Raw genomic sequence first — 520,588 nt, forward strand, 5'->3', positions numbered from 1 at the left:
ATAATTTTCATTTTTGAAAATCACAATATAATACAAATTTTATGACAAATTATTAAAATTTGATATTTTTCAAATTTTTGATATATAACAGTCCTTGAAGTAAATTATATAAATCTAATGACATATTCTTAAAGTGTATGTAGCAGGGAGGAAAAGCCGACGGTCAATTGAAAATTTTGACCTTTCATATCGAAGATATGGATTTTTTTCCCAAAAAGACCTAATTTTTTTTTTGTGTTTTGGGAAAAAATCCATATCTTCAATATCTAAAGGTCAAAATTTTCAATTGATCGTCGGCTTTTCATCCCACCTACATACACTTTAAGTATAAATCATCAGATTTATAAAGTTTACTTCAAGTACTGTTAAATATCAAAAATATCAATTTTAATGATTTGCCATAAAATGTGTATTAAATTGCTAATTTCAAAAAGTCAAAATTATTTGATATCAGAATGACATTCTTCGTATTCAGAATGCAATTCGATATGTCTGATGTGCTCTAATGTCCCAAAATAAATACTGTCCAAACGTTCATACCCCAGCCCTTAACCGAATCTCACTAAATCTTATTTGTACTGATTTTAAACATGTTAACTGAATCTCACTAAATCTCACTTAAACTTTAATTCATACAAAACTAATTCTCACAAAATCTCACTACAAAAAAATGCACAAAAGTAAAGTCATAACTGAATCTCACTAAATCTCTTTTTTTTAAATCTCTCAAAACTAAATCTCACAAAATCTCACTTTGTAAAAAATAGGTGGTATTTGGTTTTTTATATATGAAGAGCTTATTTCCAAACCGTGTTAAGTCCACAAGATTCACTTTGGAGAAAATCAGGAATTTTCTTTATGGCAATGAAATAAAGTTTGATTTCTATAAAATTACAGTGAAGTGAAGGTGACATATATAGGACCATAAAAATATGTTAAGTTAAAATCTAGAGACTTTTGATTTTTTTTAATGAATTAATTTGTTTTAAAAATAGCATGGACTTAACACGTTTTGACACAAAACGCAATTTCTGGCATGGACTTAACACATTTTGACACAAAACATAGCATCTGTAACACAGAACTAACCATATTTTTCTCAAACTAGTCTTAAAAGATAACAAATTTATTAAAAACATACAAAATGTGATTCTCTCTACTATAAAACACAATTTTGCCACAAAACACCTTGCATCTCGATCCCCCTCCTCCCAACCATTTTTTACCAAAATTCGATGTTTAAAATAGTTCAAAACTGAGTTGTATTGCATTTCTCAGAATTGAATAAACATCATTTCACTGACAATATTAAAGTGATGACCCGAAATACCCACTTGTTTGATCACATTATCAGTTATCACAATTCCCCCCTCCCCCATGCTGCCACCCTAATCTCATATTGACAGCCATAAGTTTGTAAGTCTTTAAGTCCTAATTTTTTTTATACCTTTAATTTTAAAATAATACCTTGAAATTAATAGCACATTTTAATAATCATACAAAATAATAATATCAAAAACTAACTCTACCACGTTAATTCTACCATCACAACCTCTCCCTCTCCCCCTTTCCACCCTTTTCATGTCGTTCTGGAGGTATCTATCAAATATTTAAGAAATCCCATAAAAACTAGGCCTACTAATTATTTTAAAAAAACAAAAAAAACAACAACAACTTTTTATGCAGATCAAATTCAGGTATACTAGTCTCAGGACCAAACAAGAATGAAGGCGCAAAGCAAAGCAATGTTATCAATCATGCAGAACTTGGGTGATTAACTATTGGAAGCCCTATGCCGTGCTACTTGCCTACAAGCTGCCCACGAGGGCATTGTTCGTGGACTTAACACAGTTTGCTACCAAACTGGATTGGACTTAACACGCTTTGGAAAAAAAATAATACTTTGTGTGTCAATATTTCGGGACTTGACTAATTTTGGAAAAAAAACACACACATTGCTGGATAGCCCTAGTTACTCACTACCCATTTTCATCAAAATCCCAATTTTGAAGGTGGGTGGACTTAACACGGTTTGGAAATAAGTTCTTCATATGTTGTAACAAATTAGCTGTGGTAATTTAAAATTTTAAAGCCTATATCGATCTTTTCAATCTTATTTTCAAGTGTGGTGTTTTGTGGTATTTCAATCATGTACCATAATATCTTGCTGATAAGCTGCAGCAAAAGGGGCAGAGACTGACATAATCATTAACCAATCCTAGTGGTCACTGACAACTACAAATCAACTATAGACTTCACATTTTAGTTTTAGTTTCATTATCTATTATACTATTGACCAAAACAAAAGTCATGCTCTTTGTTTTATTTATCTGTAACTCATTTTGTTAATTATTTTGGGCTCAGCATGAGAGTGTTGTGACAGGAGTACTTTAACCACAAATTTTATTTGTTTGTTATGAATAAAGGCCATTGTTTTATTTTTTAGCTATTTATTTGTTTTGAATATAGCTAATAGCCCTGTATTTTATTGTCATGAACATAGGCGTACATTTTGTTTGGGATCATTGAATATGTAGGACTGTAACATTGATTTAGTTTGGGGTTGAGTGTATGTAGGACCATAGCATTTTTGTTGTTGAAGTGATGGCTCAGATATTTACAATGCAAGCAGACTAGCGCTGTATAGCTTGCAAGGTGGGAAATTTCCCTATCATCATTGCCATCCCCCCACCCCCCCATTCAGAAACAATATTGCCGCAAGTCAAAGTAATTTGAATAGGGAACATCACTATGAATTTATAGCCTAGGTTGGCTGAAAAGCCAGGCTTCACTTTTGCACAAACATTTATAATTTAGACATTCAAGATACATGTACATCGAGGCTGAAAAGCCACAGATGCAAGTATCTCATGCCGTTAGGCTGAAAATCCGTAGGCATAAAGCTCCCTAAAATTGCATAAATTTATATTAGAAAAACCAAGGCTGAAAAGCCATGCAAAAATTTCATACCAAAGAAATTTGATTTCGCTGAAAAGCCAGGCAACATGTTTCTGAATTTTAAAAATGGCTCAGAGTTACTCGGTGACCATATCTGGGTTTGGCATCGATCATAGACATTGGCCAAACCACTCTGTCATTCCGGTATATCTCATCCTTGCCATTTTTTTGATGATGCAAAGAAATGCTTGTTCAGCTCAAAAGCTGGAAAATATAATCTAAAAATAAAACAGAATAGGCTGAAAAGCAACCACCCCATACTTCCATGGCCTAAAAATTAAGAATCGGCTGTGTAAAACCTACAAGCTATTTCTTTTGCAATATTTTTACATATAAAATATTTTAATTTTTCACATATCCCCCTAAAATTTATAAAATATTTCATCTTTTCACATATCCCCCTAATTAGAAAAAAAAAAAAAAATTGTGGCTCAGACCAGTCAGTCATCGCCATTGCCAAAATTGGTCCAGTTATCAATTGGGTCTGGCATCGATCGTAACATGGGCCAAGACCCATCAAACTGGTGGGGTGGTGGTTTTAAAGTAACGGGCCCGTGGAAGTAGGCGGGCCGGTTGAAGATCCATCTGAAGCAGGTCCATCTGGGTGGGTGCACGGATCTAGTTGGCAGCATTAGGACGTCTCGCACCGTGGTAGCTGGCAAAGCATTCCGGATTCTTGCTCAGATGACAGAAATGGGCCCCGCACGCTCGGCATCCCCACTTGGTGACTATTGGTTTGCCACGACGTCCAGCGCAGACCCTTCCTGCCGCCTTGCAAGCGACGCAAGAAATGCCCCATTCCTTCTTGCCCTTCAGCAACTCCAGGCGGTGGATTGGTCCGTTGTCGCAGAGCACTGGTCTCGCCCTCATATTTTGCTGGCTGCTGTAGTGCCTTCTGGTATGGTCTTGACCGTAGGCGTAGCCGTCTATGAGACCTTCAACGACATCGTGGATGAAGTCTTGCTGCCGCATAGCTTTCCTCCGTCCATACGAGTGACAGATGTAGAATTCACTCTGCAGATGTCGAGCAGGAAATAGACGAGTTGCTTCCACCAGATGTTGGACTTCCGGCTGCATGTATGATACGCACGGAGCTGGTCATTGTGGTCGACTCCACCCATGTTGGCAATGTAATCTAGCACCTGCTTCGGAGCGGCAACCTGGTGCTTCTCCTTTGGAAGGATGCCATCCAAGGAGAAGGTCCTCAGGACGAAGTCCTCTTGACGGTTTCGCCATGCTTGGTGACCAGTCGATAAGACGTGCATTGGACGGCTATCGTTCCACATGGTGTAGGACAGGTGGTGTTGTTTCCTGAAATAAATTGTGCCACGACGCGTCTTTTTGAAATTCCGCATGTGCACCGCTCTGCGTCTAGATCCGTTCTTCTTGTCGCCGATGTTAAACTGCGTCGGAAGTCCTTTTCTGGTCTTCATAATAGCGCCCGTCATATAGGTCCGTCTCTGCAGCAACTTCTTCGCCAGATCAACACCTGTGTAATACGAGTCCATAAAAACATGGTGACATTTGTTATACACTGGACGTATCAGGTCTTTACTGATTTTATAGACCGTGGTGGTATATCTTGGATGAACGTTGAAGTTTGCCATGTAATGTGTGGCAGAGTCGCAGAGAGCGTACACCTTGAAACCCGCACGGATTGGTTTACTCGGCATAAAGAACTTTTTGACGAATGCTTTGAAACCCTTGTAGCGAATCATAGCTTCATCAATGGCGATGTTTCTACCAAGGTTGAAATTGTCCCCACAACGTTTCAAAACCTCTTCCCAGAGGGGCAGCACTTTGTAAAGAGGGTGTCGCTTGGTGTGGTGGTAGTAATGTTGCTTGTCTTCGGGAGTGACCATCGCCCAATTGTCAGCATCTTCGTCTGGATTCCTACATCTGAGAAATTTGGAGAGGCGAAGGTAGCGCTTCCTGGTCATCACTATAGAGATCAGTTCATTTCTGAGACCCCGTCGTGTCGACCAGTAGTCATAAATGCTCTTGAGTGGTACGAGCCCCATCATTAGTGTAATTCCAAAGAAAGCTCTAATCTCTGCCAACGTCGTCCTTGGTTCATTGGCACTTCTGAGGGCCTGGTTTGTCCAATTGACTATTGACTGCATTATGGCCAATGGAAAAAATTTCAAAAAATGATCCATTGGGCTCATGCCTGTTGCGTTGTAGGTGGGCCCATTCCCAGCTCCCTCAAATGGGCGAACCCGGTGCGGCTTGCCACGCTTCTTCCATCCATGCCGGTCTGGCACCTCGTCATGGTCGGAGTCCGAGTACGATGAGGGGTCGTCTTCTAGCGGCCATGAGTCCAAATGCCGGATAGGTCTTTGTCGCCGGCGTTGAGGTGGCAACACCATCTCTTCATCAGAGCTGTCTGAACTCTCCCTCTCTTCATCTTCAAATTCAGACCCCATGTCATCTTCACCGTCGCCTTCGCCTTCACTGCCATCTGATGGGTTGGTACTACCGTCTCCAGACCCACATCCCTCATCACTACTACTACCTGTGTTTGATACAAAACAATAAATTTGGGAACATTCAGTCACATATTGAAGCTACTTCAAATTTCTATGTTTTCATTCTGAATAAGTCAAACATTTTTGCTTGACAAATCCATCGAAAAAGTACTCGCTACTTTAGCTTTCGCTATCTGGGCTGACGGCTTGAATACAAGTAACAAGTGAAATGCATCTATTTACTGTTTTCATTCTGAAGCTTAGAAGTTTTCCCCTCAAAAATGATATTTGTAAACAATTGGTTGACTTGACTGACCATCTAATTTGTTTAAAACAGTTTTTAAAAAGACTTTGACTTTGACTTCAGGAGAAGGTTAAAATGTGCCAACAAATATAAAGTTTTGAGTACGGTAGTATATATATATAGGCCTCTGGGAAATCTCATTTTTTGTCTAAGATATAAACGCTGAACCCACCATCATCACTTCAATACATTTAATTTATGGGTAAAAATGGCATTTTGGGGGGATTTTGTTCAGTTTTGACCAAAAGAACAAATTTTTATATGGGAATTTTTTTGAAAATTGACATATACATAATGCAAAGTGTATCAGTTTACTAAGATGGATGTTTGGATAAAAAACGTCAATCATAACATTTTTCTGCGACCTATGGTTTTTGACCTATGACCCCTTGGAATTCATAAGTAGGCCTAAAACGGGTGTTTTTAGTGATTTTGGAGTGGGGGTACAAAATATTTTGGTGTATACAAAAAAAGGGATCCAAAAATTTTGAATCTATAAAAAAAGTGGTTCTAAAAGTTTAACATATGTAGGGGGGTCAAAAAAGTTTTGACATACCGAAATCAACATTTTCCAGCCCCCAAGTATTTATGAACATTCCCTTGGCTCTTTAAGTACTGTATCTCTACCAAATATGGCAAAATAGGCCTATAAACATTTAGATTTTGCAGTGTTCCTCTTTTGGACCTCGCCTCATACAAACAGACGGCTGCCAAAAATAGAAAAACCATGAAAGCAGTGCACTTTTTAAAATTTTGTCTTGTCTTGTCTTTAGTTGTTTGTAACTTTGAAATAAAACAAAGACCTGGAAAGTATTACTATCAACGGAGCGGAGACCCGTTGCCTCAGCTCCGTCCCTGAATGACGTGGTTAAAAGTGATGAATCCCATGCCCCTCGGTTATAACGAAGGGACCATGTTTTTTTTAAAGATTTGATATTAAAATAGTTTAAATCAAAACCCTGAATTCAAATAGTAATCACAGGCCCTTTCATGCCTTCGGGATTAGAGAAATATACTGTGATTTTTTTCGTTCCTTTTTTTTCACATGCATTTGAAATATCAACACATTCAACAGTAGGCCTACTTGCGAGTTGTATCGCCTTTTATTTTATTTTACTCACTCTGTTATTTCCAGTTAGGTGTTAAAGGCTTAATGTACGATTTCTTCAAATTTTAAATTTGTCATTATATATTCAAAATGCTGAAATAATACCAGTAATAGGCCCTAATTATCGGGAATGGCTTCTGTCCATTTTGAACTGAAATAATGAGGTAAACACTACTTGTTATTTTGGCCGTTTAACACACAGTTCTATAGGAGGACATAAAGTCAAAATTCTTGAATTATGACTTTATGTCGAACTTTGCTCTGTTTACCTACAAACACAACAAATTTGGCTGATTCCATTTAGATGCAAGTTGTGACATGTGTATACATTACAAATATGCCATAAAATCAGGTTGAAAAAATTAACCAAATTCATATTATAAGATCGTACATTATGACTTTAATAAATCAAAGTTCAGTTCCAAATAAACAGTGTGTAGAATTGACGTTCTTTTAGCTTTTTTAATGGTATCACGGTTAGGCCTATCGACATATGTGACAATATTAAATAAAAAAAGAAAACAAACCTAGAATCATACAAATGACTTTTTGTTAACGCGGCTGTGTACTCTAGACATTGTTTCTTTCGCGAAATTGAGTTTTTTTGATATGTTTGTACTTTGTTATGTTTTTTAAAAATACAAGGAATGAAAATCCAGATTTGTAAACTCCAACTGCAATATTTTAAGGATTTTATTTCACTATTCCACTCGTGTTTGAAATTGAAAAGGAAAGAAAATCTTTGTTGTACCAGCAGGATACACGCAGCAGCATAATAACGCATCGCATTGCGTATCGCGCGCAATTTGTTAACGCGCAAATACGCTACGCATACGCGACGCTTATCTGCATGCGCGGCGCATCTTATGGAAAAGCACTGATTTCACAAAAACCTAGTGGTCAAATGGGTCCGTTTAGCTGATAAAATGTGGGTTTTTTCAAGTTCTTTCCCCGATTTAAATATCAAGTTATGAATGGATTTCGCTCAAACTTCTCAAGGGCCGTGGATTTACCCGATGTTCATGTAATGTAAGGTAGAAAAACGAAAACTGCCGCATTCTCCTGTGAGATTCAATGAAAGTGCAAAATGTGACCACTTTAAACTTCAACAGCCATTATTTCAATGTTCATTTTCTCGGTAAAATGACGAGTTAGGTACACGATAACTCAATAAATACAGCATCTATAGGTAAGCAAATATGATCATCGTAAAAAGCATGATCGACTCAAGAAACGGTTTTCTCATTTTTTTATATTTTGGTCTATTTCCGATTTTGGGCATCATTTTGTGCAAATAGGCGTTTGTGAATTTTAAAAGTTCATTTTGATGCCTTATATGGTCAATAACTCAAAAATAAGGCAAATATCAAAAAACTAAAAAAAACGTTTTTGGAATGGAGCCTCAAGATTGAGATAAAAACAAAATGAAATATTTTGGAAAGAGTGTTTTTTTGTTATGATGTACCAAACAAATATTGCCAAAAACTCACTTTTTTGTGATTTTCTTCATAACTGTTGTTTTTACACCAAATCTATATTTATATTAAGATTCATTGATGTCTTGCCTTTATAAAAATTATACTTTTATATGTCTTGCGCGAATAATTACAAAGTTATTGCACTTTTACTACATGCATGTCTGAGAGTACACAGCTGCCTTAACACTGATTAGGCCTACATTATCTCTGCACTGATATAGCAACAAAAAAACTTTCATTTAATTCATACCAGCCCGATTTACACTGGTCATGGAAATAGTAGATACCTACTATTTCCATGCACTGGTGAGCGACCTCAAAAATTTGTATTGCTTTGATTGCATTATCAAAATCAATCGATTGGGATACCAAGTACTTGAGATGACTTGAGAGTCCCAGTTATGTAATGGATGCGGTTGAATGATGGCCCGAATGATGGGCGGGGCTATTTTCCATATTTGGATTCATGACGTAACTTGTTAGAATGAATATTTTAAACAGTTCTCTCAACAAAATAGTGACTTACTTTTAATATTTCATCACCACATCCGTGGGACTTCATCAGAATTGTGACAGGAGCGGTAAAGCTAATCACGTGACTCACGGAAAACCGAGTCACGTGACTTGATGACCGGTTTGTAGGCGGGGGCAGGTAGTGGCGTCCCTTGTCTTGGTTGAGGTCTGGATCCATAGATGCAATGTAGTACGACTCCTTGATACCCCTTTGTAGCCATCTGGAATCGGTGTCCAAGATTTTTACATTGGACTCATCAAACTTGTGTCCTTCAGACTTAAGGTGAGTTCCAACTGGAGAGGGCTCCCTCTTGTGCTCAGCGAGCCGTTTGCGTAAAGGCGTTCCGTTTCCCCAATGTAATGGGACGAACAATTGTTGCACTTAATCCCGTAAACCACACAGGAGCGATCACATTTTTTAGGTTTGTCCTTAGGTGAAACAAGCATGCTCCTGATGGTATTGGTGGGTTTAACGTGAACCAAAACTCCCGCTTTGCGAATCTTGCGGCTAAGTCCTTCAGTAACTCCCTGGATGTATGGAAGAGTGATACTGCCCGCTGGGGGAGAAGAGTTCTGCGTTTTAGGTTTGGGAGTGATTTTGTTGCTACGGAGCTGTCCCAAGCCCATTTGGTGTAACCGCAGACCGACAGGGCACGCTGAATATGATCAAGTTCTTGGTTGAGAGAACCGTTGGTGGAGGAGATGAATGCGTGCACGGTGTTTCAATGTTAAGTATGACACCCAACTTGTGTTCCAAAGGTTGATGACTGTCGAAGTGCAAATATTGGTCAGTGTGGGTGCTTTTTGGTACACACTGAATGCTAAGCTGCCGTCAGCATTTCTGCTGATGAGGGTATCTAACATGGCAATCTTATTAGCCTGCTCAAATTCGACGGTGAACTTAATAGCCGGGTGAACCGAGTTGAGGTGGCTGGTGAAGTCCTCAACCACTGAGCGTTTTAGGATCACCATAGTATCGTCCACATAACGGCCATAAAAGGTAGGTGGAGAATGAAAAGATGACAAGGCCAATGTTTCCAAGTGTTCCATGAACAGGTTAGCGATGATAGGACTAACCGGGGAGCCCATTGCAGCGCCCTCACATTGTGAATAAAACTGACCATCGTGCACAAAATATGTGGTTTTCAAACACACCGTAAGCAAATCCGTGATCTGTTGTGGGGTTAACTTGGTGCGAGCAGACAGAGTGGTATCACTGGTTAATAAGTCATGAATTATGTTGACACTTTCGTCGACAGGTACACTGGTGAAGAGCGCCGTAACATCGTAAGATACAAGGCATTCATCCTCACCAACAAAAACACCGGACAATTTGTCCACTAAGTCCGCACTGTTCTTTAAATGTCTATCCGATTTCCCAACCAATGGTGCAAGGAGATCAGCCACAAATTTAGCCGAGTTGTAAGTTAGTGAGCCACAACTGGAAACTATGGGCGGAGGGGACAAAGCGGCCTTATGGATTTTGGGTAATCCATAAAACTTGGGGACATCCGGTGACGTGGGATAAAGCCGGCGATAGGTGGGAACGTCGATGGCACCACTGTCCCTTAAAGATTGTAAAACTTGCACAAGTTGATTGCGATACGTGGGCGTGGGGTCGCGTTTAAGAGTCTTATATGTGTTGGAATCACTAAGAAGTTCAGAAGCTTTCTCCACATAGGTTTCCTTATTAAGCACTACAGTTGCTCTGCCTTTGTCGGCAGGAAGAACAAGTATGGAAGGATCTGCCTTGAGATCACGAAGGGCAGTCTTCTCACCTTTACTGATGTTACTTTTTGGGAGCTTACAGTCTTTCAAGATGCGTACACAGTCCGATCTGAGTTGGGTAGAGGTATCAGAATTGGAACCTAGTGCGTAACACGCAGTTTCAATGCCGGTGACGAATTCGGCAGTCGGGACAGAATCGGGTACAACGCTAAAGTTCAAGCCCTTTTTTAGCACACTAAGTTCATTATCACTCAAATCGCGGTCAGATTTGTTAACGACCCACCTTTCCTTAGCTCGTTCAGTGTCCGAAGCGTTAACATCCGACACAGGAGAGGCAGATTTCAAGGGTTTAGAACGTTCCAACAGTACAGCGAACTTTTTTCGCTGGCGAGTCTCACAAGTTTTCCACGTAGACTCTCGCGCATGCTTGCACCAAGTTTTCACTTCCGTGTAAACATCCACAGGTAATTCTGTAAATAAACGCTCATCGACATCTGAAATCATACGTTTCGTGTTGATAATAGTGGCATTGATTTGACTAATTCTCTCATTCATAAGCATCGATTGAGTATTGCGAATGATTCTAACAGCGTTAGGGCCTCTGACCGATGTTTTGATCTTTAAACTCGGCGGGGTGACTCCATGATGTTTACAATGCATAGTGTAGTGTAAATGGTTCCTGAATCTCGCTAACTTTCGCTCCAATTTTTCCAAAGATCTTGCATGGTTTAGGGCCATCCGGCCAAAATCGCGATCGAGACGTTTGTGTAGGTTAAACTGTTGAGGTTGATCCATGTTAGAATGAATATTTTTAACAGTTCTCTCAACAAAATAGTGACTTACTTTTAATATTTCATCACCACATCCGTGGGACTTCATCAGAATTGTGACAGGAGCGGTAAGTAACTGACGTAACTTATCGACTGGTTTGGTTTTGGTCACTGTTTATTATAATAAGGGTGCACTGCTGGGGGTAGCGAACGGATGTGTAAGGACCAACGCCTGACGGCGTTGATTATGGTGCTAAATATTGCGTTGGTCCTGTATGGACTATTCTCAACTGGTGGCACGCATTCCACTTGTGGCGCTTGGAGCCAGTCGAAGTGGCGCACAGTAATTTTAATAATTTTTCACATAAATCTTGAACAAAAAAGGGGTGAAAAATACCCAATCTGTACCTTTAAAAAAACTTAAAATCCATGAGCTTAAGGGGGCGCTGCCCCTGGACCCCCGATAAAGCACCACTGCAACCACATGTTGGCACTTTAGGATCACTAAAATTTTCCAGTTAGCACTTTAAATAAACTAGTTAAGAGGGCCTGTTCTAGAACATGCCGATGTACGTACATGTGGGGCCTACCGTAAAATTTTCACATCTAAACTTTGATGTTAAAATACTATGTTCTTCAAATATTCTAACTGTCAAAAGTACTATAAGCAACCTGTGTTTACAGTACACACTGCGTTGGCAAGTCAAGTATTACTTCACAGCATCGCGTGCTTTCAAGTCTTGTGAGGAAAGAATTTCATCCGCACAACATGAGAATCTCTGAACCCATTTCCTGATGTATTTGTCACAAAATACATGCCATGTTTGGTGCGGTTTGTCCAATACATGCCAGCATATAGTTTGGTACGGTTTGTCCAGAATTCCCATGCATATTCCACATTTGAAGTTTGCATGCAATGGCATGGCCTGGCAGAGACCAGTGCTATACAGGCTGGCAATGTTACAGTCATAAACTTCTGCATGTAGTTTTAAGAGGACTTGTCCAGGAAATTAGACTTTTGGGTGGCAACGGCCAAAAATAGATTTTCCTTATAAGTTGAGTGGTAAGAGGCCTTTGTCTCATATAAACACTGGTGGTTTTATTTTGACAATTTATATCTTGTTGCCATAAGTAACGGACATTTTTTCCATTATTAGCCAATTTAACCAATTGTCACACTTTCGAGCAGTAAAATACCCTTTTATTAGAGTAACTGTACCTCACACATAAAATTTCTCAATATTTTCTTATAATTTTTCCGATATAGATGGAAGGCTTAGTAGCAAATACATTACATAACAAATTAGAATGGGCTCAGAATTGGGCTATACCATTTATTTTAAATAGGGGTGTTTTTGATAATTTTGAATATTCTCATTTAGGCCTAACTTCTGGGCTTCATAACCCGTATGGTAACGCTTCATTTGATTTGTCATTTTAGGGTTGACTTGATGGAACATTGTTACATTGAAAATGGAACAAATTAGTTTGGGGAAAATCATGTGGTAAAAGAGGTGTTGCCAGAAAATGTTGCATACTTTCAATTTTGTAAATGGATTTAGGTGCATAATAAAGCTGGTTCTCGCATAGAATACTTGTATAAAATTGTACTATTATCGTGTACAATAGGTTAGTGTAGTTTGTATAATGTATTAATATAAAAAATAGCAGAGTTGCCATTCCGCATGTAAGTGTTGCCATTATTTGGCAAAAATGTACTACATCTGTAAAAGTTAAACGCATGCTTGCAACACTGATGGTGTGTATGATGAACTAATAATAAACCGTACTTTGATATTGACTTGTCATGAATAGCTGCATACAACTAAAATTGACTTTATTACAATAATATTTGGATTGTATTTACAATATCTACAGTTGAAAGTTCTATATTCAGTTTATCATAGGTCTTCTTTGATCGTTTTGAGGCCTTTTGGGCACCTTTTGAGATATTTTATGACAACCAGTCGATTGCAAATCGATGAAAGTTTAACATAATGTTTCAATGTATGGGTAGCCTGAAGTTCCACCTCGTTTTCCAGGTACGAGGCACTAAACAGCGCCCTCACTGTTTTTGATATGCTCTCAAGACTACAAACCTGTTTCTGCCTACTTTTTATTTCGCGGTCCTATTTTCTCGTTAATTATAAAAATGCGACTTTTTTGGCGACTCAAATTCATGCATAGGCTTTACACTTTATTTGAGATATAATTCGCTACTCTCTCTGATTATTAGTCTAAAGGGCAGCCCAAATACCTCAAAAAGTTTTTGTATTTTACGGAACTCATTAGGGTTACACAAATGGCGCATTGATTTAGTGGTGTGCTCCTTCAAGGATAGGCTACCGAATGTTCATAAAATCAAATTTTGTTATAATTTTCCTGAAATATAAAATGTTTTGAGTAAACACTCAAGGTTTGAGTGCTCTGTGACATTTACATCAAGGGTAATGCCCTATATTAAATTTAAATGGTGAATTCTGAAAATGTGCACATTTTCAACATTTTGACCATTTATTTAGATTTGCATTAAATACCAATTCTCTACCTTTAGTTTTTGACCGTTTATCTACTAAAAACCGCTTTAACCCTAGAACTACGAAAAACAACCTCTCTCCTAACATTTTTATCCGTCATAAAAACGCATGCGTGCCTCGTTAAGCGACCTAAGTTAGTCGTAGATCCATCCTTTGCGTTCATTTTAGTGATAAAATTTTACCCCAACATCTTACCCGGGTAGAACCGACCGTCAAAGATGACTACAGAGGGGGGTTGGTGAGGCACCCATTGGTTTGTACAGTAAAATTATTCCAAGAGCTACTGACTTTTTACTTGTTAGTTATAGGTTAAAATAGTGTGTCCTTTCCTTTTATATTGAGGAGAAAATTCACTGAAAATTGCATTTTTGTAGAATTTTTAGCCCAAAATCAAAATCAATTTTGCCTATACTTTTGTACATGGACAAAATTCACATTATGATATCATAGCAAACATTGTGTGGGGAATATTTGTACTTATTTTGGTATTACTGGGTAGAGGAGACTCATAGCTATACATTGGTACCAAATATAATGGTATCGAAAATTAGGGGCCCCTCGTAGTCTGTGTTACAAAATATGTCTCAGTAGTTCTTGGGTTAAAAATGAAAAGAAATTACCTTTCATAATTGCAAGGGTCTGATATTAATGATTTTGAAACAATCAGCCCCCCAATGAAAATTAAGATTTGGGAGGTTTGAGAACTCGTGCCGATTTATCACCTTCAGACCATATTGCTTCAAGTTGTATTTTTCCCACAATTTTTGACAATTTCTTTTCTGCGGGAATAAACTTAGCAAAACTTGCATCTAAAACGCATTTAATACATTCATTTAGTTATCTATTTAAATCAAAATATAGGTGCAATTTAATCAAAAGCCGACTTCAATGTTGGCTGAATCTCTCATGAGCACGATTTCGCCTAGGCCCTTGAAGTGAGCACACTACTAAATAGGCCTATCGCTTATGTCAGCGGATGGCAGAAGAAAAGCTAGGCCCTCAGTTATAACCTCATGCTCCTTCTGAAGGTTTGTTTCTTCTACAGCAGTAACTGCAATATCACTTTTGCCTTTAGACCTTTTTGAAACCACTGATTTGCGCATCACTCATGTATTCTTCTGCACAGAAAGGTCTTTATCCATACTCATATATGTCCTTGCATACATCCGTTGGATCACCGCTTTTCCCCTATTTCAAATTTTGTTTTGAGAAAATTTACTTGCAGCTTGCTTGCTTGTGTACTTTCCATTTTTGCATTCTTCAACGCCCAACCCATATCTCCATATTTCTGTTGGGGTAACTCCGTTTTAAATGAGCTTCCACACGTTTTAATGCGCGCATACATTTTCACATAATTTGCTTCAGGACAGGATAATAATAATAATAATAATAATAATCACAACAACAACAACAACAACAACAACAACAACAATTATAATAATAATAATAATAATAATAATAATAATAATAATAATAATATAAAACACTTAAAACGCAATTTTCCAATTTTAAAATAGAAACACTGCTTTTTTGGAGATATTTTTGTTCATTAATATTTTATAAATTGTTAAATGCTACCAAAATACTTTGTTATGCAAAATTGCTCTCTACTAGTAAGATTATCCCTGAACTAATTTTTCTTGAACTAAAAATGAATGATTAAAACCAAAATACTATAGAAACACTGTATTTTCAGCATTTTGATATTTCTGTAATCTCATATTTATATTTGCAATACATTAGGCTTACGATCTCCAATAATTTTAATTTTCCCAATGCTAATATTACCAATATAGGCGAAATAGACAAATGAGAGATGGTAAAAATAGGGAAATTTCTAGAAACACTGTGAGCATACAGATGGTTTCCCCAAACCATTTTTTCTATAAATTCTTAAAGCATACTTTAATCTTCCAGGAAACAAAAGTTTGTTGAATTGGAAGCGTTGGCATGATACTTACAACCGTTTCAACCATACAGGTTTTATGTACTTTTCAAAATAATAAAAACACCCCTCTTAGAAAAAGTGGTATCTCCCAAATCAAAAGGCCCTCAGTTCCCATTTTGGTCCTGAAACACAGATAAGACCTTGACCTAAATTCTACCCTCACCAACTTTAATGAACCTGCTCTAATTTTCTTCCAGAATGATATCGAATTGACAGAAAATTTTACACATAATTTTGCCAAAATCACTCAATTTAAGGGGAAAACAACAATTAGCCGTTTCCATGGCAACAAGAAGCTGGTGTCACTATAAATGTTATTTTTGATACATCACCCTAAAGTATCATTGATTGACACAATATGAAGAAAATTGGTGATTTTGCGTTTTGCCACAAATTTGAAAAATAAGTCTATTTTCCTGGACAAGGCCTCTTAAGCTTCTTATTTGGTTGTTGTAGGCTTACTTCGTTATCTTCTCTCTTCCTCTGATCTTTCTTACTAAGGCAAACATTGAAGCAGCTTATTGTGGACACTTGCTTTAAAATGTGTGTTGCTTTTCTTGGATGGAAATTTGGCATTTTAAAAGATACAAACTTCTGTTGTATTTCTTCATCAGTTGGCTCAGAGAGGATATCCCATGTTTTGCAAGATGGTGATTGATGGACTTGGAAAACATTGAAAGTTATTGTGTGGTTTCTCTTTTCAAACCCCTGTGGATAGGCCAGTCAAAGTATCTGAACTCATCCACCACTAAGTGCAACAGAATCAGCATTCAACTTTAGATGTGTTATTAAATATGCTTTCTGAAAAGAATGGCTTGAATGAATGAGTGCATGGGTTCTGTTGCAATTAGTGGTGAGTTAACCGCCTGTTTTTGGCTCTTAGCGGAGCTAGTGAGCCTTAGTCATTGTAGTCAGTGAGGACTGTATTTTTGCTACAAATTTTGGCCACTTGCGTTCTTGCTTTTTATGCTAAGGTTTCTTTTGTTAATGATATTTGGCTTTGAAATTACATTCCAAGGTTTGCTTAGTTATTTAGCAATCGATTGCACTCCTTTAGAAGTGAATTTGGGGTGGGGAAAGTACTTATTTTGAAGTGAGAAAAGTCAAAAGTCGTCATGAGAAACAAGTCATTTCTATCGTTTTGCTTGGTTCCCTGTATGCGCTAGAGATTATTTTGGTCTGAGTAATTTAAGTTGTGAGATCATGGCGGGAATTGACGGATTGCACTATTTTTCTTTGGGAAAGTGACCTTTTATCATGAATTTTTTTTTTTTTTTCACATGGATAGAAACGTGATTGGATGATTCCTTTGTCCAGATTGTTTATTGAGTTCTCGGGAGTTTTGTTACCATGGGACAACACTTCAAAATATTTAGAGACCAGCGGCGTAGTAATTTAATTAAATGAGCGCTAAATAACCAGGGTTGCCAAAAAATTCAGCCCGAATCGCAGGTCAAATAATCGAAAAGTCGCCCAATTTTTTCTTTACCCTTTGTATTCTATGGGGCAGGAAATTGTCCCGGGAAAATCTTCAAAAGTCGCCTAATTGGGTTACCAAATCGCGGGTTTGACAACCCTGAAAACAACGTCTCGACAGCGAAGGTCACATCTGGCTATTCATTATCATTGTTTGTCTGGCACGCTTTCTACAGCGTGGGTTGGGAATTCTGAAAATCTGTAAAAATTACAATTTTGCGGAATATAGGGTGGGTTTCTAAAAAGCGTGTGAGCAATATATAATTATAAAGCGTAGGGGTAACGCTAAAAATTGAAAAAAAAATATAATAAAGTAATTTGATGATCTGTTGAAAAACATTCATATTTTCTTCATAAATCTGGAAAGAAAATGTCAAAATTAATTTGCTGATGTTTTCAATTCATACGACGTCACCTGTAGTAGAATCGACGCGCCGTGAGTTTTATGAATGAATATAATTTTCAGTCTCTACATCAGCCGCTTTGGCCCGCTCGCTCACACTAGAAGTGGAGCGATCCGAACCACATGCCGTGTAGAGAGTATAGACTGACGTATTCATGTATTCAGGATCTCACAGGTATCTCAGCCTTTTGCCCATTTGCCCATGTGTTACTTTATGATAAACAATCTAAAGTCGTATCTTTTCGATGCAGTTGCAGTGATGCAGTTTTGCCAACATTTAATATGTCGCAAATGTTTCAGATGAATAAGAAAATCATGAGTGTTTGATAGATGAGGATAAATTCTGCATCAATTCGGATTCTGAAATGGATTGATGGCGCAGATAATGATAAAATGGACCCGGAAGTGACTGTATGAAGCGCCCGATGTTCAGTCTTCGAATTTGATAAAGTAATGCTGTAAACAATCTAAAGTCGTATCTTTTCGAAAGATGATTGCAGTTTTGCCAATATTATGTCGCAAATGTTTCAGATGAATAAGAAAATCATGAGTGTTTGATAGATGAGGATAAATTCTGCATCAATTTGGATTCTGAAATGGATTGATGGCGCAGATAGTGATAAAATGGACCCGAAGTGACTGTATAAAAGCGGCGATAGCGCCCGATGTTCAGTCTTCGAATTTGATAAAGTAATGCTGTAAGCTTTGGTCACAAACACTGCATAAGGGTGGGGGTTCAATTTTTGATAAAAAGGGTGTCTGTCTAAAAAGTGTGGGGAAATATAAATGGAGGGGTTTGACCCCTGACAAGCGTTCGAAATTTGTAGCTGCTACAACTGATCATCACTATTTAATTCACTAGAATCTGTTTGTTTGTCTGTGTCTGCCTCTTCTCTCAGAGACTAGTGTAGTAGTAGCTCGTTCACGTAGTGATTCCGTTGTCCCACTGGCCTACAAAACTTAGATTGCATGGCGATCGGAGTGTTATCGTCAGAGCACTAGCATAGTAGGGGAAGCATGTTCCTCAAACTTGGTGGGTGGATGCATCTTTAGTACAACAAGTCACACATACAATATTTTCTCAATTCAATTTTATCCTTTCTGGGTATGACTGATTTTGTTACCGTAAAATTTGTGTCAATTCCCGATATCACATAATAGTACCGTACACTATAAATGCACCACATTTTGTAGAGGCTCCAATTGCTGATTACATAAATGAGAACAACTGGTAACCAGCGGCACTGTGCAGTACCGGTCTGTTATTCAATTGCGTTGTGTGTGGGTTATGTGTATTTTATGTGTAAAATGCCTATCTTGTGTGGTGATCCACCCAAAAACAAAATCATCGTATAGATCCCTGGTACTAGGTGCATCTTGACCCCAGCATAAGTTTGTATTGGTTAGTGGGTCAAGGTCACCTGAGGTCATCCAGGGGTCATCTGAGGTCAAATTTGCAAAAACTGTTGTAGGGGCATGAAACCGTGGGTACAGTCAACATTTGGAGTCAAATTTAGGGAAGGTCATCCGGGGTCACCCAGGGGTCATCTGAGGTCAAATTACTAAAAACTTCGTATGGGCATGAAACTTGGTGGGTACGGTCAACATTTAAAGTCAAATTTTGGGAAGATACTAAAATTGTCGTATGGGCATGAAACTAGGTGGGTACAGTCAACATTTGGAGTCAAATTTTGGGAAGGTCATTTTGAGGTCATCCGGGGTCACCTGAGGTCAAATTACTAAAACTGTCTTATGGACATGAAACTTGGTGGGTACAGTCAACATTTGGAATCAACATTTTGGGAAGGTCATTTTGGGGTCACCCAGGGGTCATCTGAGGTCATATTACTAAACAACTGTTGTATGAACATGAAACTGGATACAGTCAACATTTGGAGCCAAATTTTGTGGGGTCGCATGTTCCTCGAACTTGGTGGGTGCATCTTGACCCCAGGCAGAACAAGTTTGTATTGGTTAGTGGGTCAAGGTCACCTGAGGTCATCCAGGGTCATCTGAGGTCAAATTAGCAAAAACTGTCATATGGGCATGAAACTTGGTGGGTACAGTCAACATTTGGAGTCAAATTTTGGAAGGTCATTTCAGGGTCAACCGGTGTCACCCAGGGGTCATCTGAGGTAAAATTGCTAAAAATGTTGTATGGGCATTGGTGGGCACGGCCAACATTTGGAGCCTAATTTTGTAGGGTCGCACAGAACAAGTTTGTATTGGATAGTGGGTCACGGTCACCAGAGGTCATCCAGGGGTCATCTGAAGTCAAATTAGCAAAAACTGTCGTATGGGCATGAAACTTGGTGGGTACAGTCAACATTTAGAACCAAATTTTTGGAAGCTCATTCCGGAGTCAGCCAGGGGTCACCTGAGGTCAAATTACTAAAACTGTCGTATGGGCATGAAACTTGGTGGGTACAGTCAACATTTGAAGTCAAATTTTTAGAAGGTCATTTCGGAGTGATCTGAGGTCACCATTTAGAGCAAAATTTTTGGTAGGTCATTTCGGGGTCGTCTGAGTTCAATTAAGATGAATTCTAATAGTTGCCAAGGCTTTCTATAGTTGTTGAAAGCTTAAAAAAATAAAAAAAGGGGATTTTAAAATTTTGCAGAACAAATTATTCTTGCTGGTTCAGTAGTAATTTGCACAATAATGAATTATTTTCAGATTTTGCAACTAATAGTAATGCGGCAAAAAATAATAATGCGGAGGAGGAAGATTGACCACCGCATCGAGTTTCAAGGACCGTATTGAATATTTGTGGGATTTTTTCAAACTGAAGGTTTAAAAAAATTGACCGACCTACCAACCTGTTGCGCATTCGACTCCAAGAACAATTGCTTTCCCACAAAAAAAGCGTAGAGCCACAGCGCCATTGGTGCTCTTGTTCTTAATTTGACAAGCCTAGAACTGAACATTTCAATACTGCCATGACATAGCAGAAGTTCAAAAATATGGTCAACTAGATGGTGCATGTATGAAGTAACATGTTGCGAGGTATGCAGCAACGTACATGTCTAACCAGTGTTTAATAAGTTTGTGAAACTGTTCTTCACTATATCGGCATTTCCAGGCCATTGCCATACCTTTGTCTGCAGCTGTTACATATGCAGTCAGTGTCTTTGATATCAGTTCTTTTGGTTCTTATTTTGTCTGCAGCTGCTTCCACTTCAATGTTAGTCCAACGATCACCACTACGATCACATATAACACATGGCCTGCATTTACTTTTTCCATGTGGCTTGATTGTTGTGGACGCCTTATCCAGTTTTACTGTAAGATGTGGCTGGCAACTCCATCTGCTGGTAAGTGGAGTTCTGCTTCATTTTGTTCAGTGTCCTTTATTGTACCCGGGGGAGGGGGCACATCATCAATATTTGGTGGGCTTCATCAGGGCCTTCATCATTGTCACAATTGTCTATGGTTACCTTTTCTTCATGTAGCTTGTACACAACCTGGAAATTGACTCTTGAGATTTTAAAGGCAGTGTTGACAAGAATCTCTTCATATTTTTAAAATCACGCTCCCTGATGCTGAACATCCGACTTTGCTTCATCTGCCAACTGCTGCAGGTTACCAATTGGTTGTTTAATGTGGTCAAATGGTGGCTTCATCCATGTGGCAGAATTCCTCCTTCTTGTGCCAATCTAACACCTAGTGCCCTTCCTTCGTTCCATGCATCTCTACTTTCTACCTGAGTTGGATAATCAGCAAGATTAGCTGGCTGCCAGTCATTTGTGTACTATTTTGCCCAGATGAGCTATACTTTTGGGATGTGGTTTGCGGAAATATGGAGCTTCTGTATGCACTCTTGATTTCTTCCAGTCTTACCATATGGCTGAGATTACGTTCAAGTCTGCCATACATATACCAAAATTCTCATGAGTCTCATCATCCAGTTCTGTGCCTTCTTCAGTATGGCTGGGCTCAACCACTCAGTGATCCACTTCAGCATCCGTCAGCTCGCCTTATGATCTATACACACAAAATGAAAATATGTGCACACAAAAATATCAAGGTCATTATTCCTCAATGCATTTACTGGAAATTTATGTCTCTCCGCAAAAGTAGCAAGCAATTTCAGTTAATGATGCACATGATATCCTGTTGTATATTGGTCTGATATACATTCTCTTCGTTGAAAGTAACTTCAAAGTATCCAAAGAACATGGGCAGTGAACTTACCGCAACTTCATTCGGTTTGCCTGCGCATGCTCTGTGAATTGTTATGAGTTGTAATTTTCAACTTCCAAATTATGTTCCTCAGTGTTTCGATGGCTTTAATTACCAAATTTCATAAAATAAAAAATAGATATTTTTTGCCTGTGTGACAAGGGGATTATAGGATGGCCTCCTTGTTAAACACTCACGGGATAGGTCTTGACAACCCATACTTTCTTATTTTGTGGATGTCACTGATGCCTGGCATGAAATGATACAGTTGAATTTATTTCAGCTAGAGGAATAGGAGCACTAAGTCGACCAGTGGAACCCATATCTCCTGGTGTAACCAACAGTGTTGGCTAAACATATATCATTAGCAAAATAATGAGTGACAAATCTGAAGTTTAAAACCTACTCTTGGCATTGCTTGAAACAAGGATCTGTTAAATACCTTTTGTTACAATTTGGCTCTATATTACCTCTCCACACTCTAACTTAACCTCTAGACCAATTTTTGCTGTTGAAGCGGGCCTGGGCTGGTCTAGACTGGCTTTATAGCGCCACCATGGGTAAGGTGAGGGGACGGAACCCTCGGACTTATCCTTGACACACAAAGAAGATTTGTTTGACATAATTTCAATTAGTTATCACTTCTTTCTCTTTCATGTTTATTTTGACATACAACTCACCAACTGCTCAATGATAATAATTCAAGAAAATATATCCAAGCAAATCCGCATAAAATTTTGCAAAAATTTTGTTAGAAAATAGGGCACACCTTAACCCCTCGAATGATGTGCAGTAATTCGAGTACTGTGATGCTGTGTCAGTTCTTTGCAGGTGGCTTCCAAAAATCACAAACATATGCTCTATTTTGTCTCAAACTGTGCAATACACTCATTCCATGGAATGTAGTACTGCATGGATATACTTTCTAGTTCATGCATGCTCTGAGAGAAGTCCAATTGTCTTCCACTTCATTGCTATCTTAGGCCTCGTATCCATAGGCTGTTCCCTTGTGGCGTGTGCCCTTGTTCCGTGTTTACTTTTTCCCATGTGACCTGCCACACAGACAACGAACCTTTGTTTTGCAGGTCACATGGGAAAAAGTAAGCACGGAACAAGGGCACACGCCACAAGGGAACAGCCTATGGATACGAGGCCTTAGGGACATGACAGTATGAGCATGTGTAATTAGAGTTAACACACAATCCTGTAACTTCTACATCAGTAAGGAAGTCTGTCTTGAACAATTTTTTTTTTTAATTGAAAGCGTCCAAAGCCCTGAAAATTATTCTTCATTTTCTCATCAGGAAGATCTTGCAGAAGATCCTCTGTGTTATAAATTCACAATAACTTTGCAGTGGTTTCCAACAAAGCACTGGCTATGGTATGCTTGACATTTCACATGCAAGTCATTTTCTAATCGATCATTCAACATTTTCTTATAAGTGTCCTCTGGCTTTCGCAATCTTGTCATACACCCTGTCAAGCTTGTCCTTTGCTTTTGCCTCTTTGATGCCTACACAGTACGCATGATACATCCCATTTCATCCCCCTTACTGACTCATCTACCTGTTTACAGTAGAAAAGAGTTTTTCCCCTTATGCAGCATTTTCTTGGCATGTACTTCACAGGCGATACTGTAATTGACTGTTCCTGGCAAGAATTCCTTTTCAGCCATAAGTAGTGCCAAGTAAGGTTGATACACCATTCGTTTAGCAGTGGAATAGGTCTATTGTATTCTCCTTTATTATTGCACCACTTAGAATTCAACATTTAGTTTCCATAGAGTGTACTCATGGAATGCTTTCAATGGTTCAGCAGAAGTACATAGTAAATGCTACGCAGACATATTCTCCATGCTTTGACAAATGCTCTTTTAACACATCCTTGAATGTCTGCAGTCTAGCATTTTGAGCTGTCTGTTTCAATTCCAGGAGAGGCCATGCTGGCCTTCCATTCTCTGATGATGTTCAATTACTTGATACATGTTTCAACTGTTCAACAAAGCTCATAAAGTTTTCTGGTCATAAGCCAGGTAATTCTGGCTCGCAAGGTTCCAACATATCCGGGGTTGTTGGGGTCTCATCATCGTCACAGAGGGATCTTATCTTATGTAGTGTAGGTGGTGGTCCATAATTGGGTGACTTGGTCTAAAAGTATAACAAACTTGACATTCTATTTCTACATAGCAGTAGCTCGTCTCGTCATAATGATGATAACTAGGCGAATGCAGAGGCATGCCACCATCTCAAAAAACCTGTAAGGAGGAGGAATAAGGGGAAACATAACATGTAGATGAACACTAGGGACTCCTCTGTCCTTGGCAGTGGGTCTCCTCTGGTTCTCTTTCACCCTGGACAGTGGAGATTCCCATTTGTTGGTTTCCTCTTTCCTGCAGTGTGATATTACCTTAGGCATGGGTGACTTGATGCAGGTCCCATATGACCCAGATACTTACACAGAAATTCATAATCCCCATACAGAATTTCTGAACCCCAAGAATCTTTCTGAAAGATTGGTTTCCTCATTCCTGCAGTGTGATGTTACCATTGGCATGGGCGACTTGATGCAGGTCTCATATGACCCAGATACTTGCATAAAAATTCATAATCCCCATACAGAATTTTTGAACCCCAAGAATCTTTCTGAAAGATTGGTTTCCTCATTCCTGTAGTGTGATGTTACCTTAGGCATGGGTGACTTGATGCAGGTCCCATATGACCCAGATACTTACACAGAAATTCATAATCCCCATACAGAATTTCTGAACCCCAAGAATCTTTCTGAAAGATTGGTTTCCTCATTCCTGTAGTGTGATGTTACCTTAGGCATGGGTGACTTGATGCAGGTCTCATATGACCCAGATATTTACATAAAAATTCATAATCCCATACAAAATTTCTGAACCCCTAGAATCTTTCTGAAAGATTGGTTTCCTCATTCCTGTAGTGTGATGTTACCTTAGGCATGGGTGACTTGATGCAGGTCTCATATGACCCAGATATTTACATAAAAATTCATAATCCCCATACAAAATTTCTGAACCCCTAGAATCTTTCTGAAAGATTGGTTTCCTCATTCCTGTAGTGTGATGTTACCTTAGGCATGGGTGATTTGATGCAGGTCTCATATGACCCAGATACTTACATAGAAATTCATAATCCCCATACAAAATTTCTGAACCCCTAGAATCTTTCTGAAAGATTGGTTTCCTCATTCCTCATGTGTGTGATGTTACCTTAGGCATGGGTGACTTGATGCAGGTCTCATATGACCCAGATATTTACATAAAAATTCATAATCCCCATACAAAATTTCTGAACCCCTAGAATCTTTCTGAAAGATTGGTTTCCTCATTCCTGCGGTGTGATGTTACCTTAGGCATGGGCGACTTGATGCAGGTCTCATATGACCCAGATATTTACATAGAAATTCATAATCCCCATACAAAATTTCTGAACCCCTAGAATCTTTCTGAAAGATTGGTTTCCTCATTCCTGCGGTGTGATGTTACCTTAGGCATGGGTGACTTGATGCAGGTCTCATATGACCCAGATATTTACATAAAAATTCATAATCCCCATACAGAATTTCTGAACCCCAAGAATCTTTCTGAAAGATTGGTTTCCTCATTCCTGTAGTGTGATGTAAAACACCCAACTTGTGAAGTGTCATAAATTCTTAATGGAATTATAAGGTATGACAAAATATATAGATTTCACAAACTGTGTTTCCCTCAATAAGAGCTGTATTTTCATAAAATGTCATTTTGAAGTAATAAAAATGCCTTTTTATTGCTACCACCATAAATTATATGCATATAGGGTGCAGTGCGTTCCAGTGCCATAGTGAAAGTGTTTAAAAAGGCCAAAAAGTAGATGTCTCAAAGGTATGACCAAGATTTTCACTTAGAATGGGGAATGTAATATATTCCTCCATGCATTCAAAGTCAGTTAAATATGCTCTGAATGCTTGACATCAGCATACACACACATAATGAAATATTTTAACTCATTAAAAGTGTAAATAACACAAGTATACCCAGAAATGCTTTGAAAACATTTTTACCAATATTTTGACATATAAAGCAAGTCAAATTAATGAAAAAATGGAAAATTTATATTGCAGACAGACAAATGTGCAGCAAAAAAACATGCATGCATCAGCTTTGAGACATGGGCCTACTATTTTGCTCCCATATATATGTTATAAACGTGACTTACCGATCGGGTCATTCCCCAATATATACAGGGTTCTGCAACGTACCATAAGGCGCCTTCAATATATTTGATATGGTCATCATTTACGGTTGCAGACAGTATAAGTGTTGCACACTCAGCCGAGACCAAGGATTGAAGATGTCCCAGCTTTTTGTAAGCTGGTCTGAACCCTTCACCCCTATAACAAATAAGAAATTAAGGGTGTCACTTTATCCGGTATCATTTGGAAAGTATTTAATTTTAAGTCAAGACGTTGGTTCTTTGAGCTTTTCAATTGCATATGTACTTTCTAATACTTCTGTATAAAATACAAGGAAAGAAAATCCAGATTTGTAAAGCCCCAGTTTGACTGCACTAGTATTTACTGAATGGATTTGATTGTCCTCTTTCACTCATATTCGGAATTTAAATGGAAAGAAAATATTTTGTGTACCAGCCCCACACAAACGAGCGGCGACACTAATGGCTTTGATTCGCTAACACTGCTTATTCTTTGGTTCACATGGCTATGTGATATGTTTATGGTTCCAGCGGAGTAGACGGTGTACACCATGCAACAACACAAGATTATGGGTGGTGATCATGGTGATGACTCAATTGACCATGCGGTAACATGTTAGGTTATATATACAATGAAAGGAGGGGGTTTGAAAAATGTAATAAAATAACTTAATACAATTCTAATTTGTTAAACAATTTTGTTTAAAGATGGCCACATACATATAAAAGAATAAACAAATCGTACCAGTCACATATACAATGTGCCTCGTCGTGGGCTACCATGCAGACCCGGAATGCTACCCCTCTTATAATTTCAATGTTTACAGCCATTGCCTCTGGTGTAGCTAATAAACATGCCACGCCTATAAGAAGTGTGAAACATACAATAACGATCAAAATTAATTTGCAATATATTTGATAAAACATTGTTATCCAAACCTTAGCCTACATGCTAATTCTTTATAAAAATAATGTCCCTAGTAAATAGCCATTGAAACACTCTTAGAAAAAACGGTTCTATAGTAGAACCAAAAATGGTGCTTGGGCTATCCAGTATGTTGAAGCTTAAATGGTTTAATCTACAAAGAACATAAGAACATAAATGTTCAAGAACCGTTTTCTGTTGAGGGTTCTATATACAGGAGAGCCAAGAACCCCTCTTTAAGAGTGCATAGGAACTTTCTTCTCTTTGAAGTCTAAATGAAACATACCTGTATGTCATGTATATCAAAAAGTGTAATTCTAAGTTTTCTAATGAATGAAATTGCAAAAAATTGTAAGAAAGTGTCCATTTTTGACCTAAATCACTATCAACGTTTATACCTACTTATACCGATAGGATCCGACGCTTGGCAATTGGTCCTGTTTCCGCGTGAAACATTTCCACAAGCCGATTTGCGGCTGCTCGGCACACCATCGCGAAATGCATCACGTCCAAGTGTTTTTTTAACGTGAAGCCACATGTCGGTAACGCGTGTGATCTGATTCATGTATACCATGATTTTTTTAGAATTAATGCCTGTTTTTGGCGATATACTTCAGCAGCCAGTCAAGGACTGATGTTATATTTTCCGCACAGTCCTGAAGTGCGAAATAGTAACTTTGCACATCAGAAGGACATCCCCAATGAATGACCATCCGGACATCCGAAATATGGATACCAAGTCCTGCGGCTAGAGTACAAAATAAAAGCCTAATAGTACCTCCAGTATCGGTAAAACCCGATAGGATCCGGCGGCAGCAATTGGTCCTGTTTCGCGTGAAACATTTCCACAAGCCGATTTGCGGCTGCTCGACACACCATCGCGAAATGCGTCATGTCCAAGTGTTTTTTGAACGTGAAGCCACATGTCGTTAACGCGTGTGATCTGATTCATGTATACCATGATTTTTTTAGAATTAATGCCTGTTTTTGGCGATATACTTCAGCAGCCAGTCAAGGACTGATGTTATATTTTCCGCACAGTCCTGAAGTGCGGAAATAGTAACTTTGCACATCAGAAGGACATCCCCAATGAATGACCATCCGGACATCCGAAATATGGATACCAAGTCCTGCGGCTAGAGTACAAAATAAAAGGCTAATAGTACCTCCAGTATCGGTAAAACCCGATAGGATCCGGCGCAGCAATTGGTCCTGTTTCGCGTGAAACATTTCCACAAGCCGATTTGCGGCTGCTCGACACACCATCGCGAAATCGTCATGTCCAAGTGTTTTTGAGCGTGAAGCCACATGTCGTTACGCGTGTGATCTGATTCATGTATACCATGATTTTTTAGAATTAATGCCTGTTTTGGCGATATACTTCAGCAGCCAGTCAAGGACTGATGTTATATTTTCCGCACAGTCCTGAAGTGCCGAAATAGTAACTTTGCACATCAGAAGGACATCCCCAATGAATGGACATCCGGAATATGGATACCAAGTCCTGCGGCTAGAGTACAAAATAAAAGCCTAATAGTACCGCCAGTATCGGCAAAACCTGATAGGATCCGACGCTTGGCAATTGGTCCTGTTTCCGCGTGAAACATTTCCACAAGCCGATTTGCGGCTGCTCGGCACACCATCGCGAAATGCATCACGTCCAAGTGTTTTTTTAACGTGAAGCCACATGTCGGTAACGCGTGTGATCTGATTCATGTATACCATGATTTTTTTAGAATTAATGCCTGTTTTTGGCGATATACTTCAGCAGCCAGTCAAGGACTGATGTTATATTTTCCGCACAGTCCTGAAGTGCCGAAATAGTAACTTTGCACATCAGAAGGACATCCCCAATGAATGACCATCCGGACATCCGAAATATGGATACCAAGTCCTGCGGCTAGAGTACAAAATAAAAGCCTAATAGTACCTCCAGTATCGGTAAAACCCGATAGGATCCGACGCTTGGCAATTGGTCCTGTTTCCGCGTGAAACATTTCCACAAGCCGATTTGCGGCTGCTCGACACACCATCGCGAAATGCGTCATGTCCAAGTGTTTTTGAGCGTGAAGCCACATGTCGTTACTTGCGTGTGATCTGATTCATGTATACCATGATTTTTTTAGAATTAATGCCTGTTTTTGGCGATATACTTCAGCAGCCAGTCAAGGACTGATGTTATATTTTCCGCACAGTCCTGAAGTGCGGCAATAGTCACTTTGCACATAAGAAGGACATCCCCAATGAATGACCATCCGGACATCCGAAATATGGATACCAAGTCCTGCGGCTAGAGTACAAAATAAAAGGCTAATAGTACCTCCAGTATCGGTAAAACCCGATAGGATCCGACGCTTGGCAATTGGTCCTGTTTCCGCGTGAAACATTTCCACAAGCCGATTTGCGGCTCCTCGACACACCATCGCGAAATGCGTCATGTCCAAGTGTTTTTTGAACATGAAGCCACGTGTCGTTAACGCGTGTGATCTGATTCATGTATACCATGATTTTTTTAGAATTAATGCCTGTTTTTGGCGATATACTTCAGCAGCCAGTCAAGGACTGATGTTATATTTTCCGCACAGTCCTGAAGTGCCGAAATAGTAACTTTGCACATCAGAAGGACATCCCCAATGAATGGACAGCCGGAATATGGATACCAAGTCCTGCGGCTAGAGTACAAAATAAAAGCCTAATAGTACCGCCAGTATCGGCAAAACCTGATAGGATCCGACGCTTGGCAATTGGTCCTGTTTCCGCGTGAAACATTTCCACAAGCCGATTTGCGGCTGCTCGACACACCAACGCGAAATGCGCCATGTCCAAGTGTTTGTTTAACGTGAAGCCACATGTCGGTAACGTGTGTGATCTGATTCATGTATACCATGATTTTTTTAGAATTAATGCCTGTTTTTGGCGATATACTTCAGCAGCCAGTCAAGGACTGATGTTATTATATTTTCCGCACAGTCCTGAAGTGCCGAAATAGTAACTAACTTTGCACATCAGAAGGACATCCCCAATGAATGACCATCCGGACATCCGGAATATGGATACCAAGTCCTGCGGCTAGAGTACAAAATAAAAGCCTAATAGTACCTCCAGTATCGGCAAAACCCGATAGGATCCGACGCTTGGCAATTGGTCCTGTTTCCGCGTGAAACATTTCCACAAGCCGATTTGCGGCTGCTCGACACACCATCGCGAAATCGTCATGTCCAAGTGTTTTTGAGCGTGAAGCCACATGTCGTTAGCGTGTGATCTGATTCATGTATACCATGATTTTTTAGAATTAATGCCTGTTTTTGGCGATATACTTCAGCAGCCAGTCAAGGACTGATGTTATTATATTTTCCGCACAGTCCTGAAGTGCCGAAATAGTAACTAACTTTGCACATCAGAAGGACATCCCCAATGAATGACCATCCGGACATCCGAATATGGATACCAAGTCCTGCGGCTAGAGTACAAAATAAAAGCCTAATAGTACCTCCAGTATCGGCAAAACCCGATAGGATCCGACGCTTGGCAATTGGTCCTGTTTCCGCGTGAAACATTTCCACAAGCGGATTTGCGGCTGCTCGACACACCATCGCGAAATGCGTCATGTCCAAGTGTTTTTTGAACGTGAAGCCACATGTCGTTAACGCGTGTGATCTGATTCATGTATACCATGATTTTTTTAGAATTAATGCCTGTTTTTGGCGATATACTTCAGCAGCCAGTCAAGGACTGATGTTATATTTTCCGCACAGTCCTGAATGTGTAGAAAGACATTATCGCTGTAAGAGAAAAACATAACAACATGTTTACGATTACGTAATAAACATTAGTGTTCAATAGCAAAATAATTTATTATCTAAACATGTTTAGTATTTAAACACATTTACAAAGGGAAGGCAAGAATGTGTTTAGAAAACTGTTTAAATAGTAAAAACTGTTCAAATAGTAAGCACTGTTTTTTGGAGCGAACATTCTTTGTTGTCTTTATCTATGAATTATTCGTGCCCATCTTATAGATTTTGGCACCTTAACGAGCTATTAACAACGCGTGCTCCACTTAATTCTCGCGTTTCACAATACGATGCGCCTCCAATTTTGGAGGCGATTTTGGATTCCGATTGCCAATATTGATTTTGATTTATTGATACAAAAAAGTGATACATTCTTATGATTTAGTTTTTTTTTCCAATTTAATACTTACCCCTGATCGCTTCAATCGATGTTATATCCAGGGGCTGTCTGTTCGGGTTGGGATTTTTCTTCTTCTTTCTTAGCCCAAGACCACATGATTGCACAAGTGTATCCTGGGTAAATACCAGGTCGATGACAGCGTTGAGCAGTGCTCCAGCAGCATCTTTTGGGTCACGCTTCAGTGCAGTCTGCTCTGCAGGCATTGGTGCACTTATTGTTGCAACGTTTGTGGAATTCCTGTGGCGTAAGTGCCACCCACTTGTACTTAAGCGTCAGTGTACGCAGATACTCTGTAGGGGATAAAAGGTTATGAGTAATTAGGAAAATTATGACAGGACAATCAAACAATTTGAGGCAATTTTCATCAAAATAAAAAGTATGTTTGTAGTTTTGACCTGTAATACAAAATGAACTTTTAAGTCAATCACTTTGGGTAAGTCAAATCTTATTTTATCACCTAAAGAGCAATAACCAACAAGAAATACATTATAACTGGCAATTAATCATCTTAGCCAAAATATATACATGGCTAGTCCAAGCAATCTAAATAAGAGGTGTCACCCATTACTAAGTGGTGCATCAGAAACCACATTGACTGCTCTTTGCCAGACTAAACTTAGCTTTTCAACCACAAACACATTTTGTGACCCAATGAATTGTTATAAGTGTAATATTGCTAATATAGATCTTGATTTATTGATAAAAAAAATGTGATACATTCTTATGATTTAGGTTCTTCTCAATTTAGTACTTAATTACCCCTGAACAATACATGTTACATATCCAGGGGCTGTCTGGTCTGGTCTGGATCTTTTTACAAGAGTATCCTGAGTAAAGACAAGGTCTATCACACTGTTAAGTAGTGCCCCTGGAGCATCCTTGTGATCGCAGTTCAGTGCAGCCTGTTCTGCCTGCTAGAGAGTCCACGGTCACCGCCGCATATTTTTCCACATCATTTGGGTCCACAATGTGGGGAAAATTACAACAAGAATATGAGTGTAAACTTTGCTTAATAAAATCAGTGGAAACTTATTATAATTACTAGCAGTCACCTGTCATAGCAGAAGTTCAAAAACATGATCAACTAGATGTGCATGTAAGAAGTAACATGTCGCGAGGTATAAGCAGCAATGAACATGTCGAACCAGTGTTTAATAAGTTTGTGAAACTGTTCTGCACTATCGGCATTTCCAACGATCACTACTACGATCACATATAACACATGGCCCACATTTACTTTTTCCACATGGCTTGATTGTCGTGGACGCCTAAATCCAGTTTTACCCCAGCAACTGTAAGAAAAAAATGTATAGAAAAAAATGTTAAATTTTGTTAAGCATTTAATACAGATACAAATCTTAAATGCAAGTATGGTACTTCCATGCTTTTTGGTAGCTTTTTCAGTCACTCAATCTCAAAATCTCAAACCAGGTTTCAACAGTATTGTAATTTTCAAACAGTTAAGAAGTACATGTGATAAAGCCACTTTTTGTCCCTGATATCATTGACCAGTCAATATTGAATGTTTGAGTACCTTGCAGCAATAACTGAAAAATTGAATATTTGCCAGTTATAAGAGTGCATGTATCTTTCTTCTTCTTCGGTACATGTATGTATATCATAGATTCTTGGTTGTTGCAGTGATTTCTAGTATGGTATACTGGAATCATCTGGAAAGTTGAAATTTGCGTAGCATTGATCAGTTGCAACTTGGTACATACAATATGGCAGAAGTTCCCCAGCCGCTGAGGATCCCATGATGACAGTGATTTATTGTTGTTATTATTTGTTGAAGTCACAGCAATTGGTACTATTGTTTTGTAAGCTATCTGCTAATCAACAGTTCAGATAATGAAGTCAGATGACAAATACCTGGTTTGTTTCTGTCCTGTAAGATGTCGATGATGTAGAAAGATCACCTTAAAAATGTGTCTAAGGCTGCCTCCTTTGCCATTTACAGGATAGGTAAGATTCGCAAATATCTTGACCAAAACGCAACAGAACGGTTAGTTCATGCTTTCGTGTCTTCGCGATTGGATTGCTGTAATAGTCTTTTATTTGGTCTTCCTCAGTGTGACATTGCCAAGCTGCAGCGAATTCAAAATTCTGCGGCTAGATTGGTGTCAAGGGTCAAATATCGCGATCACATTACGCCAGTGCTTTTCGATCTCCACTGGCTCCCTGTTGTGTACCGTATTGAGTTCAAGATATTGCTTATCACTTATAAAGCGTTAAATGATCTTGCTCCATCTTATATTACCGATCTTTTAATCACATACAATCCTGGGCGATCTCTGCGCTCTGCGTCACAAAACCTACTCCGTCTACCAGCAAGGGTAAAACTCAATTTTATGGCGGCGGGCTTTCTGTAATGCTGCACCCCTTCTGTGGAATAAACTGCCGGCTCACATTAAATCTTCTTCATCTCTTGCACACTTCAAAAGTCAGCTCAAAACACATTTGTTTAAAATTGCTTTTAATAATTCATAGGAGCCTTTTTTGGTCTACATTTTGATCCTTCGTTGCGCATCGAATTTTTAATTGTCTTTGCCTCCGCAGTTTGGTTCCCTGCGTTTTGATACTGTTTTTTTTTCATGTGTAATTAATTATGCTGTATTTTTATATTACTTAAGCTTTACCTTGCACATAATTTTTTTGGTTTGTTTCAGTGTACTTGCGCTCGTTAAATGTGCAATGTTAGCTTATCTTTTTGCAGTGTTTTGGTATACATGTAGGTTTTAATTATTGTTCTTAATCATGTTAATTGGTTTTTAAATATGTGCATACTTTTTAACCAGTGTAATTTATATATTTGCTTTCCATGTTTAAATTTGTATAATGTGTTATTATCATGTTTATTGTAAAGCGCTTTGAGATATTATATTGTACTGCGCTATATAAGAAATAAATTATTATTATTATATTAGACGTGGAAGCCTTTGGCTTCAGTGTCTTTAGTGTTTTCATAATAACTAATAACAAAAGTCCTGTAAGATGTTGATGGTAGTGTGGATGTTTTTTGCCTTTTAAGTCTAATGTAGTTACTGCCATTATCCTGGACATCCCCCCCCCCATTTGATGATGATGAGCTTAAGTTATGCCCTACAGGCTACAGCATTTTACATGTATTTGATACAAAAGAGCTGGAAAATGAGATAGGTACTGTTCTATTTGTTCAGAAATGGGATTTACAGACTAAGGAGTCCAATGTTGGACATTTGTTCAATGTATTCACTCCAACAGCTTGTTTTCCATAGCGAATTTCACTTCCCTGTAACGGTTGCCGGTAGAAGACACCAAATGGTGGAATATACTGACAGTATGTGTCAATAATATTATAAGCACATATTGTATTGTCAGGGTTGTGATACTGGCGTTTGTCTTTGCGCGTATGTAACGCTGATTTTGGCCACCCTGAAAATTCTTGGCTGAAATTCCACATACTTTCTTTCAGAATTCCTGTGTTTTGTCTGACGACCTCAGTTCGAAACATTTGGACACGTAGAAATAGGTTGTTTGTTGTAACTGCACACTGTTGTCAAAACCGAGTGTGCCAGTTTCCCAAAGCTTCACTTCCTGATCTACTGAAATTGGCTGCGCTTGTTTTTATATCACTCCAATTCCACTCTTTGTTAATTCGCGACAGCGCGCTTCCAGTGCCTTTTGGGTCTGAGAAAAGTCAACACTATTCTTCTGAAACAAGTTCATGTGTACCATGTGCAGACCTTCCTTCATGTGGCGTTGAAGACCAGCAACTAGTCCACATAGTGTATCCGGGACATACGGATCTCCATTAGTCTTGCAGACTTCCTGTACAAAAAAGGAATAGCCTCATCTAACTCGGGCTCGCTTACTTCGCACAGCCTGTCAGCCAGAGGAACAATAGTCCCTGTCAAACTCCTACGACACAACTCATGTTTTTTGTTTTGGTTTGCGAAATGAGTTGTGCAGTTTTTCCCACAGTGCGGGCATTACAGTTAGCATTAGTCCTAGACCATTTCCTTGTATGTATGCACCGTTCATTTGAGGGGCATTTGCACCACACATAGCTGGACATACTTGCTGCTACATGGACCTAACCCCATCATTCCCTTTAAAAAGGTCGGCACCCAAACAAAAGTTCAAAGGAATATCCTTGCCACATACAAATGCACTATTTGGCTTACCGAGCGGCGACCATGGCCAAAATATGTTCTTTGCTCAAGTGTTCACCTATCCTGAATGTTATATTGACACTGTGAATTTGCTTGCCAATATGTGTATATGTCTCCACTGAGTTTGACACCTTTATTAAGAACATGTACCTGAAGAATGTATGTTGCGTGGAATTTCTTTCACGTTTTCTGGAAATTTAAGAATATGAAAACAAAACAAAATAGCATCAAATACATGGGTGTAGCCAACTTACTTATTGGCGGTATACATACATATACTGGGTTTTTTAGTGAGACTGTTCATGCTAAATCTTCGAGCTTAAAAAAAAGGCTTATTGGCACAATGTGCGCGTAATGCGTAAAAAATTGTAAGTTACACTATTTTGGCCCATGAACAGGGCTAATTTTGGTGGAAAACAGGCTGCATGCCCCATTTCCCTTTCGTATTTTGTCAGAGGTGCACCTTTCTTGTTCATTTTTGTCAGGGGGCACTCTGTTTTTGTCTCATTTCATGTCTTTTAGAGTATTAACTTTGTTTTTCCATGCACACCCTACCTGTTTGTTACTCACTCAATTGCATGGATAGACACCAGGTACACCACCTGCTTTTTCCTTATGCATATCAAAGCATTTGCTCTTTGCTTGTTTCCATTTTTATTTGAGCCTTGACATCCTTTCCCTTCAAAATCTTCATAGTATAAAGCAGAACTATTTTGGTGTATTTTAAATGAGAAATATTCATTTGCCAGTGTAACCCACGTTCAGGACATGTGAAAGGTCATCAAGTGGGGTCCGAATAAACCCAAATAGAACAAGGGACTAAGTATGAGTTAGGTATTCATCAATAGCATAAAAAACAATTTATTAATATATCGCTCATTCTACAAAATCGGGTGCCAATCCACTGTAAAAATTGAATAAATAAAAGTTCTTTAAAAAGACCTGATTTTTGTGTTTTTTAAGAGTAAATGTATCACTACTTTCAGATGTAAAAGATTGCCAACACCACTTGCATATTTTTCTTTCAGGAAGTCATTATGTTTTTTAACACTAAAACTCAATGTAATGTGAGCTACGTTACCGGCTACAAAATGGGCTGGTTTTACTTAAGGGCTGGGGTATGAACGTTTGGAGAGTATTTATTTTGGGACATTAGAGCACATCAGACATATCGAATTGCATTCTGAATACGAAGAATGTCATTCTGATATCAAATAATTTTGGTTTTTGAAATTCGCAATTTAATACACATTTTATGGCAAATCATTAAAATTGATATTTTGATATTTAACAGTACTAAAGTAAACTTTATAAATCTGATGATTTATACTTAACGTGTATGTAGGTGGGATGAAATGCCGACGATCAATTGAAAATTCTGACCTTTCGTATTGAAGATATGGATTTTTTTTCCCAAAACGCCAAAAAAATTAGGTCTTTTTGGGAAAAAATCTATATCTTCAATATGAAAGGTCAAAATTTTCAATTGACCGTCTGCTTTTCCTCCCTGCTACATACACTTTAAGAATATATCATTAGATTTATATAATTTACTTCGAGGACTGTTATATATCAAAATTTGAAAAATATCAAATTTTTATAATTTGTCAAAAATGAAAATTATTTGATATCAGAAAGACATGCTTCGTATTCAGAATGCAATTCGATAGGTCTGAGGTGCTCTCATGTCCCACAAAAATACTGTCGAAGCATAATAAGCGCTCATTTTAGATCCCTTAATCCAAGGTCATAAAAAGCAAACAAAAGTTCACTTGAGTGAAATGTTAAAGATGCGTAAATGAGTGCGTAACGTAGTTCACGGTTTTTGATGTGATTTGCGAACGTTAGAATGTTATGTCGGTTAATTCTAATATAAATGGGGTTCGATCACTGGTACCTATCACAAATTATTAGGAAGTACATGTTATAGAAGTGCATACTATAGAATCCTGGTAACGTAGCTCACCAGTCTTAACATGGTTGGACCAAATTTCAATGTTTACAACATTTCTATGCCAAAAATGCTACAGCATCACAAATTTCACTGTGATTTTTAAAAACCTATGAGTGTTTGCCTTCAAAAACCGCAAACTACATTGATACCTCTGTTTTACTTCTTTCCAATAACGTGTGTTAAAAAGGGGTAACGTAACGTGCAATTTATTTTATAATTACACAAAGACGTTTTAATCACTAAAAAATGATGTTGATAAACAATATGATGACACGTTATCTTATTAAAAACCAACAAATATGTAAAGAAATCGCATTTATTCAAAGAAAATATTCGGGGTCAGATTTATCACTTGAGCAGTGGAAACATATTTTTAGCGATTTTTGAGACTTTGCAAGGGTTAATCAGGATGAAAAAAGCATTTAAAGTATGGACAACTATATATGTCCATGTAGATCTCGTTGAGTTCTACCAGAAAAACAACATATTTGATGCCCTAAATGCTTGACAAAGTGTTTGTGGACCAAAGAACGGAAAAAAGGCTATTGGCACCCGATTTTGTAGAATGAGCGATATAGCAAAAGATAAGCGCATAAAAATATACACAAGAGTCTATAAATTTAATGTTAATGTCTGATGACGCGTGTGCACCCAGGTGACAAGTTGATATAAGACTATTTCACCATTCTGTCGTAATTGCGGTCGCCCAATCAACATAAGCAACATAAACTTAAGTTGTTCACACTCAGTGACAGTTGGTGATCGGATCAATCCAACATGAAAATACAATACAAAATCGTTCGTCCTCAGCGAGTGTAGATGATCAAATTGATCAAAACATATTGTTTCGTCCTTGGGCGAATCAATGGCAATCAAATCAGTCGGAGCATACACCGACATTAGGCCCATCATCTTCAGCGAAGTTATGGCGTTGTTGCCTGTATAAAAATGGATGAAAATATACACACTAGTATATGATATTGATAAGCTTAGCATGAATAGCATGCTATTGCTTCTAGGCTTCTTGCTACATTTCACTAACCTTCTTCTCCAATTCTTGGTGCAGCCTGGCCACACACCCACAACCTGCACACTGGTTGTCCGTTGGCATTAAAAGAAATGATAGGCATGGGTATGGAGTATTATTAGGCTAGCATCAATAGCATGCTATTGCTTAGAGCCTTCTTAGTACATTTCACTAACCTTCTTCTCCAATTCTTGGTGCAGCCTGGCCACACACCCACAACCTGCACACTGGTTGTCCGTTGGCGTTAACATAAATGCCACGCACAGGTATGGAGTATGAGGCGCATGTATTATACAATTGCCTCGGAGCTTCCCCTTGTGGTCTATCACAAATGTGGTCGCCATCTTTGCAACTGATCATTGTAGGAAAGTAGCCTGAAATGCTGCTTTCCATCTTTCACAGTAAAATACCAATCAAATATTTCAATTTCTGCAACAAATTCACAGACGTTTTGTATGTCATGTTTTAATTTTGGCAAGTTGTCAGGTGAAAGCCAAATATGATTATCGAGAGACTGCAAGTATTCAATTATATGGTTTATCATTTGATCTGCAATCCGCATGAACAAATGTAACGTATCCGAGACTACATGAATGAACGAAACAGAACAATGGTTGTGAAACACAATTGAAATTATTTCGCTTTTTTCCGGCAAGATTGATGATCTCCTAGATTGTGCGGGCAATCTTTGCCTGAAATAAAGGCAAAATCACGGTGTTCATATACTCTGTAACTCCATCCAGGACCTAAAAGTGCATCAAATGCGGCGAAGTTGTCTAACTTATAACATCCCGACTTTTGAAGACTACCAAGCTTACAAAGTTCTCCAAAATGATCCTTAGTTATTTGAAGCCAGAGTTCAACAAAGGTGTCCATCTTTCTTTGGCAGTGTAAAGCTTCTTTGATTGAAAATTTCAAATTCTGGACTACTAAATTACGACTTTCCTCTGAAGAAATTAAAAATTCCTGTGGCACGTTGATGACACTTGTCCTATCTGGACGACCAACCGATGTAGTGAACCTTCACAAACAAATGTCCTTCTTCCAACTTAGTGTCAATAATTTCCAAATGGAAAAATGTTCTTGTAGACCAAGTAGTAATAGTTCGCCTATCACATGCAAGCTTGGGACCAGAAGCCAATTGGTGGTAGTCAACCCTAGGTTTATCCCAAAGATTGGGCTTGCCCTCCATCAGTAAAACTAAAAAAAAAAAAAAAAAGAAAAATTTAGAAAAAAAAAAAGCAATCAAAACAAAAGAATTTAAGAAAAGAGGTACCGATAGAATGTACCTCATTTGTTAACATATATAATGAATCACTTGTCTTGAATCACTGAAATTTCAGTGATGTAATTGGATTCCTTGCTCCTACAGGCATACAATATACATAATTTTTGTTACCAGTTGGAAATTTCCGAAAATTTGGCAAAAAAAAAAAAATCCGGAAATATATTTTTTTGGGGTTTCTGTTTCACTGATAAAATTTGAAACGCTCAGCTATCTTAAATGACTTCCCACAGAAGTGCTCCTTTAATATCTCCACCAGCTGTTCATACGACTTATTTGATACCTTTTCCGGAGCTACTTGTGACTTCAATAACTGGTATGCATGTAACGAGATGTGATGCCTTGTTTTCTTTAATGTCAGTCACCGTAAAAAAGTGTTCCAATCGCTCGATATACAACTCAAAGTCTTCTATATCTCGATTGAATTTATCCATGGTAATTTTCGGCATCGTCTTGTCGCCAATTTGTGGTATATTTGCCACAAGAAATAGACACCCAAATTAACACACGTCAGATATTTATGTACCAGTTAATTTATTTATACGTTGCTGAGGTCAAAGGTGGGTTGGATGAGCCGTGATTACTTCTGGTAACGATAAGGGCGCAACACACTAAATGTAAAGATATCACAGCACTCCCATCTTGTCCGCTCTTCAAACCTGATCTTAATCCCTTTGCACCTTTTTTGGCAGCATTGGTTTTTATTTGTGCTTTTCCAATATTATTCTTGCAAATGAAAATCCTCGTATTTGAACGTAAAAGTCAATCATGAATTGGAAAAATTTTAAATGTGTTTTCATCCAGCATACTACCTCGAGTGAGTTGATCCCAGTAGTCACAAAGTTTTTTGTCTACTAAAACTGGTGTGGTGATATTAAACAGCCATATGTCCTTCCCTTTTGACTCATCAGAGATTTGAGGCAGATGCAGTCGGACTAGTCTTTCCAATTGGCAGAAGAACAAAAATGTGGCATCATTAACTAAAGTTAAGCCACCACACGTCTGGGTAGACGCATGTTCTGAATTACCTGATGAAGATGTGAACTTTCACAATTGTGAATTTTTTAACCTTCACTGGGAGGCGAGATACAATGTACCCAGCAGCGTACCTCAATGCATTTTCCTCTTTGTTTGTTAAGTTCTCAAGTTCCTTTTCCGGTATGAGGCCTTGATACATCCCTACACCATCAACATGGTAACTGTTTAAAGTCCCAATTACACTCTTCTTGCCTGGAAAGAAACACCTGATGCCCTGTTCAACTGTGTTCTGATATGTTGTATCCAACTGCTGCCACCTTTGCAAACTCTTTTATACTTAGAAGGAAAGCAAGTTCCTAAATCGCAAGATAAAGGAGTCCATAGCCATCAGACAGGAAAAACAAGTCAAGCTCAACAGAGACGGGGGCCGGGATCTTCCGAGAATTTACGACTGTCTTCTAGAAACACCAAAATCATCCAAGTGTGAAGAAGACAGTCGGCCAGTCATTACTGCCTGAGGATGGTAACAGTTAGTTACCGAAAATATTAGCAGGTAAATATTTATTTATTTGCCTTCAGTTTCCGTTGAAAGTTTTAAAATTTTCTTGGTTTCTTTTATACTTGTCAAAACAGGTCTGACGAAACATCCCATTGGTATTTTCTTTGGTAGTTCCTGGGAAAAATATGAATGGAAACTTGTTAAAATCTAGCATAATTGTTAATTTGATATATGACGTAACACCACAAAATGAGCGGAAAGTGAAAATTCTGAAAATTTCAGTGTTGGCAAATTTAAATGAAAGAACAGCAGAAAATGATGAAAATGTCACCTTAAAATTTGCTACAGCATTCTCTTTAGTCTATTGTGATAAATTCGGACCTGCAAAACCTTCCCTGAATTCTGAAAGTATTGCACACCTGAAGTCTTTGAATTTGTCGGTACCATGTTTGTGTACATGTACAAGGTTTTGGTCTCAATGTCCCTCATTCTGACTTCGGTAGGTTGGCAGGTCTGCATTCTTCATTGATCAGATCGTTTTGTTTTAGTTTCAATCATGGTTCTGACAGACATTTATGTTTTGGTTCCTTTTATGAATAATTGGGTTTTGAGCTTTTTGATTTCTATGATGGCATTTTCATGTAGGTCTTTCAAATGTTCATGTTTATCCTGAATTTCTTGGCGTTCTTGACTTTAATTGCATGCATTTTCATATTTGAGCTTAGGTGTCATCAAGTTTGCCTCTGATTATATATAGCATAGATTTTATTATCTGTATATTGGTTTCATTTGGGGAACTGTTTCTGGATAAATGTGGGACCTTGCAGTAGAAGGTCATCTGAGCTGAATAATACTTCATCTGTTAGGGCTACTATGGGGGAATCTGAGAAAACCAAAGTTGGTTAAATGTGTATTGGTGTAGCTGTGTGGCTGATGACCTTCCCATACTAATTAGTGAAAAGTAAATTAATAAAATTACTGACCAAAATATTTAATAAAAGTACACATAAGACTGAGTATTGGTAAAAAAGCAATTAATAGCTTTACATAAGATGTTGTTTATACATTTTCCGGAATTGCTAACAATTTAGCAATGAGTAACATATAATCACTTCCTAAATTTGAATCTGTGTTTAGGTGAATCTCAAGAATCATTACGTTTTGTTACCTAGAGAGATTTGATCATGTCTCACATCCTTTTTCAACCAAATTGACGGTAATAACTCTTGTAGCGAGGGATCAACATTTAACCACAAATTGCCTCAGGTAAAACTCACTTCCTGGGAACTAAATACCACACAAGGTCATTTTTATGCATGGCTATACATAGCTATGCATGGCTATACATAGCTATGCATGGCTATGCATGGTATTCCTGACCATTACCCATAACAAATGAGCTACAGCACCATTGGTGCTCTTGTTATGTAACTCATTGACCCATTTGTGTTATATAATGCCGCTAGCTATAATGACATCCTTGTGATCTGGTCAACTCATTGACAAATACAATTAAACCTCAGGAGGGAATACAATTTTTGATCAAAATTCTCCAGGCAGTGAAGCGTAATGATAACCAACAATCCAACACGCCTTCATGGAAAAATGGCATGGGATGGGGATAGATGTTTGCGGAGTCTAAATTCTCCCTTATCATATATTTTGAGTTATAGAAATGTTATAAATTTTGTAAAGTAAAGTTTCACCTAGTTATGTATGAGATATTGTACAGAAATGTTATGTTAAATTTGTTAAGTAAAGTATCACTATGTTTATGTATGGGAAATTGGCTATACTATTTAAAATTCACACAACCCCATAGATTTTGAAATTCCGAATCAGCAAAATGATTCATGTGATGAGCTTTTAAAGGTGGGATAGTCTCTGATTAGATGTCATTCTAAAGATGGCCTGTCTGGTGACAAGACTCGAGGAAAGACATCTTAATTTTTATTAGGAACATGATTTTGTTTTTTCAACCATGATTTATATATTTTTTTTTTTAAGGCAAGTATTAAATATTTTTTGTATGAGCTCTTGACAGATGGTATGTTTCAGTATAAAGAAGCACAAGCTGTTTGGAAGAAAGTACAGGTGGGTGTGAATTTCAAATGGAATGGATCAATACAACGCTAAACACAACTGCAAATGTTTTATAAACTGTTTTAAAAAGATTATTTTCAAATAAAATTGTATACAAAAAAAGAAAAAAGGTGTACTATCAAGAAGGGTAGCATTATTAACAAGCTGTGCCATGTAACCTCTAATATTAAACTGGAACTTGTTGATCTGTGCAATTTGATTTTAGGGGCAGCTTCATAACCCATCCACCATCGACCCCCATTTATATAGTTCATAACAATAGGATGTGGTTAAAGCTCCGGTACTGTCAGGGCATCGGCGGTCAACTGGCAGTTGGGTTGTGAGGCCATCCCTTACAAACTGATTTGTTCTGTGTACCATATACTAAGAATTGAATTGTGATGGCATTTGTGTGTCAAATTCTATCAAGTGTAGGAAGAAATGGAAACCTACATATTACTGGTGTTAAAGATGTTCAGTGTGCTGGATATAACATATAAAAAGAATATTGTGTTCTTGCCATGTGTATACCGGCTATGGGCACAAATTTTAGGGGTTCATAACAATTTGTAAAGGCTGCCAAATTTTATTTAACACGTTTTGTGTTTACTGGATGTAGAGAGGAACATGTGTCTGATTCTTTATTCCAATAACTCCTGCAACCAGTAATATGTAGGTGCCAGAGAATGGACAGAGTGCATCATAATTATGTTAAAGAAAGTAACAATTCATTCGTGTTATATGCTAAATGTGCATTTTGAAGTTGTCTAGATGTTCTCAAGACTTGACTGAAGTAGTGTGACAAGTGATTCATATATACATAATAATAGAGGCTCCTAGGGTCCACAACTTATAAGTTCTCCCTAATACTTTTTTAAAATATGTCGAAAAAATTCTTACGAAATGTAAAAAGATACTTATACTTAATAGCCCTATTTGTTTTACCCCTCTGTGGACCAATTTATAGCGTCACACATCATTGCGTTCAGTCACAATGGTGATGGTTAATTGTGTAAGAAATGAGACGGTTTTAAAAGTTGCACCCGAGTCCATAGCAGTCAGGTTTTCTTTAACAAACACATGAATAGGCCTGGCCTACTGAATTGTTTGAGAGTTGACTCCTATGGGTTCAGATGCAACTTTAAAACTGTTTAAAATGGTCTCTTTTTTACATAATGGACCATTGTGACTGAACGCAATGACGTGTGACGCTATAATTAGGTCCATATGTGTAAAACAAATAAGGCTTCACATATCTGTTTTACATGTTAACTTTGCATTTCGTCAAATATTTTTTGATTCATTTTTGAAAGTATTTAGGGGGAAGGTTCCGTAGATGAATATTTTTTTCCGTAGATAGATATTTTTGAAATTACGCTTTGATAATATTGTGAAAAAATTAAGTTAACATACTATTCAATAAATTTGCAATGCACAAATTTCTATCAAAATTGCGGTCAAAAATACTATTCGAATTCAAAATTACTAAGACTTGAATACCGAGGTCACCGCCGGGGGTCAGAGATCAGGCTCGAGGTTACACTCACATTGATATGCATTGGTCACATGTCCAGAAAATTTTCCAGTGAAAATTTACCTATTAATGTTGACTGACACATGTGATATAATGTGGAAGACAGCTGAGAAATCAGAAGAGATATCTCATATGCCTGCACAGACAGGCAGATGTGCAAGGAATCCATGTTTATACCAGGGTGGCACCAGATATGGTTTAGGGGGGAAATGAATTTCAGAGAGTTGGCAGAATCCAAATTATTTTCTAAAATTATGAGCATTTTTTATCCAAAATGTTCTATTTATTTAAAAAGTTCAAGACTAGAACTGCCATTACCCCCTGGTGTCACCACTGTTCTCTACTAATTTGGTTGCCTGCCATTACCCCCTGGTGTGCTATTACCCCCTGGTGTCACCACTGTTCTCTACTAATTTGGTTGCCTGCCATTACCCCCTGGTGTCACCACTGTTCTCTACTAATTTGGTTGCCTGCCATTACCCCCCTGGTGTCACCACTGTTCTCTACTAATTTGGTTGCCTGCTATTACCCCCTGGTGTCACCACTGTTCTCTACTAATTTGGTTGCCTGCCATTACCCCCTGGTGTCACCACTGTTCTCTACTAATTTGGTTGCTCTTCTGACTGTTATTGCAAGTGTCATTGACATTGTTTCTCTCCTGTATTGGCTCTCATGTCTCTGCTGCTTTCTTTACTGATACTGTTTGTGCCAATAATCTATTTGGCTTCCTCCATGCAGTGACGTAATGCATCCTCCAGTGGGCCCAGTATTAAATTTGTGTGTGTTCACTCAAAAAGCTGGCATGTGTACCTGTAAGAAGTACTGATATCACTGCCTTGAAGAAGCCAAATAGACTATATGTGACATGATCAAGGGGAATGAATGTCTACCCTGGTCGAAAATGAGTTTTGCATAGGGTTTTAAAGAGGACATTTAGAGCTCTCTAAAACTGGAAACCCCATGTTGATACGACCTTTTTTGCGAAGTTACATCAATTTATCAATTGCTGAAAACAATATAAAACAAAAGAATTTTAGCACTTTCTTTGCCAATATGCTTGAAAAGCAGTGCTTGTCACTGAAGCAGTATTACCCTCAATAAAGAAAGAATAAATAATAATAATAATAATATCTCAAAATCAATATTAGCGACATGCGACTCATTTCCCTTGATCGTGTCACATATATATCTTTCCATATCTTGTGTCACTCACTTTGTTTATACACTAAGCCAAAAAAGAAACTTATAATTTTTCACAAGGTCATATCTTAAAAACCTGTCTATCAAAATTAACCAAAATTACACACAGGATTGCCCCAATACTCTACTCTAAACACATGTCACTTACTATGCAGTTGTCCAACTGACACAACAGCAAAATGCACTGATATGCAACACCTTCCTGGACCACATTCACAGCGCAACATATTTCTTTGGCTGGGTTCCAATTATTCGCCTGTGAATGTGATCCTGAAGCTGTTCCGTGTCAGTGCATTTTAATGTTGTGTCAGTTGGACAACTGCTTGGTTACTGACATGTGTTTAGAGTAGAGTATTGAAGTAATCCTGTGTGTAATTTTTGTTCATGTACAGGCGAATAATTGGAACCCAGCCAAAGAAATCTGTTGCGCTGTGAATGTGGTCCAGGAAGGTGTTGCATGTCAGTGCATTTTGCTGTTGTGTCAGTTGGACAACTGTTTGGTTACTGACCAGTGTTTAGAGTAGAGTATTGAAGTAATCCTGTGTGCAATTTTTGCTCATTTTTATGGAGAGGATTTTAAGATATGACCTTGTGAAAAGTTTCTTTTTTGGCTTAGTGTATTTGTAAGTTTGTATACAGTCAAACCTCTTTGGACCGGATAAGCCAAAAATCTGGATAATTTTGTGCAATGCCAAAATTGGAATAACAAAAGAGTACTCAATATGGGGCAATAATATGTTTAAAGATGGTATTTGAAGGACATGCATTGTATGCAACATAGATGTCAGGTGTTAGGGTCACTAGTGTTTTGCTGGTTTGATTGTTTTAAAATTTCCAGTAGAAAAGATTTGGGCAATTCCAAGCATCATTCCGCAACGCAAAGTTTGCATATGCAAATTAGGGTCGTTTGGAAAAGTTTCTCCCACTTTCATCTTTCACTTACCCAAAATAGATAGCATTATACTATTCACCTTCCTAATTGGCTGCTGCATTAAAAAGAAATCATGTGCAAAAGTCGCGTTGCGGAATGATGTTGCTTGGAATTGCCCATTTGCAAGCTTTGCAAGGTATATCAACCATTGATAATCTATGGGTCAACTGTGCCACATGTGTACAAAAGTCAGACATAACAGAAACCCCATTGCATTATGGGAATGTAGTTAAACATCCTCTCATTCATTTTGTATAATTTTGTCAGTAAAATGTTACATACTTGTGCCAATATTTTGTTTGAATGAAATAAAGATGTGAAAAAATACAATATACAATTTGTCTTGTTTTATTGCATTGTTCTTAAACATGTTATAAGCAAAAAAGAATATTGAGAATAGATTATATAACAATCCCAAAGACTGCACCCTCTGCATAATACATATAATTTCACAGTTATTCATTATGTTATTCATTTCTTAAAACAAGAGCCAAAAACATGCATTTTTGGCACGTTTTCTGACAATCAATAATTATGCAAAAATGTTGCTCTAATATTCACTTTGTGTTACTTGTGTTAAATAATTGATATAAATAATTGATATAAATAAGATCAAAACATGTAAACATGTCTTTTCCAAAAACTGGAATGCATAAATTGAAATTAAGACTTCGTTCATACACGTCTTTGACTTGATTGTCAAAGCATATGAAAAGCACCTTAAAACTACATGTTTTTGGCCCTTTATTCATAAATTTGGCCAAATAGTGCAATTCAACTTATATTGACAGTTAGTACTAAATGAATGGGATCTTTTCATATTTCACATACATTTTGTGAAAAATTTGCAATCAGGATTGAACAGTAAAATAATGTCATTTTGGTTCACTATTTTGGACAGCCATCAAGGTTAAACAAGGTAACTTGCAATCAGGATTAAACAGTAAAATAATGTCATTTTGGTTCCCTATTTTGGACAGCCATCAAGATTAAACGATGAGGTAACTTGCAATCAGGATAAAACAGCAAAATAATGTCATTTTGGTTCACTATTTTGGACAGCCATCAAGATTCAACGATTAGGTAACTTGCAATCAGGATTAAACAGCAGAATAATGTCATTTTGGTTCACTATTTTGGACAGCCATCAAGATTAAACGATTAGGTAACTTGCAGTCAAGATTAAACAGTAAAGTAATGTCATTTTGGTTGACTATTTTGGACAGCCATACAATAAGGTAACTTGCAATCAGGATAAAACAGCAAAATAATGTAATTTTGGTTCACTATTTTGGACAGCCATCAAGATTAAACCGATGTCATTTTCGTTGACTATTTTGGACAGCCATCAAGATTAAACAGATGTCATTTTCGTTGACTATTTTGGACAGCCATCATTTTCGTTGACTATTTTGGACAGCCATCAAGATTAAACAGATGTCATTTTGGTTCAGTAACAAGGTAACTTGCAATCAAATCAAGCAAAGATTATGCCAATAGAAGAAGGCACAACCGGTATATTTGAAATACCAGGTGTCCCAAAAAAAAGAGGCCCCTCATTGCTCCCTCTTTTTCTCCTATTTTTGAAAAGTTGATTAAATATATTTTGGTATGCAAGGAAACCTTTAATCGTTAGCTTTAATAAACCAAAACAATGATTTCATTCGGCTCACAACTTTTGAAGATATGCCCTTTTGAATAAAAGTACCTGTTTTTCACTCTGTCCACGGATAGCAAACAGAGTGGTTGGGATGGCTCATGCTGTGGAGTGGCCTGTACGATCACCAGACCTCACACCACTTGATTTTTTCCTTTGTGGCAAAATCCAAGATCTTCGCAAACGTATTACTGAATGCATTCGCAAGTATCTGGCGCACAAAGATGGTACGCAACGCAATTGATGCAATGAGGACCAGGGCTGAAACCTGTATTCGCCAAGGAGGCAACCAGGTAGAGGGCAGAGCAGCACAGTAAACTCACTTCAGAAGAACCAAAGACAAACCAAACAGCCTTTTAGGGCTACCTTTTATCCTAAAAAGAGAAATGACTTATGTTGTAAATAAAAAAGAAAGCAAGAAACATAATAAAACAAAACAGCATAAATAACCAAGAAAAAAATAAGTAATTGCAAGTAAAGCAAAAGAAGTCCCCCTAGGGGAAGTCCCGTTCAGCATCCATTTTACCCACAAATTAATGACACTATTAACAAAATCCATTGCCCATACACCCACCGGTAAAGCCCATTCCATAAATAAAGTTATTTTATAAAGTTATCATTGAGGAATGTTTGATATTCATGCATGGTATGATGTGTACTCCTTTTCAATCTTTGAAGTAGCCAAACCTTCTCCGTGGACAGAGTGAAAAACGGGTACATTTCTTTAAAACAGCATATCTTCAAAAGTTGTGAGCCAATTGATATAATTGTTTTGGTTTATTAAAGCTAACGACTCAAGGTTTCTTTACATACCAAAATACATTTGATACATTTTTCAAAAATAGGAGAAAAAGAGGGCGCAATGAGGGGCCTCTTTTTTTTGGGACACCCTGTAGTTTACACAAGCATGACAAGTGACGCAATCAAAGGGAGTCTGGAAATAACACAACCAAATTCCTATTGCTGCTGACCCCAGAGGTACACTGCTGCCCAGATAATACTTCTGATGTACGTACGTACCCACATCTAGAGCACCACTGAAGTAGCTGGGCAGCAGTTTACCTTTGTGGTCAGCGAAAACAGGAATCTGGTAGTGTAGCACAATTAGAGAATAAATGATAGGATTTTGTCTTTTGCCTATCCAATATCGTGTCATAATGGATAGGCTGGCCAATATTTTGAGTAGTGGATGCCGGCGCAAATATTGGCCAGCCCATCCATTATGACACGATATTGGATAGGCAAAAGACAAAATCCTATCTTTTATTCTCATTCTTATTCAGTTTTAATGTAATTTTTGCGAGAAACACTGCCTTTTTTCAGAAAAATATAAAGTTACGTTTGTGAGTTCTTCCCCGTGGTTTTAAATGAACGAAACCATCACGAACATCTAAGTCGCCAAATCGCGATCTTAGTACTCCGAAATGTATTACGAGAACGCATGATTGCGCGATCATTGAGGAGCAACAAGCGTGCCGCCGTTGCGTGGCGGCGCGCGACCTGACTAATATCACTATCAACTATTGTGAGATATTATACACCAGAAAACCAATAAAATTACGTGAATTCTTTACAAGACGCACCCATTGAATAAGAATCATGAATATTAATTGATTGCCAACGGCTTTCAATATGCCAGCACCCTATGTCTGAACGGAAAGTAGCATCCATTCCTGATCCCCGCACTAGGTGCATCCGGGGTATTCATGCTCGTTGAAAATTTGGTGAAATGAGGGTGTTTTCAGGATTTGCGAAACACAAAAAAACGATGTGTTCGCGAAATTGAAGAAAAAGGTATTTTCATCGAAATGTCACTTCTCTTAATTTTACCAGAGAAAAGGTAATATTTTATTATATCTTCTGTGGTTTTCCAAAAATATCACAGGTCCTTTAATATGTGTCAAGTCTGCAGAATAATAACATCAATGAGGCTATAAAATGCCTGCGCTAGTGCAATTTGTGCATTGTATGCAGCCTACGTGTTTCTGCCAGAAAAGGGTATACTAGTGTTAGAAATATTGTTTGCGTTTTAGCGAAAATAGGGGTATTGTCGAAGGGCAAATAATTCACGAAATCGCTAAAAAAGGGGGTGTTTTTAATGTTCACCGACAAGCATGAATACCTGTGGATGCATGGAGTGCTGGAACTGGGCATCCATTGCATACAATATAGTTTAATTCATACATTTTTCATTTCGCATTATTATTCCAAGTTTTTGTAACATATTTTGCAATTCCTTTTGTAATGTTCAAGACTTATAATTTATGCCTGGATTCATAAAAACATAGAGTGTGAAATATAGGGCTTGATCATCACCCACCTTGGCACATTATTTTTTGTGGGATCTGAGAGCAAATCACAGACACACCAAATTGCACTCTTGAATACAAGGAATTTTTAGGTCTTTTATAAAACTTCATGAATACCAAAGGTATCAAAGGCCAAAATTTTCGTATCATGGTCAGCTTTTCATTCCAGCTATATGTGACCATTCACCACAACTGAGCCCGGATGTTGCCAGTGCCACTATTGAGATATGCTCCATTGAACTTAACAATAAACATTAGGAAACAAAGGATTTATTGACTGTTTTATTGATTTTTCACTACTTAAATGTCAAGTACTATAGACATGATATACATCATTTTAAAGCTAATTTCAAGCAGAATATTTTGGTTGAATATCTCAAAAATGATGATTGGCGACTTCAGGGCTCAGTTGTGCTGGATGGTCACATATACACTTTAAGTATATATCATTAGATTTATAAAGTTTGCTTTGAGGACTGTCAAAAAATGTCAATTTTTAATAACTTGCCATAAAATTTGTATTATATTGCAAATTTCAATCAAAATTTTTTGATATCGGAAGGATATTTCTCATATATTCAGAATGTAATTAGGTGTGCCTGATGTGCTCTCAGGTCACACAAAATGTACTATTCTGAGCAAAGATGTGTGATGGAGCCCTTAGTATCAATTTTTAAAAAAAGACTTGAACTGAGCACAGGTTCTCTTGACATGAGATTGAGCATCAGACATTGCAACTATAGTCTGTCTCATCTCAAGTTGAGAGTAACATCATGTTGGGGTATATACACAAACATTGAAGTGCCGTTTGTCCATACACTGGCAACGCAATCTCGTAAATGCATTGATTCAATACTGTGAATTCAACGTGGCGTTACGCTCAACTTGAGAGACACTATATCTAGCAAACACTTTCCACATTACATACATTATTTTGTTGATATACAGGTAACTTGTTAACACAAACTCTGTTAACATGGAATTTCTGATAACATGAAGTGTTTCTACATTATAATGTAACCTGATAACACAAATTCCTGTTGACACAGACAAAATCATGAGGCCCAGACAAGTTTGTGTTAATGAGTTGCCACTGTATATACTTTGTAGTGTCATATCAGGGGTGAGCTATTCCAGATGAAATCCATATTACACCCCTTATGGAAGACATAATCACAGAGGTGTAGATTTCAAATGGAGTCCCCTATTCTGGTAACTCCATTTGAAGATTAAGGTCATGTCATCCATAGGTGATGTACTATGATTTCCAGTGGAATTAGCCCAGTGCCTAGGTAAAGTTGTGTTTATTGTAACTGGTTTAGCAATCCTATTTGGTCAGGGACTTGCTGCATTCCCCAAATTGAGTCAGATACAAATGAGTATCAAGGCTGCTCTCATCAGCAAAGACACTCTCGCATTTCTTACACTTGAATTCTGTCTTTTCATGCCTTTCATGCTGTTGTATAGAATGACTAATGAATTGGCACCTCTGTTTGAAACGTTTACCACATTCTTCACATCGATATGGTTTCATCTTACTGTGATGCTTCCGGTTATGGTTGGCCAGCGTATCATGACATTGAAATCCTTCTGCACAAAACTCACATTTAAAGGGCTGCTTTACTGTATAATCACTCTCTTGTCTGCGATCTGTTTCTGCAGTTGAATTTGGTATTTCTTTATGAGTTTGCATATGGTTAGTATAATTTATTTCATGTAAGAATGATTTGGCACATTCATGACATTTGAATCCGTCTGTATTAGTATGAGTCAATCTGTGGATGGCAAGCTGTGACCGACGTCCAAATTCCTGTGTACAAAAGTCACAATGAAATTTTTGTTTTACATATTGCTTTTCTTTACCACGTCTACTCTGTTTTGCTGTAGTTGACAAGATTTCTGGCATTGCCCGAGCTGAAACACATTGTTTTTCTCTGGTACATGTATCAACTCTCTTATATTTGTGTTTTTTTGCAGAAGTCAAAATTTCTGTATTAGTATGACTCAATCTGTGCATGGCAAGCTGTGACCGACGTCCAAATTCCTGTGTACAAAGGTCACAATGAAATTTTTGTTTTACATATTGCTTTTTATTACCACATCTAGTCTGTTTTGCTGTAGTTGACAAGTTTTCTGGCACTGCCCGAGCTGAAAAATCTTGTTTTTCTCTGGAACATGTATCAACTCTCTTATATTTGTGTTTTTTGGCAGAAGTCGAAATTTCTGTATTAGTATGACTCAATCTGTGGATGGCAAGCTCTGTTCTACGTCCGAATTCCTGTGTACAAAAGTCGCAATGAAATTTTGTCACATATTGCTTTTCTTTACCACGTCTACTCTGTTTTGCTGTAGTTGACAAGTTTTCTGGCATTGCCCGAGCTGGAAAATCTTGTTTTTCTCTGGTACTCGTATCAACTCTCTTATATTTGTGTTTTTTGCAGAAGTCAAAATTTCTGTATTAGTATGAGTCAATCTGTGGATGGCAAGCTCTGTCCGACGTCCAAATTCCTGTGTACAAAAGTCACAATGAAATTTTGGATTCACATATTGTTTTTCTTTACCACGTCTACTCTGTTTTACTGTAGTTGACAAGGTTTCTGGTATTGCCCCAGCTGAAAAAACTTGTTTTTCTCTAGTACATGTGTCAAATCTCTCATATTTGTGTTCTTTTGCAAAAGTCAAGCTTTCCTTGAGCTTGCTCTCTTGAATGATCTGTTTGTTTATTTCTCTAGTAGTTGGGAAGCTTTCTTGGCATTGCTCATGCTTAACAACTTGTTTCTTTCTAATATGAACACTTTCATGATTGCTTTCTTTTGTTGAATCTTGAGAGGTTTCTATCTGGCACTGCTCATGCTCAACAACTTGTTCATCATTGGTGTGAACACTTTGATGTTTGTACAAATTGACTATACTTGTAAAGTATATGTGACATTGGTCACATTGGAACAGGTGCTTGTCAATCCTGTTGGGGTATTTGACACCTTTATCTTTACAGCTGCGCTTAGGTACAATTGGTTTACGACCATCCCCATGACACCTTGTAGTATGAATCTGCATGTGATATATCAGGTTTATTTTTTGCATGAAACGTTTATCACATTCCAGGCATTTGAATCCTTCTGTATTGGTATGACACAATCTATGGATAGCAAGCTCTGTTCGACGTCCAAACATCTTTTGACAAACGTCACATTGATATGTCGGCTTCTCAATTTCTCTTTCATTCCCACGACTAAGAAGTGATGAGTTTTTCTGGCACTGGTCAAGCTGGTAAACTTGGTTTACCCCATTACATGTATCAACATTCTCATGTTTGTTTCTTTCTACAGTGTTTAGAACAGTTTCCTGGTATTGCTCAAGCTTTATATGTTTCTTTCTGCTATGAACACTCTCTTGATTGTTTTCCTTCGAGTATGAAGTTTGAAACTGTAATGTATCATGTGTGTTCAGGCATGATGTACAATTCACTAAATGATGTGATTCTCTTGAATGTATTCTACCTTGTGATCCTTTTCTCCTTGGATATGTAGAATTGAAATATTTCCATCTATGTCTATCTATATGGCCTTTGTACCTGTCTAATGACCACAGTGACCTGTTACAAAAATGACAGGTAAAGGGTTTTAGAAATGCAATGTTTTGAGTACATTGTGCCATATTCCTCTGCAGTGAGTCAATATCTTCCACACATTAGATTCCAAGTTGAGTGCTGATTCTGCAACCAGGTTCTGCAAATAAAATTTAAAAAGAGTCATAAATTACAGTGAGTACATAGCGTGAGTCTCTGCTTCAAAGCAAAACTGTAAAGAGACGAACTAAATAGTATTTTCAGAACTATTCTCCCACATCCAGTGTGAAACAATAACAAAACTGAAGTCCCAAATGAGAGATCACATATTAACAAAACAAGGTCTAATACATATATGGTCGAATCCAACGAAAAGTGTACACGGCATGTTCAGGGCCATAACTTAAAAGTATTAATCAATTGACATTCGTTTTTGTATTGTGTTTATTCGCTTTTGATCATACGCTTAGCCATATATAATAAGACCCCTTCTGTGAAAAACTTAGACACAGAGACCCCAAAACATGCTATTTTTACCCATTTTTTCAAAATATTTCTTAACGTATTTTTAAAAACATCTAAATCAGTTATGAAAAGAAGTCATTGGATTGAATCTAAATTGATTTCCTGAAAGGTGTGTATTCAAAGATTGCCTGTTCAATTTTTCACATATTTGTACATAATTATTATTTTTTGTGATAATTTTTTGAGTGGTATTTTTTACATTACCTACGAATACAATTTTTCATAGCACTAGATATATCTTTAAAAATGGAAATCACTAATAAATGCATAATTGATACAAGCTTTGATATGTCCAATACTGAAATGCATTGCATTCGGACATCTTTATTATTGTGTTTAGCTGCCAGAAATTCTAAATGGCACAAAGGTAGGTTTGGTAAAAAATATGCATTACCTCCGAATACATGTTAAAAGCTGTGTCATTTCCACAAAGTGAGAGAATAGTAAACAATAGTTAAGCAATAGGTGCAGGGTAATACACTCTTTATTTCTACCAAGTTTCAATAGCCTGCGTTTAAATATTTCTGAGATGTCAACAATAAAAGCAAGTATTCAGTAGGTAAATTACGGTAACCGAATGTTACCTACGAATACAATTTGACATCATGACAGTATTGTGAAACACCGCCATTCATGCCAATGCCCATATTGGTACATAACGAAGGCCTGTATGTTTGCTATCAAATCATATGTCAATGAAAGTTGCGAATTCACATACATGCCCACCATGCAAAAGTGAATAAGGCTTAATTGTTGAAAAATATGTACTGAAATAGACGACGGTCTGCTCATTTGAAAGAAAAATCAGATTCAAAGAAGATTAGAAGGGATAAATACGTGGATTTGTCAACTGTCATGTGTGCTTCATTTTAAATGTTTACCGACCTTCTGGTTTCTGAGTAATTTGTGTCCAAATTGATTTATTCGAAGGTAACTTTTGACGTTTTTCGCTAAGGTTACCTACGAATACCATGGAAAAAACGACTGTTCTCATTGTCTCATGATCTAGACAACACAGTGATGGACCCTGGTATAAAGCTAATTGTAGTTGCCCTCAAACGAAAGGCCACAAGACGTAACTGACTCCAAGATGGACTTCACAAGTCTGCAATAACGGTTTTAAGCGATTTGTGTGCAATTAAGCAAATTAAAGTCACTTTAGTGCCTTTGTTTCTTACTTCAATCCTCTTTCAACCGCTGTGAACCGACATTATTAATACATGATAGGGTCTAAAGTATCAATAAACGTACATAAAGAAAATAATACATTCAAAGTGCTTTATAAAATGAAGTTTTGATTGCGATATCCACCAAAAGTCTAATTCTTACCTACAAATACTGAAATGTTACTTACGAATACAGCATAATACATGACATGTGTAATGAAGTGTCCCTACCAATGGAAATTAATTGTCAAAAACTTTAAGCGGTACCCTGGACACTATTATTACCCATATACGGATTCATTCAACAATTATTTATTATGTAAAATTGCTGATTAACTACTTGTATATCAAAATGAAGTGGTCAAAATCTTGCTAAAAGCATCACAAAATTTTGATCTAAGGTAATAGCATTTATTCATTTGGACGTAAGAGATCTAAAAACTACCATTTTATTAATTCATTACCATAATAGCAAAATTTAAACTTCTAAACTCAATATAGATATTGTTAAATCGCTCATGTTACCTACGAATACCGGGTTTCTTCACCTTTTCATTGTATAAAGCGTTAGGTGTATGCGTATAATTCCTAATATTCTTGAAAACATATATCCTACTCGTTCTTATACAATGTGTAAATTGATTCATACTCATTTGATAAATAAAATACAGAAACTGACCTAAACTTCATTTTCAAAAATAAACTAGCATAAATTGACTAAGATCATATTGATCGCGTTATAAAAATAAAACAAATATTTTCTGGTTGAGCTAGCATTTTCCTGACACCCTGTGGTCTACATTACACGAAAAAAGCGTTAATGGGAATATTCCATTTGTTTTAGGTTGATTAGTATTGCGATAGTGAAAGCATCCTAGTGGTATTAAGAGGTAACATTGGGTTTTGATATCACATTTACTATCACACGTCCTGGATTTATTTTTCAAGATTAGTAATGGCACTTTTGGTTCCTATAAGGCCAATATGTCATCAATCAATGGGCAAAAGGAAAAATTGTGGAGACATTTTTATTTCGGACTTTTATTTTTGGCCCGTGGACACTTTTGGTTGGATTCGACTATATACATCCAACAATAAAGGAATACAATAAATCAAAAAGGATATAAATACTGCATACATGTATATGCTGAAAATTCCAGTTGATTCTACCATTCCGTCCTACCATTTTACAAGTATTTTTCTATATTTCAGTTCCTCATAGGCCACTGTGTTCATTTAATTGTCTGGATTGACAAAAATTGCTCTGGTTTCATAAAGAAAAGATTGTTGCCTTATTTGTTTCGGATATTTGTGAATTTGAAGGTAGGCTATGTGTACTAGCAAAAATCAAAAAATTGAAGGTGTCCTTCCCACAAAATCTTAATAGCAAGCAAAGTCATAAAGTTGGGTTCATGATAACGATCTTTAAAAATCTCAACTTGATAAAATGAAAGGGGGAAATGGTGATAAGAACTAATGTTGATCAAAAAAAGTCCACTCCCTCTGTGCATGCTGGGATAGAGAATGGCTACCATAAACATTCGCCTAATAGCCCTATGGGCTCCCTTGACATAACTGGAATTTATAACACAAACTAAAAGTGCCCTCCCATAAAAATCCCACCAGCAAATAAGGGCATGTAACCTTAATTCTTGTTGGGATTTTTAGAGGAGGGAGCTCTCTATTTGTGCATGAAATTTACCCCAAGGCAAAGGAGCCCACGTGCACCATTAGGCGAACGTTTACGGTATTTACCCACTGTTGTAGGTGACAAATTTTAAGTCCTTTTCTATCCCACTATGCATTGCGCTAGTTGCTATTTGTTGATAAGCAATATACCGTATCATGGATACCATTATGTGACCCAATTTTTCAGTGGCGGATCTAGGGCAGTCCAGGCTTGGATTGGTGGGCGGGCCTTCCCCTTCTCCCCCAAAAAGAGAGGAAAGGAGAGAAGAGCGGAAGAGAAAGGGGGAAAAGGAGAAAAAATGGAGAAAAGGAGGAGAGAAAAACTTAAATTTCACATAATTGAGTAGGTCCATGCCTAAAAAACGCACAGTCCTAAAAGAATGTGAAAATTACCTCTGTCACATTTTGTCACCAAAGTCAGTATTAAGACAGACTCCATGCCGACTTCAACATTGATCCATGCATGCTTTAGTCAATTGCGAGTCTTGTAAGGTACCTTCACTTTTAAGCAATTTATAAACAATTTTTTTTTTAAATTTGGCCGAAACTTTTTAATATTGGTATATCGATGGGTACAAATGCAAAATTGGTATATTGATGGGTCCACTTTCAAATTCTCAGCAGCACACCCCTACCAAAACCAAACTTGAGTACCCCCCAGGCTCCAATACCATATATTTTTCATGTTTTTCTCCCAAATTTGTGCTCCAAATCATGGGCATCAAACTGTTTTGGCAACAATTTTGGCCCGTTGTCCCACCAACATTTCAAGCCGGACTGGCATTAATGCTCCCAAGACTGTTCTTGTGGTAATAACATCCGCTACCATAAGCATTTTTAAAATATGCCAACTCACTTACAGTGTCCTTTAAAAAAATTGAAGTGCTTCTTTGTTGATTTGGCAGCAATGAATCTGAAAAACAGAATGACGCAGGACTCAGTTTCGTACATGTACAATGTATGAACATTTTAATTGAAATATAACACTAATGGGAAATTCTTGGTCTTATTTGCTGATTCAGCAATTATAAAAATATTTGGTAGCTTCTTGAAAAACTTAAAGGAAATTTATTGGAATAAAGATGCACATCAAGGGTCCAGTACAACAAAGACTCATCTCCATTAGCTACCCTGATTAATGTTGTATATAAATGCAATTGTGACACGATCTGGTCCATGGGGGCAATAGGCGGCAAATTTGAAACTGAGATAAAGGTAAAAATATGGAGTAAGTAAACAATAAAATACATAAGAAAATAGACATCAAAAAACTTTAGAACCAAGTATGCTAGACCTGGTGTTTTCAGTAAATGATAGCCTATCGTATGTATAATGTGATAATTACAGTAACTCAAATGTTCAAAAATGCCTCCTTTGGCCCCCATGGCCCCCATGGCCCAGATCGTGTCACAATTGTGCTTGGAATAACATTACCCAAAAGGAGCTAATGGAGACTAGGCTTTGTTACACTGAGGCCTCAACATGGTCTTCTCTGTGGGTGTTCAGTCCCCTCTGTGGTGTTCATCTGAAACTGAGATAAAGGTAAAACTAGATATATTGCATCCTTAGTAAGGCTGCGAAGTCTAGCCGTGACCTTGAAATGACATCTGATGACCTTGAAATGACCTTCACCACATTTTGCATCATATCCACATAACATATACTAATTTTCATTCAAATTGAATAAACTTTGTAATTTGACCCCTTTTGACCTTTAGTTGACCTCTGGTGACCTTGAAATGACCTCCAATATATTTTGAATCATATCAAGATCACATATACTAATTTTCATCTAAATTGGACAAATATTAGAATTTGACCCCTTTTTTTTTTTTTTTTACCTCTGGTGACCTTGAAATGACCTCCAATATATTTTGAATCATATCAAGATCACATATACTAATTTTCATTCAAATTGGACAAACTTTAGAATTTTACCCCTTTTGACCCCTCTTCTGACCCCTCCTCCATGTTCAAGCCAAATCTGATTACAATCGTATATGAACATAATGCTAGAGCCCTTTTGGCATTATTCTGATGATCACAGCACGTAATATGCAGAAAATATTGAATTTTAAAGTGATTTTCAGTAATCAACCATTTTTGTCCCCTGTTTGACCTTGAACTCAAAATCTGTGAGGACCCCATAGACACCAACTAATGTCAATGCATATGTGTCAGTCGCATCTCTGTACCATAGAATCTGTAGGAAAAGAAGCATTTTTAAGGTATTTAGTTATGTCCCGGAAATACCCCCTTAATGACCTTTGACCCCAAATCTGTGAGGACCCCATAGGCCCGGCTATAGCCAAGGTAAATGTCCCAATCTCGATACTCTACCATGTAATCTGTAGGAGAAGAAGCATTTTTGGTAAAAATCACATTTTTAGCCAAAATTACTCATGCGTGACGTTTGACCCCAAATGGGTTATGTCATATGTAAAGGCTGGGGTAGTTGAGCTTGTGCGCAAGTTTGGTCATAATCGGTCAAATAATGAAGGAGCTATAGCAAATTATATCAAATGTTGACAGAAAGAAGAAGAAGAAGAAGAAGAAGAAGAAGAAACTAGATATATTGCATCCTTAGTAAGGCTGCGAAGTCTAGCCGTGACCTTGAAATGACATCTGATGACCTTGAAATGACCTTCACCACATTTTGCATCATATCCACATAACATATACTAATTTTCATTCAAATTGAATAAACTTTGTAATTTGACCCCTTTTGACCTTTAGTTGACCTCTGGTGACCTTGAAATGACCTTCAATATATTTTGAATCATATCAAGATCACATATACTAATTTTCATCTAAATTGGACAAATATTAGAATTTGACCCCTTTTGACCTTTCGTTGACCTCTGGTGACCTTGAAATGACCTCCAATATATTTTGAATCATATCAAGATCACATATACTAATTTTCATTTAAATTGGACAAACTTTAGAATTTTACCCTTTTGACCCCAAAACAGACCCTCCTCCATGTTTAAGCCAAATCTGATTACAATCGTACATGAACATAATGCTAGAGCCCTTTTGGCATTATTCTGATGATCACAGCACGTAATGTGCAGAAAATATTGAATTTTAAAGTGATTTTCAGTAATCAACCATTTTTGTCCCCTGTTTGACCTTGAACTCAAAATCTGTGAGGACCCCATAGACACCAACTAATGTCAATGCATATGTGTCAGTCGCATCTCTGTACCATAGAATCTGTAGGAAAAGAAGCATTTTGAAGGTATTTGGTTATGTGCGGAAATACCCCTTAATGACCTTTGACCCCAAATCTGTGAGGACCCCATAGGCCCCTGCTATAGCCAAGGTCAATGTCCAAATCTCATACTCTACCATGTAATCTGTAGGAGAAGAAGCATTTTTGGTAAAAATCACATTTTTAGCCAAAATTAGTCATGCATGACGTTTGACCCCAAATGGGTCATGTCATATGTAAAGGCTGGGGTAGTTGAGCTTGTGCGCAAGTTTGGTCATAATCGGTCAAATAATAAAGGAGCTAGAGCAAATTATGTTAAATGTTGACAGAAGAAGAAGAAGAAGAAGAAGAACTAGATCTGGTTACAGATCTGGACCTAGCCGGGCCGGAAATGCCAGTCTTAACTTAAAGTTTGACCTTTGATTGGTTATTATGGACATCTCACACCGTTAATGGTGCATCACTGTTTATCCGTCTTCCATAGGCTGAGATACAGCTACTTTTCCGTAATTTTAAACATTTTTTTTGCAAATTTGACGTTTTAACCTCCTTAATGACCTTTGAACAAAAAAAATAAAAAAAAAAACCTCATATACACCGAGAAAATGCATTGTTACAGTTTAAATTTAAAAAATCTACTAAGCTTAGTTATGGAGATAAAAATTCTTGAAGTTATTTAGCTTAAAACCGAAATGACGTCTAAATGACCTTTGACCAAAAAATAAAAATACCGTGCATACATCGGGTAACACTAATGCATATGTGAAGTTTATGTCACTCTGGTCTGGTTATGTTTTGAGATAAAAAAATGAACATATTTGATGATTTTTGGTTTTGACCAGAAGCGACCCCTTAATGACCTTTGATCCCGAAACTGTAGACACCCCAAAGACCCTGGTTAGTAGCAATGCATGTGTGCTAATGACAACACTCTGCTATGTAATTTGTAAAAACAGTGATTTTTTGAAGATTTTTAGCTTTCAGACCGGAAATGACCCCCTTAATGACCTTTGACCCCTTATCTGTGAACACCCTATAGACACCGACCAAAGTCAAGTCACATGACCTAAGCATGTCACCATCACATGTTATTTGTGGAAGAAGAAGCATTTTAGAGTAAAAATCACATTTTTTTTTTTGTGAGCAGGTCAAAGGTCAAATGGAGTTCAATGTCATATCACATGTGGGGACATGGTCAGTGGTGTTTGTGACTAAGTATGGTCAAAATCGGTCAAAGCATAACAGAATTAGGGCGTAAACGTGGCAAGTCACGCACGTGTTGCCAGAAGAAGAAAGATCCGATAGCATCACAAGACCTAGCGGTGTCCGGCTAGGTAAGAAAAAATCGCCCAGAAACAGGAGTCTAGCCGCCGCTAGCTAGACTAAGAAACTACTAGGATTCAAGAGTCTAGCCAGCTCGGCTAGACTAAATATGGAGTAAATAAACAATAAAATACATAAGAAAATAGACATCAAAAAACTTTAGAACCAAGTATGCTAGACCTGGTGTTTTCAGTAAATGATAGCCTATCGTATGTATAATGTGATAATTACAGTAACTCAAATGTTCAAAAATGCCTCCTTTGGCCCCCATGGCCCCCATGGCCCAGATCGTGTCACAATTGTGCTTGGAATAACATTACCCAAAAGGAGCTAATGGAGACTAGGCTTTGTTACACTGAGGCCTCAACATGGTCTTCTCTGTGGGTGTTCAGTCCCCTCTGTGGTGTTCATCTGACTGATCTATAATGAGGGCTCAGTGCAACAAAGACTCATCTCCATTAGCTCACCTGAGTAATGTTGTATATAAATACAATTGTGCTTGGAATAACATTACCAAAAGGAGCTAATGGAGATAAGGCTTTGTTACACTGAGACTTCAATATGGTCTCCTCTGTGGGTGTTCAGTCCCCTCTGTGGTGTTCATCTGACTGATCTATGAGGGCTCAGTGCAACAAAGACTCATCTCCATTAGCTCACCTGAGTAACGTTGTATATAAATACAATTGTACTTATGAATAACATTACCCAAAAGGAGCTAATGGAGATAAGGCTTTGTTACACTGAGGCCTCAACATGTTTTCTATGTAATTCATTCAATATGTGACCTGCTACCACGAAATGAGCATTAAGTCACAAGTTGGTAGTTTCAAGATGCCCTGGCTACTCCGTTGGTGTTCTTTATTTCTTATGCACCTGTTCAAGCCAGAAGTACTAGTATGTCTGTATGTCCTTTGTGAAAGGGGCATAATGGGCTATTCTCAAAGGACATACAACTGGCTTGTACAGGTGTGTGGCAAACAAAGAACATCAACTCACTCAGCCAGGATGTCTTGAAACTACAAATTTGCGACTTTTTGAGGTAGCTGGTCACATTATAATGTCTACATTTTATATATTCCAAAGTCACATTTTTAACAGTCTGGTGCAACTGGTTCAACCACAACTATGTCCTGGACTGATGCAGGCAATTTTTCTTCAATGTCTGTCTCAAATCTGCTATGAGAATGTTTCATTGACACCATCGTTGGCAGATCAGATAACATGTGGTCGGTTGAAGCGCCACTTGCACATTTTTAGTCATGGAATGTTTTTGCAAGAAATACTGTACAAAGCTTTCTGTGATAGTTTAGTCTCCATTGATGCTAGACTTGCAGATTTGTTGGGCAGCTTGGTCTTGGTGCTGGTAAGATTTAATGCTTTATGGGATTTTATTCTACCCATTGTTGGTAATCTATCATCAGGACTGATCCCAACACGGCTGGGAATGTTTTCTGCACCAAAAGCACTCTGGGATTGAGTTGTAACCATTGTTGGCAATTCATCATCAGAATCCACACTTGTATTCCTGGCTATGTTTTTTGTCCTGCCTATCTGCAATGAAGTCTGGGATTGCACTTTTGTTTTTGATAAATCAGGAACTATGCTTATGCTGGAATTCACAACATCTGAGTAGATGACTGGTACAGACTGTCTCAAGTGACTTTTGAAATGGACTTCAAGATGACTTTTTTGTGTAAAACACCTATCACAATGCTTGCAATTGAAAGGTTTTTCATGTGTGTGAGTTCTCATATGCACCACAAGGTTCCCTTTCTGTGTGAACCCCTTCTGACAATGGACACACTTAAAACGCTGGTTATCTGTGTGAGTTTTCATATGCCTGTTATACTTTGGCTTAGTTAGAAATATCTTTTGACAAAACTCGCATTGATAAAGTGTTCCAGTAGTGTGGGTCTTCATGTGCTGTGCAATCTGGGTGTCATCAGCAAGTTGTTTCTTACAAACTGTACACTGATGTAATTTCGCCTTGAAGTGTGTTTTAACATGTGCCGCTAGATTTCCGTGTGACGCAAAACATTTGCCACACTGTTCACAGGGGAAAGGTTTCTCTTTGGTGTGAGTTCTGCGGTGAATTTTCAAATCATTATTTCTGGCAAAAAATTTATGACAATACTCGCATTCAAAAGGTTTGAGTTTTGTGTGTGTAATCATGTGGTTTTTAAGAGTTGTAACATGAGCAAAAGATTTTAGACAATGCTCGCATTTGAAGGGTTTCTCTTTGGTGTGAATTCTGATATGGCGATCAAGACTATTCCGACGACTGAAACATCTCCCGCAATAATCACATCGAAATGGCTTAACTTTAGTATGAGTCATAATGTGGTTCTTTAGACTTGTACTATATGCAAAAGATTTATCACAGAACTCACAAATGAATGTCTTCTCTTTAGTGTGTGACAGTATATGCCGATTAAGACTAGACTGCTGTGTGAATGATTCCTGGCAATACTCACATTGATATGGTTTTTCTTTAGTATGTGAAGACATATGTATAAGAAACCCATGTTTCTTGGCAAAGCTCTTCCCACATTCCCTACACTTGTAAGGCTTCTCAAGATTGTGCATTCCAAAGTGATCAAACAGATCATTTTTTCTAACAGTTTCCTCACAGAATTTGCACTGAATCTCCTCTTCTTTAGTGTGTTGCCCCATGTGAGCGAGTATGCTTTGCACACTATCTTTAGGTGAAAAGTCTTGGTTGCAAAACTCACATTGCATAGGTTTAGGAGCAGGGGATTTATTACTTTTGCTATGAGTTGTTGTAACATGGTATGTCAGAAACTCCTTTTGTGTGAAGCTCTGTGGACAAAACTTGCATTGATAATACTCAGAGTTATCATCATCAGTACATGTAGCAGTAGCTCTACTTTCTTCAATTGAGCTATCCTCATTTTCCTCATAGTTTGACTTCTCACTAACCGATGAATAGTCAATGATAGTTATTCGCGGTATAAGGTGGTACCAACTTTTGCCATACCCATGCAAATGTAGCTTCTCCTTAGCATGAGTTGTGGCAAATTTCATCCAATGTTTGTCAACATGTTTACGGACTTGATTGAAAGAATGAAACTGAAGTTCACAAAACTTACATGACAGCGCCCTCAACCCATAGTGTGAGAACAGCATCTGTATGGGATCTGTGTGATTAGAAAACAAAGATATAATTCAAATATTAATTCACTTTCTAATCCTAGGCTAAGCATTCATTTGAGGAGGCAAATGACTTGTAGACCATCGCACATTGAACGAGTTACAATTTACCGTATTCAAAATGACACTCCTGCAATGAAGCAACTTTCTTGCTTGTTTCAATGAGAATTTATACAAAGCTACCCATGATTTACATGTAATGCCTGCCAGCTTCTCTCAATAGGTAACAAAAAACAAACAAAAACACAACAATTTAATGCAAATAACAAGGTTATGTTTTTCATCCACATACTTGCCAACTGTCCCTATTTAATAGGGACTGTCCCTATTTTAGCTTAAAAGAGAGCGATTTTACCATGTGTCCCTATTTTTGCAAAAATATGACTGTAGTAATGTATAGGAAATTCAGGAATGTCCCTTTTTTCAGATTTTTCTCCCATTTGTCCGTATTTGTGAGATTTTAAGGGTTGGCAAGTATGCATCCATTGTTTGTTTGACCATTTACTTTCTGGAGATTGGCTTTGAAAATTACAGTGTATCAAAACAAATATTCAGTCTTAAATTTGTAAATGATCACAACAAAATATATGGTGGTAAGAAGCAGTTCCAATAATTGAAACTCCCGGCTCCAACCGGGAGTTCCAGCAGGTGCTGTGTATGTGTTTGTATATATGTTTAATGTGCATTCACATACACACTTAGCCGTCAGTATGAAGAAATCATTGCTCCAAAAATGATTGCAAATTACATATTTGTATTTAAATCTTTTTTCACCAAAAAGTTATAACTTGTTAAACTTTGCTCCTTCCGTAAAAGGGTACATTATTTTGGCACTACATCATTTCTTCTTTTTTTCTTCACATTGCTGGTATTAAATATCACTGATATACAGGTGAGCAATGTATGAATATATATGGAGAAGTCAAACAGGTTGTAGGCCTATTGTCAATATTAAAAGGGCATTTCGTGATCCACAGCCTCATCCCCCCACTTTTCTCATCACTGGAAACCTCTGGCTACATAATATTTATGTACAAAATATTTCTTGCAGATTAATTAGTTTAGCAAAGATATCGTGAAATTTGAATTTCGTTCTGGTGCACCAGAACGAAATTACAACATATTCTCTATGGAGCAGTGTAATACACATAATCATGCATAACTCGCAAACGCAATATCGGAATCAACTGAAATTTTGGGAATATTAATGCTTTTTTCGTGGATATGTACTGAAAAATGTCATAAAAAGAGGATGCTAGGATCACGAAATATACTCCTTTAATATTTTGCGACATTTATAATGAAAACAAGTAAGGCTAATGGAACTCGATTGTTAGTTTCCTATTGACCTCCCGCATCACTTTTTCAATTTGACCAAAACTTTCATTATTTTCATAAAAAAGTCAATTATCTGGACATTGAAATGGAAATAATCAAAATTGAAACTCTCAAAATGTCTGACATCCCCTGCTGATCATAATCAGCACATTTTCTTAGTTGTAGGGGTAGAGGGTGTAGTAAATAATGGAAATTTAAGGATTACCTCATCATGTTTCTAGTGATTACAAAAATTGCTAATTTCTTTTCATTTTTATGAAAACAAATTCAAATCTTTTCTCAATCTGTTGCAAAATTTCTGTAAAGATGATCTAAGCATTAATACCTGTTTTGAGATGGTCTTTCATCAACAATATATACTTTGGTACTGGTGGGGTACCTAAATTTGGAGAAAGTTGTTCATAAAATCATTGATTTTGTTGACATAAGGCCGTATAAAATTAATGTTTTGGTTCTCGTCCAGAGGATTTTCATGAATTGATGAGGGAGGGAGGTGTTTTTTTTTTTTTTTTTTTTTTCAATGTAAAATTAGCATTGTCAGTAGTTTTCGGTCTTCTCCAACAGTGCTCGAGGAAACGATGAGGCCCTTTTTTTTTTTCAAATGTGAGATTCTGAGGGATAAACCCCCTAGAGTACCACAAAAAGACTTGGAAGTGATGCTTGTTCTCTAATAAACTTATTTATATGTATGAAGATTTCATAAATCATTCGAAGTCTAAAAAATTGAAAAATCTAAAAATCAAAAAAATCTGACAAATCCCAGAAATTGAGGAGGGAGGGACGAGAACCAAAATATTAATTTTACACGGCCTAATGGATAATGAAAAGAGACCGAATAATGAATAATGAAATAGCGACCTCGTCCTTTTTTTTTAAACATCCAATCGGAAACTAATAATCGAGTTCCATTGGCCTAACACTGAAGACATCCTATGGCACCTTCTACAACTTAAGAATATGTCCTCAAACGTTCGAAATTTGTAGTTAAGGAACTGGGTAAGAAGAGATGTATGGCACAGTGACCAGTGTTTCCCATTTAACAGTTAAGCAAGAGGTGTTTGTTGATAATTACTAGTACTTTCCTACTAATACATAGTCTACATACATACATGATGACTAGTTATTAGAAGTAAATGTTTATAATGTAGTACAGTGTCAGTGTATTTACTGAATCCATGACACTCAGTGACATGGTGAAGACTGAATTTATTGACTCGCTACTACTACTGATACTGTCCCTTCACCACAACTCATATCAAAGAAATAATATTTCAAAAGGAAAAGTATACTCACCCGTGTCTTACTAACAGATTGGATACCCCCAGTTATTTGTTTAACAGGAAATAATCAAGATATTAAACTGTTTGTTATTTGTCAAGTTTGTTATTTTTTTCTCTGTCGATCGCGAAATTGTGGGTAAACACAGCCCGTAAGCTATTAATTAAATTTAGCGATGGGCGGTAACCGATAGTTTTTTTTGTACCTCATTTGTTTTCATAAATTATGGGGGGGCTACAATACACCTTTAAATGTCTCCTAAAATTGTATTTAAATCAGTCTTTTTGAATAAAATAAATACACTATCTGTGGTCATCTTTTGAGCTCTTGTGACTCCCTACATTTTGGTAATCACAAATTTCATGACCCCCCTATTTTTTTCCAAAAATGTATGACCCCCCCCCGTATATTTCGGACCCCCCCCCTTCCGAAGAAAATGAGAGCCCCAAAGTCTCTTATTTTTTGCACATGGATGTCACTAAAGCTATTAGTTGGATGAATAGACTATAGCCTATATTACCCTGGTGATCTATTAAAGGGACCGTTCACAAACACTTGTTACAGGGGGGCCTGACACAAATTTCATCACGAAAATTTTTCGGCCCCCCCTTTACAGACCTCAAAATTTTCAGCCCCCACCCAACCCCTTTTTTGACATGAAAATTATGGGTGAACCCCATAGAAGGCATATAAACTCAATTTTCCCAGGAAAATTTGTGGTCATTTTTTCAGGCCCCCTTTTTTGCATCAGGCACCCCCAACAAGTGTTTGTGAACGGTCCCTAATGGAGATGAGTCTTTGTTGCACTGAGCCCTTGATGTGCATCTTTATTCCAAGGCAGAATCTCTTAGTTTTTCAAGAAGCTACTAAAAATGTTTATAATTGCTGCGTTTAGGGCTTACCCCTGAATTCAGCAAATAAGACCAAGAATTGCCAATTAATGTTATATTTCCATGAATAGGCCGATGTTCATACATTGCAAGTACATGTTAACGATGTTGTACAAAAATGTGACTGTGCATGTGGATAAAACATAACAAGCCCTGTGTCATTCTGATTTTCAGATTCATTGCTGCCAAATCAACAAAGAAGCAAAAATTTAAAGGACACAAATGCGGCCCATTCCGATCAATTTGATTGATCAATATCAAAGACCCTAGATACAAGACACAGTGTCATCGACCCTATATCTTCATGGCAGAAATCGCCATGGTAGGTTGAATCCACAGCCACGATTGGCCATTTGGTTCATACCTTTGAAGCTCTTTGAGACGAATAATTAGTCGAGGGACATGACTAAGGCTACTCACAATAGCCGGGTAATTGATCTTGGTTGTGCGTGAATAAGCTTGTATACCCCATTGAGGGCAATGGTCATCGACTTTTATACTGCCTAGTAGTGAGTGCAGCTGTAATACACGATGTAGTCCATACAGGACCAACGCAATATAAAATTAGAGTTTTGGTCCGATTTTGAGTTCAAAGCGCACGGCCAATTTTCAAAGCGCATTCTAGCGACCATCATATCTGTGTTCAACACGTATTTTCAAGTGTATGAGACCACATCTGGTTTCTTGAGAAAAATTCATTTACGGGAGATATTCATCATTTTCTAACCCGGTATCCGAAGATTTTCGTCTGATATCACAATTGTGCATAGCAATTCACGTGTATCGATCCCGTGTATTCATTTTAGTGTCTCTGCTGCACCAAATAATTATTAGCCAGGCGGTGTCGGTGTGCAAGAGTGGATACAAAATCTACCATTGTGCACTGTACACACGAACTATTTAGTGATTTTATTGTCCAACCGTCAATAAAATCAAACTAGATTAGATTTCTTCAATAATATAATTTGTATTTTATCCAGTCCTGCATCTAGGGTCCCCAATATTGATCAATCAAATTGATCATGTATGGGCCGCATTAATGTGAGTTGGCATATTATTATGCTTTTGGTTCAGTGCAAATGTTAGTGCCACAAGAACAGTCTTGGGAGCATTATCGCAGTCTGGCTTGAAATGTGGGTGGACAACCGGCCAAAATTATTAAAAAGTGGCTTAAAAGAACAAAAAATGGGTAATTTTGCCAAAACGAAACAAGGGGGGAGCAGATTGACGCCCATGCTTCGGAGCACAAATTGGGGAGAAAACCAAAAAAATATGGTATTGGAGCCTGGAGCTGGGGGGTATTCAAGTTTGGGTAGGGGTGTGCTCACTGTGCTGCTGAGAATTCAAAAGTGAACCTATTATACCTCAGAACCTATTTTGTCGCCAAAAGGTGCACTCACTCGACTTGCAAAATGGGATCCCAAAAATATGGTATGTGCAGGGGGGCAAGATTTTTTGGCAGGTCGAGAGGAAGGGCAGCGATTTTTGGCTGGCCGAGGGGAGCAAGCCATTTCTGGCGCGCTATTTGGAAAAATCTCCACCCCAGCTAAATTATTGCATGCACAGCCCCTTTAGGCCATATTGAATTAATGTTTTGGTTCTCTTCCAGAGAATTTTCATGAATTGATGAGGGAGGATTGGAGGAAGGGTGTTTTTTTCTTTCTTGTTTTAATGTAAAATTAGCATTGTTAGTAGTTTCGGTCTTTTCCAACAGTGCTTGAGGAAAGGAGGAGCCCCCCTTTTTTTAAATGTGAGATTGAGGGATAAACCCCCTTAGAGAGGGATACTAACCCCCTTAGAGCAGTGGTGGCACCAGGAATTTATTCGGGGGCAAAATCGACAAAAATTGCCGCAAAAAGTGGAAATATACATTATTTTGGGGGTTTTGCCTCAAAAGGGGCACACCGACATCGCCCGGTTAATAGGGCCTAATTAGGCCTACACTATACAGCAAGAGACACTGTAATGAATACACGGGATCGATACACGTGGATGTGCTGTGCACGATTGATACGGACGATAAATCTTTGGATACTGGGGTTGAAAAATATCTCCCGTAAATGATTTCGTAGGCCTATAAAGAAACCAGATGTGGTTCCTTGCACTTGAATATATATTTTGAACAGATATGATAGTCGTTAGTTTGCGTCTTGAGAAAGAACCGTGCGTCTTGAGTCAAAAACTGACAATAATTTTGATTTATATGTGCCGAATTATATAGCGCAGTGTATAGGCCAATCGTGAAGGTAGTCTAAAAGCATATGACCTATCATGGTGTACCATGCTCGACTAACACACAGCGAGGTCAGTAACCCGGGGCTAATCAGGGCTATTGTCAGTAGCCTTAGTCAGATGTCCTTCGGCCCATTACTATTAAACAGGTCGATACGAAATGGCTATGCGTGGCGGTGGATTCAACCTACCATGGCGATTTCTGCCATGAAGATATCGGGGCGATGACACTGTGAGGGGGGGGGCCAAGAAAAATGTCCCCCGTAGCGGCGCGAGAGTCTATGCTTTAGAAGCTCTAGTACCACAAGTCTTGGAACTTGACTCGTGAACCATGTTCTCTAATAAACTTATCTATAAATATGTATTAAGCATTCCAAAGTCTAAAAATGTTTTTAAAATCTAAAATAAAATAAAAAATCTGACAAATCCCAGAAATTGAGGAGGGAAGGGACTTCTATGATTTATGAAAACAAAATGAGGTACGAAAAAAATATCAGTAGCCGCCCATCACTAAATTTAATTAATAGGTTACGGGCTGTGTTTACCTACAACTTCGGCGATGGAAAGAGAAAAAATTAAAAATAACAAACAGCTTTATTTTGATTATTTCCTGTTTAGCAAATAACTGGGGTATCCAATCTGTTAGTAAGACACATGTGAGTATACTTCTTCCTTTTGAAACATTATTTCATTGATTTGAATTGTGGTGAAGGGACAAAATCACAACTCTGTCTCGTCAGCTTCTTGACATAGTCTGTGACTTCTCGTTGGAGGGCGCACACCACTAAATAATCGTCCCATTGAAATACACGGGAAAATACAAGAAAGTAAGTTTGTTTTTCTACCCCATGTAACAACATTTTTAATATTTTGATCGAATCAACGTCTTAAATAAAGATTAAACTTTTATTTAAATATGATTTTTGGGACAAGTTGAGACAAGCTTAAAAGATACGAACTCCTGAACAGCGCCATCCCGAATTTCAGCCGACACTCTCGCCTCCTTACCAGTTCCGGCCATGATATTGTTCCGAGGGCCTATTGCCCATGTACATTCGATTCGGAACATTTTCTGAACAGATTTGTAATGTTGAGCTCCTATTCTATCGTTTTTATCAAAACAACCAAGAGTCACTCAAATTTGGTTCCTTGGGACGCCGATATATTTCGCATAGGCGCTATTTTTACCGGAACTATGAAGGGTTACACCAAATGCGGAAGGATTTAGTGTAGTGCACTCTTCTAAGAAAAAATATTTTTGATATTCTTTATTTTTGGAATCAGTGCATGGTCAACATCCTACAAAAGTGTAATTGCTTTTTATCGCTAGTCGCTCTAAAGTTATAAAACAGGGCTCCAAACAAGCTGGGACTGGGTGAAAAATATGATACTTTTCGCAATTTTTGGCATTCAAGGGCCAAAACAACATTTTGACCATGTTAAACTGTATTTATAATCCCATTAACATCAGGAAAGTGACTTTGTTTACTAAAAATATGTACAATCACAAATATAAATCACCCCCCCCCACTCTTATATCATGCATAATATAAGGACGTGCAAATAGGCATGTGCCTAAAGATTGGGGGGGGGTATGGGTAGATATAACGTCAATTTGACACTCTAAAATGTTAAATTTCCCAGCTGCGTGTATTATTTTTGCAAGATCTAAAATTGAGACCCTCCATCATTAGAATTGTTTGATAAATTTCTCTCTTGGGAATTGAATATTTGGTCATATAATAAAAATGCCGTCATTTTTCCACCATTAGGCCGTAATATAGTATGCTTTGACTTTAAATGTCTATTGAGACCCAATTAAAGGTTCCGTGATTATTTTCAAAACGGTTATAATTGAGTTTTGATCTTATAATTACATTTTGCATCAAAATAATTCCAAAGATGTTTCATTTTTTCTGCACCGAGATAATCAAAAGTGACCACTTCTATGATATTGTGGCCAAAATAGCTCAATTTCTATAGCCCGGTCTTAAATTGTCAATTCGACGGGAACTTGTGTTTTGAAGCAAATTTCTCGTATGTTTAAAAATGAAATCGCGTATTTGTAGACGAAAATAAAAAACAGATCTTTTTTCTTTGCAAAGACATCAGTTTCAGACAAAAATCTCAACTTTTTGGCACTTAAAATCAGGTATTAATCATGTCCATAGCCTATAAAAATGAGTCTTGAAGGGCGCACACCACTAAATAATCGTCCCATTGAAATACACGGAAAATACAAGAAAGTAAGTTTGTTTTTCTACCCCATGTAACAACATTTTTAATATTTTGATCGAATCAACGTCTTAAATAAAGATTAAACTTTTATTTAAATATGATTTTTGGGACAAGTTGAGACAAGCTTAAAAGATACGAACTCCTGAACAGCGCCATCCCGAATTTCAGCCGACACTCTCGCCTCCTTACCAGTTCCGGCCATGATATTGTTCCGAGGGCCTATTGCCCATGTACATTCGATTCGAACATTTTCTGAACAGATTTGTAATGTTGAGCTCCTATTCTATCGTTTTTATCAAAACAACCAAGAGTCACTCAAATTTGGTTCCCTTGGGACGCCGATATATTTCGCATAGGCGCTATTTTTTACCGGAACTATGAAGGGTTACACCAAATGCGGAAGGATTTAGTGTAGTGCACTCTTGGAACAGATGGAATGCTGGACGGTTCGCACCCTTTCAATTTCGGACCCATGCACTTTCGCCCCCTTTCTATTTCGCACCCGTGCACTTTCGCCCACCTTTATTATACCGCGGGTATTGTGCTGCTGTCATGCTGTTGATTGATGCACGATCGATTGCTTGAACTCCGGCGATGCGGCGTAGTATGTTTATAGTACTGGGCCGTCGGGCATGCACTTATTAAATCATGATAAACCCGGGAAGGAAGGAAAGAAAGGATATTTTAAAACAAAATAGTGGAACGATTTTTTTTCTCAGAATATACCGTATTACAGGCCAGATATTTTAGCAGCAGGCTTACCCAAAATAATGAAATAATTAGAATTGAATGATAAAAATAGTAATAATAATAAATAGTAATAATAATAAATTTATATTTAATTATAAATTATAGTATGTATAAAAACAGGGGAAATTTGTTACAACTGACGACCAAAGGATGGTTCCAAAAGGATACAAGTGTCAACAAGCAATGGATAAAATTAAAAACAATGAAAGTATGACACAAAATCCAATGGGGGAGTAACACAAAACATATAAACATAATAATAATAATAATAACAATAACAATAATAAAAAATAATGATAATAATAATAATAATAATAATAATAACAATGATAATAATATAAACAAAGTTAATTAAAAAAATTAATATGATGATAATAAGAATAATATGATAATAATAAGAATAATAACAATGATAATAAGGGGCTGTGGAATAATTATTCCCCGGTTAATTTTTAACGGCCCACCAAAAATCGCTTGCACCCCCCCTCTCGGTCTGTCAAAAATCGTTTGCCCCCCCCTCGGCCCGCCAAAAAATCTTTGCCCCCCCCCTTACACATGCCAAATTTTTGGGGTCCCAATTTTCAAACCTTATATGGTCTAGATATATGTTGCGAGCAGAGCGAGCAGGATAATTTGCATATTAAAGCATTTCCGTACTACTGTTTTCCGCGTTTTATTTAAAAGGCGCCACATGAATGTGTGCCAAAAATCACTTGCCCCCCTCTCCCCAGGGCTCATAATTATTGCACAGCCCCTAATAATAACAATGATGATAATAATAATAACAGTAATAATAACAATAATAGTTATAATAATAAATTGAATATAAGCGTTTCTGTGTTTAGTTGCAATTCATAATATTTGTAGCTAAGTTCCAAAATAAATACTTTAATGTGTAAGTGTAAGAAAGAAAGAAGAAAGAAAAACAAAGAAAGAAAGAAGAAGAAAGAAAGAGAAAGAAAGAAAGAAAAAGAAAAAGAAAAAAAAAAAAGAAAAAGAAAACTAAATACAAAGAAATTAAGATGAACTGAACAAATCTAAATGATAGAAATAAATTATTATGTGCAGCAACATCCAAAAACAAGACATGTTTCAAGACAAAGCGGCTTTCTTGATAAAAAGCACTATAAAAAAGAAAGAAAGAAAGTCATCCCCTTTACACGATCTTCTTTATTAATATCTAAGAAATAGATGCTATTACATTATTGACATCTTCGAGTTCAAACATCCTGCCTTAAAATTGTCGGCATAAAGTATTTAGCGGATTATAAGATACCGCGTAAGATATGCCGTGGTGTTAATGAAGCATCGTCATAATGAGTCCGTGATTGACAGGCCGGTAAACAAAATGAATCATGAACATATAAATGTCAATCATTTACAATGCAGAATTGGATAGCATTTTTTCCACAAATTTGTTTATTTACTTATGTTATTTATTAAAACCATATTTATACAGGGTTACCCTTCAGATAAATCTGCTATTACAGGGGCCCTGTCAGCATGAAAACAATATACATAACAATTTGTAGAATTATACATAGGCCCTATGTAAGAATTTTTTTAAAACATAAACATCAAAAAATCATACATCAAATATATCAAAATTCATTAAAAGTATTTACATTTCTTTGTTTTATACAATTTACGTAACACTTGTAGAAATATATATATTAAATTAATTAAGAACACAGACAAAATACATCATTCATTAAGACATAAAAGTTAAAACATTTGGTTCATTATTTACATTTCTCATTAAAACGAACAGAAAACTTTCCTGATTAATGATATTTTATATTTGGCAAAGAATATGGATGCAATTGTAATATTTCTCAATATGCAATCGTAACATATTGTTCGTAAATAAATATCTTTGTATGCATGTATTTCTTGACAAGTTTATACCGGCACGCGGCCGTGGGGCCCGGGGGGCTTCGCGGGGCTCGATCGTACGTCACTAGGCATATGGCACGTTTGCGTGTCTGTTTACGGTACCATTGATTGAACCCACACCATACCCGGCGCTTTCCCGTAAGTCATTCATCACATAATGGGTTGAAGAAGTAACACCTTATGTTATGTATACAGTCACGCGGCCGCGTGGCCCGGATACTTGTCAAGCAATCGATCCGGTACGGGTATGTTCTGGGACGAATATATGCGTGCTACTGCCTAGTCACCGTAGGCTACCATTGCATTGATTGAACCCATGTCACGCCCGGCGCTTTCGCGTACTAGTGGCAGCTAATACTCGCGGTGAAGAAAGGTGGCGAAAGTTAGTCAGTACATCATTATCGCAAAGCTGCTGCCAGGCGTTTGTTTTGCTTGTGCACATTTGCCTTTGAGAAATTTGCTAAATATTTTTTCCCATTAGCTTCATGTCAAAGAAGATCAATTCGCAACATAAAGATGGGATAAAATTATAAATTATAAGCCATCAAATTTTTGGCCAAATCAATATTAGGCCCTATATAAATTTTATAGGCCATAAATAATTTAACACTAAATTACTAAAGCTATTAATAAAGTACTAATAAGGTAACATAATTTTAATAATAATAATAATATAATAATAATATAATATAATAATAATAATAATAATAATAATAATAATAATAATAATAATAATAATAATAATAATAATAATAATAATAATAATATAAAAAATAATAAATAGGCCTAAAATAAAATAAAATAGAAATGAAATAAAATAAAATAAAATAGGCCTAAGTAAATAAAAAAACAAATCAAAAACATAATGAATACCAATCTTCAGTCGAAGCACATTTAATACATTGTAATAATATAGACCTATTAAATTCAATCGAACCGGAGAGTCCATCATCAACATCCCGGTAAACATACTATTTGCTTTTGTACACGCCGGACTCAGTACCGGTACTGCAAACACAGACAATCAACACTAAACAGTCAACCAATACTATACACATACAACACCCCACTGTACCGGGAGTTGAAGCGATCGATCGTGCATCATCAATCAACAGCAGCACATTACCCGCGGTTTAAAAAGGGGGCGAAAGTGCACGGGTGCGAAATTGAAAGGGGGCGAAAGTGCACGGGTCCGAAATTGAAAGGGTGCGAACCGTCCTGTTTCCACAGAACCCACTAGAAAGCCAAGGGTAACATCCTTGATCTGTTCCTGACTTCTCACCCATCATTGGTTAGCCGGAGTATTGTAACACCCGTCATTAGTGACCATGACGGGATTCCGTTAATAGACATGGAAACAAAACCAAGTGTTGAAAAACAAAAGAAAAGGAAAATTTACCTTTATAAAAAAATAGATCTTGAAGGACTCAAACAGGAGATAAAAACTCTTTGTGAAAATATAACTGATATGGCAAATACTACCTCTTCATCTGTTGAAGACCTGTGGAATACATTCAAAGATGGAATACATGCTTCTATGGATGCAAACATACCGAGTAAAATGGTTGGTAAAAAACACCAATCTCCCTAGATATCTCCGCGCATAAAGCGCCTCCTGCGGAGAAAACAACGCGCCTATAATAAGGCACGCAAGTCCAATCTGACCGAAGATTGGGAAAACTTCAAAAAACAGAGAAAAATGGTAAAAACTGAAACAAAGAAAGCATACTGGGAGTACGTCAAAGGAACTTGCTTAGAATCACCTAAGCAATTCTGGAGCTTTATAAATAAAATGAAAAAAGACAATACTGGAATTTCCACTCTAAGAAGTGGGGGAAACCTCGTTTCTGAAAATATTCAGAAAGCTGAAGTTCTTAACAACCAATTCGAGTCGGTGTTCACCAAAAGCGCCCTCTCGATCCCTCACTGACAACGCTCAAGGTGTTGTATCCAAACATTCCTCAAATCAACTTTACCACAGCAGGTATAGTGAAGTTGTTAAAAAATCAGAAAGAAAACAAGGCCTCCGGACCTGATAACATCCCGGCTAAGATCTTGAAAATTGCCGCTGATGAAATAGGTCCTGCATTAACTGTTATATTCCAGAAATCTCTGGATTCAGCCACACCACCAAATGACTGGTTACTTGCCAACGTATCGCCAATATACAAAAAAGGGGATAGAACATCACCAGGGAACTACCGCCCTGTATCCCTCACATCCATCATCTCAAAGATATTTGAACACATTTTACATTCACACATTATGATTCATCTTGAAACCCACCGTATATTGACAGATAAGCAACATGGATTTAGGGCAAATCATTCCTAAACGCAGCTTATCCAAACTGTTCATGATCTTGCCCTATCTCTTCAAAACAAACAACAAACAGATCTCATAGTAATGGATTTTAGTAAAGCATTTGATTGCGTTCCACATAACAGACTTTTACTAAAACTCCAGAACTATGGCATCACTGGTAACATCCATGCATGGATTAAAAATTTCTTGACACACCGCAAACAGCGTGTGGTCCTAGGTGGTGAGTACTCAGACTGGGTGAAAGTACTATCTGGAGTCCCTCAAGGGACAGTGGTAGGTCCATTACTGTTTTTAATATACTTGAATGACCTGCCGGACAACATATCATCCTCCATACGCTTATTTGCGGACGACTGTGTAGTCTACCGCAACATAGCATCCACCTCTGACACAGTTAAACTACAACATGATCTTCAAACTCTTGACCAATGGCAGCACACTTGGCAAATGTCATTCAACGCCGAGAAGTGCTTTCTGGTAAGAATTACACACAAAAAGAAACCCATAGAGATGGAATACACACTGGGAGACTCTACTTTGCAAGAGACAAAAAGCCACACCTACCTTGGGGTAGAGATCACAAATGATCTTAAGGGGTACTACACCCCTGGCCAATTTTGTGCCTATTTTTGCATTTTTCTCAAAAATTATAGCGCATTGGTGACAAGTAAGACATGTATATTATAGGGGCAAGGACTACAACTACTGCACTGCAAATTCAGCAACTCAAGGCAAGTAGTTATTGATTTATTGATCAAATATTGGTTTTCCCTCATTTTGGACTGTAACTCCACAACTGTTGTCTGTGCTGAAATAAAAGTTCCAGTGCAGTAGTTGTAGTCCTTGCCCCTATAATATACATATCTTTACTTGTCACCAATGCGCTATAATTTTTGAGAAAAATGTAAAAATAGCCACAAAATTGGGCAGGGGTGTAGTACCCCCTTAAGTGGGCAAAACATATTAACAACATCACAGCCAAAGCCAACAGGTCCTTAGGTTTCATACGAAGAAACCTTGTGTCATGCCCCCAAGACCTAAAGGCCACCGCATACACTACCCTGGTCAGACCGCTATTGGAATACTCCTCCATTGTTTGGGACACACACGTATTGGAGCAAATAAAGAAAATTGAGTCTGTTCAGAGAAGAGCAGCGCGGTTTGTGAAAAATGATTACAGCAGAGAGAGTAGTCCAAGTAGCATGATCTCAACATTGGGTTGGGACTCCCTCGAACAGAGGAGGAAGGTAGCAAGGGTAACCATGATGCATAAGATCGCCAATGGACAGGCTGCCATCCCTGAAAGAACGTTTCTGCAGCCGGTTAACCGCCGTACCAAACATCATCACAGCAAAGCTTACCAACGACCAACCGGAACCAAAGACTGCTGGGTACATTCCTATTTTCCAAAAACAATAAAGGACTGGAATCAACTCCCCAACGAAATCATAACCATCGAGTCAACTAAGCAATTCAAGAAAGAAGTCACAAATCACTACAATACTCCACACTCAACATAGCATTGTCATCGCTTCACGCAGCGCACACCATTTTTCCTTCTCGCCTGGCCCTAATAAGGCGTTGAGAAGTATTCTACTTGAACTTGAACTTGAACTCAAAGTCAACAATTTCACTGATTATGTAATATGTGGGATGAAAAATTTTTGGCGAGCCGAAGGGGGGGGCAAGCAATTTTTGGCAATCCAAGTGGGCAGTGGCGGCGCCAGGAATTTTTTTCGGAGGGCATGAGGGGGCAAAGTGAATTTCAGGGGTGGGGGGCAAAATTGCCATAAAAAGTGGAAATTTGTGTGATTTTGGGGTTTTGCCTCAAAAAAGTGGGGGGCCAAGAAAATATTTTTTTTGCCCCCTTGCCCAAAATCGCTTCCCCCACCCCTTTGGCCATGCCAACAAATCTTTGCCCCCCTTTGATGTGCCAAAAACCTTTGCCCTCCTTTTGATGTGCCAAAAGATCTTTGCCCCCCCCACACTTAAATTTTTGGGAACCCAAATTTAAAACCTTAAATTGTCTTATCATTAGACATTATAATGCGAGTTCAGCGAGCAGGAAATTTTGCATACCGGTATTTGAATGTGTTCCTATTTAATGTTTTCCTACCTTTTTAGGGTGTAAACGGTGCCAAAAATATCTGTGCCAAAAATCACTTGCCCGCCCCCCCCCCCTTTTGACCTGCCAAAAAATGGGTATTTTATGTCCACAATCTTGTTGATCAGTCATTTAAACACTGAACGCTGGTCACAGCTTCTTTTGTTATGCATAGTCGCCCAAAAAGTTGAAATCAGCATAATTCAGAAATACGCCTTTTAGCTTTGAAATTAATTTTCTTGGTCAAATATAAAGCAATAATTTTTTTTCCTTCAGTAATGCACAGTGTCAACACCCTGTATTATAAATATTTTTTCCATACAGCTCAATACTCCGTTGAAATCAATATTCTATTATTGACACAGATAAAGAAAGTTTACATATATGCATTGTGTTAGTGGACGTGCACCTGGATGGGCTAAACGCGTTCCTTTATACCTATATAGTATAAATGTCATTCTCAAAATTAAATATATCTCAATTTTTACATTGGATTTCAAATTTTTTACATTAAAAATGCAGTAAAAGATATCCACAGCAAGCTGCAAGGCCCCGCTAATTAGTGTACTGATTTTCGAGTGAGTGTACTGGAAACAAAAAACTCTGGTTTTACCTGAAAACAAATTTTTTTCTTGTAATAGAAACATCATATGGGGTACTAGAGCATACACAAATCGTAATAAATGTGTAGAATATAGAAACGCTGTGGTATCTCATATATGATAGTCATGGTATGCTTAGCCTGAGTTGCTCGGCCTATCTCGAACAAAATCTCGATGCATAGCTGTTAAAAAACGAGAGGATTCGCTGTACTATCACGGCAATTTTTAACACGAAGATATAGGGATGATGACGATGTGTAATGTCAGTTAAAAACATAGTGCTTGGATATACATTTTTTAAAAATCCTGGTGTTAAAATTACATGTAGGCATGAAATTGTATCTTTTTTTTTGTTTTTATAGACCTTAATTTCGCGTGCGAGCTTTTTGCGGAATTCATGTTTTAGCGTTTCAAACTAATATAATTCGCTAAAGAAAGATATTTCCCACCTCTGTAAGGCACATCGTGTGGGTTTATATATTATAGTTTTGTCAGAATATCCGTTTTGATTTCACCTTTTCCACTTGCGACTCCCAAAATGTCCAACCAGTGCTTCATTTCTAATATAACCGGCAGAAATAATCGATATTTCTATTGTGGCTTGCAAAATCATCCATCCATGGGTACATTCGCGATTGATTTTGACAAAATTGGTAGTCGGAATTGAAAAATGGTGCAATCAAACCCGAAATTCTGACAAAACTATGACATATAGCCCATTATGATGTGCTTTAGAAAGTTGGGAAATATCTTTCGTCAGCGAATTATGTTACTTTGAAAAGCAAAAAAGTTAACCCCAGAAAAAGCTCGCGGGGCAAAATGAAGCCTGTGAAAATCGAAAAAGTTTAACACCAGGGTTTGAAAAAAATATACAGTACGGTACCAAGCATTATAGTTTTCTTCTGACATTTACCGAAGAAATGAAAATTATTGCTTTTCATTTGACTGTGAAAATTAATTATTACGTGAAAAGGTGTTAACTAAAAGTTTTGCTTATTTCAACACTGAATTCGATCGTTTCAAGTGCCTAATTATGTGACTGAGTGGGTCTTGTTGAACATAGGCATCGACTGACTAGCGTTCAGCCTGTAAATTCTCTGAAACTTCATCTACCGGTAACAATTTGCTCAATTTGAGCAGGGATCCAAATTTACACAAAATCGGCGTCAATAAAATTGCGACCCAGGGTTATTTCGGGGCTGTGCAATAATATGAGCCCTGGGGAGGTAGAGGGGCAAGCCAAAAGGGGGGGGCAAGCAATTGTTGGCAAGCCGAGAGAGGGGGCAAGCGATTTTTGGCACACATTCTTGGGGCGCCTTTTAAATAAAACGCTCTGAAAAGGCTTAGGAAAACTGTAGGGAAATGCTATGCAAATTTTCCTGCTTGCTGCGCTCGCAACATGTATACAGACTATTTTAAGGTTTGCAAATTGGGATCCCAAAAATTTGGCATGTGCAAGGGGGCCAAGATTTTTTAGCGGGCCGAGAGGGGAGCAAGCGATTTTTTTATGGGCGAGAGGGGGGGACAGCGATTTTTGGCAAGCCTTAATAATCATGATTATTGCACAGCCCCTAACAAAAATTTTATGACCCCACACCCACCACCGATACACCTTACCTCCTAAACAGGCTAAAATTGTATTGAAATCAGTCTCTTTGAATAAAATAAACACACTATCTGTGGCCTTCCCTACATTTTGGTCATCAAATATTTTATGACCCAACTCCCCTTCCTCTTTTTCTTTCCAAAATTTTATGACCCCCCCAAGTATATTTGAAAACCCCCTGAAGAAAATGATAGCCCCTTATGGGAAGCACTGTGCCCAAAATAGGATTTTTACATCCCTTCCTATCATCATATAATTTATTGTGATCATTTACAAATTTAAGAGGGAAAATTTGTTTTGAATTTGATGTCCACTGTAATTTTCAAAGCCAATCTCTAGAAATAACATAACCTTGTTATTTGCATTGTTGTGTTGTTTCGTTGTTGTTGTTGTTGTTGTTTTTGTTGTTACTAATTGAGAGAAGCTGGCAGGCATGTAAATCATGGGTAACTTTGTATAAATTCTTATTGAAACAAGCAAGAAAGTTGTTTCATTGCAGGAGTGTCATTTTGAATATGGTATTGTAACTTGTTCAGTGTGCGATGGTCTACAAGTCATTTGTCTCCTCAAATGAATGCTTATAGTATCCTAGGATTAGAAAGTGAATTAATATTTGAATTATATCTTTGTTTTCTAATCACACAGATCCCATACAGATGCCGTTCCCACACTATGGGTTTGAGGGCGCTGTCATGTAAGTTTTGTGAACTTCGGTTTCATTCTTTCAATCAACTCCGCAAACATGTGGACAAACATTGGATGAAATTTGCCACAACTCAAGCTAAGAAGAAGCTACATTTGCATGGGTATTGCAAAAGTTGGTACCACCTTATACCGCGAATAACTATCATTGACTATTCATCGGTTAGTGAGAAGTCAAACTATGAGGAAAATGAGGATAGCTCAATCGAAGAAAGTAGAGCTACTGCTACATGTACTGATGATGACATCTCCGAGTATTTTGAATGCAAATTTTGTCCACAGAGCTTCACACAAAAGGAGTTTCTGACATACCATGTTACAACAACTCATAGCAAAAGTAATAAATCCCCAGAAATTATAAATTGCGAGGAATCATTCACACAGCAGTCTAGTCTCGATCGGCATATACTGTCACACACTAAAGAGAAGACATTCATTTGCGAGTTCTGTGATAAATCTTTTGCATATAGTACAAATCTAAAGAACCACATTATGACTCATACTAAAGTTAAGCCATTTCGATGTGATTATTGTGGGAGATGTTTCAGTCGTCGGAATAGTCTTGATCGCCATATCAGAATTCACACCAAAGAGAAACCCTTCAAATGCGAGCATTGTCTAAAATCTTTTGCTCATGTTACAACTCTTAAAACCCACATGATTACACACACAAAACTCAAACCTTTTGAATGCGAGTATTGTCATAAATTTTTTGCCAGAAATAATGATTTGAAAATTCACCGCAGAACTCACACGGAAGAGAAACCTTTCCCCTGTGAACAGTGTGGCAAATGTTTTGCATCACATCGATATCTAGCGGCACATGTTAAAACACACTTCAAGGCAAAATTACATCAGTGTACAGTTTGTAAGAAACAACTTGCGGATGACACCCAGATTGCACAGCACATGAAGACTCACACTACTGGAACACTTTATCAATGCGAGTTTTGTCAAAAGATATTTTTAACTAAGCCAAAGTATAACAGGCATATAAAAACTCATACAGATAACCAGCGATTTAAGTGTGACCATTGTCAGAAGGGATTCACACAGAAGGCAAGCCTTGTGGTGCATATGAGAATCCACACAAATGAAAAACCTTTTAATTGCAAACTTTGTGACAGGTGTTTTACACAAAGAAGTCATCTTGAAGGCCATCTTAGAAGTCACTTGAAACAGTCTGGATCAGTCATCTACTCAGATTATGTGAATTCCAGTGCTAGCATAGTTCCTGATTTACCAAAAACAAAAGTGCAATCCCAGAGTTCATTGCAGATAGGCAGGACAAAAAACATTTCCAGGAGTACAAGTGTGGATTCTGATGATGAATTATCAACAATGGTTACAACTCAATCCCAGAATGCTTTGCAAGTAGTCCGTACAGCAAACATTTCCAGCCATGTTGGGATGAGTTCTGATGATAAATTACCAACAATGGGTAGAGGAGCAAAATCCCATCTTACCAGCACCAAGAACAAGCTGCCGAAGAAATCTGCAAGTCTAGCAACAATGGTGACTAAACTATCACAGAAAGCTTTGTACAGTATTTCCCACAAAAATCATTCAGTGATTAAAAAACGTGCGAGTAGAGCTTCAACCAACCACATGTTTTCTGATCTGCCAACGATGGTGCCAATGAAACATTCTCATAGCAGATTTGAGACAGACATTGTAGAAACATTGCCTGTGTCAGCCCAGGACATAGTTGTGGTTGAACCAGTTGCACCAGACTGTTAAAAATATGACTTTGGAATATAATGTAGACATTATACTGTGACATGCTACCACAAAATGAGCATAAAGTTGCAAGTTTGTAGTTTCAAGACATCCTGGCTCAGTGACGGAGTTAGTGTTCTTTGTTTGACAAGCACCTGTACGAGCCAGTAGTACCGTAAATTGGAAATTTTCGTACTACATTTATTTTTTGCGCTTTTCTTGTTCCAAACTGCTACCGCAAAAATAACAATGCGCGAATATACAATGTATATTGTATTCCTTTTGTGTATAGTTCAATGTAAGGAAACATGGAATCACAAATTTAAGGGAAACAGAAATTGGCAAAGCGCAAAAATTTAATCGCACAAAAATTTCCACTTTTACAGTATGTCCGTTGACAATGGCCCATTGTGCCCCATTCACAAAGGACATACAGACATACTTCTGGCTTGAACAGGTGCGTGAGAAACAAAGAACACCAACACAGTAGCCAGGGCATCTTGAAACTACCAACTTGTGACTTAATGCTCATTTCGTGGTAGCAAATGTTTATTAGACTTTTTTGACTCTCTCCCCCCTAACACAAGGACTTCCATTTTATAGCATGTCATCAAACTTCTGGTTTGTTACCTAACATCGTGCAATTTAACAGTGTACAGTCAAGTATTCAGGTCTTGGCATATTGTGAAATATGATATAACAAAATAATGAAACAATAAGAAACTATCATCTGTGTTTATGTGCTTGTTTATATGACTCATCATTAGGCTTGATCTTTTGTAAAAACAAAGATCAGTAACATATATCCCAAAGGAAATGCAGAAGGACAATTGTACAATATGATCCAAAATGTACATTGTACATCAAACACAAAACGTTTCACAGAAAACATTTAAATGTCGGCTTATACAACACGTATATAAAGGGAATCGTTTTATTAACATTTAAAAACATTTTTGAAAAATTGCTGCAAAACATTATATCATAATACTAGTAAAGCACTGACAAAATATTTTGCAAAAACGTTTGCCAAGAATTAATTTACAATAATTTTTAGAATTTTGTTGTAGGGTGCTTTCATAGTAAAATCTTTCATGAGTGTCAAAAATAAACTGACGTTTAATTATTATGAAAACGTTTTGATCAAATGTATGTTTTGAAATCATTTTCGCTGCAATATCCGAAGTATGCAATGAGTTTGACAGACTACCAAACCTGGATTTGTCTGTTAATTAATTTATATATATGCAATTCAATGCATGAATATATACCGAGACAACCCTAGATTCGGCAGTCTGTCATTTAAGTGGTCTTAACTGAAGAACTTTAAAACCCATTACATCCACTTGAGCAATTTTGATAACATATCAAAAAAATTACTGATATAAGGGGGTTTGCAACAAAAGCTAATATTGATTTTGAGATATTGGCGAAGAAAGTGTTAAAATTCTTTTGTTTTATATTGTTTTCAGGGATTGATAAATGTAACTTCACAAAGAAAAGTCATATCTACATGGGGTTTTCAGTTTCTGAAAGCTCTAAATGTCCTCTTTGGAAACATGTAAAACACATTTTTGACCAGGGTCGACATGTGATTCATTCCCCTTGATCATGTCACATATCAGTACTTTTTTTGATGATTTCTTGATGTTTTCTCAAAATTGCTCAAGTGGATGTAAGGGGTTTTGCAACAAAGTTTTTCAATTGCTGAAATCAGTGGAATTCCAAACTTTGATTACATGCCCTCAGGCTATTTTGGAATTAGATACCTTCAAAATAATTAATGGGAATAATTGAATGGTGGACCACAGATATTGGAACAGAACTAAACAAGTACGAACACAGATATTGTTCCAATATCTGTGGTCTGAATGGCCCCAGTGTATAATGCTATGGTAAATCTGCCAACATAAGGCATATCCAGACATTATAATCTACCTAATCCTAAATCCAATTGCACAAACCAATTGTATGCATACATTGGATGGTGTTCAATTACAATAGCTTTCAGAAGGTTCTGCATAATTACTCTTTCTTTAAATCTGGATGGGCGTGGATACTCAAGTCAAGCATGGAGACCAAAATATTGTACCTCCAGCATTTTACAGCAAAAGTCCAAAATAGAATGACAGATAATCAGCATCTTTAAAAAAATTGAATGTTACAAAGATTTGTATGTGTGATCGGTGCAACATGCTGAACACACCCAAGCACACACTTCAAATCTCAAGATGGCCAGACTTGTGGCAAAATAATCCTGAAATACAGTAATTTCCCTCCATACACACAGACTTGGCAGGGTCCAGACTTATCTCTTTGGTCACATCATATTAGGAATATGGATTTTGAAATAGAGATAATAACCATTCCAAAACAGACTAACTTGAAAATATTGAATCCACACAAAAAAAGAAAATACAGAGAAGTGGTACAACAACAGGTTTGTTTTCAGCTGCTGGTAATTTAATGATACATTACACATGCATGATGTACATAGCCATACACAGTTCTGATTTCTGAGTTACATGAACATATTTTAATATTCAGTTTGTCAAAACTTCTCCATCTAAATTCATAACAGATGAAAGAGAACACTTTTAATTTACAACTTGCATATCTTTTACATACTCCATACAGATATACACAAAGCTACTTTTTTACCCTACATGTAAAATCACAAAAATAATTTATCTCATTAAAAAGCCAGATTCTGATGGGTACCCTTCTGGTTGTCAATGTATTAAGCTTACAGGCCATGTTAAAATTTATTCTCACAATAACTATAAAGTTTTCAATTTATGTGGACAAATCCAAGTTCTACTCACTGTTTAGACAGTTTCGTCATCCAGGTCGGGTGACTTCTTCAGTAATGCGATGATCCGCCTACATGTATGATCCGCTGTTAAGAACTGTGCACCGAGGAATGAGAAATTTCGCAGGAGAGTAGGCGGATCATCGCATTACTGAAGAAGTCACCCGACCTGGATGACGAAACTGTCTAAACAGTGAGTAGAACTTGGATTTGTCCACATAAATTGAAAACTTTATGACTCTATACAATCCTGATGAATCTATTCCAAGGTCTCACAATAACTGTTTAAAAATGAAACATTGATATATAAAAATAATTTTCACACACATATCTACATAATTAGAATTTCCACTCTTATTTTAGCATAACCTCCAAAGCTTTTATGTTTGGACAATAAGTTTTTAACTAAAAAATTTAATCTCTTTCATCGTCTAGAATGTTAGGGATGAAATCAAAACTCAACCAGCGGTCAACCGCCAGTTCCAGGTGGTTCTGTCCGGTTGGAGCTGGTTTCTATTGTTCTAAACAATGAAACATGGTTCAACCGCCGGTCAACCGACATGCAAGCTTTGATTTCATCCCTTGTCATCAGTGTTATTGATTGAAAACTGGTTTCCAAACGTTCTTGGCCCACCATCACCATGATCCTCATTCACTTAAGTTAAACACATTTAAACAACCCTGATTTTTCCCCAAGAGATACAGGTGAATTTGACTAATGAGAACATATTCATCGATGTTTTGATACTGGTATAGGTAGCGAGCCAAAAATGATGATAAGTAACATGGGCTTGGTAGACTGAACAAGTTTCTTTGAAAAATATAAATACTGTTCAAGGTGCATCTACTTCATGTCTATTATCTGCTTACCCATACTAGAGAAGCAGGAATTCAACAATCTACAGAACTATGCTGGGTGATGTCAGATAGGCTTCCATGATACTATCATCAATTGAAAAGTGTCTCAAAAATACATGATCAAATCCTTGTCAACTTGATAAATGAGGGAAAGAATATGCGATCATTACACATACAAACCTTATGTTGCATACTGTTTATATTTGTTGAGTATTTACATAGCTATATAATCATGCAATTTTACTACAAGACCATTTATAACTTGTAGTCTTTAATATAATAGAATTGAGTTATATTATAATTTATATGATTGATACCACCAACAACATTTACAATAATAACCAGTGCTTCACATCAACCTTCTTGCTTGTCAGTGGTAGATAAAACAAAAAACAATGTTTGTCTCAGCTTCCTAACTGCATAGGTAGCCTTTTTCGACTAAAAAATAAGCATAGTGCTTGTTGTATGCAATGGTTAGAAAATTTTCATTACTTGAAAGATGGAATGTTCCATTCAATGAGGTTGAAGAGTGAACTAAATTAATCATTTCATCTTTCATGGAATGAAAACATTCTTTCCATTGAATGAATGAAAACATTCATTATAGTGTATTTGTTTCTTTAACACCTATTATGTATAACATCATTTAAAACTTGCCAGATACTGGGTACATGCATGCAGGCAGGCATTTAACTATAGGCCTGTATGAATACACAAAATAACATACATATTACAAATATCTGTGGCTTTAAGGGATCTAAAATGAGCGTTTATTATGCTTTCGACAGTATTTTTGTGGGACATGAGAGCACCTCAGACCTATCGAATTGCATTCTGAATACTGAAGCATGTCTTTCTGATATCAAATAATTTTCATTTTTTGAAAATCACAATATAATACAAATTTTATGACAAATTATAAAAATTTGATATTTTTCAATTTTGATATATAACAGTCCTCAAGTAAATTATATAAATCTAATGATATATTCTTAAAGTGTATGTAGCAGGAAGGAAAAGCCGACGGTCAATTGAAAATTTTGACATTTCATATTGAAGATATGGATTTTTTTCCCAAAAAGGGCTGGGGTATGAACGTTTGGACAGTATTTATTTTGGGACATTAGAGCACATCAGACATGTCGAATTGCATTCTGAATACGAAGAATGTCATTCTGATATCAAATAATTTTGAATTTTTGAAATTCGCAATTTAATACACATTTTATGGCAAATCATTAAAAATTGATATTTTTGATATTTAACAGTACTTGAAGTAAACTTTATAAATCTGATGATTTATACTTAAAGTGTATGTAGGTGGGTTGAAAAGCTGACGATCAATTGAAAATTTTGACCTTTCAGTATTGAAGATATGGATTTTTTTCCCAAAACACCAAAAAAATTAGGTCTTTTTGGGAAAAAATCCATATCTTCAATATGAAAGGTCAAAATTTTCAATTGACCGTCGGCTTTTCCTCCCTGCTACATACAATTTAAGAATATATCATTAGATTTATATAATTTACTTCGAGGCCTGTTATATATCAATTCAATTCAAACGTTCATTTTCATTAGAAAATTATGTTACATTATTAAAACGTAGGCATAGATCTACTTTTTGTAAACTAAGAATTAGTTGTCATAAACTAAGGATTGAAATGGATAGATGTTTCACCTAAATTGCCTCCAGAACGGAGAATTTGTAAATATTGTAATCTCAATGAAATTGAGGACGAATTTCATTTCATTATGAAATGTTCCTTATATAACGATATCCGTAATAGATTTATGACGTTAATAGATGATATTTTTGTTACAAACAATTCAACTGAAAATGATAAGTTTCTTCTTATCTTGGGTGCCAATGATTTTGACACCACCAATGCAGTTGCCAATTTCATTTATACTGCATTTGAAAAACGGGATTTAAATAATAGGCCTATGCCTAGTTAATTTATATTATATTCTTTATATGAAATAGATGCATTTGTAGGATTGTAGAAATTAAACTTGGTTAAATTTTATGATTGCCAAATCCATAACATACTCACTAATTTTAGACTTTCGCCATCTCGGCTGATGGCTTCTTCAGAAATGACCATTGGGATCCACTTTTCCCTTGGTTTTGGCCGCTGCTTCCGTGATTTTCTCATCTCTCGGAGGCTTGGTTCTTATAAGTGGATCGTATACATGGTCTAGAGAGTAGCTGCCGATGTCCCTGTTGACTGTTTTGTCCCCCCGCCTTCTAATCCAAATCGCTTCTCTGATGAGTCTTGTTTGCTGGTTCCCGTCTTTTTCAAGAAAAATGGGTGAAAAACATATCCGATCAAGATCTTACAGAACCACAACAAAAGCTGTTGTCTCGAGGATTGGGATTTGCTGTAGCGGTAGACCATATTCCACATGATGATTTCATCGTCGCGTGTGAAACAGCATGTACCAAATTAAGTATGGAAGAAGCCCAGAATCTTCGCATGGAGGTTGCAGGTACGTTAAAAACAGCCAATTTACCAAAACCCAACATTAGTAAAGATGAGAAAGTTGCTCTCAGAGAGTTACAAAAATCAAAAAGCTTGCTCATTATGGGAGCCGATAAAGGCAAATGTACTGTGGTACAGTCAACATCTGAGTATGAAAAGAAAGTTAACACCATGTTGAGTGACGAACGACGCACGAGAAATTGAAAAAGATCCCACACCAGTTTATAAGAGGAAACTTCTAGGTTTGCTCCAAAAACTGAAGAGCGAAAAGAAGATTGAGGAAAACCAATACAGACTTTTGTATCCCACTTCGGAAACAATACCCAGGCTGTATTGTACTACTAAGATACACAAGGAGGGTAACCCCATCCGCCCCCATAGTGGACTACATGGGCAGTATTGGATACCAGACCTCAAAAGCATTGGCGGAAATTTTGTCTCCTATCATGGGTAAATCAGAACATCATGTCATCAACTCAAAGCACCTCGAGAGGAGTTGTCTAGCGTTCTCGTGGAAGAAGGAGAGATTTTTAATAGCCACGACGTGGTCGCTTTATTCACCAACACACCAATTCAGGAGACAATGGAAATCATAAGAGAGAGACTAGAAGAGGACACAACATTATCAAATAGGACTAATTTAACTGCCAGCGACATCATGGGCTTACTAGAGTTCATCTTGACTACTACCTACTTCACATTCAGAGGGGTGATCTACCGACAAAGATTCGGGCGCAGCAATGGGAAGTCCAGTCAGTGCGATAATCGCAAACCTTTTCATGGAGCGGTTGGCGAAGAAGGCCATCGCCACCGCTCCGTTAGAATGTAAACCCGGCTATGGCGTCGTTACGTCGATGATGTCCTGGAAATTATAAAGAAAGACACTACAGAACAGCTAACCGAGCACCTAAACACGGTAGACACGACAGGAAACATCAAGTTTACCTATGAGGAAGAGTGTGATGGCAAGATCCCGCTTCTGGACACACTGATTGTGAGAAAGGAAGATGGCACAGTTAAGCTTCTGGTATATAGAAAGAAAACACATACCGACCAATATTTGAATTTCGATTCACAACACCCACTTCATCAAAAAATAGGCGCTCATCAGAACATTACTTGACAGAATGCATTCCATCGTGACGGAGGGGCGAAGACAAGAAGGAAGAAGAAAGTAGAATCCAAAAGGCAGTCACCAATTGTGGATATCCAAAGTGGGCATTCGACAAGGCAAAACAACAGGTAGAAGGTAAAGCGGAGTTGGTAAAGAGCAAAGGAGAACAGAAGAACACCACACAGGAGACTGAAACAAAAGGCATGGTGGTAATTCCATATGTGGAAGGGTTATCAGAAAAACTGCAGAGAATATTTCGCAAGCACAAAATATCAGTAGCCATGAAACCACACAACACACTCAAAAGACTTTTAGTACACCCAAAGGACAAAGTGGATACCACCAAGACTAGTGGGGTGGTCTACGAGATAGGCTGCAAAGGTGCGACAAGTCGTACATTGGTGAGACAGGTCGTCCTTTCGGAGTTAGACTAAAAGAGCACCAGAAAGATGCGGAAAAAGTCGCAAACAGAAAATACACCAGAAAAAATAGAACTGTATCAACTTCGAATTAAATAAATCTGCCATAACCGACCACATTGCCATTGAGAACCATGTCATCAATTGGGAGGAGCCTAAGCTACTTGAAACAGACGGGAACCAGCAAACAAGACTCATCAGAGAAGAGATTTGGATTAGAAAGCGGGGGGACAAAACAGACAACAGGGACATCGGCAGCTACTCTCTAGACCATGTATACGATCCACTTATAAGAACCAAGCCTCCGAGAGATGAGAAAATCATCGGAAGCAGCGGCCAAAACCAAGGGAAAAGTGGATCCCAATGGTCATTTCTGAAGAAGCCATCAGCCGAGATGGTGAAAGTCTAAAATTAGTGAGTATGTTATGGATTTGGCAATCATAAAATTTAACCAAGTTTTATATTCTTTATAGTTGTAAACTGTATTGTTCTTGTACTTTATTTGTATTATATATATCGTATTATTATATATGTTTTGACCATATCTTGTTGTAAGATGAATGTCAATAAAATCTGAATCTATATCAAAAATTGAAAAATATCAAATTTTTATAATTTGTCATAAAATTTGTATTATATTGTGATTTTCAAAAATGAAAATTATTTGATATCAGAAAGACATGCTTCAGATTTAGAATACAATTCGATAGGTCTGAGGTGCTCTCATGTGCCACAAAAAATACTATCGAAACGCAATAAACGCTCATTTTAGATCCCTTAAATTAGCTTAAATTGGTGTGTATCACAATTTGTGCCGTAACAATTTGCATGATTTAGCACAATGTATGAGTATACATGTACAGAATATATATTGCTCATCGAGATCGATGGGCAAACTTGTTGCATGACTGGGATTGAAAAGAGCTGAAAAAAGATCATATTTGAGTCCTTTTCATTCCCAGCATGCATCATTTTTGCCTATCAATCGCTATCAGCAATATACCCATGTACAAATACTGAGAGCTGCCAATTTTCTTCAGCTCTGAGTATTATGTACGTGTATACTCACACAAGACTTAAAATCAATATTTTCCATAAAACACAAAACAATTATTGTTCACTTTTATATGTACAAAGGTATTAACAGCATTCTTTAGCATTTTCTGCATTTTGCCAGTATTCTTGATTAAAATCTGTAGGCCTACCAAATACTGAAAAACAGTACTACTGTTACTATATTTAATTCTCAGACACAACATGTAAAATTTGAAAGCAAAGAGTCCATCCACAAGCATTCCACATGCATAGGATACGGTAAACTATGCACAACTCGGGACAAAAATTATCCTATGCAATATATCGTTATAAGCAGCCGGTCACTACGGTCAGATCTGCAAAGTATGCACACACATGTGACATGACACTCGGCACATACACTTTTTGTCTGAGAATTCAAAATAGCAACAGTAGTTGACAGCCCTGTACAAATACTCCATATGGCAGCAGCCATGATATTTCAGTCTGAATTTTGCATCTCATCATCACAATGAATTTCTGTTCATAATAAACTCCATAAAGTCAATATTTCTCTGAAATATTGCTGCACTCTATGCTTCGGATTGACTTTTCAGAATCAAAGTCGGGTAATGGTATGAGAATGGAACAACACAGCAACGGTTACCTTTGATGATGCTAAAAGGTAAAACTGCAAGGCGTTCTAAATTGCATGTACAAATTATTGATTCATCTTTGGTGCATATGGCTATTTTGATATGAAAAAACTTTTCTAAGAATTTAGCAAGAAGCTATCAAAGAGCTATATAATACCAGGGAGTACAATAGATTTCAATGTCATTAAGGGAAGGGGTATGAACGTTTGGACAGTATTTATTGTGGGACATTAGAGCACATCAGACATATCGAATTGCATTCTAAATACTGAAGAATGTCCTTCTGATATCAAATAATTTTGATTTTTTGAAATTAGCAATGTAAGACACATTTTATGGCAAATCATTAAAAATTGATATTTTTCATATTTAACAGTACTTGAAGTAACCTTTATAAATCTGATGATTTATACTTAAATTGTATGTAGGTGGGATGAAAAGCTGACGATCAATTGAAAATTTTGACCTTTCGTATTGAATATATGGATTTTTAAAAAAAAACAAAAAAAAAAAATAGGTCTTTTTGGGAAAAAAATCCATATCTTCAATATGAAAGGTCTAAATTTTCAATTGATCGTCTGCTTTTCCTCCCAGCTACATACACTTTAAGAATATATCATTAGATTTATACAATTTATTTCGAGGACTGTTATATATCAAAAATTTGAAAAATATCGAATTTTAATAATTTGTCATAAAATTTGTATTATATTGTGATTTTCAAAAAATGAAAATTATTTGATATCAGAAAGACATGCTTCAGATTCAGAATGCAATTCGACACGCCTGAAGTGCTCTCATGTCCCACAAAAATACTGTAAAACGCCATAAACGCTCATTCTAGATCCCTTAAGCTATACAGAGTGAGTACCCCGGTACACAACTATATATAATTTACTGCTCTGTGGCCTCTACTTTGTATTTCTTCACTGGTGTCTCTGTTCCTTTGATTGTCGTCCGATGCAAAATTCTCAAACCAACTTCTGCTACAGGGTACTGAGTCTGTGGGCTTGCTTCATGTCCAACAGCTTGGTTATCAGAAATAATGAAATCACCTTTTTCCCACTGAAAAAGATTGAGGTATGGGAACAAATCAAATTATTGTGAGATTATGACGTATCAGACGTAATGAATGAATTGTCTGTGTTGTAGCTTGTACTCAATTTCCATGTTGGTAGATGTTTCAGTGCCAAGTTTTAAAAGTAGAGTCTTAATAATAATATAAGGTCCATTCAATACTTCGACAGCATTTTGCTGTCCTTATGCACTAAACATTGGCTGCAAAAGTCAGTCTTATAGAGTTGTTAAACAAAAAGATTGTTGGATTAATTGCTGTGGATCAGGGTGGTAGTGATATATGGCTGGGGCTTAAGAGAAGAGCATGCGCAATGGGAGTATTTAGAAGATTACAACAGATTGTGCAATGGGAGTATTTATATGCTATGCTAGTGAGGCGAGGTAGAGTTCAAGTTGCGGTTTAGGGTAGGCCTATGTCTGGAAAAGTATGATCTGCATTATACAATTCAAAATCAATGATCAGTGTGGTGGTAGTAGCTGAACAGAAGTTCTGTAGGTTGCACTGAGGTGCAGTGTGTGTTTTTGCAACAGCAACCCATTGCTAATTACCACATACCGGGGAATCTCATGTTCTTAGTAACTCAACCATCTCTACCTTATCAGTGGCCTTTTCTTTATCCATGGCTTTGACCCAATCCTGTATGTCCAGCCTCTTTCCTGTCAATTGATCCACTTGTCCAGCCCCTCCCATGTTAATTGATCCACCTGTCTAACCCCTCCCCTGTCAATCAATCCACTTGTCCAGCCCTTCCCATGTTAATTGATCCACCTGTCTAACCCCTCCCTGTCAATCAATCCACTTGTCCAGCCCTTCCCATGTTAATTGATCCACTTGTCCAACCCCTCCCATGTTAATTGATCCACCTGTCTAACTCCTCCCCTGTCAATCAATCCACTTGTCCAGCCCTTCCCATGTTAATTGATCCACCTGTCTAACCCCTCCCCTGTCAATCAATCCACTTGTCCAGCCCTTCCCATGTTAATTGATCCACTTGTCCAACCCCTCCCATGTTAATTGATCCACCTGTCTAACTCCTCCCCTGTCAATCAATCCACTTGTCCAGCCCTCCCATGTTAATTGATCCACCTGTCTAACCCCTCCCCTGTCAATCAATCCACTTGTCCAGCCCTCCCATGTTAATTGATCCACCTGTCTAACCCCTCCCCTGTCAATCAATCCACTTGTCTAGCCCCTCCCCTGTCAATTGATCCACTCACCTTATGGGAGTATTGTATTGCACCGTTGTCTTTCACAAATTCATGGTGTATTTCCTTTATCAGTTCTACTGTCTCCCTCCAATCAGTTAATCTGTCATCTTCTGTGTCTTTATCCCATATGAATGCTTCTGTCATCCCCAGATGAAAACATAAAACCTGTACAGCCAAATATATATCAAACAAGAATTACACTGTGCATAGTTGAAGCCCAACATCATTTTCTAAAACCACAAAAACCAGATATCCAAATAGGCTAAATATGCAACTAATGTGACTAAAAGCACCAAAACTTATTATTCTTTATGACAAAGTTTCCTACCAACTTTATATGACTTGGCCATTTTTTGGTTGAGTGAGTTCATGGAATGTTAGAATTTTAATATAATGCAAAGTGGATTGTAAAGGTAGAGCTTGAAATTTACCCAAAGTTCTCAAGAAATAAGCCACATTTTGTTCATATATTTAGTGTCACCGTCCCTCAGTACAGCATGCTCTTCACTCATAACAATATCAAACATGATAAAAGTAGAGCCTGGTGTACCACTGTGAGAGCAATGGTTTGATATTCAATAGCTTTTTTGCATATTCCTTCTGGCAAACTCACCTTCTTACCACTTCTTGGATGGGAATAAATAAGAGGATGGTGTCTGTTGCCACGCCGATCACTACACATGCACAATCTCTCCCATCTCGCAAGTTTCTCCGGACTCAGTCCTGTGATTACTTCATTTAGTGGTGCAAATGCTGTGATAAACAGAAACAAGAAGAAAACCATGAAGTTATATCTTCAATCAAGCAACAAAGTACAAAAATGTACTTCTCAATTATGTGATTTTAATTTAAGGATATTACACTACAATTCAACACTGAAGTAGCAAGAAAATTTTGTAAAATTTGCAAAAGGAACAACAAAATTTTCAAGAATTTGATTAACAAAAACATATTGCCTATTTATCACAAATAAAATATTTACATGCAGAAAAATTAATATTCAAAATCCTTGTCAGTATTGAAATTTGTGGAATTTTCTTAAAATGGATAAATATTGGGTTTAAAAATATCTGATCAGTTATATGAATTGCTTTTGTACATTCAGATGCAAGGGTCATTCATAATTCTCAGGTGAAGTTGGCTTTGCATATGGTGCCACAATTCTACCCACGTGGTTTAAAATATTGTGACCTTATTCTGCAAAAAAAAAACCTTACTTGTTGGGCCATCTTTGGGAATATTTTCCATGTAGTAGAGGGAATAAGCAAATGGTGATTCCTGGAAGCTTCCATCAATGTGCCAACCTGTCCTCCCTACTCCAGTACAACCCTCACTAGCATTATTGGACACTCGGAATACGTCTGGATGCGGAGACCGTGGGTGTTTGTAGAATGTGGACTCAAGTTCTCCAAACCAGCTGCTGATCTCTACATGTCTATGACCAGATATTTTGCTCTGATTTTTGAAGACCATGATTCTGTAAGAAGAGAAGCAAGACTCTATAGGTACCCAGCATAATTATACAAAAATGTTTAAAAGTCAGGTTATAAGGGTCTAAAACATTTTAATAACATTCAGAAAACATATTTAAAAACTTAATGCAAAACATTAATTCATTAGTTTGAGAAACTTTGAGAAAGACTAATCTACAATCAAGGAAAAAAAGTCTTGGAACGCTATGCGTGTAAATAACGGAAAACTGTCACCCCTCTCCCCGTGCAATGTTGAGAAATGCCAATGTCTTCAGCGGTTCCCCAAAGTGTTCCAACATTGCTTGATTGGGAGAGGGGAAGGGTAAATCCTTGTTGTAGATGTCATGTTTCTTCCCAAACACAATATAGGTCATTTCCATGAACATAAGAAATTCTGCACGGAATTTCGCAGAGTGTGTAAGCGTTCCAAGGACTTTTTTCCTTGATTGTCTCTACCGAATGCAAAATATTTCATCTAAATTTCGTTTTTGTCTCATAACTCAAAATCGGAATGTCGTATGAGCTTCAAATTTCACACGATTTGAGAGTGGATTATATACTTTGCAATCATAATAAAATTGTTGATAACGAATTTGGTTTATTTAGGGAGTGGTCACCGAAAGCACTCCATATGCTAAATTACACACGTTTCATAATTATGGCTCTAAACTGCTCTAAAATGTTGTTTTTGTCCATAACTCAAAAACAGAATGTTGTATGAGCTTCATATTGCACACGATTTGAGAGGGGATTATATGCTTTGCAATCATGATAAAATTGTTGATAAAGAATTTGGTTTATTTAGGTAGTGGTCACTGAAACCACCCCATATGCTAAATTACACACTTTTCATAATTATGGCTCTAAACTGCTCTAAAATGTGTATTTTGTCCATAACTCAAAAACAGAATGTTGTATGAGCTTCATATTGCACACGATTAGAGAGTAGATAATATCCCTTTGAATCATAATAAAATTGTTGATAAAAATGTTGAGTTATTTAGGGAGTGGTCACTGACAACACCTCCTATGCTAAATGACACAAGTTTTGAAATTATGGCCCTCTTCTGTATGATACTGAGCCAATTTTCGTTTTTTGTCTCATAACTCAAAAACACTACAAATGCATTTTTAGTACAATATCACAATGTTTTGCAGCATGTTTTCCAGAATGTTTTTTTATGTTATTAAAACGTTATGTACCCTTTATGATATAACCTAACGTGTAAAATTAATGTTTTCTCTAAAACTTGTGTTTGCTGAGTATAGGCACATCCGAGCGAATCAGAAATATTATGATGTAACAATTTGAAACAACTCATTTCTGAATATTATTTATAACAAAATACGCTTTTGCGATGAGAAAAAATAAAAGAAAAAGAAACAACAATTTAATACACTTAAAGAAAAAATATAGACCACCATTGGGACTCGAACCATGCATATCAGTCAATAGTCAAAAGGTTATCAGTCTGAGGACTAATTCGCTACGCCACGCTGCCATTTCGCAATCAAAGTAACAAGTTGTGTTCTTTTATAGTAGTCAGGTATGGAAAGTGTTAAACTTGTATAGTGAAATGGAAATGTTTATCAGTTTACCATAATGACAAAATGGTCCAAAATGTAAACATTTTATGTTTTTGAGATGCGCATCTCAAAAAGCATCAAATTCGTTTACATTTTGCTATACCAATTGAGAATGTTTTTCCATTTCTACTATACAAGTTTACACTTTGAATTGATACCTGACTACTTGAATAAAAGAACACAATTTGTTACTTTCAATTGTAAATGGCAGCGTATGTAAGCGGATTAGTCCTCAGACTGATAACCTTTTGACTATTGACCGATGTGGTTCGAAGTCCCATTCAAATGGTCTTTTTAAAGTATATTCAATTGTTGTTCTTTTTTTTTCTTTTTTTTTTTTTTTTTCTCATCGCAAAAGCGTATTTTAATATAAATAATATTCAGAAATGAGTTTTTTATGCTTATTTATTTCAATTCAAATTGGTAAACTTAACTGTTAACAAATTTTATATATGAAACGAATGTTTCATTCCTTTTGCAATAAAACATTCTCAATTCGTATAGCAAATGTAAACGAACGTGAAGCTTCGTGAGATGCGGCCTCAAAAACATAAAATGTCGATTTTGGACCATTTTGTCATTATGGTGAACTGATACATTTTGAGGTTTCTACTATAGGGTGCTTGCATGGAAGATCACAAAGTTCAAACCATCCTAAAGACACGCTCCAGAGGACATGCAAATGCACGGAGTACAATACCAATCACCTGTTTAACTGGGTTTGATCAAAGTAATTCTTTGTACTCCATGCATTAGCATATCTTATGGAGCGTGTCTGGAGGATGATTTGAACTCATGACCTTTCGTGCAAGCACTCTATACAAGTTTACACTTTCTCCGATACCTGCTACTATAAAAGAACAAAACTTGTTACTTCGATTGCGAAATGGCAGCGTGGCGTAGCGGATTAGTCCTCAGACTGATAACCTGTTGACTATTGACCGATGTGAATGGTTCGAGTCCCAGTGGTGGTCTTTTTTTAAAAGTATATTCAATTGTGTTTTTTTTTCTTGTTTTTTCTCATCGCAAAAAGCGTGTCTTAATAGAAATAATATTCAGAAATGAGTTGTTTCAAATTGTTACATCATAATCTTTGTGATTCGCTCGGATACGCCTATACTCAGCATACACAAGTTTTCCACAAAACGTTTATATATGCCTATACTCAGCAAACACAAGTTTTAGACAAAACATTTACATGTTGGGTTATATCATAAAGGGTACAAAATGTTTGAAGTTTTAATAACATTCAAAATATTTTGGAAACATGCTGCAAAACATTGTGATATTGTAAAAAATGTATTTGTAGTGTTTTTGAGTTACGAGACAAAAACGAAATTTGACTACAGTAGAGGGCATGCATAATTACGAATCTTGTGTAATTTAGCATAGGAGGTGTTTTCAGTGACCACTCCCTGAATAACCCAACATTTTTATCAACAACTTTATTATGATTCAAAAGGATATTATCTACTCTCAAATCTGGTGCAATATGAAACTCATACAACATTCTGTTTTTGAGTTATGGACAAAAACGACATTTTAGAGCATTTTAGAGCCATGATTAAGAAACGTGAGTAATTTAGCATAGGGGTGTTTCCAATGACCACTCCTAAATAAACCAAATTCTTTATCAACAATTTTATTATGATTACAAAGCATATAATCCACTCTCAAATCGTGTGCAATTTGAAGCTCATACGACATTCCGTTTTTGAGTTATGAGACAAAAACGAAATTTAGATGAAATATTTTGCATTCGGTAGAGACAATCAAGGAAAAAAGTCTTGGAACGCTATGCGTGTAAATAACGGAAAACTGTCACCCCTCTCCCCGTGCAATGTTGAGAAATGCCAATGTCTTCAGCGGTTCCCCAAAGTGTTCCAACGTTGCTTGATGGGGAGAGGGGCAGGGTAAATCATTGTTGTAGATGTCATGTTTCTTCCCAAACACAATATAGGTCATTTCCATGAACATAAGAAATTCTGCACGGAATTTCGGCAGAGTGTGCCAAGCGTTCCAAGGACTTTTTTCCTTGATTGTAGGTTCCTTACTCCTAAAATTAACCAATTGAACCCTTACTCAACCCACACATTTCCACATAACATCCAGCTGACATTTTCATCCCTTACCTGTGTTCAGTTACATCTTTTTTGATCTGTTCAATCACTACAGGCAAGACTTCTTGGCTCAGATCTAGTCCTCTTACTTCTACTCCAAGTTTGATTGGTGTCATCTCATAAAATTTGGTCTTTATTACTTCAGCCATGATGCTGCAATGTAGTGGAAAGAGTGACAAAAATAAATGTTTACTAATCTTTGTAAAAATTGGGTAAAGTTGTGCCCATGGATTTTCTACATCATAGTTGAGGACATTGTTGGAAATACCAAAGTAAGCCAAAATGTGACCTGCTCTCAAGACAAGAAGTCACAAGTTCTGAGTTTTGAGACGTTCCAACTGTTGAACTGATGTCCTTTGGGAGCGATTGCCGAATAGGGTGCAACTCTACTAGTCTTATTACAAGACTGCCCTACCACACCCCTAACCCTAAATTCCGTAAACGAAGAATGGACTCAAGTCTAGCATGTTCAAGCCATGTTGCACCCTATTCGGTAATTGTACCATTCTTTGTTTGAAGACACCTGTATAGTAAGTGGTATGTCCTATGTGAATGAGGACATAATATGCTGTACTCTGTACAGTATTCAATTCTGTCCCCATTCATACCACTTGCGACTTTACGCTCATTTCGTGGGAGCAGGTCTCAAATTTTCAAGGGCTTCAGGCTCTTCTAGGTCTAAAATTCTACAGGCCTCACCATGTTTTAAACATTGTGGGCACTGTTTTTGGTAAAATACAGAGAGCTGAGTTTTACCGTCGTTTTATCTTTTCGGTTTCTGTTTCGGTTTCAGGTTTTGGTTTCGGATCTCATTGTTATTTTGAAGTGTTAGCATGGTACGTGTGAACAATCCTTTTATTCTAGTCTTTTGTTGACTACAGAAAAGTTGAATGAAGATAACTTCTGTTTCGGTTTCGGGAGTTATGTTAATTTCTGACATGAAAAACGTGAGATGAGAGGGTTGATGCTAATCTAGACAAAAGAAGTAAAATTTTACGGTCGTAAAGTCGCGGTAATTTGTACGGCTTCAATTGACTTGCGTTCAGCCTTGGTGGGAGTAGCTCGTGAAAATAGCCCAGCGTAGAAATATACATTAATATACATTAATCAATAGTAATCAGTATTGCCAAGAATTACGTATACATACTTGTTCGTGCAATCGCGCACAAATCGGTCATATGATTATGTAGAGATGAAACGGGGAACTATTTTCGTCCCAAATACACCTTAAACTTGGTAATATGCAACACCAGAGAAGTGCATTGAAGTGAAACTGATAGGATTTCTTTCATTGGAATTGGTAATCTGATAATTGCTTCAGGCAAAATTGCCAGACTCAAATCTATTTTAAAATGTATATTATTTGAGAGAGTGGGGATGATGAGACGAGGAGATGATCGGGTGGAGGAGAGGGGAGGGCGAGTAGAGCAGGGAGGCGTTTATTTTAATTTTTCCACGTTGCACATCGTCATCATCCCTATATCTTCGTGTCAAAAATTGCCATGATAGTACAGCGACTCCTCTCGTTTTTCAACAGCTAGGCATCGCGATTTTGTTCGAGATAGGCCGAGCGACTCGGGCTAAGCATACCATGACTATCATATGAGATACACACAGACTTTCTATATTCTACACATTATTACGATTTGTGCATGCTCTAGTACCCCATATGATGTTTCTATTACAAGAAAATCAATTTGTTTTCAGGTAAAACCAGGGTTTTGTTTCCAGTACACTCACTCGAAAAGCAGTACACTAATTAGCGGGGCCTTGCAGCTTGCTGTGGATATCTTTTACTGCATTTTTTATGTAAAGATTTTGAAATCCAAAGTAAAAATTGTGATATATTTAATTTTGAGAATTACAATTCTACTTTATAGGTATAAAGGAACATGTTTAGCCCATTCAGTTAAGTTCCAGGTGCAAGCCCTATAACACAATGCATATGTAAACTTTCTTTATCTGTGTCAATAATAGAATATTGATTTCAACAGAGTATTGAGCTGTATGGAAAAAATATTTATAATACAGGGTGTTGACACTGTGCGTTGATCATAGGCCTACTGCTAAAACAGTGAGAGGGGGAGAAGGAGAAATTTCACTCTCATGTAATTTCTTTCTCAGTCAGTTGCTGACATACCGTATGTAAAACAAACCCATGACAAATGACTGTTAAAAAGACCAGGCTATGTTTAATCTCTTTCTCAGTCATGTACTGCCATTATACCCTGTGTGGGCAAGTCATACTTCAGTATGACTTGCCCTGAACGTCCATATATGTTTGGAAGAGACGGATCATAAATTGCATGACAGCCTGCCAATATAAGCTTCCTATAATATCAATAATTGCACATAACATACGAAGTCACAAACTTACAAACTTCAATATGCACTTAAGGGGTACTACACCCCTGCCCAATTTTGTGCCTATTTTTGCATTTTTCTCAAAAATTATAGCGCATTGGTGACAAGTAAGATGTGTATATTATAGGGCAAGGACTACAACTACTGCACTGGAAATTTTATTTCAGCACAAACAACAGTTGTGGAGTTACAGTAAAAACGAGGAAAACCAATATTTGATCAATAAATCAATAACTACTTGCCTTGAGTTGCTGAATTTTCAGTGCAGTAGTTGTAGTCCTTGCCCCAATAATATACATATCTTACTTACCACCAATGCGCTATAATTTTTGAGAAAAATGCAAAAATAGGCAAAAAATTGGCCAGGGGTGTAGTACCCCCTTAAAGCAGACCAGCTGTTAATTATTACCGATCCTGCAGAATAACTTACATACTGTAAAAGTCAATATTTTTGCGATTTTGAAGATTTTGTCAATTACGCGAGAATTAAATTTCGCGGTTTTGATATTGATACAATAGAAACCTAATGCAAAAGGTTATTTTCGGGAGTTTTAAAATATTTTCGCGAAATAAAAACCTCGCGAAAATTTCTCCTTTTACAGTAATCGTCCATTTCATGTAATCCTGTTGCTCCGAATTGCCAATTTCATTTTTATCTGTCAAATGCGCTGTGGATGTGCTCAGAGATTTTACGATGTGCTTCATTAAATCACAGGTGTGAAACTGACTTTATACCACTCGCTCGCTTTCGCAGAAAAGCCAGCCTCGTGGCACTGGGGCATGACGTCATCATGGGCGTCATATAACCCGTATTGCGATTGGTTGCAAAAGCCATTCTTTGCAATCGTAAGCCAATCAATGAACGCGACGGCCTTTTACGGTATTAATTAATGTGACCCCCATGTGACTCGCCAGTAAAGTACGTCTAACCTGATTGGTTTACAAAACTACTTTGATAATTGCTAAGCCAGTCAGCGTGCTCGATGCTTAACAACCTTCACATGGTGATCCAGCGATCGAGTATAAATTCAGCTTGACAACTGCTCTCGCGCGAGATCGCAGGTGCAATAACTATACATGGACACAATCACTGACATTTACACAATGGAATAATGAATTATTTATGACATGCATCCGCTGGTTTTTACGATCGAGGTAAGGTTTTTTGCCTGTCCCTGCGTGAATATCCTTAGTTTTCAGCATCAAAGATACTTGCGATGACCAGTTTTTTGCGGACACTTTGATAACAGGTAACTTTTATAGGTCACTAGAAACTATAGTTGTACAATTTGTACAAAATATACATTTTGTTATAGGCCTAAAATGTTTACAAAAATATATTGGTCCACACGTTGTGCTTGTATTCAGTTGTTCGACGTATATACTGCCATACAAAACAAACTCATAACAAATACAGAAATGTGCATGCGCTTAACCTACAATTTTCGATCTCATTTGAGCTTGATTATCGTAAAGTTGGTTTTTTTAAACTTCCGTGGTCCGGGTACGCGCTGGTGAATTGCGATCGTGTTGGTCGCCTACTACGCGCCGCGCCGAAGACCAATGGGTCAGCCGGCTTGTTGTCAAGTGCGATGATCAGCCAATCAGCGTGATTGTTTATTGCTTTTGCACTTACGCTCGTGTACGCGATACGCACAGGCACGACCACGGAAGTTTTAAGAAAACAACTTTATGTATTTTGAATGGTGTATCAACAAAAGTTGAGGCATATCACCTATCGTATGATGCAAGTCATTTCGGTGAAATTAAATAGGGAAGCATCGCCTGCGGGCGCTGCTTCAAGGAGTGCCCGAAAATAGTGTGCCAAAACTTGTTGCTTCTCTCCATATGGCTTTAGAACTGCCAAAATCCTGTCCACCCCTCACCCCCACACTTTGCGCAGCATAGCAAAGCCCCTTTCATCATGATCATCATGCATGCAACAATTTGGAACATTAACCATGTTTATGATACAATCATCATGAACATACAATTTACACCATATCTTGTCAAAACTATTAATCATATTTTACTGACCTGACAGCTTCGATCATCTTTGTAAAATATAATTGGTTTTGACAAGATGAAATTATAGTTAGTATTTTTTTTATTGTACACGATCATGTCAGAAATTAATATTTTGTTCTGGGTCTGATTATTCGGACTAGAGTATATTAATTCTACAAACCTAATAATGAACCTCTTCAAGTTCAACTTGAACATACATGAACTTGAATCAGAATGTTGTACTAGTCACGCAACTCACGTAGTCCACTGTCGTATCTACGCAATCTCACATAAAAACCTATCAAATCATGCTCAGCTATTTTTACTCCAAAAAGTACTTAGCTCTTGATGAAAATCTTATGGGTGTTTGGAGCCACAATCAGTGGTGATGGTGCATGTGTGGAGCCAGGCCCGTTTCCGTGTTGTTGTTGTGGGCAATGGTGCTGAGGTCAAAGGTTCAAGGACCCTCTTCGGCAGCTTGAGCGACAATCGCTGCGCCATTCACAGCTGCGAGCCAATCACTAGCTGTGTGCAGCTGAAGATTAAAGTTAATTGGTTAAAATTTTGATCGCTTACTATCCGCGACTGCAACTGTGAATAGACTTCAGTGACGTGACCTTGCTTGTACAGAGTACAGGTCAAGCACACGAACGATTCACATGATCAGCAATCAGATAAGCTTAAAGTTTACAATATTTACGTAAATCATGGCTGCGTATCTCAGCATTCCGAGTCGGCTACCTCTATTATTGGTATCAGATCGAGTGTTATTACCAGGATCTTCTATGAGGATACCTGTAAATACACCTAAAAAGTATGTGGCGTATGTAAGCTTCACTGACATGTTCATGATGTTGTGTATGATTTTGTTTTTTGTGTGGATTTTGACTGTGTTGTTTTTGTTGATAAAGCCGGGGATAAAGCATGACAAGACAAGTTTATGTAAAGCTGAATTTATACTCGATCGCTTTTCAATCGATACAAATCGCGGAGGCTAAAACGAGGTCGCTTTTGCGAGTTGAATTAGATCTCAACTTTCGAGCGATGCAGTGTGGTTTTTATGATGAGTGTGGGTGGGCAAAAATAAGAATTTTGTCTTACCAGGAGCCCGTGAAGACAGACCTGTGAATACAGGTGAATTGACACATGAATGCATCAACCAGTCAGTATTTTGCTAATTAATATACCGTACCTTTTTTGATTAATTATAAACTTTTGGTGATGAATTATTTTCAAAACAAGAATTATTGACAGCAATTAAAGGGGCACTTCGTGATCCACAGCCTCATCCCCCACTTTTCTAAAAAAAGTTGAGATTTTTATATCACTGGAATACTCTGGCTACATAATGTTTATGTACAAAATATTTCTTGCAGATTAATTCGTTTAGCAAAAATATCGTGAAATTTGAATTTCGTTCTGGTGCACCAGAACGAAATTACAACGCATTGTCTATGGAGCAGTGTAATACACATAATCATGCATAACTCATGAACGCATAAAATCGGAAGCAACTGAAATTTTGGGAATAGTTTTTTTCGTGGATATCTAATGAAAAATGACATAAATAGAGGATGCTAGGATCACGAAATACTCCTTTAAATGGGTGTTCTAAAATGTATTTTGTGGCATTTAGAACATTTTAATTGTCGTCTACAACGATCGCTATCACCGTGATATGTATAAATGCAAAAGCAACGAGCTATGAATCCAGCTTAAGGGGTAGTGCCGTACTATTACGCTGACTTTCGTATTCGGCGAGGAGGACGATTTCGACCTCCTGGTTTGTTTACAAACAGAGAGGTAGACAAAAAACCGTTCCGCTTGTCCAAACACTCAAGTATCAGAAGGAGGGTCCACAATAGCGTGATTCACGTAACCTGAATAGGGATTAAAAAGCTGTCACGTAGAACCATGTGCTTCTATTGTCCAATTTCATCTAATTTGCCATCAAGATTTCATATGGAAACAGTTCAGACCCAGTACACGATCATGTCAGAAATTAATATTTTGTTCTGGGTCTGATTATTCGGACTACTTAAGGGGTTCATTAATATTGATCGAGAAATCTATGTACTATCCACTACATCTACAGTCAACACATGTACATGTATGGAGATGCGGGAACGATATTCAAATTCAGTCACTTAACCCTACAGAGGAAAGAAGAACCACACATCGCACACTTAAACATGAAATTACAATGAAAACATTAGCATGCATAGGCAGATATTAAAGCCAGAGTAAAAACTCTGAACATACCTGCCAGTCAGTGTTCGAAATATGCCTCAAAAAGTTACAGGCCAGCCGGGCTTGACCTTCAAAAGTTACTGGCCAGCCGGGCCGGCAACTAGATGCCAGTCAGAAAAGTTACCGGCCAGGCCAAAAAGTTACAGGCCAGGCCAAAAAGTTACAAGCCAATGGCCGGCTGACCGGCCCTATTTCGAACGCTGCTGCCAGTGTGCTGGGACTTGAACCCTATACCTCTGGCTTATGCGGTGAGCACTAATCTCTGAGCTACACAGTAGAACAGCATTTTTAATAGTACAAAGTTGGTGACAAATATATATATAAATCATTCCAGTCAGAGTGTGATTTTTTTTTTTTGCATATATAGTAATACCTGCTGTGCAATATGTGTTTTGTATCCATTTTTGATTATGGGGGATCATCATGATAGTAAGGGGGATCGTTTTTTTGTTTTTTTCAATCAGCATTGTTAGTAGTTTTCGGTCTTTTTCCAACAGTACTGGAGGAAAACAAGGAGACCCTTTTTTTCTTTCTTTTTTTCAAATGTGAAATTCTGAGGGATAAACCCCCAACATATTGAGTACCAGTTCTGCAAAAAGATTTGAAAATGATCCTTATTCTTTAATAAAACTCATTTAGCTGTACTATATAAAGGTCGTGCGTCATGAATTGGGGTATAGGAAAAGGTGGCGGTGTTACATTTTTACATTTTTTTCAGGACGTTCTATACCAGATCTCAAGAATGGAGAGGGTTACTGAACTAGTTTTGGTCTTATTTTGTTGCTAACTTATCTAGCTAACATCTTGGAAAGTAACAACTTCACACTAAATTTCCTTCTTGAGATATTGCAATTCAAACGAAGTAGTGTCAGGGGTGGCGGCGAATACGGTTGAGGCATGTGTTAAAGTATAGGGAATATTGATTTTGAGTGCCTCTCGAATTTATTTTTTACTGTAACTTCGTAACCCAGCAAGGTAATGGGATGGATTATGTACCATTGGTTTGGTATTTATGTCTAGTAGGTAATGTGACCAATTTTACTCCAAGCTAGTATAATTTGTTGTAAATGTGCTGCATTCTGTGTCATGGGTTCTACACTTTTCCTATACGTTACTGTATAGCATGCATTTATGCTCCGAAATGTTCTGAATGTCATATTTCTTGAATAAGTTACCCTACTTATAAAAGTTATCTTTTCTAAGAAGGAAATTTGATGAGGAATTCAAATATGCCATTGGTTTTTGTGTAGGGCATGAAGGAAAAAGTTATGATTGAAAATGTAATAAAAATCATAAAAATTTTGTACGACTTTTGAACACCCTGTATCTCAGTTAGGCAACATAACTCATCATTACAAGTTTGCTTTTTTGAAAGTCTACAATGTTATTAGCACATCTAAATAGGTTTTAGCAGACCAGGTGTTTATGTTAGTAAATAAGAGAGGAACAAAATTGTATACATTTTGAACCAAAATATAACTATTCCACCCTATATGACATTTGTGGCACCCTGTATATTGACCAATTGTTTGTACGTGTGTATTCCTGGTACTCTAAGCTTTATAGTGATATATAATTTTATATGGTTTTGAAGAACAGTTTATGAATTAGATCAGTTGAAGTATAAAAACATGTAAATTGTTCAATTTTTTAGTATGTAACGCATTTGGCCCCCAATTCATGGCGCACGACCTAAAGCATTGCAAAGTCTCTACATTTTGAAAGATTTGAAAAAAATCTTACAAATCCCAAAAAAATGAACCTACGATGCGTTTGATAGTAAGGCCTAAAAAGAAAATTATGTTTTATGTGATTGGCGTAACATAAAAAAAATTAGGGTAGGTCGGTTGGCAATTTTTTGCACACATTTTAAGCGGTAAATTGCGTATGATAAAGGCCTTGGAACTTTTTTGTTTCCGTTTTTTTAAATTGAACTTTCTTTTTTAATTTTTAAAAATTGTTGCCAAAAAAATAAGAAAAAAGTCTAGGGTCGGGCCTAATTTTGAGGTCGGTCGGGTTACGCCAATCAAACAATTTTCTTTTTTAGGCCTAATTTAATGTACCGGTATAATATTGATTTACATTGTGTATTTTGCAGCATGAATATGGTGAAGAGTCGGATATTACGCCACAACACACTGAGTAGCACTGTGATAGGTGTGGTACCAAGAGAAGCAGATAGTGAGGTTTGTAGCTAGTACAAAGGCAACATTTTCATAAACAGCTTTGTCTTTATAGCTCCCTTATAATTAAGAATTAATTTCTCTGATTGTGAAGCAGTGCAGAATATAATTGCATAATTCCTTTTCACCACCATACACAGCTTAGTATGTGCTAGTGTATGAACAGCATCTCATCATGGTTCAGAAGTCACATAAAGCTGGTGATCCTTTGTATAGAAGAGTCAATCCTATGCGCATTAAGGGGTACTACACCCCTGCCCAATTTTGTGCCTATTTTTGCATTTTTCTCAAAAATTATAGCGCATTGGTGACAAGTAAGATATGTATCTACCAAAAAAACGTTGACAACGTAAAGAAATCAGCAAGTTTAAAAAAACCCACCTCGGCTCACTTTTTGAAACTTGGTCCCATTTGTAAAAGGTACTGATTTAAACTTTATCATATTTATATAAATTTAAAACATTTCCAGAAGTGTTATGTATCTTTAATGTGCAGATCGATATTAATTTGTAAGCTTTCTGGAGCGACCTGAAAGGTTATTATCTTGTTCTTGCACGGTAAGCCAATATCCTATTGTGTTTTGTTTTATAATAATCATGATTAATGATTGAATTAAACAAATAACACGTAGGCTTTTAATCTTGTTGGAAACGCTGTGTTCTGTTGAAATAAAATAATTTGCTGTTGGTGTTTAAAATGGGACCAAGTTTCAAAAAGTGAGCCGAGGTGGGTTTTTTAAACTTGCTGATTTCTTTACGTTGTCAACGTTTTTTGGTAGATTTCTTTTCTTTTTATGAATGTAGCCAAGCAGCTCCAAGCATGGAAAGTCATCAGGTTAGGATGTGCTCCATAAAACAAATAAAACGAAAAATAGATGTTTGAAGTTGCAATTCCGGATTCATGACAATAAATAATTAAACCAAACTTTATCAGTCGTTTATTTTTAAAACTTGCTTGTCACACGTGACTGTAATGTTAAGAGGCGTACACAATGATCAATATGCATTTTAATATATTTTAATTATTCAAGGCAACGTAAATATGTAAAGAAAATGTAAATATGAACAACACACACCCAATGTTGACAATGCCAGAGAGACACAGAGAGTAAGTCCGATTTAGGCCTACTTCAAGTCGGAACTGGTAAATGCGCATTACATTTAAGCCTATACTACGGAAGCGTCTAAATGCCCCGAATAGGCAATATAATCGTGTTTTAATGTTTGTGGTTCTTTGTAGCCCTGCGGGGCAACCTAGTTCGATATTCCTATTAAGCGGCGGTTGTCGGCGATCTTTCGTGGTTTGTGGTTTTCATCAAGCCCTGCCCTCTATCGGGAGCTAATTTATAGTTTAAGCTTGTTGGTATCCATATTTCGTGGTTTCTGGTTCTTTGTAGCCATGTGGGGCAATCTAGTTGCATATCCAAATTTCGCTGTTTGTGGTTCTTTATAGCCCTGCGGGGCAATCGAGTTGGATATCAATATTGAGCTGCAGTTGTTGTTGATCTTTCGCGGTTTGTGGTCTTAATTTGTTGGATATCCATATTTTGCGGTTTGTGGTTCTTTATAATCTGGCTTGTTGGATATCCATATTTCGTGACTTGTGGTTCTTTGAAGCCCTGTGGGGCAATAGTTGCATATCGAAATTCGGTTTGTGGTCTTAATTTGTTGGATATCCATATTTCGCGGTTTGTGGTTTTTTATAATCGATATGCCTGTGGGAAATCTGGTTGGATATCCAAATTGCGCAGTTTGTGGTTCTTTTAGCCCTGCGGGAATCTAGTTGGATATCCTATTAGCGGCGGTTGTCGGCGATCTTTCATGGTTTGTGATTTTAATTTCCCTTATCAAGCCCTGCCCTCTATCGGGAGCTAATTTATAGTTTAAGCTTGTTGGATATCCATATTTCGTGGTGTGTGATTCTTTATAGCCATGCAGGGCAATCTAGTATATATCCAAATTTTGCGGTTTGTGGTTCTTTATAGCCCTGTGGGGAAATCTAGTTGGATAACAATATTCAGCGGCAGTTGTTGGTGATCTTTCGCTGTTTGTGATTTTAATTTGTGATTTAAATTTACAATTTATAATATTTATTCCAAATATAATTTCAGTCTGAGCTGTGAACAGAGCCACTGATAAATGTGTTTTAAATGACGAAGATATCATGATATCAGGCATGGTGAAAGCATCTGGATGGTGAAAGTAGGCCCTAGGCCTAGCCCTAAATGTGAATAAAAAATCAAACATGTTTGTTTGATGAAAAAAAATACAATATCACAATAGCAATGGATGTTCGAAATGGTGTTATTCTTGATTTATGACAATAAATTGGTTAATAAAACATTTTAAAAAAGGTGGTGGGAAGTTTGAACTTGGGCAAAACTTCAAAAGTGGATTAGAAGTCCACGGCCTTAACCACTTCGCCACGGGACGTCCCGATATAACGACGTGTGAAAGTGGAGTATTTATTAATATGAATGTATGCTGTGGTCCGGAAAGAATAAAAGAATTGTGAAAAACTTAATTTTTTGGCGAATGGGATCCAGAATTTGTATGTAGGGTATCCAGGAAAATGCTAGGGTATATTTTGAAAGTGAATCTCAAAAAGTAGTGCGACAGTGACAGCCATGTATGGCTGTAGCAGTGACGAAAGATTCTGGATATCAGTATGATTAGCTATGATTTTACACTAATTTTGGCTACGAAATACCGCGTGAAATAATACAAGAATGTTTGTTTATTATCAAACAATCGAATTGACTGTAAGTTTGGTGTAACTTTTTGAATTAATGAGTTATTAAAATATTACACTTTGGACAATAAATAAGATTTAGCATGGTTTTAGATATATTTTGTACCAAGCGAAAAATATCACAGAACAATAGCGTTTTGTTTTAGATGTAAATATAGTCCATGTGCATCTGTTTATTCTTCTTTGTCAGTCGTTTTTTTTTAAAACTTGCTGGTCATGCTACCGCTTGACTCTAATATTATAGGGGCAAGGACTACAACTACTTCACTGGAAATTTTATTTCAGCACAGACAACAGCTGTGGAGTTACAGTCAAAAATGAGGGAAAACCAATATTTGATCAATAAATCAATAACTACTTACCTTGAGTTGCTGAATTTTCAGTGCAGTAGTTGTAGCCCTTGCCCCTATAATATACATATCTTACTTGCCACCAATGCGCTATAATTTTTGAGAAAATTGCAAAAATAGGCACAAAATTGGCCAGGGGTGTAGTACCCCCTTAAAGAAAAGATGAGCTATTTGAAGAAAGAGAAGGGGGATACCTGCTTAACCCTCTAGGTTGCAGAGGACTTCCAGTATACAGTACGACGGCAACCGTGACCTCTTTGTTCGATAGAAATTTTTACGGGTTGGTGAACACGGGTTACGTAACTAAATGTTGAAAATTTGACCGGCAAACATGTTTTTAGCGAAATAGCTCCAGAAATGGGAGACACGGGTCGCTTTTTTCTTTTTTTGCGTACCATGATCACGGATAAGATACCAAACATTTGTGCAAAGAACAAAAAACGAGTAAAAGTTGAATAATATTGAAAATAAAGAAGCTTGAACATGTCCAAAGTGGCCGGGAAAATGAGAAAAATTGCATGTCACGATCACCAAAATGCTTATATCTACAACAGTGAGTAGGGGAGATTGGGTAAGTTGAAACATTGTATTTTTTTCTGACACAAAAAAATAATTTGGTAAAATACTGGCACCTAGTAATAGGTATTAGTAAGGGTCATCCACCAAATTAGCAACAGCACTGATGCCCCACCAGTGTTGGCTTGGGAAAGGAATATCTGTTTTTTGACTTGCTCACTAATTTTTATACCCCTCAGAAAATATGCGTTATCTCCATGTTGTTTGAAGATTCAGGGGATTATTTTTTGAGTATCATAAGCACTAGTAGTAAGTCCCAGAATAATGTTAAATACAAGTTTTATTGTATTTCTTATTTTGTGTAATGAACTTTGAAATGTAAAAATAGGCATCGGGGTTAGTTGAAACTTTTGAGGTGGGGTTAGTTGAAGGTGAAAATAGAATAGAAAAATAGGGTTAAAAATTTGACTTTTTAAAATTTGTAACATGTTTACCATTTCTTCAATATTGCTTTAATATGGTTAAAAAAGCAATAATACAAGCAAAAAGTGCACACAGAAAGTACATTTTATAATATTTTAGGCTTCTCATATTTTTGTCCATGGTGACACTCGTCACCTTGTGTCCAAAGTATTGACCAGCGCTCCCACATATTTATTTATTCATTTTTTCACACTGATTGTATGTTAAAGGGTGCCTTCAAGGGAAGTATAACCCTAACAACACAATAATAATTATTTTGACATTTTTACAAGCCATGTTTCAACTAACCCCACCCTATGTTTCAACTTACCCCAGGGGTGGGGTTAGTTGAAACACTTTTTTTCAAATTTTCAAATTGGATTATATGAATAATCATAAGCAGGTCCAATAAAATTTAAGGCTGTATTTGTAGCATGTATGTATATGTTTATACTGATATGGTTAGTGTTTCTTGAAAGTAATCGGTTTGCGTTAAAAAGACGATTTTGTGAAAAATGTTTCAACTAACCCCAATCTCCCCTAAACGCCGGTCGTATGCTTTTCTCTAATGATAGATATTAACTAACGTTAGCTTGTATTAAATTTTCAGCGAAAATGATTGGTGGAATAATCGAGTCGTAGGTTGGAAAGTTACTCTCAAAACAGCCCTGTCGCAATCTTGCGTGACCCGTTAGTGACAAGTGTCACTAGCAAAATAGCAGCCGGCCTTGTCATTATATCGAATAATAATCGTCAGAATCGTCCAGTTGACTCCAGTGATATTTATTTATTCAAGCAAAATACTGCATTAACTTACAAAATATTGAAGTCAATATAAAAAGTAGTATCACCTCATTTGACTGAACTGAAAGCAGTTTTAAAAATATTATTGTTGATCGAGTCCCTGAATGAGAAATAAGATTGTAAAAGATACGAGTATGGTATAGCAGGTTGTGATGGTCTAGTGGTTGGCGCCGTGGTTTGAAGTGCGATAGGTTGAAGGTTGAATCCTACAGCATTTCGATTTTTTTCTCTCTTGTTCTGTTAGGCCTATGGTGTATGTGTGTAGGCCAGTCAGTATTTATATGATCATTTGAAAATATTTCTATGCAACACGTTTGCAATGTTTTTCTTTATGTGTAGGCCTACATATTAAAAAATGAGATAGCGTCAGCCATAATTTACGAATTTCAAACCTGATTAATATTTTGGCATAATATTATTTGTAATTTTTACACCGTTCTTACACCCTACCCAGACATACACAAAATTGGAATCAGCGTTTCGTTGTCTAGAGTAACTTTAATTATAGAACACCACACGGCGGTCAAGATAAAAAAAATGCTTTCTTTCATTTTACCTCATTATTTCTGCTTCAAATGATCAGAAACCATTCCTGCAAGTTGTTTACTAATATCATAAATATTTAAAAAAAAAAAAAAAAAAAAAACCCGCAATGGTAGGGTTCGAACTTCCAACCTCTCGCACTCCAGGCACGGCCTTAGCCACTAGACCATCACAACCTGCTAACTTATTCACGTACCTTTTGCAATGTTATTTCTAATTCAGTGTCTCGTTCAACAAAAATCTTTTATAAACTGTTTGTAAGTTCAGTCAAATGGCTTGAAATTACGTTTTATATTGACTTCGATATTTTGTAAGACAGGGCAGTATCTTGTATGAATAAATAAATATCACTGTAGTCAACTGGACGATCCTGACAATTATTAATCGATATATGGACAAGGCCGGCTGTTAATTTTCCTGGTGACACTGGTCACTAATGGTCACGCACGATTGCGAGGAGAAGCCCTTTTGAAAGCAACTTTCCAACCTACGACTAGATTATTCCACCAATCATTTTCGCTGAAAATTTAATACAAGCTCAAGTTAGTTAATATCTATCATTACAGAAAAGCATATAACCGGTGTTGGTTCATAGTTGCAGATATAACCATTTTGGTGATCGTGACATGCATTTTTTCTCATTTTTTAGGCTACTTCGCACACAATAAACATTAATTTTCTCCACAATAATTGGACTTTTACACGTTACTGTTTGCCTTATACTCATGTTTCATATCTTATCTATGGGCTCAATGTGGAAATGAAGGGAGAAACGACTCGTGTATTCCATTTTTTGATGTTTTCTGAAAAACTGTATTTGCCACCTGATTTTCAACATTACGTTACGTAACAGCAGAGGTCACGCCGGTAAAAATGACCGGAAGTGGGCTAAGTTGCTGTCGTACTGTATAGCCTCAGTACATGGGCTGCAATAGGAAGTATAAAGTATGTACACATATTTCACGAGGATGAACAGCTACCTCTATTTATTTTTTTAAACCTTGTCATTTCAGGATACTGACATCACCAGTATGCATGAGATAGGCACGGCAGCAGTTGTAGTTCAAGTAACTGGAACAAACTGGCCCAAACCAGCTTACACTCTACTTGTAACTGGTTTATGCAGGTTCAAAGTAAAGGAATTAATCCAGGAGTCACCATACCCAGTGGCACAGGTCATTCAACTTGACAAATTGCCAGGAGAAGAGACTGGTAGGTAGTCATGAAGCATCAATATAAGACCAGAATCTTTATTTTGTCTTCAAATTCTTTTATAAAAATATAGCAAAGTGGCAGAGTATGATGGGTTTTGCAAAGAAGGTGTGAGGCATCCACATTCTTTTTAAATATTTTGGGCTTTATATTGCATGTAAAAAACTAATTACACTGAGTATGAAGACAGAAATTGGAATGTGTTGAGTATAGAAATATCATGCCCTTGTCAATACAGCACATTTCTCATATTATGCTTAGGACTAGTCTTCAATTGTTCTCTTTTAATAATTCCTTGATCATAATACAGAAAATAGCTATATGACTGAGTAGAGTGTGAAGATTATTATGATATGGCAGATTTCTCGTAACATTCCGTTTAATTCTTTGATCTATCCACAGATGACAGCCAGGCAGCAGAGTATGATGACTTTCGTGATCAAGCTAATCGTCTTGTTGATATGTTAGATGTAGCTGTACCTGTTGTTGCTAAACTCAAGGTGAGGTAAACCACATTCTAATGGTTGAAGATTCATGTGATTCACTCATGTTGTTTTTGTATTGATTATCATAATATATGGAATTATTCATGGAACTTAATCAACTGAGTTTGCTCAATTAGGTTTTCACTTATTCATACATACAGATTAAGGGTTTCAGTGATTTATCATTGGAAGTATGAACTGTCAGGCTTTCATCTGGCTAGAGTTCTGCATGTAGCTTGCTTCTTGTCAAAAGAGTATTATATTGTACTGCTCCTTACCAAACGATAGATTGCCCTTCAATCTACTTAAGAAATAATGGTTCTCAAAATATTTTATACCAGATGTACCTTATCTACTGAAATGTTGGTGGCTCTGAAAAGAACTATTCAAAGTAGGTTACCACTGGCCTTCTGAAGATGTGAAAAGAGCTGTTGAAGTAAACTGCCCCATGTCCCCTTTATTGATGACCATAAAGAAATGTAGACTGCCCCTCCATACATGAAATAAATATTGTTTTTGTGGACTAAAAGTCTATAAGCAGTCAGTACCATGGTCACTAATATCCAAATTATACAACTTCCTACATGTTGGGTTCTTTGCAGAAATAATTGTTTAGTCACTAAAAGCAGTCAAATGTCAGAGGAGGACTGATTCTATTGGATTTTTCTCCTCCAAAAGCTGGAATATTTTGGTTTGTGTATCAATAATCATAAACCTCAAACACTGACAATGACAGATGTGGATTTAAACTGGTTTCATAAATAGCTGAAACTTTACGAAATATTTAATTATATGTATATTTGTTTGTTTACTTGTTTTCTTGAACAGAGACTATTAAACAACCTTCCAGTAGCTCGACTCTTAGACATTTTTGCAGCCATCGTCAAGGCATCGTACAATGAGAAACTTGAGGTAATATAAATCAATTAATCATTCAAGCAACTCATCAACTAAATCAATCAATCATTGAATCTTGTCAATTGGTCAAACAACTTTCAAATCAACTGATCGATCATTCAACTTGTCAACTACATCAATTTATCTGACAATTTGTTTAATCAATCAAAACATAGAGTGTTTATGTAACAACTTCCCATCTCTGGTGATGTTTGAGGTAAAAACAATGAAATCATGGATTTAACGATTAACATCCTATAACCATATAACCATATAAACTAGAATGGGAGAATTGGCTAGCTTGTACAACAGTGTACCTCAACAAAACAAGACAGACTTTCTCCTAGTCTTAATTCCATTTTTTTTAAATTTCAGGTCCTTGACGCAATTGATCTGGAAGAACGTCTCAAGAAAACGCTCCCACTTCTTGCGCGTCAAATCGAAGGTTTGCGTCTGCTTAAGGAGACACGCCGTGATCGTAGCAATATGCCGCATACATTACGAAACAATAGAGACATGATTGTCTTCAAGAAATCACTGAAGGATATGGGTGGACCCAAAATCCGACGTGGTGGTGGGATGGATGGTGAAGATGAGGAGAATGAACAAGATGAGATGAAAGAATTGGAACAGAAAATAAGGTATGGTGCTTTGGGAGGGGTGAGGCTTGACAATGCAGGAAAATGATACTTACTTCCAAGCTGGTAGAATTGCAATCATATGACATAGAGTTATGCCCATTGCCCCTCCAATGTTTTAGACAGGGTTCATAATGTGAAATTTTTGCCAACTTCTACAGATCTCTATTATTTTGTATGCAAGATCTTTTTCTTTTGTGAATGCTGCACCTAGGGTTTTGGAAATATTGTGATAATTGTGGCATTTGCTTCCATCACATAGATCGATCTATCCAACCATTATTATTTATACACAAGAAAGTAGAATTGAATGTCTTACCAGAAAAAAGAAGAAAATTTAAAGTATTTGCCATGCTTTCAGTCTAAACATTCAATGTAAAGATTGATAGAATAACTGGATGAATCGGATGATCAATTCATTTTTTTGCCAAAAAACTAATCTGCACTCTCCCTCGTAACACCACAACCATGGACAAGAAAGAGTGCCAGTAATTTTAACAAATACATTATATGTGACTTGATCTGGTCCATGGAGGCCAAAGGAGACATTTTTTTAATTGAGTAACTATAATCATTACCTTATACAAACATTAGACTATCATATACTGAAAACCCCCAAATGTCTAGCATACTTGGTTCTAAAGTTATGAAGTTTTGTGATGTCTATTCTCTTATGTATATTGTTGTTTTTTACTCTATATTTTTGCCTTTTATCTCAATTTCAAATTTGCCACCTTTGGCCTCCATGGACCAGATTCTGTCACATATATGTAAAAGTTGTGGTTTGGTCGAAACTTGGGGCTTCATTCTTTGTTTGTCGCCAAATATATTTAGGTGTATCCCATACATGATTTGGGTGTTTATACTTAAGGTGTGACTATTATTTATTTTTTTCTAGATTGGCCAACATGCCTCCACATGCATTGAAAGCATGTCAGAAGGAACTCAAACGCCTGAAGAAAATGCCAAATGCCATGCCAGAATATTCATTAACAAGGAACTACCTAGAGCTGATGGCTGAATTACCCTGGTCGAAACAGACGAAAGATGTATTAGATATTGCACAAGCTAGGTACGTTGTATATGGTCCATCCCCTAAAGTTTGTTCGGCTTATGAGTGGCAAAAAACAACTTGTAACATCATTTATTGATATAGAATGGCATGCATGCAGTTGGGTGTAGTACTTATGCGACGTGTAATACATGACTACCGTGCGCTTGTGAATTTACGCAGCCGTAAGTTGGGACTTTATCGACTTATACAGTAACAAAAACTGAATAAATTTCACTAATTATAAGCCAAACAAACTATAATCCTCCTCCAGACTTCTCCCTACCACTCAATTTATTTACCCCCTACCCCATTAATAAGAAAACAGCTGATGCCTAAACAAATTGTTAATATGATCCCTCTCCCCTACATCTCTCATTCATTACAACGTCAAGAAACTTTCTGGAGTGTACAGATGAACCCTTCAGGGAAAATCAGTTCATAACAAAAATTAATGTTTCATGCATGTAGTTAGAAACTGCAATGAAAAATGTGTAATTAAATTAAGATCACAGTAGGCAACATGAGAGGATTCTGAATGACACAATGATCCATGCAAAATCTGGAAATGATTTTTATGTTTAAAATGTATGTAATGTGACAATGTATTGATGTAGAATCTAATTATTGAACAAAGTTTGTGATAAAATGTTCCAGTTTAAAATCACTGCTGAATGCCATGGCCCATTCTTTTATTGTAGACGTGACCTGGATGCAGATCATTACGGGATGGAGAAACTGAAACGACGTGTCGTAGAATATCTTGCTGTAAGACAACTCAAGAATACCCTCAAGGGCCCCATCCTGTGCTTTGTTGGGCCTCCAGGAGTCGGCAAAACTAGCGTTGGAAGATCTATAGCACATACAATGGGGAGATCATTTCACAGGTAAATCAGCAGTAAGGAATAGTAAGATTATCCTCCAGGGCCATGGGAGGGCAGCCAGGCTACCTTCCACAAAGTCTTAACAAATAAATATGCTGTACTTTATTGGGTTCCTGGAGTTGACAAAGCTAGGGTCAGGCAATGTATACATACAAGTATAAGAGATATGTGTAATTACAGGCAGGTGGTCTGATTGTAAGACACTATGTTTTCTACTTCACATTAAGGTCCATCACCCAAACATTCTTATTCCAAGTTCAATTGCTTCAGCGATTTGGATTATAGAAGCAATCATGTGTTTCACAGTTGCCCATAGAACAGCACACTGCCAAACTATAATATTTTGCAGTAAACCTTTGACGAGAGCGTATTTTAAGCGTACATCGCGTAATCCGTGTATTTACTGCGTTGAAATGCACTTGTCTCTGATTGGCTGCTGAGGCGATCTGCTGTTGCCGAGTGGAAATTTATGAATGAACTTTGTTGCGTTGTTAGCTCTGACTTTGAAACATCACAGTAGTACGCGCTCATCAAAGGTTTACTGCAAAATATTATACCATATTTTTGTTCATACCACCTAAACAAGTCATATTCCAGGCCTAAAATTTCATTTTGGTCATGAGAAAAACATGAACTTCCACCTGATGCCAAAATCTGCATTTTGATGGGGGAGTGACGAGTTTGTAAATCAGGGCACACACTTTTGATTGGAATGAGTTGTTTCAAGTTTGATGGGAGTCGTCCTAATCACATTTATTAAACCTCTCTGTTGTCCTTCATATTGATTGCCATTTCTGGTCATGTTTGGGTATCTATAAATATTTCAGCATTTACTTCTTCCCTGCACTCAAAGGATTTTCACACTTACTCTCCCCGTCTCCGTTCCACTAGAATCTCACTTGGCGGTTGCTGTGACCAATCAGACATTCGGGGCATCGTAGGACATACATAGGCTCCATGCCAGGAAGGATTATAAATGGATTGAAACTTGTTGGCACCAGTAACCCTGTGTTTCTTCTGGATGAGATTGACAAATTGGTAAGAATGTTTATATTAGCTTCACTGAATCCATTTTTATTTGCTTCAACTTATATTGCTAAGTATTGGTTTTCTACAAGATCAATATAGGCCATATGAACACACCATGTGGATATATGTATCATATATCAACTCACATAAGTAAACTCTGTGTTTTTATTTTGCAGGGTAAAAGCATGCAAGGTGATCCAGCAGCAGCTCTACTAGAGGTCCTTGATCCAGAGCAAAACAACAGCTTCACAGATCAGTATCCTTTCTATAATGCCCCATAAGAAGATGTCTTTTGAAATGTCTCTGTACTACATTCTCTTAACATGTATACAACTGCAACTTCAAGTATTGCCATATTCGTAGAAATGTGCACATGTTCCAATAAAAAGATTTTAATTGATAGCATCTTAAAAGGTGTCTCACCCTACAAAGAAATATATTCATAGTATCCCACAAGAATCTGTGGAATGAAGCCGAAGCACCCAGTGCTGTTAGGGGTAAGTAAGAGGAATTTAATAAGCAAAAGAGTATGATGTGAATCATATGATCCTTAACCTCTGCTGCCCTCAAGTTACCTCAATGTGCCCTTTGACCTTTCACAAGTACTCTTCATTGCCACAGCAAACAGCATGTCAACAATTCCACCAGCTCTGATAGATCGTATGGAGGTGATTCATGTGCCAGGATACACACAGGTAGGTTCAAATTTCCTTATTGTTGAAGGCTCTCGTTGATGGCTCCTTTATCAACAGCTTGTATTACAATTATGTGGCTTTGTCATGATTCCACCATCTATAATAAATTACTGTGTTTGGCGAATTGGTAAGGCTAAAAACTTCTACGTTTTACATTATTTCGGAAAACGGATTTTTTTTTTTTTTTTAGTAAGGTTGTCCGCACCCCAATAAAACATCCAATTTTGTTTTTGTTTACGTTAATGGTGTCAAATAATGTTAATTAGTTTAAAATGCACTAGCAATGCACTAGCAAGCAACCTGCGAGCTAAGCACTGAGTAAACACTGAGTAAACAGTCACAATACACTACAATACAGTCATGCTGTTTAACATGATACCCGCAAATCCTATGTCTGATCTGATCAATGCTGAGATTGGGTCACTCATACCATTACACAGGAGAATCTGACTTGAGTAATTAACATGCATTGTTTATTCAACTAATTTGTCAACATTATCATGTCAGTGTTCAAACTAGAACCTATTGTCAACAGTTAAATGTTTGTTTATTGAATTAGGTCAAAGTCTCCAAATCACCCAAATTAAACAGGGTTGCCAAACTGTGATTTAGTAGCCCTAATGGGTGACTTTTGAAGATCCCCAACTTTTGACAATTTCCTGTCCCATAGAGACAGATGGTTAAATGGGTGACTTTTTAGCAACGTAACTCACAGTTTAGCAGCATAATCAGTGTCTGTGCAAAATACATTGCCAATGTTGAAAGTATTGTTCTACAAAATTGTACATTTATTTTGATTATTCCGAGACTGCACCTCAAATTGCCCTGCACCAAGTGAAATTACACCTTAACTTTCAAAATGGGGTGTAAAAAATTAACTCAAACACTGCAATTGAACCTGCCCATTATACCTGACCAATACATTAAAAAGAATATAAAATATAAGTACTGCAAAAGGCAGTAACCGATAAACACAGTGACCGCGAAATACGGGTGACCGCTAGTAGTACTAATTAGCCACATGTGGGTGCCCCAAGGTGCCCCTCTATTATGTAAATTCATGTGCTGGGATACACTTACATATAATACACCCTCAGTGTTCACATCGTCAAGGGCTCCTGTCATCAGAGTTTTAACTTGTGTATACAGTTATGTATGTTTGATGAAACATTTCATTTCAGCTTGTAACTTGAATAGAATGTGTGTAGGTAATTCACTTATTAGGATATGGTATAGGTAGCTTCCTTTCGAGAGGGTTATTTTGAAAAATTATCAGCTACATCGGTGATCCCAAAGACATGTGTGTACAATAACATTTTCTTACCATTACCTGTGTTTGATCTTTTCACAAATAGAGTTTTCTTTCCAAATAATACATTTTTGTCATTATTCTATAATAGGAAGAAAAGAAGCACATTGCAATTGGACATCTACTTCCCAAACAGTTGAAGGAACATGGATTGACTGAAGAGCAGATTCAGTTTAGTGAAGATGCTGTTAAACTTATCAGTAAGAATACAGCCCCAACATAAACCCTTATCCTAACCTTAAAGTCATTTATTTTAATACTCCATATCATCTTGGCAGGTTTTGGTAATGGTAAAAAGATTGCCCATTGTCCAAAATAAGCAACATAATAACTAATAGTGTGGATTCAATTAGCCCCTCATTTGATAATAGCATCTGTACAGAAATACAAATGAATGTGGAATGAATGATAACCACAGCTCCTAACTCAGCCCAATTTAGCCTTAACCCAAATTCTAATCATCAAATTCTTTCTCTAACACAGTGAACTATATACCCCAACCCAGCCATATCCCTAACCTAGTGTAAATGATTTTTGTCAGGTTACAAAATCATAATTAAAAAGCCAAATTTGTAGTTGCAATTTGTAATCAAATACATAACCTGAGACTTTATTTATTTATCTTAGCTTCATGATACAAGGTTGCCCCTTCAATGCAAGGAACTGCTATTAGAATGCCCTGTAATTTGAATTTTAATATTATTCAGATTCATTCATTATCAATTTAACATCATTTATTATGTTAGTTGCAAAGTACACAAGAGAGGCCGGTGTACGGACCTTGGAACGTCGATTTGGTGGCGTATGCCGTGCAGTAGCAGTGCGTGTGGCAGAAGCCCAGCAGCGCCACAAGCGACTGAAGAAGCACCTTCTGCAGAAGGCACTAATGAAGAAAAGGTCCATAAGGAGTTGGAGGATAAGGCAGTGCTAGAGGCAGCTATTGCACAGCCACCTGAGATGCCCATTGTTATCGATGAGTTAGCTGTCAAAGATATTTTGGGGGTAAGTTGATAATAATATTTTTACAACCTGTAGCTTAAAACTGAGAATGGTACTGTGGAATGTTGTTAAATTTTATGTTGTAGGAGAAAGCAGAGATTTTCTAAACAAGAGATTGAAAGTTGATAGTAACACTTTTGGTTGGCTTGGGAGGAGGCATCTTTACCAAAATTGTGTGTAATGATATAGGTTTGATGATGGTGCATGGTGAAAAAGTCCTTTACTCTGCATTGTCCATTAATTGCGTAACTATTCAGTGGAAAATCTCATTCAGAACCCTTCCTTCCACTCAAATTACCCAGATATAATGTATACACTCCTTCATACAAGTGAATGCAGATCTCGAGTATGAAAGACATTTTTTCAATAAAATTTGGGCATAGAATTTAAATTAAAATAATATGCTAAGATTCCCATGATCTAGACATTAAAATAAAGTACCATATTCTTTCCCTTATCCAGCCCTACATGTTTGAAAGTGAAGTATCTGAGAGACTATCTCAACCAGGTGTGGCAATTGGCCTTGCATGGACTGCTCTTGGTGGTGAAATCTTGTACGTGGAAACAACACGAATGGATGGTGATGGAGAGCTGACATTGACTGGACAACTTGGGGATGTGATGAAAGAATCGGCAAGACTGGCACTGAACTGGGTGCGAAGTCATGCAAAACAGGTGATTTACTTGGATTGTTTGTGTTATCTACTATTGTACATGTGAACATGTATATTACATTGATATCATGTAGTATAGGGAGTGAAAGCAAGGTCCAGGGACGGTAAGTTTTCAACCATTCAACCGATTTCCAGCAATTTGTTCCAAATTTCCTCTATTTTATTTATCTTCAGTCCATTTTAGGCTTTTTCTTGCATTTTCCTGCAAATTTCTTCAGACTACTCACATCTCTTGAGTGATCAGGAAGGGTGTCACATGATTATTTTGTTGTTTTATAGTATGTGATTTCAATGTGATATCTATGTTCGCCCATTGGATCTTACATCAAAATAATCCTGTAGATATGTGTACTAAATTTGCCTTAAGAAAACATCATTTTTTCTTGACTGGAGTGACTCAGTTCATAGCGACAGTTATGATGGTTGAAATCAGCCCTTGCCTGATCCCTCTGATTAGGAAAAATAATAGGTTGACTGGCCCTCAAATTAATAACCTAATCTGCAAAATCATGCTAGAGTTTCTATACGGAAAACAGAAGAAAAAAGGATGCATAAAATCATTAAGATTTACTCAATCTCTCCCATCTGTGGTTCACTTGCAAGATTTAACATTACTTATCATGACCAATCCAAATTTAGCCAAAATTATGCAAATTTCTGCTCATTTTAATGCTTTATGCCGGTAATGGTTTTTCGCTGAGAATTGAAACGGGCATAGTGTAGGCAGTATTAAATTAAGGACAATCAACCATATTTCTATTTGGTGATGTGAAATCATCAACGGCAGGAAGATAGCAATAATAGGAATGGTCTATAGAGATTATTTTTGCATGTTGGGTCTATCAGCAAAGATGGACCCTTTACAGATGCAATCATATTTGTTTTACTACCGGTACCATTGTCAAGGATGACCTGTTGCCATAGTAATGCATATATCTTTTATCCATTTCAGTGTGATATTCCATCTACGCCTGGTACAGATCTCATGGAGAATAGAGACATTCATATTCATTTTCCTGCTGGTGCTGTTGGCAAAGATGGACCCTCAGCTGGTGTTACCATAGTTACTGTACTAGTGTCGCTATTTACGTAAGTAATTCTAACAAGGCAATGTAAATTTGTAAATTTTGTCTTTTGTTTTTCTTGTATCTTCTCTCTCTTCCTCCCTCTCTTTTCCTGTGCCTTCTCGTCCCTGGGGCTTTTATTGAAGGTGAATTGTCAGTGTAAAAAAATTAAAAATCTGGTTAAATTTACTGATGGTGCTGCTGTAGAAAGTACGGTTATACTAATAATATACTGTAGTATTATGGCGATGCCCATGGAAAATATCATTTTTATGGTTAATACATCAAAATTACACCCGTAAGTGCATCATCAAGCAAGAATCTGGTGAAATTCTACCATAATTAAGCAATGGAATGGATGGAAGTGTGAGTCATAATAGGTTTTGTCCATGCAATTTAGCAATCGTCACTGATAAGACTGACATGACTGATGCCAGTTTTAACCTTATACTCACACGATATAGCATGGAAATGTTTGAATTTTTGTCAATTTTTCACAGAAAAATGGGAGGGGTGTTTATTAGAGGGGGAGTGTTTATTACAAATTCTATCAATATTACCATTAAAAAGCATCTATACTCTATGGTTGTCCAAAAAAGTGGACCAAACTGACGTTAACTGTTAAAACCTTGATCACAAGTTATCTTAGTAAGTCAGTAAATTTTGTCAGTTGGGTTTAAATAAACTGCCGTATCACATTGTCATATGACTTATTTTTAAATATTTAAAAGACTTTTTTATGCACTTTTATGATGATTTGTGCGTTTTCTTTGCTCTAATCCAGGGACCGATGTGTTCGATCTGATACAGCCATGACGGGTGAAATTACTCTGAGGGGACTTGTTTTACCGGTGAGTATTACCCTGACTGCAATACATGCTCTATTTGTTTCCATGCACAAGCTTAGAATAAGTTTGTGTACTGGCTCCTCTATTAATAGTAGGCATGTTGAAACTTTATATATGAATGTTATTGGCTGTCCATAAATATAATTAAGTTAAGTAGCACCCTAAACATGATATGGTTTTCTGTTTGCAAGCTACTTTTTAATACATGGAATATTTGCACTTCAGGTCGGTGGCATAAAAGAGAAGGTCTTGGCTGCTCACAGAGCAGGTGTGAAGAGAGTCATTCTTCCAAAACGCAATGAGAAAGATCTACTAGAAGTGCCGCAGAATATCAAGGTATGTATTGTATACCTTTTAAGCTATAAAATAAATAGCCGATGTCAAATTGTAAGAAATTTGGATGACACACCCCTCTTTCCAACTACAATCAAAATATATTTTGCCTCGATTATAGTATTACCAGTTGGTACACAATTTGAATCAATTTGGGTTTGTTTTTTACTGTTTTGTGCAAACATGCAATCAGTGCTTACTACGACTTTGGTACAAAAAATTCCCATGAGAAGCCGTTATGTGAACAGACTAAATTGATTGCACAGGTCTATTATACGTTCCACAACTGTTTGGAGTAACCATCATTTTTGGGCAGGTATTATTATCAATTGACGGACTCACTGACTTCACACTATGCAGTCAGGATGACATCAATAATACTTAATTCCATTACCTATTTCGGACAATGGTCGAGGTCCAATGACCTTTAACCTTTCCCAACACTCCAATGTGTTATGGAATCAATAATAGTTACAAGCAATGTTGTGATGGTTCAAGTAGCCATGTAGCTTCCTGAAGAGAATGACATCAGTACTTTGCAGTAGTTACTTCCCGCGCGTACAGATGTACTGCCTTTGATCACGCATGTAAACACACCAATTCTTTGAGTCAACACACATAATTTCATCTGTAGTATGTGACAACAACGAGAACCTATTTCAGAGTAGGGAGTTGCATCTTGCATGTCTATTTACCAGGACTAGGCTGCATAGGAAACTTAACAAAAATTTATTCCCAAAAAACTGTTTCTCTAAAATTTGCATTTTCTTTTTCTTTCTTTTTTCTCAGAATGATTTGGAATTCACTTTGGTAACCAGGCTAGAGGACGTTTTGCAAGCTGCATTTGAAGGTGGTTTTCCAGCCATGACAACTGACACCGATCAATTAACCTCTGACCCTGATGGATCAGTGATACCCAGTAAACTCTAAGAAATTGTCAAGTTAGTAAGGTTAAAATACTGAAGGACCAAATGTGACCCAACACTAATCAATGTTTTAATGTGAAGTATGTGACCAGACATTAAGTACAAGAGAATTTGGCTTGGTCGTACAATAAGCTACACCATCCATAAGCTGTACTTTATTTCATATATTATGTGCCATTCTTAAAAGCAAGGATGTAAATGGGCAACATATCCATTTCCTGAAAATCCATCCGGTGATTGGACTGATGGCCCAGGTTTTGTGTGCGGTATTGAACATTTAGGAAGGTTTGTCCGGGAATAAGCTGCAGAGTATCACCCCCTCCTAAAAGCTTTTTTGGCTTTTTTTTATGATGAATAATCATCATCCAATTCCGCAAATGCAAATAAAAAAAGATTTGTTTTCCCCAAATTTCTGCAATTCTGGTAATTTTCGGAATATTTACATCCCTGTAAAAGAATCAGCGGGTGTCTATGTATCATACTGTACAAGTGCTCTGAAGCTTCTTGTAATAACATCTTGCAAATGGATAGCTACTGAGGTGGTACTTAAAGCAAGGGAAACTTGGAATTTGAAACTTGAGAGCTTGTTAAATTAACAATGCAAGCAAATGTTTGTGTACATAACTTGAAATTGCAAAAACCAAGATCAGTGTTGAAGTCTTCAAGATTGTTGTAACATGAAGAATTACTTATTGTAGAAATCAATACTTTACAGTATTTATACTTTGGAAATTGAAAGAAAATATAAATTCGATGAAATTGATCAGGCTTAAAATGACTGAAACTTATAACTTTTACTTGTGTCTTGTACCATTCAAGATTTTATTTGTACACCAAATATATAGTAACATACACAGTACTTTTCAAAATAATGATTGCTACAAAATGTTTGATCATGAAACAAATGCCTTTGTACATTTTGTAATTTTTAATTTTGATCGGTATCCAAGATTGAACTGAGACGGCTTAAACTGCAGCGTGTAAGACATAGTGTTCTTTATTGATTAATTTATTAATATGTGTACATTTCATGACATTTTTTGTATTGACCAGATTTAAATTCCAATAGAATTGGTTTCACAGAAAATTGGTTTTTATACTAAATACATTTTATATAAAAATATATTGTAATATTTTGCAAAATTTGAAACAATAGTTGAACCAGAAGTAAACTAGCCAATTTTTTTTGAAGAGGCAGTCGGAATCCAAATTGCTTAAAGGACCATTCAGTGATTTGCTCATCCGGATAATCGTACAAATCATCAAAATTCAAATTCTGTACCTTTATCATTACCATAGTTGTGCTAACATAGTACATACCCTGCTAGTGGTTCAGCTGAAAGCTGTGTATTAAGACAAAATAAGGCTTTCACATGAATCTATATATTTATATACTAATAGTATATAAATTAGCTGCATGTGTTTGAATGAGGCTTCAACCTCGTCAATACTACAGCTGTTTTCTTTGTTTTTTGCCAATTTTTTATTTCAAAAATATCAAATGACAATTTGAATTACTTATCCTTCACTTTTAAGCAATTTATAAACAATTTTAAATTGTGTACACTTGCACTGGGATCACTGAATGGGTGTTGATTGAAACAAATGCCTGTGAATCATATTATATCTTGCATTTTTTCACTAGTTTGGCCAATAATTTTGATACACACAATGGTGAGAGCCCTCTGTTGACCAAATTGAAGCAATGTGGAGCTATACATGATTTTGACCCTTACTACATCATCAAGTGTGTTTTCAATATTCAAATATATCTGCTTGGTGTATGTATTTATCATTTTATATAATAAATTAAAAGTACAAACCAATATAAACATAGTAATTGGTGAGTGGCACTTCAGAATATTCCAGACATTTTGTATTGAATGAAAATGATGCAATTGCAAAGTACCATAAAACCTTGTCTACAAGCATATAACGTGGTTTTGATGAAAGCTAAATTAATCCAGACGCCATCCATTGAAAAACTTATAATATTAGGGAGTATGAGCAAATTAATTAAGCATATACAAACAAGTGCTATTGTAAGACCAATCTATTGTGCTGGCATAAAAAAGTATTAATTTAGCTTTCATCAAAAACTCACTATATGCTTGTGGACGAGGTTTTACGGTATGCTAATTCAAAAACAGTTTGTGGTGTAAAGTTGAAACATAAATGTTTACAGTCATTTTTATTAAAATAAATTCAATGGTGCTCTGCAGTTTCTAGGTGTAAATGTTTTGCTACATTCTTGGCACAGAATATATTTTTTCATTATTTGCAGCTCAAATGACAATAAAAGGTTGGGGTCATAATGGGGTCACAAGCAGTACAACTTAAATGACATTCAGAGGAACAATAGTAGGTACATTTAAATGGCAGATGGCTTTAGGAACATCTTTATATTGGGATTTCCATGGACGAAAGAGATAAGAGACTGTATCAACAGTCAAAGTCCCCATGTTTTGTATGCTCTGAATTCTCGCATATATTCATGAGGGCTGATTGTTCATTCATGAGGGCTGATCGTGCGTGTCTAGCAATCACTTCAGGTCGTCAGTGTTGCGTGCCTTTGCGTATATGCGATAGAGCTTTATGTGTCTTCGCGTTTACGCACCATAAAAATACGCCGTACGTGCGTAGCAGTTTCGCCTCTCACATTTTATGGTACAATCGGCACTCATTATCGAAAGTGATGCGAGACTTTTGACTGCTTGACGCGGTCTGTTATCGTCATCCATGGGGACTTCATTTTGACCTTTCATTCTTGGAAAAAGACACCAACCTTAGATCTGTACGTTAGAGCATACAATCAATCAATCGGGTACCATCCTCATCATGGGGGTGGGTTGCAGCCAATCTTGTGACAAGCCTCCATTTGTGTCTGTCTTTGTGCAGATTGGGTTGCAATTTAATAGTGCCCTGAATTTAGCAGAACATTACACAACAAACACAATCATGTAATATTTTGTAAACAAATTTAATTAGAATAAAATGATCACAATCAGAAAAAGTATGTTGGTTTGTGTCACTTGGATATTCTTGAGTTGGTAGATTTTTGTTTCTTATTAGCTTGATTGTATATAAGGATGCAGAAATGACTTAATAAATCAATTCCATAACCGCACAACTTTTTTTTTCCAATTTTCACAATTTTCACTCCTGTGGATGTAACTTACTTATGTGACAATTTAGATTATATTTTTGCCTAAAGGTTTTTGCGCAATATTCACACAAATAAGGTTTCTCATCAGAATGCGTTTTCACATGTCTAATATGTGTGCTTCTGTCAGAAAACGCTTTCTGACATATCTCACACTTGTAGGGTTTCTCTTTGGTGTGGACCCTTGTGTGAATCTTTTTTTCGCTATTTCGTGCAAAACACTTGTCACAGTAATCACACTTGAATGGCTTCTCTTGAGTGTGACACACGAGATGCTTACGCAGAATGCTTCTTTTGGAGAAGTTTTTCTGACAAACATCACATTGAAATGTCCGCCTCGTTACAGTGTGACTACTCATGTGCTTAGTAAGATCACCACTACGGGCAAAGTCTTTCTGGCACACTCCACAGGTAAAAGGCCTCCAGAGAGCATGAATGGATGCCATGTGTTCTTTGAGACGATTTCCTCTTCGGAAACCCTGGTCACAAAGTTCACATTGGAAAGGTTTCTCATTGGTGTGAGTTCGAATATGGATTCTCAGGTCGCTCTGTTGAGCAAAGATTCTTCCACAATACTTGCACTCAAATAACGTATCATCTTTCTCTTTACTGTGAGTTGACATGTCACTTTGGATACTTTCACTTTTCTCCGACATAGTAAAGCTATTACCATCAGTGTTTTCTTTCCTATGAGTTCTGATATGACCTTTGAAGTAACTACTTCGAGCAAAGCGCTTGCCACACACATCACATGCATATGGTTTCTCTCCTGTGTGACTTCTAACATGACGAGTCAACTCGCAGCTATACGTAAAATATTTTTCACAATAACAGCACTTCAACTTCTTCTTTGAATCAACAGGTTTCTTGATGTGAATACCAAGATGATGATTTAGAAAAGCTGCTAGGTTGTAGCATACCTGACAGTACTTTGACTGAGGCAATTCTTCCTCACTGCTGCTGTTTTTTCTCAGTCTCATTGTTATGTGTTCTGACATGGTGATCTAATATTGCTACATATCTGTAGCATTCAAGGCAATAGTCTTTGCTAGAGATTTTGTAACAAGCAACATCGCAAAATAACTTTAAAACTTTTATCAACTGTTTACAGCGGTGAGATTTCTCAGCCAGTGTTCCATAGTTGACTAAAGCGGTATGCAGGTATTTCTTTCGATGTCTAACAACATGTCTCCTTTGGGTATCATGGGATGGTAAAATTGCCCCACAGTAGGAACAAGCAAATAGATGTAATAATTGTCTTGCGTTCCTTGTGTTACTTGAGGTTAGTTGGTAGGCAGATGCAGATTTTGATTCCATGGTGTGCACTTTACATGTGATGTATCTGAAAGAATTAAATCAACAACAAAATGTTACTATTTAGGCATAACAAAAGTTTGTTGCAAACATTTTGCCAATAAGGTGATTTCACAACTTAAAGTTCATCCTTCAACAAAACCCGGGGAAGCACATGTCCCAAGCCTTCAGTTCCCACCCATTTCACCACCTATCCAAGAGGTAACAGCATCCGGAGGTATGGACAGATGGACGGACATGCAATAAACAATATGCTTCACTGTGAAGCATCAAATTTATGATCTTTGTGAAACCAAACATTCTGTACTGCTTCACAATGATAGAGAAATATTAAAGGTCCGTGACCCGATCGACAGCATCATCCCCCCGATATTTTTCATTGTTGATGAGGTTTTGGTATCATATGATAGATACTATTTTCTCATTACTATCCTGAAATTTGACGCTCCAAGTCGATGTATTTCGGAGAAATCATGAATCACAGCGGTTTTTACAGGTATACCAGTTTGTAAATACTAAAACTTCGTCGGAATTGTGGGAGCGGAATTATTGCGAATCATCAGTCTCCTCAATAGCTACTTTGGTTTCGCGTCATACACATTCTGTGAAAAAAGCGAACCACACTAACTGCTGAGGAGACGATGCACGCCGTATATAATTATACATTTCCAAGATGGGACGAGGTGGGCGATTTAGCTCAATCGACTCGCGCGTTGTGTTTCACCCGAAAGGTACCCACATTTCCAAGATGGACGAGGTGGGTGATTTAGCTCAATCGACTAGCGCGTTGTGTTTTACCCGAAAGGTACCCGGTTCAAAATCCGGTATCTGAAGTTTTTTTTCCTCTCCATTTTTAACCCAAACTTTTTTATATTCATTTGAAATGTACATATTGCAAGGGAAATATATTTTGTTTCCTTTTTTTCTGAAATGGAACGAAAAAAACAAATATTTTCCGTTCAATACGGGCCGGGCATTGTACAGCATTGTCGTCATACGAACGGGAATTGTTGTTGTTGCTTGCCTGCCCATAATGCAATTCACGTATACCAAGGTATTGGATTGCAAATTTGGCTATTTATTCACATTTACGCTGAAAATGCTCTCGTTTTCTCACAAAGTAGCATAAAGGGGCAATATTTGATATTATTATGTAATTTTAAAGACAATCCATATCCAAAACCAATAGGGTTACCCCCCTTTAATCAAGACATTGTACAGAATTGGTGCAATTGTTGTTAAGTTCTTCAGCTTTCTCTTTGGGTTCTTTTACCCCTGGGGGAATAAGGATTGAGATTTATTTGCTTACTGCAGTCTTTCATGCCTGGTACTCCGACTGCTCTCACTTCATATTTCTAAAAATCAGGCATGGGAATGGCATTTTTGAAAACTGCCTGCAAAAATGTGTGAATTAAAAGGCCCAAAACAGGCTGAATAAAAATAAAAATGCGTAAATTTGGACAACAAAACTGCCTGAATTCAGGCAAAAGCCTGAAAATTCTCAAATGTGCTGTACCTCAATGTGTATACATGAGTATTATCGCACAGGATTTATATATGAACGGTACGGTAAACTGCCTGACCCTGGAATCTAGGATTTATTGCAGATCAGAATCAGGGATGGTTCCTGTTCTCTTTTAGAATTTAATTCTGTCACCTAGTGTGCAAAGTGATGATGACTATATATACTTCGGAACCACAAGACACTGCACATACACTACCAATCTCCTGCACATGCCAAGCAGTGCAAGGTGTGGAAAAAATAATATAAAAATTTATATTCTGTACTGCTTCATATATTTTAGAGAAATAGTTTTGGTCTTTTCATGAATCATAATTTTTTTCGCATGTAGTATAAAAACAGTGAATACTTGTTTGCATCGGTGAGATTTCAGAAAAACTACCAGGGACTGCCTCTTTACTGCTCTCATTAAATCTGATAGGAGAGTGATTTTTAGCTCTCCTTAGTTGTCCATTCTCTCCTTGCATTCTTTTGTAAATGCTCTAAACAGCTCTCCTTGAAGGCTCCAGAAGACCTATTTAATGCTCTCCTGGGAATAATATTCTTGGAAGGACAAAAGTGTCTGGTATTATAAAAAGCCTTTATGTGGAAGCATGAATCACAGCCCTATCGATGTGTTCACTGACACTGACACTCATAGTCCGAATAATCAGTCCCAGAACAAAATATTAATTTCTGACATGATCGTGTTCTGGGTCTGAACTATTTCCATTCGAAATCTTGATGGCAAATTGGACAAAAGAAGCACATATAGTCCTACTTCACAGTTTTTTTTATCGCCCTATTCATGCTGCATGAATCACTCTATTGTGGACCATCCTTCTGATAGTTTTTGGACAAGCGGAACAGTTTTGACAGGTTTTTTTTGTCTACCTTTCTGTTTGTAAACAGATGAGAGGAGGTCAAAATTGTCATCCTCGCTGAATAGAAAAGTGAGCGTAATCGGTACTGTCAGAACACCACTTCCGTACCAAATTGACTGAAGAACCTTACCGAAAACTAATAAAGTATGCCTATACTAGCTTACTTATACTACAGTACGACTAAATCGGAATTCGCTGTCATAGACGTAGTGCACGTTAGTAACCATTGGTTACTGCTCCAAGCCTGGGCTCATACACCAGTTCCGAATTTTGATATGCCATAGGCTTTGTGTTGTGATCAGTGGTTCGTAACAAAGAAAGCGTGATCCAGTTGGCCTAGCAACGGTCATATTGTAACGTGCACTACGACAGAGCAGCGAATTGTAACATGGACAAGCGGCTAGGGGACGCAGGGGTAACCTTGTCAATCAATGGTTATTCTATTGTCCACCAAAGTTAAGCTTGTGACATCACCAATACGTTTATATCCATGATCAATCCAATCAATACTAGCAATTATCCCCAGAGGACCACTGTGCGAAATTGACAAAGTTTAATGTGTGCGCATAAATCTGCATGGAATAAAAGTTAAATATTATTATAAAATATTACAATTTGAAATGAAATAAAAATTTATAATAATAATGAAAAATCATCACTAAGTAATCTGTATTTTAATGTGATGGTCTGAAAGGCCATCCTGGCCAACACAAAACATTTTGGGGTTTTGGTTTTGGTAAAAACGTTTTAATAACATTAAATGTCGGGTTAAATAAATGTCATGAAAACATTTTAAAACGTTTTGTATGGAAACACAGTTAGGCCTACATTTTATGACAAGCTATATTCAGGCTGTTCGTGCGGATATTTAATGTAGGCCTATAACGTTACAAATTCATATTTAGGCCTATAATAATGATAAAAAAATGTTTTAATTTCTTTAATAAAAAACAACTTATATACCTTATATTCTTATAATATTATCATATTTTGTTTATATTGTTATTATTATTTTTTTATCGTAATCATAAAGAATACATTAAGTCATGACAACTTGTTGTTGAGTGCTGAATCCAGGTACCTGGCTGAATCACCTCGTAAAGTATTAAAGTGCGCCGCCGTAGCTTAATTCCATGATCTTGATCTTACTTTTATCGATACACATCGATCACTTATCGGATTAAGTATTGAACACAATAGATGAAGTATTTGATTGACAAGGTTACCCCTGCGTCCCCTAGCCGCTTGTTAACATGGTAACAGAAACATTTTTATAAGCTTACCTCGGCTCTAATCCATCAAATCAGTGGATCTTGACGGCTGTATCCGTTACATACTTTAATATTTTAGCAGTATTAAATACCACATTTTGCTCGTAAATTTTAAAGTAGAATTGGCTGAAAGATTATGAAAATTTGGGTAAAATGTAATTTCGCGAAATTCGCAAATTTAGCAGTTAATCACAGCCCGTTGTCTTTTAATATAAAATGCGGGCGCACACCACTAAAAATATAAACGAAAGAAGAAGTTTACCTTTTATAAAGCATAGACCATTAAATGGTCTATGTATAAAGTGACTCCACCATTTGAAATACATTGTAATATGCATAATTAATAGATAACTATTAAAAAAAGGGACCGTTCACAAACACTTGTAAGGGGGGGGGCCTGATGCAAAAAAAATTTCATCGCGAAATTTTTCGGGGCCCCCCTTTACAGACCTCGAAAATTTCAGGGCCCCCCCTTTTGACATGAAAATTATGGGTCAACCCCATAGAAAAGCATATAAACTTAATTTTTCCAGGAAAATTTGTGGTCATTGTTTTCAGGGCCCTTAGGAGGGTCCAAATTTTCAGGGCCTCCTTTTGCATAAGCCCCCCTAACAAGAGTAACAAGTGCTTGTGAACGGTCCGTAAATTGAAAACATTTAGGAATGTATCTTAGGTATAGATTCATGAAGTCATCTAATAAGGTAGACAGCATCCATTGATGAAGTCATGTTAGGTACCGGTAGTTATCGATTGATGAAGTCACAGGTAGATATCATGCATTAGATATAATCCATTGATGAAGTCATTTTAGGGAACAAACCAAAAGATCAATGACGTCCTATAAACGTAACTAGTTTCATTTCTCAGCCGACCCCCCTCATGAAATGTTGAAAATTTTAATATAATAATAATAATGACACATTCTCCAGACCGATGTTTTTTTACAAAAGTAATCGAGTATTTTTACCCCTCCCGGCCCCCCTAAACGAAACTAGTTTTATAGGACGTCATCAATCTTTTGGTTTGTTCCCTTAGGTAAATAGCGTCCATTGATAAAGTCATCTTAGGGATATAGCACCCATTGATGAAGTCATCTTAGGTAGATAGCTGCATAGCACCCATTGATGAAGTCATCTTAGGTAGATAGCACCCATTGATGAAGTCATCTTAGGTAGATAGCACCCATTGAGGAAGTCAGGCGCGTAGCCAGCATTGTCAATCTGGGGTGGCAAATGTCAGTACATATCAAAACCTTTAGTAACATTTCAGAATCAGTGAATTCACGGCAGACTTGGCCATTCAAAACGCAACAGAAAACTGGCTAAAAATGACCAAATTTTTCTTTAAATCGCCGTCAATTTCGAACTAGTGAACTCAGAATTCTATACCCACGTTTAACGTTTATATTACCTTGAGATATTCTTTAACCCTAAAATTATTTTTTTGAAGCTGTAGGTGCTTCCATAAACCCGCCTGAATTGTTATTTATTCCATCTTTTCACTCATTTTGTTCCTTTCCCTGCGTGAGATCAAGTTTTTCTGGGTTTTCCTGTCAAACCTGCCCTGTTCCAACAGTCACTCTACGAAATAGCGCCACGTTATTAAAAATGTTCTCGGGTTAATCGACTGTATAGACATTTTCCCTAATGGTCATCTAAAAATGGTTATGATAGACCTGAATTTAGTCTCGCCGCATACAAAAAACTATGGGTACCCCTAATCAGAAGTCAATTCTAGTCCCTTCGATAACTCGCTGGGTCTGCCAGTCTTAGTCACAGCCTATATGGCACAGCATAATTCGCATTACGTGAAATACGACCAAGCGTAGACTTTGCGTAGACTATACGATCTATTTTTAGCATGACTCACATAGCTCGCGTTCATCAAGGTCACTATTGCTTTTCATTGTGTAGTGAATATTATTTTGGGTAAAAAACATGTTACTTTTCACATAGAAAGATTTTGATATGTCATCCCTATTTTTACTCTCCCTCTCCTCCCTTTCCCTTTTCTTTTTCCCTCCCTTCCTTCCCTTCCCCATTTTAGGTGTCCGAGGCAGTCTGCACCCCCTGCCACCCCGCAGGCTACGCTACTTGATGAAATCATCTTCTAGAGCACCCATTGATGAAGTCATCTTAGGTAGATAGCACCCATTGATGAAGTCATCTTAGGTAGATATAGATATCACCCATTGATGAAGTCATCTTAGGTAGAGATTATCACCCATTGATGAAGTCATCTTAGGTATATATAGATATAACCCATTGATGAAGTCATCTTAGGTATATAGCACCCATTGCTGAAGTCATTTTAGGTAGATATCGCCCGTTGATGAAGTCATCTTAGGTAAATAGCACCCATTGATGAAGTCATCTTAGGTAGATAGCACCCATGGCATTGATGAAGTCAGGCGCGTAGCCAGCATTGTCAATCCAGGGTGGCAAATGTCAGTATCATCCCTATTTTTACTCTCCCTCTCCTCCCTTTTCTTTTTCCCTCCCTTCCTTCCCTTCCCCATTTTAGGTGTCCGAGGGGGCAGTCTGCACCCCTGCCACCCCGCAGGCTACGCTACTTGATGAAGTCATCTTAGGTAGAGAGCACCCATTGATGAAGTCATCTTAGGTAGATAGCACCCATTGATGGAGTCATCTTAGGTAGATATAGATATCACCCATTGATGAAATCATCTTAGGTATATATACATGTAGATATCACCCATTGATGAAGTCATCTTAGGTATATAGCACCCATTGCTGAAGTCATTTTAGGTAGATATCGCCCATTGATGAAGTCATCTTAGGTATATAGCACCCATTGCTGAAGTCATTTTAGGTAGATATCGCCCATTGATGAAGTCATCTTAGGTAGATAGCATCATAGCACCCATTGATGAAGTCATCTTAGGTAGATAGCACCCATTGATGAAGTCATCTTAGGTATATAGCATCCATTGATGAAGTCATCTTACGTAGATAGCACCCATTGATGAAGTCATCTTAGCATGCTTAGGTAGAGTCATCTTAGGTAGATATCACCCATTGATGAAGTCATCTTAGGTAGATAGCACCCACTGATGAAGTCATCTTAGGGAGATAGGCTATCACCCACTGATGAAGTCATCTTAGGTAGATATCACCCATTGGTATAGTCATCTTAGATAGATAGCACCCATTGATGAAGCCATCTCAGGTAGATAGCACCCATTTTGATGAAGTCATCTTAGGTAGATAACACCCATTGATGTAGTCATCTTAAGTAGATCTAGCATCCATTGATGAAGTCATCTTAGGTAGATAGCACACATTGATGAGGTCATCTTTGGTAGATAGCACCCATTGATGAAGTCATCTTAGGTAGATAGCACACATTGATGAGGTCATCTTTGGTAGATAGCATTCATGGATGAAAAAAACGAGATGGGTGTTGTCGTCCATGCTCATACCAGTGTAGTAGCCAGCACTAATTTTTTAATGCGACGTGTGTGTGGGGGGGGGGGGGTGTTAAGGGGGGGGGTTGAAAAATGGTCGACAATATCAGAATCAAAAGATAGCATTTCATTTTCAGCATTATGTAGATCGTAGATGTACCCAAGCATTTTACTTGGTATAAATTTTGAAGAACTATTTTACGTTCATTATAGGCCCTACAAAGCAGAAAGCGCGGCACCGAGTGCGAGTGGGTGAGTGAAAGAGAACGAGAGGAGATGATATAAAGGGAAAAAATGGCAAAAAAAAAAAAAAAAAAAGCACCCGGTACCCATAAAGAACACGATGCTGAGCATTAAAACAAAATTAGCATTGCTCATGATACAGGTCGTCCCAAAAAGGCCCACAACTAATATTAAAAATGCAGACCCGGATCCTCCAAAGCCTTATGTACGATTTCCTTCAAATTTTACATTTGTTATATATATATGTGATGTGTCATGTCAAAAGGAGACACTTTTGGGGTTTTTGAGGTTTTTACATATCTTAAATATAGAGATATTTTGTTCCACAACGCTGTTTTTCCCAATTAAATCGGACATTCCTAAGCAAAGATATTGAGTTCGTAAGTTATGGTATTACAAAATTGGAAATTGAGATATCGGCTTTTAGAAATATTATTGACAATGTTGAGAGTAGGAATTACCTTGAAAAATGTCTACAAAAATACAAGATGCCAGTTATATTCCTATCAGACAATATTTTTAACATTAATAACATCACAAATTCGCAACAAACCCAAATTGTGAAAAAATCACCCCGGGCAGACTTTTGGTTATTTCTCCATTTACGATCCTGCACAAAAGTGTCTCCTTTTGACATGACACGTCACATATATACTCAAAATGCTGAAATGATACTAGTAATAATTATCGGGAAGGGTTTCTGTCCATTTTGAGCTGAAATAACAAGGTAAAGTGAAAGAAACCCTGCTGGTTATTTTGGCCGTTTACATGCAGATGATAGGAGGACACATGACTTTATGTCGAACTTTGCTCTGTTGACCCAGAGAAGGTTTCTTCTCATCTTCTCTGGTTGACCTATCAACACAACAAATTTGGCTGATTCCATTTAGGTGCAAATTGGGACATGTGTAAACATTACAAATGTGACCCATCACATCAAAACCAACCACTTCGCGGCTGGCTTCATTAGCAGATAATAATGAAAGAAAATGAAAAAATAACAAGAAATTTGAGCTTGTTTTACTGTCTGATTACAATAAGTAAGGTGTCATTTTAAAGCTAAAAACCAGCAGTTTATCCTAGTGTTTAAATCTCCATTTCATTTCTGCCGCGAACTGGTCTGTTTTGATGTGATGGGTCACAAATATACCAAAAAAATCAGGTTGAAAACCAATTTCATATTATAAGATCGTACATTATGGCTTTAATGTATAGTGCTATTTGAAAACGTGCTTTAAACAGTCATGCGTATTATGCCTATTCAGTGATCCCAGCGAAAGTGTTAAAAAAAATTGTATAATTATATTACAGTTGCTGAAAAGTGAAGTATAAGTCATTAAAATTACCATTTAATTTTTGGCATAAGGCGCGTCCGAGTTTATTGTCCCCCGCCCGCGTCACTTTTTGGAAACCAAAAACACCCGCGTCAAATTTTCAAAAATGCCAAAATAATTCATTATTTTCAAAGTATCGGTGTTTTCACCAGTTTTAGCAATTGGAAACATATATTTTTTTTTGTAAAACATAAATTCACAACTTGGAAGCAAAACCAGGCTCTTTTCTAACTTTTCTAGTCCCTACCCATATAATCTTAACAATGAATGAGTACGTTTTACTTTAACAAGTAACTATAGGCCTATATTATTTAAATTGAAAAGATCTCCAACAAGATTTGACAAGATTATCCATTTCAATTTGAAAAGGTTCTGTTATAGCTCCCTAAATTGGTAATTTTTTTATTTAAAAAAAAAACACCTTTTTATTTTTGACTAGAATCTATAATTCATTTTTTAAATGACAAGTCAATCTTAGCAAATTTTCCTGGGCAAATTCATGAGTTTCCGAATGATGATTTTGATGAGAAAATCCGATTCATTTTGATAAGAAATCTGTTAATTTTGAAGAAAAATCTGCCTGGGAAATCTGTTATGTCTCTCAAATTTGAATAGATTCTATTAATTTGTGAAGAGTTTAACATAATAATGCATGATATCACTGAATCATGTGCCCAGGGCTCCCGGGCCAGGGCCTAACTTCAGGCAGGGACTTCAACTCCCATTCACCAACGCCCTCATAATTTTGTAAATTAAAATTTCAATTAAAGTTGATTCAAAAATAAATACATCAAAAGAGGGCGACATTTCAATCCACCTGTCGAGAAAATTGATTGACCTTTGACCAGCCGACAAGGCAGCTGAGAAGATTTGACGAGGAGGCCACCTTCATTACTTGTAGAATTACCAGAATTTTGGATTTTGTCGTGTTTGCCTCTTTGATAGTGTACTAGGATCTTGTTGGGATCGAGCTTGGACATTAAGCAGGGATAAAGTTGGAGTTATAACTGGATTCTACAAGTTGGAATTTGGTTGCGAAATCACGGTGAGTACACCATACAAAAGGTATACTGAATAAATAAACCGCATAGCATACACAACACACAGGTTGGTTGAATTGCGTACTGTATTGTGGGTATGCTGCCGTGGTCACAGAATTGATGCAACAGTTTTGTACATTGTATTTCTGGTAAAACAAATCAAAATATTCAAATAGCTTTTGACATTAATTTGAGGCACATGACAGTCATCGCCTCGGCTAGCTTCCATACCCGCCTCTTTATTATTGTTTATAAAAACGCCATTAACGGTACCAAACCATACTTCTTCTAGCTAGATACTGCTTAAAGGAGTGTTTTGTGATCCTAGCAAGTAGCATCCTCTTTTTATGACATTTTTCAGTAGATATCCACGAAAAAAGCTTATTCCCAAAATTTCAGTTAATTCCGATTTTGCGTAACTATAAACTTGCAAGTTATGCATGATTAGGCCCTTCGCACTTGATTATTAGATATTAGTTTCCTGTTTACTGCCCGCATCCTTAAATTGAAAATCTCAAAATAATTAATTATTTTATTTTGATTTCTAATTTTCTCCTTTAAAATAACTTTCGACTACTTCTACTTGCCATTTTTTGACTTTAATATTATAATATCAACAATAATGATGAATGAACAAAGAGTACGGCTCCACCTTCACTTATTTATGAAATCAAATATTTAATTGTTGTGAAATAATTAAATGCCCGCTCTAGTCAAAACGAGTCAATAATTGCTTGTAATAGTTCAAACTAAATAAAGAAAATAAAAGATAATTTAATTAAAAGTCACCTCGTCCCTTTTTCAAAATCTTTAACAGGAAACTAATAATCAAGTGCAAAGGGCACAGGGCCTAAGTTACACTGCTCCATAATAGACATGTCCAGAATGAAATTCTAATTTCACAATATCTTTGCTGAACGAATTAATCTGCAAGAAATTTTTTGTACATGAACATTATGTAGCCAGAGGTAAAAATGTCAACTTTTTTTGAGAAAAGTGGGGGGATGATGCTGTGGATCACGAAATGCCCTTTTAACATTCGATAAACAAGCAGGAAACTGGTCTGGATTAATCATGCACTTTGAATTTCAGTTTCCCACGTTTTGAATGCGAATTGTATTGAGCACTTTGGGAGCACATTTCTTCAATATTTTGACAAGTTGACGTTGAATGTTCTATTTCTATAATTCTGTATTGTTTGCCAATTTATTGAAATTGCCAATATGTCCGAAGTTGTAATTTTATCTTTTTGATCGTAAAGATCCTGATTTGAATTCTGCATTCTGTTGCCCGCAAAAGCAGATGAGCAGGCATAACTTTTAAAAGGAGAATGTCATGTTAATTTCATGGTAAGCTTAATTAAAACACATTGAAAATGCTCAAATTGCAGTAAAAAATATAAAATGTCAGTAAATCACCAAAGCCGCAAGCGAATGGTAACGTAGGTACAAAGTACTGCCCAAAGATTTGTTTTTGGCATGTCACTTTTTTGAAATACCGGAATATATTAAATTTGCAATATTAGCAAAAATATCAAATTTTGGAAAAACGTCCCAAAATTTCAAACAAACATGAACCTTCCAAAATAAATACATGTATATATTCGCACTCGGCAGCCCAGTCACTACCTGCCGCTGTGATTCCCCTCTCCAGGTTGCCTCTAACCTAGTACGGTACTTTTTGCCCATACCCCATTTATTAAATCCAATTACACTGTATCCGGTATTAGTTTTGTCAAAAATTGTGTGATAATCAGGCAGAACGTGGACAGCGTTCGAGTTTCCTAGCATCTTACAATTTATTTTGACGCAATATCGCAACATGGAAAACCCTGGCGATGCCCACTCTTATATCCTACCCGAGTAATCCTACCTTCATCTGAATATCTTTATTTGTTTGTTTGTTTTAAATGATCTTCTCGTAGGAACTTGACAACGACCCATAATAGGAGAGGGTTAAAGGCTCGCGCTACCCCTATCCCCGGTCTACGCCAAGCTGGCCCAAGTAGGCTAATTTCGACAAACTTTTACGTCTTTCAGGAAATGCCATTTCATAAGACTTGCATCTTGACAATCCTTTTTGGATGGGACAATATTTTGCTCTAGCCTTTTGGGTAACGAGAAAGGTTTAACTGATTCCAGTTTCTAACACCACTAAGGCATTGGCTTTGGGTTGCTTTCATGTTTCCCATTTGTTTGCTTCATTATATGGATGTATGCTTGGGCAAAGGGAGTGGAGTGCAATAACCCAGGAGGGGTGGCAAAAGCTAATTGTTTCAGTTAGCACCAAAGTGGTTTAAAAAAGACCTAAAACCCAGGATTTTCCTGGGTCTCCCCTCACCAAAGCTCTGCCCCTGGATCCATGCAGAAAGGCACCTTGTGACACTAAGGAACAGACACAGATGTTTTTTCTATGGGTGCACCCCTGGGTAATCAAAGAGTTGAAGAGGAGCTAGGAGAGAGGGAAAGGGCACACAGACCTTCCATCTTTGTCAATCAGTTTGAGCAGGGTGGTTAGGGGTCAGAAAGAATGGATCGGAGCAATTGGAGGAATAAAATCATTTCGGGAGCCTGCTTGAGATGCTAGAGGCAGGTAATTTTTGGATTGATTTGAGTGAAGACAAGTCAATTGGGGATTCAAGAACCTGCTGGCCCCTTGCCCTGTTATGAAATCTTGCACGTACACCACTGAAGGAGATAGAGCTAGACTGTAGACAGGGGGCAAGGTTGGGGAGAGGAATTCAATACATGCATTGTTTTGTATCTTGGGGCAAGGTACAGTTTGGTGCAGGTTTAGGCCTTTTTTAGGTTGTCCGAAGGAAAAGACCTAAATGGCATCACAAGTCATGTGTCAGTCTGTCAGTGTGGCTTTTTGGTCTCATATGAACAGTTCAAATCCTATTGTACTTTGGTCATAGCTGCACTATGGGAACCCTCATCTGTTGGTGGTGTTCAAGGTCATATACTGAGGTCAAAGGTCATTTGAGGTTAACTTGTAAATAGGCTGAAAATTCAATATACGGTCTCATATGAACAGTTTACACCCGATTGCAACCAAAGTTGAGCCAAATCTGTATGTATATCTGCATTATGGGAACTTGGCAAGCTTGCATGTAATGGTGGTATTCAAGGTCACATACTGAGGTCAAAGGCCATTTAAGGTCAACTTATAAAAAGGCTGAAAATGAAGTTTTCTAAGGTGAAACAGTTAGACAACACTTTTGACCCCAAGGGGAAGACACTTCCGGGTCGTGCCATGTCAGATCGTAATTTCCAGAGAGTTTCCAAGGCAGCGTGATTGGCATCATTTTTTGACCAATGAGAACGTTCCTTTTTGCAGAGCTAGGTTACTGAGATCGCAGATTTTGTCATTCCATTTGTTGACCGTGTGTTTCTTTGTCTCCGTCTGGGGTTAATACAAATTCTAGTTTCACATGAACAGTTCACATCCAATTGCAACCAAGCTTAAGCCAAAACTGCATTATGGAAGCTGTCATGTAATGGTACTGTCCAAGGTCACATCTGAGGTCAAAGGTCATCTGAGGTCAACTTGTAAATAGGCTGAAAATACAAAATCTGTTCTCACACGAAAACAGTTCACATCCATTTGCATCCAAACTTGAGTCAAAGCTGCATTACGTGAGCTTCTATGTAATGGTGGGTGGTATTCAGGGTCAAAAGGTCAAAGGTCATGTCAAATTGGCTGAAAATGAAAAAAAATTGCACAAATATGCAAAAATAATGTTCCACATGAATATTTACTATGTGTAGTGTTCACTACCGGTAGTGCCAATATCTGTGGATGACCTATCTGGGACCACCATCCCTATTTTTTTCTTTTTTTCTCCTCAAGGGCTCTGCCAAAAAGTTGTGCACCACACTTTTTCAGATGTGATTGACAGATTGCTATGCATTTGAGTGGGTTTTAGCTATAATTTTGTGTACCGATATACTGCTTCAATATTGGTATTGACAAATCCTGTTTATCCTGTAAATTTTGATATTTCATACTTAATTCCAGATCATTCCAGTGCTGGAATTAAGCATTTTTTATGCGTAGCAAAATTTGCTTTTTTACTTTTCTCTTGGTATATTCACATACTACAGTGTGTAGTACATGTACTAAATACTAAATTGTGTAGCATTTTGCTACGCGATACCAGCTATTTCCAACGCTGGATCATTCTACATTGTACACAAGTGAAAAGTACATTTAATTTGTTTCAAATAAAAAATACTGATTTTCATCAAATTTTGTTTCACAAGGGGAAAAAATACAATGTCAACATGGGGTTGATCAGCAAAAATATTGAACTGACACCTTAGCTAATTGGTACATGCATGAACTCTTTCACAACATACCATAATAACGTTTCTGAAAGCTTGTCTGGAAGAAACCAGTTTACCCATGCAGAGAAATGGTTGCTTCCGTAATGACTGTTGATGTAAGGTCATTGTGTTTTGAACCGTGAGGTTATTGTTGTTATGGTTTACGAGTGCATCATACCACGCCCAATCGTAAGGCCCGTTATGGCCTAGCCATGAACCAATGGGAGTAGACCTAATGTTGATGCGGGTTTGCTTTTGGTTCATATCACATTCAGCTTTCATCAAATTCGGATCGAGAAATTTATTTTCCCACCCACCACTCCCTAAATAGGAAAGTAAGGTTGAGGAAAGCTTTGAAGGGGTGGAGTATTGCTCTGGGGGAAGGTAATTTGAAATACATTTGTAAAGGTATAAATCCAAGCTAAAAAATCAAACTAGTTGGTACTGTTCATGCATGTAATATAGACAGCTTAGAATATTAAGCGAAAAATGTACAATTAAAATGATACTTTTAGTCCACTAAGTTAATCATCAATCTGCCATGAGGAAAGTGGATCAATGGGGGGGTCATGTAAGTGATTGAGTTTTTAGTACAACTACAAATCGTGTACATATGGTATAATTAAGCTGAAAATCATTTAAAGATTTTGAAATTCTGATATAATATTAGTCTACAACCTTTCATAGACTGTATCATGTGCTTCTCCCATGAGAAGTACATGTATTATTTTATTTGGTCATATTGGAATTGGATGTGTTTTAAATTGGGAATGATGTACATGTACATGTAAATGTCTCTGAGACTTGGTAAACAGTACAGTATAATTTTAGTACACATGTTGTTAAGCTGAAATATTTATTTCATTATCGAAATGGTTTGATAATATTGATTACCGTAATATTGGTTTAAAAAATAATCAGCAACTGTTCTTTGATTAGCATGTACTTCTATGAGTAGTATATGTAATGATTTTATGTGCTGGAAAAAGAAAAGTTGATTGGCACATCATGTCTTAAATTGAGTTTTAGTGTTTCAAAAGAGGACCAACCTTTCTGCTGGTTCCTTTCTGTGCATTTCAACATAAGCAGTATGTTTGTTGTTCAGTAAACACAAATCTTAAAAGTCAGTGGTTGAGCAGCCACAATTGCGAATTTGTTGCCATTAATTCAAAGATGGCCAGGAATCTCTTTTGAGATCCAGTCATTGCATGTTACAATTTGCCTAATTACAATGTTTTTCAAAAGCATTAGCGTTAGTGCTAAATATGGCATGGTTTATGAGTAGGTGGGTATTTTAGCCTATATAGCGTCAATGATAGTGAATGGGAGTAATTCCCTCTGCTTTTTCTGCATATTTTCTTAATTTGATGTATTTCTGAAGGTTCGGCAGCCATTGTTTCATATTTGCCAGCTTTTGCTAAACTTATATATATATTGTATTGTAATGCACCTTAGCTTTTGATGTTATTTGTAAGCAGCTGCTCCCTTACAAATTTTTAGAGTAATTCACCCTAGCTTTTGCTCTTGCAACTTTATCTGCTTTGTTTTTGTATGAACCTATTCTCTTACAAATTTTTAGAGTAATTCACCCTAGCTTTTGCTCTTGCAACTTTATTTGCTTTGTTTTTTGTATGAAGCTATTCTCTTACAAATTTTTAGAGTAATTCACCCTAGCTTTTTAGCATAATTATTACTTTTAGATACCTCATCAAAAAGAATTATGTTTGCCTTAGAATGCCAAAGGATTTCCCTAGGTAGAACTGCGTAACATCACACAGGTCCGTGGCAGTCGGTTATATAAATTATATTATATACCGGTATTTATATTTTATCTGCTGAGCAACCTTCTTTATACAATGCACCCTAGCAATTATGTTTGCCTTAAAATACTAAAGGATTTCCCTAGGTAGATCTGCGTAGCATCACACAGCTCCGTGGCAATTTGTTATGTTTGTATGTTTGTTTACATGTATGTGGCTTGCTGGAACCTTTATATACTTATGTAATTGATAATGCTTATCGTTGTTTGTTTATGTAGAAATATTAAGCGAAAATAAATTCTTGATTCGGTTTGATGCTGATATGTGTGGCAAATTAAGTGGTGCGTCTCATATTCATTTCTTGTGTCTATGGGTAAACAAGTGTATCCTTCCTCAGCAAAAACTACTGCCTTACAAACTTTTACAACAAATTTTGGCCCAAAAGGTTTTTTTTGGACAAAATATTTACACTTTTGAACTGAATTTACTAATTTTTTGACAAATTATCCCTTCAAGTTGAGCATAACCAAAAAATCACCCTTTGTCTTGAAAATCAGTTCTTTGTACAACCTTTTTTATGCTTGCCTGGACAAAAAAAATACACTGTTCATTTGTGTTGTTTTGGGTTTTTTTAATGGTCATGCTTGTGAACACAGTATTCTTGAGTACCCCTCCCCCCTGTTCAGACAGACAGATGCACACACACGCACCACCCGTACACACACCCACAACCAGGCCTGAAAAAAAAAACCCAGGCAATTCGGCAATCTCCTTGCTGGGAAAATTTGGTCATTTGAGAGGAAATTTTGCTTTTCTGGATAAAAAGAAATACATAAGAACTGGTGGGAAATCCTGCCAAGTTGGAGGGAAATAAATTTCTCTTGCCGAGAAATAAACATATTTTCCAGGCCTGCCTACAACATAAACACACTCATCAGAAAGCAATATGACATGTGAAAGTAAGGTTCATCTGCTCCAGTAGAATACTATTTAACAATAACAATGGTAATTAATCAACAAAAGAGAGCGATAGACTACATTAACCACGCAGCTCTGTGATGCAGAACAATGCCAATTAATCATTAACAACCAGTATAACATCTGGTATATCAGCAGAATATGACATTGGCTTATAAATATTGTGTTGGCTTTTGTTAAATCAGAGATTAATCTGTGTGAAATGAAATCTCAAAAAAAAACCTAGGCAAACAATATAAAGCTTGGCATTAGAAAAGTAGCCCACAAAAATGAGTCTGATGCTGATCGTGTGCTATCTTTAAATTAGATGCATTATTGAATATATAATGTCATTTAAAATGTGAATGCTACATTTGTTTAAAAAAGGCATCAAAATTAAACCACCATGACCATTTTTGAGATATGAGCAGTTTTGAGCACTGAGCAGGAAAAACACCAAAATTAAACCACATTTTTTTGAGATATGGGGGGGGGGGGTACTCTTGTATGAACACTGAGCACTGAAATGTTGAACACAGAATTTCAATATTTAATCATTTGTCATAAAATGTGTATTAATTGGGCTATCTTTTAGAATACCCTACCATTTTTTACATTCACAGTGTATGTGTATGGGTCGTTCATAAAAGACCCCCATTGAAAATCTACAGTGGTAGGGTATTCTAAAAGAAATCCGATGTGCTCTCAGGTCCCACAAAAAATGTGAAAAAATGATAAAAGTCTCTATCCGAGCCCCTAAGCTTTATGCTTGTTTTGAAGTATTTCAAAAATTATTTTCTTAAAATATTCAATACATGTAAATGCATAGACATACAATTATCCAAATAGATTAATTAATGTTCAATATAAGAAATATTTTTTGAAAGTATAGTACACAAAGACATGTAATTGTTATAAATTGATAAATTATATAAAAATAATACTTTGGAAATTGCAATATGAATATTAAGATAAAATGTAATTTTAATAATGGTGCTAAAAATATTATTGACATTGAATATTCCAGATTATGATAAAATTTGATGCATTCTTGATGTTGAACTATTACAATACAAACTAATCAAAACAAAGTATGACTCAATTAGAATTTAAATCATTGAATTCATGCATATTGAAATTCACAAAATAAATGTACTTATTATTGACATTGAATTTTACAAAATGAACGTAATTAGTATTGGCATTTTAATTGCATGGATATTGTCATCAATTTAAATCAGGCACGTTGTCATATTAGCTGACATTGACAATTTAGCTGGATTCTCATCAAAATGGATACATCACTTATTATTATAACAACATATCCCTGTCAAATTTGTGACGTCAACAGTTGTGATGTATTTACAAATATGTGAAAGCAGGTCTCCGAAGAAGTGTTCAATATCTTCTTTTTGTCCTGTGTATCACAACACCCAACTTGAGGTGTGTAGTGAAATTGATCTAGATACCTTTGAAAAATGCATATAGCAGAAGAGGTGAAATTAGGATGACTAGATACAAAATTCAAAATAAATTATTTATTGCACAAAATATAAACTGTTTTATTTGTTAGAAGGAAGCAATTTAGTTTTCTAAGATCCCTTCCATGGATACAACTTGCAATGGTATGGGAAAGTATGTCCAATGGATTATCCCAGTGTTTGAATGAATGGATAGTTTAAATTGTTCAAATTTAACCCCAGATAATGTACCATATAAATTCTTTACATCAGTACAATGTTGGTATAATAAGAAAATACCTAATGTAAAAAACAAACAAACCAAAGCTCATAGAAGGTAAAAGCATAACACACAATTCACCCGGGGGTCACTTCCATTGTGGCATGTACACCATCCGCGATAATCAACTTTTGAAAAGCACCCTAAACAAGGATTTAACCCTTGACAAAAGCGATACCCTAAACAGGGATTTTATTCCTTGCATCAAATTTCATACCCTAAATTTCATTTCGCGTATTAGCAATTGCAATTTTGATACCCTTTTTTCCTTTTCTTCATGTTTTTGACACCCTAACCGCGTTACGCGCGTATCGTGCATATCCATGAAAAACTACCCTTTTTACGCGTTTTCATTATCGCGGATGGTGTACAGGCCACAATGGGAGTGACTCCCCCGGGACAATTCAGTAACATGTCAAGATTGATGGAAAAATTGAAGAAGTATTCGCCATCGCAGTCAGTGTGACATCAAAATCGATCATTGCCAGGTCATCTGGTTCATGCTATCTGCATTCGGAACCATGATCCAAATGATCACAACACAAAGTCAATGGATTGCTAACAGGATACATGCAAACCAAGCGTGAACCACCAACTAAGGTGTGGCATATTTACATGTACTACAGTGGCAAAAATATCTGGTCTTGTTTAAGTATGAATGTGAACTGCACAATTATTGATGTCAAATCTAGATTTGCACAATTTTGCAAAACATCTGTAAAATGATTAGCCTTACTTTAGAGCTCTTTTGCTATACTCGCGCAAGGTCCTGCCCTTTGGGCTGGGCAGGGTTCGAATTCGGCTGTATCGCATAGCAGTTTGCTCCACATTTTGAAGTAACTGCTACCCAATTTTGCATTTGTATAGCACTTTTTATAGTGCTTTAGTATATGGAAGTATCCTGATTATGATGAATTAGCCAAGAACTGCTACACAAAATTTTTAAACGAATTCGAACCCTGGGGCTGGGCTCAGGCTATGCGCTTGCTAAGGTATGTGAGGGCCACAGACTGCGGCTATGAAATGATTACACTGGTTAATGACGTTTATGTCCAAGGGCTTTGGAAAGCTTTGAAAAACTGCCAATACCATGTGTGGTCTTGAATGGAGCTGAAAGCTGGACATCATGCAGGATAGAAGAAACAGAATCGTGGCTTCAGAGACAGACCAGTACACCGGGGGGTGCAGTTTTTTACATTTTTTTGGGACAAAAAAGATCCACATTTTGGGAAGGAAGTCCACTTTTAATAAAATTGCCCCCCCTTTAGACAAAAGTCCACTTTTTCAAAATCAGCACCCCCCAAATGAAATCCTACTTACGGGCCTGTTCAGAGATGTGGGTTTGGAGTAGATTGTTAAGCATTACCTGAAAGAAAAAAAGAATTGATAAAGTATCATACTGGAACAACACCATTTAGATGGGAAAGGTATAGATGAGCAAACAGATGGGTTATCTGTGACATTCCGAGGCCCATGACACTTCACAAATTCTAGAAGAGAAATGGATGGTTTATTGGACAGAAAGATGATCCACAAAGTAATTTTATTGAAGAATTAACACCCACACTCACACCCCCACACACAAACAAACATAATTTTGTATATGCACACACACACCCCTACACACACATACATGTAAAACGTAAATTGGTTGACAATAAATTAGCATTGGGTAAATTGTCATGAATTTCCATCAAATTGATATTTTGCCTGTCTCTCTCTCTCAGTCAGCCTTGTCAACTCATCTCTTTGTATTAACCCACACTTGAGATGTTAGATGCATGACAGATTCAACAATTCTTGCAAAATTTTCAAAATTTTTAAAATTGAGCAGTTTCCACGTTTTAAATCTGGTTAAAAATAATCAAATGCATTGCAATGAACATAAGCAGGCATATAATATATTTGTTCAGTGGTTCTACATTTTCAGATGAAAATTTTGTACAAATTGTGGAAATATTTAGTTAAATTGTACCGCAAACCCTAAACATTTTAACATGCAAATCTTGTGCTGTACGTCAGGGACATGAACATCTCAGCGCTGCCTCATTGCTGTCAGCTTGTGTTTGCCAAAACATTCCTATTTTAGGAACATGGGAAAAATTGTCTTATCTTGATGAAAAGACGATGGATGGCCTCCAAAATGGTTAGGAAACTTGGGAAATTATGATAGTCATAGAGCTATGTTAATGTGATGAACACTTAGTGTATGGTAATTATGTTTCGTCTGTGAGATTTCCTGTCAAAGTTCATCAATCTGTAGATTTTTCATCTATATGTGTAAAATTAGGAGATTGAAAGAATTATCTTACTGTGCATTGTGTGATCACAGTGTGGTGTGACAGTGATACAGGTATTCATGTGATGGTACATGTAAGTGGGCCTCTGAAATGGTTGCAACATAAGAGTTTTTGCTGTGCTTAATGATTCTCATTTCAATATTTGTTGTACTGTCTATATGCTATAAGTATCAAAGTTCTTGACTAATGTGCAAGTAGAGACTTTTAATTCTATCGGATAAAGAATATAGGGCCTCCCAAATGATGTGAATTGCTCTCCTACTATTTGGTTTTAACATTTCCATGAATTTTGAGCATGTATCTGATGTGGGAAAAGACAGTGGCCTCAAACTCAAAGATGGTTGAGAAATGGGGGATTTCTTTAGATGTGAATGTATCGTGCCAGAGGAGATATCATGCACTTCCCACAATGCATTTCTTCCATTTCAATTTTCTGTACTGATTTGCTAGTACAAAAAAGTACCTTAACATAGAGCACTTCCAGATCTGGCAAAATATAATATATCTATTTCTTGACTATCAACCCAAGTTTAACCAGTCTATGAAAACAAAGGGAACCAGTACAAAGTAATATGAGTGTCATTTGCTGTACTGAGGTGGTGCATTATGTTGCAAAGGATTCTGGGAAGGATAAGATATCTTGCTTGGTGTCATTCATTATGACTGTGTTCAGTATGAGTTGCTTAAAGGTAAACTGGCATTGAAGTTGTTGATCAATTGGGAAGCAGTATATCTATTTGAAATAGACCAACCAACGTATACATGAAGAGTTCAAATGAAAAATGCTATTTATCAATTTTTCTCTCTATGAGGTATGTAGGCAAATTTTAAAATATAACTTGTCAAATATAAAGAAAATTTAAGAAGAGAATATGTGCTGTTTTTTATCTTAGTTTTAAAAATATACATTGGATTTTTTTTTCAAAATGGAAAAACATAAAGCTAGCATTATAGGGTAGATGACTAGATGTTGAGCGGTCTTAATGCAAAAAGTTATATTACCACGGTAAATACTACAGTTACGCACAGTCACACATGCTGGCAAAAAAATCAAAAGTCATCACGCCATGTTCATTCAATTGAAATTCCCACTGTAGGAAATTACATAGTTCTCTAAGAATGCATTTCAAGCAAGAATATGATTTACTTAGTGAAATTCTACCATAATTTGGCAATTAACTGGTTTAAGTTAGAATAAGTTTAGAGATTGTGACGGCCAACATTCAAGTTTTAAGCTTACTCACATGATACAGGCAAGAAAATATTGCATTTTGGTTACTTTTTCATTGAAAAAGTGGAGGGGGCATTTGTTAGAGGCGAGGCGTTTATTATGTGTTGTCTGCACGAGTTCCTGAAAAACAAGCACACATGTTTTTCCTATTCCTTGAATGACAGAAGTGTACTATTTTAAGAGAAACTAAAAGTCATCTTGTCTAAAGGTGCGTTGGCCTGTTAACTGGATGAGGGAAGTGGGAATATCTAGGCTAGATTTTGACGTTGTGATGTCTTCTAGTGCATTTATATGTATGTACGACTAGTTGGAGTTAACTACTAAAACACAAGCTGTAAACATTTCTAAAAATAAGTATTGGTGAAAAGTCATGTTGTCTGTTTAAAGACTGAGACCTTTTCAAAAACATCTTGGATTATGTGTTCTAGATTTTAAGTTGTGATGTCTTGATGTAAATTAGAACACTTTAAGGTTTCTCATTGTTAAAATGTGGAAATTATGTTATCTTGGAATATATACAGATTGTACATTACATGCAGAAAGGAAGATAGACTTTTCAGCATCATTGACATGAAATATTCCTGTGCATGGATATTTTGGGACAGGCAAGGATTTGCAAAGATTTTATGCTTGTAAATAATATTTAATATACTATATTTAAATATAATTCATGATAATTTCCTGCTGCAGGAATGAGGGTTCTTTTTGAATTGTGAATATTTCATGCCACAAAAATATATTGAGCAAGTATATTTGTCTATTTTAAGATTATAAACGGCCCTTTGAAAGTGTTCTAAGAAAAATGAAAGCTTGTTATAATGTTATTAGACAGGGCTATGTGCATCTTGAAGGGATCTGTTATGAAATTCAAATATTGTAAAGATATATTACATGCATTGTATGGGTTGCAGTTGTGGGGTAGGGGTGTCTTCTATCCGATGATCCAGGGGTGGAAATCATGTTGCCGTGCCCAGGGGCCGGCAAAAGGTGGTAAGTCAGGCCATATACCAGCAAAATTCTTTTCAGCCACTTCTTGACAAATCAGGCCTATAGTCCCCCCCACACACACACAAACATATCATTGATATCAAGCTGAATTGGTGCTAATGGTAGGTGCACTCAGTGGCAACTTAAATCCCAGGTGGGAGTAGCCAAGCAATTTTGGGAACTTTGCTAAATCACTGACTGGCAAAATAGATTTCTAATATTAGAAGAAAAAAAAATAGTTCAGTACTTCTATATTTTGTTGGCAGTGGAAGTATAGTAGTAAGTGAGAATTTGAACAATATAATGCAAGAAATATTTATCTGCAAGGAAGTCTCATGTATTTATAAAGCAACACATGTTACTGCATAATATTGTCTACTCATAAACCTTTTAGCAATTGGGTATAAATATTACATGTTCTTTTAAAAGCACAAAAATTTATAAAATTGTGCTTTATAAAGAAAAGCTAAGCAACTTGTGCTCCATGTGATATGCATGCACAAATGTCATTGCCTTTGTCAAGGTCATATATATACTTCAGTGGATTCTTGAGATGAGAAAAATGAATTGTTGCATGTTTGCTGATGAATCACATCTTTTTCATGCTTTAGATTTCGGTAGTGTTTCTTCTGGTCAACACAATTTGGTTGCAATGGCCATGCTTTATCATCCCATTATCTCATTTTAAATTAATAAGATAGGGAGCATGTCGGAAAGAAATGTAGCTTTAAAATATTACCTGTATTTGTTATGCATGGACTTGAGATATTAACCCTGTTCTGGATAGAAACGTTTGTCATGAGTAACAATATTAAATATTTAATGGCTGCATTTACATGTTTTAGCACCCTCTCAAAAGATAATCTACAATTTGACTAAACTTGATCAATTTTTATGAAGCACATCTTTCAGCTTTGTAGCACACATGGGAATGAAGAACATTTAAGAATCAATATTTGATATTTGTTTTGGTAGCTTATCTTTCAGTGCTGATACATGAGAAGCAATTTTGAAAGTTATTTTGATCAAAAGTTGATGACTGTCTTATCATTGTGTTGTCCCATAACGTTGCACACATGAGAATTGTAACATCATGATAGAATGCTGATGATAACAGTTTTCTTAAAGCATCAAAATTCTTTAAATGTTAACCTTCAAAGCAGAGAATAAGAGAATGAATTGGCCCCAAGGTATGATTAAATATTTAGTATGGTATATCATGGAAGTAGTACTTCCATGGGTATATGTAAAACATTTTACTGTGCAGTAGTAAGTGACAACCATGTATATGTGTATGATTGTTTGATTCATTGCTATCTACAGTAGATAGCAATGTGAACATGTCAAAGTGAATCAAATAAGCTGTGGCTGCCTATGGCATCATTGGATGTATGTTTCATGTATTGTGGTAATGATACTAACTATAATATAGGTCTATCTTTGAAGGAATCCAAATTTAATGTTAAGCATCAGAGCTATATTCTGCCCTTTTGAAATGTCAAAGTCTTAGCAAGGACCATTCACCTAAGCTAAGATACGGCTTAACAGGACCGGCCATGTTTATAAATTTCTTATTGCATCATTAACTCGTAATGATTTGTGAAGTCCTCGTCTTACGCTACATTAAGTGAGTTAGTCTCCGTAAACAGCCGGCTTGGTCTTCAAATTGAGAAAAGAAGCCTGGGAGATTTATTGCAGCAGAGATGCTGGAGTGAATTGGAATATGTGGTCACACAATTAAGCCAAAGGCCATATGTGGGGATTTGAATTGTGATTCGGTAATGAACTGGCATTTCTGTACACAATAGTATAAGTGTTTACCTGCAACCTACAGTAAATGCAATCTTTTGCTAAAATTCTAATTGTGTTCCTTCATAGAGCAGACATGTTGAGAATTTATTCAGGAAATATCAGTTGTATTTTAATGATGAATACGTACGTGTAGACTGTGTAAAATGCATAATCCAAAAATATTTGTCTTAATCCATACTGTTTGAATATTATAAACTCACAACCTATCCGCATTTATGCATTAGGTACAATTGGCATAATCACCCAAATGACACAGATATTTGACTTGCGTAAGTTTAATGGGTCATGTAAGTAAGTGAAGACCAATTTTGTACCTGTTTGATAAAAACAATGAGAATGCATTTTTGAATAGTCACATTTTCAGCTTACCAAAATTAATCCAGGAGTTCACCAGCATGATGCAAATATATAGCAAATAGTACGTCATACAGAGCATATATTCCAATATATGCACATAATGTGATGATATGAATTGTTTTAGTGTAATTGATTCATATACCATGCATTTAAACATGTGTTTTGGGATGGATGCAGGATGCTTAACACTTACTGCTAAGCAAAATATGCCCAAACTTATGAATATTTCTAAACAAACTGCTCCTGGTCATAGTCAAACAAAAGTATTTATTAAAACTTCTCATCTCCTGCATAAGATATCTCTGCTTGCTGCCATCCCCCAACCTGTTGCTGAATAACCAAGTTATTCATGATGATACATTCATGTGATACAGACCCAACTCAGTACAATGACATATTGTGCCTCAGAGGTAGTCATCATCAGTGATCCGACTTCATGTCTTGGAGATAAATCAGTAGCCTTGGGCTTAGTTTGATGCAAAGAAATTCATAATCTGTACTAGTCAGATGATTCATAATTGCCTGAAATATGCAGTACAATTGGGATGGTGAAATTGTTACATTGAGTCTGCAACAAAAGCGCTGCATTATATCCGGAGTTCTTTGGATTTTAAATAGGTCAAATTTTACGAGTGATTTCCAATTGCATTAGAATTCCGCTTTGTATACATAATTTAATGTATATCTGGCTAGATAGCAATGCTTCATTTCACTTTTCATATAGTTTAGGAGTTGGCCTAGATAAGGAGTCTTCAAAATTCTAATGTTTCATGTAATTTTAAAGTGAATTTCTTGAAAATTCTTGAAAATGAAAATGTTTGGTCTGTGTGTGCAAAATTAAGGTGATCCTCCCTCTTCCTCCATTCCCCTTCTTCATCACTTCAGGTGGTCCTCGTTGTTATCATCACTCTCATTGTCATGTGATAAGCACATGCGGTCCTTATGTCCTGAAGTATTTTAGGACTTGTTTGACAATAATTAAGATTTTATCGATACATTTTGGTGTCAGTAATTTGGGTATTTGCACTATGAAAACAGAAGAACTTGACATCTCTTTATGCCAACAGGGTATCAGCAAATAGTGTGATACAGAATGTTAGGGATGATACTGACTGAAACTGATTCTAAGTAAACATTACAGCTCAACAACGTGTCATAGATTTAGGATTATCAAAATATTATCCTTAATATACAGATATTCTTGATGCTATCATAGTACGTGTTACATGTAAATAGGTGTTCATCATCCTCATTATCGATGACATAATGTCTTGGGGCTAGACTCGTATATCTATAGGTTTAGTTTTGCACTTTATATCGCAGAGTTCATATTGGCATGATGATTCATAATTGCCTCCCAAATAGGCTATAATGAGTTGTTACATCAGGTGTTAGAAATGTGTACCGCATAAGCTATAAAGGGATGATAAATATGACATGGAACATGGGTTCTGTACATGTTTGTAGAAGGTTGTTCTAACCTGGTGATTAGGTTTATCAAATTGCCAATTTAAGATTGGATGTCAAGAGGTTAGCGTAACCAAGTCTTCAATATAACACACTTTTATATTCCGTGTTTGCAAGATAATGGAGTTGGAAATGCCACCTTCAAAACTCTAGCTTTAATTTGTTCCTTGCAAGTTTTCATTAACAATCATTACACTGTAGATGACTTTGGTCAACTGAACAGAAACTGTTAAAATATTATTCCAAATCACCCTTTACCAGGTTTATTTTTCTTGCACAATATAAGATGCATATTTCAAATATTGCTTTTATATATACATGGAGTGCCATTTGTCAATCATTCATGTCTAGGAAAGACAGTTGCTACTTTTTATAAACAACACATAGATTTTGAAGTATGTTCAATGAACATTTCAAGTACTTCTCACATACAAAACAAAAACACACACAAAAAAACCCAGTTTTGACACCCAAAGAATCTTTTCTAGTTCATATCGGCAAAACTAATGAACATTAAATTCATTGAATATGCACTGTATGTCGGTATGTACCCCATCACTTGATTGCAAGTTGCAACCTTAACCTAAAAATACAGGTCCTTGTTTTGTTTTCAAGTGGTTTATTAAAGACGGTACGTTTGTCAAACAGTCGGTGGGGTGATGGATAGGTAAGCTTAACCACTCACACTCCTTCATAAGAGCGCATCAGTAGCAACGGAATTGATTGATTTTAGAAAATGTCAGAATCTAATGTTGCATGACCATATTTGAATTATAATATTAATTTAAATGAGTACAAACATACCTATATGTCTAGTGGTTCTTGTAAAACGGTTTGATATTGTGAGAGGAATGGGAGTATTGGGTGAGTTTACATATTTGGGGAAGACCTGTAGTTGTGCGCAAGGTATTTATTGAGTGCTGCATGGTGGCCCCTGGCAGGCGGCAAATACAGGTAGGTAAGCCTTATCTATCCTATGTCTTCATGCAAATTTTGTATTGCCTGACCAGACATGTTATAAACTTGACATTTTGTGCCATGCAGGGCATAGGCACTGACTTGAGTGACTATGGATCTGGCATTTTGTAATATTAAGTAAGCTATACTGAATTGTAAGAGAGGAACTATGTGTAAAAGTAAGTGGTTGCCGACTCAAGAGTATACTGTTTGTATGGATGTGAATATTGCTATCTTCAGTAGATAGTAATGTTGGCCATGCTGTGAATTGCACATGGCTTGAGTGTGAATGCACAAATGAATGGAGGTGTATGGGGTGGGTGTTGATCTGTCTCTCTGCTCATTGACAGAATAGATTGACTGATGTGAGGAACATGTATTGTGTGTAATGGTATTTCTTGTGTTAGAATTATTTAAGTAAATCTAATATTTTAGGTGCATAAAACATGTGGAAAGTTCAATGAAAAAAAAAAAGCATACATGTGGAAAAATGACTTCCCTCACCGAGTCAGTCAATGATTAAATGTCAATCAATACCAACCATGTACATATTTTTAATGTGCCTGTGAACAAAATCAATAGGCTTGTAAAAAGTTCAATATGATTACTAATGGTTTGAAGACAAATGCAATTATCCTGACTACGTTATTAACACTTATGACTTCAAGCTTTTCAAACCCGACAATTGCAATTATCAATATTAAAAGTTGCATATAATCATGTAATAGAAAGTAATCATAAAATAAGCACAAACTTAGACTTGGGTTTTGTTTTAATGTAGAAAAAGTAGAACTTGAAGCAAAATCTTTGGCTTGGGACTTCATTGTACCTAAGTCATTGGGCGCATCCAGATATTTTTGGCTCTCCCCCTAAAGAAGACATGGGAAAATCTTAATCTTTTTTAAGATCTGACCTCGTAAACAATGAGGTCAGATCATAGCCAGTAGTAGTACATAGAGTATCATGCCCACGGATTTCATCACAGTCTTACCTTAGCACGCTGGTAAGCAGCGTTTGAGATGGTGTTAATCGATAGTCGATAACCGATAATCAATGATCAATCAGCTATGAATATTTAATTGGATTCTAAAATAATGATCACAGACGCTCATGTTCAAATGTGTGTGTGTGGGTGGGTGGGGGGTGTATACCCCTCGCATGTTGGTGCTCGCAATTGCTGAGGCCGGCTATTTACCCCTAAAGAAGACATGGGAAAACTCAAACTTATTGGGAATCCCATGTCTTCTTTAGGGTAGGTGCCGTTAATTTCTGGAATAGCCCACGGTCTGCCCCCCCCCCCCCAACTTCATAATCAGAAGCTTTTCCCACCACGCTAGTAGATGCCATTGTAAAGTAGTGCTAGAGTTGGTGCGGTGGGGGAGAATATATAATTACAGATAGTCGATACCCGATAATCAATGATCAATCAGTTATAAACGTTCAGTTAAACCCAAACACGCAAATGATGATCAAGGAATCGCTAAGGATGATTTCCTTCTGGGTAGTGGGGGGGGGAGGTGAGGGGGTATTGATAATCGATAATCGATAATTGATTATCAATGATCGATAATCAATTATCATTTATCGATAATCAATCATTAATTTATCCATATTCAATGTTTGAAAATGTATAGGCCTCCGCAACCGACAAAACTAGGAATTGCTAAGGCTGATCTCCTGGGGGGTTGGGTGAGGGAATTGATAATCGATTATTGATTATCGATTATCGATTATCGATAATCAATTATCGATTATCGATGATTAATTATCCATAATCAATCATTAGTTTATCCATATCCATTGTTGAAAAATTTATAGGCCTCCGCAACCGACAAAACTAGGAATCGCTAAGGATGGTCTCCTTCTGGGCATTGGGGGGTGAGGGGAATTGATAATCGATAATTGATTATTGATTATCGATTATCGATAATCAATTATCGATTATTGATAATCAATCATTAGTTTATCCATATTCAATGTTTGAAAATGTATAGGCCTACACAAACGCCAAAGCGGGATATCTGCATTAATTTGAAAAAATGATTTTCTCCAAAGTGCTATAAAAGCACACTCTTTGATCATTTCTATGCACATCGTATCTCTTGCAACCTGAAGGAACGAAATTTGTTTCCGTTTTGAATTTAAACAGCTTAAAAATGACATTTTTAAGTAAAATGAGGCTCAAATATTTTGTTCTGAATTGGAAAATCTCTGTTGGTATAAAATGAAAACTATTACTGATTTTGATGGTAAATTTCAAACTTTTATATATCAATCATCATATCCGTGGGCACGTGGTACTGTATTTTGAAAGCCATCCGAATTTCCATTTTGACAAACGGATAACAGCAAAAATAGTTTTAACATTGTCATCTATGGAAGAAAAATCACAAAACTGCCTTTTTCTCAAGAAAAAAATTGGGACTCGAAAATAAATTTTCTTCAAAATTGTTTTTAAAATCTTTATATATGCTTAATAACTTAAAAAAAAAAAAAAAAAAAAAAAAACGAAAAAAATTCAAAGCTGATACTCCATGTAAATGATTACCCCCCCAACCCAAACCCTAACCCTAATGCTACTCATAACCCTAATCCTAACCCTGACCCTAATTTCGTGTACAAGTAGGCCTACATGATAAAGAAATAAACAAACTATATTGGAATATTGGACACTAAGACAATAATAGCCTCATACACCCAACTCCGCCTGCTGCTTTCACTTCACTCTTTAATCCCTGTTATGAAACTGTGACAGAAGATTGATATACAGCCTCTCAGAGCGTCCGAACTTTTGTGTCACGTGACCCTGCCTTATATGGGCGCATCCAGATATTTTTGGCTCTCCCCTAAAGAAGACATGGGAAAATCTTAATCTTTTTAAGATCTGACCTCGTAAACAATGAGGTCAGATCATAGCCAGTAGTAGTACATAGAGTATCATGCCTATGGATTTCATCACAGTCTTACCTTAGCACGCTGGTAAGCAGCGTTTGAGATGGTGTTAATCGATAGTCGATAACCGATAATCAATGATCAATCAGCTATGAATATTTAATTGGATTCTAAAAATAATGATCACAGACGCTCATGTTCAAATGTGTGTGTGTGGGTGGGTGGGGTGGTGTATACCTCCCTCGCATGTTGGTGCTCGCAATTGCTGAGGATGACTTTTACCCTAAAGAAGACATGGGAAAACTCAAACTTATTGGGAATCCCATGTCTTCTTTAGGTAGGTGCCGTTAATTTCTGGAATAGCCACGGTCTGCCCCCCCAACTTCATAATCAGAAGCTTTTCCCACCACGCTAGTAGATGCCATTGTAAAGTAGTGCTAGAGTTGGCGCGGTGGGGGAGAATATATAATTACAGATAGTCGATACCCGATAATCAATGATCAATCAGTTATCAACGTTCAGTTAAACCCAAACACGCAAATGATGATCAAGGAATCGCTAAGGATGATTTCCTTCTGGGTAGTGGGGGAGGTGAGGGGTATTGATAATCGATAATCGATAATTGATTATCAATGATCGATAATCAATTATCATTTATCGATAATCAATCATTAATTTATCCATATTCAATGTTTGAAAATGTATAGGCCTCCGCAACCGACAAAACTAGGAATTGCTAAGGCTGATCTCCTGGGGGGGTTGGGTGAGGGGAATTGATAATCGATTATTGATTATCGATTATCGATTATCGATAATCAATTATCGATTATCGATGATTAATTATCCATAATCAATCATTAGTTTATCCATATCCATTGTTGAAAAATTTATAGGCCTCCGCAACCGACAAAACTAGGAATCGCTAAGGATGGTCTCCTTCTGGGCATTGGGGGGTGAGGGGAATTGATAATCGATATTGATTATTGATTATCGATTATCGATAATCAATTATCAATTATTGATAATCAATCATTAGTTTATCCATATTCAATGTTTGAAAATGTATAGGCCTACACAAACGCCAAAACGGGATATCTGCATTAATTTGAAAAATGATTTTCTCCAAAGTGCTATAAAAGCACACTCTTTGATCATTTCTATGCACATCGTATCTCTTGCAACCTGAAGGAACGTAAATTTGTTTCCGTTTTGAATTTAAAAAGCATAAAAATGACATTTTTCGTAAAATGAGGCTCAAATATTTTGTTCTGAATTGGAAAATCTCTGTTGGTATAAAATGAAAACTATTACTGATTTTGATGGTAAATTTCAAACTTTTTATATCAATCATCATATCCATTGTAAGCACGTGGTACTGTATTTTGAAAGCCATCCGAAGTTTCCATTTTGACAAACGGATAACAGCAAAAATAGTTTTAACATTGTCATCTATGGAAGAAAAATCACAAAACTGCCTTTTTTCTCAAGAAAAAAAAATTGGGACTCGAAAATAAATTTTCTTCAAAATTGTTTTTAAAATCTTTATATATGCTTAATAACTTAAAAAAAAAAAAAAAAAAAAAAAAAAAAAATTCAAAGCTGATACTCCATGTAAATTATCCCCCCCCGAACCCACACCCTAACCCTAATGCTACTCATAACCCTAATCCTAACCTGACCCTAATTTCAGTGTACAAGTAGGCCTACATGATAAAGAAATAAACAAACTATATTGGAATATTGGACACTAAGACAATAATAGCCTCATACACCCAACTCCGCCTGCTGCTTTCACTTCACTCTTTAATCCCTGTTATGAAACTGTGACAGAAGATTGATATACAGCCTCTCAGAGCGTCCGAACTTTTGTGTCACGTGACCCTGCCTTATATGGGCGCATCCAGATATTTTTGGCTCTCCCCTAAAGAAGACATGGGAAAATCTTAATCTTTTTAAGATCTGACCTCGTAAACAATGAGGTCAGATCATAGCCAGTAGTAGTACATAGAGTATCATGCCTACGGATTTCATCACAGTCTTACCTTAGCACGCTGGTAAGCAGCGTTTGAGATGGTGTTAATCGATAGTCGATAACCGATAATCAATGATCAATCAGCTATGAATATTTAATTGGATTCTAAAAATAATGATCACAGACGCTCATGTTCAAATGTGTGTGTGTGGGTGGGTGGGGGGGTGTATACCCCCTCGCATGTTGGTGCTCAGAATTGCTGAGGATTTGACTTTTACCCTAAAGAAGACATGGGAAAACTCAAACTTATTGGGAATCCCATGTCTTCTTTAGGTAGGTGCCGTTAATTTCTGGAATAGCCCACGGTCTGCCCCCCCAACTTCATAATCAGAAGCTTTTCCCACCACGCTAGTAGATGCCATTGTAAAGTAGTGCTAGAGTTGGTGCGGTGGGGAGAATATATAATTACAGATAGTCGATACCGATAATCAATGATCAATCAGTTATAAACGTTCAGTTAAACCCAAACACGCAAATGATGATCAAGGAATCGCTAAGGATGATTTCCTTCTGGGTAGTGGGGGGGGGAGGTGAGGGGGTATTGATAATCGATAATCGATAATTGATTATCAATGATCGATAATCAATTATCATTTATCGATAATCAATCATTAATTTATCCATATTCAATGTTTGAAAATGTATAGGCCTCCGCAACCGACAAAACTAGGAATTGCTAAGGCTGATCTCCTGGGGGGTTGGGTGAGGGGAATTGATAATCGATTATTGATTATCGATTATCGATTATCGATAATCAATTATCGATTATCGATGATTAATTATCCATAATCAATCATTAGTTTATCCATATCCATTGTTGAAAAATTTATAGGCCTCCGCAACCGACAAAACTAGGAATCGCTAAGGATGGTCTCCTTCTGGGCATTGGGGGGTGAGGGGAATTGATAATCGATAATTGATTATTGATTATCGATTATCGATAATCAATTATCGATTATTGATAATCAATCATTAGTTTATCCATATTCAATGTTTGAAAATGTATAGGCCTACACAAACGCCAAAACGGGATATCTGCATTAATTTTAAAATATTAATTTCTCCAAAGTGCTATAAAAGCACACTCTTTGATCATTTCTATGCACATCGTATCTCTTGCAACCTGAAGGAACGAAATTTGTTTCCGTTTTGAATTTAAACAGCTTAAAAATGACATTTTTCGTAAAATGAGGCTCAAATATTTTGTTCTGAATTGGAAAATCTCTGTTGGTATAAAATGAAAACTATTACTGATTTTGATGGTAAATTTCAAACTTTTATATATCAATCATCATATCCGTGGGCACGTGTTACTGTATTTTGAAAGCCATCCGAATTTCCATTTTGACAAACGGATAACAGCAAAAATAGTTTTAACATTGTCATCTATGGAAGAAAAATCACAAAACTGCCCTTTTCTCAAGAAAAAAAATTGGGACTCGAAAATAAATTTTCTTCAAAATTGTTTTTTAAAATCTTTATATATGCTTAATAACTTAAAAAAAAAAAAAAAAAAACGAAAAAAAATTCAAAGCTGATACTCCATGTAAATGATTACCCCCCCCCCCCCCGAACCCAAACCCTAACCCTAATGCTACTCATAACCCTAATCCTAACCCTGACCCTAATTTCGTGTACAAGTAGGCCTACATGATAAAGAAATAAACAAACTATATTGGAATATTGGACACTAAGACAATAATAGCCTCATACACCCAACTCCGCCTGCTGCTTTCACTTCACTCTTTAATCCCTGTTATGAAACTGTGACAGAAGATTGATATACAGCCTCTCAGAGCGTCCGAACTTTTGTGTCACGTGACCCTGCCTTATATGGGCGCATCCAGATATTTTTGGCTCTCCCCTAAAGAAGACATGGGAAATCTTAATCTTTTTAAGATCTGACCTCGTAAACAATGAGGTCAGATCATAGCCAGTAGTAGTACATAGAGTATCATGCCAACGGATTTCATCACAGTCTTACCTTAGCACGCTGGTAAGCAGCGTTTGAGATGGTGTTAATCGATAGTCGATAACCGATAATCAATGATCAATCAGCTATGAATATTTAATTGGATTCTAAAAATAATGATCACAGACGCTCATGTTCAAATGTGTGTGTGTGGGTGGGGTGGGGTGTATACCCCCTCGCATGTTGGTGCTCACAATTGCTGAGGACGGCTTTTTACCCCTAAAGAAGACATGGGAAAACTCAAACTTATTGGGAATCCCATGTCTTCTTTAGGGGTAGGTGCCGTTAATTTCTGGAATAGCCCACGGTCTGCCCCCCCCCCCCCAACTTCATAATCAGAAGCTTTTCCCACCACGCTAGTAGATGCCATTGTAAAGTAGTGCTAGAGTTGGTGCGGTGGGGGAGAATATATAATTACAGATAGTCGATACCCGATAATCAATGATCAATCAGTTATAAACGTTCAGTTAAACCCAAACACGCAAATGATGATCAAGGAATCGCTAAGGATGATTTCCTTCTGGGTAGTGGGGGAGGTGAGGTGGGGTATTGATAATCGATAATCGATAATTGATTATCAATGATCGATAATCAATTATCATTTATCGATAATCAATCATTAATTTATCCATATTCAATGTTTGAAAATGTATAGGCCTCCGCAACCGACAAAACTAGGAATTGCTAAGGCTGATCTCCTGGGGGGGGTTGGGTGAGGGAATTGATAATCGATTATTGATTATCGATTATCGATTATCGATAATCAATTATCGATTATCGATGATTAATTATCCATAATCAATCATTAGTTTATCCATATCCATTGTTGAAAAATTTATAGGCCTCCGCAACCGACAAAACTAGGAATCGCTAAGGATGGTCTCCTTCTGGGCATTGGGGGGGGGGGGGAGGGGGAATTGATAATCGATAATTGATTATTGATTATCGATTATCGATAATCAATTATCGATTATTGATAATCAATCATTAGTTTATCCATATTCAATGTTTGAAAATGTATAGGCCTACACAAGCGCCAAAACGGGATATCTGCATTAATTTGAAAAAATGATTTTCTCCAAAGTGCTATAAAAGCACACTCTTTGATCATTTCTATACACATCGTAACTCTTGCAACCTGAAAGAACGAAATTTGTTTCCGTTTTGAATTTAAACAGCTTAAAAATGACATTTTTCGTAAAATGAGGCTCAAATATTTTGTTCTGAATTGGAAAATCTCTGTTGGTATAAAATGAAAACTATTACTGATTTTGATGGTAAATTTCAAACTTTTTTATATCAATCATCATATCCGTGGGCACGTGGTACTGTATTTTGAAAGCCATCCGAATTTCCATTTTGACAAACGGATAACAGCAAAAATAGTTTTAACATTGTCATCTATGGAAGAAAAATCACAAAACTGCCTTTTTCTCAAAAAAAAAAAATTGGGACTCGAAAATAAATTTTCTTCAAAATTGTTTTTTAAAATCTTTATATATGCTTAATAACTTAAAAAAAAAAAAAAAAAAAAACGAAAAAAATTCAAAGCTGATACTCCATGTAAATGATTACCCCCCCAACCCAAACCCTAACCCTAATGCTACTCATAACCCTAATCCTAACCCTGACCCTAATTTCGTGTACAAGTAGGCCTACATGATAAAGAAATAAACAAACTATATTGGAATATTGGACACTAAGACAATAATAGCCTCATACACCCAACTCCGCCTGCTGCTTTCACTTCACTCTTTAATCCCTGTTATGAAACTGTGACAGAAGATTGATATACAGCCTCTCAGAGCGTCCGAACTTTTGTGTCACGTGACCCTGCCTTATATGGGCGCATCCAGATATTTTTGGCTCTCCCCAAAAGAAGACATGGGAAAATCTTAATCTTGTTTAAGATCTGACCTCGTAAACAATGAGGTCAGATCATAGCCAGTAGTAGTACATAGAGTATCATGCCTACGGATTTCATCACAGTCTTACCTTAGCACGCTGGTAAGCAGCGTTTGAGATGGTGTTAATCGATAGTCGATAACCGATAATCAATGATCAATCAGCTATGAATATTTAATTGGATTCTAAAAATAATGATCACAGACGCTCATGTTCAAATGTGTGTGTGTGGGTGGGTGGGGGGTGTATACCCCTCGCATGTTGGTGCTCGCATAATTGCTGAGGATGGCTTTTACCCCTAAAGAAGACATGGGAAAACTCAAACTTATTGGGAATCCCATGTCTTCTTTAGGTAGGTGCCGTTAATTTCTGAATAGCCACGGTCTGCCCCCCCCAACTTCATAATCAGAAGCTTTTCCCACCACGCTAGTAGATGCCATTGTAAAGTAGTGCTAGAGTTGGTGCGGTGGGGAGAATATATAATTACAGATAGTCGATACCGATAATCAATGATCAATCAGTTATAAGCGTTCAGTTAAACCCAAACACGCAAATGATGATCAAGGAATCGCTAAGGATGATTTCCTTCTGGGTAGTGGGGGAGGTGAGGGGTATTGATAATCGATAATCGATAATTGATTATCAATGATCGATAATCAATTATCATTTATCGATAATCAATCATTAATTTATCCATATTCAATGTTTGAAAATGTATAGGCCTCCGCAACCGACAAAACTAGGAATTGCTAAGGCTGATCTCCTGGGGGGGTTGGGTGAGGGAATTGATAATCGATTATTGATTATCGATTATCGATTATCGATAATCAATTATCGATTATCGATGATTAATTATCCATAATCAATCATTAGTTTATCCATATCCATTGTTGAAAAATTTATAGGCCTCCGCAACCGACAAAACTAGGAATCGCTAAGGATGGTCTCCTTCTGGGCATTGGGGGGTGAGGGGAATTGATAATCGATAATTGATTATTGATTATCGATTATCGATAATCAATTATCGATTATTGATAATCAATCATTAGTTTATCCATATTCAACGTTTTAAAATGTATAGGCCTACACAAGCGCCAAAACGGGAGATCTGCATTAATTTGTTTTTTTGATTGTCTCCACAGCGCTCTAAAGGTACACTCTTTGATCATTTCTATGCACATCGTATCTCTTGCAACCTGAAGGAACGAAATTTGTTTCCGTTTTGAATTTAAACAGCTTAAAAATGACATTTTTCGTATAATGAGGCTCAAATATTTTGTTCTGAATTGGAAAATCTCTGTTGGTATAAAATGAAAACTATTACTGATTTTGATGGTAAATTTCACACTTTTATATATCAATCATCATATCCGTGAGCACGTGGTACTGTATTTTGAAAGCCATCCGAATTTCCATTTTGACAAACGGATAACAGCAAAAATAGTTTTAACATTGTCATCTATGGAAGAAAAATCACAAAACTGCCTTTTTCTCAAGAAAAAAAAAAAATTGGGACTCGAAAATAAATTTTCTTCAAAATTGTTTTTAAAATCTTTATATATGCTTAATAACTTAAAAAAAAAAAAAAAAAAAAAACGAAAAAAAAATTCAAAGCTGATACTCCATGTAAATGATTCCCCCCCCCCGAACCCAAACCCTAACCCTAATGCTACTCATAACCCTAATCCTAACCCTGACCCTAATTTCGTGTACAAGTAGGCCTACATGATAAAGAAATAAACAAACTATATTGGAATATTGGACACTAAGACAATAATAGCCTCATACACCCAACTCCGCCTGCTGCTTTCACTTCACTCTTTAATCCCTGTTATGAAACTGTGACAGAAGATTGATATACAGCCTCTCAGAGCGTCCGAACTTTTGTGTCACGTGACCCTGCCTTATATGGGCGCATCCAGATATTTTTGGCTCTCCCCTAAAGAAGACATGGGAAAATCTTAATCTTTTTAAGATCTGACCTCGTAAACAATGAGGTCAGATCATAGCCAGTAGTAGTACATAGAGTATCATGCCTACGGATTTCATCACAGTCTTACCTTAGCACGCTGGTAAGCAGCGTTTGAGATGGTGTTAATCGATAGTCGATAACCGATAATCAATGATCAATCAGCTATGAATATTTAATTGGATTCTAAAAATAATGATCACAGACGCTCATGTTCAAATGTGTGTGTGTGGGTGGGTGGGGGGGTGTATACCCCCTCGCATGTTGGTGCTCGCAATTGCTGAGGACGGCTTTTTACCCCTAAAGAAGACATGGGAAAACTCAAACTTATTGGGAATCCCATGTCTTCTTTAGGGTAGGTGCCGTTAATTTCTGGAATAGCCCACGGTCTGCCCCCCCCCCCCAACTTCATAATCAGAAGCTTTTCCCACCACGCTAGTAGATGCCATTGTAAAGTAGTGCTAGAGTTGGTGCGGTGGGGGAGAATATATAATTACAGATAGTCGATACCCGATAATCAATGATCAATCAGTTATAAACGTTCAGTTAAACCCAAACACGCAAATGATGATCAAGGAATCGCTAAGGATGATTTCCTTCTGGGTAGTGGGGGGAGGTGAGGGGTATTGATAATCGATAATCGATAATTGATTATCAATGATCGATAATCAATTATCATTTATCGATAATCAATCATTAATTTATCCATATTCAATGTTTGAAAATGTATAGGCCTCCGCAACCGACAAAACTAGGAATTGCTAAGGCTGATCTCCTGGGGGGTTGGGTGAGGGAATTGATAATCGATTATTGATTATCGATTATCGATTATCGATAATCAATTATCGATTATCGATGATTAATTATCCATAATCAATCATTAGTTTATCCATATCCATTGTTGAAAAATTTATAGGCCTCCGCAACCGACAAAACTAGGAATCGCTAAGGATGGTCTCCTTCTGGGCATTGGGGGGGGGAGGGGGAATTGATAATCGATAATTGATTATTGATTATCGATTATCGATAATCAATTATCGATTATTGATAATCAATCATTAGTTTATCCATTTTCAATGTTTGAAAATGCATAGGCCTACACAAACGCTAAAACGGGATATCTGCATTAATTTGAAAAATGATTTTCTCCAAAGTGCTATAAAAGCACACTCTTTGATCATTTCTATGCACATCGTATCTCTTGCAACCTGAAGGAACGAAATTTGTTTCCGTTTTGAATTTAAACAGCTTAAAAATGACATTTTTCGTAAAATGAGGCTCAAATATTTTGTTCTGAATTGGAAAATCTCTGTTGGTATAAAATGAAAACTATTACTGATTTTGATGGTAAATTTCAAACTTTTTTATATCAATCATCATATCCGTGGGCACGTGGTACTGTATTTTGAAAGCCATCCGAATTTCCATTTTGACAAACGGATAACAGCAAAAATAGTTTTAACATTGTCATCTATGGAAGAAAAATCACAAAACTGCCTTTTCTCAAGAAAAAAATTGGGACTCGAAAATAAATTTTCTTCAAAATTGTTTTTTAAAATCTTTATATATGCTTAATAACTTAAAAAAAAAAAAAAAAAAAAAAAAAAAAAAATTCAAAGCTGATACTCCATGTAAATGATTACCCCCCCCCCCCCAACCCAAACCCTAACCCTAATGCTACTCATAACCCTAATCCTAACCCTGACCCTAATTTCGTGTACAAGTAGGCCTACATGATAAAGAAATAAACAAACTATATTGGAATATTGGACACTAAGACAATAATAGCCTCATACACCCAACTCCGCCTGCTGCTTTCACTTCACTCTTTAATCCCTGTTATGAAACTGTGACAGAAGATTGATATACAGCCTCTCAGAGCGTCCGAACTTTTGTGTCACGTGACCCTGCCTTATATGGGCGCATCCAGATATTTTTGGCTCTCCCCTAAAGAAGACATGGGAAAATCTTAACCTTTTTAAGATCTGACCTCGTAAACAATGAGGTCAGATCATAGCCAGTAGTAGTACATAGAGTATCATGCCTACAGATTTCATCACAGTCTTACCTTAGCACGCTGGTAAGCAGCGTTTGAGATGGTGTTAATCGATAGTCGATAACCGATAATCAATGATCAATCAGCTATGAATATTTAATTGGATTCTAAAATAATGATCACAGACGCTCATGTTCAAATGTGTGTGTGTGGGTGGGTGGTGGGTGTATACCCCTCGCATGTTGGTGCTCATAATTGCTGAGAATGACTTTTTACCCCTAAAGAAGACATGGGAAAACTCAAACTTATTGGGAATCCCATGTCTTCTTTAGGGTAGGTGCCGTTAATTTCTGGAATAGCCACGGTCTGCCCCCCAACTTCATAATCAGAAGCTTTTCCCACCACGCTAGTAGATGCCATTGTAAAGTAGTGCTAGAGTTGGTGCGGTGGGGGAGAATATATAATTACAGATAGTCGATACCCGATAATCAATGATCAATCAGTTATAAACGTTCAGTTAAACCCAAACACGCAAATGATGATCAAGGAATCGCTAAGGATGATTTCCTTCTGGGTAGTGGGGGGGGGGAGGTGAGGGGGTATTGATAATCGATAATCGATAATTGATTATCAATGATCGATAATCAATTATCATTTATCGATAATCAATCATTAATTTATCCATATTCAATGTTTGAAAATGTATAGGCCTCCGCAACCGACAAAACTAGGAATTGCTAAGGCTGATCTCCTGGGGGGGAGTGGGGAATTGATAATCGATAATTGTTTATTGATTATCGATAATCGATTATTGATTATCGATTATCGATTATCGATAATCAATTATCGATTATCGATGATTAATTATCCATAATCAATCATTAGTTTATCCATATCCATTGTTGAAAAATTTATAGGCCTCCGCAACCGACAAAACTAGGAATCGCTAAGGATGGTCTCCTTCTGGGCATTGGGGGGGTGAGGGGGAATTGATAATCGATAATTGATTATTGATTATCGATTATCGATAATCAATTATCGATTATTGATAATCAATCATTAGTTTATCCATATTCAATGTTTGAAAATGTATAGGCCTACACAAACGCCAAAGCGGGATATCTGCATTAATTTGAAAAATGATTTTCTCCAAAGTGCTATAAAAGCACACTCTTTGATCATTTCTATGCACATCGTATCTCTTGCAACCTGAAGGACCGAAATTTGTTTCCGGTTTGAATTTAAACAGCTTAAAAATGACATTTTTAAGTAAAATGAGGCTCAAATATTTTGTTCTGAATTGGAAAATCTCTGTTGGTATAAAATGAAAACTATTACTGATTTTGATGGTAAATTTCAAACTTTTATATATCAATCATCATATCCGTAAGCACGTGGTACTGTATTTTGAAAGCCATCCGACGTTCCATTTCCACAAACGGATAACAGCAAAAATAGTTTTAACATTGTCATCTATGGAAGAAAAATCACAAAACTGCCTTTTTCTCAAGAAAAAAATTGGGACTCGAAAATAAATTTTCTTCAAAATTGTTTTTTAAAATCTTTATATATGCTTAATAACTTAAAAAAAAAAAAAAAAAAAAAACGAAAAAAATTCAAAGCTGATACTCCATGTAAATGATTACCCCCCCAACCCAAACCCTAACCCTAATGCTACTCATAACCCTAATCCTAACCCTGACCCTAATTTCGTGTACAAGTAGGCCTACATGATAAAGAAATAAACAAACTATATTGGAATATTGGACACTAAGACAATAATAGCCTCATACACCCAACTCCGCCTGCTGCTTTCACTTCACTCTTTAATCCCTGTTATGAAACTGTGACAGAAGATTGATATACAGCCTCTCAGAGCGTCCGAACTTTTGTGTCACGTGACCCTGCCTTATATGGGCGCATCCAGATATTTTTGGCTCTCCCCTAAAGCAGACATGGGAAAATCTTAATCGTTTTTAAGATCTGACCTCGTAAACAATGAGGTCAGATCATAGCCAGTAGTAGTACATAGAGTATCATGCCTACGGATTTCATCACAGTCTTACCTTAGCACGCTGGTAAGCAGCGTTTGAGATAGTGTTAATCGATAGTCGATAACCGATAATCAATGATCAATCAGCTATGAATATTTAATTGGATTCTAAAAATAATGATCACAGACGCTCATGTTCAAATGTGTGTGTGTGGGTGGGTGGGGGGGTATACCCCCCTCGCATGTTGGTGCTCGCAATTGCTGAGGCCGGCTTTTTACCCCTAAAGAAGACATGGGAAAACTCAAACTTATTGGGAATCCCATGTCTTCTTTAGGTAGGTAGGTACCGATTAATTTCTGGAATAGCCCACGGTCTGCCCCCCCCCCCCCAACTTCATAATCAGAAGCTTTTCCCACCACGCTAGTAGATGCCATTGTAAAGTAGTGCTAGAGTTGGTGCGGGGGGGGAGAATATATAATTACAGATAGTCGATACCCGATAATCAATGATCAATCAGTTATAAACGTTCAGTTAAACCCAAACACGCAAATGATGATCAAGGAATCGCTAAGGATGATTTCCTTCTGGGTAGTGGGGGAGGTGAGGGGTATTGATAATCGATAATCGATAATTGATTATCAATGATCGATAATCAATTATCATTTATCGATAATCAATCATTAATTTATCCATATTCAATGTTTGAAAATGTATAGGCCTCCGCAAACGACAAAACTAGGAATTGCTAAGGCTGATCTCCTGGGGGGGGTGTGCGGAATTGATAATCGATTATTGATTATCGATTATCGATTATCGATAATCAATTATCGATTATCGATGATTAATTATCCATAATCAATCATTAGTTTATCCATATCCATTGTTGAAAAATTTATAGGCCTCCGCAACCGACAAAACTAGGAATCGCTAAGGATGGTCTCCTTCTGGGCATTGGGGGGGGGAGGGGGAATTGATAATCGATAATTGATTATTGATTATCGATTATCGATAATCAATTATCGATTATTGATAATCAATCATTAGTTTATCCATATTCAATGTTTGAAAATGTATAGGCCTACACAAGCGCCAAAACGGGATATCTGCATTAATTTGGAAAAAATGATTTTCTCCAAAGTGCTATAAAAGCACACTCTTTGATCATTTCTATGCACATCGTATCTCTTGCAACCTGAAGGAACGAAATTTGTTTCCGTTTTGAATTTAAACAGCTTAAAAATGACATTTTTCTTAATATTATGCTCAAATATTTTGTTCTGAATTGGAAAATCTCTGTTGGTATAAAATGAAAACTATTACTGATTTTGATGGTAAATTTCAAACTTTTTTATATCAATCATCATATCCGTGGGCACGTGGTACTGTATTTTGAAAGCCATCCGAATTTCCATTTTGACAAACGGATAACAGCAAAAATAGTTTTAACATTGTCATCTATGGAAGAAAAATCACAAAACTGCCTTTTTCTCAAGAAAAAAAATTGGGACTCGAAAATAAATTTTCTTCAAAATTGTTTTTAAAATCTTTATATATGCTTAATAACTAAAAAAAAAAAAAAAAAAAAAAAAAAAAAAAAATTCAAAGCTGATACTCCATGTAAATGATAAACCCCCCCCCCCCCGAACCCAAACCCTAACCCTAATGCTACTCATAACCCTAATCCTAACCCTGACCCTAATTTCGTGTACAAGTAGGCCTACATGATAAAGAAATAAACAAACTATATTGGAATATTGGACACTAAGACAATAATAGCCTCATACACCCAACTCCGCCTGCTGCTTTCACTTCACTCTTTAATCCCTGTTATGAAACTGTGACAGAAGATTGATATACAGCCTCTCAGAGCGTCCGAACTTTTGTGTCACGTGACCCTGCCTTATATGGGCGCATCCAGATATTTTGGCTCTCCCCCTAAAGAAGACATGGGAAAATCTTAATCTTTTTTAAGATCTGACCTCGTAAACAATGAGGTCAGATCATAGCCAGTAGTAGTACATAGAGTATCATGCCCACGGATTTCATCACAGTCTTACCTTAGCACGCTGGTAAGCAGCGTTTGAGATGGTGTTAATCGATAGTCGATAACCGATAATCAATGATCAATCAGCTATGAATATTTAATTGGATTCTAAAAATAATGATCACAGACGCTCATGTTCAAATGTGTGTGTGTGGGTGGGTGGGGGGTGTATACCCCCTCGCATGTTGGTGCTCATAATTGCTGAGGATTTGACTTTTACCCTAAAGAAGACATGGGAAAACTCAAACTTATTGGGAATCCCATGTCTTCTTTAGGGCAGGTGCCGCTAATTTCTGGAATAGCCCACGGTCTGCCCCCCCAACTTCATAATCAGAAGCTTTTCCCACCACGCTAGTAGATGCCATTGTAAAGTAGTGCTAGAGTTGGTGCGGTGGGGGAGAATATATAATTACAGATAGTCGATACCCGATAATCAATGATCAATCAGTTATAAACGTTCAGTTAAACCCAAACACGCAAATGATGATCAAGGAATCGCTAAGGATGATTTCCTTCTGGGTAGTGGGGGAGGTGAGGGGTATTGATAATCGATAATCGATAATTGATTATCAATGATCGATAATCAATTATCATTTATCGATAATCAATCATTAATTTATCCATATTCAATGTTTGAAAATGTATAGGCCTCCGCAACCGACAAAACTAGGAATTGCTAAGGCTGATCTCCTGGGGGGGTTGGGTGAGGGAATTGATAATCGATTATTGATTATCGATTATCGATTATCGATAATCAATTATCGATTATCGATGATTAATTATCCATAATCAATCATTAGTTTATCCATATCCATTGTTGAAAAATTTATAGGCCTCCGCAACCGACAAAACTAGGAATCGCTAAGGATGGTCTCCTTCTGGGCATTGGGGGGGTGAGGGGAATTGATAATCGATAATTGATTATTGATTATCGATTATCGATAATCAATTATCGATTATTGATAATCAATCATTAGTTTATCCATATTCAATGTTTGAAAATGTATAGGCCTACACAAACGCCAAAACGGGATATCTGCATTAATTTGAAAAATGATTTTCTCCAAAGTGCTATAAAAGCACACTCTTTGATCATTTCTATGCACATCGTATCTCTTGCAACCTGAAGGAACGAAATTTGTTTCCGTTTTGAATTTAAACAGCTTAAAAATGACATTTTTCTTAAAATGACGCTTAAATCTTTTGTTCTGAATTGGAAAATCTCTCTTGGTATAAAATGAAAACTATTACTGATTTTGATGGTAAATTTCAAACTTTTTTATATCAATCATCATATCCGTGGTCACGTGGTACTGTATTTTGAAAGCCATCCGAATTTCCATTTTGACAAACGGATAACAGCAAAAATATTTTAAACATTGTCATCTATGGAAGAAAAATCACAAAACTGCCTTTTCTCAAGAAAAAAATTGGGACTCGAAAATAAATTTTCTTCAAAATTGTTTTTAAAATCTTTATATATGCTTAATAACTTAAAAAAAAAAAAAAAAAAAAAAAGAAAAAAATTCAAAGCTGATACTCCATGTAAATTATCCCCCCCCCGAACCCAAACCCTAACCCTAATGCTACTCATAACCCTAATCCTAACCCTGACCCTAATTTCGTGTACAAGTAGGCCTACATGATAAAGAAATAAACAAACTATATTGGAATATTGGACACTAAGACAATAATAGCCTCATACACCCAACTCCGCCTGCTGCTTTCACTTCACTCTTTAATCCCTGTTATGAAACTGTGACAGAAGATTGATATACAGCCTCTCAGAGCGTCCGAACTTTTGTGTCACGTGACCCTGCCTTATATGGGCGCATCCAGATATTTTTGGCTCTCCCCTAAAGAAGACATGGGAAAATCTTAATCTTTTTAAGATCTGACCTCGTAAACAATGAGGTCAGATCATAGCCAGTAGTAGTACATAGAGTATCATGCCTACGGATTTCATCACAGTCTTACCTTAGCACGCTGGTAAGCAGCGTTTGAGATGGTGTTAATCGATAGTCGATAACCGATAATCAATGATCAATCAGCTATGAATATTTAATTGGATTCTAAAAATAATGATCACAGACGCTCATGTTCAAATGTGTGTGTGTGGGTGGGTGGGGGGTGTATACCCCTCGCATGTTGGTGCTCATAATTGCTGAGGATTTGACTTTTTACCCCTAAAGAAGACATGGGAAAACTCAAACTTATTGGGAATCCCATGTCTTCTTTAGGTAGGTGCCGTTAATTTTTGGAATAGCCCACGGTCTGCCCCCCCAACTTCATAATCAGAAGCTTTTCCCACCACGCTAGTAGATGCCATTGTAAAGTAGTGCTAGAGTTGGTGCGGTGGGGGAGAATATATAATTACAGATAGTCGATACCCGATAATCAATGATCAATCAGTTATAAACGTTCAGTTTGATTGATAATCGATAATCGATAATTGATTATCAATGATCGATAATCAATTATCATTTATCGATAATCAATCATTAATTTATCCATATTCAATGTTTGAAAATGTATAGGCCTCCGCAACCGACAAAACTAGGAATTGCTAAGGCTGATCTCCTGGGGGGGTTGGGTGAGGGAATTGATAATCGATTATTGATTATCGATTATCGATTATCGATAATCAATTATCGATTATCGATGATTAATTATCCATAATCAATCATTAGTTTATCCATATCCATTGTTGAAAAATTTATAGGCCTCCGCAACCGACAAAACTAGGAATCGCTAAGGATGGTCTCCTTCTGGGCATTGGGGGGGGGAGGGGGAATTGATAATCGATAATTGATTATTGATTATCGATTATCGATAATCAATTATCGATTATTGATAATCAATCATTAGTTTATCCATATTCAATGTTTGAAAATGTATAGGCCTACACAAACGCCAAAACGGGATATCTGCATTAATTTGAAAAAATGATTTTCTCCAAAGTGCTATAAAAGCACACTCTTTGATCATTTCTATGCACATCGTATCTCTTGCAACCTGAAGGAACGAAATTTGTTTCCGTTTTGAATTTAAACAGCTTAAAAATGACATTTTCGTAAATGAGGCTCAAATATTTTGTTCTGAATTGGAAAATCTCTGTTGGTATAAAATGAAAACTATTACTGATTTTTATGGTAAATTTTAAACTTTTTTATATCAATCATCATATCCGTGTGCACGTGGTACTGTATTTTGAAAGCCATCCGAATTTCCATTTTGACAAACGGATAACAGCAAAAATAGTTTTAACATTGTCATCTATGGAAGAAAAATCACAAAACTGCCTTTTTCTCAAGAAAAAAAATTGGGACTCGAAAATAAATTTTCTTCAAAATTGTTTTTTAAAATCTTTATATATGCTTAATAAAAAAAAAAAAAAAAAAAAAAAATTCAAAGCTGATACTCCATGTAAATGATTACCCCCCAACCCAAACCCTAACCCTAATGCTACTCATAACCCTAATCCTAACCCTGACCCTAATTTCGTGTACAAGTAGGCCTACATGATAAAGAAATAAACAAACTATATTGGAATATTGGACACTAAGACAATAATAGCCTCATACACCCAACTCCGCCTGCTGCTTTCACTTCACTCTTTAATCCCTGTTATGAAACTGTGACAGAAGATTGATATACAGCCTCTCAGAGCGTCCGAACTTTTGTGTCACGTGACCCTGCCTTATAATTCGGCGCATCCAGATATTTTTGGCTCTCCCCCTAAAGAAGACATGGGAAAATCTTAATCTTTTTTAAGATCTGACCTCGTAAACAATGAGGTCAGATCATAGCCAGTAGTAGTACATAGAGTATCATGCCTACGGATTTCATCACAGTCTTACCTTAGCACGCTGGTAAGCAGCGTTTGAGATGGTGTTAATCGATAGTCGATAACCGATAATCAATGATCAATCAGCTATGAATATTTAATTGGATTCTAAAAATAATGATCACAGACGCTCATGTTCAAATGTGTGTGTGTGGGTGGGTGGGGGGGTGTATACCCCCTCGCATGTTGGTGCTCATAATTGCTGAGGCGGACTTTTTACCCTAAAGAAGACATGGGAAAACTCAAACTTATTGGGAATCCCATGTCTTCTTTAGGTAGGTGCCGTTAATTTCTGGAATAGCCCACGGTCTGCCCCCCCAACTTCATAATCAGAAGCTTTTCCCACCACGCTAGTAGATGCCATTGTAAAGTAGTGCTAGAGTTGGTGCGGTGGGGGAGAATATATAATTACAGATAGTCGATAACCGATAATCAATGATCAATCAGTTATAAACGCTCAGTTAAACCCAAACACGCAAATGATGATCAAGGAATCGCTAAGGATGATTTCCTTCTGGGTAGTGGGGGAGGTGAGGGGGTATTGATAATCGATAATCGATAATTGATTATCAATGATCGATAATCAATTATCATTTATCGATAATCAATCATTAATTTATCCATATTCAATGTTTGAAAATGTATAGGCCTCCGCAACCGACAAAACTAGGAATTGCTAAGGCTGATCTCCTGGGGGGGGGGGGGGGGAATTGATAATCGATTATTGATTATCGATTATCGATTATCGATAATCAATTATCGATTATCGATGATTAATTATCCATAATCAATCATTAGTTTATCCATATCCATTGTTGAAAAATTTATAGGCCTCCGCAACCGACAAAACTAGGAATCGCTAAGGATGGTCTCCTTCTGGGCATTGGGGGGGTGAGGGGAATTGATAATCGATAATTGATTATTGATTATCGATTATCGATAATCAATTATCGATTATTGATAATCAATCATTAGTTTATCCATATTCAATGTTTGAAAATGTATAGGCCTACACAAACGCCAAAACGGGATATCTGCATTAATTTGAAAAATGATTTTCTCCAAAGTGCTATAAAAGCACACTCTTTGATCATTTCTATGCACATCGTATTCTTGCAACCTGAAGGAACGAAATTTGTTTCCGTTTTGAATTTAAACAGCTTAAAAATGACATTTTTCGTAAAATGAGGCTCAAATATTTTGTTCTGAATTGGAAAATTTCTCTTGGTATAAAATGAAAACTATTACTGATTTTGATGGTAAATTTCAAACTTTTTTATATCAATCATCATATCCGTGTAAGCACGTGGTACTGTATTTTGAAAGCCATCAAAATTTCCATTTTGACAAACGGATAACAGCAAAAATAGTTTTAACATTGTCATCTATGGAAGAAAAATCACAAAACTGCCTTTTTCTCAAGAAAAAAAATTGGGACTCGAAAATAAATTTTCTTCAAAATTGTTTTATAAGATCTTTATATATGCTTAATAACTTAAAAAAAAAAAAAAAAAAAACGAAAAAAATTCAAAGCTGATACTCCATGTAAATGATTACCCCCCAACCCAAACCCTAACCCTAATGCTACTCATAACCCTAATCCTAACCCTGACCCTAATTTCGTGTACAAGTAGGCCTACATGATAAAGAAATAAACAAACTATATTGGAATATTGGACACTAAGACAATAATAGCCTCATACACCCAACTCCGCCTGCTGCTTTCACTTCACTCTTTAATCCCTGTTATGAAACTGTGACAGAAGATTGATATACAGCCTCTCAGAGCGTCCGAACTTTTGTGTCACGTGACCCTGCCTTATATGGGCGCATCCAGATATTTTGGCTCTCCCCAAAGAAGACATGGGAAAATCTTAATCTTTTTTAAGATCTGACCTCGTAAACAATGAGGTCAGATCATAGCCAGTAGTAGTACATAGAGTATCATGCCTACGGATTTCATCACAGTCGTACCTTAGCACGCTGGTAAGCAGCGTTTGAGATGGTGTTAATCGATAGTCGATAACCGATAATCAATGATCAATCAGCTATGAATATTTAATTGGATTCTAAAAATAATGATCACAGACGCTCATGTTCAAATGTGTGTGTGTGGGTGGGTGGGGGTGTATACCCCTCGCATGTTGGTGCTCAGAATTGCTGAGGATTTGGCTTTTACCCTAAAGAAGACATGGGAAAACTCAAACTTATTGGGAATCCCATGTCTTCTTTAGGTAGGTGCCGTTAATTTCTGGAATAGCCCACGGTCTGCCCCCCCCAACTTCATAATCAGAAGCTTTTCCCACCACGCTAGTAGATGCCATTGTAAAGTAGTGCTAGAGTTGGTGCGGTGGGGGAGAATATATAATTACAGATCGTCGATAACCGATAATCAATGATCAATCAGTTATAAACGCTCAGTTAAACCCAAACACGCAAATGATGATCAAGGAATCGCTAAGGATGATTTCCTTCTGGGTAGTGGGGGAGGTGAGGGGTATTGATAATCGATAATCGATAATTGATTATCAATGATCGATAATCAATTATCATTTATCGATAATCAATCATTAATTTATCCATATTCAATGTTTGAAAATGTATAGGCCTCCGCAACCGACAAAACTAGGAATTGCTAAGGCTGATCTCCTGGGGGGGGGTTGGGTGAGGGAATTGATAATCGATTATTGATTATCGATTATCGATTATCGATAATCAATTATCGATTATCGATGATTAATTATCCATAATCAATCATTAGTTTATCCATATCCATTGTTGAAAAATTTATAGGCCTCCGCAACCGACAAAACTAGGAATCGCTAAGGATGGTCTCCTTCTGGGCATTGGGGGGGGGAGGGGAATTGATAATCGATAATTGATTATTGATTATCGATTATCGATAATCAATTATCGATTATTGATAATCAATCATTAGTTTATCCATATTCAATGTTTGAAAATGTATAGGCCTACACAAACGCCAAAACGGGATATCTGCATTAATTTGAAAAAATGATTTTCTCCAAAGTGCTATAAAAGCACACTCTTTGATCATTTCTATGCACATCGTATCTCTTGCAACCTGAAGGAACGAAATTTGTTTCCGTTTTGAATTTAAACAGCTTAAAAATGACATTTTTTTAAAATTAGACTCAAATATTTTGTTCTGAATTGGAAAATCTCTGTTGGTATAAAATGAAAACTATTACTGATTTTGATGGTAAATTTCAAACTTTTTTATATCAATCATCATATCCGTGGGCACGTGGTACTGTATTTTGAAAGCCATCCGAGTTTCCATTTTGACAAACGGATAACAGCAAAAATAGTTTTAACATTGTCATCTATGGAAGAAAAATCACAAAACTGCCTTTTTCTCAAGAAAAAAAATTGGGACTCGAAAATAAATTTTCTTCAAAATTGTTTTTAAAATCTTTATATATGCTTAATAACTAAAAAAAAAAAAAAAAAAAAAAAAAAAAAATTCAAAGCTGATACTCCATGTAAATTATCCCCCCCCCCGAACCCAAACCCTAACCCTAATGCTACTCATAACCCTAATCCTAACCCTGACCCTAATTTCGTGTACAAGTAGGCCTACATGATAAAGAAATAAACAAACTATATTGGAATATTGGACACTAAGACAATAATAGCCTCATACACCCAACTCCGCCTGCTGCTTTCACTTCACTCTTTAATCCCTGTTATGAAACTGTGACAGAAGATTGATATACAGCCTCTCAGAGCGTCCGAACTTTTGTGTCACGTGACCCTGCCTTATATGGGCGCATCCAGATATTTTGGCTCTCCCCAAAGAAGACATGGGAAAATCTTAATCTTTTTTAAGATCTGACCTCGTAAACAATGAGGTCAGATCATAGCCAGTAGTAGTACATAGAGTATCATGCCTACGGATTTCATCACAGTCTTACCTTAGCACGCTGGTAAGCAGCGTTTGAGATGGTGTTAATCGATAGTCGATAACCGATAATCAATGATCAATCAGCTATGAATATTTAATTGGATTCTAAAAATAATGATCACAGACGCTCATGTTCAAATGTGTGTGTGTGGGTGGGTGGGGGTGTATACCCCTCGCATGTTGGTGCTCTAATTGCTGAGGATGACTTTTTACCCCTAAAGAAGACATGGGAAAACTCAAACTTATTGGGAATCCCATGTCTTCTTTAGGGTAGGTGCCGTTAATTTCTGGAATAGCCCACGGTCTGCCCCCCCCCCCCCAACTTCATAATCAGAAGCTTTTCCCACCACGCTAGTAGATGCCATTGTAAAGTAGTGCTAGAGTTGGTGCGGTGGGGGAGAATATATAATTACAGATAGTCGATACCCGATAATCAATGATCAATCAGTTATAAACGTTCAGTTAAACCCAAACACGCAAATGATGATCAAGGAATCGCTAAGGATGATTTCCTTCTGGGTAGTGGGGGAGGTGAGGGGTATTGATAATCGATAATCGATAATTGATTATCAATGATCGATAATCAATTATCATTTATCGATAATCAATCATTAATTTATCCATATTCAATGTTTGAAAATGTATAGGCCTCCGCAACCGACAAAACTAGGAATTGCTAAGGCTGATCTCCTGGGGGGTTGGGTGAGGGAATTGATAATCGATTATTGATTATCGATTATCGATTATCGATAATCAATTATCGATTATCGATGATTAATTATCCATAATCAATCATTAGTTTATCCATATCCATTGTTGAAAAATTTATAGGCCTCCGCAACCGACAAAACTAGGAATCGCTAAGGATGGTCTCCTTCTGGGCATTGGGGGAGGAGGGGAATTGATAATCGATAATTGATTATTGATTATCGATTATCGATAATCAATTATCGATTATTGATAATCAATCATTAGTTTATCCATATTCAATGTTTGAAAATGTATAGGCCTACACAAACGCCAAAACGGGATATCTGCATTAATTTGAAAAATGATTTTCTCCAAAGTGCTATAAAAGCACACTCTTTGAACATATCGATGCACATGGTAGCTCTTGCAACCTGAAGGAACGTAAATTTGTTTCGCTTTTGAATTTAAACAGCTTAAAAATGACATTTTTCAGTAAAATGAGGCTCAAATATTTTGTTCTGAATTGGAAAATCTCTGTTGGTATAAAATGAAAACTATTACTGATTTTGATGGTAAATTTCAAACTTTTATATATCAATCATCATATCCGTAAGCACGTGGTACTGTATTTTGAAAGCCATCCGAATTTCCATTTTGACAAACGGATAACAGCAAAAATAGTTTTAACATTGTCATCTATGGAAGAAAAATCACAAAACTGCCTTTTTCTCAAGAAAAAAAATTGGGACTCGAAAATAAATTTTCTTCAAAATTGTTTTTAAAATCTTTATATATGCTTAATAACTTAAAAAAAAAAAAAAAAAAAAACGAAAAAAAAATTCAAAGCTGATACTCCATGTAAATGATTCCCCCCCCGAACCCAAACCCTAACCCTAATGCTACTCATAACCCTAATCCTAACCCTGACCCTAATTTCGTGTACAAGTAGGCCTACATGATAAAAGAAATAAACAAACTATATTGGAATATTGGACACTAAGACAATAATAGCCTCATACACCCAACTCCGCCTGCTGCTTTCACTTCACTCTTTAATCCCTGTTATGAAACTGTGACAGAAGATTGATATACAGCCTCTCAGAGCGTCCGAACTTTTGTGTCACGTGACCCTGCCTTATATGGGCGCATCCAGATATTTTTGGCTCTCCCCAAAGAAGACATGGGAAAATCTTAATCTTTTTAAGATCTGACCTCGTAAACAATGAGGTCAGATCATAGCCAGTAGTAGTACATAGAGTATCATGCCACGGATTTCATCACAGTCTTACCTTAGCACGCTGGTAAGCAGCGTTTGAGATGGTGTTAATCGATAGTCGATAACCGATAATCAATGATCAATCAGCTATGAATATTTAATTGGATTCTAAAAATAATGATCACAGACGCTCATGTTCAAATGTGTGTGTGTGGGTGGGTGGGGGTGTATACCCCCTCGCATGTTGGTGCTCAGAATTGCTGAGGACGAAAGATTTTACCCCTAAAGAAGACATGGGAAAACTCAAACTTATTGGGAATCCCATGTCTTCTTTAGGGAAGGTGCCGTTAATTTCCGGAATAGCCCACGGTCTGCCCCCCCCCCCCAACTTCATAATCAGAAGCTTTTCCCACCACGCTAGTAGATGCCATTGTAAAGTAGTGCTAGAGTTGGTGCGGTGGGGAGAATATATAATTACAGATAGTCGATACCCGATAATCAATGATCAATCAGTTATAAACGTTCAGTTAAACCCAAACACGCAAATGATGATCAAGGAATCGCTAAGGATGATTTCCTTCTGGGTAGTGGGGGAGGTGAGGGGTATTGATAATCGATAATCGATAATTGATTATCAATGATCGATAATCAATTATCATTTATCGATAATCAATCATTAATTTATCCATATTCAATGTTTGAAAATGTATAGGCCTCCGCAACCGACAAAACTAGGAATTGCTAAGGCTGATCTCCTGGGGGGGGTGGGGGGGGGGGTATTGATAATCGATTATTGATTATCGATTATCGATTATCGATAATCAATTATCGATTATCGATGATTAATTATCCATAATCAATCATTAGTTTATCCATATCCATTGTTGAAAAATTTATAGGCCTCCGCAACCGACAAAACTAGGAATCGCTAAGGATGGTCTCCTTCTGGGCATTGGGGGGTGAGGGGAATTGATAATCGATAATTGATTATTGATTATCGATTATCGATAATCAATTATCGATTATTGATAATCAATCATTAGTTTATCCATATTCAATGTTTGAAAATGTATAGGCCTACACAAACGCCAAAACGGGATATCTGCATTAATTTGAAAAATGATTTTCTCCAAAGTGCTATAAAAGCACACTCTTTGATCATTTCTATGCACATCGTATCTCTTGCAACCTGAAGGAACGAAATTTGTTTCCGTTTTGAATTTAAACAGCTTAAAAATGACATTTTTAGTAAAATGAGGCTCAAATATTTTGTTCTGAATTGGAAAATCTCTGTTGGTATAAAATGAAAACTATTACTGATTTTGATGGTAAATTTCACACTTTTATATATCAATCATCATATCCGTGGACACGTGGTACTGTATTTTGAAAGCCATCCGAATTTCCATTTTGACAAACGGATAACAGCAAAAATAGTTTTAACATTGTCATCTATGGAAGAAAAATCACAAAACTGCCTTTTTCTCAAGAAAAAAAAAATTGGGACTCAAAATAAATTTTCTTCAAAATTGTTTTTAAAATCTTTATATATGCTTAATAACTTAAAAAAAAAAAAAAAAAAAAAAAACGAAAAAAAATTCAAAGCTGATACTCCATGTAAATGATTCCCCCCCCCCCCCGAACCCAAACCCTAACCCTAATGCTACTCATAACCCTAATCCTAACCCTGACCCTAATTTCGTGTACAAGTAGGCCTACATGATAAAGAAATAAACAAACTATATTGGAATATTGGACACTAAGACAATAATAGCCTCATACACCCAACTCCGCCTGCTGCTTTCACTTCACTCTTTAATCCCTGTTATGAAACTGTGACAGAAGATTGATATACAGCCTCTCAGAGCGTCCGAACTTTTGTGTCACGTGACCCTGCCTTATATGGGCGCATCCAGATATTTTTGGCTCTCCCCCTAAAGAAGACATGGGAAAATCTTAATCTTTTTTAAGATCTGACCTCGTAAACAATGAGGTCAGATCATACCCAGTAGTAGTACATAGAGTATCATGCCTACGGATTTCATCACAGTCTTACCTTAGCACGCTGGTAAGCAGCGTTTGAGATGGTGTTAATCGATAGTCGATAACCGATAATCAATGATCAATCAGCTATGAATATTTAATTGGATTCTAAAAATAATGATCACAGACGCTCATGTTCAAATGTGTGTGTGGGTGGGTGGGGGTGTATACCCCTCGCATGTTGGTGCTCATAATTGCTGAGGATGAAACTTTTACCCCTAAAGAAGACATGGGAAAACTCAAACTTATTGGGAATCCCATGTCTTCTTTAGGGTAGGGGCCGTTAATTTCTGGAATAGCCCACGGTCTGCCCCCCCCCCCCAACTTCATAATCAGAAGCTTTTCCCACCACGCTAGTAGATGCCATTGTAAAGTAGTGCTAGAGTTGGGGCGGGGGGGGAGAATATATAATTACAGATAGTCGATACCCGATAATCAATGATCAATCAGTTATAAACGCTCAGTTAAACCCAAACACGCAAATGATGATCAAGGAATCGCTAAGGATGATTTCCTTCTGGGTAGTGGGGGAGGTGAGGGGGTATTGATAATCGATAATCGATAATTGATTATCAATGATCGATAATCAATTATCATTTATCGATAATCAATCATTAATTTATCCATATTCAATGTTTGAAAATGTATAGGCCTCCGCAACCGACAAAACTAGGAATTGCTAAGGCTGATCTCCTGGGGGGGTTGGGTGAGGGAATTGATAATCGATTATTGATTATCGATTATCGATTATCGATAATCAATTATCGATTATCGATGATTAATTATCCATAATCAATCATTAGTTTATCCATATCCATTGTTGAAAAATTTAAAAATTTATACGCCTCCGCAACCGACAAAACTAGGAATCGCTAAGGATGGTCTCCTTCTGGGCATTGGGGGGTGAGGGGAATTGATAATCGATAATTGATTATTGATTATCGATTATCGATAATCAATTATCGATTATTGATAATCAATCATTAGTTTATCCATATTCACTGTTTGAAAATGTCTAGGCCTACACAAACGCCAAAACGGGATATGTGCATTACTTTGAACAAATGATTTTCTCCAAAGTGCTATAAAAGCACACTCTTTGATCATTTCTATGCACATCGTATCTCTTGCAACCTGAAGGAACGAAATTTGTTTCCGTTTTGAATTTAAACAGCTTAAAAATGACATTTTTCGTAAAATGCGGCTCAAATATTTTGTTCTGAATTGGAAAATCTCTGTTGGTATAAAATGAAAACTATTACTGATTTTGATGGTAAATTTCAAACTTTTATATATCAATCATCATATCCGTGGGCACGTGGTACTGTATTTTGAAAGCCATCCGAATTTCCATTTTGACAAACGGATAACAAAAAAAAATAGTTTTAACATTGTCATCTATGGAAGAAAAATCACAAAACTGCCATTTAAAAAAAAAAAAAAATTGGGACTCGAAAATAAATTTTCTTCAAAATTGTTTTTTTAAAATCTTTATATATGCTTAATAACTTAAAAAAAAAAAAAAAAAAAAACGAAAAAAAATTCAAAGCTGATACTCCATGTAAATGATTACCCCCCCCCCCCGAACCCAAACCCTAACCCTAATGCTACTCATAACCCTAATCCTAACCCTGACCCTAATTTCGTGTACAAGTAGGCCTACATGATAAAGAAATAAACAAACTATATTGGAATATTGGACACTAAGACAATAATAGCCTCATACACCCAACTCCGCCTGCTGCTTTCACTTCACTCTTTAATCCCTGTTATGAAACTGTGACAGAAGATTGATATACAGCCTCTCAGAGCGTCCGAACTTTTGTGTCACGTGACCCTGCCTTATATGGGCGCATCCAGATATTTTTGGCTCTCCCCTAAAGAAGACATGGGAAAATCTTAATCTTTTGTCAGCACTGACCTCGTAAACAATGAGGTCAGATCATAGCCAGTAGTAGTACATAGAGTATCATGCCTACTGATTTCATCACAGTCGTACCTTAGCACGCTGGTAAGCAGCGTTTGAGATGGTGTTAATCGATAGTCGATAACCGATAATCAATGATCAATCAGCTATGAATATTTAATTGGATTCTAAAAATAATGATCACAGACGCTCATGTTCAAATGTGTGTGTGTGGGTGGGGGGGGGTGTATACCCCCCTCGCATGTTGGTGCTCGCAATTGCTGAGGACGGCTTTTTACCCCTAAAGAAGACATGGGAAAACTCAAACTTATTGGGAATCCCATGTCTTCTTTAGGTAGGTGCCGTTAATTTCTGGAATAGCCCATTGAACTACAAAGTCTCTTTCACAGCCAGTGTCTGTCATTCCTAACAGCAGTCATGTGATTGGCTCATCTAAATGCTGACCTATATGTATGGGATCTGGGCCAAGATTAGGCACACATCCGATCAATGTTATTGACCAATTGAATGATGTAAATGATAGCACATACTAAACCATTGATGTCAGTCAAAATCAACTGGCCAACCACCTGAGCTCAGAATGTATTACGATTGAGCCACATGAACATGATGAAGTCTTTGCCTGAGACTATTAGTACATATTGTATTGTAGCAAATATCAATGGCTACAAAAAACAAAAATAAAACACAGAGCCAACTGAGCAAATACTAGGCACGTCTGCACTTGCATAATTAATGTCAGTAACACTATAGTCATAAAATGAACTTGTAAAAAAATGTTCTTTTCCATCTTTTTAATTTTCTATACAATTTTGCTCCAGTCCATGTTAAAATCTGTTTAAGAAGGGTTTCTTATGTGGTTGTCATTCAATCTTACCACGGGACAATGAACTCAATTATCAGATCATTATCCTCATTATGGTTGAAGTATTTGAAGTTGCTAATGCTATTTGAGCATTTTCACCTACTATGTACACAGGCAATGGGTACAGAATATAGCGATAAGATCATATACACGTAATACGCTCAAGTAATATGAAGCCTTCATTAGAAAATTTGATTCAGTGATGTTGTTATGTGTTTTTCTGTCTTCAGCAATATGGAATTGTCATCTCAAAATTCTGTATCATTATTATCTTACAGTTTTTATGCCTCCACCACGAGGCATACTATGTTTTTTATTTAGTTTCTTTATTTGTTACGATTTGATTTGATTTATTGATAATCCAGGCACATGTCACATATAAAAACAAGCAAACTACAACTACAATTACCAAAAATAAATAAACAAACAAACAAACAAACAATAGCCAGCCTGGTTCCCAAAATAGCGAAACAAACCACTTTCAAGTCGCCTATAACCAGAGATGTAAGGCAAAAAAATTGTTTGGTTGCCCTTCGAGACAACAATTTGGAAGGTCGGTAGGTCTATCCTTTTTTTTTTCATGGGCTCTTCCTATATTTTGAAAAGACGAATGCTTGGTCATTTTACGATAAAAAAATTGTGCATTTTTGGACTGAATTTAAATAGAAATACTTTTTGTTTATATTCAAATATGCAGGCCCGTCGGAACCGCTACGGCCGGTACGGCCATGGCCGTACCACTTTTCAGCCTATAATAATAATTTTTTTTTTTTTTTAAATTGAATGGAACAGTCCATATTTCACCTCATGAAATATTCTTACCATTGTACTCATAAATAGTCAATATTTGTATAATATTGTAAATATTGTATAAATATTGCACTTTATAACTTGATTTTACATCTTCTTTTTTTTAGGTGTGACTTACAAATTTAGTATCACGTGTACTGCAATCGAGTCTTATCATGAATTGGTAAACATGTTTTATGGTTGATAATTAGTTTGAATGTTCTAGTTTTGAAGTTTAGTACTATTAACTTACCGTTGAAATTGTACTTTTCATTTTCAAAAGTGCTTGGGCTTCCAGGGGGCTTCGCCTTCAACACCCATGAGGGGCTCTGCCCCTTCAAACCCCGCGGGGGGTTTCACCCCCAGACCCCCAATGTCGGCTGTACCACTTTTAATTTGCTTTCAACGGGCCTGCAAATATGCATTTAATAAATAAAATGAGTGAATAACAAAATGATATGTCCTTGATACATGTTCTTCTGAAAAAGTGATTGGGAAAAAAAGCACTAAAAGCAGACCCAAGATTTCTCAATTTTTCGGTCAGTCGCTGAGGGCAACTAAGGGAGTGTTCATAAATACTTTGGTGGGGGTGGTTTGAAAAGTTTGAACGTCGGACGTCAACATTTTTTGATCCCCCTAAAAAAAGGGTGGATTTTTTATCCCCCTTTTATGGTCTAAAATTTTTTGATCCCCCTTCATGTCTAAAAAAGAAACCAAAATATACATCATTATTAACAGTGCCCAGTGGCATAGATTTACTTTTGACATTGGGGTTGGAGAAAATTTCTTGAAGTCCAGTGAATCCAGCACCTGTTGCCGACAAAATAAGTTTATGGTACAAATGCGCGCGAACCGCATACATTTTTTTTGCCATATTGAAGCTAAACTGGTGAAATATAGTACAAAGCTGGAATTCATGTGCGCGAAAAAAAAAAATCAAGTTGGCACTTTTTATTTTAAAATGACCAAATATGGGGTTAATTTTGGTTAGAAACCCATACAGGCGTCAACTTTGGGGGGATGATTGTATGGACCATCCCCCTATCAAAATATTGGGTGGATTTATCCCCATCCCCCGGGATCTACCTCTATGGTCATTAACTCATTAGCTAAAAATTACCGTTTGGAGTTATAACCCAAATTGTTAAGTGCACACATTTTGTTGATTTGTAGCTTGAGATTACAAAATTGAACACTTAACATTCATGCGCGCGAAGGGCGCAAAAATTTTGGAATGTACATGCCATCTCGCACATTTTACCCCGAATTTTACCCTCAAATTTGTTTGATCCCCCCTATTAAGGTCTGATTTTTTTTTTGATCCCCCCCTTTTAGGACCCAAATTTTTTGATCCCCCAATATTTTCCAACCCCCCCCACCAAAGTATTTTACACTCCCTAAACATATTTTTTTTGGCCTAACCTTGATAGTACCTCAATTTATCCATGCAAAAACTTCTCAATGTGACAAAATTGATCCAAGGTTGAATGTGACATTGTATTGAGGCTGTAGACAATTCAGAAAATTGTGGACATGCCATTAACATTGAGCAATAGTTTTAATCAGTTTTTGTGACAAAGGACTTTGATAACGCAAGCAATGTATGTTGAAACTTTCTAGTTGTGTTCACATTGTCGATCAGACGTACGCCCGGCAGAACTTGGTCAGTGCAAGTTCCTAGGAGTAGCGTGGTAGGCACGGCCAGGAGTAGCGGCAGTGTGAACGATGGTCAGCGTAAGTTCCATCAGGCATAAATTCAATAATTTACTCCTGACAAGAGTAGCGAGCTAGGTGTAATCTCGGCCAGGCGTATTTTGCAATGTGAACGCAGCTACGCCTCGCACCCGGTGTAAAAAATTACATTTGGCACAGTTGAAAAAGGTCACAAACACCAGAAGTGGTAGCTGATATGTTTACGCAGACCGGAATACTTGGTGGAACTGGTCGGCATAGTACTAGGAGTATACTTGATGTGGACTGTGGACATGTGGTAGGAGTAGGGAAAATATTAATAACAATAATAATTGTTATCACTGTTAGCGTAAGTTTACGCCAGGTGTAATTCAAAATGTGGACACGATTTTTTTGTAAAAGTCGCCGTACCTCCAAATGATTGAAATGTATCATGCAATATGAAACATATAGTCTATCTAGCTGTTCCTAGACATGTTTCTGTACAATAATTGTAAAGGAATCAATTTACCAATCCTACAGACTCAAGACCAATTTGTAAAGCAATTACCTCATAACACATGAGGATAAAATAGCCATCTAAACATTTCAAGAAAGCTTTGACACACCACTATGAGGAAGTCATGACTTGTTGACACATAGCGATCAGTTTCACTGTTACATTTCTGAAAATTTGCCACAAAATCCAAAACATATCATAAAAGAACCACATAGGCCTAATCAACATGATAGGTATGTTGGTACCCATTTATTTAAAAGCATTTTAGGCAGATTTCAGCTAGGAATTTGAAGTACAGAATTTGAGAACCAACTGTGAATTTTGTGATGTTCGTTTCTCCGATTGGCTTCATGAGACATGCACATAGACGGTTATAGCGCTATTATCATGATTATGAGACTGCAGACCTGTCAATTGGCTCTATTTGAGAAAGTGAGTTCTTATTTCGTGACATGATCCTCAGGCAGTGAAAAAGTGTGACAAAGTGCAGCGAGGGCATACTAAAGTATTTATGTGTTGGACATGACTAGAACAGCTATTAACCCCATGGGAACTACCTGCCTATTGGTCAAAAAGAAGTTTTCATTATCAATTGGACCAATCAGCAACATTGTTGGAATAATATCACCACACCAAAAACTTGGGGTGAATGAATTATTTGCAAAACTCCATTCTGATTGGTGATTAAAGTGAAGATATCACTGAATTGACCAATCAGAGGCAATGTTAGATAGGCAGGTAGTGCTCAGGGGGTTAAACCCATCACAACTGAGCATTGGTGTTTAGATTCTTTCAAAAGTATTCGGTCATCAGTCTCGGCGATGACAAGAGTCAATTAGGCATGCTTGTATTTGGGATAGTTTTCACATAGGACTTTAAAATGTTTATTCCTTCTTGTATTAAAAAGGATAATACTTTTCTGCCATGTGTACCTCCAATATCTGATAGTATGTGTATTGTCTGTTACATTTGTCTGAACAGTATGTAACACCAGCCTTAAGAATTCGACATGGCATTCAAATCCAAGGCAAATTGAAAAGGGCTCGTAGGCAAATTGGTTACTGCATGTGTATTATGTTGTTAATGAAGATGTTTGTTACAAGGTTCTAAAAATAAAACCGACAATGATTTTCTACCGATGAGTTAGAATATAGTTGTTATCTGATTGATATAGGGCCTACAGTGAATATTGCAGTGCGAAAGTGGGAGAATCTAAGGACTACAGTTTGGGTTTATTGATGTACACACAAATTGATCACCAAGCTATCAAGCCAGTAAGCTGTAGTAATGAATTTGAAAATAGACTTAAGAGATATTATCTATCTCCTTATAAATCAAGTTGTATCCATTTTGCCTGTAGCCATCTTGTAGCGAAGCAGTTACCGAGCCATGTATAATAGATAGTATTGGTACATGAATGTTGATGAAGGTTTGCTTACATGTGTGTTTTGTACAGTTTGCAAGTCTAATCAGGAGTTCATGGTTAGCTTGGACTGTGAAGGTCTCAACACTCAAGGCTTCATTGTTTTTATGTACAAAATACTGTATGAAATGTTCTCATGCATGAAAATTTAGCACATTTTGTGAGTGACATGTATTCTTCCAATTTTCCAAATATGCCTTTAAAAAATGTTTCAAAATTGCAAACTTTAAGTGCCACGAACATTATGGTTCTTTTCAAGTCACTAAAGTTTGTGCCACAAAAATATGTTCCTTTTAATAATACAGTGAGTGTGTGGGAGGGAGGGGAGGGGCAGGGAGGGGTGGTGATAAGTAGCTGAAGGAAAATACTGTATGCAGCAGTGTGAAGGCTGTTTGTGTGTGTTTCTTTTATTTTTGTTAATAATTGTTTTGGGTGGTATCATCATCAGCTTTTCAAATGTAATATTTTCCTTTTTTGGGAAACCTTTGTAATAGAACTTGTGGCTGCTGATTGTGCTGCTTGCACCAAAACATTGTGCTACTCCTAGTTCTGATAAATCAAATTACAACACCAACTTAGCCTCATTTAATTGCTTTCGGTCACAATTTAGAAGGAAGATATGGAGAGAAACAAAAACATCCCCCAACCAATGTCTTAATATTGAAGCAGTGCATCTTTCCACCACCTCCTCTGCTAGTACTCATCCATATTGGACATGGTCATGATGCAGATCAATACCAATTGAATTGACCTCTCTCTTCTCATCTCAAATTCACCGAATCCAATTTATATTTCTGCTTCTGCTTTAAAGATTCTTCTTGTGTACTATTTCAGTTGATGTTTGAATTAATTTTCGCACATTCTTTATGATATAGCAATATAGAAATGAAGCTAGGTGCAGCATGTGAAATGAGTGGTAGTCTACCGGTCTAGACTGGGATATTAATGCATTGGACAGCCAGGAAATCTTAAAGTGGCCGACTTGTACCATATTTTCATATTACAGATGAGTAACCAGAAAGTAGATTAATTGTAATCAACTTATTTTCCAACCCAAGTCTTAAATTTAATTTGTCAGTTTGTCATTTAAAATTGAGCACATTAGGAAGCAACATTTAAGTGGACATAATATCAAACAGGTATGCCTGTATTATTTAAATGAATATTTAAATAAGGTAACATTTCAAGTGACGGAGAAAGAACAAACAAAGAGACAAGAAATGGGAAACCAACAACAATAGCGACAAAAGCATCAAAACAAGAAAGCAATATTCCCAATATACTACTTGCATACCCATGCAACATCAAAACAGAAACTTATACTTGTCCCTTTATACCATCTCTTCATAAATTTTTTTATCAGTCTTCAGATCCCAACAGCTCATACTACCCACCCACACTTTCCAGAACATGCACACCTTGCATAAAATCTTTATTTCAGCCAGCTTGTGTTGTCATGGCAAAGTTTCAGGCATTGGTCCCTTGGCCCTCTAATAATAGCATACCATTTTGACCTGTGTACCTGGGCTTTTAATGTCTGATATTGTTAGTATGTGAGCAGCAGACCACCATTCTTCACCTTTTCCAAACACATACAGGGGGTGCCACTTGGTATAATATTTTGCTAAAGCTGTCATTTCAGTCCAAATCTAAAACTACTGTTTTTCTTTGCAAATCTGAAGTTGTATCATGCTACGTACGCTGTCACCAAGGCTCACAACCCTTTCTAGTTCTGTTTAATAGCATGTGTACAGTATATCTGCTTACTTTTGGCTTTCCATGACATTTCAGTAGTTATTTGCAGCAAATGTACTTTCCTAAGTTTCAGGTATCAGTCCCTTAGCCCTAGTGTATTTGACATGTCTGCCCTTTTTGTTTTCTTTATAGATGTGAACCATGTTACCGGGTATTGTCTTTTCTACACTATCCTCCTTGCAGCATGGTAAACCTAGAAACCCCATTTCACTCCATATTTCAGGCATTCCACAATTTCATGTGTGAGTCCCTTGGTTGGTGGTTGAACTCCATCTGACCTATCTGTGGAAAGACTACACTATACAGTATACACACTTAAAGATGCAATCCATGACTTTCTGCTTAGCAAACCTTCTTGCATGTTCTTCATCCATACACATATTCCCCTCTTGACATAGCGTTCCATATGAACCACATGGGGCACATGAAGATAGTTAAAAGATCTACTTCTCTCACACTTTACATTTACTGGCACACAACATAAGCAGTAGGTCTGTTTTTCTGTCCTGTCAACCATGACAGTGTTTCAGAAAGCATTCCCTTGGCCTTCCTATTATCACCAGTTGACATGTAGGTGGTTCATATTCTCCTGATGGAATTACACCTTGCATCTATTTCTTTAGCATGGTTTGTATTCTGAAAACACCTTATTAACTATTTGGGTGCAGTGCTGCTATGTTGTATTTTTTTTATTGACAAGACAATGCAGTGCAAGGTGTTTTACTGTCTGCTATCATAAGGCCAAGGAAAGTCAATTTTGAGTTTCCCATCACCCGCCCTCACTTCATTTTCTGACCCTCACTTGAATTCATTATTGTGATTTTCCAAAAAATACCAATAAAAACTGGTTATATTTGCCAAAAAAATTTTTTGTGGAAAAATCAAAATCAAAACATACATTTTGCTGTCAACCTTGCTGACTCTTTGTAATATACTTTTGAATCTCATTTGGGCTAAACATCCATCTTCAAGTGAGTGAGCGGCAAATAACAACACATTTTACATGCGTGTTGGTCATATAATGAAAGGCAGACAAATAATGAATAATGAATAATGAAAAGTTACCTCACTTGTTTTCAGAAATTATGTGACGGGAAACTCAAAATTGACTGTTAGGGGCCTAAAGTGAGAATAGCTGGAATTCTGTCTGGAATATGGTGCAGTCTCTTTTTAGGTGGAGAGGACAAAAACATTTACTTAAACAACCCCATAGTACAATATTTCTCTTTATAATAATCACCATACTTTTTGAAGTGATTGTGGGGTTAAAATGTGTAAAAATCATCTTCAAACCTCTAATCAAAACATATAGGTAAGTTCGAGATGGGAGGGCTGCATGCTGCACTGCGTTTTTGCCCTCATGGAGCCATCCCATCGCATTAAATTTTGACAACTTTTAAAGTTAAAATCTCTTTTTGACCTTCATTACGTGAATAATAGGTTAACTTTTACCTTGTCAATTGTTATTCACACATATGCAGGAGCATTCACCAGCGAAGTGGTTATATAACTCCCTGGTAACTGGATCATGCACCTTTTGGAATTGGTAGTACATGCCATAGACTTTGTGTTGCGATCATTTCGATCATGGTGCAGAGCACAAAAGTGTGATCCAGTTGACACAGTGATAATCGGATTACATGTAACACTTCGCTGGCGAATTGCACTTGACAGGTACGTAACCCAAGACTTGGAATCTTTGTCATGTTTACATTATAAATACAGGATTGTGAGTAACTGAATGCCCCACATCGGGCAGATATTTGGATACATCTGCTCATATCTGAAATTTGTCTCCCTTACCTACCCTTTCCCTTATACATTTTTCACTATTATCAAAGAGGAAAGTCTTTGATGAAACTGTATACACCTGACTGGTGAAATATGAAATAGAGGATAGCTCTCAACTCGTTATGAATTCAAGTCTCATCTTCCTGTTTTGTAAGACATCCATGTCGGGACCAAAGTGGTTTCAGTCCTGGGAATTCTCTCAGATTGGGTGTCATTTTGTATCCAGTTCTTTGCTATTTAGGAAGGTTAAACTGCTGGAAATATACCACAATTTAAAGAAATTGGTTTCAGGTATGGATACAGACTGAGGATTGGTGCTGCTGCCTGGTAATATGAATTTTCAATATCTCCAAACGTGTTTTGTAGGTTGGTAGCAAAAATGCATGGTTTTGGTCACACTTTTCAGCTTAGTAATCCAAGTAAAGGGTTTTAAAGGATTGCAGCCTTCCTCAAACAGATAATGACCTGAACACTAACTGATGGTGTGAGAAAAATACAAATAGTGCTCTAGGTATAAGCACCATTACTCCTTGTGGATTTGAATCTTGTCCTCCCTCTTCCATAAAACATCTATGACTATGCCCATAGATGTGATTTTAGTCCTGGGAATTCACACAGATTGAGTTTCATTTAATAACCATTTCTTGTTACTAGTGGAATATGCTTGGTACTAAGGCACTCAAGGTACTCTCCGAGAATATCAATGAAGATTAGCTTCTCAAGTGGGTTTGTTACAAATTCATCAAATTGTAGGAGGGATACGGCATTGCGAAAGTACATCCAATCAGAGATTTCCAATTATATTCAAACGATATCACTCAAACTGTCATCCCACGTGTGCAGGTTGATTATTTCCTGAAATTTAACATACATATATTTGTGTGAGGCCAAGGAAAAGCTGACGTGGCATATTTTTGCCATGATAAGATGTATATTTTTGCCTCTACATTATTTATGAAATAATGAATTTGGTTCATTAAAAAAATTTCGGGCATGATCGATTGTTGATGTGTGAGCCAAGGGCATAAACAGCAATCATGCCATTCATTCTATTTATGAATACATTAGCACCTACTAGTTACATTATGTCATTATGTGATAGTAATTCATCAAAGTATAACAAAAAATAACATGTAACATTCTTAAAATGTGATTTTTCTATTTTGTTCTATCTATTTCACAATCATCATGTTAAACAGCAGGCATTGGCATTGTTTAGGACTGGCTATCAACCAATCACATGTGCCATTAGGTTGCGTGCATATAATGTTAAATTATTCATAACTTTTATTTTTTAAACATTAACATCTCAGTGACTCGATACTCAGTGTGGTTCACATTCTCGTTTGTATATATACAAATTTATATTTATTTATTTATTTATTTATTTATTTTTTATTTAACAGACTTGTCATAAAATGATAACCTTCAATCCTACATGGAATATTTAGGCATGAACATTTTTAGATTTCAGGTAGCTTTCTTGAACAAATAATGTGTTTTTATCTATTTTCAATCTGTTTGGGGCATGTTAGAACAATTGTGAATGTGATCATTGATTTAAAAAAAATGCGACCAGCAGTTTTAAATTTTTATTTTAAATTTCATTCTACTTACTGCAAAATTATGATGTTGATAAATAATGCTAATTCAGCACTGTGTTGAAAATCAAAATTAGGAACATGCAACTCATTTAATTCAATTTTATACATTATTTGCTTTCTAGAACATCACATTGTGGCCTACATTTGATGAGTAAACATCATTTTCACATCCAGATTCGGCAAGCTGCACGAGACGGCTGTTGTCATCGATCTAGACAGCTTTTATTTAAACACGATTCCCAAGATTTGTTTGTAAATGCTGTAGTATTATCTTTGATCAGGCATCTTGTATTCATAATTCTTTATTTTCAATCCCCGATGGCCTGCCTTATTCTAGGAATCATTACCAGAGGGTTTGAAGTGTGATATAAGAGTGCACTGTCTGAGGGTTATAATATTGTTGAGGGATTTGGAAAGCTGGGCAGGGATGTAAAATGGTTGAGAACAGTATAATGGTTGTCTCCACCATAGGATTTGAAGTAGGTAGTGGTGAATTCATTACATTGAATGCCCATGCCTCTATAAGTGCCCATGGGCATGTATTGAGTGTCCAAAACATGAACTTATTAACTTCAAATTTTGTGATGGTTTTGACCTCCCTAACCATAGGTGTCTTCCTAACCAGAAGCCCAGATGATTTTATGATTGTAAACAATGGAATAAATAAGTTCCCACCAAATCTGACCTGAATGGTATGAACTGAATTTAATTATGCATATAGGTATGACTACATTATAAATATAAGTGAAGTATTTTTGCTAGAATACTATAATATAATGATAAATGTAAGCCCACTTCTCCAGGGATGAGTTTATAAGCAAGGATAAATTGAGAAGTGAGAAAAGTACAAGTGAAACCTAATTCATACTCGAACTTGTGGTTATGAATTTCACGCCACAAAAACTTCCCACCAAGTTATTATTTGGCAATATGGTAGTTTTGCTCAATATACTTATTGCAGGATTTCTGTTGCTGTTCCCTTGATGTTGCCCACCAAGCAGCAAATATATAGTGCAAGCATATTATGGGTATTATAGTGTAGGGGAGGGCTGGAGGTTGTAAAAATTCTAGTCAAAGATCTGTTGTGGCAAAAAATGCATGTCTACAAAGAGAGAGTGAGAGAGCAAAGGGAGTAAGACATACATGTAGTGAGAGGTGGAAATGAAAGGATACAGAATTTGTACTAAAGACAGAAAGATAAAAACATTACTAGTGCAAGAAATGGAAGTGAGATACAGATATATAATTTGTCAAAATTCTGTTTTTTGTTCCACATATACCTTAGAACCCATTATTAGGCTTCTTGAGATTATAACCATTCTGTGCACATTGAGTTAAACTGGATGATAATGAGTCATTTGTAAGTGAAAATCTTGTCATACTCCCTATAGGAACCCTATTAAGTAGTATCATCTTCAGGATTACTCCCTCAGGGGGTGCCTGTAATGGTATCATCATGAATATTTAATTCAACCAACTATATGTTTCAGGCTACAATACAATAGAAAAATTACAAACTCTTAGGATTTTTAATAAAATTTAATATCAAGAACTGCTTACCTGATGATGCTAGACTTGCATTTATATGAATTTTCGATGGTATGCAGATTTTAATTCATAAGATTGCAATTTAAAATATGGTGAAATATCTAAAAATTCACCCCAATTTTAAATGCAGTGGATATAGCATAGATGGGCTTAAACAATCATGTATGTTATAATATATTTTATTCAAAGAAAGTCTACCAAATTGGATGCAAATTTGCAATTTTTTGCACTAACAATCTGATATTAAGGGAATACATGATTCAGTAATTATGAAATATTACTTTTTTTACTGGATTAATATTATATATCTTCAGATGTTTTACTACATTATGTTAATATTTTTTAAATTATTGATTGGGAGAGTAAATAATACTGAAAAATAACAAAGATGTTTTGATACCTTTGCACACATTCCCAAAACAAAAACGAAGAAACTTATAATGTTCAAGAGAATCTAAAGTTATAGTATTTAAAGGTGGTACTACACCCTTTGATAAATTTGTGACTATTTTTCCATTTTTCTCAAAAAATAATAACACACTGGTAACAAAAGTTATGTATATTATAGGGGCAAGGAATCCAGTTACTACATTGGAATTTCAGTGACTCAAGATAAGCGGTACGTTATTTATGATAAGAAAAGAGGTACCACTAGAATGTACCTCATTTCTTAACATATATAATGAACCACTTGTCTTGAATCACTGAAATTTCAGTGAAGTACTTGGATTCCTTGCCCCTATAATAATAATATACATAACTTTTGTTACTAGAGTGTAGTCATTTTTGAGAAAAATGCAAAATTAGTCACAAAATTTATCAGGGGGTGTAGTACCACCTTAAGTTGGGTTTGTCCACACTTTTTAATATGTGTTGAAAATAAAAAGAGAGAAAAAAAACCTACAATATCTAGAGGCTGCATGCTCATGGTTTGCAACAGATACATCAGAGTGATACATTTTACAAAGCAAGAATCCTTTCTGTAGATTCATACATAAACATGATAAAAGCATGAGCATGGTACAGGTTAGCATGGTTTAGTAAAACCTTGAGGTGCGGAGGTAATATGAACCAAAGGAAGTTAAGAATATAATAAAAGCTTTTTATGCTGCTATGAAATTGGACCTCAAGTGGACATGTTTTCTTGCAATAGTTGTGATCTCTCACAGGAGTAATACTCCCACTATAAAAAATAGTGATAAAGAAAATAACAAATAAAATTAAACGAGTTAATACTTGTATATAAATAGGAAAATCTTTGGTATTTGTGCTCAGCATTTTAGCACAAATAAGCATATTGACATTTTATACCGGTCTTACTTGTACACAATGGATAATAAGGATGAAACAAATCACAAGGTGGGAGTTGCATCTTGTTTTGTTGTTTTTTATGTACAGGAAGAGGAGAAGTAGTGGGTGGGACTGGGAACTTGCTCAGAGTTAGAAAAAGAAAAGAGGAAAATGTTGCATAATATTAAGAAAACCTTCAGAATCTGTTCTCAGCATTTTAGGCAAATATGCATTGACATTTTTTACCCATGGGTAAACAATGGATAATAAGAATGAAACAAATCACAAGGTGGGAGTTACATCTTGGTTTTTTTCCATGTATAGGAATAGGAAAAATAGTGGGTGGAACTTGGAAGAACTGCTCAAGAGTTAGAAAAGGGAAAATGTTATTTCTATAATGGTTAAGGCATGTTGGGTTTTCTATGTGTAATTTTGAAGAAGTAAAGCTCAGGCAAACTGGCACCAGAAATAATTTAAAGAAATTTGAGAGACACATAACCATATCATCACAGAATGCAGAAGGCCGATTTTGGCAAATATGATCAATTTTAGTCACAACAAAATCAACACACGTGAAGTGCTAAAGTCTCAAGTAAGTCACCCAATGTCTGGGGGATATTTGAACTAGAAGTATATCCTTATTAAGGTTTGCTCTGTGCATTAATTACAGAAGCAGTGCATATGATTTCACAGCCTGTATTTCAAAAACTGCAACTAACATATATTTTTATACTCTTGTTTTGCTTATAACTAAATGTTAGAGTTTCTCTTTTCCAATTTTCAGATATGTTGCTATTGATCAATGCAGCTGATATGGTATTGTTCAGAGTAACAAAATACATACAAAATAATGATCATTGTAACAAAATACACTTTATTTAATCTATTCAAAGGAATATTTTTCTATTTCTCAGACTATTGTAATATCTAGTCAAGTACAAGTTTGATTATTTTCCGATAAATAGCTGCCAGCTTGATGGTTATGGAAATGAAGGTATATATATATATGGGATATAGAACTAGCTTGACTCCCTTGAAACCAATGACACAAGTTAGACAATTGAACTCGGGCAAGATCTGTAATAATACACAAGACTACATAAAACAACAGTCCTGGCTATATAGAAACCAAAATGGAATGCAAATATATATTGCCCATCAAGAGGAGCCCCAAAAGACACATGAAGCATGCCAATAGATGTAGTGGCATTCAACCTTTATAAGAAGCTCATAGTGTGCAATGCATTCAGCTGTAAAGAAGTTTAAGTTCAGTTGGGTATTGACTTTCAATGTTGCCCATGGCCATAATGCCAGATGATGCGTGGTGCTGACCAAATTCAGTTTGTACTCATCAGCATCCACTAATGTGTGAAATTACTTATTTTGTCTGTCCTATAGTATATTTTACTGAAAACTGCCATCAAAATAGAATCACATAATTTTATTATGGATATTAATGTATCTTGAGCAAAACAGAACAACAGAAATTGCATACTTGTTTTGGCTGTGTCTCAAAACTTTTCCAGCATACAACTTTCCATTCCATCATAACTTCAAAGCCCTGACATTGCTAGATTATCAAGTTTCTAGCAAAATCTGAAACTTTATCAAATTGTGTCCTACTCTCCTGTCAGTTGCACTCTGTATGAACATTCAATATGTTACACAAGATACATATTTGCTATTTTTACATCACCACTCCATTTCAACTAATGCTATTGAGTGCTCTATACTATCGGGTAATGACTTGCCAAGTTGTCTAGCAGTGCTGACATGATATGCCTTCACCCTAACACTGCCAGATTATTTATATCCTTAATTTGCTTTTTGCTGCATTAGGAAGTGTATGATGAAGTAAAGAGGTATGGTCCTTTGAGATGGATGCAGGGATATCTGACAGGTCAAACTTAATTTGACAGTCTAAAAGAAGAACACATACTATTGTATGTGTCCATTAATACCTTTTGGCAAATCATCTCTATGGACAAGTGCAAGTAGCAACTTGATATTTTAAAAGAAAAACCTATAGGGATTCTTGCTTTTTTTTTCAAACAATATCGGGTTTATTTTTGGATGATTTCTTTTTATCCGTTTTTGCATGGTGGCATTTTGGTTGAAGGTGTTGTTGTCTCTCCAGTTTCTACAGTGTTGTATGATGTCTTTCCCCATTCCTGCCTTCTTATTTATTATATTATCATATTGAGGAAAATGCAGTTTTTGTTGGGCTTTTGAAAATTGATAAACAAACAAAGCAAAATTTGATGTTTTAAGGCCAGTGTTCGAATTTAGGAAAAATAAATGGTAAGTTTTTGGTTGTCCGTAGGCCTACAAATGTGACTTTTGGCTAGATTTATGGTTGTCCGGTGGACAACCTAATCAGTATTTTTGGTTGTCCGGCGACTTTTTTAGTTGTCCCGGGCAACCGGACAACCAAAATTTCGAACGCTGTTTAAGGCCTTCTTCAGGCCAAATACTCAAATTACAATATGTGCGTATGATCACTGAAAATAGGTATTTTAGGGAACATATTTAATAAAACCTTAGAACTGGAACTTCAAAATAGCAATGTAATATTTTATATGTTGAAAACATTTTGATCATCAAGAGGATGATTTATTCACATTTTATGTGTGCATTTTCATCATAACTTCCTTATCCAGAAGTTACAAATCTTCCAGTTTTAAGATTTCATTACATCTCCTTTAGCTCCTGCTTATTTGTTCCCCAATAGAGGCGGCTTTGGGTGGCATATACACCCAGACAAACAAGTACCTAGACTTCTGACCGCCCTTCCCAGACCACGGTATTAGATGAAGCCACATATCCATGGTGATTTTTGACAGAACGACAGGAGTTAATATCACACATAGAATTAGAAGTGTCTCAATGCATACAGCAAGTGCATGATTTTTGTTGCGTTAGCACCCACGTTAAACAAGTTGCATGAAGAAGTGTGCGAAGATGCAAACGTGTGAAAAAGAAGACTCGCTTGTGTGTCTTTGTAAACTTGCTATGCAAAGTCAACTTCACTACTCACTAGTACATTGAAGTCCCAAGATCTAGGTACTAGTTTCTCTGGGAGTATACAAAAAAAAAAGTTATGTGAAATGGTTGGGCAAGGACAAAATGATATGTAGTGTAGTACAGTACAAAGTAATTTGATAGTCTACAATGAGTTAAGATGTTAGTAGAATCGATTCCAAGTTACAACTAAAACAAATTCTTAGTCAGTGGGAGTGGTCTAGTTCGTAGACACATTTTTGATTGGACACTCGCAAGATTTCGGGTGCCGTTTATCAGGCCGTAGACGACCCCACGTCATCATGCGTCTTGATAATGCTTTACACGCTTGTAGAGGTGCTGGCGTGTATGTAGCGCGCTGTATCGCGAGACTAGTGCGGAATACGCGACGCGCTAGCAGTACTCGCAACAGAATACGTGAAAGTTGTAAACAAGTCTCGTTCATTTTATAATGAGGGGAGTTTTTATGACAGTAACTTATTTTTTGCTTTAAAAAATTGTTTACAGTTATTAAAATAATATTTAACTGACTAAGAATGAGAATAAGCGATAGGAATTTTTATTTTGCCTATCCTCTACCTATGATAGACGACAGGCAGGTCCAATATTTTTTATCGTAGTGGATACCGGCTGCGCCGGCATCCACTACTCAAAATATTGGACCTGCCTGTCAAATCTATCACACGGTAGAGGATAGGCAAAATAAAAATTCCTATCGCTTATTCTCTAAATAGAATATTGTCCTTTACTATCTTCAGTAGATAGCTGTGAAAGATTTCATGATGCCAGCAGGCAGGTAAATGCATACATAAAACATACATGTGTACAAAACTGTCAGACTCTTTGTCAACATCATTTGAATTTCTATCATGTAAAACATCAGTTCAAGCATTGACTGTAGTTGCAGTCGATTACACGCTGTTGTGGATGTGTGAATTAGAGCGTGATATGTCCAGAAATCGTACATTAAGGCCCATCTAAGTGACGGTAACTAGCATGCTATTTGTCGGTCAAATTGATTGTATGTCCCGAGTCTAAAATTCCCCTTCCCAACTTTAAGGGCAGTTAATTATTAGGATTAATTATAGAAATTTTTTGAGGGCCAGGGATATCATAGAGGTTAAGGGGTACTACACCATGTGGTAAATTTGTGACTATTTTTATTTTTCTCAAAACTAATAACACAATGGTAACAAAAGTTATGTATATTATTGGGGCAAGGAATCCAATTACTTCACTGAAATTTCAGTGAATCAAGACAAGCGGTTCAGTATATATGATAGGAAATGAGGTACATCCTAGCGGTACCTCATTTCTTATCATAAATAACAAACCGCTTGTCTTGGGTCACTGAAATTCCAGTTTAGTAATTGGATTCCTTGCCCCTATAATATACATAACTTTTGTTACCAGTGTGTTATTAGTTTTTGAGAAAAATACAAAAAATAGTCACAAATTTATCGAAGGGTGTAGTACCCCCTTAAGGATTTGTTTGGGGTAAGATAGATGTTAAGGGTTAGGATTGATGAATAACACAAATGATCCTTTATCTTTGTGATTGATGATTTTATGTAGTGTTTTCAAATCTATTATCATATTATGAGGATTTATTATCCTCTCTTAATGTAAAAGAGGGAGAAGAGTGAAAATTATACCTTGAAAGAGTGGTTTCACTCTTTTAGTAGTGGTTTTCATTCTGTGTGGTTTTCACTCTTTTAGGAGTGGTTTCATTCTGTGTTGTTTTCACTCTTTTAGTAGTGGTTTTCATTCTGTGTGGTTTTCACTCTTTGGAGTGATTTTCACTCTTCCCACTCTTTTGGAGTGAGTTTTCATTCTTTTACATTTAATTAAGAGAGTAGGTGACCGTATTAACAAAATATCAATATTGAAAAGAAAAAAACCCACCTTGTAATTGAATACCTGAGTGGAAGAAGGGCCCAACTCCATCAAAACTGTTTTCGAGATATTAAGAAAAAACTTAATATTTGGAAAAGTTTTATAGACAGAATGTTTTCATCTTCAGGGGACCTTTAATACATGAACATACAATATTACATACATTCGAAATTATAAAAGATGTTTCCATGGCAACGGTACAGGTCTTAATACGAGCTGGATTTGGGCCCTTCTTCCACTCAATATACTGCAAGTACCAGTTCCGTAAGCAGATGTGTTATAAATAGCTACAGAAATTTTGTAATTATCCATTAATTACACAAATAGGAAGCATGTAATATGTTAACAAGAAAGTTTATTGTAGTGAAAAGCAGATTTCATGGGATGAGGAAAATTCCACTTTAACCCAATATTTGTGGTAGAAGGGCCCAACTCCATGGAGTTGGGCCCTTCTTCCATGAAAACCATGATTAAGTGTACGTGAGAGACTATTTAGAGAGTGGATTTTGGCTCATCTTTCACACACAAGGAAGAACAATCTGCTGGCAATAAAATGCTGGGTCTAACTCATTTTTGTAAAAAATTGGAGTTGGGCCCTTCTTCCACTCAGGTATTCAATTATTCTAGGATGCATCGTGATTTTAGACTTTCATTTGCATTTAGAACAAAGAAATTGTTACCAACAGCATCATAAAATGAACACAAGTCCATGATGTGTTTTAATTACAATTTCCTTCATGTTTCACTGGTTTTTTAAGGCTTTAATTGTTGATACAGTCCAGTTTTAATGGTATTATGCAAATTGTGGTTGATTATAGTTGTGCAATTTGTATGCCTTTTCTGCATTACACACTTTAAAGTAGTAATGAAATAAAAATGGAACTGTAAATTGATTTTGCTTGAAATGAGTCATTTGTGTTGTTAGTCCTACTGGTAGGTGATTATAGGGTGGTGTTTTGATTGTTAAAGGCCCATTCAGTGATTTGCTCATCCGAACGATCGTAAAAATCATCAAAATTCAGATTTTGGTACCTCCGTCTTTTGTCATAGATGTACTGACATAGCCTGCTTGTGGTTGAGCCGAAAGCTGTGTATTTAAGATGAAATGAGACATTTACTTGTAATTTATATACTGTCAGTATATAAATTAGCTACATGTATTTGATAGGGCTTCAACTTCGTCAATACTGCTGTTTTCTTTGTTTTTTGCCCAATTGTTCATTTCAAAAATACCAAATGACAATTTGAATGACTTATCGTTCACCTTTAAGCAATTTATAAACAATTTTGATTTTTTTTTACACTTGCACTCTGATCAATGAAGATGTCTTTAAGTTGCCTTGCACAACAGGATCCAGCAGGATGAATTTAACAGTTTTTATTCAACAAAGTTATTGTCCCTTTTTGATATATTGAAATGCAGACTGATGCATGTACATTATTTACAAAGAGGTTCTCATTGTTTTCCCAGTTCAGTTTTACTGAATGTTTCATACCCATCATTACCAAAATACATCCAGTTTAACACCAGTATTTCCCAAATGCATGATTCTCAACAATTCTGCTTTCGGTGGAATAAACTCTTAAAGATACCCAGGTAAGGATATCTTTGATGTAACCTGGATTCCCACTTGTGTTGCAGTGATGTTGGTTGCTTATCCATGCCCATCCTTAAAGGTTTCACTGTGGATTCAGTGGTGCACAACTCATTCATTTTCCCTGTGGGGTAGTTTCAGCTTCAGATAGCTAACAGAGTGCTGCACTTTCTACAATCATCTAAGAAAATAAGATAGACAAAACTTTCATTTCATTTGCACACAACAATTATTATTGGAAATAAGAGGGATTAACGGGGATAGGGTTTACCATAGAACCCGTTTGATTTGCACACACCAATTATTATTGGAAATAAGAGGGATCAACGTGGATAGGGTTTACCATAGAACCCAGTTACAGATTTTGAATAAACCAGAATAATGAGCACAGTATATTGAACTAAAATATTTGAAAGCTGTACAATTATAATTATATACATGTCATTCTCAGTGAACAATCACAGATTGCTTAAAAGGTCTGTTAGTGATAGTTCAAGTTCAAGTTTATTTGTTTTCATCTCAATTCACTAAAAGTTATACAAATGGAAATGCAAGATAAGAAATACTTAATGATAATTACTTATAGAAACACAATATAAGAGCATGAGAAGTGAAGAGATGTGGATGCCTCAAAGACGCAGAGCGTGAAGCTTGTGGCACCCAATCTGAACAAGATTGTAATTTAACTTGCGCTACAATATTAATATGTACTACAATGATGATATCATGTGGCCGAAATAAGAATAAATGAAATTTAATTGAACAGAATCATTAAATCAGATAATAATACTCACAAGTACAATAATAAAAAAATATATAATAAATAACATATTTTGACACAAAGCTGAATGAAAGGAGAAGCTTATGATTCCATCACATAAAGATAATTTGGACAAGATTGGAATCAAATATATTGTGCCAAATAAATTAATGGGGTATGGACAGACTGAACAGTACAAGACAGGACAGGACGGGATATGTGACCAATCACATCAAAAAGGTGGACTATACAGGAAAAATCTAATTTGAGATGTTACAAGTTGAATTTTATCAGCTTTTTTTTTTAGACATCACTTGTCATATATTCAAAATTTATTAGTGAAAATAAGTAATAATTGCGTTTGTGTATTAATTATTTTTCATGCATGATTTCATCCACATCTTGAAAAGCAGTTTGTTGCAAAGTCCACTTTTCATGTGACTGGTCACATATGGCCTGAGATTGTTATATTTTGCACTCTTGGTGTAGTGTTGTACAACCTGTCCCAAAATGATTAGCTCTGGTAGGGCATCTCCGTATAAAAAGTGGTACTGGTACCTTAAATTTGAGCATTCAAACATTTATAGTACCGATTTCCTTTTAAACTGTTTTATATATTTTGCTTTTAAATTCTGAGAAATATTGAGAAGAAAATTTACTTGATTTGATACTTGCTTTGTTAAGTAAAACAATTGTAGAAATATTTGTACTTTAATTGTGTAAAAGAACCACAACTTTATGCTGTGTACTTTTTAACACTTGCAAATGACATCAAAATTTAATTTTATAAAAATCTGTAAGAAAAAAATGCATTCCTCATTCATTTTTGAAACTACCAAGAGCTTTGAGACATAGTATTATTTTTTAGCCTTATAATCATGTAATACATGTACAACACTAGTACTACATCTAAATAAGATACCCTTTACAGTCATTTTGTTGTAGTTGCAATACATAAGATTATGCAACCATCCATTGAACATTAAGATAGTAGAGTAGATTGCTATGATGCAGTTGGCATGCATTTGTAAAACATGAAAGTGGCACTAATGTAATGCTAGCAGTGGTTCCGACGTGATTTTCTCATCCATGATTCCATTTATTTTACATGTATGGTTTGTGCATACAGATTTGTTAAGGGTAAAAGGTTCTTATTTCATGGGACTATTGGTTATCTTATATAATTATACCATTAGAGTGAGTGAACGATGCCATTCATTGCCTAAGGTGACCTAGATATTGCAGCATCTACCAATCTAGGTGAATAGAGTTCTTTGAACTGGTAACCATGTACTTACCTTGGTTTTGTTTGATATTTTTTTGATAGAATACTTTTATGGGATATCAAATGTCAGCAGAAATGGGATCACCATGCCCCTTATCGCTGAAAGATGCAGACATTTCTCATTTCTTCAAATTCTTTTATTGCTGCAACATTCTGTACACAGATAACTCCTTGTTGGTATATTGATCATACTTTTATCCTGGATTTAACTTCAGCTATGTTACTCTATGATTTTGTTTTCGTCATTGAAATTTGCTTTAATTAACCCTGTGATTTTAGGGTAATTTTGTGCCCGGGTAGCCTAAGTAATTTTATGGAGGGCGCCGGATACATGTATCACCACTGATCAAGTCAAAGTGGGAGTGCCTCAGTGATGATTGTCTGTTTTTGATTATTCTTGTTTTAAATGGGTCTCCAAATAGTTGTGTGTATGTAGCAATGATATTTATTGAACATATAAACCTGCAAAATATTGAATATAAACAAGTTAAACAACAACTTTCTTTTCACATTGATCTCTGGTCTCATTGTAAATGGATTTTGTGGATACTTTAGACCACAGGGACCAAGTTTATCAACTCATCACTATGGTACCATTCAACTTTGCAGGCAAACGTTTCATGCAAACTGGGTCATTGCAAGGCTTGTAAATACATTAAATAATGTCCTTCTTCAGGTATCCAGCAACTGGTTTTTGTACCCCTATATCACAATTATCAAGCAGGACTTGATTTCCCGGATATTACTAACAGGCTTAGCTTTAATACAGGCAATTTATCTTTGCTACTTCAAAAAGTGATGAGAAGAGTATGTTCGTTACCAAAGTATGTCAGGAGGAAAATTGAATAAATGACAAATGACAGGATTCTCTGACAGCAGATTTGTGATATATTTAGTGAATCGATTTTCTGTTTTCTCTCTATTATTTGCAGATTTGTGGAATAATAAGTTGGAATAATTGCCGCAGTCATGGATGAGTTTAATGACGATGTGGTCGATCACGATCACTGTGAGGTAAGATGCTTGTCTATTTGTATATGTATGTGTGTGCGTGGGTAACCACCCTCAAACATGACATTTCTTGCATTTAAACATGCAAAAGATGATGTATTTTTAAGCGTGGACAGTCTGCTTCCTTAATATACATGTGTAATGGACATGAAACACCTTAAAAATGTATCTGATGCTAAGTCTCTCTGCCTCGGTAGATATCAAATTGCTCCAATATTTTTGCAAATATTTCAATTGATTTTTGTACAAAAATATGTCCTCGTTATAGCTATAAGAGTTGAAAACACATTGTCCACATTTGCATAGTGCTACAATGAACTACAGCTTATAGTCTCCATAGATAATGTGTATGTTTGTAGGCATATGTGTATGCATTTGTGGCCCAGGATTTGTGTTGGGTTGGTGCAGGTGGATGTGTTTTTATCTGCATTCAAACTGTGGAAGTTAACATATTATACACATCCAACTGTGGAACCGTGGAGCTCCATGGTTTAGATAGCTTTAAAAATAGTGCCTCTGACCCATTTAGGGAGTGGTAAAACACCTCCGACCCGTTTTGTGATACAAAGACCTCTGCTGTAAATCCATTATATACAGTTAGAATGTCGGTGCATGAAACTCCATGTTTGAAAACTCCACACTTACGGGAGTCATACAAGAGGAGGTGTATGTGTTTTAATTTTGTGAGCTTGTATTTGGTGTTCCTGCTATCACCAAATGATATCTTGTCAAATTATATTGAACAATTTTTGTATTGAAATTGAAGTGGAGAAAAAAGAGCTTGTGAAATCCATCTCTAGATCTACATTCAAGCAAAACCAATATTTAAACACTCAATTACAGCGAGCTCAAAATTTGTATCCAGTGTACTTTCAGTGATAATTGAACATTTATGACAAATTTCATCACACTTATCAAATAAGTCTCTAAATCACAGTGATAAAAGTTATACCTTACTTGTATGTATCATTGGCATATTACTAATAAATGGTACAATGGGGATGGTGGCAATATGTATGAGATTGCCAAAATCCCAATTTGAATATAAAAAAATTACACTGACTCCCACAAACAGACAAGCTTTAAATCTTATGAATAATGTTACAAATCAATCAGCATCAATGTACATACTACAATTACAGTCCTCTTTGGGAGATATTTAATTAAAAATCTTCTGAATTAAAAATAATGATGTGTGTGTTTGCACCAAGGTGTTTTTTTTAGACTTAGTATTTTTTAACAATACACAACTTCAACACAAGACACTATAAAGCTCATGGACCAGAACAAACAATTTTCAATGAATAAGTTGAACAGTTCCACGAGTTTACTTTAAGTGATATTTAATTAAAATCTATTAAATTAAGAAGACATAAGTATGTGTTGACATGAAGTAGCACCCAGTAATCTGGTTATTAAACACCGCTTATGCATTGTGTGCATGCTTGCAAACCTGTTCATCATTGTTGTCGTCATAATAAATGAACTCTCTCTCAGCTGTGTAATAGCACACTTTATTCGCCCAATGAGATGAAGAATTAATGGGTATCCCATCATGCTGTGTATATGGTACCTAATGTCGAGGTAAACAAAGTTAGAAATGGATTTTTCTAGGTCCAGGGGCAGACTGGTGTTTGTAGGCGGCCGTGGCAAATATAAAGAGACCTACCCTTTTTCTGACAATAGTGCGTGGACTGAATTGTTGACCCAAATTTATTTTCACCAGCACGCCCAAGAAGTTGTAATTTGATATATCTCTCAACAAGATTGACACATTTTCAATTTTTTACCCCTATGTGACCTCTGGCAAAAAACGTACCCTTCAATTTGAGTCCACTACCCCCCCCCCCCGCCCTAGCAGTGATCCAGAAGGTCTATCCTAATACCTCATGGTAACAAATATTGGTAGGCATGGGTGTTGAACTCAATCCTTAATTAAGGCCCGTATGAGATTTAGCTCCTAGACTATCTTTTCCCTTTCCTTTCTTTACCCTCCTTTTCCTATCCTCTCTTTTCCTTTCTTCTCCCCTTTAACATTCATTTACTTGCTTTCTTTTTCCTTCAGTCTTTTTGGGCAACCAACCCTTAGCGGTCCACAACCAAGCGACCCATGTGGTGATCGCCACAGTGGCCAGTCCGCTACTGTGGAAATAGGGATCAATGTGGTTGAAAATTGGGTGTAAATACTTCAAATGCCTTAAAAAGTTCAATCCCTTGGAGATGAGTATGCACTAAGTCCATTGTAACTTAGGTGGGCATGAGGGATAAAGCAACTACAACAAAATTATCAAGTCTGAAATGAGCGTTTCCCACATTCATTTAGTATTTAAATGTACTAAAAGTGCATTTCATACTTGTGCTTCTTCAGTTTGTTGCATACTTTCAGCAAGGAATTCTGGTCTTGCTTGAAACAAGTCCCTTGTACCAATACATAATACATGCCGCTTATTGATTTCAACTTATTCGGATCCTGATTGCTGTTTTTCACCCTGGAAAAGCATAGCCTGCAACTGCAAACCTCTCTCTTTCTAACACCGCACTCTGCAGTGAGCTATAAATCTCACCATTTGATTCTCATTAATACTACTTCAGGTGCTATATCATATCTGCTCATATAATTGGAGTAACTATAAATTATTCTAGTTGCTACTAGTCATAGTGTTAGTGGTTCTTAAAAGGTTGATCAATTTAGGTAATTGGGATGCTATATTTGGACTGGACTTAATTTTGATTTTACTTAACGTTTAATTTAACTACTATTTTAATCTCATCTTTACTACTCTGCTGTTACAGTAGTTTGCTATTTGAATACAGTAAATCATGTGTTTGATAAGTAAACTGTGATCTATTTGAGTTGGTGCTTCTTTAGCTATTTATACTATTTATTTATACTATTGTAGTATTGACACATGATTTCATTTATTAACATTTCCTGAAATGGGAAGCATGCAAATGCAACAGAACGATTACTTTAATTGGGCAAATAATTTCTGATTGATCCAGTCAGAATAACAAACCTATAGGCCTATACTTTGTCCATCCCACCTTCTACATGTAACCCTAACACTGTCGTCACAAACATTTTGCTCAAAGCAATTTGCCAATATTCTTAATTTGTTTCAAATTTCTACTTTTAAATGATTGTAATACCAATGGTGTGCTTCCTACCCTGTGAAAGACTAAGTATGAAGTGCTTTTAAAATTACAGTACATAACCAAAAATCATACATTATGTCTTTAATGCATGCCACAATATGGCAGGGCAGCAGTCAGGGCCCATAGCATGGTTACAAAATGTGGGGTGGCCATCAAAATGTGGGGCTGCCATATACAAATATGTGCCAAAATTGGAATAAAGCTATGGTGAAAACATAATAAATTTCTCCAAAAAAAATATCCCTGGTACCAGTAATCAAGGTGAGCTGTGAAGTGATTTGATGTAGGCAATATGATATGCTGCTATATTATGACCCACAGGATATAGACTGTGATTATGACCTACCTGTTCCAATCAGGTATGTTACACCTTCATGTGCTTCAGTGGTAAAATACTGAACAGTAATATATCTACCCTGATCTCAGCCACAAACATAACATCAATCCTAACATAACACCAACCTTAAGGGCTGGGGTATGAACGTTTGGACAGTATTTATTTTGGGACATTAGAGCACATCAGACATATCGATTGCATTCTGAATACGAAGAATGTCATTCTGATATCAAATAATTTTGATTTTTTGAAATTCGCAATTTAATACACATTTTATGGCAAATCATTAAAATTGATATTTTTGATATTTAACAGTACTTGAAGTAAACTTTATAAATCTGATGATTTATACTTAGAGTGTATGTAGGTGGGATGAAAAGCCGACGATCAATTGAAAAATTTGACCTTTCGTATTGAAGATATGGATTTTGTTCCCAAAACACCAACAAAAATTAGGTCTTTTTGGGAAAAAAAATCCATATCTTCAATATGAAAGGTCCAAATTTTCAATTGACCGTCGGCTTTTCCTCCCTGCTACATACACTTAAAGAATATATCATTAGATTTATATAATTTACTTCGAGGACTGTTATATATCAAAATTTGAAAAATATCAAATTTTTATAATTTGTCATAAAATTTGTATTATATTGTGATTTTTAAAAATGAAAATTATTTGATATCAGAAAGACATGCTTCAGATTCAGAATTCGATAGGTCTGAGGTGCTCTCATGTCCCACAAAAAATACTGTCGAAACGCAATAAACGCTCATTTTGGATCCCTTAACTTAAAATGTGACTCCTCGCCACAACTGAGCCCGGATGTCGCCAGTGCCACTATTGAGATATGCTCCATCGAACTTAACAATAAACAATAAGAAAGAAAGGATTTATTGACTGTTTTATTGATTTTTCACTACTTAAATGTCAAGTACTATAGACATGATATACATCATTTTAAAGCTAATTTCAAGCAGAATATTTTGGTTGAATATCTCAAAAATGATGATTGGCGACATCCGGGCTCAGTTGTGGCGAGGAGTCACAAATATGAAACCTAATATTAACACAACAATATTTTGCATCAATGCTTCAAAATAATTATTAATAGTTTTTACCAACCAGTTATATATCTTTCAGTAAGCTGCATGTTTTTATATGAGGCCATAATGGGCTATTCCAGATGAAAGTCACACTATCTGTGTGGAAGATTTTGGAAATATGTTCCATAGTGGGAGGTTGTTTTTCAAATGTAATTGGTCAGGGTTAATCATTTTGAAACTCATACACCCCCTGTATTATGGCTTTACCTATATCTTCTAGAACTGGAGTGAGTATTTAAAATGGAAGCTACCCAATTGTCTATTCTATTCAAAACTCATACTCCCTCTGTGGAAGCCTTAAGCAAAATCTTCCACAGGGGTAATGTGGATTTGAAATGGAATAGCCCAATAACTCACTATCATGCCTGTCGGTGATTACAAATGCGGAAACGAGATGCTCTGATTCAATGCATGGGTGTGCAATTTACCCAACAACAGCTAAAGAAATGTTTTCACCCAGTCAATAGTAATAATGATTAAATGGAATTTGTCACACCAGAAGTTGATCAAAGTGGTTCTTTTGGCTGTGGGGTTGAGTGAGTCATTTTACCGCTGCGAGCTTGATTTTTATCTGCTACTATGTATTGATGTGTTTCCACATTCAGTACAAAGTTCAAATCATTGGAAACAAGTTGCATTTTAACAATAGATAAGAAATTGGTGAAATTAATATCAGGTTAAATTAGTTTCTGCAAAAATTGCAATTTAGAGCAGTTTTTTGGCACATAGATTCAATGAGCTTGTCTTCAGGCATCACACTGTTACATTCGAGGATTTTGTACCCTGTGAAATGACTTTGCTAAGGGTTTGCTTTTTCCTCATTGAGTATACCAACAGCTTCTTAGTGGTGACATTATATTCAGTGTTGTGCACTCAAGTATTGTCAGTTAAATGTGGATGTGTGCCCATTTTGGTTACCTCTTGTGCATGGCTAGTAGAGATGTTTTTCTTATCTTTTTTTTTTCATTGAGTATTTTCCTTTTTCCAACGATTTATAATGATGACATTAAATTACAGTGTTATGCACTCAAAACATTACTAAATGTACATTATATCTGTGGTCTTGTTATCACATGTGTTTTTGCAAGGGTTCTAGAATTATTATTTTTTCTCTCAAATGAGAATATTCCATTTAGATGATGTTTTTCCTCATTGATTATATTCTGTGCTTCATACAACCACAGTATGACAGTATTACATCACAGTGTTGTGCACCCTTTAATCACCTCCACGATCTATATGGTGTGCATGTGTGCATGGCTGCGCTAATTTTAATCATAGGCATTCCCCAATTTGTCTCCGATCTATTGATGAGTCAATGCAGTGCATCCCACCGTAGAGTAAAAATAAACACACCGGCTTGGACTGAGTCACTTGTCAGAGCTAGATAGTAGTTTTATCCGCTTGGTATAGCATTAACTAGTAGTGGTGCCATAGTAAAAATCATTTTTATGGGGTTTTGCCTTGATGATGCATTTTATATTGATAGCTGGGAAATGGGTCTTTTAGTAAAAATTTTTGTGCATCAGTGACTATAAACATTCTGTATGAGTCACTTGGAAATACTAAAGAAAGTCACACAGTACCCCAGAGCCCATAAGCATTCAATTTCCCCCTAACAATTTTTTAAAGAAAATGTGATTTTCAGGGTGAAATTTAAATTGTAAAGAGCTCAGTTGCATATTACTATATTCATAACATTCTAACATAAATATATCATGGAATATGGAGTTATAAAAAAATCTTAGCAGTTTATTATTTTAACCTGCTATAAGGGATAACATAATATATATGCTAGATATATATGCAAAAAGGTTTATCAAATTATGATGAAAATATGATATTTGGTACTACATTGAATACTTACAGAATTAGCAGGGTCACACAACAGTTAAATCTCTTACATCTATACAAATATTGGCCCCAAGCATGTTAAGATGATGCATTCTATTTTCCCATACTTGATGAAGTGACACAATATTTTAATAGATTAGAATTGCTAAGCTGCGGCTTTATTCAGTCTGAATTGTGTAAGAGTGATTCCAACATTATCATCATTTATTTAGAATGTTAAAATGTTAACAAAGAATATAACTCTGTTTAATTTGTGTTGATAGAGTTTAGGCAAGGGCAAGGTTCTGTTCTAAAAAATGCATTGGTTTATATGGTATGTGTATGTGTTCACTTCCCACTCCTACTGGTATGGGGGACAGGGTGAACCGGTCAGCAAGATCAAAGATAAGAGCAATTCAGCCATGTAGCACTCATCTCAGCAAATCATGCTGAAATGCAAAGGGTAGTCATGGATTCTAAGAGAATACAAATTGCCATAATTGAAAAGTAAATTTGATTAAAGCAAGGGGGCAATAGCCCATTTCTGGGCCTCCAATCATGACCCATGGCTAGAGAAGAATTTGATGTATAAGACAGCATTTATGAATTTGCAACCTGCCATGACCGTTTCTGTCCATATCCTTGGGAAATAATTGATCAGTTGAAGTCGTGGGTCATCTCTTGAGAGGTTGGTAAAGGATGGGTAGTTGGACCGTGTGTTTGATAGAGGAAATTGATTTCAGCTCTTCTACACTCCAATTTTGGCTCTAATGAAAATGATCCCTTCGCTTGTGCAAAGCTGTTATTGCTATCTTCAGTAGATAGCTTCAAGTTATGGTTCTTATGTTGTTATAGGGAATTGCATGTTTTTGAAATATCATTCATTAGTAGATTGTGATTGAGTAGAAAACAACATGAACAGCAGAATTGTTGTTTTTGGAGATGGCTTCAATTGAAGCGTAGATAATGTGGTGACCATATAATGTGATAAAACAAAATGAATTTGATTTTAGAAAGTTGAAAATTTCTCAGGTTGACTGCAGCTTTACTTTTGTTTGCCTTTTTGCTGTCTTGCTGGCACATGGGGCAGGGTGATTTTTTCAGCATAAAAATAGCAACAAATTAATTTGTTGGTGGGGTTGATATCCCATAGTCTATTCATTGATCCTGTGTATTCACCATAAAGATTATACCAGTGCTCTAATTGAATAGTCAAATTAGGCGGCACTGCCATACAGATACTAGTAATTAGTATTGTCTTAGCTTTTAGGATTTACATCTAATTTCACAAAAATTTATTTTCACATCATGAATAGTTTGTATTTGGATGAAAATTATTTGATTTTTATTGCATAATTGGAATTGCCAACTCTGCTTTGGTTGACTTTAGGAGTGTTATATGGTTGGGAAGAGAAAATTGATTTTAATTAAAAAAATTAAATCATACAAACCTGTTTTTGGTTTGTTTTGTTTTTTAAATTAAAAAATCACCAACCCTGTGGTACAAGCACAAATTGTGTATTTTTTTAATATTATACTGAATGGTTCAAGTTGGTTCACAAATTGTCTGGTGTTAGAATTATCATCCTGTATCTTCAGTAGATAGCTGTGAATTAATTTAAATCCAGCCACTGTATTTATTCACAATGAATATGTCGAAAGTTGAGAGCCAGAAAGCCTTAACCAATAACAACCAGATGCTACAAATGAGCATAAAGTCGCCAGGGCACTATAGAAGATACAGTCCATTAAAGGGGGGTAACCCTATCAGTTTAGGATATGGATTGTCTTCAAACTTACATACAATTTCAAATATTGTCCCCTTTATGCATCTATGTGAGAAAACGAGAACATTTTCAGCGTAAAAGTGAATAATTAGCACAATTTGTAAGCCAATACGTTGGTACGCATGCATTGCATTGTGGTCCGCATCCAGAAACAACACTCCCGTCGAAAGTGCTTCGCCATACCACTACGCCATCATTCTTGTGACAAAATATCTCATTCTTTTTATTTTCATTTGACCGCGATACATTTCCTTTTAATTTTGTTTATTATCATCACGTATATTTTACACTTATCTTTTATTTTAGGATTTGTTTTAATGAAAAAAAGGTTTTTTTTATAATATTTTTAATTAATTAATTAATTAATTTTATAGTGGGGGTCATTTTTTCTCATATTTTTTTTCATATTCCTCGTATCATACTTAACAAGATAAGGTCTTGTTTTGTATTTATTTCATCCCTTATGTATTTCTTTATTTTTGTTTTAAGCGTTTATTATTATAGCGCCCTCATTATTTCGGACTATTTCCGTTTGTGCGAATTGGCATGGGAGTAAAACGGCTCCTATTCACGGAATCATTTTTTCCTACCCAGAATGTCGAAGGTGGTTACCAGTATAGCCTGTTTGTTTCTTGATTTCTTGATACCAAAAACTCATCAACAATGAGAAAAATCGGGTGGATGATGCTGTCGATCGGGTTACGGACCTTTAAACATGACAGAATTCAATAAAAAACAAAAGAAATTCTGTAGGAAATATTGATTTTTGAAGACCAAATCAAGGAGCCGTCCTGACATGTTTGGTATGATTGCAAAGGGTATATAAAATAAGGATTTTAAATGGAATATCTCAGAAAGTTATTTTGTCAACTTTATGCTCATTTTGTGAGAGCAGTACATTGTGAGTTAAGGCTTTCTGGTTCTGAACCCTTAATGTGTGATGAAACTGATTAAATATTGACTTGCATGTCTACATTGGGCTATTCCAGATAAAACATGCACCCCCCTATAGAGGGCAAAATTGTTTTTTTCTAAAATGTCTGGAATTCCAAAGCATACTTGAGGAAAAAACCTGGATTTCCGGCCCTGTTTAGTGCATGTAAAATCTGGAAATCCATGGAGGGTATAGAGGGTTTTTAAAATTGTCAAAAAAAGTTGGAATTTTCAATTGACTTACCAAAAAATCTGAATTCCATCGCCCTCTATAGAGGGTTTCTAAAAATACTCAAATAAAAAGTTGGAATTTTTCAATTGACTAGCAAAAAAGTCTGGAATTCCATGGAGGGGTATAGAGGGTTTTTAAAAATTGTCAAAAAAAAGTTGGAATTTTCAATTGACTTAACAAAAAAATCTGAATTCCATCGCCTCTATAGAGGGTATCTAAAATTACACAAATAAGTTGGAATTTTTCAATTGACTACCAAAAAGTCTGGAATTCCATGTTAGGGTTTTTAGAGTTGTGTTAGGCTTGTATAGGTGTTTATTGTTCTAAAGGTTTCATTATATTTGCTTTATCTGCATTTATTCCAAGTCATCTATGATGTTTTACATGTACAATGTATAATATAGGCCCACCACCAAGGCGTGTGTTTGGCAGTAACATACGCAGGTTTTCAAAGTCTGGTTCAGGGGTCTCGATTCTCTGACTGTTTTAAAATTTAATAACTAATTCCCCAGTTTCCTCCGATTGGGTGCATTATTTCCTAACTTTTGACAAAAAAGGGGAAGGGCACATCCCCTTGTCCCCTTTGCGCATGTCACTGGTGTTGGTATCCTAGGTAACCACTAAAATTAAGCATCTCTTTTGTGAAGGGTTGCTGTTCTCCTTACGGGTTTCAATAACAATATGTGGTATGTAGGCCTACTAGTTTCTATATTAGGCCTAAAAAATGTTTGATTGGCGTAACATAATTTTAACATTCTTGTTAAATCGGGTCTTTAAGTCCATGAACTGAACCACACAAAGGGACGCATACTCTGTCGGCAGCACACATTTCGAACTATAAAAGGATTGTATTGTATTGTGAAACTCAGTTTCTTGCTTCAGCTCTTTCTAAAAATTCATTAGGGCAAAATTCTTTCTTTATGTCCTTAATTATTCTTTATTTATTCCTGTTCTTTCTTTCTTGAGGCCTAGATCTTTTTTCCCTACTTTACAACTCGAATATTGTTGTATTGTCAATGGATATACCGTGAGAACGTTCGCCTAATGGCGCTTATGGGCCCCTATGATATAACTGGTATTTTAGACACAACTTAATGTGCCCTCCTACAAAAATCTCACCAGCAATTCAGTGCATGCCCTTCCCCTTAATTCTTGTTGTGATTAGAGAAGGTAGCTCTCTCTTTGTACATGAAATTTACCCCAAGGCAAAGGAGCCCATGTGCAGCCATTGATCGGACGATCACCGTGCATAAGAATTCAAACTTTCTTACTTTGGTTTGAGCTGAGACTAAAATACCTAAAGCCTCAAATGTTGTTTTTATATTAAATACATACCTGTATTTGAATGAAATAGATATATTTATAATAGGCTACATGATAAATACATGAAGCCACAGCAAGTAGAACGAAAAGCGACCTTGTCGCTACCTATGGTGCCTAATTGCTGCAGTACCTTGTACTACGTAGGTGCTCCTTTGTTAAAAGGAATTCCCTGATTGGGGAGTGGACATTAAAGAGCTCATATCTAAATTCGTTGGGGACTGTTACTTTTAAAGTTTCAACGTCCGTATACATACTGACATGTATGAATAAAATACGACATGAATAAAGTAATAATAAAGTGCACATCTTCCAAATCTAGGTAAACATGTTGCATGGATCGAATGGTGCAATTAATAATACCTTGTCTGTGTCATGTGCTCATTTCTTCGATAAAACAAAACAAATAACCACTCGTATCATACTGATGTCTGAGTGAGGGATTATTATTTTGAAAGGAAAATAAGTTCACAACTGCACTTTCAGACCACAAATTGACCCCACTAACCCTAGTAAAAATCAAAATGCAAGTTTAAGAACTTGCAAGTTTTGGATTGGGAAACTTGCATGTTTTACTGCACTTGACTCACAAATGCTAGTGTTTCAACGCAATGCAACTTCTTTTCTAAAATTGGCAAGTTTCTTGAGTTTTCTTGAGTAAACACGACCAAGCTGAGTTGTCCACACTTGTGTTTTACTTGACTTTGTTTATGTAAATATATTCAAGGTTTTTATAATTGACACCTGTCTATTTCTTTCCTTGCCCTGTTACATGTATAGCTATTATTATAAGATGAGCTCAAAGTGTATATTTCTACATTTTGAGCTCAAAATATTTAATCAATGATATAGGGATATCATATGTCTATACTATTGTGTGGGGGTGTGGGCTGTGGGAGTGAGTGTGATGCTGTTTTAAACAAATAGGCCTATAAAAACAAAATCTTCGCACAAGCTAGAATGAAGAGTGAAGAGCCAAGTCGGGCTGGGGATCACCATTGCAGGGGATGAACCTATAGACCCACACCACTCTTCGTCATACATAAATTCTCCCAGGCGCATTTCATAATAAAAAAAAAAAAAAAAAAGGAAATTTAGTTCGGCAGAGGTGGGGCTCGAACCCAAGCTGCACCGCTATCATGTATACAGTATCGTATCGGCATATTACCAGCGCCTTTACCATGTTTACCGCTCGGCCAACTAAACTGACTTGTTGGAGCCATCTTGAAAATTTGAACATATAATCACAACTTCAATTACGGTACTTCATTACTTCAACATACCACGTGACAAGCAAAGCAGAAAACGTACCATATTTTGGAATTGTATCTGCTTAAAAACATTAATGTGTAGAGCTACCATTATTAATATTGTTGAATTCTCAGGCGCATACAAAAAATACGAGGGGCCTATGATACATACACAATTGATTTCGTGCATGCACACATGCTCTGCAAGGCAGGGAGCCTAGTCAGCCTACCATTTTTCTTGTAAGACAGTCTGGATTCGTATTCCACATAGGTCCCCAAAGTTCTTTCAGATATTAAAAGATTAAATTCCCTTAAAGACGAAACAGTAATCTTTAGTGGGGACCTACGTAAATTTTACATAAAATTTCCGCCATCAATTCCGTGTTAATTTTTATTATTCAGAAAATATTTTGGCGTATATAAAATTGAAATAAAATTCTCTGCTTCCTAAACCACTGAAGCATGATTGGGTATCACGAATCGTTATATATGATGTACAGTTAATATTCAAATATTCTTTTACACATATGATGCTTCAGTTTTTACACAAACAAGAATTTGCACCTATTCGACAATAAATAAGTGATATGAGGCTTAATAATGATACATGTGTCTTGACTCTGAAAAACAATATTTTTAAATTTTAAATTTTTTTTTTTTTTTTAGTTTTTTAAGCAACCTCGGAAGCCAACTACAGGATCTCATTTTGCATTTAGGGTTTTTATTGCGTTGCAAAGTAGCAAAACTTTCTTTATATATGGCCAATTCGTGCCTGGAAAAGGTTATCCCCTCTTACAACCTATCAACAGGTCTGATTTCTATAATGAGGTGTCACCGGTTTCATGAGATAATAATACCAAATTTAAACACCATGAAATTCAATACATCACGACCAAGCTCACATTGGGCGCCCATTCCTTTTTTAAAGGAATTTTTATTAAGCCACCTACAAGAAACAAATTTGGCTATAAACTACGAAGAGTCTAATAAATAAATAAAATAAATAAAATAAAATGAAAATTGTACATGTATGCAAGATGCCTTATCACTGAAGTAAACAATTTACCCAGCCATTTGCTCTTGCTATAGCTTTTGTCAGGGTCAGGGATATTTGTCTCATAGTCCTGCTTTTATGAACACCAATATTATACAGGTTTATAGGCCTACACATGGGTTATTACAAGAGTCAATGAACATTTGATCAATTAACTATAGATAATGGACTTAGTTTTATGCAATGTAGTTATATTGAACTTTTTCTGAAGTAAGTCGCCTGCTGCATAATTTTCTATGCAGATGATATGTTTGGCCTGACCATGACCTGCTAGTTTGATTAACCAATCAGTTATGTGTATTGTCAGCATGTGATGGCTATAAGCCAATTGCAAACATATTTATAAAAAAGGATAAAAATTCCTACACTGAGCAGACTCTTTGCTGGGTTTAAGGGCTAAATAGTAAGTTGTCATGTTGGGCAAGATTAGATAAAGGCATACAAACTAGGGTATGAGATATTAGGAATTATTTCCTAGCCTCTTAACCGACAGGGTTGGGCTATATAGCTATTCAATACACAGGACATGTAAGGGATAAACTGTGCATATGAGATGTGGGGGCAAATGGCACCATTTCACTGACGTGAAAAAATATTTCATTGAAAACCCTCCCACTCAGCTATTTTAAAAAGGTAATCAGGCTTCCTCAGCATATCACATGTGTTATGGTATTATTTTGCGAATTGCCCCTTGGTACTTTATGGAGGGAGACTTTTATTTAAATATAAAGGATGAGTGGCCAGTATTCGGTAGGGTCTATTTACAAATTCAGAGTCTTGCAATTATGATTTTAGAGCCAAAGGGGTAACTATATATTATAAAATTATAAAAGGTTAGAAAGTCAGTATTAAAAGCAAGTCAGTAAAATACACCTCTACACTACAGGCTGCACTCCATAGTAGGCCCACAGCTAAAAACTACACTGACAGAAAAAAAAACTTTAAAAAGAGGAGAACTTTTTATTTTTATTTTTTCTACAATGCAAAATTGATCATTAAGAGGAGGAAGCAAATTATATTGCCAATATGTTAACTTTAATTTTCCACTTTTATGCAAGAAATAAAAGAAGAAGATAAAATTCCCTTTAAAAGGGAAGCCAGCTTCAATGCAGAAGAGGTCTTGTAATTAGTTTGGGTGGAAGGCATTTTTAGGATCACTCTTTTTATGATCCATCATGTTCCATATGACAGCCCACCAATAATGGGATTATTTTGAAAATTTAAAACGCTTGAAATTTCACAAACAAATAGGCCTATATGTTAATAAATAATATAAATACAAGCTAAAACCATGGGGGTTCGATAATGACCGAGTATTTGGAAAATGCCATACGGCCGGGCGGTTTCACAAGCTGCCGGCTCTATCATGCCATTCGCCGCCTGCACCAAACCATAAATGTCCGCATCAATGATAAGAACATGCACACAGAAAAACCAAACATTAACTCCTATAACTTCCTGTCAACTCTTTAATTAATTACTCCAAATTGTTCTGTCTTTTTGTCTTTTCTGCCTTGTCTTTTCTGTCTGCTACCCTTAGCTCATTATTAGTATAAAGAAATACACTGCAGTTTTTAGTTAATTGGCTAAAAACTGCCATCTTACTTGCCTTATACATGCACATTAGTTTTATATCAATTTATATATTAATTCATAATTTATACATAGCACATTATAAAATGTACAAAGACTGATATTGTTCAATAGGCCTACATGTATATGAATTGTACCCATATCAAAAATAGGCCCTGAAAGTACATCGAATTGTTCCTGTTGAAAAGACAAAACTGATGTTTAAGATATCAATTATTTCAAAATGACATTTTAAGTCATTTTTATCCATAAAACGATACAGGATATAGGATATAAATTTGAGTAAGTCAAAGTTGTGTGACCAGTTTAAACTTACCTCAACAGGATATAGGATAGTTTTACTTTGACTTTTACGTCCATAAGGCTGCGTTCACATAGAAGTATACGGTATACGGTATTCGCTATACGAAATACGCTCATTCGATCAGGCTGAGTTCATATAGGAGTATACTATGTGAATTCAGCCTGGTCAAATGAGCGTATTTCGTATAGCTAATAGCGAGTATACATTTGTAGGTCAGTTTACCAATTTTCTTCGTCTAATCAAATGCTTGTAACTTTACTTCTTGAGGTCACATTGCATTGAATGAGGTGTCATAATGTGCAGAATTAGATAGTGCATCTATTAAAAACCCACATATGGTTTAGTTTTAAAATTAGGACGGTATACGCTGCACTAAAATCGAGCATACGATTCCCACTATACATGCTATACTATACTATACGCAGGTATACGGCCTTTTCGAATAGTGCCTTATGTGACCCGGTACTATGAAATTACATTGCCCGATTTAAGCTATACGCGTGTACCTGCAAAACGTGCACCGTATACCCGAATAGTATACTTCTATCTGATCGTAGCCTTATGTGACCCGGTACTATGGAATTGCATTGCTTTCGATTTAAGCTATCTGCGTGCACCTGCAAAGCGTGCACCGTATACCCGAATAGTATACTTCTATGTGAACGCAGCCTAAGGCTAGCTTCAGACTCCGATTGTAACGTACAATATTGTATGTACAATACTTTTCGTGACGTCAAAAAGTATTACACGTGCAATAAATATACGTGCCACATTTGACGAGTTGAATCATATTAAATAACGCGCGATTACCCTGACGGTTCATTGTTTGCTAAATCCAAGCGAGGTCACCAGAAAATCTATGCAAGAGAAATTTCTACTGCTGCTGATGAAAAATCCTAGAGTGCGTTTGGAGGTTTTTTTCTGCACTTTACCAGTAGGCCTAATAAATTCATAAAAAAATAAAAATCAAATAAAGATTTAGGGCGAATGTTTTTACTCACTGCTCATCTGATCCACTTTCCCAGGAAACTAAACACCGATACTCCTTAGTTTTTTCCTGACTTTCCCGACATAATTATGAGTAAACATCAAATTTAATGTTTACAAAACAATAAATATAAATGTATATACATTCGTTTTGCATTTTGTACATAAATATTAATATTAATAATGTACAAACATTAAAAAGGGGCCTAAGAGTATGTCTATTTTAATCATATACTAATTCCGCCATAACATGCCCAAACATATTTAATATTATATGAAATCGTGTATGGAACCCAAATTCCAATCAAAAATAAAAACAAATTTGTTATCAAATACACTAGGCCTATACATTGTATTACAGGAATTTAATAGATGGTGCATTTTAATAAATAAATAGATTAATACTGGTAATGGACGAGAACTATTTCCACAGAGCCAGTGGATAAAGAAATTAATTAAAATTAAAACAAATTAAATGAGAAAATGAAAGCGAGGACATTTGGTGAAGTATTGTTTTAGAATGCGAAGGAGTCCTAAATGTTATCCTGGCCCAGGACACTGATTAATGTAAATTCGATCCATAGTATAGCATTCAACATTTTCAATGTGATTTATGCCTATTTTAATAAAATTCAAATCTGATGTATCAACGTTGTATCGTGCACAAATTATGATTCGAGACTATTTCATTTGAACACGGTTGTTTGGATTTCAAAAGATCGGTCCTATAATAGATATCGATTAGAGAATTACAGAAAGAAGCTTTGAGGATGCCGTAATGCTCTTGACAATCAACCAATCAGAGAGACATATTTCAGAAATATATTCAGTAGAATTGAAACTCTTTCAACTCTGAAATATATATTTCAAGTAATCTCGTTTCACATTTAGCAGCGGTTTGGCTTGCAATAAAGTCGCGAAGGGGCGGTAATGCTAATATACGATTTCAGTCAAATATTGGTGCAAATATACGATTTCGGGTCAACTATTTGGCTATCCTTTGCCCAAAATTATGATATGTTTATTGGTAACAACAACTCTTAGGAGGGTTTTCGAGTAATTTTAGCGAAATAATGAGGTAAAATAAAAGAAAACCCTCTTACAATTTTGGACGCTTAACTGTGGTGTTCTAGGGAATTAAAATATCACAATTAACAAGTTTAATTCAAAATCGTTGTCCTACAAGCACATGTTAAATGGCTCGATTCATATTATTAGGTATAAGTTGGAACATTGTCAGATTGTGTGAACATTACAAATACAAACAATAAAAAAAAAAAAAGCCATTTAAAAATGATTTTAAAAGATCGTCTATTTTGTAGCTTTATGACACTGAATAGACCAAATATCTGCCTCTGACGAAAAAAAAATGTTTTCCATGCTGATTTGTTTTTGTAACAAGTACCGTATGTCATTTCAAAAAGAAAGAAAAAAAGGCGGATATTACTTTTTAAAAACTCAACGCATTACTATATATTAATACGCCTATAATTAATGAAAAAGTATAGAAGGCGTTGCATCCGGGTCTGATGAGAGGGGAGGGGCACAAGCCGCTTTCGGCAGTTTTCCTATGGGATTTTCTAAAATTTCAGATCAATGGGGGGGGGGGCTTCCGTGCCCCTATAACGCCACGGTTACTGCATGGTGTATGGATGTATTGTGATGATCATAAGTAGGCCTATAACATACACCATCATAACATGCCTCAGCGATATCAATATGTAAAAAGGTGTTGAAAATTCATAACACAGCGTGTTATAATGTAACGAATGCTATGCCAAAACTTTAAAAACTAACAAAAAATATCAGTATCAATAAAATCAGAACCAGAATAAATACATAGGCCTACAAATAATACTTTTAAACTGACTAAATCAATATATGACTAAATATCAGTATAAATGAATCTCTAAATCAATTAATCAATCAGCAATCAATCAATCAATCAATCAATAAATAAATAAATAAATAAATAAATAAATAAATAAACAAACAAATAGGCCTAAATAGATAAATCTATAAATAAATAAATAAGAACTGAATGTGCCATTTATATTATTATTACAATTTTAATATTATTAATATTAGTATTTATATTATTAACTTTAAAAAGGTGCCCATTGATTATATAATAACTCAAGTACAGTTGAATACAAGAAGACATTAAAAGATGTTCATCATTCCGTGCACTCACTAAATTTACCACTCTTAGAAATTTGGCAACTCCGTATCAATTAAGCAACAAATGATTGTAGCAAAATATATATTTTTCCGGTACATACTATTTATTGCATGTGCAATACTTTTTGACGTCACGAAAAGTATTGTACATACAATATTGTACGTACAATACGGAGTCTGAAGCGCGCTTAAAGGTTTTAATCATGTTATTAATACACTCACATCTCATGCTGTGCTGATCTCCAGGAGGTCTGCAAATGTAAACCTAAGAACGCCTGATAACAAGGATACTATCATTTTCTTTCGTTGATATGCTGTGGAAACTATTATAGGCCTGGCATATAACTTTTAATGTTATATTTCCTTCAAACCATAACTTTTGAAATTCTCACTCGTTTTCATTCGTTGAAACGGCAAAACATACTTTCTTTTTCTTACAAATCGAATAACAGGTCTTACATTATATTTTCACCATAAAAAGTTCCGCTAAGTAATTCAAATCAATGCTAGTACCCCGTAATCTCTTTAGCAAACAAAGACGATCACTGAATTAGATAGCCAGCTCTTAGCTGGCGAAAATCAGAATCCCTCAAAGGGGCAGGGACAATCAAGTGTTTGTTTGTTGTTGTTGGCCAAATAATTATTTTATTGTTTTGATTATGTTCGATAAATTTGGTTTTACCATAGACCACTTAAATCTTTCCTATTTTGGAGATTGATGATAAAAGAATAATGTATGATTTTGGTAACATTTTAATTTTGTTCTTCTTTTTTGTCAAAAATTACTATGATTACATAATATTACTACTACTACATGTAGTAACACTTTATCTGTCAAGGGGGTCTTCTGATCATTTTAACCTGAGACTAGTAAACCAATAGTCTCAGTTTTAACTAAGCGAAAATAATGTGGTAAAAAGTAAAAACCGACTTAGCCGCTTAAATGTGGAGCTTTGGGGATCCCAGTTTTATTATAAAACTCTAAATTTTACTTTGGCATTTTATTTCAGATAGCATTGGGCAATTAAAATCCCCGGGTAACAATCATGTAAGAAGTGCAAATTTGAGCAAAATATGCAGCAAATGATAGCTTTACTGTAATACCAGAAGATGGGAGAAATATCTCTTCTGCTGATCAAGCAGACCCCCGATCCAAAACAGCCTGGAGTGACTGTGAAGACTGCAAACTCAAGTGTGTATAACTTTGTTTGCCAAGTCATGGAACCTTTAATGTGTTTGAAGAGCATAATTATCTTTATCCATGGTTAAACAAACAACCATGAACAAGATCTTGTTCTGTTACACGTTGTACTGCTCTGTGGTTAAAGTTGTGCAAATTACCAGTTTAGTTTGATTTTGTTTAATTACGTTTTTTTAATCTCCATGTGTTATTCAACCTTTTTATGTTCACTCAGCATGCAGGAGAATTTTAGATGCGCTATAAAGAACATTGTAGGCTTTACAAAAGCAAAACTTTAAATTTTAATGAGTTAAATTAAATAAAGCCTAGTAGAAACGAGATGCAAGGTATCTTAATATTTTAATGACATTATCAATCAAAGTTTGTTTCCTCCATCCCCTACACAAAACCCAATGGCATATAAATATTTAAATTCCTCATCAAATTTATAATATGCTAATTAATCAGGGTCGGTACAATTTGTGACCTTACTTCTCATACCCGATTTTTCATTATTCATACCCCACCTGAACCGACTTATTTTTTTAAGTTTTGTGAAATATTCGCAATGAATTCAGTAGGTAATTTTAATTATAAAATATTAAATAGTAGGGTCACAAATTGTACCAACCCCTACGCCACTGCTAGTACATGTTTTGAAATATCTGAAATAGAAGATGTGAGTGACTTGTAGCATAGCCTACATTACTACAATGCAACCCACAGGTATTACTATAGGATGACCATCAAAATTTCATATTGTTTTCTGGATAGAACTCATCAACAGAAGTATGAAAATCGGACAAAAACTTTTGAATTATGAATTTTCAAAGTGTCCCATTCTGACGGTCATTGGAACTGAATAAAATAACAAAGTCCAAAATTACCAATTTAGGAGCAAAATTAACACAAGTACATAGTTACCTTTTTATACATGCATTGTGAAAGTGTCAAATAAAAGGGGTTTCTTATGAAATGGCACTTTACAGTGGCGTAACTAGACATTTTCATTTGGGGGGGGGGGCAAGCGGGGACAAACATAATAAATGAGGGGGCCTACAGGAATCCAGCACCTTTTGGCGACAAAAGAAGTGTATGGTACAAATGCGCGTGAAGCGCGCGAAAATTTTTGGCATATTGAAGCTAAACTGGTGACATATGGTAAAAAAGTGGAATAAATGCGCAAAATTTAGTGTTTTTTAAGGTTAAAATGACCAGATATGAGGTTAAATATAAATTATTTTTAATAATAATAATAATATGCACTTCTTGATTTATGCTTTTGGATTTTTAAATGTATATTTAGAGTCCCTCTTTCAAATTTTATATTTAGGCCCTATGTGTAATCTCGCTATATCATATGCTGATACTTTGGTCAAAATTTACATGATCAGAAAAAAACTATTATTGTCAAAATTTCTGTTTTTGGTGTCATGTTATTTATTAATCTAAAAGTATTTTGGCGACAAAAAAGACTAACAACCCACCCTATTATACGGGCGGACCTTTCAACTTCAAGTAGGGTTGGGTGTTTTTTGTACTTGTTTTTCCAGAGAGAGGCTATCTTGAAATTACACTAAAATATCACTGGTGAATTTTTCACAAACATATTTTCTATGATTTAAGCAAAATAAACGGGTTTTTTTTTTTAATTCTCAAAAACACAAATTCCAGGTCGGTTGGGCCCATAGAGAAGGGGTTTTTCGTAGCCTTTGATACTATTAGTTATTTTTTTAATTTATTAATTTTGCAACATTTTATAAAACTTAACTAAATATTAACAAAAACTGATGCTAAACTTAAAATTTGTATCCATCATTGAAAATCAATCAATCCCTGAAATTAAACCTGTTATTAAAACCCCAAGCCACGATTGATGGGTTGATTTGTCTTTAATACACAGAATAATATTTTCCCTCAGCTACGGTAGCACCCAAATCTGCTATCCTAAAATATTCTAAAAGCACAGAGTAACACAGGGCTACATTTTGTATACTGCATGGATGGAAGCGAGGTTTATGACCAATTGCAGTGTGCTAAGTGTGTGTGTGCACTATCTATGGTGTGCAATGTACCATGAACAAACAATTACGTAATAGTATTGACTTTTGTTGAACCTCATCACTCCAACCAGAGAGTTTCTCTGCTCCTGGTAATTACTGTTTATAAGTGGTAATTTTCGCGTACAGTTATTTTCGCGATTTGGAGTTACAGAGGCATTTTTGCAATTGTTATTTTTGCGATGCTATGTCTTGCCCTATACTTGCAATACATTATTATATATATTCGCGAGGTGTTAATTTCGTGGATGGAACTTCATTTGCGAAATCAGCGAAAATAAAACCCTCGCGAAGTGCGCTTGCTTTCTGTGAACTTGTTTTCATTTAAGGTAGTGCACTTGCTAGCTGTTTAAACTTTCATTGAGTAAAGAAACAGCTTATTTTTAAGGCAACCGGTTTTTTTTTGGGGGGGGGTTGACTTCATTTGAAATCTACACCCCCTGTGTGAGAGACTAAAGTAATGTATTCCATACAGGGTGTATGTCTTTCAACTGACAAGACAAATTTTAAGGGGCACCTTTTGGCGACAAAATCAGTTAATGTTACAAATGCGCGTGAAGCGCCAAAACTTTTTGGCATATTGAAGCTAAACTGGTGAAATATAGTACAAAAATGGAATAAAGTCACGAGAAACAAAAAAAAATTGGCACTTTATAGGTTAAAATGGCAAAATATTAATGTCAATTTGGTCAGAAACACAAAAAGTCTTAAATGTCGGGTGGCTACCCCATCCCACAGGTGGGGGTAAGACTTTTCAAAGGGGGCAGCTGTCCCCCTGCCCCTGGCTACGCCACTGAATGGCTTTTTATCGAGTTTGGCAGAAAGCGCGGCAATTTGGCATTTTAATACTAAATGGGCCAAACTAGGGTTAATTTTGGTCTAAAATAGACCAAAAGGGAGATGCAAATTGTAAATTTTGTCACAACATATCTGTCAACTGAGCAGGAGGGGTCTGATTAAGCCACCCCTGCGACTTGTTTCCAAATCAAGTTGATGTACCTAGCTCTTTTTCTTTCCTATTAATAATTAGGGCTTACTCAACAAGAAAGTTGGTTGTCATGGTCATCACTTGGGCTGTCAATCATGATGATTATAACTAGTACCCACCACCAACTTGTGGGTGATGGGAGAACCCCCACCAACATACATATGCGTATACATAATGACAAATTGCATTGAACTGGAAGAGAATGGAATTCCTGATTGCACAAAAGGCTGGAAATCCCGACAAATTATTAATAAAACGATCTGGAATTCCAGCACCTCAATGGACAAAAATGTGGATTATTTTGTTGACCAGAGGCAAAAAAGTCTGGAAATCCAACCAAGGATAAACACAATAAACCTGGAATTCCAAAACCCTCTATGCCTTCAGACTAACAAAATGGTGGAAAAATCTGGAAATTTTGTTGACCAGAGGCAAAAAAGTCTGGAAATCCAACCAAGGATAAACACAATAAACCTGGAATTCCAAAACCCTCTATGCCTTCAGACTAACAAAACGGTGGAAAAATCTGGAAATTTTGCGCCAAGCATAGGCAAAATAGGCTGGAATTTGGAACAGCATAAGTAGAATAGGCTGGAATTCCGAGCCCCAAAGACCACCAAAAAATCTGGATTTCCGTTGCCCTCTATAGGGGGGGTGCATGTTTTATCTGGAATAGCCCATTGTAGTGCTGTGAATATCAGATTGTTATTTAATTTCAATGCTGAAAGGTTTCACATTGGTAAGATTTTGTGTAATTTCAGTAGACTACTATTTGTTAATAAAAGCCACTCAGCAAAAACAAAAATATTTTTAAAATGTGTTATAAATACCTTTAGGTATTGGCCAAAACATTTTAATTAGGGATTCAATCATGTTTTATCGTTGTTCATCACCGATTAACAATGATGCGTCCGCATCGTCTGCGTAGAAAGAAAACAGAACATGCAAAAATCGAACCACACCCCTTTAAATGTGCACAATTAAGTTGTCCTATATATGAATGCATGTGTGTAATGTTCACTCCTCACTGAATGGACACTCAATTTTAGTGCAGGACTTAAGTTAACCCCTGAATCTTTCATTACTTCAGCCACAATGTAAGAAAGAAAACAGAACATGAAAAAATCGAACCACATCCTTTAAATGTGCAAATTTTAGTTGTCCTATAATGTATAATGCTCACTTCTCACTGGACAGAGACTCATTTTAGTGCAGGACTTAAGTTAACCCCTCAACCTATTGTTACTTCAGGCACATACTATTACATGTATTAAAGAAGACTGTTGCTTTCATCAATAGATTCATCTAATACATTCCGACTTGTACTGCTTAATGTCAACCACAATTAAATGATCCATTTGTTTTGGAAAATTGTCAAAGTTAAAATACCTGTTTTTGTTCTCTGCAGAGGATAGGTTGAACTCAACTTTTCAACTACAATTAAAATGATTAGTTTGGTTGGGACTAGTTAAAAGCTTTATATGCAAGGTTTATTCTACAGGTAGTGTGTAGATGGTGGTGTGCTGGTTAGTATTTCACAGTTCCACTGCTCCTAATTTAATGCATGGCTGTTGCACAGTTTGTCAGGCTGTTTTCAGTAGATAGCACTCACATACATGTGTATATCTTTACATTTTTCCACACTGATTATTATTCATGTGAATTTACAAAACTACATTGCTGTCTTCAGTAGATAGCACTCACATAATACTCTTTGTTTACTACACTGATTATTAATCATGTGAATTTGCAAAACCACATTGCTGTCTTCAGTAGATAGCACTCACATATTACCCTTTGTTTACCACACTGATATTACTAATAATGTGAATTTACAAAACTACATTGCTGTCTTCAGTAGATAGCACTCACATATGTGTTGCGATCAAGCAAAATCAGTCAGAACTCGGAAATATTAAATTTTCAGTTTCTTATAGAATAATAAAATGCATTTACAAAGCAGCATTTTGCAGAAAACTCCATTGAAATTGAACAACCAGTTCCAAAGATATGAGCAATTAAAGAGTTTCCAAAACAACTGGAAACAAAAGGAAATATTACCTTTGTTTGGCTGTATCTCAAAATCAATATTTCCGAGTTCCGACTGATTTTGCTTGATCGCATCACATATTACCCTTTGTTTACCACACTGATTATTACTCAGGTGAATTTACAAAACCACATTGGTGTCTTCAGTAGGTAGCACTCATATATTACCCTTTGTTTATCACACTGATTATTAATCATGTGAATTTACAAAACTACATTGCTGTCTCATGTAGATAGCACTCATATATTACCCTTTGTTTACCACACTGATTATTACTCATGTGAATTTACAAAACCACATTGCTGTCTTCAGTAGATAGCACTCACATATCACCCTTTGTTTACCACACTGATTATTACTCATGTGAATTTACAAAACTACATTGCTGTCTTCAGTAGATAGCACTCATATATTACCCTTTGTTTACCACACTGATTATTACTCATGTGAATTTACAAAACTACATTGCTCTCTTCAGTAGATAGCACTCATATATTACCCTTTGTTTACCACACTGATTATTACTCAGGTGAATTTACAAAACCACATTGCTGTCTTCAGTAGATAGCACTCATATATCACCCTTTGTTTACCACACTGATTATTACTTATAAATGTGAATTTACAAAACTACATTGCTGTCTTCAGTAGATAGCACTCACATTATACTCTTTGTTTACTACACTGATTATTACTCTGTGAATTTACAAAACCACATTGCTGTCTTCAATTGATAGCACTCACATATGTTGTTAGAATGCACATATTACCCCTGTAGTAGTCATACCTATTGATTACTTGTGTGAATTTACACAGCCACATTGCTAAGTTCAGTAGATACCACTCACTTAATATTTCAAGTACCCTATGTGAGCCCGTCACCCAAGATGGCAGCGTCCATGGCTTTACCGCCTCTGCAAATTTAGCACCGGACCACCATCTAGACGTCACCATCGGCTCCAATTTCACTGTCAACGTGTTTTTAATGTTATATGTCACCTTCGTTGTGAGTACCGTTGTAACTGACTTTATGATTGACAAATTACAACTGCTACCCCATTTGACTTTGATAAGCTTATCATGGAAGGCTGCCGAATTTGGCACCGTGTGCTATTACACATTGCCTTTGCAGTATGCATGTACTATGGTACTCTGCTAACACCTGTTGATGCCAGATGGCATTTTACCATACCATCAGCTACCCCAGATGCTTGGCAAACATATAATAATGAACTACGTGACATTCTTAACCCAATTCATTCAGCGTTGGGCAGTGATATTTTAACGCCAGCTGAAGCGGGCGACAGGCTGTCCACATCAGTTCAAGACTTTTTACTGTCCAAGCCAGAATTTAATGCCACGAAATCAAGCAAGAAATTTATTCAACACAAATCAAAACGTGTTGAAGCTGCCAAGAACCTTAAGAAACACTATCGTAAACGCATGAAACAGACTGGTTCAATCGATGATCGTAAGAACTTCACGCAAGCTCTCAGAACTCACAACCGCCTCAAAAAGGACCGTGATAAAGAGATTCAGAAAAACAGTGTTGCTTATCAGGAGAAACAATTTAAAGAAAACTACTGGTCATTCTCAAAGCAAGCCTGCAATGGTACCCTTGATAACACGTCCAGAATTTCCAAAGGATCGTGCCGACCTGTTTTATCCCGGCAAATATTCTGTTCGCGATGACCTTGATCTCGCAAAACTTTCTTGGTTTCCTTACATCGGTCAAGCTAATGCCACGTTTAACACTGACGCAATCCGGCCACGTGAAGTGAAGCAGGTGATACAGAAAAAGAGCAGTTCCTCAGCTCCGGGTCCTGATGCTATAACTTATGGGATACTGAAGAAGCTGCCGTGTGTCCACCACTGTTTAGCAACTCTTTATACCAAATTGTTAAATACTTCACAAATTCCACCAGCGTCATGGTGCTCATCATCCATCACTCTGATTTATAAGAAGGGTAGTCCTGAGCAACCTGAAAACTTTCGGATGATCGCACTTTCCAGTGTTTTTGGCAAAACATTTCATCAAATATTAGCTACTGGCGTACCACAGACTATCTGACTGAAAATAATTTTATTGACTCTTCTGTTCAGAAAGCATTTATCCATGGTATAAACAGTGTGATTGAACACAACCAAGTCCTAGGTGAAATTATTTGTCATGCCAAAAGAAATAACCGAACATGTCACATAACATTCTTTGACCTTGAAGATGCTTTTGGTTCGGTCCATCATGATTTGATTAGTCACTCTCTTTCTAGGTTTCATTTTCCACCAGAAGTCAAAACCTACATTGAAAATCTGTATGCCAGACTCCAAGGTAGAGTTGTTACTCAGGATTGGGAGTCGACAAATTTTAGTTTTCACAAAGGAGTTTTTCAAGGTGACCCTCTGTCTCCAATAATTTTCTTGGCGGTGTTCAATCCCATTTTGGAAAAACTTCAAGAATATGAAGGTTTTGGTTATACAATCAATGGTACAAAGTATATTACCACCCCGTTTGCAGACAACTTCAATTTGATAACTACCAATAAGAAAACTCACCAAAGAATTCTCAATGAAATTTCATCATGGACTCAATCAATGAACCTTAAATTGAAACCAGTCAAATGCAAATCATTGTCTATCGTAAGTGGCAAACCAACATCTATTGTATATAACTTGTCTGGTAACGATGTTCATTCCATTGAAAATGAGCCTCATAAATTTCTTGGTTCCCATCTTTGTTTTTCAGGAAAGCAAGAAGAAGTGTTTGATAATGTCAGGGACCACCTTGTTACCCGGCTTGATAGAATTGACAACCTTCTTGTCAGGGGAGAGTATAAGCTTCAGGTGTATAAAACTACCTTCTACCTGCATGCGGTTTTTGCTCACTGTTCATGACATTACTAAAACAAACCTTCTTGCTCTCGGCGCCATAGTTCATAGATACTTGAAAAAATGGATTGGGTTGCCCAGATCAGCAACACCAGGTATTCTCCATATTCCCCATTTAACTGATATAAAATCTATCCGTCAAGTGTACCTTGAAGCTCATTCTGCTGCCTATATGTCATCAAGGCTCAAAGGTGATGAAAAGGTTATTAATGCATTAGATTCCAAGCTTGCTAGAGAATCTGAATGGTCCAGGAAGTTTTCTGTCACTTGTTATGCTGAAAGTAAGTTTGAGGTATGTAATGAAAGTACTGGCATGTCATCTCAAAAAAAGAAAAAAGATGTCTTAATCAAGTCTATCAAAGATGAGATCAATGAAACCTGGATCAACCAACTTAAAGATCTTGTTGTCCAGGGTGACATGTTGCGCGTTTCCCTCCTTGAAAAGGCAGATCATATTTGGAAGTCTTTCATTTTTAATATGCCTAAAGGTGTCATGAAATTCATGGTCAACTCTTTTCTGGACACCCTCCCAACAAAAAAATAACCTCAGCCGTTGGGGCAAAAAATTGTCCACAAACTGTAATTTATGTTTTAAAAAAGAAACTCTTCACCATGTTTTAAACCACTGCCAGATTATGCTCGAACAAGGCAGGTATACTTGGCGCCATGACTCTGTCCTTCGTATCATCCATGACACTCTTCAGGAAATAGCTGCCCCATCATGGACCTTCTATTGTGACCTACATGTAGCTGGTACTACCAAAGTTGCGGGGACCACTATCCCTCCTGATATTTTGGCAACTCAACAGAGACCAGACCTGGTCCTCGTCAACCGCGACTCAAAAAGATCATTGTCTTGAACAAAACATCAGAAATTCTCACGACCGCAAGGTAAACAAATACTCAAGTTTGATCATGGATCTTCAGGGACAGAGTTATGACGCCAAGTTATTTTGTATTGAAATTGGCAGCAGAGGCCTCATTACTGACGACAATAAGAGCAATATTCAAAACATTTTCACCTCTGTTTCATTGGGTAATAAACCCCACAAAATACTGTGCAAGAAATTTCAAGCCAACCTCAGTAAACGTGCAATACTGGCTTCATATGCAATCTTTTACTCCAAATATGACCAGGACTGGTCAATCTCCTAGGTGCTTTTGTAATCTGTACTTATCTTGAAATGTTTATTGTTTTTAATATATTTTGTTTACTGTCTTTCATCCATTTTACTCCTGCAGAGATATGGCAACTGAATTCTTTCTGATGCCATACTCTTGTCTGGATTTGTATGTCTACTTTTCGATCTGTTTTGATGTAATTGTATATAATAAAGATTGAAATGAATAAATAAATAAACTGCCACTGATTGTTACTTGTAACAATTGGCGATAAGCACAGCTTACTTGCTTACTTATATGTAGATCAATTTGATGATCTATCTTATCTTTTTTTTCATATAACGAAGAGTTAATTTAAAGGTTCTAAATATTTGACCATTTCAGCATGACCCTTAGTGCCCTGAGGTTAAACTCTTCCATATGTCAATTGTATGGTTCATAATCAAATCACATTGGACAAGGGGAATGTGGATGAGTAAGCAGTGTCAGTCCCAAGTGAGAGTTCATCAATAATGGACTCTATTCCAGGACTTGGTCCAAAAATATTCATTGTTATAATTTATTCTTACTGATGGTCAAAAAGGGCAGTGGATGGGGTTGTGGTTCATGCTACAACGCAACTAGGTAATCAGTTCAGGTCTATTACATTCTGAAAGTTTTTCCCACAGCGCTTGAATTAGTTAATTGTAGTAAGTACCAGCTGTGTTGCATAACAACATTGGTGGTAGCCGCGTAATTCTTATACATTAGATCCTTCAAGACTGCTGAAAATTTGAAACCCTTGTCAACTTGCTTGGGCTATAAGAGTTCTTTATAAAGTTATGCTCTAAGCATGGTAAGAGCATTCTTAGATGAGGATATCTCAAATTTACTGACTCTGTACAATTATGAGATTTAGATAATGCTCTGGTTAAGTTAAGCATCACTTGTGTGAATGTCTTCTACAGGAATAGCAGGTGTACCTTTTTCAGATCTATGTAGCTTCAATAGTATCATATATTGATAAAATGTATTGAAATACTGTTTGTGTACTTCCCGACCGCTCTTCCTGTTTATTGCATAAAAAGAACTAGGTTACGCTGGGGTCATGTGATGCTGTGAAGCTTGTTTGGCGAATAAGATGTGGATGCAACTAGCCAATCAGAACCCCACTTTTCTGTTTAAACTGTAAACTGCGCCAAATCACATTGCGAAACAACTTGCCGAAAAGTAAAGGACAGGTAGTATTTAATAATGAGAGCTGGTTGATGATGTCACCTGTTACAACTCACCAAAGCCATACCATTTTTACCCTGATGTGGCAGTGACGTCAGTGCGCATTTGAAAAGGCACAGCTTCAAATCGCTAGTGTTCGCTCAAAGCACTAGCATACACACACACAAACTTAAATGCTCTTAAAGATGCTGCATGGATTTGCAAGCAACAGAATGCTTATCTTTGTTACATATTTCAAAAGCTGTAATCTGAGAGAATGTATGCTGTGGAACAGTGTGAATGTTTACTGAAAAAATTATATATAGGCTATATGATAAGCATTTTTAAAGCAGAAGTATTCAACTGCCTATTTTTCTGCGATGTGTATGCTTGTTGAATACAATGTATTCCATATTTCGAACATTTTTTACATTTCCATAGTGGGTGATGAAGAATTATGTTTTGAAACATTCATTCCAGAGTGGGTGATGAAGAATTATGTTCTTAAACATTCAAGAAACCTATGATAAAATGTTGACAATGTGTTACTTTTAATATTTTAGTAGGAAGAAGTGTTCAACCATGACTGTATTATACTGCTTTTGCATGTTTCAAGATTTCCTCACGAGTAGTTGATAGAAATTAAGATTATTTATGCAATTGTTCGTATTTGGCAAGTTTGTAATGAAATTACTTTTATATAATTTATGGAAATGAAAATATTGGGCATGTTCTTGAAAGAATTAATTATTAACAAAATGTAAATGAATCAATTCCATGCTTAGATAAATCTATGCTTCTTCATTTTTGCACAATGAAATAGTAAAGAATATTAGATTATATTTGTAAATCCATCGGATTTTCAAGGAATAGCAAGCTGCATTTTGTTTAAAAAGAAAATAGATAGCATTCAGATTTTTATTTATCACTCAAATCAACCTGAGCCGTTTGAAATGCAACACAGCCAGAGGCATAACAAGGGGCCAAGCCGAAGTGCCTCTGTGGAAAGTATTTTTCGAAAAAAGGGTGGAAAGAAGATAATCTCTTCCTTGACCAAACTTTCTCAGATCATTTTGAATTTTCATAACCAGCTTTTTGCTGACGGGGACAGACAATGTTTGCTAATGCTATGCATCTATGTCTAGTATCTTGTTGCAATAATACTGAGTAGCCTATATATTCCATTATTCGTAATGTTAGTGAGACAAGCGATTATAGTACAAAATCACATAGAATCATGTTATTATACTAGACACTACAAAGATACAATACACATACTTGTTCACATTTTGATTGAGTGCAGCTTTGTGAATAGCTCAGCCAATTTGTAATACTCATCATCAAGGCAATGCCGCCATATATGTCCAGTGCCAGACAGTCAGCCAAAGGCAATGTCTCAAACAAGGTTAAACTTCATCCTACCAAATCTCATTCATCATCTAGTGTCATTGAGATAATTGGTTTAATTAGGTATCATGCAATTACCAAGATTGATCTTAGGGCAAATTACATGGAAATACTGTATTAGAAGGAGGAGAGGAAGGAAGCATATTTCATCATATGTTGATAGTGTTGTAAGGTTTTAGCATAATAATTTGTCCATGGTTCAGTGCTAGATGGTTAAGCTTAGGGCAATGGCTTGGCTTGACAAAGGTTAAACTTCAGTATAGGGAAACTCTTTGATTATTGCCAACCTTTATGATGGATCATATGTTGTCGTGTAAAAAGGTAGCAATTCCAAAAGCTGCTTTAGGTGGAATCTATTGGGGCACTTTTGCTTTAGGTTGTGGAATCTGACTGAGAATATGAGGGCTCAGTGCAATAAAGACTCATAAAGAGATGGGGCTTTGTTGAACTGGGCCCTTGATATGATCATCCCCGGTGATCATCTCTCTGGTATTCATTTCTTCTACTCGATTAGAAGAATCTGACCTGATGTTTTTGAAATCACTAATTGTCAATGATATTGTTGAAGAAACGTACCAGATTCATTATGTTATTATTTCCTCATGCCCCTTGTGGTGCCGTCACTGGGCTTCAAATATATGGTCCAGGAAGTCTATACTATAGAGGGCAGACTTCACCTCTTTACATATTACTCATGGAGGCAGAAAATACAGTACCTCCAGTGTGTCCAGAGCTCTGCAAGCTCTACCTGCATTTTGTTTTGACGCAACCCAGTCAGCCTGGTAATTCATAATAAGATCCCAATCGAGCTTCAAAGATTACGGTACCAGCTCAACAGCAAAGTAACCTCCATTGGCATGGTTAGGGATGTTGGTATAAGCTTACTCCCCTGCGCTTACTCCTTACTCGTGCTTGGCGAACTTTAGTTATAGCATTTGGTTGTGTTGATCATGTTGAATTTCTTGTTATAATGTAACAACATAATACATGCGATTGATCATGCATTGTAAGATGCCAAAAATGGTTTGACTTTGAATTTTGGAAAAGAAATGCCGAGCAGTTTTTTTCCTTACAGGCCTCGTCATGAATGTCCAATATAAATAGTTAAGAAATGTAGGTATTTATATAGAGCCTTAGATCCATAATTTAACAGATATCAAAGTGCTTTATAGTCTGCTGCCACTAGGATATATGATACTATATGGCTACTAACAAACAGCGCCAGTGTGACTAACAGCTCCCCATTTTACACTTAGGTGGAGTGGAACAAGCGAGATAAAGTGTCTGGCCCTGCCAGGGTTCAAACCCACAACCTTGCGCTCATGAGTCAAATGCTCTAACCATTAGGCCATCATGCTTAAACTGCATTTCACATTCGCTATAGGGATTCTATCTGCTGCTAATTAAAATCTTTGACCAATTTATATAAATCTATGCAGGCATTGAGTTTTGCAATGTGACAGGTGTGCTGTAAATCGCACGCCTGGATAACCCGAGGTGTGCTTTTAGGCTTTTAGGTGTGCTGCAAATCGCACACCTAAATAAACCAAGGTGTGCTTTTTTCAAAACTGGTGTATGACTATGATTTCATTTTCAGCTAAAACTTAGCAAAATTTTGTGACAACATACATGTCCTTTTTTTAACTGGCCATGGTTAAGCTCTGGGGCAATGAATGGTGTATACTGCATAGATGTCCCTGGACTTTGGACTTATTGCTAGTGTCATTTGTAAGTAATTAATTTTTTTTAAAGGTTTTTTTGTTTGTTTTGGATTTAGAATGTCCCTAGAATGTCCCTGGAACTTTAGAATGTCCCTGGATTTTTTTTAATAAATTTTAAAAAAAAATTACAAAAATATTTAAAAAAATTATAAATTCTTGTTTAAAATGGGCAAATTTGTAACTTATGTTCACATAATAATCTATGAATGATTTTAAAATGCATTTGTTTTGTATGCTTCTTTACTTCACAAATAGGTTGTAATGTGAACATCAATTATAAATTTGCCTATTTTGAACATGAATTTATAATTTTTTTAAATCTTTTTTTAATTTTTTTTTTAATTTTAAAATATTTCCAGGGACATTCTTAAGTTCAGGGACATTCTAAATCAAAAAAAAAAAATTTTTTTTTTTTTTTTTTTTTAGGTGTGCGAAAATCGCACCTCGGCGTATTTTCAGGCGTGCAGTAGCGTGCGCGAATCGCTTTTCGCACGCCTGTAAAACTCAATCCTGTCTATGAAAACCATGCTGCATGAAGAAGCAATGATTCAAATCACATTCAGGATCGTCACTGTTTACTCAGTTCACAATACTTGCATGATCTATGCAATAAAACGAATTTGCTTTACAAATTTCAAAAACAGTTTTGAACAAGTGAGACGATGATGCAAGCTATTCATATTTTATCTCAGTGAAACTGAGAGCCTGCAAGGTGAATGAGGGTTTGGTCAGTGTATATGTAATTATTATTTGTAGTGGCCCAGCTGTATGAATTTTGATTTGAAATAATACAGAGTCTCTAGATATATGAAATGAAAACATGTCGACATGTGTAACTTTGACTACCCACTTGTATTGAATCAATAAGTAGATAGTCCTGTGTACAACAATATCATACCAACAATGGCTGCGTTCTGATGAAAATCTGCATGGTATGGAACTACATTTGTATAATACACATAGCGGTTTGCCTGAGAACACCATTTTGGAACAAGTTTAAATCAGTTTTAAAAAACAGATTATCAAGAAGGAAGGATAAGTGTACGTACCCTTTTTTGATCAAGTTTAACTTACTCATTGTACTTTTTCAAAACAGGTGTAATATTAGTTCAAAGAAAGGTGCATACATCTTGCTGAAAACATTGTGGGGATGCAATATTTAGTATAAAGTATTCTTGCTAAACTTAAGGGGTTTTGCTTGTAGGGGGAACTTGTTAAGGGGTGTCATGAATTTTGATCATACATTTGTACAAGTTTGTGTGTATATTCCAAAAAATACAAATTACACTACAAGATTCCTTTTGCTGCCAGGCCTCAAAATTCACAAAGGCCATGGCCTCTGTTTCTTAGACTTGTCTTGGTGCCCATCAAAGTCAAAGCATTCTTCTCTTCAGCACATAGTGGCCTTCGTGCCCTTTGCTCAAGTGCTAGGCTTGAAATATGTGCCCTTGAAAATGTGAATTTTGAGGCCTGATTTCATTAGGTACACTGCTGCCCAGGATGGAGTACACACATCAGAATCACATGTACAGTACACACTGGTACTGGATTGGTTCTGCACTATACTGTAGAGTACCCACAGGTACATTTGTAGCTGCTTGCAGTGTACCTCTGGGATCAGCAGCAATAGGAATCTGGTAGTGTACTCAACTTCTTGCATGTTGCTGCTTTTTTTTACAACATGAAAATTATCATAGATCAGAAACTGAAAAGAAACTGCAAGTCTTCAACTACATTTTCAGCTTATTGTAGCTTGCTTAATGCTTAATTCACAGAAAGTAACAATAGGCCACTTCTGTATTTCCCAGATTCATTTGCCAAATGTCATCAAATGCCAGTGCAAATTTCAATTTTATTGTGCATGTTCGAAGAATGTGTAATGGTGTTGCACTCATACTGCATGATGCAGTCTGAGAAAACATATTGCTGTTAAACCTTACGCACCAGCTTTTTAATTTAGTTTCACTCTGTGTTTCTGGGAATGCTGAAATGGTCTGGTGGTTCCAGACGCAACGTCGCAATAGTTGCAAAAACTACGTTCCAGTATTAGATTTAATTCCAAAACTCTGTTTGAAACTACTGGATGACTAAAAACATTCACTCATTTGCTGAAATGGTCTGTTCATCATATCATTCATGTGGCAGCTATAGTAGGTATAATAACATGATGTGATATGGATCCAATATCCCTGACTCACTCACTGAATAAACTCTACTCACTTCCTTATAATACTTAACTCACAATATTTTTATGGTAATGTTAATTCATGCCAAGTGTCCACTTTTGTCAGAAACCAGGGATTTGGCGGAACTAGCTGTTGGGCAAAACAGATACGATATATTTGACAGATGTATTTGAGCATCATTTGTAACAGGAGGTGTTCCATAAGTTAATGGATATTTTGACACTGGTAGATACAGGTTGTCCCTACTCTGAGTGATGTACAAAATAAATAATCAGGAAAACAATGGATTGCTTGGTCATTGACTGATTAGATTTCATATGCCTAATATTTTGTCTATCCCTGATTCTATCTTCACATTTCATACTAACTATGTAAATCACTGTGGTTTGTATCTCATGAGCACATCAAAATTAATTCTACTCTTACCGTCTCTGAGTAAATAAATTTCTTCTTTGGGATGAATTCTGTGGGTGTGTGTGTGTGTGAAGGGTGCATGTGTGTGACAAATGTTGAATGTGAAAATATCTCGCAAGACAAAATTAGCAGCTAGTAATCGCTGGTAGACTTTGATCTTCTTGCATTGTTTGGACACTGTCAAGTTGGCTCTCATACATGGGTTTGATTAATGTCCCGGTCATCATGTTGATAGACTGCTAATTTGACAGGTTTGATGTTGGACGTGCAGTTTGGATAGCTAAAGACATCTAAAGAGATAATTTATTATGACATTAGTTGTTAAGGCGGTTGTGTTGAGTCTTGGGTGTTGAGTGCATGTAGTCATTTATTTGCAGCCAAGATGGCTCACTCGGATGCTGTGTGTACTCCATGCTTCATTACGTCTTATTTCATTTGTCAAGTTTTCTCTGCCTTCTGGGTTTGGCATATTGCACAACATTGTGTATATTAAACTTGATTGTTTTCAAATTGAGGTATCTTCAAAATGCCAGCCCTGTAAAAGTGTAAAAAACAACATTAAAGATGAAAATTTATCATATTTTGAATCATTTATCTCAAAGCAACATATATGCCTTGAACTCATAATTGAAAAGTGGTGGGAATATTGGCAATTTGGCAATCTTCCATTAAAGATAATAGAATATTTTGAACATGTTCTCCTATTGAATGGGAAAGTCACATGCTGTTATGCCATGTAGGTGCACATAGCAACCATCTTTTCAATATATTGTATTGATTCTGTTTAAAGAAGGAATACTTCACTTGGCAAATATTTTGATATTAATCATATCATAATTTTGTTCTGATGTTGGTGAATGTTCAAATGTGACCCAGCACCAGTGAATGAGGCTGAATGTGGCAAATGCCATTTTGAATGAGCATAAATGTGGAACATGTTCAAACTGGGTCAATTTTTTAAGAATCTACTTGGCAACATATTGACATCCATAGACATATTTTAACACAAAATGAGAACAAAAATGTTGATAATTTGATAATGTTTATTTGATGTGAATTGTGATAAGACAGCATGATTTTCAATTAGTCAACTTTTAAAAGGAATGCTGTATAACATTGATTTTTGAGATTAAAATGTTCATTGATTCACATTGCGAATGTGATATAAATGTCTCAGTTTTGCCCTTTCCTTCATTCAGCCTCATTTACTTGTGTTGGGGCACAAATGGTTGCACATTATATTGTAATGGTTATTCTGATTTGCGTTACAGAAAATAGCTGCAGCGAAATTGAAGTACATGTAGGGTAGTATATTGACAAAGCTATTTTGACAGACATCTTTTTAAATTACGAGTTTATTGACACAATATTTGTCTTATGTTAATTAAATGCACACCAAAAAGAAAATGTTTGGTTGCCACTTGAATTTAAATTATGAGTGATAATAATGTTTCTATTTTTGATAAATAAGCAAGTACGGCATTCAAAATAATAACAGTTCTTAGAAATGATATAATGAATAAATGAGTGTTCAATACTGGTATAATGTTGAATTATAAGGTTTGCTTACAGAGCAAATAGAAATTTGAGTCCTAGCCAATTTTAAGCTTCACATCTTCACTGCACTGTTGTTAAAATTCTTCCTTGTTTTCAATTTGTCATTTTAGACAATATCCTTCGCAGACTTTACAGACGTCGCCTTCACTTTAAGCTATTTAAAATTACAAATATTTCATGACTTTTACATAGATCACAGATCACAGGTAGTGCCTTCACCTGCCTAAGCTTTAGTCAATCCTCAAACACCATTGATAAGTCATGGAATGTAACATGACATGTGACAAATAATGAACATTCATTCTTCAAATTTAACTTACAAATTAAATATCCATTAATTCTAGTAAAGGTTTTTTTGTTTTTGAAATACATTGATAAGACGTCATTTATCATATAAACTTACATCTCGCGGAAACTGTCATTGACATGAAACAAAAATGCTCTGTTTTCTCTGTTGACAACCAGAAAAAGTGCAGTTTTGAATAATTAAGTTGAGAGTGAGAGTAGTTACTGTCTGAAGTATTTAGCACTAGGTATGTGATAAATTTTTAAAGATGTGTGTTTCAAACAACAGCCCCATCGCATAAAACATAAAACACACAACCTCCCCTGTGCTGTACCATGCATGTCAACTAGATCCAGGCCACCATGTAAAAGCATTTTTACGCAGTTTAATTTTGTGCACATTAAGTTTGTCAATACCAAAAGCTTTGACCAAAAGCTTGTCTTAAAAATGTAAATGTACAGCATAACCAGTTTGTTTAGAGTGCTATTTTATGTTGTTAATGTTATTGAAAAATGTTCAGTGTTTATTTTTTATGCTTTATTTTCAAGAACTGGTCAAGTTTTAGTTGAAAGCAATCTTTCTCATGTGTGTGAATTTTTTTTTTTAAACAAACAAATTTTGGTTCAACTTTTCTGGAAAAAAACCCCAAATATTGAGTTACTTGATTAAATACATCATGGCCTAAATATTTTGTATGTTGTTAGATATATGCCAACTTTTAAGTATGTCAATGTGCACAGTTTAACAAAGAAATACACAAATTGCACAAAGTTGTGGGCAATATTTGGTTCAGTTTTCACTCACCTGCATGCATATTTTGAGAGTGTGTATAGATTGCTATCAGCATGGTAGTATGCAAAAGCTCAAAATTTAATGTAGCGTGAAATATTTCATTTTGACAGTACCTCGTACGTGCATAGGATTCAATCCATCAAGCATACCTTGCTCACCGTCTCTGCACACAACTAGACATTGCCAAAATTTGCCATCAAATTTCAATTCACGCTCCTCTAGTGGGGAGTTCCTCGGGTCTGTTGTGTAGTTTCAATTATAATATGTCTTTGAGGAATTTGTTTGGTGTGTCTTATATTTTCAATTAAGCTGGTTGGGGGAGTTCCATGTTACGTCAGTCTAATAAGGTAGCGCCATGTCACACCTGTCAGACTGCATGAAGTAAGCACTTGTATTGATATGCAAAATTCAGCAATATTTGAAAATAAATATTTGGCGAGTATAATAGTGGGTTGTACCCTGCATGCTGTGATTAAAACAGTCATGGGGAGGTTAGTTTTATTTTGGATGCTTTTTGGAAAAGAAAAGTTGGGAAGAAAGGAGACAAAGTGGTAGCAATTAGTGCTTTAGTGATATAAAGGGTCTGTCAACTTTTTAGGTGACTGGAGGTCATGACTTGCTCAATGTCAAAGCAATTCCATCAACATTGCATCAGGGAAGTGAGGTGGCACTTTTGAAACATCTGCTGTTTAAAATTAAGTAGGTTCTTCCATCCCAGTAGCATTTGGAATTGGAAAAGTGAGGTATAAGAATGTCTCATTCTTCAGAGAGGTTATTAAGATGTCACCTCAATGTGGAGAACCATTATACCTTACCCATGGTAATTGTAGTTGGTTTCAGACAGGGTAGGATGTGTAAATGCTCTGATTGGGGCAGTCCTGGTAGAATTTTCGCAATATGATAACAGGTTTTCATGTTATTCAAGCTAGTGAGTGGTTTGTCCCGGGGGGTTTGTCACAATTTTAACCTGATTACTCTCAAGGCGGATAGTCCTATTGCCAGTCTCACCCCCTCATCATCCCTATTCTAAATGATGCTTTTGTTACCAATTGAAACCTGTATTGTTCTCAATCAAATCATGTGAAATAGTGGAATGATTTATTGTGACACCCTAAATCCACTTGTAAACAGCAGCATCTTGCTACTGTAAGTTTATACAATATTGGCTCTTCTATCAAAAAGGTTCTATAATAAATAGTTAACTATTAAGACTTCCATATGCGGTAATTGAGTCATAAATAGACATTTGTGTCACTGCATCTTCACAAAGTGTTTGCTAGATGTTTTGCAAAGATGATAAAGCTTTCATGCACAAACCATGTTTCTTTACCAATTTGCCACTGGTGTATCGTTAGTTTGCATGGTTGTCATGATTAAGCATGCATCTGTGAATTCAGTGGATGTAATGTGTATTAATGGTTTGTTATCGGCTGTCTAGTCTGGGTGAAAGAAGGTTTGTTGATCCATTTAACCACTGTAATGCAACAGAGAAAAAATTTCAAAGGATGATGACCAGGTTCTGGTAATGCCTAGTTTTGTTAAGTTACCAGCATGAATTTTTATTGATATTCATGAGCCTATTTGCATAGTTACCATGTATAATTACAAAAGCCTGTAATTGTAAAACTGGTAGGGTGATGCAGCATGATGAGTGCTGGTGCTGTATTTTCTATATCAAGTCACAAGGTCATTTCAGTTGGTGTGATGTGCATTTAATGTACATTTTGTTTCCGACTTAACCAAGGAGAAGAAGAAAATCAGGTGTGCCCCTTGATATTAGAAGAAGAAGCCAGCAGCATATTAATTAATCTTGACGAGTTGATACACGGATTTGTTGTTGGATAATGTTGTGTACCACATAATTCTTGTACTGTAAGTTTTACATTATGTACTCTATGAACTGGGTTGCTTATTCTTTAGAAAAGGGAAAGTCACATTAAGTATGTGCTGCCTCTGCAGTCTCATACTGTATGTGGTGAACTTTTTAATTCTAAAAATATCTTGTCTGTTTTCTATTCAGTGGATTACCTATTAGTGAAAGGCAAATAAGAAATATATTGATGTGCTCCATTGAGGGTACAGAATACAGGTTGAAGCTGTCAACTGTGATATTTTCTTGTAGCATACATGTATTGAATGTGCTCAATCTTAATAAAGATGTAAAACAGGCTAGTATGAAATCTTTTTTCCGCAAGATATTTAAGGGTGTGTCATTCGCCAGTGAGATGACCGTCACTGCCATGGTAACGCATAGCTGCTTGAGAGGATATCAGCCAGTATAATATATCTTACTACTGATTTAGAAATTTGTAGAACTATAGTTTCTTTGATTTTCTTTAGTGTGTGTAAATTAAACTTGCAAGGTTTTGCTATCTACAGTAGATAGCATAGATTGTACAATACAACATTGTATTTTTAATCATCATCAATGTTACAAAAAAATGAGAATCATGAGTCTTTCTCAACTTATTCATAAAATAAAGCAAACTTTCAGATCAAACCAACAAGTGGTTTTTGACAGCAAGAAATTTGAATTTGCAAAAGTGGGAAAAAGTGTTCCTCTTATTCATGAACATTTTCATAATAGAATTATATTGAAGGCCCTAAATGAAGAAGAAGCATTACATTGCATCATTTGTTTGCAGTTTGGTGTCACTTACAAATGCATTGGTACCATGATTAAAAAGTAACCTTTGATGCTTGCGTGCATGAACATTTCTTTGAACAAATAAAATGGTTAAGAAACCACCAGAGCTTTTATCAGACACTTCATTCACTTCAATGTCAAGTTAAATATAAATGAGGGCTATCTGTGTCAACTGGTTAAAAGCTTGAGCAAACCTCACGAGGAAAACTTAATATCTGATGTCAGGTAAGGGGGAGGCAAGGACACTACAAATACAGTCTCTCTGCCTGCCAAGTATATTTTACTTACTCAAGCATTTATAGTACTGCTGAGTTGGAGACTAGGAGGGTGTTAACTTATTTGTATTCTACTTTTAGTATGTATGCAGACCTCCTGTATAGGTTCTGTGTGTTGCAGAAATTACACCCAGCAATTAAGGTGCATTGGCAATTAGAATAGCAATAAAAGGTGCATTCAAAAACTACTTTATATAATATATATATACGAAAGATATTTCACAAAATTTGCACTCCACTTAAATTTGTATTGCATCTGCTAGATTTGGAGTACTTGTAAATTTGATCTGCATAGTACTTTGTATAATGTATGTATGTTTGAAGGGCAGTAAGAGATCTTCAATGATTAAATGGCTGTTTTAGTAATTTACCTGACCATAGCACCCAGATAATTGTCACAATGCCAGCAAATGAGCAAGCATTTTCATAAAGACAAAATCTGGCATTGGTCATTAAGTACATGAAGTAAGAAAAAAGTGAGTTTTGAGCAGAAAGCACTATGTCCAGGGGAATTTAAGCTGGCTCAATTTTATACAAGAAGAGAAATTGACACTGCCAGGGCTTGATAGCCCATTCACTTACAGAATTATTTGTGATATTTCCTGGGAAAAAACCCAAAAAACTATAAAATGGACAAATTTATTGGTAATTGATCACTTTGAGGAGTCATAGGATGAAATAATTTTAGCTTTAAATCACTGACAAGCTGTGCACTGCACAGTGTGCAGCCACTACATCTGTATCACTGTGAGTTGATGGAGTTGTATAGGAGTGATGAATTGATAGCTTTGAAATAAAAAGATAGAGGGCTCTCTTCCTATTTGTACAATAGTCTTGCTGTCAGCTATGCAGAGAAAACGACAGAGGCTTAGGGAAGACAATCAGTAAATACCCTTTTATGGCAGAATCATCCTGAAGTTGTGCATTTTTATTGCATTTTTGTGCCAGAACCACATCTGTCTTTGTTCCTACCAGTACCAGTACAATGTCAATTTCATGAAGAACCACATGCCTCCAAATCTACTAAGATTAATTTAGATCTAATGAACATTATAATCTTGCATTTTCAAACAATTAAGAATGTCTTTGATCCTATTGGTGTTTTCAGTTTTTATAAATCTAAAATGCATTATAAACTTGTTTTAAATATCATGTCAATGCATGACTGCCACAGCATACTTAAATGCATAGGATATTCAATTACTTAGTAATCATATCAAGTATCAGTGACCATAAGTGAATGTCCTCTTAGGTTATCTATAGTAGACCGGTATTTCATTATTACTGTTACAAATGATATCTACAGTAGAAAGCAATTCATTCAACAGCTCAAGAACTGAATAGTTTGTATGCTGTATTAGTAGGTAGCAGTTTATTACACTTTGTATTTCCCCATAAAGAGTGATTTATACATGTTATTACATTAGATAGCAATGTATTACACTCAAAACCACTCCACAACCAAATGAGTTCTACGAATGCGATCTAGCAAGGTATTATATGTAAAAGATCTCTGCAGCCAAATGACATATACATGTGCTATAGGACTTGCGTGTACGTAACACCACACCATAATTAAATGACTTTTACAATACACTCTAAAACCAATCCATAATAAAAATGACTTGTAGAAATACTATCTACAGTAGATAGCAAAATCCTACACTTTCACCCAATCCATAGAATGACTTGTACAAATGCTATCAACTGTAGATAGCAAAACTCTGCACTTTAAACCAATCCACAATTGAACGACTTGTACAAATGCTATTTACAGTAGACAGCAAAATTATGCACTTTAAACCAATCTGTAGCATATGCTATCTATAGTAGACAGCAAAATTATGCACTTTAGACCAATCCATAATAGAATGACTTGTACAAATGCTGTCTATTGTAGATAGCAAAATCATGCACTTTAAACCGATCTGTAACATAATGACTTGCATGAATGCTATCTATGGTAGACAGCAAAACACTGCACTTTAAACCAAATAATAGAATGACTGTACATATGCTATCTGTAGATAGCAAATATTGTGTACTTCACTAATCCATATCATGATTCCTGCACTTTAATAGAATGACTTGCACAAATGCTATCTTCCTGTAGATAGCAAATACCCTACACTTGAAACCAATTCATAACATGATTAGTACTTTGCTATCTAATATATGAAAATACATATCATAAGCTTTAAAATGGTATATCATTTGACTTCAAACGACATCAAGAAGTGAGGTTATGGTTTGTTGAACTTTGCTCCTTTAACAAAATGGTAGCTTTTTTCGTTTATACATGTGTCTCTTTTTTCCACATTGCTGGCAATAAATATTCACTACTTGCAGTTCCGCCATTATGCACTATGTGGGAGAGCCTCGAACTGGCAGCATACATGAATGGGAATTGAACTAGTCATAACGTTCTGTGTAAGGTTACATAATTCTTCCTTTCATGTATGCTGCCAGTTCGAGGCTCTCCCGCACATATAGTGCATAATGGCGGAACTGCAAGTAGCTAATTATAACAGTCATAATTGGCAGTCATTTCAAATCATCCCCAAGTCAACGAGGTTAAGGAATGTCCTCTCATTGTTAATTGTTGGTTATACATACCTAGACAAAACACAATGCTTTGTAACCAAACACTTGTACAGGATTTAGCCAAAGCAAACAAAGACCAGAGCTATTAAGAATTTTATAGACATCTAAGGTAGAAGCTTATTATCCTCTACAACATTAGGATTATTGATTGGTTTAAAAGGTGTTTGACTATCAAAATGAGTTGGATGTTGCTCCAACTTGAGGTACCGATGAATACAACCTTCATGCACATTTTACACTGTAACTCAGAATACAATTTAGGACATTTACGGCTCATTCGTGCTGTACGGTCACAATTTAGAATGACTTGCATAAATGCTATCTACTGCAGATAATAAAATTTCTGTTCTTTAAACCGATCCATATTCTAATGATTTTACTATCTACTGTAGATAACTAAATTCCTGTAATTAAAACCAATAAATGCTATCTACAGTAGATAACAAAATTCCTGCACTTTAAACCAGTCTGTGCGGTCACAATTTAGAATGACTTGCATAAATGCTATCTACTGTAGATAATAAAATTTCTGTTTTTTAAACTGATCCATATTCTAATGATTTTACTATCTACTGTAGATAACTAAATTCCTGTAATTAAAACCAATAAATGCTATCTACAGTAGATAGCAAAATTCCTGCACTTTGAACCAGTCTGTAACAGAATGACCTGTTCAAATGCTATCCACTGTAGAAAAATCATGCACTTTAAACCAATCCATAATAGAATGTGTACAAATGCTGTCTACAGTAGATAGCAAAATCCCACCCTTACCCATATTATAATCACTTGTACAAATACCATTTACAGTAGATACCAACATTTTGTACTTATAACCAGTCCATAACAAAATAACTTTGTACAAATACTATCTACTACTATGCACAAAACTTCCCCGTAACTAAATTCCATGTAAAAACAAATGCATTCTACAGTAGGCAGCAAATGCTATAATTTTCAGTACCTCATAACAAAACAAAAATTAAATGCAATAATTTAAGACACAAAACTACTTCATACAAGGTAAAAACACTCAAAACTGCTCCACAGAATATGATCTCTGCAAACCCTATGTAAAGTAGAGAGCAAATTAATAAGGTTGTATGCAATATGCAGTTGCAGATTATTATGCAATTTTGGGGTCTTTCAATTGTCATCTCTCAACAAATGAGGGAAAACAGTCTTTATATATAAAAAAAACCAACCTGCCATTTAAACTCAAGTGATGTAGAATTCAAATGTACTGAGGTAGTTGATGTGACCTGTTTCTAGCTATTTATGACAAATGAAGAAAATATTAATATAATTATATCAGAAATAACAAGAAAAGTAAAGGATGTGATTTTAAAAATCGAAATTGACTTTAAAGATAACACTATTGATTATCTTTGGAAATAGAACCTCTTTCTTGTTAGTCTGAATTGCAGACTTAAAAACAGCTTTTCCAATATTGACATTACCCAGTTAAGTCTTGATAAAGACTAACTTAGTATTATTGAGAGTGTGTTATTATGCAGCAAGATTGAAGTTACAGGGACCACGAATTGGCAGTGATGAATTAATGTTGATGCAGAGCTTACATTGTGTCTGTGCTAAGTTGTTAAAGTGATAAATTTGTTGTGAGGATGAGATTATGGCGTATGAATTATTCATGGACCTGTTACATGAGTAGTGTTGTGCTTCAATATTTTGTGCTGATTTTATGGCGTTAAGAAATATAGTTATGATGTTATATTAAAAACAATAATAATGAAAGTTATTACTAATTTCCTGCACTGATTTAAAAGTTTATCTCCGCCACTTTATGAGATCAGGGTTTTTAAACAAATGCATCGATGAAAAATTAATGAAATTTTTCTGACAAATGAAGGTAGAAAATGAAAATGTATTCCACTTCACCGTGCTTCAGAAACCGCATGAATGTATTTTATAGAAATTGCAAAGAGGTCAGCTTCCAGAAATTATGCAATAGAACTGAAACTCAAGATTCTCAAACAATTACCTATTACCTATTTATTCATATTATCTATTTGCTAACCAAAAAAAGAACAGTTTATAATAAGTTTTACAATAAGTATTACATACTTGAAAAAAACAACCCAATGCTATCTACTGTAGACAGCAAGGGATGATCAGGATTTGTGTTTATTGATGTCTTATTTAATTGTGAGGTTGTAACACTTTGGGTTGGTAAACTGTTCTTTCTTTCATATTAATTATATGCAATTTCCTAGCAATCGTTCCCCATTGTGTTTATTTGTTCTTGCACAGGATGCATAGTCGCATAACCTACATACCTTTATTTGCTTACAATCAAAATGTATACTGCAATTAATCATTGTACCTGTCAAGGAGCTGGAGTTATTGTTTTTAAAATACACTTGAAGTGATGGAATTAATTGTGGACTGCCACTCAGTTACTACACTCACAGTTAGTGCTCAAGAAGGTTTAGGATGTGGTCATGTTGTTTTCTGACTGAACAAAATAGAATTTTGATCCCAAGTGATAAGTCCATTTCCAGCTGCAAAATAGGCACCCATTGAATTTACCTTTAAACAAATATGTTCAATAGAGGGCAGTCTACTAGGTTATCAGTAATCTGACAAGGTAATCAGCTAACTGCCTGTGGAGTTGTTACAAATAATATCATTGTGGTTGAGAATTGCATGATATGTGCTGATAAAATACTATGGAAAGAATATGGTTATGACTCAGTACACCGGTCGATCTTACCGTTTCCGATGTTAATTAAGATACTTCTTGCATCGATCCCGAGATGAGGAAAAACCAATAGTCATTTTGTCCCACATAAATGAATAAATAACAAAAACCCGATCCCCGGTGGACTCACCCAAAGGTGACGTCACACCATATGATCGTCTTATCCTCCTTGGTCTCCGACTGACACAGACGTGCCTATCGATTGTTCATAGCACTGTGTATCAATTTCTCGACCAAGGCGAGATATACGGTTGTAGTTTCACACCTTAGGTAAAACCAAACCGGTATTGTTCGGCTGAGGATAGTTTTGACGGCATTTTCGGGCGAAAAAGAAACAAAAAACGATCCAAAACTTAGCTACATATCGTGCCTCCGTTTGTATACGGGACACACGAGCAATTCAAAATGGCCGCTCGTTGGCGCCATTCATTTTGTTTCCCACGTAAAACAACCATTGCAGCCTGTAAGTTACAATAGATGTTTGTACATACACATTGTATTTCATGTACGGTAGGTTATTGTTGCTATGTTAGGGTGGTGATTACCTCTACGAGTTAATCAGATATTCATACGGTGGGGATTGGTAGGGACCCGTCTGACATTTTAGTAATAAAGTTAGCCAGTCCTTACTTTACCACTAACGTTAGCGACCAGCCTCCGTGCTCAGGTTTGCTTACTGGGCTTGAGTCGCGTGTTGGGGGGTAGTGCCCCCTCCCTTTTCTCCTCGCTCGCCTCGGCCCTGTCGGGCTTGCCCTTCCCTGGTGACGGAGCGGGACCCACACCCGCTCTGTTTCACCCACAGGAGTGCTCACGATCTTCTAGATGTCTTTCTTTTGCTTAGGACTCTCCGAGTTCCAGCTTGACGATTGGGATAGGCTCCATCATCGCCATAAGACGAAGAAGAAATCTACCAAGGGCACTGGTAAGGTCGACACGGTGGATTCTGCTGTGACAGCCCCTATGGGTCATGGCAGGTCTGCTTAAGGGGCTCGGTCCCCGGACAAGCAGGCGGTTCCTTCGGGACTGCTAAGCGCGTCCAAAGGCTCAGCAGCCAGCGAAAGCACTGACTATACGTCGGAGCAAAGTAGCAGGCAGCAGAGCGGTAACCACCAGCGAAAACCCTAGCGGGTTTTGCAGCAGGAGGATACCAGTCGACACGGTAGATTCTGCTGTGACAGCCCCTATGGGTCATGGCAGGTCTGCTTAAGGGGCTCCGGTCCCCGGACAAGCAGGCGGTTCCTTCGGGACTGCTAAGCGCGTCCAAAGGCTCAGCAGCCAGCGAAAGCACTGACTATACGTCGGAGCAAAGTAGCAGGCAGCAGAGCGGTAACCACCAGCGAAAACCCTAGCGGGTTTTGTAGCAGGAGGATACCAGTCCTCTAGCCAAAAATCCTCACGGGTTTTTAGCAGGAGGACACCCGCCTGTTGCAGGCATATCTACGGGCTCAAACAGCCACAGTAGTAGCCAGCGACGGGCAGCATGCAAGGGTACCCGGGCTTGCCTGGGTTGAACCCTAGCATGCATGGGTTCAGCAGAGACGATACCGCTGCTAACGCTGTGGGTGTAGTCTTAGCAGAACCAACTGGGGTTGTCACTGCGGCAGCGTTCCATGGCGGGACCGCCGAAAGTGATACCCTGGGCCCTAGAATAGCTGCTGGCTGTCCACAGGGACTGGCTGGCGATTATTCAGGGGTTGGGCTCGCAGTCTCTCACGGGACAGCGACCCAGGTGCATTCGGTGGCAGCTACAAAGACGAGCTACGGCTTGACTTCAGTGGTAGCCGCTATGCACCGCCCATAGCTGCCGTGAGTGGTCCGCCACACACAGCGACCTTGGGCGAAGCTCTAGAGGGTACAGTAAGTAGCTTGAACAGCCTAGCTGATCAACAACCCACTTATGTCCTCGAGAGCCAGCGGAGCGTGGGTGATCCATTATCGTCAATGGGTCAATTACCCTCTCTTGATCGATCACTGTCAAATCAACAGGGCATAGCTCCATTGATTGGCGCTGCCTATTCAGGTGGCGAGGTGATTGATCGGGGTATGCACGCTCAGCTACCCGTGGTACTAGGCAAGCTCCCTCTAGCCAAGGGACAGCCGGTATAGCGGGTACCCATACACGGCTTGATCCCCTTGCGGGGAACGCAGTGAGGCATGGGTACAGTGGTACACAGCCGGAGCCCTCACGGGCACCTACGCTGGAACCACGCATACAGCGGTACACAGCCGGGAACCCTCACGGGTACCCATGCTAGTACCGCGCCGGTACACGCCAGCACACAGCTTGATCCCCAAACAGGGAACGAGTGTGGAGAGGGTACAGCGGTCCACAGTTGGGAACCCTCAAGGGTACCCACGCTGATACCGCACCGGTACCGCAGCACCCGCCTTAGTCGCCACAGTCTCGGTGGCAACAAGGGGGGGGAGGCGGTGCTGGTACTGCAGTACCATGGGGTTACCCTGGTGGCGGATCCTTTCAGGGTCAGCTGCCGGCTGGGTATGCCCCGTGGTACCCGCCGCAGGGTGTTTCTTCCACGGCCTAGCACCGTGGCAAGTGTCGCCAGCGATGGCCACGCAGTACCAACATCAGCTGTTGACCAGGCCAGCCGGCATGGGGCGAACCCAGATCTTGATCAGGGTAGGCCCCGTACTGCTAGCGCTAGGACGACGGCTGCGAGAGCATGCGGACCCAGTGGTGCCATGGCGGATACCTCAGGGTCTTGCGGGAGTACTCCCTCTTCTGCTGGCAGGTAGTCGGCGAGCCACACAGTGGTTATGCCTTCTTACCCGCTTTCAGATGCCCGTCCTCAGTTACCGTCATCATCGGAGCATGATACGGATACTGTGGGCGAGGAAAGGAGTCGGAAGCTGAGTCCGGTAGTGACATCACTACAATCTCCTTCCCCGCTGCCCCGCGAGGGGAGCAACAGCACTGATCTTCCTCCGGACACCCCCTAAGGGGGAGTCCATGGAGGAGGACCAAGGGATCCTTTCAGTAGGATGCTCAGCTGCTGCTTCCTCACAGGGGACGCCTGCACTCTCATTCCCGGCAAACCTCACGGGTAGATATCGTAGGGCTGTCGAGCTCAGTAGAGCTATGACGCCGCGATGCTTGCACGCTTCCTCTGCGATGTAACGCGGGAGGACCACGGACCTACCTGAGGGGATCCGAGAGGGACCCAGATGTCGTCAAGCGTATCACGCTCAGACAACATCTGAGCTCTTCCGCGAGGTGAGCCTATTAGCGGTGCTAACAGCTAGCCTCAATGAGAGCTCCATGGGCCTAGCCCATAGGGTGTCCACTCAGCGCCGGGGTGGGGCCTGCCACTCCAATCGCTCAACGCGATGGAAAGGCAGGGTCCTTTTCTCTTTGGATGCTTCTGCGCCACGGTGGAGGACCGTGCAAAGAAGCTACCAACGGAGCACTCTGAAGAAGTCGGAAACTGCCCTTACCATGGGTAGGAGCTCCGACTTCAGCAGGCCGTGCACCACCAACAGTACCGAGCCCACTACCTCTGTAGCACCCATTTCTGGGAGGCGCAAGGGTAGCACAGGAACAGCTGGCAAGCCCGAAGAAGAGCAAGCGCTCTTCCAAGGGAAGCTAGGCAGAGCATTCCTGGGGGCTCAGTTTTTTCCACAGGGGATCTCCCAGTGGACGACCGCTTATGGCTTTTACCCAGAGGTGGGAAACCATCTCTTTGAGTGCCTGGGTATGGTCAGTGGTGAGTGGGGGTTACAGACTGGCAACCCAGTCTCCCACATTCTGCCTGCACATTTCAGAGGTCCACAGTAGTGCCGTCAGACGGCCCCCAGCGCCGGGCACTACTGACAGGGATCACACAGCTTCTCACGAAGCGGGCGATTGTCCGGTCTACCCCGTTCTACTGGTGATCTTGGAGCCATTGGCTCCAAGGAAGACCGGCGACGGGAGCCCCATCCGGAACCGCAGGCTGTTGAACACGTTCTTCAGGCCCAAGAGGTTCAGAATGGGGACTCTCGCCTCGGTGCTAGCCTGCCCCATCAGGGGCATGGGAACAGCATCGCTAGATCTCTCGGACGCCTATCTGCATATGCCAATCGCCTCTCAAGATCGGAGGCATCTGCGCTTCTAGGTACAGGATCAAAATTACCAGTTTTGATACCGCCATCCGCCTGTCCATCTCTCCCAGGGTGTTTAACACTCTTGGTCAGAGCGGTGGCAGCGCACCTGAAGCACAGGGGTGTCAACATCAGTTGCTACCTGGACGTTTGGCTCATATACGGACGCACTCCACTGAAGACTACGGGTCTCATGGGGTTGATAGTCCGTGGGGTGCGGGACCCTGGATTTTTTGATCAGCTCAAAAAAGTCCAGCGTGGTCCCGACGCAGACACCACTATTTGTAGGGGCCCAGATCACCCTCACGGAGGGGTTCGCGCGGTCTCTCACCCGAGCGGGTGACGAACATGGTGCGGTGTGCCTGACTCTTGGCCGAGTCTCGGCAAAACCCGCTGTGGCATGGATGAAGGTGGTAGGCCTAATGGCCAGTATGGTAGACCTCGTACTGTACTGCCGTTTCTACGTTAGGGCTTACCCAACTACACCTTCTAGCCTGCTTGCAGGCCCAGTCGTCACCAATATCCTCGCGGTTCCGTTGTCGGAGATCGCATGAGAGAACTCTGGTGGTGGACCCATCAGCCCAATTTGACCCAGGGTGTCAGGTTTCCTGCACCCCGGTATGTCACGTAGTGACGACCATAGCGTCAAAACGGGGCTGGGGGTCCACATCACGGAGACTCCGTCTCGGCCTATGGGGGCCATAGAGACAGAGTTTCACATCAACCTCCCTCGCTCACGAGGAGGTGATCGTGGAATCACATACCGTTGTCCTGACGGATAACACAACCGTGGTAGCCTACCCCAACAGACAAGGGGACTCCGGGCCACCGCGATTGAGCCTGCATGCACGACACCTGATAGGGTGGTGCAAGTTCAGGCAGATTACGATGAGAGCGATACACATCGCGGGCGTCACCAGCATCCTCGCGCACAATCTGTCACGAGGAAGGGTCTCGGACCAGCAGAATGGTCCCTTGTTCGCGAGGTCGCTCAGACGATCTTCAAGGGATGTACCACCCCTCGAAAAGATCTGTTCGCATCTCATCGCAATCATCCACTGCCGGTGTACTGCTCAAGGGTCGCGGACCCCCAAGCATTCACCGTGGACGCTCTGTCCATAGACTGGGGAGGGATGACAGCTTATGCAGTCCCTCCGATCTCACTACTCATGAGGGTGGTGACCAAGATCGGGTGGGAAGACTGCATTGTCATTCTGCTAGCGGCAAGGCCGCTGGCACTCCCGAGGTACCAGATCTACTCCGGATGCCCGGAGCGGAGGTACCAGTCTATCACTAGAGCACCTGCAGTTAGCTGCATGGCCCTTACCAGGAACGCGCGAGCGAGGGATACTTTTCATCAGAAGCTGTTTTTCTCATCGCCGGGCTAGACGGAAGTCTACCCTCCGCACGTATAGCCAGAGTCTGGCTCCATACTACGCTTGGTGCAATGAGACAAATAGCTCTCCGCTAGAGCCTCTGTGCTGCTAGTTCGGAGTTTCTGACAGAAAAGTTCCAAGCAAGACTTCAGCGGGCCACTGGGGCCAGCTATAAGTCAGCTGTCCTCTCCATTCACCGAGGTTTCGAGACGGGTCGACTATCATAACCGATGGTTACCTTATTAGTCTACGCCTCGACGGTATGTTCAACGAGTGTCTACCAAAAAGGAAAGTGATCCTCCTAAGGGATCCCAGCACAGTCTTAGATTACTTTAAGGGTCACCCTTTTGACCTTCCGTCAAAAGCGACGCTTAAATACGTAACTCTCAAGATGGCTTTCCGGTTTGGCGTTGGCTTCGGGACGGCGGTGCTGAGTTGCACACGGTCTCGAGGTTAGCTTCCGTGTTCACAAACACTGGAGCGACACTGTTTCGGGCGCTCTGTTCTCGCGGACTACGAACAGGCGCGGTGCATACCGACATTCGTCCCTCTCCAATCCCCAGGGTTGGGCAAGGTTCGGCTGAAGCCAAAGATAGGCTGGGGTGTCCGATAAGGCGCTGCAGCACTATTTCTCCGAACACAAGCCTTGCGAGGGACTCACGACCGCATTCATCACCCTTACAGAGTTTTCGGTCCAGCCGCTGTCGCAATGGCTGGTCCAGGTGTTGGTGGGGTCCGGGGATCGCGAAGGTTTCGCGTCCCACGACCCACTCGGTTAACGAGCTATCTCATCATCTTGGGTATACCGCTCGGTTGTCCCTTGAGGAGATCTAGTAGGCGGTGTCCCGAAGCCACCTTCGCCTTCTCTCACGATACTTCCGCTTACGTTAGTAATCAGAGACGGGCGGAGGTTTACCGACATTGTTCGGGCGATCATAATACGGTGGTGTACGGGTACCAGGTTTTCAGACTATACAGAATACTCAGCATGGTAAGAACCAGTGTCGCTATTCTTAACCACCAAACTTATTAAGTAAGGAGGTTTATGTCTGTGATCGCGTGGTCTTTTTAGTTTTCCCGACCGTTGGGGGGAAAATATTTCTGACCTCGCGAAAACCATCGTTACCCGCTCCCGATCCCTGATCAGATGCTGACCAATCTTGTACCTCCAGCCGTCGCCCACTTGCTAGAGCGATCTAGCAGATGTTGAAGCAAGAAGTATCTGAGTCAACATCAGAAACGGTAAGATCGACCGGTGTACTGAGTCTAGTCCCAAACAAAAATGTTTGGTAGACTCATAACCGGTGCGATCTTACCTTTCCGATGTTGATTATCCCGACCCCGCCACCCCCTACAAGTTTGGTCCGAGTAGGGGATCCCAAGTCGGATAAGGGGCGATCATATGGTGTGACGTCACCTTTTGGGTGAGTCCACCGGGGATCGGGGTTTTTGTTATTTATTCATTTATGTGGGACAAAATGACTATTGGTTTTTCCGCATCTCGGGATCGATGCAAGAAGTATCTTAATCAACATCGGAAAGGTAAGATCGCTTTTGTTATGAGTCTACCAAACATTTTTGTTTGGGACTATTTCATGTGAATTTTTGTAGTGTGTAGGTGTAGGGGTTAATCTCAAAATGTCAAGGTACAGGTTGGGTATTGATTTTCTCACCAGTTTTGAAGTAAAACAAAATGCTTATCTTGATGACTGAATTTAAATTGCAAAGCAGAGTGCGTACATTATGTTTAATATTCTTGTAAAATAGTAAAAATACCATCTAGAAATATTAGAATGGATGTTGGCATTATCATTTCCATGTGTTTTGAAATAGATATTTGTGTATCATGTTAACTTAGAGGAGCAGTCTAATGGGGGTACTAAGTAAATTAGCAATTTGAATTTACAATCTAGACATTTATCACTTGAACTTTCACATTTTGCTTAAGTTCGGAATTGCATGACATTTTGTATTTACTACATTAAAATGATAATTTGATCTGTATTGTAAATGGCAGATTCAAATGGAAAAATTTCCATCACTTACATAGTATTAATATAACTGTTAGAATTGTCAGTGGAGAGTTTGCACAATGTTATAGAATCATAGGAAATTGGTTGTGTGCTAATGGGAGATGGTGATAATTATATATATTTGAAGTCTTATATGCAAATCTATCATAGTAGATGAATAGACACATGGAAATTTGAGGTGAATCCAAATTGAATGAAATATCATTGCAATACATAAAACTTAAAAAGTAGCAACATACTAGATGATTACAAACATGTGTGCATAACTTACTTATGAGGATAAGACGCATCCAAAAGATATATTACGTCATGCATTTAAGTTGAACATGCTGGAACTGTGAGCAATTTATAGACTTTCATGTGTAATTAATTTACTCGATATTAACGCTACACTTTGCAGAAAATAATCAGTTGTGCGTAAGAAATTAACAATTATAGTTACCCTTAAACAAAAAATCGACTTGCTTTTATTGGCTTCATCGTAAAGTCAATTGTCACTGTATCTGACTTTTTTCTATTGCGTCACATATGCATGATTTACACATCATATATTGACTTCTTGATAAGACAATATTGCATATAATCAGTTTAACAGTTGAATATTTTCTGTTTTCTTTTTCATGTACCTTTGCATTCTGTTCATCCTGCTGCTTTGTTTTGCAAACAGGTAAGTGTATGGATTTACCTTAAAAATTTGTCAAAATAAGCCTTCTTGTTAAGCCTTATTTTGATTGCTTCATTTCAGTACAGCATATTTAATTGTCATCACCAGAAGCAGCATTGGATAATATTATTTCCCCTTATAAGCAATTACCAATACATGAAGGGAACGAAACAGGGGCATTTAAATAGTGGACTTCTTTTCTAAAAAGTGGACATGTTCCCAAAATTTCACAGCTTTTTTTTTTACCAAGAAAACATAAAGAAGCAATTTTTTTTTTCTCACCAAGCTCACAAATGGGCAAATTTGGACCCTTTTTGACCGTAAAAGCGTAATCAAACCTGGGGTTTTTTTTTCACCTGCAACACTTTAGCCTTGGGTGATTTGAGCCCCCCGACCCCTTGGCTATGCCCTTGGAAAGAAATTGCAGGCTTTTTATGTTGTAAAATGGACTATTTAATACTTGGTGTATGTACAAGTCATTGTTTTTTAATTGGCTCAGACACTTGCATTTTATTTGTGGGTAGCTTACCCCACCAAGTAACCACCCACAGGTAAACATTAGGAGAGATATTTTGGCATTTTTTAGTAGAAACTGTTAACATTTGCAATACAAGACCCTACCCACCCTCCTTACCTGTTCAAAAAGTGACATTGATTTAAAAACCAGTTTTTAAAAACCAGTAAAGAAAAAGGTAAAAACATAACAACAACAAAAGACATACGCCATTAACATTGATATTTTACTTGTGTTCTTAAACCTACAGCTGTAGAAACCAAGCATTTATTTATTTATTTACTTATTTATTTCTTATTTAACCTGGGGTGACCAATCAATGCACTGGCACTGTTCTCCCTTGCATTCACTAATAGAATTGTAATAAAATATAATTAACTGTATAAAGTTAGAACGTGATGTGAACAGACCAAAACAAATGAATGAATCATAGACTAGACTCATAAATGAAATTAATCACTTGAGTGACTATTCTGTTGCTGGTAGTTTTTTCATGTTAAGGCCTCCAAAAATAAATCATTTGATTGGCGTAACATAAAAAAAAAAAATTAGGGTAACGAGGTCAGGATTTTTTAACTTTTAAGCTGTAAATTATGATCGATAAAGGCATTGAAACTTTTTTCTTCTTTTTTAAAAATAATTTTTGTATTTTTTGTTTTGCAAAAAAAAAGTCTTTTTGAGGCCTTATTAAGTGTGATGAGATCAAATCTAATGAATTGCTTATAGCCAAAATTGTGTTTTGAGTTTCAGCCAAATGATATGTTCAATTTGTTTATTGTTTTCTATGACATAAACATCACATCTTAGGAACTACAGGTTCAATAGGCGAATGGATTAGTCAGTTTTATATGTCAACCTCTCATTTTGCTCTCATGCAGGTCGCTATTTATATGTGTCATTTTGGAATCATTGCCTTGATCATTCAAAAGTTAAACTCTAGACTATAGTGCATTATTGTAAAACAAAGAGGCTGGATCCTTGAGTTGCATTACTGTGATATTTGTAGGAAAATGATAACTGTTGTAATTTGGCCATTATACTTGCTTTTTTACCCCCTTTATTCTGGATTTTACCCCCTTTATTCTGGAATTTTTAAATGAATATATGCAATGCTGCAGTTTAAAAAGCCTTTGTAACAATTCCAATCTAGTTAGTTATTGCCATGCTATAATGGTGGTAATAACAACTAATTTAATAATAATAATAATAATACTAATACTAATAATAATAATACAGTGTCTACTGTCTATCTGTCTGTCTGTATGACTGAATCATCTAATTATCCAGATTTACCAGTTGACTGGCTATGGTAAAGCCATCTGCTATCACAGTAATTGCACACTGATCATGCTAAAAGCTCCCATTGTAATAACCATGCGTTAGTGTGGCATTTACTGCCATCTCTTGACTACAGTGTAATCGGCAGCAAAAGTCCAGTTAACACTTTAGGCTATCAATGTACACAGAAGAATATCAAAAGATGAACAAATTGCCCCTACAGATAATGCATACAGAAATACACAATATTCTATTCTTGTGGCCAAATAATTAGTCATTATCAGCCATATACACAAAAACAGTTATAATTTGATAAAAGCAAGAAAGATGTAACATGCTAAATTTTCTTGGTAATATATACCCAAGTAGATTAAATATAGAGGTAGGAAGGAAACCAATTATCTTCCTTCATTGGTCGAAATGCCAAGGTCACCAATATTATTTCTGTTTCTACTTGTTTGACCGCTCACTTGCTGTTGATCAATTGTGTACTGGACCTTAATCAATGCAGGTGTGAATGACTTCATAGGCAGAATTTGTGTCATTTGTCTATCGCCAACAGACATTTTGACAAAATTTGGAAAAACAAAGCTAGAGCAAATATGGTTTGTGATATGACATAATAGAATTACTGGAGGGATGCAAAGTAGTGATTGATTGAGCGTGTTTGTTAATAATGATGTTAAAAGAAGTAGAATAGGGGTTGGTATAGGACAAAATATTGTCTCCTCAGGCTCACAATAACAGAACAAAACTAACTAGGAATAATGTTCAGTTCTTGTCTTACTTGCATCAGAAAAACATCCTCTACTGTGTGTATACTTTCATCCACAGTAGATGAGCAACACGATGAATTTATTTAGTATCCTGCGGCATACCGTTATTTTTGTACCCAATTTTCTACTTAAGTTTAAAATTATTTGCATGATACATTAATATTTAGAATAATTTAACATTTTTGTGTTTGTGTGATATTAATTTGTGTCCAAACATCATAAATTTGTACAGTGTGCTTAAACAAACTGGGTCTTTTAACATATCCAGTCATTAGCACTTAAAAATCATGATGACCAAGTAAGTCTGACTATGTAAAACACCTAGCGTTCCATTTTCATTACTCCTACTTGCCATTCAGAAATGACGAGAATAAAATGTTGAATGCACTTTAAAGCACAGTGCCTAGCTCTTATCTTTCCAGAACATCTTCACTGCTTTTATTGCATAATGCACCCTTGTGGAGCAATAGCAAGGTATTCACTCTAATAGTCTCTTACTTTGTGAGGACAATTCTATTGAATTTATTACATTTTCTACTCACCTCAAGCTAATACTGCAAGGCATATGCAGAATTTCTTCCATTTTGCACGAACTTAATTTTATGACTTCCACATGGGATTATATGGAGAAAATTAAATTTTTGAGTTATTTTATTTTAGAACATTGCACTTTCCTCTTGGCAACTTTTGTCATTAATTTCAAAAAAGATACAAGAAATGACAAGAAATGTTCGTGCTCTTTGTGCCAGTGTCACATTTGCATGTAATGCATTTTGGGTGAACTTCATGAACTTTAGGTGAGATTTTTGAGCAGTAGTATTATCTTTTTACAGAAAGGCTTATTTTTTTGCATACCTTAACTTCCAAGAGATATTACTTTTCCATTGCCATGACTTGACAGGTTTTTCAATGGGTTAAAGTGCTTATTGTTTCCAAAATAGAAGTACTGGATTTGCCAGTTTATATGCCCCTTGTTCTTAAGATTAATGAAGTAACAAATCTGTTTCCAATGTAAAAGTAGCTAATGCCTTCTCTGTTTTTTGCCGAATGGAAGGGGAATGAATAAAGAGAAAAGATGAACTAAGTAGTTGCTTGCTTTAGTCGGGATTCGAACCAGAGCCCACTCGTGTGGCAAGCACAAGGTCATTTTGCTGGTCTGGCCAACGAAACCATGCGTATACAATGTGATTGCCTCATGTGGGATGGATGCATGCCCAGTGGTTATATTATGTAGTATTTTGTTGTATGTGGAGGGTGAGTGTTAAAAGAGAATATTTTTTTATTCTGATTAATTTGAGGGGTCAGTGACACAAAGACGTTGTGGAAATTGCGGTTGATTCTTTGATGTCGTTGCCCATCTTTTTTTTAAGTATGTGACATCCGGTCACAAATAAAAAACAAACATTTTTAGATAAATTAGTGGGTTCTTCTTCTAAGATGTTTTGCTTTAGTAGATTTCACATGAAGCTATTGAAATATCTTCAAATGTATGAAACATGCCTTTATTGCATTCTCGACAGCCTTCCACTATGTGGTGGTACATAAATGTGCACATATTCTGAAATCCAGCTCATCATATTAGTGCGCAATCACAATAGGACATACTATACATTTATGTATCATTCAAGAGAATGTGCTGGTGACACAAACAAGCTAATTCAGTTGCTTGTTGCACAATATTGCTTTCATTTTTGCATTTAATATTCTTGCCTATTTAGTAGGTTACAAGTATGCTGAAGTCTCAATCCAACTTGGCTTAAAAATGTCCCTTTCATATTGCATATATGACATTGGAAGATAAAAATGAGTGCAACACTTTTTTGAGACAAATTTCAAAATTAAATTTAGCGGCGGATGACTCATCTTGCTAGATAGCATCCCATATATTGTAGAAGCATACCCTAATTACATTATGAAGAATGGTATATGGAGCAAATGAAATACAGAAGCTAAAATGCATGTCATATAAATCTAATATTCACTGGTTATGTACAGTGTACCAAGTAACACATATAATATGCGTGCACACACACATGCGTTCGGGTGCATGTGTGGGATGTGTGTGTATGCATACGTACACCACTATGTGTAACCACCTGCAAACCTTAGATCAACCAGCAATGTAACAGGGATCGTAATCCCTTCATCCACTCTTGTTTTTGTTGGTAATATTTGGTGGCAAAAGATTTCAAATTGTTACTGCTAGAAAATGGAACTCACTTTCTTCTCAAATCAGAACATATCCATCCATTGCCAAGTCCAAGACTTGTCTTGTTGCCAAATTCAAGACTCGTCTTAAGATGACTTTGTTTTGGTTGTATTTTAGTTTGTTTGTTAACTTTGTAAGAGCCTTGGTACACTGGTGAATGGTGATGGCGCATCGAAATACTGTGTATTATTGTTGTTATTATTATATACCATGTGGAGTATTCACTTTTTAACTGCGGACACATGTTTGAGTTTGAGTTGCGTATATCATGGACCCTTTACCTTGTCACCCAAGTGTGGACTGACCCTACACGTCCAAATGTAATTGTGGTTTATAATCTATGCTGTTTTCGATATAGTATTCAACAACTCTTCCTATACCTTTGTATAACCGTTGTTAATCCGTGATGAATCCACACTTGTACAGTAGCTTATACGCGAACTCGCGTCCGGCAGGTATGTGTGGTTTACTTCGCTCGCTGCCCTTGCGAAGTAAACCACGCAGACGGCGCGGATGCATCGTTGTTAAACAGTGAATCCGTGATGAACAACAGTGAAACATGATTGAATCCCTAAATACTATCCAGGAATCGTGGAAACTGTACAGGAACAGTGGAAGTCGAAGTGTCTGTGCATCCACTGTTACACACAGATTTCTCACGTATGTGTTCTTGTTTGCCAGTGATTACAAACACATACACCCCACACATATAAATCAAACCATCTGATGTTAAGCAACTGGTACATTTCACCAGTAAGCGAGGGTAATGCACTTCTTCCTATGTGATATGTGATGCTTGTTCATTCCTAATCAAATCAACAGCAATTGATATGTGACATGGTCTACATACCTGCATCTCTATTAGATTTAGAAAGTATGTGATGCAAATAAAATTATTATATCACGCTCATGTTATGGAGCATAAAATGGTGTCAAGTGCAGATCATAAGCAGAATTTAATCCAAATTATGTCAATTTTACCTTTGATGATATGATGTAAATCCATTTATGGATTGGGATATTATAAAATGCATCCAATAATGTTCATAAGCATACTGTATCATTAAATTAGAACTGTATGGAATGAGAATATGTTGCCAACACAATGTTGAGTCTGCCAAAAAGGTAATGAAGAGTGATGAGTCGTCAAATAAAATTCATCAATTGAATGTGTCATATCTCAAATTGAATTTTATAGTAGAAGTAATTAGGTTTCATAGCAAAATATTACCTTTAAAACAGTCTTTGAACAAGACACATAGACATAAGAGCATGGACACTTGCATATATACATATGAGCATGCAAACGCCAATTATGCACCCACACACCACAAGTGATATTTCTCTTTGTCTTTTTGTACTTATTCATATTCACACATCCCCCCCACACACACATTTTACAGTACCCTTTACACACATGAAATCATACTATACCAAAATATATATCCTATACCCACGAAGGAGGGCAGCTCTAAATAACATTTATATACCATTTGTAACCTCTTGCACTTGCCAGGAAACCATGGATATCCTCAGTTCTGTATCTAATATATAAATGTCCTCGTTAAGAGGTGTTTACAAATGCATACACACCCCAATGTTAAAATACAGGCAAAAGTGGACATATATAATTATACGCACACTTTGAGTATTATTATTATTAGCCACAAAGGAGGACAGCTCTAAATATCATTTGTACACCATTTGCACCCTCTTGCACCTGTTAGGGAACATGGATATCCACGGTTCTGTATTTGTCCACAGTTGCGATTAAAGTATCATATAAATTTCCTCGTTTGGAGGTGCTCACAAATGCATACACACCCCAATGTTTAAACACAGGCAAAAGTGGACATAATATATACACACTTTGAGTATTATTGGCTAGACTGATGTTTCCATGTTATTTGCAATCTATCGAGACTGTCCAGCAAAGTGCAGATGACCACAGTCCCCATGTGTCCATTATTACATGGGCTAACATGGCTATTCCCCTTGTGTCCCCAGTAGTTGTTGACAAAAACACACATTTTCACATACACAGCACACATGTACTTTTCTAACATGCCAGGTAAATGCACTTATGAACAGGAAAAATATGCGATCAAATAAGTGCAAAAACATGACATACTTGCATTAGATATGAATGATTACAATAACATAATGCAAGGGTGAATGTCAATCAAATACACAAGGAGAGAATACCATTCATCGACTATCAGCAGAATGCGTCATAACTCAAATCAAATTTTCCCAATGCTAGATGTGAAAACTGTTGCCAGGGACCTCACCTTAGTGACAAATATTGGCCTGTTTCTGATGCCATTTGGAGCATTTTGTGGTGTAAACTGTCCAAATTTAGTGCACTTTATCACCAGATGCTGCATATTTGGTACAAGTCTTCTAGAGTACAAACTGTCTTTCTAAATATTTGGTGCAATTGTAAAATCTCACAAAGTGTTCTGTGCTGTGTGTTATGAGGTCAGGTTATATTGGTAAGGTTGTTTTGATTTCAATTCACTTCCATTCAATGTACTATAAATAATATCTTGATTTAATGGTAACCTCTACATTCTAAATATAGGTTTTCCAAGCAAGCACTAACTGTCATCATACAAGATGCAATAACACAAAGAATCAAATGTCAGCAAAATCAATTTCGTGATGGCCAAAACCAGTATGCCCACTGCTATAGCGTCTTTTATTTATTTAATGCAAGCAATCTAATGTAAAGAGTCTTTGCTTAAAAACAAATTGTTTGATTATTTGTTCCAAATTTAGCATTTGAAACATAGTTGATTAAATTTGGTTGACATCTTACTCATTTTGTTTAATGACATCTCCACACGGGTGTCGACTGCAGACACAAGATTTAAAACAATTCAAAATTCACAAATTTCAGAATTGTAAATTTTCATGATCATATTTGGAAACAGCATGAAAAATGCATTAAAACGAGTACAAACAAGCCCAGTATTGGTTCTTGAGATAGCTCTTGATATTTTGAGAAAATATCTCAAAACTTTGTTATTGATCAATGTAATGCATTGGCTTTGAGAATCCCACATAAATACCTGTGTTAACCTCATTGAATACTCAGGTGGTGTCATTAGATCAGTTGATTTGATGAAACTATTATATTAACCTTTACTCACAGGTGATGGCATTTGGCAAAAAATGATCTCACAGGATCTTGCAAATGTACAGTGTGATGGATACGTTTTGAAGCAATTTTGTATGCACTTTTGGTTAAAGGTGCATATAGTTTGATCAGCTCGTAATCGGCGGGCCTTATAACATAGTGGATTAATATCAATATATTTTATTTGGAGAATCATTTTGTGACATCTCGCCAGAAATATTACAAATTATTAATTGAAGTCCTATACTTTGTCTACTTTCTTTAACATGCAAAATATAGTCTTGGCAGATCAACTACGGTATATCACTCTTAATGTGGGTCTACTTTTCGGCGTAGTGTTTAAAACCTAATAATTCCCGCCAATTACGAGCTGATCAAAGTATACAGTGATGAGTGGGAGAGAATGAAACACCTGCACTTGAAAACAACTATTCCATAGAGTGTATTTGAACTCTTTCTGTGAAAAGGCTCGTTGAAGAAAGATGCAACAGCTACTTAATGTCTTAAATGTGGAATTATGGAAATGTATTGTTAGGGCCTCATAACTACAAAAATGTTGGTCTAAAGACAAAGTATACAAAAGTATATATATTTAGAATAGCAAACACTTGATAGAATTTTGGTATATTGTCAAAAAATAAATTGGGTAACAAAAAAAGTCTACGGGGGTTCTCCAAAACTGCAGCAAGCAATTTTACCAAAATTTGACATCACAGACGGATATGTCAAATGTTTGCCATTCTAAATTAAGCAAGTTGCAAACTCAAGTAAATTCCAGTATTAGATAGAAAACAACCAATGTGTGATTTCAACAACTGGATGACTGAAAACATTCACTATAATAAAATATTGATAATATTGTAGAATTAAACTACCTGAAGCTATCAGGGAATCACCTTCCTCTCCCATATCCAAATCAAAACTGCCTATCTAGCCATTTCTAACAATTGTGGATTTGATGTATGATATAGCTTTTGGTCCCATTTTGACCTTATAATTCATATTTGAAGTTGCACAGAGCATCTTCTTTAAGATTCCAATGGAGAACTTTAAGACAAGTGATCAATTAGTTAGAGCCTCCTTTAGGCCAGTTAACTCAAGTGTTAGCACGACATTCAGAACATTACTGAATATCTTCAATCTTCTAACCTCAACATAGTGATCTCTTTACAGCTTGATAAAGCTATATACTGAAATACCAAAATGTAATTCATTGAAAGGTTAAAATTCTATACTGCTTGAAGGACAGTGATTTGACAGAGGATATCAAAACGCACACTGGTTATGCAGCCATTTTCTAGCAATTGTGGATTTAGTGTATCATTTTTTATTTTATGGCTGGATGTGAACATTTGGAGAGCGAGAGCCAGAAAGTCTTAACTCATAATGAAAACCATTGTGAGTTGAAGCTTTCTGGGTCTTAACCTTCGATTTGTTCTTATTTTGTCATATATAATTCACCTTTTTATGTAATAAGTTGCACAGAGCATTTCTTTAAAATTCCAATGGAGAACTTTTAGACAAGTGATCAATTAGTCAGAGCCTCCTTTAGGCCAGTTAACTCAAGTGTTAGCACAACATTCAGAACATTACTGAATATCTTCAATCTTCTAACCTCAACATAGTGATCTCTTTACAGCTTGATAAAGCTATATACTGGAATACCAAAATGTAATTCATTGAAAGGTTAACATTCTATACTGCTTGAAGGACAGTGATTTGACAGAGGATATCCGTCTTTTTCTGTTTTGAAGCAGAATTAAAGCTTTTACATTATACATCCATAAGGTAATGAAACATTCCCTAAAATGCTATTAGCATGATGACATCTTGACATTTGGGAATTTCTTTATTTTGCTTTATGACTTAGAAATGCATGAATGTCATCACTAAGTATGCCCTAAGGATCAAAATAAATGCAATGTCTACTTATGTGAAATCAAAATGCAGTTTTAATCAAATTTATCTATTTCAACTCTTGCTATTTATTTATTGGATGTCAGCTATTCACATTAAAAAATTTAAGGTTACATTGGGTACTATGCTTTGTATTTCCATGTGTATGTGTGTGCGCACATGTATCACCAAGATGATATGGGCTATTCCAATTGAAAGCTATACACCCCATAATGGAATACACAACTTTAATCTCCCACGGCCACACAGGGGGTGTAGATTTTAAATGAAGTTACCCATTCAGGTATTATTCCATTTGAAATTCACAGTCCCTGTGGAGAAGATTAAGGCCATGTGTATGAATTTCAACTGGAATAGCCCAATGAGTGACAGATGTTTGCTCATATTGACACAGATACAAATGAAAGAACTGTATTGCTATCTTCAGTAGACAGCAATGCCTACAATACCCTATTTGTTTAGAGTGTATGGGTGGGGGCGAGTGTGTAGAAGATTAAGGTCATGTCTTCCATGGGGGTATATGAATTTCAGCTGGAATAGCCCTATGAGTGACAGATGTTTGTTATATCATACTGGCACAGATACAAATGAAAGAACTGTATTGCTATATTCAGTAGACAGCAATGCCTACAATACCCTATTTGTTTAGAGTGTATGGGTGGGGGTGAGTGTGTAGAAGATTAAGGTCATGTCTTCCATGGGGCTATATGGATTTCAGTCCCTGTGGTGAAGATTAAGGCCATGTCTTCCATAGGGGGTGTATGGATTCCAACTGGAATAGCCTAATGATTGACAGATGTTTGCTATATCATATTGACACAGATAGAAATGGAAGAACTGTATTGCTATCTTCAGTAGACAGCAATGCCTACAATACCCTATTTGTTTAGAGTGTATGGGTGGGGGTGAGTGTGTAGAAGATTAAGGTCATGTCTTCCACGGGGGTATATGGATTTCAGCTGGAATAGCCCTATGAGTGACGGATGTTTGCTATATCATACTGGCACAGATAGAAATGGAAGAACTGTATTGCTATCTTCAGTAGACAGCAATGCCTACAATATCATATTTGTTTAGAGTGTGTGGGACTGTGGGTGGGAATGAGTGTTTGAACATGTTTATGTTTGTATGCTCATTTAAATCAACTGACATTTAACAAACTTGCCACAAGTTTTATAAAAAAAATAACAAGAGTATCTGTTGACTATGCATACCAAAGTTGATATCAATATATGCCCTTAAACTACAAACACATAAAAACATGTTGAAAGACAAGCAAGACCCAAATACATGCTCCAATTTTGAATTCAATATACCCACCAAGAATTTCAATTAATGAATAGGCCATACTGGGAATTTAGAATTAATGATGTTGTTATCTAGCTTGAAATGAACAGAAAGCTTTCCCCTGAAAACAAACACACTTCAATTAGATTTGCTCAATTTCAAAATCTAGTTACATGAATCGTAACATGCAAATGTTGCCTTGGAATCAGCAAAAGGCACAAATCATTTACATGTTTTTTACTTCCAATTTCACTTTTTTTTTATATATATAACTTAGTATTTGCTATAAAATAAACAGTAAAACTTCCCCTTAACTAAGCATTAATCATTTATGTTTTTGTCAATTTGAATTTTAAAACTGAAATTGAAATGAAAGAAATGTAATAAGATATAACTAAGAGCCATGCATAGACCCAGTGGTAAGAATAACCATGGGGTTTATTATGCAAGAACAGACACTCCATCAATTGACCTATTTATTGCTACTCATCAGAGTCAGAATTGCGTAAATCGGATACCCGATTTGCAAATCTTTCCCTTTAGGGGCCAAATTTGAAGTAAAAAGAGGATAAGTGTAGTTTTTCCTGGCACAGCTACTGAAACGCATTTGTTAGCCTAGATTTCTATTCTTTTTGGAGGTGATTACATCAAGCAAAATGTCACTAAAATTGATTTTAAGATTACGCTGAAAGAAGTGGACAATTTCGCATTGTTTTCAGCATTGATCAAAATCTGTATTTCTGATATCTTAAGTCTAAATCTGGTGGGAGTTCGATGTTATAGTCATTGAAATGAACAAGTTAGGAAGATGGGCAAATATTTGCTATTCATAACCAGTTGACCCAAAATTGACTTTCAAATTGTCACTTGGCCAGCTGATGGTTGCATATTTGTAGCTGCATTAGTGGTGAATGAACTAATGAACAGAACTTAGCATTTTGGTACTCATAATATTATAACACAATCATGACAATTTTTTATAGGATAAATTTAATATTCATAAATATGTGACACAATCAAACAAATTGGAGGAGAAAAATCTTTAAATTTCACATTTTGAAATTCTGATACCATGAGAAAAGATATTTCATGCATAATGTGATCAACAATGGTCAAATTATACTAATAATTAGTCAAAACAATTAAAAATATTAAGATTTGAACGACAATTCAGTCTGTCTAACAATTTATAAACATGATCCCCAATTTGAGTGATCATTTCACATTTTCCACCTGACATAATGTCTAAATTGATTGAGTGAATGACAAAATCAAAATCTCTGGGGAATTCAGCTACGCTTGATAACATCACATGTATTGAATTTTTCATGTACCTGTCGTTATTATCATCCCAGTTAATAATTTATTGGTGATATTTTAACTCTTGGACGGAATCTGCTGTCCATAGGTAAGATAAAAAAAAATCTTTAAAAAATTAAGTATTACAATTGACTGCATTCCAATGGGGGAAAAACAGTCTATTATTGGTTCTGTAATGCTTCAGATAGCTGTTGGTATTTCCAAAAGCCCCTAGCTCCAAATGAGTTGAATATGACACCACATTAAGTGGGTAGAGACGGATTCACTGAGCCTGTAGTGAGTCGTTGACATTGCTGCAGCCACGGATGAAATGACCCAGAATTACGGACTCAGTCGCAAATGAGTAACAGCAGCTTCATTATCCCTGTCATCATTCTCATCATCATATCATATATACCAGGCTTTCAGTTGACAGTTAGTCGTTTGGTACAAGGGGCTTTTGTGTGGCAACCGAACGGCCGTCAGGGAAGTCGTTATTCTTGCTCACTGGTTGGGTATATATGTATATTCATCGTGACGTTGCGCATATCAGTGTATGAAGCAGTCGGCTGGCTGGCAGGGAGGATTTATGATGTTAAGATATTGATTTGCCCTAGTGATTGTTTTCTGTGTACATTGCTGCATATTGCTTGGCTAGATAGCAAAACAGTGCTGGTATGCATTGTGTGGTAGCATAATTAAACTTGCAAGCCCAGGATACCGAGTGGTTTAGCAACTACAAAGTGAATCTTTCTCTACTGGATCATCACCAATTTGTGTATAATTACTGTGTGTGGATTCCAATATTTGAGTATCATTAGCAGTTACCCTAGTGGATTTATAACTTCATTGTGTTGCACAGGTAGGTTTTCAAAAGAATTTGTGCATTGCTAAAGTATGTTTGAGTTGTTCAGGATGCTCTTTCTGGTGATGTGATTTTTTGTGCTGCGCAGATAATCACAAATTTGTGGATGTCAACTTGTGTGAATTCGATATTTGATTGATTGTTTCTTTGCTTATGAAATTATGGATTAATTTTTTTCTTGTTTTGAGCAGGTGATTGGTAAGTCATTAAAAGCTTTTTAAAAAAATCAAAATAATTGCTGCTACATTATGTTGCTAGCAAATTATCGTAAATTTGTGGATATATAATTGCCATGTGTAGTGTACAATAAATACTACATAAACTAATTGTGGTTTAGGTTTGGATTCAAGGTTTGGATGTAGGATAAATCACTGTTTGTGTGTGTGGGGGTGTGTTCCCCCCCCCTTTTTTTTTTTTTTTTTTAAATACTAATGAAATGAAAATGAATGAAACAACCCATGATGGTTTATTTTATGTTATATTGGCTTGTAGATTTAATTTCTTACTTTGATAAACCAAATTTGATATGCAAAACCCCATAGAGATTCACCTACCTATAACAGGAAGGTTGCACTGTATATTTAGCAGGTTGGTTGCATTAGCATATTCACCTGCCTCTATAAGAAGAGTGCCCCAATGAATCATCCATCTTAAGGAGTATTTTAATTTACCTCAGATTTTTGACATTGCATTAAAAAATACCAAGATAAAAATGTGATTTCATTTAGCAAAATGAGTACAAAGTGAGTTGGATGATCACATGCTCATGCGTACATGTTATCTAACGGTGTATGTGATTGGTCGAGAGCCAGGCATAATCAATGTTAATACCCGGCTGATTTAGCATGAAGATTGCAGAAGACATCAGAAAATCACATTTTCAGAGTGTTACATCTTATTTCTTGTTATTATTTTATAAAATACATTCACAAATGTTTTGGGAATGTTTGAACGTGGGTGTCTGCCTTGGGCATAAACAATTGATCATGCCTCCAATTCAATTAGTGAACCCTTAATTCAGTTATAACTTTTATACACATGGTTAACATTACATTTGCTGGAGATAATACATCTAATTTGAATCAATAATTTCTTATTTAAAGATATACAGGTATAAGGTATTCCTTAGCAGAAATATCACACAAGTATGATAGGTTTCAGGTGAACACCTGAAACTGAGTTATCTAAGTAAGAACAACACACAGTAGAATAGAGCAAAATGTATTGGGGAAGCTAGATGATAATATTTTTGCATAAACAGCTTACTAGCATATCTTTTGCACCTGCCTTTGTGTCATGCTAGTCTCAATTAGCTCTTTGAGGCTATTTGGTTCAATGTACTGGGTAGATCAGGTTCTGTTAAAATGTTTGAAGCCCATCTCAAGAACCGCTAAAAACTCTTTTATGTGTATTTGTATTTATTTAAATCATTTATGGTCGATATTTGAATATGGTAATATAGCCTTTCAAAATAATGGAGTGAATTTTTAAGAGTTGAAAAGTTAACTGCATGGTTAGAAGTTCATGAGATCTTTGATTTTATGTTGTTGCAAGTGAAAGGTTAAGTTTGAATATACAATCTCACAAAATATGTTGGTCTATAAAGGGGTATTTTGGATTGGATAAACTCGTGAAATAAACACCATGAAATTAACACCTGAAAAATTATACCCTCCCCATAGATCTTAGCTTAGTTGGTGATAAAAAATCTGGAAATTCCACGATGGAATAAATTCTGTAATTTGAAGCACAACAGACATAACAGTTTTTTCAAGCATCTCATCTTTGCTTTTGTGTTCCAAGTAATGCTGCTAAACATATTTAGTTACATGTTTATACTAGACTCTACTGTGAAAGTCTTATACATATTACCTGTTACTAAAACTGCAGATTTCGAGATATTGATTGTAGCTGTAGAAGGCTTTAGTAATGCAAGTTTCCCTGCGTACAATTTTCCTGATTTAAGCTTATTCATGTGCCTTACTCAATAACTAAAAAAGAATATCTGATTACAGAGTTTTGATTCATTTTACATTTCTGATTTCTCGTAGAGATGAAAATCATTCTCTTCATAAATGTGCTGGTTTCCAGAAAACATATTAGGTTCTCAGCAAGCATTGTGTTCACTGGCATAGATTACAGATCTCGGCAAATAATGATCCCCATCGGAGAAAAATATCTTGTTTCTTTATACACCCATAGATTTAGTATACCAGAGACATTAGAATCATAGATTGTTTATTATGTGTAGGCTTTCAAAAATTGATTAGTTCTCTGCTGGCTGATGGCATTTGCTTACACTCTGTTTACAGCATACTTTTACACTGTACTTCAAATCATCCTAAATTTATGCTTACCGCTAAAAATGTCAGAACAAATATTATGTTTCAAAATAAATGCTGATATTTATCATAGTCAGGCAAATTTTTTTATTATTTAGTAATTAGTTTTTCAAATTCCTTTTCAGATATATATTATCGTCCAAATATAGGATAATATATATTTGGTTGTACAAATATAGAGTTAGATATAATTCTTTGAATTTTTTATGTTTGCACTACTGGCAAGGTGGAGAATTACCTGTTCAGGTGTTGTCTCTTACTTGATTTATCATTGTGTCAAATACTGCAAAAGCTTTATTCAGAATTTTAAAAGTGTGGATGCAGTTTGTCATTGTAATAATATATATTGTACCTTAAAAATGAAACACCGTCAGTTCACTATTGATTATTGCTATTTCACTTCAGGCTTGATCTGTTTCTTCAACTTAGGCCTGGTTTACACCCTGTAGTTGCTAACAAATCAGAATTTGGATGTTTGATACCTTTATGATATCAAAATTATTTTACAGCACACAAAAGGATTTTTAAGGATATATTTATTAAGTTGTCTATCTTCTTGAATACAATGCCATTGTTAACCTGTTCCAACTCTGTGTGCTAGCCAGCAAGTTTTATTAGCATTCCCGTATTCAGCATCCAATATATTTTGTTGAACACTATGGAGTGTAAAGCAGGCCTTACTCATATAAATATTATGCTGTGCAATATTGTCCACATCTAAAATGACCTATACAATCCCAGCACCTCTGGCCATCTAGCCTACCTTAACACCACAAGGTGTAATAAGTGCTGATGAACTGAACCAATTTATGCTCAAGACCTGCTATCAAAGATGGATCAAATGCACTGGATTTGATATTGCATTCATTTGCGTTCAATGTTTTTGAGTTTATTTTCTTTGAGATTGCCATTGAGGCCTCAGGGATTTGGATGATGTTGTTGTGTCTTTATTATTTTTTCAGTGTAAGAGAGACTAGGTTTGATTAGAATTGAAACAGTAAAATATATCTTTGTTGCTGAGCTAAGGAATGGAACTTGTAACAATAAATCATTGTTTCAGATTGAGAATCTAATGATGTGACTACCCTATGGCAGGACAATTTAAAATCTGGATTAAAGGATGATGTGTAATGATTGTTCCAAGTGCTGAAATTGGGACAACAGGAATGTACTGCATTAAGGGTTACAACACCAAAGATACTATGCTCTAAATAGGATGGCAGAGCTAACACAAAATTGGCATTCAAATATATAGCTGTTGCAAGTGAGATGGTATGAGCCATGTTTTTCCAGTTTTTAACTTTAAAAAACTGCAGTGTACGACTGTACGTCATAATATTAATTCATGTAGATACAATAGGAAATGAGTCATGGAAGCCAATAATCACATTTTATATTTCCATAGGTCTTGCTGTTCTTGAGTTTAAGGTCAGTTATATAATATCAAAATGAAATTTTGGGAATTATCCCCCCTCTTCTTTATAGAACCCATAACATTCCTCTTGTGTGTCAGCTTTATTTGTCTCAATATTTGAGTGCAAACACCACTAGATTATCATATGGTCCGACCCATCTTTTATAATGTAGTGTACTCTTGATTGTGTGCTGAGCAGGGTAAAAACAGAAATTTGTACATATGTGATGCAATCAAGCAAAATGAGTCTGACGTCGATCAAAATCAAAATTCATTTTCAATCTCATTATATGAGCCATAGCTTTATTTTGATGAAAACCTTATCATAATTTGATTTATGGTTCCAGAGATATGGCCATTTTAGTGTTGCTCAGAACAATAAAATACAAAGGAAGTTGAATACTAGCATTGATTATATCTCAAAATCAATATATTCGACATCCGACTCATTTTTCTTGATCGCATCACATACGTGAATAAATGTGGTCTGTGTAAAAGAGATATTTTTTATGAAACATAATTTTGTAGGTTAGGTTTGAAATCTTGCTGAAAAATCTGTTTCAAAATATCAAGATCTCGCTGAATTCTACATATGCTATTTATTTTCAAAGCTCCTTGGTTGGATGGATGAAAAAATAAAAAATTTGTCATGCCTTTTAGAAAGAAATGGCGGGTAAACATAGTGATGTGATGAGTGATGAGGGAATAATGTGAGTGATGCTAAGTGAAATACGATGATGGATTGATAGAAACCACTAACTACAATCTAAACATACCTTTATTTTGAGAAATTAGCGGATTTTCTGTCTGTGTACAAGACAAAATTGCTTTGTGTTATTTGGCTTTGCATTCTATTATCTGTCATTGTTGCAGACATTTTGTATGAGGTAAAAGAAAGATTTAATAATCAGGTTTGTTTTTTGCTACCAGTCATGTGTAAATAAAGAATCAGGATCAAGCTATGTTTTGTCTGGGTAATAGGAGTATTTCAAAAAAAAAAAAAACTTGTATTTTTATGGAATCAGTCCATTATACTACAAACAAACTACATTTCAAATCATTGTTGCATTTCAGATGTGCAATCATACATTTGCACTTTGCAGAGATGCATGCCCTTGGAGATAGAGTACATGTTTGTATCTATGTAATACATATGCCGGCACGGTCTTGTATATTATGTCTAACTATTAAAATGTCAGATCTTGTGTTAAAAAATTTAAAGAATTAAATCAAATTGTCTTCATAAATATCTTACTATTACCCTTATGATGTGCTGTGACATACGTAATAAATGCAGGCTTCAAAATGCCACATTTTATGGAAATGTCAAATGCTATGACTAATTTAATCAATGGCCACTATCAATGGACATTGACCAGTGAGTGACCGACTGACCATCTCACCATCTATTAAATCTATTTTAAATTTAAATTCATAAGTGATCCTTGTCTGATTCAAACTGCGGTTTTGTTATTGTGAAATTCTTTACTGGCTATAAAAGTGGTTTTATTTAGCTTGACTAAAAGGGATAATGTGGAATAAATGATGAAAAGGAAAAATGATAGCTTTCTCTCTGGTTTATTGTTCTGTTTTTTGGTGTGTTTTCTTTTTCTGGTTTATTGTTAAAATTCTTTTTGCTTTTTTTTTTAATCAGGGATGCAAGTTTTCAGGCAATTGCACGATTTCCTACTTTGTGATACCTCAAGTTTCTGCACTTTTATTTATTTTCAGCCCATTTGAGGCTTTATAGCCCAAATTTGCATGCTTTTTCAGGTTCTTCTTGCAAAGTCACTTCAGGCCACTGGTTTCCCTGTTTTATATTTTCTCGGAAGCAGATCAAATTTACATATGAGATTTTCTTAGGAAGAAATTAGAATAAAGAAAAAAGTAGAAACTTTCAAAATTATTAACAAAATATAACTAAAAATATAATTAAAATAAAAGTCCTTAAAGTACAACATGTAAAGTATGAAATATTAATTCTTATTCTAGTTTATCATTAAAGAGTCTTAAATAATTAATATCAAATTGTGTTATAATCGCATGGCGTAGGTTTTGCCAGGCCGATGGCATGCATTATAATGCAAATTGTGTAAGCAGCCATTAATCCATTAACTTTTAACCTGTCTGTAGAATATTCATCAAGCCTAAGGATGCTTACGATCACATGCTGATAAAAATTACAAAATGCTTACTTAAGTTTAAACTATATTAGCTGTAATAATACTCTATGCTGGTCAGCTGTAAAAAATATATACAAATTGCAGCATATATGATTTCAAAGATGCACCGTAAATGCAGTCTGTAACATGCTGATGTTAAAAATGGTAAAATTTATCAATGTGAAAATTGTAATAGTATACTGGTTGTGAACCATTAGCATGCAGGATCACTTGTTTGGCAGCTGATGATCGCTTCACTAGGGATATTACTATTATGTATAATGGGTTTGAGAAAAAGATGAAATGTATGGAATATAAATACAAAAGCCACACATCCTAAAGAAGCTAGCAATAAAAAGATGACCTGCTTTTGCTGATCATTAACATGCACGGTCACGCACAGGTGGCTGAGTAGCCATTTCAGCCACAATGCCCTCTTTACAACCTTGAGAAAAATGCTTTAGAACAATAGTTTTAAAGACTTTAATTACAAATTATATGCTTTGCACAAAATATTGCTAATGCTCTTTAGGCATAGGGTGGTATACACATTCAAATGCATAACACCCACTTACCCACCCACATCACGTCACACATGCACCCTTGCAAACAACACATTTGAACACAGGCACCAAGGTTTGTATGTGTATGTGTACATGCCTCTTGAGAAAATACTGAATAAATGACTAAGGCGAGACAGAACCAAATATTCATTAGTTGCATGAGACATAATGTCTTGCCCTGGGGAAACCATATAAATATATAGCCTAATGAGCCAGTTGTTGCTGCTTTTATATTAGAAATGTAAATTATTAAAAGTCAAAAGCTTTCAATATCCTCATGTAGAGATGGATGTAGGTTTTTGAAAAGGTGGGGGCATGTCCACTTACATTTTATGTCAAATGGGACTCTTTGCAGTTTAGAAAATTGCACAAAAAATGGGACCCCTGTCTAAATGGAAAAAAAAGTAAAACCATCCAATTGATTTAGCATTTGCAAGTGACTCACTTTGGCTTGCAATATCTACATGCAGGGTGGATCAAGGATTTTGAAAGGGGCTTGTCTGCCCAAATTTACGGCAAATGTGACTCTATTGCCCATTTTGAGGTTGTGAATCAAAACATTTGCAAAAATTAGAGTCAAAATCACCAAAAAAATCATCAAATTGTTTTTTGTTTATTATTTCCAACCCCCTGTTTTTTTTAGAAAGGGAGAGCCTTGGGTACCCAGCTCCATGGGTACCCAGCTCCACGACCACCCCTGTCTACATCATAACTCAAAAACAGAAGAATGGTGTTGCTTTTACAACATTTGCAAGTAAAACCTGCCAATTGATTTAGCATTCCAAGTGACTCACTTTGCTCATTCACATTACAATATATGCAACCCAAGGCAGATATCATAGTATTAGCTTCAATATCTCAGATGTACACTAGGGAAGGGGTGAATATGATGTATGATCAATGATGTATTCAGCTCTTTAAATGATAATGTAATATAAATCCAGGTGGGTTTTGGTGTTAAGTTTCTCAAATCCATAGTAATCTAATTATATTTGATGGGATTTGAACTTACATTGGCAGGTCATTTGATGGCAAATTGATTTTATATTATGATTGAACTATGAGCGGAATTTTATATTACATTTTATAATGTTAAGGAAATTAGCGAAATATTACAAATGAGGCTGTCCAATTCCAACATAATTGATACTATTACAGCAATGAAGAACTAATATTTAACTAACTTCCACAAAAAATGGGAGGATAAGGTGACAGCTCTATTTGGTTTTGTAATTTTACTACCAAAGTGAGAAAAAGGTTTTTGTTGATAATTTTTTTAACCAATCTTAAAAAAATACTTATATAGCAAGAGGGTCTTGCATTTTGCTTTAAATTGGGCATTTCTGCTACAAACACTTAGCAAATTTAACAAGCCAGACAGATGGATTTGACTACATTAGCAAGAGATTTTTGTCCAATTTTCTCAGATATATACTCATTCTCCAATCCTAATAAAAAAAATTCCCCCTCCATTATTAGTTCATGCAATGTAATAAAGCAAGATGGACTGTGCAGAACTAAAAATCAATTTTGAAATGGATGAAAGAAGCATTATACAACTTATTGTATTTCCTTGTTGTTTGCAGCATAGACACAATATTCATATCTCAACAACTGAAGTCCAATTTCAATGGCATTTCAAAAATAAATGGGCAGGACATTTAAATGAGAAATTAAATTGATATGATGAAATGAAAAACCTTAGTAGAAGTAACTCATTTTAGTAGTGTGTTACAATTTAAATATTGAAAAACCCTGAAAGTCTTTTGTTTTACCCGTTGGTATAAAATATGAAGTGGAAAATAAATAGAACTTTCATCCGTGCAACTGATTCCCTTGCGCAAGTAAATATTGGAGACATGGAAATTATTATTTGCATTGAGTAACATCCTAATCATCACTGAGGGCTAGCATTCACAGTTACATTGTATTTTATTTTGTAATGTAGCCAGTGATTTCATTGGGCAAAGTTGCAAACATTCCCTTAGAGTGGTGGTGTACGCATTCACATGTTTGAAATGCAGCATAGATGCGCATGCAGAACTGCTGTCCTGGATTGACATCACTAAGTGCACTTGCTCAAAAGCACTATAAAAATAAATGAAAAGTTAGACCAGTTTATGTCAGCAAAGAGGCACTTTTGAGTGTCTTGACCGTCTGCAATCAATGTTAAATGGTTTTGTTGCAGACAAATTATTGAGATGCATCAACTACAAATATCTTAACTTGTATCAGCCGATGGCAGAAAAAGAGGATTTTTTGTTTGTTTCCCAGGAGTAGGCTATACGTATAATGGGCTAAATGGCATCCATACAAATCTTGTTTGCAAAATTCTACAAAAAAGAAAAAAAGAAAAGAGGTTTCCTATAGTAGTATACAAACCTCAACTCTTTTTTTAGAAAAGAGGGGTACAAGGCTGTGGATCATGAAATTCCCCTTTAAGTGAATTGAAAGCAATTGTGTATGGGTCAGAAATGATTTTTCCACTAGTTTTGTTTGTAACAACAGAAAATTGCCAAATCTGGTTATTGATTGTGCATATACCTTCATCACCATTAATTGTTCTTATGTAATGACTTGAATGACTTCAAGATTTATATAATTATACAAATTTAGGTCTTGGTTGTTTGTTTGTTCATTAAGGCGGGTCGGCAGGGAGCATGACTCAGCAGGGTTTACACTCAAATATTGAGACAAATAAAGCTGATACACAAAAGGAATGCTATAGGTTCTATAAAGGAGATTGATATAGGGGTTGCCATTTCTGCCCCATGCACATAATATTTCTTGGGAGGGGATAACCTATGGAAATAGAAATATGAACATTGGCTTTCTTCTTATTTCCTATAAATTTGAGGTATTATTATTAAGAAGTATTAAGAATTAGAAGAACTTAATTTTTTAGTTAAATGATTAAAACAGCTAAATATGGCTTCTGCCATTCTACTCGCTTCAACTTGCTAGGAATACAGTAAATAAGTAAGATTTGTATGCTTGCATGTATGCTGATGTTTACAGCAAGTATAGCTGGTTGTATGACAGCCTCCAGGGTGAAATATGGTTAGATGACATCTGCTTATCTGATCCTAGCTGCTCTCGTTGAAATTGTGCTCATATTAGAAGGAATTATGTAAAATATCTTATCTAATTCTATACATGTAGTTGTTTATAACTGCATAAGTTGGCATATCAAGTGTCAGCAAATTTGTAATAGTTTATGTGTCTGCATACTAACAAATAAAGCTGGCTTGCTTATATCACTATGGACCACAATGGCATCATCCCAATGGCATAGTTCAATAACCTCAATTAAACAACTATAGTGCAAAATTTGACCTCAAGTTGCAGAGTATGAGTTTTTGTACCCAAATTTTCAAAGATCATTCAATGAATGTACAAATGTATTGGGGTTAAAGAACTGTGCCCCTGATAGATGAGCATGTTGTGGATCCTAGTGTATGTGAGCTTCGGGATGAAGTATAGATGTGATAAAAGGATGCTATATCGTAGCTTTTCCAGAGCGATATAATAATGCTCATTATAATAATTATCAGAAGGAATTGAAGGAGCATTCCATATAGTACTTACTTGAACTTGTGTAACTTGCACTTGTTCATAATCACCTAATTTGAGATTAAACCAAGTGGGATAAAGTTTGGTTGTAAAATGATGAGATATGCTTCATATCTTAATGCAAGTATGCTCATGTTGAAGATGTAAAGGAGCGCTGCCCTAGTCAAATGTTGTTATGTATCCTGCATTATTTTGTTATTCTCTGTAAATCTAAATTCACTCACTATGCATGCATGATATTTGTTTGATATACCCATACCTTTAGGATCGTAGATGTTTGGCATCAACTCACATGTTGTGTGGGCCAATGAATGAAATTGAGACTTTTTGATGCATCTTCATTCGTGTTGATGATCCATCATTTAGAGAATAAGCGATAGGAATTTTTATTTTGCCTATCCTCTGCCGTGTGATAGACGACAGGCAGGTTCAATATTTTGAGTAGTGGATGCCGGCGCAGCACACTACGATAAAAATATTGGACCTGCCTGTCGTCTATCATAGGTAGAGGATAGGCAAAATAAAAATTCCTATAGTTTATTCTCATTCTTAGTCAGTTAAATATTATTTTAATAACTTAAACTATTTTTTTAAAGCAAAAACTAAGTTACCGTCATAAAAACTCCTCTCATTATAAAATGAACGAAACTTGTTTACAACTTCACGTATTCTGTTGCGCGTACTGCTAGCGCGTCGCGTATTCCGCACTAGTCTATGCATACATCGCGATACATACGCCGCACCTCTACAAGCGTGTAAGGCATTATCAAGACGCATGATGACGTGGGGTCGTCTACGGCCTGATAAACGGCACCCGAAATCTTGTGATTGTCCAATCAAAAATACTAGACCACTCCCACTGACTAAGAATTGGGCATCACTAGTATTTTGCATTAAATATTCAGCATTGCAACTGGCATGCATGGGGTTTATTTGTGATGGAATTTATAATATAGATTTGACTGTTAAGAAACCTAACAGCATTCATGTCTGATAGATAGTGTGTGTAATTAGGCCCCGTATCCATAGGCTGTTCCCTTGTGGCGTGTGCCCTTGTTCCGTGTTCACTTATTCCCATGTGACCTGCCACACAGACAACCTATGGATACGGCCACTAAGCAAAACAAAGGTTCGTTGTGTGGCAGGTCACATGGGAACAAGTGAACACAGAACAAGGGCACACGCCACAACGGAACAGCCTATGGATACGTGGCCTAACCAAACATGCACCCCATATGTGCGCACCCTCCCAAATTGTGTGTCAAGCGGAACACTCACATGTCAAATGGGGATACTCACACACATTTTCAATTGACAAACCGGGGACAAAATGGTCAATTCCAAAAACATTTTTTGATGGAATAACTTACCAATCGGGGACATGACCCTACCCCTGTGTATATGTCAACGGTTTTTTTATTGCATTTTAAAAGCTTTTTAGCCATAGGGGATGCAGGGGGTAGAGTCTCTCCAACCGGGGCCATCCCCAGTTGGCAGATGTCCCTGGTTGTGTAATTAAAAGCCCACAACTGTCCCCGGAAATGAAAATTTTCAGACGCATGCACACCCCTACACACCCCTCATACACACCCCAATGATACATGGAAGTGTGAATTCATAGCTAATCAACATAGCATGGATGTTTCCACCATTTTGACATTCTTTTTACACAAATATTTATGCATCTGAAATACTATTCTACTCAAGAAGTAAAGATCTGTATGCATCTTAGCAATGGGGGATATGGGGCTTTGTTAGACCCTTGTTTATACAGGTCAAGTGAGGACATTGTGACATTTCAGTATTGAAACATGATTTTTATACAAAAATATGGCAATTAATCACCACACAGTGGATCAGACATTACATCTCGAATGAGGTACCTATAGGCTAAATGATATTTTAGGTTGTTTGATGCACACTGGCTGGGTCTTACAACCATAGATGATGTCCACGATTCCTTTATGTCCTCCTTTCATGAGCATAAATTCACATGATGGTAACTGACTGATGCACACTTCTACACCCCGACTTATAAAGACCTGTAAACAAGGAACTATAACTTATAATAACTACCTGAGGTCTTATATATTTTTTACTTTGTTTGCAGGAGGGTAGGTAGAGGGAATTGTGGATGTCCTCAGTTGTGGGGTGTCCTCGGTTTTTCTCCTATTTAAGAGTGTACGTCCTCATCTGCAGGTCTTTACTCACGCTCACACACCAGGCAGCTATATATAATAGGACTGTTTCCCATCTAGCCATGATTTGTTACTTATGTGATCTTTAGCTTAAGGATGCCATCTTGATATTTTCTTAACTAGGCCACATAGTGACCACAGCAGATTAATTTCATCTTCTCAGTGTAACATACAAAGCTTAAGGTATTACATTGACTTGTTGATGTCTAGTGATGGCTCATTGATATCCTTTGATGGCATGTTGCCTGATACTAAAAGGGGTATTCAGGTCATTTTATGTGTTTTCAGACTTTGCCTGTATCAATATTGGTGGTTTATTCATCCAGTCTGAGCTGCTGGATTTACAATCCTTGTCAAAACACTCCCCAAGATTATACAAAGTAAATTTAGAGGCCTTAAAATGTAACAAATTGCTTACAATTTTTGATATTACAGTAACATGTGACCATTCGTTATGATACTTGTGTTAATTATATTTTCAACCAAATTAAGGTTTTTGCCAAATCAACTACTTATTAAATAATATTGCATTCATCTGCCAAATTAATTGATATAACATGTTTATTTGTTGAAATATGTGCACCATTTTTCATTGTCATTATTTATATTTAGACTGATTGATTATTATATAAAAATGTTCTTAGGGACCGATCGTTATTTACGGCAGGGGGGAATGGACATTTTGGAAAAAATAACATTTCACGTTCCCCCCTCGATCGCTCCCTTAAACAAATCTAAGTAAAGGTGATGTTGACATACCTCAATGGCATTTTGTGCTGTAAGATAGCACTTTCTCAAATTGAATGACCAGCTTTGACCTTTGTCGTCGGCTGCTTCCTAATGGTAGCTGACGTAGATGGCGCTGTCGTAGATGGCAGTGCCCAAAATCTTATATTGAGGTATGTCAACATCACCTTTATTTGGATTTGTTTAAGAACATTTTCATAGAATTTTTATGGACAATCCTGATGAATCTATTTGCAGATTTCAGACTGATTATGTTACCTTTTTACCCATCATTTTGGGTTTTGTACCAACCTTAAATGAGCAATGATTATGATGCATGCAAATATTTTGTTTTTACATACATCCAATCACAGTTAAGTTTTTCCCGAGCTGCATCAAATTTCATGTTATTTTTTTAAAAACAAAAGCAAATTAAAAACCACCTCAGACCCATTTTAGTGACAAATAATTCAATTTGACAATCATTGTTAATTTGGACTTTTTTACATTGCTGATTTACATGTGCAAACGCAACATGTTGCTGAAAACTGCATCCTAACCGCAATTTAGTTTTTTAATATAGATAAGCAGCGATAATAAAGGAAGGAAGTTGCATGCTTGTTTAGGCTGTATCTCAAAATCAATTTCACATCTTATTAATGTTGCTTCATTGCATCTCATATCAGGTTCATATCCTGTGTAATATTGAGCTTCAGATCTTATAATTATTGTTGATGTTAATTTGTTTCTTTAATATTATTCTAAACAAATTTCTTGTGTTTTTTTCTCTTCCTTTTTATGTGCTGTCATGTGGTGTGTCATCTTCCTACACATGTTCTGCTGATAGGTAAGTGTTTCTTTATGTAATATAAAGATCAAACTTAGCAGTGGCGTAGCTAGGGTTTGTGGTGCCCAGGTCTAAGGATACATAATGACACCCCCACCAATTCTTGAAACAATTGCATGCAGAGCACGCGAAATTGAGCACAAATAGGGCTTACCACTAATTATTTTTGGTTATGATGAAATTGAATATGGGTCTTAAATTGATATATCAATTGATTTTGTGCGCTTCATCGCCTGGAGGGCGCAGAATCAATGCTGAATTGGTCAGGGCACATGCCCCCACCTGCCCCCCCCCCCATCGCTACGCCACTGAATCTTAGGTGATAATGACGAAGATGCTCTACAGCACTTTGCATTCAGATGACTTCAAGGGGCTAATATGAAGCTGAAGACAACACAACATACATAGCCCTACTTGTCGTAGGCCATTTTACAAAATGATGTATCATAATTGCTGTACATACATGTATATACCTCGTTATGTGAAATGGATAATGATGTGTGATTTCATGGTAGGTTATTGAGCTCAACTATTATATTAGAGGCAGAAATAAATGGGTTAATTTGGCAATTAACACTTTTGTAGCATCTGTAAAAGCCTCTTCCCTTGGTAGAACAATATTAAAGTCTATCTTCATCCTTTTTGCGACGCAACATGGCATTTCATGCATTGGATTATACTTTATTTTTAAATACGCCGAAAGAAATTAAAATTTCTTTTGGCGCCCTCACCATGCTCACTAATTGTCACATCAGCATCTCCAGGGAATCAAAAATATTAAAGAGTAAATAAATGGCCTCCAGTCTAATATGGTAAGGCTACAATAGTGTCAAAGGGGCATGTTACTGATGATGATGATGATGACGATGATGATGCTACTGGCACCGAGGGTGTTAAGGTGCTGGTGACATTTTCAGTAACCTGGGACCTTTGGCAAATAGGAATTTAACCAATTTATTTGATATGAATGATATTCATTGGATAATAATTATGAAAGTCATCAAGAAAAAACAGCCCATCACCCACACCCTCCCTCCATCAAACTTCCCCTCCCTTTTGCATTCTGTGTAATACTTTATTTTGGATTAAGATTGTGTGACCACTCTTAAGAGATTCTAACTTTCATTTTGGTCTACAAAAATAATGCACCCAAGTGATTACTAAGGTTTGCACCAGCAATCTTGATCATGAAAGATTAGTCTGTACCACTGCTACTATGTCTCTATATTGAGGAGTTATGCCCCTGTCAGACTTTCCTGCCACTTGCTGCTGCGACAAACAGCATGACATATCAGCCAATGACAAGCTTTGATTCTGTCTGGGTGTCTGTGATGCGCGTGTGTCACACCGCTCTGCAGCAAGCGACATGTCAGTATGAATCCAGCATTAGAGATTTATGCTTTTAAACTAAAATTAACAAATTTGTTAAAGTCCTCGAAAATGCTAGAGGTAGTGTCACCCTAAACCCATGAAGATAGAGATAGTCCATTGACATTGCCATATTTGTCCCCTCAAGATTGACTTGACCTTTATATGAAGCTAGGGTGATTCATCAATTCCAGTTCAGTGGATACGTTTTTTTTCTATTAATTTGTTCAAATTTGTTGCCTCTCACTTAGAAGAGGGCATCGATGGATGACATTAATTGATTTGGTTGTTTGTAGAGTGTATTGAGCCATAGTGATCTCTCTTCTATATTTTTCTTCTCCCTCTATACCTCGCTCTTACTCTCCCATCTCTCTCACTGTCCCATCTCGCTCACATGTTGTTTTTTTCTCTCTCTCTTTTCTATTCTCTCCCTCCTCTCTCTATTTCTATTTTTGAAGGCTATATGTAGAAGGGAAGTCTTAAGTTTCTATTTAATCAATTTAAAACGATTGTGATATTTCTAGAAAGATCAATGTTTTCTTAAAAGGTAAGTGGCGAAATGAACAAAAACAACTTAAACGTAATGGGAAGAGTATCTGCTTACTGTGTTTGTCACGTAAGCAAAAAGGACAAGTTAACTTGTATTGAAATAGGAGAGATCATTCAACAAATGTTTATACAATTCTGATCATTAATAGGAGACTGTGCTGGTCACATTATCTCACGGAAGCTGTACATCAACAAAATATCATCCCTATTACAAACTGTGCAATAATTGCTTCTATCTTTACCTGTCATCCTATCCATCAACCCAAAAGTTTAACACCATGTTTCCAATGTTGGATACACTATTTCCCTAGCTGGCTAATCAGTCAGGCACAACTCCCTAGCCATTATGCAATGTTATCTGACCAACCAGTATACAATGCTCTAAATATGTCTGCAGATAACCAGGATAATGCAACATAGTGTTAACTAGCCACTCTCCAGGGATGCGTCAACTACTCACCTTGTTAATGCATCTTGTGCAATATTTGCATCAAAACATATACCTTGCTATGGGTTTGAAGTGACACCTTTATTGAAAGCTCTTGTCAGTGAATATGATAAAAAATTACACTTACAGTAGCAAGATGCTGATATAGACCTGGGTCACATAATAGTTTAGTTATGATTAGTAGCATGTGTCTGCTCAACGTTGTCTTCGCATTACGATCATATTAACATCACCATCCGTTGCATCATAATTGAGTACAAGAAATTACCATGCAACCAGATTTGTTGTTGCAATCACATTTACTCAGTGAAACATGTTGACAGTGACCAATTGTTACAACATTGGCGTGTGTGACCAGAAATGTTACTGACATCATGACAACATTGTACATATTACATTATTCATTTATTACAATTGCGTCACAGCAATGAAAAGGTTCTCATGTAATGTGGATCATTACATTTTGCATCAATACAAACATGTATTCTGACTTGATCAGACTGAGAACCACAACATGATAGCAGCTCCATAACAGTTTTTCGTCAATGTTAGTTTCACATTCACATCTGATAATCAGTAGAGAGAAACTAATTTTGTAAAGATGAGTCTCGTGTTAGAGGTAGGTTGGTAAAGCTGTAAACAATTAGACCTCTAAACAATTGTTGTGTTGTCCACAAGTATTGACTGACATTTGTCACAAATGAAACAAAGTCAATATTACTAGTCAGGAAAGCACACCTGTTTTTGGGAGAGAAAAAAGTTGAACAAAATAATAGATGCACTTAATGATTTACATTTAAATGGCGAGATATACCCATTATGAAAATGGTACTGGAGACCTATACACTGCCTAATGTGCATATGGTAATGCACATCTTTTGTTCTTCTCTTGTCCTGAAATGGGTGTAAGACCTGATCTTTTGATAACACAGCACAGTTTACACTAGTACAACTTATGCATTCTTGACAAGATTCTTGACAATCTTAGATGATAAAATCATCGTCAAAATGAGATTATAATCCACTATATTGTTCACCAAAGAAGACTTCAAGACCCTATCTGGTTCTCAGTTTTTCAATTTCACATTTAGTTTACACACAAAGAAAGAAAGAAAATTGGGTCCTGCCAGTGTGATTAGCAATAGGAGTAGCGATATGATTACATTCAACGATAAGCTTACACCTGAACGTGATACAAGTTGTATCAGATTGGACAGGTGAGAGGCATATTAATATAGTGTAATTGCTTCTAATAATGCAAGGGCATATTCAGGCTCCTGTGTATCAAATCTGCTCTCCCAGTATGTCAATATACTGAGAACTGACTATTATAATAAAGGTACTCTGCATTGATCATGAACGGATGAACTGAAGTACATGACCTGAGTTAAGATGCAATGGGCTGAGCAGTATTGCAGTCAAATGAAATCTCTGAGTCTTGTTATGTTACTCTTCTGAGAGGTTGGGCATACATCATTCATGTAGTCACGAGCAAGTATTCATTCACTGAGTAAATAAAATAAGTTTATATGTTGTAAGTACGGTTCTTGGGTGTAACCAGGGTAAGAGCTCATAATGTTCATAGATACTTGTTTGAAGCTTTACAGAAACCTAGAATCTGAAGGAAATGCAGTAGTGTGATATGTGGAGGACCCTAGTAGTCAACATAGCTTGATGTTACTGCCGTAAAATAGATACTTGATTATGCAGAATATCAGGTATATTGTGGTTCAAAGCTTAACAGTGTGAAATGTGTTAGCATTGTAGTTAAACATGTTGAAAGTTTGTGTAAGAAACAGAGTATAGATCTCTTTTTCGAGCCAAGCATTCTTTTATAGATCCCGCCAAATGGTAAATCGCAGAGTAGACCTTTAATTGAAATCACTACACCTGTCTTGAGACATTCCTATGTAACATTCATAGAGAAGAGAGAGGAATGTTTATCTGACTTAGGTGTGATTGATGTGGTGAGCTTGATGCTCATAGTCACATGAAATCTCTTTGCATTGCAATGTTGCATATAACATTAAAGTCATGAAAGACAGGTTATGTAATCCACTAAGTTAATCGACAGACGTTGGCTGAAATGTTAACATCTGAATCTCACAAACAAAGTAGTAAATCAAAAGCTTGCACTTGTCTGTGAAAACGATATTCCTACAAGGATGTTGACCTGACAGATGAAGCGTGGAGAATTGTCACTTTGATTATGTTAACTAAGCAATAAGGGGTATTCAGTATCGAAGTTACGTAATGTTGCTATGTCAACGGGATCACGCTCTTGAGTAATGAACCACGATCGAAACGATCACCACACAAAGTATATGGCACTCGAAGGCATACCAAAATAGCGTGATCCGGTAACCAAGAGAATTACGTAACCACTTTGATGCTGAATTATGAGATTTCACAGAAACAGCGCCCTCAATTTTGTTCATAGTCCAGTTTCTAACATATGTGAGTGGACACCACGAATCAGCCGTAAAGTTTGTTTTATTTTGTGTTTATATTTCGTGTTTAGAAAATATATATCATTTGATTTGATTTATTTATTGGATTTCAAACGATATCCAGAAGCGGGGTTATGGTTTGTTGAACTCTGTTCCTTCAACAAAATTGTATCTTTTTTCGGTTCTACATGTGTCTCCTTTTCCACATTTCTGGTAATAAATATCAAACAGTCATAATTGGCGGTCATTTCAAATCATCCCCAAGTCAACGAGGTTCAGGAATGTCCTCTCATTGTTAATTGTTGGTTATACATACCTAGACAAAATACAATGCTTTGTTATCCACCACTTGAACAGGATTTAGCCAAAGCAAACAAAGACAAGAACTACTCATACATGTATTAAAAGATTCTATAGAAATAGGTAGAAGGCGAGCTTATTATCCTCTTCAGCAATAGGATTATTGATTGGTTTAAACATCCCCAAGTCAACGAGGTTCAGGAATGTCCTCTCATTGTTAATTGTTGGTTATACATACCTAGACAAAATACAATGCTTTGTTATCCACCACTTGAACAGGATTTAGCCAAAGCAAACAAAGACAAGAACTACTCATACATGTATTAAAAGATTCTATAGAAATAGGTAGAAGGCGAGCTTATTATCCTCTTCAGCAATAGGATTATTGATTGGTTTAAACAGTGTTTGATGAGATACTTGTCGCAACGAATACCTATGAATATGACCTTCATGCACATTTTACACTGTAACTCAGAATACAATTTGCTGAGTTTACAGCTCATTCGTAGTGTCCAGTCACATATGTACATAATATTATTTGTCCTTTGTGTACTAATCAGCATCTGAAATAGTTCAGCTTAATTCAATATCTTTTTGTTAACATTAAGGGGTGGGGTATGAACGTTTGGACAGTATTTATTTTGGGACATTAGAGCACATCAGACATATCGAATTGCATTCTGAATACGAAGAATGTCATTCTGATATCAAATAATTTTGATTTTTTGAAATTCGCAATGTAATACACATTTTATGGCAAATCATTAAAATTGATATTTTTGATATTTAACAGTACTTGAAGTAAACTTTATAAATCTGATGATTTATACTTAAAGTGTATGTAGGTGGGATGAAAACGTGATCAATTGAAAATTTTGACCTTTCGTATTGAAGATATGGATTTTTTTCCCAAAACACCAAAAAAAATTAGGTCTTTTTGGGAAAAAAACCATATCTTCAATATGAAAGGTCAAAATTTTCAATTGACCGTCGGCTTTTCCTCCTGCTACATACACTTTAAGAATATATCATTAGATTTATATAATTTACTTCGAGGACTGTTATATATCAAAAATTTGAAAAATATCAAATTTTTATAATTTGTCACAAAATTTGTATTATATCGTGATTATCAAAAAATGAAAATTATTTGATATCAGAAAGACATGCTTCGTATTCAGAATGCAATTCGATAGGTCTGAGGTGCACTCATGTCCTACAAAAAATACTGTCGAAACGCAATAAACGCTCATTTTAGATCCCTTAATGATTTTGAAATAAAGTTCCAGACCTTTATTCCACAACACAGTTCAATAGAAGATAAGCTAAACGCATCGCTCATAATATGTCTCTTATTTTCAATAGTAATTAGTATGGATTTTATTATCTTACTTTCTGCGTGGAAGGCTATTCCAGTTTTCAGTCTATCAAAATAAACAATGTCTCATTTGATTTTTTTACGAAATCTTTCAGATCCCTTAAACAGATGTAAGACAACATCATTAATTAATAATTCAACAACTCCTCCTATACCTAGTTTGTACAGGAGCCAACCGTTGTTAATTCGTGATGAATCAACACTTTTACTGAAGCGTATACGCGAACGCGAGCAAAACTACGCGTTACGTGAGAGCGCGTAAATTCGTCATGCCTGGAACATGTGCACGTATATGCAAGCTTTACAAATTGAATTCATTATTTTTCAGTCAGCTGCTAAACATGCTGTTTTATTCAATAGTTTTATTGCTAATATCAACAGAGAAATTATTGAAGTTTTTGTAAGGCTGAGTGGCAATGATTAACTGACATTCCTCATGAAACAATCATGTGAATTATACGATCTTTAGCTTCTTTTCGTTGTTGAAAGGGATTAAAGCTGCCCTATAATATAATACACTGTAAAACTCAACCACTCGCGAAGTAAACCACTCAGACGACGCGGACGCATCGTTGTTAATCGGTGATGAACAACGGTGAAACATGATTGAATCCCTAAGTCTATACATACAAATATGTTCAAGCCTTTCCTGAAGTAGACTTTCAAGCAAAACACTGATATTTCCCATCTAATGAGGTGAAGTCTTAAGGCAGCCTTCCATACAGAGTATTTACATTAGGATTGATTAAGGTTGCAGAATAACTGTGAATCAGTAAGGCACCTAGTGAATGGTGACTTCAACACAAGTTTGCTTACAGCTATGCCAAATAGAGAGGAACACTCTCTGCAGCAGGGCTAACTCTTTCCACACTGGTGATTTATAATACATATGCCTTCTCCATTTAAGGTCAGAATTAGATATCTACCAATATTTAATACTGTATAAGTCGTAATTTTGCGATTTGCTGTGGTAGACACATTTTCGCGAATGTTATTTTCGCGATTGCCCAATCCTGCCCTATACTTATAATAATCCATTATTATTGCATACATTCGCGAGATGTTATTTTCGTAAAAAAGGACATGAGAGAGAGATTGGAAAGAGGTAAGATCAGAGAGTGAGAAAGAGATGCGTTAGATATAATATGTGACCTGCCACCACGTAAAGTCGCAAGTTGGTAATTTCAAGATGCCGCAGCTACTGCGTTGGTGTTCTTTGTTTCTTATGTACCTGTTCAAGCCAGTAGTATGCCTGTATGTCCTTTGTGATCAGAATGGGGAACTATGGGCCATTCTCGAAGGACATGCTACTGGCTTGTACAGGTGCGCAACAAACAAAAAATTTCAACTCAAGTCAGCCTGGATGTCATGAAACTACCAACTTGCGACTTTACACTTATTTCGTGGCAGCGGGTCACATATGCAGATACTGATTGATGAGGTGGGAATTTGGATGTAAATTGTCACATGCTTCCAAGATTGAGTGAATCGTTTAAGATTTATGAAGACACAATCTTGTGATGAATTTGGAAATAAATTGGATGCAATTTACAAGTGAAACTTGATGGAAAGCTTTAATTTCAACTCAAGTGTTAAGTTCAAACTACTTTGGATATAGCGTAATATTAGAAAATGGAGCCTACTGCATGTACTTCTTTCAATGTTACCAGAAATGTAAGGCCAGATCGTTGAGTGCATCCACGGATGAGGCACAAGTATTTTGCATAACAAGCAGTACCAATTTCCTTAATGTCTTTTAACCCAGTATTTGTCAAATTCTCTTAGGGTTTGCATCCAAATTTAGCACAATCTAAGATGTTTTTGGTGTTTTAAGGTATTTTTCATGATCTTGCACCAGATTCAATTTTGTAATGAATTCATCAAACCTACTCCTTGCATGAAATAGATAACTATGAACTATGGAGGCTTGAAGTATTTCTAGGTAAACAACTGTAGCACCTGACTTGGCCCTTATACTAGCTTGGGATATTCAAAGCAGATACACAGCTTTGTGAAATGAATGCTCCTTTAATGAAATAGGGCAATGACATACAATACGCTCCAAGAAAAATGTAACACATACATTCTTAAATTTAAATTTTAAGCCTGGGGAATACGGGTAGTTCTTTTGACTGTGACAAATCTATCCAACAAGCCACAACACACAAGTGCCAAAAATACTTACTTTTTTATTTTGTGAAAATATCTAGGAAGTGTTAGAGTTGTTTAAGCATATGTTTGCTGAAAATGCTTGCAATCAATACCGCTCTTGAGCAAATTAATTCAACATGCAGCCGCGCAAAAAATCCAGGTCGTAAAGTTGGATGCGGAACCTAGTATCAGCCTCATCCTAAGAGTACAAAGTTAACCTATCTAACATTGCAGCATGGATGTTAAAATTGACATGATGTATTATGGGTATGATATAGCATACCACTGCAGGCAAAGTTCTAGATTTGTGATTTGGAGAGGTAATGTAGTGTGAATAGTGACTGGGGGTATGTGGTTGTTATTAGACATGCTAGTGAGTATATGGGGAGCTTGGTGTAAATATGAATGAGCAATGGGTGTTTGCTGTCGTTAATGTCTTGTAATATGACTTGAAGTGTCTTGTTGTGACTTGCTTGCTTCGCCAAAAGAAAAATAAGCAGTTTGTGTTTAATGCCAGGAATAAAAAGTGACATGTATCATCCACATTGAAGCTGTTGAACCCAAATGCTAGTGATAATGTACTCATTAAAAGAACAATTGAAATTTCAAGATTGAAACTGCAACTTGTAAAATGCTTTGTTCCAACAATTAGGTGAAATTGTTACTCCTTTGGGTCCAAATTAGGTTACATGAGAGCCACTTCCCCCAAAAGTTTGTGTTAAATGCCAGGAATGAATAGTGACATGTATCATCCACATTGAAGCTGTTGAACCCAAATACTAGTGATAATGTACTCATTACAAGAACAATAAAACTGCAACTTGTAAAATGCTTTGTTCCAAAAATTAGGTGAAATTGATACTCTTTTGGGTCAAAATTAGGTACATGAGAGCTGCTTCCCCAAGGAAAACTTACAATCTGTGAGAAGCATTTCTGATGCGATAAAGTACATTGAGTCGGATGTCAGAGGAATTCATTTTGAGATACAGCTACAATAAGTGTGTAGGTTGTTTTTGTATTCTGTTGTTTTGTAGAAGGTTGATCTCAAAAACTGCTGATTCCATTTTGAGGTGGTTTTGCTCAAACAAAAGGAGACCTCTGTAAACTGAAAATTAACTACAAAATATCGGTGTCACATGACCTATATGCAATTATAAACATAATAAATAGTATTGTTAGATATATTGTGACTACAATGTAACTCTACAATGTAACACTTCTGTTTCTTATGGTGCAAATTCTATTCCATTAAATTCCCATTGATGTTGTATCATTCATAATACAAAGCAACAACAGAATTGAAATAAGACATATTTATATCAGTTTCATTCCTCATGGCAAGTGTCCTCAGACAACAGTGAATGCACTAAAAACAGTGCCATCTCTGACATTAACCCTTGCAATGACGTTATAGGGCAGTGTCATCAAGACATAAAATTCACAAAAAATGTGACAATTTTAAAATGTCACATATTATGACCATTTATGAAATATTTATCAAATGCATTCCAACAAGTTCAAGTGTAGGTATTATTGGCTCAAGGGTTCTGCCACGTAGAGAATCTCAGGCTTTGTAGTAATGAAACCTCTCTCGACCTAGATACAGAACATTGAATATGTGTATGCCTTACAGTGAATCATATTGTTACGTGGATGTCTTTGGTACTTTGTAGCATTAACAATACAAAAGCAAATCTAAAGGTGAGAGGTTGGAGTCTTTTGGTAATTGTGAGCTTACAGGTATCCATCTCACAAACAAGGAAAGCTTACATGTTTAAAGCAATTTTCAAAGACAAAACATATCATAAGCTGCTGTCATAGATAACTTGAGGTCTGTGGCTGACTTGCAGTATCAAGAAACAAGTGAAAGGTACATGTAAACAAAGTTCTAGGTGTCTTTAGGGCAATTCTTGAAAGTCATATAGGCAATTTTGTGGAGTATTAGCAGTAAGAAAAGACTGAACTATAGTTGTACACTCCCCTGCGCAATGTCCAATCAATGTTATATGTTTGCAACTCACAAATATGGGTCGAATCTTGGGAGTAAGTAAACTTCATGCGTTCTCTTGTTAACCTGATTAGCAGGTGATTCCTCGTAGGAAGAGACAAACAGCGTGTCTAATTCTTGTCTGCTTGTTTATTGTGCTACATCCATATTCTACAAGGACTTACCTTTATTTACATGGTTATTTGAACTGTTTTACAACCAATGTTATTAGAATGCTGTGAATAGAACAGACTTTGTCAGTTCCACCTTTAACATTTACCTTTGCAGCACAAGTTAAACAGTCTTTTTTTAAACAATAATACTTGTGTTAATACTCAAAATGGAACTGACAAAATATGTCTTCACAAAGTGCAAGTTGATCAAATGAAAGGAGTGCTCAACTACTTTAATATTTAATTGTATAAATCGGTAACCATGGTAACATAAAAATGACAATGATCCAATTATTGATTCATCACTACCTTAAACTCGGTTGCCAAAATCATGTCACATTAACATAAAATGTAATTAAGCCAATTGGTTTTTTATTGTTTCCCATTTCATAATTATATCATTACAAGTCACAATAAAGTGAAAAATCCATCATAATGAAATATAGCAGAAGTTTTTTTTTAGCAATCCTAAAAATTAATGTTACCAACTTTGACAATTTGTCTTAACCATGGGACACATGATTTTGTTTTTCGTTATTTCTTATGTTGTAAGATTTTTTATTGAAAAAGCTTGAGAATCGAGATGTGAATGCAGAAATGGTCTTTTATTATACCAGAAATGGATGAAGGAGTTATGAGAGTAAAATGGGAGAGTGAGTGTGCATATATGCGTAATCTGTAGATTGAAAATAGGGAACAGCATTCAGGTGTGGGGAATATATGCAAATGATGTCATTTGAATTATGCGCAGAGTCTATCCTTGTAGTGTGTGTGAATGCGAAAGAGCACATGACACATGCCTTTGTACTGTGCAGTTACTTAGATGGATATCTCAAGTTGTGATTAGCATATGTGTTGGAACAGGGAGCTGTGTAGCTTAAAATGTGGCAAGCAAAGGGCAGAACATCCAGTGTTGCCAGACCCCCGATTTGGTAGCCCAATTGGGCGACTTCTGAAGATTTTCCCTGCGACTTATGACAATTTCCTGTCCCATAAAAACCAATGGTTAAGAAAAAAATTGGGCGCCTTTTCAACATTAGCTCCCGCGACTTCCGATTATTTGACCCACAATTCGGGCTGAAATTTTTTGGCAACCCTGAGAACATCCACTTGTCAGAACATCCATAAGCATCATCTGTATCTTTATGTTCATATGTGAATTATAATGGCAAATGGTGGTAAAAATAGTTTGGAGAGTCAGGTGGGTGAATGTAATGTTTTTGCATAATTATGTACCATAGAATTAGAGTCACGCGGTAGCATGACCAGCAAGTTTTAAAAAAAACGACTGATAAAGAAGAATAAGAAGATGCACCGCGGGACTATATTTACACGAAACAAAACGCTATTGTTCTATGATATTTTTCGCTGGGTACAAAATATATCTAAAACCATGCTAAATCTTATTTACTATCAAAAGTGTAATATTTTAATAACTCATTAATTCAAAAAGTTACACCAATCATACAGTCAATCCGATTGTTTGATAATAAATAAACATTCTTGCTTTATTTCACGCTGTATTTCATAGCCAAAATTAGTGGAAAATCATAGCTAATCATACTGATATCCACAATCTTTCGTCACTGCTACAGCCATACATGGCTGTCACTGTCGCACTACCTTTTGAGATTCACTTTCAAATATACCCTAGTATATTCCTGGATACCCTACATACAAATTCTGATCCCATTCGCCAAAAATCAAGTTTTTCGCAATTCTTTTATTCTTTCCGGACCACAGCATACATTCATATTAATAAATACTCCACTTTCACACGTCGTTATAACGGTCGTCCCGTGTATGGCGGTTAAGGTCCTGGACTTCTAATCCATTTATGAATTTTTGCTCAGGTTCGAAACTTCCCACCACTTTTTTTTCTTAATGTTTTATTAACCAATGTATTGTCATAAATCAAGAATAACACCATCTCGAACATCCATTGCTATTATGATATTTTTTTTTTTTTCCATCAAACAAACATGTCTGATTTTTTATTCTCATCTAGGCCTAGGCCTAGGCCTACTTTCACCATCCAGATGCTTTCACCATGCCTGACTATCATGACATCTTCGTTATTTAAAACACATTTATCATTGGCTCTGTTCACAGTTCAATCTGAAATTATATTTGCAATAAATATTATAAATTGTCACAAATTAAAATCACAAACCGCGAAAGATCGCCAACAACTGCCGCTGAATATTGATATCAAACTAGATTTCACCGCAGGGCTATAAAGAACCACAAAACCGCGAAATTTGGATATCCAACTAGATAGCCCAGCAGGGCTACAAAGAATCACACACCACGAAATATGGATATCCAACAGGCTTAAACTATAAATTAGCTCCCGATAGAGGGCAGGGCCTGATAAGGGTAATTAAAATCACAAACCGCGAAAGATCGCTGACAACCGCCGCTTAATAGGGATATCCAATCCCAAAGAACCACAAACCGCGAAATTTGCATATCCAACAAGATTGCCCGCAGGCTTATCGATTATAAAGAACACAAACCGTGAAATATGGATATCCAACAAATTAAGACCACAAACCGCGAAAGATCGCCAACAACTGCCGTTAAATTTGGATATCCAACTAGATTGCCTCGCAGGGCTATAAAGAACCACAAACCGCGAAATTTGGATATCCAACAAGCTTAAACTAATTAACTGCCGATAGAGGGCTTGATAAGGGAAATTAAAATCACAAACCGCGAAAGATCGCCGACAACCTCCGCTTAATAGGGATACCCAACGAGATTGCCCGCAGGGCTACAAAGAACCCAAAACCGCGAAATGTGGATATCCAACAAATTAAGACCACAAACCGCGACAAAATGAAATGAAGAGCCACAAACCGCGAAATTTGGATATGCAACTAGATTGCCCCACAGGGCTACAAAGAACCACAAACCACGAAATATGGATATCCAACAAGCTTAAACTATAAATTAGCTCCCGATAGAGGGCAGGCTTGATAAGGGAAATTAAAACCCCAAACCCCGAAAGATCGCAGATAACCGCCGCTTACTAGGCATATCCAACTAGGTTGGCCCGCAGGGCTACAAAGAACCACAAACCGCGAAATTTGGATATCCAACTAGATTGCCCACAGGCCTATAGATTATAAAGAACCACAAACCGCGAAATATGGATATCCAATAAATTAAGACCACAAACCGCGATAAACGAAATGAAACGAAATGAAGAGCCACAAACCGCGAAATTTGTATTTGCAACTAGATTGCCCCACAGGGCTACGAAGAACCACAAACCACGAAATATGGATATCCAACAAGCTTAAACTATAAATTAGCTCCGATAGAGGCCAGTGCTTGATAAGGGAAATTAAAACCACAAACCACTTAAAAGATCGCAGATAACCGCCGCTTAATAGGCATATCCAACTAGGTTGACCGCAGGGCTATAAAGAACCACAAACATTCAAACACGATTATCTTGCCTAGTCGGGGCATTTAGACGCTTCCGTAGTAAAGGCTTAAATATATGCGCATTTACCAGTTCCAACTTGGAAGTAAATCGGACTTACTCTCCGTATCTCTCTGGCATTGTCAACATTGGGTGTGTGCTGTTTATATTTACATTTTCTGTACATATTTACGTTGCCTTGAATAAGTAAAGTATATTAAAATATATATTGATCATTGTGTACGCCTCAGTCACGCGTGACGAAAAAGTTTTAAAAATAAACGACTGATAAAGTTTTGTTTAATTATTTATTGTCATAAATCATGAACAGCAACTTCAAACATCTATTTTTCGTTTTATGGAGCACTTTGTAACCTGATGACTTTCCAAGCTTGGAGCTACTTGGTTACATTCATAAAAAGAAAAGAAATCTACCAAAAAAACGTTGACAACGTAAAGAAATCAGCAAGTTTAAAAAAACCCACCTCGGCTCACTTTTTGAAACTTGGTCCCATTTTGAATACCAACAGGAAATCAGTGTTTTTATTTTATTTCAACAGAATACAGCGTTTCCAACAAGATTACAAGCCTACTACACTTCTGGAAATGTTTTAAATTTATATAAATATGATGAAGTTTAAATTAATACCTTTTACAAATGGGACCAAGTTTCAAAAAGTGAGCCGAGGTGGGTTTTTTAAACTTGCTGATTTCTTTACGTTGTCAACGTTTTTTGGTAGATTCCATCTACAAGCATATGTGCATTGAAATGAGTGTTTTGTTTTGATGAAAGAGATGAAAGGCAGACACCCTCCACAAAACATTACAAAAGATTGGTCGTACAATAATGTATGTTTGTACAGCCACCTGTATCAGTAATACATTTGGCGCACACTGCAAATAATGTTTTTGTGGAGGATGTCTGCCTTTCGTCTCTTTCATAAAAAAAAACCAAAAAAAACCAGAAACACTCATTTATAGGCATATGCTTGTGGATGGGATTCTATGGTATAATGACTGAGACAAAATATGGAAAGACATACAGACAGATTTTTTATGACCACAACCAGTTTAATATTAAACAAGTACATGTAATAGCTGGCCAAAATGGATTTAAAAACAGGTGATAAGAAGCTAATAATTTGTGATGACATGCACTTTGATATGCTTCTCACTCCATGATTTTACATAGCGTCAAAGTGTCATACCAACTTCAGTAGGTTTTCAACATATTTCCATATCAATCAGATTTTGCCCACGGCATCATATTTTCAGCTGCGATGACAGTCTTAATCAGTTCACTTGTCATATTACTGTTGACCATTTCAGGAATACCTTGCTTCCTGGATTGGCCATTGTGCGAAAGAGGCCCTTTACCTTAAATGCATGCGGGAAAAGATAATGTACTAAAATGAAACAGTTTTAGGTGTTTGTATTGAAGGTGTTAGGTGGAAACAACAAATTGCTGACTGACTATCATGACTAGTATACAAATATTGACTGCTATGAGGGGCACAGTTTAAAATTATAGGCCCTCGGTGATGTCAAAACCATGACTATGCCCAAGCGAAGCTGAGGGCATAGTCATGGTTTTGACATCACCGAGGGCCTATAATTTTAAACTGTGCCCCTAATATTAACAGTCAATATTTGTTTTATATCCGAATAATATAGATTCTTCTCATTTGATTGGTTAAAAGATTTCCTGACTGACAAGGCCTACAAGCTTTTAACTGCATTGGCCTTAGTAGGCTTAAATGCACACAGTGCATGCAAGAGCAAGGGTGCAGAATTTGGACCGATATCTACCGATTTCATATCTAAAACAACCCTACCGTTTCTGTGCTAACATCACATACTGCCGAGTCTCCATGTCGTAGTAATTTGTCTAAAAAGTGACAATTGGCAGGTATAAATCCTTGACATGTAACAGATTGTAAACAATCACTGCACTCACGGCGGCCGGTGAAAGATCGTCGTCAAGGAGAGGTCAAATTCATTGCGAACTGTGACCGCGATAGTCTCAACACTCGTAATCAACGCCGGCCGTATAGTGGGTGCGCAATGTATACGAGCGATCTGTGTATTCGGGGTTGCGAATATCCAATTATTTTCCGGGCATAGAATCAACTGTGCCCGGGGCACAGTTGTTGTATGACGTCATCTTGATAGAAAAAGGGGGCACAGCTATTTTAATGACTCCACTTTTAACCAATCAGATGAGAGGAATCTATATATGAGGTATATAATATACTCTGGTTCACCTCAAGTTTGATAGTGACATAGGTGCGTATTTCACTGGTCGCAGCATCAAATCGCACATGTCAATTTATTTGCGCAAACCGTACACACACAAGTACAAGGGCAGTTTGTTGGCATGCTTGTGGCGCAACTGTAAAAAAGCATTGACATCACTACCGAACTTGACATAAACCAAAGTATAAGTCACCTTGGAAATTTCATTGAGAGGCAGTATAAAATTTTTGTTGGTTAATACAAATTTGATTCAAGGTCAATAATGTAACTTCTATAAATGTGTTATTACAGTATATTACTTACGACATTCACCACAAAATCAATCAATCAAATTTACCAAATGTTTTGTATTTTTCTTTAATGTATTTTCCTTTGTGAATTGCTATGAGGTTTTTAGTGTATAAATCCAGATGATTAATTTTTCTCATCCCGACCTGATGAAATTGACCAAGCACTATCGTACCACAAGCTCTTGCAAATACCTATTTTGACTGTCACTAATGTGCACATACACAATCATCATTAGATAGCAACAAATATGGGAGCAATTAAAATTGTAACACATGTTACATTGCTACATTTCCATATAATGTAATATCTAATCTGCCAGGTGAATGAAAGATGACCAGCTTTTTAACTCTTCACCATGATCTGCGTACCTCATAGACTGTTGACAAACTTCTTTAAGGGGCACTTCTAGAGTCGGAACCTTAGACCACTGTCAGCTTTATATCTTGTGTGATGTGCTTTGAGCATTGTTGATTGCATGAAATTGGCTGTTCTTCATACCAGGAAATGTCAAACCCAAATACACAAATCCCTACATATGCTATCTTCATTAGATAGCAGCCACACCGCCTTGATTAAAATGTTAACATTTGAAACAACATACAATGCTGTCTGTGCCACCTTTTATGGTAGTTGAGAGAAAGCCATAAAGCCTATCAATTGTTTTACCATATACTTGTTAGGTTTATCAATAAGGTCACAAAAGCTCTAGGATGAGAGAATGTTGATAACTATAGACTGTTTGGTGTCAATGGTCTTAATTGGAGACAATTTAGACCATATGTTACATGTACCAACTACAAAGTTATTGCTCAACTGTGTGCGGTAATATTAAGTAACCCCAAAAGTTGTACAATTATTCAATTCCATTTTTCAAAACTACTATCTTCTAATTGGGAAAACTGAAATAAGTCTGTAAAATTTGACTAAGCTGAAGAAGGCAAGTGAAAATGAATTTCTCCCATTGTGAGCCTCTTTAAGCAGCCCATTGCATACTCATCATAAAGAAAAACACTTAATACATGCCATAGCATAATAGCATACAATACAAGTCATAACACACTAGACACTGCACACCAGGCATGTTCTAACAGTACTTGATGCGACTGAGTGAATATGAGACTCAAGTCGGATGAACTGAAATGAGCTTTTTACAATCTTATCTATCTAAGAGAGGAAAAATTATACTGAGCATTATTATAATCAGAATTGCTTTCTGGAGAGGTAGAAAAACAGCCATATTGCTGGAAGACCCATTGTACTGAAGTTTAGAGTTTGGGGGGTAGTGGTAATGATATGTTTTGGGGTAGGGTAGACATATGGGATGGAGTTAAGATTGGACTTATTACAAAATAGGGTAATGAATAGGATTTGGGTTCAACTTTAGATTTGTTGCAAAATTTGTACTGTTAATGTTTTCATGGTAATTTGGAAAAAAACCAAAAAAACTCACTAATGATGTGGCAATTTACTAAATGTGTTTTCCACCATCAGGCATCTGCACATAAACAATTATTAGCAACACATTTTGTAGCAAATCTATTTAATGATATGATAGCTTATGATTATTGCAACATGGAAAAATAGCTAAGTTCAAGATGTAGAATCTGTCCATACATGCATGGTGCATATTACAAAAGCAAATTTTCCCAGCGACAAGCGTTTCATTTTATTGAATCATGTTGCAATTATTGGATGTAACATGAACCGGACATTACCAGACAAGGGTTTTGAAATATGATATGAATTTAATATTGTTGTTGCCTAGAGTTGCATATCTTAAAATGTTTGCGGTGAAGAGTGTGAGGAAAATGACAACACTTTAAACTCAAGTATTATGGTGTTGGGTGAAACTAAAGAACCAAAATTTATTTTTGCTGAAGTTAAAGGTTACCTTGGCAGTATATCTTTTGTTTTGTTCTGATATTAACACTTTGCCAACATAGGCATATTATGAAAAGTAATATCTTGTAGTCTACTACGTATTATAGAGTTAAAGGGGCATTGTGTGACATTGTGATGACTCTTCAAATATAAGTTTCCAAAAGTCCTCTGTCATCAGCTGCTCACCTTTCCCGCAGAAGTGACGTAATAATCGGATTAACTACCATAGCAATAGATGAATACAATTTTGAATATATCGCCCTGCACTACGATGTTCACACGGTACCTATGCATTGAACCATAGATGTCAAAGAAAGGCTGATGACTCGCACCTGTAAGATTAGTATCTTTGAAAAGAGCGATGTTGTACTCAATCTATGTTTGCTGACATACACAGGTGATTCGTGCAATCTGCTTGTAATGCAGGGCGATGTACTCAAAAAATGTATAAATCTATTGCTATGGTAGTTAATCCGATTATTACGTCACTTCTATGGTGAATTAATAAAGAGATACAAAGCCCTATTTATTCATACATTGTGCAGCGATCTAGGTCTCCCACGGATATTGGTATGCAAATCGCGCTAGCTCTACCCTTGCCTGCTTACTGCGCACACTCAAATCACTTATACGGCTTCACTTCTGGGTTCAATAGACTTGGGTCAGAAAGTTGTTTACAGTATTCGCAATAGTATATAAAAAATTAACTGAATGCGCAAACTTAATTACAAACACTAACTATCAAAAGACTAGATATTTTTACATTTATCCATAAAGCTGCATATTGATGCACAAATTGACTCACATTTACGTTTTTTTATTGTCCATTACACGGTGCCTGTGGAAGACCTCGGAATACGATCGATACGTGATAACAATAGGGCTGTGCATTGCTTCATATCTCTTTAGTTATATTCGTCATAGTCTTAGATGTTAGCTTGGATGTTGATAGATCCTTTCTTAGTCAGATTCAGATTCAGATTAAATTTATTTCAAATTCGTGGCCCGTAGGCCAAATTACATGAAATATTACATTTGCAATGTAATATCGGCATATCCTTGTATTTTGAGGTAAGATGACCATGACAAGGAGTTTATTCTAAATGCTCTATGATGTGGGTGTATACGGTATGGTGTTGCTAGAAGAACCTGAGTGATTGTAGTTGTGTGTTGTTTTATTTCCCTTGTCCCCCTTTTTTCTGACTCTGCCTGTTATTTCAAAGATTGCCTTTGACCACAGTCTTCCACTTTCAATTATCACTTAACGAAACGAAGTATTATTTTTAAAGTAGCATCAACAACTTATCCTGACATTTTCATTTGCTGTACTTTGAGATGTGGGCTAGGCATCATTGATTAAAACATCATTGATTGAAACATCATTTGATGTTAAGAATACCTAGATGTAAGTCATGTTTTGTAGCTGACTGACCTACTTCTGTGTGAAAATCCAAGATTAGTTTCATCCCACTATAAAGATGACATCAAATTCAAACATCTGTTTGATTGAATAGTTGTGCATTTGCATTTTTTTTAAATTTTTGCATCAGATTTGTTAACACCTCTATACAATCTTTATGTAATTGTGGGTTACTTAATGCATATATATAAGGGTATTAGGTGACAAAGAAAAAAACCCTGTTCTACGGACCCGACTGACCCAGAATTTACATTTTGGAGATTTTTCATTCAATTTGGCTAAAATCATGTAAAATCAGCCATTTTTTAGCCAAAATTGCTGAACATTTTTAGAAAATATGATTGCAAAATATCTCAAGATTTTTGTCTGATTTTTGTAATATTTTAGGGTAATTTTAGCTTTAAAAAAATAACACACGTCTGACCGAACGACCCTACTTGAAAGATCCGTCCATAGTACAGGTTTTTTTCAGTCGCCTCATGGAATATTTATATTTACATTTTAATGACCACACAAATAAAAGAGAAATCTTGTTTTCCAGTCATGTATTTATTATTTGTTAGTGGTATGCAATTATATAGCATTCCTTGTGCATCTTGAAAAACATACTGACGTCCTTGTCTACCCAAAAAAGCATACTACCATACCATGAATAATGTATACTGAATTATTTATTTCTTCCCAAAATAACATCAAGTGTAGTGGTCGTTAGTGCATCAAGGACCTGGGGAAAAAAAAGTAAGGGAATAGTTAAGAGGTTTTAAGAAGCATTTAAAATGCATTAAGAAGCATTATTTCAATGTTTTTCTTGAGATGATGTGATGGGATGAATTTGTCTGATCTATTAGTAAAATGATAACGGCCATGTTACGGAACCTTGCTATGTAAGTCAGTTTTAAACTTCCAATGCCTTCCAGTCAGTTTATTTAAACAAGGAGAGTATTATTCACACCAGAATGGGGAGGTAGGACAGACGTGGTCTAATTCTGCATAAAACCGGGCAGCCGTATTTCTATAGATCTGCTGCGCATTCAAATTGCATTGTATTGCATCGTAATTTCATTTGTGGCTATGCTAATTATGTTTACACAACATGAACTCATGTGTTTTCAAGCAAATTCACCGATAATAGGTGATCAAAAGCGATTGGAATGTTACAAAAGTACAGATCGCATTCAGCTTACTTCATATGAGATGATCTTTGGAAAAATACGGCATAATTTGTCATGGTGCTCGCGGAATGCCATGCAGTAAAATATTAAAACGTTGCGGCAATTCATGATTGACAACTAGCAATCGGCGTGTCCTTCGTATTCTCCGCTGTCAATTTCTTATCCACTCACTAATCCTCACAAAAGCTTTGTGTTGATTACGTAATGTGTGGAGGCAAATTGCAATAAGTACAATGAAATAATGAGTAGGGCGGGCTCCAAGGCGGGTTTCTTCTTCATCTTACGTAACAGTATTGTTCTCCAAAAACCGGAAGCTTGTCGTTTTGGCGCTCTAGCTGAAATACAGCAAGATAATGTAAGATAGTAAATGTAAACCTGTATTTTAGCTAGAGTATCTCGAGCTAAGGTAGGAGTAAAAGCTTCAATATGGAGAGTTTATGTCAGGGTGTATACTTAGAGATAATGGGTATTCTGCAATTGTTCCAAGTGACATAGCTCATCAAAGTTTGTTGAATCGTTGTATTGATTTTCAAAATTATAATACATGAATCCTGGTTTTCAGTTTGTTAGTTTGACACAAATTTCTTTCCACAAGGTAACAGACATATTGTATACACAAATCTGAGAAGTGTTTAGTATACTTAGCCCTCTATTGACAGAAACACAGATGTACCAGAGCGGGAGATTTAATTCGTAATTCAATACATGATTGTGTATTGAAAATCACTGTTGTGTACAAATCAGGGGTACAGTTATGTAAAGCACACAGCATGTAATGAATTGAACCCCGACCTCAGCAGTTTTACATCAATGGTGAAGTCTGATTGGTGTATAACAATTGACACAGCTTAGAGGTTAATCCATATCCTTTGTTATGCAATACCCTTTGCATTGACCTTTTCAGTAAATCCCATAATTCATTGTGGTTAGACCTGAGATGTCTTTATTTGGCATCAAATCTATCGTTAGCGAACATCGATACTGCGCATTTGAAATCTGTGAAGTGTGCGGCATAAGGAAGGTCAATTGTGGGAGAGTCAAAACTGACTTCCAGTATAGAAATCCAGGATCCATTGGTGCAACATGTTTAATTAATCATATTCACTTTGTTTTTTTGTAAACAGTGGACAGTTTACTTAAACATAATTCTATTACAGCAACCATTTCATCAGTAAATAAATGGCAGTCCAACAACAGTCCAAATAGCCCTTTTCAGAGCCATTTAGCTTGGGCATTGCACTATGCATACCTCTTTTCAGAGCTATCCATAATTACATTGTATAATACAAATCTGCTGAAGTGTTTTGCTGGAGAAGCTTATCCTGATGAGAGTACAGCAGTTTTATAATTCTGCTGTAATGCATAACCTGTTATAATGTCCAATTTGTATTATAGATGCACATTGGTTAAACCTATCCAAGATAATATTATTACCCAGCCAACTATCAACTTGTACATAAGCATATAGTTTGCCTGTGGCTGCATGCAAAATTAATTGTGTGTTTACTAACTAAGGCCACTTTATAAAAGCTTATATAACAGACTCAATGTGAAGACATGATATTTAATATGGTTGAAATGAAGTCATATAGATGTCATTCAACCCTATCTTATATAAATAAACCGAACTGACTAATGAAGTAGATTGTATTTCTCCTATAATAGTTAAATAATGGTGTGTTTCCATTGGAATAGGTTTCCCAGTATATGCATGATGACAGGTTATCGACTCTTGGGAAACGGATGTTCCCTGCTATTAACCCATTATTAATGGCCCTTTTAGTAGCTGAGAATTATGCCAGGGCTAGGATAATATTTACTGGGGACATTTTCTGTCAAAGACTGGCAAAAAAACAAAACAAAAACAAGAAAAAAATCAAAACACTTTGTCCATCTCAGTGCACTAAGTAGGAGATGGGAAATGGCTAGGAATACCCATGCATTTGCTAACCGTTACTTTAACAAGTAGACTCATCTGTGGCAGAAGGTCAGAAACATCTGGCGTTTTCAGATGTACATATGAAGAGCTTTGTTGCAAAACCCCTTACATCCACTTGAGAAAAAAAAAAAAAAAGTACTGATATAAGGAGTTTTTCAACAAAAGCAGTGTATGGCGAGAAGATCTTGGGTAGGATAAGCATCCCGCTAAAAACTGCTTTTGTTGAAAACCCCCTTATATCAGTGATTTCATTAATGATTTTTTGATGTGCTCTCAAAATTGCTCAAGTGGATGTAAGGGATTTTGCAACAAAGCTCTTCATATATAGAAAGACCTTCCAAACCACCATTGTTAGCATGGTTAGCTGGTTAAGGATTTCACAAGAAAAATAAAGCCTGAAGATTCAATTGCTAGCTTAGCAGTTAAACTGTCATATCAGTGTAATGGGTTTGAGTTTTGTCAAACTTATATAAACTTTTTGAACTTATATCATGAGTCTAGACATCTAGTTGTCCATAATATTCTTGTATAATATTTGGGTCACTTTCCATTTTGTCTATAATTACTCAGGAATTACATCATTGTATATATACAGACTGATTACTTTTCACTGCTATGAATTCATACGTTGCAATTTAAATTTGAATCATAAAAGCATCCTTTGTATAATGTGACTATATTAAGATATAACTGGAGGGCAATCTGCCCACGTTTGCTCAGACACAATGTTGATTTCAATATGACAGAAATATCAAGTAATTTCCACCTTAGCTCATCCCCCAGTCTCAGTGAATACACTACACGCTTACCTGTTTGTTATTTCAGCTGGTGTAACAGACTGATACAAGCATAAGTTTAGAAATGATAGTATGATTTATATTATTACATGAATAGTGTTTAGATTGTTTATCTAAGATGGGATATAATCTGGAACATTCTGAATGCTTTGTTAGCAAGTGAGGTAACAAACTGTAGTTAAACAAACTCCTTACAGCTTACACATTCAAATTGTCTTTTTTTTTTGAGGTGCTAAAATGTGTGAAAATATTATTAAGGGATCTAAAATGAGCGTTTATTGGGTTTCGACAGAATTTTTGTGGGACATGAGAGCACCTCAGACCTATCGAATTGCATTCTGAATACTGAAGCATGTCTTTCTGATATCAAATAATTTTCATTTTTTGAAAATCACAATATAATACAAATTTTATGACAAATTATTAAAATTTGATATTTTTCAAATTTTTGATATATAACAGTCCTCGAAGTAAATTATATAAATCTAATGATATATTCTTAAAGTGTATGTAGCAGGAAGGAAAAGCCGACGGTCAATTGAAAATTTTGACCTTTCATATTGAAGATATGGATTTTTTCCCAAAAAGACCTATTTTTTTTTTGCTGTTTTGGGGAAAAAATCCATATCTTCAATACGAAAGGTCAAAATTTTCAATTGATCGTCGGCTTTTCATCCCACCTACATACACTTTAAGTATAAATCATCAGATTTATAAAGTTTACTTCAAGTACTGTTAAATATCAAAATATCAATTTTAATGATTTGCCATAAAATGTGTATTAAATTGCTAATTTCAAAAATCAAAATTATTTGATATCAGAATGACATTCTTCGTATTCAGAGTGCAATTCGATATGTCTGATGTGCTCTGATGTCCCAAAATAAATACTGTCCAAACGTTCATACCCCAGCCCTTAATACCTTCAATAATTGAGAATGCACACATGGAGACACCTTTGTTGTTGATGGCAGATCAAATTTCAAGAATTTGGCAGGTAAATCCTGACGATAGAAAATTGTAGCTGTGAGGAAATATCCAAGTGCTCAAATATTGGTGTTGGGGAACTTTGATGATCAAGACAGGCAATCATCTGGGTATATGAATCATGAGAGTACTCCATCTTTGGGAGAGGACATTTATCAGATAGCCTCATGCTCACATAATTACACCTGTACATGAAGCACCCTGTCATTAACCCTTGACTGTCTTAAATCTGTTCTTAAATATGCTGTACGGTTATAAAGGTTGCTTTTGTGGGTAATTGTGTAAACTAGCGTTTCAGAAAAAGAGAGGCGAGATGTATTTTCACATTCAAGGTACATGTACTTTACAAATGGAACCAGTAATGGCAAGCAACATTAATGGGTGAATTAGGTTAAAAAACTAAATGTGTCCCAGGTACTATGAGTACCTGGGACACATTTACAACATTACAACATGGGTTTGGTAAATAATAGTCACAAGCATCATCCATAGAAACCTTTACAAGTGCATCATGATTAAGCAACATGAGGGTAAATTTGCAAAAGTTGTGTTTAAAAAAATTAAAAAAAGCGCAGTGATTTATAGTGCGCTACGCACAGGCACAACGCCTAGACGTTGATCCACAAGCCTCAGCACACTTTACAGGTTGTCGCTGACCACTATGGCCCCACATCATTCCATAAACCATTAAACAACAATTCAGGGACTTTGCTGCTTCAAGAGCGCACACCCTAGACATTCCACTAATAACCATCGCAACCAGGATCAGCTCCCCGAGTTTCGTACGGGTTACAACGAGACAAATTAGCAGTGAGTTCCTTGTCCAAGGGAATTTCAAGCTAACTCAATTTTTCCACGAGAGCATACTAGGCACCACCGGGGTTCGAACTCGCAACCTCTCGCACCATAGTCGAACGCCTTATCGATTGAGCTAACTTGATTACCATGACTTAATTTTGCAGTATGATTTGGTCATCAAAGGTCGAAGCTGCATCAAATTATTACAATTCTTTTCACAAATATCAAAATTGAAATGTCTAGACTTCATCCTTATTCTGTGTGATCAAGTCACACTGTGTCGTTCTCAATCATACATGGTTGTTGTAACATTCTAATCATTATGTTGCTATTATCTGTTTCTTTTCATGTTGATGCATCTGATCTGTTCATCCATTGATGTCTGCTTATCCTAATAGGTAAGTGTATCTCAAAGATGTTGTTCAAGAAATATGGCAGCTTCACCACTAAAAAGAAATGTATATTTATTTTGAGGTTACCTCTTGTTAGTTAGCCTCTAAAGGTCTGTTCATACTACGCTGCACTTGCGTTGCGTTCCCGTTATATCAATCACTTTTTGCCGAAACTCAACGCAACTTGTCCCATTTCCAAGTTAAACTGTATTTAACGTTATTAGTACGAGGCAGTGCGGCAACACACCACACTGCAAAGCAATTGCGGCATAGTATGAATGGACCTTAAGATAAACCACAGAGCCCTCAGTACAGTGTGGGCCAAAAACAACTTTACCCAATTTAAAAGGTTCATATCTCAAAATTAAAAAGTCTGCTGCAAATTGTTTTCACATATTCGTAAAGAACATCTTATTTAGAGTATTTGGTGAAAAAACTATCCAAAAATACATTAAATTAAAAATGTGACGCTAATTTTAAATCAAAGAGTCAAAATTAACTTTGTCCACGCGAAGGCCTAATAGCTGTCGCGTTGCATCACTTGCAATGGCGAGTTCGATAAAGAATGAGAACCACTCAGTATACGCACAAATTTGTTCATCAATTTTATATAACACAATCAAATAAATCGAACATGAACAATTTAAGTGTCAAGCTATAATATTTCGTCATGATATGCAGCTTGCACGCAGCAAAGATAAACACAATTCTCTTCAAATATGCGCAAAGCAATTATTGTAACCTCAGACCTGATTTTCTAGCCATTACGAAATGTTGTCTACAAGAAAGTTATTGAACTTATTGCGTTCGTGGTATGTTCGGCAAATTGTTGCGTCAACAACTGACTCAGGGGTTATCTGCAAGTTCCATTTGAACCGCTGCAATATTTGCAGCTGAACAACCATTCTTGGACGTCCGCTCCGTGCTTTGCATCTATTCATCACACTTCCGAGGTTGTGGAAGTTGTTCGTTGTTCGAGAGTTATGGTAGGTTTCGATGGGATCTTACGTTCGGGAAACGAAATTGACGCTGCACTACCGAAAAGCTTTCTGTTTTTAATTAAGTATACCTCTGCCATAAAAGTCATCTCTTGTGTTGTGAATTGCCTTATCTTGACACCTTGCAAACCTATTTAGAAATAAGCCACGCAGTCACAAAATGCACGAAGGCCTATTTAGAATTCAAACATTGCGCCAGATAAAACCTTTGTAATTGTGTAATTTTTATGCTAATTATTGGTCAATGATAGGAGTGAAGTTCGAGTACATGACAAGTAAATGGGGTTAAAATCGATTGTATTTCTTTCATGCATGTAAAACAATCATCACTTTTCAGAGACAAGCCAAACGTGTTAACCAATTTACATGTATGCCTAACGCATATGTGTGCCGCATGCCGTACTCTTAGCACTCGGACACATACCATTGAATTACGTGTGGACAAAGTGATTTTTGACCCTCGGACGTAAAACTAGCACCATTTTGTTAATTTAGCTTCTTTTGCTTTCATTTCTTCATCACATACTTTTAGAAACATACACATTTAGAATATGTAACAATATTAAGAATAGTTCTTCTAGAATTCGAGCAACCACCCTCTGAAATTGGGTAAAGTTGTTTTTGGCCCACACTGTAGTTTGCCATCTGAGTAAGCATTGGGCTATCATATGAACCATTTTGTTTGTTTTCAGGAGTGTGGGTAGATGTGTGCAAGGGTGTGTCTGTCTTAGGGTGGTGTTGGTCTTTATTTTTTATTATTATTTATTTTTCATACTATGGGTACTGCATACTGCAGTAACTATAATAGGGTAGGGTGTATTATTTATGATGTGTCTAGGTTGTATTGTCTGTCATTTTGTATGGGTGAATATCTGCCTGTTTATCCATATGTTTGTTTTATCTTTGAAATATTTTCAGGTAAATTGATAACACAAGTCATAAACACTTAATTTCAAATATAAATTCTCCAATCAAATGTCACTTGCAATTCAAATTGAGTCCCTAAAAGGTCAGACAATCCCTATTCTATTGATTCAGCAACTGATTCCTTGGCAACACTGTGTCTTTGCAGCTGATAAATTGATTGAAATGGAGGAATTGACATTGATTTTGTGCCCTTCCCTGAAAGTGCAGGCATAAGTCTGATGATCTCCATGGTATCGTATCTCTGTAGCAATGTGTGCCTCTTAGAATCAATGTACTTTGTATTATAGTACACCTGCTACTAGCCAGAGAAATAGCTAACTTTGAAGGTTTTTTATGTTTTCTAAAATAATAATAACAAAAGAGCATTTATCACAGATTCCTCAATGCGCTTTACACTATCATAAAACAACCAAAAAAATTAGGAAGGTTGGGCATTTTAATAACATCAACATTGACTATTTCAGAACTATAAAGAATATGCAATATCAATTTAAATTATAAAAAAAAACTTGGTTGATGAAAATATAATCGACTAAAGCAAACATGCAAGCTCAAGTGTTTCTTTCAATACATGTGAATAAACCACCGGTGATTTCTGTCCAAAAATGTATTTCGACAAGATGTGCAAGGATTGAAACATTAATCTGTGCATATAATTATATGGCAACTGGCCCATGTCTTTCCTCCCAGATGCAGCCAACTTGACCACTAACTTGAGATGCTTCCGTTGCTACAAACCCTCAGAGGGGGAACAAGAAGCTTTTATAGACTGCAATTTTCTCTTGGGTACCATACCTATGTATATAATCCCATACATTTAAAGAAATCCCACGATGATGTCTACAAATATGAGAATCTTGAAAGGTCACGTACAATCAAATTGCCGAACAGAGAAAACATGTATGGTCAAATGAGAATTGCCTACTAAATCTGCTGCTTTGTCAACTGTCTCTTGGCCCCTGAGAAGTCACACTTATTATGACGGGCCAGACATGTTTTCACACGTGTCACAGCATTATTTCAGGCCAGGATAAATACAGGGGTTGATGCTGCAGAGGATGTGTGGGTACCCACTAGAGGTTGTGTGTTATTTTTCTTTATAGGAGGACAATTTGTTTGCATGCAAGAGGTAAAGTTCAGATTGTCCCAGTGATTTGGATGAATAGATGTTATCGCATATATTTATAGGGTGACAATTCTGTATCCTTGTATTATAATAACAAAAAATCGAACAGATCATGAATGTCTACCGAAGGTTATATGTTAAACAAATTTAAGATTGCATATGAAGTAGCCATATACAACTAATATTGGTGTTGATGAAGTAACTATATACTGCTGATTGGGGTGTTGATGAAGTAGTTATCTACTGCTGATTGGGGTGTTGAAGAATTAGCTATCTACTGCTGGTAGGGGCCTTGATGAAATAGCTATCTACTGCTGATTGGGGTGTTGATGAAGTGGCTATCTACTGCTGATTGTGGTATTGATGAAGTAGTTATCTACTGCTGATTGGGGTGTTGATGAAGTAGCTATCTATTGTTGATTGGGGTGTTGATGAAGTAGTTATCTACTGCTGATTGGGGTGTTGATGAAGTAGCTATCTACTGCTGATAGGGGCCTTGATGAAATAGCTATCAACTGCTGATAGGGGCCTTGATGAAATAGCTATCAACTGCTGATAGGGATGTTGATGAAGTAGCTATCTACTGCTGATTAGAGTGTTGATGAAGTAACTATCTACTGCTGAATATGGTGCTGATGGAGTAGCTATCTACTGCTGATGTTGGTGTTAATGAAGTAGCTATCTACTGTTGATTATGATATTGATGAAGTAACTATATATCTACTGCTAATGTTGGTGTTGATGAAGTAGCTATCTACTTCTGATGTTGGTGTTGATAAATGTAGCTGTCTACTGCTTATTATGATGTTAATGAAGTAATTATCTGAGTAAAAATCCAAATGTCATATATCCATTATCCACACAGAATGAAATATTACCTAAACCTTGTATTACCAGAATATTGCAACAATTTAATTATCTTTGTCAGATACTAATTCACATTCACCCACACCCACACCCTCACATCAACACTACACTTCCATAAAAATGAAGACGACCCCACCCACCCATCCATATCGTAGGTATGTCCTTTTATGTGTCAAAAAATCTAGTGTATCATCCTTCATTGACACCACAAACATATGCACATGCATACACACCCCAGCATACATTTAATATGGTGGGTCTAATGATGCTAACTCAATAGCTAACCTGCATTTGATGACAGAATTTCCCTCTGTGATGGAGATTGCAAAGATGTGACAGCCTGAAGCCATTTCAGTGAACAAGGTGTTCATTTAATTGATGAGAGCAAAATATGTGATAAGTGAATGGTTAGGTGGAATAGAAACAGGTCCTTTAGTTGAAGTTGAGTTATGTTTGCAAATTGTTTGCTAAGTTATGGTATGATAAATTGTCCTTTATGTATGGGTGATGGCATTATGAATTAATAGCTTGCATTTGATAAAGTTGCATGTGAAATAAGGAGTAAATTGATTAATTGAAGTTGTGGAGAAGTATGAAAGTAGAGTGATGTTAATTTAATTTCACAACTTGTTGAACTTTATATTGACTTGTCTTACATCATACCAGATTATAACAATACCGTAAATGTTCGCCTGATGGCGCTATGGGATCCGTTGACACAAGTGAAATTTTAGGCACATGCTAAAAGTACCCTCCCGGAATATTCCCACCAGCAAATATGGGCACAGAACCTTAATTCTTGTTGGGATTTCAGAGGCGGGAGCTCTCTATTTGCGCATGAAATTACAGCTGCAATGTGACTATCTTAGCAACAACAAAAATTGGAAAAAAATATGATTCACTGATGATACAGTAAAGCAAACTGATATCAGCCATATTCAACTTGACAGAAATGCATTGCTGACTTACCTTGTAAATCCTTCATTTCTGGGAAACAGCTATCAAAATAGAATCATTCGTTGATATGCAATAGGTATAGTGTCCTTGAACAATAGAAACAAAAGAATTTAAACAGCTGCATCTCAAAGAAGATGCATGTCAATATCAAGTTTCTCAACTCACTCATTTGCTTGATCGTATCACAAATATACATTTTTCCTTTTGGTCTTTTCATCCCATTTTTACCAGCCTGGATGGATAATTATTTCTTACAGATACCCTGGGGATGATCTTTTTTGTTTAATAGTAATGATTTGGGGGAAAAACCAATAAAAGTGTAAATGCAGATATTATTGTATACTAGCTTGGAAGATCCTGACCATAGCTTGAAAATGCTGACCATAGCTACTTCTGCTAAATCAGTCGAACTGAAATAATTATCAAATAATGAAGAAGGAGATTCCCAAGTACCGACTGTGAACTCCGGTAGTACAGTGGTTAGACTCGGGACCGGTAATCCAGCGACCAGGGTTCAATCCCCGCTGATTCCTGATTTTTGTTCTTTCTCAAAATTTCATATGTCAGTTTGCTCGAGTTGGAAGTTAACAGTGGTGACAAATCAGGCACACACCAATTGATTCAAGTCAACAAGAGAGATGGCAAACAAAACAAATAGGACACATCAATTTCACTGATGTGCAAGTTGTTTGGCTTGATCCAGTCACAGGTGTATAACTGTACATATCTTGTATTGGTCTCTGTACTTGGCTGAATGCAGTATAGCATATTAAGTCATCCATAGAACTTGCACATCAGTGCCGAGTTGATGAGGTACCTGTCTGGACAGTATGGAATTTTCAATAAGATATTGCTGTATTGATGGTGAACCTAATATCATGCAGTTTCCAAATACTATATGAATCAATATAGCCTCAGTTCTTCATACGTAGTTCAGTAACCTACATTTATTAGGGAACTCTTTCAATCGGACTTTGCATTTTGTGAAGATGAGTTTGAGATGGATTATATACTAGGTCAAATTATGTTTGGGGGCATGCATATGAGGGTAAAGAACTGGCTTGTCACAAGATCTTAGTGACTTAATGATAAGGGGTAATGAAGAAATTGGCTTGTCATGAGACAGGATGGCAGATATTAGAAAACATGGATAAAGAGGTTGGGTTATTGAAGTGTCTCTATAGTTGCTGGATGTGAGAATTTTAGGGATATTATGCACCCACTTTCATTTAAATTCCAATCAAAGGAGCAAGGTTTACACCATTCATTTTCAGATCAGTTCCCTTCTACACTTCTTCATCCTTAAACTTCGTGTTGAAGTTCTTTAACTTGTTCTTATAAATATGTTCCAAGTCATGCCTATCGGTTTGTTAAATGCCCCCTTTTATTTTCAAGTCATATCCTTCAAAGCATACTTTCCAGCGTGGATATCAAGCCTGTATCAACATAAGAATGGTGTACCCTTCTTCCTATTCGCTGGCATAGTGCACGCTAGAATATGACCGTTGCTAGGACAACTGGCTCACACTTTTTTGGTTACAAACCACTGATCGAAATGATCACAACACAAAGCCTATGACATATCATAATTCGGAAGAGGTGTATGAGCCCAGGCTTGAACCAGTAACCAATGGTTACTAACGTGCATGACGATAGCGAATTGTATGCTACCAATACGATGTAGATCTACTTGACCTGGATTCATATTGTGTCATTATGAATGGTTCATTTGTGGCTGGAAGATGATACCCTTAAATATTAGTGGTGGTGGTATTATTAAATTTGGATCTAAACATTGAGTCAAAAATTGCTTAGGGTATTGGGTCAATTGGTTATCTAAAAATAATATATTTCCAATCTGCAATATGTCAGTGGAAAATGTCGTCAAGTTTTAATAATCTCATTCATAAGATGCTCAAGTTTTACATGTGCAGTGGCAGATCAGTCTCTCATAATTGTATGCTGATCATATTTTCCTGTCAGAATTTACCCTTAAAATTGGAAAGCTGTGTATTTTGATGCATACATCACAAATCTGTTGACATAATATTTACAATACGTACTGTTAGTAACATTACTTTTTACCACACTATTGTGAATGTTCAGATGAATCTTACCAAGCTGGTAATCCTTTGCCCCAAACAGTGTAGTGTTACCTCGTTGAGGAGTCTGAACGTGTTTTCCCAAGTTCAACCAACTGTTTAAGAAATGTGATGTCTTCTCATTAGTAAATTAGGGACAAATTTGTTGTGCCGGGATGAACATTATCTGAAGCACGGTGATGTGTAAATTTGTCGGCTAGGTGCTATGTTGGTGTATATGTGTGGGACTGATGTGTGTAGAACTGCGCACCTGTAATCCAATTACAGCTTCACGTGTGGCTTTAGGTATTGTATACAAAGGTAACCTTATACCAAGAGGAGTCTAGGCAAATGATAGCTTTCGAGAACCACTAAACCCATACTGGGAATGTTGGTACTAGTTTCAGTTTAGCTTTTCATCTGTAAAATATGAATTGGATTGTGGGCATGTGATAATATTCTGTTTTCTAAATATTTACTGATATTTTTCAAAGCAGAGTGCTGCTAATACTTTTCCTAATCCATATGCAAAGGGTTCATTCTGTATCTAGAGGACACATCTTTGGAAGTCTGTTTAATTTGCTTGTATGCCCGGCCTCTGGCAAGACTTATGAGAACAACAGAACAGAAAAAATAAGGAATCCTCTTATGGGTACAAGCAAGATTTACCAAACTATGGCTGCCACGAAATAGTTCTACTTCTGATGTTCATTTTGAACATTAATGTACCAATTTTGCTTTACAGCTGTAAAAATCTGGAAAGCTTGTTACATTTTGCATGTGGTTGTGGTTGGAGATGAGACTCTCTTCATAAGATTAGGGTAGTTTTATGGTTTGTTAGCAGCGATTTCAAATCTAGAGCAAACAGCAGCTATTTGAAATGCATATTGTACTCACATAAAGAAAAAGAAAAAATCTTGAAATGCTTTACTACTTGCACATCCAGACTACACATGTATACTTCTCTCCAGACGTATGGTGTACATGTGTTATTCTCGCCCTGGGAAATGTACCACCAGTGTAAGTATGTATTGCTGTATTTACGTAAGTAATGATTTTACTTGTTTGCATTAAGGACGATTTATGGAGGCATAGCCCGTCAGAGGAAACATTTTTTCAGGAGGTCATTATGTTTCCCGAGTGTGGTTTTCAATAAATGTCAGGAGGTTATCGGTGGTTTTAGCTGTCGGCTAGAGCAAGAAGTTGCCGACTTGAATGATAGCAAAAAGACATCACAATGCTTTTATATACTAACCATGGAATAAATAGACTATGGTTTGGGATGCTTCTATAGCAGGTCAACGTTCGTTGCAGATTGCAGAGTCTGACTGTAAGTGTGTGTACATTATCCAAAGAATTCAATTGGAGAATCACAACTTCAAAGCCATGCTTTGTCGCTATGTTATGTCTAGCGCATTTGCGCATACCTTGAACATCACCCATTTGGTGTATGTTACAGTGAGCTAAGTAAGAGGAAAACATTCTCAACTTAGCTTGAAACTTGAACCTAATTTTTGTGCAAATCAAAGAAATTTTAGACTTGAGGCTGTGTCTTTCAGTTTGTTTAACCTGCTTGCTTTGGTATATTTTGGATTTATTTTTGAATAAATCTTGTTGTTGCAGACACTTGAATGTGTAACATATACAGGTGGCATAGATCTTGTGTTTGTTCGGATGAGTAAAATGAACGGGAATGACATTCTTACTAGCGAGAAAGCTGAGCCTAATATTTGACGTAAATTAAAGAAATTGTAGATTTCTTTCTTTGCGGAAGGCTCTGTCTATACTTGTTACTTGCTACCTATTTTGATTAACCCTTTCAATTATGAATGTCAGCTGCTGAGGAAAATAATTGCAACATATTTAGAACTTTATACTTTCATTGCTATTTTAAAACTACTTAAAATGCTTTCAAGAGAGCCTGGTATTGTTAAAATTGATGCAGGTGAGCCTGGTGGGTTTTTTTTTGGTTCAGGAATTCTTCAGATTGGATAATACGCTGGCAAAGTGATGTAATAGTCGAATACTCTACCATAGCAATAGGTGAAAACAATTTTTGAATACATCGCGCTACACTCAAGCAGGTTGAATACAATACCAGTCTTTTCAAAGATACTAATCTTACATGTGCGAGTGATCAGCATGATATGGTTCAATGCAGAGGTACCGCGTGAACGTACCAGTGCAGCGTGGTATATTCAAAAATTGTTTTCACCTATTGCTATGGTAGTTAATCCGATTATTACATGACTTTGCCAGCATTTAAATTTACAAATACTGTGACACATATATTGAACTGGTACAAATAATTGTAGGCATCCACCTAAAAAAATGGAATTTCACAAATATTCATTTTCATATGGATCTAGTTGAAAAATACATTCAGCTTTAATAACATGAATATATAAATGGCGCCAGTATTGGTTAATTAGACTAGATACTGTGGTAAAATATTCATAGAAGATATGTGTATTTTGATGGTGTATATGTGGTGAAGTCTACTAGCTTTGTGTCTAATGTTATCTGCAATGTTCATCCATATTACATTCCTTCTGCATCTTTCACCTTAATTATTTTAGATAGCATACGTTAGGGGCACACCTGTTTTGAATAAACCTATTGTTTCTGAACAAAATTACACCCAAATAGGAGACAAGGAAAAAGTCAAGAGTTCATGTATATACATATTAAAAGTGGTCAACAAGCTTATGAAATGAACAGCACTACCACTATATAGCAATTGCAAATTGACTTGGTGTTTCCAGTGCCACATCATTCCATAAACCATTTAACAACAATTCAGGGACTTTGCTTCTACAAGAGCGCACACCCTAGACATTCCACAAATAACCTTCGCAGCCAGGATCAGCTCCCGGAGTTTCGTACGAGTTGCAACGAGACAATTAGCAGTAAGTTCCTTGTCCAAGGGAATTTCAAGCTAACTCAATGTTTCCATTAGAGAGTACTAGACACCGCCAGGGTTCGAACCCACAACCTCTTGCACTATGCCGTGTCGTGAAAGCACTCCTCTAGAAACTATATAGCTTCAAGGATCAACAAGTTGTTTTGATGATTGTTGTTGTTGTTGTTTTCCTTTCCAAAAGAAAACAAATCCAAAAGCTCGTAAAAAGAAAATGGTGCCGAGAATGGAAGTTACACCTGAAACAAACTATATGAAAAGACAAGGGCAGCTTTATTGCACAAGTTATATGGTCTTTCAAAGTGTGAAACAAATATGGTGAGGAAATTAACAATAGGAATAAACCAAAAAGGTTGTTCTGCTGCAGGAAACAAAACAAAATAAAAAGTTCGTTAAAATTCTGCACAACAGATGTCTTAAAATTTCAAATACTATCTTTGAAGGAAACTAGCACAAGTTTGGAGCAAGAGCGGGTATATTTTCATTCACGTCAAACCTTATGTTGTTACCATATGGAACCCAACGGCTATGTCATCTTAAGTTGCCTTAGTTAACTTACAAACCTGGATATATAGTGCAGATTCAATAAGTTGAAATTTTGTTTAAAATTTGCTTCTGGGGCTAAATTGTAATATAATGTAAACTTATAAAGCGCATAACTCTACCTTAAAAAGAAGCTCTAAGCGCTGGCAAAGTGCAAGGAAAAACAAGTGAATTCATAGATTTATGTGAAAGAATATTGTTTGTTCAATTCCTTCTGCTTTGATCTTTTTAGTTGGAGGTTTTTATACCCTGATATACTACTGGATGCTAGTATAATAGTATTTACATAAGCAGGAAGAGGGAAAATAATTTTCCCCCATACACAAATATTAATGCCCTATATTTATGTTGTAAATGTCGCACATCCATCGAATTAAATTGTGTGTTATTTTTCCATAATGTATAACTCCCAACTTAGCCCTGTATTCAACTCTTGATATTTACACCATTGAGAACTTATTATAGCGATTGCTTTGAAAATCCAATGAGGATAATTTTCCAATTCAAGTTAAGATTAAAGGTAATATTATATATTAAATTGAAGAAAACTCATGAGAAATTGAATAATAAGAAATTTTAAATACTTCCATGTAACTCTATCCATTTCTGAAATACTTTTCACTCCAATTATAGTGCATTATGTAATATATATATATTGAAATGCTATCTTAGTAAAATCTTGAAACCAAATCAGCCATTACGTATTATTTAAAGCGATGATGCTGACACATTTCTTGCGTAATATATCTCAGCGGTAATTGTCTCATAACCACGCTCCACAAATTAAGGTGTAGGTTATCATTGATGCATTTATTTTTATCCCTCTGGCTCTAGTGAGAGAGATACCATCTTTTATGAATCCGTTTTTTGCTATATCAGTGGGTATCACCATATACCTAAACAGAAATATATTATTTAGTTATTTTAAGGCTTGTAGTTATCTGTTATGAATTGGTCGAATTGTGGTATCCTGTGAATAGTAATAACTTCGGGCGAAAATTGCTGTGGTTATTTTGAAGCAGGCTTGACGAAGAATTCAAATATCACAATTACACTTTTGTAGGTCTTGTGGTTCTTGAGTTATGATTGTAAAGAGTGTCGAAACAAAACATCTTCATAAAACGACATATATCTGAAAACAAGAACACATTAAGCAATTTTTGAAAGTGCATGTTTTGCATTCCTTACCTATTCAAATCTTCAAGGCTGTAACTTTTTATTAATCCCTAATCTAGACAATGGAAATTAATTTTTGGAGTTGAACGACCATACTCCAATACGCCATAATACATGGAAAACAGGTGCTGTTTTGTTTTGATGTCAACATATTTCTGGTTTATGTAAAATGTTGTAATCATAACCTTGTGAATGTGATCTAGTCACATTTGATATTATGTAACAATATTGAGGCAGGTTATTGATGACCTACAGGTGTGATGGCGTATGGGACTATACACAAAAACAATCTGCAGGTACCTGTATCGGTGGCAAATGAACACTAAATGCACTTGCAAATATCATGATTTTACATTGGGTGAGTGAACACTTGCATAATTGGTTGTTTTGCAAAGAGTCAATTGACAATGCTAGATGTGAAATACAACTTTAAAAGTTCATGATAAAATCATTCTGGTCCTGTTGTTAAAGACAAGGTGGAAAACTATGGTAATGAGGGGTGCCCAAGAGAAATTCCGAAGGACCAAAAGCAAACACTACCATTCAAAACAATAACTGAAAATCAGATGTCACATGTAAACAAATATTAACATTTAAATTTGACTAACTGCTGAAGAGAATCATATTGAATAGGACCAAAAATGAGCTCAATCACAGCCAGATTAATGGTTCAAGAAATAATTAAAACATTACAGAAGTTTTAAATTCGACACAATTTTTGTCTGCTCTAGTTATCCAAATGATACACTTCTATTTACATAAAATCCTTGCTTATAAAATGCCTATCTTTGTGGAGATTTGGATTAAAGGAAGATGCTACACCCTGAAGGCTCAATGTGGCTGGCATTTTGCTAAGCATGTTATTTTTATCGTGATGGTGGAGGTTGGCAGGATAAAGATGATTTGCAGCTCTTATGAGGACTTAATTTCAGAGATTATATGAAGATGGGGGAGGATAAGTAATATTGTAATGACCTAGATAGTATTACTTCATCTATATACACTAAGCCAAAAAAGAAACTTATAATTTTTCACAAGGTCATATCTTAAAATCCTGTCTATCAAAATTAACCAAAATTACAAACAGGATTGCCTCAATACTCTACTCTAAACACATGTCACTAACTATGCAGTTGTCCAACTGACACAACAGTAAAATGCACTGACATGCAACACCTTCCTGGACCACATTCACAGCGCAACAGATTTCTTTGGCTGGGTTCCAATTATTCGCCTGTGAATGTGATCCCGGAAGCTGTTCCGTGTCAGTGCATTTTACTGTTGTGTCAGTTGACAACTGCTTGGTTACTGACATGTGTTTAGAGTAGAGTATTGAAGTAATCCTGTGTGTAATTTTGTTCATGTACAGGCGAATAATTGGAACACAGCCAAAGAAACCTGTTACGCTGTGAATGTGGTCCTGGAAGGTGTTGCATGTCAGTCCATTTTGCTGTTGTGTCAGTTTGTTTGGTTACTGACCAGTGTTTAGAGTAGAGTATTGAAGTAATCCTGTGTGCAATGTTTGTTCATTTTTATGGAGAGGATTTTAAGATATGACCTTGTGAAAAATTATAAGTTTCTTTTTTGGCTTAGTGTATATCAGTTAGTTGTAAAGTTGTGTTATGAATTTATGAGGTGGTACGCAGATTTCAAGATTGAAGTTTCTGCCATGAATTTTGTTTCTCCAAAACAAATGCTCTAAATTTCATAGAGGTGTGTTTTGCTATTTAGTATTTTAATGTGCATTGAACTTTTATATAGTATGATGTTTTTCTGTTGGTATCTAAATCCATCATGAAATTGCTATCTTCAGTAGATAGCACCATACATATATTTAAGAATCTATAGTAGATAAATTTTGATGGCAAGTTGCAATCAGACCAACACTGGTACATATGAACACAGCAGTTGGAGGTGTACTTGTGATTGATTTGCATTAATGATGATGATGTTGCTGCTGCTGATGAATTTGCTGCTGCTGCTGCTGATGATGATGATAATCATGACAGTGATGACAATGATGACATCATATATGATGATGATGATGATTACAGTGATGATGATCACAACAATGATATTGACGAGGATGTCAAAAATGATTGATGATGTACAACTTTTATCTGTGTCAAAGCTATTTTAGTAGATTATGAACACAACGGGTTCTGTAAATGTCTGACTTTAAACCTATTTTCAGTAGACTGAAATTGTTATTGCTATCTTCAGTAGATAATGTGTATTAATAAAGCTCTCAACTGAAGGCAACACTGTACCTGAAGCCATTTATTCTGATATCTTACTTTTTTAAAGTCAAAAGCTATAGCTATCAACAGTAAGCAGCACTAAAGAAATATATCAGTAATAGAGTTCAATATTTTGTTGCTATCTTCAGTAGATAGCATTGACAGATAAAGCTACCTGTTATTTGCACAGTATTATGTATTAGACATTGTTGTTGGTAGACTTCAGTCGCAAGGAAAAAAGTTCAATGTTTTGTTGCTATCTTCAGTAGATAGCATTGACAGATAAAGCTACCTGTTATTTGCACAGTATTGTGTATTAGACATTGTTGTTGGTAGACTTCAGTCGCAAGGAAAAAAGTTCAATGTTTTGTTGCTATCTTCAGTAGATAGCATTGACAGATAAAGCTACGTATAATTTGCACAGTATTGTGTATTAGACATTGTTGTTGTTGGTAGACTTCAGTCGCTTCAGTCTTCTAATTAAAATTAGAAAGCATTACACTCTAGATTGTGACTGTTATCTGCAGTAGATAGAATAAGTTTTGTAACATATTTTATGTAAGTCATCTTCAGTAAACAGCAGCAGATGGCTTTACATTTATATCTTCACGATAAAAAAATACTTACGGTAGAAGCTACAAAGTTTCTTTAATGAAATAACCTGTGGATCATGCTTTATTCTCATTCCGTTAGAGAGAGAACGAGAGAGAGCTAGCCAAACGCTCAGCCAGTTATTAAACTCAAAGTCTAGATTCAATATCTATGGCCAAACAGCCAGCCAGCATACATAAAGCAGAATGTCATATTTGATTTAGTCCATATGCCTTGATCCTATTCAAACCACATATGCACATACACTGAGCCTTATTCAAACCACATGCGTAATCAAAGGGGAGACTTGAAGTTAATGAAAATAGGGGACAGCATAGTTATCACGAAGCATACTAAAATTGGTTCTGGTGTGTATAATGTGCAAGGTAGTGTTTAAATGGCATTTTAATATGCTGTGTGTGGTACAGCTTTCTGAGTCACAAGCATTAATTTCTTCATAATTGCTCCCTTCAAATAATGCATAAGCTTTCTTTACTTCTAGCCCATATGACAGTAATAACACAATAGGACAGAGCAGTACATTTTAACACATGAATAATCTAAAGTGGTGCATCATGAAAGTACTTGATGGACTATTTGCTTATTATCTATTATCATAATGGGACATTTGGTGTGTCCATAGTGGACATTTCCTTGCTACATGGCGTAAAGAAGGGGAAATGTCTTCTTTGTAGGGGAAGCATTCTTTGCATGTCAATTGATTGTTTCATAAGAGTTGATTCCTATTCATACAGCACACACATGTGCACCGATTATTATTCTGACCGCATATACAATCACAGAGGAATGGTGAACTAAATTGAAATTGAAAAAAAGGGGCCAGTCACACATCCTTCTCAAAAAACAAAACAGAATTTCTTATTCTTCAAGTGTGTAAATAATGAATGTTCTAATTTCCTTCCCAGGCCTCTTGGCTTCAAAGAAAAGCACCTCTTTGATCTTTGTCCATACTGTGACAATGTTTGTGAATCTTGCTGCTAGCTTTCTGCAGAATATGTCACAATATGTAATTACAATTTTCACTCTTCTGTAAGCTGATATAATCTCACAGATACATGATGATCGCTAGGCCATTGCCACTTACAGCGGCGTGTAAACTAATGAACATTTACAGGCATTTTTTGCCTTGCAATTGAGTATTAAAAAGTCATCATCGGATATCGGCGTTATAATCAGGTTCATTTCTATTGTAAATGTACATAGGTACATCTTAGTGTAGATTATTCATCCAGTTGGTAAAACAAAACTCCAAAATTAAATCAAATATTGGAACTTAGGTTTCGTTAATATGATGTGGGACCAGGCATTGAAAGGAATTGACCGGCATCTCTCATATGACCAATTGACCTGAATCGGTCACTGACGTTTTGCCATTGCAAACATAAAGAATTCAAATCATGCTTAAAATATCGCTACTATTAACTTTCTACTGAAAAGAGTGATGTGTAATTCACTATTTACTGAAAATGGCATTATGCTAAAATAACTTCCTTTACTCTTTAGGTTCTCTTTCAAATATTATTTTTGAATAGGGTGTTTGTATTGCACTTGCACTGGAGAGGCATTTCTGAGTACGGTCATAATAAATTGGCTCTGAGATGGTCAGGCATAATTGGATCTAATATTGGAAAAAATGTAACAATTTGAGGATATTTAATTCTCAATGATCTGATTTAGAACTTACTTGAAATATACAGGCAAGTAAAATTATGCGTAGTTTTGATTCAGAGGTATTTAACAAAAAATGAGCCTTCCAATTAGTACAGAATGGGAATTTTAAAATTCTGAAAAGCCAAGTCAAAGGCAAAGTACTAAACACTATCTATCCCCGGACATGAAAGACAGATCTGTGCAATAAATCAAGCCTTTTCCAACCAAATTAGTGGAAGCTTTTAAAAGCAGACTGTGTTGTTTATATATGCAGCAGTAGTGCTCAGCAGAGGAGAAGAAAACAAACACATGTTTAGAGGAGTTGTTTGCTTAGCTAAATGGTTGCACCACAGGGACATGAAGCAAAATTATACTCATGACTAAATCACCCAAAATTAGCTCAAAAATAGCCGCACCAGAAGGAAACAATTAGACTTTTACCGACACTTTGGTTTTCATTTCAACTTTAAATAGTACCTGCTTTTTTCATGGGGGATGTAGTAGCTATATTACAGGGGATCCTCTTACCCAGCAAGTACTATATGATTAATAAGTGCATAAATGTCAACCATATGTGATGTGATCAAGCAATATGAGTTAGATGTCGGTAATATTGATTTTGAGATATAACCAATAATAGTATTCAACTTCTGTAATATTTTATTGTTCTGAGCATCAATTAAATAGTCATATCTCTGGAACCGTAAGTCTATTTATGATGGAGTTTAGAGCAAAATAAAGCTCTGAGAATGGCTCATTTCATGAAATTGAAAACTGAATTTTGATTTTGATCGACATCGGACTCATTTCCCTTGATCGCATCACATATGCTGCTCACCAGTTTCAGTGTATTTCAATTGTCTTTCCTTGTAATTTATTTAACTGTAATTTTCAATTCTTATTTATCTAGGTTGATTTATTGCACAGTTATATTCCACATGATTTGAAGAATTAGTTACATCATTCCCATTGCACCAGTGTCTGTAAAAAGGCATTGAGGCAATTTGTCTCACAAGTATCAAGCTCATGATCAAATTTAAGCAGCTTAAGGTGGTGCTACACCCCTTGATAAATTTGTGTCTATTTTTGCATTTTTCTCAAAAAATAATAGCACAAAAGTTATGTAATGGTAACAAAAGTTATGTATATTATAGGGGCAAGGAATCCAGTTATTATACTGGAATTTCAGTGACTTAAGACAAGCAGTACGTTATTTATGATAAGAAAAGAGGTACCGTTAGAATGTACCTCATTTCTTAACATATATAATGAACCACTTGTCTTGAATCACTGAAATTTCAGTGAAATAATTGGATTCCTTGCTCCTATAATATACATTAACTTTTGTTAACCAGTGTGTAGTTATTTTTTGAGAAAATGCAAAATTAGTCACAAAATTTATCAGGGGGTGTAGTACCGCCTTAACACTTTTTTGCAACTTCAAAGGTGTCTGACAAAATGTACCTTAAAGCATACTAAGAACAACATTTTTGACAGTTCATATTTGCAAGTTGAAATTCCCATGGAAATTTGATAATTCACAAGTAGATACAAGATGCGTTAGGGTATTTCTAAAATGATGTGCAATAATTTGCTGCTTAGTAGGGAGACAAACTTGGCAGATAGTATTTCATAGTAAGGTGATACACAATTAGTTTTAATATTTCATTGTATATAGAGAGAAGGAGTCGATGGTCATTAAAAGTAGGGAAAGGAATTCCACCGTTTGTAAACTGATACGCAATTAGCTTTAATGTTTTTATACCATAGGGTGTCATTCTACTCATCTGCAGGTTGTTTGTCTCTAAGATGAAACTCATATTACCTATGTAGCAATATTAGTGCTTTCTTTGTTCTAACCATAAAGTTCAAACTTGACTATGTCTTATTTTCTTAGCAATGGGCGGGTCAGAATGAGATTGCATGTGGTGGAACATATTATATCATATAGAGTCATATCTCAACCTAAGCCTGTGGGTTCCATAATCAATAATCTGCCCAAACTTATCTGTTACACAAGCAACTGTGGCAATCTAGGAAGTTCTTTGGGCTATCATACATCTGTATGTAATAAAACTAGTAGTACCGTAGGTCATACCGGAGCAAACATTCACTAGGAATTTTGACTTGAAGATTCACTTAAACTATGGACCATGCCTTACATGACTTTTCTATTACCCCTACCTCTAACTCGCTATCATTCTATCCACCCCTTTGGTTACAAAAGCAGCGGAAGCAATGGGCAATATCTTTAAAAGGAATCAACTCTCCATTTCAGGTCATAAAAACCACAGTAACAAATTCACCCCAAGATACTCAGACTAAACTTCAAAGAAGATGCTATGTTTATGTTGCATCAATTTCCACGCTATTTGCATGAACATTGCCAGAGGCTACAGGGACCGGGAACATCTACTTAAGGAACAGTGGGAACGGAATACCGTCATACAGTAAACAAAAAATAGGAAGAGAAAACTGTGGACAAACTCTATTATGTATGCTTCATCATGGCTGGGATTTGATGATGAGATTTAATAGCTTGGAAATGTTCTGTATAAAAAATATTTTGGTGACATCTTTCTTTTGTGAGTTACAGAAAATTTAGCAAAACACATATGCTAAGTAGAAATTTTCCAAAGGTTATACTAGTTTGTCGGGGCATTTAGTTACAAAGGACTAACTTTATGCTACTCAAATTTCACAAATTGGTCTATCGCTTCGTAATTACACAAATAAAATAGCAGTGAAAATGATTGTTACTTTATTTCTTTTCAATATCGTGTTACTTGCTTATGGGTGAACACATTTGCAAGTATCCTGTGTTTTATATTAAATGATGTAGTAGGTTATGAGAGGGTCATGATTTTAATTTTAATTTGGTTTTATAGTGCATTGTCAAAAAGTGTGCCAGGTATTTTTGCTTTCTTTGGTTTTGTTCTTTCTCAATAAGATATTGCTTTTTTTTATTAGAACTTTGTGTCCACTAATATGTTCAAATGCAACAATATTACAGTTAAATTATTTTTTGTTTTGCAGTAACATCTAAATAAAATTGGTGTTACTTTCTGCTTGCCCTTTAAACTTTGTAAGTGACACCTTTATGACATAAAGGTATAACATAAGGTTGTGGAATTGCATACTAAAGTGCAGGTGTGCCTTAGATCCATATTGAATAGAAAAAGTCTGCTGTATGTTTGAGGAGCATTTTATGACACTAATCACAAAGACTATGAAGAATGTTTAATTATTAAGTGCATCTGATATGTATTGTACTTATTTGCATTGAAGTAAGTAATGGAGTCTGCTTTGACAGTCTTAAGTGAAAAAGGAAAGTATTATATGAAAATGTAGAAGTGTAGACATCTAAAGTACAGGTACCTGGTTGGCAGTGTCAAAGTTCTGAGTAATTTGAAGTAACAGTGTAAAAGCCTTTTTTTGTTTTGTTATTTTTGTATCTGCTGTCTGCATTCGATACTTACTTGGGGAGACTAAAAATGATAAGCAGGTTTCCAATAAAGATTGCAAGGCTGTGTAGGGTTCAATGTTTTTGATTGCGGTTCCCTATTGCTACAAAGGCTGTGTTTTCAGTTCTCATTGCGGTTTTTAAGATCTCTACTGCGATTTTTCTCTCAAATGATTAGATTGAATCCTAGCTGTGTTCTTCTTTCATCCCAGATTTATGTGTTTGTTGCAATGGTAAAACATCACATGTCCCTGCCGGTAATATGAGAGTGGCAAGGGCTCTTCTTTTGGGTCCACATGGAACTGATTTTGTCACATGTGTATGAAATCAATATTGCATGGATTTGGTGATGTCTGCTGAGTATTTGAAAGTAGAATATCAGATCATGGTCGGGTCAAATTTGACTTCCTACTTGTGAGACAAAGTGGCAAAATGAGTTGTGTCCTATGTGTTAGGTTTCATGACTTCCAAGTTTAGGGTTAGAAATTAGAGCTTTGGTGATTTTTTCGAGACTGGAGTGTTGCTGATTGGTTTCACAGGTTGCTGATTTAAGCATTCTAAAACTCATGGAGATTCTGTAAAACAAGAATAATCTTTCATCTGATAGCCATTAAAGCATGTAGATGATTGAAAATACCGTTGTCACATCCATCAGCAATATAATATGAATCATGCAACATGTGGTAATAGCTGCTTTTGAGTATGACCTAATTCTAGGCTGCTATCTAAAGTGGATTTTCAAAATGTACAAATAAAGGAAATAAAAAACCTTTAATAAAAACGTTGTGTTAAAAAACCTTTCTCAAAGGAAATAAGTACTTAAAATCAGCCCTCGAATTAAGGATCTGAAGGGGCACGGCAACTTTTTTAGGGCAAGTTGGTAATTGCCTTGGATTTTCGCTGAAAAGGCAAGGCAGCACAGCAGTTTGTAATATTTCAAGAGGGCATCATGGCAACTGTTGAAAATTTAAGAAGGGCACCAAGGCAATTTCTCAAAAGTGAAGAAAACACACAACATAGATAGATGATTTTATAATGAAGGGGCAGGGCTGGGACACCGACGGCAACTTCATTAGAGGGCACAGCAAGTGACTGCCTTGGGTAAAGGACATGTTTTGAGGGCATTGCAGCAGTGGGGTTTGGCACCCATGGCAAAATGCCATGGGTGCCGTGGGTTAATTGGAGGGCTGCTTAAAATGCGGCTAAATGAACTTGACAAATTATTGTTACCGTAGTGTAAATCTTGTTGAAATGTGGGTTACAGTAACCTGCAGTTTTAGATCTCCAAATGGGATATTCCGTTTGAAATCCACACTCCAGTTGCGGAGGATTTAGCTAGAGTCTTCCACAGGGAGTATCAGTTTCAAATAGAACAGCTAATTGGGTATCTTACATTTGAAATATTCATCCCAAGTTATAGGTAGTCCATTTCCAGGGGGAGTAAGGGTTTCAAATTAATTAACCCTATCCAATTCCATTTGAAAAACATACTCCCTTTGTGGAAGACTTTTCATCTTCCAGAGGGGTATTGCAGATTTCAAATAGAATAGCCTAACAGACATCATAGTCATCTATTGGCGTCAACAAATAAAAAAGCTTCAGTTTTAGAACCCAACATTATGTTGTGCTCTTAGAATTATGCTAACCAAATCACTGCCAAGTGGTTTATAAAGTGTCCTGGGCCACAATGATCAGCAAATTACTTATTATATTCTGTGAAGTGCAATAATCTTATGTAACTGTGTTGTATAGCCTAAATCTTATTATTTCTCAATATATATCCTTTGACGTGCAGAGGGATACAAAGTTTTACTATCGCGTTCATCGCATCCTTAGTCATGTAGTATTGATGAGTCACAATTCATCATGGAACATTCAGCAATACTGATTACTTGCATTCATTCTGCATGATTATTTCACTCAATGGTATGAGATTTCAAATGGATTAGCCTTCATTCCATATTAGGTACCAAATTAGTCAAATGCTATCAGAGGTTGGGAAATATACCATGCTGGTGGTAATTGCAGGAAAATCAAGTAACTTCACCCTTGCGCTTTCCCATTTTATGTGATCAAAATGCCATTTGCAAGCATTCAGTTCTCATTATCTGCAATTTGCTTTTTTGACTTACTAAATTGTCTTTGGTATTATGCTGATTTTGTCAGTATTAGTGATGCTTGGTGGGATTTCTCCCAAATAAATGGTGCTTCGTATTACCTGTCTCTGCCTTTTAGAGTACATTTTAAGCCAATTTGGTATATCTACAACTTCTGAAATGGTAAAATTTATTGACTGTCTTAGACACCTGTAGAATATTGATGGGTTAAATTTTGTAGAGATTGGTATTTTTTCAGAATTCAGCAGGTACATATCTGAACACAACTGTATTATTCTGTGGTTATGGTTATCATTATATCAGCTTTGTTTTGACATGCATATTTCATACTAAACTGGGCTCAAAAAGAAACTTTTAATTGTTCACAAGGTCATATCTTAAAATCATGTCCATATAAATGAACCAAAATTGCACACAGGATTAATTCAATATGCTACTCTAAACACTTGTCAGTAACCAAACAGTTGTCCAACTGGCACAACAGCAAAATGCACTGACATGGAATAGCTTTGTGGACCATATTCACAGCCCAATAATTGGCACCCAGAATTTGAAATCTGTAAGTATGTGGAATAGTGTGGAACAAGACCGGTTTCTTGAAGAAAGTGTGTGAAAAGCAGAAAGCAGTCCCATTCCACACTATTCCACTTAGTCTTTCGAAATTATCACTTGTGTAAGGATCTTGTACGCATTCTCACAGATTTCTTTTGCTGGGTGCCAATTATTTGCATGTGAATGTGGTCCAGGATGCTTTTCTGTGTCAGTGCATTTTACTGTTGTGTCAGTTTGACAACTACTTGGTTACTGACAGACATGTGTTTAGGGTAGAGTATTGAAGTAATCCTGTGTGTAATTTTGGCTCATTTTTATGGATAGGATGTTAAGATATGACCTTGTTAAAAATTGTTTACGTTCATCTGATTTAGTTTGATATAGAAATTTCAAGAAAGTTACCCAAAAAAACTGCAAACACAACATTGATTGGCCTATTCTGTTTTTGTTCTGATCAAACTATAGCCTACGTCCTGTTGATATTGGCAACCAATTCTATTCCCTACTCATCAACTGCTCCATTAAGCACAGTAATAACCAAAGAGATTGTCATCCATCGATGACTTGATCCCAAAGGTCTCATCAAGGCTCTGCAAATTACACCAGCACAAAACTGTGACTGGATGGTGACTCTTTATTATTCACATGGCTTTACAGGGGGATGCTATGCTGTGATGCCTAATGAATTACTGGTTGGTTTTATCACTCTTCATTCAAAGTTGTGTGTGTAATTACTAATAAATATACAAACATGCATTACTTGCTCGTTCTCAGTGACTGATACTGTGGTCTTCTCATTATAAGTCAGTTAATTAAAATTTCTGTATTTTTGTGTTGCTTTGAGTCAATTTATTTCTTTACCGATACCCCCGGTACTCAATATTATGTAGTACTACATGTATGTGGTCAAACCCTGGCCTCCAAAATGGATTTTAGAATACGATATATCAGATTTGATACAAACAGGTGATTCAATTGTTACTGAAATACATGTATATAGATCAAAGATGGCTGCCACTTCAAGTGTTACTACTGTTTTGGTCATAGGGTGTATTATTTAGCACTCTTTTTTTATTTAATGTTGCATTTCTTCACAAAATCCATTTGAAATCAGATGAAACATAAAGAAGAATATGTTTCAACCAGGTTTCTTGGCTGAACCTTGTGCGTACGTGTTGGCCGACAAACGAGGACACACACAAGATTTTTCACCCTAAACTGTGGACCTACTTCCAACCAAGGACTGTCCTCGGTCTCAAACTGCTGCAAAAGACCTCAAATGCATGCTAGATGCTTTAAACGCTATTTGCCTGAAACCGAGGACCACACGTGTAAAAACTACCGTCCGCAGAGGGTGATGGCTAAAATTCCGTTTCAGTATTATACACACAAAAAATCCGCCATTTTAGTCCACGGTTAGGCGATGAAAACATCATACACACGTCCTCGGTTAGATAGCAAAACACAATGTCCAAGTTTGGAGGCAAACACAGACAGGGGCGTGTCTGGGTGTGTAAATGCACATTTACGGGAATCCTGGTTTCAACTTTGAGTCTTTTATGATACTTGAACATCAGTTGTCATAGATCGCTTGCACTGTTCAAAATAAAGATAAGTTGTTAATGACTTAATGCCCATATCAAGTTAGAATCCCATTTCTTGTGTATTGAGCATGGGAGACTAGCATTGACCCTCTGAAGAAGTACTGACTCCTTGCTTGCACATTATGCCTTGCAGGTAGACACAAATTCTTGGAAACATTACTTTATGCATCAATGTATGATATATTAACATTTTAATTGATTTCTTAATAGAATTGGACATGATTTATTTCAGGCAAGCGACTTCAAAACATTCGACATCACCTCATCAGTGTATTAAGGATTAGGTTAAAGAGTTCTAATTAGGGATGGGATTCAAATGTTGATGGTCAATATTGATAAAGAGATTTTGATCTGGTTAGGTTCAAGGTACATGGTAATGCTCATCTCTTAAGAAATTTGACGGTATGATATCTATAAGAAGGTCACTATGCATATTTTTATAGCCCAGTAATTCATTGATGTTGATATGTACAATTGAGGAGGAGACAAGATTCTGTGCAACAAAACAAGCCTGTCAATAAATAGTGTGTACAAGTACCACATTAACCTTTTTATTTTCAACTATAACCGGCAAGGCAAAGTGGCTTAACCTTTCAAACATCATTTTTGTCCGTTTTTTAAGTAATAAAAAGATCAATGTGGGTGTTAGTGAAAATTGTGCTAAGAAACTGACGTTTCAATAAGTTGAGAAGTTCAAATTGACCAAAATGTTGGCTATTCGTATTGTAACTTGTCTCAAAAAGTACAGTCGTGACCATTTAATGATTATGCATTGGATGAAGAATCACTTGAGACAACATTGAACATTTGCTTGGTTTGTGATTCTGATCTGTCAAGACATGTAAACATGGGAAGAGCATTTGCCTAATGTCAAATACATGTAGGCTATGCTGAACATTTGTGTGTAACCTTTTCAAAATGGAGATACAAAATGTTACATGGCACAGGGGTGTTTTATTACACAGCGCATTATTTGTTAACAGTTTGCGAAATACAGGGCATAGACTTCACTCGAGGGCATGTCTTTTTAAGAGGGCTGCATTCAGTTAGTGGCTGAGTATTATAGTTTGTTAAAAAAAATGATGCTTGGGTCATATTGGCTAGGTTACCATGATTTTATCAAAGAAGGGGAACTTGTAGTAGCCTCCAATAAGGGTAGCAAAAACAATAATTACTCTAAAATTGTAGGATTGATAAAATTGTCATCCAGGAATCGATGTCCACATTTGCTACCTACTGAAGATGGCTAATAACCCTAACACGTAAAAATCTTACAAAATCTTACAAGGAAAACCACTGCACATGCATGCATTCCATGTCATGCCACAATCACCCTAAGTCATTGATGGGCACCAAGTCGCTGGCCGGGCAAGCGACTCCCCCGTGGCATGAGGTTGGTGATCGTGTGCGTGGCACCCGAGGGGTCCCAGGGTCAATTCCCGGGGGTGCCAAGTGAAATCTTTCTTCATCTTCTCTCCTTTTTTGTTCCTTCTCTGCGCAGGTTTTATGAAAAACAAAAGTGCTTGGTGGTTTTGTTTTTTACTACAAGCCTTAAACTGAGGTGATAGTACCCTCGCTTAACCACTCTCTTCTTAGACTTGCATTTTAACCCTGATATAAATACCTTTTTTTCCCCCAAATATACCCATAAATCAAACAAGGGTTTTGTTTTCTATCTTGCATACAAAATAATACAATCAAACATAGGGGTATATCATGCAGTAGTTCACTTACGCAACATTGTCATTTACATTATGTGTGCTTTGAATTATAAAATGTCCGTTTGAAACAGAGGTGAGCCATTTAACATATGTGGCAGTATGGATTCATATTGATCTTGGTTGTTGCCAGCAGCTGATTTATATAGCTGTTTTACATTAAGGTGGTACTACACCCTTGATAAATTTGTGACTATTTTTGCAATTTTCTCAAAATATAATAACGCACTGGTAACAAACGTTATGTATATTATAGGGGCAAGGAATCCAGTTACTACACTGGAATTTCAGTGACTCAAGACAAGTTGTATCTTATTTATGATAAGAAAAGAGGTACCGCTAAAATGTACCTCATTTCTTAAAATATATAATGAACCACTTGTCTTGAATCACTGAAATTTCAGTGAAGTAATTGGATTCATTGCCCCTATAATATATATATGTGTGTGTGTAGTTATTTTTTGAGAAGAATTTGATTCATTGCCCCTATAATATACATAACTTTTTTTTTACCAGAGTGTAGTATTTTTTGCCAGAAATATGCGAAATAAGTCACAAAATTTATCAGGGGGTGTAGTACCACCTTAAATCTGTAGCCATTTTTGTTGGTACTTATGATCAAATGTATGTATAATGAGTTACATTTGCTATCTTCAGTAGATAGCCGAAATTCTTGTACATACCTCTGTCTTGTATTAGCTTCTCTTGATATATACTTATATGGAATTATATGCTTGACATTATGAAATTGGAATACAACCTCATATCTGTAATATTACTTGTGACATTGGTTGAATACTTTTGATTTTAGAACTCTATAATTTAAGCTGATGATAAAGCTTTTCATAACATAAAGAAATTTCATAATTGACTCTCTAGATGCGAAAGAAGATTATTGGAAATATAAACATCTTTTACCAACCACTGCATTTGTGTGCTAAAAAGCATCATATCATCAAGATTAATTTTTCATTATCAACATGACCTTGTAACATCGGCGCCGTCATGAACTACCAGTGCTCAGTTAGCCGCAAGCTAAAGAGTCAATATGCTACAGTTCCTTGTGTCACAGTATTTGCTTGCATCAATTTTCACTGGCATGAAACTCAAATTTTGATATGGTTTTAAAGTTTTTCATCAATAACATTTTATATGTGAAGTGCTCAGTTGCTAGAACTAGCTCAATATTAGCGTGCTGCAGTATTTTTTACTGTTTCAGAGAAAAGAGGAAATAATTGTAAATCGTATGAGGGTTTTAAATTGTTTCATTTCAAATTGATCAATATTCACTCGGGATTAATTTTCACCTTGGTGGACTTAACAACATGAAAATAACCTCTTATTTAACAAAATTTTAATATTTGTCACTAGTAATATATACCCGTATAGCAGTCAATAATTTTTACCTGGGTCATTTTTTCACTATGAGTCTGCGAGAAGAAAGAATGTCCTTGAATTTTAACCAGGTTTAAAAATTGTCGTTTTAAATCAAATTGGTTGAAAGGGGGCTTCTTCCTGTATGCACTATACAGTGCATTGAATTACAGTTTATGTATAGATCATATGTATGTGTGTGTTGTAATTGGTATATGTATATATGCAAAGTGGTTGTGATGCGTACCTACACATGAATCACGCACCTCAGAGATATATACAGGAAACTAAGTAACGTAGGAACGATATACTGATGGAATGAAAGACGTGAGGAACATGGGTATGTTTTATTTGCATTTTGTTCTTGAGGATAGTATTTATAAGGATCATAAAGGTTGGTGGATGTGAGTTACTACTAGTTGTGCATTAATTTCTAGATGATCATGGAAGCATTCATTTCATAGAATGCAAAGAACATTCATAGGGGAAGGTACTTTGCACTTTGAAATGGGTGTTTTAATGTATCTTTCAGATTCTAATATTAATCGATTGTTTTATTATTTGAGATGTAAGAGTATCATTGTGTAGGGTGTATTTGTGAATGAATATGCATCACACATATTGTTAGAGAGTGTGTGTATGTCTGTCTGTTAGTGTTATATTTTAATTTACTGTATGTATTAAATGCATCATTTTAAGAGTGTGTATACATATGTTGCACTGTGTGGAGTGAGATGGAAGCTGCGATGTTTATGAACATAAATAACAGTAATGAATAAAAGGCACATTTATGTCCTGTTTGATATTGATTTAATTTTTTATTAATGCTTTATTGTAATTAATTAAAGATCAGTGAATAATGTAATATTGATTCAATTCATTTGCCGAGTTCAAACAATTCACCAAATTTCACATAATTATTGTACAATTACCAATATTCCTGGTCACACACAAAAGCTGTCTTCAGTAGATAGCAAGATTTCACAACTGATGGTTTTCATATTGGTCAGGTCATAATGTGTTAAAATCTTTTTAATATCTTGGTAAAGTGAATGTAGTATGTAGGAAATGTTGTTGGTAACAAACAAGTAGCATTTGAAAGATTGGATATACAGTGGTAGACATTACTTCAGGAATTAGATATGTGTGTATGTATTACAATGAACTTTGAATCCATATGCTTGATTGTATGGATATATTTAATTACCAAATTGTGTTTTAAGGTCAGCAGTCCTTACAGTATCTCTGAAATTAAATTTTAGCTTATTATTTTATGCTGGAAAGTGGGCTTGCATATAGGTCATTTCATTAAATACAAGCTAGCTTACATAGCGGGCTAAGAATAAATTAATTCTTATTTATATTTGTAAATGCATATGGATTTTGCTATCTCCTGAAGATGGCTTTTTATGTGTTGCTAGAAGTATATAAATTCATAATGAGGGTGACAATATAACATGTGAATGTTACTCTCTACCAAAGATAGTGTTGCTATCTACTGAAGATAGCAACCAAAGATAGTGTTGCTATCTACTGAAGATAGCAACCAAAGATAGTGTTGCTATCTACTGAAGATAGCAACCAAAGATAGTATTGCTATCTACAGAAGATAGCAACTAAAGATAGTGTTGCTATCTACTGAAGATAGCACTGCTGTCTGCTGAATATAGCACTGCTATTTACTGATGATAGCACACCTAGGAATAAGAGAAAATAAAAGTTGTAAATAAAGTTAATATAGTGAGTTTACTATCAAATGTGATTGCTTAATTTATGTTTGATTTAAAGGTCAGAAGGTATGCACTGGTGTTAAAATTAATTTCAAGGCAGAGTTTACACTGCGAATTGGACTTGTATATCGGTTGTTATGTTGCAATTACTGTTCTGTGTGGGTATGCATCATATATGACAGTTAAGTGTTGACTCAGCCTGACGTGGTTTTATTTAGTGGTCTACGACCGACCAGTACAACAATGTTGTCATCCTTGTTTATTATGATGATTGCTAGTGGTTTGTGTGTGGTGAAGATATTGCGTGCATTGCATTTGTTCCATGGGTCTGTCTGGATGCACTTGTAATGGTTGTAAATCAATGGTGAATGGATATATTTTGAGAGGAAAAGGTAATTTATTTTCAAATGTTCTTGGTTTTTGTTGGAAGTGTAATGTGTGTGTTTATTTGCTGCTGTATTTTCAGTTTGACACCTGTTTATTGTTGGGATTATCAGATATTTATGTGCAGCATAAGATGTATTACATATTTTGATATGTGGTTCTGTGTACGTGTAATGTGGAAGCTTGTGGATTAGCAGGTTGTGTATCAATGTTGAATGGAAATTTGTTTCAAATTAATACATAAATTCTGGTTTTCTATATTTTTTTAAAATGTGTTTGTTCCAGTTTGACACCTGTTTATTGTTGGGATTATCAGACATTTATGTGGATAAGATATATTACATATTGTGATATGCTGTTCTGTGTACATGTAATGTGGAAGCTTGTGGATCGGCAGGTTGTGTATCATTGGTGAATGGAAATTTGTTTCAAATTAATACACAAATTCTTGTTTTCTATTTCTTTTTTAAATTTGTATTTTTTCTATCGTACTCATAAGCTTTGAGACAAACTAAGTTGATTTTACATTAGGGCAAATGTGAAAATCAATTTGTCCAAATATACCAATTAAACTGATATTCATTGCATTATTAGTATGTAAACTAAACTGTGTTTATTTTTAATTCTATTCACACTGGAGTATTTCTTTAAAAGGGCATTTCGTGATTCACAGCCTCATCCCCCACTTTTCTCAAAAAAAGTTGAGATTATTATACCACTGAATATCTCTGGCTACATAATGTTTAGGGTACCAAATATTTCTTGCAGATTAATTTGTTTAGCAAAAATATCGCCAAATTTGAATTTCGTTCTGTTATACCAGAATGAAATGTAACAACAGTGGCCTATGCAGCAGTGTAATACACTAGACTACTCCGTAGTCCACTTGCCCATTGTCATGATTGTGCATACTCAGGATATTGCATTTAAGCTTAAAACTCCGATTTAATTAATGTGTGCACAATTGATAGATTTTCACAACTGATCATCTTTTCAGTCACCGTACTCCCTCTGTATGTTAGCTTCCCAAGTGGACTACTGACTTTGGATTGCGGTTAACATTTTTAACATGGGACTCTATGGAGAGTTTGGCCAATTTCTGGCCTAACTAAAATTGGTCATGATGTAATGCATCTTTAAATGAATCTGGCTTGTGATTGGTCGCCCAGATCTCGTTATTGTTTAAATCCTCCGACACGCACCATTACCATTAACTATACATGGTACACATCTATCTTTGGAATGCGGCGCTTTTGTGCTAGCGCGAAAGTTAGTGGATGAACGTACGCATCTAGCGCGTATTGTACCACCATGCTTAGTCTTGTGGTTAGATTTGATTGATAAACAAGTATGATTGACAGTGTGTTTTAGAGAATGAAGTCCCTGGGTAAAGTTCTGCTTAAAAGTGAAAGTCCATAGTCGATTTTTAACTCGTAATAAACTGCCAGATTCTAAAATTAGAATTGTTCAGTATTGAAGTGCCATTATAGTTATGCCATTATGATATGTTGATTTCAATAATATAAGCCTCACGTATACTTTACTTTTACTGTCACAAATATAATTATAGCAACTTTTTCATAACCATTTTATACTAGTATTTTGATGTAATAAATATCAGTATAATTTCGAGTTCAACTGAATGCGTTCATCATGATTAATAACATATTTTTATTTATCAAAAATCGACTATGGCATAGTCTATGTAATACACATAATCATGCATAACTCGCAAACACAAAATCAGAATCAACTGAAATTTTGGGAATAAGTTTTTTTCATGGATATCTACTGAAAAATGTCATAAAAAGAGGATGATAGGATCACAAAATCCTCCTTTAAGTATAATTTGATATCTTAACTTCAATATAGCACTATCAAGCAAGAATAAAGCCTTCAAAGAATATTCTTATGCATTACACAGACTATGATATATTGACAATTCCATGTCAATATGGACTTACAGTTCCTGTGACACGAATATTAAAATTCTGATGTTGCTAAAAATACATCAGATTGAATGTGTTTTTTTTATATCAAAACTCTCTTTTATCAATAAACAACCCATTCTGCTTGATAACATAACCATTTTGATTGCATGTAGAGGCTGGGATAATAACTCAAAATTACCTTGCTGTGTGACAAGTTCAAGGCCAATCTTCTGAAAAAAAATCATCTTACTCATAGCAAACATCATTTCCTATAGCATTTTTTATGTAGTGGTGATAATGTGGTACTTTGAAAAGAAGGACAAATTTAATCATGAGATAAGAGCTATTCAATGTATTTCCTTTCTTTCAAAATTTACTACAAGGGTATTTAATCATTGAGTCTTCAGGTATAGCTGTTACACATATAAGATGCTTTATTTATTGTATGTACCTCTCCTTTATCTGAATTACTAATTAAGTGAATGATGCAAATAACCATCTGTTCTTCCATGAGGCCCAGGAATCAAGCCAACAAAGTTGATAACCGAATATGAATATTTAGAAACTGGGGAAATATAGCCAAATCATGTATTTTTCATTAGAATTTGATTTACAACTTTTATCCAAAATTTTAATTTAACATGACCATTGAACCATGCTAAACTAACATTTTGAAAGATTAAAAGTCGTAATTTCAATGTTAAGATGTTCGGTGATTTCTTTTAATTTACTTGTGTATGTTTACTGGGAGAGTGTACACGATGCGTAGAAAGAATGAAGTTGGGTTAAATTCCAGGCTGACAGAGCAACATAAATTATATTGTTGAATTGGTTACATATAGAAGCCAATTTCAAATATTTTGTGCATTATGTGCATTTGTATGATTGCATGTAAAAGTCTGTAACCCCGGGTCTGTAACATCATTGTTTTTGTTCTTATTTTCTCTGCGCAGGTCTGCGGCTGTAATAAAGGTGCCTACTACGCCCTCAAAGAAAGAGTAGAAGAAAGCAAACAACGCATCACCCTGATGGAGAGTGAATTCTACAAAGTACTCTCTACACAGAGAATGAACTTGATGAGTGCAGAGAAGAACTTAGGCTACTCAAGCAACAATACAATGCGTAAGATTTACCCAAAACCTATTAATTTATTTTATTTAATCATTGGCAAAATAGAGCAACAACAAAAAGGAAAATGAACTGCTGATCTGCCAGGGAACTCGAAGCACAAAAGAGCACTGTCACCAAAAAAATGTATGTGTTTAATTAATTAATTCATTCATCTTTAATTCATTCAATAATAAAATACAACAGCACAACAGCAAACACAAACATTGAATGAGGAGGTACTCAGAAGGTCGGATGGCCTGTATTAAGCGTGACTTCTCTCTATTCCGAAGGTTCTCTAGTCCGAAGGGTCGCTAGTCCGAAACCAAATTCAGTTCGCTAATCCGAAGGTTCTTTAGTCCGAATAAGGGTTAGGGAATGGTAAATTATGCATTCGGATTAGCGAACCTTCAGACTGAGGAGTCTTTGGACTAGGGAACCTTCGTACTAGGGAGTTGTCACCGTATTAAGTATAAAGAATAGGGAAATCATTTTAAAGGATTAGAGGTCAAGATTAAGATCTTGATATGAAGATTAAGCAAGGAATAGAGTAAGATAAAAGGCAATATCCTGTTGTAGGCCATAATTATGGCAACCACCGATAATCACGCAACCCGAAAACTGTGAATTCTAGTCTCATACATTGTTTTTCCAATGAACTAGGTTGTGAAATCATCATTTATATGTATATAATTTCACCTGTATTTTATTTGTTGAAAACTCTCTATTGACTTATCATACTAAACCACTCAAGGACATGCCTAAAGTGGTTTTCATAATTATCATTGACGCAGATTCGAAGTGATGCATAAAACTGTATTCAGCCATGTATAAACATATAATGTTGACTGTTTTAAGTAGCATAGTCTAGCCTAATTGACGATATTGAATAATATTTCTGAATCAATTAATGTCGCAGCAGTTTTGTCTTGAAATCCATCGTAACTTAGGATGCATCGTAAAATCTGTTTCACTAAAATGATTTTCGATCAGTTCTAAGTAAGTAACAGGGATTTACTTCAGGGACCCTTCATAATGTTAGGACTAGTAAAAGGGCATTGGTAACTTGCAAACAATTACTTGACCTATGAAGGGTTAAAGTTTAGTGAAATACACCCCAGGCACATAACCAGCATCAGTGTTCCAAGGGGGCAAAAGTCTGTTATTGAGAATTTGGTCCTAAATTGGAGGGGAAAGAGTATCCAAAAGGGCTGATTTAACAAAAATTGCAATTTTTCCCATCCCGATTTTACCTACAAATATTTTTTCTGAGGAAGATCCACTGTTCATTCCCATATCATCTTCATTTCTGAAGATACTGATTCTTTGATAAATTGGCACTGCACACATAATTAGCCACCCCATGGATAATACATACACGATATGAATTAGGATTTACATTTGTCAGATTAGTAAAACAAGTTATTAGTCACTTAGATTGAATTTGTGATATTGACAAAAGAAATGCATAAAATTGTTTTGTATTGTTGTTGTTTTCACCAATATGAAAATTTATAGTCTTATCTGGGGTAAAGTATGTTTGGCTTATATAAGGCTGAAAAAAATAAGACTCATAACACTGTGTATTGATATAGAATGGCATGCACATAGTTGGGCACAATGCTTGCGTAATGCGTGACTGGCGCATGCTTATGTGAATTTACACGAGTGTGAGTTAAGACTTTATTGACGCACACAGAAACAAAAGCCCAATACTTTCTGTTCCGCCTTATATAAGCCAAACAAACTTTAGTGTGGTCCAATTTAAGTGAGATTTTTAACATGTTGTAGCATACAACAAACTGAGCAAGAATCAAATATCAAATTAAAAATTAATCTTGCTTGACAAACTTACTCATTATGCATGATTGCATCACATACCATTACATATATAGAACATCTACTTATTATTCTGTACATAGCAGACATCAATACAGAAACCGCTCAACATAACCCATCAGCAATCTGATGAAGAAATTTGGGCAAATCTGCGATAATTTACGTAATTGGGAGGTTTCAGTTCACATCACCTGGCATTGCAGATGCCCAAGGGAAGATTTAATGGCATGATATAATGCACTACACTATCCATTGTGGACAAAAAACAGTTCTTAAATCTTACTCAGATGAAAGCTGTTTTGCTAAGAACCGCTGGACCAATACTGAGCATGTTAGTACTCATTTTAATGGATTTTTCATGCATCTATGCTCATAAAAATGCAATATTTTGACATTTTGTTTACATATTTGGAAAATTTGGATGTATCAGCTGCTTTCAGTATCAGCTTGAAAATGGTTACTAGAACAACTGAAGGTGTAGCAAACATGCACTGTAGCAGCAAAATGACTAACAAAACAATACAGAGGGGGATAGTTGCCTCAATTAGCACGATTTGGGAATATCCTTTAATCCGCAGTGTGTGCCTAATTGTTAATAGCCTCATTAGCCTCACTGGTGTCGAAGATTGCACTTTTTTTAACCCCCTAAGCACTACCTGCCGATCTAACATTGCCTTTGATAGGTCAATTACGTGATATCTTCACTTTAATCACCAATCAGAATGGAGCTTTGCAAATAATTCAGTCCCAATTTTGTTGCATGGTGAAATTATTCTAACAATGTTGCTGATTGGTCCAATTGATAATGAAAACTTCTTTTTGGCCAATCGGCAGGTAGTTCACATGGGGTTATGTTCTTTTAGTGAGTGTATTTGCTCGGAGACTATATCTTACTATGACTGTGAGATTGGTGATGATGAAGTAGGGATAGTCTGTACCATGTGGAGATGTAGATGGAGCAAGAGTTTTAGAAAATGACTCAAATAAAAATGTAGGTCAAATTTATGTTGCACTCCATAGCAATAAAATGTTATTTGAAAACAAACAACACCTCAGGGATAGCCCCTCATCAGTTTGAAATTGTGTGTGCTCCATCACATTCTGTGCTGATGGAACATGTTATATTACATAACAAGGTATCATGTTTTCTTATTGTCAAACTTGGTGGAAACTCATTACAAAGTTATTGGTCCTGATATGAAGTAGAACCCTATTTTCCTTGTAAAAAAGAACACAAGATTTCGGTATGTGAATTCTACCTTCTGGTAGTTTTTCAAACACTTTCTTGAGAGCAATTAGGCTCTTTTTATTTTGGATACTACATGCATGTTGCATTTTGTTGATCTGATAAAAGCTTTTCTTTAATTTCCTTCACCTTATTCTAGTCTTACACAAAGTTACGGTTGGTTTGAGTAGACTAGATGTTAGGTCTTGACACTGATGTTTTATAGAAAATGCCAGCCAAAACATTTTAATATGAGAACTAATTTCATACCTTTCGAGGGAAGAGGACATTGTGATTGCAGTGTGTTACATTTATCTTTACCAATAGTGAACTGATATTGTGCTGAAATAATTTTAGTGCTAAATTTACATCTTAAAAACATAATTCCAGGAAAACAAATGTAGCTCAAAATAACTGTCAAATTCATAGACAGTCTTTAATAATCATCAACAAAAAGCAGCTGCGGTCCTCATTGTGTCTCTACCATCATCATTTTCTGGTCTGGTGGTTTCATAGAGATTTACATTGGTGATATGAGCAAGCGTAATTATTGAGTAAGGTGGTGGAACTGATTTTGTTGGAAGAAAACGAGTGCAACCGCTTGTGTTTTCTAAAATGCATGTTGATGCTGAAATTCTGCCATCTTATGCACCAGTAGGCTAATTAGGAATGATTTTCAGCAAAATTGTTGCTTTTGAAATTAATCCAATATGAAGACACAAAAAAAGAAATCAAAATTGATTTTGGTTGACTGAAACCTATTTGGCAATGATCACATCACATCTGCATAGTAATCTGGTTGTCCTACTTCTCACATCATTGGTTAATTGAATTTAGTTGCATCGCCAGCGATCTGGAAGACTTCCCCATCAATTAGACGCTACCTGACTATGTACATCAACAAGTGTTTACCCAAACATAGGGTTGCTTGCATGTACAGCATGGCTTGGCCTACTTCTGTAATGATGCAGTAATAGAATAACATTTCTTAGATACTTGCCCGACTAAAGGGAGTGATTAATGAAATGAAGGTATGCAACGTCTAAGCGCCAATTACAGTTGATGGCACATGTTATCATGGAAGTGAGGACATAAATTGTTAAAGGGGTATAGGAACACTACCAGCGGTGCAGCCAGGATTTTTCCGGGGGAGCAAGGGGGAAACTTAGGCAATAGAAACAAATTAGTTTGATTTTTCGATCGACCATCAATGTTTGGTCCATCCTTATTATTTATGAAATCAATTAATTGACTATTGTTGATTGTGATAACACATGAATCTTAGTATGTATTGATATTGAACAATATAAATTTGGTATTAATTCTCATCAATTAGTTGTTCATTAATAACAAGCTTACAAGCATCGAAGCAGCATCGTCGGTCGATCCAAAGATCAAACAAATTAGGTTCTGGTGCCTTACAGGAGGCAAGGAAGCAACATTTAACAAACATCTAGCAACGCTGCTGAAAACCAAGTCTCTCACCCCTACATTGAATTAGCTGCAAAATTGTTTTATAGGGATCCATTTCACAAAACTTTACTAAGCTTCGTAAGTCTCGAAATCATTCGTAACTTACAGCAAAGTTCAATTTCACTAAATATTTCACTAAAATAGAGATTTACTTCAGAGACCTTTCGTAAAGTTACGTCTAGTGTGGGTATTTGTAACTTTACAAATGGTTAAAGTTGAGTTAAGAAGGGTTAAAAGTTTAGTGAAATGGACCCAGGTCTTAGAACTTGATGAAATTCTTGTCACCTTGTGGGATTATAGGCTTTTATGACGGGAATTCATAACAATTAGTGGGTTTTTTAGCGGGTTCGCCGTCGGACAAGTTTAGAACTGTCAAGCTTTCGCCAGGAGTAGCTCTGACTTCTTCAGGACAAAGTACCTAAGAATGAGACATGTAGACCGCCCCTTGTCTACTGATGACTCTGAAAAGAGTCGTTCACTGAAGACTGCCCCTTGCTAATATAAAGGTTTTGGTGGCCCTGAAAAGAGCCGTTTGCTGAAGACTGCCCCTTGTCTACAGAAACAAGCAGATCTCGCCTATCTGCTAATATAAAGGTTTTGGTGGCTCTGAAAAGAGCCGTTTGCTGAAGACTGCCCCTTGTCTACAGAGACAAGCAGATCTCGCCTATCTGCTGAATTTGTAAGTTTTGGTGGCTCTGAAAAGAGCCGTTTGCTGAAGACTGCCCCTTGTCTACAGAAACAAGCAGATCTCGCCTATCTTCTTGTCACCTGTTGACAACAAATTTGTATGAGCAAAGCAGTCAAATTCAGAAACCATACTTAATACACTCGTACAAGTACACTGACACCCCAGTGTTATAATAGGCCAAAGGAATTAAAATGACCTTCTTGATGAAAATGTACCAGAAGCTACCAGATGTCATTATCAACTTGACCTATATATACTCATTAAAATTATCAGTGGTGTAGCAGATAGGCAATTATTTTTGTACAGAATATCTGTGTCCCTTTAACCAGCCAATTTGAGTTGCACTTATTACCTGACCTACATTTGCCTGAATGGATGGTGCTATATTAGAATGCCATTTCTTAGATACATGGAATGTCAGGACTGATTAATAAGCCAAGTACACTGTATCATAGATGCCACCTTTTAGGTTCAGCCTGAATTCAGGTTTTTTTTGTGAGTCCAAATTCCTGTGTTTTTATTTATTTTCAGCATGTTTTGGTGGTTTTTGGCCTGCATTCACATACTTTTTCAGGTTTTTCTCACCAGTTAAGGTTTTTTTTTAAATGAAACTGGGTGGCATCTCCACTGTATGAAAACTTGTGACGATGAAGATGTATGGAATAATGTTTCATGGGCCTGGAAAAGACTGTGACTCCAAGAAGCTCATCTCCAGGACTGTTTGGCATTTGGAGAGAAATTTGGCTTCTTTATACATAATTTTGGGATATGTTGCTAATTTGATGTGCCGTTTGGCATATCTTCCTGGAAATGAGCATATTTAGCAGAGCTGAGTTCAAATTTTAAGAAGGGGATTTCTTTCTTGAACTAAAATACAGACCATCATCTGACAATGCAAGATTAATTTGTTATCTGTACCAGTTACAAGATAAGGGAGGAACACATAATACCAGAAAAATTTGAACACTTCATTTGTGTAAAAATGACAGGAAGTGAAAATGCTTTTGGAATATTTAAGATTTGAATGAGGGGAAATATTTGAGTTAGTCAGCACTTTGGTGGAATATGAAACTTTGGTATTTTGGTACATACTTTCTCAAAACAGACCCTCCATCAAATACCACATGCCACAGTACCTCTGCAATTTGTGTTAATTTTTTCCACTTGTTTGTTATTTTATTTTACAGATTGGAGAAGAGTCACCAGGAGCTCCATGAAGTCAACACAGACTTGGAGGAAAGAATACTTGATATTGTATGTATATATGAATAAATAGTGAGAAATAAAGGTAGAGATCGCTATAGTCAACATACTCATGCATGCTATGTATGTAACCGCCTTGCATCTGTAATGCACACATAAACAAGTCAGAATGTTGTGTGCCCATGTTTTTGAAAGATATTATTATTTTGAACTCGAGTAGTACGTATCCATGGAACGGTCAGCCCTTCAATGGATGAGACAGTGCTTCAATGACTTATGGCTATCTCTACTTTTATTAATCTCTTTATATAAAGCCATTGGATGATATGCAATTTCTACATTCCCAAAGCATTATTTTGCAGTGATTTTTTTTCTTCAGATTGTAACAACATTCTCTAATGCCAATTAGCGAGAGAAAAATAATTCACTCTTCATAATATTTAAAAGGTTGCTAGGGGATACTCAAATGATTGCATGCGTTTCCTATACTTTTCATCATCCCTCAGAAACCTTGCGCACGTAGTGTCCTCGCTGAAACACCTGGTAAGACTACAGTAATTCATCATCCGACTCAGTATGGACATTCTTATTTGTACACTAATATGCAGACACTTACGAGTGATGTAAAAGCATTATTGAAATGGCTACTAATTAATCATACTGTTCAGAAATAGAACAATGCAAGATAATAATACTGGGTAGTGTGTACCACCATATTACATGAGCAACCTGTGGTTTGCTTGGAGTTGTTGATCTAATTCATCTTCTACGCTGAAATCTTTGGCTGATGTGCGTTGTGAACTAGTTTCTTGCCCGCAACACATACACTATCTTGTCAAAATTGATATATATTGCCCCCGTTCCCCTGAAAACAACTCTCTGAACTAGAGCAAATAATGTGATGCTTTGTATAAAGCATGACCAATGCTTCAATGTCATTTCTTTCATATTTGTCTATATGATTGTATGATTTCATGGCTTATGTTTGCCTTATATTATTTTACTAGTTCAGAATTTTTGATAACAGCTTGTAGCTCTTGCCTTTTATTTCAACAGTATACTTTATGTTCATTGATATTAAGTTGTCTCCATGGACTGAAAATTGAAATTTTTGTTTTTTGGTAGGTTTTTGGTTCATGAGTGTGCTAAAATAACAGTTTGGTTCCTGAGTGTGCTAAAATAACAATTTTATGATCTTATATACTTTCTGCTCTTTCTCATTTTAAAGAAACTAGTTAGTTTTATATTATTTGAAATGAAAATCAATTGAATTTAGTGTTGATATTATTAGAAATTGATAAATAGTGTATCATTTATCTAAACATAGAATTTACTTATGTAGAAAATTGAGAGTATTTCGCCATAAATAGCCAAATAAATTAATTCAAGCAAGACCACCATGGATACATATTATTTATGTAGACAAAGTTATTAGGGTACATTAGAACTATGTCAATTGGTTTAATATCAGACTACTACTAGGTCAGTTATCATGAAGAGAAAGTAGGAAATTCACAATTTATGTTATCAAAAATAGATAAAATTATGGCAAAGATAAAGATCTATAAAATTGTATTGTATAAAAAACAGACATCTTCAGCAGACAGCCGTTTGAGCATATTTGAACATTTTGTTTGAAATTTAATAGGAGGATACAAGTCAGTTTCCTGCAGGGTGTGAAAAATCATTTTTTGTGATCAATTTCACTGCATATCATCTTCTTTAATTTGAGAAATTCAGAGTAATATATATTTTCATGCACAAAAATATTTTCAACATATTTTTTTCATAATTTGTTAACAACCAAGATGAAATCAATAGCACTTAGAGAAAACCAATTTATATGTTTTTAAGTTGTAATTTTCATATCTTACTTATTTTGCAACTGATGGACCATAAATATTTGGAATTTGAAATGTGTTTTACCATAAATCCTGACACAAATAAAATAATAAGGCTTCTCACATCTTGGTTCCCGTACACCTTCAGGAAACAAATGTGTCGAGGATGGTTTATCACAATTTGCTATGAGCAATAGTAAATGTGCAATACATTTTCAATACATTGAGGTAAACTAAAGTTAAGAATTCTCCGCGTTATGGAAATTCCATGAAAATCACGGAATTGGAGGTAAAGCGGAAAATGCATTTCTGAGAAAAAATAAGCAAAATGACCTAGAAAAAGAAAAAAATATACAATTGAAAAGAAATAAATAAAATACTAAATGAAATGGGTCTTCAAAATTCATCAAAATAAAGTAAAATCCGTCATAGATTTACGCATACAACGCCTGTCCTACCTCCCATTGCAGCCATGATACCCGATCAGTTTATTCTTGGTAAGATTCTTGTGAAATTTTATTATGTCAGAAATGTGCTAAAATTACAAAGCGGAGAAAAGCAGAATTTAGCATTTGTAAAGCAGAAAATTCTTGGCTTTACATTGAGGTCTCTATACTCCTCAATACAAGGTAATCAAGTTTGAAAGAAATGTTTAGCCATCATTGGAACTCACTAGCATGCCATGATTTCTCTCCTCTGTAAATGAATCTACCTAGTCTTAGAAGTTAATCAGAGTGTGTATAAATTAAAATAACCTCATCATTGATTAAAGAGTTTAACTTCAACACTACACTATTTTTCGCTCACCTGGAACGTTTTCACTAGTGAGACTAGCGTCTTCAGCAGATGGTGAGGCTGTGCTGATATCTTGTCTACAATCGGGATATCCTTCACTGATGACATCATATGATTGCCCCCCCCCCCCCCGGGCATCCGTAGGATGTCCCAAATTGGGTCTATTTCGAGTCCTTTGTCACGATTCAGTCTTGGGTTTCTGAGTTCTTATGTGTATAGCTTCCAGGACTCTGCGGGAATATTCTTTTTGTTCCCGTTCAGTGAAGGTTATCCCGATCGTAGACAAGATACCATCACAGCATCACCATCTGCTGAAGAGGCTAGTCGAACTAGTGAAAACGTTCCAGGTGAGCGAAAAATCTACCTCTACGTATGAATATCCACTCGTATAAACCTCATCATTGATTTAATCTGCTACTTTACTTATGATATCAGCAAGTTACCCCTTTCTATACTGAGAGTTAAAGTGTACAAATACATAAAGTAATTTATGATGTAATATTATCATGTCAACATATTAAATCGGCATACAAAATGCATTCAAATAAACACAAACATGCCCACTGTGGGATCAGGTGTTCTTGAGATTGGGATTTTGGCGTTTGAAATGATTTTTGCAATTCAGTTGTTGTGGATGGTTGAACTCATGGCATTTTTGTTTGGAAAGCAGTAATGGACATTATTAGCCCAAGTTGACACAGTAGAAATGTAATTAGTCCCAGGGCAATCAAATTATATTTGAACAGAAGGAGTGGTAATTAGACAGAAAACCTCATCCAGTAGACTCCTCCAGCTAGGAGTTTAAATATGTAAAAGTCAAGTGTTTCCACTTCCATTTAAACAAAAAATGTATGCTAAGTTAAAGACAAAATGTGTGATTTTGTGGTAGATTTTATAAGGAGGAAGTCATATCTGGTAACTGTATAAAAGAGTTGTTCGCAATTAAACAACAGGAGATAGCAATGCTGTCTGTTGGAGATAGCTGTACTGTCTACTGAAGATAGCAATGCTGTCTACTGAAGATAGCAATGCTGTCTACTGAAGATAGCAATGCTGTCTACTGAAGATAGCAATGCTGTCTACGGAAGATAGAAATGCTGTCTACTGAAGATAGCAATGCTGTCTACTGAAGATAGTAATGCTGTCTACTGAAGATAGTAATGCTGTTTACTGTAGATAGCAATACTGTCTAGTGTCTACTGAAGATAGCAATACTGTCTACTGAAGATAGCAATGCTGTCTACTGAAGATAGCAATGCTGTCTACTGAAGATAGCAATGCTGTCTACTGAAGATAGCAATGCTGTCTACTGAAGATAGCAATGCTGTCTACTGAAGATAGCAATGATGTCTGCTGAAGATAGCAATGGTGTGTATTAAAGATACACACTCCTAATAATGGAAGCCACATTCCCAACACAACCTTAGAATGTGCGTAATCAAATGCAAAAAAAATTGACCTTAGAGTTAGCTATATGAAAAGTACCAAATAATATGAGAGCTCAATTTCATTGACCTGCTATGAGAATATTAATAGCATAAAAAGAGCCGGCATTACAATTGAACATGAGGACAAGTGACAGGTCTTGCCATTCTAACCTGAGATCAAATCAGCCTGTGAATATGGTGACCAAATGTGAAGTGTGTGCATCGTGTCACGGCATGTAAAATGAAAGCTTAGCAGAGGTTAGCAAGTTCCATTTGATATACAATAGAAACAAATTTCTCAAAAAATTGTGCAAAGTATCCTTTCTTGTTCACGTCAGAACAGCCTGCTATGTTAATAAGGGTTCCATTATATTTCACCTGAATTAGCATTTGTGTAAGTGAAAAAATATGTTTCTTGATACATGTGGTGGTGATGGCTTAACCCTTTATCTAGAGGTGGGTGTCGTTTATCCAGGACTAAACATGGAAGGATTTATATTCAAAATAGGAATATACTTAATTCCTGATCCTTAATTCTACTTGTAGTACCCCAATTCCAAATTGATTGATATGTAAAACTTTCAGGAAATGCACTAGGAAGTGGAATGTTTTTTTCCTCTTGTTTGATGATCTATGTATTTCCTTAACTGCTGGTGTTTACTAATGCAGAGGGGTGGTTTTTTAATATTTTGTTTGTTATTCTTTTTTCGGTTTTCATTTTTCTCCATAGCTGAAGAACTCTAAAACATGTTTAGCTATGATTACACGAGTCAGGCTCTGAAATCCCCTTTGAATAGATTTATTTCAAAAAGATTTAGATCAGGAGTACATCAAACTTGGTTCATTGAACTATACTGATCACTACAATGTAAAAAGCAAGCTTCACAGCTATGGCCTTACTCTTGTGCCAGTTCGCAGGCTTACACAGACATATTAGGGATATTATGTACCAGTCATATCATGGTACATCCATTAATTGTGTCCATTATAAGCAATTTATCTCAAGTTCTTATTGACAGGTGCGATACAGAGTGGCACTTGAACGTGTAATATTTCAATCGCCTATTTTCTTGGATAAATTGGTGTGTTACCGCGGTTTTCAGCGTGTAATAATATGTCACATATCATTCTAGAGTACTGCCGCTTATTTTGGAGAGTGGGTGAGGCAAGATTTGAGTCATGGAAATGGAAGGATTGAGGACCATGATATTTGTGCAAACTCTCAAGCTCTTAGTGACAAGCATAATCTAGAGAAGCACTCTTATGGGTAATATGTCGTTTACTCGGTATAATTTGTTCGGATGGTTTGTGAAAATGTTGCTTGACCTTTTATTGGCAGTAATATTATGAAAGAGAGAGAAAGCTGCATTCAAACTGCTCCAGATTACTTTGCACAATGATAGTTACTGAATATTGAATATTGAATATTGAATATTGAATGCAGAAACTACTAATCTGTTTCTTACATAGGGTCAGCACACACCACTCCACGCCATACATAAATTCTCCCAGTCACATTTCCCTAATATGAAATTTTAAAAAAGAAGTTAAATTTTAATTTTAATTTTCCTTCTTTTAAAGTTTGGCAGAGGCGGGGTTCGAACTCACGGCGCACCACACCGCTTTGGATATGCTCTATGAGCCTAGCGCCTTAGACCACTCGGCCACTTGTCTTGATGGAATCCATGTGAAACTTATTTGAAGATATAATCGCAACTTCAATATAGGCCTACCACGTGACAAGCAAAAGCAGAAAAGCGTACTATATTTTGGAATTTTATTTGCCTAAAAACATTAATGTGTATTAATAGCACTCAATTGTTGTTAATCCGACAATAAACATGATAAATGCGGCGTCTATATGGACAATACATTATATCGATTTTGACATGTGCTCGCAGACGGTGTCAGTACATTTCCATGGTCAGTAAAATACTATAGAGGAACCTACCATTTTTCTTGTATACACGTTCAATGTTTTTTATCAATTACATAAAAAATCCATTTCAGACCCCAAATGTTTTTTTTGCGGAAATAAAAGATTAGATTACCATAAAAACGAAACAGTAATCTTTTGCCGGGTCTAATGTTATTTATACATAGAATTTTCAACGCTTTTTTCTATATTCTTGCTCAATTAAAAAAATATGTTGGCGTATATAAAATTGAAATAAAATTCTCTGTCTCATAAACGACATCAAATGTGCCACAATTGGGTATCACGAATCGTTATATATGATGTGCAGTTAATATTCATATTTTCTTTTATACAGAGGATGCTTCAGTTTTGACAGGAAAAATATTTTCTTGAAAACCCTCTCACTCGGTTATTTCAAAACGGTAACCACGCTTCCCTAGAATGTGCAATAATTTAGCATTAAAATTTTTCTTATTCTAACAGCAAGCGTTTCTAGAATGCAGTATGGCGAAATGTGGTGTAGGGTCAGCATAGTCTTTCAATGATTTATGGAAGTACACTGAATAAGATTGTATAGCAAGCAGGATGTCAATATATAGTTAAAATATATATATATCGGTAGTTAAAATATATGCTTTAGATATATTGGGTAGCCGGGATGAATACTTCTTTTCAACAGTTAGCCTAACTGACATTATTTTTATCTGTTTAGCTGTTGATTTTAAAGAAAAGGCACCTGTTTTAGCCTTCAGGTGTTTTCAATGTAAAGATACAAGCATGTACCCATTTCTCTTCATACTCCTCATTAGGTGAACATCTTTCAGATGCCTTTACAATGATATATAGTCATGTATAATTACCTGTTATGCACAGTCATTGTCTTTAGTGCTGTGTCATCAATCAACCAAAGTGTTGTTAACACACACATGATATAACCTCACATTCTTAACACCCATTAATTAACATACGGAATATAACATCGCATCATGTGAGCAGTTTGAGGTGAGATCTTTTATAATGGAAAAGGGTGTAAAAAGAAAAAAAACATAAATGATGTAACTCGGGTATTGTACTACCAGCAATTTTAATGGATGCCTGAACTAATGTTAAGGTGTTCGTGGATAGGTTTAAAAAAGTAACACAGATTGTCCTAAGCAAGTGTTCTCTTGGTCGGGCTGACGTCACAAAGGGGAAATAGCCTTGTAAAACCTGTGTGCGCATGTGCAGTTCCCCTTTCTCGAGCTGGTTGCTATGCGCGCGCTTGTGCAAAGGGGACGAAGGGGACAATGTTCCTGGATGTCCGACCGAGTGAATGGAGGAAACGAACATGAGATATGTCTGTTGGTTATCCTGAAAGCCATGGGACAAGCATGAAATGTAATAGGACAAAAGGGCCTCTGAGGTGCATCTAAAATACTAGAAACCTCCTGATGAGCCTCTGAACAAACCCGAACATTTAGAATGCTATAAAGGGAGCCATAGTCAGAGAAGCTGTGTAGCTTGCTGTACATAAACACATCAGTGAATGCAACGTGCATAGTAATGTTCCTAATTCAAAGGCATGTATTAAGCATTCAATATAATTGTCACTCGTCATCTGTTCCACTTCATCCTGAAGGATAGCCCTGTAAAAACACAAACATTTAGAAAGCAATTGAGATACACATAATGAGGAAGGTCATGAGTGGTGTAATGAATATGTTGAGTCAAAATGAACAAAATACAGATTGCAAGAAATTATGTTTGGCAAGACTTTAGAATATATGGGATGATGCCATCCCAAGAGGTTATGGTGAGCTGGGATAAAAGAGACTGTAATGATGAGATTGGTGTTAGGATACCAGTAAGAATTAAGTTTGATGTCGTATCCATTACTCCAGTTACTCAGAAAATACCTATGTGAGATACACTTATTTGAAAATGGCTCCAGTTCAGAGCCCCTGTTTTCAGGGGGAGCAAGGATGACATCAATCCATACGATCTTAAACTTTGCCCCAACTTCTTCTTCGTAAAAGAGACCCTAAACAAATACAAACATTTACAAAGTAAGCCATTAATCATGAAAGCCATGTGATTTATATGCGAGGTTACACACACATGTCACAGACTAGCTGGCGAGGCACGTGAAGCCGCCGTTAGCTGTTAGAAGACATAATGAATAGATGCTTGGTCAGATAATAAATCAAGGGGAGCCCGCAATGCTTTGTGCACTGCTCTAAAAAAGAAAGGTTCTCCTGTAAGGTTCTTTCTAGAAACACTACAGCAAGATAGTATGAATTAAAACCGCCGTTTTAGGTTGCAAATGCTTGATATATATTTTTTAATAGGTTTGAAATATTGTCAGGTTTGAAATTGTGTTTTAAGTGTAAAGTCCCAACCTTGTTACAGAAGCTTCATGTATGCTTGACCTAAATAAGATGAAACACCTGTCATTAGATACTTGTAATCTGGGCTCTTCCATTTAAAATCCACACTACCCCTGTGGAAGATTTTGGATATAAGTTCACAGAGGGAGTATGATTTTAAATGGAATTAGCACATTAGGTAGCTCCACCTGAAACTCGCCCTCCCTCTGTGGAAGCTTCAGGTTGAATATTTCTCAGAGGGTGTATGAAATTCAAATGGAGCTGCCTAATGTGCTAATTCCATTTAAAATTCATACTCCCCCTGTGGAACATATTTCCAAAATTTCCACAGGGGTAGTGTGAATTTCAAATGGAATAGCCCATTAGGACTTAGCCAAACACTCACCTGGAAAACAGATTTCTGAATGCATGGGAGGCCATGAAGGAAAATTATTTCTGTGACAAAAACAATTGCTGTATTTGACTGAGTTAGTGGGCTGGGTACTTAGTAAGCCCTGATAAATGGATGCTACTTATAATTAGGTAATGAAAGCTACTAGCTTTTTGATCAGTCAGTTATTCATTTATATTTTAAATAGTGCATAATGCAATTATTCAGTCACTGAGACAAAATTGTTAAAATTATTGAAACTCATATTATCAAACTATTTCTTTCCTGATCTGATTTCAATTTTGAACGAATTAATCTCAAACAAGTGGCATATGAGTTATTCAACTAACTAGGAGTGGATAATATGGGAGGTCTGCGACAAATTCCGAGTTTTTGTCTGTTCAAAAAGGCTAATCATTTTGCTGAAACCCCATCAAACTTAGACTGTGGTTCTGGAGTTTCTTACTGAAAACAACTCTATATTTGGCTCGAATAAATGCATTTTGCCGGGTCACGTCTGATCAAGTAAAATGGTTTACCACATCAAGTGTAGTGTTATTCAAGTTCATAATGTACTTGTAAATTACATACTGTCTGTAAATTAACCTAGATACGCACCTGGGTAAAATGACAGAACATCCAATTGGTCTAGATCTCGTGTGAAATGAGCTTTTGTAAGAGCTACACACCTGCTGATCAATAAATTATAGGTGTAGATGAAAACTTGTGGAACATGCAATGTTATTATTGGAAGTAGGAAATACTATATGAAGAAGAAATAATTGAAATGTGCATTATGCAACAGGTCTTTGATGATGATGTTCAAGCAGTAAAAATTGAAAATTAATTTTGAAAAATCACACAGTATGGAATATCTGATTTGGAATTCAAATTTATAAATGTGATTTTAGAAATTTGTCAAGTTACCTTGGGTGACAAGTGATGGACCATATACACAAACATCATCTCCCCCCCCCCCCCACACACACACCGACCCACATGAAACATAATTATTTATGGAATTTTCGTGAAAGTTACTAGTTTATGCTTGAAATTTTATCATTTGTAATGAAAAACTTGATTTAGAAATATATACCAAATGGAAATAAAAAGTTAGGGTAAGTCGGGTATAATTTGCATTCACAAATTTGAAAAATAACAACTATTCTAAAACTACTTCACTTTCCCCTTTTCTGTTCAATAGTACAGGAAGACCATTTGTTCTGTGAAAAAGTGCTTTCCATGCTTCTTGTCTGCAAGCAGTTATGGCAGCCCCTAGTGGCAAGGGTATTAAGGTTTTTTTAATTCAAATTTAGAAATTTGATGTGACTGGCTGAATATTGCCAACACAAGCATACAGCTGCTTTTGTTTTCCATATTTTTTAAGAGATTCAGATCCTGATTCAGCAAAATGTAGTTTGTGCAAAGCAGCTATTAAAATATGTAGAAGTCAAAATTTAATCTGGTCAACATGCAGTGCATTTTACTTGGTTCCATCACAATATAGACTTACATAGCAAGATGGAATAAGGTCACATCAACAACCAAATACAGATCAATATGGTTAGATCCAGGGAAGATTGTTGATTGTAATCACCAAATCTCTGTAAGCTATTCAGAGCAGGTTGTATGGTGAACGTTTATACAAGTAAGATGCTGTGTGATATCAAGGCATTGTATTTCCTTGGTGAATAACACAGTGTCCCAATTTTTTCAGAGCAGCATTTGCATATTTATCTTTCTTGGTTTTTAATGTTGCAGGTATACTTATGCTTGTTTTGGTGTAGTTTGACAAACATTCACAAACTTGGGAAAAATAACAAATATTCTAAAACTACTTCACTTACTCCTTTTCTGTTCAATAGAACAGGAAGACCATCTGTTATGTGAAAAATTGCTTCACAGGCTTCTTGTCTCTATGAGCTTCTATACCAATTGACACCTTGGATTCTTGTTCTGATCAAAGATACTCAATACAGCTTTGTTCTGATTCAGCAAAATGTAATTTGTGCGAAGCAGCTATTAAAATATGTAGAGGTCAAAATTGAATCTGGTCAACATACAATGCATTTTACTTGGTTCCATCACAATATAGACTTACATAGCAAGATGAATAAGGTCACATCAACAACCAAAATACAGATCAATATGGTTAGATCCAGGGAAGATTGTTGATTGTAATCACCAAATCTCTGTAAGCTATTCAGAGCAGGTTGTATGGTGAACGTTTATACAAGTAAGATGCTGTGTGATATCAAGGCATTCTATTTCCTTGGTGAATAACACGGTGTCCTACTTTTTTCACAGCAGCGTTTGCATATTTGTCTTTCTTGCTTTTTAATATTGCAGGTATCCCTAGCAAAAATAATTTAGCTCTTGTTCCAATTTCCAGACCAATTCGAGTCCATCCAGCGCTGGCCACATTAAGTATCCTCAGGAAACTCAGGTTTCCAGCAAAAGCGGCATTATTTCTATTGAAAAACTCAGGCATACTCAGTCCGAGTCCTACCTGAGCTCTGGTAAACACCTGAGCCTCCAAAATGTCAATCATTAAATGCTTAACAATAAACTCACCAACACATGCTGTCAATCACTGGTTTCAAGTACCATTTTACAGTTAAAATCAATAAAGGTTGTGTGGTTGCTTTCTCATTTTCTCTGCTTTAACCCAGCAATGTTACTGCTGTGTGGTAGTGTTCATGAGATTTTCATATCAGGTCTTTCATGATGAATGAGCTTTCTAGTGATAATGATCTTCACATGCATAAGGAGAATGATCTTCAAGTGCATGCATCATTTACATTGGTAACATTGTTGTTCAAAAGCATCAACTTTTATAACTCAAATTGTGGCAAATTGTGGGATAGGCTTTTACAATGTGAATTCTTAACAATTAGTGGTTTTTTAGCATGTATTGTTGATTTTAGTGTATGGAATATAGTAACAAAAGCTTATTATAGTACTGTATATATTAATCTTAATGACTTTGATGTACTTAAATGTATTTTTTTTTTTTTTGTATGTGTATTAATTATTGTGAAATTGTTGGATTTAATTTTTCTTTATACTGCTATGATAATTGTTTAAACTAATGAATTGAAATGAATATAATATGATATGATATAATTTGATATGATATGATATGATATGATATAAAATAATATAAATGGTAATTAATCTGAAATAATTGGACAGAGCTCTGCCGTCTGACAGCCCCATTTAAGGAGCCATCGGTAAGAGCTAAGTCCATAAGGAAATTTCAATAGGAACAAAGTACATTAAATGCATGAAACAGTTGAAGTGAAACCCAAAGTGAAAACGGCAACATGTTTAAAGGCTCATAACTTGAAAACTGAGCCACCTGCGTACATAAGAACTACATCATGAGATAGAGCTTTACAAAATAAAGCTTTCCTGAAAAAATTGGACAGAGCTCCGCCGTCTGACAGCCCCATTTAAGGAGCCGTCAATAAGAACTAAGTCCATATGGAGGATTTTTCAAAATATATGAAACGGAAGTATAAGCACCAACTTTAAAGGCTTGTAACTTGGAAACTGGGCCACTTGCGTACATATGAACTGCATCATGGGATACAGATTTTTAAAATAGAGCTTTCCTGAAAAAAATTGGACAGAGCTTCAGCGCCAGACAGTACCATTTAAGGAAATGTCAATAGGAACGAAGTCCATGAAATGCATGAAAAGGTTGAAGTGAAACCCGAAGTGAAAACGCCAACTTTAACATGTTTAAAGGCTCATAACTTGAAAACTGAGCCACCTGTATACATAAGAACTACATCATGAGATAGAGCTTTTCAAAATAAAGCTTTCCTGAAAAAATTGGACAGAGCTCCGCCGTCTAACAGCCCAATTTAAAGAGCCGTCAGTAAGAACTCAACTGCATACATGAGGATTTTTCAAAATGCATGAAAAGGAAGTATAAGCACCAACTTTTAAGGCTCAGTAACTTGGAAACTGGGCCACTTGCATACATATGAACTGCATCATGGGATAGAGATTTTTAAAATAAAGCTTTCCTGAAAAAAATTGGACAGAGCAGCTGCCAGACAGTACCATTTAAGGAAATGACAATGTCAATAAGACTGCCCTTACCACCACCCCACCAAGTAACATCTCCATAAGCCTCACCAGTTCAGAAAAAAGGAAAAAAGAGTTTAAAAAAATAAAGAATATGCAAATGAGGTAGCTTATTTGCATATTTTTACAAAAATTGCATCAAATCTTTAGATTGCTCCTAACTATCATCACCCAACCAAGTTACATCTGTATACGCCTCACCAGTTCGAAAAATGGCCGAAACTATTTTTTACACAAGATAAAAAAAATATGCAAATGAGGTGGCTAATTTACATATTTTGCAACAAAAATTGTATCAGATCTTACGACTAACCCCTACCACAACCCACATCAAGTTACATCGCTATAAGCCTCACCAGCTCCGAGAAATGGCAAAAAAACAACCAAAAAACAATTTTTAAGTTAAATATGCAAATTAGCTATCTAATTTGCATATTTTATGCCAAAAATCGCACCGAAGTCTGAGGGCAACCCCTTACCACCACCTTACCAAGTTACACCTCAATACGCCTCACCAGGTCCCAGAAACAAGCCTGGAAGCAAAAGGCATTTAAAGCTCACAATACAAAATGTAACCCCATTACAGCATAAGGCAATTTATAAGTCATTTTAAATGTCTTTAAATGTGTCGTATAAAATTTGTCTATAACACAGGGAGATACAAAATGTAGTGATTTGGGTGCTTTTTGTTTAATTTTCACAGAAATTGAAGGATTTTGACCCTTGTTTTGTTTGTTTGTTTACCTCAGGGTCGCTGAAGCAATTAATAATATTTATTAAATACCCTAATTACTAATTAATAAAGGACAAAGAAAGATAAAAGCATAAACATGCTTCATTTAGTAAAACAATAGTAACACCGCTGTTGTGTACAAAAAATAAGTCTATACGACAATGCACTATACCAACACCATGTACAAAAGGATGCAGGATCAAATAATTAAATCTAAACAAATAACTAATAATCAAGTGCGAAGGGCCTAATATAACTTGATATTAGAGTATAGGGCTATACGGCAGCAGTCCAGCATCATCTCAAACGTCATCGTTCATTAATACACATTACACACTTATTACGGAACAATTCACTGAGAAAATAGAGATGAGTTTTTGAACGCAAAACCTGACACATCAGTATAACATGCCAGGATAACATGCATGTCGACAATGGACCAAAATTCATTAATTTATAGGAGCATCCCGGCCAAATGATCTATGACTCGATTATGTAACTTTTAGTAGGCCCCTAGATGGATGATTTATAATAAAAATTACAATATTTTATCAGCTGACCGGGCTAGCTACAATGTGCAGAGACAGAGGCCGAGAGGGTCTATAATAGACCTAGAGTATAATGTTTTGCCCGATTCAGTCAACCTCCGTCAAACTCCGTCAAGCCTCCGTCATCTCTCCGGACTCCGTCAGATTTGGGCTCATAAGTGGGCGCATTCTTTTGAATATTGCTTCTGCCGGTGACGGAGCTCCGTTAATGTTAAAGCATGCAATGAATGAGCACACTCCGGAAAATTGGGCTCATTTTGGGTGCATCTATTGTTTGTTGCACCGGAGTCTACGGATATGACGGAGCAGTATTGACAAAGTTAAAGCCCCGTTCAAATAAATGTTAAAATGTATTATATATGCCTTATTTGATCAATATGCCTACACGGCTTTCATAGGTTTGTTATTTTGGGTGTATATATCAAAAATACTATTATTTGTAGATTATTTTCATATCAAAATCATGATTTTAAAATTCGCACTTAGGATTTAAAAATTGTGATAGGCCTATAGACTGTATAATTAATGGGAGACAAACATAAAAACCGCGAGCAAGATATAGGCCTATAAATAGTACTATCCACGTCCACTAATATCATTTAACTTTCAAAGAAGCGATATATATATATATGAATAAATAAATAATATTATAAATGATATTAATAGGGGTTTTACCTAATCATGCACGCATGATACATTTAAGAATGCGCTAATTAAAATGTTTTTAACATCTTTCAACCGGCCTGACTATAAAACAAGAGCATTTGGAGCATGTCTCATATACCTGTTCGGAGCACGAGCTAAATGATATAGGCATAGGGCCTATATTAAACAAAAGATCTAAAAAATAGGCTAAACATACCGCTTGGAATTTGCAGAATGGACTCTAGACATGCTAGATGCTCGACGTTATATTTCGAGACAGTGTCCACAATCTACTCCACAGAATGTCTATAATGATCTCTTGGTTGATTGTTAGATGATGGATAACATTTATTCCTGGGCATTTATTATTACAGCCACTGATTCTTTCCTGGTAATCCGCGAGTTGGGGTACAACCGGTCATCTTTTGGTTGGATGTTTGTAGACCCATTGCTGATGTCATTGGCTTCGTTGTCAGCCTTCTTTTTTTAGTTGCACAACCAACCCAGCTGCCAAACGCTTCATATACTAGGTAGTTCTTGGACCGTTGGACGGTGTGACTTTCCCCAAATGACATAGGCCTATTGACATTGACAGTCTAATGACAGAGTCAGTACAAAAGAGCTATTGATTGATTACGTAATTTCCCAAAGACCACCTTCATCACTTAATCAATAAGGTCAGAGACACATGCATGACACGTTGGTACTACGTATTTTAATATTTCTCTGATCTAAAAATAATGTAGACCTACTGTTATTATTATAATTATTATTTATTTATTATTATAATCATTATTATTATTATTATTATTATTATAATCATTATTATTATTATTATTATTATTATTATTATTATTATTATTATTATTATTATTATAATCGCGGAACATTGTTAAAAAATAGGCTTAAAAATTGTTCAGATTTTGGTGAAATTTTACAGGAAATTTAGCCTCCAGAGAAAACAAAAACAAACAAAATAAACCAGAACGACCGACCGTACTTGAAAGGTTTTTTTCCGTCACCTTACAATAAATTATAGGCCTACTATTATTTATTTTATTTATTTGAACATACGCCTTTATAACAGCGGTACCCGTCCAACAAACGGAGCGCACAACAAAAAAATAAAAATAAAGAAGTGAAAATTAACGTATTAACCGGGGTATTAACAAGAAATAGCAAGACATACTGGTATATGCATGATCTATAAATTAAGATAATATTTATTTCGGCTTGCTGAGACAGACGCCGTGATGGTCCATAGGGCCTACAGTATAATGTATTGAACGACTCCGTCAAACTCCGTCAAGCCTCCGTCATCACACCGGGCTCCGTCAGATTTGGGCTCCGAAGTGGGCGCATTCTTTTGAATATTGCTTCTGCCGGTGACGGAGCTCCGTTAATGTTAAAGCATGCAATGAATGAGCACACTCCGGAAAATTGGGCCCATTTTGGGTGTATCTATTGTTTGTTGCACCGGAGTCTCACGGATATGACGGAGCAGGAACGGTGACACCGCGATTTACATTTACAATGCCCTGGCCGGGCATGCTTGTCTTGTTGAACATAGTTAACGAATTTTGTTAATGGCTTATTCAGTGATCCCAGCGCAAGTATAAAAAATAAAAATTGTTCATAAATTTCTGGAGTGAATTAGGCCTATAAATTGTCATTGAGTATTTTTGAAATGAAAAATGTGCCCAAATCGAGGAAAATAGCAGCATTGACAAAGATGAGGCCATATTCAAATAAATGTAACTATTTTCACGATGCTCAATTTTGTCTTTAATGAGCCTACACGGTTAGTCGCCTACCGCTAGGCTATGCATGCACATTAAACAATTATTATTTGATGAAATAATTTTCTCCTGACTTTTCATGCACATTAATATTTTTTATTAACTATCTAACTGCTACACATGCTATGTCTTCTGAAGGTATTTAGGCAAAAGAATCTGCCTACAAGATAATTTCTGACTTCCTCTAATCTCCGACTTTGGCATGATGCATGCACATTAACAAAATTGTATAGGCCTACAAGATGGTTTCCGAAATAATTATCTTCCGTCTTGCAGATTTTTAATGCACATTAATATTTGTTAAACTATCTGACTGCTACACATGCTATGTCTTCTGAATGTATTTAGTTTTAACTATTAAGCTCTATTGGTGCAAAAGAATCTGCCTACAAGATAATTTCTGACTTCGTTTATCTCCGACTTTCGCATGATGCATGCACATTTAAAAAAAATTTCTTCCCACTTGCAGATTTTTCATGCACACTAATATTTGTTATTAACTATCTGACTGCTACACATGCTTATGCTATGTCTTCTGAAGGTATTTAGTTAACTATGTGCAAAGGAATAAGCCTACAAGATGGTTTCCAACTTCCTTTTACTTCCGATTTTACATACGATGCATGCACATTAAAGAAATATCTAATAGGCCTACAAGATGGTTTCCAAAACAATATTTCTCCTGACTTATGGATTTTCATGCACATCAATATGTTTATTAAGCATCTTCATCTATTATAACTGCTACACATGCTATGTCTTCTGGAGGTATTTAGTTAGCTATTTAGGTCTATTTGTGCAAAAGAATAAGCCTGCAAGCCCGGCCTGCAAGATGCTTTCCGACTTTGGTTTTCTCGTTACTTTTACATGGTGCACACAGTGGCACATTAATATTTTTCTTTAACCATGCACATAGACAACAGCTATACATATCCAGTACAGAGTCTTCTAACTGACATTGGCATTAAACTGTTAATTTAATTTTTTTAACATGAACAAAACCCGGTGTTAGGCCTACAGGTGTTAGGCCTACAGCAGCCGACTGATATGATGATGATGATGATGATGATGATGATGATCAATGATTTTCTGAACTGGAAAGTTTTAACAAAGCATGCTTCTAACAACATTAGAAGTAAGGAACACAAACATTTCAAGAAATATACCAATTTGTTTCCTCTTCATCTTTGATCCAATTTTGTGAGGTCAAAGGTCACATACAAGGTCAAAGGTCGCCTGAGGTCACCAAATCTTTTAATAATCAATTTTTAACTGTGCATCACATATCCAAAAATCAGCTTGAACAGTTATACAATTAAGGAAATATGACGACTTTAAGATGGCCGCTTTAATGTAAAGTATAGCAAAGCAAAGTAGCACTTTCAATGAGTGATAACTCGTAAAGGAAGCATCTTTCTGTATTGATTTATTACTTTGATGGAATGGTACTTTGGTATTGCCAAATGTGATTGCAAATTTTGAATGATTGTTCAATATTTTCTAGATGGCTCTCTCTTGGGAAGACACTACAAAGGCTCCTGGAAAATTGGCAACCACTGACAACCTTTTTTCTAAAGATGTTTCTTTTTTTACTGGGCCTAATCGACACAATGCGATTTTATTCCACTAAGCATTGCTAAGCAGCTGTACTCATTTCATTTATAATTAATGGCCCAGTTTCAAAAGTGACAAATATTTCATCCTTCATGGTTATTTCTGCTACCTCTTGTTACAGGTTCGATATTCAGCCTAACAGATGAATGCTCACTCCACTGTGATCAATATCTGTGTGCTTCAAGGGAAAAGTCGATTCAAATTTTAGTCAATTTTGAAAAGCTCTTTTTTTTGTCCAAATTGCTATAAGTTACGAAAATAAAGTTGTATTAAAATTATGTATTGATCGTCTACTATATTTTGTCATTTATTTACAAAATTAATGCCGATTGCCGACCCAAATTTTGCAAATTTTCAGAATTAAAAAAAATTATTGTGCTTAATGTACAGATTTTTGTGATTGTTAGGGTCATTTGCAAAAAAACACACAAAAAAACATAAATTGAATTCACATGCTCTCAGGCTATTTTGAAAAGAGTTTTTTCCCAGTTTGTATAATTATGTACAAGTTATGTGTTTCATGTAAATTCCAAGTACATGTACATGGTTCCAATATAATTGATTGAATTGATCAAAAGGGAAGCAAACTTAAGTGGTCATCTTTGTAGGCCTATTGTGACGCTTGTGTACCATGTCTGATTACATATAAACATCATTGACCCATGCTGAGTTTACTGGCAAACCCATTGCAATTTGCATATACCTGTAAGAAACCTTATAATTGTATTTAAGTTGTGGGCCAGGTTTAAGGTTTTATATTGATTTTATATAACCAGTTTGTATTTCCAAAAGTATGTTTCTGAATTGAATTGATGTTTAACATAATTTCAAAATTATTTTTTCTCATACTTACTTTTTCATAAAAATTTTGTGAGATTTTAATTTCTAAGCTAGTGACCCAAGCTGGTGTGTTTCGCCTTCCAAATTCATTTTTCGTAAATTTCATGTAGGCATGAAAATAACAACATGATCGACTTAATAAATGAAAGCCTATGATAGTAACACATGATATAAGCTTGTCTTCAAAGGATTGTGGCTCTTAAATTTTTTGTCCTGTATGATTGAATAATAATGAAAAATAAAATGAACAAAAAATATCATCAGGAATAGTATGCCAAGTCTGGGCAAAAAGTTGGCAAATATATTCTTGGAATAGGTAATTAAATATCAACAATTACAAATGATCAACTTGAAACATGTAAAAATATGACCTGAAAACATGTAATCAACATGAAGCGGTAAAAAATTCAAATTGAAACGGGTAAAAAATATGAACTTGGAATCAATGGTTAAATTATATCAACTTGAAAAAAACAAAAAAACAACAACTTGAAACAGTTAAAAAATATTAACTTGAGTAGTGGTGTACATGTACCATGAATGCTGCATGCAGTAAAGTCAACTTTCCTGAGTACCATGGACTATGGAGATACATATTGGTTTAACTGTTAGGCCTAATCAATAAGTGCCTATTGTGGAACAAGTGGAGCAAAAAGTGGGTGGGAAAGTGGGCGGAGGAAATGGGCTGATGAATGTACAACTGTTGACAGTTATGTCACTGAGTATCTCTGGAATACTCCTGCTAGTTCCTGAGGTGCCTGACTCAGGCTTGAATTTCTTTTGTTATATGTACCAATTTCTAGAGTTAGTTTCTCAGGGCCGGTGCTGGACCTGTGCTGGAACCCATTGTTCTTTACTCTGGACGGAGCTCAGTCCAGAGCAAGAAAAGTTACCTGAGGTTAATATTTTTGTTAGGGATACTTATGCTTGTTTTGGTGTAGTTTGAAGTGTGTAGTTTAAGTATGTGCTTCTTAGTGCTTTGATATGTTTGTGATAGGTGAAATATAATAGCTCTGTAGGGTTGGTAGCACCCATATCAAACACACACACACAGAAAAAAAGCCTTTGTTGTTTGATTGAACTTAAGAACCGGGATATGTTGGAGACGTCAATGTGATTTGGCACATTATGAGATGCAGGTTGTTTAAATTTGTTTGAAAATTCTAAAAAATATGCAGCAAACATGCTGTCTCCCCTTACATCAATAGAACTTGTTTCAATTAGCTTTTGTAGATCAAATTTATTACTAGGCTACAAATATTTGGCATACTGCAAAAATACCATCAGCCCATAAAAACAAACAAGTAAGCCTATAGACCCCTGTCGAATACTGCGTCACTCGTCCTCATTTAAATAAAATTCTGTCCTCCGCAAGGTACCACAGGCCAATTTGCATGATAATACAATGAAACAGGTGATGGGTATAAATGATTGTGGAATCGAACTAGAGACCTGTTCCTGCGATACTTAGGACCAACATGTCTGCCATATCAATTGTTATACCGTTCCAGTTGAGTATATTCAATAGGTTCTATTGGTGTATGGCCGTGTGTCCTGACCTCGCCACCCTTAGCGTTACATGACAAATATTATGAATTTTTACACCAACCGGGTTTCTAATTAGATTATCTCGACAATCATCAACCCTAAACTAGCAAAAGTATACATTTTTGGAAAGCTGAAGGCATAAGCAATTCAAATATATACATTTCAAGTCATTATACAGGGTGACCTGCAAGTTATACAGGGTGGAATAAAAAAGATTTTGATAAAAAATGGGTCACTCAATGCATTGCTTATTACCAACTTACAGTAATAAACTGGAAGTAAACAACATTCATTTGGTTAGAGGATATGGAGAGCCAACTGACTTTGGAAGAAACCAAAATCACAGCTGTTTGGTAATCTAGGAATATAGGGTGTCCCAAAGTATGTTAGATTTTTTTACAATTCAACATATTTTGAACCTAAACATTTTCCCCTAACCCATACAGAAAAATAAGTCCATATTTAGATTCCTCGTCAAATTTCCCTTCAGAAAATCTATACTTTGACTGTGATAGGATAAGTAATTAAAATTTTACAGTAACTTTTAGATTTTGAAGACATCTGCATTACTTACTACAGTGTTTATTATGACAACGGGTAGTTTTGTATGGAAAAGTTTGTATTTCTAGACTAAACCAATCATAAATTATTAAAAACAATTAGTAGAATTGTTTAGCTGTAAGGCCATGAGTGTTTTAGATGCTAAATAGAGTCCAAATCCAATTTACAGCCTTTACAGAAGCAGATGACGCACTAAAATACCAATCCCATAGAGTTTGTGTGTACCACATCCCCACCACCACATCCCCACCACCGCCACCCTGCCCATTCTGAATTCTATGAAGCACAGTGTCAGTATTAAAAAAGCTAAAGTATTTCTTTTTACAGGACTGAAAGTGCATTTTATTTAGCAATAAAATGAGACCACAAGCATGCCAATACCTTCTTGCTTGACAGAGATATCATCATTTGTTGTGAGTCGACTTTGGCAAAATGTAACGTCGCCACCTTTTTTTGATGGCGAGCTCAAGACACACGACCGTATGTCAAAGTTCTGTTTAACCTTCTCAGAAGGTCCCTTGCCACATAATTAATCCCTAATTTAACGTAACCCCGCAAGTAACAATGGATAAACATGTTTGCAATGTATCCGAAAACCACCATATCTTATCAAAACAATTATTCTTTTTTTTTTCACAGGCTGCAGCATATGAGAAGGAGAAACAAGCACTCAACAGAGAGGTACTCACACTTAGTCAGAAGCTACTTGATACCAAGTTTGAAATCAATAAGATGGAGGAGAAAAATGTAAGATATATGTCATGGAACTAAGAAAAGAGTGGGCGGGTGGAGAATGTTGTGACATGAGCAAGCAGGTGGAATCAATTTTAATTTTTTTCATGTAATAATCTTGTCCATTCAATATGGTACAATATGCAGAAAGTCCTGCTGATATAGGACTTACGGTTGCTGAGGTATGAACATATTCATTTTGCAAACAGTAATGATATGCTAAAGTATTTACACATCTTTCGGTGATATCCCAAATCAAATTTTACCAACAAGTGTCTCGTTTTGCTTGATCACGTCGTATGTAATAAACTAAAGTTTACCACAAGGCCAATTCAACAATTGTTGTTGTTTTTTCCTCGGGGTCATGTACATGATACAATACATACATGATGTAGAAGTAGTGATCGATACTGATACACAGGTATTGATGTGGTGATTATGAGAAAGATAATGGTGATGATGATAGTGATGGAGATGATGATGATATTGTGATCCAACACACCATACTGAATTAGTCCTTATGCCAGCTAAGTATTTAATGCAGAGAAATGCCACAGCAGTGGATGCATCCAAATACCGTACTGACTTGAGTATATTTAGTCCCACACCTTTTTTAGGTGAACATTTTTTTAAATTTTTTTTTTTTTTTGAGTGTCCCTGGACCTAAAGCTAAATGCTAAAATGCTAGGATCATTCATGGTTGACTTAAAGGGGAAAAAACAGAAAAAAGTTTTTTATGTTTTTAATATGCAAAGTTACAATTTGTGTTCATGTCATACTCTACATTAATGATTTCAAAATGCATAATTTGGATTTGGATCCATTTTGAAACAGTTAATAGAGTATATGACATGAACACAAATTATAATTTTGCATAATTAAAAACATAAACTTTTTTAACTCAACCATGAATGATCCTTGCATTTAGCTCTAGGTTCACACTCCAAACTGGAAAAAATATATAACTTAAAAAAAAGTGAAAAAGAAGATGGAGAGAATGGTCCAACTATGTGGTAGCAAAACCAGCTTTATTGCTGCAACAGTATTTTGCTGTTGTTTGCATCATCATCATCATCAGTGTTACCATCCTCCAATGGAGGAGCCACTGACACCTGATATATCAGTGCACCATGTCTCCAGAGAATCATTGCTATGCCTAGTCATAGGTACACTGCCAGATTCCTATTGTGGCCACCTGCACAGGTACACCTTTGCCAAGGTACTTGTCTGGTACTGTGTAGTACCAATGCAGTACCACTACTGATGGGACCTGTATGTGTGCAGTAGCAGCATTGGTACTGTGTAGGTACTCTGTGTGTACCAGTCAGGTATGTGATTTGGTGTACCTGTGCCTTGGTGTACCTGTGCCTTGGTGTACCTGTGCAGGAGGCCACAATAAGAATCTTGTTGTGTAAGTTTGGGCAACAACATTTCTGAAATGCCACCCCCATCTACATAATGTAACCAGCTGCCTTTATTATCACTACAATCATCAACTTTACGATAAATCAACATCCTTTTAATCATGATTATCATCATCATAATTTAGCATGCTTTAATTAATAGAATCACCTATCACAAAATTTAAACCAGAAATCAAAATCCACAAACTGGTGGGCAATCAAATGTACCCGTACTCCAATTTGATAACATATTAATTCCTCGGATATTATTTGAGTAATTGTATTAATAATAACAGTTGTCTATTTTTACAGAAACATCAACATGATTTGAGTGTTTGGAATCAAAACCAAACACCTCACATATTACATGCCTTGCAACCATAACAATACAAAATCAAGCTTGTAAAGAAAACATTTATCTCCCTACAGATGTCATAATTCTAAAAATAACATCCATTTATAGTATACCTGCCTTTCACAAAGCTCCATCAATTCATTTATTGAAAGTCACAAAATGTGATAATATTATGGGAAGATCTATGTTAATAACCACTGCACCGATCCTAGATTCTTTTCTCAACTCTTTTGTTGAATGCCAATTGTGAAAATTCAAAATTCTTGTTAACAAAAAAAAAATGAAAAAATGTTTGGGACCTGTTGATAGAGTTTGCTATACTGCTGAGAGGGTTTAGTTTACAATTCAACACAACATATTTTCCTGTCTTGCATTCTAATTTTTGTTGTCTTTCAGCAATCTAATAAGACCAAGTCATGATGGAGTGGAATTGCGCAAGTAACACAGCTAGCTACCCCAAGGCAATTGTTTAACATGCGTAGTACGTCGGTTTATTTTTGGTGGGTTATTTTGAGCCTATGGAGGGTGACATTTTGTGAGAGCCATTTTAGTTGGTTTCAAGCAAATTAAGGCATGATTGTATTCAACTAATGCAAACTGTTCAATTTGACAGTGCTTTTGACTTAACAATTATGCCATAAATTATGGTGCTATATGAAAAAATCAATATGAAGGCAATCAAAAATGGAGAGACATTGCTTTTAATAAGTTTTTAATGCAAATGAAATAATAGAGTTAGGCCATTCCGAAGTTTAATTTTTAAAACAAATTTTACCTTGTGGTGCACTTTTGCACCCCATTTTGAAAGTTGTGGTGCAATTTCATCTGACACAGAACAATTGCAGTCTTCAAATTCAAGTCAGTACAATGTGGTATCGCAATTTTGCACCACACTTTTAAAATAGTATCGCAACAGGCAAACTTTGGGGTGCAAAGTGCACTGCGATAGGGCTTCGAACGCTGACCCCACAGATATCTATGATTCCATTTCTAGGCAGCTTTCCATCAAGTAGACATATGTGGAACATGTAATATCATTACCTACCCAAGAAAGATTACATTCAAATTTCTCATTAGCGTAACACACATCAGAAATATATACCTCTGATATCAACACACATTGATGCTGTAAACAGGTTTCATTTATTATTGTACAGTGCTAATTTTAGCACCGTTATTAGTATTAACTCAATTGTGTGTGATACCAGGAAGGATTCCCTACGGGGAGCAGACACAGGACTTCCAAACGCTGAATACCTTTATATTATTCTCATGTCTCTTCTTGATCAATGCTATACAAAGAGGTTGACTCTAATTGGAGAAGTTTATCTAAAAACATGTTTTGACATAAATGTGTCTATTTAATGAATTTTGCCGTAAACCTATCAGCAATGTGGGAATTCAATCCAATTCAGGGATGATAGTGGTAGAAAAAAATTAAACGGGAAAATTTAGGATCTCAAGAAGTATCTTTTTCCGAGTTAGTATGTGAAAAAAGACATAAACCAAATGGAAAAGTTGTTGTTCTTGAATTTAATTATGATTAATATTATGACTCTTCAAAACTTTAGATATGATTTTTAATGCATCTCATGGAATTTGTATAATAATATTTCCTTCATGTTACAGACATTTTGCAGTCCAGTTCCAAGCAAATTATGACATGGGTAGTGATAAGCTTAAGAATAGCTTGCAGATATTCATTGTATTGTGGCATTTATATTGTAACCAAGCTCTGGACATGATTGCTATAGATGTGTATCCTCGGGATAAATGTCAACCTTTTCTATACAATATGCACACATGTATGGAAGACAATAACATGTCTGTAATCGATACATACATGTTAAATTAATAATTCAGTCAGATAGACAAGAAGTTGTTATTGCTTAGGAGATAGGTAGGGATGCGAAGTATGCTATGGCCATTAATGTATGAATTACCAAGTTGTGATGTTATTGCAAAATGGGCTTGGATGATACATGTAGGATGATATATGAAAGAGGGGGCTGTAAATGTTTTAAATTGTACAAGATTCAGTCAGATTCCAGTGTTGTTGTGCAGTCAAGTTATGACATACATAGTAACACTACTTCATAATTCATACAAGCATGAATTTGTATCCAGGGAGCAGGGGTAATGCTGGCCTTCAGTTAAGTTCAGTTTTATTTCATCAAATTCCATCCATTAAATAATTACAATATAAAAAAGCTTTTACAAACATCGTATAATATGGTGAAAATGATGAGGATGCCACTGAACGCAGAGCATGTTGTTGTGGCACAAATATAAGGGGTCCAAAATAGCAAATATAGGGGCTCAGCTATCTTTTCCTACACAAAACATTGTAAATTTGAAGGGTTCAAGCACAAAATAAGGGTTCATGGACCCCTGACCCCTTAAAATGCCAACCCTGCCAGGGAATACTGCTTGGTTTAATGGTTGCAGCTCCCAGCTCTCACCACTGCAGCCCAGGTTTAATTCGATTCCCACAATGCCATAAGGAAGCTGGGGTCCAATCCATAACCAGCCTTGCAGTTTTTCCCAGGGTTCTCCGGTTTGCCTCCTGCATTCTAAAATCGGACCTCTTCCCATATATTCCTGTCCCGTCTTATCCGGTTCACCTTGTTGTGTTATATAGCTGCATTTAAATTGCGCATCACAAATAGCGCCTTGAGAATTATGTAAGTCTCGTATAATAAATCCTTGTATTTATTAAAAGCCTCCAAAGTTGTGTGCTGATAATTTCAGCACATCCTTGAAAAATAAATGTATTTCTCCCTCTAGCTGCCTGTTCGCAAACAATGATGACGGTCACCACCATTTTCTTTGTATTCGCTTGTGACTCGCATTTATCAAACAATTCCATCACAAAGGGATGAATGTATTATACTAATCTTTATCTTTGATATGTTTATTTTTAGAATCGATACAAGAAAGACTGTGAGTTGGCTGTTCAACTACTTCAATGCACTCCCTCTGGAGCCTATATGCAACATAAAGTCAGCGCTGTAAGTATTATACTATTAGAACAAATTCTTTACCCTGTTATGCTACAGAAAGAAAATATCAACAACATTGAAGATTTGGAAACAAGGCGGGGTTCAATAACGAAAGCTTTTAAGACATGTCAGAGGTACATGTAGCCATGGTCGTTCAACTCCAAAAAAAATTAATTTCCATTGTCTAGATTAGGGGATTAATGAAAAGTTACAGCCTGAAGATTTGAACGGGTATGGAGCGCGGAATGCAAAACATGCAATTGTAAAAATTGCTTAATGTATTGTGGTGCTTGAGATATGTGTTATTTTTTTATGAAGATGTTTTGTTTTTACACTCTTCATCATAACGCAAGAAACTCAAGCCCTACAAAAGTGTAACTGTGATATTTGAATTCTTCGTCAGGCCTGCTTCAAAATAACGACAACCATTTTCACCAGAGGTCATTACTATTCACAGGATACCACGTTTTGATCAATTCACAACAGCTATCTATTCTAACTGGCCTTAAATTTGTGGATTTCAAGAATATTGTTGCGGTGCCCTTCCATGAAAATGTTGGATAGGGTCAGATGGTTGTTTTTCTTTGTTATTTTTGATTTTCATATAACCAATTCACCAATTTTAAACTGCAAATGAGAGATCAATAATTATGTTTTTAAACTGTAAAAGAGAGGAAAACACAATGTTGGTTGTATTTTCTATTCCGGTTGGTTTCAACAAGAAAAATGACAAATCTGATTAAATATTTGATAAAATTTTGACATTTTAGCAAAGCAATAGTGGTTTTTAATGATTTTTTTGGATGAAACTTCTTTTATCAAAAAAAAATGCTGACCCATAATATAGCAAAAATCGGGTTGGTTAGTTAAGGGGCAATACAGCAATTTTTTTTTGCCTTGGTAAAAGTCAATTTGTTAAATGGAATTTTGTCTCTATTTTCTATATAATAAACAATTCTTTCATATTTTTCTTTCTTTCTAGTTACCTCATGAGCTGCAGTACTATGTTCATCAAATCATGGGTGAAATTCAAGGCGGCGGCAGCAGCAGCAGCAACATGAAGCGTAGCTCAACATTCAGCGGTGGTGTAGGCAGTAGCAACACTGGAGGCTCCAACAGTACTTCCATCCCAGACCCCAACCAACCCTTACTAGGCTCCTCTAGTGCACAGTCTAGCAATGGCTATTTGGCTAGTAGAGTGTATTGTAATGTCCCTGCAAATATCATTGCACAGGCGATGCAAAGGAGGGATGAAGATGAAAAGAAGGAGATGGAGCGTATGATGCCAATGTCAAGACATCGAAGCAAGGAATCTAGCAAGAATAATGCTTCCAATGTTATCTTGCAGGATAAGGGAACACAGACTTTAGCATTGGGACCTAATAGTCAGAAAGAATTGTTGTGTGCACGCTGTGGAGCAGATTTAGATGTTGAGATGCCAGATCCTGGTTTGGGACTTGTGAATAGAGATTCTGGCAATGTGAGTGTGATGAATTTGCTAGATCTATCAGAACCGGCTCCTCCACCTCCTCCTCCACCTGTTGGTCCTAGCAATTCAAGTTTGCTGTTGGATTTGCTTGGAGGACCATTGGAGGAGAATTCAGAGGGTGAGAAGAGCACGGATAATATATCACTAACTGATCTGATTACGGATGGTCCACCGCTGATGGATTCAAAGTCTAGTGGTGCCGGATCAGACGGGATGTCATCACCACAGAAACAGCCTACTCCTGCTGGTTCTGTGTCATCACTGGATGCAATCTCAGTGAGTAGCTCCGCTAGTAAAGAGAGCAAACCGGCGACACCTAGCAACCCAACATCGCTTTTACCGGAAGCAGAGGCAGCAGCAGCGGTAGTATCAGCTCAGAATTCAATGTTTGCAAAAGTCAACATGGCCGCCAGAAGAAATAAAGTTGGAACACAGCGTAACAATAATAATGACAATGATACTAGCGACGAGCTTAGCGATACTTCAGAGGAGCAAAGAACTGCACCAACAAACAAACAAATGACCTCTGACCCCATTATTAATGATTCCCATAAGGCTGTGCATTCTGAAGGCGAGAGCACCCCAACAAGTGCTCATTCCATGGAGGACTTAGCTTCTGTTAATTCCAACAAAAACACCGCAAATCACATATCCTCAAAAGTTGACAACCGAAAGCAACCGCAAGTCAACGGCTCTGTAAATCAAGAGAATGATAATGAGAAATCAACCAACTCGAAGCAAAGGGCGCCCTCAACAAATAGCACTGAAAGACGTGAAATGAAAGGACTTAATAATACCGAGAGGAACATGAAAGGACTGATCAATAACTCTGATAGGCGAGATCACCAACATGTGCGAAAACCAGGAAAGCTTCGCAACAAGTTCCCTAAAGGTGGCCCAGCACACCTATATCTACAAACAAGTGTATAATGTGAGAGATTTGTACATATCTTGTAGTCAAATTAGTAAACAATTAATAATCCACAGTTCTTTCTCAGTGATAATCTTGAATGCAAATCATGACATTGTTACCCCTCTATGAATTCAGTTGTCAAAAGATGTAATCACACCACATTATACAGTAATTGTGTACAACTACCATTGCATCCAAAATTCTTTAGATGTGTATACAAACAAACATTAATGATAATATCCATATAGTATTGCTTTGACACAATATGATCCACTTTGTCTGAAGATCAGAAATGACATATGTGAGTTTCCATGTCTGAAGAATTTTGGATGATAGTGTATCCAATTCTTTCATTGTATCAATCATCCAAAATGTATCAAATGTAACTTTTATCTGGATTACAGGACATTTTGTTTTATATTACTTTGTTTAACACTGTTGCATAAGTGCATACACTGATGTATTGTCCTTTCAAAGGAACATTTTAATGTCTAATCACCATAAGTAATTACTGTTTGCCATATATAACTGTGAAGTGTTCAGATGTAAAATGGAGTTACGCTGTCTAGGAAATATGCTATGTATGTCATGCGAGAGAGGCAATGAGGATTTTAGTGAACGGTTACTTACTCACTGCAGGAAATGGCATCTTTTTTCAGGAAATTCATTAGTTGGAAAGAGACGTCCAAAACCCGATTTGAGGATATCAGTTGGCGTGTCACTTGTTCTTATCAAGAAATCTTTTAAACTCATTGTACTGAGTATGGTAATGCATATGCATGCCCTGTGCAAAGAATTCAGAGCTCTACTTTGTTTTACTTCCTGCCTTGCTGACGTCAAAGAGTTGGCAAGGCTCCTATATGCAAACATGGTAACTCTGTATGCATAAGAGTACATGGCAAGAGAAATTCAACTTCATGTTTGGGAGTTTACCGTGCAGCTTCTTAAGTTTGCATGAGCATTACCAATTCAGTGGGCTGTTACACTAAAATTCCATACACCCCCTATGGAAGATATGACCGTAATCTCCCACACAGGGGGTGTAGATTTCAAATAGAGTCACTCATTCAGGTAATCCTATTTGAAATACACACTCCCAATGTGGAAGATTGCCGTTGTGTCTTCCATAGGGGGGTGTATGTATTTCAAGTGGAATTGCCTAGTTTTAAAGCCACTGACATGATATGTTTTCTGATTGGTGTACATCACTTTTACATCTGAACTCCTTCGTATAACCTTTGTATATATGTGAATAAGATTGAATCAAGCTGGCATTTTTTATACTCATAAGAATTCTAAGCAGAAAGCTTGTTTTTATTGGGACCAAGTTTTCTGTGATTACATGATAAACGTGTGTGCTCTGTGTATCTGTCTAGTGAAGCCGTTTGTAATCTAAGTCAGTATGCCTGTGAAAAATTCAACTTTGAGTCCAAATTTACAAAGACTGGCAACTAAACTTAAACACACATTCACTGTTCCTTTGCTTTGATAGGTTTGAATTATATTTCCACAAAACATGACATACAATAAAAGGTCTTAGTACCTACTATAACCAATGTAATACAGTCAAGTATATTTCAGATACACTGTCTAATTACACATTGTAAGTTGAACATTTTACTGAAACATCTATCAAAATTCAATCATATGGTTCAGATATAACAAGATTATAGTGTTGCATAAAAAATGGAAAGTAAAGATTAGTCTATTACTTTTTGCCATCTCAAATTAAAACATGTGACTCACTCATGTATAGTTGAATGCAAGTGTCTATAGCCTTGATTAAAGTGAGTCCTTTCAGAGACCCTTTTGTGAAATTTTGTGTGTTTAATTGAATCAAATGAGTTGCAAGTCTTTTTGAATTTGGATCTGGGTTGAATCAAAGCCTATGGTATTATTTGTGAATATGTAATACGTGGAGCTTTTTTATATACAGGATAACCTTTGACCTTTTACGATGTAGATATAGGCAGGGAGTGCCTTCCACGTTTGTCTTTCTTCATGTTGAGGGAAATTCACAATGTTAATGCCATTGCCCATCCGTGTACACTTAAATGCAAATTCAAGTGGTTTTCTAGCAGCAACTGTTCACACAACATGCATTACTTTTTATTAGACTACCGGTCAAAAGATTGGACTTTGCTGATATCAATGGCATATTCAGGCCTGTTTTAGGGAGCATGTGCCCCATTTATGCAAAAACCTGCAACGTTGGGCTATTACGAGTTACTCCGTCCTGAGTCATGGGATTTGCTAGTTCAAGAAATCAAATGAGGCTTGAAATTTATTGCAAGAATTAAAGCAGCAAACATTCAGGCTAACTTTGATTGACAGTCAGCGGTATGCCCAGGGTGTGGCTCTGGCGGATTTAGGCACAGGTATTCTGTAATGCAAAATCACCATCATTTTTGGCCACTCGGCTCCCCTGGTTGGGTTTCTAAAGTCTTACTGAATGGTGATTTATCTAGTCAAAAATTGTGTGACCAACTTCTTGCTGCAGGAAAATCACATGTCTATGCACTTGCTGGTGTAAAGTAGAAGCACTTGTGTTTATAGTTTGTGTGGCTCATGTATAGTGATGAATAAGAGCTTCCATGGATGAAATTATGTGACACAAGTACTGACCTGAATGTGGTGTGACAAAGGCAAAATGTGAATGAACCTTGTAAAAATTAAAGGAATGTATGCAAAACAATGTTCCTAGATACACATAGATGTTTAAATACACTATAAACTGTTTGCCTGCCCAAAGATTTCAGTGATAGTTAACATATCCTACATTTTCTGAGACAACCTGCCATGGTTCAAGAAAATCATGAGGATCATATACTTAACATGTCAAATTCATCCAATGAATTTTAGCAGGAAGATGATATGCCATCTTAACCTCATGATAACTACCTGCCAATTGGTCAAAAAGAAGTTTTCATTATTAATTGGCCCAATCAGCATCATTGTTAGAATAATTTCACCACACAAAAATATTGGGGTGAATTATTTGCAAAGTTCCATTGTGATTGGTGATTCAAGTGAAGATATCATGTAATTGACCAATCAGAGGCAATGTTAGATAGGCAAGTAGTGTGCAGGGGGTTAATGTGATATATAGTGATGTGGTTGCATGAAAATACACCCATGTGTAACACAGGTCATTATTTGTATTATGGAGACTATGTGTTGTTATGAAAGACCAAACAAAGATAAATTTCATGAAATGTATTTTTGCCCTTTTCAAAACAGCTACAATGACAGACATTAAAAATGTTGTGAAACTAATTCAACTTTTAAGAATGCTGGATCAATTATACCAGCAAGAAACTCTGTACAGAAACAAGTTTTGTAAATGTTTGTGGATCATTGCAGTTGTAAATCATGAGATCAACTTGCAAGGAATGACTTTAAATTAATGTAAAGAATTACCGTAAAACTTGCACACTTTAAATATTAATATTATTGATGGGGTAAAGAAATATGTGTAAAAAGTACAGAAAGTTATGAACTAAGGTATTTGTTATATCTGCAATTTGGACGTATCCTGTAAAGTACTGTATTGCATTTTAGAAGTGAAATCTATAGGCTGATTTCAGCCTACTTTTAAAAATTTGTAAAAAGTACTCAAATTTATTGGAAATATTATGAAAATAAAGCAAGATAAATTGGCTATTATTTGTATATTTGAGATTAAATATGTTACAAATTTACACATGTAACATAATTTTTTAAGTCATGAAATGCTGATGCAAGACAAAAAATGCCAAAAGAATATTAGTCATGTCTTTACAAACTTTAAAAGTCTTTTAAGTACTGTTTAATAATCTTGTATGATGAAAAGAAGTGTGATATGTGTAGGTGTGAAAGCTCTTGTCAAGAACTTCATCTTTAACACAAAAAATGAACAGCCCATGTTATGTATAATGTACATGTGTGAAATTTGAGTATCATAACAACCAATGAAACTATGCATGTGTATGTATTGTTTGTAAACAATGTATAAAACCTGTCAATTTATTTTTATCGAAATGCATTGTAAATGTGTGATTCTATGTTTAACATTGTTGTGATTTTTTGTTACATTAATATTTGTTTATTTTAAGACCACATTGTAGTAAATAACCCTATGTATTGTGTATGTATAATGTTAAAATTGATAAAGACTGCTGGTCATTTGAGTGATCTGGGATGGGTAACATACATGCTTAACATGCATCATATCTTGAAATTCATCCAATAGTTGTATCATATACTGTAGCAGTCACTATGAGGGTAGCGTTTACAGTGACATATTTCGCATATCCGGTCACTTCTAAAGGGATTAGCCGATATAGATATCAGAATTCCCCAGCATGTCCTGGGTCACCAGTTGGGAGTGACACGTAAGAAATAGGAATCCATCATGAAGCTATGATGGACACAGACTACTCATACATTTACAGTGAGATGCCATAGGAAACAATAGGTTGAATGAAAGCATTGTGAAATCCATTCCAGATTACTCAATCTATGGCAGTGATTTATTATTGAGTCATACAAAGTCCAGCAGTTGAACTTAAATTTTATCGTAATATTGTGTTTATGTGAATGTATATGTGCTACTTATGACAGAGATTATGACCAGTGGCATAGCCAACTTTCCGAGAATAGAGGGGACCAAAACATAGCAAATGTACCACAGCCTAAATTTTGCTTCCATGTTTTGAAAGGGTGTCCTCCGAAATTTGCTCGTAAAATTTTGCAATTTTTATGCTAAATTGAACCAAATTGAAATAAATTTGCCTTTAAACAGACCATCAATCAGATAATTTTAGTGGCATGTAACGAAATATACCTCAGTCTCAATGCGATGGACCATCAGTAATGGAGGGCACTAGCCCCCTGCCCCCTTTGGCCATGCCACTGATTATGACTATGACACATCACAATTACTGAACATGCCAGATGTTGATTTCACATTTTCAGGTGAATATTAGCTGAAGTAAAAAGCCATTCATTCAAATAATGTATGTAGTGAGAGTTTTGAAAGAAGAAATCAATTATGCACAGGTGCTGAAAGTTAATGATATAAACCATTATGAAAACCCTGCCCATCTCCACCTATTAGTTATCAATGGGTTTTGTTTGTATATAATGTATTATTTGTAGGATTCATATAAATTATTTTTCCACATTGGCTTATGATTATGTTGCTAATGAAGACCTGCCACCTCATATCATAGTAATGAAAATGTTGATTTGTAAATATTTTGTACCGTTTTCATATATTTGTGAATTATTTACCTGGGTATTTGCCTCAATTTGTGATGTCTTTTTCTGAAGCAGCATCTCCCTGTTGCAAAGACTGAAATCACATTATTACAAATTCCAATGAATCTATAACCAATTACTGTATTCAAAATTATCAATAAATTGATTATAACTACTAACGGTATTCATTTTAAATGGCATTAAACAACATCATCTATAATCAGATCATTTAAGAATTATTCAACCCAAATGAAAAGAAAATACACAACCCATTATATTATGTTTTCTTTTTTATATATGAAGCGTTTTTTATTTGAAAGGCAGATTTTCTTTAGATATTGCTTTGCTGAGTTTAATTTATGCACAAATGCTCTTAGCTGTAAGGATTTTTGTAACAGTAGAGTTTGATATTTGTTAGAAAATATCAAAAGTGTGTGATTATCCATTTGTTTACCTGCATTTATTTTATAGTACTAAAATAACCTGTATTTTGTAGTTTATATGCATCATTGCTGTATGTTATTTGTTTTAAATTTTCTTTCATAGGGTAGTTTCCAAATGTAGACAAAATATACATATGGATTGCTTAGTGTGCACACATTAGCCCAATAAGCATGGGGATTGCTCAGTCTTGTTCAACAAACTATCTTGTGACTTGAAGATAACATTGTTGAAATATTCTGTGGGTTATGATGGTTTCTACACTTGAAAGAGGGTATCACAACTTGTGCATAGTACAGCTGAGAGCTGGTAAACTTGGTACAAAACCATCACAAACACAGGTGATCTCAATGTGTTTTGTACTTGCTCAAGCTGCCTTACCTGCCTGCCTCTTCCATCTGGTGTACAAAATAGAAATTGGCATGTGAAAGGAAGTTGTTTATTTATAATTGAAAACTGCCCTATTTGTAGTTTAATTACTTTTATACTGTTTTATTTACTGCTTTTATTGTTTTGTAATAATTTGATATACTATCAAGTCACCATAGCTATACACAGTCATTATTCTAGCACGCAGAGCCTAAATTTTTTAATAATAATGAGGGGCCAGGAATATGGTTAAAGAACAATACAAGTTTTAGGTATGACATCAGCTATGGTTTTCTCAACTTTGGAGCTCCCTCCTAAATGTCAAAATTCTGGCCTGGACATATTGTTCAAAAACTGATATTATGAGGTTTAGTGGTATGAAAACAAACCCCTTCCCAAACCTTAACCATAACCCTAAAACACATGGTTCAGAGGGGATTCTGTAGGAGTTATGTCAAAATGGCTGTGTATGGTTAAGGATTGAAGTATTTATAACATAGTGTGTTGCTTTAAATTGTAGTGTATTAATCATGTTATTTTAATTGTTTTAATTTAATCATGCTTTTGCATATGCTAATATTATACTCTCTGCCATATTTTGTTAATACATGCTTATTTTAACATGTTATAAGGACTTTTTATTATTTTATTTTATAAGGGCTTTTTATTATTTTATTTTATTGTTATAAGCCAATTAAACATATATTGAATACTGGGTAAATTATAGGAAACCAAAATGCATCAATTATTATTATTTATAATTTTGCTAATTTTTATTTATAAATATTGCAATGTACTCATATTCATCACAGCACTATATATTGAATTCAGGTTTTGCAGATCAGTTCTATACCAAGCCAAAGTATTTCTTAGTATGTATTCTCCTAGTAGGTGATTGCAAGGTGGTTTCAAGGGTAATACTGTAGTTTCCAAGATTTGAGCCATGCTTATTGCTTATCTGTCATTGGAAGTGTGTCAATCAGAAATTATGTGTCTGATTGCATGAGACTTACATTCTCATTCTATTCTCACATATGTAGTAGAGTTAAACTGTTTGTTAGGCTTTGATCACATAGAAGTATACTGTATATGGTATACGGTATTCGCTATATGATATATGCTCATTCGATCAGGCTGAGTTCACATAGGAGTATACTATGTGAACTCAGCCTGATCGAATGAGCGTATTTCATATAGCGAATACCGTATACAGTATACTTCTATGTGATCACAGCCTTAATGGCAGAGCTATGTGGCGTTGTGCTGCAAATGAACTGACAGTTATATCAATTGGAGTGCAGCACCTTCAATCATTTTAATGGGATCCATGTGCATGCTTTGTGACAGAATGTTTCAAGAGTTAGCAGGATATAAACATAAGATCTGAGAGATGAGCTCTAGCCATCACTGGTGTCATGGTTATCTGTGAATAAGGCCATACAAATGAAGATTTTGATAAGTAAGGGGTTAGTCTGCCAGATATCCAGAGACAACAAAGAAAAGAAGGATATACATGTTGGAAGAGACCAACTTTTAACATGTTACCAAAATCATGTAATTGTGTCAAATTTTGGTGACTTGTAATGAAATCGAATTGACTGCCCCTTGTACCTGTTGAAGTTGTAGTCAGCATGGCATGTATGAAATTTTGCTAACCTGAGTAGATTCATTGACATATAATTAACCAGTACCCTCCATTTTGTGACCATCTTGCAGTTACCTTCTAATTTGTTGTATTCTAATTTGATTGTATTGTAGTACTACTCATAGAAATTTAACCATATAAAAACTATTATTATTATTATTTTAATTATATAGTATGTTAGGCATAGAACTAATTTGCACTTGGTGGAGGGACTGTAATTTATTTAATTTATGGAATGGTGATTTTAAATTGTATAAAAATGGTAGGGCTTAATTGAAAAGACGGGATGCTGTATCATGTTTGAAATAAATGATAGGGTCGCAAAGTTTGGTAAGACTGGTAACAGTGGCAACAAACATACTGGTAATTGAATGATTTCAGGACAGGAATTCCTAATCAAAATGTGTGTAAGCTTCTTAGATGAGAAGATTCAGGTTATGACCTATAGATGTAACTATGGCATAAGCCTTTCTGCAGAATGGCAGACACAATAGGAGGACAATGTTTACTTTGAGTAAAGCATTTTAAATTTTCTGTTAAATTCAAAATGTTTTACTCAAACTGCATTTTTCAAACTGCATTTTTCAAAAAGGCTTATTGGACTTGATTTGCATATATCAGGCGAGCATAAACTTGCTCATATTACAAAGTAGCATGCTTTGCAGTTTGCTTTGTGAAGGATTTGCGTAGGCACTGCATAATTTCTGTGTCACTGACTATCATGCATATTGTGTGATAGAAATTTACATCTACTTGTGGTTAAGGATATGCACTACCATCAATAACATTACCGGTATGTATTGCATGAAGCTTACACAATTTTGTTGTAAAAATATCAAGCATTATTAATACCAACTCTACTCCTATAAATGATACAAGCCAGAAACTCTTCAAATGAAACAAGGTGTCCTAATTTATTCTACACCTGTATACGTATTCTGTTGTATGTATGTATATTGTATGTATGTATGTAAAATATCTGGGCATAAAGAACATAGAGAATTACCATAACACACAATTATATATTCATGATATGTATTGATTACAGATGATGGTTATATTTTGAAGTGTGATACACATTGTACTATGCATATGTATACAAGAAATAAGTAAGGAGTGGTTAATACAAATCAGATGGGCATTTATGACAAAAAGTGCATGAAGCTGTGTTTTTAACTTACTTGAGTCAGAGTCATCAACTTTGTCTTGTGTGCATATTGATGTACCATATTTACATTTGAACATGTATAAAGACATGGCAACATTTTGAATTAAATCCTACAATTTGTTACAGACGTGGGGGCACTACATACATAATGTTTGTGTGCTTCAAATTTCTTGCAGATTTGGTCGTTTGACAAACATATCTTACATTTTGAATATTACAACACAGTAGCCTATATGTGCCGTAATGCATGTAATTATGCATAACTCACAAATGCAATGTCCAAATCTAATGGGATTTTGGAAATAAGCTGTTTTTGTGGATATCTATTGAACCATACCCTAAAAAGAAGGTGATAAAGTCACAAAATACCCCTTTAATAAGACACAAATATACAGTTATGGTGCTGAAAGCTGAGGTCTTCTACTCCTTTTTGTCACCAAATCATGTTGCCATCCTCATATTACTTGCCAGAGCACTGTGGTTGCATAGCTAATTTGCATGTAAGATCACATTGATAGTGACCATATGCCACTGCCATTATTTGAATTCAGAATTGCAGTTGCAGATAAAACCTGCTCTCAGTAAAAGCTTATTCTGATACTTAAATTTATAATTTGAATTGTGTACTGATGATATCTTTAATACAAGCTCAGAAGATATTCTGACTCAAGGACGGTATATACAATATCTAGGTACTGTGTCAATTTGAATAACATAAATGAGTGAATACCCAATGTTTTATTTTGAGAGTGATGATGTTTAATTGTGAGCATACATGTAACCAATAATTACTGGGTATTCTATTGAAGTCCACAACAATCATGTGGAAGATTTTGAAATTGGAATCAAATCCATCAGTTTGAGGTATTTTGGATCTAACAATTTTCAAAGACTGGAAGGATTTGAAATTCCTCAGGATTAAACATGCAGTGCTGAGATGTTAAAAATGAGTGGTGTAATCTTCCACAGAGGGTTGTGGATTTCAAATAGAATAGCCCAGGAAGGATGCAGGATGGTTAATTAATTTCCCATATTAGATATGTAAACTCATGTACAAGCTATGTCATCAAATGTTTTCTCCACTCAGTTATTTTATTCAAAGGATTTGAAACTTGTCTGATCTCTTCAGACAATGATATGAAGAGCTGAGATGCAGGGTTTTAAAAACAGATGCTCATCCCAAAGTACAGTGCCATAAAAAAAGTTCCTTTATATTGCATGCCATAAGCGCTCCCAGAGGACTATCCCTATCTCTACTGATGAAATTGCTTTTACTATTAGTGGTATACCCAAGTCATGTAGAACAACCTAGATTGTGAGATAATTCTTTAGAAATTTAATCATTGCATTTCAACAGATATTTTACCAAATCTCAATTATTATGAATTCAGACAATCTCTCAGAAGATCCATGATGTTGCATTCACACTACAGCCCAGGTTTTGAACAAGATTGTGAAATTTGCAGAAGTTGTCAAATTAAAGTTCCTATACTGGGCATGAGGATATTGTCCCAGGTGAGATCTGAATCCTCAAACACTGAATCTCAGCATTATATCCTAACAACTGCTGCTGAAAAATCATGTACGTGTCAACTGAATGTTTGTAACTTAGCCTACAGTTTATAAAAGTATTTGTTTATTATGGCCACCCTTGATTTTGAAAAATGTATTAAATCAAAGAGCTTTCAGTTTTTATAAAAATAAGAAAATCAAAACAAAAAAGTTTTCACAGAGACCCATATGCACATGTAAATTGCATGTAGGTATATAATTGAGACACCAATGTCCTGTAATGATAAAACTGTTTCAGACATGTTTTTCATTATCATCATATTTGTGGCCCGTATGGATTGTCACTCATAAAGGAAAAATGTGTACATGTACCTCCGGCATTTTTCAACAAAATCCAGAAATCAGACACTAATTTGGTTCTTTGAGCTTGAGTTTTATCATGCTTTAAAACCCAGATGATGATTTTATGAAAACAAATTACGATACAGTATTTACACAGGACTGATGACTCAAAATTTGTATACCATTTCAAAACAGATGCACAAGGGTCTTCCTGTATGTGTTTACTTGTGAAGTGACAAATTACGAATATTATCAGATTGAATAAGATGGTATTTGAGCAGTTAATGTAATACACCAACATACCTATCCTGCAAAGTGTCCCTTGTACTGGTGAGGTTGGCAGTAGATGTGTGACCATTGATCAGCAGGTTTATGTCACCTACAGACATGGGAAACATCGGTCAATATTAAAAGTTAGGTTCAATTTCTTGTCTTAATATTTCAAAACTTTTTTTTTAATTGGACACAATTTTCAATTTCCCTTAGTCTACCTTATTAATGATCATTTGACTCCATACACAACTGTTACTATGGATACAGTATGTTTCCCAGGTCTTTTCTTTTTCTTTAGTGTTGCATACCCATTCTCAAATCGTAAGCCTTCATGGCAAGTCTACTTGACAGGCATGAAACTTATCTGTTTAGTTTTAAATTCAAGATCTAAGTTGAAAGACAACTGATATAAAATATTAGATGCAATGTCTTGTGAATGACAAACAAATCTACTTAAGTCTCTTATGAGGGTACTACTAATCAATCAAACCATCTTTTTGAATCTGGTTCAAAGGGTGATTCCCAAATCATGTTTACAAATATAGGTCATTGCACCAAACTGGATGAAGCAGTTCACATACTTGTCTAAATGTGTCACTCACTAATCTAAAACCAAGTTAGACTTTGTTAGCTTTGTTAACTGATATACCCTGATTTTTTTATTTTCATGTAACTGGTTAAACCAGGTAAGTTTTATACAAAGTTGTTGAAATGCCCCATGAAACCAATTAACTAGATGTATAATACCATCAATGTTTTCTTATTTCAGCAAATACCGGGGGGTTCTTATGGTTTGGATAGTAATCATTGTTTTCTGATCACACTCATTAATGCTTTGTATGTTATGTAGTTCCAAATAATAAAGCATATTAAGTATTGGCAGCATCAGGAAGAGTGCAAGGTTGAAGGTAGCCAAATCAACTTCTCTAACTCCCCCCTAAAAACATATCAAAATATCCATTTGACATGATGTACAAATGCCAAGTTTAAGGGACCCAATTCCATGCAGAAATTGCGCTATTTAGTGCAAGCTTGTGGAATTCTCTCCTTTTTTCCTATTTTTTATCTCTATACCAAATTAGAAACCTGAAATGCTACCACTATTTATGGACATGCTAGCTTTATTTGGATACAGTTTGACCACTGTATGCAAAGAATCCTTTTAAGTATAACATTGATACTTATTTGTTCCACTGCAAACTGTACATGTACATTAATTAAAACATGGGGCCCAGTATCGTTTGTGTCATTAATAAATGCACCAGTCAGCATCATGTAATTAAGAAGTTGATACTTATCTTAAATGAATAAAATGATATAAAGCAAGTATTATTGGTTTGAGTTTGTTTATTGCCGTGTTTGTTTCCACACACAATACTAGTACTACATGTAGGTCATAGCTGTTTTTCTTTTTGTCTAGAAAAATATCCAACCATTTCAATAAAGACGGTCCAGTTCCACACTGACCCACACTGGTGATTGTCCTATGTTTTAGGATTAGGGTTGGTGCTTGTTACATTTATAGGTTTTATTAAAGCCATATTCTAACATTTCCACAAGAAATATAATTATATTTTTCATATTTTGCTATTTAATACCATTGCATATGTCGCCAATGTCAGCCACTCACTGGAATGCGAGTCATGTCTGTTCTTTTGATATATGACGTCCATGTCAAAACCAGACACTTTTGGGCAGGTTATCAATTCTGAGGTTTTTACATACCTTAAATAAAGAGATATAATTATGCTCCACAACGCCGTTTTCCCCAATGAAATCGGGACATTTCTAAGCGAAGATATTGAGTTTGTAAGTTATGGTATTACAAAATTGGATATTGAGATAAAAATATTATTGACAATGTTGAGAGTAGGAATTACCTTGAAAAATGTCTCAAAAATACAAGATCCCAGTTATATTCCGATCTGAAACTATCAGACAATATTTTAAACATTAATAACATAACGAATTTGCAACAAACCCAAATTGTGAAAAAATCAACCCCGGGCAGATTTTTGGCTATTTCTCTATTTACGATCCTGCCCAAAAGAGTCTGGTTTTGACCTGGGACGTCACATATGTTGTCACTGCCTGCACGCCATGTACGTACTATGTTATGCACATCGTGTACGCGTTCGACTAATATTGCCATCATACGAATAATAATAATAAAACGAAAGTCCCTGCGGTTTATTCAAAATCTCGGATTTTGACAAAACTACAGCACTTGGAAGTCTTGATTTTTGCGGGGTATGTTAGTTTACTAAAGTACATAACCATCGTGTAAAAAAACAGAATTTTGACAAATATTGAGGGGCGTCCTCATCAGAAAATGTTATAATATTATGGCTTTAAACACCATAATTTATGTTACATTTGTTATGGTCACTAAAATGACCCAGGCCAAAATCACCTGCTTCCGAGTTCATGCCACAGTAAACACACTGTTTATTATATCATCATTGTCTGCGCTTTCAGCTATGTTGCCATTGCGCACACTACTACTGTCCTCTATTCTATCTTTGGTCTGTGTCAGAGTTTGTTGATCTACTTCTTTCTGGATTTGCACTACCCACGTTGGTTAGGGTCGCCCGACAGGGCACTTAGTTTTATCAGGAAAGTTGAACTGGTTTTATGTTGGAATTCAGCTAGGGCTTGACGTGCTGGAGTTTCATCTAGGAGTCTGTATAGATGACCTGCCCAGTTTAGTCTTCTTTTGATGGTTTTGCTCCATGGTTCAGTATTTGTGTTTATTATATAACAACTTTTAAATTTTATTAATTAGTGCAGTATGGCTGTCAATCAAATAACAATGCAATATCATACAAGAATTAATCTTAAAATTACTACAAAGAATTTCTTTACCTATGTTTACTTAACCAAGCCTGGAGATCTTAATTCGCTGACATTCTGATGAGATTCCGTTGATGGTCTCGGTTCTTGATCCAAGATCCGGCAATGTCCAAGATCCTGTCTATCCAAGGTAAACCCCTGGTTTACCACAGTCTCAGTCCAAAGTCCTGATGACCAAATTTTCACTATACTAGCTGCTATGCTAGTGTTCTCCAAATAGTCTTCTCTGTTGACCATAAGCTCCTCTCTCTTGGAGATCTCTTGAGCAAGCTGTCTGCTTCACTTGACAGGCAGATAACACACTGTGCTAGTCCAGCAAAATACCACAGCTAGTTGATGGAGATATTGCAGTCTACCCCTTCTTTGAGTCGACAAACAATGAAGCACTATTGGCTTTCACTACCGCCTTTGGCGTATTTAATTCTCTCCAACACACACAAGAACCCGCGAACGGAGGTTTGAAGACTTCACACACTAATAGTAACTTTGTACCTCTACTGGCTAACATAAGTTTCACAGAGTTCCCTCTTACAACTCAAGTCTGATGTGTCATTCCAATCCAGGCCTTATATACCATTTCTTAACATTCTAGAATAATCTTAACTATTTATGGTCAATTACAGCACTTCCAAAAATAGCACATTAGATTACCACAAGCCAATCACAATCATTAATCTGTTTACATAATTTCTATATTTATATTACATTACCTCAACACAAACCAATCAGATTAATTGTGTACTGTACTGTACCATGATTATTGGCACAGCGCCAGCACTTACTACTTACTACTAATCATGACCATTCTATTCGATTCCATTAGGTTCCAGAAATTTCTAGACATTACTAGATATGAATTTCTTGTTCACTTTATTCCAGAATATTCCATGTACAAACAAGTGAAAACTTATGTCTGATGACAAAATGTATAACTTTTAACCAATATTATGGATTTTGGTTTTTTTTTGGGGGGCACATAACCATGATAACACATTGTTTTGCAGCAAATTTAAACGCGTTTCATAAACATGAGAACCTTCAAATTTAAACGTTTTCTGGCAATTTTCTATAAACCTTTATGTTATATATCGTTTTGCATAGTATTATATTATAATATAAATATAGTATTTATATTATTTTGTATTGCATTACATTATAATACCTTTTGGTTTTAATAATGCTCCTCTAACTCTACCAGCACGCACTTCAAATCTCTCGACATTTTTATTCATGTACCATCTTTCCACAGTGGTAGTAGCTATTGGGTTTACACCTGTAGGTTTACACCATGGCGATATTGACTGCTATCCAAATGTCCAGAATGTACTGTGATATTGACGACTAAAGGTTTTGTCACGTCATTTTTGGCTCTTAGCGTAGCTAGGTGAGCCTGAGTCATTGCAGTCAGTGAGGACTGTATTTTTGCTACATATTTTGGCCACTTGCGTTCTTGCTTTTTATGCTAAGGTTTCTTTTGTTTATGATATTTGGCTTTGAAATTACGTTCCAAGGTTTGCTTAGTTATTTAGCAATCGATTGCACTCCTTTAGAAGTGAATTTGGGGTGGGGAAAGTACTTATTTTGAAGTGAGAAAAGTCAAAAGTCGTCATGAGAAACAAGTCATTTCTATCGTTTTGCTTGGTTCCCTGTATGCGCTAGAGATTATTTTGGTCTGAGTAATTTAAGTTGTGAGATCATGGCGGGAATTGACGGATTGCACTATTTTTCTTTGGGAAAGTGACCTTTTATCATGAATTTTGCGGTGATCTCACATGGACAGAAACGTGATTGGATGATTCCTTTGTCCAGATTGTTTATTGAGTTCTCGGGAGTTTTGTTACCATGGGACAACACTTCAAAATATTTAGAGACCAGCGGCGTAGTAATTTAGTTAAATTAACGCTAAATAACCAGGGTTGCCAAAAAAATTCAGCCCGAATCGCAGGTCAAATAATCGAAAAGTCGCCCAATTTTTTTCTTTACCCTTTGCATTCTATGGGGCAGGAAATTGTCCCGGGAAAATCTTCAAAAGTCACCTAATTGGGTTACCAAATCGCGGGTTTGACAACCCTGAAAACAACGCTCTCGACAGCGAAGGTCACATCTGGCTATTCATTATCATTGTTTGTCTGGCACCGCTTTCTACAGCGTGGGTTCGGAATTCTGAAAATCTGTAAAAATTACAATTTTATGGAATAAAGGGTGGGTTTCTAAAAAAAAGCGCAATATATAATTATAAAGCGTGTGGGTAACGCTACCAATGGAAAAAAAATATAATAAAGTAATTTGATGATCTGTTGAAAAACATTCATATTTTCTTCATAAATCTGGAAAAAAAAAAAAAAAAATTAATTTGCTGATGTTTTCAATTCATACGACGTCACCCGTAGAAGAATCGACGCGCCGTGAGTTTTATGAATGAATATAATTTTCAGTCTCTACATCAGCTGCTTTGGCCCGCTCGCTCACACTAGAAGTGGAGCGATCCGAACCACAGCGGCCGTGTAGAGAGTATAGACTGACGTTTTCATGAATTCAGGATCTCACAGGTATCTCAGCCCTTTACAATTTGCCCATGTGTTTATGATAAACAATCTAAAGTCGTATCTTTTCGATGCAGTTGCAGTGATGCAGTTTTGCCAACATTTAATATGTCGCAAATGTTTCAGATGAATAAGAAAATCACGAGTGTTTGATAGATGAGGATAAATTCTGCATCAATTCGGATTCTGAAATGGATTGATGGCGCAGATAATGATAAAATGGACCCGGAAGTGACTGTATGAAACGGCGCGCCGATGTTCAGTCTTCCGAATTTGATAAAGTAATGCTGTAAACAATCTAAAGTCGTATCGCAAATGTTTCAGATGAATAAGAAAATCACGAGTGTTTGATAGATGAGGATAAATTCTGCATCAATTCGGATTCTGAAATGGATTGATGGCGCAGATAATGATAAAAATGGACCCGGAAGTGACTGTATGAAACGGCGCGCCGATGTTCAGTCTTCCGAATTTGATAAAGTAATGCTGTAAACAATCTAAAGTCGTATCTTTTCGAAAGATGTTTCAGATGAATAAGAAAATCATGAGTGTTTGATAGATGAGGATAAATTCTGCATCAATTCGGATTCTGAAATGGATTGATGGCGCAGATAGTGCTAAAATGGACCCGGAAGTGACTGTATGAAACGGCGATAGCGCCGACGATGTTCAGTCTTCCGAATTTGATAAGTAATGCTGTAAGCTTTGGTCACAAACACTGCATAAGGGTGGGGGATCAATTTTTGATAAAAAAAGTGTGGGGGAAATATAAATGGTGGGGGTTTGACCCCCTGACAAACGTTCGAAATTTGTAGTTGCTACAACTCAACTGATCATCACTATTTAATTCACTATCTGTTTGTTTGTCTGTGTCTGCCTCTTTTCTCAGAGACTATTGTAGTAGTAGCTCGTTCACGTAGTGATTCCGTTGTCCCACTGGCCTACAAAACTTAGATTGCATGGCGATCGGAGTGTTTTCGTCAGAGCACCTCAGACTAGCAATAGTAGCATAGTTATAGTAGGGCGAGCATGTTCCTCAAACTTGGTGGGTGGATGCATCTTTAGTACACCATGTCACATACAATATTTTCTCAATTCGAATTTTATCCTTTCTGGGTAGGCCTATGACTGATTTTGTTACCGTAAAATTTGTGTCAATTCCCGATATCACATGTTAGTACCGTACACTATAAATGCACCAGATTTTGTAGGCTCCAATTGCTGATTACATAAATGAGAACAACTGGTAACCAGCGGCACTGTGCAGTACCGGTCTGTTATTCAATTGCGTTGTGTGTGGGTTACGTGTATTTTATGTGTAAAATGCGGTGATCCACCCAAAAAACAAAATCATCGTATAGACGGGCGTATAGATCCCTGGTACTAGGTGCATCTTGACCCCAGCATAAGTTTGTATTGGTTAGCGGGTCAAGGTCACCTGAGGTCATCCAGGGGTCATCTGAGGTCAAATTTGCAAAAACTGTTGTAGGGGCATGAAACTGGTTACAGTCAACATTTGGAGTCAAATTTTGGGAAGGTCATCCGGGGTCACCCAGGGGTCATCGGAGAATTACTAAAAACTTGTATGGGCATGAAACTTGGTGGGTACAGTCAACATTTAAAGTCAAATTTTGGGAAGATACTAAAAATTGTCGCATGGGCATGAAACTAGGTGGGTACAGTCAACCTTTGGAGTCAAATTTTGGGAAGGTCATTTTGAGGTCATCCGGGGTCACCTAGGGGTCATCTGAGGTCAAATTACTAAACACTGTCGTATGGGCATGAAACTTGGTGGGTACAGTCAACATTTGGAGTCAAATTTTGGGAAGGTCATTTTGGGGTCATCAGGGGTCATCTGAGGTCAAATTACTAAAACTGTCGTATGGACATGAAACTTGGTGGGTACAGTCAACATTTGGAATCAAAATTTTGGGAAGGTCATTTTGGGGTCACCCAGGGGTCATCTGAGGTCATATTACTAAAACTGTTGTATGAACATGAAACTGGATACAGTCAACATTTGGAGCCAAATTTTGTGGGGTCGCATGTTCCTCGAACTTGATGGGTGCATCTTGACCCCAGGCAGAACAAGTTTGTATTGGTTAGTGGGTCAAGGACACCTGAGGTCATCCAGGGTCATCTGAGGTAAAATTAGCAAAAACTGTCATATGGGCATGAAACTTGGTGGGTACAGTCAACATTTGGAGTCAAATTTTTGGAAGGTCATTTCAGGATCAACCGGTGTCACCCAGGGGTCATCTGAGGTAAAATTGCTAAAAATGTTGAATGGGCATTGGTGGGTACGGCCAACATTTGGAGCCTAATTTTGTGGGGTCGTACAGAACAAGTTTGTATTGGTTAGTGGGTCACGGTCACCAGAGGTCATCCAGGGGTCATCTGAAGTCAAATTAGCAAAAACTGTCGTATGGGCATGAAACTTGGTGGGTACACTACAGTCAACATTTAGAACCAAATTTTTGGGAGGGTATTTTGGGGTCATCTGAGGTCAAATTACTAAAAACTGTTGTATGTGCATGAAACTTGGTGCGTACAGTCAACATTTAGAGTCAAATTTTTGGAAGCTCATTTCGGAGTCAGCCAGGGGTCACCTGAGGTCAAATTACTAAAACTGTCGTATGGGCATGAAACTTGGTGGGTACAGTCAACATTTGAAGTCAAATTTTTGGAAGGTCATTTCGGGGTCATCTGAGGTCACCATTTAGAGCCAAATTTTGGGAGGTCATTTTGGGGTCGTCTGAGGTCAATTTAGATGAATTCTAATAGTTGCCAAGGCTTTCTATAGTTGTTGAAAACTAAAAATACTAAAAAAAGGGGATTTTAAAATTTTGCAGAACAAATTATTCTTGCTGGTTCAGTAGTAATTTGCACAATAATGAATTATTTTCAGATTTTGCAACTAATAGTAATGCGGCAAAAAATACTAATGCGGCGGAGGAAGATTGACCCCCGCATCGAGTTTCAAGGACCGTATTGAATATTTGTGGGGAATTTTTTCAAACTGATGGTTTTAAAAAATTGGCCGACCTACCCAACCTTTCCATACAGCTACCAACCTGTTGCGCATTCGACTCCAAGAACAATTGCTTTCCCACAAAAAAAGCGTAGAGCCACAGCGCCATTGGTGCTCTTGTTCATATATCGTGTCCCATATTTATGATTAGGACATGCCGTCATGCTCCAAAATAATCCCATCGGTATAAAATGAGAACACATTAGGAAATGAATTTGGAGAAAACCTTCTGTTAATAAAATACAATGCTGAGCCACCAGCCTGGGTGGCTCACGCTCCAGTAATTTCAGATGATTGAGCTCAGTAATACATCAAAGAATGTCTTCCAATTCATCGGATTAAAAGCTTAGAGGGAAGGTCTTGCTGCTCAGCGAGTGTTTGTAATTATCAGAAGGTTTTCTACAAATTCATTCTCTAACGAAAGAGTGACTGGAAGCAGCAAAACACATAGATATCGCTGATTAAAATCGGAGTGTTTGATCATATATATTTTTTTAATTTGAAGCCTAATGCTGGCATTAAGATCAGGAATCCATTAAGGTAATGCTGAGAGAAAGCTACAGAATATGCCTGCAGATTATGACCAAGTTGGATCAAAAGTTGCTGGGACACCCATGGAAACCTGTTGTAACATCTTTTGTGTTAAACCTAAAGACTTTTTAACCTCCCAACTCTACCACTTGTTAGGCAATCCACGCAGATACCTATGCTATGAATGACCCGCCTCTCTGGATTTCATCAAGTTGTGACAGAGAGGTAGGCGTTGCGCCAATCCACGAAGAAATTGCATATTCGATTATTTGGATCGAACCATACAATTTGTATTTGTATATAACACCTCAATCTATCAAAGTAAGGGAAATATCAACGAAGGAGTCCGAGACGTTGGCAGTATGTGCCCATCTTGTTTTACCATAGCTGATTGCTGTTAGTAAATAACCAATTATGACAGCGTTTTCTGCCTCCTCTTGAGTTGTTCTGAAGAAGTGGCTATTTCAATCACAACTCGGGTCATCTTTCCAATTCGCGATTGTGACAGACTTGCAGTTGACAGCACCAACTGGTACCTTTCATGGGGTGGTCTAGTTTAAAGCTTTGAGATGATTCTCTATCTTCTCTCGACTTTATAAAGCTCATTTCTGCGTAAGAAGATAGAGGATGGATTGGTTCACAAATCAATGTGTAATTTCATCTACGACAATAGAGGTAATGAAGAGAGGGGGGCAATGGAAGGGTCCCTTAGGAATACCTGCATTAACGGCTTTTCGCTGGATCTTGTCTCATTATGGACGACTTTCGGTGAATGGTAGAAGATACAGTCCTGTAGCCTTTGCTAATATCAAGACAGACAATAGACGAATCCAACGAGCCAAGTCATGATCAGGATTTGGTCGGCCATTTTCGGGTCCCCGCTAGCACCAACCTGGTATTTGAGCGCCCCATTGTGCAAATAAAAGCCGCGTAACACCTAGAGAAGATGCAAGGACGAGGAGGGTTAATAGAATAATATATACAATAGAGGTAATTCCGCAGGTTTCTATAGTTCTATGTTTCTATAGATAATTTGTTGGAAAGTATTAAAGACCCCCCCATTTTTTTGGTAAATATAGGCCTATAAGTTTATGATTGTTAGCATTTTTTCAGAGAAGTGATGATTATTGATCAGTTTTGTTTAGTTTTTTTTCCTGTATTTTCGGTGGTTTTCTTAAGCCTGATAATCAAGATATTCTGGTACAAGCACTGCAACTTACAAGCAGGTTGCACTCATCACCTGTGTACTATGTCTGCAATCATAGATTGAATACAATACCGCTTTTTTCAAAGATACTTATCGTACAGGTGCGAGTGATCAGAATGATATTCAATGCATAGATACCTCGTGTAGTTAATCCGATTATTATGTCACTTCTACAGCGAATAGACCATGTAGAAGCCGTGTGTTTTGCCGAAGGGAACTGCATTGTGTTGTAAACTTTAATCACTCTTTTGTCTACCTGTGTTTTCGCGGAAGGTGTAAAACGGGTGATAGAATGCAGTTTAAAATTTCCGCCAAGGCCGAATCATTTCACATTTTGGATGCATTGTAGCCGACGGGGACCCAACTAAAGGCTGCTAGTCAGGTGTAGGAATGCGTGTATTTGGATTCGTCTATATGCTAATCTTGATTCCTCTCTTGATGAATATAAGAGGCAAGGAGTTAGGAGATACATAGGTTGGATTGGTATCATATCACTTGGAGCGATTAAGAGTAACGGTTGGTCGGAATTTGGTGAAGGAGGTTTGTCCCCCTTCATAAGAGAAGTTGTCCAAAGTTGGCAAAATTCTCCAAAAACGTCTGAAATTTCGCAGCATTTTATAATGTTACGTAAAAGTTCATAAAAGTTCGCAAAGCTGCCCGACATTGCCTGGTCACAAATTTTCTGCAACTTTGTACAAAAATACGCCCGATTTACACAGTTTGTGCGCAGGGTGAAGCAATTTGATAAATTTTGAAAACTTTTGAGCGAGTTTTCAGCAACTTCAGGCAATTTTGAAAAAATGTTAAGCAACTTTGAGAAACTTTGAATAACTTTATGAAATTTTGAGAAAATGTGGGAACTTTTGAATAAACTTTTGGTGTAACCGGCAGGCCTTCGTAGACACTACATTAATATGACATTACCTATGCAATAGTAATTAGTATGCATGATTGTGGAAAACGGACAAATACTTCACCATAGTGACTGGACACCACGAATCAGCCGGGAAGTCGGTCCGGTCAATTTTGTTTTATTTCGTGTTTAGAAAATATATACCATAAGCTTTAAAATGGTACATGTATATCATTTGACTTCAAACGATATCCAGAAGCGGGGTTATGGTTTGTTGAACTCTGTTCCTTCAACAAAATTGTACCTTTTTTCGGTTCTACATGTGTCTCTTTTTCCACATTTCTGGTATTATAAATACCAAACAGTCATAATTGGCGGTCATTTCAAATCATCCCCAAGTCAACATGGTCAACGAGGTTCAGGAATATCCTCTCATTGTTAATTGTTGGTTATACATATCTAGACAAAATGCAATGCTTTGTTATCCAACACTTGAACAGGATTTAGCCAAAGCAAACAAATACAAGAACTATTTAAGGATTCTATACTATAGAAATAGGTAGAAGCTTATTATCCTCGTCAGCAATAGGATTATTGATTGGTTTAAACAGTGTTTGATGAGATACTTGACGCACCAAATTGAGGTACCGATGAATACGATCTTCACGCACATTTTACACTCTAACGCAGAATACAATTTGCCGACTTTACGGCTCATTCGTAGTGTCCAGTCACATATTACTAATATTAACAAAGTTTAAAATAATAATAAGAAGAAGCAAATTAAAGAAGAATAACGACACATTACATGTTTGTTTTCATGTTGTATTTTTAGACCCTTTCAGTTTTGGCAATTACAGGATGTATACTCAGTCCGTAGGTTATAAGGCTGATGAAAAGTTACAAAAATTCATTACAAAGAGCAGCAACAGATATCAAAATGGATAATAAACGTAATATACAAACACGTTATGGCAGAAATGGCTGAAGGACAAAAAAAAGTTAACCTTTCCTAAATTTATATTTATTGCTAATAACATAGATAATACGTTAATAATAAGTGTTAAGTGCGAATCAATCAAAACAATTAACACTACAATATTAACCAAAAGACAAGACAGGGAACAGGTGTCCTCTAACTTTTGGCAAAATGACCCATTTTTTGTGTTCTTTTTAGCCACCTTTTGACAATTCAATTGATAATTCGGGTGGGTGCTTTTGTAAAATCCTACAAACATAGTTTTGACCTTGATCTGACGTTTTACTACGTAAATAGGGACACACCTCCAACCGAGGACGCCCACGGTTGTCTGAATCAGCCAAAATGTAAGCAGCGTACAAGCCAATGCCCACGTTTGTTAGGATGAAGAGTCCGGTGTGTCCATCATGTCCATAGTGGATGGGCGGTTGATTTCGGTCCGAGGTGTCCACTTTGGTGTTCATCAATTAAAGTAGATAATATTGCACATGTCAGAAGTGCCTTGCCTTACACTCTTGACAATGGTATCAAAATTCCTTCCAAGTCCCTATAGCTTACTTGCTGGAATGGATTGACTATCACAACGTAGATTGTGTTCAAGGAAGGCAAGCATCTTTGTCCATGCTTCATCTTGCACATGTGCATGTTGTGCTGGTATTCCACCCCAATGGATTAATCCTGAAATAATAATATAAAAACCTCAAGTCATTGGATGGCCATTTATAGATGTGACTACTTATAAGTTGTACTGTTTTGGTAAGTAAACTGAGCTCAAAAAGTAACGTATAATATTTCTAAAGGTCATATCTTAAAATCCTGTCCATCAAAATGAACCAAAATTACACACATGTTTACTTGAATACTCTTCTCTAAGCACATGTCAGTAACCAAGCAGTTATCCAACTGACACAACAGCAAAATGCACTGACATGGAATAGCTTTCTGGATAACATTCACAGCCCAAACACAGGAAATCACAGCTTGGACAACTGCTTGGTTACTAACATGTGTTTTGAGTAGAGTATTGAAGTAATCCTGTGTGTACATGTAATTTTGGTTCATTTTAAAGATATGACCTTGTGATTAACAAGTTGTAAAAAGTTACAAGTTTCTTTTTGAGTTCAACCATGTTATATCATCAGGTTTGATATTGACATCGTTTCTACTTTTACATTGTATTTGGTGTCCCTTCACCCGGACCCACCCCGACCTTTCCGGAGTCCGGACAATGAATAACAATTCCTTACCCCATGGTGGCTGATATGAGGTGATGCACAATGGTGCCTGAGGTGGTTCAATCAGGTGCCCGCCTCCTGGATATACTACTAGTTCACAGTCATTGTTATGACCGTTTGTTTGGATCTTTTCAGCTATTATTCGGCCATTGTTGGTCCAATTCACAGACCCATCGTGATCTCCACAAATGATAAGCGCTGGACATTGGATTTTTTCGAACTAAAATAACAAAGATTAAAATATGATAAAATTACGATAGAGAATGGTCATGAAAGCGACGGGTATCTGACATCTGCAACGATTTATAGGCATCAATTTCTCATTGTGTGTTTTCCTTTGATGTTTTTTTTTTCAAATATTAATCTCTAAAGGTAATGCGAAATAAGAATTAAGAAAAAGTGGGGAAAAGACGTGTTAAAATAATGGACATATTTACACAAACAAAAAGTTACAAAAAAAGACATAAATTATACATACCTTTTGATACCTTTCTAGAAGCTTAGTATCAGGAGAAATATCCCTTGTAATGAGGGCACCATCAGGTGCAAATGATATTTGATTCATAATAGTTGCCATCTGCTGATAGTTATCGTGATGTAAATCATATCTGTAGAAATTAATATTTCATAATAATTGATATTAAGATAATTAATATCAGTCATGCTCCAATCCAAGTGCAAGTAAAAAATTATGTACGCATAAAAACTGACTGCAGGAATGTTACATGATAATACTTAGTCTATATTCTGAAGGACCTGTAGATGTACATTCCATTTATGTTCCAATGTCATTTACCTACGAGACGGTAAACAGATGCATTTGTAGTATTGTAGAACTAATATTTCAAACATTTTGCTTGACATTGCATTGCATTGCATTGCATTGCATTGCATTGCATTGCTTTGCATTACATTACATTACATTACATTACATTACATTACATTACATTACATTACATTACATTACATTACATTACATTACATTACATTACATTATACATTACATTACATTACATTACATTACATTACACTAACATTTGAAAGCGTTATGGCTTTAATTGGCTATCACCAACCTAATGTCATGATTGTGGTAGGATAGTCTAGACGAATATAGTTATTAGATGTTTTTTAACCATTGCTGCTTAAAACATACAAAATTAATTTTACAAATTACAATTGGCTCACTTGATAAATAACAAGATGCCATAGCTAATTTAGTTCAACAACAATGGTAATAATTTAACTTACTCAGCGTGTGGAAAGAATTCTCCTTTGTAAGAAGTTGGACACACATTAAAGATCCCAGCAGTGGAAAATGCAATTGTTGCCCTAATCTATGAAGGTAAAGACAATTATTACAAAAAAAGCAGATGTAAGCGTATTTTATTAGACCTACCCAATAGTCGATATTTACGTATCACGATTGAAATATCTTTCAAGTTTACACCGATTGGATGAGAACATCGGGGAGAACATAACCTTTGTACAGTTTGCAATTTTTCTTTCTGTTCATGGGTCTTTTGCAGTTTGGTGTGATCATTTTGCTACTTTACCTTTTCAGGAAAGTGTATCGCCATAGCCAATGCCATTTCGCCACCTTTGCAAATTCCGATTGTGCCAATACCACCTGCTTGGACATAAGGCTGACGTGATAGCCAATCAGTAGCCTCCTGCAAACAAACATAACGTATGCAGCAAATAATTGTAATAAATAGAATGACAAGAGAATAAACAATGTTGTCTAATTCTGAAATACCCTTTGCGCCTGGATTTATGTTTTCTTTAAACTAGTTACATATTTTCAATAAACGAATTTGCACTACATTTTACCTCAAAATATTCCATTTCTAAGCACTTCGTATCCTCCAGCTTAGGAGGTTGCCCTTCACCGCCAAAATACGCCAGTGCAAATGCAACGTAACCTTTAGTAGCTAAAGGAGCTGCCCTTATTTCATTGCATCCAGGTCTAACGCCACCAAACATGTCTATAACTGCTGGGAATGGACCAGGACCTATAATTATAAAATATTATGGATAGCATAATTATAAATTGAAACAGCTTTTTTTAAATTATTTCACTTAGTTTCATTTAAGTTTAGGCAAACATTTTTGCAAAATATTTTGTCTACAGTTTTTAAAAATAACATTCTGTATACCATTTTTGCCAGAAATACAGAAACACAAATGGATTTATGCAGCATACCTTTTGGTTTCAGCAAAGTTCCTCTAACTCTACCTGCACGCACTTCAAATCTCTCGACATTTGTATTCATGTACCATCTTTCCACAGAGGTAGTAGCTATTGGGTTTACATCATGACGACATTGACTGCTATCCAAATGTCCACAGTGTACTGTGATATTGACGAGCAGAGGTTTTGTCACGTCATTTTTCATATACCGTGTCCCATATTTATGATTAGGACATGCCGTCATGCTCCAAAACAAACCCATCGGCTCCACTCCTATAATCAGAACAGAACAATAATAATAAATTGGGATGTAGAATTTCCTTTTTCTTGACCCACACCCTGAATATATCAAATTCGTTTATTGTTTTGTTGTTTAGCCTCATCAATTAACTGCTTTTAGAAGCTTTTCGTTTTTAGTCCTCTTTTCCACATATTGTAATGGCTCTTTCAGAGTAATTCGCTCTTTTTCTTGCTTTTTATATTATTGAAATGATGAATTGATTTGAATTCGGATGGGTTTTTTTCTCTTATCATGCATCTTTTCTAGGATAGAAGAATCAGCTATGACATCACAGCGAAGTGTTCATCTAAAATTAAGGCTTACACGAAATGCCCGACGTACCAGCCGAGTCCGATAAGTAGGGACCTGAAAAGTCCGCTTTATCTGTGTGCGGGGCGTGTGCCGATGGTTGGGGGGGGGTGTGGGGTGGTTATTAGGCGTTGGATTCAAGAGTAAGAATCTTTTGGGTAATTCCGTGCCAAGATATTCATTTATATTTTAATTTATTGCGTGTCTTCTTTTACAAATTGAATACACAAATTATTTTCTACTCAATAAGATTGTGATGAAACCTAGTACATTCTTACCTGTATACTGCCCACCTTCAGACCCTTGCTTACTCGTGTTCACTTTGCCATTAACATCGCTCCTATAATGTGCATGAGATTCAAATTTCTTCCCTTCATCATGAAAGTAAGTCCTTAACGTAATAGCTTCGCCGGGCATTAACCCTTTTACTTCAATGGTAACTCTTTCGTACATAAGAGTATTGCGAGGGGAAGCTGCTATTGATACTTCCGGTCTGCTCGTTGTACTTGGCGAATGCGCACTAGCCATTGTCACTTATCTATCCACCTGAAAACGTTTCAGAAAATAAGAAATAAAAACATTTCGTCTTTCTTTTTTTATGTTCTTATAGTACTATTCATTCGCAAAGGTGTTTGTGGTAGTCAGGTACTGTGTCCCTACCCCCATCGGTAGTTTGCCTTTGATGCACGAGGTCCCGTGGTCAATTCCCGGCGGTGGATATTTGCTAAGGTAGCACTGGTTCAGTGCTTCATGTAACAAACAAATCGGGCTATTCGAGGGTATCGCGATCATTGGGATATTGGCTTTGAAACAAACTCTGAAATTAATTGGCAACATCTGTAGATTAAACTGAGACTTCCGCTCTCCCCAAGGTACATTTAAATTTGGGTAAATGAACCATGAGTGTGCTCCGTCCTTCGGAGAGGACGTTATGCCGTCGGACCCGTGTAAAGAGAGCCGTACATGTATCTCGCACTCAAAGTAGGGTGTTAATTCCTGGCTGTCGCTTTCCGTCCTGGTGCTATTTGGACATACACAAATAACACAATCAAGAACGATATGCGCCACGACTGCACTCATATTAAATGATCTGATTCTGATGTATTATGTATTTTACCTTAGCGATCTCTAAGTTACTGTACTGCTAAAGGGGTAATGTATTGTAATACGAAACTGAAACAACAGCAAAATTAGAATACTCACCTAGTTGGATGTTCCTGAATATTATGGTCTCTGAGGCATTAAATATCTAAATGAAAAGCTTATAACATCATACCTTCATTGATCACGTCATTACCAATGTGACTTATATACAACCCGTGATAATTCAGTGCGTGTACTTTGTTGGTTTTGACCGGTGCAAAGTTCAATTTGCTATTTCAAGTAACCAGTTACGATAAAACAGATCTTTATTTACATTCATATTTTACTTTTCACTTATACACGAACAGAGATGAATACAGAATAAGTGGTGTTGACCTATTTGGTGACGTTATGAACTTGAGCGAGAATAAACTACTAGTACGGTATATACAAAATTAATATATACTGTTGGTTGTGTGTACGTGTACATTTGTTACATGTAGCAAATACACGGGCAAACACTTATACCTGTTCACATTATTAATGCACACTAGTTCACATGAATCATATACCATCGAAATTTGATGGTCTATGCATGAATGCACAGCAAATCACACTGATTGCACAGTCAACAAAATTGTATGCATGGACAATGCGTGTACGATAAATCATACGATAATCACATACCTTATATCTTATTACAACATATCACCAGTTTCTTGTTATGATACTAAGTTATGTCGCAATCACAGTTCCGGACGACTGATATATCCTGGACAGCAAACATGATTCGACCTTTGCAGTACTTAAACCTGGTTAACAGGAAACTATTCCAGCAAAATCAATCGATAAAGTCTAGTCTATCCTCCGCATTGAATGGTGGATTGCACTTATGCCCAAATATGGCACTTGCCAATAAATAATCACCCACTTGACATCCCTGACTCGCTGCCCTGACAAAATTAAGTTATGGACAGATATGGGAGCTGTTTTTGCTGTTATCTGTCATTTACATATCAGGGTGGTACGAACATTTGCAGATGCCCCACATACTCAGTTTTTAGCTTATATGTAATGTATACATTATTCTTGATTGACAGCAAGTACCAAAAATATCCGTCAAGTGGTTTAGCTTTAATGCCCTTTGGAAGAGAGTCACTAAAAGTTGCATTCGATTTACACAGGGAATTTTGGAGGCCATGCCGTGCCCTACTTACTAAAACACCAAAGTGCGAATATTTCCAAATATCTAAGTTAGCTAAAAATTTAGGACATGTTACAAAACTATATTTCCTAGAATTTCAGAGGGTACAATAAATATTGGCCGGTTATTTTTCACACAGTGCCCTATACCTTTAACATACACTGTTTGTAGAGGTCACACCACAATGGTGAGAGCACTGTGTATTGTGTATAGGAAAATGAACAGTAACTGCAGTATGTTTCAAATTTGTCCAGCAAAGTCCGCTGTATATTAAAGGATGACTCCGGCAATCACAACATTATACCTTATATTTTAGAAAAATAATTATCAAGCACGAATCACGTGGTTTTATTTAAAACAAACTCATATTGACCATAAAAGTGAATAAAAACAGCCGGCTCTCAACATGCGATATTCAAAATTCCCGCAGCCGAAAGTGTCTAGTGCAATGACGTCATGGTTACTTGTGCTCAATTGTGCTTGATTGTTGTCAGCCTTCATTGTATTACTGGGACGTCATTGCACTGGACAATTTCAGCGCCCGGGAATTTTGAATATCACGTGTTGAGAGACGGCTGTATTAATTCGTGGAAACAATATCTTCGGTTTGTGTCACTTATCATGCTTATATTGACAGACGTTGCCTTTCGTAACCCAGACTTCAGCAAGTCGAAGGAAGATAAACAAATCCCCTTTTGGGATGATGCGCACTCTTAACATACTCCAAATCTTCTTTGTTCTGACGGCTGTGATAATAGCATATTTGCTACGCAAAACAATTTTAATCGTTTTGCAACTGGTTTGCAAGTGTTCGTCTTTGAGAACACGTATATAGCTACGTTCTTATACAGCTCACACTTGGAACACTCTGTCAAGATTGTTGTTTTTCTCTCCTTTATAATAAAACAACAAATCGTGAATCGTCAAATCCAGTGACACCCCATGCATATTTTCCTGGGTATGATTAGGCCTGTTCACTGGAAGGGCGTGAAAGCTGGTACTATTATTATAACTCTCTTAATCTTTTAAGTAAAATGCTAATTACAATACATCCAAAGGTCTATGGAAATTAATGAGGTGTCACTGGAGCTGGAACAGATAATAGCAACAGTGTTTTCCATGCAATGATCACATTGTGTTATCTGGGAATCCCCAAGATAATTAGAGAATAAACGATAGAATTTTATTTTGCCTATCCTCTACCGTGTGATAGACGACAGGCAGGTCCAATATTTTGAGTAGTGGATGCCGGCGCAGCCGGTATCCACTACGATAAAAATATTGGACCTGCCTGTCGTCTATCATAGGTAGAGGATAGGCAAAATAAAAATTCCTATCGTTTATTCTCATTCTTAGTCAGTTAAATATTATTTTAATAACTGTAAACAATTTTTTAAAGCAAAAACTAAGCCCCCACCGTCATAAAAACTCCCCTCATTATAAAATGAACGAAACTTGTTTACAACTTCACGTATTCTGGTGCGCGTACTGCTAGTGCGTTCGCGTATTCCGCACTAGTCTACGCATCCAGCGCGATACATACGCGCACCTCTACACGTGTGTTACGCATTATCAAGACGCATGATGACGTGGGGTCATCTACGGCCTGATAGACGGCACCCGAAATCATGCGATTGTCCAATCAGAAATGTGTCTACGAACTAGACCACTCCCACTGACTAAGAATGATAGATCTGACTGACTTTGTTACAGTGATTACATGAGAGGGAATTCCCATCTGCCAAAAAGTAGTTTTTAATGTGAACAAAGTAAATGATCAAATTAAATTAATCAGAGTACATCAAATATTTAATTCGTACAAATGTTGGGAGGAGACGAGGCTGCGAAGTTATTAATTTCTTCCTAAGGGATAGTGTTTACTTTATCTACTGGCCGGATATGAAATGTTTCTGGTAAAATTATCAGTTTATGTTAATGAAAGCTTATAAATCCTATAAATTTTAGCCAAGATTGACACCATATACGTTAAAATGTTTTGCATTTTGAAGATTTTTTTTCACAGGATCATAAAATCATTATGACATCATCTTGTTTTATTCAAATCTTTTATCCACAATTGTAACTCATCATGCTCAAAGACAACGAAAAATCGGCCCATTTATTCGTAAAGCTTTAATCTGTTGTTATTTCCAACTCCATTCATTGTTCTTGTAATGCATTGTCTTCAGTGATAGTCCGTCATTTATCTGTTTGCCATTTCATGTGAAGACTCTTCCGTGTAGCATTTTAAGACAATAGCTTGGGATTATTGGAGCAGAGGTTATTGCTGTACTGTGTGCCCGGGTGCGTTAAGGAACGGACTCAGGGGGATGGGAATTGAAACTGATGAAAGTTAAACTTGCTGAGATGGCAGAAGCAAGTGTAAGGAATAATAGCCATGAACTCTTCAAAAGAGATAAGACTACTTTAGCAAACATCTCAACAAGTTTCCAAGAGATCCTCTGGTCCTGCACTCATACCACAACCTCCTATCAATGAAGTCCCACCTAGCCAACCGTTTACACTAGTCTGGATTGGATGAAGTATACAAGGCAATTAAAAAACTTAAGAACAACAAAGCGTGTGGTCTGGATAAAATCCTAGCTGAAACGCTCAAAACAGGTGGCAGTGCAATAGGGAGTTCAATAAGGCAGGTTTTGTTAAAGATCGTAAATACGGCATGGAATCACGGGAAAATACCACAAGACTATTGTTCTCATATGGGGAACAAAGCGTCACACCGTATTTTACTATGCGTTTGCTTCGTAATATTTCATCCAACTGAAACTATAATAACTATAGCATTGCAATATCGCACAGGGAAATCAGATACATGAGTTTGTGGACTTAACACGGTTTATATGCTAGTCTCAGATTGATCACGCTGAAATTCAAAGCTCAAATTATTTTTTTTATTTTTAAGCCCAAATATTTCTCATGATATTGATATACATATGAATTGTAGTATCACAATTTACTAATATATAAAAAAGAAGCGGCTGATTTTATCCATATGTTTAAAACCCATTTCTAATACTTAATTCAGAGGGTTTTATTCTGTGAACAACAACAGTATACGTTCTGTGCATTGAGAATGTCTACAGTCCCTTCTCGTAGAGCAGGCACAGTCATTTCATGACGTCAACATTTTTCTAGGTCAAATCTGTCTCGTCCGAAGGAACTCATCGCTTAAGTTGGTTTTTGCGGAATATCAATTTTAAACGTCTTATTTTCTCCAAAAAAAAGAGTCATTTTCATTGTCCTCATAATATTACCTTGCCAATGATATGATGTTGTCCGAGCAATATGATATACCTGACCTTTAAGTCCCTGTTTTAAGTCATGTGAGATTGGGTCATGCAGATTTTCAATTTTCAATTTCAATGTATACCTTTATACAGATTTGATCTTTATTTTTCAATAACTCACATGCCATTAACTGGAAATCAAAATAATGATGTGCCCCCTAACCAGCTAACCATACCAAAACATCTTTGAGCTGATCCTGGCTGCAGCGTTACTGGATTTGATTATACTAGGGTCTGAGGCCAACTGTGTTAATGTTCCATATTTTGCACTAAAATCATTTCGTAGCAATTCGGAAAATGCACACTGATATCCAATTTGTAATTGGTTTGTGTTTTTCTTTATGTTGGGTATATGTGTGTGTTTTTAACTAATATTACTATTATTGCCAGGCCTGGCAAAATACACGCTGATATCAAATTTACAACTGGTTTGTATGCTATTGATTACAACATGAGACTGCAGATTGTGACCATGAATGTGTTTCATTTATTTTGTTGTTGTTGTTTTGTTGTTTTGTTTTGGGTTTTTTTTTTATAAGATACCGTAGTTCAATAGGTGAACATGGTGAAGGACATCCCACTCATTTGTTCACAAAATTGATTAACCAATAAAATCTGTTTCATGTTCGACTACTTCCAAGACTTCCACAAAAGGTACCGACAAATGAAGGTGTACATAATGTCTATAAAATTGTATTGCTATTGACTTTGTGGAATCCTATTAAATTAATTGTCCAAGGCGGCACCACTCAACAGATCCACAGAAGTGAACAATAATAATTATCTATTCACTTCTATTTCTATTGCTCTTTTCGCGGTAACATCGAAAACCGATATCTGACAACCTCTTTTGCTTCTTTTAATTTGGTAAACCTTTTTGCTTCTTTTATTGACATTTTAGAAAATGAAATTAATTAAGGGAAATAAAAATAAATGAAATAAAGGAAGACGACTTGGGAAATGATGTAAATTAAGAGGTAAATTGGTTTAAATTTCTTGGGTCTTGCGATTGAGATGCTTTAGTGTGCAATTACAATTTCTACAATCAATATCTTGTTTCCAGCTTATATTAAAGTTGAAGTATGCCATTATATTTGTGACGTGCCATGTCAAAAGCAGACACTTTTGGGTAGGTCACCAATTTTGAGGCTTTTACATATCTTAAATATAGAGATATTTTGCTCCACAACGCCGTTTTCCCCAATGAAATCGGACATTCCTAAGCGAAGATATTGAGTTCGTAAGTTATGGCATTATAAAATTGGAAATTGAGATATCGGCCTTTAAAAATATTATTGACAATGTTGAGAATAGGAATTACCTTGAAAAATGTCTCAAAAAATACAAGATGCCAGTTATATTCCGGTTTGAAACTCTCAGACAATATTTTAAACATTAATAACATTACAGATTCGCAACAAACCCAAATTGTGAAAAAATCACCACGGGCAGATTTTTGGCTATTTCTCCATTTACGATCCTGCCAAAAAAGTGTCTGCTTTTGACATGACACGTCACATTTATTCCATCCAAAACATACTGAATATAAACAATTATCTCGTGGAAGATCAACATCCACATATAAATATTGGCACGTGTTTTTGTACCATTGACCCCATTGACCACTTCAAGTCGATATTTTAAGGATTTTAAACATTTTAATGTCACCATTTCTTGACATTTCGGTGAATCCTGGCAAAGGAAAGGTCATGTAATCAATCTTATCATTCTTTAAGTCAAAACTAAAATTTCAACAGATAAACGAGACTTGGTTATTTTTGCGTTTCAACTTTTGACTTTTTTTTTCAATATTGTCCCATATTGAAATTGGATTAATTAATCGATACATGTATTTATCAATAAAATTTAATCGATATCTATTCCTGTATAATTAATTAATTAATTAATTAATACGACATCAGAGACGACATGTTCCTGGAATAGAAAGCAAAACTTGGCTTAGGTTTGTTTGCTTATTTGTTTGTTTAACCAGTCAATCCGGGTGGACACACACTTGGGTCCTGATGGGACCAGGCTCAAGAAAATGCTCAAGCCAAACTTAAAAGCTTACATAAACATGCTGCCCTGTATGAAGAGAAAACTAGAAAGAAACAAAATGGTGAAAAAGAAAAAGGAAATGAAGGGCCACTCCCAACCAATCAATTTGTCTCCTAGCCCTTGGGTCGGGAAATAAGAAATGGGGAATTCATATTCTGTTTTGTTTCCCATTTAGTCGGAGGGCACAGTTTCGTAAATGCACAACGTATTTCCGGATTATATCAAACCTCGACCGGCGGTTGACCGCCGGTTCCGTCCGGTTTTCATTGTTTAGAATAATAGAAACCTGGCGGAAGCAGACGGAACCAGTGGTCAATCGCTGGTCGAGTTTTTATTTCATCCCTTAGCTGGCATGTTTGTTTGGAACCCAGGGTTGGAACCCGGGTTGCAACGCGACATATTATTGTCAAGTTATAGTAATACTGGTTTGAACTTCACATTGAAGAGTGAAAATTCAGACTGAATATACAGTCGAAACCAAATTGTCCCTAACTGCAAACGGCAACAGATTGAAAATTCTCCGCACCTGGGAAAATCTATCTTCTTGATTGAAGATTCAATCGGAAAATTTAGGAAAGTCAGCAATCATTAACATAACGATTTTAATCAATGACTAAACATTGATTAGATCAATGAAAAAGCTCACGCAGTCAAATCATCCCATGTACGGCAGACACCCTAATTGGAACATTATTAAATAGAACTACTGCAGATGTAGTTCTGGTATTATCATGATTAGGCCCATAGAACCTCTGCCACTCACTACGAATATCCCACGGTTGTTTGATATGATTTTATTAAATTTGGTAACAAAACATTATATACTGTTCAATTCATGACCTGGACAATACCAACAACCATAAGCTAATTATGTACCTATATATATTATATTTGTTAGCTCTTTTTAACATAGGTTTTCTATTTCTTTCATAACTTATTCATCTTTTTCTGCTCTTTGTGGCATTTTTTATTCTATAAACTGCATATTTGTGTGCAAATTGAGGGCGCTATATACATATGTTTTTGATTTAATCTAGCCCAATTATATAAGTTATTCCTAACATTTTATGATAAAAAGTTTTTTGAAAATTTCTTTGCTATTTGTTACTCTTTATCTGATGTTTTAATGCAATTATACCAGTGTCTATCCCTTGTAACGATGAAAGCACGATATAAAATAAATAGCACCATCAGTGTTCACCTTTCTTTTAAAATGAAGTAGTTTTACATGGTATCAACAAACCGTGCCATGAATCCAGAAGCAATGGGGTCTGCAATACCATAGTAGGGATGACCAATGAACCATCAACTTGATTAGAACACTCCCATAGACATGCAGGGAGCTCAACTGTGCACTGCTTGCACAGACATTTTTCGAAAAGTTTTTGACCGATTTTGACCATTTAACCACCAAAATACTTCTATTGATGAGTTCTATCCAGAAAACAATCTTTTGTAGCAATAGGGGCAACATGAAATTTTGATGGTTATCCCTAACCATAGTCATATTTCACAAATGGCTCCGAGAATGGGCCCCCGGGAATGGGCTCACAATGATACAATATGAAGGATTACCAACAATTGACCACCATAGAGCTACGGCTATTTTGGGCGTATCATATAAATAGTTTTTTCATGCATTGCTACAAATTGATCACTATCATAAAAGCTACGGCTATTTTAGGCACATCATATAAAAAGTTGTTTCATGCGTTACTAAAATGGATTTGTGATTTCGGTAATAACACACGCAGGGGGTGTTATATTGTAGGATACAGGGTGTATCAAAATGATTGGTACCGAAGACTTCTCATTTTTTGCCGAGTTTTTTACTATTTTTTGTGCCGGTTTGGGGTTAATTGTTTAAATATTTGTAATTATAGTAGTTTTATCTTCTCTAAGAATTTTAGATCATAAAGATAACACATTCTATTCAGAAGTTACATGATTGTAAAGGAAAGTATGTGTCTTTACACTTTTCATCGTAACGCTGGATCAATAGCGCACCATTTTCAAAGCTCTATTTTACCGAAAATACCTTGTGAGGATGATATGTTGAAAATCATGAAAGTGTTTAATATTTTCCTTGCCCATTTCTTCATTCATAATATATATAAATGTTATAATCAATATTTTTTGCTTGATAGTAATATTATTGACTTGAATAATTTAGGTGGGGTGACAGAAGTTTGTGTATCAACACCATCCAGGGCGGTAATTTAAATTGTATTATTGAGATTACTAAGTAGATGGTGTGGCAGAATGGCTATAGACTGTAGACAGTGTAGGTTAGTATAGACCTGGTAAAAGTTATTGGAATGGCTCCATAGTATTCCACACTTCATTGTGCATTCATAGTTAAGAATTACTGGTCGGCACGAAGCTATGGAGAAGTGCAGAGAAGATTTAGGAAACAGTTTCTAAGAGCAAGGGTTATCCTATGCAAACATGCTATAACTAGCAATGCTTCAAAATTTGATATGAGCAGTTACAGAATGGACCCATCCCAGGTGTTAAGTTCTTTCAAGATAGGGCTTCACCTCACACTGCCAGAGTCGTAAGGCAGGGACTTCAGGAACTATCTTTCTAAAAGCATGTGTAAAGCAATTTTATGTTATGTATACTGAGGCGAGATATTGAAGAGTATGTATGCAATAAATGGTTCAAGCAGTGAACCTATTCATCTTGTGTTGTGTAAGTCAAACCATGATTACGTCGATCTTCGTTTAAATGACAATAGCTCCCAAATGCATCAACCTATCAACTTCAGATTGATAGATCAACAAGTTAACATATGTCCCTTTCTATTTATAGTACAAAAACTATATTAATTAGCAATTTTATACTTTTGATATATTTTTGAAAATGTCACATAGCCCGGTACCAATCATTTTGATACACCCTGTACACGGATAATAATTGGTGTCCCGTACTACTTACTTGGTCGTAATCAAATTGAATCTTGGTCTTCAAATGACTATTAATAATTTATGTTGAAATGCGCACAGGTCCTTTTTTAGGGTCATGGGGTACAAATAGCTTTGAATGCAACATAACCATGATAACCGAACTAACAAAAATAATTTAGTAGTTTTTATAACTGTTGATAGTATTAACGCATTTGCAGTCTGGACCGAAGCGAGACAAAAATGTAAAGGGGATTTTGGGGTCATCCGGGGTCAAATCGCCATAGATTGTTGCACGAATAGTTTGACTGGCAAAACTTCCTGATTTTCTAAATTTGATTATTACTGATATTTCTGCACACGATGATAGTGATACGGTACATACAACACCCCCATTTGCAAAAGTATACAAAAAGTCGCAAAATCCGGGTTTGACGCTTTTTTTGGTCAAAAAATGTCCAAATTTTGGGAAGAAAGTCCACTTTTCACAACATCGCACTCCCTTGGAAAAAAGTCCACTTTTTCAAAATCAGCATCCCCCCAAAAAAAAACCAAATCCTGCATACGGGCCTGGGTACATATATGTCTCAAGTTGTATATTCACGATGTCAATTTCAGCGAATGGTTCCTAATTTCAATGACTTGTATCTGTGGTCAAATTAAAACTTCATTTATGATTTGTTGTTTGAAGCTGGAAAAGTTGAATAAAACATATGAAGACAAAAATTAAAATAATAAAAATACAAAAATATTGAAGGTAATAAAGACATCCTTGGATTGTCTAGTCTGATTGAATGAAAATCAGTAAATACAGACAATAATTAGTTTTGAGCCAACCCTGCTTCATCTGTATTATATTCTAAGAGAATATTTTGAATTTTGAAAATAGAATAAAATGGTAATTACCTGTACCCTGAAGGTTACTTTTCTTGAATAATTTTACCTTTGAATAGAAAAAATGTCTAAGAATAGCATTTATAGCTACAACCTTGAAAGAAGTGAAAGTGTTCTAACATCTTCTCTGATTTATAAGCGTATATACATTTACACAGAAAAGCATTGAAAACTATATTTTGATTAAACATGCCGGGCCCTACCACTAGGACTCAAGATTAGGAACATCATTGCACTCAGACAAAATGTGAGAATATATTGACATCATGTGTCTGGATGAGGAACATAAATCCATAATGGAACATTCAGCTTTAGACCGGCGGTACTTGAAATACTGTAGATTCCCTCTGAACTACATACATTTTAAATGTGTTTCCTTTTTTAATGATAATTTAAATCAATCATATCAAGCAATCAATTAATTTATTAATCAATCAATCAATCAATCAATCAATCAATCAATCAATATTTAAATTAAAAAAAGAAAGAAAGAAAGAAAGAAAGAAAGAAAGAAAGAAAGAAAGAAAGAAAGAAAGAAAGAAAGAAAGAAAGAAAAAGAAAGAAAGAAAGAAAGAAAGAAAGAAAGAAAGAAAGAAAGAAAGAAAGAAAGAAAGAAAGAAAAAAAAAAATACTATATACAACTCATGTTTGGCACATGTAGACAAAATATGAGCAACATTGCTCCAAATGCTCCAAAAATCGACCAATGAAGTCCTTGATTAAATCGTCCGTTTCACAATCTTTTGTAACTGTACCATTTAGCTGTCACTTTTAGCACGAGTTATAAAACGTGTATCAATTAATGCGTGGATTAACGGCTATTAACTATTGTTTTGTGGCTTGACAAATTGCAGCGAGGTAGTCGGGCGATGCATTAGACGAATATTAATCGAATGGGAAAGTAACTTATCGACTGTAATATTTGACTATCAAAATCAATTCATATATTATATTTCGTTTTGAAACATATTTCAATCAATGTCTTAAGCAACTATGCAAATCAGAAACATTGTTACACTGTTTAGTACACAGCTTGGTGGCAAAACGTATACCTAATCGATCAATTGTTATCCCCTCCTTACACAAAAGCAGGACCAGGCAGGGGGGCTGATGAAAATCAATGTGGGATGCCAAATTGGAAGAATGTTACTCTTGGGATTTCTTTGCACTGCAACTAGGGCTCTACATCCTTGCCCTACATTAACCCAACCCATACATATCCCTCCTCCCACCCCTCACCCCACACACACGCACCCACCCCACCCCCTCGACTTACAAAGGCATAAGTACATGCTGGATTTTTGTACATAGCTCATTTCATACTGCATCAAATAAAAGAATATAATATAAGTTTTCTTTTTCGGGTAGCTAAATGTTTTTAGAACTGGCAACCATGAAAATGTCATCACCTTAATAAAAAAAAATATGATAATTTTTGGTTGGAGCATCGTGTTAAAATTGTCTACGTTTTACTTATGTGTGACAGTAAGCTATTGATCAATCTGAACTGGTCGTACCACGATCTATCACAAACAACAAAGTTTGGGTTTCAGGTGCACGCTAATGATTTTGCTAGGTAGGGGTCTCTGGTAATGGTAAAGATGATACATTATTAAAACAATGCGTCCTCGCATTCGCCATTAGGACCCTCAAGATCAATGTATTATTGACGAGATAATCACCTTGACATAAATGAAGTCATGGATGTGTTGGAAAGTGACAGGATTAATCCCAGCGGCTTAACCACTATCACCACACTGCCAGTGCGATACACAGTCGAAGATACCACAGAGTACCAGCTCCACGATATATACTCTTCGGACGACGAGAATAGCAATTATCTCGTCAAATCAGCAAATTCGGACTTGGACTTCAGTACATCTCAGCAATCGGAGTCTGAATCAGAATTTTTTCAACGAACTAATAATAATAGAACTAATGGTGTGACTATAAAAACTGAAATTTGCCGCGAATCCAATGGACATATTTCGACACCAAGATATTCGGTCCCGTGTAATGGGACATCTGGTTTTAAACTGACAATACCGTCTATAGAAGAAGCCAAGGAGTCTGGCTCAGACTGTGGAGATAATGAGTCATCGTCCTCATCACTCTCATTCAGATCAAAAACATATCCCAAAAACCTACACGCCAAAAACCATCTTCAAGTCAAAAACATGTCATCTAGTGAAAGGAGATCATCTTTCGGAGGGTATACAGGAGAAAGACGATCCTCTCTAACAGGTGCAATCAAAGATCAAAAACATCGTCCACGTAGACGGTTTAGTATAAGTGTCAGTTCTAGTGATGACGATTCGACATCTTCAGATTCTGTTTCGGAAGAACAGATCAAGATTGAACAATACATGCAATCGCGACAACGACGACGCCATTCAATGACAACAACGTCTGGTGAACTAGTGCAAGCTATGGCAGTACTCATGGGCAGACGAGGTTCCGCTAAAGGTAACAATTTACTACCATTGTTGGCAAATGTCCTCACCAAATTGGCAAATTCGAGTGGCAACGGTGGTAGATTGGATCCTAATGATACTGAAGACCGTCAGAAACACCAGCGTCATAGCGCACCCCCAGATGCCCCTGTTATAACAGTAAGTGAAGATGGTGGATACACATGCAACAGTTATAAGTCTATCCAGCCCACGGACCGGCCAACGTCCCCAATAGATCTTCTGAAAAGACCACATTCACCAAATTCGCATGGTAGTTCAGATGATGGACATTCGGACCACGACACGACAGGTCTGAGTTCTGACTTAGATATCCTACGCATCTTGACGACAAGATCTCCTTGTGTGTCTGAAGACGACGACAGCGACTCGGACGATCAAGACAAGCCACCACAGAGACGTAAAAGCAAAAGTCACCGTAAATCTTCTTTCAGTCTTCATGTGCCACAACAACCATCACAAACACGAAGGTCATCTATGGGTTCTATACCATCGATGCTCAGAACGAGTAAATCAAACTCCTCATCTTTAATAGCACCGCCGTCTTCCAGATCTCAGTCAAGAAGATCTTCGTTTTCAAAAAGTGAATCCAGACGATCCTCAAGCTCCACCCTCACGACTCCACCGTCATCAAATACCCAATCGAGAAGATCGTCACTACATCTATTACAAACACCTGCATCTGGAGATTCAGGATCTGTATTACCAGATGATTTGCGTCAAAAACTTGAAAACTCATTTCTTCAAAGTCCAGCAGAAGATACCGCACCTCAGGACTCCGTGGGTGTACCATCAGGACGACGAGGGAGAAGATCTTCCATGTGTGTGCCTTTGGTAGCTAATCATCCAGCCGCTAATCCACCTTCATCTTTGGAAGAAGAGGAAGAGATCAGGCGTCGTGCAACAATGGGAGGCAGACGAAGGTCATCATGGGCTGGGTCAATGGCAATGTCATTAGCGACTCCTTCGCCATTCATTGTACAGCAACTACGAGCTACATCACCTATGACTCTGCTTCGCGAAAGCAATTATTACGGTAAGTTGATAATTTGTGAAGAGTGTTTGAGTGAGAGTAAGGCATGAATCGTGTTTTTGGTACCCATCAGTTTTTATTACTAAATGGACGAGTCTGACACGTCAAAATTCAAGATGAGATTTTAGCATAATTTGTATTTTAAGTGCATACCAAGTCATAAGGTATACATTCTGGACATTTCAAGAGATCCAATATGGCATTTGGAAGACGCAGACTTTTTAATAAACATCAACATTGATGGGTACCAATCCTTTGGATACAGCCTGTGTTTCACGATGCTTTATCAAATTTCAGACACAACCAGTGTTTTCATATATTTAACTAAGGTCAGCTCTTCTCATGTGAATTTTGTTTCCAATAAAGACCTCGCCTCGTGATGGAAGCAAAGATGCTCGTTTTTGACAAAATATGCCTTACTCTTGGACATTCATCACATTCATGTCTGCATTTTATTTTGATTGAGATCTTATGTAATGTGTTTGAAATAATAATATTCCCGTTGGTTCTGAATTTGTCTTTTGCTTAGTATATTATACCAGAGACCCACACTTGGGTTTTTTGTTTGTCTATTGTTTGTTTGTTTGTTTTTTGTCCGTATCATGGGATCAGTCCAGGGGTGTGCCAAATATATGGAACACGAGTAATACATTGAAGACCAGGGCTACAATGCTTTAATGTCATTATCTGCCCATGTGGTTGTTGGACCAGGAAATTCATAAGATCAGCCAAGGTATGCACATGTACCCAGTACATGCGCCATAGATGCATATCCTTTACTAGGGCAGATATATTTCTGGTTTCTTTAATTTCAAAAGCAACTACCAAAGCTGTATCCAATCTAAGAAGAATACCAACTGTATGGCTTCAAAATTATATTAGCCGGTGCCTTTTTGACAGAAACGTACAGCCAAGTTCATAGGTCTTACTTTCCAATGGCATTGTTCTGGGACTTTTTGTAATGTCTGAACTATCTATATATGCAAGGCATTAACAGCTGCTATCTCATAATAACTGACTATTGTATCTAGCATTGTATTTATTACGCACCAAGGTGATAGCCCTCTCTTCAAAAAATAATTTGACACTTATTGCAATGTCCTGGGTAAGATGCTTAGCTCATTTGTTAAATTGTTTTCTTTTCGACGTGCGTTTCAAAATATTTTTGTTTTTGTTTTTCCATATTCCAATTATCTTTGAATACGTTAGATAATTGCGCGAGTAAGCTGATAGACAAGAGTAACATTGAATTATATTGTGGCTTGAGACCGCCGTCATATCTGACGTGAATTAATCGAAACAAATAAGAAACATTGTCTAAAACACTATCTCTATAGATGATTTATTGCACGTGATGTATTCTCTCAAAACTACCATTCTGGTTGTTCTTGGTTTCATTTTATCAACGTTTATAAAAGTATCGTAATAAAGTATGACTGAGACCTTCTGCAATAATACTGCACTTTTAAACAAAGGATCACAAACAATGACAAAGAGAAGAAAGCACTGAGACAAAGAAGTAACTTCCCCAGTGAGTTATTCAACTGGTCAGCAACGCACTATAGTACGTTACTATTATACGTTACTGACTTACTTCTTTGTCTCAGTGCTTTCTTCTCTTTGTCATTGTTTGTGAACCTTTGTTTAAAAGCGCAGTATTATTGCAGAAGGTCTCAGTCATACTTTATTACGATACTTTTATAAACGTTCATACACATCACAGTACGGAATTAACGTATACGGAATACGTTTCGTCATAACAAGTAAAGTAAATCTTTAGATATAATTGTCAATATAAATGACTGTCAACAGGTTGATTCAATCAAAAAGAATAGGGAGAATTGCCGTCATAGTTATATAATAATAAACCATTCAAATGGCATCAAGCAATGGAACACGAATATCATTCACGCACAATTAAATGTCTTAACAAAATGCATTCGTTCAATCATGAAAGAATGTTTGAACAATAAACTTGACTTCAATCAATTTTAGTTTTGCATATAACGGTTAACCGTTATGTTATATCAGATACATCTCCTTTGCATTTCTTCTATTGCATTGTAACAATTGATTTGTGGTAAACCACAGTCTGATAATGCTCCATATAAAGTAACTTCCTGCAGTTCTTTTGTATTCGATACAGGGTGGACATTTAGAGCATTTATAATGGCGCTAAACAAAAAAGCTTAAAACGAAAACAAGAAGATTATATGAAACAAAACTACAAACTACAACAGCAAAATGCACTAACATGGACCCGCTTCCTGGACCACGTTCACAGCCAAATAATTGGCACCCAACACAAGAAATCTGTGAGTAAGTGAAATAGTGTGAAACAAGACCTGTTTCTTGAAGGAAGTGTGTGAAAAGCAGAAGCAGCCCCGTTCCACACTATTCCACTTACTCTTTGGAAATAATCACCTGTGTAAAGATCTTGTACACATTCTCACAGATTTCTTTTGCTGTGTGCCAATTATTCGCCTGTGAATGTGGTCCAGGAAGCTGTTCCGTGTCAGTGCATTTTGATGTTGTGTCAGTTGGACAGCTGCTTGGTTACTGACATGTGTTTTGAGTAGAGTATTGAAGTAATCCAGTGTGTAATTTTTGTTCATTTTTATGGACAGGATTTTTTTAAATCCTAAAAGATATGACCTTGTGAAAAAGTTTCTTTTTGAGGCCAGTTTAGTTAATGGTGTGAATGCAAATTTTTGTAAAGGAAAGAAAAATCATCTACTTTGACCAGACTTTGTTCGTTGTCTCTTCTTAAAAGTCTGTCTTATTTTGATTATGTGAAACTTAGATAAGAACATTTTTAAACAGATCAATCGATATTCAGCCTCGTTCCCCATTTTGCTTCATGAAAAGTAAGATTTTGGTATCAGAAGAAAGTTCATATTTTTCTCATTACCCGCGTAAAATTTAACGCCCAAAACTATTTGTTTAGATGGTGAGTTTCTATGGTGTGAACCAGAATGTGGTGAATTGTGGTAACCACAACAGAAAATACATTGTAATGTACTTACCTATGGGGCATTGTTATTAGTCTCGGTCACAGCCGATTTGTGCTCATCCGTAACTAAAGCACAAATCGGCTTGGACACACGTTTTTGCTCAGAGACTAGGTATTATGGTCTCAGTTTTTGCTTCTCGTTATCAAAACTGAAACAAAACCGCTGAATGAATATGAAGGGAGATATGCTGTTGTAAACTGGTGACCTCGCAAGAAAGGAATTTATAACCAATTGAAGAGTACTACTATGCAGATGCTAAAGGCCTACTGGTTTTTACCAAAATGCACAAGTTAAAATAAAAATGTTCTACTTTGTTCAGTAATAAGGATATAAATTTCCCCCATGTTAACGTTGAAATACGTTCATCACTTCCATGTCAAAATATTTCAGGTACATATTGTACGCTTGAACCACCCTGATGGTGATGATGATGCTCGTCTACCAGCAAGCGTAACTTTTTAAGTGTACTCATAGTCATAGAGCAAAAGAAACTTTTTTTTTATCGATATCAGATATTGGTCAATATGAATCGCAAACTGTGAATAGAAGAATGGATCAAACCAAAATACTTCCATCAAAATGTGTCAATACAGCAATTGACTTTTGACTTTCAGTAAATATAAATAGCATATTGTGTATTTTGATGAAAGGCGTGACATAATCCACTAATACCCCTTCTCTTTACAACATTCAAATTAATAACTTTGTGTTCAATAATTAAGGTTCCGCTACATGTCGCTTTTCTGTTCTTGGCTACAACTTATTGTCCTGGACCCGCGCTGCGTCTGGCTCGACGACATGATACTTCACATAGCAGCTATCCATAATAGAAATATTATATTAATATTAATAATCTCTGACCAAGAATAAAATTCGGAAAATTCTATCGAGACTTGAACCAGCGATTCACGGTGATAAATGGTACAATCTGTCAGACTAGGATGAAGGAAATTTCAGATGGAGTTGCACACTGTGTTTGGAAACACAGTGCCTTTAAGACCAAGACAATCCTATACCACTACATCCAGTAGCGTAGCCAGGGGCAGAGTCCCCCCTGACAAAAAATGAAAGAAAAAGTGCCCCCCTTTTTCACCAAAATTCACCCCGATCATGGGCCAAAATACGCGCGCACGTTGATACAATGAAGCCCTTTTCATCCAGATCATGGGCGAAAATAGTGTAAAATCAAACTTTTTGTCGTCCCAATAAAGCCTTTCTTGGAAGCCCAAAGACATGTACAGCATTTCTAAAAACGAAACCGGTATTCGCTACTTGCACGGTTCCGCCATTATGCACTATGTGCGGGAGAGCCTCGAACTGGCAGCATACATGAATGGGAATTGAACTAGTCATAACGTTCTGTGTAAGGTTACATAATTCTTCCTTTCATGTATGCTGCCAGTTCGAGGCTCTCCCGCACATAGTGCATAATGGCGGAACCGTGCAAGTAGCGAATACGTAATGCAACTGCAATTTTTTCGTCTGTGTCCCCACCCCCAGAAATGTTACACCCCCCCGACCAAGAAAGCTGGCTACGCCCCTGACCACATCACGCAATCCGAGTCACCAGATGCTCATCCTTTCATAATTATACTGCGCACAAAAGTATCCTTACACTTAATTAAAAAAACACTAATTTCCTAAAGACAATAAAACTAAATTAAAGTAGTTGATAGATGGGCAATTTTGTTCTGCGTATGTTGATACCTTATAGCATGATGTGACTTTATTCCCCCCTCCCCAACTTCTGCCAGTTTGAATGAAAAATGAGAACATTTCAATCATGATAAAATTTACATAGACTTTAACCTCGCCACATGCAGATTATGACCACAGCGCAGTAGTCGTTGATCTGTCATGCTGTAATGATCCCGATACAAATGGCAGCGGGATTCCCCCATTAGGAATAAGTATCCAAATTTGTCTCTTTAGAAACTCTACCTTTTGTCATTCAAATAGGTATAACTTTGGGAAATAAAGTTACATAGTACCAAATGAGGTATCAAAATACGCAGAACAAAATTCTCCATCTAATTCATTAGTTTAGTCTGTGATTTCGCGGGAACTCATGATTTAGAGCTTAGTTTGATTACCAAGATCTTGGGCGATTGTGATAGTAAATAATTTACATTATTAAATAATAAATAGCGCCGCTATGTATGCTAAAGCGATTCAGTCTTGTGGTCTTGGACAGTAAGTAGTGGTCAATGACTAATAAAGAGCTATTATATGTCTGATACAAATAATTTGCTTTAGAAAATTGTTTCAATCAAAAGCGCGAATGGTATTGGATTTTAAAAAGTGAAGTAAAGAATTTGATTGTAGGGGGATTTTTATTGTTATAATTATATTTCTGGCACGTCAAGTGGTTCGTTTTAATAGCAATGTTTTATTGTTCTGAACAGCTCTTTATTAGAGTCCATTAGGATTTTTTTTATCAAACCAGGGACCGTGTATAAACTAACGCATAAGGGTTTTTAAAATTTAATTAGCTATGTAGTAAAAGGATTGGCTTAAAGTGTGCTGAGGCTTGTGGATCGTCTAGGCGTCACTTCGCTTTTTTTTAATGTTTTTTATTTGCGATACAACCCTTCTTTATAATTCTATGAAATATGTGAATGCATGAAAATGATACAACATTACAATGTAAGTGGCATATCCCATCATCCTCGGTAAGCCGTCAGTATATTAAGCAGAGAAATGAGAATTTATTCTCATCTTCTCTGGTATGTATTCATCTCTCAAACAACTTGCCTGTTCGACTGTGCCGACTGTGCATCTCTCAAACGACTTGCCTGTTCAACTTGCCTGTTGGAAATGAAATGAAATGAAATGCCTAAATTTTTTCACTCCTAATTCTAACAATAATTTTAGATACAAATGGCATAATTACTATTAAATATTGGTACCTATTCAATTTAAACACAGATTTTATTACTTTTCATTACACGGTCAAAGTGTTTCACGCAAATTTTTCAAATCGTTGTCTTTTGCAAAGGCCAGAAGATACAAACGGCATGTATCTATTTCCAGCTGCGAATTATTGTTATCGCATTAAAGCATGGACGTATATATTTATATACCTCCATGATTAAAGTATTTAAGAGACTGTTTCGTTTCTATTTTTATTCTATTTTTATTCAAAGTTATAACAATAACTTTTTAATTTAAAGGGACAAACATCCGATCATAAAATTGAATTAAGGTTTGTAGTCAATAATCTCCCATGATTCAATACACGTTTTATGACAAAATCAATGGATCCGATCCATTTGAAAAGTGTAAAACGATAACGATACAACTGAAAAGGAAAACAGACACAAAAACACAAAAAGGCAAAAGGATCATGCAACACAAATGCTCCCAAATCAAATGCACATCTAATTGAATACCTAAGTGGGAGAAGCGCCCAAATCCACCATTTACAAAAATGAGTTAGACCCAGCATTTTATTGCTAACAGACGGTTCTTCCATGTGTGTGAAGGAAGGGCTCAAATCCACTCTCTAAATAGGCTTCCAAAAATACACTTAATCCTGGTTTCCATGGACAAAGGCCCATTCCACGGAGCTGGGCCTTTCTTCCACAAATATTGGGTATATATGGAAGAAAGGCCCAACTCCGGCTCATATTTAAAATTGTACCGTTGCCAGCCATAGAAACATAGAAACATTATATATCATTTTACATGTACTAGTATGTAAATGTATGTTCTTGTTTTCAAGGTCCGTCCATTGAAGATGAAAACATTCTGTCTCTAAAACTTTTCAGCATATTATTGGAAGAAGGGCTCAACTCCGGCTGATATTTTTCAGTATATTATTTGAAGAAGGGCCCAACTTAAGTCTTGTACCGTTGCTATGGAAACATCATATATCATTTAATACACATGTATGTAAAAAATGTATGTTCATGTATGATCCCTGAAGATGAAAACATTATGGCTCTAAAGCAGGTGGTGGCAGATGCGATATCGCCCGTCGCCATTGGATATACACATAATCATGAAATCTTCACAAACAATAAATTTGTTATGTGGTGTCAAAGCAAAATTATCTTACTCTAAAACCGTTGAGGTACGACAAAGTACCCCATTATAAGTATGTTGTTTTTCAATTTGAACTGCTAATCGTCTATTTTGAATGTGGCTGTCAGCCTTGTATTTTCGCCAGCCTCGAACGTCACGTGTCGCGTGTCCTATACCGCATGGTTCTAAAGCTTTTCCAATTTGCGCCCTCAAGTCCAGTTTTGGCGTACATAATGTTTGTCCGTATGCTAATCAGCATCTGAAATAGTTGAGATTAAATATATATCTTTCATATAAAATTGTAGGTTTATAATTAATGTCTGCATCCAGACAATAATCCCACACAACAATCAATAGAAGATAAGCTGTGCTCACAATAATTATGTCTCTTATTTTTATTTTAAATTTGATAGATTTTGTCAAATTACTGCTCGGTATGCCCTCTGAGTATCCAATATATCAAAAGAAAGCGAAATTGTCTGATTTAGTTTACCCAAGAAATTTCTCGGAGTAATTTTAGGCTAAATCTTGTAGATTTTGTTCAGGAAAGAGACAACTGAAATCTAATCGAAACTTGAAATGTAGGCCAAATAGTCCATGCCTATTGTAGTACTAGTACACATCACGGCACGGGTACAATGTTAGGGTGTATACTGATACGCTCGCGTATGCGAAGGGAACTTGTATTCTGAAATCTCGACTTTGTAACTCATTATAATATATTAAATTAAACCTCACAAATACATTTCGCCCGCTATTCGTACAATTGTTGACGTCACCCAAAGTTAAAGTATTAACAATGGAGTGTAACCCGCCGTACCACAAAACGAGAAGCTACGAGAGTGGTGTCGAGATTGAACTAACTCCGACCACCTTTTGCCAAATGAAGTCATTTTTCGGACTTTTACTGCAAGAGAATGTCAAAAACAGTCGCACAGACTAATTTTAAACATTTTAGTCAGATAAAATTTGCAATTTTGAAATATATATGCTCGACCAGTTAGCAAAACAAGACCTCGGCATTTTGTCGTCGATGGTGACGAAAATGTGCCATAATTCTATACGCATATTGAGTTTACTAGTACTAGGAGGTACATGTTGAATGTATGCATGCCGTACACAATGCACGTCGCTCCTTTCCATTGTCATGTTAACACATGTATTCCAAAATCTTATTAGCAATAATTAATCAAATAAAGCTTTTGATGTCATCGATGTTGAAATGAGATTTGACTGCAATAGAAGCTTATGATTTATACATCTTATATTTCAATAATTTCATAATTCATAATCATTTCATAATTCGATAATAATGGAATGTGGCTACAAACAATTTCAAACCTAAAAGTTAAAATCAATGTTACAAACGTACGCATTCCCGGGACGCATTCATGTCGAAAAAGCATTTCAACAAAAAACAATCAACCGAGCAAGGTTATTCCCTGAACATGATTGATGCACTAAACTAATGGTCATGTTCTCATCTTTTCTGTCAAAATGTAATGCCACACATTGATTTTTGTGACTTTGCGCGAAGTGAATTATAAAAGATTAATGATATGTGGTTATTGGTACCGGAACAGGGTTTTCTTTTCTTTTTCACTTAACATGCTTAAGATGGACCTTTTCATTTGCACTATCATGTTGCGCAACTCATTTGGTAACCGTGGGTTCGTTCAACCTCGAGTTTGCGACTGACTGGTAAGATTTGCGGGAAAATGCGTAAATGGCGCTGAACTTTTTTTACTATAAAATACCAATCACAATCAGTGAGTGTGCAGAATAAACGATGACAAATGTTTTGAAAGATATGTTATTGGGACACTTTGTGCAAATACTCATTACTAGTAAATTTCCTTTGGAAAGAAATGAGAGCTGTAGGCCTATGTGTTTAAATTATGATTACTCGATCTAGTTTTCAAAGTTCTGTCAAAATGTCATGATGAGTTGTCTGTCTCAAGAAAGAAAGAACTATTCTCATAAACACCTGCGTCATCATGGTCATAGGAGGTAAAACTGCATAATATAATTAACGACTCTTTTCGATAGCAGTTTTGCATAATCTTTGATTTTCTGTCGTCAAAAATTCAACATGTGTGTAAAAACGCACATGACGTTATAAACGGAAATACACTCTCTCGATTTTGCCCACTTGTAAATGTCAGTCATTTAATAAGTGTTTGAAGATTAATTTGATTTTTTTGTTAATCGAGTTGAAGGGTCATTTGATGTCATATGCATGAGTCGATCCTTATTCTGTGTTTATTACGATATATATCTTATGGGTTTTGTATTTTATTGATATTTTTGTTAATTTTACGATAGATAAAGCCCATTCAATATACCCAATAAGATGCCGTTATTGGGACATCGTTTATCGTCGGAGTTAACCCTCACCATGACGGACATAGGCAACAGACTCAACTGAACATTTATTTTTTTTAAATTTTTTTTAAATTTTTATTATGAATGTGGTTTTCATTTATTCATTCATTATTTTAAACTCACTCCCAGCCGGCGTATTTAAATCAGCACCATATGAATTAAAATAAACCAGCCACGCCACCCTTTTGAGATATTCCACTTGTCATTTTAACCAAAATTAAATGTCATTCACCATGTTATTTGAAGATAAACTTGCTGCTATACATGATCGGTAAGATGCAGTTTTCGATATCTTCAGAGATAATATCCAAACAAGCCTGCAACATAATATTTCAATAACATCAGCAGATTCATTCACAATATACTATGTATGTTCTCGTATGCTTTAAGAATTTCCATTAAGTATGCGGGCTCTCGTTTCAAAGTCTGATTGCTGTAACTAGCGGATATGGGGTTAAGATGTGGATATAAAACACATGGTTCATCAATCGATGATATATTGATAATTGATATTATGGAGACCGTATTTCCAATAAACTTGAAATGATGTACGTCCCACATCATCAAGATCAATCACACTGCAGTCTTTATTACCCGCAAATTGACATTGAATTTGCCAGTTTCCTAGCGGCGAGCAAAGTATAAGGATATCTTACGACATTGCTTTTGACTAGAGAAGATCTTCTCTGTTTTGATTTATAGAAACTTTCCAAACATATTTTGCCTTTATGTAAAACCGGATATACACCTTTTGCATTTTAACCAAGATATATTCATCATGTTCATGACGTCAATGGAAAAGTCGAAGGCGGATACAACTTTATAGCGGATGCATTATTTTGTGTAGTGTGGTTACACTTTGTGATTTAACCATGGTTCTGGCGTTTAACTTTGAATCTTGGGGATGGGATGCAGTATTGAAGACTTGGAATGATGACTTTATTCGAGTCAAAGACACGCCACGACGTAGTTCATCAACACCGTCTTGCAAATCATACTTTGGTATTAACGGTAATTTAACAAAAGTAGAAGAAATTAATATAGGGTATTCACAGTATTTGTTTTACTTAGTTTCGGGAATGAATACAATTGCATTATGTTGTTGTTTGTTGTAGTCGTATATGGAGTTTGTACTTTTCTAAATGTTTTAGTGTTGTTTGAATGATATGATATGCTGCTGTTGTTGTTATTGGTGTTGTTTTGTCATCGTTGTTGTTGCTGTTGTTGTTGTCGGTATTTCTGTTTTTATCACGTTTTGGTAATTTATTTTGCTTTCGATTTCTTTCGCTTCATTTTTTATGTTTTTTTGGTTTTTTTGCCCATAACCTATTCATAATGTATCCTGCTTTAGTGCCCAACCATTCAAAATAATACACGCGTAGTATTATGCCAGAGAAGATGTTTCTCATCTTCTCTGATTATGCACTGATCCCAGATATCGATATTGCTGATCATCAGTGATCATGCTTATTAAATATGATATAATATTGCACCTTACATTGTTTTGGGATCAATCCAATGTTGAAATGTTCACAAGAAAAACGTATCTACTAATTTCATTATTTTGTTCTGTTCGCAATTTTTCTTATATCTTCCTTCCTTTTTATTCATTGCAGGAGACGATCATGACCTAGCAGACAACAAGAAGTACCAAGATCCTTACTTCCTCACAATTCACTTCATCACAAACCCCAAGAAATCACGCAAACTCAAGAAACTTCTCAAACCGTTAATTGACTCCATTGTTCCAAAACTGAAACTCTTCAACTACGTAGAGCGCAGTGAAAAGATACCCAAGAAGCCTGAAATGACCAAAGAAGAAAAACTCACCACCGTACCTGCATCAGGGGTGGTGCTCTTCATTAACGAGGGATTTGGAATGGAGAGAATAATGGAGGCACAAAAGTACCTGTCGGAGAAATCAGAATGGACAGTTCATCATAGTGAGAAAGTTGGGTCAAACGCAGTACCTTATCCAACCAATAATCAAGACTTTTATGCCCATAACTCTGAGATGCCACTGTGGGCGGTCCGTCAAGTGCACTTCGGTCGTGACAGGTTACGATTCCAGATATTCGTGTCTAATGAAAATTGGCAGGACACGATTGATTTCTACTCAACCGTTCTGGCAAGGAACTTTCAGTATCAGAAAGAGGATTTCTGTTACTTTCTAGTGTTCGCTAGTCGAGAGTTGAATCTTGAGGTACAATTAGCATTCAAGAAACTCCCAGTTGGGTTCAAACCAAGGTTGCTTGACTCCACTATCTTGCAGTTCAAAGTGGAAACCATTGAAGGTCTGGTGCCACTTCTACCCAATGTCTGCAGTCCAATAAGTGACAGAAGATGGCAGACTATGGACCCAGATGGCAACAAGATCTTGCTATTTAAGGTTTCCAGCGATGATTTATCACCTGGGGCATTTTCGACACCGTCTACAGCGTCGACAATGTCTACGATATCAAGTGATTGCACGACGGAAGTGTCGGACACGGAGACAGGCACACCAGATCCTAGTCCAAGGGTAGATTCTCCAAAGTTGCCCAAGTTTGTCAATCATATAAATGGCCTGGTAGATGACGACGATGGCATGGTATCTGCAGTTTAAAAGTTGTTGCAACTTAGTGAAACTTTAGATAGATTTGTTATAAGATGATCCCAAAATTGCCCGACCTTTCACGGCGTGTCGGTAGCCGTTTAATAAGGGGTTTCACGAGTACATACCCAGCAGACACAAAACGTTTTAAAACGTTTTAAACGGGTTATATTTTGGGTGTTTGTCGGGTTATATAAAGATCACGAAAACGTTTTTAAACGTTTTGCATGAAAACACACTACAATAACATTTTGTAAAATGTTGTCAAAATGTTATTGTAGAAAAGTTCGTCAATACTTAAACAATATTATGCTAGAATAGGTTACAGTAAGTTTTCAACAAATGTCTTTGAATGTTATGAAAACGTTTTAAATACCCTATATATAACATGTATAACCCAACATTTACACGTTTTTGATAACATTTTCTTACCTTTTGCGAATAATGTCGAAAACATTTTGTGTTTGCTGGGTTGACAAATACGTCAACATTAAGAGACTGTACGCAATAATGATTGAAATATCGTGAAAAACATAGTTATACCAGAGTTGGTTGAAAACGTTTTGAGCCGTTATGCATTTTAGATATTATAGCAGTCAAACTGTAAAATCTCAAAAAAGATTGGCGCTAGCTCTGCCTTTTAGGCTGTATCAAAATGCTTGTTTTCCGCCGCCTGTTCTTTTTTTCGTGAATTTCATTAATCATGATGCTGAAAGTGATTGCCAGTTAGTTTTGTTATAATGTTGCTAAGAATGTCAGGATTTAAAAAATAAGAATGTAAGATTAATCATTATAGCCAAAGCACATTCTGTGGAGAGATGTTGCACTTTTAAACGAAGGACATCAGTCTTTACATTTACAAACTGATTTAGTGACGTTTGCATTTGTACACATCGGTTGTTTTTAAACAAATAATCAAGAATCAATGTGTATTTGCTTGAAACATGTTTGCAGCCCGAGTACTGTCCTACAAGATCATTTTCGGATTGCAACATGTTTCAAACAAAATAATACACATTTATTCTTTACCATTTGATTGAAAGCAACCGATGTACACATTTTGTCGTCAAATCACATTACTATGAATTTTGTTTAAAAATGATGACTGTAAAATACAGAAATGTATGTTTTGCTTGGCACGATGTGGACGATTTATTTTGTGATGTGGGTAGAATTCACCATTATCACCTTCCTTTATCATGTTTCTTCAAAATGCAACGACATTATTTCAACAAAATTCACATATGAAACGGTACGTTCAATTTAATATTTTTACTATTTTATGAAACTGACTCATTTGTCGGAACCATTACTTTTGATACAGCCTGTATAAGTATAGAAGAAGCAAAATCACTTATCGTGTGTAGTGCGGATAGTCATTGATCATAATAACTCACACTTTTCAACTAAACATCTCACAAAAGTAACTAACCCCCTTAAATAAAGGCCATTATTCAAACAACATTATTTATTAACAGCGTACATTTAAATCAACGTAACCCAAGATTTGAAAGTTGCAGTAAATAATATTGTTTTGTATTCAGTATAATGGAAGGAAATCTGTGTAATGGTATCTGAGTGTTTTTGAATTGTTGTAAGTGCAACTTTCAAATCTGGACCTCACTACATTAAATTGACCGGAGTTTTATTGTTTTCTGGGCTGTCGTATCAAATGAGGTGTCTAAATGCGCAGAAATAAATTCTGCTTCCAACGCATTTTACAGATTTGTAATACATAGCCCGTTTTTTAATAATAGCCATAAGGGGGTTGGTTACTTTTTTTGTGATGTATATTTTGCTTCACATGTAAAAGCCTGTATCACATCCGGGTATGGTATTCGTTTCAGATCAAACTTAGCACTACCGTATATATATTTAACCTAGCCGGGTTGAAACTCAGAATTCTATATGCATGCATGAAAAGGAGACAAAATCACATTGTTCTTTTAAAAGATTGAAATTTATCTATTATTTCCAGTTAAAGTTGTACCCTCTTTGATGTTTTGAAGTAAATAGGGATTACTCATATAGTTTTCTAAAAGCAATGTATATTAAATCGAAACAGTGTGTCTTTGTAAAAATCCCTTGGGGGAGGGAGTCCAAGTTCAGTGGCGTATCATGGTCATTAGTCTGAGGGGGAAGACAGCAGAGTTCCCGGTGGGCACCAATTTGGTCCCGTGTTACTGTTATTGCGCGTGAAACGCGAACATAATTCAATTGTACACTATCTTTGCCCAAAATGAAGGTGAAATTTACAAGGTTTACAAGGCTAGTTTTCAATGTTACACCATTTTTCCCCAATGTAAAATGTTGTGTTATATACCGGGACAAATATATTTTACACTATTTGGGGTGGGGGATTGGTGGATTGAATTTTTTTGAGGGGTGGGATGGTTTTTACTGTGTTAAAATTTTCTTGGGGGTTGAGTTAGCAAACCAATTCATTGGAGGGTTCAACCACCTAACCCCGACCCACCCATCCACCATGTCCACCTGCAAAGACCACACTGAATCGAAAACAATTGATACATCTGTTTAAACGAAGACTATACGTATAGGCCTAACATCAATATTTATCAATCGTTTCTGGTCAATTTTTAGTCATAATCCAAGGCCTACATACATGAGGTTACCACAGAGAAGAAAATCCTATATATTATAATTATTTCGCTATTTGAAAGTATACAAAAAAGAGCATCAACATGATCAATGGGATATCAAGTTGGTGTGGGTGTAGGTCCAATATTTCACTTTTAATATTTACGCACTTTATATATTTTCACTTGACAAAGCTATATTAAAATAAAGTTAAGCTACAAAACTGTATTATATATATCATTGTAGTTTGTATAATAAAAGAAAACAGATACTATTATGTTGGTGTATTTAGTTCATTGCAATGCAGAGTTCTTTAGTTCATTGTCAGTGTGTCCATAAAGTACCAATAGTTGTGGACCATCTAATATAACAATTTTGTATGTGTCAAGCGTCAAAATTCGATTATTATTACTTTTTTAACCGGTAGGTCCGTCCGGTGGGGGGGGGGGGGTCACAGGAGGGAAGATGCCCCACACCCTTAACCCCCCCACCCACCACCCACCCTCTTTGGCTACGTTACAGGGGCGTAGCAAGCGGGGGGACAGGGTGGACGAAGTCCATGGGCCCCGAGGGTTTAGGGGCCCCGAGCACAGAAGCGAAAATTAAATAATTGCCCTATGCAGCTTTCTTTTAACCCCAATAACAGCATGTTTTTCGGCCAAAAATAGGGCAAAATTCCAAAATTTTCCGCGCCGTCGCGCGCATTCAAATATCAAAATTCATGTTGTTCTGGCTAAAATTGGAACAAAATATGTTAGTTCCCATTATACGTAAACCAACTTGGCCACTGATTTGAGTGCACATGCCTTTCTCGGCACGTGAGTTCGGGCCCCTGGCCCAGGCCCCCCCATAAGGTAAATCCTGCCCTGGTTAAAAGGGCCCGTATAGTATACTGCTCCTTGTCCATGGGCCCCTGATGCTCTTGTTATACGCCCCTGGCTACGTAACTGAACGGCGTGAAGCTACACACTTCCCTTTGTTTCCAAACGCCTTAGTCATATTTCTAGTTTAAATAGACGTTTATTTGCCTTTTATTATTATATGTACGCTGTAAATAAAAAGTTACTTATAATCTTGAGAAAAAAGGGAACAGAGCAACAAAATGAGTCAAATTATGGAACTCAATATTTATGAAATTGCACTCAAATTGAGTACAATCATTATTATGTTTTGATGAATCCAAGTGTATGAAAATATTGGATCCAAAACATAAAAATGATAAAAATAATAGATATTTTATGCCCAATATTTCAGTTTCACTTTATTTATTGGTCTCGCTATGTGAGTTTTAAAATATTGGACTCCGAGTACGTCTCGTCAAATATTAAACTCACAACTCGAGCAATAAATATAGGCGCATGATCGATTCAATTTTACAATGGTTCCATTTGTCTTATTTTATTGCTCTGTTCCATTTTTACTAAATATTGAGTAATAATCATTGTTTTTTAAAATCTAAAATGTAGTGTCCGTTATTCGCTAAAACAGAAAATCTAAAAATCAGATTTTGTTTGCAATTTGTCAAGAGAACGTATATACCGGGTGCGTTAATATACTATGCAAGTGATAAGACTGAAAACGACATATAAAGGGTAGGCCTATTATGTCATATTTTTGGTAAATGTTGGAAGAGTTTCCCATGCATGATTTCATAATTGACGCTTTTGCCAAATTTATCATATAGGAGAAAGTAAATATTTAGAATAAATTGATTGACTTCACTTTCAAGCAATTCCTGCAAATGTCCATTTGTTCGCTTTCGCTGTAACTGATTATAATTATGAAGTTCTGAATAAAGCGATCTTTCAGTGCAGAACACGGTGGTAAATAAATAAATCAAATTCAAACCATAAAGTACGTTTATGTCTTGTACCGATTTGATCATCCCGTTATTTACGTTTATTTTATAACCGCCCTCTTTCGGAGAAGCCTTCATGATTTAATGAATTATTCATGAGTTAGGCCTACAAATTATTCCTGAGTTAGGCCTACTTAATGGTGGCGCTAGTTACAGACTTGATCATACCACCTCACACCACTCCACGCCATAAATAAATTCTCCCAGTCACATTTCCCCAATATGAAATTTAAAAAAGTAAAATTTAAATTTTGCTTCTTTTAAAATTTGGCAGAGGCGGGGTTCGAACTCACGGCGCCGCTTATAATGCTCTATGAGCCTAGCGCCTTAGACCACTCGACCACTTGTCTTCGTGGAATTCATTTGAAACTTATTTGAAGATATAATCGCAACTTCAATATAGGCATACCACGTGACAAGCAAAAGCAGAAAACGTACCATATTTTGGAATTTTATTTGCCTAAATACATTAATGTGTATTAATAGCGCTCAATTGTTGTTAATCCGACCATAAACATGATAAATGCGCGTCTATTTGGACAATACATGATATCGATTTTGACACGTGCTCTCACGGTGTCAGTACATTTCCATGGTCAGTAAAATACTATAGAGGAACCTACCATTTTTCTTGTATACACGTTCGATGTTTTTATCAATTACATAAAAATTCCATTTTAGACCCCAAATGTTTTTTCAGGAAATAAAAGATTAGATTACCATAAAAACGAAACAGTAATCTTTTGCCGGGTCTAATGTAATATTCACATAGGATTTTCAACGTTTTTTCTATTCTTATTCTTGCTCAATTAAAAAATTTTTTGGCGTATATAAAATTGAAATAAAATTCTCTGCCTCTTAAACGGCATCAAATGCGCCATAATTGGGTATCACGAATCGTTATATATGATGTGCAGTTAATATTCATATTTTCTTTTATACAGAGGATGCTTCAGTTTTGACAGGAAAATTTTTTTCTTGAAAACCCTCTCACTCGGTTATTTTAAAAAGGTAACCACGCTTCCCTAGAATGTGCAATAAATTAGCATTAAAATTTTTCTTATTCTAACAGCAAGCGTTTCTAGAATGTATTTTGGCGAAATGTGGTGTGATACCACCTTGGGCCATATACTGGGGAGGGCGCAGGCAGTGGTATCTAAGATCGATCGATGTCATTCATGTATCAACCCCGGGTATCACCATACACTGAAACACAAAATTGGCCTATATCGAGTGTTCACAACCAGAAAGCCTTAAACTCACACGAGAATCCTTTGTGATTTAAGGCTTTCATACTGCAGTTACTGTCCGTTTTCCTATACACAATACACAGTGCTCTTTCCCATTGACGCGTGACCTTTACAAATAGCCCTACGTTAACAGTATGGGGATATAACTAGTTAACGTCGCTGTGTGAAAAATAACCGGCCAATATTAAAAGTACTCTTCTAAAGTTCTAGAAAATATAGTTTTTAACATGTCCTAAATTTTAGCTAATTTAGATGTTTGGAAATATTCGTACTTTGGCGTTTTAGTTAATGTTATAAGTAATAGTACATTGCCTACTTAACGTCGCTGTGTGAAAATAACCGGCCAATATTAAAAGTACTCTTCTAAAGTTCTAGAAAATATAGTTTTTAACATGTCCTAAATTTTTAGCTAATTTAGATGTTTGGAAATATTCGTACTTTGGCGTTTTAGTTAATGTTATAGGTAATAGTACATTGCCTAGTTAACGTCGCTGTGTGAAAAATAACCGGCCAATATTAAAAGTACTCTTCTAAAGTTCTAGAAAATATAGTTTTTAACATGTCCTAAATTTTTAGCTAATTTAGATGTTTGGAAATATTCGTACTTTGGCGTTTTAGTTAATGTTATAGGTAATAGTACATTGCCTAGTTAACGTCGCTGTGTGAAAAATAACCGGCCAATATTAAAAGTACTCTTCTAAAATTCTAGACAATATAGTTTTGTAACATGTCCTAAATTTTTAGCAAATTTAGATGTTTGGAAATACTCGTACTTTGGTGTTTTAGGAAGGATATGTAAACGACAGATAACACCAAAAATATGAAGAAATTATTTCTAAACCGTGTTAAGTCAAAAATCATTATGTTGCTCATTTTCAAGAATGCTGGTTTACAAAAAGCACGACATTGTCTGATTTCGTGAACAAAGCCACACATAACATTGTTTCCTTTCGTTTCCTTTATAATCGGTTACCCAACTGAACCTATGAATACCAGATTTATTGCGATATCGCACATGAAAACAGTCACTTGTGCACAACCAGAGAAGATCCGATTTAATCAGTTGAGCTGTTTCAATGAGTGTTATCTTGGTTTAATAGCTTTTGATGGGGTTAAGTCCTGCAAAGGTCGAGATGAATTCTACTGCAGACATGACTGCATCATGTCTGGCTCTCAACCCTCGATATAAATAAAAACATATCAGCATTCAATATTCCAGTCAGTCGCATGTGCATTCTCTAAATTCAGTAAATTTCCATCGTCAACCGTGTAATTGAATGTGATAATTTTGAAATTTTAAAACGCTTGAAATATCATAAACAAATATGTTAATAAATAACATAAATACAAGCTAAACCCGTTGGGGTTCGATAATGAACCCCACAAAACTAACCGAGTATATGGAAAATGCCATCATATGGCCGGGCGGTTTCACAAGTTGCCGGCTCTACAGTCAGTCTACTCTGAAGTACAAAGTAGTATACGCGCGCGTTGTCACTTAGTACTTCAGAGTGGACAAACTGTATCATGCCACTCGCCGCCTGAGTCAGTGTAACGTTTAGATACCGCACCACATAAATTAAAAGTTTGAGCGAGTTAGAAAGTGGTGAGTTTGTCGCGCTTGTTATTCGAATGTTATTTCCCATTATACAGTATGCCGACTCCCGAGGGAGGGGGCACTCAACACAAATGACCATACGACTGTCCCTGAGCTACACAGACTGTTAGGGACAGTCTGTGTAGCTCAGTGGTAGAGCGCTCGCCCGACAAGCGAGAGGTCTGGGGTTCTAGTCCCCGCACAGGCAGGTATGTCATGAGTTTTTACTCTGGTATATCTGCCTATGCATGTTATGTTTCCATTTGTAAATTCATGTTTAAATGTGATAGTGTGCGGTGCGTAATTCTTCTTTCCCCTGAGTGTTTATATATTAAGAATAACGATTAAGCATCATTAATTTGATCTCGTGCGCTAGTTTGTAATGTTTGAATGTTTCCATGTTCCAGTGTATGATGCGTAAGCCTCTTCCTCTGTCAAAATAAATGAGTTTTGTCTATTGTGTACTGTAAAATTGGGTAAAAAGCTATTTTGGATTGTCAATGATGTGAAATTTTGTACACTCCTATACAAAATCACCCCATTTTTGACATTGCCAACACCGAACACCAAAAGTTTCCACACCGATAGACCCCTAGTTTCGTACGCTGGTGGGCACAGGTACGTCACTTTCATATGTAAGTGCCTCCCCCGGGAGCTCATCCAGATCTCTTTGCAGTTTGTTGAAGTCATTTTCATCTTGAACATGTGTAAAAACATAGTGTCATCAGCAAAAACCTTAACGCAACTCTGCACTACACCAGGAAGATCATTGATGAAGACCCAGTTGGTCCCAAGACACTGCCTTGCGGAATGCCAGTAAGTACATTTGTCCATGAAGAAGATTTTCCATTTACCATCACCCTCTGTTTCCGTCCAGTCAGGAATGCCTCAATCCATTTCAGTAATGGACCATCAATGCCATGTGCTCGAACTTTCTTTCTTCAATAGCCGCGAGGTACGCTCTATGCACTCATTCATATTTTTTATTTCCATAAAACTACACCTATTCCACCTCCCTCGTCCAGCATACTTGTCCACATTTCCGTGATTTCTAATAATTGCGTGACACATGACCTCCCGGGTTTAAAACCATATTGGTCCTCACTAAAGAGTTCACTGGCATTCAGGAACTCGATGACCTTATCTCTTATAATGGATTCCAGTAGTTTGCAGATCACAGATGTCAAACTCACTGGTATGTAGTTTCCTGGTGACTTGACATTCCCTTTCTTAAAAATGGCAGTAACGTTGGCAATCTTCCAGTCAGATGGAAGCACACCCTCACTCAGGGACTGGTTGTAAACTGTTGTAAGTGGAGATGCTATAATCTCTGATGCTTCCTTGAGTATTCTGGGGTGAAGTTCGTCTGGGCCAGGTGACTTGGACGGCTGTAATTTCAATAGTTTCTTCAGCACTTCTTCCACAGAAACTGAAATCGAATTCAGAGTTTCTCCCTGGTGTCTGGTCTCAAGTTCTGGTATACTGGTATCCTCATTAGTAAGAACATCATTTTGGTAAGAGCATTATCTTTCACCATTCATTTAAGAAAAGTATTTTAAAAACATGTTAAACTAGAGTCATGCGGTAGCTGTGACTTGCAAGTTTTTAAAAAGTTTTAAATGACTGATAAATATGACTGAAGAGATGTTACAGCTCCTCGAGATTATGTTTTGACAAGTAAGTTTTAAAAATAAACGACTGATAATGAAGACTAAAAGCTGCTGTGATTTATACGCAACATTAAGGGGTTAGTCACCCACCTTTGCACAGTAGTATTTTTATAGGGCCTGAGAGCACATCAGACATATCGATACGAAGAATATCCTTCTGATATAATTTTTTTTTAATTCGCGATATGATACAAATTTTATGGCAAATTACTAAAAATTAATATTTTTGACATTTAACAGTCCTCGAAGTAAAATTTAGAAATAAAATGATATATGTAGCTTTGATTTTTCGTATTAAAGATATACATTTTTTTTCTTCAACAAAAGACCTGAAAATTTAGGTGTTTTTTTTGGAGAGGGGGAAGTAAATCTTCAATACGAAAGGTCAAAATTTTCAAATGATCGTCGCCTTTTCCACCCAGCTACATGTATAGTACATATCTTATTAAATATAATGTATATCATCAACATGGAAGAGTGCTCAATACCGTATTTGGTAGAGCTGTAATACAAATTGATTACTATACACTTATTTGCTGGAGCTGCTACACTGTGTTTCACGCATTACAGCGATCATCAGGCAACAGATTGCTGAGATGCACACACAAAGCTATTTCTTTTTCTTGGCACAATTATAGTACATATCATTAGATTTATAGACTTTACTTCGAGGACTGTGAAAACGAAAAAAAAAAAAAATAATTTGCCATCAAATATTACGGTATATCGGCAATTTCAAAAAGTCAAAATTATCTGATATCAGAAGGACATTCCTCGTATTCAGAATGCAATTCGATATGTCTGATGTGCAAAAATACTTTGCAAACGTTGACATGCGGTCCCTTAATACATTTCATCGCAATTCTTTTTTCCCCGTCGACAGCAACGATTCAAATTACAAACAACGTTCTTTCGTGATTCGTTGTATCACAGTCGTAGATAAATGAATGTAACGTGTCATGTCAAAAGGAGACACTTTTGGGCAGGATCGTAAATTGAGATTTTTTTCACAATTTGGGTTTGTTGCGAATTTGTGATGTTATTAATGTTAAAAATATTGTCTGATCGTTTCAGACCGGAATATAACGGGTATCTTGTATTTTTTTAGACATTTGTCAAAGTAATTCCTACTCTCAACATTGTCAATAATATTTTTAATGGCCGATATCTTAATTTCCCATTTTATAATACCATAACTTACGAACTGAATATCTTCGCTTAGGAATGTTCGATTCAATTGGGGAAAACGGCGTTGTGGAGCAAAATATCTCTATATTTAAGATATGTAAAAACCTCAAAATTGTTAACCTGCCCAATAAATAAATAAATAAATAAATAAATAAATAAATAAATAAATAAATAAATAAATAAATAAATAAATAAATAAATAAATAAATAAATAAATAAATAAATAAATAAATAAATAAATAAATAAATAAATAAATAAATAAATAAATAAATAAATAAATAAATAAATAAATAAATAAATAAATAAACAAATAAAATCAATCGACTAATCAATCAATCAATCAATCAATCAATCAATCAATCAATCATTTAATAAGTGTCCCCTAATAAGCACCCCAATAATCGCCATAATTTCCTGAGGACAAAAAATTTTACAAGAAAGAAAGATACAGAAACATTAAATTTGTTGCTTGATCCACCAGTTCTTCAACCATGTCAACTGATACGAACTGTCATCGGGTTGTGCTTGCAGGAACGAGAAACGGCTATTTTATTCCGCCATGTTTATTAGTTTCGTTTCGAGATCGGGGCCGAGGGACTCAGGTTATCCTATGTCATATGAATTGTGTTTTTTTTACTTTCCCCTTACAATTGCTATTGATTGACTAGTTGTGAGAAAAGTTTCATAAACTTATTTCACCATGATTTAGAGACTTACTCTATTTTTTCAACAGAGTGAATGCAAAAGTCTTGTTCTTAACTTCTAAAATGCGAACGCATTGTTTTCAGATTCAATCTGGTAACAAACAAACAAAGTAACAAACAAACACGTATACTAAAGGCAATCCCTGGGTATAGTACATGTATTTTACTATTATCACTAGCTCGTTTGGTCATCAACATGTCGTTACATGTTTTACAAAATAAAAGCTTTTCTCAACTTTTTTTACAAGATTAGTTGTATTTTTGTAAATTTTTTTTAATTTTTTTTTTAAAGTTTTTTATTCCCTGTTCTTGGAACTGGTGGAGGGAGAAAAAACATACATAATGGGCCACCAGTTCCCAACGATCATGAATTAAATCATAATATTATAGTCAAAATTTTTAAGAACAGGTACAAAGGACAATCACAAAAGAGACAAAGACGATGGACAAAGAGAACGTTCACTCTTACAAACAAAACACAAGCACCAGTCTTGTGTCAAACAAGTGCACACATTACTTGGTTACACCCATCTTGATCCTGCCATAATCAGTTTGAAAATAATTGAAGAAAAGGACAACAATTTAAGATGCTTCAAGATCAATGGTCCATTTTTTGAAATGGAGCCGCAGTTTACCTTTACTTTCAGCAATTTTATACTCAATTTTCTGCTTCAATTTGACCATATTCAGAAAAGCATTGAAACTAAGGTTAGTCTGTTTAAATCTGCACTTATGAATGTAAAATTTAAGGCACAGAAAAAGGAAATTAATACAAAGGTCATGTTCTGAGGTATCACTGATACCAAACATTTTATCAAATTTGGAAAATGTAAAAGAATCCCCAGTGACACTGTTGATATAAAAACATAGTTCATCCCACATGGGAGACACATTCTTGCATTCACAAAATAAATGCAAAATTGTTTCGGGCAATTCATTACAAAAGTAACAATTGGGTGAATCCACCCTACCAATTCTGTGAAGAAAATTATTTGTACAAATTGCCCTATGAAAAACTTTAAAATAAAAAGATCGTAACTGGGTTTCAATAGTACATTTAAAATTGCTACTATGCACACAGTTCCATTCAATTTCATCAAACACATCGAGACAATCAACCCATTTGTTTTCAGCTTCAACAGTGGCTTGGTTCCTAAGAGTTGAGTAGGCATGTTTTGAAACCTTCTCTGCATCTAAAAGCGAAGCAGAAATAGTAACAAAAATGTTTTCTTGAATGTTCTTAGGGTTCTGGAACCAATCCAAATAAATCCCATTCATTAAATAATTGTATTTTCTCCTGTCTTTAATGGAAATATCAAATTCTAAAACCAAATCTTCAAAGGTTTTAACTAAATTGTGACCCATATAAAGATCTGAAATGCAATGGATCCCTTTTTCATCCCAAGTAGGGTAAAAGAAAAACTTTTTTGTTTTTAACCGAACATCTTTGATCCACCAAATTGGGTCCTGGAGATGGAAATCAGACCAGTTTAATTTTTCCTTCATCTTGCATTTGTATAAATACCATAATTTGATAGTCTCAATTAGCTGACAATTTGACAGGGTATTTAAAACACAATCTGGAGCATCTGTCTTCAACAAGACAGTATAATCTGGATAAAAAGAAGATAAAACAGAAAGTTCAAGGGATTTCCAAAACTAGAATAATTAGGATCAAGCAGCTGCTTAACCCACACAAATTTTTGAGCCTGTGAGAACACAAGAAGGTCAATCATCCGAAGACCACCATTATCATAATCATTACACATGACATCCCTCTTAACTCTGTCATTCCCTCCATTCCAAATGAATTTATAAAACATACTATTCAGTTTCTTGAAAAAACTTTTGGAATGTTTATACAAAAGAACAGAAAAGAGATACAAGAGCTGGGGTAACAACAGGGATTTTACAACTGTAACTTTGCCCAAGAGAGATAAATATCTACTCCTCCAGCAATTGAGTGTTTGCTCAATTTGATGAAGTTTAGGGGTAAAGTTGAGCTCAAAAGAGCATGTGTATTAAGAGAAAAATTAACACCTAAGGTTTTAAAGGTGTTTGTCTTCCACTTCAGCCCAATATCTTCAAAGGGATGGAAATCAGAACCTTTTAAGCTGCCAATATGAATGGCCTCAGATTTTGACATATTGATTTTGCAACCTGAAAAGGAAGCAAATTTATCAAGGATGTTAACTTTTAATATTAGCTTTCGCCAAGAATACTTTTGTCCATTCTTAATAAAAGGCAAATGATTACCGCTTGAATGACCAGCACGAGAACGTTAATTTGCCGTCTTACATGTGATCTGCGCACAAGTCAGTTTTTATATGCAATGTATTTTATCAACGTCTATGTCCATCGAAAGCATTCTGAATGAAAAGCTTGAATAAAAATTCCTTTAAAAAAGGAATGTGGCGCCCAATGTGAGCTAGACGGGATATGGTGAATTCCACGGTGATTAGATTTGGTATTATAATGATTTTTTTAGGGAAGAGTAGAAGATGATCAAATACGGGAGAAATGCTTCATGGAATGAAGCTTTCGTGTCAATTTGCGATTATGTGGGGTCGGAGTTCTGTTTTGGGAGCCTATTGTAGTGAGGATATTGCTTTGGATATTGAATATTGTTGAATTTCGTTATGCAGGGCCTAGGGTATATGATGGATAACTAGAAGACACAAATAAGTAAGCTTCCCCTAGTCATCTATACACTCATTCTTGTCACACGACGAATTTCGACAAAGTCATGTAAACGTAATTTCGTTTTTCACCCGACCTCCGTCCAGAAACAATCCTGAAATGTTGAAAACTTGGGGTCGGCGCACTCATGCCAGTTTATCATAAGGTATACTCTGTGTCTTTTGTAGCCAACCATGTGGCTAAGAGAGGCTAGGAAATACTTAAACTAATACAAAACAATCATACCCTCCTTTCATATCAAACAATACCAAGAAATTGACAGGCCTGTTAAATCAAGGGTAAGATCGATCGTTATTCTTCATGAAACGGGCACAGCCCATTTTTATGTTATTAATTCTGCTAAAAATTAATTAATAAATAACAAAATTACGTCATAGAACTCTATTTTAAACAGACAAAATAGCCAGTGGGGTTTCTTTCACTTAACCTTGCTAGGAACCCTTCCCAGCAGTTAGGCATTACAATGAATATTATTTTTGCATATACACTTCTGACCTTCAACACAGTCATGTCTTCCGAATTTATTCCTTTCTCTGCTGACCAGAACTGATTTTCGTTAATTAATGTTTTTTATCAGAGATAGTCACCACAAAGATACTGAGCTTCTAATATCTTTGGTCACAATCAGTTAGCAGTCGATTCAAGCACATAAAGTCATAAACCAATTAGTGATTTCATGATTGGTCAGTGGTTGTGTTGGTCAACTATAATTAATTGGTGTTGGTTTAAGGATTAGGTGCACCGCGTGCAATCACTATGGACCACAATGGCCTCATTCCAGTGGCATATTATCAATAACCTCAATTAAACAATCATAGTGCAAAATTTGACCTTAAGTTGCAAAGTATGAGTTTTTGTACTCACATTTTCAAAGGTCATTCAATGAATGCACAAATGTATTGGGGTTAAAGAACTGTGCCCTGATAGATGAGCATGTTGTAGATTCTTCACACTGTAAACAACTAGTTCATGTGCAAACATGTTCAAAACATACATAATTAGAATGGTCAAATGTCACCGTCTATCGGGTTCTAAACTGGTTTAAACCATACAAAGGTCACGGGTTATTTGGTGTTTTTATAAGTCCATTAATTTTGTATTTTAAACAAAGAATATACACACATCATTTTATCCCGTGCATATCAGAAAACAATAATAAAATAAAATCCTAGCATATTGTGGTTTTATTTCTGAGCTGGGCATAATTTTAGCAAAACAATTAAGGAGTAAATCTAGCAAGAGTGAAATTAGAAGTTTTTCACAAAGTACATGCCTATATGTGGCCCCTCCGTAGAGGGCGCCACAAAAAGCAAACATACGACTGTATGATAATGAGATGGGGTAAATTTGTAAATTTGTAAAAGCGATGGTTGCATAATAGAGTCGCCCAATCAAGAAACACGACGTGTCGATCAGCACCATACAATAGCCATTGTAGTCATCAAAGTTTTATGTCGGTGTATTCTCTCTCCTTTCGTTATTAGTTTCTGCAATATCGGTCTCATGAGACACTCTTTTCAAACCGTACTTCAATAACTCGTGTAACAAAGTTGGAAGAACCAGCGTGTCGTAAGAGGCAACGTGAATACATCAAAAGTTGTAGTTTCTTTTTCAATTGTTGTCTTCTTTATAATAACGGTTAACAAGCCACATCGAACTCGAGATATTTGAAACGATACACTGTGATTTTCAGGACGAAGTAAGCCAAAGTAAGATGTGTTTGTGGTTTTGTCTTATAGCGTTACAGTCTCCTTGCTCTTGCTCGTTGATTTCTGTTTCTCTACTTAACTTAAACTAGCATCAGAGTCTTACCGATATACCGTACATCTTTTCGCCGTTCCTTATACTGGTATTAAATCGAGGATCGCGGAGAGCCCCGCAGCCAGGTAAGAGCACATGCATAATACGTCATACTTGCATGTCCAGAAACATTAGCTTTTACAGTCGACCAATGAACTTATAAAACTTTCTGCCGTGTAATTCAGGTCGAAGAAACAGAGGTGAGTTCGATAATCACACAACAAAGTCCGTCATCCGAAGAGCCGCTGTTTTTCCTCTACTTGCAAGAGCGTTGAAATTGAATTTTATGAATATTTTGTTATAAGAACAACTTTGTTATGAGCGGTGGATGTGGGTGAAGTTTCCTAGGTCCCGACCTACCTGGGCTAGTTCGTTCCTCGGAACGGTTTTTGTTGTTGTTTATTCCGTGCCGCATACGCGTGCATATAGCACAGGACTTGCAGTTTATAGCAGTGGCCTTACAGAAGAGAGTGAAAAAGGTATCTTATTTTCTTTCATACAGCAGAATTTTGCCAATTTTATGATCTATTCTGAGCTAAAAAGAGGACGCGAACGGTTTCAAAATCTGCATTCATTCCGGACATTGATTCGCTATAAGATGTATAACATTTACTGATTTCATTCCCTGCGATCTAACACATCCTAGCTGAAATGACGGGTATAAGCAAACGTAATTATTTCCGTTTCATCCTGAAACTCTCTGTCATCATCATGACATTGTCCTTTAATAACAACCCAGTGATGAATGGAATGATCGTTGCAGCTCAGTTGTTGGTGGAACCTCTTTGGGATGTACCTCTCAATGAAGCCTACCCATGTTTTGTTGATAACAAGACCGAAGGAGTTTTCTTCCAAGGGAGCGCGAATTACGCATGTATCCTTCAAGTGACGGCATCGCAAGGAACCGTTGCTGAGCTACAAATACACGGATATTATGACCCTACACAACCGACGCGTCTTTATATTGAACGAGATGGAGACTTAAAAAACTGTCAAAATAAGTATGTAGTGTTCAATGTACAATCAGAAACGTGTAGTTCAACATTGTTAGAGTCAAATTTCCTAGTTAATTTGCAAGGTAATACAAGTCTTTACATAAAGGAAGCACGTGCTAATGATAACGTACTCGGATGCCCTGAAGACGAAAGTGTTCAGAAAGATCACCATGGTAACACAGTAAGTAGAAATCAGTGTCATAATGTTAAAGGATACAACAACAAAGTTATGTGTGATCCACGATATACTTATAAGTGTATACTGAAGTTTCCCCCAAACTGTGCGTCTTACCTTAGTACAAGAGAAGTAGTGTACGAAGATTGCGCATACGGTCAAAACAGCACGGATACACTCACCTACCCACTTTATACAACCCATGTAGATTTATCCGAAAATGAAATTGTGCAAATGTCTGATAATTTTTTTCAAGACTTACAATATTTAGAGGTATTAATTCTGAACACTAATCGTCTGATTTTGCAAAATCCAAAAACATTTTGGACGTTATCACATTTGGTACAACTTGAATTTCAACGGAATGAGATATCAGAACTGAAGGTAGAATTGTTTCAAGGTTTGTACAATCTCAAAATACTGCGCCTTAATAAGAATTCGTTAAGCAAAGTGCCTGATAAAATATTTCAAGATTTGGCAAATTTGGAATTTCTAGACCTCTCTGAAAATCGTATATCAGAACTAGAGGTAGTTTGCTTCCAAGGTTTGTACAATCTCGAACAACTTTTTCTTCAATTGAATTGGTTAAGCACAGTACCTAGTGAAATATTTCAAGATTCGACAAATTTGAAAACGATCTCCCTCTTTAGAAATCGTATATCAAAACTGGAGGTAGATTGCTTCCAAGGTTTGTACAATCTCGAAATACTGTCGCTTGAGGAGAATTTGTTAAGCACAGTACCTGATGAAATATTTCAAGATTTGACAAATTTGAAAACGCTCTACCTCTTTGAAAATCGTATATCAGAACTGGGGATATTTTGCTTCCAAGGTTTGTACAATCTTAAAAAACTGGCGCTTAATCACAATTTGTTAACAACGGTACATCGTGAAATATTTCAAGATTTGACAAATTTGGAAACTCTAAACCTCAGAGAAAATCCGATATCAGAATTGGACAAACTATTGTTCCAAGGCTTGAACAAACTCACAACGCTGTATATGAATTCCGCAAATTTCTTCAATTCATTACCTGCTGGGATATTTAAAGATTTGTTAACATTGAAAACCCTCAAAATTGGTGATTCTAAGATATCATATCTAGAGGTAGGCATATTTAAAGGTATAACAAATCTGAGGAGTCTAGATCTATATAAAAATTTCTTGAATACATTACCCGATGAAATTTTCAAAGATTTGAAACATTTGGAAACTCTTTACCTCCATCAAAATGAGATAAATGAGTTGCATGCTAAAATGCTAATTGGTTTGAGTAGCCTTAAAGTTTTTCTGTTTTCTCATAATAACCCAGTCAAAGCAGTACAAAACAATGCATTAAGTATACGCATTGGATTATTTCAAACGAATTTGACCAATTTGAACAGAATATGGCTAGGCAACAATCAGATATCAGAACTAGACATATTAATGTTTAAAGGTTTGAACGATCTCAATGACCTGCGGCTAAATGACAATCTTTTGAGCTCACTACCTGATAAGTTATTTCAAGATTTGAACAAACTTGGTAGTCTCTGGCTTCAAAATAATTTATTGAGTGCATTGCATGCTGGGATATTTCAAGATTTAAACAACCTCAAATTTCTCTACCTTTTTGGTAATGTTTTAAGGCCATTACCTAGTGGAATATTTCAAAATGTGACAAATTTGGTATACCTTTTCCTATATGAAATTCAGATATCAGATATGAATGTAGGAATGTTCCAAAGATTGAACAATCTCATACAACTCGATCTTTCTCTCAATTTGTTGAGTACATTACCTGATGGGATATTTCAAGATTTAATCAATTTGGAAAAATTGTTCCTCCATAAAAATCAGATATCACATCTGGATGGAGAAATGTTCAAAGGTTTGAACAATTTGATAAACCTGAATCTTGGACAAAATAAAATAAGGACATTATCTGGTGAGATATTTCAATATTTGATACATTTAGAGCAACTAAACTTTGATTTAAATCAAATATCAGATCTGGATGAGGGAATGTTCAAAAGTTTGAAAAATCTCAAAATACTCAAACTTTCTGATAATTTATTGAGGACATTACCTGACGGGACATTTAAAGGTCTAATGAATTTGGAAGAATTGGTCCTTAATAGAAATAATATATCAGATCTAAATATAGGAATGTTCGAAGGTTTGAACAATCTCTGGAATCTCGAGCTTTCTGATACGTTATTGCATTTTTCAGTTGAGATATTTCAGAATGTGAATAACTTGCAACAACTGAAACTCGACGGAAATCGCATATCAGAAATTGAATTACCTAGCATGAGTTTGAAAAATCTTCATAAACTCTGGCTTAATAACAATTCTTTAAATAGTGTACCTGATGGGATATTTCAAGATTTTATATATTTGGAAGAACTGTACCTAAATGGAAATCAGATTTCAGAACTTAACGTAATATCTAGAAGTTTGAAAAATCTGCAAATACTCTCGCTTTCTGATAATTTTGTGATTTCATTGCCTGACGGGATATTTCTATATTTGGTGAAATTGCAAGCCCTATACCTTGATAGAAATAAACTATTTAATCTGAACGCGAAAGTTTTTCTCGGAATGAAAAGTCTCAGGCGACTTTCACTTGAAAACAATGCCTTGAGTTCAATACCTGATGGTATATTTCAAGATTCATTTGTTTCTTTGTATGAAATTTACTTGAAGGGAAATCGGTTGACTTCCTTACATAAAGAATTTAAAGACTTAAACAGTTTAAATAAACTAATACTGAGCAGAAATGATATTCGTACACTCGATGCGAATTCATTCTCCAATTTAATATCAGCACAATCTCTTGATATTGATGATAACATGTTAACCGAATTACCTGATGGTATATTCAAAAACATGGCACGTTTGAAGCACCTCGATGTTCGCTCTAACATACTACGATCTTTGAATAAAAATGTGATGCAAGGTTTAGTGAATTTGGAAATTCTTGCTTTATCAAACAATTATCTGACATATGTAGATAATGACATATTTAAAGACACAGTAAGCCTATCGTTTGTTGATTTGTCAGAAAATAAATTGAAGGAAATTCCAAACATACATCACCTTCATCTGCAGTCCTTAAATGTCATTAACAACACGCTAACCAGAATAACCCGTGATACGTTTTCTTCCCCGTATAGGTTACGATTGCTTGTAAGTCAGCATGAAATATGTAATTGTTTTGTCACTACTCGTATCAATTGTTTTGCCGTGGGAAGTAGATCACCATATCTTACATGTGATAGGCTGCTTTCTGATAGAACATTAACAGTGATAATGTGGTTCATCGGTTTAAATGCATTTGGAGGAAATCTCTTCGTGCTAGTTGCCACAAACAAAAGGGCTCAGAAAAATAAAGTGAATGCACTATTGCTGTGTAATCTTGCCATATCAGATTTTCTTATGGGAATCTATCTTATTGCTTCAGCTGATTTATATTTCGGTGACCGCTTTCCAATGCAATCCGAAACCTGGAGATCTGGCATAGCCTGCAGATTCGCAGGAGCTTTATCAATAATATCTAGTGAAGCCTCTGTGTTTTTTGTGACATTGATAAGCATAGACAGGTTCATTAATGTCAGGTTTCCCTATTCTACTCACAAATTAAGAAAGAAATCTGCAACAATTGTTGCGATTTTGACATGGATCATTTCAATTGCATTAGGAACTATTCCATCAGCTTTGTCAGGAATCAATTTTAAATTCTATGACAATTCTAATGTTTGTATTGGTCTGCCCCTATCTTTGACAAAAATATATTCCACTTCAAACATCGAGCCTAACTATATACTTAGCACTTACCAAGATCGAGCATATCTGGCGTTTCATCGTGATAACACTATCAATACCGAATTCAAGGATCTTGTTAATGGGCTCTTTTATTCAACAGCCCTATTCTTAGGTCTTAACGGTGTATGTTACCTGGTAATACTTGTCTGTTACATTCATATAGTGAAGGCTGTTATCAAATCCTCCAAGGAATCTGGAAATACCCTAGACATGAAAAAACAGATAAAGCTCACGACTAAAGTATCTGCCATCGTTGCCACAGATTTCTTCTGTTGGTCGCCGATAATCGTACTCGGAATCTTGGTTCAAACCAGGGTGATTACTCTACCCCCATCTGTATTTGCATGGTGTGTTACAGTAGTGTTGCCTATTAATTCTGCCATTAATCCATATCTGTACACCATTGTTGACCTCATTTTTGATTATAGAAAGAAACGAGCTGAAAAACGGAAATTGAAAAGAGATGCAAGCTCAATTATAAATACAAGTTAACCGAAACAAAACCCACATTGTTAAATCCGCCGAAATTTAAGAATCTTGACAAACATGATAAACCCTCTCCTGAGATTTAAACAGCCATACCGTAAAACCTCGTCTATAAGCATATAGAGTGCTTTTGATGAAAGCTTAATTAACCCAGACGCCATCTATCGACAAAATGATAATACTTTGGAGTTTGAGCAAACAAGTACTATTATTGTAAGACCAATCTATTGTATTGGCATATTTATGGTTGCCTCGTTTTAATTTAGCTTTCATCAAAAACACACTATATGCTTGTAGACGAGGTTTTACGGTATTGCAAGCAAAAATGTATTATTTCCAAAGAAGTTGAGCCGATCTTTGCGATAATAAAACGATTAGCAATTATTTTAAAAAGCGATTGATCCCGCGTCTCTTTGGCATTAATCACATTTCAAGATTTTACACTTAAAAATGTCATAATTAAATGACATTGAATGGTTTGTATATCAAATTAAATCGAAATCATGGCTTTGAGATTGTGCAAATCTTGGAACTTAACTATACGAACTAGAGTAGAAATCTTAAAACGTTATAAACGTGTTATAAACTGGTCTTGGCTTTGGTCGAAACGTTTTAAATGTCGGGTTATATAAAGGTCATGGAAGAGTAGTAAAAACGTGCAATATGAAAAACTCTACAGCATTTAAAAATGTTTCATAATGTTGTTGTAAAATATATTGTGGCAAACAGTTTTATTATGGTGTTTTTGCAAATTCCGTTTATTTATTACTGTATAGATTTCAAAATTAATTGTAATTATATAATTATTTTATTGTTCTAAGATAAATCCGTGATGATATTTTGATAAATGAAGCTACCGTATACTGATACAGTTAATGTGGGAAAACTCAGTGCAGTGAATTTCCACTGACCTAGCTTTTGCTGTGGGTTATATTGAATTATATACCTCATCTAAAGATTCCCGCCATCTGATTGGTTAAAAGAGCAGGCATAGTTTTGACTATGCCCGCTAAAGTAACTATAGACCTTTTTCTGATGACGTCACCTAATCGATATTGGGGTCTCAGATGTAAACAAACAACACGTGCGTTTCCCACATGCCCACAGTGTGAAAACACCAAATACTGCGTATTTTTCCCCTGTTTAGTCATCTTTCACTTTAGCTTCCGTAAATTTTTTTTTAAAGGGAACTGTATACTGGTTACCTTTGTTTAAGATTGTTTTGATACCATAAAATACAAAAGATACGGAAAAACCGTCATGCTATTTGAAAATTAATCTTTGTTTTGTTTCATGTTTTTGTTTACTTTTTACACCGTGAAGAACTAAACGCGTACTGCGAGCTGACAATTCCGCGCAGGACGCCTAGCGTGGCGCAAAGTTGATCTCGCGCGCCGGTGCTGTATTTGCGTTTGGGTGCTAATGACTCGATTGCTGGACCCAATAATCGATTGATTGGTGACGTCTGAGAAAAAGGTCTATTCCCCGGGCATAGTTCTGCGTGTGCGTTGTTCCCAGCGTAAAATGATATTACGCACGCGTTAATATTTTTGCGCGCTATAATTACGCGGACATCGCAGATTGTAAACTGTGCCGTCGCATTGAAACGATTAATTTCTCTTCCCAAAATCGATGCTTTTAACCAAACAGATGACAAGAATCTTAAGATTTGGTATATAAAACAAATATTGACTGCTTTTTACTCGGGGCATAGTATACAAATATATGAGAGGTTCTGGTTACAACTATGGGCCCGAGGTGAGATCAATTAGTACTATTTTCCTGAGGGGCCCAGCCCCGAAGGAAAATAGTATTAATTGATCTTAATGAGGGACCAGAGTTTTAACCAGAACTTCGAATAAAGGCAGTATATATTTGTTTAATATACTTAATTAAAATGTTCTTTGTTCAATGATTGGTTAAAAGAAAATTATTTGACGTTTGGACTCTCCAGCTTCTATCCTGAGTAAACAGCACAACCAATTTAAGCACAACCTATATTATTTTGCCCTTCAAAAAAATTGAATAGGCTACAATTTGACTAACCAATTACAGCAGCGCGAAATTGCGCTATGGCAGTATCGCTGTCCCGTCGCATCGAATGCGCGCACGCGGAAGGCATGGTCAAAAGTACTGTTTACGGCTTGGAGGTACTATTTACGGCTCATCCGGGGCATTGAAAATACTATTTACGGCTTACAGGTACTATTTAGAGGTTAATAACTGCGCATCGGTTATTTGGAGGGCATTGTGAAAAATCTAAACATTTTGCCTTTGGAACCGAGGAATATTGCTCAAAAGTTTATAAAAATAGATGATTTTTACATCTTCCCTTTCCAAAAATCGATCAGGCTTAAACATGACGACCAATAACAAAAGTGCGTATCACATGCACAATCTGTGCAAATATGGTATCGCGCAATCCAAATACGGCAGCCAGCGCGCGCGAAGTTTGTTCGACGCAAAACAACACGCAAACGCCGGTCAATTGTGTGCGACATTGGAACAATTACGCATTTTGCGGTCAATTGTGAGATATTAATGACCTCGATTTGCGTTCGCGTTTTCACAAATAACTAAATGTAATTGGATCGCACGCATCGCGTTTATTAATGAGGTTATGAATTACGGATAGGAGTACTGATGGTAAAACTATTTTTGGTCATGTGATCCACTTTTAACCAATCAATGAACAAGAATATATTAATTATAGGTTAATAAACGCGTATTACTTATTGGGAGAGAAATTAGACCAAATAATGCACGCGCGCTGATGTTGATGCGTCTAATGCACGAGCCCCGAAGGGGAGTGCATTAGACGCATCAACATCAGCGCAAGTGCATTATTTTGTCTAATTTCTCGAGCAATAAGTAATACAAGTTTATTAATCTATTTCATACACGACAAGAAAAAAACACGTGATTTTTACTTTTTTTTTTATAACAAATTATCACTAAAAATGTTGGAAAAAACAGAACTAAATATAAATGCATCAACCCGCCCGAAAAATGAATCAATCCTACGCGACGCGATCGCGCGCGAATCACTGCGCGTAGTACGCGGAGTGCACAATATACACAATCAATGCATGTTTCGTACTTTTCTAACAGCTTTTCTGATTGGCTGCTTTGATATAGGAGTGTATGAATGAAGTATATAATTAAAATTATAGGCCCGCAGTGATCTCAAAACCATGACCCTCATAGCAGTCAATATTTGTATACTATTTTTCTCGGTTTGGCCACTTTAATTAATAAATAGGCTACTTATATAAAGTTTTAATTCAGTTTGGCTCTGTTATTAAGTCGAAATCATACCGCTACGGCTGCGCTATACCGTGCCCTAAATAAAAAGTAATGTTAAATCATCCCTTTTTAAATTACCTTTTTTTTCCTTATCGTTGTCTTTTGTTGGTTTCGCGCCTTCTTCACCTTTTATTGACCTTTTCCCTCTATCCCACAATGCACTATTCCAGGGTGGAATGACGTAGTCAATTAACCTTATAGATCGTGTGCATCCGATGGTTTTTGCAATTATTTTGTCTAAATATGGGCATACTGATTCCATATTATGCGGATTATGCAATTATTGAATACACGAGTGATGCAGTTACGGAGCGATGCAGAACATCTGTGTAAGAGATTATTGTTTACGTTTTATTTACGTCATTAGTTTTTCACCTCTAGGTCTATACAATACAAAGTTATCACGACACTTGTAAACAAACGCCGTGCTCGGAGTTTGATTGACAGATGACGTCAGACGCAAACTAGTCTTTTTATCTTTGTCTTTCATTATAGAAATGTTGCGTTTTGCGTATTAATGATCGTGCGCCATTATCATGATTATCGGTGATTCCTTTTTTGTGATTAAGGCACCAGCCGAAATGTCCGTATTCCAGAATGTAATGAACATAACTCTGTACTCCCCCAGGGAGATGATGTAGTTTGCGACACTCATACCCCCCCTGGAATTGTGCATGATGTGGAGAAGGGAAAAAGGTCTATAGTCCATTTGGCTTCCTCGGGAGAGTGAGGTCAGTGCACGGTCAGTGCGTGCTCAAGTGCGTGTAGTAAAAATTGCGCGAGTTCACTCAAAGAATTGACGTGATGACACGTGAGGCGGCTCATCTGTACACATGCGAAGTAACGCCGACAAAGATCATGTTGATAATTAAAAACAGAGGGCACCGACAAAGTACCGACGTCACTCTCTTGAGGAAGCCACTTAGACCATAGTAGCTTTATTTCAGAATTACAAGTATGCAAAGTGTGATCCAAGCTTCGACATATTGGATGTAAAATTGTTATCTTGATAAATTAATAGCTGGGGTATGAACGTTTGGACAGTATTTATTTTGGGACATTAGAGCACATCAGACATATCGAATTGCATTCTGAATACGAAGAATGTTATTCGGATATCAACTAATTTTGATTTTTTGAAATTCGCAATTTAATACACATTTTATGGCAAATCATTAAAAATTGATATTTTTGATATTTAACAGTACTTGAAGTAAAATTTATAAATCTGATGATTTATACTTAAAGTGTATGTAGGTGGGTTGAAAAGCCGACGATCAATTGAAAATTTTGACCTTTCGTATTGAAGGTATGGATTTTTTTCCCCAAAACACAAAAAAAAAATTAGGTCTTTTTGGGAAAAAAACCATATCTTCAATATGAAAGGTCAACATTTTCAATTGACCGTCGGCTTTTCCTTCCTGCTACATACACTTTAAGAATATATCATTAGATTTATATAATTTACTTCGAGGACTGTTATATATCAAAAAATTGAAAAATATCAATTTTTATAATTTGTCATAAAATTTGTATTATATTGTGATTTTCAAAAAATGAAAATTATTTGATATCAGAAAGACATGCTTCGTATTCAGAATGCAATTCGATAGGTCTGAGGTGCTCTCATCATGTCCCACAAAAAAATACTGTCGAAACGCAATAAACGCTCATTTTAGATCCCTTAATAGAACTATTGTTACATTTTGCACTACAAATAGTAATGGCAAATTATTATTAAATATATTCTAAGTATTAAAATAGCGCATATCAGTGAAATTTTCTATGCTTCAAAATGAGTCAGTCTTTCATTGTAATTAAATCACTGCAAAAACAGCAGAGCAATACTTAAGGAAGCTGTGTACTCTCAGACATGCATGTAGTAAAAGTGCCATAACTTTGCAATTATTCACGCAAGACATATAAAAGTATACATTTTTATAAAGGCAAGACATTAATGAATCTCAATATAAATACAGATTTAGTGTAAAACAACAATTATACGGTCGTGCGCCCTGAATGCATTTCTCAGAAAAAAAAACCCATTCATAGCCTAAAGTAAGCATTAAAATGAGCAGAAATGTGCATAACTTTGGCTAAATTTGGATTGGTCATGATTAGTAATATTAAATCCTCAAAGTGTACCACAGATGGGAGAGATCGAGTATTTATTAGTGCTTTTAAGCAGTCGTTTCTGTACAGAAACACTGGCATGATTTTGGAGGTAAATTAGGTAATTCCCAGACATCATAGACTTCGAGGGCCAGTCGTAAAAAATAATGACGGTCAACCTATATTTTTTTCCCAGTCAGGGGATCAGGCTAGAGCTAATTTCAACCATCATAGCTGTCGCTAAGAACTGAGTCGCTCTTGCGAAGAAAAAATGACGTTTTCTTGAGGCGAATTTAGTACATATCTCTATGGGGATTTATTTGGTGGTGTGATATCTGCACCCTCATTCGACCAAAGGTTGCCAATGATCAACAAAAGGGCAAGTCCATCACAACAGGACTTCTTCTGATGAAGATGTGTGTCACATATCGAAAATTCAAGGTTAGTGAATTTTTTTGCTGAAAGTCAGTTTAAACTTTTAGAAAACGTAAAAATATGAAGATGTTTATATTTTTAACACAAGTGTTAAAAGTGTGCTTTTTAACACTATAGTATTATAAAACATAAACATCTTCATATTTTTTTATTAATTTTTGTGACCAACATTTTCGGATAATTTAATGTATGAAAATGTAAAATATCCTAATTCTAACATCTTTCATATAAGAGAGAAATTACACTGAAGAAATTAAAAGCCGTTTTTAGCTGCTAGCAAAACCTTTACGGGGTGATGCAATAATTATGTGTACCCCAGGGGTGAATTATAGGGGGGCAAAGATTTTTGGCAGGCCAAAAGGGGGGCAAGCATTTTTGGCAGGTCAAAGGGGGTCAAGCGATTTTGGCAGGTCGAAAGGGGGGGGGCAAGCAATTTTGGCACAGATATTTTGGGCACTGTTTCTATATTACGCCCTAAAAGGCGTAGGAAAACGTTAGGAACACGTTCAAATATGCAAAATTTCCTGCTCGCTGCGCTCGCACTATATGATAAGACAATTTAAGGTTTTAAATTCAGGTTCCCCAAAATCTTGCATGTGTAAGGGGGGGCAAAGATTTTTGGCACATCAAAAGGGGGGCAAAGGTTTTTGGCACGTCGAAAGGGGGGGCGAAGATTTTTGGCACGGCCAGAGGGGGGGCAAGCGATTTTGGCAGACCATTTTGAGAATTCACCCCGGGTACACATAATTATTGCACCACCCCTAATGAAGACTGATAGAAGACTGTATTCATGTAAGCATTATCACGAATTCTAAGGTTTGGCTTTAAAGTTAGAGTTAGGATTTCAGGTTAGGGTTATGGTTAGGTTAGTGTTAGGATTTGGGGTTAGCGTTAGGGTTAGGGTTAGAATTGTTGTTAGGGTTCTGGTTAGTGTTACGGTTTCGGGTTAGGGTTATGGTTATGGTTATGGTTTAGAGTTAGAGTTAGGGTTAGGGTTGGGGTTTCCATTTCGTGATAATTACATGAAGGTTAGGGTTAGGATTAGGGTTAGGAATAGGGATAGGGTTCCCATTTCGTGATTCTTACATGAAGGTTAGGGTAAGGGTTAAGGTTAGGGTTAGGGTTAAGGATAGGGTTAGGGATATGGTTAGAGTTAGGGTTCCCATTTCGTAATGGTTACATGAAGGTTAGGGTTAGGGTTAGGGTTAAGGTTAGGGTTAGGGTTAGGGTTAGAGTTACGATTAGGGTTAGGGTTAGGATTAGGGTAGGAATAATAGACAAAGGGATAGGCATCCCAAGTTACGTAACCAAACCGGGAGATGTAGCCTAGGTCTAGGCAATAGGCGGCATATTGCAGGAGGGTTAGAGTTCATAGAGGAAACGTTAAAGGTTAGTAGATTAGGTCACCCAGGCACATCCCTAATGTGTTTCACGAGTTGTAATACCGACAATTAAAAACATTGATTTCTTAAAATTCGCCCGATTTTCAATTACTAAATATAAGTATAGTACTTAACAAACCATTCTTTGGTGAATCTATGCAATATGACGGTAATTTTTGAAACATCTATGAATCAATCTTAAACATCTTCATGATATTATTTTTTGCGCATGGTCAAAGCATGCTCTTACGCTATCCACCGACTATCCGGTGGAAACTTCAAAGCAACAATCATGCGTTAATTTTTACAAAATGGCGAATGATGTAGCCTAGGTCGAACAATAGCGTGACGTAGTTCCCGACATTGTTGCTATGCACTTTGGATTAACATTTCGTGATGCTTACATGAAGGTTAAGGGTTAAGGTTAGGGTTAGCGTTAGGTAAGGGTTAGGAATAGTGTTAGGGTTAGAGTTAGGCGCATGGTAGATTTTCTTTTTCTCTATGTGCGGTTTTTGTAAAGTTTGTACTATTTCACAAGTGAAATCAGAGAAATTATGGTGTTTTTAACCTAAAATCAAGAAAAACAAGGTAGACCTGTTACCATGGCAACAAAGGGATGCTTAATTTTTAAAATATCTGTTTTTGCATTGGGGCCCAATAGCTTCTATCTCCCAGACTTGGAGCAAAATCCAAGAGATGACGTGTCCAAGAGTTTGTCAGCGTAGAAAAAATTTGCTCTTAAGATGTTAAATATATTCTAAGGAAATAGCGCAGTGAAATTCCCTATACTTCAAAATGAGTCAAGTCTTTCATGGTAATTAATTCACTGCAAAACAGAAGAGCAACACTTAATACACACTTGAACACTTTAATGGCTAAGGTTTGTACAGTGAAGGTGTACACAGCCGTTTTCGCCAAACGTTTGTCAAACAATTGCCGAGCACAAACGTTTGTCAAACATTTTCGTAAACGCCTGTAAACGTTTGGCAAACGTTTTGATCGCTAAATGTTTGTCAAACGTTTGGCGAAAGCGGCTATGTAGAGGTGTTAATTTATAAACACTAAAACACGTACAAAATATGAAGATGTTTATATTTTAACACAAGTGTTAAAAGTGTGCTTTTTAACACTATATTGTATTAAAAAACATAAACATCTACATATTTGTACATGTTTTAGTGTTTATTACCACCTCTATACCTTCACTCTATATGTACAAGCCTTAGCCATTGTGTTAAAGTGTTTATTAAGTGTTGATCTGCTGTTTTTGCAGTGAGGAAATCAGACGGGCTATTTCATGGATTGGTTGTAAACATCATTTAAAGCAATAATGTGTGATTTGCATAATGAATAGATTCCTATTTAAATGTTTGTCTTCACTGATCACATTATCCCCTTTTAATTTCGAGCCAAGCCAATGAGGTATAACGAAGAAAATTGAGATTTAAATGTTTGTTTTCACTGATCACATTATCCCCTTTTAATTTCGAGCCAAGCAAATGAGGTATAACGAAGAAAATTGCGATTTCATTCCAGGGCCTTCAATGCGTGTGCTACGCTCGCCGATCGTATTACATGTAATACTGCACGGGGCATCGCGCTCGACGTGTGTACACATTATAAGCTGACACCCACGGGGCATATTAGCAAGCACTCGATCAGTGAACTCTGAATAAAACCGGGTCTCCCCGGTTTTAATTTTAAATTTTACTGTTATTAAAGCACTTCAGGCTTAGTCTTTTACGTGGTATTTTAGTACACCACTGGGCATTATAATTATGCAAAAAGTAGAAATCCGAGTAAAATTTTGAGGGCGTCGCTATGAAGCAAATCACACATTACGGCTTTAATACAGTTTGTAGAAGCTACATTTGTTCAACTGTACCGTTACTGTGAATTTTGAGTAAACGGCGTTTGGACACTGTGGTACCAATATCATTCCATACACTCTAAGAAATAAAGGCTCTAAATAGAACCTTTTTTGTCCTCTCAGGAGAACCCCCCCTCATGAACCTCTCAAAATGGTTATTTAATTTTGGAGAATCCTTAAAGGTTCTCTAAAGAACCGAAAACGGTACTGTATCACATATTTGAGGCCATTTTCGACGGTTTTGGAACCATTTTGGGTTCTTTAGAGAACCTCTAAGAACTTTAGATTCTTTTTAGAACCTTTATTTCTTAGAGTGTATGTCCTTCTAAAAATTGAGAACATTCACAAGCACGGAGCACTTGCTTGAAATGTCAGAGTGAATGTGCAGGGGTTTGAGGGTTTGGAGGCGCGTATCTTGATCAATTCTTGCTTGATTTGTCCAATTAATACTGTATATTTCAGAATAATCCAACATTATCAGGTTGTTGAACAGCAAGGATGACTATAACTGACGAGTTTCTTTTTGTGCCTGATGTATTATGAGATCATAAGTTTAGTGTAATAAAGCATAAAAAACAAAAATATAGGCATACGCCATTTGAAGTCTATTTGAAACATAATACAATGTTTTAACCATTTAGAAATTGTTATCGAAAGTAATAAGTAAGAAGCTACGAAACTAGCGGTTAACAACTAGCTAGCTAGAGGCGACTGACCACCTTTGATTACCAAAATAGTTGTTAATAAACAGCGAGAGGAGTTCTTGAGCTTAAATCATTACGACTAATTATACACTTCCTTGCAAGAGAACAATTAGTTATTGGAAGTTGCAAAGTACTCGAAGCAAAATGAATTGCTACTTCAAATATATCCACACGCCATTTTATTGCTTGTAGCATAATCAATTATACCCACTCTAGTCGTCACATGTTTTGGCTCTTATTAAAAAAGACATCGCCGATGCCGGTGGGGGGGGGCACTTTAATATGAAATGGATATAGGTGTAGGTTTGGCACTTTCGTAGTAAGGGGCATTCGGTGAGAGCAAAATGTAAAAAATATGGGGTCATTGGGTGAGAGCATGATTTTTGGCATTCGGTGAGAGCAAAATGTAAAAAATAAGGGGTCGTTGGCTGAGAACATGGCCTTGTTTTTAAATAGAACCTTAGAGTGAGAGCCGAAACAGCGCCACAGAAACCTCACACATCGAATCTCTAATTCTAATTGGCTTCAAATTGTTTTTCAAAATACCGTAAGCAACAAAATCAGTGATAAATAAAAGAACTTATAAGGGTCTTTGGGTGACAGGTAAAATGGAAAAAATAAGGGGTCTTCGGGTAACAGTGCATGTGTTCGTAAAAAATATGGGTCCTTTGGGTGACAGCGACGGGGGGGTCTTAACAGCCATACATACGTGTCACCTGCAAAGTGGGAGTGCCCGCCGGGCGCGAACTATTTTACCGTAGTTAACATTTGAATAGGGAGCCCGTTTAAGCAACTGTATACGTGGTGTCCCGCCTATTAGTAGGCATGTCCACTAAAAATTGAAGTACTTTTAAATTGATTCAGACCTAACTTATTGGATGGGAATTGATGAAAGAAACATTTTGGCGTTTAAATAATCTTAATCGGACGTTTCATTCCAGAGATATGGCCTTTCGAGTGTCACGGTTTTATATAGGGCTGCTAGAACATGTTAAAAAGTTAAAGTCCAAAAGGAATACTAACAGAAAGTGCAACTTTAAGGTACTTTTTCTTAATGTATTTATTAACTATCTTATCTGGAACATTATATTTGCTTATAACAACATGAAAATAAGATCATCCTGAAAATTTAATCGATTTTGTTGACATACAACAAAAACTATAAGACCTCAAAACCCATGGTTTGTTTGTTGAAACCTCAAGCATGATCATAGATGGCCGCCATGGAAAATATCTCCATAGAGGAGATGAACAATAAGTGCATTATTTCAAATGAAAAGCGGTAGTCTTAAACATTGTTCAATCTTTTAAGGTCAGCACATGTTATCTTCAAAAATTATTATATTTCATCATGGCATAAGTTTGGTAACATTAATCACTACCAATTTTGAGAAATTTGCTCCAACTCAAAGGTTATCTTTACTACATTGAGCAATACACTGTGTGCATGGAAGCCATGATGGTCCCCGGTTTTTATACTCCCTATGAAATGGACATGGTAGTGAGAAGTGCACGGGGAAGTGCATGATTTGAGATGGGCCGCGGTAGGCTTAAACATTCTTAAATTTCTTAACATCCTACACATTTTGTCTTCATAAATAGTTAAATTTTATGAGTATGTAAGTTTGCTTGTCTGATTCACTCCAAATTCGGAGATAATTGCGTTTGAACACCTGATGCACGGAATGGTGTCACTTCAACCTGTTGTAGTTCTCATCTCATTAAATTTTTCATTAAAAAAGTTGATCTCTTCATGCAGGAAGGTCCTCTCTATTTACTGACCAAACAGGAAAAAGTTTGGTGAATGTTTTCTGGTGGAATCAGGAATTTCTTGAAACACCCTGATATAGGCCTACATTTGGATCAAAACAAGTATGTACGCCATTTAACATGCCTGGGATTTCTTGTATCGATCAGTTTCTCCATAGACAATACGTGTGTGAGTGCACGCACACAGTAAATGAAAAATCGTTCTAGTGGAAACTGTATTGAGAGTGGGCATCCCTACTATTAGGGTTAGGGTTAGGGTTAGGGTTAGGTTTAGGGTTAGGGTTAGGTTTAGGGTTAGGTTTAGGGTTAGGGTTAGGTTTAGGTTTAGGTTTAGGGTTAGGGTTAGGGTTAGGGTTAGGGTCTTAGGGTTAGGGTTAGGGTTCAATATTGATCGGAGATAGGGCCTATATACGTATTAACTAGCAGTAATATAATATATCGTGTATATGGTCAATTCCAGCGAAAGCGGGACAAAATTCTCTCTATGTTAACTTTCCACCTTAAAATGTCATTAATAAAGGAAATCACGTTATTGATGGAGCATATCATGTCACGTCCAATGTGCTCTCTTTGTGCATATAGGCCTTTACTAGCAAGTCACACCAGGGGACAAGTTATGATAGCTTAAATGAATTGGCGTTACCCACGAATTCAAAGATAAAGCACCATATATGTCATTGAATGTCCTTCAATCAAAATGAAATTATTACCGTTAGAAAGACGTTTGCATGATCTCTCATCATATGTAAAACGATTGAATTCCACCAAAGTTTGTGGACTCTAGAGGCCATTAAGTCAATTTGGCTAATAATTTTGTTACCCGCGTATCAAAAATAAAATGATCGTTCTGAAAATGTTAAGTGAATATGCCATAAATGACTATATCATGAAACGAAGTTTCGTTCTATAATTCTAAGGTCCAAGTGATTATTTTATGCAAATACGTTTTACCCATAAAATTCCATAAAATCAAATTTGACGTTACCCACGTATCAACTGTTACCCACGAGTCCAGCAAATATAATTGCCATAACTTAAATTAACATTTAATGACTTTGGAAACTGAATTTAGTTTGACAAGCGCTTAAAATTGTAAATCGTAAAAATACGTTCACCGCTTTAAAAAAGAATCTACGACGGTTTAAACTTTTGTTACCCACGAATCCCGAATAGATGCTAACCTTGAAAAATAAGGAGATTGTTTATTTTAAGTTTAAATCAGCACATATTCAAGCCATGGGTATGCTATAATTTTGACAGTACTTACAGTTTATACACCTAAGAAACGCAAACCCCAAACGGTACTATAGTACTTATAGCTTTACCCACGAATTCGGCGTTACCCACGAATCCAAGGATTTACTCGTAAATTATATGTTTCTTATGCATCTTAACATTTTGAAAACATGCGAAATAGGTTCCAAAACAGTCCTGTTTAATATCGTCCTCTTGAAGGTATACTGAAGCTGCATCATGAAGTTATGATTGATTATCCTAAATTACCATTTTTTGGGTAAATGCAATTGGTCAGAGAAACGGGAATCATTGAAACGCAATGGAGGAATAACCGCATGGTGGTTTCCAACCTTCTGTAATATTTTCTATTTTGCCGCTTACCAATGCATACCTTCAAATATGTGTTACCCACGAACATTTTGGTTACCCACGAATCCCTACTTAAATTATAGTTAACAATGTATTGATAGTGTTTTAGTTCAGGAACTGTCAAACACGAGTTAATAGAATATTGCTGCATGAAAATATGGAATGATTTTACTAAAATAATAATATAAAACTGTTTGCTCTGTCTATTTGAATTTGTCAACTTCATTATTCTCAAAATTTTTATACCCAAAATGCCATAATGATCCATTCTAAATATTCCATGTAGTCTGTATTTTGATTAAAATTCATTTTAGTGCCATTGCAGCCTGAATTATTGACATACGGAAAAGTATTTTTATTTTATTAAAAAAAATTAATAGGAATTGCTATTTTCCAGACGCTGTTACCCACGAATCCATCCGAGATCCTCATCCTGCGACGAGATACAAAATCTAACTTTATATTTATATGAAGCATTTATTCTAATCTTTCGAAATAATACAGTAATGTTAAATTACAGCCACTTTGGAAAGAGTTCGAAGAATTGACACAATCTTAACTGTACACCTGGTTCTTTCTTAAAATGTGTAATAACCAAAATATTTCTGTATAGATATATGTAATAAAATTCTATTTTACGTTCAAAGTCTTCACCGATTTCTAGTGTATATGAGTCACACATAAAATATTGAAAGATATTAAAGAAAGTGAAATTTTATGGCGTACAACAGGTGAAAAATGCTTGAATTCGTGGGTAACATGCATATGCGCATTTAACACTTTATTTGGTCTAGCAAGAAAAGTTATTTTTCAATCCGATGGCACTTCCACCTGATGATTCACTAGACATGATCGTCTCATTTGATAAGTCTAGAATTGAAAAGGAAAACATTTTCAAAATGGCCCCCAGAGAGAATTTTGGCCCGCTTTGGCTGGAATTGACCATATACGCTACATTTCGTAATCAACAAGTATGATAAAAAGACGGCTTTCTGGCAGAACTACTCGTAGCATAGTGGTATAGCGTCTGACTATGAATCGATAGGTTGTTGGTTCGAACCCCGGTCAATCCTTGGTAGAATTTTAAATATAATATAGTTCGTTTCTTTTTGTTAAGGGCGTACTACACCCATATATTGGTTTGATTGGTCTAAAAAAATATTTTTTCATTTATAGCGAGGCGATATATGCACGGATCATGTGAAATAAAAAATTTTTTAAAAAATAAATAAAAAAGGTGCTTTTAAACCATTGTATAGTAAGTCATTTTAGCCCTATATATTTTTTGTTTACCGTATCCTGGTAACTCAGATGCGTGTTTCATAACAAACCATAATTTATTCTTTTCAACATGTTCAAGTAGGGTACATGAATAGAATACATTAAATCCTTTGTTATACTCTCTATAGAAAATCTAGTGGTGCTTGCAAAATATATAACACTGAATAAATTAAATAAATACTTACACAATAGATGCATAGTCATTAGTCAATTTGATATTGATGTTGTTATTGATGTGTTGTTAGGAGAAGAAAAGGCTATTAGGTCACCGTATGTCAGGTTATAGGTCAATTGGTTCAGGTCAAATTTAAGCATCAATTTTGAATACACATGTGAGAGTCTGTGATACAAAATGTATCATAATGAGGAATAATTTTGATATTCTGTCTTTAACTGGATATATGGATATATATCGAGAAGTGCAAGGTGGATATACTAATATACCTTGGGATGTAAATGGTGAGTACAATTTAGAATGCCTAGTTGAGATGGTTTTTCACAAATAAATATAAAATAGTTACCAAAATCATAAATGTTAAGCTTACGGAAAACTACCCAATATGGTGGTATAGGTGACAAGAAATACAATTTTTTTCAACATTGCTGCAGTATGGTTGTGGTAACCTGTTAACTGGGGCTTAATTATGTTTCAGTGAAATAATGTTGCAAGTTAAAAATACAAAATATAGCTCAACATTGAAAATAGAAGCATTTTAACCAGTTCCTTTTTGATAGTTGTGGAGCACCAAGTTCATGAAGTCATAAAAGAAATCATGAACCACTTATTCCCATTTTACATACCAACTTTATTTCCCTAACGTGTTAGCAACACATATCCAAAATTTTAACGAAATCCGTTGATAGTAAGCTTTCCAAAATGAAGTGAATTTAAATCATCAGTGATGTACCACCTTTTGGCTTCTACTTTTAAAAGCATGTAAGCTACGTTGATACCGATGCCACCAATAAAACGAGAAGATTTGCCCCTTCATTTTGCATACCTTTTCTCCAATTTTTTTTTGTAATTTCTTCACAAAATGCAAAAAAATGCAAAAAAAAAATCAATGGGTGTAGTTAAGTAAGAAGAAATACTTTAGTAATAATGGCATGTGGAATCTATAATAATACATGTAATACTATACATTATGTATTATAAGTTTCTCCTATTCAAATGTTAACTACGGAAAAAAATTTCGCCCCCCGGGCGCCGATGACTACAATAATTTTATATACTAGAGTCACGTGGTAGCTGTCGCCAGCAAGTTCAAACGACTGATAAAGATGACTAAAAATATGTTACAGCTACGCGAGACTATATAGCTTTGACCAGGAAGTTTTTAAAATAAACGACTGATAATGAAGACTAAACATTGCTGTGATTTAAACACATGATATTGCGAGTATGGCAGGCGGTAGTCATTTAACTAAAAAATCACAGTGTACATCTTAAGTTTACTACATTGACCTTAAACAGGTTTTATATGAAATGAGTCAAGGAAAAGCCAATAATTGTATTTTTTAGTCTATCCGAATTACGACTACTTGTATTTCCACAATTCCTTAGCTTTTACTCAGCCAATGCTGCGCATTTCTGCGCATTGTTACACGTATTTAAGGTATGTTTTTTTCGCGTTCTTCTTCTAAATGGCCAGCATTTGGCTGAGACTATTGTTTTTCAAGCGACCCATTCCATGTCAACTCCAGGGATGTGCACCGCAGCACCTCTTCAATTTTTTTTCTTTTTCTGTGTGGTGGTAGATATTGATGAGAAAGTAAAATTCTGAAAATTTGAGCTTCATACGCCATTTCGTTTTCCCGTGGCATCAGTTTGAATTTTAGGGGGTCAGCGTAAAAAATGTGTCGCAACGCGAAAGACGACGTTTGAGGTCCATAAATGTATAAAGGAACCCTTTACAACTTTGAAAAGTATGTATCCTGGGGTACTTTTTGGTGTAGAATTCAAATCTGCTATCAGAAAACTTGTAACTCATTTACTTTAAAAGATATAGGGCCCTCAAAATGATACAAACAGAAGGTATCAACATTTATGTACCTCCAAACGTCGTCTTTCGCGTTGCGACACATTTTTTACGCTGACCCCCCTAAATTTCAAATTGATGCCACGGGAAAACGAAATGGAGTATGAAGCTCAAATTTTCAGGATTTTACTTTCTCATCAATATCTACCACCGCACAGAAAACGGAAAAAAAACTAGAGCGGTTCTCGGGTTGCGCGGTTTTCGGCATACGCGGTTGGTAAGGTTGTTGGGTGATGGTATGGTAGTGGTTGTGTTTAGATGTGAGTTTCTTTTCAGAACCCTGTATGGGCGAAGCCTGGATGGTGGATGGGGAGTGTGGGGTGATTAAAGAAGGAAATAATATGGAAATGTAATAGGCCGCACAGCTGTGTAATGTTTATGTTTTACAAGATGCCCAGAGCACGGGTTGGGATATGGGATATCCCCGTCGAGTTCACAACAGGTGTTGGTACTGCTTTACCAAAACAACCCGAGCCGTGTTTTTGTATGTATAGACAGTTTCCTAGCAATGTTGACTGTACCCACCAAGTTTCATACCCATACGACAGATTTTAGTCATTTGACCTCAGATGACCCCTAAGTGACCTTGAATTACCCCCAAAATGACCTTCCAAACATTTGACTCTTAATGTTGACTGTACTCACCAAATTGCATGCTCTTATGTCAGTTTTTAGTAATTTGACATCAGATGACCCCTGGGTGACCTCGGATGACACCGAAATGACCTTCCAATAATTTGACTCTAAATGTTGACTATACCCACCAAGTTTCGTGCCCATATAACAGTTTTAGTAATTTGACCTCAGATGCCCCTGGGTGACCTCTGATGACCCCGCAATGACCTTCCAAAAATTTCACTCTTAAGTGTTGACTATACCCACCAAGTTTCGTGCCCATATGACAGTTTTTAGTCATTTGACCTCAGATGAACCCTGGGTGACCTTGGATGACGCCGAAATCTATTCAGCTCTGTAAGAACATAAACTACAAATACAACTGACCAAATTTAGGCGATACACCATGTTGTTAAAACCCCTGTAGACCCTATAAGGAACAAACCAAAAGATCGATAACGTCCTATAAACGTAACTAGTTTCATTTCTCAGCCGACCCCCTCCCTCCCTGCCAGAAACGTAATAATGAAATGTTGAAAATTTTGACATAATAATAATAATGACACATTCTTCAGACCGATGGTTTTGTACAAACGTAATCGAGTATTTTTACCCCCTCACCCCTAAACGAAACTAGTTTCGTTAATAGGACGTCATTGATCTTTTGGTTTGTTCCCTAATACTTGGCATCATCGCACATGTTGACTTCCAAACTTCATCACAACATAAACTTTGAAAATGATCCATTCATACTGTCCCATTTATTGATACCTTCTGTTTGTATCAATTGCCAGTGAGCAAAATACACGTGCTCTGTTCACTATACACAGCAAGGTATAGGTAGCAATGTGCACGATATTACAACCTCTACCTTGCTGCATTTGATTTGCAGTTCTGACATCTGGCCTGCGCCGGTTTAACAACCAGGTCAAACCTTTGGAGCGGGGCTAGACAGGGATGACAGAATGCTGTGTCGTCATAAATTAAATACAATTTATTACTTTTGGTAAACAAGGGTTGTCTGAGAAGAACAAATTTGGAAAGGTGAAAAGTAAAATGAAAAAAAGAGAAGAAAAACAGAAGGGGAAAATGGGGAGAAACGGGAGGGAAATTATGATTTCCTTTCTCCATGCTCAAAATTAAATGTTGAGATTAAAGTTTTCATTTTTCGTTGGAAAGGGTGTGCCCGAGTGATTGTGTATTAAAACAAACGTTAACAAACGAAAACAAAATTCCCTAAATTGTTATGCCAAAATAAAAAATTTAATTTTGTAAATTTTTGGCTCTATGTAAAGTTTGGAAGGATTTTTGTTTCTCAAAAAAGAAAAAAAATCTGGTGTCATAATGAGTCAAAAGATGTATGTTTTATACAGTAAATGAAGTAAAAATTATGATGCGCAGTGATTATGCCACGTTATTAAATTTCTAATCTTAATATTTCGTCTTTTTGTCAAAATTCAATTAGCTGATTTATTGCTCAACCACACCAAGTATTTAGTTTTGTTTAGTTGTGGCGTTAAAATACCCAAACAATTAAGTTTCTGACGATACAGTTCTTTCAGGGACACCCTGTATATAGCATGTTTGTACTACAGTATCGATTTTATTGAAGGTCACTGGTAAACAAACACTTGATAGTCTGTGCCTCGGGCCAGACTGTATGTGGCTATCACGATGTTTGTTTGGATCGCCCGACATAAATTGGCTGTGTAGGAGACTAGGTCTGTGCAAACAAATTAACGACTTTATAGCGAACGCGAGTGTTTCCAAAAAGCAACACAGAAGCAAACAAAAAATACACCCATTGCCCGCTATTTACCGCGCGAAATGAACGACTCTAATCATGTACCGCACGAAATGAACGACTCTAATCAGCTGCGGCAATTCCCCAATGGTGGATAGGTCTATACTATACACGTATTCTTATTCGTGCATTTGACGGACTTGGGTGTTTTTGTTTTTGTTAAATATCTCCTCTCCTGAACACATATTATTACAGAAAATCTATCTACTTCTTCATTCGATTACATACTATATACCCTGCAACTTTCAATCTACACAGTGGCTAGATAAACCCTTAAACGTGCGAACAAATATTGCAAAACAAAATTAAAGTATGGCTCTCCGCCTATGGCTCCGCCCATACAAAAGTCACTGATGCCATGATTCACCTTCGTTTTAGATGCCTATGGATCCCCAAAGGTTTTGACTATAACTCATGAACTGCATGTCGGAAACAAGTCAAACTATACTTTTTCTGAATCCTTAATATGGTATTGAGGAACACATTGGTATGGACTTTAACCAGAATCAAGCAACTTTGAAATTCCATACGATCATGTTGGATTTATGCAAATAAGGCACTGTTCCACTCTTAAGACTTTTGATATTTTGTTTAACATATTTAATACTTTTTTTAAATGAATGGTGAAAGATGATGACCAAAATGAGCGCAAGGGATGGACTTACGATATTCATTTGAGTGCTTATTTGAGCACAACCCGACGATCGTGCGTAGCAGTTGAAGGACTTGTGGATCAAGTCTAGTTTTAGTGCACCAAGAAAAACTCTGGAGGGTCTACTCTTGGTAAGACGGGGAAGGCTTATAATGAGAGAGAAAGAATATGGAATTGAAACTTTGAATCATCTTGTAGGCCAATGTAAAAATAGCCGTCAAAAGTACATCTGCTATATTTATTTAACATGTTTAAAAGCTCAAACTTGCAAGACCACTTGCAAGACTTGCAAACTATATAGTATGTTATTTAGTGTTATTTAAAGCAGCCTCTGGCTGGCTGCACTTCAAATCAGGTTCAGTTAACTACAACTTGTATCTCACCTCAAATTAGTCTGTGCTACAGACCATATACCTATATTATCCATAGGGAGATAAACTACTGGGAACCACACACTCTTGGAAACCATAGTGGGGCATCGCCCCGGGCATCGCGGTTTGTGACTCGTGGCTCTTGTCCCCTTAAATCGCGAGTAGTCTTTGACAAAGACTAACCTCAACTTAATCAAGTTAATGTTCATATTAACAAGCAACTCGCCCCACAACTCGCCAGTGCACAACTTACCATTTAGCCATCTCTTGAATTATCTTGGCCTACAAGATGATTCAAAGTTAAAATTCCATATTTTACCAGTCCAAATTTGCTCGCACCTTTGATGCAACTTCTCCTTGCACCTCTTTTTGTAACTGTCCAAATTGCAGGCAAATGTAAATAACCTGCATTTCCACCTCTAATTTATATTTCCCTTCCCTTCTTTTTGGATTTGGTGGGGCGGTCTTAGAGGTGCCTGGCACCTGTTCGCTCCAGCCATTCACTGGACTTTTTAAAACAAATATTGTTCCTTTCATAATATTGTGTAATTTTTGATGTTAAACTTATGTGCAATATTATATATATTTTTTGTAATTCTGTGCCAGTGATAAAGTGTAATAAATAAATAAATAAATAAATAAATAAATAAATAAATAAATAAATAAATAAATAAATAAATAAATAAATAAATAAATAAATAAATAAATAAATAAATAAATAAATAAATAAATAAATAAATAAATAAATAAATAAATAAATAAATAAATAAATAAATAAATAAATGAGCAATGTAGTTTTTACGTTGTCTATCATTTCTATAACAGTTGCAATTATTTCAGAACATTTTTAAAATTGAAACATGAGATATCGATCGGCATTGAGTTTACCGAAATAGAGTTGAACATGACTGGCATATTTAAATATATACCGGGGGGGCACTTCAATATGAAATGGATATAGGTGTAGGGCTGGTACTTTCGCACTAAGGGGCATTCGGTGAGAGCAAAATGTAAAAAATATGAGGTCATTGGGTGAGAGCATGATTTTTGGCATTCGGTGAGAGCAAAATGTAAAAAATAGGGGGCATTGGGTGAGAACATGACCTTTTTTGAAATGGAATCTTTGGGTGAGAGCCGAAACAGCGCCACAAAAACCTCGAAAATCGAATTTCTAGTTCTAAATGGCTTCAAATTTCATTGTTTTTTCCAAATAAGTAACAAAATCAGTGATAAATGAAAGTTGCTGTTCAAATTGAACTTGTAAGGGTCTTTGGGTGACAGATCAAATGGAAAAATAGGGGGTCTTTGGGTGACAGAGCATGTGTTCGGAAAAAATACTGGGGTCTTTGGGTGACGACAGCGATGATGAAAAAGGAAAAGTTGGAGGGCCCCCCCCCCCCGGGATATATACAGCTGCCTTAATGTTATTTTGTCAATCATATATATCAGTACGACGGCAACTTCGTGACCTCTTTTGTTCGATAGAAATTTTTACGGGTTGGTGAACACGGGTTACGTAACTAAATGTTGAAAATTTGGCCGGCAAACATGTTTTAGCGAAATAGCTCCAGAAATGGGAGACACGGGTCGTTTTTTGCTTAAATTGTGTACCATGATCACGGATAAGATACCAAACATTTGTGCAAAGAACAAAAACGAGTAAAAGTTGAATAATATTGAAAATAAAGAAGCTTGAACATGTCCAAAGTGGCCGGGAAAATGAGAAAAATTGCATGTCACGATCACCAAAATGGTTATATCTACAACAACTATGAGCAAACGCCGATCTTATGCTTTTCTGTAATGATAGATATTAACTAACTTGAGCTTGTATTAAATTTTCAGCGAAAATGATTGGTGGAACAATCGAGTCGTAGGTTGTAAAGTTACTCTCAAAACGGCCCGTGTCTCAATCGTACGTGTCCCGTTAGTGACAATTGTCACTAGCAAAATAGCAGCCGGCCTTGTCATTATATCGAATAATAATCGTCAGAATCGTCCAGTTGACTCCAGTGATATTTCTTTATTCAAGTAAAATACTGCATTGACTTACAAAATATTGAAGTCAATATAAAAAGTAATATCACCTCATTTGACTGAACTTAAAAGCAGTTTTAAAAATATTATTGTTGATCGAGTCCCTGAATGAGAAATAAGGTTGCAAAAGATACGAGTATGTTACAGCAGGTTGTGATGGTCTAGTGGTTGACGCCGTGGTTTGAAGTGCGAGAGGTTGAAGGTTCGAATCCTACAGCATTTCGAATTTTTTTCTCTCTTGTTCTGTTAGGCGTATGGTGTAGGCCCGTCAGTATTATGATCAATTAAAATATTTCTATGCAACACGTTTGCAATGTTTTTCTTTATGCGTAGGCCTACATATTAAAAAATAAGATAGCGTCAGCCATAATTTACGAATTTCAAACCTGATATTTTGGCATAATATTATTTGTAATTTTTACACCGTTCTTACACCATACCCAGACATACACATAATTGGAATCAGCGTTTCGTTGTCTAGAGTAACTTTAATTATCTTCAATAGAACACCACAAGCGGTCAAGATAAAAAAAAAATGCTTTCTTTCATTTTACCTCATTATTTCTGCTTCAAATGATCAGAAACCCTTCCTGAAAGTTGTTTACTAATATCATAAATATTTTCAAAAAACAAAAAAAACCCGCTATGGTAGGGCCGGGTTCGAACTTCCAACCTCACGCACTTCAGGCACGGACTTAGCCACTATACCATCACAACCTGCTAACTTATTCTCGTACCTTTTGCAATGTCATTTCTAATTCAGTGAAGATGAATTGTCTATTTATAGACATGAGAGTGCTAGTGAGCATAGTGAGTCTGCAAGTTGTAGATTAAGCGAGGAAGTAGATGATAGGTCTATTCATAGACCATGTGAAGATGAATTGTCTATTTATAGACATGAGAGTGCTAGTGAGCATAGTGAGTCTGCAAGTTGTAGATTAAGCGAGGAAGTAGATGATAGGTCTATTCATAGACCATGTGAAGATGAATTATCTATTTATAGACATGAGAGTGCTAGTGAGTATACAAGTTGTAGATCAAGTGAGGAAGTAGATGATAGGTCGATTCATAGACCATGTGAAGATGAATTGTCTATTTATAGACATGAGAGTGCTAGTGAGTCTGCAAGTTGTAGATCAAGCGAGGAAGTAGATGATAGGTCTATTCATAGACCATGTGAAGATGAATTGTCTATTTATAGACATGAGAGTGCTAGTGAGTCTGCAAGTTGTAGATCAAGTGAGGAAGTAGATGATAGGTCTTTAAAATGTGGACCGGTTGAAGAGGAAGTTGATAGTGTGTCTATAGGTCATAGACCAAGAGATGAGGTAGTGGATAAGTCTACAAAGTATGGATCATATGAAGTAAACAAGCAGCTTGACAAGAGACACATCAAAACTGGAGAAGAGGAGAAAGGAGTAGACAGTAGACAAAAAGACCACAAGAGACAAAACACAACTGGAGACGAAGAGGAAGCCGCCAGCAATAGACATGAAGTTTACAAGAGACATGTGAGTAAACAGAAACACCAAAGACGTGATACAATTGGAGAAAAAGAAGAAGTAGCCAACAGGAGACATGAAATTCATAAGAAACATAAAACAACTGGAGATGAAGAGAAAGCTGCTAACAATAGGCAAGAAGAGCACAAGAGACACAGCACAACTGGAGATGAGGAGGATGATGCCAAAAGAATACAAGAAGCCAACAAGAGACATACATCTGGAGAGGAGATGACAGCTGCTAACAATAGACATGAAAATCAAAATAAGAGACATGAGAAAAGAGGTGACACATCAAGAGATGAAGAGATAGCTGCTAACGGTAGACAAGAAAATAACAGACCTACAAAGAAAGTGAATGGTAATAAAGACGGAACATCTTGTAATGCTTCAAGGAGTACCAGGAAGATTACTTGCTACTGTACCAATACCCAGAGCGTGATGAATAAGAGAACTGAGCTTGAGGCAACCATTGATGATCTAAAACCAGATGTGATTGGTGTAACAGAGTCCTGGTGTAACAGCACAATAATGGACAGCGAAGTTGCCTTTGACAGCTATGTTATGTTTAGACTTGACAAAGATTCACCAAGTGGTAGAGGAGGCGGTGTTATTCTGTACATCCATGAGTCACTGTCAGCGGTTGCTTGTCACGAGATCAACAATTCCAATGACTTCAACAGCTCAGTGTGGTGTTTGATTGAGTTAGAGAAGAATGAGAAAGTGTTAGTTGGACTATGCTACAGAAGTCCTAACAGTACAGATGAGAACAACCGCAAGCTATGCGAGCAACTTGAACATGCTGCAAAAGTTAAGAATGCTACTCACCTGCTACTCATGGGTGACTACAATTTCTCTGAAATTAACTGGAAGCAAGGCAAGATAGAGAGTGGTGGGGACACTGAAGAGGCACAGAAGTTCTTTGACACAACACAAGATCTATATCTAGTGCAACATGTCGAAAAGCCTACGAGAAATAGAGGTACCCAGAAACCATCCATGCTTGATCGTGTCTTCTCCAGAGACGAGCAGATGGTAAACAACATTGAGCATCTGGCACCGCTCGGAAACAGCGATCATGATGGCCTATTCTGGGAGTATGAAACAAAGTCTAACTTCCAAGGAGTCGACAATGAGACCACGTCATTCAACTACCCAAAAGGTGATTATGTTAAGGTCAAGAACCACTTCAAGAATGTGAATTGGGAAGAAGAGTTTAAAGATAAGAATTGCAATGAAGCATGGAACATCTTCAAAGAAGCGTATGAAACAACCATACAAGAACATGTTCCCCTCAAGAAGAAGAAAAGCAAGAAGCCGCAATGGTTGAAGTCTGGAGTAAAGAGGTCAATTCGGAAGAAATACAACATGTATCAGCGATACAGGAAGACACAGCAGTACAAAGATTATGAGGCGTATAGGAAGCAGAGTAACATAACCAAGAAGAAAGTTAGAAGAGCCCAGGTAGATTATGAGAAGAAAATCATGAGAGATTTTAAGAAGAAACCGAAAGCCTTCTACAGCTATGTTCGTGCTAAACAAAAGGTCAAGTCAGGAGTCTCCCAATTGGAGAATGAGCAGGGTGATCTTACCAAGACTGACAAAGAAACAGCTGATGTTTTGAACAACTTCTTTCAGAGTGTCTTCACACAAGAACCTGATGGCGAACCACCAACTCTATCAGACCGTAAGCCAGACATGGAAGAGCTCAGTGGAGCAGAGTTTACTCTTGATGATGTAGTGAAGAAGCTGGATACGTTGAAGCAAGATAAGTCACCAGGTATAGATCAAGTACATGCTAACGTTCTCAAAGAATGCAAGAATGAAATGGCTCTCCCTCTGTTCAGGATCTTTAAGAAATCGCTTGAGGAAGGCTGTATCCCAGATGACTGGAAACTGGCAAGAGTTTCACCAATATTCAAGAAAGGGTCAAAAAACCAGGCTTGCAACTACAGACCAGTCAGCCTTACCAGCGTTCCTTGCAAAATCATGGAGTCGCTACTGAGAGATGCCATTCTCAACCATGTCAACCAACACAATCTGCTCTCAGAAGATCAGCACGGGTTCAGAAGTGGAAGATCATGCATGACCAACTTACTCACCACTCTAGAAGACATCACAGGAAGCTTGGATGAAGGATTTGGAGTAGATGTCATATATCTTGACTACGCAAAGGCCTTCGACACAGTTCCTCATAAACGGCTTATCTCCAAACTGAGAGCTTATGGGATTTCTGGCAAGATCTTAGACTGGATCAAGGATTTCCTTCAGGATAGGAAACAACAGGTTGGAGTGAGAAAAGAATTGTCAGACTGGGCCGATGTCATGAGTGGCGTACCGCAAGGGTCAGTGTTAGGGCCAATACTCTTTGTATTGTACGTCAATGATTTGCCAGAGGTAGTTACGTCAACAACTAAAATGTTTGCTGACAACACCAAGCTGTACAACAGGGTCAAGAAAGACAGCTCTGAAGGAAGTGATGCTATACAGGATGATCTCAACCAACTCAAGGACTGGTCAGATACATGGCTCCTTCGTTTCAATGCATCAAAATGTAAATGCATGCACCTGGGAAACGACAACCCTGAGAGAGCCTATGTCCTTGGAGATGATGAAATTGTGGTGGCCAAGGAGGAGAAGGATCTGGGTGTTTACATCACAGATGACTGCAAACCATCAATGCAGTGTACAAAGGCTGCCAACAAGGCCATGACGAGTCTGAGAATCATCAAGAGAACATTCAAGTACATTGATAAAGAGAGTTTCTCCATCCTGTATAGAGCCTATGTTCGTCCACATGTGGAGTATTGTGTCCAAGCATGGAGTCCTTACCAAGTCAACGATATCAAAGAAATCGAAAAGGTGCAAAGAAGAGCTACTAAACTGGTACCAAGTTTAAGAGACAAACCATATCAGGAAAGGCTTGAAGAATTGGATCTTTACCCGCTAGAGGTCAGAAGATTAAGAGGAGACCTGATAGAGGTATTCAAAATCTTGAACGGCCTAGAAGACATCAGACCAGAGGAGCTCTTCACCAAGTCACACAACACAGAGACTACACAGACACCAGAGGACACAACTTTAAGCTCTTCAAGAAGCAGCTGAACAAAGGTCTAAACCTGAGGAAGTTTTTCTTCTCCCAGAGAGTGGTAGATACATGGAATAAACTTCCCAAAGAAGTAGTGAATGTTAAGACAACAAACCAATTCAAGGGCAAAATTGACAAGTTTTGGAGCAAGAATGGATATGGGGAACTAAAAGGCTTAAACCTATAATTTTAACCCATCAAATCTAAGTGTAAGTGTAAGTGTCTCGTTCAACAATAATCTTTTATAAACTGTTTGTAAGTTCAGTCAAATGGCTTGAAATTACGTTTTATATTGACTTCGATATTTTGTATGACAGGGCAGTATTTTGTATGAATAAATAAATATCACTGTAGTCAACTGGACGATCCTGACAATTATTAATCGATTATATGGACAAGGCCGGCTGTTAATTTTCCTGCTGACACTGGTCACTTATGGTCACGCACGATTGCGAGGGGAAGCCGTTTTGAAAACAACTTTCCAACCTACGACTCGATTGTTCCACCAATCATTTTCGCTGAAAATTTAATACAAGCTCAAGTTAGCTAATGTCTATCATTACAGAAAAGCATACGACCGGCGTTGGCGCATAGTTGCAGATATAACCATTTTGGTGATCGTGACATGCATTTTTTCTCATTTTTTATGCTACTTCGCGCACAATAAACATTCATTTTCTCCACAATAATTGGACTTTTACACGTTACTGTTTGCCTTATACTCATGTTTCATATCTTATCTATGGGCTCAATATGGAAATGAAGGGAGAAACCACTCATGTATTCCATTTTTTTGATGTTTTCTGAAAAACTGTATTTGCCACCTTATTTACAACATTACGTTACGTAACAGCAAAGGTCACGCCGGTAAAAATTACCGGAAGTGAGCTAAGTTGCTGTCTACACCACATTTCGCCATAATTTATTCTAGAAACGCTTGCTGTTAGAATAAGAAAAATTTTAATGCTAAATTATTGCACATTCTAGGGAAGCGTGGTTACTGTTTTGAAATAACCGAGTGAGAGGGTTTTCAAGAAAATATTTTTCCTGTCAAAACTGAAGCATCCTCTGTATAAAAGAAAATATGAATATTAACTGCACATCATATATAACTATTCGTGATACCCAATTGTGGCATATTTGAGGTCGTTTATGAGGCAGAGAATTTTATTTAAATTTTATATACGCCAAAATATTTTTTATAATTGAGCAAGAATAAGGATAGAAAAAACGTTAAAAATTCTATGTAGAAATAACATTAGACCCGGCAAAAGATTACTGTTTCGTTTTTATGATATTCTAATCTTTTATTTCCCGAAGAAACATTTGGGGTCTAAAATGGATTTTTATGCAATTGATAAAAACATCGAGCGTGTATACGCGAAAAGTGGGGGGAGCCTCTATAGTATTTTACTGACCATGCTAATGTACTGACACCGTGCGAGCACATGTCAAAATCGATATAATGTATTGTCCATATAGACGCGCATTTATCATTTATTATTGTCGGATTAACAACAATTGAGCGCTATTAATACACATTAATGTTTTTAGGCAAATAAAATTCCAAAATATGGTACGTTTTCTGCTTTTGCTTGTCACGTGGTAGGCCTATATTGAAGTTGCGATTATATCTTCAAATAAGTTTCAAATGGATTCCATCAAGACAAGTGGGCGAGTGGTCTAAGGCGCTAGGCTCATAGAGCATATCCAAAGCGGCGTGGTCCGCCGTGAGTTCGAACCCCGCCTCTGCCAAACTTTAATAGAAGTAATATTAAAATTTAACTTTTTTTAAATTTCATATTGGGGAAATGTGACTGGGAGAATTTATGTATGGCGTGGAGTGGTGTGGTTGCTGTCGTACTGATATAGATTGTTCCTTCTAAGGGGCTGTGCAATAATTATGAGCCATGCACATTACTCGTCGAGTGGTCGATAGACGTCCCAATAAATCGGACTTAGTCACCGGTCAGTTCTACAGCATAGATATCCATGGCTAACGATGGTTAACTATGGAAACATGTTAAAGGACATCAAGAAAATTTTCTAAGTTATTTATTTTGAGCTAGGTTTTGTCTGTGACTGCTAATGTGAGGCCGTCGTAGGTCGTACGGGGCTCAAACTCGGCGGGTGGGTGTAGTTCTGTCCTGGCAAGAAGAAGTTTATGTTCGTTAAGTCATCCGACCCCAGGGCCCCCTCCAAGGGGTCATTTGAGGTCAAATGACTAAAAACTGTCATATGGGCATGAAACTAGGTCCTACAGGGCGGGCTCAAACTCGGTGGGTGGGTGTAGTTCTGTCCTGGCAAGAAGAAGTTTATGTTCGTTAAGTCATCCGACCCCGGGGCCCCCCCCTCCCAGGGGTCATTTGAGGTCAAATGACTACAAACTGTCATATGGGCATGAAACTAGGTCGTACGAGGCTCAAACTCGGTGGGTGGGTGTAGTTCTGTCCTAGCAAGAAGAAGTTTATGTTCGTTAAGTCATCCGACCCCGGGGCCCCCTCCCAGGGGTCATTTGAGGTAAAATGACTAAAAACTGTCACATGGGCATGAAACTTGGTAGGTACAGTCAACATTTAAAACAACATTTTTTGAAGGTCATTTTGGGGTCATCCAAGGTCACCACGGGTCATCTGAGGTCAAATTAGTAAAAACTCATATATGGACATGAAACTTGGTGGGTACAGTCAACATTTAGAGTTATAAGTTTAGGTCATTTTGGGGTCATCCAAGGTCACCCAGGGGTCATCTGAGGTCAAATTACTAAAAACTGTCGTATGGGCATGAAACTTGGTGTGTACAGTCAACATTTAGAGCCAAATTTTTGGAAGGTCATTTTGGGGTCGCCAGGGGTCATGTGAGGTCAAATTAGTAAAAACTGTCGTATGGGCATGTCACCATCAGCCTGGTAATCGCGCCCAGCCGAGAACCGCCAAATATGGTAACCGCCTAGTCTATTTTAAAACTGATGCATCAATGACTATGTTCATCATGTCATTATTGTATCATTCTCACATACATTAGGAAATGAATTTGGAGAATAGAGGCCTTGCATGTGACATATCATCCCGTAAATATGGCGGACTACTCAAATGCATTCAACAAAAGCATGATTGCAATCAAATAGGTTGATAACAACATTTGATTGAATGGACTGCACTCCGCCATAACTACGGTGAAGGACACCGGCTCAAATCCTTTGTTTGGAGCCAATCGATAATTTCATGCAGGGCCTCTATACTTTCTGTTAATAAAATACTATGCTGACCTCACACTCCAGTAATTTCAGATCATTGAGCTCAGTAATACATCAAAGAATGTCTTCCAATTCATGAAAACAAATAGATAATCTGAATATCGGATTAAAAGCTTGAGGCATTTCAATTGCAAGGCTCATTACTTATACACCAACAACAACATAGGCCTACAAGTGTATATAATGTAGCATGTGCACACATTATCATGTTGTGGATGGTGAATCAAGCTGCAGTCCCTACACATTCCCAAATGAATGCAGTGACCACTCATTCATGATGGACGTACTGATCATTATGTATGATTTAAACTCATAGGAGTTGTGCGTTAAGTTTGGCAATTTGGGAGGGGTGGGTTCAAAATGACCCCATAGGATTATACGGGGTAAAATTTCAAATTGCTCAAATACCCCTTTCAAATATATCAAATTATTTAAATAAATAAATAAATAAATAAATAAATAAATAAATAAATAAATAAATAAATAAATACATAAATAAATAAATAAATAAATAAATAAATAAATAAATAAATAAATAAATTTGAACAAATTGTAGCGTAGCATTAAAATCATAATAACCATTGCTGACGGGCGGATTCGAACCAACGATATTGACATTACCAGTCTGATGCTCTAACACTGAGCTATGCCATCATCTAGTAATGAGGGTCGAGTTTTTAGCGTATACAGTGTTTGTCTGTGAAAATGCCGCCTCGTGAAATAAATAAATATAAAATCTCAATTTTAATTTAAATTTATTTGATAATTTTCTAACCTATGTTTTCTTTAGAGCAGGGACAAATATTTCCCTTTTTATCCAATTTGGCCGCTAAATAAGAATCTACTTCTTTTATTACTGATTTAATTCCGCGATTTGTTCCATTAAGCAATATCAAAGATTAATGTCAAGCATCTCACAACAGATATTTAGTTGGGTTAGTGGTTTTGCACAGTGCTTTTTAACCGGGTGGTACCGAGATCGATTCCCACCTCTGCCTGCAATTTTTTTTTTTCAAGACTGGGAAATAATAACCTGACATTCGCCGCTGACATTCGTACAGGATTTAGCCACACTTGAACAGGATTTAGCCAAACAAAGACTTAAGCTTTTTAATAATACTATACATAAGTATAAGCTTATTATCCTCTTCAACAATAGGATTAAAGATTGGTGCTTGACTGGAATTACGTGCTAGTGTCATTGGTTATTGTTAAAAGGCAATAAGGTGTGTATTTCCTCTGAATAGGAAAGACTCTCTACATCGAACCATGGATGTTGGTGGTTCGAATTAAGCCCGATCCTGACTCCACTTCGCAGCGGTATGCGATGCTGCGATGCTTTTCAAACATCTCAGCATCGCGCGATGAAATTAAAATGTACAGGTGGAGTCAGTATCGGGCTTTAGGAGAATGTATCTTCCAAACCCAATTCGAAATGATGCGCTTGAGAATTCAACAATATAAATAACGGTAGCTCTATTATAATACACATTAATGTTTTAAGCAGATAAAATTCCAAAATATAATACGTTTTCTGCCTTTGCTTGTCACGTGGTAGGCCTATGTTGAAGTTGCGATTATATTTTTAAATAAGTTTCAGATGAATAACAACAAGACAAGTGGTCGAGTGGTCTAAGGCGCTAGGCTCATAGAGTACTAAGCGAACCCCGCCTCTGCCAAACTTTAAAAGAACTAAATTAAAATTTGACTTTTTTTAATTTCATATTTGGGAAATGTGACTGGGAGAATTTATGTATGGTTTGTAGTGGTGTGATAGGACATGTACTTCGGCGCGGTCCGGTGACTAAGTCTTTATTGGGCGTTTTATCGGCAGTCAACGAGTAATGTGTAAAATTGGGAGAGCGAGAGGTTTTGGCAGGCCGAAAGAGGGGTGGCAAGTAATTTTTGGTAGGCTGAAAGTGGGGCAAGAGCAATTTTTGGCGTACATTTATCCGGTGGTACTCAAGTTTGGTTTGGGTGGGGGTGTACAGCTGAGAATGTGAAAGTAGACCTATCAATATACTAATTTTTCAAGAAATTTGAACCCATCTATCATAAGTCAAAAATTTCCGCTAACTTTAACATAAATTGTCTTTATTAGTTTACAACTTTTGGGGCAAAATTGGGCTGTTTTCGGACAAAATAAAGAGAATATTTTGAAGAAGGGACCCACCCATATCCCAAAATTGGCCTTAAAAAGGAGTAATTGATATACCCAGGAAAGCTCCTGATATACCAAAAGGCCGAAAATGCTACCCATGTTTGCGGCACGTCCATGTATGATCATTTGTACTGAGACCCCCGCGGTACATTTATATGCATGGGTCACACTTTTAAATAAAACTTGGGGCTGAGACTATTAAAGTTATATACCTGACTATACTAGAGTATGGAAACGTATTATAATACTGCTATATTTAAAAGCGAGATTTTTGCACGTGCAAAGGAGGTTGACAAAAGATTTTGGCACGCCATTTGGAAATGTCACGTTACCCCCGGTTTATAAATATTGGACAGTCCCTATCAACATATCTATGTTTATATCAGCTGTTCTGATGTTTATGTCTGAGTTCTTCGCATTGATGACTTCATGAGTATGGAATACAGATAATTGAAATGCTCCCCTAGAGCGTCCATGATGAGCGATTTGACTGGCTTTTTTTGTCGGTATTGAATTTGAACATGTTGAATGGACTTTTCATGAAACCACCAACCTCATAGATATGCTTTTGTCATTGACGGTGATCATCGATCACTTTCTATGAGTTAAACTGGCTTATAGTTCTTTCTCTAGATTAAAAACACCGGCTGTATATATTGCCAAATTGAGTTATCGTTAACACTTTCTGCTCTTGGAGCACTATGGGTATGTATACTTTTATTGCGCTCTGGAGCAAGTGGGAGCAAACTAACATTTTTGATATCATCTTATAGAAAATTGTTAAATTAAATCATCACGAGGTGTGGAGGAGGAGGGGAGGTTTAAAAGTTTTATCAGTTGCAATAATTATTATAATACATGCATGAAATGAACAACATGAGCATATGCTCCAGGAGCACTCTATGTTGCCGTGTTGACGATAACTCAATTAATCGTATTGCATTATGTTCTCAGTGCTCGTTTTTTGCTTGTTTTATTTTTTGTTTTTTTGTGAGCAATTAACATTTACGTTATAATCCCGGGTTAGATACGATATCAGCATCAAACTTTTGTTTGTCGTCTATTTGTGATTATATTATATTAACTCTATTATTATTATTATTATTATTATTATTATTATTATTATTATTATTATTATTATTATTATTATTATTATTATTATTATTAATGTTATTATTATTATCATTATTATTATTATTTTAACAATAATAATTTCCACCCATCTATAACCAAAAAAACTATTAAAAAAACACCAAAAAATTAAAAAACCAACCCAACAGCAACACAAGCACAAACAAACATCAAAATTGATTGCTGATGATAAAATAAACAAAACTAATTATTGGTAAATCCCGGGTAAATATCTTTTCTTGTGTCCAACAACCAACCAATCGCGTGTCATGCCTCTGTGGTCGTGTCAACTTAAATTCCAGAAACACTTCCAGGACGCAGTGTGATGGAAAAACCTGGCCAGTGTGTTATCATTCACCCGGTAGCCAATCGAACTTTGCAAACTATTAACTATCATAATTGGGTCGATAAATCAATAGATTTGTCTTCACTGACATAATTTTTAAGATAGCAGAATAACAAATATTCTTTTGATCAATAACAACAGAAGTGTCTACATGTATTTTCTTTACCGAGGTCGAGCGGTTTCTAGAAATGAAATTATAGACAAGGAGCGTATCTCTTTTTTGCGTTTCGTCATCAGTATGTCCGCTGATCATTTTCGAAATGAGAATTTTGACACAAACATTGACATTGTAACACTGAATCTTCATGATGATAGTTAAACATTTACTGTGCCTGCAATGACGTTGTTCAATGGCGACTACCGTCTTTTAACACTGGAATCGATTTCTATCTCTTCGATAGTATTTACCAAAGGAAAATATTTTTGGATCATTATCATCGTGTGGCGATACACCATAATATTTAATGGATACACTCTCTGATGAAAAAATGTGTTTGTATCATCCTGCATGGTTCCGACTACGAAAATTGTTTAGTGTGGAATAACAGTTTTATCATACCCGGTTATCATCTCTAACTATGGAAATATAAAAGTTTCATCTTAGCGAACATCTAATTCATTCAGCATCACTATGATTCGGGAAGATTCTCATGATTCTATTCCTGTAAGCAATAAGGGGAGATATTCCCCGGCTATAGCTAGAAGAAATTTACGCAAACTTGAGAGAACTATAAGCGGCCCTATTTTATTACCATCAGCTTCATCTTCTAGAAGTAACGGTGCTGATCTTCCGCCTCTTATTGGAGCACCAGATGATCCTTCTTTCTCACGTTATTCCAAGCATGACAAACCTGGCATTACAGACAGTCCCATGATTACACGTCGTGGTCGCCAAATAAAACCAATCCTGACGAGACAAGCATCGGAACCACAACTTTCTCACAGATTCACAGATCTTAAACTCAAACCAAATCCACCCGATCATGATTCTCCACGATCCAACGGATCAAGCACATGCAATTCACCACGGATGGTGCGAACAAGACTGAGCAAATCTGTTGAGTGTTCTCCAGTAACAGTTCGGAGGACATACCCTGGTGCTTCTACCTCACCATCAACCCCCATGTCTCCTTACTCTCCTATGTCTCCTTTAATATCAAACGAAATACAATTTACAAGTCCTACAGGAAGTGAACCGAATTCTCCTATGGTTAAGAAGAGACATGGTGGATCATTGAAATTAAGACGTGGAAGAACTACCAGTACTACTCCTGATGTTAGTCCTACTGGGGACAACAAGAGACACTCACTACCTGCCAATTTCACAGGTATAGTAATGGATTCTCTTACATGTACAGCGCGCGTTAATAATCACATATTTTCAGTGAAATCATAATTAATAACTTATTTTTGGTAATTGTACATTTATTTAGCAGTTCCCTGAATTGAGATGCGTCAAAGTCTCAAAATACAATGTATGATTAGCACTCTCATCAGTTTTCTGTGTTGGGGTGGGGTGGGGTGTGGGGGAGGAGTTGTGGGGATAGGGTGTAGTACTAGTAAGTTAGGATCTAAGTATTTTAAATGTATTAAGGGTATACGAGGTACTGTTGGTCGAAGCAGCCAAAAAAATCATATACTTTGAAAACTTGCTTAATTTATTGTTGTTAATGAGTTATGTACGTTTTACAAAAGTGTTGTTGTTTCAGCCCTCTTTACAACATAACTCAAGAACCACGGGACCTACAAAAGTATATCTGTGATATTTTAATTCTTCTACACGCTCGCTATGAATTGAGCAATGCAATTTTTGCTAAAACTCACTATACCATTCGCAAGATGTCGCGAACTACTTTTTTTTGGCTGCTTCGACCAACAATACATCGTATACCAAATGTATTAAGGCTGCGTGTAATCCCGGTGAATTTGTGCACATGCAACCATAATGTTTCTGCTTCAAAATCGACAATTGGAAAAAAAATGCAATGATCTGGCGGTGTTCTTTTATCATAAGTGGAATCTTTTCAATATTATTTGCTTTTTATTATTGATCCTTTCCCACTGAGTTTTAACTCAAAAGCTACTAACATTCTAATCAACATGCTCTTGAATTCGTACAACAGTCGGTATGAGGAAATCGCATTGTGATTTTCATGCTCCTTAAGCAATATAGTCCATAAAAGGCCTAAAAGGGTTACCCTTGAACAAGTTCTAGATCTTATTTGCCTCAATTTATGGTGTTGATAATGAAAGACAGGTAATCATTATCATCGATCATTATTGATTCATGCCAACAACAATTACCCATAATTCATTTTGATTCAATGCATGGAAACATCATGGGGTGTGAGCAGATCAATAGCCTCATCCCCAGTTTTCTTTGTAAAAAGTCAGATTTTGGTATCAGAAGAAAGCTTATAAAATATAATTACCCCGATCCCGGGGCTCGTTATATTTTTCTCAATAAAGTGGTGAATTGTGGAAGTGGAAGTATACTATGTACTATTTTTTGTTTAAAAATACGAAACTTGTGTAAAATCTTAACCAACCTATTCTATTAAAACATGGAAAAGGGGGCACAATTTTATTTGATGATTTTAAGGTTGATTCGAAATGTTTATTGGACATAAGCAAATGATTTGCCAATACGTGAACTTATGAAACATACATGTATTTACAAAAATAGTTATGCTTGAAATAAAGAAAATAACAAGAAAAATTATGAATCTTAAAAAAAGGAAGGAAGCGGACGGGACGCGGTCAACTGTATTTATTTGTGTTATTTGGTCCTACATGTATCTACATTGCTGAATTGCTGTCAAAATTTAATATTTTTATGTTAAAATTAGTGTCAAAGTGTTAATAAAATTGTTTAATTTTAAAATGGCAACGAAATTGTGCGTTAATAAGGGAAAGGTGTTAAGTGTTGGCAAAATGTTGCTCAAATAGTGTCAATATATTAACATTTGTTTTTAGAGTGTACCCAAAAATGTTCGTCCAACACGTCCAAGACGTCCTTGGTGTGGTGCCTGTTACACTCTGTTAAACATTTAAAATAATTTGAATCGCACGATCAATTTACTCTAAATAGTTATTTCATGCAAACTGCTGCTTCTTATGAATTGCAAATGATCTGAATATCTTAATTCGGTGTTATTTGATATCAAATTCTGATTAACATGATCAAAGACATCCTTTATAAAAGTGCACTCACTTTACGCAATATTCAAGGGCTAAGGGGCACTGCATGCATGACACTGTTTGGGGATAAAGTAGGCTTTACGGTAGTGATTATAATATTATTAGCTTTATATTTTACAATTCTGTCAATTCATTTACTGTTGATTTTTATTTCAGATTATTCACCACGAAATGGACTTCCTCATCAAATGAGGGTTGATGAAATAACATCTTTTGAACATTCACATCATGTCGACAGCATCAAAGAGTCATTTAGTGCAGTTGATGACGAAACAGGCGAACCCATAATGGATGTCACAGCTAGACTCCGTCATGACTCAGGAGGACCCGGGGACGAATCGTCAACACACAGTGTCACAAATCAATCGTGTGATATGCTCTATGATATAGCTGAAACTCGTGATGAGACCGCGCTAGATGAGACATGTAGTACTAAATCTGAGCCTCCACAGTCGTCGGGGGATGAAAGTGACAATGAGAAGAGTTTACCGGAATATCAAAAGAGCCCATTATCCACGAACAATAGGGTGAATAAATGGCTTTTAGGACTCCAGCCTTCGGAGAACACTGCTTGTGATCCGTCTAGGACTGAGAAATTGTTGCCTGATATTCATTCATAAAATAATGTGAGGAGTATTAATTTCTTTGTAACCAGCCTTGGGTGCTGGGCAACTAGTGACTAAAATGAAAGGTCTACAAAATTCTTTATACCAGATTCTTTACTAGTTTTGAATCCATAAATGGACGCCCGGTAGAGTCTAGAAATACATAGCCGCTTTCGCCAAACTAACGTTTCACAAACATTTAGCGGGCATTTACGAAAATATTTGACAAACGTTTGTGATCGCCAATTGTTTGCCAAACGTATGGCGAAAACGGCTGTGTATAAAGGATCATAAGGTCATGAGGATATATAACTTCTTTCAGAACTCGACATCTTACAACTAAATTAATTACATGTACAATTCAGGCAAATAATAATTCGTCAACAGGTATCTTGTAACAAAATGTTGGCTTCCAGGTTGTAGACAAGTTGACAACTCTACATGTAAAATAATTATGGCTAAAAAAGGCTGTTTCCCGTACTGTGGTCTAAAAACCTAAATGAGAAATGCCGTTTTTATTTTATTTTCAGAGTCAAGATGTACGTGAAATCACTTATTGTCAAATCAATGCTGGTTATGTTGGTTAGATATGAGAAAAATAAAATTATAGGAACATTACAGATTGATTTTCATAGGATGCTTAGTGATATCATACTGATTGTAAACAAAATATTTCCGACTAAATTGGTTGAAAATTGTTGTCGGAATCAAGTATTTTGTTATGGATTTCTCAAAATTGAATAAAAACAAAAAGCGGCAATGTAAACTTACAAAACAGAGGTGTACTTTATTAGTAGTGAAACCATGTGTGTCGGTCATGTAAGGTCCCAGCAAACACACAGCGTGTTACAGAAAGGTTTGAATGTCGAGTTATTAGTACTACACCCCTCGATAAATTTGGATCTATTTTTGCATTTTTCTCAAAAACTTATAACATAGTGGTAACAAAAGTTATATATATTATAGGGGCAAGGAATCCAATTACTACACTGGAATTTCAGTGACCCAAGACAAGCGGTGTATTATGATAACAAATAAGGTACCGCTAGGATGTACCTCATTATTTTCCTATCATATATACTGAACCGCTTGTCTTGAGTTACTGAAATTTCAGTATAGTAATTGGATTCCTTGCCCCAATAATATACGTAACCTTTGTTACCAGTGTGTTATTATTTTTTGAGAAAAATGCAAAAATAGTCACAAATTTACCACAGGGGTGTAGTACCCCTTAAAGGGTATTACGTATAATGTATAAACGTTTTAATAACACTCATAAAACATTTTGAAAACGTAATGCAAAATATTATAACAGAATGTTATTAAAATTTAACTTGTGACAAAGTACTTTGATAAACTGTCTATGTCCAAGATATTTTGACAATAACGTTTTAAAACCGTATTCATGATCTTTATAACCCGACATTTAAAAGGGCATTTCGTGATCCACAGCCTCATCCCCCACTTTTCTCAAAAAAAGTTGAGATTTTTATGACACTGGAAACCTCTGGCTACATAATGTTTATGTATACACAAATTTTCTTGCAGATTAATTCGTTTAGCAAAGATATCGTGAAATTTGAATTTCGTTCTGATATACCAGAACGAAATTACAACACATTATCTATGGAGCAGTGCAATATACACATAATCATGCATAACTCGCAAACGCAAAATCGGAATCAACTGGAATTTTGGGAATAACCTTTTTTCGTGGATATCTACTGACAAATGTCATAAAAAGAGGATGCTAGGATCACGAAATACTCCTTTAAATGTTATTTAAAAAAGCCGTTTTGAATAAACGTTTTAAGAACAGTTTGCTGGGAAGGCAAGTTTACCAAACCCGTGACCCGGGTTACTAAACTCAAGGTAAATATAGGAATCCGCGTGTGTTTAATTTTAATTTTTTTAACATTCGGCCGAAGCCAGGCTAAGCCCAATAGCCTGCTCAGAGGCTACTAGGCCTAACCATCCGAATATGACGGGACAGGGATATGGGAAGAGGTCCGATTTTAGATGCAGGAGGAAAACCGGGGCACCCGGAGAAAAACCTGCGAGGACGAGCATGGATCGGCAACCAAACTCACATGGGCACCGCGGGGAATTGAAGTCCGGCCACAGTGGTGAGAAGCGAGTGAGAAGACCATTACACTAACCCACCCTCCCAAAGGGAAGAAATGAAAACACACGGGCTTTTTACAAGCTTTTACACGCGATCACCCAAATGCCCAACGTTCCTATTTTCAGTCTATAGATGGCCGATAGCATCAAAATAGCCTAACCCTGCATGGACGTCTAAGATGCAATCGTAGATGTCTAAGATTGCATCTTAAAAGTAGTTCTTCGGGTTGATATGATGATCAAATTTTAATTTTCCCCAGAGCATCCTGCGCACATAAACGTTGAAAAAAGCAACAACAACAACAAAAACCAAAAACTGAGTCACAGAAGCACGAATAGTATACAAAATATTGACTGCTATGAGGGGCATGGTTATATTATAGGCCCAAGGTGATCTCAAAACCGTGCTATAACCCGAGGCGCCCATAGCATGGTTTTGAGATCACCAGGCACGCTGGAGAAGAGCGGAAGATTATAAATCTATAGGTTTTAGGTTCGAATGAACCTAATTCAACCTAGAGAACTAAGTATAATAACTTTGATACCTATGTGGCTTTGTATATTTATTATAAATATGCATTTCTGATGCCTTCCGCTAGGAATGCGACGAACATCATTCAAACCTAATACCTCCGCTCTTGCCTCTGTGGCTCAGTTGGTTAGAGCGTCGCGCTGTATTACGAAAGTCGCCGGTTCGAATCCGGCCAGATGCACTGGGTTTTTTTTCAACGTTTATGTGCGCTGGCTGCTCTGGGGAAAGATTAAAATTTGTTCAAGATTGCATCTTGGACGCAACCAGAAATCACGATCAGCAAATCATGTAAGTGTATATTGACCAATGAAATCTTAGACGTCTAAGATCATGAAGACTATAGACGCCTATAAGATTTCTTGGACGTCCAAGATTGACCATTTACCACGACTATATAGTAATAGATGGTATCGAAATTTTCTCTCAAAACGTATACACCTACACAGTGTCGAAACAACAGTTACACTGTAAATCCCTAACTGTAACACTTTTTAAACACATTAGGCGTTTAGTCAAATTGTTATTATTTCTACATGTACCTTTTTAGGAATAAAATTTCATTTTTGAAACCTATTCTCTTATACATCACATATCCAAAATAAAATCAACACCGTCCCTTTGGTTTACAAGTTATCACAATTTGAATGTATATCTAAACGCATCCTAAATACTTATATCTGTCCTAAATACACCAAACGCTACCATTTAGCTAACGACATGTTTAGAGATTAAACATCATGTATATAATCTAAACACAAGCTAAACACCACTGTTTATAATATAAACACACGCTAACATGGTGTTTAGGATGCGTTTAGATACACATTCAAAGTGTAATAACTTGTAAACCAAAGGGAGGGTGTTGATATTGTTTTGGATTTGTGATGTGTAGGAGAATAGGGTTCAACATATGAAACCTTTTTCTGAAAAGGTAGATGTATAGATAATAATACAAAATTGGCTAAACGCCTAAACGTGTTTAAAAAGTGTTACAGCTAGGGATTTATAGTGTATGTAAGGTTATCGATTGCAAGTACTAGTTTATTTATAACGGTGAATTTGAGGAAGACCTGCCGCTTAATATTAATTTCGCAGGCTAACACTCAACAGTCGGTAAGATGTCATCGAGAGCTCTCATGGACGATATCCGTCCATCATTGAATCAAGGTATAATGTCCAAGGAAATTGTCTAAATCCGATAGCCAAGAATTGGTACGCTTTAGTAAGTTGGCTAATAATCTTAGGCGTCTTTTGATGCTAACAGTCATCCATATTAGCATGATTAGTCTACTCTTCATCTCAGCTCACGAAAAGACCCCTTACACCTATTTTTCCCGCTACACTGAAAAAACAAGCATATCATATTACACAGCTTGCGGAAAACTTACTCCATGATTTTTATATAAACTAGTTCACCCGTAGCTGTGAGAGCAACTGGTTCACGTTAAAGACGAATCCAAAGAGCCAAGTTATGGTCAGGATTTGGTCGGCCATTACTGGGTCCCCGCAACACCAAACGGGTGTTGTGACTGCCCAATTGGGTGGATTAAAGCCGCTTAAAAATCGATGCTAGATTCTTTTGTGTTGTAAACTGTCATCATTATTTTGTCTACGTGTAACACGGGTGATAGAATGCAGTTTAAAATACCCTCCAAGGCCGCATCATTTCACATTTAAAAAAAAAGCGCAGCGATTTTTAGTGCGCTACGCACAGGCACAACGCCTATCCACAAGCCTCAGCACACTTTACAGGTTGTCGCTGACCACTACGGCCCCACATCATTCCACAAATCATTAAACACCAAATCAGGGACTTTGCTGCTTCAAGAGCGCACACCCTAGACATTCCACAAATAACCATCGCAACCAGGATCAGCTCCCCGAGTTTCGTACGGGTTACGACGAGACAAATTAACAGTGAGTTCCTTGTCCAGGGGAATTTCAAGCTAATTCAATTTTTCCACGTGAGCGTACTAGGCACCGCCAGGGTGCGAACCCGCAACCTCTCGCACCACAGTCGAACGCCTTATCGATTGAGATAATTTGACCATTTTAGGTGAGATTGAGCCGACGGGGACCCACCTATGGCTGCCATTGAGGTGTAGGAATGCGTGAAATTGGATTCGTCTATATTGAGGATTTTAAACCACTTTTAACATGTTTAAGCCCGATTGGGCATACTCTACCATTTGACCTCCATATGACCTTTGACCTCAAGTGACCTCGGTTTGATTTTGTTCATGCTCCCATAATATGGAGAATTACTTTTCAGTCTAATCGGGCGAAGTTTAAAATTTAGCCCCTGGATGACCTTTGACCTCGGATGACCTCAATTATATTTGTTACATGTTCCCATGATGCAGGATTCCACCAAGTTTAAGCCCGATGACCTTTGACCTTGGTTGACCTCAATTTTATTTCGCACATTATATTCCCCTGGTATCAAGTATTCCACCCAAGTTTGAAATCCACAACCTTTGACCTTGACCTCCGATGACCTTTAAGACCAGCCGAAGGACATGCTTTTCCGGGTACCTATCCATATCTGAAATATCGATCGATGCGTCGAAGCGTCGACCCACACACACACAGACTTTGCTCATTATTTTAATAGCTTTGTGCAAATTCTACACGAATTGTGTATTTTATTAGTAGCATCATGGAAGCACGAAGTATTGTTTTTCATAGCCTCTATTAGACTAATGTGCACCGTCTCAGCACTTCATATCGTCAACGATCGATATTACACAGATGGTAATATGAGCTCTGAGTGAGATATGCATGTGTGGATGGAGAAAGTTCACTGACATCGACTATATGGGAAGGTGTGGGTTTGAGAGAAAAAATGGTTACTATTTCATATCATAATCGCATCAAGTTTGGAGGAACATTATTTAAAAAAATACAGCAACATAATGTAGTACATTAATATTATGGCAACACATGACTATATGCATGTAATTTTGAAGCTGTATGTATATCTTCAGCTGTGTTATAACAGATAACTTCTAGAAATGCTGCACTGAAACTCACTGGGGATTTACGTCAATTCCAACACTATATGCCTCTGGCCCCTTGGGGCCCGACGCGAAAACCACGTAGCATCATTCAGGGATGTTGTGCGGTACCATAATCCGCCTACATCTCCGTCCATCGCAGCCAGGAGCAGGATGAGTTCTCGTGCGGGCAAGTATTTATAATGAATAGGCTATACGTATAAGAGTCCTTGCCTAGGCGAATTTCAAGTTGCTATGAGTATCTAAAAAACTGGGATTAAGCTGTGCTAGTCGGGTTAGGATTATCATCATGATCATGATTATGAACGTCATAGAAACAATGTGGTGGGGGGTGGGGGGCTGAGACTAGTATACTAGTCTCAGGTTTGGGGGGGGTATTTTAATCCACTTTGAATATATACTTACAATGATTGTAGTAACTCAGTATCCCAGCATCAATATACCGAAAGAAATCAATTTATTTGATATTTTGATCCATACCTTTTATACGCCATAAAGATGTTTATGTTTAAGTAAACATGAAGCGTCTTGATGACAGCAGTAAGTCTCTGGATATGTTTGGAACATAGTATGCTAATATATGAACGTTTTCCAATAATATTTATTTCAATCATCTCCCTTCCTCTCCATTTGCAAGTTTTATCCGTCTACATATAATTCTCTTTTTTACTAATTTTCACTTACAATTATCATTTCTAAATACTTTCTTTTCTAAATTTCCTTCAAAGTATTTTCGTTACATAGCTCATATCCAACCTTCGGATACAACAAATCAATTATTAATAAAGCCAAAATTGATTCCGCCTTCGCTATCTTAATTGGAAGGCCGGAGCATATGACCACCAAACATTTTTATAGATTTCAAGTCACTTGAGATGTGACTTGCTCTCCACTTTCTTGATCATTTCAGTTTGCTCTCAATCATTATGTAAACATCTCAACTGAGAAAATAGCAACTCTTTACAAGTTACTGACAACCACGTAAGGATGAAAATATGCGGCGGGCGATCGTATCTCCACATTGGTCACGTTGGTGGGTTCCGAAGTTATATCCACGCAAGAAGCAACAAGAACTGGTAAAATAGGTAATGAATTGTATATAATACGAAATTGCATTTTGACGAAGATTGTTACTGTGCTTCTGCAAGGAATCATGATTAAAGACACGGAAGATGATGGCGAAAATACAAGTATACTGTGCTACGAACAAAAAGGACACTTGAGGTACCGTACCGTAAATAGTTCGTTTGTTAAATTGAGTTTGTTGAAAATGAACATAACGTATATGAACATAACGTATATGAAGCACAAAGATTGATCTAATTTGGTAATTAAGCGAATACTAATCAGTAAAATAATCTAATCGATAATTTATAGAGGTTTCATAGTGCTAATGATTTGTTGTAATTATATAAATGTGGCATGGAACATTGTCGTAGCTAATGGTGTCCGTTTGATTTTATTAAGCCAGGGCAGAGCACTTTGGCCTTAACTCACCCCGCACACCCCTACCAAATCACCAATCAGGATGCCTGTGAAATTCAGTGTTGGCATTCTTGGAGATGACTTGAGTAGAAAGTCACAATTCAAAATTATACGGGATGAGGTGGCACGAGCAAAACTATTTAGTCATAGTAACCTATGTCTTTAATTTCACAATCTACCATGCTATTGTAAAACAATAACCCATCATTGTTCATTGTTCTCATATGTCGGAAATGAATCCAAAGACAACACTACATTATATTGTCTGACTCGTCTTGAATTACCAGAAAACAATGATGCGACCTTGCATTGACACGGTACTTCTACCAGTTGTATCTCAAGTTTCCCATGATGATATGCTAAGAGAAACCGTGTTAAAATGAATATATTCAGCACATTAATGTTGCTGGGAAGAAAAGGACATTTGAACCAGAGTGTTAGACCACGATTGTAGCATAGATTTATTTTCACTCTTACAGTCTCACATTATTATCTGCATGCTGACTTAATTAAACACCTTTAATCTATAAAGTATTTAAGTACAGAGAAGCAATCCGCATTATAGTATTAGATGGTAGAACTTGCTTAAATATATTTCCTATATGAAGAGCTTATTTCCAAACCATGTTAAGTCCACAAACACGTTTCTGATTTACCTGTGCGATATTGCAATGGGTTGTGATGCTATGGGTATTATAATTTCAGTTGGATGCACCGTTAATTTACAAAGCAAACAGTGGATGGGTGCACAGTAACAATACTGTGTGAGGCCTTTGTCTCACAAATGAGAACAATAGTCTGCATATTGTTAAGTTGTGGTAAATAATGGCTTGTTGATGGTACAACTCATTGTTGCTAATGTCAAACTTGTCACAGTTATAGTGATTGTATCACACAAGTAATTTGATAACGGGTCGAAGTATGAAAGCCACCATGATATGATATAAAAATTAAGAAAAACGTTTCGAATGTATAATACAAATAGCCTTTTAACTGTAACCCAACCATACGGATTGCCTCCCAGCAAGCATTGCAAGTCAGTTAAATTGTTTCCTGTACCTGAACATGTTGATTTAGCTTTTACCAACAAATGGTAGTTAAACTAATTGCTCCGAACAAATAATTCAAACAAGTCACGTGACTATTCAAAAGACTGTAGGTACTATTCATAGGTTTGTGTCTACAAAGAGAGCAAACTGCAGTTTATTTGTAACATCATGATATATGTACATTACACGGCCTTGTCAGTATGTTTTCCTTAGCAGCGACTGGTATCATACATATGTCATTTGTGTGTTTTAAATTTGCAGCAACTATCATCACTGAATTTGTTCCATTTTTTTTCCAGATAGGACTGACATTGATTCTTGTTTCGAATCAAATGCATTGACTCAACGAATGATAACAAAGCAAAACTCTGAAGGGAATATATAATACCTGCCGTCTATGATCTCGGTTTGACTCTAATGTATAGAAGAATAACATCATCATCTGATTTGGTTCTAGTCCAAGTATCAATTCAAAGCACAACGAATGGTCCCGGAGAAAGGGGGAAATGTCACTGAACAATGTAAGCTAATGTAACATGCCGGACAGTTTGAATTTACACAGCACAATATTTTGGTGACTTCATGAGGTCTCATGATTGTTGATTACCATGATTATCTCGACCACATTCGACAAGGTGTCCTACCAAGATGTTATAGTTGGGATTCATTATGAAACCTTTGAAAAAGGTCTACAATAACATTGCAAATAAAGGAATATATAGATGAAAGACGTCATGATGTTAAAAAGAAAAGACCCCAACGATCGAAAGTATTCATCTGAAAATCAACAAATATCACAGCGTCAAATGATTGTGCCAAAATTGACTTTTCAAGAAGAAAAATGTCTGCCGACTTTGGGGACCATTCCCAAGTCATCAAATGTAAGCACCAAATCGGCAAGAACCCTCGATCGTTCGAGAGCTAAATCATTAGATTCTGGTAAAAGAATACTTCGCCAAGCAAGTGCCAAATCAGATAGCAGTATCACTAGAAGACAATCTGACAGTGCTGTCAAACGTTCACATGCACAAAGAACTACCCAAGGAAATTAGGCGAAGATGAAATACATTGTTCTTTGAGACTTTTGGACATAAGGAGCCAATCTGGAGCTGAGAGTATCATTTCTTCTAAAAGTGCTGGAAGTGCTGGAAGCAAAAAATCAGGGAGTGTCGTAAATCAAAGGAAAAAAACTGAAAGTAAGTTGAAAATGCAATTGTACGTTTACCATGTTTACGTAGAAATGTTTGCAAAGTTTCAAATGTACCTTTTAAGATACACTTGAAACTTTGCAAACATTTCATTCTAAATATGTTGCATTCCATTCCATTTCATCCCACTTCACCTTTCTATTGCATTCATTACATTACATTACATTACATTACATTACATTACATTACATTACATTACATTACATTACATTACATTACATTACATTACACATTGTACTGCATTGTATTGCATTGCATTGCTTTGTACTGCATTGCATTGCTTTGTACTGCATTGCATTGCTTTGTACTGCACTTGTGATGTGCCCTGAGTAATTTGATTTAATTTAATTATTTAACTTTGTTTACAAGCTGAAAGTATTTCATGAGATGGGAAACCCCCTTGTACGTGCAAGATAATGGTGTGGAAAGTCGTTTTGAATTCCCCAAATTATTGTAAACAAAGTCAGAGCTATGTTTGGAACTTGGAAAGCCCCAGTTCATTATTGCACCATCAGGAAAAACCCCCAGTAAGTGATGTAATGTGAAAGGTGAATGTGTATAATTAATATTGGGAAATCCCAAGATTGCAGCAATGTTGTGAAAATGTGATTGAAGTAATGGTTTATTAATAGATGATGGGATTTTTTGCATGAGTACTGATATAAAAAGCTTGAGGCTTTTGTTGGGACTTTACAGAATGCCATGGGAGATTGAAAACTCCACATGTGTGTGATGGTCTTCGTGCTTCAAAAAAAGAAGTACATTTTAACCAGTTTATATAGCCAATAATTGAGCTAATTTTAATACAGCAACGAAGAAGACAGCGAGCACACAAAAGTGCTCTTCCTCATCAAAGGATTAAAAGTTCTTCTGTCAAATTGCTGGAGTTTGCTGGGTTTGTGAAGGCCACGCATCTGTCAAAAACAGCGGAGCTGTGTTAAAGAAACCTGTTCCCTGGGAAAAGAGAGATTGGAGAAAGAAACACCATTTTTGGAGAAAGCAGCGCAAGGAGATATATTTGTGGAGAAAGCAGTGCAAGGAGATATATTTGTGGAGATAGCAGCGCAAAGGAGATTGGAGGAAGCATCATCATTTTCGTATGAGGATTTTATACGCAAGGAGTTATAAACGCTAGTGTACACTGGACTTCGCTAAGCTTCACAGGACAAGTGAATAAGGATATATTACATCAGTCGTCCAGAACATTACAAGAACTCTAGGATCACCAACAAGAAGACAGCTGGTTAAGTACCAATAGAGTAAAACTGTCATTGTGTGATTTTATTGTATATGCGATATTGTTATTATATGTACCAATCATACTCTGTTTTCAATTAAAGACTAAAATTTTGTTAGCTTAAACAAACAGTGTATTTGTGTTGTGCATTCGTGTGAGTTCGGAAAAAAGGTGATTTTGGCCTTGAGTCAAGTACGACTCGTAACACACTGTACTGTATTGCATTGCATTGTACCGCATTGGGGTGTTTACATAACATTGTATTGCATTACATTACATGCATTGTATCATATTGATTTTGTATTAAATTGTATTACATTGCATTGCATTGCATTGCATTGTATTACATTGCATTGCATTGTATCATACATTGCATTGCATAGCATTGCATTACATTGCATTGCATTGCATTGCATTGCATTGCATTGCATTGCATTGCATTGCATTGCATTGCATTGCATTGCATCGCGTTGCGTTGCGTTGCGTTACATTGCATTGCATTGTATTGTATTACATTGCATTACATTGCATTACATAACATTACATTACAGTGCATTGCACTCCATTGTCACTGACTCTTGATGCCGATTTGCGCTGCCTACCCAATGTTTATTCCATGTGCGGACTTGACAACAGCTTGAAAATACGTGTCTAACATTTTTGGTCAACCAATTCCACCCACTGATTTCTCTTACATTTCTATAAAGTAACATAATTATAAAGACAAATCAGGCATTTAAGGGACTCAGTTGTCTCCATGGGTTAAGGAAATAGAAGTAAGCGTTTGAAATCAGTGGTTGGAATCAGAAAGGTATTGCTAAGTCTGAGGTTGCAGGGACACGTGGTTGGAAGTATGCACATGTACATCACGTCACGTCACGTCACGTCACGTCACATCACATCACATCACATCACATCACATCACATCACATCACATCACATTACATTACATTACATTACATTACTTTGCAAATGCAATGCATTACATTAACTTCCACTGAGATGACAACGCAGGCAAAATAGGCTATAATTCCTCCAAAATATCTATAAACAATTGAAGATTTAGCTTTTTTTTGTACTTTATGTCTAGATGTCCATTCGTCTTTGCCCGTCCACGAGTCTTGAATATATTGAGTAGTGATCCAATCAAACAAGACTCCGAACATCATTGAATGTTTCGTATATTGAAACTTTCAAAACATGAAAACGTGGGTACAGGAATATAATGTTGCATGGTTTTAGAATTCTGACAAGTAAATTTACATTGAATTTCATATTTGTCTTTGCAGTGATCATTTACAACGGGAAAACCAAGAAATGGAATTCAGTTGAACCTCTTATTTCAGCGGAGAGTAACGCTGTAACAGATCCAGCGTCATGGCGGACTCGATCAGCGAGCAACAGAAATGGAAGAGTTGGGAAATATCACGATACTGCGGAAAGTAAACCAGAGAGATCGAAAGGTTTAAAAGACCGACAAACAGTTGGCAATGAAAATAACAACGAAGATGAACTTGACGAGGAGGAAACACGTGTTTTGAATGAGAAAATACACAACTGGCTTGCTGGACTTGACGCAGATGCATCGGGAAGTTTCATGAGAAGAGAATTAGCAACAGCATATGACACAGGAATAAGCTGACAAAACATTTCGATCGGGCAAATCATTCAGGTTTTCAGGTTTTTTTCTTCTAAATACTGTTTCCCAGTGGCGTTAACCAGATGGGCAATAGTGGAGGCCAACACAGTGTCATGGTTTGAAGGGTCCAATAATTTGCAACTCCTGTTGCAAAGGCGTAGCAAGCGGGGGGGACAGGGTGGACGAAGTCCATGGGCCCCGAGAGTTCAGGGGTCCCGAGTACAAAAGCGAACATTAAATAAGGACTGATAATGGAGAGCAGGGCTGGATATACCATTCGGCCAGATGGGCCCGGGTCCAGGGCCCATTGGGGCCCCAAAATTGCTCTATGCATCTTTCTTTTAACCCCAATATCAGCATGTTTTTTGGCCAAAATAGGGCCAAATTTCGCGCGCATTCAAATAGCAAAATTCATGTTGATCTGGGGCTAAAATAGTCTGAAATTGAATTGTTATTATACGAAAACCAAAACTTGGCCACTGACTTGAGTGCACATGCCTTCCTCGGCACGTGAGTTCGGGGCCTCCAAATTTTGGCCTGGCCCAGGGCCCCCATATTAAAAGTAAATTCCGCCCTGGTTAAAAGGGTCCGTGCTGCTCCTTGTCCATGGGACCCCGATGTTCTTGTTACGCCCTGTGGACGAACTTTAATGAATTAATAGTTTATAGAGATGTTACATTCGATGTTTTTCATTAGTACACTTACATTATATCCACATGGTCACATGATGGTATGTGATACCGTAAAAACTCGATAGTTAGCATATGTGCTTACTATCCCAGCGCTTTTAAAACATGCAAACATGAAGAACCCCATCCACAAAAGTGTAAAGGGTTTTGAGCAACTCACCGATACACATAGTTATATAGTACGAGCATGGAGGTATATAAATAAATGGAGAATGATCCAGCCAAGCCTCTTTTGTACTACGTTGGTTATGACCAATTATTGTTGAATAGGCAATTTCAGGTTTATATTGATTATGTTAAGCTGATTACATTGTGAAGTCTGTTTCACTGGCCATTGATTTCAATGGGGTAAAATGAAGTTTATACTTATTGGAAAGTGCTCATGTTTCATACAATTTTGATAGGCCTATCAAAATCTCATTTTCGCCAAAAATTGAGTGCTTAAATAGGATCAAGAAATCAGTCTTTTTGAAAAAAGAAACACCTTATCTGTTGTCATCTTGTGACTCCCTACATTTTGGTCATGAAAAATTTAATTATGACTTTTTTTTCCAAAAAGTTATGACCCCCCCCCCGTATATTTGGAACCCCTCCCTCCAAAGAAAATGATAGCCTCCTAATAATATTAATAATCATTTAGGCCTAAATACTGATAATTATTTATTATACAATGAGAAGTTTAATGATGATGATTTAGGCGGCCTATACGATTTCATGACAATACAGAATTAAAAGTTTAAAAACAATAACATGACATATCTGTCATGGCACTCAATCAATTTGACCCGAAGCTTCAACCAAAATCACGGTTATCATACACTAAACTATGAGAAACTGTTTAAACAAAGTATGTATAGGGCCTATACATTCCGTATATCAATTTCTCTCTAGAAAAGATTGTCTGATCATCACTTTTGCTTGAATTCCGAAGTACTTCCGGTAAATTTTGCTCGCTCGTAACTCAAATGGCCCAAATTGGCCCAACATAATTTTTTTCACAATCGGAAGGTAAAAACGTTTTGCTTTCATTTGCACTATATTTGAACTCCCTCAGACCCCCTTAAAAGCTTAATATATGAACATGAAAACTAAGTATATTTGTCAAGTTACGGCACAACTAGTGTAGAAAACAATTTCATAACTTGAGAACAGAACATCCGAATTTCTTCGGGTTTTCGCACGATCATACATTGAAACTATAAGCTATCAAAACTGGTGACTTTGAACTATCTGATTGACTAGCTGACGTCATTATACAGTCTCTTTTACAAGGCTTCCGGTACGGGTCAATGTAGGGTCAATTCCTAGGAGGAAATTTTGGGAGTGACAATCAATGAACCATGGTAGAGGCTCATAACCATCGTGGAGATCAATAGCTTGGCTGAAGTGGCTGGTCAATTCAAGTTTGGTGACTCATTGAATAGAGGTAACGGGATAATCTCCACTTAGGAGATTAGAATTCTGGCGATCATTCTCCATTTATTTATATACCTCCATGGTACGAGCAAGTAAACCTGCAAATGTGTGTCTAAACCCCATTAGCTCAGTTGTTAAAGCGCCGGACATTGGTACAATTTCATGTTTTCAAAAGCGCTCGATAATAAGCACATAATTATGCTAACTCCAGAATATTATAAAATCATGTGTTTGAGTAGTGAACTTGCATCGGGGAACTATTTAAGACTAAACTAATTTTGCCCTGAGATTGTTGCTGAACTGCGCTGTTGCCTTGTTTGCTGCTGAATTTAATTTGAACTTGTCACTAGTTTTTACTTGAATTTGAACTTGACATGGTCATTATGGTCATGATTCAGAAAGTGTAATTTATACTTTCGGCACACCGTTCTCGAGTTATATGCAAACATTTCAAAAGGTTAAATTATGAGCTCCATAGGCATTGAGAATGGCAACATTCGATGTTATTTTTTTTACAAAAGTAGTACCAAATTGTTCGGTATGCAAAAAGATTTAAATAAAGAATAGCTTGTACAATCTAGTGTATTTTGTTTTTTTCATGTATTAACACGTAGGCCGTATATCATCGCAAAATATTATGGTTCAAATGGACCTTTGCCTCTTGCTCTATTATAGGTAGTATGACAAACCCTCCCTTATATGATGTAGTAATTTAACTTTCTTAAGGGGGTACTACACCCTTGTCCAATTTTGTGCCTATTTTCTCAAAAATTATATAGCACATTGGTGACCAGTAAGATATGTATATTATAGGGGCAAGGACTACAACTACTGTACTGAAACTTCAGCAACTCAAAGCAAGTAGTTATTGATTTATTGATCAAATATTGGTTTTCCCTCATTTTTGACTGTTGTCCGTGCTGAAATAAAATTTCTTACTTGTCCCCAATGAGCTATAATTTTTGAGAAAAATGCAAAAATGGGCACAAAATTGGGCAGGGGTGTAGTACCCCCTTAAAGATGTTCAACTAATGCCCCACAAACGCATTTTATAATAAGTAAAATGTTGGCTGCGGGTTTTGTGGGGTCTTAAGGGGTCACCCACCTTTGCTCAGTATTTTCGTGGGGTCTGAGAGCACATCAGACATATCGAATTGAATTCTGAATACGAAGAATGTCCTTCTGATATCAAATAATTTTTGAAATTCGCAATAGGCTATAATACAAATTTTATGTTAAATTATTACAAATTGATATTTTTGATATTTAACAGTCCTTGAAGTAAAATTGATAAATCTAATGATATTTACTTACAGTGAGGAGGAAGGCTGACGATCATTTGAAAATTGTGACTTTTCGTATTAAAGATATACATTCTTTTCCCAAAAAAAAAACCTTACAAAAATTAGGGTTTTTTTAAAAATATATGAAAAATTTTAAAAATATCAATTTTTAATAATTTGCCATGAAATGTGTAAACAGTATCATCGCCAATTTCAAAAAGTCAAACTTATTTGATATCAGAAGGACATTCCTCGTATTCAGAATGTAATTCGAAATGTCAGATGTGCTCGCATGTGCCACAAAAATACTGTGCAAACGTCGTTATCCGATCCCTTAAGGGGTCTCATAGCAAACTTTTATATCTGGTAAGATGTTTTTTTGGGCAAATTAGTGAATATCGAATATCGAACTTCTCATTACAGAGGCTGATCAGAAACAATCGCTAGTTGCATCTGAGGGGGCTGTCATTAGAAAGGCGGGCCCAAATATCGTGAAAGTCAATGTTGTGTAAATTCATATGGCCCTTTATCTTAAGAAACCCGCTTCCAAAGAAAATGACAGCCTCCTATATTTCTGAAACGTATCTGAATAAAATTCTGAATCACACTACTTCTGCGTGAAATCAAAAGGCAACCGTGAAATTATGAGAATTTATTCGCCCTCCTTTTCGACTCCACCCCCCCCAATAAAACCCAACCAACAAACAAAACAACAACCAACCACCCCACCCATGTCCATTAGGACTACTCCAGCTAAAAACCAATGTCCTCTCAAACGTAGTATTTTTAAACAATTAAAGGTTGTGGTCAGAATGGTTCATATTTCGTTTTCTATCTTACATTTAAAGTTTACCATTGAAACAATATATTTCCAAATTTATAAGTTGTATTGCTCCAGCGGGTTTGATATGAGAAGCAAGCTCGTTTTTGATCACACCATTTAATTAAACAAGCCATATCTCGGACGTTGAAGTTTTTTACTGGAGTAATGAGAAAAGTAGGAGCTTATCAAAATGAGGAAAATGGAGAAAGAGGTTACACCACCCCGTAAATATGTAACAACATAACATAAATAGCTTTATTCCACATACCCCTCAAGAGCACCCATAATTGATTTGAAGAGCTTTCAAGCATATGACATTTGCAAGAATTAATTGCAAGATGAAATGTCAAATGAACCAATATTTCCAGTCCATTTCTAACTTGAAGTTGTCATGTTATAATTTATAGTTGGCTTTTAAACACTTGCATAATTTTTTAGGCTATCCGAGCAAGTCTGACTCACTTCCTACTTACTTTATTCATAACAAAATATGTTATCGGCCTTTTGATTATGAAATATGAACTTCAATTCAAAACAGCCTTTAGCAGGGAGGTCCACGGACCGGCATATTTGCGTCTGTTGCCATGATACAACTAATCACGTGACCTACTGCTTTAAACATTGTGTTGGTAAATAAAAAGTTTGGAAATTGATCGCGTGCATATATGGAAGACTTGAATCCTACAACAAAGTTTCAGGGTTTATCTGTGAATTATTAAATCTAGAATATAGGCAAATATAGTCAGCTGACACGAAACCAATAACACAATTGTTTTATTAATCGATCAATGCCAAATCTCACTGCTGTTAAATTAAAAACCAATGTGCACACACAGAGATCCCAACAGAACGATGCATGGGTCGGAAGCTTACGCTTGTTTAGTATCTTCCCGGGATGCTTTGCGTCAAGAGGAGCCAAAATCAGTTGGTTACTAATTATACTATAATCCATTCTAATGGTTGTGGAAAGAATAATAGCTAATAATGCATAAAATAATAATTATAATGCGTCTGTTTCAAACGATAGTAATAAGAAATGGCTGGAAAATGGCATAAGTAGTAGGCTACTATCATATTTATTGCAAACTAAATAGGTAATATAAATGATTATAATGATTAATTAAAATATACTTCTAGCTAGGGTTAGGTTGCAACTTTCAAGGTGTTAGTTAAAATATTGTGTACCAGTATGATATCTTCATGAACACAATATGAGCTGAAAGATTTGATCATGTTGATCAAGTTCAAAATTTTCGGTATTAAATGTCGCAATGAATTATGGGAAATAGTTAATCAATACTTTGGGTCGAAAGTGCATGGGTTATTAGCGATCAAATGATGACATGTAAATAATACAAAAATGGAATTAAGTAACAAGGGAAACCAAACGGGAACCAAACAAAATGAAAATAGAACGTAGTACGTAGTATTCAAATATATCGCGTCATTCAGATTTGCTAATTATTATCACTCCTCTTTGTATCCGTGACATAATTGAAAAGTGTTGCTACAGAATAATGTTTTGCTTGGAATGGATGGGCCTTGTGGCTGTTTGCATCTGCTGGCAACCTCGGTGACGAATCCGTGGAGTATAGGAGCTTGAGCAAATTACTTGACGTTTTTATTTGATTTGTGATATTTGCCAACATTTGCAATACAAAAGCTGTTGACGCATGGTACAATAGACTTACAATGTTACCTCGGAATGATTGAAATCAGTACGCTCTCTTCACACAGATGTGATGACACAAATCGCTATGGATTCCACTAAAGCAACGATTAGAACTGTTATTGCTGAACAAGCTGAGCGAACTAAAACAATGCCTGTTCTAAGACAACCAAACCAACAATATATTGGATTATGCGCTAAAGTACCTATTCATGAGAAGACATCACCAAGAACTCGGAATAAACCAGACAAAATGGTTACTATGCACATGACGAGAGACAGGTACGATTCTGACGCATTTATTCATCCAAACCCTCCGCCTGTTACACCGTGGTCACCAGGAGAAATCAAAGATGATGACGATGAAGTGTTTCAACTGGATGATGACACAGATGATGAAGAAGCTAAGAGTTCGATATTCTCACCACTTGTAGAACACGTGAGTGTAGATTACATTTCAAAGGTGAGAGACAGCACAGAAAGCAGATATCACAGTGACAATAGTAGCAGAGGACATATAACAAACCCTTCTCACACAAAAACGTGGCCTTTCTTGAAATCACACGCTCCTGGATTTGTATTCCGTCCAAAAGGTCACGAGAGGTTTCAAACAC

The 520,588-nt window shown here is 36.4% G+C and overlaps 10 protein-coding genes across 11 annotated transcripts; 5 read left to right on the forward strand and 5 right to left on the reverse strand.

The window, feature by feature from the left end:
* Nucleotides 1–9,495: 9,495 nt before the first annotated feature.
* LOC140163027 (uncharacterized) lies at nt 9,496–11,217 on the reverse strand. Its single transcript, XM_072186369.1, has one exon. It carries the CDS (start codon nt 11,215–11,217, stop codon nt 9,496–9,498), a length of 1,722 nt encoding a protein of 573 aa, XP_072042470.1.
* A 52,129-nt stretch (nt 11,218–63,346) lies between these two features.
* On the reverse strand, nt 63,347–68,218 carry LOC140153283 (uncharacterized). Its single transcript, XM_072175990.1, has 2 exons — nt 68,111–68,218; nt 63,347–65,466 (listed from the first exon to the last, which is right to left on the reverse strand). The coding sequence occupies exon 2, from the start codon at nt 65,453–65,455 to the stop codon at nt 63,566–63,568; it is 1,890 nt and encodes a 629-aa protein (XP_072032091.1). The 5' UTR covers nt 65,456–65,466; nt 68,111–68,218; the 3' UTR covers nt 63,347–63,565.
* A 3,561-nt stretch (nt 68,219–71,779) lies between these two features.
* LOC140153290 (uncharacterized) lies at nt 71,780–86,238 on the forward strand. The gene is made up of 2 exons (XM_072176003.1): nt 71,780–71,873; nt 83,384–86,238. The coding sequence occupies exon 2, from the start codon at nt 83,411–83,413 to the stop codon at nt 85,178–85,180; it is 1,770 nt and encodes a 589-aa protein (XP_072032104.1). The 5' UTR covers nt 71,780–71,873; nt 83,384–83,410; the 3' UTR covers nt 85,181–86,238.
* Nucleotides 86,239–95,355: 9,117 nt separating this feature from the next.
* LOC140153303 (alpha-ketoglutarate-dependent taurine dioxygenase-like) lies at nt 95,356–106,850 on the reverse strand. Its single transcript, XM_072176030.1, has 6 exons — nt 106,611–106,850; nt 101,993–102,133; nt 98,019–98,278; nt 97,415–97,554; nt 96,811–96,966; nt 95,356–95,580 (listed from the first exon to the last, which is right to left on the reverse strand). Exons 2-6 carry the CDS (start codon nt 102,127–102,129, stop codon nt 95,410–95,412), a joined length of 864 nt encoding a protein of 287 aa, XP_072032131.1. The 5' UTR covers nt 102,130–102,133; nt 106,611–106,850; the 3' UTR covers nt 95,356–95,409.
* A 109-nt stretch (nt 106,851–106,959) lies between these two features.
* On the forward strand, nt 106,960–131,938 carry LOC140153298 (lon protease homolog 2, peroxisomal-like). The gene is given in 20 exon segments (XM_072176017.1): nt 106,960–107,165; nt 110,700–110,787; nt 117,224–117,422; nt 117,825–117,922; nt 118,736–118,819; nt 119,180–119,445; nt 120,341–120,514; nt 121,195–121,380; nt 122,269–122,303; nt 122,306–122,415; nt 122,583–122,662; nt 122,978–123,101; nt 124,502–124,610; nt 125,157–125,249; nt 125,252–125,412; nt 125,872–126,084; nt 127,036–127,172; nt 127,932–127,998; nt 128,221–128,331; nt 129,118–131,938. Coding segments are annotated over 20 exon segments (2,583 nt in total). The 5' UTR covers nt 106,960–107,058; the 3' UTR covers nt 129,259–131,938.
* A 230-nt stretch (nt 131,939–132,168) lies between these two features.
* Nucleotides 132,169–137,576, reverse strand: LOC140153312 (zinc finger protein 711-like). Its single transcript, XM_072176041.1, has 2 exons — nt 137,400–137,576; nt 132,169–133,759 (listed from the first exon to the last, which is right to left on the reverse strand). The coding sequence occupies exon 2, from the start codon at nt 133,413–133,415 to the stop codon at nt 132,411–132,413; it is 1,005 nt and encodes a 334-aa protein (XP_072032142.1). The 5' UTR covers nt 133,416–133,759; nt 137,400–137,576; the 3' UTR covers nt 132,169–132,410.
* A 5,659-nt stretch (nt 137,577–143,235) lies between these two features.
* LOC140153427 (uncharacterized) lies at nt 143,236–394,023 on the forward strand. Its single transcript, XM_072176184.1, is given in 8 exon segments — nt 143,236–143,436; nt 214,528–214,609; nt 354,145–354,232; nt 354,235–354,313; nt 360,711–360,777; nt 382,469–382,576; nt 387,244–387,330; nt 388,304–394,023. Coding segments are annotated over 7 exon segments (1,911 nt in total). The 5' UTR covers nt 143,236–143,436; nt 214,528–214,564; the 3' UTR covers nt 389,741–394,023.
* A 19,144-nt stretch (nt 394,024–413,167) lies between these two features.
* On the reverse strand, nt 413,168–418,631 carry LOC140153323 (bile acid-CoA:amino acid N-acyltransferase-like). 2 transcript variants are annotated; one of them, XM_072176060.1, is made up of 9 exons: nt 418,497–418,631; nt 417,005–417,272; nt 416,150–416,410; nt 415,777–415,958; nt 415,500–415,616; nt 415,195–415,280; nt 414,425–414,554; nt 413,959–414,166; nt 413,168–413,389 (listed from the first exon to the last, which is right to left on the reverse strand). In XM_072176060.1, exons 2-9 carry the CDS (start codon nt 417,252–417,254, stop codon nt 413,259–413,261), a joined length of 1,365 nt encoding a protein of 454 aa, XP_072032161.1. In that variant the 5' UTR covers nt 417,255–417,272; nt 418,497–418,631; the 3' UTR covers nt 413,168–413,258. The 2 variants fall into 2 exon arrangements, with proteins under 2 accessions (XP_072032161.1, XP_072032153.1); XM_072176052.1 differs by lacking the exon at nt 418,497–418,631 and adding an exon at nt 417,930–418,219.
* Nucleotides 418,632–429,674: 11,043 nt separating this feature from the next.
* On the forward strand, nt 429,675–443,965 carry LOC140166947 (uncharacterized). The gene is made up of 2 exons (XM_072190433.1): nt 429,675–431,686; nt 442,725–443,965. Exons 1-2 carry the CDS (start codon nt 429,880–429,882, stop codon nt 443,711–443,713), a joined length of 2,796 nt encoding a protein of 931 aa, XP_072046534.1. The 5' UTR covers nt 429,675–429,879; the 3' UTR covers nt 443,714–443,965.
* A 54,202-nt stretch (nt 443,966–498,167) lies between these two features.
* Nucleotides 498,168–503,631, forward strand: LOC140153473 (uncharacterized). The gene is made up of 2 exons (XM_072176237.1): nt 498,168–499,325; nt 501,355–503,631. Exons 1-2 carry the CDS (start codon nt 498,629–498,631, stop codon nt 501,816–501,818), a joined length of 1,161 nt encoding a protein of 386 aa, XP_072032338.1. The 5' UTR covers nt 498,168–498,628; the 3' UTR covers nt 501,819–503,631.
* Nucleotides 503,632–520,588: the final 16,957 nt, after the last annotated feature.

Source organism: Amphiura filiformis, chromosome 1 (assembly GCF_039555335.1).
Source record: "Amphiura filiformis chromosome 1, Afil_fr2py, whole genome shotgun sequence".
NCBI lineage: Eukaryota > Metazoa > Echinodermata > Ophiuroidea > Amphilepidida > Amphiuridae > Amphiura > Amphiura filiformis.

Excerpts from the sequence above, each read along its gene's own strand:
- LOC140163027 (XM_072186369.1), bottom strand. The coding sequence starts at position 11,217 with ATGCATTGTAAACATCATGGAGTCACCCCGCCGAGTTTAAAGATCAAA.
- LOC140153283 (XM_072175990.1), bottom strand. The coding sequence starts at position 65,455 with ATGCTGTTCTCACACTATGGGTTGAGGGCGCTGTCATGTAAGTTTTGT.
- LOC140153290 (XM_072176003.1), top strand. The coding sequence starts at position 83,411 with ATGGGTTTGAGGGCGCTGTCATGTAAGTTTTGTGAACTTCGGTTTCAT.
- LOC140153303 (XM_072176030.1), bottom strand. The coding sequence starts at position 102,129 with ATGGCTGAAGTAATAAAGACCAAATTTTATGAGATGACACCAATCAAA. Across the intron at positions 97,555-98,018 it reads TCCCAAAGATGGCCCAACAA|CATTTGCACCACTAAATGAA; the intron begins GTAAGGTTTTTT and ends TGTTTATCACAG. Across the intron at positions 95,581-96,810 it reads CAATACAATACTCCCATAAG|TGGGAAAAAGGTGATTTCAT; the intron begins GTGAGTGGATCA and ends AATCTTTTTCAG.
- LOC140153312 (XM_072176041.1), bottom strand. The coding sequence starts at position 133,415 with ATGTCAGAACACATAACAATGAGACTGAGAAAAAACAGCAGCAGTGAG.
- LOC140153323 (XM_072176060.1), bottom strand. The coding sequence starts at position 417,254 with ATGGCTAGTGCGCATTCGCCAAGTACAACGAGCAGACCGGAAGTATCA. Across the intron at positions 416,411-417,004 it reads TGAAGGTGGGCAGTATACAG|GAGTGGAGCCGATGGGTTTG; the intron begins GTAAGAATGTAC and ends TTCTGATTATAG. Across the intron at positions 415,959-416,149 it reads AACTTTGCTGAAACCAAAAG|GTCCTGGTCCATTCCCAGCA; the intron begins GTATGCTGCATA and ends TTATAATTATAG.
- LOC140166947 (XM_072190433.1), top strand. The coding sequence starts at position 429,880 with ATGGATGTGTTGGAAAGTGACAGGATTAATCCCAGCGGCTTAACCACT. Across the intron at positions 431,687-442,724 it reads TCGCGAAAGCAATTATTACG|GAGACGATCATGACCTAGCA; the intron begins GTAAGTTGATAA and ends TATTCATTGCAG.
- LOC140153473 (XM_072176237.1), top strand. The coding sequence starts at position 498,629 with ATGATTCGGGAAGATTCTCATGATTCTATTCCTGTAAGCAATAAGGGG. Across the intron at positions 499,326-501,354 it reads ACTACCTGCCAATTTCACAG|ATTATTCACCACGAAATGGA; the intron begins GTATAGTAATGG and ends TTTTTATTTCAG.